We start from the raw sequence: 576,716 nt of genomic DNA, 5'->3' as shown, positions 1-576,716 counted from the left end.
GTATGTTGTTGTCACTTTACTCCCTCCTTGTTCTCTTTCTAATCCGAGGTTTATGACTGCGAATGCACAGTTCGGACGTCTATTGGGAGTTATGATTATGAACACTGAGGCTTTGACACTAGGATGATTTATAGTACAGTAGTCAGTGAAGGTGTGCTCTGCTCGTGCCACCCGGGGAGATGCCTTCCATCACAGCTCATTTGCATTCACTCGATTTCTGCGGCGACGATGACTCATACCCACTAATGAGGCACCCACAGGACAGGAGAGTGCTCAACCTAGAGTTACACTATTGTTTCATCCTTCACTGAAAACCTGCACGCAGCTCCTCGCCCTCCTCAACTCTCAGTTGTGGAAAAGCAGTCATAACTGTTCATTTCAGTCGAACACCCCATAATACCTTTGCCTCTCTGTGAGGTGTGCTGACGGTTCCCAATAACATTACAAAGCCCTGTGGCCCAAGACGCCTTGAAACGTTCCTTTGCCATATTTTGATGTCTCATTTCCCCGCTCTACACTTGTAAAGTCACTGCACTTGATGTGTTCGGTCTCACTTTATTTATTTCCATTAAAAAGGGCAGGAATATCCTTTCACCGCGCTAATTTATAACAATTTAATCCTCCAATCTTACAAGCAAAACGCATTAAAGTTCAACACAAATGAGAGGGGGATGTGTCGCCATCAGCGATCAAACCGTCCACACTCTTTTAGAGTTGTCGACTCATTGTCCCAATGACTCGTGACCACGTAGGACACAAATTTTTATTTTATCACAGTAAAAAAGCCACTTCCAGTGTAATGAAATAGAAAAGAAGTAATAGAGCAAAAGGAACACGCTTCTGTATATTGAGTATTGCTGGGCCAGTTAGAATTGAGTAACGTTTAAGTGTTTTTGCATTAAAAAACTGTCAAATTTACACAGATTCTGTTGATTTTTTATTTTCCTTTTTCGCATGTTCTGTTTGTGTGTTGGTAGACAGTCATATCCAGGCACAGTGTACACTTATTTCTTACCTTTCACTTTAGGGATGTCAAAATACATGCTGTAGATAATGAAAACACTGTACTGGCTGAGGTACATTTAATGGAGTCAGCGAGCTATGAGACCTGACTGAATAAGCGGTAAAGAGCTTGAATGTAATATTGTTCCCACACCAGAAAAATCTCTGTGCCGGCATTTTTCTTATAACTGTAACACCTTTGCAGAGAGGCAAAACTGTAAGTTTTTCTTGAGAAAAATAAATATTTCTCTGCAGTTTGGCATTTGGTTTCACACTCAGTAAGGCACACAAACACTGACGCACGTCTAATTGTGTTTGTGTGAATGGAAAATATTTAATTGATTTTCAGCCACATTTCTACTTGCAAAACTAATTGCAATATGATATTATGACTTTCAGTCCACCAAAGGCAAATTTATTCGTTTTAAATTCAATACGTTGGCTAAAAATAATTCATACGACGATGAGTGCTGAATTTGTGCGTTATTTTTTCTCTGAGTTGTATGTCACAAACAACACTATCAGTGATACATTATCTGCACAGCAGTGGCAGAATGAACAGTCGGAGACAAAGGCAGCGGTTTAATCACTAGAAACCTGTGCACTTTCCCCCTCCTTTGTTCTGTCTTTCTTTGAGCTTATTAAATTTCGCCCTAATTATCAACCAGCTCACAGCCATGAAAAAAACCCCACGAACTCAAAACGAGTGTGTAAATTTATATTTCCGAGTCTAATAACAATGCACTGCGTCATTTGAATTATTTCCTCCTCGTATTCTTTTTAGCAGTGATCCTCGGGTCATTCTTCACGGGGGAAATGATCGTCCTTCCTCTTTCTCTTTGAACAATAAACTCCAAAGGCGAGAGCACATTTTAAAGCGTCTCAGTGGGCATTACACGTTTCCGTCAGTGATTTATCAGCCAATAAAAGTAATAAATCAAAGTGTTTAGAAGCATTTTGTTACAAAACACACACACATGAACAACAGTCCAAATAAAAATGGGTTTGCGAAGGCTTTTATGTTCTTAAAAAACCCTCTAAATTTCTTCAAACTGTACATAGTTGGGTTGTCTTCCTAATTTAGGCATCATGTACTGTATCTAAACTGATTTGTGCTCTCCTGCTGTGTGTGGCCTTTCAGTCACAGTGCCATTACTGGAGGAGAGCTGGCTGTGACTGACAGGTGTAGTGGGTGGTACAGATGTGTGTGTTCCCCCGAGCGAAAACTGCAGCAGTCGTCCCCCCTCTCTCTTCCATCGATCACAGGCAGTTAGAGCGTGTCTGTCCACATGAAAGGTCACAGGCTCCTGACAGTATTAGCTGCTTACATACATAAAAGCCTGAGGGGAAGCATGTGATGCTCTGGATGTTCACCTTTAGTGCTTTATATGCCACCATAGGGACTGAGTGGAATGGCTTTGGATTGCCTCACCAACAGCGACTTATAAAAAGCAAATGGCTCCACTGAGAAGGGAAATACGGAGTTCATATTACCCTGCCATGTTCTAGCGTTGATGAAATTACTCTGTCCCCTTCAGTTGGCAGCAAGAATCAAGTATTAATTACAGTTAATCAAACTTTGCAGATTATAGGGGAACGTAGAGAGGGTGAAAAATTGGACGGGTGCTCGCCGGCTTCGTTCGAGGCATGTTGGTGCATTTTAAAGTGCTGAACGGCCTTTTTTTGCTGAGGTTGGAATTTTGGAGTATTAGCAAGTTATTAACTTTCTCTAATAGGAAAATCCAGCTCTAGGAATGCAAATGAGGTGAAAGAGCAGTAAGGTGACAATGAGAGCACTGCTCAGCTGCTCATGGGATAATAATGATGTGTTCATTCATGCACAGGGCGAAATGGCCTCTGCGCCCTTCAGCGCCAGTCCAACACAGACTTGTCAAAAGTCAATCCAGAAACCTTTTCTTTTCCAATCAGTCTAGTTATATAATTGAATGTCACGGTCCATAAACAGTTGTTATTTATTGGGAAAACCACCAAGGGATTCCCATATGAGGCTGACGGCAAGGAGATTAGGATTTGGTGTCACCACCTGTATTTGTCTGATTCAGAGTAGTGCTTCTACTCATTTCTGCTCGCTTTATCACTGATGCTAATCAATTTGACTGTTCGGCAACCTGGATATGTCCCCGTACTCCGACTGTGTCTGTTTCAGGAGTTTGACCAGTGTTGGGTGTAACACATTACTGTAATCACATTAGGGCTGTCACAAACGATTATTTTGATAGTCGACTAGTCACCAATTATTTTTGCGATTAGTCGACTAATCAGATCATGCATCCATTGGACGTAAAACGTACAGCTTATTGCACCAGCACGCATCTGCTTTTATATCATTAGCTTACAGCTTGAAGTGTTTAAGGTGCTAACTAAAAATAAAGACAAGATGATAGTTTATTGAATTTAAATGAAATTTGCAGATTGTTTCGGTGGACTTTATTAAACTTAGCCGTCTGCTCCTTGCTATCTAAAATACAACGGGACACCGGAGTATATTCTGGAGCATCTCACACTTCTGATAATCAGCTGTCTGCTTGACGTTTATTCAGCTGTGTGAAAACTTTAACTTTAATCTCAGCCAAACCGATTTACTCAGGAACAAATAAAACACTGAAAAAAGCCAAACAATAACATTTTGAAGTTATCTAAGTGACTTATACTCAGGTTAAACATGATATATATCATGTTTAACCTGAGTAGCAAAAGACGGTGGTGGGTTTGAAAACGATTTGACGGGAGTCCGGTGTTCTCACGGGCTCTAGTGAGGCTTGAACCCCGGCTAGCTATCGAGCTAGTGGGTAACAGACGTCTCCGAAAACGTCGGAGCGCTTTTGCAAATATGTGATGTCTTGATAAACTGAGCAGATATTTGAGGTTTACACAGTTACATTCTCGCCTGAAAATATGTTAAACTATGTTTATTTTGTGACCCAGAAAGAATAATAAGAGTAATATTAAAACTAACTAGCTGCCGCCATTGTTGGAAACTGAGCTGGGCTGCGCTATGAATTCTGGGACAGAGCTACTTCTTCTTCGGGGTTTAACGGCAGCTGGCATCCTTGTACATGCAGTGCTGCCATCTTCTGTTTCAGTCCGTTATTACACTCTTAAATCCTACTACTTATTCCTGCGTCTTTTGGGATCTTACAAAGCTTCAAACGACGCGTCGACTATTAAATCAGTCGTCGACGATTTTGATAGTCGACGTAATCGTGACTAGACGACTAATCGTGGCAGCCCTAAATCACATTACATTTTTCTTGAACTCAGTAACATAAGATGGATTCTTCAGCTATCTGCAGGTGGATAGAAAACCTGTTCACTTATATTACAGTCAGCTAACTTGAAGCCACATGCAGAGAGAAGACAAGAGCAGTCTACAATTTTTGAGGAGTTGAAAGACCCCAGAGGGATGTTAAAGCTGAGTGCTGCCCATGCCAGTCAAGAAGCCAGAGTAACAAAGGCAGTTATGAACAGCAAGGCTTGTAGTACTGTAGTCTTCATTTCTACAGTAACATCACTGCGGGCTGGTTTTCAACATTGCTGTGGCTCTGTGTTAAAACCCAGACACATAAAGAAATATCCCGTGTCTGTGCGTGGGACTGTAGCCTAAGGTTTATATGGGTAAATACATATAAGGCCAAGCTGTTAAATAGCACAAAAGTAATGTAACAAGTTGCTTTTTCTAACTAACAACCGCAACATGGGGTTTGCTGTATAGAACAAACTGAAATATCCTGCGTCTGTTTGGGGAATAAGTAAAAGTAAGAATATTGAAGTCGGCAAATCGATAAATTGCTTTGGATGCCCTCATATTTATTCTGCTCAGGCAGCTGAAGCTGTAGATATTTAATAAAGTTAGAAGATAGGTCTTTATGCACACAGCTAAAAGCACCAAATGAAACTTGATCTCTTGTTAACATTTAGTTAAAAACCCAGATCACACTCATTTGTGACCTTCATTAATAACCTCTTGCAGACAGGTCTGTGTGTACTCCACATATTTTGTCTTTTACATGACCAGAATGTTTATTGTGTATATCTTGCAATAATCTAGTGGTGCCTATTGTAGTTGTTGTCCATTTCAAACTTTAATAATCCATCAATCGATGATTGATGATTAATGATTAATGATCCTTAGCCCATTTTGGTTGCCCCCTCCTTTGGGATCTGGTGCCCTACACACAGAAAAATGGTGTGTGTGTTTGTAGCTGTGGCGTTGCTCATCAGGGTTTGGTCATCTTTATTCATGTTTTTATTGATTTTACTGGGATGATTTATTTTGTAATTGTGAAAATTTGCAGCGTCAGGTGCATAAATCCCTTTCCTCCACACAAAAGACAAAAGCCACTTGACCAAAATACTTCTATTAGGCATCCAAAATCCTGCTGTCCTCATGGTGCATTGTTTAATTAAAAAAAAAGACCCTTCTTAGAGGAGTTTTAGTATCTCTGTATCATATATATAATTTCTTTTAAAGAAGCCCACCTTGAACCCCTCTTTCTACAGAGCCCTCAGGGTGTAATATATAGAAGCAGGTTGCTTTTATCTGTCTTGCTGCTCTGTGTCGTTAGGCAAGAACTGATTGCAAACAGTAAGCAGTAAAGAATAGCAACAGTACAGCTACTGTAGCTATACTCATAGTATCAAAGTGTAGTGTAGATTCAACTACAAGTACAGCTATAGTTGTGCATCAACCACAAGCAGCTGTGCTTACAACATTGCTGCAGTTTGGTATTTTAAAAGGATGAACAATAAACACTTTATGCAATGTGTGTCTCATTATCTCTTTCTATAGCATCTGCAGAGATTTTCCCTAAACTTAAAGTGCATTATAAATGGACCAAAGTGAGAACATTTCCTTTGGCTCAGAGAAATGCAATAAAAATACAGAACAGGAAAAAAACACAACATTGGATAAGGCAGCATTTATTAAAGTCGTAGAACATAAAAAGTTTTGTAAAGTAATGCAGAAGTGTGTGGAGGTAAAATGTAGTGCCTGGGAACACGAGGTAATTTCACACTACACAGTGATCCTATGGGAACTATCATCACTGACATTAACATTTATTTATGATTTTCATCAGGTCAAAATGTTGAATTTAATAATCACTATACCTTCGAAATTAAAGGTCTGTCATTTAATGTTAAATTGCTCATATTGGTATGTTTATGCACTACAACTGTGAGTGTGGGAAATGCCAGTAAATGTTAACATGCTGAAATTAAGCACTTATATAGCTGTGGTACGGCGGATGATGGTTTTCCTTCAGATGTTTTATTCTGTGAATTTCAGTTTAGATAAAGAAGTTATAAGTCAGAGTTGTTGTATACTAGAGGTGGATGGATTGACCAAATATCGATAGCATCAGTACCAATGCTGGTATCGCTGTTGGATTTATCCTTTAAGTTCAGTATTAGCACACTAAACTGTGTTAAATTAATTATTCCTTGGAAATGAAAAATGGGCATGTTCGCACTATGAAAAATGACTGAACCTTTTTGCGTTGACTGTCACGTCTATTTTATTTATAGCCTAAAGTGCAATAAACAAAAGAAGTTGACCCAAAGTGTTTTGGAGACGGGCACATTTACATCCCAGGTCTCCAAAAACCCCAGTTTCAAAATACACGAAAAGCTCAAAGTTGATTTAGGGGTTTTGAATCAAATATCTTTAAAATATCTTTTAAACTGATGATTCAAACTCCAAACTGATGAGTTTGTAAGTGCCTTTATAAGTTAAAAGTACCGGTATCAGTACCGGCAACACTGACGCTGTATTGACTTTGTATCAGATTGACACAAAGTTTTTCAGCACTGCTGTCTGCTGCTGAATATCTGCTGTTCAGTTGACAGAAATGTTCAAATAATAGCATGTGAACAAATAAGCTGACATGTTTTATTGACACCAAACACAGCATCCAAGACACTGAATTAATGAATCAGTTAATGCTGCAACTGGAAGCTCATCAAATCTGAAACAAAGCTGAGAAAATCAAGACCGTAATTAACGGGATTAGGAAACACTGTTCAGACATGATAAGGTGTCACTAAGTGTCTTTTTTACATGCCGCTTCAAATGTCTGGGAAATGAGGTGTATGACAAGAACAACGTGAGTGAGATACCAAACAAACACACAACAGATGGAAGGGGGGCGGCATCAATTAGCAGACATGTTCCAGTCCGCGTGCCGCGATGTTTTTTGAGCTTTCTGGCATGCTCGCCATGCATCAGTTGGTCCCATTACAAATCCTCTCAGAAATGTCATTAGAGTCAGTGACCTTTCAAATAGCAACCAGTGTGCTCGAACACAATCCTTTAAATGCTCAAAAGCCCAATTCACATACCTTTGCGACTGTAGATAGATGTTTTTTCCCTGCTCGACTACACTATACAGTAAATGATTTGCACTTCCAGTTATGCCACCCTTTCGACTGAGCTAGGTCTACAAAGTGCTTTGTGTGTTTTTTCATTCACCTATTCACACATGCAGTGTGTTCATCAGCCATTGGGAAAAACTTGGGGTTATTGCCCAAAGACCTGTCAGCAGAAGGGAGGCCAGGGGTGGGTGTGTGATGCAGTCACTGACCCTGGCTCAGTACACTGGGTTCAGAAAATAATCAGCCCCCTTTCTGTACTCTTCATTGTGATGCATGCTGTGCTGGTTAACACACTATATACACACATTATATTGTGCAGTTTTTTACGGTGGCCCTGAGAGGCCAAACGGACTGCAATTTAAGAAAACACCAGCAGTAAGAAAAACGCTGCAAAGGCACACAAAACACAACGGAAATAGGAAAAACCAAAAAACAGATTTCCAAAAGCACAAGGGAAGTGTTTCTGGGGAGACAATAACCTGACGGACCAGTTGCAGGAACCAAAATATGCTAGGTAAGTGTGTTTTAATGTCATGATTAATATAATACTGATGACGGATTTTTAGGCTAATAGTTAGGCTAACACGCTTACCTCTCATCTTTTCTTTCCTCACAAAACCGATAAATCCTTCAATTCTTTTAAGTGTCTCCCAGCGCAATTCTTAGCATATTTTGGTTCCTGCAACTCGTCCGTCGGGTTATTGTCTCCCCAGAAACACTTCCCTTGTGCTTTTGGAAATCTATTTTTTTCCTATTTCCGTTGTGTTTTGTGTGCTTTTGCAGCATTTTTCTTATTGCTTGTGTTTTCTTAAGTTGCAGTCCGTTTGGCCTCTCAAGGCCACCGTAGTTTTTGCTCAAACAGGAACGAGCTTTCTCATCTTTGCGGCCACACTGTTTGCATCGTTAGTGGCTGGAGTCCGCCTGTGGACATCTGAGTTGACTGAACATACAGCGTCACAGAAAGATACAAGCGCGCATAAATATGAAACAGTAGTTAACACCTTGCTGTAGACCTCTGCAATAAAATGTGACTATATAATTCTGACTTTAATAAATGGTGTGCCAAACCAAGTGGATCTCCATTATTACCATGTGGGCATACGCCTGCGGTTTGGTAAACAACTAGACTCTGTGTGTACCATTAACGGACAAAACAACTGCAGTGCATGTCTACTCCCTCTCCCATTTTAAGGCCCAAAAGCAGCATTTTTTAAGTCCTGATGCCACACGGGGGTGTTAATTTTATGAATAATTTGGTGTTAATGTGTTGCATGCTGGCTGTACATCCAGCTGCCTGCAGACAAATTACTCCATTTTGTCCGTGGGATTGCTTTTTAGTCAGCAGCTAATGTGTTAATAAACTAGACTGCAACGACAAATAAATGCTTTGTTTAAAGTGATTCCTTCTCCTGCGGGCAACGTTTTTATGAGATGTGCGCCGCTCTCGCTGCTAGAGCTCACTGTTGCTGGGTTTTCCCCTGGAAAAGTAGCACATCCTCAATTATGGTCTAGTCAAGGAAGTGACTAAGAACACAGCAGTCAGGTCTATGGTATCTCAGAGTGTGGCCGGAGTCAGAGGCTGAAAGAAGAAAGGCTTGTTTGGAAGCATACTTGAAATTTGACAACATTTCAAGGACTCTGAGAGCATGAGAGAAATATTTTCTCATCTGAACATACAAAATTTTATTTTATTTTAACCTAACATTGTCAGGTATAGTGGTAACATGTGATTTGTAGAAACTGTGATCATTTACAATATCCTGAAGGTTATCATCTTTAAAAGAATAAAGTTTGAAAACAGAGTATATCCTAAAGCCAGTATGTCTTTGTTTCATCTTTTGGCAGAGGAGACAAAAATCTGATTTTGATGTCAAGAGACTGGTAACAGTTCCAGCAGAGTTAGCACAGTCTCATTCATTAATCTCTGCTGGCACTTGGTGTCCTCACCCTCAGCAGTACCTCAACCTGCATAATATTGTCTGTTCTCTCTCTGCCTGTGACTATTTCTCTCTTACGCATTGAAACTAGTCAAGAATAGCACTAATTGGTCAGTAATTAGGTCACATCATTTCTTCATAGGCATGCAGACACACTGTCAAAAAGTGGCAGATCTGTTGAGCATTAATTTCCCCCATCCTCAGACTTGCAGTGATTCTTTTGTATCACATGTTACTTTGGGGTTTCATGTTTTACCCAAGATACTAGCATTTTTATCCTTAACATCAAATGGAAAACTCAGGAAGCGAGTTCATCATCTGTGTTTCAGTCTTAAAATGTGACATCTAAAGAGAGTTTGGAATAGCATGCTGAGAGCATGGAGAATCATTGTTGACCATGGGGACATACGCTCTCTTTGTTATTCCAAGCACAGAGTCTACTCACTTTGCTGCATCCAAATGTCCTAATGAGGACACACATGTGATCTTTCTTTCAGTATTTAGGTATGAACACAAAGCCAACAGCACAAAGCAAAGATGAAAACCAGCACAAAGACACTTTAAAGTGATCACCACAGTGATTCTACTGTAGAAACACGAACAGGTAGAAATGGAGGCTGCAGCCTGACTGCTCATTACTGCTTTTGTTACCTGTTGAAGTTCAGGGTCTGGCTGCTGGGCCGGCGTTGGCAGTTTGCACTCTCGTCCTTTTGTGCAATAAAAATAAAAGTAATGTCTATGAACACACTTGAGAACGCGCCACTGTTTTCCTCTTCCATCACATAAACTGAAATCAGCTAACTGTAGCAGTAGTGCAAGTGGAACCAATAAGAGGAATTTATGGCAAGCAGACTAACAATTCATCATCAAACCTCTCCTTTCTAACGTGCCAAAGGACTTATTAAAGTTCCTGAAATCACCCACTGGTCCATATGTTTGGTTTCATCCCACATCAAACATGAATCCCTACTTAGCCCCACTTCATGTCCTGCATTACGTTTAAAAAAAACAAGTACCTCAGTATCTGAGAGAAAGCTGGCTCTATGTAGGTCAGTGTTTCACTCGCTGTGTTTAATATGGCAATTTTCCTTCACTGAATCTGGCAAAAGTTGATAAAGAGATAATAATAGTCTGTCCTCGTGTTAACGGCATATTTCACCCATGGATCAATTGATAGATTGCCTTGTAATTTCCCTTCTTACCATGAGAAAGAAAGTATGAAACAGAGAGGAGAGCATCCTAATCTGCTCCAACTGGCTCCCTCCGGTGGCTTAGACAATGCTGATGTGTCTCTAATTGATTTCCATGGCATCCTTAGATGAGTTGCAGAAGAAGAGAAAGAAAAGCGCACTGTTTGTTGCACATTTACAGGTTCTCACCATTAAAGGGTATGATGATTAGGGACTGTACGTAAGTTGTCCTCTGTTCTCCTTCACATCTAATCAATCATACCAAAGAAAGAAAAAATAAGGAAAAAATGTTAATTAATGAAAGCATTTATTAAGGTCTCCACATCAGCTTAGCGCAAGAGTGTGAAAATCGAGCTTCAGTGGATGCTGACAAGAATAATGAGGGAATATAACCTTGTAATTTGCATGTCTCTAGGTTTTAAAACACACTGAGGCCGACTGATTGCACTTAGCAACTGAATCATCCTGCAATCATGCTCACCAATAGCAGATTAGATAGAACAAGTTATGACTTAATGATTGGAAAAGTTTATTTAGGACCAGGTTTTTAATGCTTCCAGTGTCCAAGTGTTAAAATTAAACTGCAACATTTTTCAGCCTTATTTGTCGTCCCGCTTGACCATCCAACTCTTGTCTTCAGCCAAAGGACTGGGTAGACCTGGGTAGGTCCTCTTTAACCCTTACCAGTGTCATGCACACAGCATTTATCTCCATGTAGTGATTGTGGACTGCAAAAGATTTAGGAAGGCTTTGCTCAATTCATCAAATTGCTAGAAGCTCTTTTCGTTGATCAAATGCTTGGGCTTTGAAACCTTGCCAGCATGACAGCAAGGGATGGATACTGTGTTATGTTTCATATGTCGGGTTGAGAAATGTATAGGAAAAATGAAAATAAGCTCATGTCTAAGCCTGCGACATGTTCGCTATTTTTGTGTAGTAAGGCGAGGTGAGAAAGAAATTCTTTTTTGCATTCAAAACGAACAGAAGGATTAACAACTAGCAGCTCTTTTTTCATGTGGTTTATCAATAAAAGCATTAGCATGTTGTTGCCAATCAATAAGCACCAACAGACAAACCTTTTGGCAACGACAGCCGAATCAACAAGAGCCCAGGAGATTGCTGGAGTCTCACCTCAAATTAAACCTCTGAACTCTTCACCTTGCATTCAGCACGGGCCCAACATTTATCAAACATTTATAGCTGCAAAGCTATTTGCATCAGCACAACACTTACAATCAATTCTGAGCCTCGAGAGAGGCTTACCAACAGGAGGGCTGTCAGCTATTCAAAGGGTTCTGTGTGTAAGAATGTGGAGCAATTTTCATGAAGTAATTTATTTATTTTTTTGTATTGCCAGTGTGTAAAAGGATTGTCGCATAACTTAAGAGAATAAAACTTTCTTAGTTGTAGACTCAGTGTCATCACCAGAAATTAAAGGGCAGTAGCTTAGAAATGGAGTCCACCAATTCAAATCTAGCAGACACACAACATCTTGTTACGTATGCTTTGATGGGTTGGACCCAGTTTAGCATTTAAAACTGGCATCAGAGATTTTCTCTATGTTGACATGAGAGCTTCCCTGATTCATGATATGAATCCTGTTCCATCAAATCCCAAATGTGAAATATTAGAGATCTGCTGATTGAGTTTTGTGGCATGGCGTGTTATCCTGCTGAAACCAGCCGTTAATGGACGGGCACACTGTGGTCATAAAGGGAGGGACGTGTTTAGCAACAATACTCAGATGGGTTGTGGCTCAAAGTGTGCCAATATCCCACCAATCAATACCATACCATCTAAATGCCGCAGCAGAGATTTCCTGTTTCAAGCTCACAGGAGTGAATGGTGTGATCTTCTGCTACTATAGCTTCATCTGCTTCAAGGTCCAACAAGTTGTATGTTCAGAAAGTCTGCGTACTTGAACAATTGCCTTCCCATCAGCTAATAGCAAGGCATGTCATGGTCTCCCTGTGCTTCTGGTTGGCTCGCTCATTCCACTCTTTCTTCCTCCTCTCTCTCTTGTGTTTGTGCACGTGTGTGTGTGTGTGTGTGTGTGTAGGGAGCTCACCTGGCTTCCTGCTCTTTTGCTCCACACCTGTGCGACATTGCTGATTACACATCTGATTGCTGTTGGGCTCATTACCGGTGTCCTACTTAGGATGGAAACCTTTGCCAGATTGTTGCAATGCTTGTGGTGAGAAGGGAACTGTGTTTTGGAGAGACGCTGAAGAGTGTGTTGTTTAGGAGCAAGAACAGAAAAGTGAAATTTGGGGAGTTGACGAAGAAGCCAGCTGGACACCACTCGCCTGCCTGCCCTGCCACAGCGTTCCTTGGAAATCCATTATCATCCCTGCATTCTCTTATTACTCAATAAAGTGCCTAAACTTTTACTCCTGTGTTCTGTGCTTGTGTCCAGGTTTCTCACTAGTGCGTGACAGAATGACTCCTCACTGGATATTCTCTCTCTCCTTCTTCTTAATCCTAAGGATGGTTTTGTGGGAAAATCCCAGCAGATCAGCAGTTTCTGAAACACTCAGACCAATCCGTCTGGCGCCAAGAACCATGTCACGTTCAGAGTCACTTAAATCACATTTCCTCCCCTTTCTGACACACATTGGCTGATTAGATTAGGCTTAACAAGCAGTTGAACAGGTGTACTTAACTAAAGTGGCTGTCAGTGTATATTTTCAATAAGATTTTAGACAGCATCCCAATAGTCTTTTGACAGTGGTTGTATATGTATAATTAATCTAGAGGGCTCATAATTCTCCCCATTCAGTCTTGTAGCACTTCAGTCTGTTTAGTGACATGTTTTTTCTCCTTTTTGTAAACATAATTGTTGTGTCATTCTTTCACCTCCCAGTGAAGAGCCACAGATTTATATTCTCAGTGTATTTTTTACAGCCCTTCTGCCATATTCATTATAATCATCCATAAATATACAGGGTGACACGCTGAGATGATGATTGTTTCATTACCTCTAAATAGCTATTACAGATAAATGGAGTAATTGCAAACTGGACAGTAACCACTTCACCACAAATAGGGTCATTGTATGTGTCCATGGGGCTTTTATTAGCCTAAATCCACTTTGTGTGCCTGATTAACATTTTGGCAGCCCTGAAGAATAGTTATATAGCCCACATACACCTATTATTCAGAGTGGTGCTCTTGCTGGCAGCGAAAAACATGTAGAACAATCCCAAGAGTGGCATCAGCTGCAAAATGAAGGGATTCATTGAAGCAAATGGAATGAAAATGTTTGGCACTGACTGTACAATAACTCAGCTAGCATACAGTTAATTGTGAATAGCAATACATAACAGTGAAATCCTGATGATTCTGGAAGAACACACAAACAGATAAACCTACACAGTCACACACGAATCGCTGTCATGGTCTCAGTGATGGAGAAGCTAGAGGGAAAAAGAGGAGGGCGTCCTCAGTTAGGTGTGTGAGTCTGATACTGGTGTAGCTTCCATTTTTCTGTTATTAAGACAATATTTCCAAAATACTGCAGACACACCGGGCTGTTTAATGACATTTGGTGAGAAAGTTCACCAAAATGAAGGAAATGAAGACCCCAGAGCTCCGACTTTGAGAAGAATAAGTGCATTGATGTTAAATGCTGCAGCAGCTTCTGTAAAAGCCATCCTACTACACAAGGACTGAAACACATTAGTGTCATGAATGTGATGTGTTTCTTTATTATCCTTTTTTTCTGTCAGGGACTGTTTGCAAATATCTCAGAGAGAGGAGATGCCATCATCTGAACAGAGACTCGACCTGCAGGTTGCTGATCGTCTGATGTAACCTCCAGTCTTGTCTCCGTGTCTCAGCCATGGGACATATTTTCTTTTACTAAATAATGACTAAAACCTAACTCCAAAAAAGTCAACTTTCTGGCAGTGTCCACTGGTCAACAACAGCTTTTGTTGCTAGGCAACAGGAGCCGCATTTTGGTGATGCAGCAGTTTGACAGCTTTTTTCTATGTGGGCGGGGCATGCATCTATGCCAGCTGAATTTGTCTGCGATACATTCATCTCTTGGTGAGAAGGCTGAAATGAACAAGCCAAGATCTACAAGTGGATTGGTGAGTGCTTCACCACACACCACAATCCCAGAGCTGATGGAGCTACGAGAAGAGTTGAAGCAACACAGGCCGAGGATTTAAAATGAAAAGAAGACCCACGAAGATCAGTGCAGACCGTGGAAAGAGTGCTCGCTGACAAAGCATATTTGTGCAGTTATCTAGACGAGAATAAGATATGAAATTCAAGATGAAGTGAAGGAAGCCATAAAGCAGGAAGTGCTGAAAATCCGGAAAGGAATCCAAAAGGGAAGAAATGCAAAGAAAGAAGCAGAAAATACCAAGAAGGAATTACTGGAAGTCCATAAAGCCCTTGAACAGGAGAAAAGCAAAATACAGGAGGAAACAAAAGAAAATGCTAAAAACCTCAAAAAGGAATTGCTGACAAAACAGGGGGCAAGAAATGAGACTGAAAACGCCAAAAAGGAATTGTTAGCAGTTCAGAAAGCACAGAGAGAAGAGAAAAGTAAGGAGGAGGCAACAAAAGACATGGAAAAAAAGAAGAAATTGCTTGAAGTCCAGAAAGCACTGGAAGAAGCAAAAAAGAGAAATTTTCAGGCAACAACAGAGCTAAAAATGTGAAGAATGAATTGCTGAAATTCCATGAAGCAATAGAAGAAGAGAAAAATGGAAAATGGAAGGCAACAAAAGAAACTGAAAATATAAAGAAAAAAAAGAATTGCTCAAGGTCCAGAAAGTATTTGACAAAGAGAAGACTGAAGTGAAGGTATTACAGACAGAAATGGTGCACTCAGACAACCGAAAAGGCAAGAAAAGGAAGCAAAGGAAGCAAAGGAGATGCTTAAACAGAGAGTAAATCTGGTAAGGAAGAAGCTAAAAGGGCAAGGAAAAGATGCAGATGATTAGCTAGAAAAGAATTCAAATGAGCTGTAGAGGATAAACGTACAGAACAAGAACAGGAGCGGCATCTGGAGCAAATTCTTAAAGTGAAGAAGTCCCTGCGACACAAAGACACTGATTTTGCCAGGGACTGTTTGCAAATATCCCAGAGAAAGGACATGACAGCATCTGGACTCAAATAAGCGGCCTGCTATGTCCTCCAGTTTTCTCCGCCTCCTTTCATCCTCCCTTTTCCCTTTCACAGCCACAACAGTTTAAGATCATGCCAAAACATCTTAATCAAGTCTGGACTTTGACTCTGGACACTCCAAAACCTTTATTTTTATTTTGTTTTGTGAGCTATTTGACACAGAGAGGAGATGATGTACATAAAGATACAAGAATAACAGAGAAGAAAAGGTTCCAGCAGGACGATGTCATGCAATCAAAAGTCGAGAAGCAGGGTGTAGCGAGACCGAGCACACTTATGTTACACTGCTGTACTTCTACAGCCCAGCTCGCTCTCTCTGCGAACAGTTGGGGCTCGAAGCTAAAAGCAATTATATGCAAATTGACTCATAACTTCGTCGGGTGAACTTTAACAACTTTCACAGCTACATGCAGAGAAAAGCTGTGGAAGATAAAGAGACAAGAACAGCAGAGAAGGAGCAGGAGATGCACTCGGATCTCAAAGATTTTAACAGCCTCAATTTGATTGTTCCATGCGATCATTTTAGTCTTCAGGCCGGCGATCATGTTAAATTCATGCAATTCTTTGTGAAAATCTATGAGATGTTACTCTGGCCTAATGGAACCAGCAGTGGTGTATCACAGAATTGAGTTTTGAATGTGCTGTGATGACAAACGGTCTAGTGAATGAATTATAGCCTGCTTTACCGTGATCTCAGTGAAGGATTTGTTGTCAGTTTAATGCACCACAAAACATCTTGTTGCTCTTGTAGAGGAGATGACATTTCAGCAATGAAAATCTCCGCAGCATCGTTTCCCGTCTTTCCCCCGGAGATCGAGTTTAAATCAAATTTAACAAGGTCCGTTCTTTGAGGCCAACTTTTAATTAGTAGAGAGGGTCAGTGTGGCTGCCGAGAGTCGCTCCCTGAGATAAGCTCTCAACCAAGTTTGTATCATTATCCACTGTAAAAGTTCCTACCTTCCCTGGCTGGAGGGCTGCCAGCAGAAATGGAGCTGCTGTGTGTTTTTGGGATCTTCAGAGTTGTTTAGAGGCAAAGCAAGTCTCTGGAGAAATGTGCTGTGTGCCTACATTGCAGATTCCATTTGTTACATTTTTATGGGTTTTATTTGGGCGTCTCCTTTGAAATGGACATACTGTGGTTGAGTTTATGTATGAATGCATTAAAGACATGTGGCAGAGAGGCAGAGAGGGAGAGCACAGAGGGATTTAGATGAAAAACAGAGAGAGGTGTCCCAGTCATCACCTCTGCTGCACGGTGCATATTTCCAGACAGCGCTGTCTATTAATTTTATGCTACTTTTATTTCAGAAGCTCTATAAATATGCAGAACAGTCAGATGATAAAATTCCTATCCCAGGAATTGCAAGGTAAGAGGAACCACGGAGTCATCCTGAGATGAAGACAAATCCTGATGGATTTTCTAATTGACCACGAGAGAACAGCAGGGAATCACCTCTAGCTTTTTAGATCCAGCCAAAGGGAATGAGGTGAGGCTCTTAGCTTAACAGTGTTAGTGTAATAGCAGTTGACATGGACTACCTTAATACCAGCACGGCATGCTCATCCATCCAATTATGTGTCTGCAGTGAATGAAACGGGTCGGCCATGTTTCCTACAAATGTGCCTTCTTTTCTCTCTTTTAATATTCATAATATAACACCCTCTGAAATTTCCCAGTGCTGTTTGAGAGTGCTGCTGAACAGCACTTAGATAAATATGCAAGAAGTTTCTCACTCCATAAGGAGGAGTCTAACCTTTACTTGACACATTTTTGCTCCGGAATATTTCTTACAATATTGCAGCTCTTATGTCGCAGATTTCTGTGAACACTGCATTTACTATGTCCAAATGCACTCACTCGGCTCCAATTTACTTTTTCCTTTTCGCCCAGAACATGGTGTTTTATTCAGAGGCTTCTCCACAATAGAGAGGCTCGCCACCTTTACTCGTGCCTCAGATGACACTTAGGGCTGCGTATAAGTTTTCTTCGGTCGTTTGTGCATAAATTAATTAACAGTGATGCTAATTTCAGCAGCATTGCAGCAAATCCTCCTAAGGCGGGCAGCTCTCTTTCCATCTACTCAGCGGAAAGCACATCAGAGTTGCTTCCCGGACTCAACTTCACAGCATAGGAGCCACAAATGTGATACAATAACTTTGGGAAATTAAACGTACATGTTTAAATCAAGTGGAACTCTTGCGAAAAAAACAAATCTTTCACTCTCTCTGAGATTCTCAAACCCATATATATTCTAATGCTCTGTTTTCTCGACACCCTCTGAGGACAGCCTTTGCATGCCACTGCAGGGATTAATATGGAACCTAATATGGTGATTTCAGCAGGGAATTTATACAAAGGCAGCACCATAAGCGTCCTAATACAAAGTGCAGGTGTACTAATCTCCTGGAAAATGCTAAGGCATGAAGCACAGAGATCTCTGCTTTGAATTGGCCCCTGTGAGTCACCATGGCACTCACGAAAACGTGGATTACACTCATGAAGGTTGCGTAACACCCCTGCAGTCTGTGTAAGCAGCTCTATAGAGCATAGTTTGCCCGAGTGCCTATAGATGTCTCCTAGGTAAGACATAATTTCTCATTTTAATGTCATTTACCAGCAGATTTGATTTAAATGCTGCAGATGCGACGATGAGTTCTACAGCAATCTTTTGTGGCAGCAACAAAGTGCGTGCACTCTTTTGAATGCTAATTATCCCCTCAATCCCCCTTTCAAATCTTTGGTCACAACATTTTTAATGAAAGAGCATAATGCAGGAATTTCCAGTTAATAAAGCACAATAGAAGGTTCAGAAGTCCCTGTTTCACTTTGCTGAAAACACAGAGGGCACAATGTAACCCAGAAAACTCTTTCTGCCTATTAGGAATGTGCTGCGCTTTTGTTTTTCGAATCACACCCAGTCTCACGCAGAGACATAACAGCGACTGCAACAAAGAAGAGTCTATGAAAGTCTGAATTCATGAACATTTAATTTCCGCATTCCCTCAAATGCAAATCAATGCACGACTCTCTTAAAACAGTGATATCATAAGGTTTATGATTTCACTCCACCTTCTGGTGTCAGATACGCCTCTGGTGACAACAAAACATTATCCTTGTAAAGACAAGAGATGAATTTAACGTGTATTTAAACTTCCAGTGTTCAGGCTGAATGTCTCTGCTGATGAATAATATTGATTGGCAAATGGAGGCCTCCGCATTTTACATTCAGCTCATCATCGTGACTCGTTTTGCTCTAATCGCTCATCAGTAAACGCTTCGGTCAAGATCCTCAAGCTTGAAAGAGAGGCAGTTCTGGGAATCCAGCAACACTCGCCTCCTCCCATAGAAAAGTGACAGCTTTGTGGATTTTAAGAGTAAACAACGTCTCCTCTGGCATATTAAGCCAAGTGCGGCGAAAACTGAGGTCAGATCTTGATTTAATTATTGCCTGCAATTATTGCTGTCATCTTACATTCGCTCACTTTCAGCCTCATGAGGTGGGCGAGGAGGAGGCTGCGTGGGTAACCCATCTTTACAGAGTCATTTTTTAAGCATTAAATGTTCTTGTCTGCTTCATATGATAAAGCCAGTCATTATAAAATATTTAGCTAACTGTCTTCTTAAGGGCTTCTGGCTCTTTAGTTGAAGAGACTGTTATTGTGCTGATCTTTTACACATCTTTAACAAACATCAAGCATATTTAACACTTTAACAATAAACATATTCAAACATTTTCTTTTACAGAACAATATGAAAATATTTATTAAGTATCAAATATTCATTAAATCTGTACATTTGTGTGTAGAATATCAACATATACTGCTTACATGGATCACTTATAACATTTTGACCACATGCCTAATATTGTATTGGTCCTCCTTTTGCTGCCAAAGCAGCCCTGACTCATTGAAGCGGTGCTGTGGTATCTTGCACCAAGATGGTAGCAACACATCCATCCATCCTTTAAACCCTGTAAATTGGGAGGTGAAGCCACCATGGGCTTGACTTCTTTGTCCAACACATCCCAAAGATGCTCAACTGAGAGCATCCTGGTGCCAGGTGTTACCATATTAAGTGACACACACACACACACACGTCTGTGATTCATCAGACCAGGCCACCTTCTTCCACTGCTCCGTGGTCCAGTTCTGATGCTCTCATTCCCATTGTTGGTGCTTTACGCAGTGGATAGGCGTCAACAAGGGCACTTGACTGGTGACTGGTCTGTGGCTCTGCAGCTCCAAACACAACAAACTGTAATGCTCTGTGTATTCTGACACCTTTCTATCAGAGCCAGCATTAAACCTTCCAGTAATATGAGCTACAGTAGCTAATCTGTTGGATTGTATCCCATGAGCAAGCCTTCTTTTCTCTTCACCATGTGCATCAGTGAGCCTTGGACACCCATAACTCTGTCTCTGGTCCATCACTGTTCCTTCATTTGACCACTGCTGACTAATGTACACTTGTAAAATCCCTAAAGAAGTGCAGTTATGGAGATGCTCTGACACAGTCGTCTAGTTGGCCCTTGTCAAACTCGCTCAAATCCTTACGCCTGCCCATGTTTCCTGCTTGTAGCACATCACCTTTAAGGACAAAATGTTCACTTTCTCCCTAAAATAGCCCACATGCTAACAGGTGCTGTGATGAAGAGACAATCAGTGTTATTCACCTTACCTCTCAGTAGTCGTGATGTTATGCCTGATCAAGTATTTACCGATGCCATCCTGACATGATCTAAGTTGCCAACATAAATTCCTCCTTTTTAAAAACTTGTTGCTTATTGCTCTTTTTTCCTCAGTAACTTAACATCATCTAATAAGTTATTATTATTGTTGTTTTTTCTGAAGACTCAAGCGGCCTAAAGCACAAAGTTGAATGAAATCGATTAAAACAAATGAGAAAGTTACAAATTTATTCACTCCAAGCAGATGCAATTTACTTCTCCTCAGTTATATTGTCAATAGAAAAAGTCACAAAAGGCAGAAATCAAGAATGTTGAACAAGTTTTGTCTACACCGAGTGTAGATCATCATAGAGTGACTACAATAATCCATTTTGAGACATGATAAATACACCTATCAGCCACAATATTAAAACCTCCTGCCAAAGGCCTCTCTTTGTGTAGCCAGCGTGACCCAGCTGCCACTGGGCTGCTCACCAGTCTGCAGGGCTGACACAGAGAGACATCCACTCACCTGCAGCAAATTTAGAATCATCAATTAGCTTAACATGCATGTCTTTGGACTGAGGGAGGAAACGGGAACACCCACAGAAAACCAATTAGGAACAAATTCTTTTCTTTACAATGGCTGCCCAGCAAAGTGTCTTGAGGAAATGATGGGGTAAGGACTAAAAAGAATTCTCAAAAATGAAATGAACAGCACACGTACACAAAAACATTTCAATCCACCCACTCCTGACACACCACCGCAACAAAAATAATGTGACAACAAACTACTGTAAAGGAATGACATGCAGTCTAAAACACAAAAGCAGCAGCAGCAGTAAACAGGAAATGCATGGGATGTTAGTGAAAAGCAGGCAAAAGTAGAAAATGTAAGTGGGTCGTATCATTACAGATGACATGGATTTTATTGTGTGGATTGTGTTGTGTTGTTGGGCCATTACTGAGCAGTTTTTTAGGCTGCCAGGGAGTAATACTGTTGCAACGGGGGTGTGCACCAATATTTATATGTGTCGCATGTATAAGAGCCATACAAACTCCACAACCTCAATTTAATTTCAACAAGACAATCAATATATTCACCTGTCATTTGTTTTAATGTCGTAGCTGATGTGTAATAAAAGAAAAAACAAAACAAAACACAACCCTTTAATCTTCACCCTGATTACATTAGTTGATCATGATGGACAGCTGACGAGATGTAAGGCTGCTCTCTCACTTCAGTGTCAATGTGTCAGACACACTGATTTCTATTCATTCATTCAACAAACGCAACTTCATTAATATCATCAATGCGTATGGAAAGCAATCACAGAGCTTCACTTATTCCACATTGTGCCATGTTACAGCTTTATTCCAAACTGATTCAAATTATTTTTCACCTCAAAATTCCACACAGGAGTCCACCTGTGTTAAATTCAGTTGATTGGACATGATTTTCAAAGGCAAACACCTGTCTATATAAGGTCACATCGTTAAAAAGCAAACCGTGAAGTCTAAAGAATTTTCTGTAGATGTCCAGGATGGGACATGTATTGAAGTCCAGATCTGGGGAAGGGTACAATCCGAACAATTGGGGTAGAGGGGGCTTAATCAGGCAGGTGACCAAGAACCCAGTGGTCACTTTGAACTCCATTTTTACTTTGTGGAGGGAGGAAAACATTCCAGAAGCACAACCATTTTGGCAGCAATCCACCAATCAGCCCGTATACTACAGTGTCCAGATGGAGGTGACTCCTCAGTAAAAGACGCATGAAAGCTCACCTGCAGTTTCCCAAAAAGCAAATGCAAGACTTTCAGAAACCAAATTCTTTGGACTGATGAAACAAATACTGAACTCTTTGGCCTGAATGCCAATCATCATGTCAGGAGGAAACCAGGCACTGCACATCACTTGGCCAATACCATCTCTGCAGTGAAGCATGATGGTGGCAGCATCCTGCCTAGGGGATATCTTTCGCCAGCAGGACCTGGGAGACTAGTCAGGGCCAAAGGATAGATGAATGCAGCAATGTCCAGAGACATCCTTCATAATAACCTGCTCTGGACCTCGGACTGGGGCAAGGTTTATGTTCCAAAAGGACAACTACCCTAAACACACAGCCAAGATAACAAAGGAGTGGCTTTGGAAGCATCCTGTGAATGTTCCTGAGTGGCTCATCCAACCTGATGGAGCCAGAGATTCTGCAAAGAAATATCTGTGCCAAGGTTGTAGAGTCATACTCAGAAAGGCTGTAATTGCTGCCAAAGGTACTTCAACAAATTCTTTAGCAAAGGTTGTGTATGTCTGCAGAAAGTTGCTTGAACTCATACTAAATCTTATATTTTTATTTGGTCATCGAATACTCGTAGTTGTGTTTGTTTAAAAGAGGAATAGCACGTCACTATCAACCATTTTAAATTAATGTGTAGTGGCTGCCAGTAGCTGCCTCTACCCCAAGACATTTTGTTTTGACGGGTTACACATGACCAAGCAAGCAAATCCTGCTTCTTGAACCATGTACGTTTTTGCTGTATGATCCAGCAACTAATTGGCAAAGTTTGGGCCGTGTTGGAGAAAATCTGTAGTCAGAAACTGAGTATTTAGGCAGTGAAGTTAACATGATTACAATTTCCGCGAGTTAATTTATGCAGTGTTGTTTCCATTGCTGATGCTTCTTTTCAGGGTAGTTATAGTGTCATTCAAAGCTGGGAAATATGCAAGGACTCCATTTGCAGTGTGCCTTTCTTTTCTTTTCTTTTTCAGCCAGATTTCTGGGATATTCTGCACAGCTGTGCTTGCCTGCTCCAGAAAGCATTAATATTATTGCGGTTCCAGTGATCCTGCAGGTAGGGCTATACCTCGGAAGACTTCTGTGTTTAGTGAGCTGGAGGAGCAGATGTTTCATCTGCACACAAGGGGTATAAACACACATTAGTCTGAGCAGATGAGAAAATTGGTCACTTAAACATACTAATGGATTGATGTAATTAATTTGCCAGAGGGGAGCATAAATTTATATCATTGTTGCCTTCCAATACTTTTTGAATTTGTAAAGTTAACGATCAGATGGATATTAATCCCAACCTTAAGTACTAGAATTAATAAAAGAAATCACCACAATGTAAGTATCTGTTGTGTAGATGATATTTTACTTTTCAGGTTTTAAGTGCAGTTTAATTGAAATCATCACTTCACCCAATGCAAGGCAGAAATGTTTGAATCCCCATGATAATTCAGTCACACTGTCCATCTATTCAGTGATCTTTTCACTGTGTGCCGTAAAAAAGTGGAAGGGGACTGAACTGCAATCTGTTCATGGGGAGACTGGTTCGATACGTTTCTGGTGGTTTAAGACTCGGTGCATAATTTTGTCTTCTTTCAACAGAAAGTCACTTTTTTAGATTCATGGAAGGAATCGGGTTTTTTTTTTTTTTCTGACTGTAACCAGACAGTAGAACGATTTTATCTGCAGCCTTTCTCGGGCTGCCTTATTAACAGAAGACACAAGCAGCTCTTTTAGTGTGTATCAGTAGAAATCATTCTCTTGGCTCCCTGTTTCATTTGTTTGTTTGTTTACTTGTATTCATTGATGTAATCCTGAGAGTGGATAGCAAAGAGTCTGCGTGAATGTTCCTGGCCTGGATTATTTTCCTGATTTGAACTCTCTTAACATATTCATTGCTACCATTTATAGCGTTGCACAGAAAAACCAAAGCCCTCTGAGGAAAGACTGGAAATGAAAGACACATCATTCATATCAGATGAATGACAGTTTTAATCTTGTATGTGTGGATCTGTCTTCCAAGGAATCCAACAAGGTTTTTTTTTTTTTTTTTTTAAATCTGCATATATGCACTAGTTCCCTCAAACTGGGAAATTGTATATTTGCTGCATGCAAAATACTATGTTCAGATTTTTAAAAATATAAAAACAAGCAGAAACATTTATTTAAAAAACAAACTTCATAGCTGCACGTTCATCAGAAAATCAAAAGATAGGACATGCAAAGTCAGAAAATGCAAAGTCATCATCATAAAAATGACATATTCTGTCTTTTCTTTTGTTGCAGAAGTAAAACACCACTGTCCCTATGTGCACCTCTTCCAAAAGTATTGGAGAACTACTTAAAAAGAGTAAAGGAACAGAAGCAAGAAAGCTGATGGGGGAGAAAAGCTACATTGACTGACAAACAAGGAGAAGGGCAGAAGTAACTAACGAGGGTGGATCAAACTATCTGACGGTAAGAAAAAAAACACTAAATCAGGACCACAAAGAGAGGTGATAAACAAAAGAAAACATCCAATAGCAGAAACTCAAAACCACTGAGTGTGAATGACCTTGCGACAGACTGACATGCAAATGTTTCAGAAGCTCAACAAATCAGAGCTCACCAGAAGCTTTGCCTCAGTTGGCACCTTGGTTGAGAAGAAATGGTGAAACACAGTGAAAGTAATTCATGCCACTGAATGAAAACAGTATGCAACGTGCAATATTTATAATCTGTCCTCACCTTTCTGTGACTGATTCTGGATCATACATGTAAGGTTCACCAATACAGAACAGCAAAATTTACAGAATTACTATACGGCATCATATTTCCTCTTTTAATGTGCCTACGTGTTTATATCATATTAATGTGTGGATTTTAAGAGACAGTTGACCTCATCAACAGTCATGTGAGTTTTCACGCAACTAGATGCAGTCCTGTGGAAAAAAATCTTACTGCTTCCATAGGAATTAAGAGGGTAAGTAGATATCAGGTGCTGCTAATCCAGTGCATCTGATTGGCTGTTCATCAGCAAGTAGGAGCAGCAATAAACGTTTTGGCAGTTTGCTGATCTAGAGTATTTAGTTGTGTGATCTTAGAGAAACAACTGTTGTTGTCCATCAATCCAAACAATTCAAAGTCCATCATTCTACAATGAGAAAGATTATTGACAAGTGGAAAACATTCAAGACAATCGCCAATATTCCTAGGAGTGGGCCTCCTATCAAATTTACCCCAGGGTCAGACTGTGCAATGCTCAGAGAAAGAGTTACATCCCCAACTCTACCGGCTCAGTTAGGAGTTGCTAACCTCAGCTGTGAAATTTTAAAGTTGTTTAAAGTTGTTGGCTTGTTTGGAATGGTTACCAGGAGAAAGCCTCTTTTCTCTAAAAAGAAGATGCTAGCACTGCTTAAGTTTATAAAAGTGCATCCAAGAAAACCACAAGACTTCAGGAGGAATGTCCGTTGGAGAGACCAGTAGAAGTTTGGCCATTATGCATCCACAGGACCTTGGTACCTTGCAGTCACTGAGTTAACCATGAACTCAAATATGAGCCATCTGTCAGGCAGCTAAAGCTTGGAAATTGGGTCATACAAGAGTACAACTGCCCTCATTTTTTATATATGTGTAGAAACCTTCTCGCTCCGCACAAAAGCGCAAGTGGCCATGCAAAATTCCTGTCTGATTTAAGAAACCTGTAAACCATCTGTAAACCATCTTTCACATCTTCATGTTTAAGTCAGCAAGTCAGAATCATTCTGAACAGACAGGCTCAAGCAATCTACATACTCTCTCCATACATACCACACTCCCATTACTCTATATAGGGAAACACATTTGCCTCCAGCTGAAGCTGAGAGAGTGAAAATGATGTTGCAAGAGAGAAGCCTGCATTTGTAAGACAGGCTGGCAGGAGAAAGCCCAGCTGTGAAAGTCCAGACCTCAGCCTCACTGAAGTGCTGTGCTTTCAGAAGAGCTGTGCATAAACAAATGCCCACAAACCTTAATGAACGGAAGCGACATAAAGGAAAGTGGGTCAAAATTCCACTACAACGATGTGAGAGCCTGCTAAAGTCCCACACAGAAAATGATAACTTGAAGTTGTTGCTGTTAAAGTTTCTGATGGATGATAGGATGTGTTTAGTTTGTCCACACTGTATATATTTTTCTTTTGGTACATTTTTCTATGTAGATTGTTTTGATGTAAGCTGCTCAGTTTGCCGTGAGGATGTTTGCCTTCTATTGCAGTTAATTAATATAGGAACTGTTTTCTCTCTACATGTATGTGCATCTGTCAACCAAAAGAAGCGTGCAGCTAGCTCAGCTGATGAGGACTGCATTACTAATTATATGCGGCCATGCCACTACTAACAAAAGCCTCAGATCTTGTTTATTTCTAGAACATTTCTACAGCGGATATCCAAACCTGGGCATGGGTACATCCAGCTCAGAGGACTTTTTTGGGCTGTTCCTTTTGGTGACAGCCCAAAAGCCCAAATATCTTTGTAGGTTAATTAGAAACAGGCTTCCACTTCCCCTGTTGGCCACATGACGTTCACTTGTCCACATCTAATGACTAAAAGGCAAATTAGCTAATTTCCATCAAATATCAACACTTTTGCTTCCAAAGCATTAGGGAACCTAAATCTTTACAGGCATTTGTGTTGCTTTTTTCCTCATCCAGCCTTTCATTCAGAGGGAGTCCTAACCTGATCAGGATTCACGCCAGGATGCCACGTCCAGAGTATTGGGACACTCTATAACAATAAATGGTTTAATTCATGCATCCAAATGATGTTTATTAACTTTCTCCCCACAGCAAAACACATGATCAACAAGAACATAAGCATGCTCAGTCTGAAATGAATTATCAATTAAAAATAAATACAACCCTAGGCTCCCGGTTGCAATAATACATGTAATTGTCAGGGTCAGACAGGAGAACAGATATGAGGAATGTGGAGGGACCTGATTCACGGTTATGAGGACAGAATGGAGAATGGACATGAGAAACAACGGTGAGTAAATGGGGAAATGTCAAGTTGGTAATTTTAGTTTCAGTCTTTAATAGCATCCTCTGTCTCAGTACAAATAAGAAGTGACAGGATGCCAGGCTTTTATTGACCAGTTGACATTTAAACCATTAGAGGATTCCCTGCCTTCTCCAATCATACCCTCTACAAACAAGCGTTTCCATGCAATTCTCAAAACATTCGCCTCCCTCCTCCCACCCCTCGCTGTCAGCCTTACCAAATATAAAGTGTTACTGCTGCTGACATGCATGCACACTTTCTCAAGGGCAAGGACAACAATTTGAATAAGGACACTTCTCTCTATATGCTGCAGGGCTTTAGTGGCATGCAACCCTGAGACGCACTACTCTACAATAGTGAGTGGGGGAAAAAATTATTGTAGACAAGAGAGATGGATTGTTTTGTAATGTTCACGATAGACTGAGTGTGCTCAAACGGGCAAAGATGCACTTTCCCCAGTCATTTCTTAAATGCAATTAAACACAGTGGTCTATCTCAAACTATGGGGCCTGAAATGGAGATTTGATTGCATGGCCACTGCAGTCATATTTATAATCACATGAAATGTATCACCACAAGATGAAGAATCTGCTGTTTACCAACCATACTGAGCAAGCTCCATATGGTTATTATGACGCATGAAGCAGGGATAAATTTGCAACATGCCGCGTGGCTCAAATCGCTAATAATGACAAAAACAGGAACTGTTGCCAATATGCTGAAGTTTTACAAAGCCAAACAGATGGGCTTCAACAGACTGTTACGCCCTATATCTATGTCTTCACAACATTGCTAAATTTTCTTGCTCTTCAGTTATTACTGCTCGTAGTCTGTAAACGTCTGTTTTTATGCAACTACCCCTGAATACCTTGATTATTAAATACATATTTTTTAAGAACTGTTTGTAATGAGAGTTTTGTTTAGCTTTAACAGGCAGCACAGAAGCATTTTGTAGTGTGTATCTCAGCCCTATACTAGCCTTACAGAGCTCATCTGTTGCAGTCAGCAGACCACAGATTCATATCTTTTGGCAATATAAAATTAAGACGGAGCCACGGCTCATTTTTCAGATTCCCATGTCAATTTTTGGGCCCAACTTAATTCTGTTCCAACACACTTGTCATGTGGAGGAAGCAATCTTATTATTTTATGCTGTGTTTCATTTATTGTGTGACTTATCATTTTATTATATTATATATTTGCTTACTTTTATTTTGAAATGTGGCTTTAATTTTTAATTTGAGTGGTTTTACGTCCTACCTATCTCTTCCCTAATCAAGGAAATTAATCACATTTTCCGAATCCACTCTTTTTTAAAAAGAGGCAGCAGCATGGGAATGCAGAGAAATGAATGGAGAACAATGGACAGCAAAGAAACATGGGACTGGGAGGCCATGGCAGATGTTTTCTCATACATGGCACAGAGGAGGAGCCAGATCTACCAGTAGCAGGCGACTTGGAAAGAGACAACTGAAGATGGAAAAGAGGATGAATACTGCTGCTCATGCTGTTTGGACTGTTTTGAGCGTTATGTTTTGCTTTCAGAGACTGCTGTGACCACAGGTTTTGTTTTTAGTTGCTTACATTTTTAAGGAATTTTAGGTATCTTATATTTTAAATTTTACTGCAAACTACATTTTTAATTAATCCTCTGGTCTCTGTTGTCTTTGGTTACCATCCAGAAACTAGTGTTTATTCTCTTTTTAACCTCATTTTTAATTCCTCAGGCCATTACATACCACAAATTACTCATGCAATGGTTTTTCATGCCCAGAGGCACGAAAAACAGACTCATGCTGAACGTGCGTTTCACTGGTTAAAACTGGACTAACCATCATCTACTGAATTTATACAGTAACAACTACATTTTAAGAGGGTGACTTAGTGTTTCTGCACACTCATAGTTTGCAGCCAACAGCACGTGCTTATGAATCAGTTTGTTGCTTTTCTTAATTAGTTTTCTTTTTAAATTTTGAGTTAAAAAAAAAATCTTTCTCCATGTGTCTGTCTCCACTGTCTCAAGTTTCACCCTCACTTCTCTCTCCGCTCCAGCCTGGACTCACCAGACAAATGTGCAAATTAGTCTGAAAACTCTTAGTTCGGTTCAATTACCAAGAGCCGTTATCATCAAGCACAGACCAAAATACCTCTGGAGAAATTAGGGTAGAATACAAGCAATCAGAGAAAAAAAAGAAGAAAAAGAGGGGGGGGGGGAATCACGTGACTTGTGTTGCAAAAAAAAAAAAAATGCAAGCAGGCTACAGAAATGTCTGTCACTGTATCGGACCTCACAGCTAATAAATAAATGGCGGTGATTGGCCTGGCAAGAGCAAGGGCACTTGGAAATGTTTGAATGGGAGCGGGAGGAAGGCCAGATGCATTCTACCAGAGCAAATGAAACATGAGCCCTCAGATTTGTTTGGTTCCAAGGCTATCTTCACTCTCCATGTCCACCCAGTCACATAGTGGGAAGCCTTAGGTTAAAAAAAAGCTCATTTTAACTGAAAAGTGGTTGGTGGGGTCAAAGTTGTCCAGACGTTGTGGTGAAACTAAAAAAGAAAGATAACTTGTATTGCATTAATTAGGGTAAAGTCTGCAAAAGAAAACTGTGTGAATGATGTAAACAACATCCAAGAACAGCAGAGAGAAATATTGCTGCATTAGTTCAGCTGCTCACAATCCAATTGATGGATCCATTTCAGTTTTTATCCACTTATATTTGTATAGATACTAAAAGACTCTGAAGTCTGTATATGGCACAAGCACAGCAGAGATTATGAAGCCTAAGTTTACCTCTTACTGCTCTTACTTTTGTCCCCATTATGCTTCATCTAATGAGATACATAACCAACAGTGCCTTTCTACCCTAGTTCAATAAAAATTCAAAAAGGAAACCATTTAATCTTTTATCCAACCCTGACATCAGTCATACAAGAGATGGGAGCAAATGCATTTTTCACTGTCAAACTGACTGATAGTCCTTTAAACACAGCGACTGTGTGTGACAGCTAATCATGTATTCTAAATTCACATTACAGCTGTAAAGCATTTCAGTCTGCATTGTTTCAATTTCCCCTCTGGACAAAAAAAGCATTTCTACCGCATCAAATATCACAAAATGTAAAAAGCATTTTCATCCCGACAAGCAGGATTAAAAGAAAGAAAGAAATACACATATTGGGACTTTTAAGGTCATACATGATATCGATTTTAAAGCTCAAACCTTCCCAAATTGCACCCCCCTGCTGGCAGCATTTTCCACAAACTAAAATGAACCCAGCAAACAACCAGGGCGGTCACCACTTTGTGGCTTTTTCTATTATACCAAAATAGCATTAATTTTGAAAAAATACCGGCACCATATGGTGCATGAAAAGTGCAGAGACAAATGCTGCATGCCGTGACATTTTCCAAGTGAATGAATTAATAAATAAAAGAAAATATCCGATGCTTAGTTACTTTTTTTTTTTAAAGAAAGACCCAAAGTATCAATTTATATGTGTGGCTTCTTGCCATATAAACTCTGGCTGTCACAACCTGTAAGCTTGGTGCATTTGAGATGCTGTTTCTTAAAGCTGCAGAAGCGCCTTTATTAGGCACTGTTGCTTTTTCTCTCCTGTCAAACAGTGTCACTGAAAAAAACACGGATGGCTGAGGGATTTTTGGCTTATTGAATCCAGCCATGATAATTTGTCAAAACTGTAATTGGTGTTATAATGGGTGCATTAGATTTAGCTTTCTTTTTCTTTTTCTTTTTTTTTGGATACTGCAGGTGCAAGGCTGAGAAAATACCCCTTTTCTTTAGCTGCTTCTTTCTCAGTGACACACTCCCTTTGAAGTAAATACTAACCCACATGTTCGGTGTAAAGAAAAAGGGATCTTACGGGGAACGACAAACTTCACACTCGTTGGGGCTTATTAGAATGTCATCATTTTAATGAGGTGCGTTCGTACCAGCTCCAATAAGGCAAATATTGTCCATGTTTCCATCCACTTGTGGATCATTATGAGAGGATTACTGCCTGATGCTTGTTTCTTGCAACATCAAACATCCATTCTGACAGCGTTTGCAGCAACGTTAGTACCAACAGCTTTACTACATCTGCATCCTGTACTTGTTTTTAACAAGGTTAAGCTGATGGTGCTGGATCGGGATGCTCTTACCACACGATGAAAACACACACCTTAAAAAGATTAGTAAAGATGGTAGTCGCTGTAGAAGCTCATTAGCTCAGAAAGTTTATTAAATGAACATTAAATGATGATGCATTTTCTTGCACGCGATCAGTTTTGCCCACTTGGTCATAGTGCAGTATTCTTCAAATGCAATATTCGAATATAAAGATGGCAAAAAACATTTTCAGTGTACCGTTTAAGTCTGTTAGTTGAAACATGCTAAAAGGGTTTGCACTGAACACTGTCACTTGTGCATTAAGTTTTAGTTTTAACCTGCATTTTTGCTTTCAAACTTCTCAGTATGACTATAAATACTAAGGGATGGTGGATTTTTGATCGGTGGCAGATGACATCAAAGTCACCAGGGGGTAAAATCAATATTTTCCCAATCCCGTAGCTAATTTTGCTCATGCCTGTATTACCTGACTCGACCCTCATATCAAAACAAATTCTTATGCAGTAACTTGAACTGTTCTTCACCAGCCAGTGAGTATATTTCATGGAAAAATACAGTTGAGTTTGCACTTGGCTTTACCCTGTGTTTATAATGAGAAATCCATTGTCAGGAAAGTAAAACACAAAATTTGAATCTTTTCCCACAATGTGACAAACATCTTGAGCGTGAGGGAGTGCCAGTTGAAGATGAAAATATGACAGTATTCCTTCAGCCATTTTAAATGTACTCCAACTTCAGCAGAGTTTCTGAAAAGTGATAGATGCTAATGATCCCCTGGCAATGCTGAGATAAAATTGGGCCACTGTCTGTTGACATGTTCTGGCAGCTCCATTATGAAGCAGATGACTTGACTTTGTTGGAGGATTATACCGCGTGTATCCTGCAGCACCGAATGCTGTGCAGTGAAGATATCAATAAAGTGCAGCAGGCTGGAGTTGGACTTGATACACAGAAATGTCGCTCTTTAGAAACTCGTGAGCGCCTTTACAAATCCAGTCGCCGCAGACTCGCTGATAAAATCTTACACTGATAAGAAACAGATGTATTTCATTGGATGAAACAGCTGAGCTGATATGGGCGCTCACACTTTTCTGACCCAATGTTGCGACTCAGAAATAACCAGCCAGCATAGCGTGTGTGGCGCAGGCAGTTTCATTTTTGTGGCTTATTTATCATAATCCATCTCTCTACACTTACTCTTCATCAATAACTCGAAAGACAAGTATGGCTTATTCTGTCTTTGAAGCTTCCTCGGGAAGGCTTGACAGGTTGTGTGAAATATCACGTCATGGGCCTTATAAAATATTGCCCTCTGATGAAACGTTGTCACCCTGTGAATCATTATTTCTCCGTGCATTTGTGATGTGACCCCCAGCACACCAGTTACCCACGACTCACTGACCAAAGAGGAAAGAGCTTGCTGGCTCTCCGTGGTGTATGTGACAGCAGTGGCATGCATCATCTTGATCTGTTTTCCCTTTCAAAGGAAACTTGCACATTAGCAAGCTAGACCTTGCTTAGCTTGCAAGGTCTGCCCATTTTTTCTGGTCATAAATAATAAATTGATTAAAATGAGTTGCATTATATGACTAAATGGCCAGTAAATAGTTTGAATGTAAACATCGGTTCCTGCTCCATTTATCCATTTATAAGTCTAGCAATAAAAAGCAAACACAACCCATGAGCACTCAGCTCAAAAAAGTGCTGTGCTATAAAGTAATGCAGGCAAATATTCTGCAATGAACCAGCTACCAAGGCTTAAAGATGACAAAAGCTTTATAATTTGTTCAAGGCATAAAAACTGCATTACTGGTGTCTTGCAGTATGTTTCACATTACTTTGTAAATGCAAAACACTGAGGTGCAGGTCACACGGGAGCTCAAATAAGCTGCAGCAAATGCAGAAAACCATCCAGTGATCCATCTATTCTCCAGGAACATACAGTACATCAGGCTATTGTGGTACTTTTTGCACATGAAGATATTTTTATTGCAGCATCTTCAGGTGTCTGTCTGTAATGCGCACGTGGGTGGTTGAACTATGCTTAGGTCGCAGCAGCACTTAAACTCTCTGATGTATGAAGCATCAGCAACGTGAGTCAATTATTTGCAGCACGATTTGAGGAGTGCAGGTGTTGACAGGAGCTCCACTGCCTTCACTGTGCTCCCAGACATATTGCGTGTGTCACTGTAAGATAAATATACTGACTTTATCTTTTTGTTGAAGAAAGACAGCAGTGTTTAGAGTCTGTGTATCTGCAAGGTCCTATTAAATGCCATCACTTGGGGTAAAAGGTTGAGAAGCTTGAAAGAGTTATTTTTCTTTTTATATAGAGACATTTTTCAAAGTATGCTTTTTATATTAAAGCAATAATTTGACATGATTTTCTCAGTTCTGAAGGCAAAAGGGATCCAACTCAGTATTAGCAAGACATACATTTGCAGTCATACACTCATCATGGGTTGAATGTCATGATAATTTGGGAAATTTTCATTATTTGTTTGAACTGTTCTTTTTCCAGGGTGTTACATCTTTAGTTAACTGGGTTAACTTGTTTGAATTTTTATTTTTGTTATTATATTGTCTCTAATCCACAGAGGGGAGAGAGAGTATAGATATACTCTTACTAACATTTGGCTAAATGTCCCTTAGCAAGTTACACTTTGACCAGGCACTTTTGGTAGCCATCAAGAAGCTTCTGGCTTTATTTTAGCTGGATATCTGACCTCTCTTCTTGGTGTAATTGGTAGAGTTCATTTAAATTTGCTGGTTTTAAGACTTTTAAGCATAGTCCACAAATTGTCCACAAATTTAGGCTTTGAGGTCGGGGCTTTGGTAAGGGCACTTCAGAAGCTTAATGGGCCATTTTAAAATTACTGTGGAGTTCAAGTTACTTGGATATGTCATCATTCTGCCAACACCTGGAAGAAGACCCTCTGGGAGCAAACTGGTTTAGGATGTTCTGGAAACAACCCAAGAACCACCAAGGCCCCCTGCCTGCAATGGATCAGAACACGCTGGAACACCAGCGTCACTTTTTACAGTGACGTTTTATGTTTTTACATCACCATGGACTGTGGATCAAGAAAGAAACCCCTACTTCAAAACGGACACTTTAAAGCTCGACTGAGATTTGCAGCTGCCCACATGGACAAGCCAAGTGCCTTTTGGAGAAAAGTTTTATGGCCAGATGAGAGAAAGATATTTGGCGAGGCTGTCAAAACCTAGTAACACTGTAACAACTGTAAAGCATGAAGTTGGTTACATCATGCTCTGGGGCCAGTGGTACTGGAACATTGTACAAATAATGGAGACCTTAACCCTGTTGAAACTTTTTGGACTATGCTTAAAACCCATCTCTGTTGGAGTGGATATATACTTTTGATTTTAAATATTGTTTATTAAAGTAATTAAAGATGTATGCTGTACAATTGCTCCAATCTGGAAAAAGAACTGTTTAAAGAAATTATTGAAAGCCTAAGATTACCAAAACAATCATGCCCATGATACAGACTCGAAAACAGATCACAACTGTACCTGCTAAAGTGAATGTACACCTTTTTTTTATTACTCATAAACGTTCCAACGCAGTTCTCAACAAATATCTTAAAACCTTTCCTTTGATAATCTTAATGTTTTGTAAGACTTATTATGATTATAACATTTGTGAAAGTCTGCAGTATAGGTCATGGCCAATAACTGTGTGAACTTTCACAATAACATAATTTCTAATCTACCAAACAGAGGTTCACAGGCACAATAATACATTCGTGACTATTTTGACGTGTACCAATTCACAGGTTTGGACCTTGAAGGTGGAAGGTGGATGTTACAACCCACACTAATGTCTCTTATATGAAATATTTTAGTTGTTTTGGGAGAATGAAAAGGTGAAATCCCTGACACCGGTTCATATGACTCAGAGCCGACTGAAGTGAATTTTTGTCTGAGTGGCATCTCCTCTTGGCAACATGTTCCACTCCACCTACACGTCTCAGAAACCACAGATCTGCTTCTGATAATTATCATGCATAAATAATATGTAATTAGCAACCAGATATACTAATTACTGAAATCCCTCTATTTCCATTTCTCATTTAATTTCAATTCCCTAAACAAAAAGCTTCATATCAGCCAGTGTGCGTATGACAGAAATGTTACTGAGGTCCTTTGCTTTTAATCATGGGTTTACCGGTCGCAACAACAACTAATGGAATGGTTATGGTGCAGTGAGTGTGTGTTGGAGTGTATATGGATATAATTGACTGATACAGCATGGCCCAAGGCTTTGCACTACCTCCTGAGGATTTGCTGCAGCGGTTAGTTATTCAGTACCACAAACTGGTGTCCATTTGACCATGAGGTGAAGGAATCTATGACTTAGTCCTGGCTGTTGCTTCTTCAGGTTCATGAATCTGTCAAACAAACATGTCTGGGCTAACATCAGGGGGGGTTTGGGGATCCACCTCTCTTGTATGCTTGCTGAAGTGCTCTCTCAGTTCCAGCAGCAGTGCTGACAAGTATGGCAATCTCTGAACTAAACAGCTAAGACAGGTTTGAGTAGCTGCACTCTGAAACACCCCAGGCTGTGTGTTGAACATCCTTCCTCATCCTAACTCTCTTTAGTGCTGAAGGGTGTGAGCAACAAACTTAAAACCTGAAATTAAGCGTGCTGCTGCTGCTGCTGCTGTCGTACAGCTTGGCCAGGTAGGTTGCCTTATATGATATATCATAAGCTGTGCTTCTGTGCTGCAGTTTTTGGGTTTCTAGTGTCGCCAACAAAATCCCAAAGCTCGGGCAGACAAGAATAATTTATCCCAGACTGTCAGGGAGCATTTAGACCTTTAAGGCAGCTGCAGCTTTCTTTTGAGAATTCTGAGGTCGCTCTGAATTTCTATGTTGAGGTTGGTTGTTTACTTTCTTATTTTCTTTTTATTGTGTGAGATGTCACAGTGTACACAGCAGCAGCAAAAACTGTAGGGCATCCTGCTGATGTCTCGATTACATTTGAGATTAAATTTAGCCCACCCAGCAGGGATGTGCTAGGGCCAAAGAGTTTGTACAATGTATTTATTCAGTGTTCATCTCACACAGTAAGACAAGAAACACTGAAATTCCTCCCATTGTGTTTTACTTCCAGTTCTGCCAACTAGGTACGGCGTGCAAAATTTTATAATAGTAATAGTAACAGTTTGGACTAAATGTTCACAGGTGGCGAATGTTAACTGTGGAGTTTTTCTTTTCAGTTGTTCGGCGAAGCTTTGAGAGCATTAGTACCTGTAACTGCAGCTGCTAAATTCAACGGAGCCATCATTAAATTCATTATTTACCCCTGTGCGTAGTTTGGCACTGATATGAAAGCTAGGAGAATCAGCTTGACGTAAAACAATTTAAAACTGACGCACAGCTGTCTCGGCTCGAGCAAAGAAATCAAAGGGAACACGCACGCAAAACGAGGCACACAACAGCATAAAGAAATTGTTACAGTGTCCAAGAAATGCAGGGAAAACAAAGAAAGAAGGCAAAAACAGGACACCATTCAGATGAAATCAATAACAGGCAGAGAAAACAAACAGGCTGTGGATGGAAGGCCAGACAGCACAAAGACAATCTGGCTGGATGGTAAAACTGTGGCGTAAGAATTTGTGAAACTAATTGAGGAAGCAGATGCATGGGACCAGACACTGGTCTGAAATAATAGGAGACTTACAAACGCCATACAGACAACCATAATGAATAATGACAAAAAGCCAAACTGTGTCACAAACCACCTGAGAGATTCCAGGAGACCAACAGGGAAGCTGCTGCATTGTGCCAGAGACAATTCAACCAAGAGAGTTCTTTGATTTGTTGTTTTGGACTATGTAGGAGTTTGGGACGTTGCCATCCACTTTTTAATAAAACAAAATCTGAAATGAATACATCAAAAGCAGAGTTGGAAAAGCCAGAGTGAAATGGAAACACTCGAACAATTATTATTAGTGTTTTAGGTGCAGGGCCTCTAACGATGACAGAATTTCTCTTAGCTGCTTGGATTTCAGAGGCTTGGTGTTGCTCACACCGCCATGGTTTCCCGGGAAACCAGTAGAAGATATTTTTCCTACTGTGGCATATCAAAATGTCTGTGGGTAAGTTTCATACTGAATTGCATTGGTGGCACAAATTTTGATGTAGTTTCAGTCCAGAGGGACATTACAGTGCACCTGATCCTGCCTGGTAACTTTAAAAAATAGCTCTTTATTGTCATTGTACATGTACAATGGAATTATGGGAAAACGTTTACTAATTGAATTTCATTTAAGCTTTATTCACATAGTACCAACTCATAACAAAAGTAACTTCAATGCACTTTCTGTTTTTAAGTGCCTTTAAAAAACCCTAATCTTTCTGCCAGTTCTGCTGGCGATTATTAGACTATTTCAAAATTGCCATTTATAAGCAAATTATTGGGGGGGAAATTGTTGGAAGTCATATCCTTATTATGCAAATTACAGATTTCTGAACCTTTTCAATCTGGTTTTCAAAAGCAGCACTCCACTGGACCTGCTCTTTTAAAGCTCTATAATGATCTTTTAATGGCATGTGGTTCAGAGAGCTGTTCTGTACACTGAGATCAAGTAAAATTGTTCATTTTACTTGATCTCATTGCAGCCTTTGATTCTGCTGACCCTAGTATGTTACTTAACAGGCTTAAGGTTTTGGCTGGTCTCAATAGCTCAGCATTAAACGGATTTTCCTTTATTTATGTAGCCCAGCCCATAAGAGACTACGGCAAATGAGCAAATAGTTTAAATGCTTAAATAGCTCAAAGTTCATTTTAAAGTGATACGAAGTTCAAAAGTTGATTATTTGTGTTAAAACAGTGGCTGACAAAATTATTTACAATATCTTAATAAAACAGATTACATCTTATATTAGTTTATTTCTATGCACCTGAGAGTGATGTGCACAATTTATTACCTACGCAGCTGAGCATCAGACTGCCAGTCTTGATTTTGTTTATTGGCATTTCTTATCTGTGAATTTTGGACTAATTGGGGAATGTGAGGCAGGAGATGAGGGGAAAAAAACCTGACATATGTACAGCAAACGTGCTGGGTGAAAACTGCTAAGAATACCAAAGAATAAGTGCCTATTATCTTGGTAAATACAGAGTTTGCCACTTGGTTAAGGACTTTGAAGGTAAATAATTCCGAGATTTGTTTTGAACTGTTTCTATCAGATTCAGTGTATTACGATGTTAACAGCGGATAGCATATTAGCAGCTAGAAATGTAGCCACCTGTAGCTGTGTATGTTACTGTGTGCCGATGTGGTAAGTCACAAAAAGCTCGAGAGAACTTGACATGAGTTTAAAAGGCTTTATTAATAAATGGACTGAGATGTTTGTGCATGCTCGCTAAATTATAGGACCAGAAGGCCATCCCTGGACTTTCTTTTCCCCCTGGTTGAGCATAGAGGAAGTCAGATTTGGTTGCTTGGCTGCATTTGTCTCACAGGACTTTCTCAGTTAGGGCAAGCCAGCTCTCTTCCACCACTGCTTCTCTAACCCTTGGGGTTCAGCAAGGTTCAGCCTTGGGCCCATTATTGTTTTCTTTCCTTTGCCTCTCCAACAATTACCTTGTTTTAGATTCTAACAAGACTGAAGCAATGATTATAGCTCCTCCAAGTCAAGCATTCGCTTCCTTCTGCTCATCTGCTAAATTCTGTTTGTAATCTTGGCATAATATTTGATTCTTCCCTTGGCTTTGACTCTCCTATAAAATCTGTTCCACATTCCTAATTCTTTCATTTAAGGTGTATTTCTAAATTGCGCGCCATGGTATCCTCAACTGAACTGGAAAGAATTGTTCATGGATTTGTGCCATTTTGTCTAGATTACGGTAAAGCCCAGCATAGATAAATCATCTTTTTCACCCCTCCAAGCTGTAGAAAAATGTCGCTGCCAGACTGATAAAGCCTTCTGCTAAGCAAGCTCACATTTCTCCTATTTTAAACTCTTTATGTTAGTCTGTTGGATTTGTTTTAAAATTCTTGTGGTTACTTGTAGAGCACTAAATGGACGACAAGATTAATGATCTCAGCTTCTTATTAGACATGCTGCTGTTTACAATCTTCAGTTAAAGGCTCTGAATTTGTTTGTAAGCAAACCTTTCCGTCTCTGGCCCCTAAACCTTGCAAAAGTCTGCCACGCAAACTTTGTTTAGCTGACTCTGTGGATTCCTTTAAAAATCAGTTCAAACCTTTTTTGTATAATGAGGCTTTGTATTGAGATTTTTTTTTTACCCAGTTTTTCACCTTTTTAATGGGCTTCAGGAATAACTGACAGGTCTCCTTCTCTTGTAGATGAAACTGCCTCAGACTGAACCTCATATTCTTCTTATACATCATTAGCCCATTTTTGTCTATGCATGGGACCTTCACCGGACATTTTTGAAAGCTTAACTACATTTTAGCTAGGGTCTTCTTTCTGTCAGAGATGGCAAAACCTACATTTGGTGAAACACAAGAGAACAAAAAGGACGAAGACAAATAAAGATCAACATGTAGTGAAACAAGTGTTATGTTGTGAAATTTCTGTCAGCCCAGTTTGCAAGTGTTTGCATCTGACCCTCCCCAATCCTTTGTTTCAGTAAAAACTAGTTTAGAGCTAATACCCTGTACCTTTCAAAGAGGGCAACATTTACTGCAATGAAAGCCACAAAATTATTAATAGGTAGTTGGGTGATTCGTGTTGTGAAGACACTTTCACCCTCATTAAAATCTCCCAAATCACCAGAGTTTAAATATCAAAACAAGGAGCGATAATGAGAACCTATACGAGCTCAGAAATCCCAAGCGTGTTGAACCACAAACATGCAGGAAGGGACCAATCAGTGTTTGAGGTTCCTCTTCAGACCCAACAGAGGCCAGACAGCACATCCCACTCTCACCTAGGCATCACGGACACCGGGAAGCAAAACCCACAACACCACAATATCCATACAATCCCACTATTTCTTTCATTCTATTTTGTTCTGTGTTTAACTTTGTTTTATATTGCTGTAAACTGTATTTTCATTCCATATTGTAATATTTTGACTGCATGTCTGTGTATTTAGCACTTTGGTTGCAATTATCAAAAGTTAGTAATGACTCTAACATTCATACAGTTTTCTCTCATCCATGTCTGTCATTCAGTGATCAAATTGATCCATTATCAGATAAATGCTGGCACAACTCAGTATGCATTCTGCAGAATCATATGTATATCTCCCCGTTTTAACTGAATGGCAGTTAATTTCAGGCCATCTGGCTTAAATGATTCTCACCAGCTGGTTCGAGCAATAAGACTTCAATCAAAAATCCATCTACGATCCTTCTAAGATGCATTTACATTTGGCTTTTTTGTGCTTAAATAGCTATGTGATCTGCGCGGTGACTAAATGTAAATGGGTTCTAACCTGTTTTTCCCAGACACGGGGAACAAAATACAACCAGCTGGTGAAACTGCATATTCTCACACCACATCTGCAACTCTCAGATTACTTGAACATCAATTTAAACCAAAACTACACAATAGTGTTTGCAAAGAAGCGGTCGGTTTTACACCACTTGGCTGCTGCAGCTGACTTAACATAACAATGGTGAGGTAAGCACAATGACAGTGAGTGCAATGACAACAAGTCAAACAATACAAGGCCCGTACAAACCACAGCTCTATAATGGTGTTTCTGAGCGAGGTGGCTGCGCTCTGTTACAGTCCTAATGATTTGTTTCATTACTGGATCATCACTGGAATTACTGCATCGCATTGCTCCATCAGATTAGTTCTATCTATGATTGGAAAATAAAACATTTTGCTAAATTACACTAGCTTATGTAAGACTTAATGGTCAATTTCTTCCCAAATGTAATTGGAAGAGGCTTATAAATTGCCACAGGCAGATTAACATAGAATATAATGAAGACAAGCGATGATGGCAAACTGTTCAAGGAGGTATTTTACAAACTGAAAATCTGAGGCTGGAACAAGGAAGGAGCTTCATGCATTTACAGCTCTTAACACAATGCATTGGAATTCTGTTTGTTATTCCTTTTTATTTTACCCTCTCGTTCAGATCTTATGTTTTATGGATTTTTAAAGAACTTTCCCTCAGGTCTGCTTTTCTGATCTAAGGATTTACTGTACAAAACTGGTATTTGCTTCTACAAATTTCCAAGAGTAGCTATGTTACATGAAACACATGTCAGCATAAATACAAATTCAAGTGGCTGGTTTATACTTGTCTTGACTGTTTTGATTTTAGTCTATCCCCCAAGGCTTTACTTTTGCTCTCCTTCTTCCCTGATTTAGTAAACATAAAGCAGAGCTCTGTATCACCCTCAGCAGTGATAAATGAGATAGACTCAAGGAACTGCTAGCAAGCTACAAAGAAGCAAGGCGTAAAGGGGCAGATAATAATGAAATGTTTAATGTTTGAGTTAAATGGTTCAGGATTTATTAGACCCGAGTGAACTTCTGCTTTTGTTTTTGGTTTTGTTGAACATCCAGAGGAAACTGCATGAAGGCTTTTAAGTATGGTTTCTAGAAATTTAGTGAAATAAGCACAGGGACTTGAAATGCAAATGCTTTTTGCACAAAAGTTAACAAAAGACATTTATTCCACCTCATAAAGGATTCGTGAGCCAAAAAAAGTTTGCAGTCTGACAGTGAACTCATTTGAGAAAAAGTGTCATTCTTGAGATAATGTCCTGACCCCAACGACGAAGTTCTGCCCATCGATTTAAAACGTCCACAAAACAACGAATGACACAGCGTGTACAGTTGGACTTTTAATGAATGAGCATCCCTAAGGTAGACAGTCCTTCAGCGAAACAATCATATCAGCCTTTTGTTCCTACCATCTGCTACAATAAGTGTATTAAAATATATATGTGCAAGCATTTAGCAAGCAAGAAAGTATGCATAACAATGCAGGAGAGGCAGAGTGATGCCAGACTAGTTAAATAACCAGTTGGCATAAAATGTCTTTGAGGATTGTTCTGCCTCGAGCATCTCCTTTCTGTCCAGATTAGACCATCAGACATAAGCAACAAGACACAAAGCATGCACAGAGCCCAGGAGCTGTCAGGCTTGAGACAGCACTGCTGGAGTCCTTTGGATAAGGTGCACCGTTAACCAACAAAATGAAAGGAGGCACTAGTCAATACCTTTAGCCTGAGGTACAAAGACAAAAGGGATGTTAGGGAAGAGAAAGAGTGCAGCTTTTATTCATCACCTGCCTACAGGTATTTCCTTGTTCTCCCCCCCTTTTTTTAAAAGGTTAAACAAAACAGCTTCAGTGACTAAAGCTGTCATCAGTCACGGACTTTTGTGTTCACCATATTATGGATAATCAAAAGACAAGTTCTTTTTGGGCCAGACATGTTTTAGCAATGGCAGATCAAAATCATCTTGAAATGTAGAATTCAGCCTTGATTCACTGATTCATTTCCATCTACCTGCTGGCTGTTGGCCCCTGTTACTCACAAAAATTGTCTACAAGGTAATATTATTGATATCAAGGTTGTCATGCCCCGTGGGAAGGAAATAACCCAATCAGACGTGGTATTTACGATCAAAATGAAAAACACAATTTTCTCTCTGTAGAATCTCCGCACTGCGTCACTGTGTTTTGAAGCCCTCAGGTAAACTTTACTAGATTGCTCAAATTGTCTTCAGCTGTTTCTTTCATTTGCATTCATAAGAGGGCATCTGATAGTTAAAGAGGAACTGATAATCTGAAAACTTAATAAATCCATCTGCCTGTTAGAAACAGGGTGTGTCTTGTAGTGCAGAGCTCAGAAACACATCAGTCATGTTTATGCCAATCTAAAATACCATATTACAAACATGAAGTATCTGACATTTGAAACTGGCTTCTCTTAATGTTAAAATATGTCCGGGTCTTTTTGTTTCTCCAAATCAAAACAGCCCAGAAAGTTTTGCAATTGACTTTCTGGTCACTCTACCAAATGCTTCTTTTTTGCTCTGCCATGGCCAAGGCATGTAAGCAAAATATTAAATAAGATCAGCAGTGCTAAACAGTTTTAAAAGGTTTCTCAAAAACAACTGTATGGCATCCCATTAAATTAAGAGATGAAAACTTTAGATTTTTTACACGATTTAAAACCAGGAACTACTCTAATACTCTTATTTTTGGCTGTATGGTTTCTCTAATTTCTCTAAAGATGGCAAAGTTTAGTTGTTGCTTGGTCAAATATTTTCATAGACTGAAATGTTTTAAAGAAGTTCTTGTATAAACACAGCCTCCACAGAAGCAGGATTTGCAGTGATCACTGGCTTTTGGTGTGGTGCCGCCGTGAGACTGCCGTGTGGCTTAAGTGGAATATCTCTATTTGGATTGCTAAGTTATTTGAAATATGCATCCCACTCATGTAGAATTCTAACTTATCGCCTATCATTCAGTGTTAATTCTTTCTCATTATGACAAAACACATTTATGAATTTAACATCAGCTGCAGTTTGCACTCAGTGATTTTTAGCATTTCAGCATGTAAGTGTTAGGATTGACATGTCTGTGACTATGATCATGCTGACATTCCCTTGAAGAAGTGAGAAGCTGGAAAAGACCATTAGTAAGCTCTCTGTGCTTGACTACATAGTCACGGCTTTTGAAATAAACACTGATATTTTGACACTTCTGAATATCAACTTAATATATCAACACAATGTTTAGAATTTAACCTGTTTCCCATCAAAAATACTTTGGTGAGAAATAGTAATAAGCAATAATAATGCGCTTATTCTGAAAATGTAGGAGAAAAACCAAATGACAAACAGACTAGAGACTGACCAGAGGAGTAAAGCTTTACTTTATCTTGCAAGACTCGAGAATTTTAAAAGTGCATTTTCACTGACATTTTGGTACTTATTAGCTGATCTGCTTTCAGCATGTTTTCCACAAGCTCAGCATAATTCTGCCTTTTTTGATTGCCAAAAAAATCTGGACAGCTTAATTAATAAGCACGAATGTCTCTGATCCTGCAGATTCAATTGGCTTCAGTTTCCTTCTGAACTCCTCATCAACAAGCATCAGGATTTCAGGACCAACAAAAGCACTTTCTTTAATTTTGGCTTCTCTTTCCTGGAGACCAGACTCTGAATGTGCTGTGGTCTGTGGCTTTTGTTTTAATTCTCAATTATGTATTTGAGTTTCAGTTTCTGTTGTTTTAACTCTTGAGGTTTTTGATTCTTAAGTTTTGGTATGTAGAATTTTTCAGTACCCTGTTCTTCTTTCGCCTGTTCCCTGCAGGGTTGCCACATTGAATCCTCGGTCTCCATCTCACACTAGCATCCTCTGCTGTCACACTAACCCTGTGCATGTCCTATGGAAGTCTCATTCTTAACGATCCACATATTTGATATGGCAAAGATTCTACAGTATTACTGTAGAAATACACAACCTGGATTCCTTTATTGTTTTACACTCTGTTTGTTTTTTTGTAATATTATTAAGGCTCTGGTTCCTGGTTGAATTTTACTTCCCTTCTCGTTATTGTCTTAATTATATTCATCTTTTTGTTGTTCTCCACCTGTTTCCACTTTCTTAATTAGTCCAGTTTATGTATAAATGTCCTTCTTATGTCTGTTTGTCCTGGTTTTAATGCCTGGCTGGAGATGCTGAATTCCACTTTTTGACTTCCTTACTGGGTTTCCTGGCATCATGTTTTCTGAAACTTTTATCAGCTATTAACAGCTCACTTTTTGTGGGACACCGCGTCTGCATCTTAGGTCGTTTCAACGCAGTATCTGTGTATGAAGGTCCACAAAACAGCTTCTTTTAAGATAAATATGTTTAAAATGTGTCCCACTATTTGATGTTGCAATCTAAGGGATGGTGGCTGTGGAAAATTTTAGAGAAATGTTCTCAAGTTGATAAAGAGAATGGGGCAGCTGCATCCACATGCAAGTTTTGGATGACCTGAAAACAGAGAAATGGATACAGCCATGCCTATCACTTTTGTGCAATCAAAGAAAGACAGATAAAAGACAATTTGTGAGGAATAGAGGTTTATTTTTTCAGATAAGACAATAACTGTATAAAGTTTAAAATACTGTCAATTTAAAGTTTCTTACAACACAGTTACATACCCTTTGCCCCGCATAGACACACGGTTTATTTGGAGAACTTTTGCTCTAGATCAATAAAAGTTCTTCCATATAAACATGTGGATTTCTGCTGTATGGTCTGTCTGCCCTCTTTCCAGAGGGGGTTGATGTTCTTTGGCTCATCTGTAGTTCAGAGCAGCTTGTTATTTAGCACCATGTGGTCCAGTCTTACCCTTTTCCTGGATGTGGAGAAGCACTCTTCCTTCTCACTCCCCCCTGTTCAGTCTTACCACAGATGGATCAAAACATGGGAACAAAGGTTCAGTAGAGTGCACCTACACAGCTGCCTTTTGCTTATTTAGGATTTTATGGATGAGACAGTTTTACCCAAGAAAATATTTCAAATTATGTGCTGTAGGTCAGCAGCTTTACAGACATTGTCATCGGTTTGTATCTGTGATAAAACAAAAGCAAGGGACTAGAGAAATTTTTAATCTTTCATATTTGGTTTGTTAAAAAAATGCATATTTTTAATGAGCAGAAAATGAGAATATTTTTAATGTTTTAAATTTGAAGTTGCACTCACTGGTAATTGGATAAGGAATAAATAAACAACAGCATGTTTGATTAAAACCACTATTGGGGGAAAATAAAAAATCAAATTTTTACCTAAATAATGTGCCAAGACAATGAAAGCAAAATATCTTATTTCAAATTATCTTGCAAAACATTAGTGAATTAGTTTCTAGGATGGGATCTGACAATTCTATAGCTAAAACGTTTTAATCTTTAACACAGATCAATCAAAAAGTTGACAGTTTCTCATCTTAAGTATTGCCCATGCTCTAATGGTACATCTGACTATATGAAAAATCTGAAGGTTGAATGGAGTTGAATGGAGTATCTGTATATCTGTATGTGTCTGGTTATAGGGTGTGTGTGTGTGTGTGTGTGTGTGTGTGTGTGTGTTAGCAATTGTTTATGTTGAAATGTTGCTATGTACTGTACATTGATGCAACGTCACGGGGCCCAGAAAGAAGCACTGCTGATGTAGCTAATGGAGAACTAAAGTAAATACTGGAGGAGTGCTTAACACCATCTGCCAGGCATGGTTTGAAGATATGTGGTGGTGGTAAACTTTTTGTGTTGGTAAACTTCATTTTTGCAAGGCCCTAGCATACACAGTGCATGCTTATTTGGAGCCAGTGACACAAAAAGTAGCTCCACACTATTCAGCCAAGAAGCACCTGGCTTATATTCAGTCTGTCCGCTGACAGAATCTCAAACCTATTGAGCAGTCTGGGAAACAGCTCGACTGTATGATACATAAAAAGTTTCCATCCAACCAATCTAACTTGCAAGAGGCGCCTCAGCAGGTACGGATTGAAATCAACAAATTCAGATAGAATGTCAAAGGTCTCCAAGCTGTGATTGCTTTTCAAAAAACTGCAGCAAAGTTATTATTGTCTGACCACTCCAGTAACCACTCGGTTGCATTCATTCAGATAAGAATGACTTATGTCACCAGGCAGCTTCAAATGTTAATTAGATGATGTGGCAAAGAAAGAAATGAAAGATGGAAAAGTAGTATTGAAAGATTCATATTAAGTGTGTTGTATTCCTCTACTATCCTTTATACATTAAACCTTCACTAAACTAAATTATACACATTTTAATAGTATTCAGCCCGTTCCGTCTTTCATTATTTAAAGCATGTAAATTGAGTTCACTGCGAAGTACACTCTCAAAGTTCCTCAGCAGAGTGTATAAAACTCCAAAGAGCTAGAAAACCAGTTTGTAAAAGGTCACAGTCAACTTGCAAGAACACAGTGCTTTCAGTGGAAATATGAAAAAAGGAAAGGTCATATTCTGTGACACCACAGATGAACTCTTCTGTTAATATGTTAAAATATTTTTTGCATAACAAAAGTGACAAAGTTAAGGTATTTTAATTTGGTAGTTGCATATGGTGTTTCCAAGAGTGTTTGCATGTATTATCATACAGTCCCACTGTGGAGTTTGAGTATGTATACTTAGTTAGGAGGATTAATTATATTGATCGTGCACCAGAAAAGTAGCTAAGAGTGTCCAAATTAAAAAGTTTAAAATCCTGTGCAGCATATCTCATCTTCCAGACAGTGAGAAGATGCAGCAACACCTTAAATTATTGGTTTGTTCAAAATGTCATATGGTCATTTGTGCCATCTGCTACATATCTACAAGATGCCTCGTGCAGTATCGGGTACAGTCACAGTCCGACAGAAGGCAGATGGTGCCAGCTTAGATTGCACTATCCACTCTATGTGCACTGCCCAGGCCTGATGTGCACATCTGCCCTTCTAGAAGTGGTAACAAATCACATCTGTGTTGACTCACAGTAAACCTCAGTATAGCTCATTCGCATGTATAAGCCAGTGCATGCATTTCATACATTTCTCTGTGTATACAATATGTCATCTGCATCTGTGCAGCCCAAAGAAGCTATCTCCTGTTGCTTCCAGGACTTAAAAAACAAAATATTACCCTGAAGTTTATCTCAGAATATAATAAGTTATTGTAATAGGGAAAAAAAATCACAGCGAAGGAGTCATATATTTTACAGGTTAAAATTATTACCCGGTAGAACTGTGTTGCATGAAATAGCTTTGACATGCTTGCTATTAACGTCATTAATTCAGAAAATCTTTCATCCCAGCATTAGCTTAAGGAAGATGAATTCATGCGGTGATCATCTCTTTAAAATGAATCAAAACATTTCTAAAATTATCTTCGATATCAATTATGCATTATCAGTGTTAATATGATATGTGGCCACATGTTTTGAATCATAGATGATGTGCTGCGAGGACTCCACCCGCAGCCACAGCTGCTGCATTCTTGCAAACCTTTTATATTACTTTGATGTTTTTGAAAACTCTATTGTGTGGTTTTGGTGAGCCCGTGTGACACTCCAGGTGTTCGGCTGCCGTAGCCCAGCTGCTTCGAGGTTTGAGCTACACAATGAGAGATGTTCTTCGGTATACCTTGGTTGTAGTTTGTGGCCTTGAGGCAAGTGCTGTTGTAATTTGGTGCTGTATAAACAAAAATGAATTTAATATTGTTTTGTTTTTTTTGAGTTATGGTTGCCTTCAAATCAGCTTGCTAGCAGTCTAGCCATTCTCCTCTGACCTCTAGCATCAACCAGGCATTTTAACCTAGAGAACAGACAGATATTTTGTATTTTTTGAAATATTCTAAGGTACTCAAACCAGCCTGTCTGGAACCATCTATGCAGGATTCAAAGTCACTTAAAACCCCTTTATTCCTCTTTCTTTGAACTTTAGCAGGGCGCCTTGACCATGTCAGTTACTTCCATCCTATTGGCTTATGCATTATTATATTAATATTATTATTCCATTAATGAACAGTGGATCAGGTGTACCTAAAAGAGTGGCCAGTTATTGTATTTTGTAAAGAAGGTAATAGCTCAGCTGGTGCTTTTGTTTCATCGTTCAAAAAAATCAAACATGAAAATCAGAAAACACGACATTTCAAAAAGCCAAACGCTGCTGTCCAGACACTATTTTTAAGGAAATATGTTTTAACTTTTTTCATGGTACAAAATTGAATATTTTTAATAACTAGCACTGGAAGGCAACATGTTGCTTTGCCCTGATTTGGATGACTTTTAAGGAATAGCTGAAGAAATAAAAACAAATAGGAAAAATATACTTGGTTTAGCATGCTAAACAGCAGATCAGAGATATTTCAACGCACTGACTGCCTCCCACACAGATTCAGTAACCCACAACAGCCAGTGATAAGCAATGTTTTCAGCCACGGGCAAGTCCGAAACCAAAACCATGCTAAAACAATTCTAAAAGTTGGTTTTAAAACTTTCGCTGTGATCTGATGGTGTTACAGATTATAAATTTGCAACGTAACATCCCCTCTAATGGGATGTTGGGTTAGAAACGGGAGTACTTGTTTTGTGAAAAATTGTTGTAATTATTTCTTTTTATTATATAATTTTTATGAACCCACTTTCTCTCAACTTGCCTTGTCCATTTCAATTCAGTGAGTGATTTTCTCTACCAGTATGTCTTCAGAACAACCACAGGGATGGAAAAGGAACTTAATCCATTTACAGTAGCTGTGACTGCAATATGAATGAACAGTGGTTGATTTTTAATGATTGTGAGGCTAATTCAGACTGCCTCTTCTATTTCGTTGGCACTGTCAAATGTATCATTCAGTATGTAATTTATATTGAAATTTGCTCAGTCATATAAGGAATGGAATCATTGGCAAAATAAATTCCTAATGGCTTGCCATTTCTAACAAAATCAAAAAGAATATGGATCAAATCTGAGAACAAGAACAATTACTCTCTCCACCTGCTCATATAACTCACAGCTTCAAGCAGCAAACTCCAGCTGTTCTCAGAGCACTAAAAAAAAGAAAAAAAAAAACACACTAATAAAGTAGAAGTAAACCAGCCAGACTGAGAGGACCTGACTGCATGAGTAGATGATATAAAAAGAAATAATAGAAGTCTTTGAAAGAGTCTCTGATTAGGTGTAGCATGTGGAGGTGAGCCAGTGACATGTCAGTGTCAGTGCAAAATACAGCAGAAATTTCTACTGTGATATCTGTCTTTAAAAGGTCTTTAAATTACACTGAGTCACTTTCTTCTCACTGTGCTTCATAAAAGATGAATGAATAACTGGCTGAATAATTACAGAGTACAGATGTAAGAAGCTCTACAATCAAAAATGGCAATGGAATGTAAGGGGCACTTGAGAGTGCTCCGCCAAAGAAATTTGTCGTCTTACTGGGAGACTTGTGGAAAACAGGATTGGGACCTGGAGGGATGTGATTCGGAGGAACGACCTGCCAGATCTGATCCCAAGTGGCGTTTTCTTACTGGGCTTCTGTGCAAACCACAGTTTGTCCATAACAAGCACCCTGCTTGAACATAAGGGTGTCCAGGTGCAGGTGGCACCAGGACAGCCTAGACTGCAGGTCGATGATCGATTTTTGGGATTGTGAAGGGAACCATCAGGCTCAAGAAGGAGTGCTATCAGGCTTGGTTAACCTGTGGAACTTTGGAGGCAGCTGATAGGTAGCAACAGGCCAAGTGGAACACGGCTTGGGCCGTGGCTGAAGCAAAAACCTGGGTGTGGGAGGAGTTCAAAGAGGCAATGGATAAAGACTTTCAGACTATCTTGGAAAGAGATTCTGGCAAACCGTCAGGCAATTCAGGAAGCGAAAGCAGTGCTCTACCTGCAAGATACTAACCTCAAGATACTCTCTGATGCATCCATCAGAGTATGAATGTGTGTGAATGTTAGCTAGGAAGTACTTAAAAGCATAGAAGAGAGTGCTTGTGTGAATGTGTGTAAATGGGTGAATGTGGCATGTTGTATAAATCGCTTTTGAATGCTCCTGGATTAGCAGACCTGGGTTAGTGGTTCCCATCTTTAAGAAGAGGGACCGGAAGGTGTGCTCCAATTATTGGGGGATCACACTTCTCAGCCTCCCTGGGAAAGTCTATGCCAGGGTGCTAGAAAGGGGAGTCCGTCAGTTAGTTGAACCTCAGATACAGGAGGAAGAATGCGGTTTTTGTCCTGGTCATGGAACACTGGACCAGCTCTTTACCCTCTCTAGGAAACCTGAGGGTGCATGGAAGTTTGCCCAACCAGTCTACATGTGTTTTGTGGACTTGGAGAAGGCATTTGACCGTGTCCCTCAGAGTGTGGGACTTGCTTCGGGAGTATGGGGTGTCTGGCCAATTGCTACGAGCCATTCGATTATTATACAACTATAGCCTGGTTCACATATCCGGCAATAATAGGACTTGTTTCAGGTGGGTGTTGGACTCCACTAGGGCTCCTCTTTGTCACCGATTCTGTTCATAATTTGTATGGACAGAATTTCTAGGTGTAACCAAGTGGTAGAAGGCTTCCACTTGGGTGGTCTCAGAATCTAAAAGAAGGCTGTGGATTTACCAGTGGATCTATTTCCCTACCCTCACCTATGATCATGAGCTTTGGGTCCTGACTAAAAGATCAAGATTGTGGACACAAGCGGCGGAAATGAGCTTTCTCCAAAGGGTTGCGGGCCTCTCCCTTAGAGATAGGTAAGGCATGTCCCACCAGGAGGAGGGCCTGGGGCAGACCCAGGACATGCTGGAGAGATTACATTTCTCAGGTGGCCAGCCTCGAGCTTGTCCGGTGTTCCCCTGGACAAGCTAGAGGAGGTGGACCGGAAGAGGGAGGTCTGGGCTTCTCTACTGCCCCCAGACCTGGCCCCATATAAGCAGAAGAAAATGGATGGATGGACCTGAAATCAACAGCTTGACAGTTGGATGCTCCAACTTATTCCTTGGCTTCTTCTTTTCTGTTGGCTACAAACAATTTTACCATAATTTTATTGATCTATAGTACAATGAGACACTATTTGTACAAGTGCCATATCTGAAATTTGCAAGTAGACTATACCAACATTTAAATTCTGTTTTTAGATTTATTTAGTTGCACTCAGATCAAACATCTGCCTTTTAAACATTAATTTCATTAAATACTTAATTATAATCCATCAGAGTCTTTCATGTTTTAATGATAGGGGTGCGATGCTGATAAGTATGGGTAGAACTTTGTGCCACCAGAAACTGAATTTGAATAAGTTAAATGAATAACAAAATATAAGGAAACTCAGATTCAAACTAATAACAGCTACAACAAGAACTTAACATACCTTCAATATACCTAAGAAAAGAAATATGAGTCACAAACCCAGCCCCTGACATATTGGTAACTCATTGAAGTGTTATTGGGTATTCATAACTAGCCACTTTGCGCATACAGTGAGTGAAAGCAGTGGGTGAACTGCATCAGGCTAAATTAAAACGATAGAACTGAGTGGACTCATACTGATCAGAGAGTTACAACAACTAAAAGAAACTTAGATTCATCTGAAAGGAACTAAAATAGGTTAACTGGTAGCTGATCAGGATTTAAAACCAAACCAAACCTGTGAAGGGAGAGAATCATATTTTTGTTTTGTTTTTGTTTGTTTTTCTGTTTGACTTCTTTTATTTAATTCCTTCTGGGATTTGGATCCAACAAGTTAAGTATGTATATTATGCATGCACAGAACACACATGCAGCTATTACCCATACATATATATATAAGAGCCTTGACCTGAGCAATTCAAATTCAAACTTATTCAAATTCAGTTTCTGATGGCACAAAGTTCTGCCCATAGATAAGTCTGTTAAAATTCACAATCAGCATGTTTTCATGCTATTTCATGCTAATAGCATGCTATTCCTTTATTTATATAGTAGGTCTTATCCAGTCTTTCTGAGTAAACACACATTCATACAGTGCTTTTAATACTAAACTACTGTGACTCTCACACACACTCAAGCACTCCTGCTTTCAGTCTGTATTTAGCCTCTTCATATTTTTCTATATCCCTCCTCCCTCATCAAATCAGCCTCCCTGCTGCCAGCACATTTATCCATAACTGTGATTTTTCAGATGCTGCCAACACCACCCCTTTCACATGAACGTGCAGGAGAAACTTTGGGTTAGCTTGGCGAGGTCATAACAAGTTTTTTGTCAGTCTTATCCCAAATGCCAACGTTAGAGGAGGTGAATCCAGATATCAGCATGATATGCTGAATGTTTTGAGCTTGTAGTACAGGCCTCTGTTGCATCCATTTGGTCCCAAATGAAAGATCCAGTGTCAGGATGTTAACAGAAATAAATGTAATGTTGAGAGAAGCGAAACAGAGAATAGGACTCAGTGACATCAAGTTACACAACAGTACTCCATAGGGATGGGTATCGAAAACCGGTTCTTGTTGAGAACCGGTTCCCACTGTTTCAATTCCTTGGAATTGTTTGCCATTTTTGCAAACGATTCCCTTATCGATTCCAGTTGCCCCGAATGACGTCACCACGTTGCGGAGCGCCATTTACCTGGCAGGAAACATGGTGGCTCAAACGCTCAAAAGATTGGTTATACTTTACAAGAACGGATGACAACAGGGCAACTTGCAATACTTGCAAAGTAGATATTTCATTTAAGGGAGGAAACACTACGAATATGCAAAAGCATTTGCTCACAAAACACGCGATGACCTGAAATGAATGTCGTAATTTTAATTCCGCTCCGGACTCGTGAATCTCAACCCAGCAGCAGCGGTAACGTTTGCACGTCCTCTCCCGTTAATGCGGCAGGTAAATAATCAACTAACAGTGCATATTATGTTAGCGCGATCTGCCTTATTACAAAACCTGCCATTACTGTGCATTTAGGTGGCCATGATGAGAGAGACAGAGTCTGGCTGGCTCAGATGCTGGCAGTTCTCGCTGCAGTCTACCGGTAGCGTCTCCTTTCAGGCCAGGATAGACGAATGTCACCAAGCAGTGACTAAGTTTGTGGTCAAAGGCTTGCACCTATTTGCCACAGCAGATGCCCCGATTTTCGGTAAGTGAATGTGTTTAATTGTAGGCAGGGACATTACTGGATATTCTTGTGTAATTGCTACAGAATAATTTATGTTATACTTTGTTATTGCTACAGAAGAATATTTATTTTATTATTTTACATTTACTATTTTTTTTCCTAGGGACCCTGTGACACCCCATGGAAGAGCCATAGGCTGGATCTCTTAAGATCTCACTGTTGGGTTTGTAAGGCCATGTTACTCCTAAATTTCTATCTTGTTCAAAGAGAAGATATAAAACAAAGTTCTAAGCTAATCGACCTTAGTGTTCTCCTTTTTTTTAAAAAAGAATCGATAAGAGAATCGATAAAGAATCGAATCGTTAAACAGAATCGAAACTGGAATTGGAATCGTGAAAATCTTATCAATACCCATCCCTAGTACTCCACAAAAGGTCCCTCAGCTATGAGCAGATGCTAGTGTTGCTAAGGATACAGGAACATTTGGACTAAAATAAAAACTAAACCATCATTTATCCAATTTCTCGCACCAGAAAACTGGCTCCATTCTGCCCATGTCCACATTAATCACTAGGATTTGGAACCATAGCTACATTGTAAAAACAACAGTTAGATGAACACATAATGGTCAGTTTTAGATAAACCCAAAGATAAGCTCAATTTTATTGGAAGAGAAACTGAAAGCACATCAGAGTTGTCTGTAATGTGCCCATCTACGGTAAACAACCTTCACTGTTTAGAGTAACTTTCAGATTCAATCTAGCCTTCCTCTTGGCTATTCCTCAAAATAAAGACTCTCACAGTAATTTTCCATAACTCGAGACAATAAAGCCCTAAAAATGTCAAAGGTAAAAGTGCTTTTTAAAAAATATTCATTCATAACATTTTACTAGATATTGAATTTATTTAATATGACATGACCTGACATGGCATCCTGAGCTTCCCACTAACAACTCACCTCTGCTGCAGAAAAAGTGGGAATGATTGAGTATTCGATAGCTGACATAGCTGTCTTGGGAAGAACAAATGGACGCTGGAAAGTGGGAAGATTATCACCTGAGGCACTCACAACAGTGTTCACAGCTGTGTGATGAAATTTGAGTGAATGATTGTTTTTGAGTAAAACCATGTGAAAGCTTTTCGGGTGGCAAACAAAGAGATTCAGATAACAAAGAGTGTGCCGGTTATTTGCACTCCAGTGGGTCCTCCTGTGATAAGGCGGCACCCCAGACTAAAGCAAAGACCAGCAGAGGGGATTTCAGTCAAAGCAAGAGTGAAGACTGAACAGAAGGCGATAAACTCCCTTTAGAATTAACTTCTATTACTGGTACTGGTTCCAATTGAATTTTAAATTAGATGCTGTGTAGCTTTCATCCATTGTGATTAACAAAGTGGGATAACCCTGACTATACGAGATTCTGACTGAATTCAACTATCTACTAGTAATGAAATAAAATTTTTTTTTTTTTTTTTTTTTACTTGAGCAAACGCAAACCCAAGAAATTCAGTGTGTTTTTAAGCATTTTCGAGAGTTTGATCTGAGAAAGACTATAAATACATCTAACTCTTGAAAAATTCCCAAAGTAAATGAGCACAGATTGAAGTACTAGTTCATTTAACACAATACCCTCATGTTAAATGGAGCTGGGAGGCAGTTAGAAAGAAACAGAGGAGAAGAGCAAGGATTGCAGTCTTCTAGACTCTGTTTAAGCTATCTAACATTTAATTTCTCAAAATCATGTTTATTTAACCAAAGAAAAGATGTTTTGGGGGAATTACAGCTGGCGGCCTTGCAATAAACTACCATTCACCAAAAATGGCAATGGTGGAGTACTCCATAGTTCATCCCAAATAAGACACAGTGTGGCAATAAAAAAAATCCCTTTAACTAATCATTAACAATTAAATGTTGATTGCATGGTGTATTGGAATAACGATACAATCAATGTTTTGATTTGTTCCCTATGCTGTCACTGTGCTGGGTACAAAACCTCACAGGAAAACGCTCGATTACATTTACCACGACTAGAGGAGGGTAGCAATTTTGTTTTTGGTAGCAGAAAAGATGGACAGTGGAACAGCCAGAGTGGCTAAACTATGTCCCACAAAAGAAAAGAGAGCTTGTTTTGGTTCCAGGAAAAGAAGGCATGAAGTGAGAGTGAGGGAAACCAATAATAAACAACCCTTCAGAAATGAGTGCAAACCTTGAAGGAGAAGCCTCTGGGACAGGAAAGGGTTCAAAGGCAATATTTAGCTGGCATTATTTCTCCCACATCAGTAAGTAACTAAGCCTGCCTGCGTCCAGTCTTTTGCGACAGTGGCATGGTATAAGGAGGGTGCAGCTAGACTGCTTTTAATCTTAATGATTGCTTAATCGCTGCCTAATCTCCCAGCCCCATCTCAGACATGAAAGTGGGATCAGTCTTGTGAAGTCTTGGAAGTAAGTGTGTGTCAAAGTGTTTAAAAATTGTTTGATGGTAACAGTTAAAAAGATTTCATAATGAAAACTGTTTCTGCAGTTTAATGGGTGATTAAATGTGTTCTTTTTCAAGCTTTCTTGTAGAGAGAGACCAAAAAACCTTGGAAAAAAAATAGTGTTTACAATAATAAAACAGCAATTTAGCAGCACAGGCGATGCTTTTGTTACACCATGTCTAACTTATTTAGAGCACAGGCTCGGCTCAGTTTTTCAGGAGCACTTAAGCCTTATCTCTCTCACTGGAGAAAGCATCCATATCATCTACTTTTTCCTCCCTTGCTTCCTCTTTTTCGTCTTCGCCTCTGTCGTACTGTTTATTTACATCCCTCTACAAAGCCGTCTCAATATCCCCCTCTCTGTGCTCCACACGCTGATGAAATGACTTCATTTTCTAGACCTCAGAAGCCAAAGGGAATCGATTGCATGACTCAGAATATCTTTCAGCTGCAAAACTAACACAACTTAAGGTCCTTAATTTAATCAAGGGGACGGAGTGATTTTGTTATGTGTGAAATGCTGGGGTTTATCTTCTGAGATATTCTTGGGCTTACAGTGTGTACTCTGCTGGGCTGGGCGTAGGGGTCATAAATAACCCATTTTCTTTTGTGTCATATTCCTCAACGTTACTGTGTAGTGCAGGACACCGAGGCAATTTCATCTATGACCTTAAAGCCTTACGGTGTCAGGTTGTAAGTAGTTTGAAATATTTTTTATCCTTTGTAAAGTCAGGAATACAGTGCTAAACACTTTAGGTGAGATCTACTCAAGGTTATTTATAAATTACTTGTTTTTGATTGGGACGTAAGATGCTACTTAGCGCCTGCACAGTCAGTGGCTAAATGCAATTAAATTGTCATAAACCAACATAGTTTTGGACTCTGAGGCAGGACCCAAACCACAGTAATCAGTTTTTAAAGGGTTTATTTACAGGCACAAGAGTAAAAGTCTACAGAGTGAGAGCGTTTGGAGCTGTGAGTGCTTACAGGATTGCAGACGGTCTTCTGTCAGAGTGTAGAAACAAGGTTAATTTGGGGTCAGAGTTGCACAGTTGAATACTGACGCTGATTTTTTAGTTTGAATTCATACTTGAGTCTCGTTTCCAGAACCAACAGAGGTGGAGGGCCAGAGTTTTACAAAAGGCTGATGCATTAGAGGGTGGACAGGCAGGTGAATGGCAGGTAAGTGTACATACAGGAAAAGATCAGCTTGGAATTCCATGATCTTAAGTGTCATCCCATTCTTAATCCATAGGGTTTAATCTGACCTTGGCCCATTCTTTGTACCTACGACAGTTTAACCTCTTCTGTGAAGGCTTTCCACAAGGTTCAAGAATATTTTTATGGGAGTTTTTGACCATTATTCAAGAAGCTGATTTGTGAAGTCAGACACTAATGTTGGACTCCAGTGAACATGTCTCCAATGTTCCACTGGCGGTGTGCTTTGCACCACTGCATCCAATGCTTTGTGTCACACTTGGTGATGTAAGGCTTAGAAGCAGCTGCTCGGCCATAGAAACCAGTTCTATGAAATTTCACAACTAAACTTGTTGAACAGATGGGATCCGGTACCACACTGGAATTCACTGAGCCCCTGAGAGCATGCAGAGAGCAGTGTGCATGCCTAGGTGCTTGATTTTATGCACTTGTGGCTATGGAAGTGATTGGAACACCTGAATTCAATGATTTTGGATGAGTGAGTGAATACGTTTGGCAATATAGTTTTCTTCAGGAGAGTAGAGCTTCAGCAAACCAGAGAATGTGAGTGTTTCACAAAGGCAGGGGTGTCAAACTCCAGTCCTCGAGGGCTGGTGTCCTGAAACTTTTCCACGTGTCCCTGCTGTATCACACCTGAATAAAATTAGTAGGTTATTAGCAAGACTCAATAGAACTTGACTGCATGCTGAGGTTGCAACCTAACCCTACACAAGTAAATTTAAATAAATGTAAGTAAATCGAAGTGTTTGAAAAAATATACTTCTAAAAGTACTTTTATTGCACCGTGTTCATTCACTACTACTGTAACATGAGTCAAATGGCTGAATTGCCACCTTAGCATGCCATCAAGTTCTATAGAGTCTTCCAATGACCTAATTTTATTCAGGTGTGTTGCAGCAGGAACACATGGAGAAGTTTCAGGACACCGGCCCTCAAAGACTGGAGTTTGAAGGCTGTGCACTAATGCAACAAAGATCTGGCAGAGCTGGTTTTGCGTACAAAGAGGAGATGAGCTGATGGGAAAACATGTGTGTAGGCGGAAGTGTGGGAGATTGACAGAGGGGCGGGCCTTCAAAAACTCCACCTGAGAGCAGAGCGAGGATCAGATTGGAGAGTGAGAGCAGAGGGAGAGAAACCCAGACCTGCAACGGACCATGACGTAATTATTAAAGTTGTTAAGCATATTAGTCTATGAGCTTCAATATTTAATTTCATTCAATTAGTCATAGATTTCATGAAACATGATCAAGGCCTAAACTGTCACCTCGTGTCTCTTCTACTTGTTTGCATTTAATCGGTTAATGGGACTTCCAGTGCGTGCTGATTTAAATATCAGTGCAGAGTGTATGAACAGAAATAATAAGTCATTAAGCTTTCTTTATCATCTTGGATTAGACCTTGTTCTGATTGTCTTGCAGGAATGTTTTTGAAAGTAGAGCATAAATAAATTGGGTGATTAACATCAGCTTCCCATGGTGCTACTTTACCAACAATGTGATTGCAGGGGGGAAAAAATCATGACATGACACAGCACAATCTTGAATAATTAATCCAAAACAGAATTTATTCCTAAAAATCCATCCACATTTATGTACTCAAAGGGTAAATGGGAGCAATAATTACCTAAATGAAGTCTTAGTAGCTTTGATGCCAGTGTAAGTGGTGCAGGGTGTAATTGAATGTCAGCTACAAGCTTTGCCATAAGGTTCAGTTTGTATATTTCACTTTCTGTATCCATAATTTATGATGTCTAAATAGCTACTGGCTATTCTCATCAGGTGCCTGTATTTTTTATTTATTTATTGTTCACATGGCTGAGAAAAAAAAAATGTAATTATAACAGTTCTAGGCTGATATTTTCACCTCACAAAGAAAGGCTTTCTCATGCGATGATTAGATTACTGAAACACACTAGAGGCTTGTGTAGGTGCATCTTTCTGAAGTGACTCGCTTGAATGAATTAATTTAAAACTTGTGAACTTTTTTTCCCCCCCTCATGTTTGCTTTTGAATAACAGCTTGTATTTTGTTGTAGCCAAAAGGGTGGTTGCTGTGGCTTTAAATATGTTCAATAAATGAAGATGACACTTTCTTCACTTTATTAAAATAGTTTCTCATGTTCATGGCCAAATGCACTGCTTGCCACCCGGCAAGGCAAGACGACTGGAGGCCCCAACTGAGTCTAGTCACTCCCGATGGAAAAAGGTGTGCACGATTCTGCTTAAACAACCTGAATGCCTATGTATTAATCACATTATTTTATTGTATAATGCCTTGGTGCCACTGGATTTTAACAAGTCTCACACTCATACATTAAGACAAATGGTGGGGGTGTAGTAAGGAAGTTGGGGGAAGCAGACAGCTCCACAGGAAGAATCTTTTGTCTCTTCAAGGACTCTGGGAGGTAGCAAGGAGTGTGAACCTTAAGGTGTGAAAGAGTTGTGTACTGCCTTTTGTTCCTGGAGAAGGTATTTAACTGAGAGCCATGCTAGGCTCAGGGAGACTCTGCTGACCGTCTGCCCCGCGGTCATGTAGGCTCTCCACGAGCTTGGTTGTCTGTTCTTTGTGTGTTTTGATTAAAGAATGTTAGCTACCGCTCGTCTGCAGGCTTTATTTAATGGAAAATTTCCACAACACCAACAAAGAGAGGACAAAGACAGCGGTGAAATTAAATATAATGTTTAATAAGGACCTGCTGCCAAAGATACATTTTAATAACATCATTTCCCCTAGTGTTACATAATTTCTAGTGTTTACTTTGATGTTTAATATTAGTTCCTTAGCTAGCAGAGCATTTTGTATCCAACTGTTTAATCTGATTTGAGTGTGCATGTTTTCTTTTTGTTTATTGGTGTCGGATCACAAGATAATAGTGAATAGTAAATGCTGTTTGGAAGAACCCCCTGTGAATTTGTCCCCAGGGCCCCTGCTCATTGTGCAGATGTAAACTTTTTCTTTGCAGTTTGCAAAAACAGTTCCTATCATGCACCTACAGTACAAGAGCCTGATCGGAAGATGTGCTCAGTATCATGCTGAGCCCCCCTTAATTTTAGATTACTTTTCCTCAATAGTCACTCGGAAGCACATCCATATGTGCAGAGGTGCTGGAACACTTGGGGTAAGTGGACAGCTTCTTTCTGGGGATAAGGAGCAGAAATGGCTGGAGACCTCACAGCTCGTGCACCTTTACAGGATCCCATCGATTGCGAAAAGGCGACCAATGCCCAAAATTGACTTTGAGCGATTGGAGCCATTCTAACTCAGCTGGTCCTCCAAATGGACCTCATAATGTCATACATCCCAGCAGGACACAATCACCTGGCAACACACTGATTGATAGCAGCAGGCGGCACTCCAGCCCATCAGCTCAGGCAGATTTATCCATCACCGAAATTTGGATTTGATAAGCTGGTTGATATGAGAAAATACCATTAGAGTGGCAGGAAATGCAGCTGGGTGGGCGGTTGGAGGGAAGGTCTCAAATGCAAAGGAAAAAAAGAAAGGGGTTTGTAAAGAACAGCTGATATTGATGAGTATGTAATGGGGAAAGGACAATTGCGCATAGGAGTACATCGACATATTATCTGTAGAAGCCGACGATGTGTCGCGTACAGTCCATTCAGGAGATTTTTCTTTTTGTCATACTTCTATAATCTCACAATCATATTCACCAGCTTTATTACAGAAGAAGAAGAGTGCTTACTGTGTCGAAATCTGCTGAGGTTTGTCTGCCTTCGAGGCTGTTTGCTGTGGAGGGTGACAACTTAAATGCCTGATATAAAACCTGACACAACTAATCTATCACACATCCCCTGCCTGTCTGCTTGAAATTCCTCTTTTTAAAAAATGGTTTATTGTACAGCCATAAGTCACGGTCTACAATATTGCTGGCTGCGGCCTTGTGTGTTTACAAGATTGCATGTGTCGTGTGGACTTAGACAGCACATGCAGCCTGGAACATGGACATATCGGATCCTATTTTGAAATGCAGTCTTTGTTTGGATAGCTAAAATAAAAGGAAATCATCATGCTGGGTTTATTTACCAAACAGATTACAATATTCAGTATTTTTGAGGCATAATTTCCAAAAGTCTAGTAAGAAGAAAATAAAACTTTAATATGTTAATTATACCATCATTATGGTTGGCAGCGAAAATGATTCCTATTTAAACACAGAAAAAATGTCTCCTTTAATTAGACGTAATGGGTAATACTGACGCTAAAAATTCTTTAGCGCTTGTAACAAAGAGCAGCGCACCCACATTCTGTTTAACAGCTTATCAGCAAGTTGAATAAAGCAAGCAAAGCTTTGTAGGAAGCCAGTACAATTCTATCAAAGGCAAGTCCTTATCTGTGAAAAAAAACCCCAAAATTGTCTTTAATGTAGTGGAAGCACTAAAGAAACTCTCTGCAACCCAAATGACACTTTAGGCTAGTTGTTTTTATTCCCCCACTGCCTTTGACAAACCCATTAAAACAAGTTAATTGTCCATTTTTATTACACAAAACATCAATTAATCATCTTCCCCTCCAACTCCTTTAGAGCCCCATTAAAGCATAAATATGAACGTCCGTCACCAGAACACTTTCAAAGCAGTCCACAGACTTCAGCGAGAAGCAGGGAAAATGAGAGAGAGATGCTCATCTGGGTCATGTTCCAGCTTGATAAATTAAAAGCAGCAGAGTGTTGGGGTTACATAAACGTACCAAATCTTCCAAATCCAATCACAATGATTTTTCATTCTGAGGCTGCTATTGAACTCCAATTTGAAACTGAGTCAATTTGTGTTTTACTCATTGGCGTCATTGGCCTTATCGTTAACAGAGCAAAATAGTTTTAGGAGTCTCTGCACCGCTTGTTACCACATACAGTTGCGAATGTAACGGCAGGTCATTAAAACGAACCGACAATCACACATCTGTGTTTTGCTTTATGTCCTGCAGCGTTTGCAATTTACAGCGTAAATGCGTATCAGCATTTACAAATCTGTGCTGGAAATAAGCCAGTACAGCAGATAGGAGTCCCATATTAACACATCAGGGCAGCCACGGCCCTTCACTGTCACTCCCCTCAACACAACCGTCAGCAGAATGTTGAAACCTCTGGTCTGCATAATGCAACACCCTGTCAAACACAACTAACCTTGTCAGGTAATGTGCATTGCCATGGTTACAGTGGTTTAATCCCATTCGCGTGTCTGCTGTCCGTGTGAGCAGTAGAAGAAACCTTTGTTGCAACATCAATTAACATTTAAGATGTTCTATTTTTGCCCTCTAATGAATTCATCTCAACAGTCTGCTTTGAAATGATAGCGAGGCTGTTTTCAGCACTGTAGAATACACTGTTTTCTCATTCCTTCTCTTCTTGTCTGGGAACCAAATGATGTATCACATCATCAGTCTGAGATTTGCTTTGACTTTTTCCTTCTAGGAGAACATTGCATTGGCAATGCAATGATTTAGTCTACCCCTGCCATTACACTCCAACTGAAATTTGAATTCGCTTCACTTTTTGTGTAATGAAATACACAGTACTGCCTAATGATAGCTAATTATTATTATTCATGCATGCAATTTCTCAATACGTTTGTGCTGTTTTGAAGGGGTTATTCCTTTTACAGCAGTTGCCTGCATAATGGCCTTGCTGGTGCTGTGTTCTATAAAACCACATTTCTTACCCTTTTAAACATTTTTAAACACATACTTTTGACTCCTGTTGGCCTTGGTTTAATATTTTTACCAAGTAAAATTCCAACTGAACGGTAGATTGCCTACCTCGCTAACATTACCAAAAAAAAAAACCTTGTAAGTACCCTAACAGAGCGCACTCTGTGTATAAGTACAAATGGCCCTGAGGCTGCATACCTCAGTGGAAAGTTTACATTAGTCAGGTGTAACTGACCACGACATCAAATATTTTCCTGACAGTATGAATAGTTCATAATGCCACCTGTCTCCCCAGCCTCATCTCCATCTCTGCCCGTCCACCTGCAGACATGACATATTCCTTACATCTCACTGCTCTCCCTAGACGTGTCCTCTTTTCTTTCTCCCACCGAGTGGGATGGTTACCCTTACTCTTTTTCTGATGCAGTCAGTCTTGCTTATTCTCTGGTGTGATGAAGTAACGTGTGAATTAGTAAAAATCTCAACGTTCCATCTTTGCATATTCCACAAAATGTTTCTGCAAATGTATTACTGTAAAAGCCTTGTTTTAAAATGAACTTCTGAAATACAAGAGTGCTTTTTATTTGAGACATATATACAATGTGAGTTTAAAGAGAGATTTCTTTCCTAATGCAGCTGTAGCTCAGGAGTTGGAGCGGGTCATGTACTAATTGGAACGTTGGTGGCTTGATCCTCAGCTTCTCCAGTCCACTTGAAGTATCCTCTGGCTAGATACTGAACTCCAGGCATCCACTGGAGAGTGAATGTGTGCTGGATAGAAAGTGCTGTATAAATGGACCAAATTTGAGCTTGGAAACGTTCTTACCCCGAGCCAAAAATGAGGCTACATCTAAAATTATGGTCGGATTTATGACACGTTTGCACTGGTCAACCGTGCCGTTAGTGTTGTGTGCATGTTAGTTAATTAGACTCATTCCAAACCCACAGGCTTGTGCTTGCTCCGTGCAATCTGCAAACTATCTGCATAACACTAAACCCCCATTTATGCATATATGGAAAGTTTACCTTCAAAAATAGTGTGTTTCATTTGTTTTTTTTTTGTTATTGTGATTGAGTAAAAAAAGGGATAAAAGAAAAAGCTTTTGTACATTTAAGTTGATATGAGAAAAGACTAATAGCCTGTAAGATTAATATGAAAACAGGCAGATATGTCAGCCAAAAAAGAGAAACTAGAATGTAAGTAACATATGTAGCAAGGGCTGAACTCATTAATCTCTACTTCTGATACTACTACTAATAATATTAACAATATGTTTAATTTTGTTTGATTTTAAAGGTTAAAGCCTTCAGGTTTTCATTTAACAAGCCAAGCTTTTTTGGTGTGTTTTAGAAAACTGTAAATAATGGCCCAAAATAAAAGAAAAACACTAATACTACTACAGATGACATTATTGGTGGTAGCTGAGGTAGTAGGACTATTCAGTTTATAAATGTGTGTAAAAATGTTCTCAGACAGCCAGACCTTCACGGTTGTTTTGCATGCACGGTCGGAGGGACTTCTAAATTTGATTGTAAAGTACAAACAGATTCAGGTATAAAATATGGATGAATCACTTGTACATGAAACATCCTTCTGCAGGGTTTACATGCAGATTTGTGAGTAGGTTTTGTTTGTATGTATGTGTGGTTTGTAGCTTTGAGTGCACAGACAAAGCTGAAAAGCGGTATATGAGTACGATTCCATTTCACCATCTATTAACTGGGCGGCACAGAGCTGCAGTGTTTGTGTGGCGTTTGCATTTTCACCCTGTGACTGTGTGAATTTCTATTTTCGTACTCCAGCACGTGAGGTTAACCAGCAATTCTAAATTGGCTGTAGGTGTGAATGTGAATATGTCCATCTCTCTGTGCTAACCCTGTCATGTAAATGGCTGCCAGTCTAGGGTGTACTCTCCCTCTCACCCAATGATTTCCTAGATGGGGTCTAGAACGTCCACCCACCCACACGGTGTAACTGTGTTGCCGTATGCCGCTCAGTGAAACCTTTGACAGTTAAGGCTGTTCTCGTAAATAGGGAAAAGCAGCAGCAGCAGACAAATGACAGTGTAAACAGGATGTATACTCCTTTTTTTGCACAGATCAATTTTATTATCAGCGTGAACTTAATGTGGCAATAGACAAGCTGTTGGAAGAAAGTGGAAGAGGAGCAGCTGCAGAGACCTCACCTGGTGAAAGAAAAAAAAAGATTTTGTCACAAAAGGTGCAGAAGGAGGAAAAAAATAAAAAAGTAAGACAAGAGTGAGCCTTGGACAGCCATTAACTCAATGAAGAGAGCTCTGAGACTTGAGAGGGCTCAAAAAGTGACATTCATACTAGATCGCAAAGATTTTATGTATTTTTTTTCATCCAGAGTGTCAGGAGCCTTAGCTGACATCGGGCAAGAGGCGAGGTATACCTGCAGCCAGTGTAGAATCAGCAGTTAAACTCACACACATTTCTTTGGATTGTAGCAGGAAATACAGGCTCCACACTTGAACCCAGAACCTTCTTGCTGTGCCATATCCTCCAACATCAGTAAATAACAAAAAAGACAAAATTCCTGCCCATTAATCAAATACTAGAAATCAAGGTTGGAAAGTTGAAAAGCTCTCTATTGCAACTTTAACTGAGCAGTGCTCGGGCACCCATACATTTATTTTCTTCTTAGGAAAGCAAATTATATCTGTGAAGGTTGGAAATGAAAGTTTGAGACGGCATCAATTTCTGCTGAAGCCAAAAGCATGGCAGAGCATTTGATGAATCTCTAAAGCTCACAGCGGTCCCAAAGTTGAGCAGCAGCATATGATTTCTTCAATCTCTCAGTGCTCAGGTCAAATACATCTCGCAGTTTCTGACTACTCTTGCTGCCCTCTGTTGCTCTCTGAATTTTATACTTTTTTCCCCATTTCCCATGGTGCCTGTTTCCCTGTATTTCTCAAATATAGCCATTATGTTGTCTCATCCTCACATTCTGTCAGTCAAAGCCATGTGTAAAACTTTTGTGTTGAAAGGAAATCTCACAGAAAAGCTGAGGTAGTGTGCAGACTTCAGGAGAACTTTGCATTCTTATTTACTCGTATGGGAGGAATCATAAGGATTCCCCACTCCAGCAGAAATTGCTTTTAAATATGTCCCAAAAGACATATGGCTCATGCAATGATTTACTAATGAAATAGGCTTTTCTTGCAAAAAATATAATGTTTACTTGATTCATATTTTATTCTTATTCTCTCGTGCATTCTCGCAGTATATAGAAATCCAAAGTTTCTTTACAGAATATTAAATCTGAAAGCAAAATTTGTAGCTTGTTTTTTTATTGGACAGACCTGTGCTGCTTCTGGTTAAGCTCCGGTTATGGTCCACGGACTGATCACTGCTCATGCAAACTGTTTCATCAACACATTTTCCCAACTAGTAAAACCAATTACTGTTCATAAGTGACAAACTGAGCCAGTCTCTAATGGAATAGGGATAATAGGAAGTCAAAAAAACAAAGACAACGCAGGTACTTTTTCCATTTTTCTGCAGAACGTCTCAACTTGATGCTTGTAGAGATGAACTTGAGAGACTCGTGCCTTCAGCTTGTCTTTGCCGACGGTGCTGCATAGTGCTCCAGCACTGACGTCACTATTGGCGCACGCTGACTTATGCAACAGAAGACAAGGAGCCTGTCAGAGGTTGCATTGTGGAGGATTTCTGCAAAACATGATTCCACCTAAGAATTGTGGTTGCATTTGCTCTCTTATGTGCATATCAGTTACCAGCATCAGTCCAGATTGTGGTTTGCCCTTTATTCATTTATGCGGTGCTTTCAGACAAGTGGTTTGAAGGCTAAATATGAACCTACCGGAAACACACATACCGTTTAATAGCTTTGATGTGAACAAATCTCCATGTCATACACGGTCTAGCCTCTTTGTAGTACGAGTTTACACAATCCTACAATCTGTCACTCTCTTTGGAGGATTAGAAGTAAAAGAGTTTTGACTAGCTGTCTGCAGGCAGCTGAGGGGTTGCTTTGTTTTCAGGAGTTATGAGCTCCAGTTTTAAATGTAGTTTGAGTCACATTCAGGAGGAATTCAGCCCACAAAGATGACACAGACGCATTTTTAAACAAAAGCACGACTGATCCGAGCACAGCGATGACAGTAAAATGTATGAAACTTCAACATAATCTACAACATCATTACAAACCTCTAATTTTAAAATATCGTGTCATTGCTAAAAGCGCTTCGGGCCTTTTGCGTCATGTGTTTTTCTCCATAATGGCTGAGTCCGTTGTGCAACAGATTTGTTTCATTAAAAAGAATAAATCAAACACGGACTGCACAAACAGGCATATGAAATAACAAAAGCACCCAAGAAGAAATGTGTTCAGCACCACAGACGCAGCAGTATCTCATTCACCAGATCAGCAAGGCTTATAACGCCGTACAAGCCGCTTCCTATTTATTTGTCCGTTTAGACATCATGCATTGTTTATGTAATCTAATGCAATTTAAAGTAGTTTCGCATTCATTTCAAGCTGCAAAATGGGTTTTCTGTAATTAAGTAATCAGCAGCAGTTTTATTGTTTGCGTTCTTTAAATGCAACTATGAGGCAAACAAATTGCCTCAGCACGCCATTCACCACTTTGTAGTTTTATTTGTAAGAAATCTTATTTCATTCACCATCTGCTGCGTGCTCTTTGTAAACCATCCAGAAACTTCCAAATGTCTGATGTAAATCCCCTCATTAAACCACTACCTGCACTCGGTTTGAAATTTTATTTTATTATTTTCTTCTTCTTCTTCTTCTTCTTCTTCTTTTTTTTATTTTTATTTTTATTTTACAGTACATTACCTTATCATTATCATTAGAGCATTATTCTTACAACACTTTGGAGGCCTCAGAGCAAAAACTGAGCAGAGAGAGAGATGAGTGTGAAGCTACAGTGTTAGTGTGTGAGCATCGGTTTGGCTCGCAGCACTGATTCAGAACTTGGCACAAGACGTGTGCACAAACTTATCAATAAAAGGCTGCAGATTGCCAGCTCAGAACTTTCCCGGGTGAGTTTTTATATCAAGAATTCAGTTTAGGCTTGTGATTTCTCTATAGCTCTGGCAGCTGAAGTCAAGGGAAGGCCAAGTGGGGTAATGGGTAACAAGCTAGGCTTTTGCTGTGGCTACCAAGTTATTACTTATAATTACTAGTCTGCCACGACCCTAAGCAGTGCAGTCTTATTTTCTTTCTTGTGAAATTTTAAAAGTATACCCGCTTGGATATTCATAGAAATGTGTGTGACCTCTTCCATAAAAACACACAGCCTTTTTTTCCGTTGTGCTTGGTTTCATGTCTGTGTCTCTCTGGGACGTAGCCCCAACAGACACAGAGGGGCAGGCATGAACCTCAGAGGACATGCCCTTTTATGTCAGGGAGAGCTGGGGCTGGAGAGAAAGACATGGAGGGAGATGGGGAGCTACGCTACAGCAAGCCAAGCTAAATCTCCACCCTACTTTGTATGCATGCCGATGCTCCACGTCTATGCGTAGTGCAGGAGGAAGGAAGAATTTGTCACCCGGCTCAGGAAATTATTCCGAATTAGACATGTTTGTTATTCTGGGATGCACCTGTCATTTATATGGTGTATTTACATAATGAAGTTGAAGACAGGTAAAAAAAAAAATTAAAAAAGAAAATCTGCAAAATATGGTTCTGAAATAAGTGTCATTAAGAAAAAATAAAAATCGGTTAATTTATTCAGATATAAAAAAAACAGAGTATTTAATTTTGCTCCCGTATTGCTGCCTTGTTGGTGCATGAAATAGTGTGTGTTTCACTCAACAATATTAATAATAAAGAGTAGCTGGTTGCAAAACAAAGATTGCAAGCACAAAATTAACCTAAAGAGTTTTATGGACACTTGTTGCTCATGTATAACATTTTTAAAGATCATTTCCAGTAACTTCTTTCATCAGTTCCTATGAATGAGCCATATATTTGATATATATATTCATGATACGGGGAGCAATTTACATGATCGCATCATCAGCACTGAGGTTCAGCCACTGGTTATGAATATTTATTAGGCTCTCTAAAAATACATAATTGTCAAAGCAACTTACAGCACTAGCAGATCATTGGAATAGGTGTCTTTCTTTATTCAATTCAAAAGGTAGTGAAGGAGGGAGTTGCGGTATCTTGCAATAAATATGTAGAACACTTGGTTAATAATAAAAGTGGAGACCTTTTTAAATTATATATATATGTTAGCAGCATCAGATAACGAAAAAAAACAACAACTTTGTAACCCACTGATGCGATGAAATGTGACTTTAAATCAAAGAGGAGCAGGAATAGGACATTGCAAGTGAGTCCCTAAACCAACCTACCTCTTAGCTGAGTCTATGCACTGTGTTTTTATGAGGCGGCCTCTTTTTCCTTTCTTTTTTTCCCCCTCCTAAAAGGTCTGTGTTTATTTTTCACAGTGAAAATGTGTCCTTTAGAACTAACATGATAGACCAGTCCTCCTGGACAATGGGCCCGACAGTCAGCAACTCCATCAAACACGTTCTGCAATGACTTTCTGCAGCTCTTCAGCAGATAATGGGACACTAAGGGCAGCACCGGGGGTGAATTTCTGGTGATAAGCACACATATTTGCTCCTTTAGAGTTGTTATCATGAAATATCACAGCAAAATCTCCAGTGTTAAATTAACACTAGAGAGTGTCTATATGGGTCCACACCTCTGAGTGTTAAATCAACACTTTTGACAGTGTTATATGTTTAAAAGTAACCTAGTCAGTTTTGAAGATTAACAATGGCTAACACTGAGCAGTGCTGATTTTCTAACACTGGAATATTTCTAACATTTTGAGTTATTTTCCAGTGTTAGAAAATCAGCACTGCTCAGTGTTAGCCATTGTTAATCTTCAAAACTGACTAGGTTACTTTTAAACATATAACACTGTCAAAAGTGTTAATTTAACACTCAACAGTGTTGTATTTAACACTCAGAGGTGTGGACCCATATAGACACTCTCTAGTGTTAATTTAACACTGGAGATTTTGCTGTGAAAGAAACATTTAGTCCAATAAGTCAGACTCCTTTTTTCTATTACTGGTAATGTTGCAGAATCGAACATTTGAGTTATTTATTTATTCATTTAAACAACGATTGTTGTGTTTGTGGGGTTCCAACATGTGTGCTACCGCAGACCGCCCCGTTGTATAGTTTGTGCCCGCTGGTGAGCAAACTACAACATCAACACTCATAACATGTTTGAAATTTGTTTCTTACTTTTAAAATGTATCCACTAATATAAATGTAGATAACGATTGGTTGGCGAAAGGCTAATATCAGCTAATAAAGCTTGACTTTCATACAGCCAACAGTGTATGTGAGGACTCCCCTAATAGAGAAAAAGTTAGCCAAGGTTACTGGCAAAAAAACTGTCAAATCATCCTTTTTTCATTCCATAAATTTGCAGTTTGTAAAATATCAGCAGATTGCAATTAATTGAATTCTATTTTCCTATCCCTCCATTTTCAAGTGCTCGATGTTAGCTATACTGGAGGACTAACGCGCTTTAGTCAGCCAAGAGAGTTCAAAAGGATTACATTTAGACCATATATATCCCCCTAACAGCTGCAGCTAGCTGCTATGTTTTCTCCACAACTGCGGACCCTACAATGACGTGTTTTTTCTACTGTTCGTGTAAAATTTTTATGCACACTGTTTTTCAACATATTTGAATAATAACAACACTTAGAAATCAATCGGACTGATTGTACCTTTATCTACAGAACAGGGCAAATCAGGAAATGGACACATGGATTCAGCAACCACAAATGTTGCTGTCTAACAGAGCCACCATGTAACAATAATATATGATAGTGCCGTTCAGGAAGCAACTGATTGCAACGATTGGCCAGTCTGTATACTGTAGACAAAGGAATGGAGACAACATTGTGCAAGTACACTAGTGGCGTTGCTATCTCCTCAGCTAAGCAGCTGCAGAGAGATACTATATATACATCAGTGAAACCAGGCTGAGTCACAAACTAGAAAGGAAAAAGTTAGTGTTTGTGAGAAGACCTCTAAATCCTATAATATTGTAAACAAAGAAAAATAAACATGATCGTGTGAAGTTAACCCATCCAACCAATCAGATTGTGACTGTAAAGGGATTTATTTTTTCCAGTGACTGAACCGAACAACAATCAGTGTCAAAAGATGCTAAAATTTCTCAAATTCTTTGGTGTTTTGAAAGAAAACTTTCGATCAAACAGGAATGTGCAAACTTGTTGCCTAATCACCTTTCGTCCCTCGTGGTCCAGAATTATAATTTGACTTTGAAAGTAACCTTAGAGCAAATCCATCTAGACTCGGTGTGCTGAAATTGTGTGCTTATAATGGACTGTAGCAGTACAAGTTTCTTGACTGACATGAAAATCTACCGTGCAATAATGAGATTATTTTTATATTGTACAAGCTTTCTGTGGAGAAATTGCCTCCCTTCACTGAACATGATGGAGGCTGTTTTTTTTTTCCCAGTATGCAGACTTATCAGGATGATGTGTTCCAACCGAGCAGTCTACTTAAATTTCAATTTGTCACAGACGTGATACACAAATTGTCCTAAAACAGAAAGTTATATTTAAATTAAATATTATTTCATTTCCAGCAGATAAGACTTTTATTCCTTTGAGTGTTTAACACCCTTGTGCTTTTGTTTTTTAATTCAGTCTCACGATTCAGTATCATTCCTGTTGTATCAGTTTATATCACTAAATACCATTTTAAGTTGATAAGGGCTTGCTTGATAAACTTTATGTTCCATTAATTTTATATTATACCAATTAAAATGTGATCTGACACTATAACTGTTGCTCCATACAAAATTAATTTTTAGGGTCCTCTCCACTCTCCTACTTTAAATGACTGTTTTCATGCCCTCTGTGTACCAACATCATTATAAGGCAATTTATATACAAGCTAAATAATCACAAATGTTTGCCATGCTTTAAAATAAATCTCCTCTTTGCTTTTGCTTACCAGAAACAAAACCAGCCTCATTTATTTTCTTAATGCTCAATTTGGCTGCAAAGCCTCAATTGTAATTAGACAGGAAGTGCTGACAAATGTGACCATACCCTGTTGAATTGAGCAGTGTTTACTTTGGGCCAACTTCTAAAATACCTACAGCCAGTGAATATGAAAGCAGGAGACGCGTCCATCTTTCTTGACACTGTGCGAGACGCACGGCACTATAAAGCCGTACCACTGAAGTGGGAAAACAAAGCAAGGTTATGGTCAAATGTAAAGTGGTGCAGGGTGCTTAATGTTGGGACATCAGTCTCTGTCAGAGTTTGGTTAGAGGGAGTTGTGTGCAAGGCCGCGCTACCTGGAGACGATCCAGCCATGTCAGCAGGGTGAGAACAGGCTCATTTACCTCCGGTCAGCTGCTGCATTACATCACAAGGCTTCACTTAAAGCTTTGGAGGACTTCAACTTTGTTGACTCTTGTGTTTTTGAGGAAAAACGCAGACCCAGTCGACTAATGATATATGGTATAAACCTTTTTACTTTTTAATCAAAGTTATATTTTCATACGTATCAGAAGAATGTTGTGGATCAGACAAAGGATTTTGATTATGGAGCTGGCAGGAAGGAGGAAAAGAGAAAGACCACAGAGGCGTTTCATGGATGGAGTGAACGAGGACATGGTGTAACAGAGGGCGACGCCAAGGATAGGGAAGAGCTGAAAGATCATTCAAGAAGTGGTGTATGCTTTTTTTCTTGACTTTCCATCTAATATTGCAAGATTTTGAAATGAAAGATTGGGATTAGGAGTGTGTTGCATCACACACTCAAGATGCCTAATACATGTCTAAGATTTCTCTGAATTTATTTTCTATTCACATGTGATGTTTTATGTATGATATGGCTGTCACTTGTCAGCCAGAGTTCACCTCCTCTCAGACAGATTTATGCGCTGCACTGTTGGTGTGTTGCTTGAAGGGTTTCCACTGTTCTCACCCGAAAAATATGTTCTTGTGTCATGCAAATGTTCTGATTTACATCAACTGGAGGCCATAAACTGATGTACTCCTTAGTGTCAGGCTTCATACCCACGGTGGTGCTGCCTCATTCATTACAATCAGTTGTGCGATTGACTTCTTTATGTGTTTAACCTTAATGAAAAGTCACATAGAGATGAAAGAGTGAAAAAGTAACACAGTATTGTTTCGTAATTGGCCTTTTATAATTACATAGTTATGTAACGAACAGTAATGTGTTTATCTCCCGAAACACTTCAAAAGCCTCAATGTAGGACATGTTCCCTCTATTCTAAAATAAACCGAGTGTTTGGATTTAAATTGAAGGTAATTTTGCTGTCCAAGACTTTGGTTATTTCTGCTATTTCTGTCTCTGTCCTAAAAGCACCTCAGTTATACCATCATAAGACGCACATTTATCTGAGGTATTCTGGAAAATGGAGACGACAGTCAGGCAGTCCAGTTCTAGTTTCTGCTACGCTACACATTCAGAGTTGGTATGTTTGTTTATGTTGGACTCCAGCACACCATTTTTCTGGCAGTTGCTTTTCAGTCGTGGCCACTGTGAACACTCTATGAATCTTAATTTGCAAACTAACTAATTTTGTCTGTGCACTGGGAGCTTTTGCTTTAGAAAGTAGTTAAGAAGAAGGAAGCAAGTTTTCTGTGCAATGCCTGTGCGATAATGGCCAGTTTGTCCCACGAGTGCCCACGGTCATAGTCTCTTTGACCGTGGGCAAAGAGACGGTTTTACCCTTACCACCTCTTTGGTGTCTATTTAGTGTGAATACAAATTAATAAAACATAATATTATAACATTTTCCTAAAATGGTGCTTAAATCTTTTTCTTCCAAATAGAGTCACACTCTTCTAATTAATGTTGTTGTTTTGGTGTTAGCGGATGAATTAATTATGGTAGAACTCTTGGGAAATTCCCAGTTACAACAGGAACTGTTTACATGCAATGCTGCCTCTTTGTTGAGAGCCACAGAGGCAAATACTGTGAAAATATGTATTTTATTGGCACATTATTACTTTTCAATCTGCTGGGAATATTTGAGAAGTTCCACCGTGTCTCAAAAAAGCCAGGACAGACCTAATATTATCATTCTGTATGTACCGTACTGTGCAAAAGCCTTGAGCCACCCCTCGTGCCTTCATATTTCATTAAGGACTACTTGCAACAATTTTCTCGCCCCTTCAGTGTTATAGCCATCACTGAAACTTGGTTCAATGTCGATAAAGGAATAGATTTCTGTTTGAATGGATATGATTTAAAATACATGAATAGATTAAATAAGGCGGGCGGCGGGGTTGCTATATATGTTCATAACTCTATAAAATATTGTAACAACTATGTCTATGGCTATTGATGGAATTTTGGAATGTTTGACTATTGAGATCATGAATGAAAAAAAGAGAAATGTTATAATAAGTTGCATATATCGGACACCCAGTTCAAGTATTGACATTTTTTATGAATGGATAGAAAAAATGTTTGCTTCGGTGAACCAAAAATTACTATTCATCTGTGGTGATTTTAACATTGATTTGCTAAACCCAACAAGGTTAAAAGCCATTGATGATTTTACTGACACGATGTACAGCTGATCACTATATCCAACAATAACAAAGCCAAGCAGAATAACATCACATAGCGCCACTATTATTGACAATATTTTTACTAATGTCATGGATTTCCAAATTAATAGTGGCCTGCTTGTCTGTGACATAACTGACCACTTACCAGTTTTTACTTTGTGTGACTGTGATTTTAAAAAAAAATAGATACCAAGATTACGATAGCAAAGCGAACAATAAATGAAGAAGCAATTCATGCCTTCAATTTCGATTTAGCACAACAAGATTGGAGTTCGGTGTATGAAGAGTCAGATGTGGACAAGGCTTATGACAATTTCCTAGATATTTTCACTATGTTGTACAATAACCATTGTCCTGTAAACGAACACAGGACAAAGGAAAAAAAAGATAAAAAGTCCTTGGCTCACAAAAGGAATTATCAATGCTTGCAAAAAGAAAAACAATCTGTATAAACAGTTCATCAAAGTAAAAACAAAAGAAGTGGAACAAAGATATAAAGCATATAGAAATAAATTGACTGATATTATAAGAACGAGTAAACAACTTTATTATAGAAGAAGATTATATGAAAATAAAAACAATATAAAAGGAACTTGGGATGTGTTAATTAAACAAGGATCTTCTGGAACATCATATCCTGAATGTTTCATTGATGCAAATGGTGAAAATCACAACATGAGTAACATTGTTGATGGGTTCAATAAATTTTTTATAAATGTTGGCCCTGAACTAGCAGCGGACATCCCGTGTCAAAAAAATGAAAATATCAGTAATATAAAATCAAATCCCTTTTCACTGTTCCTCTCAGCTACAAATGAGCAAGAAGTAATAAATATCACATTAAAATGTAAAAGTAAGTCTTCAATGGATTATCATGACATAAATATGTCTGTAGTTAAACAGGTTAATCTGAATATTGCTAGTCCCTTAACATATGTCTGTAATTTATCATTTCAGTCCGGTTGTTTTCCAAAAAAAATGAAAATTGCGAAAGTAATACCACTATACAAAAGTAATGACAAACACAGTTTTACCAATTATAGGCCTATTTCTCTACTGCCTCAATTCTCAAAAATTTTAGAAAAACTTTTTAATTCAAGATTAGAAAAATTCCTTGAAAAACATCAGATAATAAATGTTGGTCAGTATGGTTTCAGAACGCAAAGAACCACTTCAATGGCGATAATTGAGGCAGTAGAAGAAATTACTAATGCACTGGATAAAAATAAATATGCAGTTGGTATTTTTGTTGATCTCAAAAAGGCCTTCGACACACTCAATCACTCAATTTTATTGGATAAATTGGAAAGATATGGTATTCGAGGGAAAGCTGGTAACTGGTTAAAAAGTTACCTAACGGGTCGGGAACAATATGTTAGCATAGGGCATTACCATTCAGAGAAACTTGGTATTATATGTGGTGTTCCCCAAGGGTCAGTGTTGGGACCAAAACTTTTCAATGTATACATAAATGATATTTTTGATGTTTCTCAAGTACTTAAACTCATACTGTTCGCAGATGACACCATCATATTTTTCAGTAGCGATGATTATACTGATCTTGTAATGACCGTAAACAGGGAGATAAAATTAATAAAAAAATGGATGGATATAAATAAATTATCATTAAATATAAATAAAACTAAAGCAATGTTTTTCGGTAATTTAAAATATAATATAGAATTACCAATTATCATTGAAGGTGTACCAATTGATAATGTGAGTGAAAACAAATTTTTGGGAGTCGTAATTGATAACAAAATTTCATGGAAACCCCACGTCAGACACATAAAAACCAAAATTTCCAGAAGCCTCGCAGTTTTGAACAAAGTGAAACCATACCTTGATAAAGATGCACTTCGTACTCTGTACTGTACCCTGGTTCTTCCATATTTTACATATTGTGTGGAAGTGTGGGGAAACACATATAAAAATACAACTAATCCATTAGTCACACTACAGAAACGAGCACTGCGTATTATTCACAAGGCTGGTTATCTAGATCATACTCACAAACTCTTTCTTCAGGCAAAGTTACTTAAATTCCAGGATCTGGTTAATTACAATACATCCATAATCTTATACAAAGCCTTTAATAAATTTCTACCTGCAAACTTACAAACTACATTTGAAATTCGAGAAAGGGTTTATAACGTGAGAGGCTTCGGAGAATTCAAATTACCCAGAACTCGAACAACCCGTAAAGGTTTTTGTGTGTCTGTATGTGGTGTGAAAATCTGGAACAGTCTGAGTTTACAACTGAAACAATGCAAAAATATTCATAGATTTAAATTCCTCTACAAACAGTTGGTCTGGTCACAGTATACTCAATGATGGTTTTAGTGTACTCTGTAATGTCTGTTCTCTTACCATTGCTGGTATGGATTCCAAAAAAAAAAAAAAAAAATGTGTGCGTATGTATGTACATATATGTACATGTGTGTGTAGATATATATGTATGTATGTATATGTATGTGTGTTTGTCACTATGTAATTATTACTGCCTGTTACCTGTGGTAACGCAATTTATAATTAATATATATTCTGTATTCAGTTATGAAGGTTCTATTTGTTGTTTGCGAGCTGCCGTTGAGATGCTTGCATGTGCCCGGGGCTGTTGATTGTTTGTTTGGTTGCAATGATGGGTGTAGCTGCGGGAAGCTTATTGTTTTTTGTTGATGAGTGAGTATAGGGGTGGGATTTAATAAGTTTTCTTCGTCCCACTCCTTTTCAGGTAATTTTTGTTTTTTGTTTTGTGCACTTTATGTTCAATATATGTATTTTTGTTGTGCCTGAAATGAACAAATAAAATGAAATGAAATGAAATATTTTGTTAAGGAACTGGGAAATGTCTGCAGAAATCTATTGGAATGTGCAAAAATAAATAGAAATACAGTATTGGAGGCAAAAACGGAGTTTGGAACCAGCTTCAAAGTCAATATTTAGTATGACCGCCTTTATTCTTCAAGACTTCTTGAACGCTGTTGTAAGTTAAGTAGTCTTCAGGAATCGTTATCCAAGCCTATAAAAAGGACAAAAAAACCTGGAGAATTCCTCAAAACTTTTCTTTGAGTGTTGGCTGCCTGTTGTTCTGTTCTCTCATGCTGCTTCAATAATGTTGAGGTCCGTGCTCTGAGGAGGTCAAGCCATGACTCACGGTGTTTCATTATGTGTTTTTCTATCCAGGTATGCTTTTACTGTTTTGGCACTGTGTTTGTGATCATTGTCATGCTGAAAAATGAAGACTTTACCAATGAGATGCTTTCCAGATTGTATTGCAATGTGGATCAAAATCTGATGGCACATTTTTGTGTTCATGATTTGACAACATCTCACCACTGGCTGAAATGCTCCAAACCATGACAGAACCTCCTCTGTGTTTCACAGATGACTGTGAACACCGTTGTGCTGCTCTCCTGACCTCCTCTATACATAATGATGTTTCACTGACTGTATTTTTTTCATGTTTCAAAAGGGCATGACTTTCATATACTGTTCATTTGCTGCAGGTAGGTTTTCCAGCTAGCCACTTTTTCTTTTGCCTTTCAGTTTTTGTCCAGTTTCCTCATTTTTTTCCATGACACACTGCACACCATGCTGAGATATGCCAGGTTCTCAGCCACACTAGCCTACTCAAAGTCTCCACTGTTGGGCTGACCTTCATACATATTTTAAGTAAAGTAAAGTAAAGTGAAGTAAAGTAAAGTCAGCAAGGAGGGGGAACAATTTGGAGCCACAATTTCCATTTTTATAGTGCCTCATTCTACCTTCTACACTTAAATCCACAAATATTTAAACAATAACACAATTTTGGTCATTTTGCGTCTGTACAGCTCTACTTTTGGCCTTTAAGCAAATAAAACATCTGGAGTTGTTTCCAAGTGCTGAACCTCTATTTAGTAGCTGTTCACTGGAACTTCCAATGTGAGGCCCAAAGAGATGATTGCAGAATTCTTACCTTGGTTAAGAAAAGCCCCTTCACAACATCTAAACAAGTCAGGAACAGTCTTAAAGCACTATCAAGACTGTTCTTGATACAGATGTGTCCACAATCAAGAGACACCTAAATGAATGGAAATACAGAAGGCTTACAACAAGGTGCAAACTACTGGTTACACTCAAGAACAAGAAGGCCACGTTAGACTTTGCCAGAAAGCATCTAAAAGAACCTGCACAGATCTGAAAATACATCCTTTTTACAGATGATTTCTTTTAATGATGAGTGAAACGTGTGGAGAAGTAGAGAAATCCCTTTGAAGGATACCACAACATCTGTCGAACATGGTGGAGGCAATGTCATGGCATGGGCATGTATGGCTGCCTGTGGAACTGGGTCACAAGTGTGTATTTCTGATGTGACTGCTGATGATGCAGCGGGATGCGTTGTGAAGTGTACTATGCTAAGGCAGAGAGCATACTAAGGCTATGCTCTCTGCTCAGATTCAGCAAAATGCTGGAAAAGTGATCAGAAAGCACTTCACATTGCAAATGGATAATGACCCAAAGCAATTGCAAAAGCAAACCAAAGCAATGAGTATCTCAAGGAAAAGAAATTGGATATTACTCAAAGGGCAAGCCAGTCACTAGATTTCGGTCCAACACAGCATACTTTTTAGTTATTGAAGACAAGACTCAAGGCAGAGAGACCCACAAACGAGCTGCACTGAAGGCAGCTGCATTAATGGCCTGGCAGAGCATCTCAAGAGAGGAAACAGAGCAGCTGGTGATGTCAGTGGGTTCAAGACTTCAGGCTGTGGCTGGCTGAATTTTCATCCAGCGATTAAAAACAGTCCTTGTATTTATTAATTATGGGCCTCTGAAAATGTGGAACTATGTATAAAAATGGCTGTAAGTCCTAAACAGGTAATGTCATAAAAGCTAAAAGTTTGCACTACAATCACATCTTGTTGGATTTTACATTGTCACTGTCAAAGTGTCGTTGTCCAAAGACTTGTGGGGTACATAGTATAACTAACTCCTTGCAACCAAATGGAATTTGCAGCAATGAGTTTATTGGTGACTCTCGCTCTGTTAGAGCGCCGTCTAATTAGCTGACACAGGAGTCTTATCACAGCAGCATACCCTGAGGTCAGTGTGCTGTCCTTGTCATTTGCACAAATACTTTTTCTAATGCATACTGCACTTAGGTGTTGCCATGTGTGGGTATGAGCGTCAAAGCATGAAAATAGTCTTGAATTTTTTAATTTTTATTATTATTATTATTTTTTTTACCAGTTGGAGATTTGAGCTATCACCATGAGTGCAAATAAGATACCCGTTATCCTTATAACTGCTTCAACACGTGGATTGTTAATTCAATTTGTAATTGATTCTTTGGCACTTCGTGTGGATGACTGTTCTCCTTGCTCATAATAGCTGTCATGCTGCACACCCACTGCTAATGTCTTCTTTTTTTTTTCAAATCATATTTAATAAGATTTTCTCATTCATAGTCAGAATCTCTTCTTAAAGAGGTATACTGCTTCCAGGCACTTAAGTGTAATTTATTTCTTTAGATAGATTTTTATTACTTTGTACACTTGATTCTTTTAAAGTGCCTATAATAACATGAACGGACACAATACTATGATCTTAAAGAAGTAAATACCATCAGATTAGGTACAGCTTAAGTGCCCCCAAAAACGATTTAGAAGGCAAGCAGAGAGCAATCTTAGTATCAGTGATTTGCAGTACTATTGCAACTCCATGTCCATCCCATCTGAATAAATCCATAACTGACCATTCATGGAAATGGGAAGCCCTCTATTAAAGCCATTTGACAAAGTGGATGCTTGCCTGAATTCATTAATTCCAGAGGTTGTTCCTTAAGAATACTGATGAACCCTGGCTTAATGTTTAGACTTTGTTAGCGGGCACAGAAAGCCACAGATATTTATTTATTTTTGGCTTAGGCTTATTAGAATTTATCAGCCAACTGAGAATGTGTTTATTCCTCATAAATGTGCCTCTCTGCATTATTGAAATTATGTGCTTGTTTTTGGTCATTAATAAACTGCAGTGTTGTTAAAAATTTTCCAGTCTAGACACAAAGAAATGCCACACAATATGATTCTGACATACTGCTGGTATTATGTTTTTAAATGTGGCATCTTCCTGGTATTGACCAGCCCCTTTGTGTGGCCCCGCTAGTGAAGGTAATTTCTTCAAAGCAGCTTTTATACCTCCATAAGACCTGTCAAAAGTGTTTGGCCTTCATAGTCTGTTTCCTCCCTGGGTGCTCATGTGGCTCTCTCTACAGAGCAGTGAATTAATCCGTTGGTAGTGAATCACCACGTTGCCCACTCCCTGGCATCAGTTCGCTCTAATATTTAGTTCAACATAGGTTGCCTGACGGGAAGAGATATGCTAATTCAATACCCTTTTTACACATCATAAATAAAAGTCTGGGTTTGTGAAAACTTTATAGCCATTCTCTAGATAGTTTCTGATTCTGCAAGCATCCTATTCAAATATTGCTCCACCACTCATGCATTAGATTTGACCATCCCACAATGTGTGACACTGCAAATGCACAAAACCACAGATGACTAGCCAAGCTGCACTTTAATGTTATCTGGCTCAACCATACAATATTTTCAGCGTCTCTTATGATGGATGTCAAATTTCAGCTCATCTACTTAATAAATGAAAGCATAAGAAAGAGTTGTGGAGGATGATTATTTTGGGGCGCCTTTATAGCTCTCCCCCTTCGCCCTGCCTGCGTGGTGTGATTTGTAGAGAGATTGAAATGAGGCTGGTTGGTCGAGCAGAGACTCGCTCTTGATTTACACACACTGTTAAATCACACAGACAGCTGGCTGCCGGCGCTGCCCACCACCCCGCCTCAGACACAGATCTATCTCCGTGCAGGAGCTCGTCTGGATGCTGAACCTTGTGGCAGCTTTAACACACAACCCAGTGCAAAGTCCCAATTCCAGCCTGCTATTGACAATGGCGGATGCCGTGCAGCGACTGCCACTAAATGATTTCCAGCCAGGACTGCTTGAGAGGATATTGGACCAAACTTTAGAAGGCGAGGGAGAATTGGTGACAGGAATAAAAAGAGCGGTTCAGAAGGATCTGCTGGTCAGGTGGCCATTGTGGTTGGACGGATAAATCTTTGTGACTGAAAGCACAAAGAGTCCCTGCAGTCCTCCAGGAGGACTACGGATGCATTTCTTGCATGTGGGAAAACAATTATTTGTTTAAATGCATCTGCTATTTGTTTTTGTGAACGTTTGGATGGACAATGCAGAGCACTCCGTGCAGAAAACCACAAAACATTAAATTTTCATATAAAACCATAAAGACAACGCCCTTATAAAATTCCATTATGTTGCAAATTCAGTCTTTATTCTCTGTCACAGTGTGTGTGCATTCTCAAATCGTTTAAGATTTTTCAATAACTTGCTCATATTTAAAATGGAAAGGAGACTGGCGAGAGACATTGGTAGATAATAAAGAATCAGGACACTGCACGAGACAATACTCGAGTAGTTAACAAGCACATCAATGTCAGTGATAATGAGTTGTACACACAAAACAGTCAGGGTGACTCAACTCGTTAAATTGCAATTTGGCACAGAATGCACGACCCATTAATTCCACTGAGCACACCGCCAAAGAGCACAAGATTAGCTCTTCAACTGTTTTTGTTTTATTCAAACGGGGAAAGCAACAACACTTGTGTCCAGAAATGGCAAACAGGAGGCAAGATTGTGTCTTCTGGCCAAAGATTTTTAGACTGAATCGCCGTGACTAAACTTCCCCTTTGAATTTTTCCAAAAGTGTGGAATGAAAAGCCAAGTGCAAGGTTCTTGCACTTAAAATGAACCACTACAGACATCCCTGTAATATCAAGTTGTGCTTGCATCATTTCCAGTGTTTAATTTGTAACTGCTTTAAAATGAAGCCCTACTGTATTTATAGCAGTGTAATGGCCTTTAATCATTGTGCTCTCACTGTGCTGAAACATCTAACACAGGTTGACTGCTTTGAACTGAGATGAAAATTTAATACACAGTGTAGTCGAAGAGTAGTCACCAAATTATTCTGCAAAGTTTGCCGTATTCCCGTCTGATTCGCTCACGGCGCGGTTTAATTTTATGTAACGTGTTGAAATATAAGTGGTAAAAACAGCTTAAAAAATAAAATTATTTTCCGTCTCCCTCTGCGATTAACACGTCTCATCAACCGCTGCGCTTGAGTGAGGAAATAGGTCATCTATAAGGTAGCAGTGTACAGACAGAAAAGGAGCTCAACCTGCCACTGAAATTCCCAGCAGTAAAAACACTTGTTTTTATGCCAGCGATGCCGAGGTTGTCACTGAAACAACAAAGCCCCCTTTCTACATTACAAAGCCGTGAAAATGCCCTTATTTACCAGATACCATATTGAGATCACTCGGAGCTCTCTTTATACACATAATCACTGTTAAGCACAGTGAACCAAGGAGGAAATGAGTTTCTGTGCAAGAGCCAGCGTTTACATCCAAACATAGCTTTGCATCTCTTCTGCCAACATAATCATTCAGTACCATATCAGCAGTATTCTGGCCTTTGACATGGGCTGAAATTTCATATTTGACATGCGTCTCAATCTGGACAATGATCTGTCACATCAAGGCTCATCTCTTATATCTGAAATGTTGCAGCCCGCCATATTTTTAATACAGGCTTAGTATCATGGTGGCTTATTACCTTATGTGCTGCATGGTTGGCATGAAGAAACTGCTGGCAGCTGTACTGAGGCTGCTGCTGCAGACTTGTCTGAGCTTAATCTCATTAGTGCAATAGGCCTCTTTTCTTGAGGCTACTCTATGTTTCCTAAATAATTCCATGTCAGCCCTGAGTGACAGTGCTTAATAGACTTTACTCAGAATGACAGCTACCTGTGTTAGTACACACAAGATATTTATTGCATGTGTCAAAACTCACTGCAGTTACTGCGGGGGGAAAGTTCTTTAAATATTATTTACCTTATTGATGTTGATGTTCCACACTTTTAAAGGGGGTCTATTCATGCTCATTTCCAACTCTATACATTCATTATTTGGCTCTTCTGGAGAAGCCTTGCATGAAAATGCCACAGTCATTTTCAAGCCAACTTACAATATTAAGGATGACTTTTGTAGATAGCTTGCACATCTAATGGCTATTTTTGACTTTGGCCAATATTAGCATTTACCATTTTAACAGTACAGGAAATAATTAAGCATAATTGGTTGATTTTAATTATTTGTTTGAAGAAATAGCTTGACATTTTGGAAAACCAGGGTAATTTGCCATCACACAGAGATTTGGAAAATGGAACGACACATTCGTGTGTAGTGGTCTGAAAACTAGAAATGGGGGTTATAGCCAGCTCGTCTGAAAACTAAATATAGGGGAATATTAATTAACTGCGAAAATGTGTTACCATGGAGTAAAAATAACACATTGCTGTTTGGGGGGGGAAGATGTTCAACTATTTCTTCACTGTGACTTATAAGCTCATTTACTGGTCTATATGTGTTACCTGGCAACTGCTAAAAGCCAAGAAGTAGTCAGGCATATAACTAGTTTCACACTTTTAATGTATCAGACTATAATGTGCTAATTGGTGAGCCTCTGAAGAGCTGCTAGGCTCCTAACTCTGGATTGAAATAGGCGAGATTGCACTTTATGCAAAGCTAAGCTAGCATGATGTTAGCTAAAATTGTATTTTTGCTGGACAGATTTGCATGTTACTCTGCAGCAGAATGCAAATAAGCAAACTTCAAAAAATGTTGTAGTAATTCTCAGTCTCACATGAGGTCTGTATGGGATCCCGTTGCTCGACTAGCTTGAACAGAGATAGAAATATCATCAACAGCATTTCTAAAATCATCTGCATAAAATTTCCTTCTGGTTTCAATTTACATATGAGCTCTGAGGTTTTGGTCTCTGACCTTGTCTCTATCACATTATGTTGTCAACCCTTACCCTCTGATACATCTTGATTTCCTACTTTACTTTCACTAATCAGGTTACGCAATCATGGGTTCATGGGGAAGTTGTCAAATAGAGCGATTCAATCTTACAAGGTCATGTTGGTGTCAAAGATAGCAGTGAATGACTTCTGGAGAAAAAGCAGTCGAGTGCCTGCTAGGACTTCTACATAGCCTGCTGTGATCTGGAATATATATTGCTCATCAGAGCATGAGGTGCATGATTGCCTCCTTTTATCTACACTATTTTATCAGCTTGGCAACTTGGCAGCTTAATATATGCCTCCTACTCATTGTCCAACACTGTTTCAGAATTTATGGTTTAATAAGCTTATAAATAATCCCCCTTGTGTCCACAGACACAAAGAAGGTTACAGAATGTCAGTACATAGCCATCGATACCGAGGCAGGTTCAGCGGTGGCAGGCAAATGGCTCCTGCCCTTTCCCCGTCTTGGCTAAACTTTTTCCCAGGAGACATCTCGGCAAGTGGGGTCATTCTTGTTTTGGTAGCTCGTGACTCATCCTCCGCCTGTTCCCTTCATCCCGCTGGCCTGAGAAAGCTCTGCTTGCTGTCTCCATGTATACAAGTTCTTTGGTCTGCCTTCTGTGAACACCAGCAGCCATCATTCCCTTTTCTCTCAACTCCTGCACTGAGCTGCAAGCTGCCCATCTTCCTTTATCTCTCTCTAAGCTGTCCCAGCTCTCTCCTGAGGACACTTTATCTATACCACCCTGGCAGTCTGACGGTATATATTATAGCCATTTACAACTGGCTGATACACCTTTGACTGTTTCACCTCACATTAATAAGGCTCTGGTGATCAGCAGCCTCCTGCCTCATCTCTTATACAGGGGTCAAAAATGGTCTTAAAGGACCAAACCTTCCATAATCTGTTTATAGTTACATATATGTAGGAGTTTGTTACTTGATGACAAAAAAAAAAAAGTTGTATGGAAACATAATTCAAGGGATGGCTTATAATGGTTTTCTAAAATATTTATACCGTACAATTTTATTAGATTATTACCCCTTTTCTTACATATCCAGTGGACTAAAGTTAAAAAAAGTAATTTCTGACGTTATTTAATAGAAAAACCGCCATGCTCAGAAATATACGTTAGCTAGTGTGTAATAATGTTTTCCAACATATTGATGCAATTATCATAAACTTAAAGTTAATGCATTATAAAATATGTAGGAGCGAGTGCTGATTTGTGGAAGCTGCCATGTTGCGCCACCATCTATAACAGGATGGCAGACTTGGATGTTGCTGTTCTACTTAATAACCAGCCACATATGTACTATGCCTTCTAGGTTACCTTTAGTTTTAGGATTAGAAATAGCTTTTTCAAACCAAAAGCCAACATTATATTAGCCAATGTTAGGGTTGAGTGTCCTAAAAATCTCACTTTCCCTCTGATAAACAGCTGTTGCTGTCATTAGGCAGAAGTGAGCTTCACTGACTCATCGACACATATTGGACTCTTTTCACAAAGTTTTACAGCCTCCTCCGGAGTAAACAGACACGGACGCCCAACTGAGGTAAACAGCGGACTGACAGCCTTCACTCACTACAGGTGAACAGTGGCAAGAGTTGTTGTCCCACAGCAGCCTCCGTACTGTAGATAGGTTTACGCACTTCAGTTGTGAGGATTAAGAAAACAGAATTCAGTATCCTGCAGTTTGCAATCTGCTGGTGGTGAGATTGTACACACTGTACCTTTTAAGGAGTTTTCAATCGTTGGGCAACAATTGGGAGTCCCACTAAATATATTTGTTGGTTTGTGGTATTTTGCTCTTCTGAGCAACATGCCTCCTCTTTGTCTCCTTAGTTTAGTTATAGTTTCATAAGTAGAAATGTACTAAAAAAGCTGTGTACAGTAACGTGTCACCAGCTAGCATCTCCACACTGATTTTCAGCTCCCTGAGCTTTGGTGTTTTCATCCCTGACACTGATTAAGGTAATTGGGGAGCTGCTGAGTATGCACCTCACACCCTGTATGTTTGAGACCTCCGGATATTGCGGCGAACCTCAACACAGCTTAGCGTCGCCACCTTTTCTCAGTGAAAGCCAACGAGTGTTTTAGCTGAAGAAAAAGGAAGGAGCCAGCCTGCAGCCTGGCAGTAGTCTTATTTAAAGAAGTATCTTTAGCAAGGAGCATTGCAGCAGGTGGTACAATCCCCTGTGGAGTACTCAAGGCAACATCCTGGAAGAGTCCAGATGCTTTATTAGTATCCTGAAACATCACGGGCTTAGCCCAGCCCAGAAATCTTTAAATTTTCACCCAATAATTTAACAATTTTCTCAACAAACTCCCTCATCACCTCCTGTTCCCATCTCCTTTCTATAGTCCTGGTCAATCAAACAAACAAACACGCAAAAAAAGCTAAACTAGATGGCAAATCTTACTTATTGATTGTTTTGTTTTGTTTGTTTCTAGAAGTTATTTGAAGACAGTAACAGATTATATAAAAGCATTTTTTCCTTTATTTGCTATTTAATTCACCTACATCAGGGTAATATCTATTATATATGTCTTCATAAGCGCATCCTCTCTTATTGTACAATTGTGTTCAAGTTTTTATCCTTTGGAAAACATTCAATTGCTGGATCATTTGAAAAGATACCAATGATTCACATATGTGCTTCAGTGAAACCAAATTATCACTTGAGGACCTGCAAATGAAATTCTACAAAGGGCAGTTTAAGGACAAGGCCACTTAAGCCTTATTCCACATTAACATCACAGTGAGTGCCACAGCGGTTTTCAGCCTGTGTGCTGTGCCCACTGGGGAATGGATGTTTTTTCTATTGATTCACACAGTTACAATCCTATGTAAAGGTGCACTTTGGAGGTATTTCATAGATTGTGTTCACTTGATCAAAAACATCTGAGACCCACTGAGCTAGCTAACTCACCAGCTCTTTTCTCACCAGCCTTCCTGCAACTGAGACTGCGATAGCCGATTATCCAGTTCTGACTCATCTGCTGCTACAGCAACAACAGGCAGTTCTTCCTCCACCTTCACTTCTCTGCCCACACCTTGTCGCCTTCATGCTTTTTTTTTTTTAAACACGATTTTCTTATATAGCCTCGCTACTGTCATATACCAACAGTAAGTCCTGTAACCCATGTGCTCCTTTCTTTCTTCTTCTTTCTCGCATATAATTTAAGTGAACTTGAACCAAAGTCCTCAAAAGGGGAAGAGTTTCTCATTAAAGTAACAAAAGTTCAAAATGTTTTTTTGTTAACTAAATTTGTTTTTTCTACTTCAATGCATGACAGGAATAGCTGATTATATACCTTCTTAAAACCCTGGATGACATGCCTGAGAAATGTTTATGCCCAAAGCATCATCAAAACTTGCTTTCAGCTTCCTGTATCGCCCAGCCCCTCACTCACCAAGCTAATTGTGTGGAGTCACTATGAAATTGCTTAAAGATAACTCCAGACAGCCATACTATAACTGCACCAAGTTCTGCAAGCTATTTGAAAGGCCAGCTGGAAGAAACCAAACTTGCAGTAACCTTGATAAACTTTTTTTATCCTGAAACTTTGCAAGTGCTAATATTTCCCATTAAAATATGTGGCTAATGACAGGATAGGGCTCAGTTGCCTTGTTAAGTTTGTGGATAATTCGAATCCAACCAAAGTCAAACTGCTATTTTCCTTCCTGTTTTCCAGTAATAAATGTCAGTGTGTTACTGCTTTTAAATATATATCAGAAATAGTCTGTCAAATGTACTTTTTTCGCTGTGCTAACAAAGGAACACTTAAACAGGGTAGTGTACCATGGTTTAAAAGAAAGAAATAACAAGTTTAGTTAACAGAGCTCTTGTGGAATAAAGACTGCCTGATTGTAAACAGACTGACATTGACATCTGCAGCTGCATCTTGATCACGCAGCCTGCAGACTGGTGTTAGTCCTATACATTGCTCCTGCTGGTGTTCCTTTTAGCACGACAAGGAAGACGAGGGCAGGCAAGAAGAAGACAAATTACTTTTAAGCCCTCCATTTACATGGGCAGTAGACCCCTGACACAATAACCAATGAACCAATGGCTTCTGTGTGTGTGTGCATGTGTGGCACATGGTATGGAATTTACAAAGCAAGTATGTGTACTATTGCAGAAAAATACTGTAACAAACTTTTATGGCGTGTTACTTAACCTTTCAAAATCTACACAGAAATAAAAAAACACTGTTAGACAATATCACTGTAAACTCAGTCGCCAGGAAAAGGTATTAAACACAGTCCAGAAACAACAACCGATGTTTACAGTGATTGTGTCATTAGCCTCCAGCCATTATATAATGTTGAAATTAATTCAATAATAAAATTCAACAAATCACCCATTTTCATTTGCTCTGTTATTCATAACTCTGCTCCAGGGTGGAAGAGGCATCACCACATCATTGTGGATTAATTGTAGAGGAGGATCAGACCAGTGAGAGATGGAATCCTTTTTTAACAATTATTGGTTGAATAGAAGAACCAGGCTTAAACATTTTGAATTGCTACTCCATGATTTATTCATGACATATTTTCAGCCTGTAATTAGGGATTCGTGTGCTCTGCCAAACCTTTGTTAAAAAAGTAAAGTAGTTCTGCCGACTTTAAAAATGAGAAATGGTCTCTCCATAGTTCATGTAGTGAAGTGAAAATTAAGGGCACGGAGGTTTAGGTGCAGTCCAATATTCACTGACCTTTTAGTTCTGTTTTGGTCTTCACCAGAGAAAAATATCAGGGCCTGTAGATGGTGGACTTCGCTTCAGCTATTCTGCTGTTCCACACAAGCGGTCTCGGCTTCTCAGGTCTGAAGAATTAGCTTGTAGAGTTCAAAAAGTCAACAAATAAATCAAAATACAAAGAAAAAAAGAAAACATTAAAACTCCACAGAGCTCCAATATTAAAGGGCTTTTCACTGCAGACACTTATAGCAGATAAGGAAAGATGCAGGACTTTCAGAGATCACTTTAGTCCCTATAGAATGGATGCTCCACAGTTCACTCACTGATCACTCAACATTTTTGACGCTACTTGTCATCAAAGCTGTAGATTTGTGTGTTTGTAAGACCTGCATCTCACATAATACAGCACGCCAAGGACTAAAGGGACTATGCCTTTATTCATCCAGTGTGGAACTTGTGAGAGCACTTCACAGCGGATACAAGCATCCAGTCTCAATTTTTTTAACATTTGGAAACAGTGAAGAGAAAAGAGCTGAAATGTGTGTTCTATCAGCAAAAGTAAGTCAGTGTAGTATTTAATTTAATATTTCGTGAAAAGATTAAGCAAGTTCCTGGTTATTACTTTCCATATTTGAAAACCAAACTTTCACCCACTACAACACTTCCTGTAATTCATTGGAAACTTTCTCATTTTAATAATGTTGAACAAAAATAAATCTGGGAGTAGAGCAAAGCTACTAGGCCCATACCAGTAGACTGTCTAGTTGTAATATATGAAATCTTGCACATAAATCTGATTCTTCTGTCGAGATATGACGTTTAGTTTGTGAGTATTTTTAAAAGGCAGGAAAAAAACAACTAAGCTCATCCAGATACAAAAAATTTGTCACAAAACACACGGTTGAGAACCACTCAAAGCAAGAGGCATGCACAGTTTAACTGATTTTTCTTTTCACTTTCAAGTTTGCCTGCGACACACCAAGTGGCAACCTCTGGAGCTGAAAAATGAATCAGTTCTTGGTTCAGTTTGTGTAGAGGCTACTTGAAGCTAATTCCAATAGTTAGACCTGTGTTAAAATGCCCAATTTCACAGTATTGAAAAGCACGTTAACAGCCTGCTACAAAACATATTTTTGGCCTTTATGAATATATTTCACATTCATAACAACTCTAGGGGAGCGAATTCTTTTTATAACTCCTCCATTTGGATACTGGACTTCGAGGGATAGCTTTTGATTGACAGGTAACCTGACATAGACAGCTGGAGCTGAGCTAGTGCAGCGGAAAGGCTCCCAAAATAATTTAATATCCCTTACCAAAGGTAGAACAAAGCACAACAATGGAATAATGGAAAACATAATGGAAGCTCTCATTCGTTTCAAATTGGATATCACAATGAATAGCACCTCTACAGAATAGTACCTCTTTGAATAAACAGAAGTTCACTGTTTTGATTAATTTAGTAGAAACACTACAATCAAATTAGCAAACTAGGCAGACATTTCAAATATGAATCTGTGATGACTGTATTCATATACTTTTCAACATTATTTTTGCATGGGTTGTTGCAGAAACATCAGACATGGTTTGTTGAAAAGGATTGACCGTGCTAAATCTAGCAATATGTTTTACTGTGTTATTATGTTTATGTGATTATACCAGGTTTTGCCAGTATCATAGTAAGTGTACAAGCAAAATAAAGACAGGTGAAAAGGGTGTAGCTATCAATTACCCACACCCTATAAAGTAACCTGTGAATTAATAGTGTGAAATATATTTTACTCAACAAATGACTATATAATATTGGTCCAAAGTCTTTAACAAACTACATATTGTCATTGTATTGGTTATATAGACACAGTTATGGGCTAGAAAATGTTTGAACCTGTTTGGCCATTAAAACGCTTTCAAATTCTGATCTGACCAATCAGCATGAGATATATACAAATATATAGACATTCAGAGACTTATCTTTTTAAATGTCAAAGGTAAGTGTCTAAATAAGTTATATAATTAAAAAAAAAATTATTTGGAAAAGACAAGGAAAGTCATGAGTTGGTGACTGCAAGCTGCAATTAGTGCAAAGCCATGCGTGTATAGCAGGGGTTGCGAACTCCAAGCCTCAAGGGCCAGTGTCCTGCAGGTTCTAGATATCACCCTGGGTCAACACACCTGAATCAAATGATTGGAGAACTTCAAGACATGTTGACGATGTAATTTAGTGATATAAATCAGGTGTGTTGGATCAAGGACACATCTAAAACCTGCAGGACATCGGCCCTTGAGGCCTGGTCTTCCCCCACCCCTGATTTATAGGGATGCCACTTCTTTGACTTCAGCTAACAGCAAATGACACTAACTTTAATCACCTGTTTTGTTCATGTTAACTAACTTTGTGTTTCTGATCTGTTAGCTATTTTTATTTCATCAAAATTCCTGCATTTTATTTCATGTGAACTGAATTTGTATTCCTGTCTTTTTGAACATTTTTTTTGCTTCACTGCTAATCACATCACTGCCAGGTTCTGTGTGCACTCTTGGTGCGTTGGAGTGTTTTTATTGTAATTGTATGACAAATAACATGAAGGCACTACAGACCAACCAAGAAGTGCTTCAGTTTTTAAAGTAAAATTCTGGAGTTTTATTAGTTACTTAGAACATATCAGCTGATGTCCGTGTCTGTGCATTGCAGTGTATTGCTAATAGATGCAGCTTGCTAACTAAGCTTCCTAGCATTCGCTGATAACCTACCATGCAACCCTTATAGAAATATGCCAGAGTCCAAAATTTTCAAATGTATACTTCAAAACTAATGAGTGGCATCCAAGTGACTATATTGATTTTTTACACTCTCTTTGAGACGTACACACACACACACACACCTACACACACACACACACACACACACACACACACACACACACACACACACACACACACACACACACACAAAATAACAGTGACAGGGACAGAATTACCACTAATTCCACAGTTTGTTGCAATTTAAAAGACAGGATTTCTTGATGCTGGGTATTTTTACCATTTTAAATATCCCATTTAATCAGCTGTAGCTATTTAGCTAATTAATATTATGTTGGCTCTATGAGTTGGCTAAAACATAATGACAAGATTATATTAATAATAACATTATTAATTATTAATGTGAATGTTCTATGGAAGAGGATTAGGGCCACTGGAAAAAAAACAAAAAAAAAACAAAAGTGGGCAGGTCTTTCTCCTTTTTTTTCTCCAGAATTCTGGAATTTCAGAATTTTTAATATTTTTAAGCAGAACATTACGGAAGAGGATTAGGGCCACTGGGGGGGGGGGGGGGGGGGGGAGTGGGTACGTCTCTAAACTAAAAAAGTCAGAATTCTGACTTTTTTTCTCAGAATTCTGACTTTTTTTCCTCAGAATTCTGACTTCTGAGATAAAAGTCAAAATTCTGACAGAATTCTGAGATTTAAGTCAGAATTTTTTTAGTCAGAATTCTGAGGAAAAAAGTCAGAATTCTGACTTTAATCTCAGAATTCTGGGAAAAAAAGAGAGAGAGAGACGTACCCACTTTTTTTTCCAGTGGCCCTAATTCTCTTCCGTAATGTTCTGCTTAAAAATATTAAAAATCACAGATGTTAAGCCCACTAAGCACATTATTAAAACCTGAGGTCATTTCCTTAATTATAGATGGCTGGATCTTGACATTGTTTCCACATGAAATATATGTTGGAAATATATGTTGATATATAGATCAGATTATAGCAAAGAAGGAATTAAATGCAATTGTGTTTGTTTGTTTTTTGTTTTTTTAAGATTATAACCCCTAATACTGTAATCACACGGTTGTGAACAATGTGCACAGAACGTGTCATCCACATACACAGATTAGTTTGAGCAGCACCTGTTTGTTTGCTTTTTTTAAGTAGACATTTTTAAGCTCTTTATGGTTTTTGTATATCTTACTTCTATTTTACGTGTGCTATGGAGAACTTAAAACACTAGATTCTTAAAATGACCATGTCTCTGTCCACAATGTTGGCATCATAATCTTGGAAATGCTGTTAATCATAAATGAGGTTGGTTAGTTCACTATTGAGGTCTAAAAGCAAAGTTAAAATGGATTAAGTCAAAGTGGAAAACTGTTTTATGATCAGACAAATCAAAATCTTTTTGGAGACATGACACCGCGTCCTCTGGACTGAAAGGGTGAGGGATCATTTGGCTTCTTACCAGTGCTCAGTTCGAAATCCTGCATGTCTGATGGTAAGGAGGTGCATTAGTGCCCATGGAATTTGCAGCCTGCACATCTGAAAAGGCTCCATTAATACTGACAGATATAATCAGGTTTTGGAGCAGCATATGCCCCGTCCATCTGGTCTTTTTCAGGGAAGGCCTTGCATGTTTCAGCAAGACAATGCTAAATCCCATACTGTGTCTGTTACAACAGCAAGGCTTCACAGCAGAAGAGTGTGGGTGCTGAACTGGCCTGCCAGCAGTCCAGACCTGTCACAAGCTGGAAACATTTGGCACATCATGACACAAAAAATATGAGAAAGAAGATCCAGGACTTTCGAGCAACTAAAATCCTTTATCAGACAAGAATGGCTCAGAAGCCCAGCATCTGGTCTCCTCACTTTACAGATGTTTATAAACCGGATGGAAAGGATGCTAAACACATTTTTTGAGGGACCTTTTTTTTTGCCATAATCCAATTCTAAATGAGATATAAATTTTCATTTGACACAATATCTGTGTCCTATTGGGAATAAAACATGATTTGCAAATGATTGCATTTGGTTTTTATTCAACATTACACAGCATGACAACTTTTTTGGGGGGGGACTGAAGTTGTATTTCCTACTGTGAAATGGCAAATCATCTCATGCATTTTTGCACAAGATAACTTTTCAAAAACGTTTAAATGAGTATGATTCCAGTGAAAAACATGCTCCTTTTTGTGACATGGTGCTGCTCTACATCCTGGATGAATAAATATATCTGTCAGCAAACGATTTGTTGATGTTTTTTAAATGAATGCACAGTTATTAGATTCATCCAGTGTGTTTATGCGTGTAATTAAGTTTTCCTTCCATCTCGAAGGAATATTTCTGAAGTTTTACACTAGGTGCTTTCTCACCAGTATGTCTCAGTAGATGATGATACAGTCTTTTGTAAAGCACGATGTAACATTGTTTTGAAAGGTGCTGTGGGTATCAACTACAGTGCTGTTGTTATTACATTAATGAGTTGTCATTATGCGCCTTTACAAATCAGTAAACAGTGTGTTATAATGACATGAATGAACAACAGTAGCACTTTATAAAAATGTCTCCATATGCCCAAAAGAACGTTGTATTAATGATTCAATGAGGGCGATCGTGGCTCAAGAGTTGGCAGTTCGTCTTGTAATTGGAAGGTTGCCGGTTCGAGGTGTTGTGTCCTTGGGCAAGACACTTCACCTACTGGTGATGGCCAGAGGGGCCGATGGCACGATATGGCAGCCTCGCTTCTGTCAGTCTGCCCCAGGGCTGCTGTGGGTACCACTGTAGCTTGCCTCCACCAGTGTGTGAGAGTGAGAGTGAATGAATAGTGGAATTGTAAAGCGCTTTGAGGGTCTCGAAAAGCGCTATATAAATGCAATCCATCATTATTATTATTCAATCAGGCCACATGCACGAAACCAACATCCGATGTGACCAAAAGATTTAACCCTTTTTACTGCAGTTCTTTAGACCTCATCCTTTATTACTAATAGCTTCACCTTAACTGAGCACGTTAACATTTTTAGTTCATACTTTGAATCGTCAGTTCTTTCATTATAAGTAAGATCCCACCTTCTCTGCGAGGCTCCATTTAATCTTTCGGGAGCCAGCTGAGAACTGCCCCCAACCAAAAATGAAAGTGCCGTCATAACTGCCTCACTGCAGCTATCATACCAGCTGCATGCTGTGAAAAAAATGCAGTGGCTGATTGGCCTTATTAGGATGAACATAATAGCAAATATGAGAAAACTCCTTTAATTAAAATGCAGCTGGGCAACATGTATCACATGCTAACTAGCTCAGCTGACCTTCGTGCCAGAAACAGCCCTGTGAACAAAAACCCCTGTCCGCTTTGGGCTGAAAGCCATTTGCCGTGGGCTGCTTTGTGGCCATGTAGCACAGAGTGGTCACATCAGTGGTCGACTGAGGTAAATCATTGTTGTTACTCTTAAAACCCGCCCTTGCCATCTCACTCACCATCTGTTTCATTAAAGCCTGAGGTGACTTTTTGATGCCATTTTCCTCAGCCTTGGCCTGGATGCTGTTTCAAGGTAGACAGCTTATCAAAATGATTGACAGAGCAAGCTTTACCAACTGCAGGGGGTGGAACTGACAATATGCTTCCTGCCAGAACCAACGTGGACAAGGAATTAAAAGCCACTTCAGTGTTTTTAGACTGTATGTTCCCTTTGAAGCTCAGGTAAACAATAAATGTGTTCCAGTAGTTTACAGCAGTGTTTCCCAACCTTTTGGAGCCATGGCACATATTTCACATTAAAAAAAATCACATGGCACACCACCAAACAAAACTATCACAAAAAGCATATTGATCATTTCACCAGGTATAGCGGAATTGGCTTTGTTTGTCCCCAGTATTCCTTTTTTGCTTTCTTCTGACCACTACTCATGGCAGGGCCTTCATCTGGATCGGCATTTTCTCCAAGACTCAGGTCAGATTGACTACTTTTTCTTTTCAAATATTTATGTATTGCTATTATGCGTTGTCTCACAGCATGACTATTATGTAATTTCTTCTTCGTCTTCTTCTGTTCTACTGACAATTGGCAACCCATTTAATTAGAGCAGGTAGTTGTAATGCCCTCTAGTGGAAGAGAATGTAATTGTTCTGCCCGTTATTCGCTTAGAGTACTAATCAGGTGGAACCAGATAATCTTCCATGGCACAACTGATCATTTGTGTTTGGGAAACACTGGTTTACAGAATAAAGAAATCCATTACAGATATGTGTATTACTTAATATTTACTTTAAAGGGACAGGTCACATCAACATTAAGTTTACAAGCCAAGTACCACTTGGCTTGTAAACAGGCATTTCTAGGGCCAATATATCTCACAGCAAAACAATATGGATGGATATATATCATCACTAATTCCTAGAAAAGAAATCAAAAATATTCTGTTAGCAACACAGAGAGCTGTAAACCATCTACAGCTTTCATATGTCAACAGTGTCTTAGCAAAAACTTGGCGAATCGCTTGGGTTGAAATTCGAAAACTGCCAAGAAGTTGAAAAATACTGAAACAGCTCTTCATAATTCACATTTACATTCAGCACTTCACAGCGCTCGGAGCGACTGGCTCTCATTTCCGACACCTGGCTTCCCTGTTGGGTCGACTGAAAGTTGCTGGCAGTCCAGCAGAGTGACCTGATTATTAGAAAGATCATACTGTAGCTGCGAGTCACAGGCTTGATCCTCTGCTGGGTTCACACTTCACAGCTGTTGTTAATCCTCGCTGAACTGTGCACGAACAAGATAGCGAAACCTTCCCTGTTGCAGGGGCATTGCGAATAGCAACCGTGCCCTCGGCTCTTTCCTCGTAAAATTCATGCATGCGTGGCTGAGGGGATGTGTGAGGAATCTGTTTTGTAATTACGCTGGTTGTAATCTGGTGATTGAATGTGCTGAAAAAGATAAGTTGCACGAGTGTTTCGAGTGAAAAGCGGGTAATTACGACTCTTCAGCAAAACTGTTTGAGGATGTTGCTCACAGCTAATGTTCACGTGCTCGGAAAATCAGAGCGCGCACATGTGTTTAGTGGGACTGGGATGAGTTCAGACTGCAGACTTTGTGACCTTTCTTTGCTTTGCTCATGTGCACAGCATCTAAATTTTAGATTAAAGCATCCATAATCACGTGAACTGACTGCACCACTGTTTGGTTGCAGCATCACAGAGAAGCTTTAAATACACACGGTATTGCAGCGCTGCAATAAATCTCCTGTATCCAAATAACATCCCCGTTATTTGTTTTGGGAAAGTGGCCCTTTTTAAATCTAATATCAGTTACCCTCTGCGCAGCATAATCAATACTTGGTGACCATTCTTTTTCTGCGCCGCTTTGTCCTCCTCGTGCTCTAACATGCATCCCATGGAAAAATACATTTGTTACCCGCCATCCAAGACTGACGAAGGTCAGGCTGTGAATTTACTGCAGCTGTTTGTCTTCCCCGCTCGCTCGCTTGGCATAGGCTGCTTTGTCAGTGTTAATGTAGTAAGTGTGGAGGTGCAGCCTTTCCAGTTTATTAACATTTGAGAGTGCAAAGCAAATCAAGAAAAAAAAAAATCCACAGTCATCTGGATGAATGTAACGTTCATTCAGGAGCTGGCAGTGCAGGACGGGTGATGCGCAGTGGTGTGTGGGGGTTGATTGGGTTGGGTGAATGCCCAAAGGGACAGCCGGGCTTTCAAGGTGTAGATAATCTTCATGCTTTTAAAACCATTTTAAGATAATAAACCTAGGCTGACATAAACAATAGTAAGTGCTTTGCAGATGATTAGAAGAAGTTAAAAAAAAAGAATAAAAGCTTTTTGTAATTTGCCAGATGTGCAATTATATAGTGATAGCAGAGGAATAGATATACTGATATTCTATTTATGTTTGATTTAACACTCTACATGCTGTAAGCAAGTGAAGGCTTTTGGAGCAAGCCAAAATGAGCTCATTATCACTTCTCCAGCCATCTGGTTTTGCTGTGTGACTGTACTACATCATCTGGTCGCACTGATGGCAACCCACCATATGCATAATTTTAAATAAATTAAAAAAAATCACTTGTTATTGTGAAACAAAGCATAACCGTGTTAAACATGCCGCAGTTGGACTGTGCATGAAGTTTACTTGGAAGGAAGGAGAGTGTGCTTTGTTGGGTGTCAGAAATGTTCAGTTGTCACATCACAGCAAGAAGGACCTGAGTTTGAATCTTAGCATTAATTTGCATAACGTTCCTCAGCACAGTGTGTTCAGTTGTTTCTTCACACAGTCAAATGGCACACAGGTCACATGAACTGGAACCTGGATAATGCAAATGAGTGCGCACATGTGCAGGTATGGAGCTCTAAACTCTCCAGTTTCTCTGCTCTTTATGCATTGCACTCGTCTTTCACCCTTGAAATCTGTGCCTGTACTCTGTCATTAGGAAGCAGGAGTCCTGAAATAATCTTGGTACTGCAGGATGAATGGAAGTTGCAGAATGCGTTCTCTCCGTTTACATTTTTCTTTTGTTTTTACATAAAAGAAAAATGAAATTAATTAAGTACATAGTGTTTGTAGCCTGTGTTTTCAAAATTGGACAAGATAAGTGGTAAGCTTTTTGTTTGCGGTACAATTCTAAAGTCAGTATTTGGTTTGACAAACCTTTATTCTTCAACACAGCCTGAACTCTCTTAGGCGAGTTTTCGTGTCATTTCTTTAAGTAGTCTTCAGAAATAGTTCTCCAGGCTTCTTGACATGCAAGGACATTCAAACCTCTTCTTTGGATGCTGGCTGCCTTTTGTTCTGTCATTACTTATTACTCCATAAGGCCTGTTGTCACTGACAAGTCTAGTTCTTGTGTAATTTGGCATACCTCAGTCTTTTCTCCCTGTTTTTCTTTCTTAAGAATGGCTTCTTGACAGCCACCCTTTCACTGAGACCATTTCTGATGGGTCCACAGTAAGTGGATCCATCTACAGTTCGCCATCTACCACTCCCAACTGATCGCAGTGAATGGCTGCCCCTCCCTGAGCCCGGTTCTGCCTGAGGTTTTTCCTGTTAAAAGGGAGTTTTTCCTTCCCACTGTCACCAAGTTCTTGTCATAGAGGAGTCAACATACTGTAGAACATGGCAGCATATTTTGTGCCTGTCAAACTGTGTTATCTTTGGCATTTCTCAGATTACATTCAACTAAAGAAATCAAAACAAATCATCTGTTTCTGTGACAGGCTGCAAGTAACAAAGTGCCTAAAGATAGAATTTAAATTTGGTTCTCTGCTAAGTTCTCTGTTACGTGTAGACACAACACTGGTTCATTCCTTGAGTTAGATGTCTTTTTATCCTTGAATGAGTCATAGGTCTGTGTTAAGTAGCTTAACAGACCTCTAAAATGATGAGAGACAATAGGTTTACAAAAAGTAGCCAATGTCCAAAGAAAATGTTTGAATAACCTTCAGAAAGCTTATAGAAGCTTATTGCTCAAATGCACTTTGTCTGGCTCCTTGCAAGCAAAATATAAAGAAATAAGAGGTGGCTCAAGATGTTTGAACAGTACTGTATTTTCTGTAACATATACACTCACTGGCCACTTTGTTGGATACACATTGGTGGTACTGGGTTGGACCATCCTTTGTCTTCAGAACTGCCTTATTTCTTCGTGGCATAGACTCACGGTGGCATTTCAGAGATTTTGGACCATACTGACATTATAGCATCACACAGTTACTGCAGATATCGAATGACCCCTGCTGTGGTCTTCTGCTGCTGTAGCCCTTCTGCTTCTGCATACCTTTATTTGTAACAAGGTATGCAGAAGGGTTCATTTGAAATACTGCTGTTTTCCTATCCGCTCAAAGCAGTCTAACCATTCTCCTCTGACATCATTGAGGGATTTATTCTCAGTGGATATTTTTTGTTTTTCATGCCATTCTCTATAAAACCTAGATATCGATTGAATGAGCAGATTCTGAAATACTAAAATCCTGAACTACTAAGGGGTGGCTGCAGCTCAGGAGGTTATCTACTAATCAGAAGGCTGATGGTTCAATCCCTGACTGCTCCCAGTCTGCATTCCAAATATCCTTGGGCAACACACTAACCCCAAGTTGCTCTCTGATGCATCTCTCAGAGTGCGATTGTTAGATAGAAAGCGCTTATGTAGAAAAAAGTGCTTGGGTGAATGGAAAATGTCGTATAAAGAACTTTTAGCACTCAAATTGAGTAGAACAGCACTATATAAGTCCATTTATCATTTATTCAGTCCATTTGTTTGGTATCAACAAAAATCCCATATTCAGAGTTGCTTAAATCACATTTCTTTCCCATTCTGATGCTCAATTTGAACTTTCCCTTACCTTCATGTCTACATGCCTGAATCTTCTGAGTTGCTGTCATGTGACTGCCTGATTACAGATTTGCATTAATGAGAACTGTAATAGCCCTGTGATAAATTTGCGATATGTGCCCCACCCCTCATTCTAAAATAGCTGGGATAGGTTCCAGCCCAACTGTGACCCTGAATTGGATAAGTGGAAGAAAATGGGTGGATGGATGGAGAGCTTGAGCAGGTGTACCTAACAAACTGGCTGGTGAGTTTATGTCATGCAATGATGAATGTTTATATTTCAAATAAATACATCATAAGTTTCAAATAAGGAGATTAGTGTATGTAAAAATGCAGTTTTTCCTTCTCTCGGCTGCGTATGATGTTAATGAGCGGATCTCCTCATCCACCCGCTGCTCCAAACATCTGTTTGAAAAGGGCAGAGAGTCAGAAGAAAGTAGTCCTAAAGGGAAGGGAATGGGGGGGTAAAACTGCTGGTTTCAGAGAATGGATGAAGTGAGGGGCTGTGTAAGAAATAAGAATTATTTTTGACCTGTGACTTATGCAAAGCTACTGGTCTACTACTGGACTACTGGAGTAAAAAAATGAAAATGTGCTGGAAATGATATATGGATTTTCATGCTTTGATTTATACAACAAACTATTTGTTTTGGGTTTGTTTGTTTGTTTGTTTTTTGCAAAAATGGCAAAGTTTTCCTTTTGTTTGTAGAACCCAATAGAAAGCTGTTATGTGGTCCTCCATACAGCGAGAGATGTAAGGCTGCCAGTTTCAGAAAAAAAAATTGATCATTGTTTTAAATCACAAATACTATTTTAAAGGATGAATGCTTTCTTTTCATTGCTACAGTTCTGCAAAAACAATACAATTCAATTGTGTATTATAGTCCAAATTGCTGATGCTGTAATTTTACAAGCCAACAACACTGACAAAATAATGCTAGCTGCAGCAGTCTTAATGCAACAGCCTGTTTTGTGCCACCAAACGCTGCTACCTTCCTGTAACTGAGCCTTGCATAGATAAAAAAACACTGGTTTCGATAATCATTGTGCTTTTTACATTATGCACGCAGTGAGAAAGATTATGCAAAAAAATAAAATAAAATAAAAAGAACAAGAGCAGGAACCTTTTGCAAAAACATTGTTCACATTTTTGTGGCACCTCTGCCAGTGTCATTTGTGCACTGCATCAAATTAAAGCACCTGACCTTCAGTTTTATGTTTCGGATAGATAGCGAAGGCCCAGTAAAAAATATTCTTTGCAGCAAATATGTCATTCCCAGCATTTTTTTCTGTCTTTGACATTCATATTGAGATTTAGCAAAAAATTTAAGCGTGTCCATCACTGAAATTGGAAACAAGCTCCAGCTCTGACTCAACTGGTGGCGGAGAGCTGAGGGCCGAAAGAGATTTATCATATTAGAAGACATGATGTTTTCTTGGCTTGTTGCGTGGATTCACATCACTGGACCGAGGTATCCATTTTGTCTTTTGTGTGAGGAACAAAATGACAGTGCTTAGAACTGCTGCCGCCACGAAGCGCAAGCACAGATAGTTACTGTTTGCCTGAGGAGGATATTAAACGGGCTTCCTTATTTGGGAATCATTTATCCGTCTGCAGTGCCGGCCCTCGGCTGTGTACTTTATCCTGTGGCTAACTGCATCTCAGTGAGCCTTTTGCTGTGATAAAACGGTTCATAACTGTGCAGATAATTCATTTCAAATGTCCCCCAAAATTGCCACCCTGGAATGTATGATCACTCTCAAGATGAATGACACTGCAAAGGCACCACTTTGCCAGTTAAGCAGCCTCTAATTGTAGATTGAACCAGAGTGAGAAAAGGGGGGGGGAAATCATTGTCTGTCTTTTTTTTGTATCCCAGGTTAATTAAAGAACATTTGCTGAATTTTAATTAAAAGGTGAAATATAGTCGATTGGTCCAGTAACTTTCAAATGCCTTTATGAAAAACCCCTTTTACAGCCAGTGAGAGCGCAGGAGAGCCTTTATCTTGTACACAATACTTTATCAAAGAATCACATATAAAAACACTTCTTTCCAGAGAAAGCTTTTAACTGTTTGATTCTCTCATTGGTTGCTCCCTCTAAATCGGACACGTTGAAGCCCTCGACTACAAGGAACATTCGAGGAACAGAAAATGCACACCACAGCACACAAACCCTTAAATTTAAGATTAGAATGCAACACACACAATTCAAAAATATATTCCTCTAATCTTGCAATAGTTGCAATAGGTTGTTTTTCTTTTTTCTTTCAGTTGTACAATTAGAAAAAATACACAGGTAACTGGATTTACTGGAGGAAACGCTTTAACAAAGTCACAAATAATACTGTATTTTGCACCAATGACAGCTTTGGATCCAATGCTCTATCATCACTAAGTGTCTGCAGTGTTCTCTGTGCCATGAAGCATCAGAGAAGATGTTGATCTCCTGTGTGTTCACATGAGTGTTCGCATGCCCTAAAAGGTGTGGAACACTGTGCCCTGCCAGCGTCCTGAGGGTCATATACACTTGTATTGAGATTTCCAGGGTTCGCCCCGCTGTTTTGTCATGTGTGTTCGCAAGTAGTCACCTCGGGGAGGGGTGTCTGGTCCTGCATTACCACTTGAGGAGGGGTGGGAGCAGGGCGAGCGTGGGCCACTGAGTTTTTCTGCAGTTCGACCCCGAAGGCGGGAGGAGCGTTCTGCAACTGTCTCCTGTACTGCACAAAGCTGCAGGTCTTTAGGATGATGGCCAAGATGTTCTTTCCTATTAGGATCCCAGATACCCTGGCGTCCCTGTACAAAAGCATGTTCCCCCCGCGGATGAACAGAGTGATGATGTTAATGGTCACAAGGCTGAGGATGGGGTACAGGAGCATCTTGTGGGGGACAATGTTGATGCCCTGCATGCTGATCTCGCTCAAGGACACGCAGGGCAGCACGAGCAGGAGGATGTAGCAGTAGAAGAACATCAGGCCCTCGGCCCACAGAGGAAGCCCTTTCTTTTGTGGCTCCCACAGGTTGGCTTGGATGTCCAGTATGTCCAGCAAGTCCACCACCACCCAGAAGAGGCGGTTACGGATCTCCTCGCGCTTCTTGAAGGCTCGAACATACTCCATGTGGTCGATAGCCACCAGCACCACAAACAGCACTGGGATGCAAATAGACAGCAGCAAGGTCAAGGCTTTCCTCGCGAGAGCGTCCAAGCTCTTCCTGTCTGCTTTGTAGTTTTGATACACAAAGTAGACCTTGATCTCCAGCACGAAGATGTAAAGAAACCAGAGAATCATGGCGTAGCCTCGCTTCGCTGTGCGCACCTCGGCGCCCACCCACACTGCCACGTAACGCAAGACAATTAAGAAGCAGATGTCTCCCACCATCACCATGATGCAGATGCCGATCTTGCGGGGGCCGTGATTCTGCTCCACCAGGTAGGCATCAATTAGCGCCATGCTGCTCATGATCAGAATGGTGGACAAGCACACGTGGGGTTTGTTGGTGGGAGGCGGGGGTACCATCCTTGCCTGTCTGAGAAGAAGAGGAGGAGGAGTGTTGTTGAAGAGGGAGTGCAGAGGGTCCTCAGTTGTCCAGTGAGAGGCAGATCAGATAGCGCTGCTAGACAGCGGTGTTCCCCTCCATTGCTTCTTTCTTGGCCACAATCCAGGATGCATTAATAGGATTCACACAGATCACTTCAATCAATCTCTGCCTGTGCCCAAGCCACCTGCCGGGTAGACAGCACCCCTCATTTAGTAAATTGTGTTAATTGGTAAATGGTCTGTAAACATACAGCTTTACTTGTCTGTGAATTAATATCTCAGGATGTGCCTACCTTTTTACGCTCTGATAATTATTCAGGGAACACAACAGTTTAATCAGCGAGTTGCAGTTTCTCTTCTTAAAAGAGAAAAGCTGCTGCGATGTGCTCTCGTTACAGATTCACTCTCGACACCCTTGTTTTCATGCAAGCTTAAGCTGGAGAGATAAAAATCCAGCTGAATACTCACTTGTGTCCCTCTTTGTACTTTATCCTAATGACTGGCAGCGAGCGATCATCCATGAGACTGCACTGGGAGATCACAAAGCCCATCTGTAATCCACAGGAGAAGAGAGGAGAAAAGGCAAGGGATCCTCTCCTTCTCTGACAGCCATAAATCCACCAATCATGGATAGGTTTCTGTCGCTCTTTCCTTCTTTCTTTCTTCAGGTGAAAGAAAAATCCCCAAATCTTGCCGTCATAATCCAATCAGACCGAATCAGGAATAGACATCTTGATGGTCACAAAGACAGCTCTCAATTTCTGCCTCTAAGAATAGAGGTTGTTTAGTTGTTGTGCTTAGACTGAGGCTTTAAAATGCCCCAACTTCAAAAAGAAAAACCAGGGTGGTGGTGACAAAGTTGATTAAAAATACAAAACCTCAGCAGTAAGTCCTGCTTCAAAGACAATTTCCTCTCCAGAAGTTTTCTCCTTCATCATCCACCATCCCTGGCCGAAGAAGATGAAATGTTTTGTGTTGTTTTCCTGTGCAAGTATGTGCGTTTCACAAGAAGAAGGATTTTTGTGGCTCTTTTGAAAGCACCGTGAGCGTCCCTTTTCACTCACACTCACTGTTTGCATGTGTGTGTGTGTGCATACGCACGTGTGAGGGAGAGAGAGTGTGTCTGCGCGCAGGTTTCAGCTGTCTCCACGCTTCGTTGTCGCTGTAAAATGCTGCCCCCCTGGCGAGATCCTGGCTGCTGCACCGCTTTCTGTCTCCCGCTCAAGCAGTTTTTTTTGTTGTTGTTTCTTTCTTGCCAGGGACACCAGGATCAACAGCGCCGGTGGATTCCCCTGTGTCCACTCGGCGTGCTCTGCCAACACCACCAGCACTGTTATACTCCAACGTCGCTGCTTGTCTCTGCCCGTCAGTCTCTGTGCGCTCTTCAGCCCTCTCCAAAGTCAGAGAGATGCTCCTCTGGTGCGTTGAGACACACTCCTGAGATTTTTTTTCCCCCTTTCTCTCCGTGTGTCTCTCTCACAGCTACGCTCCTTCTCCCTGTTCTGCCCAAGTAAAGGCACTTGCTGTGTGGAGGTGACGCTCAGCAGACCACAGCTGCAGAGAGGAGAGAGAAAAGAGGTAGAGGGCGAGAGAGAGAGAGACAGAACACTTTTCCAGGGGGTGGAGAAAAGCAGGGTGGGAAAGGGGTTGGGGAGGGAGCCAGCGTTCTGCAGCTTAGCTGAATGCACAACTTCTCTCTCTTTCTCTCATCCTGTTTTCCCTTGCCTTTCTTTTTCTTTACCTCTCTCACTTCCCTTTCTGCTTTTCACATTGTGTCTTGCACTGATATCCTATTTTCTCGGGCTGTTTTCTGTTTTGGCTCCCAGAAAAAGCCTCCGGTCTCTGTCTTCTTTAAAAAGCCCATTATGGTGCCGTGCAGTTCTACCTCTCCCAAGTTCGAGGTGAATGGAGATGAAAAGTGATCCGGAGAGGAGCGGGGGGGAGATGCTCTCCAGTATGGGATGTAGAAAGCCAGCTTCCCAGGAGGATGTGTGTCTGCAGTCATCTGGGGAGACATGGGGAGGTTAGGGTGGGTGTAGGAGGGGGATTGAAGAGAGGAAGATGGGGGATATTGGGGGGGGTTCAACGCCTCTCTTGACAGAGAGCCTTTCTATTGATCTACCAGTGGAGCACTGAATCAGGAGACTAAGACAGGGCCAGTAACCCAAAGAGATGAGGGGTGAGAAGAGATGGGGAGGTACAGACGTAGAGAAAAAGAAAGGGAGGGAAAAGTGGCGAGGAGGAAGAATGACACGAACTGAGGAGAGGAAAAAGGAACACCGGGAGATGTGCTGGGTGGGACCATATGTCAAAGGAAACATTTTTATCCCCTGAGATGTAATAATGCCTGGGCTTGGAGATAATACCTTTGCAAAAAAAAAAAGAAAGTAAATTTTTTTAGAAAGGTAGGAATAGGTTGGTGTGTTTGCTTTGCCATGCAGTATGCTAACACCACCAGCTCTGTTTATCCAGCTGGGCCAATTAGGGATAATCCTCCCTCAGAGGAACCAAACTGCTTTCATTAGTACAGTATGAAGCCATTTACTGCTCACTTCATGAATTGCGGTTATTGAAGAGTCAAAAACTATTGGTCTTCTATGCAACCGTGGCTGCACTTTTCATCCGACTCTGGAATGACAACAAAACATAATTGCAATCAATCATGCTGATTTTTTTTTATTTGTTGTTTTTTTCTTTTTTGCACTCAAATGGATACGGTTACAGAATTACCAGCTGCGCATCAGCTGACACCTGCAACCACGGCTGTTTATAACTTCTATCATGCCTTTATCATGGAAGCATATGGAGGTCTGAAAAAGAAGTCAAGTGAAGCAGCCATTTGCCTTTCAGCAGATTTCTTATTGACTATTTCCTCTGGATTTATCGACCATAATTGGGCCATGATGATGAATTATACCCTTCTTTGCAAACTGCAAAGTTGATGTTCCATCCACAACATTTTAATGCATTTTAACAATCACAATCAAACATATTGCAGTCATCAGTTTAATACCAGCTGGTACGAAATGCTACTGCAACATATTTAACTGATTATTAAAGATGGTTGCTGGGTGGGTGCTTGAGGAAAAGGTCACAAGTCTGATCCCCACAACAGGCAGCAGACACACACTAACAGAAATGTGTCCATGAGCAGGGCACTTACGGTAGGTGCTACACCTGCTACACTCTTTCACTCAGTCACATGGGTATCAGAGTCGGCTAAACGCCTGAATTGTAATGTAAATCAGTAGATGGTTTGCCTATACCGCTCGGGAACAGCCCTGTGATCTTAATAGTTTCACTCCCCCTAGAATCAGTATGGAGATTGATACACCGCGTGTTCTCCTCTTTCTTATTCCTCCCACATCTCGTCCACTAATATATAATTTATATCTTCATTTACATGCCTTTTGTGATATATATAATGGAGTCCAAGACTATATAACTTCTCCATTAAACAGGGCAGTTAACCTGGGCTCGGACTGAGTCACATCTGCTCTCTATCTTCAGTTATAAATGCTCAGCATTTATGTATTGTCATCTTTAAATCTGTGAGGAAATCACATCACTGTCTCTTTTATGGAAAGCTGATTTACACACATGTTTATGCTGGGGGGGGGGTTGTTGTTGTTGTTTTTTACTGTCAGCTGCTGTCAAAGATCTCAGTCTTGATTAATGTAATTATACTGTTATACAAGCAAGATGCTACATTTGATGCCAAGAGTGCTTCAGAAGTCTTCTGTCCTCTTGTGCCCTCTCTCCTTCGTCCATCAGAGTCTGCTCAGCCTCTTGCAGAGGACTGTCCTTGGCTCTTGGACAGGGACACTGCATCATCACAGTTCAGCTCCAGGCAGCTAACACAACAGATAGCAGACAATAAACCTCCACTCACATTCTCCATAATATTGTCTAGCATCAGCATTGAAAATCAACTATCAGAAGGCACAAAAAGAGAAAAGCAATGGAACAGCTACAGCAGGGGCCTCGTCATCTCGTCTTTTGGACCTGCAGTTCAATCTGTTTGTCTCTAAACATGGTATTTGGCTTTATGCAAATATTTGAGCATGCTTTCTCAGAGCATAACACTCCATTTTTCAGAAATGTTCCCTTGACAACCGAGTGCAGCAGCTTGAGAAACGTGTTTTCTCATCTTGTCAAAAGAGATATCATGGGAGGAATTCACTGCTGCACATTGTACCTTGAACTCAGCTTAAATAACACATAAAGTGTGTTTTCTAAACAATGGAGCTATAAGAAAATGTGCTTTCAAGAGGAGACTCTCCTTATGGCTGGTTGCAATTCGTAGCTCAAGAAGCAGCTTTACTTTCTTTACTTTCCCATTTGTGGTCACTGTTTTTGGACCCCTCTCTCACCTAATTCCCCGACAGTCGATGGGCGATATTCGGATATTTTTGCAAGAAGAAAATATCTGCAAGGTTTTTACTCAAAGTTATTACAAAGATACAGCACATACGTCCACTTGATTAAGGTTTTATTGTCCGACATTTAAACACAGTATGCCTTTTTCTCACACAATTCATATTAATTGCGTCAATGTTCCCCCAGAGCAACACTGAAAGAGGGTATTAATGTGCACCTAAGTGCTGCAGGTAGTGGCATAATTACAAGGGTATGCATCACTGAATGAATAGGCTGATTAGATTTGCTTTGTGTTTCGACTGCAGATGATTTACTTAAGAGTCAAGAGTGGGGTATGATTAATTTCACTGTGCTGCTCTGCACCGAATCCAAATAGAAACACCTTCCCATTAACGTGAGGCTTAAAACGATGTTTCTGCAAGATGTGTGGGTGAAATCTTTGAAATTTTAGCTCATTGTACTTAAAGATAAGTGATAAGGGGCGACTCAAGTTTCACTGTTACAGCATGTCATGATTTGCAGATTGTTTAAGAGGAAAAAAACAAAAGGACCTGGACACAAACATGGATTAATCGTTTGGGTTTGGCAGCTGGTATTCAGTGTCAGCAAGCTGGGAGAAGATTGGGGAATTTACTTCACCGAAGACAATTTGTACATGAAGCATAACAGTGGAAATAGGACACATAAATCACATTAGCTGTAACCCTGAGTCTGCCATCGATTACCTACAGGAAAACAAATGGGGACGTTAAGCCTTAAACACCCCCATCAGGGTTCTAACCACCAAATGGGAATCATGAAGTGGATAGCCTAAGCAGGTCCCTGTGGGGCGATTAAATCAGAAGGGGGGAGATAGAGCAAACGGCCCCTGCCCCTTCGCTGTCCACTAGACAACCATACCGGAGCAGATACAGGTCACTTCAGCACCTCTAGCTATGATATAATGGCTGGCAGAGGAAATGCAGCAGCGTTTGCTGGCATCTTTGCGTTATTTGACATGACATCAGGTCAAATCTGAGACAAAGCAGAGTAGACAGAGAATTCATTACAACAAAGCAGACCTGGATCTAACAGTATTTGCATTTGATTGATCTCGCTCGCAATCCCATGTGGGTGGGCTTTACAACCGAGAGGAAGAGAGTGATTGCCACATTATTACCACAATCAGGAAATCCACAGAAAGACGTTTTAATCAGCGCGTTCAAAAGCCTTGACTTACAAACCTATCCACCTCACCTCTCCTCCAAGGAGCAAAAACAAACACCGCAAATTATTTGCAATTTTCTTAACGCATCCACGGAAGAGAGTCAAATCCAGGCTCTAAGGGATATTATGCAGTGTAACAAGGTGGTTGTTTATATCTCTCTAAACGATGCCTGACACAGAAAACACAAGTGACAGGGCCTATCATACCCTTTCATGAGCATAGATTTGTTTTTATGTGAGCCTCCCACCGTGTGAGAACAGGTGTGTGTGGGTGTGTGTGTGTGTGCATGGCAGAACAATGCATCATCATTCGTGGCTCATAATGCCTTTAGTGTGAAGCACAGCTTGGGACATGTGAGATGAAACACATGCAAATAATATTTCCCGCTGCGACCCGTCCAGCACAAAGCCCCTAGACAAAGAAAAGAAAGAAGGATTCACTTGACATTAATAATGAATTAGATCTTAGAGGATAAATGTCAAGTTTTTTTTTCTTTTCGCAGTTTGAATCAGCTTTCATCAGCTTTCATCAGACATCCCTTTTTATTAAAAAGTAAAATTATAGATGTGTTCTTGAGAGTTTTATCCCTGTACGACAAGTGTAGGTGTTTTAAAATCTGCTGACACTTGGAACAGCAGCACAAATTTTCACCCTTCACTAATAATGACAAAGCTCGTGGTGGGCAGCATGTGACACAATCATCCGTCACATCCTCATATTATTACAGTAAAGATAAGTAAGTACGCTATCAGTGTCAAGGTCTGACATCATTTGTAAGTGAGTAGCTAATGTGCTGCTGCTGAAAATAATAATGGATTAATAATACTGTGTACAACATCTGGAGACCGAAATGTTGAAGGTGGGTGAAGGGGTGAAAAAAAACACACACAAAAAACTTGATGGACACAACCAGCAAACAATTACTGACATTTGGAACAATTTTTAGTAAATATCCTTTTATTTGGTGCATTCACTGAAATATTTGGAAAATCAGAATTTCAATCTTAGATATTTAAGGCAAAATAAAAAAATATAGCATTAAAACAAATATTTGTTTATGCTCTGTAATGAATAATTCACTATGTGTAAGCCTTTAAATCAAAAATGATATTTTCAATGCTGCACTGACATTCCTGAACACAAACATTAGTTAGATACTAATATAGTGCTCTTCTACTCTAACTGAGCACTAAAAGCAATTTTCACAACAAGCCTCACTCGCCCAGTCACACACATATTCATACAAGTGCTTTTTTATACTTAAGCACCTTGTCTAATATTCATACACACACATACACATGCTCTGTTGGATTCATTGGGAGCAACTCAACACAATTCAGTATCTTGCCCGAGGATACTTCAACATGCAGACTGGAGGAGGCAGGGATCTTGCTCCCGACCTTCTGACTGGTAGACGATCCACTCCACACCTCCTGAGCTTCAGTGGTTGTTTCTCAGAAAATTCCAGTGTATAAATTTGGGTATGAAAATATGAAGTCAACTTGTTATTTGACTAACAAATAACAATATAATTTTATCTTTTTTTAGTTTATAACAAAGTTTTGAGAGATCTCTACAAAATCTGTATTTTCTTGTTTTTAAGACAGGCGGTCTAATAAATTTGTTAAGCACTCTGTGTCATATAAATATAATAACAACTGCTGAGGTCATACAATTAAGGAAAACAAATCGCACATTTCACAGTTTAAGGTCTCTATAAATGAATGTATTTATTATTGCATCATTGTGTAATGAACGTCTAGTGTACTTTATAACTACATTATGATGAATGATGCAACCACTATTCTACCATATGTGTGTTTAATCAGCATACCATCGTTAATCGCAATGTCATGACTGTAATAATAATAATAATAATAATAATAATAATAATGGATTTTATTTGAGGGCGCCTTTCAGAAACCCAAGGTCACCTTACAAACAACAAAATTAATAAAAGGAACAGTAGTCATAAAATACATAAAATAAGTTAAAATTACAAAACAGAGCTTGACAACAGATAAAATCAGCATTAAAGCGAATAAGCCAGTTTAAACAGATGTGTTTTGAGCTGTCTTAAATACAGAAAGGGAGTCAATATTTCTTAGTGCAGGAGGAAGAGAGTTCCAGAGCCGAGGAGCAGAGCGACTGAAAGCTCTGTTCCCCATAGTAATAAGGTGTGAGGACGGCACAGTAAGATGAATAGCAGATGATGATCTGAGAAGGCGGGAAACAGTGGTGATATGGAGCAGGTCACACAAATATGAAGGAGCAGATTTATGGATACACTTGCATGTAAGAAGTAAGATTTTAAAATTTATCCTGGCTTCTACGGACAATCAGTGAAGCTGCTGAAGAACTGGGGTAATATGAGCTCTTAATGGAGTGCAAGATATGATCCGAGCTGCAGAATTTGGAAGAAGTTGGAGTTTATGAAGGGACCTTTTAGGGAGACCAAATAGGAGGGAATTGCAGTAATCAATATGGGACGTAATAAGACTATGGACAAGGATGGCAGCAGCATGGGGAGTAAGGAAGGGACGGAGTCGGTTAATATTACGTAAGTGGAAGTAAGCAGACCGGGTTATGTAATTAATGTGAGACTGGAATGAAAGAGTATTATCAAGTATGACACCCAAACTCTTAACCTGAGGGGAGGGAAGGGTAGGAGAATTTTCAATGTTAATGGAAAAACTGTGGGATTTGGTTAAGATAGATGGTGTACCAACAAGTAAAACTTCAGTTTTATTACTGTTAAGTTTGAGAAAATTGGAGGAGAACCAGGATCTAATCTCAATAAGACAGTTTGAGAGGGAGGTAGGTGGGAGGGATGAATTGGGTTTAGAAGAAAGGTAGAGCTGGGTGTCATCGGCATAACAGTGAAAATTGATATTATATTTTCGGAATATATGACCAAGAGGGAGCATGTAAGTAATGAATAAAAGAGGCCCTAATACTGAACCCTGGGGCACATCAGCAGAAACAGGATAGAGAGTTGAAGAATGGGATTTAAATTGGATAAACTGAGTGCACTCTGAGAGATAGGAGGTAAACCAGGTAAGTGGGGTGTGACTAATACCAGCTGGTTCAGGAGAATATTGTGAGAAATGATATCAAACGCCGCACTAAGATCAAGAAGGATGAGGATGGATAGGAGACCAGAATCAGCTGCCATCAGAAGGTCATTGGTAATCCTTAACAGAGCAGTTTCTGTGCTATGATTGGGGCGGAAACCAGATTGAAATTGTTCATAGAGATTATGGTCATTGAGATGTAAATGTAGCTGGGCGGCGACAACTTTTTCAAGAATTTTTGAAATAAAGGGGAGATTTGATATAGGGCGAAGATTATCAAAGTTATTGGGGTCTGCACCAGGCTTTTTGGGAATTGGGATAACAGAAGCCTTTTTCAGAGATGAAGGAACGATTCCAGTGTTCAGGGAGGAATGAATAATATTGGTTATGAGAGGTGCTAACGAGGGAAGACAGGCTTTAACTAACACAGTAGGGAGAGGGTCAAGGTGACAGGTGGATGACTTAGATTTTTTACTGAGATTAGATACATCAGTTATGGAGGGAAGAGTAAAGCTTGAAAATAACTGACAGGAAGACAGTGGGGGAACCAGGAAGTCTACTTCAGAGTCAGGAGCTCCTAAAGAGTTAAGTTGACAGTGAATGTCTGAGATTTTACAAGTGAAAAAAGAGATAAGAGAGTTGCAAAAATCAACAGAATACATGTGGGAGGGGAATGTGTCTGGAGGTTTTGTAATTTTACTGAACAATGAATAGAGGGACCTGGAGTTAGAACTAATTAAACCAGAGTAGTAAGCAGATTTGGCTGAGGCAATGCAGTCCTTATAGAACAAAACATGATCATTGTGCATTTCTTTATGTACAGTAAGTCCGGTTTTCTTGAATAGACGTTCGAGTTGACGTCCTTTAGCTTTAAGGTGACGCAGGTCGGAGGTAAACCATGGTGCTGAATGGGAAAATGAGACAGTTCGATGTTTAAGGGGAGCAAATATGTTAAGAAGGTTATGAAGGTTGACATTATAATGACAAACGAGTTCATGAGGGGTTGAGGAGCAGTGGATAGATGGAAGGTCATGGACGGCAGATGAAAAAACAGCTGGGTTGATATTACTAATTTTCCTAAAAGTGATATTACGAGAGATACAGGTTTTGGAAGCGGTTATGTTTGCATCAAAAGAAATAAACATATGATCAGACTGGGGAAACAATGTGGCTTTACAATGGGTGGGGGTAATGCCAGAACAACAGACCAAATTCATTTAAAAACTTTGGCTTAGGTGGCCGATAAACAGTACATATGATGGTGGGGGTAGATCCAGGGAGCTGTAGTGCAATGTATTCAAATGAATGGGAGGGAGGGGCAGAGACAGGGAGTACTTTCCAGTGCCTCCGGTGAATTATCGCGAGACCTCCGCCCCTCCCCGAGATGCGAGGTTGACAGGTGTAAACAAACTCAGATGGAGTGGAGTCATTGAGAGAAACAAAGTCATTGAGCTGTTGCCATGTTTCAGTCAAGCAAAGAAAGTCCAACTTACGATCACAGAGGAGATCATGGACAAGATGTCCCTTACCAGTGAGAGAGCGGATGTTTAATAGACCGAAGTTGATGCTGGAGTTGCCATGCTGGACAGTAGGCTTAGTTGATCTAGCCAGGTGGGCCAGCACACTGTGGTCAACAGCCCGGTCAGTCTTGCAGGGAGGACGATGAGTTTTTGACCAGATGGAAAATATTGAGTTAGTGTCACTGATGTTGAACTTCCGCCGAAGCCCTCAGTGGATATACCTGCGGCGGGGCTGGAAGGCGATGTCCGGGTAGAAGTATAGAGCTACAGGTGGAGAGACAGCCAGATCCGTAGCAGAGTACTGGAGAAGAGCTGTCGCCGGGTGATGAATGATGGATAAAAAAACCCAGGTGAGCACGAGCCACACTAACACCCTGTGGATCCGCATCTTAATCAGGGCCGAGCACTGAACACAAACGGAGGGACCGAACAACCAGCTGACAGCTGCAGCGCAAGCAATAGAAGCCCGCAGATATTGCGAAAACAAGTCAAAACAGGGTTGCGCCTTAGATACTTGGTTCAAATTGTCGTCAGAAACTGAAAAAAAATTATAATAAAAATAGTAATAGTAATAATAATAACCGGTGAGCAGCAGCAGCCAAGCGCGCCAGCGTTCACTCGACCGGAAGTGTATGTAGTTGTGGTGACGTGAGTAGGTAGGGGTGCAAAATGACATTTTGAAGTTTGAAAACAAGTTTGAAATGCTCCTGGCTACTGCTGATTGGCCAAATTCAATAAACTTGATCTTCACTTATTGGCTGGATGAAATCCACATGTTCTACAACCTTACAGAGAGGTCAGTTTGGACGTCTGTTTAAGTTACCATATACGGCTCACGATTTTATTGTGTTTTTAATGTCGATGCAACCTTCAACAAAATTTGTAACATTATGAATATTGTTTGTGTTTCCCCTATGAGCAATTGTCCTTATTTACAGCCAATGCTCGGATAATAGTGGCAGTAAAGTTTGTGCCAATTTGGGATGCTATGTTTTGATGAGCTAATTAGACCACACATTTTCCTAAAAGGCTTTTTGTTAACCTGTCTACTCCGGAATAAATTTTGATGGACTCACACACGGGGTAATATTGAGCCACTAAAACAAAACAGATTGCAAGAAGTAGAAAATAAAACTGCAGGAGGTTCTAAGTCAACGTTGATGACTGTGATTCTTTCAGTAAAACGAATGAGGTTAGAGGTTCCCTCACTGAAAAAAAATCTATTTTTTAATGGAGCATAGAGCTGAGAAAGGAACATTGTATTATGATGAGTATGAAACTAAAGATCATACCGTTAGCCAGTGTAAAAGACTCTGACTAGAACAGTGATTTGTCTTCACTCTTATTAGACTTGAAATTATTGATGGCTTTCTTTGTTCGCTCTTGCCTCTCTGTGGTTTCCTCGGTCTGAGTAATCGAGCACAGATATTACCCATATAAAATATTTCTATACCCCCCTTGAGGTTACTTCTGTTTACAGAAACAAAAGCCATTAATTAAAGTGCTCACAGTCTTAACTCAAAGACAAGGTTTCGCATGCATTGTTCCCCTGTGAAGGTCGCTTTGTACGCAGCCCTCTTACTTAGGAATTGCTCTGTGTTCATGCTTCTGTGTAGTTATGTTTGGAAATTGTTGTTTTTTTATACATGAGCTCTGAGATGATTACAAATAACTTTGTGAAGTGAGTATCGAAACTAAAGCAAAAGCCTCACGCAAGCGAAGAAGACACCCTATCTGGGACCATTATTACTGTTCTGAGGGCTGAGGGCGACTGCAGGTAACCAAGACAGTACAGTTGTCCGTTTCTTCCTTTTCAAAGACAGTGAGCTTGGTAGATTCTCCATCCACACATACAGTAAGTATCCAGTGCCATGCTTCCTCATTCTCCTCACAGGGGACCAGGCTAATTTGGGGAAGTTGTTTATAAATGGCAGAAACCGTACAGCCCTGACTCACCTTTCTTCGTGAGGACTGCTCCTTAGTTAGCATAATGAGGTCAGATTGTGTGCGTGTGTGTGTGTGTGTCTGTTTATTTCTGTGTTTGCTGAGAATAGAGTGGTTCAACTTGATGTGATAAAGTTTGCAGAGTCCACTGGGGAAAACTTTCTCTTGCATGCTGCTATTTTTATAAAAGTATTATCAGCTATTATTTGGCAGGTAGTCTTCGCGCTAGTGCATGGACAACAGCAATTTAAACAACTGGGAAACAAGATACTTGTGATATTTAAGTGCCTGACAGTACCTTACAGTGTGTGAGAGCCAAATAACGTTAGCACCATGTGCCATCTTGTCTCAAGAGCTCTTAGGGAGAAACAAGCTCTTGGTAAATGGCTGCACTAATATTGCACCATGAGTGACAGCACCCATTAATCATTCAGTGTGCAGAGGATGGTTTTGTTTTATTATCATTACAGCTTTTACCATTGTACAAGTATTCCAAACCCTATGCATAGCAGTAATGAGCTGAGGTAGATGAGGAACATTAACAGGGTCGTAAATCAACTCTGACTGACTGGACGTCCAGAAATCTCGACCATCCAGGCTATCGAGAAATCGTGTTCTCAACTATGAGAGCACTGGAGGAGATTCAGCTGTTTATTTTGCAGCTATTCTCTATGTGAATAATGAGTTTGATGAATTGCATACCGGTATGCAGAAGATAAGTGATTGTAATTCCAACCCACCAGCAAGAAGCACAATTGATTGTTTGCCAACCCTGGCCTCCCATACTGATACTACACCTGTCAAGGCATGTTTATACTGATAAGAGGTGCAGATTTACCACCCAGGAATTTAAATCATTGAGACAATGTGTCACAGAGTTTAGACTAAAGAAGGTTTCTCATTTTCAAGCCAGCATCCATGGATTTTTCTACTCTCTTGATCCTGTTCAGGTTGACTTCTCACTTTCTTCCAGGTAGACTGATGCTGCTTTTGCTTTTGATCTTGTCCATGGCAAATGTCCCTCCAGCTCCTGTCTCCTCATGGATTGCCCAAAATGTTTTCAATCTCTGATTCAATCAACTCAAAATCTGTTCCTGAGTTCAAATCATCTCATTTTGCCCCTGTTCTTGAAACTGTGTCTGAGTCGACCGACGTCTCTGTAGAACTGGCTGACTCATTTTTTTCTTCTTGGCCTATAGCTCTGTTGCCCCAGAATCGACTGCTCGCTGGTTGACCTCCTGCCAAATTCAAAGTCTTCCCTCCTGATTGACCCCCTGCTGGCTCTGTCAGCCCAATCTGTTATTACCTGGCTGGTGTCTGACTGCTCTGATTTACAGCCTTGTGTCTGTGCTGCTTCCTTCCCGGCACTCCAGAGTCCTGATTTTCCACCTCTGCCACTGCAAGGACCAACTAATGTGAGTGGTAAACAGTGCTGTGCATGAACGCTTTAAAAAGAGTTTTCAGTGAACTGTGAACTGAATAAATAGTGTTTGCCACCAAACCATTAACAAAGGCTAAGGCCATGAGCAAACACCAACAGCGTTTCTTTAGATCTGTATTACATTAGCACAATAATCTCCCATGAGTTGTCCTGCATTATGAGACACGTTGTTTAAGTAGTAAAACATACTTGCATTTCCCTGGCTTTTAAAAGTGGTCTGTCTCTGACCATTATGTATGCAGTTCATTAAATCTGCTTACTGTCGATGACTGCGGGGCTGCAAAGATAGGTGGAGGAGGATCGGCTGAAAATAGACCAGTTCAAAGCAGCTTAATTAAAAAAGAGCTCGTTCTTTCTAAGTGTGAACTTGCACAACAGTGGTAGTAAATACAATGCTATACTGGCATTCACAACACTTATATGTTGGAATTATTTACCCCTTGGTCAGGAAATTGAGATATTAGTTATTTAACTTAAACATACTGTTCATTCCTTACACAGTTTCTCCAACAAGTATAGGTATTACTCCAAAATATGACGATTTATTGCAACATAGCCTCATACATAACACGTTAACATGCTGAGAAATATGAACCTTCCCAGACCTTCCGTGCCTACGAAGCTATGAGTTGACATAATCAATAGTGTTGCAAATTAAAACTGACTGTCTTAATTTCCTGTTTTTCTAAAATAAACTGACTCAATTAATTACATTCTGCAGTAAATATCTTCACCTCCTGCTGGGACATTACAGAAGAGGGTTCATTTAGTTTGGAGACTATCCCCTTGTCTTCATCTGTAATCTGCGATGGTTATCACCATCAATATCAACTGGGTTCCGGTTAGTGATGTGTAAAATAACAATGAATTTCTAATTTGACGTACAAGAGAAATGTGAGGTCATAATACTGTTGAGATATTTTCTCTTTCATGTGCTTTTTTGGCTGGAGAAAGAAGCCTGCTGGCTCGCGCTGCACCACTATCCTCCATCGTTAAGCTGAAGAAGATGCAAGATGGTTGATGTGTTTTTTAGGGGGTGGGGTTGCAGCTCGGAGAGATTGAGAGCGCTTTGAAATTCCAATGGGCTGGGAGATTCAGTTCCAAAACAGTAGTAATAAGGGATTTTTTGAAAAAAGCAGAAATTTCTGTTGCATAAATCCAGCAAGGCAGAGAGGGAATACAGGAGAGAGGATTTGTTCCAAAATGAAGTACAGACTGGGGAGTGATATTTAAAAACCTAAGCAATATTAATCAAGTCTCAGCAGGTGGTTACCAATGAAATGGCAATCATGGAAAAAGTTCAGAGGCCCATCAGATATAAATCATGTTCATCTGTGAGCTGTGCGGTATGAAAATTACACTTTAAAGACCTCATAATAAGAATACAGTAAACATGAATGATGTCCTAAATTAGCTTCACAAGTAAAACATCTAATTTGGCTCTTGATGCATGACTCACTTTTTCAGTGAGAAATGTGCTACTGCTACTCCAAACAATGTATTTGGGTCACTCAGTTCTGGCAGTCCTGCATGAGGCAGAGGGACGCCACCCAAAGGCACGAGCGCTCTGAGGCATCCATAAACATAAACAGTGTGTGTTTTGGCTACTGTACAGCTCTGGTGCATATTTAAATAAATTGAAAACAAGACGGGTGCCAGGCCAATGCAGCGATTTCGACCACCCATTGCAATCTCCATTGTCTTGCACTAGAGACTTTTGGTGCTGGCTAGGTGGGAGAAAACTGACAGATTCACATGGAGCCACAGAGAAGGAGCAGTTGCACTGAGAGATTTTCTGTGTGAAGAAACTTGCTTTGAGTAGGTGTTTTTTTAATCTATGTGCTATGAGTGACAAGAGATTTAGAAGAATTATTCACTAATACAATTTCTGCTTAAGCCCTCCTTTGCGAGAGAAAGATGCCATTGTTTCAGCTTTGTGTGTATGTGTTTGAGTTTTGCATAGGCATTTAGTCCTGCTTTGCTAGGAGAGGAGGAGATACAGAGGAAAAGCCCGTCGTATTTCAACTCCTTTCAGTCCAAAAGATGCAGCAAGGGGGGAGGGTGGGATTGTAAAGGAGGTCTGCCTGCCCTACATTTCTGAGCCTAAAATGCTCAAAAAGGATGCTGAGAAGGAGCACAGGTTATTCTGCCCTGCATTTAGAAAAGAAACCATTTCCCAATTCCGTGATCCCTCCAGCACCAAAAAGAACCTAATTTTGGTCTCATTTTCTTGAAAATAAAGCTTTATCAAATCTTTATCATGAAAGAAATAGAGGCATCTGAGTGTCTACTCAATTCAAGTACCCTCAGGGCACTGCTCTACTAGCTGACACTTTGTAGTTTTTGTTGGATCAACTGCCCTCAAGGGAAGGATCCTCCCAGCCCACGGAGCAGGCAGGGGCTCTGTGTCTTGCTGGACTCCCCGGCTTTTACATATTCTTTTTAATGAGTCATTTGGTGGCGAAAAGTCAGTATGTAACGGAGCGAAGGTGATTTTATTTCCACAGTGTTTTTTAAAGGAGGGAGGGAAACCTTCCTCCAAACGGACAGAGCAGTGGAGCCGCCAAGGGAAAGCACACGAATTAAAGACTGTGTAGTTAAAATATAATTTATTATATTTAAATAGTTAAAAATATAAAATGAATTAAAACAACCCTGGCCAGGGGACAACACGGTAAAAATCAATAAAACACAACATTAGAAGTCCAGTGGCGTCCGCCACGGTATAAGAGTCACTAAGAATTAAAAATCCAGTGAAGCGGTGCAGGAGGGAAACCCGGCGGCGTCCTCGCCTTCCTCTCCGCGTTCTGCGCCCCGGTGCGCTAAAGAAAGGGAGGCAGCGGCAGTCACTACTCTTTTAGGCAGCTTTCATTCATTAAAAGGGGACAAGTCAAAAGACTTACCCCGGGTGGGCAGAGCTCTTAACTCCGCCCGCCGCTTCTTTGTAACCGCCACTCGGCACCGGCCCGCCTCGCCACCTCTAATCTCCCGCAGTGCGTAATCTGGCCTCCTGTTGCTGCAGCAGTCGGACCGCTCGCTCCGCGTCCCTGGTCGCTGACGCTGTATCCTCCTGCCCTGCTTGACACCAAGCTCCACCAGTCCCCCGGGCTTGCAGGCGCCGCCGCCTGACACCACTCACTCCTGCCCGTCTCTCAAGCCTCCTTCTCTGTGGTCTGCCAGGCCCTCTTATTGGCCTCTGCGACCTCCCAGGTGTGATCAGGTTTATAATCAGGTAGGGGCGGAGTCTTTCCAGGACAAGTCACCAAATAAATACCATAAAAACATGCAGTAAAACTCATAAAAATAAACCAGTGTACAATATTAAAATATTAAAAAAGTAAAACACAGCAAAACATGCATAGTAAAAAACCCTAGATAACTTGTCCCTTTCCACCCCGTGACAAGTACAACCCCCCCAAACTCTGGCATCACCTTGACTCTTAGACAGAGACAGAGTGTAAAGAGGCATGCTTATTGCACAGCCAGTCGAGGAGAGTACTTATTAGATTTATTTCGAGGTCTTGTTTCTCTCTACAGAGCAGAAAGCTGGAACTAGTTTGGAGAAACTGTTTGCTTTTCACTCATACACTTGACTTACTGTCACAGCATGAGATTTCCACCCAATAAAATCTATACGTTTCTCTATTTCACATAACGTTTAGCAGTTGTTTTATAAAACATTAAGACATCTTGTGTTATAGACCTCTTCAATTACTTTGGCAATGATATATTAAGACTAATATCTTCATGATTCATAGCAAGAGAGAGGTGTGATAAATTGACTGAAAGTTTTGAGTCAAAAACTTGAGCCCCTCCTGCTATGCATCATCTATAATGTGCTCACCTCTGCTCCGAAGAGCTCCTTTTGCCAAGAGTGCATTATGCCTATCTAAATCACAAACCTTCACAGTGGCTTTTAGCCCTTTACCATCTGCTGATTCTCAAAGTGTTGCTAACAGCATTACATACAGGTGTATGTAACAGAATCACAGTTTATTTCACACAATTAAACACCAGATGGATTTTGTGTCTATATCTGGCATTTCTTTTCCAAGTAAAAAGGTTTTTCTTGCCATTAGCTGCAGTTTCAATATCCTCATTTATCCCCACAACCTCTTCCCTACATCTTAACCTTCTCAAGGGTAGTTCAACAAGCTCAGATTCATTCACTTCTTGGAATTAATCAGCTTGGTGCCACAGTTGCCTCCACAGTTATTTGCCCACCATCAGAGTAAATTATAATCTACCTTCATCAGGCTGCCAGCCAAGAAACCAAAATCAGGTTGTAGTTTTAAATAATGAAGTCTGGTCCTAAGTACTAATTTTTAAGGATTTACCTAAGCTTGTAGATTGTTTTATTTTTTCAAATTTGATCTCTAGCTCCTGTAGATATGCTGTTGAAACGAAATGTATTTTAAATGTTTTTACATCAGGCCAGTTTAAGATTATTTATTTATCTTCATAACAGTGTGCATAACCCCCCAACCCCCCTGGAAATTACACCCGCTTAAGTCTCCGTTAAAATGCATATGTGCATTTTGGGTTGCCTTTCTGCTATGTGTGCCACTCTGTGAAGGTTCTCAGTCATCCAGGTCATCGTGGTCTAACGAGCTTGGAAAGAAAAGCGTCTGGACTTCTTTAAGTTGCTTGAAGACGTTTCACCTCTCATCCAAGAAGCTTCTTCAGTTCTAAGGTCAAATGGACCCCCTAATGATCCTCTTCAACAACAAACAATCACACAGAGTACAACATGTAGGGAAATGCTTGTGTCCAAACTACAGACAGGCTGCAGATGGCTCCTTATACTACTGGAATGCTGTGCCATTCCAGGGCTTGACTTTAGCATGGGGGTGTAGCCAGGACCCTTACTGGATACCGAGTGGGAATCAAACTTGCGACTCCCACTCCAAAAGTGTGTAGTCTTACCACTACACTATCTATCTACCTAATCACATGAGCCAAGGTGTGAAAACGGATGCGACTCTCCACCATTTGACCCTAGAACTGAAGAAGCTTCTTGGATGAGAGATGAAACGTCTTCAAGCAACTTAAAGAAGTCCAGACACTTTCCTTCCAAGCTCCTTGGACCACTGGTATTTACCCATACTACATCATACCACAGTTTTAGCAATTGCAAAGGCAACAGCTTACCCCATTTTCTATATTCCCCATGAATACATAATAGCAGAGCTGCAATCAAAGTATTAAAGTTAAGTCAAGTGATGCAAACACTACTGAACAAGGTGTCCAGCTGCTGGTGATTTCAGCTTGCTCTCCTACAGGTGGAGTCTTTTTTTAAACTGTGAGAACTCAGTGGGCTGTGTTATGCAAGATCTGTGGATGAAGAAACATGTTATAGCACACTGAAGCTCTTCCCGTGAAAAACACGGTGTTATCCAACTTAATAAAACACAATTACTACTATTTCTAGTCATAGCAATATTATTATTAGTGCTATGACTCATACTAGTCAGTCTTGTCTCATTAAAATGTTTCCCTGAGTGTCTGAGAGAGCAGACAGTCTGGTTGAGCCAGTGTATTCCTTTAGAACTAAGACATGAAGTATTTGAATGACAACAATTATGCAGTATTTATGCGAAGGGCCTGCCAAAATTAATCCCCTCTTTTACAAGACTATAAATGCAGAGTCAGATTAGGGCCAGACAAATCTCCGCAGATGGGTGGTGAAAATTGACTCAGTTCACTGACAATAAATGTAGAGAGGTAAGTAGTTCATGGGAGTGCATCCAATTTGGCCAAACTTGTTGGATATTACAGCAGCCGCAAATGAAGTAGAGGCCCTTTCCACTCTGGGAACAAATAATGGAGCGTTACTTATTTTCATTAACGTTAGCATTGTTGTTTACTGTCGTCTGTTGGGTGTATTAAATAGGAAACTAAATAGGAAATAAGCTACTGCACATGTCCAAGTCATGCATAAGCACTTTTTAAAAAATCTGCAATATGGAAAATCATTTCAAAGAAGAACTTCACTAAAGCAGACAAAACAAGAAGTGAAACTCTACTTGAAAACAGGGGGACGCAGTGGGAAGATCAATGTAAGAGTGCTCATTCATCTCATAATCCAGGAAGCATTCAGTACTCCACGTCAGGGTCAAGGAGTGCAAAGTTTATTACTCCATCGCTGTTTTTAGCATGGATGTGCCAGCCACCGTTAACCTCTCCACTTGTGGTCCTGGTCTATTTACATTTTTCAGTTTATTTCTGCTCATTGCCAGGATATATAGCCTCAGGCAGAAGCAATTGAAGCACCTATAATATAAAGCCCCCAAACTCATTTCCTGTCACACTGCTTTGGTTTTGAATTGATGCTATCAGCAATCAGGGGAAATTGAACATTTTGTTTTTGCTGTAGACACAAGCAAATATGGAAAAGTGATGAATTGTACGATCTCTGTTTTTACTGACTAAATTAAGTGACATTCATTTTGAAAGCTGTGATAATTAAACACGTGTAATTCTTTTGTCCAAAACAATTAAATATTCAAAATGCACTTCTTTGTCTACAGAAAAATGACAGATATGCATATGAATGGATGATTAGGGTTTGGATTAGTATTCCAAGTATTATGAGTCTAAGTGGAGGGATTTCAGTAATCACATTACATGCACTTATTTATTTTACTATATTTTGAATGTGAGTTTATAAAAAGGTTTGGCTAAAGCACACATACAATGCATTTGCACAGGCTGAGATACAGTTTCATTGTGATGCAGGCCATGATAATAGTGCTGTTAAAATTGTAGCTCAGGAGCACTGACAGAACCTGACAAATGACTGAAGCATCTTAAAAGCAGAAGTGATGTCGACATTTACAAAACAAACAGTGAATGTGCAGCTGCTTTTCTTTATGGATGAAAAGCAAAAAGAGTCTGAGCCTAGTACTTGGATTTCTCTTGGAGTTCCTGTCAAAAGTCCTTTAGACAGATGAAAGCAGTTGATTAAGCGGTCTTGTCTTTGATCAAGGTCTACACCTTTTGAGCCAGCTGAAAAAAAACAAAACAGATAAAACTAACTTTGTGCAAGCAAAAATGTGCAACACAATAGCTAACGTGTTTACTGGCTTGTCCTTAACAGTGACTGGATGATAGTGATGCAATATGGCAAAGAAATATTTACAAACAGAAAGTACAGCTTCTATGCAGAGGTGATTATGATAAGTCTATTGGAGCCATAGGCAAAGAGGTCATTGCTATTATATTATAAATATAATATAATAAAACAGAGTAGAATAGAATAGAATCAAATAGAATATAATATAAATTTAACCCTGAGTGTGATTTCATTTTATGATTCTGAAAAAAGATTCTTATAACAGGAACATTTTAAAAACGTTAAATACAAACTCTTTCACATTAGAGAATTAGAATTCCTGAAATTCAACTCTGAAGGTTGCTCTTGGGTGCAGCTTTTTATTTTATTTCCAATACTGACAATTGATGTGCTGGCGCCTGCACCGGCACATATGGGAAGTACAGCAAATTACACACGACACATGGTGTTAATTTACACCTTAGAGAACACGCCCAAACTTTCTTGCATCTACATTTCATAACATAGCATTCACAGCTTGATAGCTATGGCTGTCAGACACAGCTTTCATCAGTTTACTACAGAAAACTGTTGTCGAAGGGAGAAGATTTCACCTCTGTTAAACAGGTTGAGTTGCTATGGGATGATGTTAAGCAGGTAATTCATGCTGGAAAACCCTCAAATGTGGCTGAAATAAAACATTTCTGCAAAGAATAGTGAGGCCAAATTTATCTCCAATGAAATAAAAGACTCCTTGCTAAATATGCTTGATTGCAGTTCTTGCTGCCAAGGGTGGTGGAAACATTTATTACGTTTAAGAGACAATTAGTGAGGACAGGTAGGTTTGAATAGCTTTTCACCCCTTTACAAATGAAACCATTATTTAAAAACTGCATTTTTTTTATTTACTCATGTTATATATTTGTTTTGATAATCTAAAACATGCAACTGGAAAAATGATATAAACACACCCTACTCAGTTAATTGATGTTAAACGTCAGCATACAAAAGAAATAATGTCATCCTGCTCAGAGTTACATTTACTCCAATTATTTAGCAGTTTATTTAATCATTATTATAACTTATCACTGTCTTACTTTTTTTTCTCATGTTTCCATTTCTTTGTCTTTCTATTTTCAATCACAGGAAAATAATTCCTCTTCATTTTCATTTTCCCTAGATGTCACTTTAGGGAGGTGTCTCTGAATGTCACTGCAAATTTTGCCTTTGTTGAAATTTAAAGTTTGTCAGCCCTTGGGGACCCGGCACGGGCCAGGAGCCCCAAGCAGTTGCCTGCCTTGCCCAGGTGGCATGCTGCCCCTCTTCTTCTGTGTGAAGCTATGTAACTTAAAAAAGATTAATATCTGATGAGTCCACCCATCTTTTTCACTTATCCAGTTCAGGTGAAGCCTATCCCAGCTGTCACAGGGGCAAGAGGTAGGGACAAGTCACCAGTCTGTCGCAGGGCTAACAAAGACAGACCACATTCACACTCATACCTACAGAGAATTTAAAGTCACCAGTTTAACTAACCCTATGTCCCAGAGAAAACCCACTAAAGCAGAGATCACACAAGCTCTACATTGGTGGATTCAAACCTAGGCTATACTGTCCATAACTAAAGTACATTTACGGCTCAAATCATACTTTTCTTATTTTTTTAATGCCATATAAAATGAGCTGAATGACACATTAATGTGTATATCCTACATTTTCTCCATGGCTGCAGTACTCGCCATCTATCACTTGAAAACTTTGAATGGGCTTTTGAGAGTGTTGTAAGTGGCCCATTTTTAAGCAATTTCCTAGCACAGAAGGTAAATCTGTAAGTACTTTAAAGGAAATGAGACTAACTGCATGCCTCATGTAGCTTCAGCTGCAACAATTTCTCCCTTGGCTACAGATCTCTTGAAAGTGTAAAACCGAGTGTCTTTCCCCCCAGCTTCTCTGTTGTCTGAAATTCCTTTTTTCCTTCCAGCCAAAAGCCAACTACTCCACCAGATAATAACCTGGACCAGCTATTCAGACAGTGCTAGGGGAGCTGATAATGGCCACTGTCACGGTCTGTCAGCAAGAGCAGGTAACGCCTGTGTGTCACCTTATTGTGATACTGGTCAGTTGGGGCTGAAGCCATTCCAGGGTGCGACAGATGGGCTGCGAGCAGACTGAAACTGAAATGGCCGGCTTTTTTTGTTTGTTTATACTGAGAATCGCAATTACCAAACAAATCACCTGCCAACTCCTCCTTTTAAACATCTGCACCACAGAGGTAAATATTTGTACAGTGCTTTGAGTGTTTGACTGTTAAATAAAAAAAAAAATGTCAGTGCTTTTATAACAGGCAAACTGAAATGACTGTGTGCGCTCTTCTTCATGTACAACCTCTTGTTTTGAGGGTTTTTTTTTAACCCACACACCAGAGACAAACTGCTTTATATCAAAAGGAATTGCTTTAGAGTGCAGACATAGCTCTCAACTTGCAACCAGGCTCTGCGATACACATAACTTCTATATTTCACCCTGCCTCTGCTGCAGCCACACTGCATGAGTCCACGATGCCTGCTGGCTTCGGCCTAAATTGTAGTGACTGGATGTAGAGAAAAATGAAGGCTTCTGTCAATCATACCAAGAAAACTCGCATTCCTCATGAAGTATGGCTCTAAAAAAAGAAACACCAATACTTTTCCTCCCCTATAACCCCTCAGTAAACACAGACTGACGGTGTTGGTTAATCCTGCATTTGCATTTCTTATATCCTGTCTACATAATCTATATAGTGTCCAGTCATCTCCTTTTGCTATGGGAGGGAGACCTTCACAGGCGACCTCTAATCCATCTCATATGCTTCCGCAGCAACAAACCCGGTGAATCGTTTAAGACTTAAACGTACTGTAAAATTAAAAGAAATTGTTCTTGTGGGACAGCCTGGGACAGTTTCATCGGCAGAAGGGAACAGAGTGCAGAGATGTACAGAGAGAAAATGAGCAAGTTAACACCAAATGACCTGAAAGAAATGAGATGTTTTTTCAGCAGATTTGACATTCACCCAAATTTCCTCCAGTCCTGCAAGCTCCAAATGGCCTGCGGAGGATTTTGGAAGCCAAACTGTACCGACTCAGATTTCAGTGGGCAGAAAAGGAGTTAACTAAAAGAGAAACACTGAAGAGTTACCATAATCTACACACATGCAGGTCACACGGCTCCCATGTAAGGCATGCCATAGATTTGCATATTTTGAAGCAGCGCTGGCTGAGCCCATAATCCCTGAGCAAGAATCCTCAACTGAGTAAACTCATCAGGAGTGGGCTACATATTCATGACACTTCACTTTTACTGGCCACCGTCAGCTACTGCTTTCGCTGTCTTTAAAGGGACAGTTCAATGCAAAAAGTAGATATAAATATTCTACCTCTGGCCTGTAGTGCTACGTATTCATCTAGATTGTTTTGGTGTGGATCCAATGGCTGAGCTGGCAGAAGGGCTGAGTGGAAAGGCAGTGCATAATGAGCAAGCAGGCAGGAGTTTGAAGCTGAACATGGTCAGTGGAGCTGCAAAACAGGGTGGCGGTGAGCGTGACAGAAGGTCGGTTTGGTTGGCAAGCAGATGGCTGTAGAGTAGAGCAGGCTGGCAAGTCTGACGCGCAGGGAGAAGCGGCCTTAACACGAGGAAAAACACGAGGAACAATGCATAGATTTAATGCGGGCCCGAGAGTTTTACTACCTCTTTAAAGGATCGAGCAATCTGGCGGCATATGGGAGGAAAACTGGCTTGATACTCAGCGGAGCAACGGCTGCACGCAGGCTGAGTGGCTGGGAATTGTGTTGATGCAAGCTAATAACACTTGGCTCCATATAAACACAGGTTATCAGCCTCCACTCTTCAACTGTGTTTTCACATCAACTTCTGGACTTCGATACTTTCTAAACTCTGATCCTGGTCTGCTTTGGCACCATTTGCTCTTTGCCACTTTCTCTCGGTGATGGATTTTTTTTCCTCTCTACAATCAATTTCCACTTTCTGGGGCTGTTATTTAGTTTCTTTGAGGTTCACCTCAAACCAAGACCAAGGTCTGCATGACCCTGTTGTTTTCTTCTTACCTTACAACACCCCTCTGTGTTTTATCTGTTGCGCTTAAAGAGCTCCATTCCCTTAAAAACTAGCTCCACTACACTGTTAGATTCGGTTAACATTTCATCCTCTCCTTCTTTTTAAATTGTTATGCCTGCCTCCTGTTGAAACCTTATTCCCTATCTATAGCAGTAGCACACTGTGAATTGTACCCTTAGACGAATACAAAGGCAAAAACTGATCATTCCATTGTGTGTCGTATGCATTATCAATGGTAACATCAATCTTACGTTTGCTTTGTAAAACAAGTCTTTATATGCACTCCAAAGCTGCTGTCACACCCAGTCTCAAACCTAAACCTGCTCTTTATCTGTAATTTTCCGTTACCACTATTTTCTTTTGCAAAGATGGAACCCCTTTTCAGTTTTCTTTGTATTTAATTTTTTAATAGGTGCTGGAACTCGTATTCTTGCCAACCAGCACCTCCAAAGCACACTGATTAACACACTCATCTGCTTAATCTTTGTAAATGTATATGTAGAAGAGGGTGAATCCATCCAAATATAGATAGTATTGATTCAGTAGCAATGCTGGTATTGATATCAGATCGATACGAGTGCTAATATCCAAGTTTGTTAAGTAGCGCACTGAGTTAAAGAAATTGGGGTTTTTTCATTTTGTTTTCTTTTTGGAAATGAAAAATATACCTCACACATGCATTATATGAAATATCTGAATCTTTTTGTGTTGACTGTTGCGTGCACAGCACCTTAAAACAAGAGAAGTTGACCCAAAGTCCTTTAAAGACTTTGGGTCAACTAAAACTCAGTGATTTAGTCTAGTGATTCATCTCATAAATCATGATATACTGCTCTCCCCTATATAAGCCTTTATAGGTTAAAAGTATCGGTATCATTAATACTGGGACTGTATTATTATACAGTCCCAGTATTTGTAGTATTTGTATTTGTAGTATTGCACAGGAATAATCTACAGTTTGCCCGAGGGGATACTGCAAATCCACAACTTGTGGTTTCTATACTTTAGGTTTTGTACTTGCTATATGTAAGTGTATATAATCTCAGTTAACAAGCTTTAGAGAAGCTGAATGGCAAATTTTGTTTCAACTGGAAACACGAGCTAAAAAAACAAAATGAAACAAGCAAAAATCAACAGCTCATGCTCTGCAGGGCTCCAGTGTTATCTATTCTTTGCACTGAGAAAACAGATTACTCAAGCACACCTGCTCTTCAGAATCTGATGTTTGGTCTGATGGACTGCAGATGTGCTTGGAATGTCAAAGTTGTCCTGGTTTGTTATTGGCCCAGCATCTGCATGCATTTTTGTCTGCCTCTGTTTCAAGGCATAGCGCTAAAATAATCAGTAGCTGACAGGTATGTTCTTAATTTAAAGAAATGTTTTTTAAAAAAACTAAACAATAAAAGAGCATTTTACCCGATATGTTAAAGTAGCAATAACCCACTTTGATGTGTGTGTTTCCAGGTGGCAAGGCTGCACCCAAAGTTGCAATTCGACCTACCACAGTGGGGTGGATCAAGATGGATAGAATACACGGAAAGCGAAAACTGGAGCAGAGCTGACAGTGTGATACTAAAAACAAGGTTTAGGATCACAAAGAAAATAGGTCTGAATGAAAGATGATCCCATTTCTTTCCAATGTGTCCTCGTCCCCCTGTGCACTCTCAAACCCTTCGTGGGTTTGATACTCTTATACTATGCTGTTTACTCATCGGCAGCCAGGACCTGAAACTGGCACTTGGCTTGTGTTTGTTTGTTTAATAATGCAGGAAAAATGGAAATAAGCTAAAGATGTGTGATGAATATTTAGCAGGTTTGGGTTTTAAGCAACACATGCATATTCTTGTATATACATACATAAATTAGTATGTAAATGTTGAGCACTTTTGCTTATGTCTCACTTATCTGCTTCATTACCAGTTGTTCAGTATCTTCATTATCATACTAAACATTGTCCTCTAAATCCTTCAGAGGCATCCCTCAGTTTGGATGGAGTTTTGCTTTCACAACCAACTATGTGTTTTGAAAGAAATGCCTCAAAACAAAGAAGTTCCTTGTTATTTTATATATTTTATCATTTTTTATTTATTTTATTAATTTCTTTTTTTATTTATATATGTATTTACCTGACCTGGAGAAGTGTTTTTTTTTTCCCTTCTGTTCAGTGTTGTCGTCCATGTCATCACGTTGCAGGCATTCAAAGGTCAAAATGGCATAAAATCTGGCAATTCGTTACTGACCTCACAGTCACTGACGACAGCATCGTCTTTGTTAAGTATTAAAATGAGATACAAGTGCATATAAGCCACACAAAGTGAAAGGGGGAAGGTAAGTGAGGAGAGCTATGCTGTAGCATCGCGAGACAAAATGAAAATCTCGACAGCTAATTTTAAAACATTTCAGTCATTTTCTGTCACTGACTTTCTCTGCCAATTTACTCTTTGACAGCTTTAAAGGTAATAAAAATATGACTTACAGACATATCTCAATCAACTTCAACACCCTGGAGGACTTTAAAAAAGCCTTGGACAGTTTGCAGAATTTTATTGCCGAGCGTTTTCGAGCGCATTGTCATGGTGATGAGAAACCCCTTCACAACAGCCAATCAAGTGAACAACACTCTCCGGGAGGTAGGCGTATCCAAGTCTACCAAAAAGAGAAAACTGCGTGAAAGTAAATACAAATGCTTCGCTGCAAAGTGCAAGTCACTCATAAGCCTCTAGAATAGAAAGGCTAGATTGGACTGCACAGTTCTGGAAAAACATTCTTTGGACAGATGAAACCAAGATCAACCTCGACCAGAATGATGGCAAGAAAAAAGTATGAAGAAGGGGTGTGACTCAAAATCATACCACATAGTCTGTAAGACACGGCGGAGGCAGTTTGATGGCTTGTGTGTGCTTGGCTGCCAGTGGCACTGGGACACTAGTCTTTGTTGATGATGTGACACAGGACAGAAGCAGCCAAATTAATTCTGAGGTGTTCAGAAACATACTGCCTGCTCAAATGCAGTCAAATTGATTGGGTGGAGTTTCATATTACAGACAGACAATGACCCAAAACACACAGCCAAAGACACCCGGAAGTTTATTAAAGCAAAGAAGTGGAATATTGTTGAATGGCCAAGTCGGTCACCTGATCTTAACCCACTTGAGCATGGTTAAGATGGGTTAAGATGGGTTATACTTATTGAAGACTAAACTTCGGACAGAAAGGCCCACAAACAAAAAGCATCTGAAAGCCGCTGCAGTAAAGGCCGAGCAGAGCATTAAAAAGGAGGGAACCAAGCATCTGGTGATGTCCATGAGTTCAAGACTTCAGGCTGTCATTGCCAGCGAGGGATTCATCCAATTGCTTTTGAGCCCCTGAAATGAAGAGATTGTGTAAAAAGAAACGCTTTATTTTCTCACGTTTTTATTCTTTTTTTTTTTCATCTGAATTAAAGGTGAAAGTCTGCACTTCAACTGCATCTGAGTTGTTTCATTTAAAATTCAATGTGGTGATGTACAAAACCAAAATTAGAAAAAAAGTTGTGTCTGTCCAGATATTTATGGACATAACCGTATGTCCTGTATGCCTGTTGAAACCCAAAACAAAGAGGCATAGCCATATTAATTAGCAGAAAAATAAACTTCACTGTTGACAACACTATTTTCAGATCCAGAAGGCAGATTTATAATACTTAATTTATGTATTCAAAATATGGATCTGTGTATTGCTAGTATATACAGTTCAAATGTTGATGACTCCTCCTTTTTTCATTCCTCCTTTTCTTCCCTTTCGGATTACTCTGATACCACGCTTATAATAGGAGGAGACTTCAACCTAGTCTTTAATCCAGAACCTGACAGGCTCAATACAGCAGTGAGTCAAAGGAACTGGCAGCCTACAGATATTCTTAAACAATACATGAGTGATTTTGGTCTTTGCAATACTTGGCGTTCACATCACCCCACTCTCAGGGATTACACCTTCTTTTCACCAGTACACCACTCACAGTCTCACTTATACTGCTTTTTTGTTAGCGGCTCCATTATGCGGGATAACACAGACACTCAAATTTATCCTATCACTGTCAGCGATCATGCACCGGTATTGATCTCTCTGACACAGAAAAGAGTGACACTACCAATTAGGAGCTGGAGATTTAATACGACATTATTGAAATAACAAGATTTCATTAATTAGTACAAAAAGAAGTGGGCAATGTATTTAGATAATAATGACCTCCCAGGAATATCGCCATGTAATCTATTGGAAGCAGGTAAAGTAGCAATGCAGGCAAAATTTTACCTTACTGTTCATACTGTTCAAGAAGAGGAAAACACTTATTAGAACTTTTGTTCTAGTATTAGAACTAGAACAAAAAATTAAATCATTAGAATCTGCCTATGCTTCCTCATCACAAGAACACATGAGTAACAACCTGAGAAAACTAAAACAATAATTAAATTAAATAATTAACGAGAGAACAAAATTTCTGATGCAAAGGCTACATTTGAGTGTGTGCGTGTGTTTGTGTGTGGCTCGGCCTGGGTCTTGGGTTTGCTGAGCCTTGACCTCTGTAGGACATGGTTCCACTCTCCCGCTGGACTCTTCTGCTGTCCCTGGGACACAGGTGCTTCTTTGTTCCAGGGTGCGTGTCTGCATGTTCTGGTGCGGTTGTTGGCCCGCTCCTTTCGTGGGTGCCGGGTTCTGGGTGGTTCCTGGGCACCTAGGACCCTGTTCTTAACTCGTACCAGGGTGGCCGGCTTCTAGCTGGGTTGACTGCTCACTGCCTCTATGACGCTGAGACCTGGACCATGCTAAAAGGAGACCTGAGTAATAATGAGGTGTTTAGAATGAAATGTCTCAGGCGGACATTAGACCTATTGTAAAAACTGGAAGCTGTTTGTTCGCACTAACCAAAACAACTACGGAAACAACAAAAATTCTCCCTTAGATAACAAAACTATGTTGTGACTCTTCCCCCTCATTCAAGGCCACCCGCGTTGATCGAAGATTGTTGACTTTTGCTTAACTGGGTGAAGGGACATTTTCTCTCGGTTGAACACGGAACAAACACACACGCACACATACGCATGTACACTGACAAATACCTACACCTCCCCCCCACAAAACACCTTCGAAGCTTATGTCTTCTACATTGTGCAATGTGATGATTCATGTGCTATGTGCTGAGGTGGGGTTTTTTTTTCTGTTCTCAAACTGATCTCCCTGTTGGAGCTCAGTCTGGGGAGAGTTCTTTTTTCTCCTCGTCTTTCCTAATGTTGTGCATTTTCCATTGTTATACCTCACTGACCTGTCTCCCCCATGATGTTTGTGTAATGTATGTATGGTCCGAAGGGTAAGATGGCGCTGGCACGGCTGGCAGCCTTAACCCAATTTCCCTCGGGATGAATAAAGTATTATCAATCAATCAATCAATCAAGAAGGGACAGGCAAAGAAAAGCCTACCACAAAATGGAAAAGTTATGACAAATCAAACTATGAGGCAAAAAAGTGCAGCTTTTTTGGTTTCATGGACAAAAGAATTTCTGTGGCTGGAATATGACAAGCTAAATAACATAATGTTCTGCCTGGTGTGTCGTGAGTTTCCCTTGATTTCTGAGTCGACAAGTGCCTTTGTTACTGGGACCAGTAATTTTAAGAAAGACCCCATCAGAACGTGTGAGAAATGCAAGAAATGCATTATTGCTCAATCTGCAGTATCTTTCCCAGAACAAACACCAACTGCAAAAAACATACTAAAAATAAACCAAGCACAACAAGAAGTCCTGAAAAAGCTGTTTAGAACAGCGTAATATGTTGCAAAGAGTGAACTACCACTGGCAAAATTTAGCAGTCTTTGCAAACTTCAAAAAGCAAATGGCCTAGATCTTGGTTCCACTTACCTCTTACCCGTGACTTCAGTGGAAATTTCAGATTGAGGATCTGACACAGACTGATTCATGTTCTACACAGTTCTTACAACTTCATAGAAATTTCTCTTCAGTTAGAACCAACTATTTGAGTTGATGATTGTAATTTTTATACAATTGTTGTAATTTGTGTTTTAACAATTTTTTGATTGATGTTTTGTTTCCTTTACAATATTATACTTCAATGTATAATATTGTAAAGGAAACGAAACATCAATCAAAAAATTGTTCCCTTTTTTATTTGGGCTACTTAAATTTATTTTGGGCTAACAAAAACTGAAGAGTGCCTGCCCGAACAAAAACTGCTGTGAGCGTGTCACAACGAAAACTGCTGTGTGCGCGTCACAAGGAAAACTGCTGTGTGCGAGTCACAAGGAAAACTGCTGTGTGCATGTCACAACGAAAACAGCTGTGTGCGTGTCACAACGAAAACTGCTGTGTGCGCGTCACAAGGAAAACTGCTGTGTGCGTGTCACAAGGAAAACTGCTGTGAGCGTGTCACAACGAAAACTGCTGTGAGCGTGTCACAACGAAAACTGCTGTGAGCGTGTCACAACGAAAACTGCTGTGTGCGTGTCACAACGAAAACTGCTGTGAGCGTGTCACAACGAAAACTGTTGTGTGCGTGTCACAAGGAAAACTGCTGTGTGCGTGTCACAACGAAAACTGCTGTTTGCGTGTCACAAGGAAAACTGCTGTGTGCGTGTCACAACGAAAACTGCTGTGTGCGTGTCACAACGAAAACTGCTGTGAGCGTGTCACAACGAAAACTGCTGTGTGCGTGTCACAAGGAAAACTGCTGTGTGCGTGTCACAACGAAAACTGCTGTGAGCGTGTCACAACGAAAACTGTTGTGTGCGTGTCACAAGGAAAACTGCTGTGAGCGTGTCACAAGGAAAACTGCTGTGTGCGTGTCACAACGAAAACTGCTGTGTGCGTGTCACAACGAAAACTGCTGTTTGCGTGTCACAGAACGAAAACTGCTGTGAGCGTGTCAAAAAAAAGAAAACTGCTGTGTGCGTGTCACAACGAAAACTGCTGTGTGCGCTTTACAGAACGAAAAAACTGCTGTGTGCGCGTCACAAGGAAAACTGCTGTGTGCGCTTTACAGAACGAAAAAACAGCTGTGTGTGCGTCACAACGAAAACTGCTGTGTGCGCTTTACAGAACGAAAAAACTGCTGTGTGCGCATCACAAGGAAAACTGCTGTGAGCGTGTCACAAGGAAAACTGCTGTGTGCGTGTCACAAGGAAAACTGCTGTGTGCGTGTCACAAGGAAAACTGCTGTGAGCGTGTCACAAGGAAAACTGCTGTGTGCGTGTCACAACGAAAACTGCTGTGAGCGTGTCACAAGGAAAACTGCTGTGTGCGTGTCACAGAACGAAAACTGCTGTGTGAGTGTCACAAGGAAAACTGCTGTGTGCGTGTCACAAGGAAAACTGCTGTGTGCGTGTCACAACGAAAACTGCTGTTGGCGTGTCACAAGGAAAACTGCTGTGTGCGTGTCACAGAACGAAAACTGCTGTGTGCGTGTCACAACGAAAACTGCTGTGTGCGTGTCACAAGGAAAACTGCTGTGTGCGTGTCACAACGAAAACTGCTGTTGGCGTGTCACAAGGAAAACTGCTGTGTGCGTGTCACAACGAAAACTGCTGTTGGCGTGTCACAAGGAAAACTGCTGTGTGCGTGTCACAAGGAAAACTGCTGTGTGCGTGTCACAACGAAAACTGCTGTTGGCGTGTCACAACGAAAACTGCTGTGTGCGTGTCACAAGGAAAACTGCTGTGTGCGTGTCACAACGAAAACTGCTGTTGGCGTGTCACAAGGAAAACTGCTGTTTGCGTGTCACAAGGAAAACTGCTGTTGGCGTGTCACAAGGAAAACTGCTGTTTGCGTGTCACAAGGAAAACTGCTGTGTGCGTGTCACAACAAAAACTGCTGTTGGCGTGTCACAAGGAAAACTGCTGTTTGCGTGTCACAACGAAAACTTCTGTTGGCGTGTCACAGAACGAAAACTGCTGTGAGCGTGTCACAAGGAAAACTGCTGTGTGCGTGTCACAAGGAAAACTGCTGTTGGCGTGTCACAAGGAAAACTGCTGTTTGCGTGTCACAAGGAAAACTGCTGTGTGCGTGTCACAACGAACACTGCTGTGGGCGTGTCACAGAACGAAAACTGCTGTGTGCGTGTCACAACGAAAACTGCTTTTGGCGTGTCACAAGGAAAACTGCTGTTTGCGTGTCACAAGGAAAACTGCTGTTTGCGTGTCACAAGGAAAACTGCTGTTGGCGTGTCACAAGGAAAACTGCTGTTTGTGTGTCACAGAACGAAAACTGCTGTGTGCGTGTCACAACGAAAACTGCTGTGTGCGTGTCACAGAACGAAAACTGCTGTGTGCGTGTCACAGAACGAAAACTGCTGTTTGCGTGTCACAGAACGAAAACTGCTGTTGGCGTGTCACAAGGAAAACTGCTGTTTGTGTGTCACAGAACGAAAACTGCTGTGTGCGTGTCACAACGAAAACTGCTGTGTGCGTGTCACAGAACGAAAACTGCTGTGTGCGTGTCACAGAACGAAAACTGCTGTTTGCGTGTCACAGAACGAAAACTGCTGTGTGCGTGTCACAACGAAAACTGCTGTGTGCGTGTCATAGAACGAAAACTGCTGTTTGCGTGTCACAGAACGAAAACTGCTGTTTGCGTGTCACAGAACGAAAACTGCTGTGTGCGTGTCACAACGAAAACTGCTGTGTGCGTGTCACAACGAAAACTGCTGTTGGCGTGTCACAATGAAAACTGCTGTTTGTGTGTCATAGAACGAAAACTGCTGTGTGCGTGTCACAACGAAAACTGCTGTGTGCGTGTCATAGAACGAAAACTGCTGTTTGCGTGTCACAGAACGAAAACTGCTGTTTGCGTGTCACAGAACGAAAACTGCTGTGTGCGTGTCACAACGAAAACTGCTGTGTGCGTGTCACAACGAAAACTGCTGTTGGCGTGTCACAAGGAAAACTGCTGTTTGTGTGTCATAGAACGAAAACTGCTGTGTGCGTGTCACAACGAAAACTGCTGTGTGCGTGTCATAGAACGAAAACTGCTGTGTGCGTGTCACAGAACGAAAACTGCTGTTTGCGTGTCACAGAACGAAAACTGCTGTGTGCGTGTCACAACGAAAACTGCTGTGTGCGTGTCACAACGAAAACTGCTGTTGGCGTGTCACAAGGAAAACTGCTGTTTGTGTGTCATAGAACGAAAACTGCTGTGTGCGTGTCACAAGGAAAACTGCTGTGTGCGTGTCACAGAACAAAAACTGCTGTGTGCGTGTCACAGAACGAAAACTGCTGTTTGCGTGTCGCAGAACGAAAACTGCTGTGTGCGTGTCACAACGAAAACTGCTGTGTGCGTGTCACAGAACGAAAACTGCTGTGTGCGTGTCAAAACGAAAACTGCTGTTGGCGTGTCACAAGGAAAACTGCTGTTTGCGTGTCACAACGAAAACTGCTGTGTGCGTGTCAAAACGAAAACTGCTGTGTGCGTGTCACAAGGAAAACTGCTGTTTGCGTGTCACAACGAAAACTGCTGTTGGCGTGTCACAAGGAAAACTGCTGTGTGCGTGTCACAGAACGGAAACTGCTGTGTGCGTGTCACAAGGAAAACTGCTGTGAGCGTGTCACAACGAAAACTGTTGTGTGCGTGTCACAAGGAAAACTGCTGTGAGCGTGTCACAACGAAAACTGTTGTGTGCGTGTCACAACGAAAACTGCTGTTTGCGTGTCACAAGGAAAACTGCTGTGTGCGTGTCACAAGGAAAACTGCTGTGAGCGTGTCACAAGGAAAACTGCTGTGTGCGTGTCACAAGGAAAACTGCTGTGAGCGTGTCACAAGGAAAACTGCTGTGAGCGTGTCACAGAACGAAAACTGCTGTGAGCGTGTCACAAGGAAAACTGCTGTGAGCGTGTCACAAGGAAAACTGCTGTGTGCGTGTCACAAGGAAAACTGCTGTGAGCGTGTCACAAGGAAAACTGCTGTGTGCGTGTGACAAGGAAAACTGCTGTGTGCGTGTCACAAGGAAAACTGCTGTGTGCATGTCACAAGGAAAACTGCTGTGAACGTGTCACAGAACGAAAATTGCTGTGTGCGTGTCACAACGAAAACTGCTGTGTGCGTGTCACAACGAAAACTGCTGTGTGCGTGTCACAGAACGAAAACTGCTGTGTGCGTGTCACAAGGAAAACTGCTGTGTGCGTGTCACAACGAAAACTGCTGTGTGCGTGTCACAGAACGAAAATTGCTGTGTGCGTGTCACAAGGAAAACTGCTGTGAGCGTGTCACAACGAAAACTGCTGTGTGCGTGTCACAAGGAAAACTGCTGTGAGCGTGTCACAACGAAAACTGCTGTGTGCGTGTCACAGAACGAAAACTGCTGTGTGCGTGTCACAAGGAAAACTACTGTGTGCGTGTCACAGAACGAAAACTGCTGTGTGCGTGTCACAACGAAAACTGCTGTTGGCGTGTCACAGAACGAAAACTGCTGTTTGCGTGTCACAACGAAAACTGCTGTTGGCGTGTCACAAGGAAAACTGCTGTTTGCGTGTCACAAGGAAAACTGCTGTGTGCGTGTCACAACGAAAACTGCTATTGGCGTGTCACAAGGAAAACTGCTGTTTGCGTGTCACAAGGAAAACTGCTGTGTGCGTGTCACAGAACGAAAACTGCTGTGTGCGTGTCACAACGAAAACTGCTGTGGGCGTGTCACAGAACGAAAACTGCTGTGTGCGTGTCACAACGAAAACTGCTGTTGGCGTGTCACAAGGAAAACTGCTGTTTGCGTGTCACAAGGAAAACTGCTGTTGGCGTGTCACAAGGAAAACTGCTGTTTGCGTGTCACAAGGAAAACTGCTGTGTGCGTGTCACAAGGAAAACTGCTGTTGGCGTGTCACAAGGAAAACTGCTGTTTGCGTGTCACAAGGAAAACTGCTGTTTGCGTGTCACAGAACGAAAACTGCTGTGTGCGTGTCACAACGAAAACTGCTGTGTGCGTGTCACAGAACGAAAACTGCTGTGTGCGTGTCACAGAACGAAAACTGCTGTTTGCGTGTCACAGAACGAAAACTGCTGTGTGCGTGTCACAACGAAAACTGCTGTGTGCGTGTCACAGAACGAAAACTGCTGTGTGCGTGTCACAACGAAAACTGCTGTTGGCGTGTCACAAGGAAAACTGCTGTTTGCGTGTCACAACGAAAACTGCTGTTGGCGTGTCACAAGGAAAACTGCTGTGTGCGTGTCACAGAACGGAAACTGCTGTGTGCGTGTCACAAGGAAAACTGCTGTGAGCGTGTCACAACGAAAACTGTTGTGTGCGTGTCACAACGAAAACTGCTGTTTGCGTGTCACAAGGAAAACTGCTGTTTGCGTGTCACAAGGAAAACTGCTGTGTGTGTGTCACAAGGAAAACTGCTGTTTGCGTGTGACAAGGAAAACTGCTGTGTGCGTGTCACAAGGAAAACTGCTGTGTGTGTGTCACAAGGAAAACTGCTGTGAGCGTGTCACAGAACGAAAACTGCTGTGTGCGTGTCACAACGAAAACTGCTGTGAGCGTGTCACAACGAAAACTGTTGTGTGCGTGTCACAAGGAAAACTGCTGTGTGCGTGTCACAAGGAAAACTGCTGTGAGCGTGTCACAACGAAAACTGCTGTGAGCGTGTCACAACGAAAACTGCTGTGAGCGTGTCACAACGAAAACTGCTGTGTGCATGTCACAAGGAAAACTGCTGTGAGCGTGTCACAACGAAAACTGCTGTGAGCGTGTCACAAGGAAAACTGCTGTGTGCGTGTCACAAGGAAAACTGCTGTGTGCGTGTCACAAGGAAAACTGCTGTGTGCGTGTCACAAGGAAAACTGCTGTGTGCGTGTCACAACGAAAACTGCTGTGTGCGTGTCACAGAACGAAAACTGCTGTTTGCTTGTCACAACGAAAACTGCTGTGTGCGTGTCACAGAACGAAAACTGCTGTTTGCTTGTCACAAGGAAAACTGCTGTGAGCGTGTCACAACGAAAACTGCTGTGTGCGTGTCACAAGGAAAACTGCTGTGTGCGTGTCACAAGGAAAACTGCTGTGTGCGTGTCACAAGGAAAACTGCTGTGTGCGTGTCACAAGGAAAACTGCTGTGTGCGTGTCACAAGGAAAACTGCTGTGAGCGTGTCACAACGAAAACTGCTGTGAGCGTGTCACAACGAAAACTGCTGTGAGCGTGTCACAACGAAAACTGCTGTGTGCGTGTCACAACGAAAACTGCTGTGTGCGTGTCACAGAACGAAAACTGCTGTTTGCTTGTCACAACGAAAACTGCTGTGTGCGTGTCACAGAACGAAAACTGCTGTTTGCTTGTCACAAGGAAAACTGCTGTGAGCGTGTCACAACGAAAACTGCTGTGTGCGTGTCACAAGGAAAACTGCTGTGTGCGTGTCACAAGGAAAACTGCTGTGTGCGTGTCACAACGAAAACTGCTGTGTGCGTGTCACAACGAAAACTGCTGTGAGCGTGTCACAAGGAAAACTGCTGTGTGCGTGTCACAGAACGAAAACTGCTGTGAGCGTGTCACAAGGAAAACTGCTGTGAGCGTGTCACAAGGAAAACTGCTGTGTGCGTGTCACAAGGAAAACTGCTGTGTGCGTGTCACAGAACAAAAACTGCTGTGTGCGTGTCACAGAACGAAAACTGCTGTTTGCGTGTCGCAGAACGAAAACTTCTGTGTGCGTGTCACAACGAAAACTGCTGTGTGCGTGTCACAGAACGAAAACTGCTGTGTGCGTGTCAAAACGAAAACTGCTGTTGGCGTGTCACAAGGAAAACTGCTGTTTGCGTGTCACAACGAAAACTGCTGTGTGCGTGTCACAGAACGGAAACTGCTGTGTGCGTGTCACAAGGAAAACTGCTGTGAGCGTGTCACAACGAAAACTGTTGTGTGCGTGTCACAAGGAAAACTGCTGTGAGCGTGTCACAACGAAAACTGTTGTGTGCGTGTCACAACGAAAACTGCTGTTTGCGTGTCACAAGGAAAACTGCTGTGTGCGTGTCACAAGGAAAACTGCTGTGAGCGTGTCACAAGGAAAACTGCTGTGTGCGTGTCACAAGGAAAACTGCTGTGAGCGTGTCACAAGGAAAACTGCTGTGAGCGTGTCACAGAACGAAAACTGCTGTGAGCGTGTCACAAGGAAAACTGCTGTGAGCGTGTCACAAGGAAAACTGCTGTGTGCGTGTCACAAGGAAAACTGCTGTGAGCGTGTCACAAGGAAAACTGCTGTGTGCGTGTGACAAGGAAAACTGCTGTGTGCGTGTCACAAGGAAAACTGCTGTGTGCATGTCACAAGGAAAACTGCTGTGAACGTGTCACAGAACGAAAATTGCTGTGTGCGTGTCACAACGAAAACTGCTGTGTGCGTGTCACAACGAAAACTGCTGTGTGCGTGTCACAGAACGAAAACTGCTGTGTGCGTGTCACAAGGAAAACTGCTGTGTGCGTGTCACAACGAAAACTGCTGTGTGCGTGTCACAGAACGAAAATTGCTGTGTGCGTGTCACAAGGAAAACTGCTGTGAGCGTGTCACAACGAAAACTGCTGTGTGCGTGTCACAAGGAAAACTGCTGTGAGCGTGTCACAACGAAAACTGCTGTGTGCGTGTCACAGAACGAAAACTGCTGTGTGCGTGTCACAAGGAAAACTGCTGTGTGCGTGTCACAAGGAAAACTGCTGTGAGCGTGTCACAAGGAAAACTGCTGTGTGCGCGTCACAAGGAAAACTGCTGTGTGCGTGTCACAAGGAAAACTGCTGTGTGCGTGTCACAAGGAAAACTGCTGTGAGCGTGTCACAAGGAAAACTGCTGTGAGCGTGTCACAAGGAAAACTGCTGTGTGCGTGTCACAAGGAAAACTGCTGTGTGCGTGTCACAAGGAAAACTGCTGTGTGCGTGTCACAACGAAAACTGCTGTGTGCGTGTCACAAGGAAAACTGCTGTGAGAGTGTCACAAGGAAAACTGCTGTGTGCGTGTCACAGAACGAAAACTGCTGTGTGAGTGTCACAAGGAAAACTGCTGTGTGCGTGTCACAAGGAAAACTGCTGTGTGCGTGTCACAACGAAAACTGCTGTTGGCGTGTCACAAGGAAAACTGCTGTTTGCGTGTCACAAGGAAAACTGCTGTGTGCGTGTCACAGAACGAAAACTGCTGTGTGCGTGTCACAAGGAAAACTGCTGTGTGCGTGTCACAGAACGAAAACTGCTGTGTGCGTGTCACAACGAAAACTGCTGTTGGCGTGTCACAGAACGAAAACTGCTGTTTGCGTGTCACAACGAAAACTGCTGTTGGCGTGTCACAAGGAAAACTGCTGTTTGCGTGTCACAAGGAAAACTGCTGTGTGCGTGTCACAACGAAAACTGCTGTTGGCGTGTCACAAGGAAAACTGCTGTTTGCGTGTCACAAGGAAAACTGCTGTGTGCGTGTCACAGAACGAAAACTGCTGTGTGCGTGTCACAACGAAAACTGCTGTGGGCGTGTCACAGAACGAAAACTGCTGTGTGCGTGTCACAACGAAAACTGCTGTTGGCGTGTCACAAGGAAAACTGCTGTTTGCGTGTCACAAGGAAAACTGCTGTTGGCGTGTCACAAGGAAAACTGCTGTTTGCGTGTCACAAGGAAAACTGCTGTGTGCGTGTCACAAGGAAAACTGCTGTTGGCGTGTCACAAGGAAAACTGCTGTTTGCGTGTCACAGAACGAAAACTGCTGTGTGCGTGTCACAACGAAAACTGCTGTGTGCGTGTCACAGAACGAAAACTGCTGTGTGCGTGTCACAGAACGAAAACTACTGTTTGCGTGTCACAGAACGAAAACTGCTGTGTGCGTGTCACAACGAAAACTGCTGTGTGCGTGTCACAGAACGAAAACTGCTGTGTGCGTGTCACAACGAAAACTGCTGTTGGCGTGTCACAAGGAAAACTGCTGTTTGCGTGTCACAACGAAAACTGCTGTTGGCGTGTCACAGAACGGAAACTGCTGTGTGCGTGTCACAAGGAAAACTGCTGTGTGCGTGTCACAAGGAAAACTGCTGTGTGCGTGTCACAGAACGGAAACTGCTGTGTGCGTGTCACAAGGAAAACTGCTGTGAGCGTGTCACAACGAAAACTGTTGTGTGCGTGTCACAACGAAAACTGCTGTTTGCGTGTCACAAGGAAAACTGCTGTTTGCGTGTCACAAGGAAAACTGCTGTGTGCGTGTCACAAGGAAAACTGCTGTGAGCGTGTCACAAGGAAAACTGCTGTGAGCGTGTCACAAGGAAAACTGCTGTGTGCGTGTCACAAGGAAAACTGCTGTGAGCGTGTCACAAGGAAAACTGCTGTGTGCGTGTCACAAGGAAAACTGCTGTGTGCGTGTGACAAGGAAAACTGCTGTGTGCGTGTCACAGAACGAAAACTGCTGTTTGCTTGTCACAACGAAAACTGCTGTGTGCGTGTCACAGAACGAAAACTGCTGTTTGCTTGTCACAAGGAAAACTGCTGTGAGCGTGTCACAACGAAAACTGCTGTGTGCGTGTCACAAGGAAAACTGCTGTGTGCGTGTCACAAGGAAAACTGCTGTGTGCGTGTCACAACGAAAACTGCTGTGAGCGTGTCACAAGGAAAACTGCTGTGTGCGTGTCACAACGAAAACTGCTGTGAGCGTGTCACAAGGAAAACTGCTGTGTGCGTGTCACAAGGAAAACTGCTGTGTGCGTGTCACAGAACGAAAACTGCTGTGAGCGTGTCACAAGGAAAACTGCTGTGAGCGTGTCACAAGGAAAACTGCTGTGTGCGTGTCACAAGGAAAACTGCTGTGTGCGTGTCACAACGAAAACTGCTGTGAGCGTGTCACAAGGAAAACTGCTGTGTGCGTGTCACAACGAAAACTGCTGTGAGCGTGTCACAAGGAAAACTGCTGTGTGCGTGTCACAACGAAAACTGCTGTGTGCGTGTCACAACGAAAACTGCTGTGAGCGTGTCACAAGGAAAACTGCTGTGTGCGTGTCACAACGAAAACTGCTGTGAGCGTGTCACAAGGAAAACTGCTGTGTGCGTGTCACAATGAAAACTGCTGTGTGCGTGTCACAGAACGAAAACTGCTGTGAGCGTGTCACAAGGAAAACTGCTGTGTGCGTGTCACAAGGAAAACTGCTGTGTGCGTGTCACAGAACGAAAACTGCTGTGAGCGTGTCACAAGGAAAACTGCTGTGTGCGTGTCACAAGGAAAACTGCTGTGTGCGTGTCACAAGGAAAACTGCTGTGTGCGTGTCACAACGAAAACTGCTGTGAGCGTGTCACAAGGAAAACTGCTGTGAGCGTGTCACAACGAAAACTGCTGTTTGCGTGTCACAAGGAAAACTGCTGTGAGCGTGTCACAAGGAAAACTGCTGTGTGCGTGTCACAACGAAAACTGCTGTTTGCGTGTCACAAGGAAAACTGCTGTGTGCGTGTCACAACGAAAACTGCTGTTTGCGTGTCACAAGGAAAACTGCTGTGTGCGTGTCACAGAACGAAAATTGCTGTGTGCGTGTCACAACGAAAACTGCTGTTTGCGTGTCACAAGGAAAACTGCTGTGTGCGTGTCACAGAACGAAAACTGCTGTGTGCGTGTCACAACGAAAACTGCTGTGAGCGTGTCACAACGAAAACTGCTGTGTGCGTGTCACAACGAAAACTGCTGTGTGCGTGTCACAAGGAAAACTGCTGTGTGCGTGTCACAACGAAAACTGCTGTGTGCGTGTCACAAGGAAAACTGCTGTGTGCGTGTCACAACGAAAACTGCTGTGTGCGTGTCACAACGAAAACTGCTGTTTGCGTGTCACAAGGAAAACTGCTGTAAGCGCGTCACAGAACGAAAACTGCTGTGAGCGTGTCACAACGAAAACTGCTGTGTGCGTGTCACAAGGAAAACTGCTGTGAGCGTGTCACAACGAAAACTGCTGTGTGCGTGTCACAGAACGAAAACTGCTGTGTGCGTGTCACAACGAAAACTGCTGTGTGCGTGTCACAAGGAAAACTGCTGTGTGCGTGTCACAACGAAAACTGCTGTGTGCGTGTTACAACGAAAACTGCTGTGTGCGTGTCACAAGGAAAACTGCTGTGAGCGTGTCACAACGAAAACTGCTGTGTGCGTGTCACAACGAAAACTGCTGTGTGCGTGTCACAACGAAAACTGCAGTGTGCGTGTCACAAGGAAAACTGCTGTGAGTGTGTCACAAGGAAAACTGCTGTGAGCGTGTCACAACGAAAACTGCTGTGTGCGTGTCACAACGAAAACTGCTGTGTGCGTGTCACAACGAAAACTGCAGTGTGCGTGTCACAAGGAAAACTGCTGTGTGCGTGTCACAAGGAAAACTGCTGTGAGCGTGTCACAAGGAAAACTGCTGTTTGCGTGTCACAAGGAAAACTGCTGTGTGCGTGTCACAACGAAAACTGCTGTTTGCGTGTCACAAGGAAAACTGCTGTGTGCGTGTCACAGAACGAAAATTGCTGTGTGCGTGTCACAAGGAAAACTGCTGTAAGCGCGTCACAGAACGAAAACTGCTGTGAGCGTGTCACAAGGAAAACTGCTGTGAGCGTGTCACAACGAAAACTGCTGTGTGCGTGTCACAAGGAAAACTGCTGTGAGCGTGTCACAACGAAAACTGCTGTGTGCGTGTCACAGAACGAAAACTGCTGTGTGCGTGTCACAGAACGAAAACTGCTGTGTGCGTGTCACAAGGAAAACTGCTGTGTGCGTGTCACAACGAAAACTGCTGTGTGCGTGTCACAAGGAAAACTGCTGTGAGCGTGTCACAACGAAAACTGCTGTGTGCGTCTTACAACGAAAACTGCTGTGTGCGTGTCACAAGGAAAACTGCTGTGAGCGTGTCACAAGGAAAACTGCTGTAAGCGCGTCACAGAACGAAAACTGCTGTGAGCGTGTCACAGAACGAAAACTGCTGTGTGCGTGTCACAGAACGAAAACTGCTGTGAGCGTGTCACAGAACGAAAACTGCTGTGTGCGTGTCACAACGAAAACTGCTGTGTGCGTGTCACAAGGAAAACTGCTGTGTGCGTGTCACAACGAAAACTGCTGTGTGCGTGTCACAAGGAAAACTGCTGTGAGCGTGTCACAACGAAAACTGCTGTGTGCGTGTTACAACGAAAACTGCTGTGTGCGTGTCACAAGGAAAACTGCTGTGAGCGTGTCACAAGGAAAACTGCTGTAAGCGCGTCACAGAACGAAAACTGCTGTGAGCGTGTCACAACGAAAACTGCTGTGTGCGTGTCACAAGGAAAACTGCTGTGAGCGTGTCACAACGAAAACTGCTGTGTGCGTGTCACAGAACGAAAACTGCTGTGTGCGTGTCACAACGAAAACTGCTGTGTGCGTGTCACAAGGAAAACTGCTGTGTGCGTGTCACAACGAAAACTGCTGTGTGCGTGTTACAACGAAAACTGCTGTGTGCGTGTCACAAGGAAAACTGCTGTGAGCGTGTCACAACGAAAACTGCTGTGTGCGTGTCACAACGAAAACTGCTGTGTGCGTGTCACAACGAAAACTGCAGTGTGCGTGTCACAAGGAAAACTGCTGTGAGTGTGTCACAAGGAAAACTGCTGTGAGCGTGTCACAACGAAAACTGCTGTGTGCGTGTCACAACGAAAACTGCTGTGTGCGTGTCACAACGAAAACTGCAGTGTGCGTGTCACAAGGAAAACTGCTGTGAGTGTGTCACAAGGAAAACTGCTGTGTGCGCGTCACAAGGAAAACTGCTGTGTGCGCGTCACAAGGAAAACTGCTGTGAGCGTGTCACAAGAAAAACTGCTGTGTGCGTGTCACAAGGAAAACTGCTGTGTGCGTGTCACAAGGAAAACTGCTGTGTGCGTGTCACAAGGAAAACTGCTGTGTGCGTGTCACAAGGAAAACTGCTGTGTGCGTGTCACAAGGAAAACTGCTGTTTGCGTGTCACAAGGAAAACTGCTGTGTGCGTGTCACAGAACGAAAACTGCTGTGTGCGTGTCACAAGGAAAACTGCTGTGTGCGTGTCACAGAACGAAAACTGCTGTGTGCGTGTCACAACGAAAACTGCTGTGTGCGTGTCACAGAACGAAAACTGCTGTGTGCGTGTCACAACGAAAACTGTTGGCGTGTCACAAGGAAAACTGCTGTTTGCGTGTCACAACGAAAACTGCTGTTGGCGTGTCACAAGGAAAACTGCTGTGTGCGTGTCACAAGGAAAACTGCTGTGAGCGTGTCACAACGAAAACTGCTGTGTGCGTGTCACAGAACGAAAACTGCTGTGTGCGTGTCACAACGAAAACTGCTGTGTGCGTGTCACAAGGAAAACTGCTGTGTGCGTGTCACAACGAAAACTGCTGTGTGCGTGTCACAAGGAAAACTGCTGTGAGCGTGTCACAACGAAAACTGCTGTGTGCGTGTCACAACGAAAACTGCTGTGTGCGTGTCACAACGAAAACTGCTGTGTGCGTGTCACAAGGAAAACTGCTGTGAGTGTGTCACAAGGAAAACTGCTGTGTGCGCGTCACAAGGAAAACTGCTGTGTGCGCGTCACAAGGAAAACTGCTGTGAGCGCGTCACAAGGAAAACTGCTGTGAGCGTGTCACAAGAAAAACTGCTGTGTGCGTGTCACAAGGAAAACTGCTGTGTGCGTGTCACAAGGAAAACTGCTGTGTGCGTGTCACAAGGAAAACTGCTGTGTGCGTGTCACAAGGAAAACTGCTGTGTGCGTGTCACAAGGAAAACTGCTGTGAGCGTGTCACAAGGAAAACTGCTGTGTGCGTGTCACAGAACGAAAACTGCTGTGTGCGTGTCACAAGGCAAACTGCTGTGTGCGTGTCACAAGGAAAACTGCTGTGTGCGTGTCACAGAACGAAAACTGCTGTGTGCGTGTCACAACGAAAACTGCTGTGTGCGTGTCACAGAACGAAAACTGCTGTGTGCGTGTCACAACGAAAACTGTTGGCGTGTCACAAGGAAAACTGCTGTTTGCGTGTCACAACGAAAACTGCTGTTGGCGTGTCACAAGGAAAACTGCTGTTTGCGTGTCACAAGAAAAACTGCTGTGTGCGTGTCACAACGAAAACTGCTGTTGGCGTGTCACAAGGAAAACTGCTGTTTGCGTGTCACAAGGAAAACTGCTGTTTGCGTGTCACAACGAAAACTGCTGTTGGCGTGTCACAAGGAAAACTGCTGTTTGCGTGTCACAAGGAAAACTGCTGTGTGCGTGTCACAACGAAAACTGCTGTGTGTGTGTCACAGAACGAAAACTGCTGTGTGCGTGTCACAACGAAAACTGCTGTGTGCGTGTCACAGAACGAAAACTGCTGTGTGCGTGTCACAACGAAAACTGCTGTTTGCGTGTCACAAGGAAAACTGCTGTGTGCGTGTCACAGAACGAAAATTGCTGTGTGCGTGTCACAAGGAAAACTGCTGTAAGCGCGTCACAGAACGAAAACTGCTGTGAGCGTGTCACAACGAAAACTGCTGTGTGCGTGTCACAAGGAAAACTGCTGTGAGCGTGTCACAACGAAAACTGCTGTGTGCGTGTCACAGAACGAAAACTGCTGTGTGCGTGTCACAGAACGAAAACTGCTGTGTGCGTGTCACAAGGAAAACTGCTGTGTGCGTGTCACAACGAAAACTGCTGTGTGCGTGTCACAAGGAAAACTGCTGTGAGCGTGTCACAACGAAAACTGCTGTAAGCGCGTCACAGAACGAAAACTGCTGTGAGCGTGTCACAGAACGAAAACTGCTGTGTGCGTGTCACAGAACGAAAACTGCTGTGAGCGTGTCACAGAACGAAAACTGCTGTGTGCGTGTCACAGAACGAAAACTGCTGTGTGCGTGTCACAAGGAAAACTGCTGTGTGCGTGTCACAAGGAAAACTGCTGTGTGCGTGTCACAACGAAAACTGCTGTGTGCGTGTCACAAGGAAAACTGCTGTGAGCGTGTCACAACGAAAACTGCTGTGTGCGTGTTACAACGAAAACTGCTGTGTGCGTGTCACAAGGAAAACTGCTGTGTGCGTGTCACAACGAAAACTGCTGTTGGCGTGTCACAAGGAAAACTGCTGTTTGCGTGTCACAAGAAAAACTGCTGTGTGCGTGTCACAACGAAAACTGCTGTTGGCGTGTCACAAGGAAAACTGCTGTTTGCGTGTCACAAGGAAAACTGCTGTTTGCGTGTCACAACGAAAACTGCTGTTGGCGTGTCACAAGGAAAACTGCTGTTTGCGTGTCACAAGGAAAACTGCTGTGTGCGTGTCACAACGAAAACTGCTGTGTGTGTGTCACAGAACGAAAACTGCTGTGTGCGTGTCACAACGAAAACTGCTGTGTGCGTGTCACAGAACGAAAACTGCTGTGTGCGTGTCACAACGAAAACTGCTGTTTGCGTGTCACAAGGAAAACTGCTGTGTGCGTGTCACAGAACGAAAATTGCTGTTTGCGTGTCACAAGGAAAACTGCTGTGTGCGTGTCACAGAACGAAAACTGCTGTGTGCGTGTCACAACGAAAACTGCTGTTTGCGTGTCACAAGGAAAACTGCTGTGTGCGTGTCACAGAACGAAAACTGCTGTGTGCGTGTCACAACGAAAACTGCTGTGTGCGTGTCACAACGAAAACTGCTGTGTGCGTGTCACAGAACGAAAACTGCTGTGTGCGTGTCACAACGAAAACTGCTGTTTGCGTGTCACAAGGAAAACTGCTGTGTGCGTGTCACAAGGAAAACTGCTGTAAGCGCGTCACAGAACGAAAACTGCTGTGAGCGTGTCACAACGAAAACTGCTGTGTGCGTGTCACAAGGAAAACTGCTGTGAGCGTGTCACAACGAAAACTGCTGTGTGCGTGTCACAGAACGAAAACTGCTGTGTGCGTGTCACAGAACGAAAACTGCTGTGTGCGTGTCACAAGGAAAACTGCTGTGTGCGTGTCACAACGAAAACTGCTGTGTGCGTGTCACAAGGAAAACTGCTGTGAGCGTGTCACAACGAAAACTGCTGTGTGCGTCTTACAACGAAAACTGCTGTGTGCGTGTCACAAGGAAAACTGCTGTGAGCGTGTCACAAGGAAAACTGCTGTAAGCGCGTCACAGAACGAAAACTGCTGTGAGCGTGTCACAGAACGAAAACTGCTGTGTGCGTGTCACAGAACGAAAACTGCTGTGAGCGTGTCACAGAACGAAAACTGCTGTGTGCGTGTCACAGAACGAAAACTGCTGTGTGCGTGTCACAAGGAAAACTGCTGTGTGCGTGTCACAACGAAAACTGCTGTGTGCGTGTCACAAGGAAAACTGCTGTGAGCGTGTCACAACGAAAACTGCTGTGTGCGTGTTACAACGAAAACTGCTGTGTGCGTGTCACAAGGAAAACTGCTGTGAGCGTGTCACAAGGAAAACTGCTGTAAGCGCGTCACAGAACGAAAACTGCTGTGAGCGTGTCACAACGAAAACTGCTGTGTGCGTGTCACAAGGAAAACTGCTGTGAGCGTGTCACAACGAAAACTGCTGTGTGCGTGTCACAGAACGAAAACTGCTGTGTGCGTGTCACAACGAAAACTGCTGTGTGCGTGTCACAAGGAAAACTGCTGTGTGCGTGTCACAACGAAAACTGCTGTGTGCGTGTTACAACGAAAACTGCTGTGTGCGTGTCACAAGGAAAACTGCTGTGAGCGTGTCACAACGAAAACTGCTGTGTGCGTGTCACAACGAAAACTGCTGTGTGCGTGTCACAACGAAAACTGCAGTGTGCGTGTCACAAGGAAAACTGCTGTGAGTGTGTCACAAGGAAAACTGCTGTGTGCGCGTCACAAGGAAAACTGCTGTGTGCGCGTCACAAGGAAAACTGCTGTGAGCGTGTCACAAGAAAAACTGCTGTGTGCGTGTCACAAGGAAAACTGCTGTGTGCGTGTCACAAGGAAAACTGCTGTGTGCGTGTCACAAGGAAAACTGCTGTGTGCGTGTCACAAGGAAAACTGCTGTGTGCGTGTCACAAGGAAAACTGCTGTTTGCGTGTCACAAGGAAAACTGCTGTGTGCGTGTCACAGAACGAAAACTGCTGTGTGCGTGTCACAAGGAAAACTGCTGTGTGCGTGTCACAGAACGAAAACTGCTGTGTGCGTGTCACAACGAAAACTGCTGTGTGCGTGTCACAGAACGAAAACTGCTGTGTGCGTGTCACAACGAAAACTGTTGGCGTGTCACAAGGAAAACTGCTGTTTGCGTGTCACAACGAAAACTGCTGTTGGCGTGTCACAAGGAAAACTGCTGTTTGCGTGTCACAAGAAAAACTGCTGTGTGCGTGTCACAACGAAAACTGCTGTTGGCGTGTCACAAGGAAAACTGCTGTTTGCGTGTCACAAGGAAAACTGCTGTTTGCGTGTCACAACGAAAACTGCTGTTGGCGTGTCACAAGGAAAACTGCTGTTTGCGTGTCACAACGAAAACTGCTGTGTGCGTGTTACAACGAAAACTGCTGTGTGCGTGTCACAAGGAAAACTGCTGTGAGCGTGTCACAAGGAAAACTGCTGTAAGCGCGTCACAGAACGAAAACTGCTGTGAGCGTGTCACAACGAAAACTGCTGTGTGCGTGTCACAAGGAAAACTGCTGTGAGCGTGTCACAACGAAAACTGCTGTGTGCGTGTCACAGAACGAAAACTGCTGTGTGCGTGTCACAACGAAAACTGCTGTGTGCGTGTCACAAGGAAAACTGCTGTGTGCGTGTCACAACGAAAACTGCTGTGTGCGTGTCACAAGGAAAACTGCTGTGAGCGTGTCACAACGAAAACTGCTGTGTGCGTGTCACAACGAAAACTGCTGTGTGCGTGTCACAAGGAAAACTGCTGTGAGTGTGTCACAAGGAAAACTGCTGTGTGCGCGTCACAAGGAAAACTGCTGTGTGCGCGTCACAAGGAAAACTGCTGTGAGCGTGTCACAAGGAAAACTGCTGTGAGCGTGTCACAAGAAAAACTGCTGTGTGCGTGTCACAAGGAAAACTGCTGTGTGCGTGTCACAAGGAAAACTGCTGTGTGCGTGTCACAAGGAAAACTGCTGTGTGCGTGTCACAAGGAAAACTGCTGTGTGCGTGTCACAAGGAAAACTGCTGTGAGCGTGTCACAAGGAAAACTGCTGTGTGCGTGTCACAGAACGAAAACTGCTGTGTGCGTGTCACAAGGCAAACTGCTGTGTGCGTGTCACAAGGAAAACTGCTGTGTGCGTGTCACAGAACGAAAACTGCTGTGTGCGTGTCACAACGAAAACTGCTGTGTGCGTGTCACAGAACGAAAACTGCTGTGTGCGTGTCACAACGAAAACTGTTGGCGTGTCACAAGGAAAACTGCTGTTTGCGTGTCACAACGAAAACTGCTGTTGGCGTGTCACAAGGAAAACTGCTGTTTGCGTGTCACAAGAAAAACTGCTGTGTGCGTGTCACAACGAAAACTGCTGTTGGCGTGTCACAAGGAAAACTGCTGTTTGCGTGTCACAAGGAAAACTGCTGTTTGCGTGTCACAACGAAAACTGCTGTTGGCGTGTCACAAGGAAAACTGCTGTTTGCGTGTCACAAGGAAAACTGCTGTGTGCGTGTCACAACGAAAACTGCTGTGTGTGTGTCACAGAACGAAAACTGCTGTGTGCGTGTCACAAGGAAAACTGCTGTGTGCGTGTCACAAGGAAAACTGCTGTGTGCGTGTCACAAGGAAAACTGCTGTGTGCGTGTCACAAGGAAAACTGCTGTGAGCGTGTCACAAGGAAAACTGCTGTGTGCGTGTCACAGAACGAAAACTGCTGTGTGCGTGTCACAAGGCAAACTGCTGTGTGCGTGTCACAAGGAAAACTGCTGTTTGCGTGTCACAAGGAAAACTGCTGTTTGCGTGTCACAAGGCAAACTGCTGTTGGCGTGTCACAAGGAAAACTGCTGTTTGCGTGTCACAAGGAAAACTGCTGTTTGCGTGTCACAAGGAAAACTGCTGTGTGCGCGTCACAAGGAAAACTGCTGTGAGCGTGTCACAAGGAAAACTGCTGTGAGCGTGTCACAAGAAAAACTGCTGTGTGCGTGTCACAAGGAAAACTGCTGTGTGCGTGTCACAAGGAAAACTGCTGTGTGCGTGTCACAAGGAAAACTGCTGTGTGCGTGTCACAAGGAAAACTGCTGTGTGCGTGTCACAAGGAAAACTGCTGTGAGCGTGTCACAAGGAAAACTGCTGTGTGCGTGTCACAGAACGAAAACTGCTGTGTGCGTGTCACAAGGCAAACTGCTGTGTGCGTGTCACAAGGAAAACTGCTGTGTGCGTGTCACAGAACGAAAACTGCTGTGTGCGTGTCACAACGAAAACTGCTGTGTGCGTGTCACAGAACGAAAACTGCTGTGTGCGTGTCACAACGAAAACTGTTGGCGTGTCACAAGGAAAACTGCTGTTTGCGTGTCACAACGAAAACTGCTGTTGGCGTGTCACAAGGAAAACTGCTGTTTGCGTGTCACAAGAAAAACTGCTGTGTGCGTGTCACAACGAAAACTGCTGTTGGCGTGTCACAAGGAAAACTGCTGTTTGCGTGTCACAAGGAAAACTGCTGTTTGCGTGTCACAACGAAAACTGCTGTTGGCGTGTCACAAGGAAAACTGCTGTTTGCGTGTCACAAGGAAAACTGCTGTGTGCGTGTCACAACGAAAACTGCTGTGTGCGTGTCACAGAACGAAAACTGCTGTGTGCGTGTCACAACGAAAACTGCTGTGTGCGTGTCACAGAACGAAAACTGCTGTGTGCGTGTCACAACGAAAACTGCTGTTGGCGTGTCACAAGGAAAACTGCTGTTTGCGTGTCACAAGGAAAACTGCTGTTGGCGTGTCACAAGGAAAACTGCTGTTTGCGTGTCACAAGGAAAACTGCTGTGTGCGTGTCACAACGAAAACTGCTGTTGGCGTGTCACAAGGAAAACTGCTGTTTGCGTGTCACAAGGAAAACTGCTGTTTGCGTGTCACAGAACGAAAACTGCTGTGTGCGTGTCACAACGAAAACTGCTGTGTGCGTGTCACAGAACGAAAACTGCTGTGTGCGTGTCACAGAACGAAAACTGCTGTGTGCGTGTCACAACGAAAACTGCTGTTGGCGTGTCACAAGGAAAACTGCTGTGTGCGTGTCACAGAACGGAAACTGCTGTGTGCGTGTCACAAGGAAAACTGCTGTGTGCGTGTCACAAGGAAAACTGCTGTGTGCGTGTCACAACGAAAACTGCTGTTTGCGTATCACAAGGAAAACTGCTGTGTGCGTGTCACAGAACGAAAATTGCTGTGTGCGTGTCACAAGGAAAACTGCTGTAAGCGCGTCACAGAACGAAAACTGCTGTGAGCGCGTCACAACGAAAACTGCTGTGTGCGTGTCACAGAACGAAAACTGCTGTGTGCGTGTCACAACGAAAACTGCTGTGTGCGTGTCACAAGGAAAACTGCTGCGTGCGTGTCACAACGAAAACTGCTGTGAGCGTGTCACAAGGAAAACTGCTGTGTGCGTGTCACAACGAAAACTGCTGTGTGCGTGTCACAACGAAAACTGCTGTGTGCGTGTCACAAGGAAAACTGCTGTGAGCGTGTCACAACGAAAACTGCTGTGTGCGTGTCACAGAACGAAAACTGCTGTGTGCGTGTCACAACGAAAACTGCTGTGTGCGTGCCACAACGAAAACTGCTGTGTGCGTGTCACAAGGAAAACTGCTGTGAGCGTGTCACAAGGAAAACTGCTGTGAGCGTGTCACAACGAAAACTGCTGTGTGCGTGTCACAAGGAAAACTGCTGTGAGCGTGTCACAAGGAAAACTGCTGTGAGCGTGTCACAAGCAAAACTGCTGTGTGCGTGTCACAACGAAAACTGCTGTGTGCGTGTCACAAGGAAAACTGCTGTGTGCGTGTCACAGAACGAAAACTGCTGTGTGCGTGTCACAGAACGAAAACTGCTGTGTGCGTGTCACAAGGAAAACTGCTGTGTGCGTGTCACAACAAAAACTGCTGTGTGCGTGTCACAACGAAAACTGCTGTGTGCGTCACAGAACGAAAACTGCTGTGTGCGTGTCACAATGAAAACTGCTGTGAGCGTGTCACAACGAAAACTGCTGTGTGCGTGTCACAACGAAAACTGCTGTGTGCGTGTCACAACGAAAACTGCTGTGTGCGTGTCACAAGGAAAACTGCTGTGTGCGTGTCACAACGAAAACTGCTGTGTGCGTGTCACAACGAAAACTGCTGTGTGCGTGTCACAGAACGAAAACTGCTGTGTGCGTGTCACAAGGAAAACTGCTGTGAGCGTGTCACAAGGAAAACGGCTGTGTGCGCGTCACAACGAAAACTGCTGTGAGCGTGTCACAACGAAAACTGCTGTGAGCGTGTCACAAGGAAAACTGCTGTGTGCGTGTCACAAGGAAAACTGCTGTGTGCGTGTCACAAGGAAAACTGCTGTGTGCGTGTCACAAGGAAAACTGCTGTGTGCGTGTCACAGAACGAAAACTGCTGTGTGCGTGTCACAACGAAAACTGCTGTGAGCGTGTCACAAGGAAAACTGCTGTGTGCGCGTCACAACGAAAACTGCTGTGAGCGTGTCACAACGAAAACTGCTGTGAGCGTGTCACAAGGAAAACTGCTGTTTGCGTGTCACAACGAAAACTGCTGTTTGCACGTCAATAGGAAAACTGCTGTGTGCGTGTCAGAAGGAAAACTGCTGTGTGCGTGTCACAACGAAAACTGCTGTTTGCGCGTCAATAGGAAAACTGCTGTGTGCGTGTCAGAAGGAAAACTGCTGTGAGCGTGTCACAAGGAAAACTGCTGTGAGCGTGTCACAAGGAAAACTGCTGTGTGCGTGTCACAAGGAAAAATGCTGTGAGCGTGTCACAAGGAAAACTGCTGTCAGCGTGTCACAAGAAAAACTGCTGTCAGCGTGTCACAAGGAAAACTGCTGTGAGCGTGTCACAAGGAAAAATGCTGTGAGCGTGTCACAAGGAAAACTGCTGTGTGCGTGTCACAAGGAAAAATGCTGTGAGCGTGTCACAAGGAAAACTGCTGTCCGCGTGTCACAAGGAAAACTGCTGTCAGCGTGTCACAAGGAAAACTGCTGTGAGCGTGTCACAAGGAAAACTGCTGTGAGCGTGTCACAACGAAAACTGCCGTGAGCGTGTCACAGAACGAAAACTGCTGTGTGCGTGTCACAACGAAAACTGCTGTGAGCGTGTCACAAGGAAAACTGCTGTGTGCGTGTCACAACGAAAACTGCTGTGTGCGTGTCACAAGGAAAACTGCTGTCAGCGTGTCACAAGGAAAACTGCTGTCAGCGTGTCACAACGAAAACTGCTGTGAGCGTGTCACAGAACGAAAACTGCTGTGTGCGTGTCACAACGAAAACTGCTGTGAGCGTGTCACAACGAAAACTGCTGTGAGCGTGTCACAAAGAAAAATGCTGTGGCCGTGTCACAAGGAAAACTGCTGTGAGCGTGTCACAAGGAAAACTGCTGTCAGCGTGTCACAAGGAAAAATGCTGTGAGCGTGTCACAAGGAAAACTGCTGTGAGCGTGTCACAAGGAAAACTGCTGTCAGCGTGTCACAAGGAAAACTGCTGTGTGCGTGTCACAGAATGAAAACTGCTGTGTGCGTGTCACAACGAAAACTGCTGTGAGCGTGTCACAACGAAAACTGCTGTGAGCGTGTCACAAGGAAAAATGCTGTGAGCGTGTCACAAGGAAAACTGCTGTGAGCGTGTCACAAGGAAAACTGCTGTCAGCGTGTCACAAGGAAAACTGCTGTGAGCGTGTCACAAGGAAAACTGCTGTGAGCGTGTCACAAGGAAAACTGCTGTGAGCGTGTCACAAGGAAAAATGCTGTGAGCGTGTCACAAGGAAAACTGCTGTGAGCGTGTCACAAGGAAAACTGCTGTGAGCGTGTCACAAGGAAAACTGCTGTCAGCGTGTCACAAGGAAAACTGCTGTGTGCGTGTCACAAGGAAAACTGCTGTGTGCGTGTCACAACGAAAACTGCTGTGAGCGTGTCACAAGGAAAAATGCTGTGAGCGCGTCACAAGGAAAACTGCTGTGAGCGTGTCACAACGAAAACTGCTGTGTGCGCGTCACAACGAAAACTGCTGTGAGCGTGTCACAACGAAAACTGCTGTGAGCGTGTCACAACGAAAACTGCTGTGAGCGTGTCACAACGAAAACTGCTGTGAGCGTGTCACAACGAAAACTGCTGTGAGCGTGTCACAACGAAAACTGCTGTGAGCGTGTCACAAGGAAAACTGCTGTGTGCGTGTCACAACGAAAACTGCTGTGAGCGTGTCACAACGAAAACTGCTGTGAGCGTGTCACAAGGAAAACTGCTGTGTGCATGTCACAAGGAAAACTGCTGTGAGCGTGTCACAAGGAAAACTGCTGTGAGCGTGTCACAACGAAAACTGCTGTGAGCGTGTCACAAGGAAAACTGCTGTGAGCGTGTCACAAGGAAAACTGCTGTGAGCGTGTCACAAGGAAAACTGCTGTGTGCGTGTCACAACGAAAACTGCTGTGTGCGTGTCACAAGGAAAACTGCTGTTTGCGTGTCAATAGGAAAACTGCTGTGTGCGTGTCACAACGAAAACTGCTGTTTGCGTGTCACAACGAAAACTGCTGTTTGCGTGTCACAACGAAAACTGCTGTGAGCGTGTCACAGAACGAAAACTGCTGTGTCCGTGTCACAACGAAAACTGCTGTGTACGTGTCACAAGGAAAACTGCTGTGTGCGTGTCACAAGGAAAACTGCTGTGAGCGTGTCACAACGAAAACTGTTGTGTGCGTGTCACAACGAAAACTGCTGTTTGCGTGTCACAAGGAAAACTGCTGTGTGCGCGTCACAACGAAAACTGCTGTTTGCGTGTCACAAGGAAAACTGCTGTGTGCGTGTCACAACGAAAACTGCTGTGTGGGCGTCACAACGAAAACTGCTGTGTGCGTTTCACAGAACGAAAACTGCTGTGAGCGTGTCACAACGAAAACTGCTGTGAGCGTGTCACAACGAAAACTGCTGTTTGCGTGTCACAAGGAAAACTGCTGTGTGCGTGTCACAGAACGAAAACTGCTGTGTGCGTGTCACAACGAAAACTGCTGTGTGCGCTTTACAGAACGAAAAAACTGCTGTGTGCGCTTCACAACGAAAACTGCTGTGTGCGTGTCACAACGAAAACTGCTGTTTGCGTGTCACAAGGAAAACTGCTGTGTGCGTGTCACAACGAAAACTGCTGTGTGCGCGTCACAACGAAAACTGCTGTGTGCGTTTCACAGAACGAAAACTGCTGTGAGCGTGTCACAACGAAAACTGCTGTGAGCGTGTCACAACGAAAACTGCTGTTTTCGTGTCACAAGGAAAACTGCTGTCAGCGTGTCACAAGGAAAACTGCTGTGAGCGTGTCACAAGGAAAACTGCTGTGTGCGTGTCACAACGAAAACTGCTGTGAGCGTGTCACAAGGAAAAATGCTGTGAGCGTGTCACAAGGAAAACTGCTGTGAGCGTGTCACAAGGAAAACTGCTGTCAGCGTGTCACAAGGAAAACTGCTGTGTGCGTGTCACAAGGAAAACTGCTGTGTGCGTGTCACAACGAAAACTGCTGTGAGCGTGTCACAAGGAAAAATGCTGTGAGCGTGTCACAACGAAAACTGCTGTGAGCGTGTCACAACGAAAACTGCTGTGTGCGCGTCACAACGAAAACTGCTGTGAGCGTGTCACAAGGAAAACTGCTGTGTGCGTGTCACAACGAAAACTGCTGTGAGCGTGTCACAACGAAAACTGCTGTGAGCGTGTCACAAGGAAAACTGCTGTGAGCGTGTCACAACGAAAACTGCTGTGAGCGTGTCACAAGGAAAACTGCTGTGTGCGTGTCACAAGGAAAACTGCTGTGAGCGTGTCACAAGGAAAACTGCTGTGAGCGTGTCACAAGGAAAACTGCTGTGAGCGTGTCACAACGAAAACTGCTGTGAGCGTGTCACAAGGAAAACTGCTGTGAGCGTGTCACAAGGAAAACTGCTGTGAGCGTGTCACAAGGAAAACTGCTGTGTGCGTGTCACAAGGAAAAATGCTGTGAGCGTGTCACAAGGAAAACTGCTGTCCGCGTGTCACAAGGAAAACTGCTGTCAGCGTGTCACAAGGAAAACTGCTGTGAGCGTGTCACAAGGAAAACTGCTGTGAGCGTGTCACAAGGAAAACTGCCGTGAGCGTGTCACAAGGAAAACTGCTGTGTGCGTGTCACAACGAAAACTGCTGTGAGCGTGTCACAAGGAAAACTGCTGTGTGCGTGTCACAACGAAAACTGCTGTGTGCGTGTCACAAGGAAAACTGCTGTCAGCGTGTCACAAGGAAAACTGCTGTCAGCGTGTCACAACGAAAACTGCTGTGAGCGTGTCACAGAACGAAAACTGCTGTGTGCGTGTCACAACGAAAACTGCTGTGAGCGTGTCACAGAACGAAAACTGCTGTGTCCGTGTCACAACGAAAACTGCTGTGTACGTGTCACAACGAAAACTGCTGTGTGCGTGTAACAAGGAAAACTGCTGTGAGCGTGTCACAACGAAAACTGTTGTGTGCGTGTCACAACGAAAACTGCTGTTTGCGTGTCACAAGGAAAACTGCTGTGTGCGTGTCACAATGAAAACTGCTGTTTGCGTGTCACAAGGAAAACTGCTGTGTGCGTGTCACAACGAAAACTGCTGTGTGGGCGTCACAACGAAAACTGCTGTGTGCGTTTCACAGAACGAAAACTGCTGTGAGCGTGTCACAACGAAAACTGCTGTGAGCGTGTCACAACGAAAACTGCTGTTTGCGTGTCACAAGGAAAACTGCTGTGTGCGTGTCACAGAACGAAAACTGCTGTGTGCGTGTCACAACGAAAACTGCTGTGAGCGTGTCACAGAACGAAAACTGCTGTGTCCGTGTCACAACGAAAACTGCTGTGTACGTGTCACAAGGAAAACTGCTGTGTGCGTGTCACAAGGAAAACTGCTGTGAGCGTGTCACAACGAAAACTGTTGTGTGCGTGTCACAACGAAAACTGCTGTTTGCGTGTCACAAGGAAAACTGCTGTGTGCGTGTCACAACGAAAACTGCTGTTTGCGTGTCACAAGGAAAACTGCTGTGTGCGTGTCACAAGGAAAACTGCTGTGTGCGCGTCACAACGAAAACTGCTGTGTGCGTTTCACAGAACGAAAACTGCTGTGAGCGTGTCACAACGAAAACTGCTGTGAGCGTGTCACAACGAAAACTGCTGTTTGCGTGTCACAAGGAAAACTGCTGTGTGCGTGTCACAGAACGAAAACTGCTGTGTGCGTGTCACAACGAAAACTGCTGTGTGCGCTTTACAGAACGAAAAAACTGCTGTGTGCGCTTCACAACGAAAACTGCTGTGTGCGCGTCACATCGAAAACTGCTGTGTGCGCTTTACAGAACGAAAAAACTGCTGTGTGCGCGTCACAAGGAAAACTGCTGTGTGCGCGTCACAAGGAAAACTGCTGTGTGCGCGTCACAAGGAAAACTGCTGTGTGCGTGTCACAGAACGAAAACTGCTGTGTGCGTGTCACAAGGAAAACTGCTGTGAGCGTGTCACAGAACGAAAACTGCTGTGTGCGTGTCACAAGGAAAACTGCTGTGAGCGTGTCACAGAACGAAAACTGCTGTGTGCGTGTCACAAGGAAAACTGCTGTGAGCGTGTCACAGAACGAAAACTGCTGTGTGCGTGTCACAAGGAAAACTGCTGTGAGTGTGTCACACAACGAAAACTGCTGTGAGCGTGTCACAAGGAAAACTGCTGTGAGCGTGTCACAAGGAAAACTGCTGTGAGCGTGTCACAAGGAAAAATGCTGTGAGCGTGTCACAAGGAAAACTGCTGTGAGCGTGTCACAAGGAAAAATGCTGTGAGCGTGTCACAAGGTAAACTGCTGTCAGCGTGTCACAAGGAAAACTGCTGTGAGCGTGTCACAAGGAAAAATGCTGTGAGCGTGTCACAAGGAAAACTGCTGTGAGCGTGTCACAAGGAAAAATGCTGTGAGCGTGTCACAAGGAAAACTGCTGTGAGCGTGTCACAAGGAAAACTGCTGTGAGCGTGTCACAAGGAAAACTGCTGTGTGCGTGTCACAAGGAAAAATGCTGTGAGCGTGTCACAAGGAAAACTGCTGTGAGCGTGTCACAAGGAAAACTGCTGTGAGCGTGTCACAAGGAAAACTGCTGTGTGCGTGTCACAAGGAAAACTGCTGTCAGCGTGTCACAAGGAAAACTGCTGTGAGCGTGTCACAAGGAAAACTGCCGTGAGCGTGTCACAGAACGAAAACTGCTGTGTGCGTCTCACAACGCAAACTGCTGTGAGCGTGTCACAAGGAAAACTGCTGTGTGCGTGTCACAACGAAAACTGCTGTGTGCGTGTCACAAGGAAAACTGCTGTTTGCGTGTCACAAGGAAAACTGCTGTCAGCGTGTCACAACGAAAACTGCTGTGTGCGCTTTACAGAACGAAAAAACTGCTGTGTGCGCGTCACAAGGAAAACTGCTGTGTGCGCGTCACAAGGAAAACTGCTGTGTGCGTGTCACAAGGAAAACTGCTGTGAGCGTGTCACAAGGAAAACTGCTGTTTGCGTGTCAATAGGAAAACTGCTGTGAGCGTGTCACAAGGAAAACTGCTGTTTGCGTGTCACAACGAAAACTGCGGTGAGCGTGTCACAACGAAAACTGCTGTGAGCGTGTCACAGAACAAAAACTGCTGTGTCCGTGTCACAACGAAAACTGCTGTGTACGTGTCACAAGGAAAACTGCTGTGTGCGTGTCACAAGGAAAACTGCTGTGAGCGTGTCACAACGAAAACTGTTGTGTGCGTGTCACAACGAAAACTGCTGTTTGCGTGTCACAAGGAAAACTGCTGTGTGCGTGTCACAACGAAAACTGCTGTTTGCGTGTCACAAGGAAAACTGCTGTGTGCGTGTCACAAGGAAAACTGCTGTGTGCGCGTCACAACGAAAACTGCTGTGTGCGTTTCACAGAACGAAAACTGCTGTGAGCGTGTCACAACGAAAACTGCTGTGAGCGTGTCACAACGAAAACTGCTGTTTGCGTGTCACAAGGAAAACTGCTGTGTGCGTGTCACAGAACGAAAACTGCTGTGTGCGTTTTACAGAACGAAAAAACTGCTGTGTGCGCTTCACAACAAAAACTGCTGTGTGCGCGTCACATCGAAAACTGCTGTGTGTGCTTTACAGAACGAAAAAACTGCTGTGTGCGCGTCACAAGGAAAACTGCTGTGTGCGCGTCACAAGGAAAACTGCTGTGTGCGTGTCACAAGGAAAACTGCTGTGTGCGTGTCACAACGAAAACTGCTGTGTGCGTGTCACAAGGAAAACTGCTGTGAGCGTGTCACAAGGAAAAATGCTGTCAGCGTGTCACAACGAAAACTGCTGTGTGCGTGTCACAACGAAAACTGCTGTGAGCTTGTCACAACGAAAACTGTTGTGTGCGTGTCACAAGGAAAACTGCTGTGAGCGTGTCACAAGGAAAACTGCTGTGTGCGTGTCACAACGAAAACTGCTGTTTGCGTGTCACAAGGAAAACTGCTGTGTGCGTGTCACAACGAAAACTGCTGTGTCCGTGTCACAGAACGAAAACTGCTGTGAGCGTGTCAAAAAAAAGAAAACTGCTGTGTGCGTGTCACAACGAAAACTGCTGTGTGCGCTTTACAGAACGAAAAAACTGCTGTGTGCGCGTCACAAGGAAAACTGCTGTGTGCGTGTCACAACGAAAACTGCTGTGAGCGTGTCACAAGGAAAACTGCTGTGAGCGTGTCACAAGGAAAACTGCTGTGTGCGTGTCACAACGAAAACTGCTGTGTGCGCTTTACAGAACGAAAAAACTGCTGTGTGCGCGTCACAAGGAAAACTGCTGTGAGCGTGTCACAACGAAAACTGCGGTGAGCGTGTCACAAGGAAAACTGCTGTGAGCGTGTCACAAGGAAAACTGCTGTGTGCGTGTCACAACGAAAACTGCTGTGTGCGTGTCACAACGAAAACTGCTGTGAGCGTGTCACAAGGAAAACTGCTGTGAGCGTGTCACAACGAAAACTGCTGTGAGCGTGTCACAAGGAAAAATGCTGTGAGCGTGTCACAAGGAAAACTGCTGTGTGCGTGTCACAAGGAAAACTGCTGTGAGCGTGTCACAAGGAAAACTGCTGTGTGCGTGTCACAGAACGAAAACTGCTGTGTGCGTGTCACAGAACGAAAACTGCTGTGTGCGTGTCACAAGGAAAACTGCTGTGTGCGTGTCACAACGAAAACTGCTGTGTGCGTGTCACAGAACGAAAACTGCTGTGTGCGTGTCACAAGGAAAACTGCTGTGTGCGTGTCACAAGGAAAACTGCTGTGTGCGTGTCACAAGGAAAACTGCTGTGTGCGTGTCACAAGGAAAACTGTTGTTTGCGTGTCACAAGGAAAACTGCTGTGTGCGTGTCACAGAACGAAAACTGCTGTGTGCGTGTCACAAGGAAAACTGCTGTGAGCGTGTCACAGAACGAAAACTGCTGTGTGCGTGTCACAAGGAAAACTGCTGTGAGCGTGTCACAGAACGAAAACTGCTGTGTGCGTGTCACAAGGAAAACTGCTGTGAGCGTGTCACACAACGAAAACTGCTGTGAGCGTGTCACAAGGAAAACTGCTGTGAGCGTGTCACAAGGAAAACTGCTGTGAGCGTGTCACAAGGAAAAATGCTGTGAGCGTGTCACAAGGAAAACTGCTGTGAGCGTGTCACAAGGAAAAATGCTGTGAGCGTGTCACAAGGTAAACTGCTGTGTGCGTGTCACAAGGAAAACTGCTGTGAGCGTGTCACAAGGAAAAATGCTGTGAGCGTGTCACAAGGAAAACTGCTGTGAGCGTGTCACAAGGAAAAATGCTGTGAGCGTGTCACAAGGAAAACTGCTGTGAGCGTGTCACAAGGAAAACTGCTGTAAGCGTGTCACAAGGAAAACTGCTGTGTGCGTGTCACAAGGAAAAATGCTGTGAGCGTGTCACAAGGAAAACTGCTGTGAGCGTGTCACAAGGAAAACTGCTGTGTGCGTGTCACAACGAAAACTGCTGTGTGCGTGTCACAAGGAAAACTGCTGTTTGCGTGTCACAAGGAAAACTGCTGTCAGCGTGTCACAAGGAAAACTGCTGTCAGCGTGTCACAACGAAAACTGCTGTGTGCGCTTTACAGAACGACAAAACTGCTGTGTGCGCGTCACAAGGAAAACTGCTGTGTGCGCGTCACAGAACGAAAACTGCTGTGTGCGTGTCACAGAACGAAAACTGCTGTGTGCGTGTCACAAGGAAAACTGCTGTGTGCGTGTCACAACGAAAACTGCTGTGTGCGTGTCACAGAACGAAAACTGCTATGTGCGTGTCACAAGGAAAACTGCTGTGTGCGTGTCACAAGGAAAACTGCTGTGTGCGTGTCACAAGGAAAACTGTTGTTTGCGTGTCACAAGGAAAACTGCTGTGTGCGTGTCACAAGGAAAACTGCTGTGTGCGTGTCACAAGGAAAACTGCTGTGAGCGTGTCACAAGGAAAACTGCTGTGTGCGTGTCACAAGGAAAACTGCTGTTTGCGTGTCACAAGGAAAACTGCTGTGTGCGTGTCACAGAACGAAAACTGCTGTGTGCGTGTCACAACGAAAACTGCTGTGTGCGTGTCACAGAACGAAAACTGCTGTGTGCGTGTCACAACGAAAACTGCTGTGTGCGTGTCACAACGAAAACTGCTGTGTGCGTGTCACAGAACGAAAACTGCTGTGTGCGTGTCACAACGAAAACTGATGTGTGCGTGTCACAAGGAAAACTGCTGTGAGCGTGTCACAGAACGAAAACTGCTGTGTGCGTGTCACAAGGAAAACTGCTGTGAGCGTGTCACAAGGAAAAATGCTGTGAGCGTGTCACAAGGTAAACTGCTGTGTGCGTGTCACAAGGAAAACTGCTGTGAGCGTGTCACAAGGAAAAATGCTGTGAGCGTGTCACAAGGAAAACTGCTGTGAGCGTGTCACAAGGAAAAATGCTGTGAGCGTGTCACAAGGAAAACTGCTGTGAGCGTGTCACAAGGAAAACTGCTGTAAGCGTGTCACAAGGAAAACTGCTGTGTGCGTGTCACAAGGAAAAATGCTGTGTGCGTGTCACAAGGAAAACTGCTGTAAGCGTGTCACAAGGAAAACTGCTGTGTGCGTGTCACAAGGAAAACTGCTGTGAGCGTGTCACAAGGAAAAATGCTGTGAGCGTGTCACAAGGAAAACTGCTGTTTGCATGTCACAAGGAAAAATGCTGTGAGCGTGTCACAAGGAAAACTGCTGTCCGCGTGTCACAAGGAAAACTGCTGTCAGCGTGTCACAAGGAAAACTGCCGTGAGCGTGTCACAAGGAAAACTGCTGTGTGCATGTCACAAGGAAAACTGCTGTGAGCGTGTCACAAGGAAAACTGCCGTGAGCGTGTCACAGAACGAAAACTGCTGTGTGCGTCTCACAACGAAAACTGCTGTGAGCGTGTCACAAGGAAAACTGCTGTGTGCGTGTCACAACGAAAACTGCTGTGTGCGTGTCACAAGGAAAACTGCTGTTTGCGTGTCACAAGGAAAACTGCTGTCAGCGTGTCACAAGGAAAACTGCTGTCAGCGTGTCACAACGAAAACTGCTGTGTGCGCTTTACAGAACGAAAAAACTGCTGTGTGCGCGTCACAAGGAAAACTGCTGTGTGCGCGTCACAAGGAAAACTGCTGTGTGCGTGTCACAAGGAAAACTGCTGTGAGCGTGTCACAAGGAAAACTGCTGTTTGCGTGTCAATAGGAAAACTGCTGTGAGCGTGTCACAAGGAAAACTGCTGTGAGCGTGTCACAACGAAAACTGCCGTGAGCGTGTCACAAGGAAAACTGCTGTGAGCGTGTCACAAGGAAAACTGCTGTGTGCGTGTCACAACGAAAACTGCTGTGTGCGTGTCACAACGAAAACTGCTGTGAGCGTGTCACAAGGAAAACTGCTGTGAGCGTGTCACAACGAAAACTGCTGTGAGCGTGTCACAAGGAAAACTGCTGTGAGCGTGTCACAAGGAAAAATGCTGTGAGCGTGTCACAAGGAAAACTGCTGTGTGCGTGTCACAAGGAAAACTGCTGTGAGCGTGTCACAAGGAAAACTGCTGTGTGCGTGTCACAGAACGAAAACTGCTGTGTGCGTGTCACAGAACGAAAACTGCTGTGTGCGTGTCACAAGGAAAACTGCTGTGTGCGTGTCACAACGAAAACTGCTGTGTGCGTGTCACAGAACGAAAACTGCTTTGTGCGTGTCACAAGGAAAACTGCTGTGTGCGTGTCACAAGGAAAACTGCTGTGTGCGTGTCACAAGGAAAACTGTTGTTTGCGTGTCACAAGGAAAACTGCTGTGTGCGTGTCACAAGGAAAACTGCTGTGTGCGTGTCACAAGGAAAACTGCTGTGAGCGTGTCACAAGGAAAACTGCTGTGTGCGTGTCACAAGGAAAACTGCTGTTTGCGTGTCACAAGGAAAACTGCTGTGTGCGTGTCACAGAACGAAAACTGCTGTGTGCGTGTCACAACGAAAACTGCTGTGTGCGTGTCACAGAACGAAAACTGCTGTGTGCGTGTCACAACGAAAACTGCTGTGTGCGTGTCACAACGAAAACTGCTGTGTGCGTGTCACAGAACGAAAACTGCTGTGTGCGTGTCACAACGAAAACTGATGTGTGCGTGTCACAAGGAAAACTGCTGTGAGCGTGTCACAGAACGAAAACTGCTGTGTGCGTGTCACAAGGAAAACTGCTGTGAGCGTGTCACAAGGAAAAATGCTGTGAGCGTGTCACAAGGTAAACTGCTGTGTGCGTGTCACAAGGAAAACTGCTGTGAGCGTGTCACAAGGAAAAATGCTGTGAGCGTGTCACAAGGAAAACTGCTGTGAGCGTGTCACAAGGAAAAATGCTGTGAGCGTGTCACAAGGAAAACTGCTGTGAGCGTGTCACAAGGAAAACTGCTGTAAGCGTGTCACAAGGAAAACTGCTGTGTGCGTGTCACAAGGAAAAATGCTGTGTGCGTGTCACAAGGAAAACTGCTGTAAGCGTGTCACAAGGAAAACTGCTGTGTGCGTGTCACAAGGAAAACTGCTGTGAGCGTGTCACAAGGAAGAATGCTGTGAGCGTGTCACAAGGAAAACTGCTGTGTGCATGTCACAAGGAAAAATGCTGTGAGCGTGTCACAAGGAAAACTGCTGTCCGCGTGTCACAAGGAAAACTGCTGTCAGCGTGTCACAAGGAAAACTGCTGTGAGCGTGTCACAAGGAAAACTGCCGTGAGCGTGTCACAGAACGAAAACTGCTGTGTGCGTCTCACAACGAAAACTGCTGTGAGCGTGTCACAACGAAAACTGCTGTGTGCGTGTCACAACGAAAACTGCTGTGTGCGTGTCACAACGAAAACTGCTGTTTGCGTGTCACAAGGAAAACTGCTGTCAGCGTGTCACAAGGAAAACTGCTGTCAGCGTGTCACAACGAAAACTGCTGTGTGCGCTTTACAGAACGAAAAAAACTGCTGTGTGCGCGTCACAAGGAAAACTGCTGTGTGCGCGTCACAAGGAAAACTGCTGTGTGCGTGTCACAAGGAAAACTGCTGTGAGCGTGTCACAAGGAAAACTGCTGTTTGCGTGTCAATAGGAAAACTGCTGTGAGCGTGTCACAAGGAAAACTGCTGTGAGCGTGTCACAAGGAAAACTGCGGTGAGCGTGTCACAAGGAAAACTGCTGTGAGCGTGTCACAAGGAAAACTGCTGTGTGAGTGTCACAACGAAAACTGCTGTGAGCGTGTCACAAGGAAAACTGCTGTGTGCGTGTCACAACGAAAACTGCTGTGAGCGTGTCACAAGGAAAACTGCTGTGAGCGTGTCACAAGGAAAACTGCTGTGTGCGTGTCACAAGGAAAACTGCTGTGAGCGTGTCACAAGGAAAACTGCTGTGTGCGTGTCACAAGGAAAACTGCTGTGAGCGTGTCACAAGGAAAACTGCTGTGTGCGTGTCACAGAACGAAAACTGCTGTGTGCGTGTCACAGAACGAAAACTGCTGTGTGCGTGTCACAGAACGAAAACTGCTGTGTGCGTGTCACAAGGAAAACTGCTGTGTGCGTGTCACAACGAAAACTGCTGTGTGCGTGTCACAGAACGAAAACTGCTGTGTGCGTGTCACAAGGAAAACTGCTGTGTGCGTGTCACAAGGAAAACTGCTGTGAGCGTGTCACAAGGAAAACTGCTGTGTGCGTGTCACAAGGAAAACTGCTGTGTGCGTGTCACAAGGAAAACTGCTGTTTGCGTGTCACAAGGAAAACTGCTGTGTGCGTGTCACAGAACGAAAACTGCTGTGTGCGTGTCACAACGAAAACTGCTGTGTGCGTGTCACAGAACGAAAACTGCTGTGTGCGTGTCACAACGAAAACTGCTGTGTGCGTGTCACAACGAAAACTGCTGTGTGCGTGTCACAGAACGAAAACTGCTGTGTGCGTGTCACAACGAAAACTGATGTGTGCGTGTCACAACGAAAACTGATGTGTGCGTGTCACAACGAAAACTGCTGTGAACTTCTGTTGTCTTTTGTACGTGTTTTGAGTTTGTACGTGCTTCGGAGTTTGTATGTGTTTTTACGTGTTTTTGGAGTTTGTACGTGTTTTTATGTGTTTTGGAGTTTGTACGTGTTTTTATGTGTTTTGGAGTTTGTACGTGTTTTTACGTGTTTTGGAGTTTTTACGTGTTTTGGAGTTTGTACGTGCTTCAGGGTTCGTACGTGATTTGAAGTTTGTATGTGCTTTGTCTGTAGGGGCCACCGTAAATATACTTTTATTTATTCACTCCACATAAAATGTAATAAATAAATCATATAATACAAAAATCAACTATTCACATTTCAACTTTTAACTATTTAAATTTTCAGCTTTTTCCTTTTACAAATTTAAAGTGAAACAACACAAAACACTGCAAACCACAACACAATTAAATATAAATTATAATATGAAAACAAAAAGAACATGCATATTCTCTGTCATATGGACCTGCATGAATAAACTTTCTGAAACCTTTATCATCTGCAACAGAAAATAGTTGTGGATGATTACTATACCTTTCTAATGTGACATTGTTGTCACTGGCTCTCTCTCTCTCCCTCCTGCTCTGTTCCTGTGCTACTGAGTGTAACTACCGCCCCTCCCCCCTCTTCCCAGCGTAAAGCACAAGCAGTGTTGCCAACTTAGCGACTTTGTCGGTATATTTAGCGAGTTTTCAGACCCCCTTAGCGACTTTTTTTCTAAAAAGCGACTAGCGACAAATCTGGCGACTTTTTCTGGTATTATTGGAGACTTATTTATGACGACTTTTTGACGTGAAAGCACGTATCGCTCTTACTCTCAACAAGCAGCGGTGCTGCGGTGGGCACCTCACCCGTGCCAAGGCGCTCCCAGGCGGAGGATAGTCCTCCCCCAGCTGCTATCAGGGCAGTAGACGTTCACACCTGTGCGTCCAAAAGGGAAATGAATCGCGCATGAGCGAAGCCGCTGCTCCCGCACTGACTGTAACAGTCAGTTCTTCCTTTACTGTTGCTGTTTTGTGGATCACAAGGTTTAAAACTACTTATAAACACACACACACACAAAGTAACTCCACCAGAGTGCCTATTTCGGGTCACTTTTGCCGGTCCAGGCCCGGATAAAGGAGCAGGGTTAGAATTGTGACATTAAAAAACAATAATTGCTAAAAGAAATTTAATTTGTAGTTCTAAATATAAATTCTAACTGCATTTAGGACGTTTTTTACTCACTTTATGTCTCTTCCACGATGTTATTTCTCTCTCCAACAGCGTAGGTTACAATTACATTAGCATGACCAATTATGCAAATTATGCGATGACGTCATTTGGCGACTTCTAGCGACTTTTAGGACAGCCAATAGCGATTTTCCTTACTGAGGAGTTGGCAACACTGAGCACAAGGTTCGCATGCTGAGTGAAGCAGAAAAAAAGTGCGAGAGAGAGGGTGAGAGAAAGAAAAAAAAAACCCACGGCTCGCGTCATTCACGTCAAAGATCCGGCTCTAAGAACCATTTCGTTCGCGACCGACCCATCACTAGTTCCAACAAGACAGTGATCCCAAACACACATGAAAACAGACTATTGAAAATATGTGGAATACACTTAGAAGCTGGGCCTGTGCTAGGACACCAACAGGTTTTAAAGATCTCTACCAATTCTGTCAAGAAGACAGAAGCTTGTTGATGGCTAACATCTGGTTGAGGTGCAACTTGCTGAGGGATGTTTAACAGCAGTGATTGTAGGTTACCAAAATATAAAAAAACAAACTAACATTTGCTCAGTCTTCTTTTGCAAGGCCCACAGATTTGGTACACATTGTCACCAGAAATTAACTTAATTTCAGTTAACCAGAAGTTAACTGATCTTAAAATTTTTATTCAAGATCAGTATGAATGGTTGTCCTTAAATCTTTCTATTTATTTATTGCAATTGCTTTTTTATCATTATTAGTAGTAGTAGTAGTAGTAATAGTAACATTGCTGTTTTCTAACTGTGGGGCTATAAAAGTGAGTCTTCAGTAGAGTTGTAGTCCATGTTTTCTAATTGGAAAACACCTAAAATCCTAATCAGGGACAAGGTCTGCATATACAAATACAACCAAAAATTAGTGGGGGGAGGGGGGGGGGGGTGTATTTTTGAGCCTTTATGTATAAATTTGACCCTGTTTGGATTTGAGAAAATCTCAAATACATTCAGTGTGGACCCAATTCTTGTTTTTTTTTTAATCATTAAAGATTTATGCTGTACAATCTTTCGGGGTTTGGGCAGGTGCAAGGATCCTCTGTGTTTTCTGTTCTTCCAGGTCTTTTTCATCCTGTATCTTTTGTTTTTGTATTTTCTTTTGAAGTCTCCACACTTCAGTGCTCCTGAGTACACTAGACCAATCCCTCAACTAATGGTCAGCAACCAGTTGAGTTTTAGTTGTAGCCAACCCCACAAATCTAGTAAGAAAAAATGTCATACACTTGACCCAAAAGTAACAGCCTGTAAACAGAAGCTTTCATTATTTATATGCAGTGCAATTTGGACTAAAAAAGCACGAGAAAGTGCTGAGTTTGGCCCTGGAGGGACAAGCGTGGTGTAGCTTGCTGAGCAGAAAAAGAGATGAGTGAACTTGAAGGCATAAAATTGAGAAAGGCTGTAAAACTGCACATATCAAAGATCAAATTTAATGGCTGTTAATATAAATTAATATCTACATATTTAATGAAGTTGATTTTGCATATCAAAGTTCAAGAGATAAATATTTAAAAAACCTTAAAATGTAGTACAGTTTTAGGTCAAAAGAAAATCCTTTTTTTGTTTAATCAGCCTACTTTTCTTTGCTATTACATTATTTTGCTACTACATTTTTAACTAAGGTAAATAGCAAGAACTTCATTAAGAACCCCAGTGTGATTTTATGCAATATTCATAACACATATTTTGACAACAAGTTGTAGTTAAATGCTGCTAGTGATTAAATTAATTAGGGCTCTGTATTTAAATCAACAAGAACCCCCGCTGATATCATTAGTATCACACCTTTAATATCACACCAGCTGGGACATATATTCTACTTTTACAAAGCCTACACATTTTTAGCTTTTTATAACATCAGAAAGGTGATCATTCTGATTTAAATGTTGTTATTAATACTGCTTAGGTGTTTGTATGGATTGCATGTAGTGAGAGATGTTCCTGTATTTTGCACAAGATCGGTAAAGCGTCTGCATCGCTGGTGTGTCCCTTGAACAATGTGGAACAGATTAAACAGAGTACAGAGCCGCCTGTGCACTGCATTCACTCCTTTTTTCATCTGTCTTGAATCAATAATTTCAATCAGTGCCGTCAGTGTTTCTCCTGACAGTGATTCTTTGTGACCTTGACATAAGTTTAGCAGACAATTACAGTTTCACACGCTGTCCGGGGAGGAACGATCATTATCATTGACAGGCTGTACACACGAGTCGTGAAATGAACATTCACAAGGGCTTGCCTTAACAGTGACTCAATAATATCTGCAAGACAAATCTTTCAACCTAGTAAACACCCAGCCCCCTCTGTCTACCGTATAAACCCACTTTAATTTACAGCTGTGCTTTTCAGCACGGTTACTGATCAGTATGCCCCAGGTGGCTCCACATAGCAGCATACAGGGTTTTCGCTATATTGACCCTGTTGTAATGACACCGCTTAGAGCACATGGGAAGCTGGCTGCGCTGCGTAAAGGCAGGGAGGTGAAGCCGACACACTGAGCCTTTGCGCTGACTGGGAATCCAGCAGCTCCAATTTGACAGGCTTGATTTGGTTTGGTATATGCGGGGTAGTGGCCTCCACAAAACTGCTTTGAGATGCAATTCTCAGAGACGACACGACTAAGCCCAGGCTCCTTTATGTCAAAGTTCTGGGAGAATGTCGAAGTCTGAAAAGCCTTTGTAAAAGTCTGCTCAGCTATACACGACATCCTAAGAAAGTTTACACTTTTACAACTTGCCACACATCATCACTGGAGCCCATCAGCTTGGTAAGACACACACTGATATGAATCTGAAATATATCTTTAAAGGCACGGTTGCTGCTATATTTCTTGGCCAATGGATATACAATTTGTAAGAAATAATCAGAAACGAGACAACAGTTGAGCCATGGATCATAGCGCCCAATGTGGATCGCTGCCAGTAATACGCGGTCTGAGGCCATCTTGCTGAAAGTCTTAGAGAAGATTGCAGCTAGTGTGAGAAGAGACTGGAGACCAAGGTGCAGCATTATTAGCTGTATTAGGTGCCTGTGGTGTGTGTGTGTGTATGCGTGTGTGCATGTGTGTGTGTGTATTTCATTGCTAAGCACTTACTTGCTACACTTGATGGCGAGCCAACACAGTTACTTTAGCCAAAAAGAGGATTTGTTGTTTCTGCTGTAGCTCCTTAAAGTATCTTAGTGGAATTTGAAGAGGCGTCATTGTTTGGCCACCCATTACATCAGTTTTCATATTTTCATATAAGCAATGACATGTCACATCTCTGCAGATGTAACTTCTTGACGATTTTTGTAATTTATAAGCTGACAGAAAAGCTGCTTTCTTTTTTGGACAGTGGAAACTACTTCACCATTTTCATGACAGGCTGGATGTGTCATACACAAAATGTATGCAGTTCATTTGCAAATGTATCCCTCCACCTTCTATTTGTGCCGGTAAATGACTTCCAGGATTGTCATGTCATTTGAAAGCAATTTTTGTTCCCAACCAACAGTAAAGTATTAGTCAGGGTCCACTGAGAGCAGCATTTTCAATGCGGATAAGAACATTTACTTACTTTCTATTTTTTGATTCATTTTCACCATTATGCCTATTTTTAAACTGTAATTTTACTTCACGCCTTGCTGTTTTTATTTACTTATTAAGGAGGAAAAATCATCTTCAGTAACGCAAGTGACTGAAACGTCTTACCAATCTGCAGACTGAGCATCAACTCAATGTAGACTGATTTCGGGGCACATACTCTAGCCATCATACTGTGCATCTTATTCCAGCAGGAACAAAGTGAGCATAAAGATTATTTAGTGCAAAAATGTCAGCGACAGCCAAGTTGGATTTCTTCCAGCAGGCTGAGGTAGTTGCAACATAAGCACAGAATTAAGAGTGATGACCTTTTTCCCGCCTTTTAAACTGTAAGTAGAAGCCCCCTGAGAATCTTAATGACTGCGCACACAAGTGCTAATCAGTGTGTCATTTTCCTCACATTACTTTTCATGGCGATGCTTGTTAAACAATGAAAGGTAACATTGAAGAACTACACTTGCAATTGGACAAACATTTTTCACTTTAGTCTATGACATTTCCATTTGGACAAGGTATGTTGCTTCTTGTCATCCCCTGCTTAATTATATATACTGTAACATTTATGGAGCTTTTGTTGTTGTTGTTTTTTAATTGTCTCTTAACCTGAGTATAACTACTGTATTTCTGGACATTTTTTTTAAAAAAAAAAAGAAGAAGAAATCTTGCAAGGATACGAAGAGTTATGCATTTAAGAGTTCCAGCTTTCCAGAAAGAAATCCTGGGAAATGATCTATGATTCCCTGACAGACTACATTATAAAACTCCTTAATTGATGCTCACGTTTGTTCTTTTCACAAATGCACTGCATTTTAAAAGAACAAGACCATGGACCATGTACTTATTGATGTTTTTCAGGCACGTAAGCACTAACCACAGGATGTAAACCCGTCCACCATTTTGGACATGCGATATTCTGGTGACAGTTTAAGGTCAAGTGATTATGGTAGTGAGTATAACTAGACAGTCACATAGGCCTAGAGACCAGTCAATGGCCATCTAGCAACCACCATATTGTAAGGGGTTAAATGTTTATTTCAACTGGTTCTTAAAAAAATCCCTTGGACTCACGACTGGCCACCCATAGTTTGCATAGAACCTAACACCTCATCTACAAACACTCATCAACTACACTCGGAGCAGTAGTGAAACTGTAAAAACTCAAACTACAAATGGAGACTGTTCACTTTCAAAGTAAAAGTTTTTCCTTTTGGAACATGTTGGTTTCACTGCTGACGCACAACTTTTACTTTAAAGACGAATATTCTTCGTTCAGTTTTACTATTACTTAACTAGCAGCTAGCAAGTAATAGCAGAGTAGTAGCAACTACTATCATCCATGTAGACTACAGCTGACGATGGCAATCTATTAGCAACCAACCCCCATCCAGTCTGGCAATATACATATTTCACTAATGATGAGTGTTTTTATCATTCCCAATATTACAGACAACTGATAAGCAATGTGTGTCTGACTTCATAAGAGAACTCTCTATACAGGAAGCTGAATATAATAATACCTGTCAGCTGTGCTGCCAGTTTTCCCAGTAGTCATTTGCAGTCCTGCAACAAGTAACCCCTTATGAACGGTGAGGCTACTTCCTGCTGCTAGCATTAGCATTAGCATTTTACTTTTATTCATCGCTTGTCACCAGGAGTCACTCCGGCAGGTCGCACCATATGTTTGATTTGGGGGAGTGTTATGCCGGATATCCTTCCCCTCTCCAAGCAGATTTATTATCTAAGGAGTGGAAATGAACAGGCTCACCAAGGAAATGTGTAAACCACTACTGAGTACTCTGGTCAAATTCCACAATGCGATGTAAACTAGCTATCATTTCAACAATTCATTCAAATACAAGTTGTCCAAAGAAGTGTAGAGTTTCTTTTTACTTCCTTTGTAACTCCACTTTTGACAATGATGTTTAGGAGCTCAGGTAGAACCTGTGCAATTCTCACCTGCTGTATAATACTGCCAAGCTTGATCTTTGGAAGAAAAATGAAAGCAAAATACTTCAAAGAGTGCCACTGTCTGATGCTACTCACATCCATAGGTTCCCTGGGCAGGAAGAGACGAAAGATGTTTGCCAGAAGTAGATTAGAATCTTTGGGCTGAGCCAAATGTGTGAGCATACCTAAAAACGCACATTAGAAACACTAATGCATGCTCAGTGGGCTAAACAACAATCAAAAGCTGAAGTTCAAAAACTCTTTAAGCTTGTGCAAAGTGCAACTCATTTTCATTTCAAAGTAGTGGCCACCATTTTAGACTTTCAGGTGTGGGAAAATGAAAGGACTGTTTCTGCAGCAGTGCAAAGGCATTACAAAGATTATGCTACAGGATTACTGCTGATAATATCACCATTTCATGCAAAAGAAGATCTGAAGCCTTGTTTCTGGTTTCATAATGTCAAGATTTTACATTTTCAACACTGTCTGCTGAAAAAGTTTTAGCTGCCTAAATTTTCAACAGATCCCTCCAGTATAATTGGGGTAGCAGATCAGAAAATGCTAATGAGCCATTTTTGAAACACTGTGGCTCATTTTGGAAAGTGTTGACAAATGACTTGCTGAATTCTTCCTCCTCCCATCAGAGGCAATGTCACCATAGCAACATCAGCTAGGTGACCATGAACTGGGCTTTCAGTCCGTGCCAGCATCCGTCACAAAAGTTTCCAGAAGTAGTCGTGTAAAAGTGCAGCAGAGTAAAGTGAACACATGTCTGTACGTAGCTTAAAGAAACTTAAAGAAAATATTTGTGAAACTTGGATGACTAATGTGTGTGAAGTCAAAGTAATCCAACCACTTGGACCCACCCACTTAGAATAACTTGTATGTTTTCTCTGTATCCACAGAATCCTGTTAACTTCTTCTTGCAACTCTTTTTCACCCATCGTCTAAATATAGGCGGTCTGCTTTTTCTCTTTGAAGTCGCTCTGCTGCTTTGCGTTTTTAATGCAATCGATCCCAAACTGAATTCGCACGGTTGTATTCCCTGTCTTCTACTCTCCCCACTAAAAGCTTGGTCCAGAAAAAAAGAATGGCACTGCACGGCTTCAGAGGAGACTTCAAATACACAGTTATTCCTCCAGACAGGCAACATATAAATAAATATTTAGATGGGACTGAAGCTCATAACTTGTCAAAAAGGCATACTGTTAACGTGATGATAAATGTGACATCGGATCAGAACTGACCAAGAGACTGTTGCCTTAAATGCCTCAGCATAAATACTGGAGATATATTTCTACCAATTTGTCTTTTTCATAAAGCGCCAGCTCCTTTCCTCGGCTATTGTTCGTCAGCTTTTATGTCTCACTTTGCTGCTCTTTTAAACCGAAACCACCTCAATCAATTCTGCTCGTCAGCCCAACACCCTCTGAATGAAACCTTACAGCAGCAAATCCCCCCTCAAGCAACACAGAACCACCTGACAGCTTGTATTACGGTGAAATTGTGCAAGCCACTTCTCAGACATGGCATTTGAAGGAATAAGCAGTTGATTATCACTTGCGAAAATGCTTTTCTTTCAGCTTTCTTATCAGTGAGGAGGATGACCTTCAGAGCTGTGTGGAAGGAGGGGGGAGCCATCAGATTAAATTACAGGCTGCTGCCCTTGTCAGTGAAGTCCTGCTGGTGGTTATGACATGGGGGTGTGATCCCCCCTCCCTCCCCCATCTCTCATACACACACACACACACACACAGTTTCTTATAAAACGACACCCAGCACTAAAGGCTATAATTATCACTGTATGCTAGGTAGGCAAGTACTAGATGTAAATGAGACAGAATAAAAGATTACAGGTATAGATCAACTCATAAAATAACTGAATACATCACCCTCAAAAGGACACCTGAATCTATTTTGCAATCTATCATCCATCATTTAACAAAAGGCAGAACAAACCGGGGGATGAAAAAAAGTCTGGGTGATTACGCCGCCCACTCCAGCCTCCTGACACACCAGGTCACAATGTCCCTCGAGGGAGCAGGGTGTCAAGGCCCGCTTAAAACCCCCAATCTTTCCTTTCATAATTCACTCACATCTCACTCACTGTCTGTCACATCCACAGCTCACAGTCACACCGATTCTATGAGAATTTTTTTTCCCTCCCTTCTCTGCTCCAGACCCAGGGAGGAGATGGGCACATTTTAAAGAGCAATAACTAAAATTTTTACTGGCTCCCAAGCTCTGAATGACCACCATCACTCTAGAAGGGAGCTGACAGTCTTGTTGATCAATACCAATGACTTTAGGATCACTTCACCACATGCTGACATTCCTCACTTTCCAAATGTTATGCCCTTATTTTGAAAACTAATCACATTTTTCAGCTGTCGTACAAAGGGAGGACAAGGAGACCGTTGCAAAAGGCTAAAAAACAACCTTGAAAGATGCCGGTAATCAAAGGAGTATTTTAAGATGATTTATAACTTTATAGGATGTATCTGTTTGCGGAAGCCTGCAAATTAATGCCTGATCTAACCTGAGAACACATCTGTCAAGAAGAGAGCCCCATCCCACCCAGAATCAAAGATGTCATCACAGTCAGTAAGAGAGTGGAGGCAATGGTAGTCTGTGGTCTGAACATCGCTGGCTAGTTTTAGAAATAAACATTACAAACTGAACTTCATGTTTTATTCATTGTTACCTGCAATTTGCAATTGAGCCCATTAAGTTATCCCATTAAGTGTTTACTGAGGTCACAGGGCAAGGCAGCTAAGAGCTCCTTTCCTAAGAGAAGTCTCAGAAAAAGAAGTCATTTTGCAACCAGAAGAGTCTCCGCCTCTGGAGAGTAAAAATAACTAGGTTTAACACGCTGGCTTTACTTATCATCTGTCATTTATATACAGTCTTAATTGTTAGCCAACAGCTTTCACGAGCCTGTGACAGGGTTGCCCATTTAATCAAATTTTAGTCTTAATCGTGAATTTGGCTTTGCACAATTAAATGATCACGATCTAAGATTCTGTTTTAAATAGTGGAGCATGCCGTTTGAACAAAGCAAAAGCAAATCAAGCTCCTCAGATCATGCTCCTGACCACATGCTTGCATGAATCAGTCTCAGCTGTTCCAGGCACCACGCAGCCTAAAATTTCATGGACTACTCTGGATATAACACTACATTAAAAGACACAGTTACTCAACAAAAATCAAAGGTGAAGAGCTTATCCCTCGAAATCATCTGTTGTTTGAGAATACTTTGGATTGTAGCCCAAGTGATGTTAATGAAAGAGAAATCACATGCAGTGCTGTAGAGTTTTGTCTGCAGCACAACTTAACTTATTTAATTGCTTGAAAGGACACCACAAACTGCAGTGTAATTAATGCATGAACAGTGCAATGCTTGTTAACACAGCCTCGCTTTTATGGACAACAACTCAGATGTCCATAAAAGCGAGGCTGTGCAGTATGCCAGCGTATCTTTCCTGCTAAAAGAGAAATTACAGCCCAGCGATGGTAGTTTGTTGGCAGTCCCCTGACAGCTTTGGACTGCCCTTCAGGGAGAGTGTCAGAAATATGTGTTGCAACTGGACTGTGGGGTACCCGTGCTTGCCTTGTTGTTGGTCGATCAGCTAGCTGCAGAGGAGGACATTGTTATAACACACTAAGAGTGGGGAAGAGACCTCTACTCATGCTGGGCTCCTATGGGAGGACAGCATGAGAACAGAAAACAAAAAAACCCTCTGCACAAAGAGCACATAAATGTTCACATCACAACATCATGAAGCACGTCACAAGCAACAGGGGTGGGTAAGGGGTGCGAAGTAAGCCGATGCAGACACAGCCATCCTGCCCAGCAGCTATTTTCCAGCGCTGGGCCCAGACCCGCCGTCTGTTTAAATCAACAGGAAGCGCAGTGTAAAAGGCTATTACATAAGATAATTTGCATTTATGTCTTAGGTTAGTCACAGTTGCCATTAGTCAAGAGGCAAGGTACATCCTGGACCAGTTTCCTGTCCATGACACTGTCACCAGTTAACCTGGCGTACACATTTTTGGACTGTGGGAGGGAAACAGAGCACCCAGTGCAAAACCACAGGCACACATATGACATAATGATTACTAATTATATGTAATGAACATATCTGTCCAATCAATTGGAAGTAAATTGGAAATATTTTAAAAGATGACTGGATATTCATTTGTAGATAGATGTTCTTCCTCATATGTGATCTTTTCGGTACTTGATACTTGGTTTAGCTTTTGTTACCTTTCCTGATGAGACGAGCCGTGTCAGAGTATCATGTGATCACTCTGCTGCACCGCTGCGTTTCTCCAGTAGACAGATACCTTGTATCTCATTTCTGGTGCTGTTACACTGGCAGGAGATTTGAGCTCATGTCTAATGGGATCAACTGCAAACATTATCTGTGCACGAGCTAATCCGTTGTGTCTCATTAACTCGCTGTCATTCAGCATCAGAGAATGATTCTGCCATTTCTTTGTTTTCCTGCAATATCCACGAAATTCTCTTAAAATTCCTTAACAGAGTTTCACCTTTGGCCTGTAGAAGGAAGTCTTGCCACTGGGCAGCCATAATGAAATGCCTCTGGGAGTTTTTTAGGCCAGTTATTTTGAAGTGCTATCTAAATGTACTTAACTAACTCTAAATTAATATCAAACTGAATTTTTAGAAAATAAGGAAAGTGTGGCTTGCTGGTTTAGCTCAGTGCTTTGAGCTAGCGACCGCATGCCATATGGCTGAGAGTGGCCGGCCCACGTTCAAGTCTAACCCTTTGCCGCATGTCTGCCCCTGCTTTCCTATCCTTTTTTCACTGTTTCTATCAAAATAATGCTGAAAAAGGCCAAAAAAATTAATTAAGGAAACTGTGACATTGTTTTTTTTTCGTTTTTTTTTTCTTTTTTTTGTGTCCCATTTGGATCTTTAGCCATCAGAATTGTTGTCTTAAGGCCAAGAAAGATGCCAAGCGGATTTATTTTACCAAGTGGATCATTATGGCCTTGCCATATTGGTCCATTTGATTGACCTTTATTATAATTATGAATTTATTTTATTTTCGGTTGCTTCAAACGGGACAGACATGACTGGGGGATAGGACAGGGAGAAAGAATGAAAGAAAGAGAGGGAGAGAAAGAAAACCAAAGGGGAGAAGAGACGGTGAGAAAGGGGGGAAGAAAGAAAGAAAAACAAACAAAACACCTGGATCACCTGTATGGAGAAGAAGAAGAAAACAGAAGAGAAAGCAAACAAAAAAAAGAGCAACATAATAAAAAACAGCACCATCACAATAAACTAGCTAGCAGTAGATAACAGTAGATACTAAATATTAAACGATATTGTGCAGCACGCAAGATAGACAGCGCACAATGTGCTTTGAGGCAGCAGCCAAGAAAGGTGTAGTCTGCGTCTGTGAACACCCGTGTGTACACCTGTGTCCATACCTGTGTGGATCAGCATGCTTGTATTCCAAAGGTTTCTCCATGTAACGATCTGCTAGGGAGTGTGGGGAGCCATAGCCCCGTCCACCAGGGTATGAAGCAGGTATGGAGGAGATCCAGGCCCCAGATATCCAGAGGCCCCAGAGTACAAGGACCCGAGGAGGACCACCAAAAGGGGGGGGACTTTTGGTGGTCCTGTGACATTGTTGCAAAATTAGTTTTTAAAAAACACTTTTATCCCTAGAAGGTATATTTTACCATCACCCTTGCTTCTGTAGTTCTCAATTCAGGATTCATTTCTCTATTATAATATCTCTGATTTAGTCTGATATGAAAGAGAAAATTGCCAAATAACTTCATACTTCTAAGAATTGTCTTAGAATTTCATCACAAGGAGCAACTCTTTGTACTAGCGAGCTATATTAATACAGCCATTACTATTTTGCTAGGACATGCACCTAAAGATTGAGTAAAATAAATAAATAAATAAATAAATAAGAGAGAGAGATTTTTAATTAGAATAGGTATGCCTTTTGGCACAAAAAAAAAAAAGGTCAAAATGAAAGTCAAGAATGAAATAATACTGCTTCCTAGTCAAGTTGCTTTCTTACCTCGACACACCTGGGCAATCACCACAAGCCTTGAGTTATCAAAGCTGTCACAGGCGGCCTCTGTCAAATTCCATTGTCCTGTAGAGAGGTGATTTCTGCCTGCTCTTCAACAATCTTCCAGCCACTTTGAGCCCCTGAGACTTGTTAGCAGCCAAACCACAAAAGAGCCAGTTATTAAACATTACCATGTCCTGTTTTGATAAGAACTCAAAAGCATCACAAAACTTCCAGTAGCAATATGGTGTAAAATACCAACTGAATGATAAAAGAATTGTAATCAAAAAAGTTTTGCGCCGGCAGTGCCAGAGCTGTCAGTGGTGTTGTGAAATATCTTAAAAATCTAATGCGGCTTCACAGCAGAAGTGCGGAGAAAAGCCTCGTATCTTTGACTGGAGACAATGCAAGCAACTAATCTAAAAGGTATGAGCCACAGTGCCAACAGTACAGAGGAGTAAAAGGGAGAAATAATGTGTTTCATGTGAAAAACATTATTTGGACATAATGAAATCAACATTCCAAACATATTCTGCTAACAAGCAGCGACATAAAGAAAGCAACTCCAAAAAAAAAAAGACTCTCAGTCATTTCTCCATTCACAGCAAAAGCACAGTCTCACGTTTATCACTGCATGCAGAACAGTGAGCTGCTCTCCAGTGAAAGAATTGGAGATGTCCTTGTGTGTCCTTGTGTGCTTGGAAGGACCAGAGTGACTGATTCATTGACTCTTGTCTCCTCCGAGCAGGTTTTGATTAATTCCCGTGGAGGTAGTTTGACTGCTGATCCAAATGAATTAAACGACACATTTGCCAGCTGATAAAGGAAAAGGCAGCATTATCAGCATTTTGGTTGTGCAAGTGAACCTTTTTTCAATCTGATCAAAGCAATAACAAAGTTTACAGTAAAAAATGTAATGATTACTGTTCATAGAGATCTCATGAGGACAACAGCAGAGTGTTATAACAGAAGGACTAACGTAAGAGCTAAGGACATCTTTTTCAGGTGTCCAGAAGAACCATGTACAAGGGATGATGTCAGCAATTGGTTAGTCCCAATTTGAAGCCTGAATTCTGCATCTTCACAAGCCAGTGATGGATCTTATCGAGAAACTGGTGACGCTACATCCTCCTGTGGCAGCGACTTGTCAATGAAAAGGCTGCTAAGTCCTAAATCATTCTGTTTTTTGTCTATTTTCACTCCAAATAGGAACTTAAAATAAGTATCTTTGAATTAGACTTGTAACTAGTAGTTCAGATCATGAGTTCAATAAAATGAAAGGGGTTTAACGATCCTCCAAGCCCACAGTCTTGCTCATACACAATTTTATTAGTACCAATTTTATCTGGTAAGGGTGATGTGGAGATTAGACAAAACCAGGGATAACATCAGCAGGGCGTTTGATTCAGGAAATCCATCTTAAACAGGAGCAACCTTTCTTCCCACAGTGGGTGGGGGGAGTATTGCAACATTGGGAGACAACACAAGACTGTTGACATTCATACTGTGATTCAGATCTCAGCTTCAGATCTTTTGCTGTCAGGGTTGAATGTAGAGAGAACCCAAAGGCGCGGCTTATTCACAACAACAACAAGGGATAGAGTCTAAAAGTAACAAAGTCCAAAAAGTTAAATAGACAGAGAGGCAAAAACACAGGAGGGAGTAGCATGACAGGACATCAACAGAAACTATGATAAAGACTAAGGGGAAGATACACAGAGGGCTGATGAGGGAGAGACCAACAGCCTTGTGTACTATGAAGAGAGTGCATCTTACCCAGAGTAGCTTTCAGTTATCTGGATTAATTCACCCTAACAGTGGTAAATCTGATTAAGCATTCACAGGAAGTTGCTCATCATCTCGCTAATTTAACCCAGAGTTTCTCCTGCATATTCATCTGACCAATCTAAAAGGAGCATTTTGTGCATCATTTGACTCTGTCCTCAGAAAATGATCCCTGTGAGGGCCACATACTCCAATCACCAACATTATTAGATGATGATAAAATGGTGGCGAAAAATCTCTAAAGAACATTAAAAAGGAAAAAGGCAAAAAGGACAAGAGATTAAAGCTGCAGAAAATCATTAATCTGCTGATTTTTCCCACGGAGCAGTAAAATAAACACTTTAATTCCAGTTAATTATTTTATTGGTGAGTGCACTCTCTGTGCTGTTGTTTATTTGTAAGGTGAAGGCTGCACATTAGAGCTCAGAAACTTTCAAAGTGATCCTTTTAAACAGTAAAGGTTACAGGCCCATAGCCCAATAAAGGAGAGATGGAAATCGCTTTATTTTGTCGGTAGATCAAAATAAAATCAACTTTATTGATCGGATAAGTATTCTTGGTGTGGCTGCAGTTCCAGCAGTGTAACACAAACTTAGCAGCAGAATGAGGCACAGTTTGTGCTTCATTCAGTGGTTTTAGTAATGTACAGCTTAACTCCATGCACATATAAAATATATTCCCTCAGCACAGAATCTATGATACACTTAAAACATGCTGTAAATAAAAGGATAAATAAAAACATGATGCTTTAAACCCAAACTCTGAACGTAACTCACAGAAGTTTGAATTTTTGCTCTTTCAGGGTTTGAGAGTAAAGATGAAACATTTAAAAAAGAAATCAAACATTCAAATTTGATATGAGGTCTGCATTTACAGTGCAGGTGTCCTGTTTCAGGAACATATATTAATGCTTAAATAAGCAATAAGCAATAGAAATGTTGTAAATTGTTTGCTGTCAACAGAGGGAGAAAAATCAAGGAATAAAGAGGCATCTAAGAATCTATATTTATTTGTATATGTATGATCCTCCTACTCTGAGAAATCTTCTAGGAATTGATTTTCTGGAGCATTGATTGGTCAGTTATGATTTCATACATGGTGATCTCTAATCTAGAATCGAATCTGCTCCAGAGCAGGTTACACACCATAAGTTACCAGCGAACCACCTTGATGGTCACAGGACAAGAAACCTTCAAAGTAAAATGTTAGTACTACAAACACGGTGTAAACCTGAACAGAAGATACCACAAACCCTGAGAAACTGAAAAGTAGCAACACCAAGAGACTCAAAAATACTACAATAAAAAAAACTATAAAACTATGAGTGCTCAAAAAAGTGACAATAAATAAACAGGAGCTGAGACTCACAATATCCTGAAGAAATCAACAATAAAAAGAATGTAGAGCACCAGGAAGGCAGTGAAAGCATCCAGGAAACACAGTGAAAAACTACGAATCCAAAAACTGCAAAGCAACTTAAAGCCCTGGGAATAAAACTAGGTTCCATAACACTTTACATCCCCAGGAAACAGGCAAATAATATGTCAGTATGATATATGTTTTCCCATTGTTCCACTTCCCCTACGTAATAAGAAAAAAATCAATAACTTAAAATCTGTTTCACTGAGTTTCCTGAGTGGAATAGTTTGCTTTCCCCAGCTAATAAAACAGTGATCAGATGCCAATACTGTCACAGGTGTAAGATCCAGACGGTGATACTGCTCATTAGAAAGGAAGCGAACATAATGGATGCCCTTTTTTTTGTGCTCTACAGTCTAATTCACACAACGGTGCAAGATCAATGTTCCCGTCTCTAGTTCAGTTCCTATAAACCTGTGATTGATCCCACACCTTCCTGACAGCCAACTAGTTCCCTTCGATTAAATGATTTTCCCTCCCAGAATTTAATATAATATCCATTTCAGCATTAAAGTTGAGTAGCATGAGAATTAATTGCTTAATTATTACCAGTTTAAGATCAAGGGTCTTTCTATATTAAGTGAGACGCCTTTCCCAGAGAGGAAGCCCAAGATCCAAATCACACAGCTCGCTTTCTATTCATGTACTAATTTTTAGCTTCAGTAGCTATGCCTTTTTTTTCCAGACATGTGATAGCATCCTATGAGCCAGAGTGAATTGGCTGAAAGTGTCGTTATGACTGATTAGTTTAAAGGAGATGGAGACAAGCACTAAAGCTTGTCCTAACAGGCTTCCTCCTGTTTTGGGGGGTTTGTGTTTTTTTTCTTCTCAGCACATCAGTAACCCCGCAGCATCCCAGATCTATCTGCACTCACTCTGTTGCTCAGCTTGTCCCCTTTCTTTCACTCATCAGATAGCGTCCTCCCAGGGCTCCCTCGGTGAACAAATTATGTGGCTGTTTTGGGCTCCATCCTTTATGAGCAGTTATCAATCTAGTCTGGCATCTTCCAGTGCACTTGTGATAAAGCAGAGGAAGAAAGCTTCAGAGAACACAGAGTGATTCCTTTTTCATATGTCAGATGCTCGGTACAATATATCAAAGCTTTGCGGGAGGAAGAGACGGTCATGAGTGGTTGGTGAAATTATTTTTCATTCCAAACATTTTCCATTTGGATCAGCCTGCTGCCGACTACAGATTTAATATGCCTGTTTATGAGTGAGACAGCCCATTTGTAGTGCCGGCCAGTAAAGAACGGAAAAGCTATTTTTTTTCCTATGCATGCAGTACATGTACTTCCCGAGTAAACACCTACAAATTATGTGTGTTTTCATGAGAATTAAATAATTAAAAACAAACTGCTAATTTAGGCTTGCAAGAGGGGAATAAGATTAGATCGTAAATGTTCAGTAAAACACCAAGAATCCTTAAAAATTATCAAATAAACAATTAATATGATCTTGTCTTCCTATTATGATTTGCAACCATGGGTTGTACATCAAACACAGACACGGCTCCCAGGTCTCAAATTGCAAAAGTGGAGGATAAAGCAGGATGTTCTGTAGGATGGGCCTGCCTTGTGGTGAATAAGTCGCTACCATATGAGCGTGCAGTTTTCCTCAGTCACATCCAATCCTCGCTCTTTACATATAATTTCAGAAGTAAATGCGGTGAAAATGCTCACCTCAAGGTTTCACAATGCAATTTCACCAACCAAAGCAATGCTGTCACGGTCCCAACCAAACACCAGTGTTGCCTACAGTCAGGCTGGCTGTGATGACTTCATTTTGCTTGTGCAAGGTGTTCCCACTGCATCAGCTCTTTTACTATATTTGACAGATGTTTGCTCAGGTCAGCTGAGGCTTTAATTTGTAGGCTTCCTGAAGCATAAATTATGTTGAAATATGGTTTTAATTTCTGACATTTGTCAAGGTTGTTTCCAGCCTTTGTAACAAATGTGTCCTATCAGCTCCGCCCTTCCCTTGTAGAGAATATCTGGAAATGTGATTAGATTCCTAAACAGAGCATAACCTTTGGAAAGTAAATCCAGTACTGCATCTCAAAGACATAATGTAATGGTTTTCAGATTTAATTCAAAAAGGTTATACATTCTGTATTTGTTACACGTAAAGTGAACTATTTGTTTTGATTTTGATGATTATGGCTTATATGTAGCTCATTAAAATCAGAGAAAACCCAGCATCTCACATTATTAAGTATCTCCTAAAATGCATTGAAAGGATTTACAATACACGAATGTGCATCTTCAGAATACTCAGTACTTAGTTGACCCCTGTTTACTTCAGGTTACTGCATCAGTGCAGCGTGTCAACAATCAGCTTGAGGCTCTGGTCAGGTGTTTTTGAGACACAGGTTGCTTTGGTACCGGCTCTCAGCTCATCTGTATTTTGGTGTCGGGATTTCGCATCTTCCTCTTGACCCCCTTTGATTCTCTGTTGAGTACAGGTCAGGTGAGATGGCTGGCCAGTCAAGCACAGTAATAACATGGTTATCCAACTATTCGGTGGTAGTTTTGGCACTGTGGGCAGGTGATATCGTGCCTCTCCACTCTTCTTCCACACTCGGACCTTGATTTTCAAATATAATCATAGTGTGCATATAAGGGCTTCATCCCCCTGTTACTAAATGGAATGTCAATGTATTTTATTTTAAACTACAATCTTATTATATTTAACTACAAATACTTAAAGGTAGGCACTCTAACATAAGAGGTGTTAGCAGGAAACAAAGAAAAAGAGACAAATTATACTGTAAGTAATTTAAATACTGCTCAATTTTTTGGTTAGACAAACAACATTTCCCATCTTCCTGGAGCAGTCTGTTACCAGCGCTAGACTTAGGGGAAATTATTATGAGAAAAACTGTGGATTAATAGAGAGGAGACCAAAGTTAGGGTTATCCTCATGCCGGAGTTCATTTATTTCTCACTGCCATTCATTCATTCAACATATACGCAATAAAAATCACACACTCATAGCTAAAGCATGACAGCATAAAAGAAAAATAACCGATTTAGCATTCACACAACCTTTCCCCACATTCCCGCCATATAACCTGGTCTTTAAGTCTGATGTCATTATGCATCACTGAGAGTTAAAAAACATTCTTTCATCTGTAATAAAATGCTCTACCAGGTGTAGCAATTAAGTTTAACATCCAGCCATCCATGAAAACCGAATTTATGAAATTTAACAGAGTTAGAAGTTAGCAGGGCGTTAGCTCGCTACTTTCCATCTAAATATAATATACCATGTGATGACTGAGGGATTTCTGAAACTAATTCAAACGTACAGCTCTGCTATCACTTCCGACATAAATGAAGACGGAAAACTAAACAACAGTGACGTTTGTAGGGTTACTGAAGTTTGGCTAGCTGGTATATAATGATGTGCTACGTGATCGCTAGCGACACAGCTATGCTAGCATAATATAAACAGTGAAGCTGGAGGATGAACGCAACCTTTTTTTCCACTCGATTAAAGTTAACGTGAGGGTTCCCAATGGTTAGGGACAAATGCAAGCGCATAGCAGGATGCTGTAAAGGGACCAAACTTCAGGAGAACAACTGAGATAATCCATCCACAATACGAGGTTAGTCATTCATATACTGCTGCACGGGCTGGGCTGTAGTTACATTGTAAGGTTTTAAAAACTGAGCTTTAAAATGATTAGCGGTAATAAAAACCGAGAGAGGCCAACAGTGATCACTGACTGTTTTTAAGGGCTTGTTGAGATTAAATAGAATAAAATACAAAGCATTAAAACATATTAAAAACACAGCCTTATTAAACACAGAGTAGTTTGGGCCCGGAAGCAGGATTCATCACATCATCACTTAAAGACCGGATTACTTTTGAACATGGCGTCACCCGAACGTAACACAACATGGGGGCACACAACTGGAAATGCCGTGCTCAGCAACTTACAGCTTTCCCCTTAATGCCTGTACTCAATACAGCCTGGCTAACACTCAAACAACTCTACAACACATTTCCCGAATTTGCAGGTTGCCACTATCATAACAGTAGTAACAGTTGTTACTCAACTTACGTGACATTTAGAAACACTTCGTAAACATAAACGTTTTTTTATCACTACCTGCCTTAATTAATAGAGAGGACACCGAAGTTAGCATCTTGCTCTGGCTGGAGCTCATGTATTTTGGCTTACCTAACCCTAACTCAAACACTTTTCCATTCACCCAGCCATGAATAACTTGCTGTTTTCTTATGGTATTTTATTATACAGTACTCTGTGCCCAATAGTAATTTGCTGTCTTTATAATTGTTGTGTTTTAATGTTTGTATTTATTATATAGATACTGTATGTTATTGTGTGTGTCTCTTTAAAGGTCGAATTATACACAGGCAATGCAAACTAGCTTAGGCTGTAAATGCTGTGGTGTGTTGCCTGGTTTTTGTCCCTATGTAAAAAATAAACTAAGCTGAATCGCAAAGCTTACTTTCATCTGCAAAGCAGACTCTGGACCACTGAGAAACAGTCCAAGTCTTTATCTAATCAGCCCCAGGTTAGAAGCTTCTGAAGCTTTGTCTGGTTCAGGAGTGGCTGAGTGATACTAAGAATGAGTCTGTCAGCCTCCTTCCTGGAGATGTCTGTGGGTGGTAGCTCTTAATGCCTCAGTCCGCTACTTGTGAAGCGCTCTCAAGTTAGGTCTTCCTGTCAAGGCTGGTTGTGCACGTTTTCCTACCACACTTTCCCCTTCCAGTAAACCTTTCAAAAATATGTTTCCAGCCAGCGTTTTCAGCAGTGACTCCCAGTGACTGTAAAATACAGAATTATCCCCATGTATTTCTTTCTGTATTTTAAATACTCATTTTCAATAAAAGGTATTTTAAAGACACTATTTTTTTACAAATATTTTGAATTCTGAATGCAAAATGCTCTATTTGTAGACACTATATTAAACATTTGCAAAGCAGATTGTGTATGTACTATTATGATGAGTTAAGAATGTCTGTTCATGAATGAAATGCCTTTTATTTAAGGCAGAAATTATTTGGCGCACCCACTGTGTGACAGCGTGAAGTGGCTGCTTAATTTAAACTGCAATAAGTTAGTAACCTCTTTTTGAAACACTTAAAAAAGACATCAGGTTGAATTATATTTTAGTATTAGTGAGTTACTGTCAGCTATTTTGTTAGTGACTCCACGGCATAGTGGTTGATACGGGCAAAAAGATCCTTCAGGTTGATCCCAGACGGAAACAGGAAGGGCATCCAGCATAAAAATCTGACAGATCAAATACGTGGAGCTGCCTGCTGTTGCAACACCTTGTGAATAAATTGGCTCCAGTTTATTTTGATTTAGTTATTTAATATTTTTACAATAATATAATCTTATTAATCATTTATATTTGAAGGTTATAATGATATCCAGATGTTTGCAGTTCTCGTAAGCACAACCTTAGATCACCTTTTTTAAAGAGTCAGACCCAAACCCTCATGTCGAGAAAGCATAGCTTCTACCTCATATCTTTTTCATCCACCTAATGCAGGATGTGTGTTTTCACACACAGATCTAGGCCTTAAGGGGTGTTGCATTTTTAAGCGAGTGTGTTTGCACTTGCAGCGTGCGGTAAATGCAAATGAACGTGTGAGGCGGCACACCAACGTGAATGCGCCTTGTTTGTGCAAGCGTGAAAAAGTGCAGTCAAATAACTGATATCCAAGGAGATCTAAAGACAAATAGCTGCAAAGGTAGCAGCACTAGCATGACAAGTGTAGATAAGCGATTATGCGTTGGGTCTCTCAGTGAAGCAGGTGATCCCTCGGGCCCGCGGGCGGGGGGATTGGGGGGTGAGGCGTTTCAGCAGCATGGAGAGACCACGGGAACATCAAAAACGCAGCGAGCTACGCCTTCCAAGATCAATGATAGGGGTTACATCTACAGCTGTTCTCACAGGAGGTTTTGTTGCTAGAAGTGTGAAAAATGAATCACAGCACTGATGCGGTGTGTTCATTATGCCCACTTTTGATGTGGGAAAAATGAAATTCATTAGTAAACATGAGAAAAGGACCTGGGAGAGACTTGGGTCACCGAAAGAGCAGTTAAAAGTTCAAGGGGAATAGCTGATTAATTGCAGAGAACACTCATTGGTGTGGTTTGTGATTGAGAGTGTCAAAAGTAATTAAAGACTCTGTTTGTTAACATAACACACAAGGTCTGTAGTTCTTTCTAGCTGCAGTACCTCACCGCCGCGTCCTGTTGATGAAGCCACAAATCTGCTGTCAGCATGACCGTACATCCTGTGTCCTCCCACTGCGACAAAACTTAAGGCTCACATGAATAATTTGTCCTTCTGGGAGCTGTCTGTTTAGCATAACTGACTCATCTATTCAGGCATGAAGCACAGTGCCAGTCCTAAGACTGCCACCAACACACGGTCCCAACTTTCTGCACATTTTTCTGGACGATTTTACACCAAATAAATTTCACAGAGAGAGGTTCTGCTGTTTTTTGCCGATCGCAGCTACATCAAACTGTCGGTGAAGATGCCACCCCCTGATGTATGAACAACTGAGCCATATCGGAATGAAAGTAAGATGTATGACACTCAGTTGGTTTCCATATGGCAGTGATGCTGGATAATTATGCCATAATTACCTTGAATGTTTGCACTCTGGACCATTTACCTCACCAGCTGTCATCGCGGAGGCATCTGCTGGATATCGCGGTGCACAGGGGCTCGCACCTTGGTCCTCTTTTGACCACCCAGAGAAACACACTCATTAACCAACACATTAAAGCCACCGGCAGCAGTGTCTCTACCTCCCTTTGTGGCCTATTTGTTCCTTCACTGCATTGTGCACTCAATAAATGCCACATCTTCATGACTTAATTAGCCGCATTAAATCTCAGTGACTTCATCTTTAATAAGCAGCAGCTACTACTTCATCTGCCGAGTTCCCACTGCAGATAATCAACAAAAGATCATTTACATCACTGAACGTTAACGAGTTACGTCCTGTATTGTTCTTATTGTTGCTTTAACAAGTTTAAAGAAGCATCTTTTCACCTTGAGGCAGCTCTTCAGTGCCCCGCCGCCCTCTCTGCCGGTCAATGTCCCGCCTTACCAAGTGCCACTCATTTTGACAAGCTCTCTCTTATGAATGCATCTAGCCTGAGGCTGAGGTAAGTGCCATCAAACAAGGCACCACAGGGATTGTCTGTGAACACCGCTGATCTGCGGGAAGTGAAGCAATTCTGATATTCATGTGGCTTCTGAGCTCGGATTCCCACAGAGAGCACCGTGAAAAACAGTAAAGAGAGACTTGGGATTTATGTTTTGGCACACGGGGACATACTGTATATTTACTCAATACAGACTGTCAGCTTTAATTTTAAAAGTTGCTTGTCACACCTGTAATGTGGCCTAAAAGAATGAATGTGTAGCTGTCTGACAGACAGAGAAATATTTACCGCCTTCTCCGCTTTCGGCTGCTGAATGATCTCGGAGGCCTTCCTGGCTTCGTATCTGACAAACACATCTGATTTGTGTTTTGAAGAGAGTGCCGTGTTCTGGGGGGACAGGTGTAATTAGTCTGGATCTCTGAGAAACCGGGTCTGCATTTTTAGTGTGCTCATTTTTTAAGAAGGTGGAAGACGTTGGATTTATTTCTGCTTGTCCTGCTTTGTAATGTGGAAGTGAGTTATTGCAAATCTGTTGGCCTGAAAATCACTTTGACCTCTGAAATGTTCCTAATTTTCCTATGAAACACATTTTTGCACTCTTTGTTATAATCCAAAGAGAAATTACTACACGATCTTCTCACGTGAGGAACATTTGACACGATCAGCTTCTCTTTCTGAGTAATGTGTTTGTCAATAAGTCACTCTCATCCCCCACTGGGCAAGAGCTTATTAGTGTTTTGTTTTTGAAATTTTATCAAAGAATCAGTGGGAATGAAGTGACATCTAGCCTTTTCGTGAAAGGCTCTCTCTGTTTGAAAGAGCTGACGCACTGCAAACAGCGTTTATGTGGCGGAAGAGTCTCATAATTGTTCTATTGATTCTCAGTTTGTGAGGCTTTACATATTTATGCAGTCCGCAACTGCACGCAGCTAATCGCTCAGGCTGGGAATCAAACTGCCAATCACAGCACTTGTGTATTGTGACTATCCTACACGTTGTTGCAGGAAACAGTCAATGTGCCACAGTAGGCGCAGGGCACGGCTAAAGAACTGCAGACAAACTCCTCTCTGTGGTCCCAGTGAAGCAGAGGGATGTGCAGAACAATATCATTTGATTTTCCCACAGTGTGGCTCGCAGGCACGTCAGACTGATTCTCCACACTCCCTGAAGATCAATACTCCACGGCTCCTCAAGCCATGTGACTCTATGTGTTATCCACCATACACCAAAACCTTCCTGTATCTTAGGGAAACACTGTGGGCCACTGTTAGAAAACGTAGCTTCATACCATAATGGCAAATGTCTGTAAGCTAAGTTTGAAGACAGAATGAGCATGAACCTATATTATGTCCCCAACTCCAACTCCAAGTGCTGAAAAAAGCAACCAAATATGTACAACTGCAAGTAAGAAAATAACTGCTGTCAAACAAAACAGGAGAATATTGCACATAATTACATTCCCACCACATGCATGCAGAATTAGGTTAGCAAGAGAAAACAGCATATTTAAAGAGCATGCCCAAAGGCATTTGTCATTTTTCTTGTTAGTAGGCTCATATCTTTTTTAATCAAAAACAATGACAACACTACAGGAAGTCAAACAAGGCAGGAAATTCCTCCAAAAGGCAACTAACGCTATGATTTCTTCGACTTCTTTGTTATTATTCTTTTATAAACCCATTTCTGGGGAATTTATTGAAACGTGTAATAACACATGGAAATACAGCATATAAGGCAAGAACTGTCTGTACAATGCTAAAGTCAATATTTCATGTGACCACCTTTATTCTCTAACACAGCCTGAACTCTCTTTCTTGTAATTTCTTTAAGTAATCGTCAGAAATAGTTCTCCAAGCTTGTTGAAGGACATTCAAAGCTCTTCTTTGGATGTTTCTTTCAAACTCGTCTAAGATGATCCCACTCTGCTTCAATAATGTTGATGTCTGGGCTCTGGGGAGGCCAATCTATGATCGATAGTGGTTTTTTAGCCAGGTTTGTTTTTACAGTATTGAAATGAGATGAAAGGAAAGCTTTCAAATTTAGTTAATCACTTTTTTTCTGTTGTTCTGGTGTAATTTGGCATTCTCTTCCTTCAGAATGGCTTCATGGCAGTCACTCTTCAACTGAGACTACCTCTAATGAGGCTTTGGAAAGCAATAGATGGAGAAGCATCTCAAAGGTCCCATGTCAGGTCTTCCCTGGATTGTTTTCCTATTTCTTAAGGATATGACTTTCAGATACTGTTCAATTGGTGTAGTTGTTTTTTGCTCATCTCCTTCTTCTTTTATCCTTCACTTACCCAGTTTCCTCGGATTTTGCTGCACACAATGCCGAGATATGCTAAATGTTCACCTAATAGCTCTTTGGGAATAACCCTGCTGATGCAAAAATACTGTTTTATGTCTATTTGTGTTGTCTCTTTTTATAGAATCAACTAAAGAAATAAGAACAAATCAAATTTTTATGGTAACAAAGTGCCAAAGGTAAAGATACAATTTAAAACTGTCTCTGTTTTGTGTAGACACAGCACTAATTCAACATTTGAGTTAGGTGTTTATTTATGGTTGAATTAGTCATAGGTAAATGTCAAGTGGCTTGAAAAAAAAAACAGAAAATGTGAGACCCAAAATAATGAGAACGATGCTTTAAACAGAAAGAAACATTTAATTAAGTGATTTTACTAACATGAACTGACTGAGACAGTTTTGATGAGGATGCATTAAATCCAATCACCTTTACTTTCTGGCAGAAGACACTGTTCCAGAGGTAATGGCATAAAAAGCAAAGAGTCAAGGTCAAAGGTACGGCTAGTAATCATTTTGACTTCATGTGCTAGACTTTGTAGAAAAAGAAAATGAGCCCAGAAAGAGTCATTGTCTGGAAGAAATGACCACAAAGGCCTCTATGTACTCAGTGGTTCCAGCAAAAATACAAAGAAATCCATACGGTCCCATAATGTCAGGTTTTAAAAGGAAAAAAAACTGTTGGTGGATATTCATTTTTCCACCACTCCCCACTGGCTCCATACATGGCTGCACACAGTGAACTTGGCATGGAGAAATTAGAGGATTAATGGTTGTATGTGGAAGCTGAAGGTTGTTCTGTAGAGCAGAGGTCAGAGTAAATTACATATAACATGCTGAATGAAAATGTGAGGGTATAATGAAAGAAATTGTAAGCCACACCTGAAATGAGATGAAGAAGAGGTTTGAAAGGTAATTATAGTTCATTAGAAACGTGCTTTTGGAGCAGAACTCTGACATTCCCCTTTAGGGGAAATTTCAGGGAGCATTCAGAGGAGAGGCATGACTGCCTTTTGAAATGGTTTCTGTGGTTTTGCTTTTCTGGTTTAGCTTCCCCGGGGAATGAATTGAATGATGACATTTTATGTCTTGTTTGGTTGTTCTCAGACCTCTTCTGTTCTGCAGCAATAATGCTCCACTAAACATTGCACAAGTTTGCTTTGCTTCTCATTAGGAATTTATGCACTACTAAGCACTGGCACAGTAATTTGACTGTGGAGAGAAAAACTACTCGTCCTGCATTATCTGTACAACAAGCATCAATACGAGGATAACTCTGGACACCGTGGGCTACGAAATAACCACTTGTTGACAACTTAACCACAGGCGTGCACTTTAAATACTTCATTGTGACGGCATTAACGCTGGGAAATTATAACACATTTTGTGGTGCTCCAGTGAGATCGCTCATATTCCACTGGCTGTTGAAGGTTCATTCATCCGTTTGATTGCATTAAAACAAAACGTGTAACCAAATATAAAAAAGGCATTTATGGATTTGGAGGCTAAGAAACTGATCTTATTCTTCTGCTAAGCAGCTTGGCTTCTGAATAAAAAAAAAGAAGAAGAAGACTGCAGACTACAACAGGCAAAGATGCATTTAAGGGAGGAAAAGAGGTTTCTTTTGGATACTACTAAAATCAAAAAATCTTTTAGGAGTAACATTAAGTATATTAGAGATTGTGGGATAGCAATGGGAGCATAAAGCAGTCTTTTATTTCGCCTCTTTGGAAGGCTTTTCTTGGAAGCTGCAGCATCAGCAAGACTCTGCACATTAAAAACAGACATAAAACAAATCCATTAAGCAGAAGAGCAGTCTACCGAAAGAGAAAAAATATGAAGTTGATGCAAAATTTAAATATTAGAATCACACGCAGCAAAATCCACAGGGACAGGTTGTTTTCGAGTATCAAGCCCATTAAGAACAGACAGGATGATGAAAGAAACACAATCAGAGAAAAGAAAAACAACCTGACAAACTGGCACCGCTCCTTCCTCTAGGCTCTGACAATTATTCTGACCTGATTTCACTATTATTCTTCTGATGTGTAATAAACACTCTTCTCGGCACTTTGTGTCTCACGAGTCAGGTTCGTCATGTTTTATATTCCACCGGCATGCTTTGTAGAAATCACACCTCAGCTGTGCTTGTCTGTAAAAGTTCCGGTCAGTACTGATGCCAAACTATCCAACATCTGCAGGAAAAGATCTCAAGGTTCTTACTCCTAAATCTGCACATTGTGGGACTTGTGCTCATCAACAAAGTTGGAGCTTGAGACTGCCTCATGAGGCATTTTGCTGTTAGGCAGACAGGTATGATTCCTTTTGTTTCCATAATTCGTTGAACAATGAGTATTGCTGCTGAGTATCAGCATGTTTAAATGCATGAAACCATTTTGTAGTAATTTATTCAAAAGAATATATTAAAAAGGGGAAACATCAATTTCATTTTTTAATCCAGAAGAAAATCTGTAGCTGTAAGCGTCATCTTGTTAACAGATAAAAAAGATTTGCACTAATATGCGTCAATGCATACATGATACAAATCCTTTAATACTACAAATACTAATGTTTTTATATGTAACAGATTTAACAATGGTGACAAATTCACCCCAAGGTCAGACCATGCAAGGCTGCAAAAAGCCCAGGAGCTACATCTCAGACTCTACAGGCCTGTTAAATGCTAACATTCAACAGTACATTTACAAAATAACTGAGCAAGTATAGCTTTTCGGACAAGCAGGAGAAAGTTACCTTTGCTCTAAGAACATGCTGACACAGATTAGATTTGCCACGTTGCGTCTGAACAAACCACAGGATTTCTGGAAAAACGTCCTTTAGACAAACAAGACCAAAGTGGAGACGTTTGCCCCTAATACACAGTGCCATATTACAGAAAAGCTACATATCAGCCACAAATCAGCACAGACTCCTCATACCAAATGTCATGCACGGTGGTGGCTGGGTGATAATTTGGGCTTGTTTTCAGCCACAGGGCCTGAGCCATGAAGTCCTCTCTATACCAAATTATTCTGGAGTCAAATGTAAGACCGACTGTCTGACAGTTAAAGCTTAGCTGAAATTGGACTCAGTATCATGGCAAAAGTGTGAAATAGACACAGATTTAGAAATTGCAGTAAGCTGCAGTAAGCTGCAGTACCAGCAGAGGGAGCAATTTTATTTCTGGTGTAGAAAGACCCTGGAATGTACTTCAAATATTCCTTGGTCACCAGCAACTTCTTGGTTCAAATATATTATCTCGCCCTGCTGGTACTGCAGCTTCTGCATGTGGAAAGGCAAAGTGTGAAATGGACATGGTGGACCGGTGTGTCCACAACACGTTTTGCCGTGATATCGCGTTGAATTGGATCATGAAAGAGGACACTGATCCCAAACACAGCAGCAAAGCAGAACGGCTAAAAATTAAAAAATTAAGGTGGTCAGTGGCTCAGTCACAGTCCAGACCTCAACTTGATGGAAATGCTGGGACCTTAAGAGTGCAGTGTATGTGTAAACAAATGAAGTAAAACAACCCTGCAAAGAAGAGTGGGCAAAAATCGCTCAACAACAATGTGAAAGACTGATAAACTCAGAGACAAAAACATTACTTCAAGTCATTTCTGCAAATGTGCTTCTACAAGTAAATCATGGGTCATGCTTAGTTTTTCACACTATGGTTCTGTGAAACTTTTTTCACATGACCGTATATATAAAGAATCGGTGAAGTACAGGACACAAGAGAAAACTAACCTTCAAAGAAAGAAATGAACAAACCAAAGGAGACATATACAGGGATGAATATTAACAACAACAAGGGACGCAGAGGGTCACAAGCATGGAAACAAGAGTACTGACATTAACAGACATGACCTAAATTCATTGCTAAAGAGACATATACACAAACATGGATGCCTGGGACTTAGTAATATTGCTAGGGATCAATCTCAAAATAAACGAATAAAGCAATTTCAAAAATAAATATATTTTCCATCACTAGGACAGAAAATCTCAGGGGAAACTCAAATTTAAATACATTAACTAGGAATTAAAAACAGGAAACAAGGATGCCAACTGGAGATGGTGACAGATAATATCATCATTTCTCAGTGGTCAGAATGTAAACGGTGCTAGCATGATTAAGAAGATTTTCCTCAACCAGATGGAAGAAGAAAAAACTATGACACTCCATCTTGACTTGGTTAGACAGGAAAGCTGCCAATAGTGTTATCCAGTGGAACCAGTTTCCCATTTGGCATGTTTTTATTTATTTATTTATTATGAGGTTTTAGTGTTCTTACATATTTTGTATGCTTATAATGTTTCTGTCACATGCTCTTATTGGAAAATTGTTCAGAATTTTAAATCTCCTCTCCCTGATTCCTCAGTTAAGGGACTAAACAAGTAATAACTGCTCAGTCCGCTCCCATGATAGACCCGTGATTACCAGCCAGAGAGACTCTCACTAAAGCTGGAAACATTAGTATTCCTGGGAGGTGGGAAAACTGTATGGGGGACAATGGAAAAGTGACAAAAGAGAGAGAGGAGGGAGAAAAAGAACACGAGTGAGAGTGGAGCAGACATTATGGATAGAAATAATAAAGTGTGACTGGAATTATATTTAGATGTTTTGCTCAACTTTTGGATTTGATCCTTAAAAGTCTTTTTAGAATTTATAGTGTCATCCCCTCTGTTTTTCATTCTTCAGTGAGGCCACTGTCCCTCCTATAGGATGACTATAAGATGCCCTCCCTGACAGTTACACAAAATGTGAGGTGTCACGGTAAGCAGCAGACTTCACAATAAAAGCATGCAAAAACATCAAGGAAAATTAAGACCATACAAAACACACAAACAATATATAAATAGCATAAAAACAAAAATATTTCTCCCTGCATTAAGCATGCTATTGAAGCTAGCTGGTATACTTAAATGTAACACGATCTCCATTTGCAAATCCAGTACATGTCTAAATCGAATGCTAGATGGAAAACAGAACTTTTAGTCTAAATGTAGCATGTTGATTTTCTTAACCAAAGAGGTGTTTACCCTGGACAGGTCCTCAGTATTGATATTGATTGATATTTAGCATGTTAAATAAAACTATTTAGTTGCGCTGATATCAGTTAGTTGATTCTAGCTTTGTTAGTGTTAGTGGATATGATGGAGCAGCTAACACAGATGTGTTGAAATGACATTGAAGAGGCTCAGCTCATCACAGGGAGACAATGAGATCTCCCCCCTTGCAGTAAAATAGGTGGCTTACTTTTCAGCCATACCACACTTTCATACCGTTTGATTAATAACATCAAAGTTGAATGTGTGAAGTTACAGTGGAGAGATGCCCAGTTTAGAATTTGGGTGTTAAATATGTAAGTATGTACACAAGAAGGTTCTGCACTGAAATAAACCTTCAAACAGCTGGTCTGATGAGATGCTACTACACACAGTATATGATGATTGATTGAAGTATCACGCTTTAGCCAGCGACAGTAAATTCTGAGTGACCATGAAATGAAAAAGATTCACTATAAAAAAATGTTGAAGATGATTCAAAGATGAATCTTTAAGCATTGAAAGCTAACCGCAGTTTATGGCAGCAGCTCATGTGATTTGTTGAATGATCTCTCTCTCTAACTTAGTTATATCGTCAACTTCTTTGCATAATATTACAAACACAGATTAAAGAACTACACCAGATGAAACGACTCCACTGCAGCAGTTCATATGCACTTATTAGGTTGGGTTGAGGGTGTACTCACACTAGGCTTGGTTGCCTTGTACTGTGCCTTGCATGATTGTCCCTCCTGTGCACTCCTCCTCTTGCACTCACACTGCGTTTAACATTCTGCGCCCAAGTACACTTCAATTTCTCTCAGCATCTCGACTCCTCTCTTGCACACACACTCACACACGTACACACACTCACACTTTTGAAAAGTGCTCTTGCAGGGCATAAGGTTCATGATTTTATGCATTTAGAGGCTTAATTAGAGGGATTTTTTGGGGGGGGTAGTGACACGCTGTCCTCACCCATGCCTTATAGATTTGTTAATTACTTAATACAGCAATTTTCACAGAGTTCTGTGCTTGAGCGCAATTAGCAATTATGCTACATGCATACCATGCCCAGATGAATGGCCCGGGCTTAGTATGGAGCGATCACATCAGCCACAGAAACCAAACTTCAGGCACGCTTTGGATCCTCTACTTTAATTACACAGTCTTAACACAGTTTGTACTGAAAAATAACTGCAAGTGACCATCTGGATGTTCACCTGCTGATGCATCCTATTTTTACCTATCTAAATCCTTTGTAAAGGTATGTTTTAAAGGTACTCTACGTAAAATCTTACAACTAGATACTAGCATAATCCTGGCTTTAGGACAAACATGCTTTATTAAGCCAACAGAGGATGAAAACATTAAATTTAGCCTGTGTCTCGTAAAGCCCACAGCTGGCTTTACTGGCCGTCTACAGCTTTGCCTCAGATGGGTGTCCATGCCTATTTATTCTAGAGGAAGCTGTAAAAAGGTGAGGCTTGAGGGGAAAAGGAAGAGTATATGATGGAAATGTGGAAGGAGCAAGAGCAGTGATGGAGGAGCCAGATGAAGAGTCATAATAAGAAAGAGATGATGAAAATATACATGTATAAATTAGTGCTCTCAGCGTTAATCTCGTTAAAATGACCTAAAATGACCCGTCAATGCATTAGCGCCGTCCAGCCCCACGCACAGGGCAATCCACGCTAACTCCCTAATGCAGTGATGGCGTTAACGTCATTTAATCTACAGGGTGGGCCATTTATATGGATACACTGTAATAACATGGGAATGGTTGGTGATATTAAAGTCCTGTTTGTGGCACATTAGTATATGTGAGGGGGCAAACTCCTCAAGATGGGTGGTGACCATGGTGGCCATTTAGAAGTCGGCCATCTTGGATACAACTTTTGTTTTTTCAATAGGAAGAGGGCCATGTGACACATCAAACTTATTGGTAATGTCACAAGAAAAACAATGGTGTGCTTGGTTTCAACGTAACTTTATTCTGTCATGAGTTATTTACATGTTTCTGACCACTTATAAAATTTGTTCAATGTGCTGCCCATTGTGTTGGATTGTCAATGCAACCCTCTTCTCCCACTCTTCACACACTGATAGCAACACCGCAGGAGAAATGCCAGCACAGGCATCCAGTATCCGTAGTTTCAGGTGCTGCACATGACTCCAAAGATAAAAGTCTAAGGGGGTCAGATCGGGAGACCTTGGGGGCCATTCAACTGGCCCACGACGACCAATCCACTTTCCAGGAAACTGTTCATCTAGGAATGCTCGGACCTGGCACCCATAATGTGGTGGTGCACCACCTTGCTGGAAAAACTCAGGGAACGTGCCAGCTTCAGTGCACGTTTTCCCAAGAACACGTGCACCAAGAAACCCACCATCACAGGACTGAATGACTACAGACCTGTCGCCTTGACGTCTGTGGTCATGAAATCCTTCGACCGACTGGTGTTAGCCCATCTGAAAGACATTACAGGCCACCAGCTGGACCCTCTGCAGTTTGCCTACCGGGCAAACAGGTCGGTGGATGATGCAGTGAACATGGGGCTGCATTACATCCTGCAACACCTCGACCGCCCGGGAACTTATGCCAGGGTCCTGTTTGTGGACTTTAGTTCGGCTTTTAACACCATTGTGCCTGAACTTCTCTCCTCCAAACTCTCCCAGCTCAGCGTGTCACCAGCTACCTGTCAGTGGATCACCAGCTTCCTGACAGACAGAAAGCAACAAGTGAGGCTGGGGGAGATCACCTCTGAAACTCGGTCCCTCAGTATTGGTGCCCCTCAAGGATGTGTCCTCTCACCACTACTGTTCTCCCTCTACACTAACGACTGCACCTCCAAGAACTTGGCTGTTAAACTCCTAAAGTTTGCAGATGACACCACTGTCATTGGCCTCATTCAGGATGGTGATGAGTCTGCATACCGCAGGAAGTTGAGCGGCTGGTACTCTGGTGCAGTCAGCACAATCTGGAGCTGAACACTCTTAAAACTGTAGAGATGACAGTGGACTTCAGGAGACATCCCTCAACTCTGCTCCCCCTCACCATATCAGACAGCCCTGTGTCGACTGTGAAGATCTTCAAGTTCCTGGGTACAACCATCTCCCAGGACCTGAAGTGGGAGACCAACATCAACTCCATCCTCAAAAAGACCCAGCTGAGGATGTACTTCCTGAGACAACTGGGGAAGTACAGTCTTCCACAGCAGCTGCTGATCCAGTTCTACACTGCGGTCATTGAGTCTGTCCTGTGCTCCTCCATCACAGTCTGGTATGGTGCAGCCACTAAACAGGACAGGAGCAGACTGCAGCGGACTGTACGGGCAGCAGAAAGGATCATCGGCGCCCCCCTGCCCTCCATCCAGGATCTGTACCTCTCAAGAACCAGGAAACGGGCAGGGAAAATCATCACAGACCCCTCACACCCTGGACACAGACTTTGCTGCCCTCTGGCAGACGGTACAGAAGCCTGCAGACCTAGGAACAGTTTCTTTCCCCTCGCCATCTCCCTTCTAAACAGTTGACCTGTCACACTGCTCCCACTGCCAGACTGCAACTGCACCTTATGTACATTCTGTAGTATTCATTCCACCTCATTTCATTTCTGTATTTTATGTATATAAGTTTAGATTAGTTATTTATAGTTGGTTTACACAGCTTTGTGTTTGTATGTGTATGTATGTGTAATGTGTATATATAGACACGTGTGTGTGTGTGATTTACATTGCTGTGCTTGAGAGCCACCATCTACCGGAACCAAATTCCTTGTATGTGTCTGCACATATACTTGGCCAATAAACACGATTCTGATTCTGATTCTGATAAAGAGGGAAACACATCATCATGTAGCAATTTCAAATATCCAGTGGCCTTGAGGTTTCCATTGATGAAGAATGGACCCACTATCGTCGTACCCCATATACCACACCAAACCATCACTTTTGTTGTTCCAACAGTCTTGGAGGGATCCATCCAATGTGGGTTAGTGTCAGACCAATAGCGGTGGTTTTGTTTGTTAACTTCACCATTCACATAAAAGTTTGCCTCATCACTGAACAAAATCTTCTACGTGAACTGAGGGTCCTGTTCCAATTTTTGTTTTGCCCATTCTGCAAATTCTGTGCGCTGATCTGGGTCATCCTCGTTGAGATGCTGCAGTAGCTGGAGTTTGTAAGGGTGCCATTTGTGAGTAGCTAAAATCTGCCGGAGGGATGTTTTTTTTTGTTTGTTTGTTTTTTCTCTTGCCTATCCCGTTTGGCTCTTTTGCCATCAGAATTATTGTCTAAAGGTGAAGAAAGATGCCCAACGGATTTACTTTACCAAATGGACCATCCCAGCCTTGCCGTAATGGTCTATTTGAGTTACCTTTTATTGTTTCTTTTATTTTATTTTCACTTGTTAAATACGGGACAGACTTGACTGGGGAAAAGAAAGGAGAGAAAGAAAGGGAAAGAAAAACAGCGGGGAAGAGGGACGGGGATAAAGGGCAAAAAACAAAAACCAACAAAATAAGCAGACAAAAAATACATCCATCAATCACCTGGATCACCTGTTGAGAAAGAAAAAAGAGAAAACAAGCAGAAGAAAAAACAAAGAGCAACATAATAAACAACATCATGATGATCTATGGGAATATAACAGTAAATACTAAATATTAAACATTATTGTGCAGCACGTAAGATCAACAGCGCACAGTGTGCTTTGAGGTAGGAGCCAAAAAGGGTGTAGTTTGTGTGTGTGAGCACCCGTGTGTACACCTGTGAGCATGTGTGGGGAGCCACAGCCCCGTCCTCCAGGGCAAGAAGCAGGTATGGAGGAGATCAAGACTCCAAACATCCAGAGGCCCTCAGAACACAAGAGACCAAGGAAGTCCAACAGAGGGGCAGCCGCGCCACTATCCCAGAAAGAGCTGAGGAGAGTCCCAGATGAGGGGTGAGCCGAAGGGATGTTCGACTAATGCCACTCTCCAGTGACATGCGGCGAGTGCTACGCTGTGGGCTCTTGCTGAATGAAGCTAGGACAGCCACTGATGTTTCTTCATTAGTGACAGTTTTCTTGTGTCCACATTTTGGCAAATCCAACACTGAACCAGTTTCACGAAACTTAGCAAGCAGTTTGCTAACTGTAGCATGGGAGATGGGTGGTCTCGTAGGGTGTCTTGCATTGAAATCTGCTGCAATGACCCGGTTACTGCGTTCACCAGATATCAACACAATTTTGATCCGCTCCTCACGTGTTAACCTCTTCGACATGTCAATGGCTGTGAACAAAGAGAAACTTGTAAATAACTCATGAAAGAATAAAGTTACGTTGAAACCAAGCACACCATTGTTTTTCTTGTGACATTACCAATAAGTTTGATGTGTCACATGGCCCTCTTCCTATTGAAAAAACAAAAGTTGTATCCAAGATGGCCGACTTCTAAATGCCCACCATGGTCACCACCCATCTTGAGGAGTTTGCCCCCTCACATATACTAATGTGCCACAAACAGGACTTTAATATCACCAACCATTCCCATGTTATTACAGTGTATCCATATAAATGGCCCACCCTGTAGATTAACGCTGACAGTGCTAGTATAAATGTTAACTGGTCATATCTAAAGAGCAATTTGATCTTCAAGCTCTTTAAATTAAAAGTGGCTTATAGAGCGTACAAAGTATGTGGCTGGTCTTTATCCAGACATGACAAGGCTGAACGACCACCTCAGTCACTGTGTTCAAGACGGTGGCTTCCAGTGCCTGCTCCTATGAATTTTAAATTGAGTAATTTTAAATTTATGAAAATGCATCAATCTGTTGGACGATGCAATTACACAATGTATATTCAGTAGTGCAATATTCTTTTTTCTTTTAAATAACCTCAAAAACTACTAAGTGTAACTTAAAATAGTATCTAGTTAAAATATCTGTGTCAGCATATGAAAGCAAAGTTATAACTTTAATTAGCAGCTGCATAGCAACTATATTATGTCAGAGAATGTCATAAACCAGAGCCAGTGGGAATGCTTTTGTCATCACCACTCTTACCTGGTTTTACAGATTTGCCACATACTGCACCTTGTAAGATAACGGTGATGTAATCTGTGATCCGATTACTGTACATGCTCATGTTAGTTTCAGATATGTACCATAAAAGAAATCAACCCACTTGGAGCAACATTTCAATAAATGATTCAACTGCACATGCTATGTAGCAAGCTTTTTCCATCATTTTTTTTTTTTTTATCATCATTTTACCTGAGGCCTAGTTCAATTTTCAGGCACGCTGTCTGGTCTCTGAAGGGCTCTTCTGCCTAAAGGCTTTGCACACATCCCCTGTTAATTTCCTGTGTTAATCAAGGTGAAAAAAATCAACCGGCTACCAGACAGATAGATCCCAGCTAAACACATCTTTTTGTTTCTTTCCCTTTTCTCCCCATAGTCACTCTCCTCTTCCTCTTCCTCCCTTTTTCTCATGTCAGTCCCTCCTTCATGTGAGAGACTTTTCCTTCTGATCTCATGCCTGCAGTTCTAGGCCCTGGGCACACTTGGCCACAGCGGTCTCTTGGGTCCCCTGTACTGTCAAACTCTCACTGAGCCTTTCTGCTTCTTATCCTCCTTCAACCCACCGCCGTTCAACAATGCTCATTTGAAGGAAGTTCATTCATTATGTAATGCTGTCTTAAATTATTTATTCTCCGCCGAGCTTCCATTAACATGCAGCGAGCTCATCCGTTTCCACTGTGTTCAACAGTGGTGATTTGTGTGGTTGCCACCTTAAATGCTAATAGTTGTCACGCAGTTTGTCATACAGCTCCCTGCAGACCAAATACAAGACTTACAATTCACACCATGTGTGAAATCGTTTTGAAGCTTTCCCCTTTCCTGTGTGTGCGTGTGTGTGTTTCAAGAGGTTTACTATGTGTGAGAGTCAAATAAATGCCAGCTTTTGCATCATAATCATTAACCCTTGTGTATTAATTACTTGTGCATTTAAAAAGCCTCTGTAGCCTCTTAAGCTGGACACCCAGTTCTGTTATCTGCCCAAGTCCGCGGGTTTAAGCACTCTTCTGTGCAAGCCAATACTCTGTTTATAGGATGTGACCTTAACTTTCTCTTTAGACTGCTGTCTGCTCATAATTTTTTGTGTCAGAGCAATTTGAGCCAAGTGATGTGGTTAAGTGTTGGATTCCCGCCAAGAAGTGGTCCTCTATTGATTTGAGTCTTTTATTGTACCATCAGTAGCCATTAGTTGGGTTTTTTTAACTGTGTTTTTATTATATTTCTTCATGAAATGGTTTCATCTAAAGATGCTGTGGAACTAGAACTAGAAATAACTCAGTTTTGTTGAAAGTTGGATTAAATGTTATTGTTGTTTTGTTTTGTTTTCAATAAGCTATCCTGTCAGCTGTACAGACTTGGATCCTTTTCTTTTTTGTTAGTCCAAAGGCGCTGTATGAGTGAATTCAATGTGAGCACTGTTTAGTTAGCACATACAAATCGAGCGCTGTTATCCAGTAAGAAAGTTTACAAGGGTTGGAGTTATGTTTTGCTATTTTCTTTGTTGTAAAATCAATATAAAAATTGTCCCAAAAAGAAGTTAAAATTTGGCTTGAAGGAATGTGAGATTGTTTGATGTTGGGTTAAAGAAACAATAAAGAGAGAAAAGTGTTTTTCAGGTTTTTGTCTGATTTTCAGCCGAGTTTGATATTTTTTAGCATCTCTGTTGTCTGTTGTCTTTTGTGTAAGGTTCCTTCTTGTGCTTTGTTGCACCGTTTTCACCAAGTAAACTGTTTTTTTATCATCTGGCCTCTGTTTTCTTTTTTTCATCGTTCAAATATTCCTTTTAGTCGTGTCTTGCTGCAATTCCTTGAGTCTTCTCACTTGAGACATTTGGTCTTGACAAAGAAATACACATTTTCTCATGTTTAAACGTTACCGCAGCAAATAAATATGCTGCTTTGAGCTGCCTATCAGGTCTTTGAAGAAGCCTATCTCAATGTCATTTCACTATAGAGGCATGAAGAAGCTGAATCCAACAGAGTTCAATGACATTAATAAAGATCTTATAAAAAGAAAATTCTCAGCAAGGTATTCCTATTATATATTGAGAACCTACCATATTTACTGACAAATAATGAGTGTTTTGTGGTCATGATAATAATTTCTAATGATCTAATCCCTGAGAAAATCCATACAGACTACATGTTTTGTAAGGTTTGCATTTTGTATGCTTTTGTATGCTTTCTACAGAACTTCTTTACCCCAACACTAAAAGATATGTCTCCAATGTGACTTGTGCCTTTGTAAAGTCAGTAAGAGAAAAGTTTAGGATTAAAGCCTTCTGTGTAAAAGGGGTCAGGTGAAGAGTACAGCACCTGGGCCAGAATGAAAGCTAGAATGTCATGGGAGATCAAGCCCTTTTCTGTCAAGGTCTCTAGCCCAGAATACCACAGAGTGGGCCTGTCATGGAGTTACACAGTGTAGGCAGGAGTTGCTTTCGAATGCATATCTAGGGACCTCTATAGGTCAACACTTTGAGATTCAAGTTTCTCACTTTTAGTGAGGATCCAAAGGACCTTGAAGTGCTAAAAGCAAACACAGGCATTTGGCTCTATGGCCCTGGGCAGGAGAAGCATGAGAATAACATATAGAGTCTGACAGCAGCCTGAAACTGTCTGATGGCGTGGGACATCCTGTACAGCACAAGAGCGCCCCTGGGGCCAAAACTAACAGTTTGACATGTTGCTCCAGCAAGAATTGATGTGCCCTGGAATGTGTGAAAACCCTTCCTGAACTGTCTGTTCTGGTGACCATAAGCAGGAGTGAGTCCTGGTCTGATGATGTTTGAGGGGAGTCTAAATCTTGGTCTACTTAAAAAGTTATCACTAGATAAACTGCAGTACCACTTTTATTGTCAGTGAATCTATCCTGGCAAACCAGGAGGTCGTAAGCAGAGCAAACAATTTCTTACATTTTCTCTCTCTCACACACACACAGTTTAAGTGCAATAATATCATATAACAATAACATTCATTTATAGATTTCCTTAGACTTGGTTCACTGACCCGATTGGCCTGCTGAAAATTACAACTTTCTGTTGGAGGTCACTACAGGGAGTGCAGAATTATTAGGCAAGTTGTATTTTTGAGGAATAATTTTATTATTGAACAACAACCATGTTCTCAATGAACCCAAAAAACTCATTAATATCAAAGCTGAATGTTTTTGGAAGTAGTTTTTAGTTTGTTTTTAGTTTTAGCTATTTTAGGGGGATAACTGTGTGTGCAGGTGACTATTACTGTGCATAATTATTAGGCAACTTAACAAAAAACAAATATATACCCATTTCAATTATTTATTTTTACCAGTGAAACCAATATAACATCTCCACATTCACAAATATAGATTTCTGGCATTCAAAAACAAAACAAAAACAAATCAGCGACCAATATAGCCACCTTTCTTTGCAAGGACACTCAAAAGCCTGCCATCCATGGATTCTGTCGGTGTTTTGATCTGTTCACCATCAACATTGCGTGCAGCAGCAACCACAGCCTCCCAGACACTGTTCAGAGAGGTGTACTGTTTTCCCTCCTTGTAAATCTCACATTTGATGATGGACCACAGGTTCTCAATGGGGTTCAGATCAGGTGAACAAGGAGGCCATGTCATTAGTTTTTCTTCTTTTATACCCTTTCTTGCCAGCCACGCTGTGGAGTACTTGGACGCGTGTGATGGAGCATTGTCCTGCATGAAAATCATGTTTTTCTTGAAGGATGCAGACTTCTTCCTGTACCACTGCTTGAAGAAGGTGTCTTCCAGAAACTGGCAGTAGGACTGGGAGTTGAGCTTGACTCCATCCTCAACCCGAAAAGGCCCCACAAGCTCATCTTTGATGATACCAGCCCAAACCAGTACTCCACCTCCACCTTGCTGGCGTCTGAGTCGGACTGGAGCTCTCTGCCCTTTACCAATCCAGCCACGGGCCCATCCATCTGGCCCATCAAAACTCACTCTCATTTCATCAGTCCATAAAACCTTAGAAAAATCAGTCTTGAGATATTTCTTGGCCCAGTCTTGACGTTTCAGCTTGTGTGTCTTGTTCAGTGGTGGTCGTCTTTCAGCCTTTCTTACCTTGGCCATGTCTCTGAGTATTGCACACCTTGTGCTTTTGGGCACTCCAGTGATGTTGCAGCTCTGAAATATGGCCAAACTGGTGGCAAGTGGCATCTTGGCAGCTGCACGCTTGACTTTTCTCAGTTCATGGGCAGTTATTTTGCGCCTTGGTTTTTCCACACGCTTCTTGCGACCCTGTTGACTATTTTGAATGAAACGCTTGATTGTTCGATGATCACGCTTCAGAAGCTTTGCAATTTTGAGACTGCTGCATCCCTCTGCAAGATATCTCACTATTTTTGACTTTTCTGTGCCTGTCAAGTCCTTCTTTTGACCCATTTTGCCAAAGGAAAGGACGTTGCCTAATAATTATGCACACCTGATATAGGGTGTTGATGTCATTAGACCACACCCCTTCTCATTACAGAGTTGCACATCACCTAATATGCTTAATTGGTAGTAGGCTTTCGAGCCTATACAGCTTGGAGTAAGACAACATGCATGAAGAGGATGATGTGGACAAAATACTCATTTGCCTAATAATTCTGCACTCCCTGTAGTCATGGTTGCCTGGCACTTCCAAGGCGGTACTTTTGTTTTATTGTTATAAAGACATAATTAGTAGCATTACTGGTTTCAGCAAAAGTCCAGCGCCTCCGAGTGGCTGCTGGAAAAATGGCATGAAGGGTTGGGTTGAGATGGATTGTCACTAAAATTTTCGATTTTTGTCATTTAAGGTTCTTGTTCACTCCCACTTTCCCAGTGTTTACCTTTCAAACGTGAGTACAATTCTCAAGGACCTTAATGGTGGTTCTTTTTTTTACTCATTAAGATAAAGGAAAGAGTACAGTGTGTTCCCTAGCCTTATCCAATGTAGGGATTATTACTGAAATAATAGCTAATTACTCATTACATTTTATAAAAGTAATGCTCTATGTAATTTAATCCTTCCAGAAAGTAATTCAATACACTGTTTGTTATATTACTTTTCTGTTACACCACAATACAGCCTGTTCCAAGCCCTCACACAAATCTCTATCCCAATGCAGACATATACAAGATCTTTTAGTGTTTAAACTTTAAAGTTGAAAACTCACAAATTATTAACAGTGGAAATCATAGCTCCAATCCAACGAATGCTTTCTCCCCCCTTTTTTTTACCTGCTGAAAATGAGCCTTTGGTTTGGGGCTCAGCAGCAGCTTTCCCATCCTGCTTTGTCTGCGGTTCTTTGCTACTAGCTTTGTGTTAGGATGCTGTCTCTGCAGATGCTCACAAAGATTCAATTTCCTGTTACTGGAGAGGTGTTTCTAGCCTGGGCAAGATCTGTGCTTCACCTTTAGCTCTTCGTCCTTTTGTGCAATAAAAATGAATGTAAAGTCCATATCAACTTAAAAGTTGTAAGGTTTGACTACTTTTCTGCTCCTTCCACGCAACGAGAAGCCCGCTGAATGTAGCACAAGTGAGCAGGGTAAAACATTAGATGGGTGATTAACCATAACTTACAATAATCTCAATTAACTGTAATGTGATAACTGAATTTTAGCATGGTAACGCTTTCCATTTTTACTTAACCCAAAAGTACCTTTACCGTGGAGTTTCTGGACTTGATTATCCTTTGAACTCAAGATTAATATCATATGTCAGATCATAAATAAAGTATTTTTGTCTTTTTCTATCAATTAACATTTTACTCAGGAAATGAACCTCTCACTGAAGCATTACAGAATTATTAAAAACCATTATAAAATATGTATCTATATAGATTTTAAGTTACTGACTGACAAAGATGACATTTTTTAAAATGCCCAAGTTCCTTCAATAATTCAAAAAAGAAGGAAGTCAGAGATTGTCAAGAGGAATCAGCCGGGGGACATGAAGTCATTACTATTTTTCTGTAACTGGCAGTTCTGCATAGAATAAAAATAATGTAATATTTCAGAACCTTGTGGTGATTTCTATCAAAATATCAAAATACCTAACAAATTAGGTATCACAGAGCGTAGACAGGCCCCACTCCTACTGGATTCATCCATCAGTCAGTCCATTGTAGTGAGTTACTATGAAGACGTGCATGCGGGAAAGTGGCCAAAAGAATCCTTTCTTGCACATAAAATAAATGTCCTTAAAGGTCCCTGCAACATCTGAGAAAGACTTCTAAAAGCGCTGACCCCCGCAGTCATCGCAGGCACTTAAGAGCCGAGGTCACCTCTCTATATCAGAACAAAGTTGTCTGGCAGGCAGTGCCAAAAGTGAAATGGATTCCGAGTCCGTTTAATACCCAGCTTTGACTCCGCTTTGTCTATGATCTCTTCTGAGTGCCTTGAAGCCATGGGCCATCATCACAGGGTGAATGCAAACTTTCAGATGACAGGGATGGATTTGGTATATCAGGAGAAAGCACTGAACGTTAAATTTGAAGACCTGTCTCATCTATCAATTCAAGATCGACATACGTGAGTTAACGATAGCACATCCCTCTTTTCCTCCTTTATGAAATACACCTCCGTTTTTCTTTTCTTTTTGTGATGTGTATGAGATATATCTGGAAGTGACTTTTTGGTGCAGAGAATAGTAAGGGGGATTCTTTTTTTCTTCTTTTGAGAAAATCAGGCAGCAGTTAAGAAACTCTATCCCTTTGATATGAGCCCAGGATAGACAGCTCTGAAGTAAAAGTAAGCTGCAAAGTATGGTAAAACTCCCAAGTAGTCGCAGAGTGCCAGGGAAAGAGAAGAGTTTGTTGAGGTCATTGTTAAACCCTGTAGTATAAGCTTCTCAACAATAGATTAAGTGGAGGAAGGGGGAAAAAACGCTTTACAGGCACAACACTTTGGAAAACTGCACACACGGGGGAGAACTCTTGTTGTGCTTTAAAGTGATAAAGATTTCACAGATCCCCATTTTCCGGACAGACGTGTTCAAAAACAAAAAAGAAAGAAGCAACTCTAGGCTGTTATTATGTCTTTCACGGATGGTGCCTGTTGTTCACTCTGCTCTTGCTAACAATGCGGCTATACAGATTATTCCAAACAGCATCACCAAATCACAAACTGTTTCCACCTCGCCTTCTCTGTTTGCGCTCTCTCCACCTGCTGCCTCGCTCTCCTCATCACTATAAACATGGCTTATTAAGGGTAGAGAGACGTTACATTTGAATAATTAACGCAAAACCCGTCTCCTCGCGTATTGTGTGTTTTGAAGGGTGAAGTCTTAATCTACTGAGCCACATTGTTGCAGAGTGAGCCGCCTGTATGTTGGCAGTGACTCGGTGTCAGTCAGTCAGTGTGAATTCTGCTGACTTTGTTCTCCTGGCGAGCATCAGAACAAGCAGGGGAGCGAGAAGATAGAGACCTCAGAACTTTGCACAAGCAGCCAGCCATACAAAATGGGGAAAGCAGTCTGCAGGACCTTGAGGGAAAGCCCTGATAAGAATTGCGTCTTATCATAAACCCCACAACTGAATTATTCATGTGCTGCAATTATATTCTATCTCTTATTTGATTCGCAGTAGAATGTGGGCGTGAAAGCATTTCTTTGAAGTTTGGAAATGTTGGCCGTTGGCTTGGGAAACAAGTTAACAAAAAAAAACATTTTTGCATTAGCGGTGGATGCTGCTGTAGCCTGCTTTGATTACAAATGACAGCTGCCACTGATTGTGTCATATTCATTCAGGACGCGCTGTTTTTCTAAAACCAGCAGACAAAATGACAGATAGTGACAGATGGTTCAGGAGTTAAGTGATTTATTTTGTTGTAATATAAAAACACCAGCAAAACATGGCATCAGTGATGTTATCAGCTGTTGTGTGCATGTATTCATGAAGCTCAGTCTACATAGCTTTTAATGTAGTGTGCCGTTAAATGTATGACAGGTGTCTGTATACACATGCACCCAGAAAAAAGCCACATGGGAGAAAAAAAAAACACATTTTATGACAAGTTCCCAAACTTTATTGCATTCACATAAGATAAATCCATTTGAGTGCATGTGATTATTTCATTCCTACATTTCACTCAATTGTGAGCAACATATACAGTCGGTAAAAAGTACGTCTTTCAGTGCTAATTTTCACATATGCATCAGGATATGATAAAAAATAATAATTTGGTTGCTATTAGGACTGAAAATCAAATTAATACAACCGCAGATGGACAACTACACATGATGGTTTTATTATTTATTTAAGAAAAACTAAGTAAAAATCCAGAAGCAGTCTATATTTCCATCCAATGATTCAGTAGTTTGTAGAACCACCTTCAGCAGCAATAACATGAAGTAACGGTGACTTCATCAGTCTCTCAGATCAACATGGATTACATTTGGCCCACTCTTAAGGTTTGCAGGCGTTCATTTATACACAGCTCTCTTAAGGTCCCATCACAGTATCTCAGTGAGATTAAGGTCTGGAATTTAATTGGGCCAGTCTAACGCCTTGGTTCTTTTCTTTTTCAGCCGTTATGTTATGCTGCTCTGCTTGGGATCATTGTTCTATGATTAATGGCTGCAAGGTATCCAGGTCCTTTGGCTGTGAAACAAGCCCAAATTATCACCCCTCCACCACTGTGCTGACAGCTGATATGAATTATTTGTGCTGATATGTGGTGTTTTATTTTGTTTATTGCAACCAAACATCTCCACCTTGTTCTTATGTGTCAAATGGATATTGTTTGCAAACCTAAGTTGAGACAAGAGCCTATGTCCTCAGAACCTTCTAACCAAGCCTTACTTTTTCAGCATTTTTCTAATTGTACTAATATTTAACATGCTAAATAAGGCCTATAGAGTTTGAGATGGATCTCCCTGGGTTTTTGCAGCATTTTTTAGCATTGCACAGTCTGACCTTGGGGGGAATTTGCTGGGATGTCCACTCTTGGGAAGATTGGCAGCTGTCTTGAATGTTTTCCACTTGTGAAAAATCTTTCTCACTGAAGAATGATGGACTTCAAATTGTTTGGAAATGGCCTTACAACCCTTCCCAGGTTGATGGGCAGCACCGGTTGCACACCAGAACGCTGCAGACCAGCAAACTGCCAAAACTTCTGCTTTTATAGAGGTGCTCACACTGATAATCAGGGATTTAATTAGGAGCGCCTGGCTGTTACTTACCCTATTAATAGCTGTGAAAGCAGTAAGGGTCAGTGTTGGGACTAACGCGTTATTAAGTAACGCGTTACAGTAACTACGTTATTATTGTGGTAACGAGCACGGTAACTAGTTATTATGCCAAAATCAGGAACGCGTTACTCGTTACTGGGATTTAGATAGGCTCGTTATTCGTTACTTCGTGTGGTGGCTATCGCGGAGCTTCCACAGATTCAGTAACATTAGCAAGTGGTGGAGGCAGCAGGTGGATGAGAGAAAGGGGAGGCAGGAGGAGAGACCCGAAGCGGCTGCCCGTCCGAGAGTGTCAGGTGAACTGAACTTCAGGTAAGACGTTATGACCTGCAGTCTATCTGGGTCAGATATAAACCAAGTTTAGTTGGAGTTTATTTTCGTTGTGCTGACTTTTTCGTACTGCGTGCTAGCTAGCATGACGGGGTTTCTATACAGCTGGGTGGGTGCTATGATGTTAATGATGTTGAACTTTATTTTGTTCATACGGTTAATTATTAGAGTTGCCAACCGTTCCCTAAAAAACGGAATCGTCTGGTATTCAGAGTTAATATTATGCGTTTTGTATTGAGCTGAAAATAAACGCGATTTGTCCCGGACTTCAGCTACAATGAAAAAGACACAAAGCTGGAGTTATTCTGTGTCTTTGCTGCACAGCTGCCTCTTCTTCTCTCATTCTCCCCCCTCCCTCTCCTGTTGCTACTTTAATCATGAAACTGATCAATGATCAGCTGATCGGCTTTTCCCTCCACTTTGCGCCAGAAAGAGGAAACCACCGGATGTCGCGTTAAACAACAGCAGCACGTTTGATCAGCTGTTGTTAGAATTTATTTAATATTACTTTCTAGTATCAGCTGATGTTTGCTGGAGCCACAGCTGTAAAGCTGCTGGTCATGATATCGGTTTGTATATCTGGTGAGTGGGAAACCAGATGAAACCAGGAGATGTCCTTACTGAACCATCAGAGCTGAACAGGTGATGGAGAAACAGGTTTACCTTTTAGGTGACATGAATGAGTTGAAGGGAAGTTATGAACTGTTTCTGAGAGACAAATAACACCAGGATCCTTTTCTAAGTAGCTGACAGCTGGTAACTGTGCAGGGGCGGGTCTAGCAAAGTTTTGCCAGGGGTCCATGTAGGGCATTAACAGGGAGAGGGGGGCACAAAGAAATACTTTCTTATTCTCATTTCAAATGTCTCACTTTTAATAAATAATTATCTGAGTCTTACAACAAACAATTGATAGATTGATACATATATACCATCAAGACAGTGTACATCACTGTCACAACAGTGTTTGTTTTCATTCAAAGGCTTTATGATATTTGCTATAATGGCGGGCCGGTCTCTAGTCAAAATGCCCGGGCTGATTTTTTGTCCCAGTCCAGCCCTGTATGCAGCTCATCTGCAGTCTGGTGTTACCTACATCTTCCTATTCAGAAGGCAGAATTTCTGAGTTCTGAGTACAATCAAAAGCACCACGACTGCAGTTTTTGTGTTGGATGTAAAAAGCGCACATGACGCTGTGACGTAGGCTAGAATCATGGCAGCGGTCAACGACGGTCCAGGCGTGGGATTTCGCTCATGGAAATATGCACATTATTTTTTCCGTTGGTAGGTGGCACAGTGCACTTGTGGCAAGTAAGCAAGCTAGAAGACTGGCACTCTTGCTGGGTATCCAGTTAGCAACACATTAACAAGAGAAGTCTGAGTAAAACCAAAGTTACTTTCCCTAGTAACTAGTTACTTTGAAAGTAACGAGTAACTTGAAGTAACTGAGTTACTTTTGATGGAAGTAACTAGTAATGTAACTAAGTTACTAATTTAAAGTAACTTACCCAACACTGGTAAGATATTTACACAGTGTAGAGTGCCATGTTTTGTTGTTATTAGGTTGAATTTACTTCATTTTAAGACTTGCTGAGAACCAAATGATTTTTTATGTATTTTATTTTATTAACATATGATATTCATATAAATATTTACGTATTTATTAATTCCTCATACATTAAAACTTAAATAAGAAATGAATTAAAGTGTAAATTTTTTACAGTGAAGAAGACTGATGGATAGATGAATATATATGGAGCTCAGCAGCAGCCATGAAGGGATTAAAAAACCCTGAAGATCACAGTTTACTACAGCATACAAAAATACAATTCATACATGTTATTCGTTTTACTATGACTAATTAATTCCCATTTTCAATTAACTTGCTTGCATGATGAATGCAGATGAGTGCATATACAGCTGATTCACTCACAGCCTGTTCCAAAATACAGTGGAGCCAGGGGAAAGGGCTCTTTTAAATATTTAGAGTATACTATTTTTGTCATACATCTCTACTTTTTGCAGATCTTGGGGGAAAAAAGTCAGGAATAAAGTGCTCTACATTAAATAAAGTCTCTCCTCTTCCATTGTCCAGGCCCTTCTGACATTGAAAGAGCAACGAAGCATCTGCTTTTCATTTGTATTCCTAATCTTATGATCCATATTCTTACTTGGGGCTTCATTTATAAATTAAGAGGCACCAGAAAACAGAGATGATGTTGTTATGGCAGGTCAGAAACGACGACAAGTCACAGGAATGCACTGAAAAATAAATGTGCAGTGCCTGAAGAACCAGCCGGTGGAAAAACAGACAAAAAAATTGTCACCACAAGCAAAATATTATTTATTTACATTTAGTAATCAGAGCATTCACAAATATCTCTCGAAGTCAGCGGGGGGGAGGCGTGAAGAAACAATTCTTTAGAACTTGTGGCAAGCCTCGACGGTGACAAAGCGAGAGAGCTGCTATAGCTGTTTCTACAATCTGTATGATCCCAGTCGGCGCTAACCTCACAGACAAACACTGTGTTTCCTGTGGCTTCTTCACAACTGAGGACTCTCCATGCCTTTTGATGTGATGCAGCAGGTGTTGAAAACGTGGAGTTTTCTGCATTAGCAGTAACACAGCTTTGAGCGTGTGTAAAGAGGCTGCGCTTTAACTCTTCCACCCGCAGTGATGACACTCGACGACCTCCTCTGTACCGTTAGCGACATTTTGACCACCATTAGAATAGTTTCGGGGTATTTCCGAGGGTAGCTACATAGGCAGAGACAACCCTTACTGACTTCAAGGGTTTCTCCAAGTAAGCTTTCAAGGGGCAAACAGTTAAAAAGAGATGCAGATCAATGACGCAATATCACACTGGACTGCAATTCATGCAAATTCATTGTGTGCATCTATTGCAGAAAATGCACTGATCGTCATTTTATTCCACTGATCTGATTAAAGTAAAAAAAGTCCGACTTTGCTGCTTTCATTTATGAGATCAAGCTTGTTTATTCACACAGAGCTTGATGACGCTTTGAGATAAAGAAGATCAGTTACACTAGTTTATTCTGGATTTTAGCTTGTTGATTATGAGTATCATAATCTTACGTGTTAGGAAGGATTATGTATTAGACACCCCTGAGCAGAAACCTGCCCAACGGTGCTCTGTAGTTCACGTATCAATTTGCTGTTTGCACTGATTTTTTTGTATCAATGTAAACAGCAATTTCTACTTATTAATATTCAGCTGGTATTATCTTATAAACAGAAGCCCTGATATCATTAAACTATCACATAGTACAAATACACACAGTAGGTCAAGCATTTTTTCTCATCTCAGAGGCTTCCTTTATGATGTTAAATGCATTTAATATTAATAAGTGAGCTCAAGAAAACTCCGTTGATATTAGAATACTCTTACTGTCCAGCTTTAAATTAAATGTATTAATTTTGTTAAGGGTGCACAGCACAGCTATATTTTTGAGAGAGTACATAGCCAGATTAACCTTCTTAGCTTGAGTTTGTTTTTTTTTAATGACCTTTAAAAAGTGCATCAAAAGGTGCAAGGTCGTCACGCTGAATGCTCCATATTGTGCACATTTTCAGCAAAAGCAAACAAGGACATTCCAGTTTCTCTAACCCCCTCATCGCTTCCCTTTCCAAAGTGGAATAGGTGTTATGATATGTAATAGTGTAGCAGCCATTACACTGAGAGCCGGTATAGTCTGAGCCGTCATCTGTCCTCATGACACTCAGGTTATGAGCGTGTGCAGAGTCTGATTGCGCTCCTTAATATGCAGCTCCAGTGCACTGAATTCCTAGGAATGAGAAAACAAATGGAAAACCAAAACACCTGCCTCGCTGGGACAAGAAAAGATATGCACTGCAAATGCGAGATAAAATCACACATAGACAGCTGGAAGCCAAATACATAATATCCATAGGACTGTAAGGATCACATGTGCAGATTTAGCCTGCTAAAGCTGCGGAGGCAAAGCAGATTTACTTTGTTCCTGAGCAGCAAGTTTATATCTTTGGCCTGAAGGGTGGAACTAAGACTCCCTCTGCGAGGGCCGGTCACAGCAGCACAGTGTGGCATCATAGAGTGGAATGAGAAATAGCTGGAGAATTCAATGCATCTGCTGCGTGGTGATTTCAAATCGATTACTGAGTTATCCAATTGCTGAAAAGTCCCCAAACAACCCACTCCAGTCACATCTAATAACAGGCCATTTGTATTGATCCTGTATATGGAGGTTTTGTCACCGCCTTTGAAAATCCGAACTTATCTGACTCCATGTGGACAACGATAAAATGAAAAAGATTTTTTTTTTAAAGTTTGGAGAAACAGGAGCTATAGCATAGCATGTGGCAAAAATTACACATTCTGTTATACATGCTAGGCCCTTTAAGGGGAAAATATGCACACAAGGCCGTGGTTTGAGCTCTGCAAACAGGGACAAGCTTTGCTAAGCTTGTTACTATGCCTGTGTGAGGGACATGCACAAAGACTGACACACACACAGAGACGGTAAAAGGCTGTGTGCTCCGAAAGTCACTGTGCTGCATGGTCTGTTTATCTTTTACCAAGATGTTTCTCTTTGCTGAAACATTTTGGATTTTCAGCAGCCCCACTGCCACTCAATTTGGACTCTCAGAAATGTCAGCACTGAGAATTCTGCCAGTGTTGCACACGTTTGCTTCACCTGCACCGTGAGGTCTTTCATTTCTGTTGGGATTACACTTTGAAAGTAAAGATGGACTAAATTGTTGTAATCGTGGGCCAACGGTAGTTTGAGGTATGCCCTTTTGAATTTACAATAATCATAAAAAAGCATTAAAAAGCATTTCTCGTGGTGTTTGTTTGCCTTTTCAGCATATATGAGCAAGCAAATACTCGATCCTTTTTAAAAACGAAGCCATAGGATAAAGTTAATTTTCTAAATGACACATTAGACTGACACTGTGTAGTCATTTTTATAAATAAGTAAACAAATGAGCGAATCATTCAAACAGACAAAGCAACTGCATTAGATTAATCACAACGTCAAGCCATAAATTTGAGTCAGAAGTTGCAGATTCTGTGCCAGCAATTAGGCAGTGACAGATGAACCCTGTTTTAATTGAAGCTTTCGCGTGTCCGCTCCTTTCCTTTCAGTGGAGGCGTGCGGTGTTATATTGCCAAGATTTCAAGAGCTCTCTAAAGTATGGCTGTACGGCTGGGAAAGTTGGGTTTTTTTTTAAACGAATCTTTGTACTGACAGAAAAATCTTGCATTAGATTCCAAATTACTACAGATTGTTCAGCCCCAGAAAAGCCCAAGAGCAAAATGTTTGATGTGAGAAGAAACCCACATGTTCAATCCTGGATCTGCAGGTAACTCTTACTCCTGTTTCTGTCAGAGTCTATATGTCTACAATCAGAAAGAGAGAGCACAGGTTTGAGGCCTCCAAAGAAGGTGGCCAGTGAAAAAGAACTGAACATTAGAGCAAAATGAAAATTTGCCAAATACGTTTAAGCAGTCCAAAATGTGTAAAATAATGTCCTCAGATGGACAAATCAAATATAGAGTTGTTTGACTACATGAATGGTGCACAGGCAGGACAAGAGAATCCTCAAATACCATTCGGCTGATGAAAATTTGTATGAAGGAGAGGTTAAAAATTCCAGCAAACTAATGTTGGAGACTGTTGAACAGTTGTGCAAAAGAATACGATCATTTTTCTCTGCAAAACATCTTTTGATCATATTGATCTTATATACAGTATATATAAATAAAGTAAATGATTGCCTTTACAGAAAAGTAAAAACCTTTTTCACAGGCTAAGTCAGGGGTGTCAAACTCAAATACACAGTGGGCCAAAATTCAAAACTGGAACAAAGTCGCAGGCTAACGTTAATATTTATTGAAATATATTTATTCCTCCAGATATAAGAATGAATCTTTTCTTATGGACTCAAACACGTTTTGCTGAAAAACTGAATATGGAACAAGCAAAGCTTAATACTAAACAATATATATATATTAGCTGTATAATACCAGTAGGCCAGCTCTGATAGTAATTTGGTATGGCTTCGCGGGCCAAATGTAATTAGGCTGCGGGCCAAATTTGGCCCGCGGGCCAGAGTTTGACACCTATGTGCTAAGTGATACTTCATGTGTAAAATCTTCAGACTGACCTTTTTAGCACAAACCTAATTAGGTATGACCTGAAATAACTGGGGATTTAAAACAAGGCTTTATAGTCGATGGGAGGTCTACACAAAGGGACCTCAGAAATTTCAAAATTACAGACTAATTGCCACATGGTGAACTGAGCCTCAGGCAGCCCTGAGGATGATGGGCCCCAGGGTAGCTCCTCACTTTGCCTCCTCAGTAACCCAGTCTTGACTGTAGAGTCAGTCACTTTGTTTTTATTGGATCCGTACTTCTGATTTGTGGACAAATACTCTTGACAAGTATACTCACCAGCCACTTTAGTAGGTACACCTGTTCAGCTGTTACTTAAGGCAAATATATAATCAGCCAATAAAGAGGCAGCAACTCAGTGCATTTAGGCAAGTGGTCAAGAAAACCTGCTGAAGTTACAGTTCACAGGAGCTCAGCAGTATTGGACTATAGAAGATTGGAAAAAAACATTACCTGATCTGATGAGTCTTGATGTGAGCATTTGGCATAAACAACATGAAAAGCATGGATCAGTCCTGTCTTATATCAATGGTTTTCTCTGGTTGTGTTGTGCTGATGTGGGTTGTTTTTTTTTTTTTCCCCCTCTTCATGGGACGCTTTTGTCTCCTTAGTACCAACTGAGCATCTTTTAAACACCACAGCCTGCCTGAATATTGTTGCTGACCATGTACATCCCTTTATAACCATGACGTACCCATCTTCTGATAGTTGCTTCATGCAGGATAATGTGCCATGTCGCAAAGGTGTCGTGGATAAATACAACAAAATAAAACCAGTAATGGTACCAAAAAACAGGAGATTTATTCATAACACACAGGAAAACACCCAGGGAAACCGAGTTAAATATAAAAACGATAAAAAAAAAATAACGATAAAAACCGATGAAACCCCTGAAAACCATACATTTCACATTGGAGTCTCAACTCTCGCGGCCCGGTACCAAACGACTCACGGACCGGTGCCAGTCCATGGGGACCACTGCTCTACAACAAATCTCAGAGACTCACATCATGGATGCCCATGATGGCAAATTTACAGTAACAATGTGAAGCTATCACAGTGTTTCCAGCACCTTGTTTATGCCATTGTCAGGGACCAAGCAGTAAAGCATAAAGGACACAGGTGTTTTAATTCAAAAAAGGGGTTTTATTGACCCAAAAATATGAAAATATATTTAACAAAGCCAAAACTTAAACAGGCAGGCCAATAAAAGAGGTCAACTCAATAGACTAAACTCAAGATAATAATTAACAAAACCTCAAACAAACATAAGATAAACTGACCCGCTGAAATGACACACAGGGGAACTTAAATACTGGTTTAGCTAAACCAAATGACACACACGGGGGAAAACAAGATGGCTGCCATATAACCAACTAATACAAAACAATTAAACAAACATGAAACACCCCCGAGGCAATGAAGCATGTGGTGCTATCCAATTAGGCTGTCAGTGGTACTTCAGGTCTCCCAGCCCTTTGCCAGACAGGAGGAGAAGCCAAACCCCAGGTAACTCAAACAAAGAAAGATGTATTAATATAACATAAAACAGAACTTCGGCCTTGCAAGGTTAATATGTGTGCACGCCATATAAACATTGGAAGGTGTGATAGAAAAATAAATACATTTATTAAAGAAACAATATTGAACAATAAGTAGAATATTTTAAAGTAGTGACTGTAAATTAAACTAAAGTGAATCAACGGGTGGTGAGGTGTGGAGCTTACCATGTGTGGCATGCCATCACAGCCATGAAGAATGAATGTAGTTCTGAAGGCATAAGGGAAGTCCAACCCCATACTAGCAAGGTGAAGCTAATGAAGTTGCTGGTGAGTCACAGCATTGGTGAAGCACTGGTAGAAGACATCACTATTTATGACCATCTTGAGAAAAAGTCTTTCTGCATTTCTAAGTTGAAGCTCACATAACTGCACAAAAAACTTTTTAACCTTTAAGAAACTGCTCTAATTACAAACCTTCATATAAAATAAATGCAAATGTAGTCTCAGTGACAGACATTTGGCCTCAAGTTCACACAAAGGAGTTCAATCAGCCAGTGGCTGCTCCGCAGGTCTGAGGCTTTCTCTTCAATAATAGATGATAGAAAGGTTCTGCTGGAGTGCTGGGAAGTGGGCTGGCAGATGGGTGTGTGCAGTATGGGGCTCAATAGGGGATGGTGTGTTGGTTTGTTAGATCCTATGGAAAGGTGCTGTGTATTTGATCTCATTCACACACACACACGCAGTGAGGGGCAACAGTACAACATTAGTTCTTTGTTGCTGTCTTTTGTTTGTTTTGCGGTTTTTTTGCTTTCTTAAATTATGTAATTTGAGGTCTTCCAACATTTTTACTGGATAAAAATATATTTGTGATCCGCTCTGAAACAGTTTGAACAGCAGACATGCAATAATAAAACACTAGTATAGCGTGTGGGCCTCCGTGTATTTCACACAGCTCTCTATAAACTGTTGTTACTTCTGCTACACTTCACTTTAATTCCTATAATCTGGTGCTTTCATTCACAGGGTTCTTTTGTTTTGCCATATTTGGCTCGAACAAAAGAACAGAAAAGTTTTTATCTTCAGCACCTCTCACGACTTAGTTTTCAACTTTCTGTATTGACAAAAATGACACAGCAAATTGTTCTAAATAGAAGTGAAGCATGCAGAGACAAATCATTGGCTTTTATTTTTTTATTTCTTCTTTTCCATCTATTCATTGGTTGGTATTTACGGAGTGAAATATCTGAACAACTTAGAGATTGAATGAATAGCCAGGCAATTCTGCACTGGCATTTCACTTTGTGTGGTTCATGGTCCTCGGAGAATGAATCACACAGGTTTTTGGTGATGCTCTGACTTTTCATAGTCAAAAGAGATTCTCAGTACACCGGATCATTATCAAAGCGTTGTCATGTCTGAGCAAAAGGCAGCCTGTGGGGCTGAATTGAAGGCAGCACAAAAGTGCCAAACAGCAGCATTTCCTTCACAGGCCATTGGAGGATCGTTTTTAAAGCAGCTAAATCACCACAGACGTCCATCCTGAAACTTTACAGCAGAAATAAACGAGTTCACAGCCTGGTAGAAAAAATTAAACCCCACCAGCAGGCTGCATAGGCACCCAGGTTTGTGAACACAATAACGCAAGAAGAAGGCAACGTAGAAGGCCATAGATGTATCTACTAAAAATCTCAGAAAAGTTTAAATACCAGTGAAAAGGTCGAGCTTTCTAAAAATCTTCTTGAATAAGATAACTCGAGAAGATATCACCTAGGATTTTCAAATTGGTGCTATAAGCATATCTATTAACAATCTTGGATTATTTAGAATCTTAGTGGCATCGACCTCTGAAGGAGATCAAAGGTCAAGTTTTCTTTAAATCTTGTGACTGTGATATTTCAAGAAAATTCACACCTTAAGTGTGTCTACTAGAAGGATGAGGGGTAGTACTGGCGGCCATTAGAATATCCACTATGTGATTAAGAACTTTCAGCTTTAATTTATTTAATAATTTTAATTATTAATGCAACTTGCTAACCAAAATAGCATGCTAGCTCTACGCTCTTTCTCCAAATATTGTCGTGTCTGATTTGATTAATTTGATTGATTTCAAATAAACCACTGGTGCAAACTAGCCCAAATTATTTATTGGCCAACTGATATTATCTGTATAGATATTAGCTATTTAGCTATCTTTGGTATGTTCATTTATAATGGCCGATGAATGAAAATGAAAACAGTCAACGCAAACAGGTGAGAAACACAGCCATGAATGTTGATTTGCATTGTTTCTCCAACAGAGGGAACTCTGCAGCTTCCTTGCTGGCACCACACAACAGCTAGCTGATCTGAGTAGAATCAAGCAGAGGAAAAGCAAGTAAAGACACAACTATGCATAACAAATGTTTGGGATATGTGCTTATATATGGGAATGTTGTGCTTTAAAAACACCAAATATCATTACCATATCAAAAATCCCTTATCATCCAGGCTCTAGTGCAGATCAAAAGGTCACAAAGTAATGGCTGCAATCACAGTGGTTGCGTCTATCTTTTCTGTGCCTTAGTACAGCCTCACAGGGCTGCTAGCATGACTGCAGACACTTAGTTCTGTTGAAATCATAGAATACATGTCAGCAGAAATCTTGGAGATATCAAAGAATTAATATCTGCTATATATAGGACTGCCTTTTTCAGAAAGCTCCATATTTTTGGACTTCCGCTTTGGGATGATTACCCAACTAGAAATATCAGGCTCTCTACTTATTTGACATGACCCCATTTACATTTGTGCATTATGCGACAGCTCCCAGGATATACAGAAGTCTAATCCCAGTTTATTCCCTTGTTGTTCCCCTGGTGGCTAGAGCAAGGACGGAAAAGAAGACGACACCAGCTCTGAGAATTATCTAAGTCGTCAGCTCTGATGAAGCCTGTATTGATTAAATAATTGGGGGATTTAAGGTGTTAATGGTTGCACGCATTTGTCAGATATTTGCCTTCTTATGTGACAGCGTGGTTAAATGGCATTTTGGGCGAATACCAGCTAAATGTACCAAACTGAATAAAGCCTTTAGTTTGTTTTTGCAGCTTTGTTGCTTTATCTGACATTTGACTCACTACCCATTATATTATTTGATAGGTGCATCTGTCAAACCATTCAGAATCTCCCACTTAGGAGATAAAGCCAAACAACCATTAACCATTTCTTATCCTCAAAGTATGGCCAGATAAATTCCCCATCTTCCCATCAGCTTTAGAACTGCAGTATGAAAGTTAATAACCGGAAAGTCATTGCTGGAATTCAGTGATATGTTTATGGTGATAAGGAGTTATGAAGATTGGTGTGAGAGGGTAAATGAGGTGACGGGAACTAAGCTGCTTTGTGACTACGCATTGGGCTGAGGAAGAAGCTGAGTCACTGAGGTGACAGTGTGTGGAAGAGATAATGAAAACTTCCGTAATATCTAAGAGGGAGAGAGAAGGACAATAAATCTGTAAGCTGTGACCCAAGATGTGATAACCCATTACCCACATAAAGATAACATCTAGTCCCCACACTCCTCCCTGGCATGAGATAACAGACCATTTTACATTTGAGTTTATTCTTTTCTAATCCCTCAGCATCGCCAGTAAAAGCCATCCTAGTAATCATCTGCACAGCCACACATAAACAAACTCCTAATCCTCTCCAACCCAGAACTTCTGAAAATTAATAAGGCTCGTTTAATGTGAGCGTTCAGGTCATTTTCGGTCATTTCAAACGGCTGGCAAACCGAGACGCTACTTCAAACCGGAGCTGACGTATCTCAAAGCAAATCTGGAAACCAAAACCTCACCTCCTCGTTGTTACTTTGACACCCTTTCCTCTGTATGTTTTGGTTAAAAAAAAAATGTAACTCTGCCTTAAAAAATACATTCTGATGAGTCCATTCAACATTTTGTGAGAATCTGAAATAGCTTTCTTTCTTTCGCAGCTCCCAACTCTGTACTTGCTTGCCTTATTTATACACTGCCTTCAGCAAGAACCTGAAGTTGAAGTCATTTTAAGCAGCAGTGTAGGTGCACACAGTAAAAACTCTGTCACAAGAAAAACAGTCTTGAAGGTGAACTTTGCGAAAGTTTTGTTCCGTATTGTGAGCTTTTTATTTGTCAGAGCTAACCAAGTCAGCACAAAATAAATCAAGACGAGAACGGTTACCCTCGATGGGAGAAGAATCTAGCCTCCAGCTGGAAAGGCAGCAACCTTGCAGCTCCATTGTACCATGTGATGAATTTCGTGGGTGTCTCTATGAACAAATACACAACCTGTCATGATTAGGCTGTGTGCAGGCAGGATGAGGACCCAAACGCAAACTCACGGGAAAACAGGACTGAACTCAAAATACAAAGGAGAACACGACACTGAACTGAGGGAGACGCGGACATAAATACACAGAGGGTTAACAAAGGAAGTGGGAGCACACGGGGAACACAGCTGACACAGATAATCGTAATGAGACAGGGCAGGAGTGAACACAACATGACGCATACTGACGAGAGACTGTCAAAGTAAAACAGGAAGTACACAGAGGTTCAGACAGGAGGAGAGAGAGCACGGGGAGAGCACAGACATAACGGGCTGGGGAAAACATGGAATAAAACACAAGGAGGGGAAACGAGGGCTCACAGATACATAGAGGGGCACACAGGGGGTAATCAAATAAGGAACATCTTAACAGAACAACCTAGGAACCAAGGCATAAACAAGGAACAAAATACAAAACACACGAACATGGCCCAGGACCATGACACAACCCACTCAAAATTGTACTGCTGAGGAGTTTTCAGTTCAGTTATGTGCAGGATTAACAGAATATGATTAAATAATAAATGCCTGGGACTCGTGCTTGACATACCCTGCTGCTTCAGATATTCTGTTTTCATATCTAGGTCAAACATCCCACTGAGAAGCTACCTAAGCTGTGGTTTCTGACAGATAGGGTTCTTTGATTTGTTTGGTCTGTTTGGTTCCTCCCTTTTCAGGTTTTTGCACTGTTCAACTTCCTGTCACAATATGTGTCAGTGCATGTGACTTCCAGATTAAACAACATACACAAAGAAAAACAGACTTTTTCTTATCAATTCCACAATAGCAACATATGCTGTCTTAAAATCTTATTCATGTTGTAGAAAAATAGAAAAAAAATCCACTTAATGTGATGCATGAAGTGCAGGGTTGCTTTAAAATTCTACTCAAGCCTGGGCAAAAATTAGCTTTGGGCACCATATATGTATTGACCACCTATACTCTCTTAGCATTATGTCTGTATTGTATTTCACCGGGGTTGAGTCGATGCTTCAAAATACCAAGGACCTGTCATTACTGTGAGGGTTGCCAGGGGAGTCAACCACTCCACGAAGTCTTTGTGCACAGCCAAGAAATAGTTCCAGAACAAGAAACACTCAATAAAACTTTGTGTGGATTGAACCAACAGCAATAGCATATATTGTGCAATGTCAAGTAAAAGCATTGCTTTGGCTGTGTGGTCCACTTTACTGTCTACTTTGACAGCTACGAGATATTTCTGCAGTTTATTTCCAGTCTTTTTATGGCACACACCCTAAAACATAACTCTTAGTTAAACATGTGCTTTTATTTTCCCTGGATCTAATGTGGAGGCTTACAGGTCACACACCGAAGCACAGCTTCACTTTGACGGCGTTTAGTTTTGACAGGGGTCAGGAAAAATGCTCCTGACATTTAAGGCTCGCCGACAAGATAAAGCGAGTACTGTTTTTCCGTTGTGGCCCTCAGGGTAGTGTTTGCAAAGTGATCCCTTCCCCATTTCTGTTCTGCCCTGTCTGTGAAATTCAGATATCCTAGTTTTTCCATGTTGCCTTAACCCGTCCACAGGCAGAGCGGTGAGAGACGTCAGTGACAGGTTAGGGCAACGGTGAGGTCAAAGCATGGCCTGCTGACATTCAGAAGGTACTGCATGCTTCCTGTCACAGCTCAGTGCCTGCTGAAGGACAACGGGAAGCAAGGACAAGCAGTGCAATAACAGCTTTATCTGGTAACAAGGACCAACATATTCTCTCGGAAACAGTGGCACTTTTATTTCATTACTGGCAGCTTGGATAAAGGGATCCTATTTACAGCATCTCATCAGGCTTTATCACAGATATTTTTCTTCTTGTGCCCATCCATCCTTTCTCCACAGTTCAGTAAGAATGGACACATGATCAACTATTCGTTTAATAACACAGCGGTGTTAGTTATCGTCCTCTCTGTTGCTAAAATCTTAAAGTAACAAGCGTGAGTTCTCTGACCTACAAAGCCATGAACAAGGCACTCGTAACTGAGGACTGAACCCAAGTCTCTCTGATGATTTGTGATTTGTACAAAGAAAAGTAAACGTCTGCTGGTACTTAGCTTCTTCTTCTCCTTCTTCTGCCACAGTGGACCATCTGTATCCACCTCATCCTGTTTCTAGCTTCCTTTTATCTCGCACCAACCCTCTGCATGTGCTCCTTCACTACATCCATAAATCTCCACTCTGGTCTTCTTCTTTCCCCCCTCCCTGGCTCTATCTTCAGAATATCCACTACCCCTCCTCTCCGCATATCTAAGCCATCTGAACCTTGCGTCTCTTGGTTTGTCTCCAAACTGCTCAACCTGAGCTGTCCCTCTGATGTACTTGTTTCTAATCTCGTCCATCCTGATCACTCCCCAGCTTCAGCTCTGCCGCCTCCAGCTTAGTTTCCTGTCTCTTTGTCAATAACAGCGTGTCCAAACCATGCATCTTAGCAGGACTCATTGCTGTCTTGTAAATCTTCCCTTTCACTCTTGCCACTAATCACCCCTGATGCTCGTCTCAACGTACTTCAACTTGCCTGCATGCTCTTCTTCACCTTTCTTTTTTACTCCCCCCTGCTTTGGGTGCATTTAATCTTATCCACCTTCACTACCTCCACTCCTCTCCATGTTCACCTTTTCACCTTGGTCCCTCTCATTCACACACATGTATCTTGTCTTATCTACTGACATTTATCCCTTTTCTCTCCAGAGCATACCTCCACCTCTCCGGGCTCTCTTCTACTCACTTTTACCCCTAATTTTAGATCACAGTGTCATCTGCAAACTCCTGCCTGACCTCATCTCTCATCCTGTCCAACAGTAAATAAGTAGGGGCTCAAAGCTGCCCAGTTGTTGTCTTGAGTAGTTAGAAAATCCCCTTCCTTATTTTTCTTTCTCAAAATAAGCTGCAGTTGTATTTTCAAGGATTTTATGTCTTAAATCTTTCGCTGTACTTTTGAAATAAGGTTTCCATGCAGTTGCTCTTTTTTTAGACGTATCAGACAAGCCGTTGAAGTGTGTAGTTTGTAATGCATACTTTAAACAACTACAATTGAAATGCCGCTGTTCTCGGGGGGAATGTGCAAGAAAAATACATTTATTCTGAGTAAGTTGCCATCCCAGCATCACAAAGAAACTCTGTCTGCCATCACAGAAAATAGTCATACTGCACAGAAATTGATCTTAGATGAATCTTGACAGCTCATTTTTTGAATTGAAGTCTATCTTTAGATGTGTACGATAAACAATGTGCAAAGACACAAAAACACACACATATAAACAACACTGGCTGTGTTTAACCGCATGTCGGACAGAGGGAGCGGTTGCAGCGATAGCCTCTGTTAGCAAGGCATTCCAGGACTTGTTTTTTTCAGGGTTTGCTTCTTCTCATCAGATGGCTTCAGGGAGTGCTGTGATAGGCAGATACCTTTTTTATTTAACACAAAAAAAATAGATGAAGTTTGTTTTTTGGGGGGAGGGGGGGGGTTGTGTGATTGCAGTGCAAGTTCAAAGGACCGAGGAAGAGCAATCAAATGTACCCCGGGGCTGCCATTTTAGATATCTGGGTTAAAAACATGGAAAACACGCGCTAGCAATTCCAGCTACGATTCAAATGCAGAAAAATAATCAAGCGAAGCTTAAAAGGACTCGTTAGGAAATGTTTTCTCTGCGAGGAACACGTCGGCAAGCCGGGAGTTTCCCCCTGTGCCTCTTGTTTTACCCTGGGAAATATAAATGCAAAATGGTTCCTTTCAACAAAGGTTCCCATCTGAGCATATTAAGAAGAAAGGAGGAAGGAGAGCAAGATGGCAGGTGCATTTCCTGCTTCCACTTAAATGGTAATCTTAATGGCTGCAGAACAGTTCCCCATGTATTCGCCATTGTCCAGAGTTGCCTTTTGTAAGGCTACCTGACTTCAGACCTTCAAGGCCCTCACGTGAGATGCTGCAGGTCTTAAGCACTCCTACAGGGCTTTTTGTCTTGCCTGCTTGTCTATGCAGCCGATATTGATGCAAATGGATTTTGTAGCTCTCTGCTTTCTTGTCTTTTTAGGCTCTATTGTCCACAGTGGAAACACAATATGTGTTGGGAAGGGGGGGGGGGGGGGGGGGGGGGTCTGCTTGTGTATTCAGTGAAGCTACACTGGTAACCACTGAGAGACTTCATGTACTGCGAGTTTTGAAATGAGATTTAAAGCCGACACATGATGTCTCCCCTTATTTGCATATTAGTAAGATCCAGCAAGATCACGTTTTCATTTTCCCCTCGGCCAGCTCTCTTCGTTTATCATCTCCTACTATAACTCTGTTTCTTAAGTACACTGTTATCACTCTGAAGAAAAAAATGGAGAAAAAAAATGACTTTATTCTGCTCGAAATGTTAATGCGCCCTGCGTAAGGAGGGTTTCCATAAACAACCAGCACAAATGCATCTTGGCTAGATGGAATGGGAATGTCTCTGTTATTCATGTGCAAATACACAATAAATGTACCAAGTTGTTAGGAACCTCTATTCACAGATGCATTCTTGCCTTGGTTTATTTGTAAGATGATGAAGGGCTTGTGTTAAAGAATCTCATTTCACTCATAACCTCCAAATGGGATTTTCTTTTCAGTGATAAGTGGCAATATGAAGTATTGAATCTATCCCTTTTTTCGCTGGGTTGCAGTTTATTCACAACTGAAATTAAAATACATTTTTTGAGAGTATTTGAGACGTTCCAAAGATCTGTTTTGTAAATTTGATGACGTGTTCTCTTTTCCGAGGATGAGGATGCGTAACCCCTCAAAAAAAGCATCTACAATAGTAGTTTCATTACTGGATATCCATCTACATACAGGGGACTCTTATAGTTCAGTTTACAGTTACTTTCATATATATATATATATATATATATATATATATATATATATATATATATATATATATACATATACATACATATTATTTTTAAGCTATTTTACAATAATGGGGCAAAAACGACACAGTAAAAAAAGGGGAAAAAAATTGGCATCACCCAAGGTCACATCTTTAAATCTTGGCTAATGTACCGATACAGCTTTTGCTGTATATAATGGTACATAATGTTGAGAGGGGAGGCAGATTTTAATGTTGTTGCAATACGTTTCCTAGCTACGCATAAGGTGACCTCCATAAATTTTACTTGGTGTTTGGTCACAGATCGACTGACCTTTGTCAAGTTTCCCAGTAAACTCAATTCAGGATCTAAAGAAACAGCGATTCCTGTGATATACTCAATATAATTCAGAGGTCATACCAGAAGGGGCCACTTTTTTACAGAGCCAGGTACAGTGTACAAAGAAATCGATATCTATACCACACCTAAAGCACATATGAAGAAAGTGAAGACAAAAGAGGTGTTTGTCAATTGTTATGTTCCAGTCTGACTCCCACATCGCTCTGGATTTATGCAAATCTGGTTTGAGGCTCTAACTCTGTAAAAAAGGAAAAATGCTTCTTTTCTTAATAAATGTAGAGGCCACTTTCCTCCTTCTTGTCGCTAATCCCTAAGCAAAGATCATAAGTGAAAGACAAGGCACAGCAACAAAGATCTTGGGAGCATATGGGAAATTAGAAGGGTGAAATGTAGATAATAATGTTAAAGATGAAACATTCATTTGAGGCTCCTTTGAAGGATAATCAGTCAGTCACATACCTGCTCTACTGGGTTACACTCAGTCATAAGACTAGTCCAAATAAGTACCGTGAATACCTGATACTCCTAACTCCTGTAGATTACAGAGAGGTATTCACATCACATGCAGTCAGGCAGCTGGTTTTCAAAGAAGCATACTATAGTATCAGCATACTATAGCATACTATAGTATACTATAGTATAAGGACGTTCAACAGCCATTCAGCTGTATCACCTTGCGTTTTACCTGCTAGGACTAAATAACTCCTATTTTCACAAGGAAAAAAAAAGATGGGAAATAGATTCAAACTGGTTTTTTTGGAAATGTTGATTTAAATGATTTGCCACTCAGGTTTAAATTCCTCTGGTGCTTTAGTTTATTTTTTTAGGGATTTTTTTTGTGTGTGTGTTTTTTTCTTGCTGTTGACAGATTTCAGTCATATTTTCTCATTTGTTTTCAGACTCGATGGGCTTCAGTTTCATCCCCTTTACAGATGCTTGCAGCACACAAACTCAAACCAAGCACAGGATTCGTTCTAATACCTGAGATCAATCAAAAATTCTGGAAATTGTACGTCAATTGTGCTTGAACGGAGGATGTAATCCAAGAAAATAATATCGTTAATGTGCTGGGATTGCAAAACCTTAATTAGAGAAGGAGAGGTAAGTGACGGAAGTGACGGGGAAAGGTAAGCGACCCATGTTGTAGGTGACGTCAGACGCCGGAGATTTGGCGGGAAAAAAAAAAGCGAATGGTAGCATAGAATTTAACAAAGTTTCTTTAAACTTCAGTATTGCCAAATAAACTAACCAACTGTCATATAACTAACAACATCTGTCCTATCATCTCTAACACCCTGGAGGACAACGAGGAGAGTTTAGACGCTCTCCAAGAATACATCGACCGGTGCTTTGAAGATTTAGTAATGAAGAAGGCCCAGAGCGCGTCTTCCCCGGCCAAAGCTGAGACGCCGTCATCTAAAAGATATCGCCCGGCAGACTCCCCCGGCACAACATCGCCTGCCGGCAAAGATATCGTCGACATCCTGGAGTCAATCGATAAGCGATTGTCCAGTTTCGATGCAAGGCTGTCCCTGGTGGAGATCTTACACCGGGAATTTAAATCTCTAAAAGAATCCCTGGAGTTCAGCCAGCGGCAGGTGGAAACACTTGCTGCGGAAAACGCCACGCTACGGGACTCGGTCAAATCTCTAACCGATAATGTGACCCAATTAAACATAGAAAATAAAAAAATAAAAGAGACCGTTATAGATTTACAAGCCCGTAGCATGAGAGATAATCTGGTGTTTTCTGGTATTCCAGAGTCTGCCGGAGAGGACCCGGAAACGACCGTGAGAAGCTTCATTAAAATCCACCTGAAGCTGCCGGAGGACACGGTGAAAAACATAGGGTTCGATAGAGTGCATCGCATGGGGGCTCCGAAGACAGGAAGTGGGAGACCACGTCCTATTGTAGCCAAATTCGGCCACTTCAAGCAGAAGGAGCAGGTGAAGAGTCGCGGCAGAGAGCTGAAAGGAACGGATTTCAGCGTGAACGATCAGTTCCCCAGAGAGATCCTGGAACGACGCAGGGTCCTCTTCCCAGTCCGACGTAGTTTTATCCAGAAAGGCTCCCGGGCTGTCATCGCCGTGGACCGGCTCTACGTGGACGGACAGCTCTACCGCGACCCTGGCACCACTCCATGGCTGTATTGACCGCACACCAGATAAGAATCCGCTACACTATTCTCTTCACTCACACTCTCTTGTATTAACTTTTGCTTAACTATGTAATTTCAGTTTGCTAATTTAGTATAACGTCACCGTCACTCTCCGCCAATGCTTTAATTGGAATGTTTCTGTTTTTATTTCTTTTTTCCTCTCTCTCTCTTGTCGCGCACCTTGCTCTTTGGTTTATTTGCTTCTCTTTTCTATCACTATGTCGATCACCTGTTTCCCTATCCATTCACAAACGACACTGTCTATTTCTACATGCTTACTCTGCACGATCACGCACACACATGCGTTTAAAGGCAACACATTTACAACAGCCACACAGCGCACACAGATATAGGACACATGCACACATTTGCTCATATTAGTTATTATGCACACACATAGTCAGACCTATGGAGCTTCTTGCCACGCATTTTCTTCTCTTTACTTACCAAAAAAAAAAAAAAAATGATGTGTTTCCATTTTCCTCACCCGTCTAAGCGAGACACACAGCGTACATCATTAGCCACAAACACACAACTATGGGCATGCTAAGATTTGTCACATGGAATGTGCATGGAGCTGGCTCTAGGGAAAAAAGGTTAAAAATACTTAACCAACTTAAAAAATTACAGGCAGACGTTGTTTTATTACAAGAAACCCACATGCCTGTCACAGGTTTGAATAAACTTAAAACACCTGAGTTTCCTAATGTGTTCTCAGCCTGTTATAATTCTAGACAAAGAGGAGTAGCAATTCTAATACATAAAAATATTAATTTCACAGTACTCGATACAGTTATAGATCCAGAGGGCAGATTCCTAATCGTCAAACTATCTATACTTAACCAAAAGCTAGGTATTGTAAGTATATATGGTCCAAATGTTGATGACCCCTCATTCTTCCACGGTTTTTTTAGTACACTCTCCGAACACCTAGACTGCACAATTGTTCGGGGGGGAGACCTCAACCTGGGACTAAATGAAGAAATGGATAGGCTCAATACAGCAGGAACTCAGCGTAACTGGCAGTCCACAAATATAATCAAACAGTATATGAGCGACTTTGGTCTTTGCGATGCATGGCGCTCCCTTCACCCCAATAGTAAGGAATATACTTTCTTCTCACATGTCCATCACTCCTACTCTCGTCTGGATTATTTTCTGGTCAGCAGCTCACTGCTGAGTAACATTACAGACACTGAGATTCATCCTATAGCTGTCAGCGATCATGCTCCTGTATCTTTAACACTAATACAGATGAATAATACTACACCAAGAAAAAACTGGAGATTTAATACATCACTGCTCAAAGACGAAGAGTTTATCAAATACTTTAAAAAAGAATGGACTCTATATTTAGGCTTTAATGACATTCCTGGAACATCAGCATCTGTCCTCTGGGAAGCAGGGAAAGCCGTGATGAGAGGTAAAATAATCTCTTTCTCATCACATAAGAAGAAAGAAGAAAACAAAAAAATTCAGGAACTAGAGAAAAACATCAAATCCTTAGAAAAAGCCCATGTGTCACACCAAGATCAAGAAATATTAAACAAAATACGCAAGACAAAACTAGAATTAAATGAAATTATTAATAAAAAAGACTAAATTCTTAGTACAAAGACTTCGCCTGCAAAATTATGAACACGGTAACAAATCCGGACAATTTCTTGCTAACCAGTTAAAAATCAATAAAGAAAAAACAACTATATGTGCTGTTAAAGATTTATCTGGGAATACAATATATGATCCTAAAAAAATAAATAACATTTTTAGGGATTTCTATGAAACTTTATATACACCACAAATAAACCCATCTAAAAACGAAATTGATCAATTTCTCGACAACATAACTCTTCCAAAATTATTAGACACCCAAGCAATAGCACTGGATTCGCCACTGACGCCAGGTGAACTCCAGGAAGCTCTGATAAGTATGCCCAATAATAAGGCTCCAGGTCCAGATGGTTTTCCAACAGATTTTTACAAAGAATTCTGGACAATTCTGGCACCAGTTTTTCACAGGATGTTGCAGGAAATCAAAGAAAATGGTAGACTACCACCAAATATGAACTCTGCAAATATCAGTCTCTTACAAAAACCAGGCAAAGACCCTGTATATCCCTCAAGCTATCGTCCAATATCCCTTATTAATGTAGACCTTAAAATAATCTGCAAAGCTCTCTCAAAGAGATTAGAGAAAATAACCCCCCTTTTAATTCATCCTGACCAAACTGGTTTTATAAAAGGTAGGCACTCATCAACAAATACACGTAGATTACTTAATTTAATAGACTACTCATGCAGTAAAAACACTGAAACCATAATATTTTCTTTAGATGCAGAAAAAGCATTTGACAGAGTTAACTGGAAATTTCTATTTGCAACTTTTACATAAATTTGGTTTTGGACCCTGTTTCATAAACTGGTTAAAAATATTATATAACTCCCCAACAGCTTGTGTCAGAACAAATGACCAAACATCCTCCCGCTTCTCTCTTCTGAGGGGCACCAGACAGGGATGCCCACTCTCCCCTTCACTGTTTGCAATTTTTATTGAGCCATTAGCAGCAGCAATTAGACAGGCTACAACAATTAAGGGCATAAAATGTAAGAATATAGAACATAAAATCAGCCTTTATGCAGATGATGTGTTACTTTTTCTCCAAAACTCACAAACCAATATCTCTGGGGTAATTGCATTGATAAATTCCTTCTCAAGTGTCTCAGATTATTCAATTAACTGGTCGAAATCAACAGTTCTTCCGATTAATTGCTCCTTCCATAATTCTTCTCCATCCCCACTGCAATGTGGAAATATAAAATATTTAGGTATCAATGTCTCTCCTAAACTTTCAGAATTAACTAAATTAAACCACATCCCACTTTTAAAGACAGTAGAAGGCGACCTGGCTAGATGGAAATCTTTACCCATATCACTCATGGGAAGGGTCGCCGCTATAAAAATGATGATCTTGCCAAAAATAAACTATTTATTTTCAATGATCCCAAATAAGCCATCACAAGATTGGTTCAGATCTCTAGACTCGTACGTTTTAAAATTCCTTTGGAAAGATAAACCCCCACGTATCAGCTTAAAAACACTACAAAGGACCAAGGATAAAGGAGGATTAGATCTGCCTAACTTTAATCACTATTTTTTAGCCAACAGGCTTCAGTTCATCTCTAGATGGTTTAAACACACCTTCTTAGATGAACCTTGGATAGATGTAGAACAGGCACTATGTAATAACCTAGAAATTTCAGACCTACCATTTATCAGCTCAAACATCAAACGACATGAATGCTTTAAAAGCATCAATATTAGCTCTTCTCTGACAGCATGGTGGGAGTTTCTAAAAATGACAGTCTTCATTAATCCCATGCAAACATACACCTATCTGGAACAACCCGGACATATTACAAAACAATAATATGATAAACTTTTCAGATTGGAGTTGCAAAGGAATTAAATACTTGGAACATATATTGGAAGGAACAGACTTTATTTCGTTTGACAGACTAGTTATACAATATGGGATCAACAAGAAACGATTTTTGGAATATCAACAAATTAAATCCATAGTAAAAAAGAAATTTAATCCCAGTGAAGCTGAATTACAAACACCACCAAGTGTGGTACAATTTCTTAGTCTAAAACTCCCCAAATTATTGTCTAAAATATACAGAACACTTTCTAAAATAGATGAATCAATATCCCTTCCTATTGCAAAATGGGAAGCAGATTTATCAATCAACTTAGACCCAAACCTTTGGTCTCAGATATGCTTAAAAACCTTTCAATGGATCAGAAATCCCAGTTTGCAATTAATACAATACAAAATATTACACAGAGTGCACTATACTGGTCATAGGATGTTCAAGATGGGCTATACGCCTTCCAACAACTGCTCACACTGCACAGCAAATACACCGGACAATTACATCCACGCTCTTTGGTTCTGTCCACCAGTTCAGAAATTTTGGCGTGAGATATGTGAAGACTTATCAAAGTGTCTGAAATGTAACATTCCAGCCTCCCCTTTAGTATGCTTGCTGGGCAACTTGGATGAGGTCACTGCAGAAATAAACACAGCCCACGTTGTTTTTACGGCCCTATGCATTGCCAAGAAAATGGTCCTCATTAACTGGAAAAATAAAAATAATCTTAATTCTAACCAATATAAAAACCATCTAATAGATCACATTAGTCTTGATACAACCTCTGCCATAACATTTGATCAATCCCTTTGGGCTCCTTTGATCGGCTTCATCACCTAGTGGGGGTGGGGGGTCATGGTTTGGTCCTGCCTTCGCTATTGTGGTTGATGTGGGGGTAGGGACGGCCTTAGGGCGTCTGGGGAGTCCCTAGGGACGTTTCCCTGGAGGGCCTAACCTGGGGGCTGTGGCCATGACCTGGTTAGAAGCTCTGGGGCTCTTGGATGGTGTTTTCCTTGTGGCTGCGTACAGCGGAGATGGGGGAGGGTCTGTGCTGGCGGACGTTGGTTACTGGCCTGGTAGCCTGGCTGCCCCTGGGAGGGTCCGGGACGGGCGTGGAGGCTTGGGGGTCTGGGGGTGCTCCGTCCCCCGGTCTGGGGTGCTGGCCGGGCCTTGGGGGCTTGGGTCCTGGCTGTTGTGTCGCCGGAGCAGTGGGCGGGTGGGTGCAGGGGGGCTCAGCCCCAGTGCAGGGGACCTCTGGTGCATCGGCCCAACTAGGGGGCTCTCTAACTGGTGGGGAGGTTGTTACATCTTTGCAGGTGGTCTCCTCACTACAGGAGCTCACTCTGCAGGTGGGGGGAGAGATATAGGAGAGGGGGAGAATGAACTCAACCTGGGTGTCTATTGTCTTGTGTAGTTTGGGAGATGATTGGATGATGGGGTGGGTGCAGTTTTCTCTGGGGTGGAGTCGGGTGGGCTGCCCCGGACTCTGTGGGGCTGGGCAGTGCTGCTGCTGCGGGCCCCGGTCCGGATGGGCCTGGGCCTCCTTGCCCTGGTGGGTTCCAGAGCGTGAGGGTGCCTACTGGGGTCAGCGGGGGAGCTGGCCCCAGGGAGGGGCCGCTTGCCCCTCCCTTTCTTCCCTCCCCATCCTCAGCTGCCTCCCTATTCCCGCTCTACCACACCCACCCACACACGCAGGGCTTGGGGTGCAGGTATGTCACCAGGGTGCAGGGGAGGCACTCCCCCTCTGTCCCCTTTTGGCCGCCTGTGCCTCAATTTTATTCTGCAACCTAGACATCCACATTACTCACACTCTCACATAACACATACATATAGGGCCTTGGGGGTGGGCACGTTTTACAGCATCCAGAGGATGGTCGTTGTACTCCAACCCACCTCTGGCGCTGGTGCCCTACCCTCAATTTTAAATGCATTTAGACACTGAGGGTTTTCGGGAGGAGCCGTGCTGCTCTCTGAGAGGAAGCTAGTACCATGCTCTCCTGAGTTTTAAATGCACTTTAGAACAGCACACAACAACATTACATATGAGCGGGCGTAGGGAGGTTTGAGGTCTTCACTCACCCCGGTTCTGTTAGCCGTCAGGGCTGGGGGGCTGGGAGGAGGTGCTGGCCGTCAGACTGGGGTCTGGGATGCGGGGCCTCCCTGCTACTGCAGATAAGGAGGTGGTCCGCTTGCCTCCACCCCAGAGAGAAGGGTTACATCTCCTGGGTCTAGGTGCGGCTTGCCCCTCTGGGGGCGGGGGTACCTGGACCTGGGATATAGAGTATGTTTGGGGAGTGCGACTGTCTGTGCAGTGTCTATTTGTGTCTGTCTACACGTTGGGTGAGTGCCGAGTATTTGGTTGTGCATATGGGGGTGGGAATGCACGTCTGTGTCCGCGTGTGCCTGTTTGTCTGTGTCTATATGTCAGGTTGGGTCTTAGACTCAACCTCTCTGGGTACATCTCAGGCCCTCTAAAGTACGGAGGCCTATCTCCCCTCACCACACTCCCTGCCGGTGGCTGATGCCCTTAGACGTTGGTGTGTTGGTGGTCCTTGTCATCTGGGGCTGGGCGCTCATGCATGTACCGGCTCACTCCTGGTGGCCGATTGGCGGGGCCGGGCGCCTGTGGCCCGGCTGGGCTCCTTCCGGGGGGTGGGATGCCCTCAGGCCTCTGGCCTCTGGGCCTGAAGCTCGGTCCTCTCTGGCACAGCTGGCTGCCGGCGGAGCCCGCGGGCACGCCACTGCAACCCCCTCTGGCCTCTGCTCCGTAGCTGCGGGGTGACCTCTCGTTTGGGGCTCTACTCAGCTCTTCCCAGGAGGGTGGCACGGTTCCCCCCCCCTTTGGTGGTCCTCCTCAGGTCCTTGTACTCTGGGGCCTCTGGATATCTGGGGCCTGGATCTCCTCCATACCTGCTTCATACCCTGGTGGACGGGGCTATGGCTCCCCACACTCCCTAGCAGATCGTTACATGGAGAAACCTTTGGAATACAAGCATGCTGATCCACACAGGTATGCACACAGGTGTACACACGGGTGTTCACAGACGCGGACTACACCTTTCTTGGCTGCTGCCTCAAAGCACATTGTGCGCTGTCTATCTTGCGTGCTGCACAATATCGTTTAATATTTAGTATCTACTGTTATCTACTGCTAGCTAGTTTATTGTGATGGTGCTGTTTTTATTATGTTGCTCTTTGTTGTTTGCTTTCTCTTCTGTTTTTTTTCTCCATACAGGTGATCCAGGCGTTTTGTTTGTTTGTTTTTTCCTTTCTTCCCCCCCTTCTCACCGTCTCTTCTCCCCTTTGGTTTTCTTTCTCTCCCTCTCTTTCTTTCATTCTTTCTCCCTGTCCTATCCCCCAGTCACGTCTGTCCCGTTTGTAGCAACCGAAAATAAAATAAATACATAATTATAATAAAGGTCAATCAAATGGACCAATATGGCAAGGCCATGATGATCCACTTGGTAAAATAAATCCGCTTGGCATCTTTCTTGGCCTTAAGACAACAATTCTGATGGCTAAAGATCCAAACGGGACACAAAAAAAAAAAAAAAAAAAAAAAAAAAACCTTAATTAGATCAGCAGCTTATCTGCAGCTGTTAGTGTTTTGAAGTGTTATTAGTAGCGAGAGGTGCACAGAGAGCTCATGAAGACGAAAGAGATATGCTTTGGCTTTATCTGCTCTATACACTGTGTCAGGCCATGCGATAATGTTTTCAGCAGATTACAAATAGACAAGGTCTTTAAATTGGGCCCGACTACTCACCAAAGACCAATCACCGTGAGCCGACACCGGAGCCGGCTGTAATATGTGTGTGAAATGAGAACCATCACAGTAACGCTGTGCATGGCTTCCCTGATGAACGAGACCCCCTTTAAACTAATGTTAAATGGGCTGGCTTTGATAGAGCAGAAAGTTAACCCTTTTTTCCTCTGCAGACCTTTACACCGAGCACATCAATGAAAGCACAGATAGCAAACTCGGTTAAAACCAATCTTTTTTTAAGATCCTTTCTGTTTTTAAACGGAACAAAACACCTCTGAAATGTGCATGGGTGCAATTAAAATTAGAAAAGATTGAGCTCTTTTCATCTGTCTCTTTTGATTGTGTCTTTATATGCACAAACTATAAAGTGTGTAGGAAGGCAGATGCTGACTCTGCCTCCAGAGGCACAAACTCAAATAAACACTCTTTGCTGCAGGTATCATGCTGCTCCCACGCAGTATGTTGTGCTGCAAATGAGTATCCATACTCTTCCGCAGCACCACGCCACTGCGCACCTCGGGGGTCAGCATATGGCTGGCAAGAATTTATTCTATGCCCCTCAGCGGGCCCTAAACACTTCTAATTAATGCACCAATATGGTCCAAATTTTGCTGCATACAGGCACCCACTTGTGAACAGATTGACAGTGCTAATATATTCTCTCTCTCTCTCTCTCTCTCTCTCTTCTGGAACAATAGCCACATTATCAGATTTGATTCATTTGCATTGTATAGCCAAACTGCAGTGAGATTGTTGCAGACATTTAGCTTACTTCCTATTAACCTCCTATTCATTAGAAGGAAAAACAGCAACAACAACAAAACAAACTGCTGGCTCCCATTTCTTGGAGAGAGATACAAAGTTTCCTACAAGTCTTAATAACTTTACAAGTTTTTGCAAACACTAGGAAGAAAAGAAAAAAAAGATTGATGCCCTTGAAGTTCTAAATTTAAGCTGGAACATGTGTGACTGGAGCCTGTGCAGTGATTGAGGCGAGTGCTGTTTTTAGCTTCTAATGAAAGGCTTGTTCATTAAAAATGCCTGACTTTGATGGTGTGGAGGTGGTACGCAAACAATGTCACAAGTCTAGAACAATAGCTCACACACCTAAAAATAAAGATGTGCTTGGAAACATGCCTTTGCTTTTTATCACTCTGGAATTATGAAAGATGTGTGATTTTTATTCAAGGAATAAATCAGTGTTACCTAAGAGACAACACGTTGTTCACTGCCTACAGTATAGTGGTGACGTCAGAGAGGTGCATTGCTATGTTCACTTTCCTGTCTTTGGTAAAGCCTGTCAGCTGTCAGTGCACTGCAGGATCTCTCCTTTCCCAGATATTTGTTCTCCTGATATTAAAAGTGGAACAATTTCTTTAATTTTGAGGCCGTACGGCTGCCACTGAACAGGTGTGATGTGACAGTCTAATGGCTGAGTATTGTAATTCTTGTTGCTGTAACTCAATAAAGGTGAGAGGCTTGGTAATAAAGTGTCAGACTGTCGTGTTGTGGAAACATCAGCAGTGTCACAGTGTCAGAATATATGCATCCACCCACTCACACTTATAGGAGGAGGAGGTTCAATCGAGAGAGCGAGACAAAAAGAAGAAGAGGAGAAAAAGGCGCAGCTTTCTTTTAATATTGATCCATAAATGCAGAAAGTGCGCCATCTATTGGGTGAATTTCAACTTGCAACCATAGCTTTTTAAAGTGTCCAGATTTTTGCTGGATGTAGAGCTATTTTCAAACACTAGGTGGCGATGCACTCATTCAGTAATGCATTTTTTTTGAAAAACTTTTGTATATGTGTTGTATATGTTAATCTTAAAATTATTCAATGGGCAGGGAAAATTGGAAAAAACTGTAAGAAACAGAAATTAGGATTTATTGGAGATTCTTAATGGCTGCTCTATACATATCCAGACACCTTGTTATGCTGCTGAGAATCTGCTGCCCCCCCTTTTTAGAATACTTCCTTAGATACTAAATAGCTAACTAGTTTTCCTTCTTTTTATTCAGATTTCTATACGCACACTGCCTTAGGGTGGAAGATTAATTCTACACTGTTTTATTGTAATTGATCAGGATTTTGACATGTGAACCATAACATATTTGAGAGATGTTTCTACTGTCAGGTGTGATAAGGTGCCTAGCAGTGATTAAGGTTTGCAGGCAATAAAGAAGAAGTTCCTTCATTAAAAAATTTCACATTTGTTTATCTGTGCGAGCTCTGACAGTGGCTCATTGTTGTAGTGAAAGACTGGAAAAAAGCTCTATGAAAAGTAATTAAAGCCAAGGTGAATACGCCAGCAATGATCGATCAGGAAATCCAGAATGACGTGTTAATATTACAAAAGACCACAGAATATTTCAAAATAGAGAAAGGTTTGACAAATGGAGGGTGTGTGTGTGTTTTCGTGTGTTTTCGTGTGTTTTCCCAGTGCTTTAAACAGGCTGTCACACTCGTTACCCAACCCTCCTGAGCATGTTATGTCAAGTCAGGTTTCTAGAGTCTTTAGTCACAGTTACACTCAATGCGTTTCCCAACAACTGCCTTATGAGAACAATAACTGAATCAGGTATCATGTACCAGGTGTTATTATGCAATAACTGACTCACGGTAAAGACTGATGATAAATCTTGAATAACATTTCAACAGTTATTTGAGGAGGAAAAAATGTGCACCTGAAAGTGGGCAGATTTTGAATTAAAATTTGAGTACTGAAGATAACTGAAAAGATTTAGTTTGTGTCATTGACACGCAGTGCTTTGATATTAGTAAATAATTTAAACACATTCACATGAAAATAAAAATAAAAAACAAACCTAATCAGTTTTGGTGGTATTTAGGTTGTCACCTGCTTAGTTAAGATTCCGTAGATATTAAATGAGGTAAAAGGCTATTACCTAGCTGAATGTTTATTTTGATCTTTATTTTAACTCATTATTTGCAGTTTTTCGAAAATGTAAAAGAATAGATAAATAAAGGACAGTAAAGAACTGGATTAAATGAAAGGATAAAAAGACTAAAAAGTGCAGGCTGAACCTTTAATGTAGGCCAGCACTTTTACCCAGCTAAATGGAAATACTAATTAAATTTCACCTAAAACAAGGCCAGAGATAGATTAGTATTTTTATGACGTGTATTTTTTTTTTTAATGTATCTATCGTGTGTATGCTAAATTTCAGTTTAATAGTAAGCATGTCCCACCCTGGACGCAGCGACGTGCTCTATCAGTGGTAACAGGCCCCGCCCCGACTATCAGCATCTCCAGTCAGTGGGGAGCAGCTGGGAGTCAGTGTGGAGGAGCAGGAGCAGGTAGCAACGGAGTTCAGCGGCTCCCGCGTTCGTCCGACACTTAGCTAGGGCTGCTCCCCAAGCAGTGGTGGTGATGATGGCGGCGGCTGTGGAGAGAGGGGGCGTCCGTGCCGCTTTCCTGAACCCGAGCAGCGGTGGCGGTGGTGGACCAGCGCCGACGAGCCTCCCGACCGGAGCGTTGGCCGGGGCTGTGGTCCTAGGCTCGGGCTCCGGCAGCATGCCTGTGCCCATGAACCTTTTTGCGACTTGGGAGATAGACCGATCATCTCCAAGCTGCGTCCCGAGGTAACGTTAACATTGGCATGTTAGCGTGAAAATACCACAAATCACAATGTTTGCAAGCCTCCATAACGCTTAATAAATCTTTGGCTAACGTTTGCTTTAACAACGCCCTCGCTGAGTGGAACGTTAGGCAGGACGGACGAGTTGCCTCACATTTCCAAAACACTGTTGGGGAGCTAACTGTCAAGCTAACTAGCAAGGTGGCTAATGCTAAAGCTACCTAGCAAATGTTTTGAAGTTACTATAATGTTTTGTGCTAAATGCACATTTGTTTTGCCACGTTAAGGTGCAGTGGGCCAAAAGTACCAATGTTAACATTTCCAATTGTATCTTAATAGCTTAGACGAATTAACAAGCCTGTAATAATTTATTAACACTCGGTGTTTTTAATGTATTTCGACCGTTATAACTGGCTAACAAAAGTTCAGCTAACCAGTTTATCTGTTAGACGGATTCTACTAGGTTTCCTTTATGTTCTTTTTATGGTGATGAAGCTTTGCACATAATAAATGTCCGGATAGGCCTGTAGTTGATTAGGTATAAGGAATGCTTGCCACCCAATAGCGGCATAACTATCTATAAATACAGTGGCATGGATGCCGTTCGTCTCATAAGCAACAGACATCCTTTTTATCCTTTTGCAGCCCTATGTGTCATGAGCTGCCTGACCAAACGAGCAGTTCTGCAGCTGCCTGGCGATTTGAAATTCCCAGAATTTTTAAGTTCTTATGCTGTGGGTTGTGTTGTGATTACGTCTCTATAGATCGGAGTCGACTACCCCGTCATAGACAGCAATAAACAATCACAAACAAAGCGGCTCACAGTAATGACGAAATAGCGGATATGACAAGAAATTAAATACTTTTAATTGTTTAATGTTATTGTTTTACTGTTGCGTTATCAGTTATCTTCTGCGACACTTTGCGTTAGTATTCAGCAGTGAGCAGGCATTGCTGCCACCTGACCAGAAACCTCTCGGGAGCTGTGGGCACATTAATCAGCTTTGACCTAGATCTGCTCCACTCATTGGGATAGAAGTGGGCTTGGAGGGGAGGGTTTCCTCTACAGTCAATGTGCCGTATGTGTGTATATGTGCCTGTGTCTCTATAGTGCCTGCATGAGCATGTATGTACGAACGGAATCATTGCATGTGGGAAAATTCCTGATCTTTCAGATCCCTGTGTGAATGTTGAATATTGTTCTGTTTGGCTGTGATGGTTCAAACGATTTAAAGCCAGCTTGAATGAGAATGAATCGTCTTTGAAATGACAGCACTGCTTTCAGATTATACAGCTCCCTGCCCTTTTTCATTGTAGTCCTGTTTCTGAAAATGTGATTTCACTATTTATTTAGTCGCTGGACAGGCCACAGCAAATACTGCACAGTGACTAATGCATGAGATTATTTTGGATAGTTGTATCTGTTAAGTTTTAAGACTGGATTGCAGAAAACAGCATGTCGGTGCATTCATACAACACACCATACTATGTACATTGATTTCCCACGTCTGTCATTACACTGTTCTCTGAAGTGGATGATGTACAAGGCACTGTATCCAAGATGAATATGGGTGAGGATCACAATGAATTATTAATGAGTTTTACAGTGAAGGTACACTGTTACTCGACCCACAGCTTTCTTGTTGATGAATGGGATACTTTGTTAGATCTGATATGTATGGAGAAGAACTCATCAGGCATATTAATTCATGACACAATTATTTATTCAGCCTGAAAAGCCTTATTGTAATTATTGTTATATGCGGTGGCTTTGAGGTATAGCGCTCACAGGCTATTCTGCCTTATGTGCTTTCTGACCGTTTATTGTAAGCTAGTGTGAAAAGTCCTGTATGAAGCCCAACCCAAGGCTTGTTTTGGGGATTCTGCCTTGGCATTCTTTCAGGGGCTGGGCCATGTTGTGTGCAGCTGTTTGCTCTTCGACTGGCCTTTAGCAAATGTGGGTGTCCAGCTAAGTGGCACGGTTTCAGATGAGGCCACGGGGCTGTTACCAGCTGAGTGTTTTTTATTGTGGTACTCCAAAACATCACGCACAGCTGTTGTTTTCTAATAATTACAACATGGTAAATAATCCTAAGCCCTTCAGCTCCATTGAAAGCCATCTCAGGAAAGGATGTTTTTGTCAGAATGGAAAACATGTTGTTAGCTTTTATATGCTATTATATTAGTACAGATTTATGGTTTCTAACTGTGGAGCTGGATGAAACAAAATTCATATTTTAGAATTTTGCGGTTGTTAAATTCTGGGTATATCCAAATGCAAATAGAGTTTTATTGCAGCGCACCATACAGTATTCTGGCTCCTACCTGTCGGACGTAGTGTTGTGACAGCTCCATCCTTAACAGGCCTGTTGGAACAGTTAGAGAAGCATTGTTTTGATTCCAGTATTGCCATGCCTGCCAGTCTGCCACCCTCCAGTGAAATACAGCGTGCTGTTTGTATTGCAGGTTATTTCTTATAAGCTGATCATTTTTCCCCTTGTTTTTCTTGTTTTTATAATTATTGCAAAAATCAGTGGAGGGGGGAAGTGCAGAAGTCTCACCTGTTTTCTCCTCTTAAAAGAATAGACAACTGCTTTGGTGATGTTGCAGATTTACCAAAGACAGCTGAGGGACATAATACCCACATTATTCATCTTCATGTAACCTGCCTACTAGACACATTTAAGTGTCTCATTGATATTTTGGGAAATTGTGCTGAATATAAAGTTATGCATGTAAAACTAAGCTTTTAAAAAACTGGGGTATTTTTGTACTAGAGTAGATTTAAAAATAATTTAGTCAGTGCTCTGCATGGTGGATGATGTGCTTTCTTAGCTGTTTTGACCCTAACAGTTTTGGTAGAGTGGTTTTATTTTTACCAATATCTTTTCCCCTTTATTTAAGCATACGAGAATAATAAAGAGACAGGTGTAGCTGCGGTTACACAGCAGAACTAAAGAAGTTTAGTGGCCTGTTCAAAAATCCAGCTGAGCTGTCTACAGGCAAGAATTTGTTGAGGTAATGATGTGGTATTTGCAGGAATGGCACTAATGCGACGGTCAAAATATGGTCCTGTGTTTATCTTATTTTGATAAAGAATTTTCAGCAGGATGAGAGCATTGGCTTCTTGCCAAGTTCAAAATAGAGGACTTTTTCATAAACATCTGCAATGATAAAACCCTAAAAGAGCTGAAAATATACTACCTGAGACTAAACCAAGCCCAGACATTATTTGAAAAGTGGCACCTAGCTCAAACATCTGTTGCAACATCATCTCTACACATGAACAAGCAGCGTGCTAATGTGTCCATAAAAGCTCTCCAACCTCCATTGTGTCCAAAGCTTTAGGTGCATTATGAAGCTATAACTAACTTACTTTCAAGCTGACAATTTGTTGGCTTTCAGAGTAAACATCATCCTCTTTGGGTTGCTAAATGGAAAATGTTTTGTAGATCTGAAAATGTTGGCGTGCCCTTGATTTTCTTTTTTAAATCCTCTGTGTATAAAGATCCCTCTATTACATTTCTCTGGACTCAGAGAAGTGAATACATCTCAGTTAGCTCGCAAGCTACGAAAAAACGTCTTCCTCTTCCCGTCTGATGTTTATCTCTGCCGAGTAGTGTGTCCTTCTTTCTGTCTGTGTGATTCATGTGAGTCCCAAGATGGCTTTACTCTCTCATGAGTGGCAGAGCCTTATCTTGATAGTAATTGAGTGTACTTTGCAGACTCTGGTCAGATGTTTGTATCTTCTGCCTCAATCTGTAGTGTATCAAACAGATTTGTGTTGTGTATGGCAGATATAGATGATAAACGAAAACAAACCCGGGCTCAAGTAGAGCAACGTTATTCTGTCATATTTGTTCTGGGTCAGCAGAGATGAAGCCATCAGCAAGACATTTTTTACTTATCCCTTATGCCTTTATGCTGTGATGCATAAGGGATATGTAAAAATATCCCTCATGCATCCCAGCATAACCGTTAGCGTGCAGTTTCTAGTATCATCCATGGCCTTAATCTCTTAGATTTATTTTCCAGTTTTCTATAAATTCAGTGATTAACCCTTTGCTGAGACCATTAAATCTGGGTACAAGTAAAGAACGCCTGACTGTCAGATAATATGATCTAAATTCACCCTTTCACCTCCTCAATAAGTGTTTCATCTCAAGGCATGGGTATTGTTTCTCTTAGCAGGGGAGCTGCTGTAATCTGATTTCATAACAGGAAAAGAGGAGCTAGTAATCTCATGCTGCACACACACTGTCTGCTTAATCCTCTGCTTCCTTTTGGAATCATATACATCAGCCACCTCCAGTGCCCTTCAGGATTGTGACACAGTCGCCACATTTGTTTGCACCATGTTTACAACCTTTGTTTGACACCTGATGCTAAATGTTCATATTTGATATGGTATTTTGAATGATGTAAATGAAACAGGCTTTTAGGCTGAGGAATCATCCCCAAAGAGCATGTTGTTAATGCACTGTTACAGAAGCAACATTTGACTTCATGGCCCGATACTTGGCAAGATGCCCATGCAAAATATAAACAACTCGGAACAAAGGTGCATTTAGAGGGATGACAGCTCTATTTTTAAAGCAGATACTGAAAGTGACAATATTGCAAATGTAACTGGATCATGACGTTTTTATTTTTCTTGTTAGAGAAATAAGAATCCATAATGTGGCTTTCTTTTAAGACATGTTTCATATTTTAGTCACATTAATAGTTAAACTAGTTCCCTTTTGTTTTATCGTGTCTTCAAATAAGATTTCAACTTGGCTCCATGCTGTCCATGCTGTTCACACACTTTGCTGACAGAAGACCAATCAGCACCTTCACGCCCCTCTTTTTCGTGCTTACTCCCACTGCTTGATATGTGTCAAAATTCTCTTGGTTTCCTTCCCTGCTTTCCTGGAGGAGGAGGAATTTCCTTGGGAAACATTCCACATTCCTGGCAACTAGAGAGCTGCTGGTGCAACTGAAATCAGCCTCCTTCAGTCTGGTTTCAGTACCCTTCTCCCTTCTGTTGTTGACTAACAACCTGCTCTCTGGAACGGAGCCAGGATTTGAGCTGTGGATTGTCCACTCTATTGAAAAGTTTTGCTGAATTGGCCCTGAGCTTTATGGTGATCAGGCATGCACTGAATGCTCATGTTGAATGTCTCACAAAGGGAAGAAAGGTTTGTTTCCCCCTGCGTGGACCTCAGTATGGGAGCGAGGCCAGATTCTTCTGTGGGCGGATACTGGGGTCTCTGCTAGTGAAGAGATCCAGCTTCCTGAGCCAGCAAGCGAGGCGAGGAAAGTGTCCTCTGATACAGGGAGGATCCTGTCAAAATAAGCACACTGGGGACAGCGTCTCTCAACTCATATTTTCTCTCTTGTTCTTGCACTGTTTATTTCCCACCTCTCCCAGTGAGGCATTTCCTGAGCCGTATATGCCAGCAGCAACACAGACACCATTATTTCAGACACAAAACATTTATGATGTTGATGAATGAGAAAACATGACAGACCGTTTTAAAACATGAAGATTTGTCATCATGGCAGTCTGAAATCCTGTACTACATTTCTAGCAGAGTCTTCTCTTGTAAACAAACACAGACTGGCTGTGCAGTTATATTTATCCTTAGTCAAATCACTTTACCTTAACTGTCAGCCATACTCAAAGAACGTTTCTTTCATCTTAATGAGTCTCATAAATAGAAGATTTTTTCCTTGTTTTGGCTAACAGCCCCAGAAAAGAATCAGCATCTTTGCCTTTTCTGTCTGGATGAGGACATAACAGTCCCTGGAGTGACAAATCTCCGATAACATGGAGTTGGATGCCCTGCTTGCTTGTCTAATCACAGATTAAGGAGTCTGAACTGTCTGGATTCCAGTTTCTGTCCATGCGCCTTTGATCAGTTGACCCACACTGCAGTTGTGCCACCTTCTCTTTTTCTGTGCATTAAATTCAAGCAGCTTTATTTTACAAAGAATTAAGTTAGATCTGCACTGGGGTGAAATTAAATTAAATATGAATACTTACTTGGTTAAGGACAAAAAATTGGATGTTACTGTTTTAAATCTAGGTGCCGCAAAGCATTGCACGTGAGAATTTTGTATTACATAGTCTAAGATTAATGTTAAAAAGATGGATCATTAACATAGATCCAACATCTCCCATCTTCATCTCATAAACTGCATTAATTAACGATTCACGGTATAAAAATGGGCATTTATCATACTGCGTTCACATGCTTATCTGTGGTAATGGAAAAATGACTGTGTGCTTGTTACTTGGCAGCAAACAGCGTCAGCCTAATTGGCCTCACCTCTCTATTTTTACTCACCTTGCTATCACTGGTGTTAAAATTACTGCTGAACTGATACAAAGGAAAAACATGATCTGTGTGCAGAATCTCTGAAGAAGCTGGAGCACGGATACAGTTAGTCCATTAGTCATTTGGATGTATAAAATGGGGGGTGGGGTTGTGTCAGGTTTTTAATCACTTTAGGGGGGAAAGTGAACTATTTGCTGATGCTGACCGTTGTATAGTTGTTTGCACAATTCCCAGTTCAGTGTCCTGATCATTTTTCTTTCTTGAAAGTCTTGTCTACTTTGCAGAAAATGGTACGAGTCAGTGCAGGTTTGGAAGGGTGTTTTTGTCAGCTGAAGTCCTTCTAGCATCATTAGCAATGACAACAGGCAAACCTTGCTTCGTCAGGCAATATTTTCTACACTTGATTTATCATACTGCCATATCTGGTTCAGTTACCATAGAGCTCAATGGTTCAGTTACCATAGAGTTCTACAGACGCGAAGCATCTGTAGAACCTGAATAAAGTCGATTTCTTCTTGTTTCTTTTCTTAGGAAGCTGAGGGTGTTTCTAAATTCCCAGATCATTAATGAGAGCAGACAGATTCGGTGTGGTGGATGCAAGAATTAAAGGGCAGACCTAATCCTGTCTGATGCTCAGCAGAGGCACCATATGTCAGTATTAAATATGTATAGGAAAGCTGCACTGATCCTTTAGATGAAATGTCAGCAATGCTTAAATGTAACTGAAAGATATCATCAAGTTCACTCAGTTTCAATGCTGTGTCATTACATTGGAGATAGCAGCAGCCATATACATCTTTGCTGGCTAGGTTTTGCAGCTTTGAAAATTTATTCTGCTTATTCATATTCATATTAAAGGTGGTAGATTGTCAGACTGCATTAAACAGGACTAAGGACTTCAGATTTACTGTACAATATCATGAAAACTCAGCTGGGGTCTATTCTGACGTGGAGCGATGGATGTGTCAAAGCTCTCGGGGTCAACGCAGCGGTCTGGCTGGCTTTCCCTTGCCAGCCCTTTCATTGCACTTTCATCTTTTCACAATGCAGCCCATTCATCATGGCTTTTAAAGATGAATCATTGTTGTTTTTTTTAAAAAGGCTTATATAAGCTCAGCATGGTATAAATCCTAGTCTCCTACAGGCTGTGTACATTTTAATATATTCATGCTGTTTAATGCCATTTCAAACATTTCTTAGCATGTATGACTATACAATAAGATTTGCATTATACTTCTTTGTGGATGTGCACATGGACTGCTTTAGTCACCAGGAATCCATTGTCATCCTTATACTACTTTCTATTTGCCTTTGAGGGCACATGCTCACTTGGTGTCCTTGTTAGTATAGTAGCAGTCATGACAAATTGGAGGGGTACAGAAACCTTATGGAGCCTTGTGTGCATTCACTGATCCACTCTAGCATCAGAAAGTGATACTTATATAATGAATAAAATTATATCCAGTAATATTGTGTTTTACAATGATCAAACTATCTCTGGCAACAAATAACGGTCCCAGATTTAGAGGAAACTGACGTAATGTTAGCCCTGTGTGTGCCCTGCCTTTAAATCCTCCATTGAGTTTTTTCAATATTTTGTTTCTTCTTTAAAAATCTAAAACTTGAATTTTCCTGGTCACTAGGCTGGACAGAAAGAGTGGAAGAAGGCTTCGCTACTAAGCTTTTGATCAAACCAATAGAACACTTGCAAAAGAATATTTCTAGCAGGAATACCATTCACCTTTAATAGGATTTTAAAATTCAGCCACAACATTGTCAGTGGCAGTTACCATTCACCCGTATCTATTGGAGTAGTGAATGAAGAGTCACGTGGAAGCTATTGGATACAGCAGACAGGAACTTATAAACACTTTTACTTTTGTTAAAATAATCTATCATCAGTATCATCTGCATGCTAGCAAGATACTATCTTCCTTGTTATATTCTTTTGTGATGTGCTGTATGTGATGATGATCTGGTATCTTTGGATCTGATATTGCCTGTAGACATGCCATGTTTGGTCTTGTCATGTCTTGCATTTCCTCTACAAACATCGGGTTGCTGACCTCACCAGTATGTGTTCAGGGCAGAGACAAAAGAGCTGTTTACCACTGCAGAAACACAACAAAGGATGACAACTATTTACTGAGATCCTGAAAATTACTGTCAGATCACTGAGGTGTGACTGCAACATGGAGTTGTATTTTTAATTAGTATTAAAGAGGCTGGAGAGTTGAATAAGAAAGTAGCCTGAAAGATCCCAGTGGGAGTGTCTACAACTGAAAGCTTTTGTTTCAAGGATTCTTACTTGCTGACTCACAAATCATGTTACTGGGTTGTGTTAACCCAGTTTAGGACCAGTTTGGTAATTTGGTAGATTTCCAGTACAACTGGGAAAAGTGCTTTCTCAGTTGGTTTACTGCGTGGTAAAATATAGGGCCAGGTTAGATGTAAGCATGCATTTCCTGTTGTCACTTAACAGCAAGCTTTGCATTTTTTGACTTGCCTCTAACAATGGTTTTCCCTTTAACCCATATTTATATCAGCCAGGAATATAAACTTGCTACCCATCATTTTCAGAGGAGTTTACCAGAACGTCCTCACAACAAGCACATACTGCTTAAACCTCTGATTCACACTTCTCAGACATAAATCTTTTTTCATCTGAGTATTTGAGGTAAAGAACTGAAGGCCTAACTCACCAAACTGAAATAAAATCTAGCACTGAGCTGCAGTGTACCACTCACTTGTAAAATTACCTAAAATTAATCCCGCAGTCATATTGTACCACTGCTCAGGGTAGCCTCATGACCAAGAACTTCATAAAGACCTAATTACAGAGTGTTATGACCAATCCCTCCCCTACCTTTGTTTTTTTAAATCACATCTGCCAGGGTGCTTTCATACCTGACTGATGAAACCAATGGAAAGTCATGCATCAACTGGCTTTAGAAAGTAAATGTTCAATTCAGCAGTGACTTAAACTATGTATTGAATATGAATGCTTCCTAAATGGCAATATTTCTATTTTGCACAGTATTAATTATAACCTGTACACTGTTTGTGGTTTGAATCTGTGTAAGATTTTTTTAAAGACGTATTTCCTGTCTCTTGGGGTTTTCCCAGTGGCCGTGTTCCTCCAAAAATCCAAGGAAGTTGTGCACTTAGCCATAGTTTGTCAAAATATGATTTGTTGAAATAAACGGAGCGTGCAGCCGGAGAAGAGAGAAACCAAAGACAGCACCCTGTTCGACAAGTCTTTGATGTTTCACTTGGAGCTTGATAAACATAGTCAGCTGATGTTACTGATAAATTTAGGTTTGCTATTTTTATTTATAGAATTAAATGCAGAAAAGTTGATTGGTGTCCTTTAGCGAATTTCTTGCAAATTCCTTAAATCGTGTATATAGACTCAGTGCCTGTGAATCAACAGTTGCAATGCTATCAGCACTTCCTATAGTGGAGTATGCATCACAACTGAGCGGACCTTGCTTCAGAGTTGAACGTTGGCTTCATGTTATGTTAACAGTTTCCGAAATACATTAATGAACAGTTCATAGAAAGATTGAGTTGTTTTAGTTTTCAGACTTATGGCTGTTATATGTTTTACTACCATAAAAACTGGGCAGTAGATTTAATCACAACAGGAGTTGACTTGTTCTCTGCAAGTTCAAGTATTTGATATTGAAAAGATTTAAGCATTTGATTGCATTGTAAGGATTCTATCAGACTTAGTGAAGTAACCTCAGAGGGGTTACTCTGAAGGTCAAGACAGCCAGAATTACTTTGTGTTAGCTGGCTTGACAAAGCCTAAATTCTCAGTTGGAGATAACAGTTATCAACTTTTCTGTTTAGCCAGGCTTTCTGCTTAGGGCCTTTGCACACTCACAAAAAAGGAGTTTCACAGATTATATGAGTCTTCTTACATGAAAAACGATCCCTTTGAGTGCACCAAGCTCCAATCAGGGATGTTCAGTTGAGCAGATGATGGTGATGATGATAAACGTGTGATTAAAATTCTATCAAGATCTTTAACATAATATAACGCAACACTGTTATAAATAAGATGAGATTAATTCTGCAGAAAAGTGTTTATCTTGGGATTTATGACACCGGGTGGTAAAATAAACATTTAAATTCAAGTTAATTATATTATGGCTGAGTGGACTCTTGGTGCTGTTCTTTATTTCTACGGTGACAGCTGCACATTAGAAGTCTGAAGCGTTAAACTGGATACATTTAAATATTATATATTACTGTCGCAGCGCCTAATAAAAGATGTGGGAAGCACTTCAGTTGGTTGGCAGATCAAATTAAAATTAGTGTTAATTAGGGCTGCCACGATTAGTCGACTAGTCACGATTACGTCGACTATCAAAATCGTCGACGACTGATTTAATAGTCGACACGTCGTTTGAAGCTTTGTAAGATCCCAAAAGACGCAGGAATAAGTAGTAGGATTTAAGAGTGTAATAACGGACTGAAACAGAAGATGGCAGCACTGCATGTACAAGGATGCCAGCTGCCGTTAAACCCCGAAGAAGAAGTAGCTCTGTCCCAGAATTCATAGCGCAGCCCAGCTCAGTTTCCAACAATGGCGGCAACTAGTTAGTTTTAATATTACTCTTATTATTCTTTCTGGGTCACAAAATAAACGTTTAACATATTTTCAGGCGAGAATGTAACTGTGTAAACCTCAAATATCTGCTCAGTTTATCAAGACACCACATATTTTCAAAAGCGCTCCGACGTTTTCGGAGACGTCTGTTACCCACTAGCTCGATAGTTAGCCGGGAGCAAGGCTCACTAGAGCCGTGAGAACACCGGACTCCCGGCAAATCGTTTTCAAACCCACCGCCGTCTTTCGCTACTCAGGTTAAACATATATGAGTCACTTAGATAACTTCAAAATGTTATTGTTTGGCTTTTTTTTAGTATTTTATTTGTTCCTGAGTAAATCGGTTTGGCTGAGATTAAAGTTATAGTTTTTACACAGCTGAATAAACGTCAAGCAGACAGCTGATTATCAGAAGTGTGAGATGCTGGAGAATTTACTCCGGTGTCCTGTTATATTTTAGATAGCAAGGAGTTTATTAAACTTCACCGAAACAATCTGCAGATTTCATTAAAATTTAATAAACTATCATCTTGCCTTTATTTTTAGTTAGCACAAACCTTAAACACTTACAGCTGTAAGCTAATGATAGTTATATAAGAGCAGATGCTGCTTGTGCAATAAGCTGTACGTTTTACGTACAATGGATGATGATCTGATTAGTCGACTAATCGCAAAAATAATCGGTGACTAGTCGACTATCAAAATAATCGTTTGTGGCAGCCCTAGTGTTAATGAGGCAGTATTCATGGTGTGTGCTCTACGTTCTAGTAGTAGTTCCAGGGGTGTAAAAGATACTTAGCAGCCGATTAGAGTCATGTGTAATTTGATCAATACATTGTCTGCATCACCATTTGTATACATGCATATTCCTGTGACAGTGCAACAAAAACAGTTTGCACTTCTCGCAGTGGTTTTAGAAAGGGACGGCTTAACAGCCATCCATCCATCCAGCAGGAAAAAAATCTATAATTCACTTATAACATGTTGTGGATAAAAAAAAGATATATGTTCTGAATAACTTAGCCAGGTAAAGAGAGCTGCTTTTGTGACACAGAAAACTCTGACTTTAATCTTGACATAGCTCACTAAGTCATTAATCTCGCTTTGTAGTACACCCCTCTGTTAAGGGATAAGCTGCCATCTCTGTAATGTCTGACTCAGTTCTGGCCTTTTGACATTCAGCAATGTGCTGGTATAAAAATGGACAGACAGCACAGTCCCCCAAAGTCTACGACTGCAGCTTTAAAACCTCTTTGGCACCATACACGCCACCCTACGAAGAGACAGTCTTATCAAAGATATGTTTGCTTCCAATTTTATATTGTTATGGCCATGTGTGTTTTTCCTCACACAAATACTACAGAAATCAGGTTTTACCAGATTAATTGCTTCTCTTGTTCCCTTTGTCTGGTCAAAGCCTTTTCCTGCTCTGTCACTGTGACCATCAGAAGATTTCATTCAGGGAATTAAAGCCCAACCAGCATATGGCCATCTGGCACAAACAACTAGATATTTGGGGGCTAAAATAGCTTTTGCACGCAAGCCTAAGTGCAGGCTAAGCTCTCATGGCACATTCTACTTTTTGAACTTGTTTAAACTGATATATTTGGTCTCATGTATTAGTCCTCATCAATCATAATTTATATTTGTATTTAAAAAATACTCTAGCAACTTTCAAATGTCGTATCACACTTAAGTTTGCCACTGCTTTGCAGCCTCTATTGCTTTGTCATATTTGTCTAAACTTTAACAAATGTGAAACAGAACTTTTAAGTGGGTGTGTTGGAGTTTAGATCAGCGAATGCAGGGCTTTGTTTTGTGCCTTTTCACTTTCGTTGCAGTTTGATTGACAGATGATGAATAAAATATTAAAAAGACAGAGAACATAATTGGTTTGTGGCCCAGACAAACTCAGGAGTTCCATAAGCGAGCCCTCTGATGAATAGACTTTTCCTTGTTTTTTGCTGTAAGTGAATGAAATATTAAGTAGAAGTAGCTTTTATACTAGCGTCACTTTTATTTGGGTTAAGTTATGCAACCAGATGTGAAAAAATAATAGTGTTGTTGAGGAATGCAGTGCTGTAGCTTTTCTCTTCAGGGACATGGACTGCAGAGAATTTTGCTTTTTGTCAGTCCCCCATGTATAAGCTGGTACCATATGCAGCCTTCTTAAGAATTTCATGCACTGCATTATGCTCAGCGGTGCTTTATTAGAATGAATGCAACTGCATTTACATCTCAGCAGAGAATACATAAAATAATACGTTAAAACCACTAAAAGCATTTTTTTCCCCCCTTATCTGGAAGCCCCCCAGCACATGTCTTTTTCATTGAGCGCTCTGTTACATCACTCATCCTCCATCTACCACTTCCCTCTGCTTTGTGCCACTGACAATTGCTGTGCAGTGATCCGAGGGCATGGAACTGGCAAAACATCAACTAGAATGCTGACCAAGGGATTACAGGATGAATTACAAAAGTGTGTTTTTGTTTAGGCAGCATATAGTTAAATTCAGAGGTTTTGTTTGCCTCCCTTTCAGCACCATGCACATTTGCACATTCATTTGTGTAAAGAAGCATGTCCATATTTGCACAATAAACCTTTTGATGGCCCTGTATATGTTTAGATCTTCTTCTTTTTTTGGTCACTGGAAAAAAAACTGTCCAAATTAGAAACCGTTGAAGAGCTACGGGTGTTTGTCATTTCAACTGAGACGAATGTGCATTGGAAAAACGTCAAGAAGCTGAGAACCCAGCTAGAGTCATCCTGTGTAAGCACCGTTATCAAAATAGGGCTTTTATTTTTCTTGGAATTTTGATTACTTTAGCTGCTGGCTCTTTGTAGGCTCTGAAATTTAGAAGTGTTCTTATCACCTGTGACATGCAAATACAGATATCCAGGAATAGTTTGGTGACAGTAACTGCATGTACTCCTAAAGAGCAGTACATCTTGGGCAACCAGTTTTCAAAGATGTTGATGTAGACAGAATGAACGCCCGTTCACGCCAGAAATACACTTAACTGATGTTGTGGCGATGTATTTTTCTGTAGTAAGCTGATTGTTGTCAGCCTAACAGTGGAACTGCATACAGTGGAAATAATAAATACTTTCAACCCCAAGATTTCCATTAGACATGCACTAATTCCAGTTTTTGTTTTTTTATTTTGAGTGATTCAGTTTTTCTTTCTAAGACGGCATACTCAATCATTCCTGTAGCTTATCTTTAATTGACTGATGACTTAAGTTTAGTAACATTTATCCTTTGATGACTTGCACTCTAAATCGGCGAGTTGAACAGATTGTGTTTGAGTTTAAGCTAATGAATGTTGAACAACAGCTACCTTTACTGAGATTCTTGCAAAAAGAGGAGACTTTGGAATGAATTAAGTCTACGCAGATTTCTAAGAATGATCGAAATGAGGAATCAGATTACTGACCAATCATAAGGTGCATGTCCATTTCCAATCTTATGATGGGAAGCTAAGGCCCCTGGGGTTCCAGTCTTGAGTTTTAGTTTCTTTTTTTAAATAGCTTTTGAAGTCAGTGAAATATAGAGTGTATGTGACATGAGCAGTCTCCACACAGTCATATAATTTTACTAAAGTGTCAAACTCAAAGAGCTGACTCCAGAGGAACCTGTGTCAGGCCTCCTCGTGAAAGAAAGCCAGCCTGGCTGCAGAGAGTAGATAACAAAAAGAATTATTAGCGGTGCAGAATATGTGTCTGACTGACTGCTACTTTGCTGTCCACCTTTTAATCCACCTCTCAAAATTGATTTTCCTCTGATGTTCATACATCTCTTTGATAAGGGGTGAACCGAAATATTCAGTCTTTAGAGGTAGAGATGGATTGGCTTGACTATGACTCTGCAAATTCTCTTGTTATTTCCTTATTCTGGGACAGGGTGAAAGGATTATTCTTATACAAAACTGAACTTTTAAAACTTCAAATGTGTCTTTTACTTCTGTACCTTTATTTGTTATTAGCAGAGAGAAAAGATAAGATGATATGTAAACCCTTCCACAACCCACAATCACAGGGCTCTTATCTGGAACCAAATATTTGGCCACAACTGTTTGAGTGGACTGCCTGATAAGTTGTTTTGTTTGTCCAACACAGATAAAAGTGAAAGGATTCAAGTGTAGCTACAGACAGACCGTGTTTTACAACAGCAACTTTACAGTTTATTTTGCATCTGAGGAAAATTAGAAAAGATTGGTTAAACCTAAAACCAAATACAGCAAAAAGAAACATTTGATCTATAAGGTACTTTTTTTTTTCTGCCAGTTCACAGCTTCCATCTGTCTCATAAGAAGTGTTGATTATATTGATTTTTCTCATTGCAGTAATACAGTTTTAGTTCCATGGTTAGACCAGAAAAATTGATGACTGGCAATAAACTACCAGAGAAATGAGGTTGTGTTTATAGTTGGCAAGGTTTGTTGTGTTTGCTATTTCAGCTACAGAGATTTCCATGCAAATCCTTTATCTTTTCTCTGCTTGTCTGAACAGTTCCTTGCTTGTCTGGATAGTTTTACTTGCTTAACACAAATGGAAACATTTGCCACCTCCATAGTTTTGATTTCCTTGATGATATCTGAACGCCTGCTTGATCTAAAAGGCAGAAATGGCCATGCAATCTAATGACATTGCTTTACTTTAGAGGCAGAAAAGGTTAACAGTTAGTAATGGTGCAGTGAGTGACTTGGGCACACTAATGGACTTAGATGGAGAAGCATTACTCATGCAGCTGAGTGATGACATACCAGCCGGGCTGAAGCAGCCAAAATTATACCAAAGCCACCACGCTCCGGCAGTTGTGACATCATTTTTGACGTGCCATTTGAAAGGAAGTCATTGGTGAACTTAAGCGTCCTGCTAGGATTTGTACAGTCTTTACGCATAGCACTATTTGAACTTAGCATTCTTAGTCCACTCTTCTCTGTTGAAGGTAAAAATGTACTGTAGGTGATGCAAGGACAGTTGATCAGAGTGTGATGTATGGAGTTTGAATGCCAGGTCAAAACCGTGAGTTTCTTCTTGTGTTTCTTTAGCTGTTTCAGAGCAGTTTGTGTGATGTGACAGGGCTCATTAGTCTACCAGTGAAGGTCACTGCTATGGTAGATACACGACAAATGTATAAATCCTTTCCTAACATTCAACTTTTATCAAATAACTGTCTGAGCAGGTGTCGATTCAACCTTCCAGTCATTTTGCAGGCTGTAATCCCCTCTCAAACTCAGCCTGTAAAGACCTTATAACCAGGATTCTAACATAAATAAACTCAGTGTATCACAATGATAACTCAATCAGAAAAGCTTAGCAGGCAGTTTATTGGCTGAACCAGCACAAGCATTGAAATTGAAAGGAATTTCATGGGCTCTTATCAACTGGGAAACAGAAAATATGTCACTTATCTTTCCTTTCCACTGCCTGTTCACAGAACTATTGAATTGGAGACTGTTTTATAAATTCTGCACTCACCCTGTCTTTCCTTATGGATTGATAACACTGTTTTGCTTTGGTCCCATTTGGCACAGACAGGCGTGCTATGATTCCACCCCAGGGTCTCTCTGGGAATGTGGGAATGTTGGGAAAGAGAAAAAAAGGAGGATTAATGCAACTTGTGAAGGGCTCCTGCAAGCCCCTATTTTTATCTTGAGCGTGTGCCAGTGTCTACTAAGTGGAAGGGAGACCACACACAAATAGCAGCCCCCCCCCCCTTCTGTTAAATCACACACTGTCACAATCCTTTCTGAAACTAGTTAAAATGTCCTTGAACCATTGTGTACTACTTATTTTACCACACTGATTAGTGCTTTTGTGCTACACCTGGTTTGTCACTGAAATCACAGTTTGAGTGGCAAAGTAAACTGGCTCTATGTAGGAGCACAGGGCCAGCCTGGCACCAGGCCACAACAGATGGCCATGAGTTTCACTTACAACACAACACACTGGCAGGCAGGAGTGGTGATAACACTTCTAATAATAATAATAATAATAATAAAAATCCCCAGTACCCTAGGTGACCCCCTTCAGCGCCTGAAGCCGTTTTGATTACATGTGAATCAGAGTCTGGAGAATGAGTGTGTGCGAGGAGAGATAGCTGTGATGGGATAGAGATGTTGTTAAACCATCAGCCCTACTTTCGGTCTCTCTCTCCTTGTGTCCTGACAGAGAGCTATGGCCGACTGATGAGTCATCCTCACAGGAAGGCAAGCTGAATCCGTGCATTACCTAGAAGATTTAACATTTAATTACTCCAACCTCAAATAGATTTGCAACTGTTATTCCAAGGCAGATGAGGTACTTTATGTAGCCAAGTGGACTGTCATCACTAACTGGGCCTAGAGAGAGTCATCACAGGAACACTGAGTTCCTGACCTATTTTTTAATTCATAATTGAATGTGTATAACTATTTTGGGACACTTGGAAAAACCTCCCTTGGAATTTATTGGTGTTTATCTCATTTAAAGCCGTATAATAAATTATAGTGTTATTATACAATTTGTTCTTAAAATCTTGTTTTAAACTGTTATTTTAATTGTTAAAGCTATCTTTGAGCCTTTAGCAGCAGTAAAGACACAAAAACAAAAAAAACAAACAGTGTTCGTCATCCTCCTGCATGGAATAATAAACAACCACTCCATTTTTGTCATCTGCAACACCGCCTTTTTCTTTGTACTGAACAGTATGAGTCTTTGTGAATCATAGTCGTCTAGCAGGAAGTCCCTGGATGAAGTGAGTATAGCAAAGTGGCTCTTGAAAAAAAATTGAGTGATTGGATAGTTATTTGATTTGTTTTTCTTTCTTGTCTGCATCTCTGGCTCAAGCTGATCCCAATTTAATCCAACAGGGCTGGTGGGAAAAGTGGGTCAGGAGGAAGTTTAGTAAACTTGGCCTAAGAGTTGTTGACTTTTTTGTGGAGTATCTCACTGCAGAGGGAAGTTTTCTTGGGGGGGGAGCTGGTGTGGGTGAAAGGAAGCAGAATTGTGAAATAGTTGTATAGCCGTGAAAGAGGAAAGGAATTTTGTGTGTGTGTTTGTGTGCATTTTCTTTGTGTGTGTTTGTGTGTGTGTTTTTTTTTCCCCTGATTAAACATTATGTGTTACTGTGTTCGATTGCTTCGTTGTATTTCACCCATCCTGGATCACAGCTTAACAGCTCCCACTTAAAAAAACAAAAAAACAAATTTTTCCTCATCTTATTTAATCATAAACACGGCAGTGAATCCCACAAGCCTCTGTGCTCAGCATTTTAATGTGTATTATCATGCTCAAACAGCATTTGCAGGCTTCACTAATGGTACTTTACTGCTTTGTGGCTTGTCAAAGCATCTGTGCTATGCCATCTTTTAGAAGGAATTTGCCCATTAACCAGACAGTATGAATTGTAAAGCAGCAGCACTTTTGTGTATCATCTGTTTACAAAAAGGCCATAGATTTTTCCCTAAGAGGACACAAAGCTGAATAGAAGTAGCCTTGAACACTGATATTCCTCATCAAGTAATGAAGGTGCTCCTGTACTTGTGCCTTTACTCGGGTGTTTTTCTCAACCTCTGTTGTTTTCTTTTCCACAGGCTTTGCACCCTCACACTGAAAAAGCTGGTCGTCCTCAAAGAACTGGATAAAGAGCTGAACTCTCTGTCTATAGCTGTCAAAATACAGGTGGGTGGGTTAATCTCCCTAGTGTGATTGGAATAACAGGCTCAGTTGTAAGATCGCGGTGTGTCACCATCTGGAGTCTGTGCTTCACTGCTTCCTCTTTACTTTATGCTGTTGAATTGCAAAGCCTAGACACTGAGAAGACAAGCTAGTAATCCTGCTGGTTGATTAAAAAGAAAAAACCTCCCTAGGTGAACAGGAAGCTGTGGTGAGTCACGTGCTCTCAGGTTACCATGCTAAGCAGTAGCATTAGCACCTTAAGACGGATTGTGTATCTTTCATTGATTGCTTGTGCATGCACGCCTCGCCTAATCTCGGTGTTATTCAACATTTCCGTTCAATATATTGTATGGAGGTTACTTTGTGTGTGATTTTAATGTCAGGTTTTAAAGCTGAGTGTTTTGGACAGTTTTTTTTAAACAAATTAATTCTCTGTCAAAACAACGACCCCTAAAATATATGAATATGAACAAGAGTTTGTTTGGTTTTTAGACCAAATTGCATCAACAGAGACCTCACTTAACATGATGAAGCCTGGGTTTACATGGAGATTAAAGTACAAAGTTGTACTGTCATGTTTTTTTTACTATTTCCAGTTAAATGTATGATTTTTATATATATATATATATATATATATATATATATATATATATATATATATATATATATATATATATAAAAGACACTTTATTTTAAAAAAAATCCACTCTTCGTTATTTGACTTTTTTTTAAAAATCCCACTCTCAAAAGTACCCCCCCCCTTTTTTTTTTTAAAATATATATTTAATTGAAAATGTGTCTATGTAGTACTGGACTGGACAGTTCTGTTCTAGGAGGAACAAATCATCCTCTCTTTACTGTCATCCTGAAGGAGAAAGAAAGCAACCACATGTGGCTTGATCCATGAGCTACACCGTCTCCAGAGCGTGAAATCTCTCCATTTCTGCTGAGCTGCCCGGAGGACAGCAGAGTGAAGCTCTGTTCACGATGGCTCTGGAACTGGAGCATTAAATGCAATTTCTAGCAGGTTTGGTTAGAGAGAACAGAGACATTGAGGGGATAAAGAGACAGTCGGGGAGGATGACAGAGGAAAGGAACGGCTTTGTTTTCAGTCAGTAAATGACAAAGCTTCATTACTGCATGTCATCGGGTTGTCTCTGCAGCACGGTCTGTGGCCTTCTCTATTCTTTCTCTGGGCCTCATTAGGTTAAGTGGTCTGCATGCACGCACAGAGCTCATGTAAAGACTAATCATTTGGATCGTCTGCTTAAACTGAAGCAGAAAGAATGATGACATTGCATTTTAGTCTGCAAAAAGTTGTTTTTTTTTTTTTTTTTCTGGCTCTTTTCAAGTAGCTACATGTAATACATATTTTTCCATATGTTGCTTCTACGTATATACTCCATGATCCCAAATTTTTTCCTGTCTTTTCTGTGTACAATTGACTGAGGCTGTGGGCAGGCCTCAGTGTCATCTGGATTATGATAGGAGAACATCATTCAATTCTCATTTTAGTGCAAGTTGTTGTCCAAAGCACTTCCATTTGCAGTATACTTAGATATGATCCAGTTATGTGTTTGTGCATGTCTGACTTACACTGTGCTGGGTAAAGGCAGAAGCCTCAAAACCTTTAAAATCTATTTAATACAATTTCACATTGAGCTCTCATCCCTACCCTTAATCCTTCTCATTACTGCAACAAAAAAAGGGATGGGGGGTGGGGGTCCAATTAAGGGAATTGAAAATGTTTAAAAAGGAAACCTTGAGACTGTGTATAGTTGAACTTGTTTTCACAGGCTTGTAAAGCTTGGGAGAAGGTCTGTAACATAGCCCATCTGGCCCCAGAAAGACAGTCAAACTGTGCAGCAGGGGAGCGAGGATGAGAGAAAGGGAGGGCCAAAGGACATTCAGTACAAGCTTTCCTTGCCAAGGCTCTGTATTGTTAATGCATGTCATGCAGTTTCAGAGTGTTCTGCTTTTGTGCCTTGATTCATTGTACTAGCCAGTGAGCATGAGGGTGCATATAAGGCCTCTTTGTAGAGCTCAAGTTAGTGACAAGGTCAGACTTGGACAGAGATTTGACCTTACTGTTTTATATAAATATATCCATACTTAACAAAAGCTGCAGGTACTGTCGAGGCACTGGCAGCACGTTCCTCTCTGGAGCATATCGTGCCATTAGGTTAGATAGAAAAAGAAATGAATGATTGTTAAGAGTCAGCAACGGTTAACATCCTTAAACCCTCAGTCCTTTAAAGTTTTGTGTCTCACCTTCTGCTTTTTAAATGCACATTGTTCTCTATCACCTTTTGTGAGTTAAGCTAGAACATTGCATTGTGTTCTTGCTGCATTGAATTTTAAAGACATAGAAGTACTTAAACCAGTTCTGGATGTGGACACAGTGGAGTGCTTAACAATTATTTTATGAAGCTAAAAAAAAGAAAAAGAGTTCTTGTACCCCGGGGCAATGTCATATTAAATATGTGGTTAAGTGGTTTTCCTACTGCCATCCCACATTGTGTTATAGAAAAATAGTTTATTACCCTTTATTTTCACATGATTGCTCAGTACTAGAAACATAGCAAAAGGGTTTAAGTGTGTATAATGCAATATATGTGTGTATGCATGTGTGTGTTGTGGTGATACATATCTGCACCATTATATTGATAAAACTTTAAAATGATGAACGAACAGTCCGATCATCTAATTACTCTTTTTTCCTGGGTTGCCAGGGAAACAGTCAAAGTAGGTTCTTTGTAGAAACCTAGTTACTGCTGCTTGTACTAAAACCTTGGTACTTTCTCACTACTAACAGGTTGTGACTATGTGAGAGGATGTTTCCATAGTTCATCTGTTAAACTGTGAGTTTTAGGCTCAGCTCTATCTTCACTGTTACAGCACCTGCAGATCCCTCTGTCAGTCTCTTACTCTATTCTTTCCCACTTGTGAACAAAACTCGTGAATTACTTTTACTGCTTGACTTGAGGCAACTACTCTTTCCAAACATATGGCAGGCACTCCACCCTTTTGTAACTAAGGGCAGTGGTATCAGATCCGGAGGTGCTAATTGTCATTTCACCTGCTTTACAATCAGCTGCAAACTACTTCAGTGTCTACAGTGCCTATAAGTTTTATGCTTAAAAGCTGCAAATAGAATCTGTGACAAAGCTAGGTCCGGTTTAGCTTAATTTGTCCAATTTGCCAAAGAATGTCTTGAAAAGGAAGCCACTTAATCACAAGGACATACAGACAGATCCACGCATTATCACTTAGAACAAGATTTTACAAGCCATCTCATCTGAAGTATATTGCAGTGTAAAGTGACCCCTCTGGTGTCTTGTGATGATTCCTCAGCACACATTCAGCTATTTTATTTGGTATCTGTTACATGATTTGGCAGCTCTTGCAACAGTCAGATCCAATGTCGTACCCACTGCGTGGGACTATTCCATGAGTTTCTCTCCTGGGTATTAAGAGAGACACTGGATATCCTCACTACTCCATACTGCTCACCAAGTCTTATTTAATTCTATCATCAGATAGAGCACATACCTGAACTAAGCTTTGAGTATTCATGAAATTTTTGTAGCTGTCAATGGGATGACACAGCACTGCTACTCTGGCAAAACATCAGGAGCCAAAGGCTTGACATGCTATTTATTTCCTCATAATCACACTTTAGTTCCCACTTTTAAGTTTATAAGAGGGAGAAAAAGACGCTTAGTTGTGGAAATCTGTAATTTGGCAAGAAACACGAGAGGCTTTAATCCAAGGCATATCACAGAAATCTAAGGAACTGCTGAGGGCTGAGACAGGTCATCTGAGGACACGCTGTGTGTTGCTGTCTTTACAGTTACACTTAGGGAAGAGGCGGCGTTCAGCCATTTAAATCCCCCGAGAATGTTAGGTCACCATATCATTGTGCCAGAACCCAGTATTAGCTTAGGTGATGAGACTTTCTCAACCGGCTTAACAGACAATTCTCTACAAGAATAAAAGCATTAGGTAATGAAGCTAATTTTGGTTTTGAGTAGTAGCTTGAATATCAGTGGAAGTAAAAAGTGTAATACAATAGCTGTGTGAATGTATTTATACTAATAACTTTCTTAGTGTTATGCTCTTAGTTCTGCGTGAACTAGAGATCGCACTCAAAGTATGATTAAAAATGCTCACAGCTGTTTCCAATATGTTGAGTATAGCAGGCTTTTGATTAGAGAGTAGCTGGTTTAAATATATTAGCACAAGCTATTTAACTTATCCTAGTAGAAGCAAAGGAGTTGAGGACTGTTTGTACTAGGCTACCACAGGCGCGAATCTGCATAAATGTGTGAATGTGAAGGAGGCTGGTACTAAAATAGGGTATGCACACTCACTCACTGTTGTCTGCATTGATAACCGGTTAAGAAAAAACACAAAATATGTGATTTGTTGGGATTTTTTTTGTTTTTTTACTTCATTGATTTTTGTGTCAAGGATTTTTAGTCAATTTATCAACCAAGTAGCATCTAATGATTTCATGTCTGTGATTCTTTTCTTTTTTTTAACTGTTATTTGTTTGCCCTGATGAAAACCAAACAAGCGCTTTCAGCCTTGGTATTGGATATCTGCCAGTACCAAGTACCTGTCCAATACCAGTGTTAAAATAATACACTGTGGTCCTTCACCTAATTTATTTGCAGAAGTCTCATTTCGGTTCATTGCGCCATTTATGGTCTTACTAGTTCCAATTCTGTATCCTCGCAGTTTCACTGTGGGTGCACGACTTCACATGTGCATTACTTATTTAGTGTAGCTGTAAAGCAACAGTCAAGTTGAGGACATGTCATGTTACAGAAAAAACAATAAATCCTTCCAAACAAGTTAAACACTGACAGCAAAACAGACAGAAAAGACATCGCCGTCATCAACAGAGCTTTTATCAACTCACATAACTGCTGTTGATCATAAACTATGCAAACAAATAAAGAAAAGCTGTTGCCTCCTACATGCTGTTAGCTCTCCTGCTAGGAACTTGTGCACTGCTTCTAATGTGTGGCTGCAAACAAAAAACAAATTGAATTGTTTTGATCAGTCTGTTGTCAGCATTACCTGATATATATTTTTTGAGCCGGGATTGGACCACTAGTCCTTCCCAGTGTCACATTGGAACATCCCGGTCATGACCGTCTCACCGGCCACGACTGTAACTCTAGCTGTGGTTTTAAGCAATGAAGAAGGGCTGCGAGGCAAAGCCCCCAGCACATGTCCACAGGAAAGCAGTGTTTAAATAGCTGTGCCGAACACTGACCAGGTGTTTCAAATTTCCACCAATTTCTCTCAGCTCCGGAAAGGATCCCCCGCAACTCAGAACAGACAGTCGCGCCGCAAGAGGGCTTGGGAGTGTAACAGTTCCCAGTTTCAACAGCAAACACTTTCATTTTTATTTTTAGAACAGGCTTATGGTGTTTTCAAGTAAGAGTAAGTCACTCCTGGAAGTCCCTGGGTGTGATGAGTTTTTGTCTAGCATTTTTGTGACATTTTGCTTTTCTTTGTCTCCGACAGGGTTCTAAGCGTCTTCTGAGATCAAATGAGTATGTCCTCCCACCCAGTGGACTGATGGAGACAGATCTGGAGCTCACATTCTCACTGCAGGCAAGCGCTCTGACATTATACTGTGAATTCTCACACAAATATGGCGGTTACTTGAGGAGCAAGAGCGTGTGGAATCTGTTGTCTACCCCATTTATAGAAGTTGTGCAGCATCTCCGGTGTTGTTCTTGTTGACATTTTTAAGGTATTTGTAGACTGCAATAGTAGAATGCAATTTATAGAGGTGAAAAAATTAAGTGAACGAGTTTAATAAAGTTGTATAAAAGGTAAAAATGCACAAGTTCAGAAGAGTAAGAACTGGGTGAAATTACAGTGATGTTGAGTGAAGGCTTGATGCTGGTAAGATGGAGATGACATGTAAAGATCTGGGACAGTGTGACTTCCGAGGGAGGCGAGTACATCCTAAAAGGTTGAGAAAAAAGTGACGCATTTTTCTCATAAATGCGTTTATGGGCTCTAGTTGTGAAAATTTAAATTCTTCAGTGGCAGTGCAAGGAGCACAGTGGTTGGTAAAATACCAGATATATCTGATGACTTTAATAATATGCCCGTTGCCACAGTATATGCTGCGTTTGATGGCAGTTATGTGCGGGGCATCTAAACATTTGTCAGATCAGGATAAAATACTGCCTGGAAGTAATTATAGTAAGAACTGTTTTATAAGTATGCAGCAAAAGCTCTTACGTTTTACAGGACATAATGAATTTATTATTTTGCTTGTCTTACTTGATTTTTCTTATTTTCAGTACCCCCATTTTCTGAAGCGGGATGCCAATAGGCTGCAGATTATGCTGCAGAGGAGGAAACGTTACAAGAACCGAACCATCCTGGGCTACAAGACTTTGGCTGTGGGAGTTATCAATATGGCAGAGGTACTGCACAATGCCTTAACTAAGGCAGCTATTTCACTCACTTACTTTTGTTTCATTGTAAGCTGTTCTTGAGGAACATTTCATTTTGCTTGGAGCCTGCGATGGCATTCTTCTTTCACAGTGATTGACATGGCTATTTGCTTCTGTTTATCATGTCTTGGTTGCCAGAGAGAGAGGCCCTCCTGTGATGCACGTTTTTTTTTCTCAGATGACTCAGTCATCACACATATTGCCGTATGAGATTATGAACCATCTGGATCTGCCTTCACATGCACTTGTATAAAAACAGTGCAATCAGGCATGCTGTGCAGAAACACCTGAGTGAGAGCTGGATGTTTGTTTGAAGTGGAATATTTTTTTTTGCCTTGATTGCAGTCCTTTAATGTGAGTACAGAGCTCAGCTGGATCCTGCACGTATCTTCGGCCATCAAACTGCTATATTTGACATACAAAACGGCCGTATTTGTTTTTCTGTTATCAGTGTTGATATCAGACGTTGAAACTTTGCTGCAGTCGTTCCACTGTATTAACTCTCTGCAAACAAGCAAAGATCACTGATCAATAACTGTCATCCCCTCAAAACTGTACAAAGCCGAGTGTGCTCCATGGTTGGGGTGTTTGTTTGTTTTGTTTTGGGGGTTTTTTGGTGTGTGTGTGGGGGGGGGGTCTTCAAGACTGCCATTAGGTTTAGACATAATTATTGAGTTCTACGTTTATCTGTAGAAAGAAAAAGGTGACAGTTCTCATTACAGCTGCTGATGTGCCTCTCCAAAGTTATTTTCCAGCAGGAGCCCCAGGACAGCAATTGATGGACAGACTAATGCATTATTGTATTTTAAAATACCACTCAGCTGTTGTGCTGTTGGTGCTTGCTGCAATGAAGCAACTCCCAGACCTCTATGAATAAAGCTAGATAGGCCATTATTGGATGCTGTTGGGTAATTACGTTGTCATCTGATGTGGCGTAAACCCTCTCGTGCCCTCATTCTGAAACTATCGAAGCATTGTGTAGGAGGAAGTCGCTTATTGGACTTTGAATGGAACATTCAAAGTGCACCCCTGTCAGCGTTTGAGCAAAATGAGCCCACTCTCTGTACAGCAATTCATCAAGTGAAATATTGAAAGCACCCCACAGATGGAGCTCGGAACGAAAGCTCATTCCTTCTCATCTGATTCAAAACAGTTTATGTAAACTGTGTTATTCTGTTTGTCTGGGTGATATGCACAAATTGGCTTGGCTCCTTTAGACATTCAGTTTTTGTGCTAATGAAGATTTATTTAGAGGTAGCATAGCTGTCTGCTTGTAGTCAGTTGGTGTAAAGCAGTGTGGCAGAAGCCATTTTGATCTCTGTGGGATCGTTATCTGCTCTGTAAAGAGACAATTTCTTCCATCCTGATTGTCTGCTGCGAAAAATGTTTGTATTTTCAATATTTGATCCCTCCTGCTCCAGCGTAGCTCCAAAAGATTGATATACATAGCATGTATCGAAGTCATGAAGTCTCAGCAAAAACGTTAAAAAAAGAAAGGTATAGGGAACTTTCCAGTGAGGGATAAAAAAGGACTAAAGTGGGGTTTTTATACCTCAATTTTCAGCCTGTCATTTGAATGGATTCTAAAAAATTATTCCTGGCCTCAATGTTGAACTATGTCCAGGTGATGCAACACCCAACAGACGGAGGACAGATTCTGGGTCTCCATAGCAACGTAAAGGAGGCGCCAGTGCGTGTGGCGGAGATCAGCGTGTACTCTCTTTCCAGCCAGCCCATCGACCACGAGGATGGTAGCGGCCAGGCTGGCCGCAAGACCAAAACCTCAGGTGGGCACAGCAATCTCTCACCTGCCTGTGTTGGGTCTGTTAGACAGGCCTGCACCCATACTGCCCAGCCAAGTTCTGCTTGTAATTTTAGCCAGCTCACCCTACTCAGGCCTCTTTCTTCCCTCCTTCCACATGGCTCCTATTTCCCAACTGAGGACAGAATAAACTCTATTAATCCCAGGCTGTGCTGTGGCCAAGGATATGTTATTCTCTTCAGCTATGGTTGTAATGTTGATTTGAGAGTTGAACAGATGTAGGGCCTATTACCTTACACAACTCTAATTCTGGACTGAGGAGAAATACTGGGCCCTATTCGGACTCCGTGCTTTTATCCCGCTGTGCTGATCCGTCGCTGTTCTGGATGTTATTAGGGAGGCTGCTCTAACATAACAGATGAGCTCATGCACCAAGCATTAAACTGGTGTCACTCTGAGGGAAGAAAAGATGTTTGTCTTTCTCTCCTCTGCAGTGATCTTTAATAGCATCCATCCCACCTAGGAACGCAGAACAGGATGTTTGACGGGCAAAAGGAAGTCTGCATTAACATTTACCAAAAAAATAAAAAGTAAAGATATCCCATCACCTGATTTGCCCTCAGCTGTCAAACTAACAAACTGCCTCTTTAAAATGACGTCTAGTTCAGATGACACAGAATTTATTAACCATTAGACCTGAAAACTAAACAAAAAGAGCTTTTCTGTGCATTTTTGTATTCTCATATATTTTGCCCATTATTCTTGTCCTGTAGCCGAAACAGTCTACTATTAACAAACAGAAGAACATTAGGCAGAAAATTGAAAAACCTTCCCCGCACAAAATGTAAAACTGCCTTTGGCCTCACCCTGATATGTGTGAAAAATGGACTAAACATTTAATAACAGCCTGAGTTACATCTTATTAGCATTATGCAGTTTGGTATGTGTAAGACATTGTGCTTTGCACTGGCAAGGTAAGAAGAATATTTAGTGAAGAAAACCATGTTAAACATTAAGTTTAGGAGGTTTCACTTAATCAATTCCTGACCAGAACAGTTTTTAGAACCAGAACCATTGTTTTATTAGATATTGCAGTCATCTTGGATTATTGTTTCGCACTTTGTGTCTCTGTCTTTTAAACTTTTAGAAAAGGTGTCTTTTCAAAACTTTCAATTTTAACCTTTTTGGTGTAATGCTGCTAATGTTAGCCTAGATATATTCCTCTAGACATATATCTCAATGTGTGTGTGTGTGTGTGTGTGTGTGTGTGTGTGTGTGTGTGTGTGTGTGTGTGTGTGTGTGTGTGTGTGTGTGTGTGTGGTTGGGCTACCTCAGACCGCTCCCCAGATATGGATAACTATTCTGAGGACGATGACGACAGCTATTCGTCAGAGCAAGAAGCCAGTGATGACGCAGTTCACGGCCAGGTTTGTGCCAGAGAATGTTTAGATCCAGACAAATGTATAGTACACACACCAAGAAATAAAATCTCCCATATAAACAAAAGAAGTCTACATCAAATGTTATTCAGGAAGTAGAGGGTTTTTTTTAATGATGTCTTTTTCTTTGTTTATAAAAATATAAGAGAAATTGATTTTAATAATTTCTCTATTTCAGGATCTTTACGATGAAGACGACGAGGTCAGGAAGCCCAAGAAGGCCCGCAGGAAAATGATCCGAACCACTTCCATGACTAGGGTTAGTAGCTTTCTTTTCCACTGTATGCAGTTTTCCATGCTCAGCAGTCACTTTGTGAATAGCTTAAAACCTGTGTTTGCTTCTCTACAAGCTTTTAAGGGAAAGCACACACTGTGTTCCTTGTTCAGGCCATTAAGACAATGTGGACAGACGTGTAAATGAACCCAGTGAAGTGGCTAAAATGGCCTTTACATAGAACAGCTCTGAATATGTAATCCAGTGAACAGTTACCTGGAGTCGAGCTATCGTGCTTATTTAACTGTGACTTGGTATCCTTCTATTCTGTTAATCCTTCTCTCGTAACTGCATGTGGGGTTTTTTTCTGTTTTTCTGTTGCAGCAACCTAACTTTAAGCAGAAATTTGTGGCCTTGCTGAAGAGGTTCAAGGTGACCGATGAGGTGAGTTGCAAAAAAAAAGGTAATTGCATTTGTTTGAACTGACACCGCATAAGAACATGTTCAATGTCAAAGCAAATGAGGGATACAGCATCCTCCTCGCTGTGCCCCCAGGAATTTCTGTCCTTCTCTTATGAAATCTTCTGGAGGTCAGCTGTGAAACTTGCATTTAGTAAATTACCCTCGAGGCAGGACGGAATAATCTCAGTATTGACTGTCTAAGCAGCATTCTGTTACATCACTGCTAATGTGCTCCTGACTAGAGGGCAATCACCAGTAGAGAAATCACTGCCACAACAGGGTTACAAGCATCATTACGCTGCATTACATTTCTCCTCACAGATGCACATTTCCATTAGCAGCGATTTATATCTGGAATTAAATTCCATTAACCATCTTATTTTTTACTACTTAATGCAATACAAAATGTATTATTTAGATTTGCGCTCTTGTTATGAATAAATGTCTCTCAGCATAATGCCTTGTAATCAGGTCATCAGGAGGACATTGACAAATTGTATGCAGCAACCCCTACATGTCCATTAGTGCATAATCTGTGTTAAGCCCTTTGGATGAAAATATTATCCTTGAACTGTAAGAAATCTATAGGGAAAACCTGGAACATGCCTTGTTTCTCATCTTTCTTCCTCCTTGTGTTGCAAGTAATCCAAAAACTATATCAGCGAGCATGTTTCGAAAAATCCTATTCATAAAAACAAGTTATGTGGGTTTTCAGACTGAATGGGGATTCGTTTATATGTGATCAAGATCTAAAAAGTTCTGTCTGAGATATTTAACCTAGTGCTGCTTTCACCAGCATTATTGCCAGTGTGTGTGTGTGTTTTTTTTTTTGTTTGTTTTTTTTTGTTGGATGGTTCTGGAAGCTCCAGGTGGCCCGATGATCTTTTATCACATTCCCTGCCGCTAATCTCCTTCTTGTGGCTGCGGCTCTATAAATACATAGCCAGGAGGAGGAGAGGGGACAGACTGTGTTTGTCTGCTCCCTGCCAGCTCCTGCACTTATGGAGTGGCATTAATCACCTGATTAGTCCACAAGCCTGGCTGTGCGTAGTTCCTATGATATACATCTCCACTGTGCAGCTGGTAGAGCAAGGCTCAGCATCTTAGCACTTCGCTAACGCTCACTTTTTATTAGCTCTTCTTTGAACTAAGGCAGGACTGTATATATTACATACAGATTTTCGTTTTACAGCTTTCAGTGTTCTCATTCATTCTTGAAGCTCCATTACCCCAGCTGTGAAAGTGATTAGTTTATGCACAGCGCCCAGTAACACCCTGCCCTTATTTAATCCATGGCCATAATTACAAATCCCTGATTACAGGATACTGATGATGTGTTTATCCTGTGTGGCAGGTCCTGGACTCTGACCCAGTAGATCAGACACAGGAGGTTGAGGAGGATCTGGACTTACTCTATGACAGTCTAGAGGTGTATAATCAGAGTGACAGTGGGCCAGAGATGGAGGACAATGAGAGTGTCCTGAGCACTCCTAAGCCCAAACTCAAGTATGTCTGTCTTTCATATTTTTTTTCCAGATAAAATGTTTATAGTTGAAAGTTTGTATGTGGTTATAGGGTGAACTGTTACATTTTAAAATTACGAATGTTAAATAATGATCGAAAAGTACGCATATACATTGACGGGAAAAAGCGCCCATTCATTTTTATACTGTGATTTGATCTTGAACTTATTCTTCACCTTTAGCAGCAGTAACCATAACAGATACTTTGTGTCTGTAGGTCAGACCAGCACAGCATTTTAATCATTCTTCTTCTGCAACCTGTTTTCAGTTCAGTAATATATTTTTAGGATGTCCAGTGTGAGTGACTCTCTCTAGGTCATTCCACGTAGTAGTAGTTTCAGTAGCTCTGAATGGGTCACTCTGAAAAGCAGATTTAGTTTGAAGCTGTTCTGTTGTAGATTTACTGCAGTGTTTAGGGTCATTGTCCTGCTGCAGTGTCCTTTATGATGCCCCGTCATGGAAATCATCCCTATTTATGAACAGATATGTTCACCATCTCCAAGGATTTGGCTGAGAACATGAGAGTACTGCTCGCTCATGTGGTACTGACCTGCCACATCCTAAGTCATATGCTGCTTTAGTATTTATGCTGTATAAAATAAGCCTTTAAGCTACAGCCAAGACCATAAACTCATAAGGGAAGTGCTTGAGTTCAGAAATAAAGTGAGAAGTAGCATTGTTTCCCATTTGACTTGTATGCAATTGGATGCCTTTTGGTAACCGGAGAAGTTGCCCTCTGCAGGCTGTAATGAAGAACAAAGGGGTGAGGCTTGAACTGTGAACTGGAAGCTACATCAATTTTTTTATATATATATAGTCGATGTTTACAGGGACGGTTTGACATCAACAGATTGACAATTTATATGTTATTGATTTATAAATATGCTTTGGGCTTTCGGACTATTGACTGCACGTAGCTTTGAAGGTTCATAGTTTTCTAAACTACACTGTAATTGTTTGACACCTGTAGTACGGACAAGAGCAATATGAATTTAGTTTTATTAGTTCAAAAATGTTTTTTTCTTACTTTGATGCCCATTTTACTACATCTTAAAGCAAACGTTTCGATCAATCCGAAGGCTTCCCCTACTTAAACTGTTTGTTCTTGTCTAATTCAAATATTTGCTCTTGCTTCTAGGCCGTTTTTTGAAGGGATGTCTCACTCCAGCTCGCAGACAGAAATTGGAAGCATCCACAGCCAAAAAAGTCAGCAGAGAGAGATGTCATGCCCTGTGAGTTGATTAGCACAAACTCTATGAACAGACCCCTTTGATGCCTTTGAGTCGCACTGTTTATCTATAGAGTTCTGCCTCGCAGTTATTTTAGAGGTCCTTATAAACAGTGTTACGTAAAAGACTTTCCCCTGTATTGCCCCAGTGTTTAAATTCCTGGCAGCCCTCTGTTCATATTGTGGTTCAGGGATTCCCAAGGATACTAGAGACAAGATATTCTTAGCATGTCCGCCATATGGACCCTAGCAGAAAAGGACTAGGTCCTGCTGTCCTTCAGAATTTATAGGGTCTGACACAAAATGACCTTTTCACCACCATCACTGCACACAAATATGCTCCCATTGCTCAGAGAGAAGATTGGATGGAGCAATCCTGAACTCCTACTCAGAAATTTATGGCCCATCTGAACAACAAGAGAGACACGTTGAGTGTGATGGCGAGAGAGCGAGAGGTGTTTATCAATATCAGGGAATCCATTTTGGCGTGTAATAAAATGGCCCAGAGCAATTCAGGCTACTACATTCTAGTCGAACTGCATAAACATGTCTTGCTGCCAGAATGTAAACTATTTAATCTAATATTTAAATAAATCACACTTTACAAGAGCCGTTCAAACAAGGCGAGAATTAAAAACAGGAATGTGCCTCTTGCACTTCTGGGGTTTATATATATTACACCAAGCAGTAGTGAAATGTACAGGCACTATAGGTGAGGTATTTATATATACTTACCCTGTGAAACTGGTCGGTTACAAATCTTGCATTTCATTAATTATGACATGAGCACTTTCATTTGGAGCTTTTATTTTCACCAGAAAGGTGAGCTTCATGGTTAAATGATCTAATGTGTTGGCATGTGTGTTTTACCCCCCAGAGTGGAGACTTTCTCACTGTGGACAGATGTAAAGTACAAGGGGGGCGATATCAGGATGACAGCGTCACAGACACAACCATTGGGGTATGTTTTTGGAACAGTCATACATTTTTTTGTTTTGTTTTTTATCCCCCTTCTTTCTTTCTTTCCTTCTTTTTTTTTTTTTTTTTCTTAATACCCTTGAGCATCCCTTTCTCACATTTTTCTTTTCCAACCCCCTACCCTCTCCACTTGAGTGCCCTTTTGCTCCCGTGGGTCTTAGTTGTTTTCCGGGAAAAAGAAAAGAGGGGAGGGAGCGTGCGAGGGCATGCAAACTAAACAGCATAGTCATCCATTATGGATCAGCAGAGCAGGCAAGGCAGCTTCATGCTGGATAAATCTTGACTGATGAGGATGGAAAGAGGGGTGTTTGTGTTTGTTTTTGTTCTTGTGCTGTCGGGTCGGCCTAACCTTGTTCATCGAGCTCCAGCCGCCCCTCTGAGCCACTCACCACCCCAATCCACTGAGTGAGTTCAAACTGAATATCTAAGCTGCAGGAGCAGTGTTTCCCCAGCCACCTGCTAAGAGACCATGACTTTTTTATCTCGTATGTCATGGTCGGCTTACACCATTATCTCAAACCTCAAAAAAATGAGCTCAGTTATTCACCAGGCCAGTATCTTTCTACCTCCTCACCCTCCACCTCTGCTCTTTCAGGTCTCGTCTTGGCAGCAGGAGGGCTACACACAAAATCACAGAAAGAGAAACTGATGCCGTTTGAATTGGAGATGCAATGCAATACCTGCGAGTGTTTAAAAAAGAAAAATTAAAAATCGGAAATATTCATTTTTAAAGGTCTTGATCTTTTAATGTGAATATGGAAGTGTGTATGCAGGAATATGTTTGACTGTATGTGTGGTTTGATCCAAACTTTGAAGTACTTTCTAATTGTGTGCTTTACTATGCAGACACATAGAAAAGCGTTACTGTAGACACACAAATAAAACGTTAGGTGAAAATTTCGGTTGCCAGGAGACAGTTGCTGGGAAGCTCATTGGCCCATGGAGTGCATATGGAGCTTTTTTCTGACAGCAGCCAATTTGACATGAAACAGTTGATAAACAAAGCTTTAATTAGCAACACATGCTTACCTGCTCTCTTCACGTTGCAACGGCTGCTGGGAAAAAGCTCTGTTTCAACCAAATTGTAATGTGACAAATGGCTAGACTCAGCCCTGCAGGTTGAAACGTACTTTTGCATCTTTCTTCTGGGTTTTTTTTTTTTTTTTTTTTGGTCTTGTTTTTCAGTCTTTTAAGTATTTTAACTGAGCTCTGTAACTTACAGAAGAGACAAATTAGCTGTTATGTTCCATAGGCCTGGGATCATGGAGCCCTGGTTAATAATTAATGCATGACTCCAGCTAATATTCGTTGTTAATAGAAATGAACTGTCATATTGTTTTATACAGTTTTGAAATGTTGAAAAAGATGTGACATTAAATGCACTTGTGTTATTTACACTTTATTTTTTGTTTTCCACTAATCTTGTGGTATGACTGAGTTGGATTTTCTCTCTCAAATTGATTGTCTTGAACATTTGCAAACCTGCAGTGCCTGTGTTTGATAAACATTAGCGTTGTCCTCTTACAGCCCTCTTGGCTCATCTTTGCTCCCCCCCTTTTGGTTCAGGAGCCAGAGACTGACGACAGCGGGCCAGGGCCTGGGGAGGTGAGCAGCTGGGATGTTAACATTGAACGGGTGCCCTGCTCCGTTGGCAAGCTCTGCAAGACTGAGTCCCAAAACCACATGTCTCCCAGGTAAAATGCTGATGACTACATCTGGGAATAAGCATTCAGTATAGATCTAATGTGTGTTAATTTGCTTTTCTTATAAACCGGATCATTAGGTTCTTTTTCTTCTTCCTGACTGTCATATATTTTATTCTTCGCTTGTTGTCTCCTCAGTAAAGTGGAAAACAAGCTGCAGAGACGACCTCGCAGCACCTCCATGAAAGACAGGCAGAATTCCAAGGCCCAAAGCGACAGGACCAGCAGCATGGAGTCTGAGTGCTCCCCAGACTCAAGACTCATAGCGCAGGTAGACAACGCATCCAGGATCGAGCATCAGACTCTGTTCTTTACACTTTTTTTTTCAGTCCAGTGGAAATGTGCTGACGTCATTGTCATACTTTGCGCTCTTAATTTGTGTCAAAGGTTCCGAGGAAGTCCGTCTATGACCAACTAAACCAGATTCTCATCTCTGACGAACGCTTACCAGAGAGCATCATTCTCATCAACACTACAGAGTGGCAAGGACAGGTCTGTTTTTCTATAAGTAGCATTGAATCATGAATTCCTTTACCTTCATTTGTTCATACATGCGATAGAACCACACGGATCATGCAGAACAGGGCTTATTTTTACCCATGCTGCACACATTACATTGTTGCAAAAAGAGGAAAATATAAAAAAAATGTGTGTGTGCTTCCAAGTAGCATTTTTTTTCTTTTTTCCAACCCTGCCTCTGGTATATCCATTAACTCATCGTGTCCCTCTCATGTGTGTTTCTGTGCAGTATGTAGCCGAGTTGCTCCATGAACAGGGCCAGCCCATTGTGTCAACCTGCTCTGCTGCAGATGTTCAGGCTGCCTTCAACACCATCGTTACTCGCATCCAGAGATTGTGAGTCACATACATGCATACATACACACGCATTGGCTGATGGCGTGATTTTTATTGTTTATTTATTTATTTTTATCTCATTATCTTGAACCAATCTTCACCGAACTATATGTGTTTGATGGCTACTCACTAGATAATTCCAGGGTGGTATTGCTCATGCTGCTAAAGCGCTCACTGTGCGTGAACCCATTCTATCAAAATACGGACGTTTCCTCATGAAAAGCTTAAGTTCAGCTGCTTTCTCCGTTTCCTGGATCCACCTGCTCGGCTGTCATCTCCTCAGGATGTCATGTCAGTGGGAGACGAGGCTCTCTCGGTTTGCTGTACTGCTTCTGTCAAACATGTTTTTCTCCCTTATTCAGCTGAACTGCAACTTTTTAGCGCTTTAGACACCTGCTCCTCAGTCAACGCATTTACTCCAGCTGGGGCAATGTCACGCAGAGCCGCGCATGTCTCTGATGTTAACGTGCTTGCTCAGTGCTGTGCCACCGCTAACAGAATGATTGTTTTCTGAGATGTTGTCACTTGGAGTAAACACAACTTTCTTGTCTTTTTAATACCAAATGTATCAACATTCTCTTCTGCTTTAATCTCTCTTGACATTACCTAGAAATTCTTTAAGATGATCCATTATATGTTACAGCATGTAAGTACTTTTAGGGTTTGATTGCTGTTTTAGAAAGAGCTTTGTGAAACTTGAAATTATTTGCGGGTTTAAGACCTTTTTGATGAATTTTTCCTGGCTAAACTGAATTTATTCTTCTTTCTTTTTTTGTCGTTTAACTTAAAGATGGAATTGGTCTTTGGTTTATTATTGTAGGAGCAGGATCTAAAAAATGTTGCGCCATTTGCTCTAGAAAGGCTTGTAGATACTCGCAAGTACCTAATAAATTATAGCCTATGACGTATTTTGGCTTCCCAAAAAGGTAAGACCGGTTTTGAACCAGACGGATCTTATTGAGAAATGAATCTCTGCTTCAGACTTCTGTCACTTCTCTCACACTCGTGCTCTGACCCATATTTCTAAGAAGTTGGATCTTAGTCTTCCTCTTAATTACTCATCTGTTGTCTCCATTTTTTTATCCCTTGCAGCTGTAACTGTAATGCACAGACACCACCGACGATGAAGGTGGCGGTGGCAGGCGACCAGAGTTACCTCAGCACCATCCTGAGGTTTTTTGTGGAGCAGCTAGCCAACAAGACTCCTGACTGGCTGAGTTACATACGCTTCCTGGTGATCCCCATTGGTAATTCATTGATTTATACGAAATCCATACAGGCATATTCTGTACTTTTAGCGTTTGTTTTATATATAAATATCCTCTCCACAGGCTCTCATCCCCTGGCAAAGCACGTGGCTTCTTTTGACAGCCGGTTCAACAGCATCTTTATGGACACTGCGTGGAGGGAGCTGTTCTGCAGGACAGAACGGCCCGCCTCAGGTAGGACATGCAGCTCTGGTGTCTGCATTTCTTATGTGCAGCCAACTTGAAAGGGAAAGAAATTGGGTGGGAGCAGAGGTCAGGGGCTGATGAATTGGAGAAAGAGATTTCTTCTAATTGCAAAAGACAGCTACATCCTGTTTGAGATCATGGCATTATTCCTTCTTCCTTTAAACTGCCTGCTGCTGATTAAGAAGAACCGCCAGACTGTCAGAAGTCTTATTCTCATTTTTACCCCGAAGCTTCTAACACATTGTAATATTAAAAACAGAGGTTGTTGTTTTTGAAAAGGCACATCATCATAACCTTTTTGGGTTTGTTTGTTTCAACTTTTTCCAACATCTCCAACGATTTTGGCTTTAAACCTCCCAGCTGTGTGCCAGTTGTAGCTAATTAGTCTGAAACAATAAAGTAGGAATCCGTAGGATTAATCCAAGCAGCCAAATCGAAGACACTTGCGTGTTTGATGTTTATTTTAGGATTTTCTTGTTAACTTTAAGCCTTGAATATATATTTTTTTACACTCTCACCATGTGAGAATGTTACATAAAATGGCTCACATAAATCCATGCTTAAGCCTCTATTCCAATCCAACTCCTCCATTATCACTTGTTCTGCCCAAACATGCCTGATAATCTTCACCCATCCTCACCTATTAATTCCCTCCCTTTAATCCCCAAAGGTGCAAGAGTCACAATGTTACACATGGTGTTGAATCATCTCAAAGCAGTTGGGTTGAACCAAAAAACAATAAAGATCTAGAGCAGAGGTCTTTTATTCTTAACATAAGGTGTGATCCCGACACTGAAGGCAGTTTGTAATAGGACCGACTTTGAGTGTTCTCAGTCGATTAAGTGCCGAGAAGCTACAGGTCAAAATGAATTGATTAAAACTCAAGTCTATATTTCAAGTTGCCGAAAAAAATTGCGTCCCAGGATACGAGCAACCCCCACATGCATTTTGTTTGACATATAATTTATCCCGTGTGTCACACGGTCGACTTCACCCATATTTTAATGACATTTTACACTCAGCAGCCCCCATCTCCTTAATTCAGTGGAATGTGAATGATGAATGCACAGTCCCCTAGCACACTGCTCTATGTGAAAATTACCATTTGCATCAAATGTCAGCTTGTTAGCAAGACATAAAACAGGAGAGGCTTGTTGTTAACAATCTATCTCTTTGCTCCCTGAAGATAACATAGATGTAGCAGGACGAATCATTCAGTATCTGGCCGGTGCCAACGTGTCCCACCAGTTTCCCATCTCAGAAGCCATGCTCACCTACAAGCAGAAGAGGTAAAGTGACCGTGCTTATTGAAGTTGTGGCTTATTCATCCAATGTTTTCTGTATTTGAGCATGCATCTGTGCTTTTTTTGTGCTCTAAGCAAGTCTGTGTTGCAGTTATTCGTAACTGGTAGTTCTGATGTTAATTTTCTTCTATGTTTCCAAAAAATGAATCATTGAACTAATGTTGCAATGACAGCCCATCATAAACTAGCACTTGTAGTGAATATCAGCTAAAACTGCATGAGGAACATAATTAGATGAATGTGCACGTAAGCATGCAGCTGCAAGAACATGCATTAAACACACAAAGCGAGCATCAGCTCAGTTTCCACACTAAACTCACTTCTGTTTATTTTGACTTGAATGAAAGCAGGACTTGTAGGTTTTGTATGATTTGATAAAAATGTTAAAAAGTCCAATCTGGGTGTCTCACAGTCACATCTGCAGACAGAGACAGTCCACTGCATTTCTCTGTGCATTTGCTTGTTTTCTTTCTGAGATTTGACCAAACCCTTCCCCCTTCTTTGTGAGAGTGGCTTCCTATTGGTCAGAAGGTACTAAATACAACACAGTTTTAACGCTGTTGCATTCCTTCTCCTCCCCTTTCCCCCCTTTTTGATTTGCATTCAAGGAAAAGAAGTTTGTATTTTGATTTTTACATCAGGTATCTAAATCAACTCGTGTTTCGTTCCCCCCCCCTTCCCTATTTTCCCTTCTCCATTTGGCTTGAGCTCCTCTTGCTGTGTCTTAACATTTCCCTTTTCACTTTCGATACTCACTGTAACTTCACTTGGCACTCTGTCCCAGCGTGTGTCTTTGGTTTGGTATGACTTTGATTCTTACTTTGTCCTCCGTGTTGTTGCTGTGACGATTTGCCTAACAACCTTAAAATAAATATTCACAGCGTGGATGGTTTGCTGACTTACAATATCTAACAGTATATATGTATATATGATGCCACACTTAAAACCACTCCTTGTTTTATTATAGATGCAACTGTTACTGCAGGACCAAAAGAACTCCATATCAGTCACAAGATCAGCTGTTTTGTCACCTAAACACTGTTTCACAACATTTTCAGATTAACTTTTAAAATCTATAAAATGTGCCAAAAATGATGATGATGATGTGAACAGAGATAACACAGTATAAGTTAAATTACATTCCCATTCGAAAAACTAAAACTGAACTCTTAATAACACTGCTAGTGTTCTGAATTGCATGAATGATACTAACTACTGACAAATGCGTTTTGTGTGCACAACAAAGTAAAGCAAAGCCTGTATGCAAAAGCTTGACAGTTAAGATTATTTTGTAATTGTTATTTTTGGAAGTTTGTTACAGCTCACAGTGCTGCTCAGATACCTGAATGTTGTGCTTACAGTCGAGTTGCTTTCTGTCGGGCAGATGTTTTTTAGAAATAATACGTGGGTATTACGAGTTGACACACTCAAGTTTTAATAGTGCAAGTAGATTTAGCATGTCCATATTTTATAAGATGTTTTTTATTAGAGGTGGTGCAGTTTAATCCTGATGTAGTTGTGCGATAATGTTACTGGAATTCTGTGTAATGAAGCAAGGCGTTAAAATTTCTGGGAAGTGTTGTCCTGCATATGCGTATGGGAGTGGGTACCAGCAGTGCTTGTTTTGTTGTTTGATGTGGCAGCAGACTATTTTTGTAAGCTCATTACAGACTAAGGAAGAATCAGTGATTTGTTTTAAAAGTGTCACCGTTGGACACTTGCAGAACTATGGTGCTAACCTTTTGCACTCTGATCGTGGGCCTGAGCGTGCCTCAAACTTTACGGGATGTTGACTGTCATCCTGTTTTTTGTTTGTTTGGATAGGCGTGTAATCTTGGACATAAAGCAGCCACACAGTTACTGGACAGATCCAAAACAGTCGTGTATTTAAAAGCAGACACTTGTTGTTATCGTCCTGGTTGACAAGAGAGACCCCACCTCCCCGTCTTCTTCTGGTTGTAAGGAGCAGGTCCTCTCATTCATCTCATTGTATCGTGACTCCCCGAGATGATCCCATTCCACCCAAGCCAGTCATGTGCCATTTCCGCTGTGATGGGACATGGTGCAGGCCATGCCACAGCCATCTGCCCTCCAGGACCATTGAGTGTTCATGTGCACCTCTGGAGTGTTGAAAGTGTTTCAGACCCACCGTTGGTCAAACTCACAGATTCTTTTTGTTCTCGCTCTTTTTCACAGCCCTGATGAGGACTCCTGTCAGAAATTTGTGCCATTTATTGGGGTAAGAAACACATTTGTTTACCATGCAAACATGTCCTGCACTTTCTTTTTTAATTCATTCTATATTGAATATTTTCTTTAACGCTGGCTCTTATTTTTCTTGCAGGTAGTGAAAGTTGGGATTGTGGAACAAAGCCTCTCGACCTCAGGTAAGAAAAGCACATTTTTAAAGATGTGTTATCAGTTTAGTGTCATTGGGATTTTACTCACAGGATACTGACCAGGAAAATAAAGAGAGAAGCACTCTTTTCCTACTTAATTCAGTTATAGGAAGAGTTGGCATAATCTGGAAAGCATTAAATATCTTTTAGGTACAGTTTTCACTTACAGTGATTTTTTCCCCCTAAATCTGCAGTGGACTCAGATGATGCCATGGGAGGCAACACAAGCATCTTGTCCTCCCCGACGCCTCCATCGGCCGGTCCGTATGGAAAGGAGATCGGGGGCACACCCCCACAGTCCCCCTCCGTGTCCACCACCCTGTCTGGAGCTGGGTATGAAAAGCCCACGTCTCTTATTAAAACAACTACTCATAATTGCCCACATCACTGTAGCTTTCAGGGTAAACGGATGTGGAAATGAACAAACCACAAACAAACCAAAGCAAGGCCTTGTTTGTTTCCCTTTGTAGCTCTCCATGTTCGGGCAGTGAGGTGATGGGGCTGCAAGTGGACTACTGGACATGGCAAGGCCCAGAGAAGAAGAAAGAGGGCGAGAAGAGAGACATAGGACTGAAGAACACCCTGAAGAGTAACTTCCGTTCACTACAAGTCAGCCGCCTTCCCTGCGGCGGAGAACTCACTCCTCCACCCAGCATGGCTATGACTGTTGTTACTAAGGAGAAGAACAAAAAAGGTACACTTGGAGGAGTAGCACATAGAAGTTACTAAAAAATCTTTTTCAAATTTGTATTTTTGGTTTTATTTGCTTATTTTTCTCCACTCTTTGAAATTTTAGTCTCCACTCTCTTGTTGTAGTTACAATGAACAGTAAAAAAAAAAACAAAGCAGGCAGAACCAGATAGATTACCTCATTTATTCCACATTTTCTATTTCTTTCTCCAAATTATAGCCTTGATTACTGAAAATACAATTATATTGAGTCAGAGTCACATGTGCTGTACACAAAAAGATTGGCGGTTCAAGGAGGAGGAGACACAAATCAGCCTCAGGGGGTCACAAGCCCAGATAAATGGGAGGGTTTTGTCAAGAAGGGCATCTGGACTGAAATTTATGCCAAGTGAAACATGTGGACACATCCACTGTGGCGAACTCTTGGGAAATAAGGGAGCAGCTGAACGTAGCTTTATTTGCGTGTGTTGTACCAGGAGGAGCTGATGTCAAATCAAGTTTGTGGTTTCCAGCAGAGATGTGAAGCAGGCTACAGAGGTCCAAATGTTGTAGTGTTCAGCGCTCTCTGATGCTGACTCAGGCGACATTGCTTGAGGCTGTTTATGAGGCTTCTCCCAGCAGGCTCTGTGCAAGTAATGCAGCAGCATCCTCCATGACCTGTGAAACCAAACTTTGTGGATTTCTCATTACTAAAGTATTTTTTTAGCTCTTTTGTATATGACTTTGCTTCTTTCTCCCTTCCCAGTGATTTTTCTCAGCAAGAAGCCGAAGGAAAAAGAGCTGGACTCTAAGAGCCAAGTGATTGATGGTATCAGCAGGTTGATCTGCACAGCCAAGCACCAGCACACGATGCTGAGAGGTGAGACAGAGACATAGCCCTGCCTCCACTGTTGGAGCTCCACTGCCACCTTGTGTTCATAATACAGCGTAGCCATCATGTTTTTCTCGTGCATTTAGCTGTCTTTTCTGCCCTTAGTAACTATTGACGGAGTGGAGTGGAATGACGTCAAGTTTTTCCAGCTCGCTGCCCAGTGGCCAACGCATGTCAAGCACTTCCCGGTGGGAATCTTCGGTTACACAAAGCCCGTGTGACCCCGGCCGCCACCAGAATCTCTCGGCTCTACCCGACTCAGCGAGAGGCTGCAGAAAATTAGAAGAAAAACCGACATCCTCCTCGTTCCTCACGGCAGTAATAGTTTTCCTGTGGAAATCTTACTGACTCACAGACTCACACGTTCAAGACAAAATTTCATGTTGATGTTTTTGATGTTGTTGGGTGTTGCTGTTGTTTTCTTTTCTCTTTTTTTTCTTTTTTACACACTACAAAAAAGAACAAGTACTAATTTGTAATATTTGCGCTACCGCCTCGGAGGTATTTTGAGGTTTTTTGACAATTTGCCACATTTCGATAATGGCAGCTGTGTTTGCACTTTGTTTTTGTTAACATTTTATTATTTCTGTGAAATCCTACATTTATTGTTACTCTATAGACAATGGAGGAGTGTGATGGTGATGTGCAGTGGCGTGCGTGAGGTTGTTGGAGACCGTGTTTGTGTTTCGTTGTTGAAAGTTGGAATATTGCTGTGAATCTAGATGGAATCCTTTTAACTCACTGCTCAGTTTTCTTACTCGTCCCTTTACTTTCTCAGAAAGGTAAAGCTTTTATAGGAAGGAACAGAATGTTCTTTGCCTCGTTGCTTTGAAGCACACTGTATACCTAAAGCAGGTCAAAAAAAAGAAACCCAAGTCGAGCAATGTATTTGAAGGTAGCTATAATGAATGTAGCTATGACACATTTGTTACGTGTAAGCAGAATATCAGATCAGTTCATTATTATTAATGCAGATGTTTTCCCTTTGCTGTTGGTGTACATGCAAACTGTACAGTAACAGCCACTTAGAAGCAGGGTAACTACTTATTTCCCCACAGCTGAAATGCCAAATTTAGTTGCGATTGCATGAGCTGTTGTGCTGTTTTTCATACTTTCCACCTTTACGTAATTCGACCTTCCTGGTGGAATTTCAGCATTTCTGTGGTTAAACGTGCCCCTGTGTTCAGCTTTACCTGAGCAGATCTGTCACAGACCTGCAGTAACTTAGCAAAAACTAGACCGTGCAGTGATGTGCCAAAGTCCAGTCCTTTTATTTTTTTTAACAGTCCAGTCGCAGGAGTATCTTGGCCAGGCCTAACTTCATAGTATGTCAAAGTGAAAACTCAAATTGTATATGTGATGTGTTTGTGGTCTCTGCGGAGATCAGTATTAAGATTTCTGAGACAAATTCACCAGTTAACGCTCCACATTTAGCCAAATCTAAACATTTCTAAGCGATTACCATTGTGTCCTTTACTGCAGCTTCACTGTGGTTGGATGTGCACGTTACTGAAAGGGTTCAGCATTGCATAAGGTTATGGAGGGAATATTACAAATGAGTCCGTCTGACTCGGAGGGAGGGGACAGCCAAGTGCTGACTCGCTTTGGAAATATGACTACAAGTGTATGGAGTCTTGCCTGACGTCCAAGTCACTGCCCCCCGTGTGTCTGTGTAGGTGTGCTCTATGTTCGATGGTACTTCCTGAGTAGTGTTACGTGAAACTTTTGCAATAGGAAACCTTTGGACAAAGGGCCTTCTCTATGAGGTTGTTGCTTTTTATAAAGTGAAGACTTAACAAGCTTTGATAGGCTGGCTTTTTTTTTTTTTTTTTAGTATTGTATATAAACATGTACAAGATATACTATTGTGAATCACAAACTCCCCTCCCTCTTCCACTAAATTGAAAGCACAAATAGTATACCTTTATTTCTTGACATAAATGCCAAATATATTTCCAGAACTCATAACTATGAAGTACAATGCAAACACTATTAGGTATGTTTTCCTCATATACATTTCCCTGATGCACTTTCATATGGGTTTACACACATTGTAGCTCAAATTGGGACATACTTTCATTCTCAAGGTAAAGTGTTAGGTGTTACTTTTGAAATTTAAACCACTACCTGTAGTCAGGAGAAGGCTCTTGATTTCTTTTTTAACCATAGGGATGATGTGTTACATTGATGGCTTTAAGTGCCATGTTTGGTCTGAAAACCCCATCATGGCTCATTTGTTACGTAACCTTTTTGCCACTAAATGTTGAGGTCTGTTTTACAGCTTCCACCGCACGTGTCTGCCTGTGACTTGTACAGTCAAGTTATTCCGTCTCCTGCTTTTTGAAGAGTTCACCCTCTTTCAAGTCAGGAGCGCAAACTGAACCTTAAATATTTCAGCATTAAGTATTAACAACGGCAGAGTTATGTGAGGGGAATTTGTCATGCGGGTTAGCTTTTTATATACTAAATAACAAGTGTATTTCAATGTATGTAACCTCAAGACCTTTTTTTTTTTTTTGCCCAAAATCCAGAGGTAGCATGGGGGCATTAAACAAGGCTGGATCAATGAGCAGGCATGCTCACTTTGCCACCGTGATTTAGCACCGCAAACATAAAAGAACGCATCATCAGCGTTGATCCTTTTATTCCTGGTCTAACTAAAGTTACATCATGCCGTCTCATTGCTCCGGTTACTTGAAATGCCACCCAGTGTCTTTGCACAAACCCTATTTTAAATGACATGACAGTATTTTTAAATTTACCACTAAAAAAAAATCTAAAAAAAAAAAAAAATATGGGTTACTTCTGCATGTTTTACTATAGATGTAAATATGTTTTGGATTTTTATATTGTTTCTTTCCATGCTCTCACAAGCAGTTGTGTTTAATAAAAATTTTTAATCTTCTGTACAAACGGCTCGTCTTTATTTCGATTTATTTCCCAGAACAATGTTAGATTTCATCCCAAGGGATCAAAGAAAACATCTACAATCCGCTAAACATGTCCAACATGTGCCGTGTTAGCTCGCTGACACTGAGGGCAGGTTGATGTAGACCTTCATCGGAGGCAGCGGTTTGATCTTGCGCCCTGCCCAGCCTCCCTTCCTCTGCCACAAGCCGCTGGAAGGGCGGATGCCCAGCCAACGATTGCGCCCGGCTTTGCCGATGATCCGTTTATTGTGGTCGACGTTGGAGATGCGTCCCACTGTGACCATGCAAGTCTCCAGCACCTGTGTGTGTTTACGAGACAGCATTTAGCCAAACTGAACGTGTCTTTAACAGCGGCTGTAACCCTATTCCAGATGACCTCACCTGAACCTGCTGCTTTGAAGGAAGCTGAACGATTGCCGTTCCATTTACTTTACGAAGCAAAACGCCGCTCGTGCCTGAAAACCAAATGAAACACAGCGTTCACTTTAGTAGCTTTTCTGAGCAACCTCGCCTTCCAGCAGCTTACATAATGAAGGATACAGTAGGTTACCTGCAGCCCGGATATACTCTGATCCCTTCCCAGGTCGTAACTCCAGGTTGTTCACCAGCGTCCCCACAGGAAGAGCCCCCAGCGGGTAAGCATCTCCCTCATTGGCCGAAACTGCAAAATTAAACAATTCTCATTAGATATACAGGTTACGAAGGCTGACGAACCTCCAACTGAAAAACTTGGATCCTGTACCTGCCATGCGTCCAATAACCCCAGATGTTTTAATGGTGTCTCCAGCCTGCATGTTCTCTGTTGCAATGATCCATCTTTTTCGCTCACCTCCAGCTACCAGGGCGATATCAGCAGACCTGCACGCAGACAAACCCGGCTTAGTGTTTTCAGTACTTTGAGCGTACGCATTAGACTCCGGGCAGTAAGTGGTCTCACCTGCACGGGTCGTATCGCACTTCAACTACCTTCTCCTCAAAAGGTTGGCCCTCTTTGTTGGCTTCATACCGTAGACGATGGAAGTCTACCCACCGATATCTTTGTTTATGACCACCGCCAATGCCATGTGTACGTATTCTTCCTGTAGAAGGAAGTAGGACGGCAAACGCTTGAAAGAAAGCCACAAGCCTTGAATTCTGAGACTACAGGCACTGACTCAAATGTGAATTTGTCTTTTTTTTTTTTCTTTTTTTTGCAGTGTGACCTCAGTCTGAATTTACGTGACTTTCACTCCACTCTGAGTGTGAACCCCCTGCATCCACCGATGTCTGGGTATAGAGGGAGCAGGCATTAAGGGGCCATTTCACCATAAAAAGCTTTCTCTGTCCTCATTGATAAACTAGAAGATGTGCAGCATTTAAAAGCTGTACATCAGCATTTAAATGCCACCATAAACTCTGACTTCAGTGGCATCTTTGTGTTTTAAACACAGTGGCTACATAGTGTAGTGCTTTACATATTCGCAAAACAAGGGAAAGATCCCTGGTTCATTATGGAGAGGAGAAACAAACCCCTATGTGGCTGTATCTCAAAAACCAAATAGAGGGGGAAATCAAACTTTTCCTCTTAACATCTTGTGAACATACAGCTATTTTTTTTTTACCACTGCACTTTACCTGTGTGATCTCTGCCTCCTGTCTTTTTCATTCCGATAGGCCTGATGGTGTACTTCTCCCTCTGCTTCCATCTGACCCTGTTCTGCTCCAGAGAGGCTGTGGTGAGGAAGCCTCTGCACTGGATCACCGCACTACTGGGCACCTGAGCTCCCAGCTTACTCCATGCAGCTGCCTGTCAACACCAAAAAGAGCCGCTCAGATTGTTCCTGATGTCATGTTTGCTGTCTAAATATGGCTGACAGGACCAAGGCAGGAGACGTTTTTACCTGAGAGGAGACCAATGCGGGCTGGGAGAGAGTCAGGGAGCGCAGGGCTCGAGTTAGACACGACAGCGCCATCACAACAAGGACCTGCTGACTGATGAAGGGAGACACTGTGTTTAAAATCAAGCAAGTGCTAACATTTCTCCTGCTTTCGGCCCCGACTGTAGCTGACACAAATCGGTCACATAATCGATAGTTCAAAACTACGCCTGACTTTTATCGGTGGTTGCATATGTGCCTCGCTCTGCTTAGCATATCTTCAGTTACCAAATGACAGGCAAACGTGAACCACCGCTAGCTTAGCGTCTCTCTACAAAGACAGCTCCATCAGCTCAGTAACGTTTCTTTTCGGTTTTAATGAACAGATCTTATTTAACCCCTAGTCTGAGGTCAAGTGTGTGATATTACCGAATCTAACCGTAGCATTCGACTAACCTTTATATTTTAACTTATTTCATCCCGAGCGTCTCTTCTGCGTCCTTCGCAGTCCTGCACGCGATGTCGCGCAGTGATGACGTATGTAGTTATGTGTCCTGTGTGTCGAAGCGTCGAATGTGTCGGGTAATCTCGGGGGCGTTTTTGTGAAGCGCGTATCGAGGCTTGCTTTGATTACGTATGCAGTGACGTTCGAGGCCTCGCGGGCAGTCCGTACCACGTGACTGATTCAGGGACTGGTTCACCGGTTCGCGCCAGATTCGAAATAAAATGGGCAGAAAAACACAGCTGATTCCCCATCACACTGTGTTGTGGAATTGGATTACGTACGTGTTACATAGTTACTTGAGCATTTCTTCTTCGATGGAACCAGCAAGGAAGAGATTTTTTATTTTATTTTATCTCTCCTAATAAAGTATGCACACAGTAATAAATATCACAAATGATAAGCACCATAATATAAATAAACAACACTACAGATCCTATAATCTGATTTCTGTCTTTTAGTTTATTAAAAAGTGAAGCACCAAACACTAGTTTGTGTCATTATCCAGATGTACATAAGCATGATTACACAGGTACTAGGAGCAGGTTTTGATTATCGATTAAAATCGATTCTAGCTTGGATAACGTGATATCGATTCATTAAAATCCTGAATCGATTTTTAATATAAATATTACTACATTTCAACCACCACCAAACAGCTAAAACAGTAAATGAGAGCAGGTACACCAATTCTGCACAAAGACGTAAACACAAAGCGCGGACCCGCTGACGCATCAGAATCAGTGAGATGTCGCCTTTCTCACCAGACAGCACGGACACGGTCGGGGCTGAAAGCCGACAGCTCACTGATTCTAATCCGTCGGCGGGTCCGTGCTTCGTGTTTACGCCTTTTTTGCGCTGATTCGGAAGCTGCAGGTTTTATTTCTCTTCAAACAATATTGACCGAACCAGCAGCAAAAGGAGATCCAAGCTACGCTTCACATAAACATCGTCATGAATTTCCTCTTACTGTTTTGCTTTCACCAGGATAAAATCACACTTCATGCACACACACACACACACACACACACACACACAGTATACTTCAAGAACAGTTTCCCGTCTAAAAATCTGTTTTCTGTATTAGTCGCTTGTTTGTTAGAAAGCCAGCTTGTAAAGGGGGACCAAATACAATCATATTGAGGCAATTTGTCTAATAAACCATAAGTCACTTTTTCGTAAGACCCCACCTTAACCACTGTCTTTAGCCACTCTTCATAGGGAGGGGGGGTTCTTTTTCCGCCAATGTCTTAGCAGGACCCGTTTGGCCGTAGTAAGAGCCAAAATAATCCATCTTTTTGTATAACTGGAAAAATCTCCATCAGAAAGTTCTGTGGTTATACCAAGTATGGACAGTTTTGGTGAGATACCAAATCTCCTTTTTAAAACACTGAAAATTACCTCCATTATATTTTCCCACCAATCCCGAAGTGCCGAACAGCTCCATAAGATATGTAAAATCAAAGCATTTTGACCATCACATCTCCAACATTTGTCCGTAGAGGCCAGGTTCCATTTATACAATTGTTGCGGTGTTCGATGCCACTTATGGATTATCTTAAATTGAATAAATCTACTGCCTGTTTCTTTATACATAGTATTAACATTTTGAAAACATGAATCCCATTCAACTGAAGATATGTCCAATGCCATGTCCTGGGCCCAGTAGCCCTTAACTTTAAGGAGAGGGTCAGCTGACCGTTCTTGCAATAAGTGATAAATCTTAGAGGTAATGCCTTTACCCAAGGGTGATCTTGAGAGCAGGACTTCCATAGGGCTGCCCACAGGACAACTCAAGGGGGTTCCCAGCCACTTCGATAATGAACTATTAGGGCTGGGCGATATGACTCAAAATTCATATCTCGATATTTTTTAGCTGGATGGCGATATAAGATATATATCTCGATATTTTTTTTAAAGCCATAAAGTAAGAACAAAAAGAGAGTTCTTAGTCAAAGCTGTGTCCCAGATGTCACACAGGCACTTTTGTTAACATACAGCATAGACGTACATGAAAAAACTACTCAAAAATAAATTATGAGCATTTATTAAATAATAATGCTCCATAAATAAAAGAAAACTATGTTGTTTTTGTCCATAACAAAAAGCTCACAATTGTGCAGTCAAAATGTAAACTAACAGACGCTGAGCATAATAACAAAGATTTCACAGCTGCTCTGTTCCCAACTTCTACTGCGTGACTGACAGCCTGGAGTTTGAAATCTGCTTCAGGTGCCATTTATGGTCCTTATACACACACAATACGGTAATATTACGTTGAAGCACAGTGCGTATCACTCCGCGAGGCTCCTCGGTAGCCGTAATGCTACCATCCATCAAGCGGTGCAGCTCCGTAGCTTACCAAAGTTGTACTAAAACATTTTTTGACAGATTGCTGAGCGCTGTGTTCCACATAAAATCGGTTCGCGGTCATCAAGCACAACCAGAATTCATACATAAGGCGCGCTGTCAACTTTTGAGAAAATGAAAGGATTTTAGCCTGTGCAGCCCCTGTGGGCTGCATGGCGTTAGCGTGGTTAGCTCGTTAGCACGTTGACGCCGTCCAGCCCCACGCACGGAGCGATGCGCAGTAACTCGTTAACGGAGATTTGCCGTGTTCATCTTGTCGCTGCCTGCAGGTGAAGCTATGGGGGAGGAGGGGGAGTTGAGTTCAGTGAAGGAGAGGCGAGGCGGAGTAACGTTGAGTAGAGACAAAAGTGGACGAAAGAGAGGCAAACTTATGGCTCCACAACTATAATTATAACGTATATATCGATATAAAGGATATGGTCACATCTTATATCTCGTATAAAAATATATCGATATTTTTGAAAAACTCGATATATCGCCCAGCCCTATGAACTATGTATTTGGACATATCTCCAGAATTGATTACGCTGCAACTTATATAACTCTACAATTTTATCAAAGCTTAAAAAACATTTAGTCCCACAGTCAAATAAATCTGATACATTAAGGATGCCTGCTTTACGCCACTGTAACCAGTCAACCGATGTCCCTCCAATTAAAATTCTTTTATTACTCCATAAGGTTGCCGAAGGTGATTTAATAAAGTCCCAGCGACCTGCCCTATGTAATTTAAACCACAATGTCTTCGCATTTGCAATTATAGGATGGGTAGTTTTATGACTGGTATCAAACAGCTCCCTCCAAGGAGAAATACCGCCATTAACTTCTGTCTCTATATGGGACCAGATGGGTTTAACTGGTGCAGTAGGTAACCAAGCTCTAAGTTGTTTCACGTTCATCACCCAATAATACCATTGGAAATTAGGCAATGAAAAACCTCCTTGTTTTGCACTCGCTTTAAGTTTCTTAATACTTAAACGATGCGGTGAGCTACCCCAAAGAAACTGCCGGATTAAAAAGTCTAGATCTTTGAAATACTTATCTGGAATGTGTAATGGAATATTAGATAAAATATAAAAGATCATGGGTGCAGTCATCATCTTAATACAACTAATTTTACCCCATATTGTGAGACGTACTCTGGACCATCTACCAAATTCCATTTTTATTCTTTCAAACATTGGCTCCATATTTGCTCGAACCATCTTAGTGTAATCCGAGGTAATTTGTATCCCCAAATACCTCAAACCATTCACGGACCACCGAAACTCCCACTGTTTAAATAAAGTATGGGGGCAGTGTCCTGACATAGGCATTGCCTCTGATTTATCCCAGTTGACGCGACACCCTGAAAGCAGCGTAAAGCTTTCTACACATTCTAATAGGGCTGGAATTGACTTCCCAGGCTGGGTCATAAGTAACAACATATCATCTGCATATAATAGAAGCTTATGTTGACTATTACCCATCGAAATTTCAAATATATTTACATTATTTCTCAGTTTTTGTGCCAAAGGCTCTATAGCAATTACAAAAAGACCGGGGCTAAGGGGACAACCCTGTCTTGTGGATCTCTGTAAAAGGAATAGGTCTGATATGAGCCCATTCGTCAATACTCGCGCTGAAGGCGAATCATATAATATCTTTATCCACCTAATAAAATTGTCACCAAAACCAAACTTTTCTAATGTCTTAAACAGATAATCCCACTCAACACAATCAAAAGCTTTTGCAGCATCCAGCGATAGGGCCACTGTTGGATATACTGAATCATATACATAATTTTGCAAATTAACCAACCGCCTAATATTATCTGAACCATAGCGGTTTGGAACAAAACCAGATTGGTCTGCATGGATTATTTTCACCATTACTACTTTTAATCGACCCGCTAAGACCTTTGCCAAGATTTTTTGGTCAGAATTCAGCAAAGATATGGGGCGGTAACCACTTGGGTCTAAAGGGTCTTTCCCAGTTTTAAGAATAAATGTTATAAGTCCAGAGTGCATTGACTGAGGTAATGAGCCTACTTTGAACGCCTCATTATAAACATCGAGCAACAGGGGACTTAACATATCCTCAAATGCTCTATAGAAATCCAATGGTAACCCATCTAATCCTGGAGCTTTATTAAGTGGCATACTGTTAATTGCACGGGTAATCTCCTCCACTGTAATTGGAGCATCTATAATCTGCTGGTCAGTAGTAGAAAGCTGTGGCAGGTTTAAATCAGTAAAGAATGCTTCGAATTTCTGTTCATCTAAACTACCTTGTGTAGAATAAAGATTATTGTAAAAGGCCCTGAATCCATCATTTATATGTCTAATAGAAGTTGAAATAACCCCATCTGATTGTCGTATGCCTGGGATATGGTTCATACTGTCTTTCTGTTTAAGACGGTATGCTAATAAACGACTCGGCTTTTCTCCCATTTCCCAATATGCTTGATTAATGCGAAATAAAGCGTATTCTGCCTTTCTGTTGTACAGTACATTCAACTTATATTTAACTTTAACAATTTTATTCAACGTAACTCTGTCTTTTGTATGGGAATGTACTGCCTCAAGTGCCTTTAATTTGGCTTCTAACATAATGATATTCTTGTTAGCTGCGTTCTTTTTAAAGGAAGCGTAAGAAATTATCCTTCCCCTTAAGTATGCCTTCATAGCATCCCACCAAGTAGCCAATGTAGTGTCCTCTCGATTATTTGTCTGTTTGTAAAATTGTATTTCATCTCTTATCAATTTAATAAACCCAGAGTCTTTAATTCTCTTCAAAACTCATCACTGAGCTCGATCTCTCTTTTAACACGCTGGAGACAATAATGAAAGATGACTTTCTTTCATATGCCGCTTTGAGGGCTTTGTTTGTGAACAACAACAGAATCAAAACCATCCATGAAGAGACATTTCACCCGCTGATTAATTTGGAGAAACTGGACTTCCACAAAACCAGTTGGAGACTTTGTCTTCTGGATGGTTTCAGAACCTGATTTCTCTCCACTATTTCAATCTTTTGGGAAACAAATATACAACACTGGGTCCGGGAAACCTTTTCCTGCCACTGAGGAGCTTGAAGACCCTCCATTTTTGAGGAGCTTTCCTTCAGTCTGTCAGTGAAAGGGATTTTTTTGAACCTTGAAACTGCCGTGACCCTGTCCAAAGACCAGCTGGCCGGGTCAGTCATGGATATTCAAAAATACCCCATAGTACTGGTGGAAATGACATATCGGGGGAAAATGCATAGAGTAACGGCTGCGGTTAGCCGACGGCCATCATACCCCTTAAATCTGAAAACTGATTGGTCGGGGTTTAGTAGCTCAATAGGGCAGTATGTAGGCCTGCACACACCACCAATAGGGACACGTGGCGTTTGGGTTGCCCGTTCCAGCAATTCGCTACACAGAAGATAATGGCATTATGCAACTGGCCCTTTGATCAAATGATGAGAGCTGATAGTCAAATAGTGCGCCCTGACATAGCACTGACATTTCCACATGTTGTAACGAGTAGGGACAGACCATGTTCAGTGTGTCGTGACACTTGCACAATGGAAGAACACACCCACTTGTTGGTGCCAGAAGAGCCACTGAGAAATTATTGTTTTAGCTGGCTCATTACAAGTCGATGGCTGGTCACCTGGAATAAGATAAAACTCTGGAGCGAATAATTGCCCGATTTTTTTATTGTCATTGTGCAGTTTCTTGCACAGTGAAATTGGGTAAGTGCATAGAGCCACTGTATCTGTGCGCACCACCATCTTGCATTTTTTGCATGTTTAGATGTGCGCCGATGGTGTCCAGTGGTGTCAGCTGGTGAACCAGCTGGTCATTCAAAAAGCACCTTTATGCCCCTCACCATTAATGGAGGTCCCATTTGAGCGCATTGGCATGGACCTCATTTTATCAATGAGAAAAAGAAAGTCTTTAGTTCAGCTGTTGTTAACTGATCTTGACTTTGTTAATTAAACGTTGCAAACCTGCCTTCAGTGTGTCTTGTACATGAGGTCATTTAGTACACCACAGCACGGTGAGTTTTTTGAGCTGATGAAGTTCAGCCAAAACAGGAAACATGCAGCAGGAGACAGTAACTTGTTAAAATGTTATAAAAGGTACAATTAAAGCTTTTCACCCTACAGGGTTGTCAATGATCCAAGGATAAATGTCTAATTTGGTCAAAATTTTATAAGCCATTTCTGGAGAGACTGCAGTGGAAATGTTGTCACTTTTGGACTTTGCTACCTGCAGCTAAACATTTGCAGCTAAATCATTTATTTAAAAGCAGAAGCTGCAACTGATCGAGGGAATATTTGTCTGAAAACTTAAACTGAACTCCAAGGGTACCATTGCTCCAACTTACCATCTTTACCTGAGTGAATCAGTTTGTTGAACAATCTAAATGATTCAGAAACTTCTGTGACATCAACTTAACTAAGGCTCATTACAAATTTCACAAAACACTGCTGAATACTTTTAATATTTTTTTTATTAGTTATTTTTGTTGTTATTTTGATTTTAATAAAACAAAAAAATAAAGAATTAAATAATTTCTTTATTTTTTTAAATGTAATTTATTTTACAAATAAATTAATAATAATATTAATAATAATAACAATAAAATTAGTGCTGTCAGCGTTAACGTCATTAGTTAAAATGACATTAACACTGACAGCACTAATTTGTTGTTCCCAGAGAGCAAGCCAAACACTGGTCCAGAAAAGGACGATCTCTAGTAGTGGTGCACTACTAGTAGATTTTGTTTTAACCTCCTAGGACCTGGTGTCCACATATGTGGACATAACATTTTGGGTTGTCTAGACCAAAATACAAAATTTTGCTCTTCAAAAACCTGATATCCACTTATGAGGGAGGACATTACACTGCCACTGTTCAATCGAAATTTAAAATGAACGTCCTCATATGTGGATCTCATTCTTTTGAGAAACAAAAAAAAGATCTGATCATTCTTTGTTTTTACATTGATCAGGTCTCAATCAACCCAAATGGCACAGAGAAATTAAAAATGCATGCCATGAAAGAGTTCAGGTCTTAGGATGTTAAAAATGTCCCTGCTGATGAGACCAGTGAATGTGGGGCGACGGTGGCAAGAAAAAACTCCCTCCTGGAGGAAGAAATCTTGGGAGGAACCAGGCTCTCTGGGAGGACCCTTCCTCCTGAGGGCAATACTTACCTATACTTGTCCTCCAGTGTGCGATGGTGGGCTGGGACGACTGCTTTTCCTTCTCAGCATGATGATGACCTTAACTTCCTTCCTTCCTTCCATTTCCTGTTTCAGAACTGAGAATGAAGACAAAACTGGTTAACAAGGTAACAGGACATTTAAAAATTCTCTCACTTCAGGATGAGATGCTGTGTCTTCTTACGTTTCTCTTGTAAAACAGGATGTAGGCCAAGTGCTGCTGTTCCTCACAAGCTTCAGATCCAGTTGTGTGGAGCACCTGTGCGTCATTATAGGTGAGCCAGCGATCTGATGTAGAGTGCTGACTCTCCTCAGGATGGACAGAACTACAGATGTAGTGTCCTGAAATCACATTAAGACAAATGAATCCAACTTCTGGAAGTCAACTGATTCAAGCAAACAGTGATTTTGACTTAGTGCTTCTTAGAACATCAAAAGCTTTTGTGTGTGAGTCCTTCACTGAAAAGTAGCAAGTTTTCATTTTCTGTTTGTAACAAGTCTGTTGTTTTACCTGACTCTGTGCCTCCATAATGACTAATGATGCTGACAAGACTGTAACAGCCACCACCCTGAGAAGGAACAAATCGAAAGAGTGTTAGTTTCATAAAGTCTCACATCAGTGCCATAATTAAGCTGATTTGCTGAGGCTACGTCCACACTAATGCGTTTTCGTTTGAAAACACATCGTTTTCTCTCCGCTTTGACCTCCCGTCCACACTGAGACGGCGTTTTCCTCAAGGAAAAACACAGCATCTTGAAAACGCTCTCGAAAACGCAGACTTTCTAATACGATGACGCATTTTAGTCATGTGATGCAGTCATGTGAGCAATTAAACAAAGATAGCCGAGTGCATTATACAGCAGTTGTTTTGATTGCTCTCAACTTTGACAGCCATAAAAAAGATTAATATCAGTGTGTACATGCTCCGGATAGCTTTTCTTCAAATTTTTTAATTCTCACTCGCTTTTGCGCATGCGCAGGACTGGAACGTCAGCGTTTTCATCCGTTTCAATGCAGACGCACAACTATTTGAAAATGACTGAAAACGCTAGTGTGGACGTAGCCTGAGACGTTCTGCAGTCTGTTTTTACCTGATTGGATGGCACCACCAAGTCCCTCTGCAGCCTGACGGGGTCATCCACCTTCTGAATCTTGTAGGTTTGTGTAAAGCCAAACCTCTTCAGATGCAAGATCAGAACTCTGGCAGAAAAGAAAAAAATAAAACAAACAAGGTAGAAAATAAGAAGAATGAGTGTCAAACACAAACAGAAGATGGGAGAAAACGACTGCTCAAGTATTGTCTTGAAAAACTCTGATATTTGATGCGCCACAGTTTGGAAACCTGGTCAGTCGATCAATTCTGATGTGACCTTACTCACCTTGGCAGTGTATCAAAAGACGACTTCAGTTCTGAGGCCGTCCCTCCACAATCACAGCGAAATTCTATTTCTTGTTCCTGAACAACAGCACAGAGAAAACAGGCTTCATGGTAGAAAGAAATCTCAACATATGCACACACATATACACACAAACACTAACAAAAAAGGTGTGTTAAGATCGCTGATACTACAACTCTATTGGAATTTGTGATCTTACCTTCAAGTATGTCTCTAACATGTTTATAACAGACCCCTCTGGAACCAGGTCAAGAGACAAGCTGGTGAATTCCTCTTGCTGTGATGATTGGTGACCGCAGCTACACATTTCAGGAGTAACATAGTTAAAGTAAAGATCAGGTACGTGGAAAAGAGGTATATGAAAATATTGCAACCAGCTCTGCGTTTCTGAAAGACAGGCTTACCTCTTGCATGTCCTCATGTTTTCCATTTTAAAAATGTGATGGTCTTCTACTGGGCAGGTATAACTTTGGCCCAGGAGAGCTGCGTTCCTCTCCAGGTGAGGTGTGAGCCTTTTGACCTCATTGAGGAACAATGTTAGGAATTCATGAGCGTCCTGAAAGAAAAGCAGAGAGATTTAAAACAGTACATCAAAATCAGAAGGTAAAGCAAAAAACGAAATGTCCAAATAGCTGACGCACTTTCTGTGCACTGCCGGTGTATTCAGGAGCTTGATTGCTGAATGCCTTCTTAAAAGCTCTTAGGTGGTGATCTTTAAGGCCATAATCTGTTGACTCATGACAGTCCCTGACATCAATGAGCCTTCTGTAGAAAGGAAAGGGTAAACAGACATTTCTGCTGTTAGATCTCTTTGTTCTTCAGGTTTTTGAAGAAAGTAGAAGGTTGACGTAGTGCACCTTAAGAGCTGAGCTTCTGGATCTGTGCTCCACAAAACCTCCTGACGCCTGATGTCTCTTATGAACTCCTCAATGTTGAGGAGGCTCTGCAGGCAGGAGTTCATGTAGCAGGTGTTTCCGATGTTTGGAAACCTGACACACACGCACAACGTTTACAGTATCAGTGTAAAATAATTCATTTTCTCCACTTTGACAAAGTGAGCTTTGATCTTTGTGCACCACGTGTACTCACCCGAAGCAGTCTATAGTCTCAGTTTGACTTTCTATTTTTTTTCCACCGCATGCTACACTGCTCCAAAAAGGTAAAAACACAAACACAAAATTAGGAAAGATGTCAGGATGCTGAGCAGTGTATGTGCATGTATGCATGAGCTTTGAAGTTGAAACATTTTGGAGGACGTCTTTCTCTTACCTGTTAAACACATGCTCCCATCCACTCTCTTGGTCCAGAAGCTCCATAATCAAAGTGTCCCAACTCAGGTGTGCTGGGATCTTTTCCGTGGTGCTTCTTACCTGATATATATATATAGGACATAGCTGTGTGCCTCATTGCTCTTAATTGCTCTCATTTAAATGCTTGATGACAGTGACTCTTTCCATAAAACATACCTTCCCGGATTTAAAAAGAGACCAGCGAGACCTTTTTTGTGTCTTCACAGTGTTGGTCTCTGCCTCTGCATCGCTGTCAGTTTGCTGCAGAGGACGAACAAACATAATGTTATTAAAAAAGTAAATTCACTTAAAATTAACAAGTACAATTTAAAGAGAATGTGCATTTCATATGTTTTGTGTAAAAGCAAACCGAGGAACAGCAGAAGAAGTGTCTCCATTTTCTCTTCTTCTTCTTCTTTTGACCATTTTCAGGGTTAGCTGGTGTGGCAGCAACAGAAGCATCCGGGATGCTGATCAGGAGAAAAGTGTAATTGTTGTGGAAATTTATAAGAAGGAGTACATTTTGCTAATACAGATTGCTAATAAAAATGAATAACTGTAATGGAATACCAACATGAACAAAATCATGTATTTTATACATTTACACTCTACATTTTCAAACGCTAATCTCTGCATCCATATAAATAATAGACAAGACTAGAAGTAGTAAAAAAGATGTAAATACACAAGGTGGAAGAAAAATGCCAATAAAAGGGAAATAAAAGAGCTCCAACTAAACCACTGCTATAAATATCTCCAGCAGCATTAAAGAGTGGTGCATTTCTTTACCTCTGATGAGACGTAGAAGGAATTTCCTTCTCTGCCACGTTTTGTTTGTGTAATTTCTGTTTAGAAACAAGAAAACCAACATCAGTAATGGCATAAAACAAACATACCAAGGGAGTCTCTCCATGAAAAGTGTCCAGTTAGAAAATTTGGTATTATTTCATATTATTTATCACTTTAGTGAGCTGTCAGCTCATGAAGCAGATATATAGGAATATCTTTAAATAAAATAAAAACAATTTAAATGCTTGATGACAGTGACTCTTTCCATAAAACATACCTTCCAGAATTTAAAAAGAAACCAGCGACACTTTTTTTGTGTCTTCACAGTGTTGCTCTCTGCCTCTGCATCGCTGTCAGTTTGCTGCAGAGGACGAACAAACATAAGTTTATTAAAAAAGTAAAGTCACTTTAAATTAACAAGTGCAATTTGCAGTGTGGACTCTCCTCAGGATGGACAGAATTACAGATGCAGCAGCTGTTTCCGATGTATGGAAACCTGACACACAAACAAAAGTTTACAGTATCAGTGTAAAATAATTCATTTTGTCCAGGTTGAGAAGGTGAGCTTTGGTCCTTGTGCACCACGTGTACTCACCTGAAGCCGTCTGTAGTCTGAATTTTATTTTCCATTATTTATCCACTGCCCAAATGTTTCACTACGCTACTGCAAAAAGGTAAAAACACAAACACACAATTAGACACTGAGCACTGGATGTGCATGTATGCATGAGCTTTGAAGTTTAAACTTTTTTTTTTTATCAACAATTTTTATTTATTTCATTTTAAACTTCAATAACAGAGCTTAAGGATAACTACATAAATAAATAGTTTAAAAAACAAACAAACAAAAACAAAACAACAACAAAACACAACAACAACAAAAAACAAAACAAAACAAAGGGAAGTTATCCTATTCTTTCTTCGCACACCAATCCCCACACCACCACTCTGTCATTACTCCTCTGTTCTTCAAGTTACCTCCGTTGTTTACAGCGCTGTCAGCCGCTGTTTTTTCCCTTTTAAATACTTCCGAAAAGAAAACCTAATTCCTGCCGTTCAATAGGCTACTAAAATGATTTAAACTTTTTAACATTATGCAAAATTGCAAAACGCTTAGGTGTGTCTCTAATAAAACCTCTGCAATTTGCTCTGCTTCAATTCAGCAGCATCAGGTAATGTTCATTTGTTGATTAATGGTTTTCTTTCGGTTTTGATCTACTGCTGAATATTTTTATAAAATCGTTTTTCTGTTTTAGCCTCAGCTATGTTGACACAAAGGCATCTGCTGTGATGCTTACACATTAGATAAAGTCTCGAAAGATTCAGCTTTCTTTTTATAGTCATAAAAATATGCAAATGTACTGATCTATGATCTGAATTATACTATTGACTGACTGTCTGAGGCTAACAGTTACACAATCATACCAAAACTCTGTCCTGATAGTTTCCACTTTCTCTTTTGTATCACACATACTGAGACAATATTCGGGATAAATAACCATGAAAACTATTTATTTATTCAGTTTAGAGGTTTACACATCATTATAATCACAGAGCCTGCTTCACTTGAATTGTCCACTTGATGGCGCAGTAGAGCAAATGAATCATCACAATGCTTCGAACCATGAGTCGACCAATTGGGTGGAAAGCTTCAGTTCATCATGAGGCTTCATCTCACCATCACTACAAAGAAGCCAAAACCCCTGCGTGACGACCCACTGCACCCTGCCTTCCTTTTAGGCTCATGTGTGTCTTGTTTGCAGGTAATGGAGAGGCGGAGTTCCCATTTACAATCAGTGACACTGGCAACACCTGGGCCAGTGTGCCAGGACTCTATATAAAAAGCCTTTAGGGCATAGTTTTAGTTGGCTCCGAGACACCAGGTTTGACTTTGGCTGTGTTAGGTTTGGGTTACTTTTGGCACCACTACATGCATCATCTTCCACTCATCCTTCACACACTATGGTACTGATTACACACGCCACTGTTTGTTTTTGACAGTAGGGTTTCTTTTCTGTTTTATTTGTTTTAAAAGAATAAAGCAGCTTGGAATACATTCCTAACCATGTCTGGGGTTTTCTTTGTCATGACCATATGGCCCGGTTCGTGACACCCTGTTTTTCAGGCAGAGGAGAAAAAGAGGGGCTTGGTGTAAGATAAAGAAGCATTTTTTTGAACTGTGAATCGTGCAAAGCTACTCTAGTAGAGTCCAAGAATAAGAATATCATGTTGGAAATGAACATGAGGATGATCAAAACGCATTTCCTCCAACAAATACATACTATAGAGAGCGGAGCTGCTTCATCATTTAAAAAACAGAACAAAGAAAACAACGTCTTTGGCTGAGCACAAACACAAGCGCTCAGGAGTCGCATTAACCAACAACAGACAACAGACAAGATTTGTTTCAACAACTCAGAGTAAAGAGTAATTAGCCAACACTGTAACTGTTGGCCAGTAAAATCCACATTTGCTAACTTTCACATTCAGCAGCTCATTAAGACACTTCAAATCAATCTAATTAAGACATTTAAATGTTGGTTGTATTTTCCTTCCCGATGCATGTGAAAGGTTAAGACTTACATCTCCAAATGTAGTGGAACTGATTTGAACCAGAGGACTCAGCCACACTGTTACTATGTACTGCATAAACATGTTTACCGATGAAGGTAAACCAGATGCTGTCCTGACTGTGTGACTAAATTCTGTGCTTAAAGCATCAAATCAATTTAATGATTAACTTGCTATGAGAGGTTTTTACTCCAAGTGTGACTTTTTCTGGGTTCATAAACCTTTTTCAGGGTCAAATTCAAGCACTTTGTAAGCACGTTCAATGTCCATTTTCAAACTTTTCCAGCACATTACCAAAACAAGGATGCATATTTCACTTCATCACCTCAGTAAGACCAAGTGAAAGGCCAAATTAATAAGTCTTCTCATCAGATATTGATGCTTCTTTCTTGTGTGACACAAAAAACAGGAGGAGACAGATCTTGGCTTGTGTTGTTTTTTTTAAGTTCATTCAAAACTAACTGTAAGACGCTTAACTACATTGCAGTCTGTGTTATTGTTGAAGTCCTAAGTTATCACCTTTAAAGTGTTTGTGCTAATAACATCATATACAGTAAGACAGGCACAGAGAACAGCACTGACTGGGAGAGGCTTTGAACAGATGACATACTCAGTTCAATTCAACACTTTAGACTTTAAGAATGCACAAGCATCTTTCAAAAACCTATTTAATCTATCATCTGTGATATTATGTACAATTATAATGTATTGTTCATCTCCCTTAAATAAACAAGCAGCCTTAAGGTATGAAATAGTCATTTGTCTACTGTCTCAGTGGTTGATGGTGTCCCACAGGCCTTAATGTGAGTTTGAGGCAATTATGTTTAAGTTTTTTAACGATAAACAGATTTTGAATGAAAGCGAGGGAACTTCGGTAGCACAAAAAAGTGGCTATTCTTTGTGTCCATATGGATCAGTCATATTACCATTATTTCCCCCTAAGGTTGCTAAAAGCACCAAGTTAATACTTGAAGAAGCTGCAGCAATACACAAAAATATAATCAATATTCTGTTTACTCGGTGACAACGCCGCTTTTAGCCTTCAATCAGAAAGCCTTATGTTGGCTAGTTAAGCATCGGGCTAACATTTAAAGCTTTCACTTGAGGGAAGTAACTCGCATTACTGCTACTGCTGTGTAATCCTAGTTAAATTCACAGCATATTCTATAAATTACCATGCCATAACCTAATCAATAATTACATATACCTAACTAGCAGGGTTGCCAACTCCCAGCAAAAAAATAGGGAACCGCCCCCCACCCTCCGCCTAATGATGCTTAATCAACGTAATCGACTTTAATTTATTGCCAGGGTAAAACAAATGCACAGAAACCAATTATTTTTCTACAGTAATTAAATAGATTCAACATCTTTCCGCAACAGAATTGCAGACTGCACACATGGTACCTTCCCAAAGGAAAAAGTACTATAGCTTATTAGGGCATATATTAGACTTAATATTTACTATATATAATAATTAATTTTTATATATTTTACATCAGATGACCACTTTGGTTGTAAGATTCAGTTGTATTTATTAAAAACTAGACATTTTAAATGAGAATAAGAAAGAAAAGTATTTCTTTGTGCCCCCCTTTCCCTGTTAATGCCCTACCTGGCCACCTGGCAAATTTGCTAGACCCGCCCCTGCACAGTTACCGGCTGTCAGCTACTTAGAAAAGGATGCTGGTGTTATTTGTCTCTCAGAAACAGTTCATAACTTCCCTTCCACTCATTCATGTCAACTCAAAAGTAAACCTGTTTCTCCATCACCTGTTCAACTCTGATGATTCAGTAAGGAACCCCTGGTTTCATCTTCATGTTTCCCTCTCACTAGATATTGGACAACAGCTTATCAAGCTTAAACGTGCTGCTGTTGTTTAGCGCGACGATAAACAAACGAGACGGGACTAAGGACACCAAAACCGATCAGCTGATCATTGATCAGTTTCATGATTGAAGTAGCAGCAGGAGATGGAGGGGGAGAGAATGAGAGAAGAAGAGGCAGCTATGCAGCGTAAAGACACAGCATAACTCCAGCTTTGTGTCTTTTTGTTTGTTTTGTTTTTAAATTTTTGCTGAAGTTCGGGACAAATCGCGTTCCTTTACACCTAAATACGGAACTTTAACCGCTGTAACTGGTCCAGCCCAGAGTCGATCATGACCAACTGGCCAATCCACCACCTTTCATTGTTTATACCGTTAAAAACAAACAAACAAAAAAAGTCGGCCCATAAAAGCGAAAAATCACTGGGCAAATGCCCGGTATGCCCGATGGCCAGTCCAGCTATGCCTCCAGGCACGTTAGTGCACTCATCTCCGACTGTTCGGGGAGGGGGTGGGGGTCACACATTGAAACAGACTGACGTGCAGAGGTACAAGGCAGCCCAGCCAGAGAAATGTTGGTTTTAGACCTTGCGACTCATTTTATTTCTCTATCTGATAAGAAAACTATTCAATCAGATAGTTATTTGTGGTGAATGAAATACGGTTACAGTTTCACGAAGTTTTAAGCACCAAATCCGAAATCCACGCACTACAATATCACGATTTTTCAAAGATCTATCAAGCATCCTCACGAAACCTGGATATGAAGTTGATGATTGTTAAAATAAAATAGAACATTTTAATCAATTTCTTGTTTGCTCCGAAATCTACAACATGACTATATACAGAAAAGCTTGACATGGTATGCAAAAAAAACAAAACCCAAAAAAACACCAATACAAATAAACGAACAAAAGGTTTTGTAACTGTCAGTTTCGTAATTTTAAAATTCTCTAAAACTAACATTTTCTTTGATTGACTCATATTAAATTGATTAGGGTCAAATTTAGTGTGAACAATATTACACAAACAAACACGTGTGTGCGCATGCGCGCACATATTGGAGCGCTTCAATCCCTTGTGCTGCGGTAACTTTGCTTTGATCCTTTCTGACGTGGCAGCTTTGCTCTGATCCCAAAACCATTAAGTAGGAGCGCTCACCTATTATACTTTATTGCTTAACGGACATTGACCTGACAGCAACAAAAACCCTTTCGAGAAGTTTTGAGAGCATTTTATGACAGAAACCAAAGCAAGTTCAGTTTTGTTTCTCACCAATTCACAAAACAAGCAGACACGTTACACCATGTCAGCCAACCCATCCTTCGGCTCAGATGAGCTTGAAATATCTAAAGGGACAATTTTGGGAGATCACCACGTGGTGGAAGCTTTCCTTGGAGAAGGAAGCTTTGGTGTTGTAACTAAATGTCGCAATACAAAAAACAACCAAACTGTGGCTATTAAAGTCAACAAGAGCGACCCTGAAGTTCTGCAACAGGCAAAACAGGAAATTTTCATCCTGGAGCAGCTGCGACGCTTGGATCCAGACAGGTGCAACATTGTTGAATGGAACGGCTATTTCCTCGATGGAGAGCATATTTGCTTAAATTTTGAACTCCTCGACCAAAGCCTGTCGGACTACATAGGGGACCGGAATAACCAGGGTCTCCCAATTAGAGAACTCAGGCCAATTTTGCATCAGCTTGCAAATGCTCTGTTCCACCTGGGTTCTGTGGGAATCGTGCATGCTGACCTCAAACCTGTCAACATAATGGTTGTGAACCGCCATGAGTCTCCCGTCAAAGTCAAACTTATAGACTTTGGCCTCGCATGTCCCTCTTCTGCACTGATTCCAGGTGACCGTGTGGGGACGGTTGGTTATTGTGCACCCGAGGTTATGCTTGGCATTCCATGTGATGAAGCAATTGACATGTGGGCTCTGGGGCTGGTAGCTGTAGAGCTTGCTACAGGGGTGCCTCTCTATCCTGGGGAAGACGATTATGATGTTTTGAGATTCATAATTGAAACTCAGGGTCAGCTACCAGATCATCTTCTAGAGTCTGGCTTGTACACTGATTGCTACTTCATCGAAGATAACTACAACGAACAGCGCTGGACATTTAAGACCAAAGAACAATTTCGATACGAGACAGATTATCAATCCAAGGAAACTTGGTATATCAAACTTAAGCGTCTCGATGACCTCGAAAAACTACTGAAGGTTAGGCGAGGACCTGAAAATGGCCAACAATTATTTGTAAGGCTAATCAAACAGATGTTGGCCTTGGATGCAAATCAGCGCATAACACCCTCAGAGGTTCTGAAGCATCCCTTTTTTGACCCTGGCCTCTCTAGGAGACCCCCTGCACTGACATGAATAGCACAGGGGGAGAAAACCTTGTGCTTTCTCAGCAATCGTCTGATTGTTTGGGTGGCCAAAATTCTAGGGGAGCTAGAAATTCTTGTGAAAAAAAAAAGACCAAAATAATAACAACAAAAACAACCAGTGAATATGGTCTTAAAGTTGGGCACAGTCTGGCTTAAATTCCATTAGCTAATCTCTCAATATTCAAAGCGGAGCAGCAGTCAACTTACCATCACATCAGTCCTTCAATCAGACCTACAACAAATGTCTTCCTTCTCTCACCCCAACTGGTCGCAGCAGATGGCCGCCCCTCCCTGAGCCTGGTTCTGCTGGAGGTTTCTTCCTTTTAAAAGGGAGTTTTTCCTCCCCACTGTCGCCAAAGTGCTTGCTCATAGGGAGTCATATGATTGTTGGGTTCTCTGTATGTATTATTGTAGGGTCTACCTTACAATAATACATACAGCCTTGAAGTGACTGATGGTGTGATTTGCTGCTATATCAATAAAATTGAATTGAATTCAAGATGAATTCGGAACTAACTGGAAATAAACTGGATATTAATTAAATAAACCTGCTTTGAGCATCAAATAATTGCATCAAAAAACTGACTCATTTATTCATACACTCGAGCATAAACACACACACAGGCACACACACACATATACTGTACAGTTTCAGTTTACATACTAGTTCTTTCCCCTGATTTTTCATACTGACTGGTACAAATGCCTGTTACTAGAGCTAAATGCTATCAGTGTATTCTCACAGTTATCAAACTGTACAAATGCATACAAAATAACACTCACGTAAACATAACTGTGCACTAGTTTGCCCTTATTGCTGCAGTTTGTTTCAAGTCACTTTGAATAAAGCTCAGCTTCTCTCAAGCTCTCTCTTTCTCTCACACACACACACACACACACACACACACACACACACACACACACACACACACACACACACACACACACACACACACACACACACACACACACTCCTCCTCTTTCTAGGTTCTAACAATATCTCTTCTTAAGATCTTGATTAAGACCAGAGTAAACTAAATGGATGAATGGAAACTAGGAACAATGTTCAGAGAGTAAAGTATCTCTCATTTTAAGCCTCATCTATTTAAACAACGTGGTGTCTGTTTTGTAAATCATCAGCTTTTTACAGCTGAGAGGAAACAGTCAGCTGGAGGCTTCAGAAAGAGTCATCCCTACAGCTGCAACCCCCAATACCAGTATACCTGGGACTTCTGATCCTCTCCAGATACACAGGGAAGTACCTGATGCAGCAAGCAAGCAAAACAAAACTCCAGAAATAACATTTGTTAAATGAAGACTTAGCTAAACCTTTTTAAACTTCACATCTGAATAACAAATAACACACGCAGCACATAGAAACATATTTAAAATGAGTTTGATCTAGATCACAATAAAATTTGACACGCTTCCATAAGTCTCGATTTTTACGAGATTAAATTTGAGCAAGTAAAGACATTTCACATAAAGACCAGAGGCAGGAGAGTTGTGTTTCAGAAAGACATCCAGCTCAGAGCGCTGAACTCATTCATCTTATTTTATTTTCCTATTTCAGTATGCATAGTAACACAGCCAGATGTTTTCACTCATTGCCACTGGAGCAGATGCATGTGTGTGTTCTGCAGACTGATTGAATCCTTCTGTACGCAGCTTAAAACGAGTCCTGACAGACATGGTTGGATGGACGTGGTGAGGAAGAGTGTCATGTTTTTTTCCTCTGTAATAAATACACAAAATAATAAGCCCCCACCCTACCCCCTTCTGTCACTATGCACCAGATGCCTGCAGGGCCGCGTTCTCAGCCCTGTACACCAACCCAACCAACCAACGTCATCATCAAGTATGCCAATGACACCACCCTTTCTGATGGAGATGAGACAGCGCACAAGGCAGAGGTAGAGAACTTGTACCACTGATGCTCAGAAAATAACCTGACGCTTAACATCCTTAAAACAAAAGAACTCATAATGGACTTCAGGAGGCACAGACAGGTCCACTCTCCCCTGGAGAATGGGTAGAATCTGTCTCCAGCTTCAGGTTTCTGGGCACCCACCTCTCCACCAATCTCACCTGGACCCACAACACCAACACCCTGGTAAATAAGGGCGTTGGTGCTGCTGCTGGCCTTCCACTGTTCTTCAGTGGAGAGTGTGCTCTCCAATGCCTGGGGGTTTGGTACGCAGGGGCCCTACTGAGAACAGGAAGGGTCATTAAAACCACCCCAAAAAAATCACTGGCTGCCCTCTGCCACCCCTGGAGCCCATCACCAGATCCTCCTGTCTCAGAAAAACCAGGACCATCATAGGTGACCCCGTGCACCACGTACAGTTTGACCCACTGCCCTCTGGTCGACGCCTCAGGTCAGTCAGGTCCCACACCTCCAGACTCACTAACACTGAGTAACCCTAATCACTCAGGGCACTCACAGACACACGGACTCTATTCAGGCCAAGTCTTTTTCTTTGCACTACCTCCAAGCACTTTGCAACTTTTTCTCCAATGTGTGCCTTTCTATTGCTTATATATATCCCTCTTGAATGTATATCTCCTGTATGCTACTTATTCTTGCTGTCTGCCAATTATATTTAATTCCAACATAGTTGGTGTGGAGCAAACACAATTTTGTTGTACATGTACAATGACAATAAAGGGCTATTCTATTCTATTCTATTCTATTGTAAAAGCTTGGGAAATGAACTGTTCATCCAGCCTGACAACGCACATATTTCTATCTAGTGTTCAATATCCTTCATACTGTGATTGAAAGAGTCCTATTTGTCTGTCTGTGTGTCTTTTTCCTCAACAAATTCATATTTTCAGCTTCATCATCTGACCAAAAATATACTAGAAAATGTTTCCAAACTGCTACAGTTTAAATGCTCATATCCACCAGGTGGCGCTACATCCTCATTTGAATTCTGCCGTAGAGTCATTTATGGTCAGTACGCTAGTCATTTCATAGCGTACTGGGATTTCTTTGTAAGTAAAAAATTAAGCCGAACAAGCCACACTTATGTCCATTTGTTGTTCTGGGGTTATATGGGTGACCCTATCGTGTTATGTATTAGATAGATAAACGAAAAGTGACAAAAAGTAAGTATGACGTCACTCTCGGTCTGGCCAGCCGCAGAGGCTTCTGGGTAGCTGCCGTGTCGGAGACATTTTGGATTTAAAGGGGCTGAGCTAGCCGTCAGTCCCAGCTCTCGGTAAGTGAAAAGCTGCATTTCCTCCGTGAAACGTTAGTGTTGTGTGAGCTTGTGTGTGGTTGTGTGCTTCGGGGGCATGGGTTTTAGATGCTGCGTATAGAAATGAGCAGCTCTGCGCTTTGAACAGGATGAACTTGCGACATTTAGCCGGGGAGTGGTGACGCTATCGCTGGCTAGCTGAGAGCTAGTTGGGCGCTGAGCGGAGCTCTACACAGATCGGGCAGCAAATAGGCAGTCGGAGCTTTCAAAACTAAAGAGTCTTCGATCATTAAAAAAAAAACCCACAGTAAACCCATCAAAATTCAAGTGTGACCTTAGAGATCATAACGAAATTGGTAGGTGAAAGAAGAAAATGTCATGGACGGCTAAAGCTATATGAAATTGTGTTATTCTAGTAAAGCGTCAGATGTCAGATTACCTGGTGTGTTTTGCGCTTTGAAGTGATGTCAAAATATACACAGAGCTTTCTGTCCACATTAGCGGCAGTGCAGTGCTATTAACATGTAACTACCACGACTTTAGGATGGCGCCTCTGTTTTCAGCTGTTTCCCGTCATTATCGTCTCGGCTTGTTTGTGGGGAACTGCGATCTCGTCACAGGTGTCTGATTTTCCTGAATAATACTCCTCGGCATGGTACGATGCTGAAGTGAACATCTCTTCTTTTTTCCTAGCAATATGCAGGCATATTCATTTGTCAGACAGCCATTAGTGGGAAGCAGCCCTCCAGCTGCTGGTTTTGTGTAGTGATGGATGACTGAGGGCAGTCAGTGGCACCTCCCTGCTGGTTGTTTCCAGGCCCTGCCACACCCTCTGGGTTGGCTGGCTCTCCTTTGTGTCTCTCACAGTGATACCGACACTGTGTTGGATTGCTGTTTTATTGTGCAGGAAATAAGGATTATTAATCCGGTGGTGTCAAACTTCACCAAGTGGACAGGAAAGGCGTCCCCTTGGGAGATGGCTTTGGTTTCTCCCACTGGCTTGGCTAGGAAGTTGCTGACTCCTCTCTGCCGTTTTCCCCCCATTTCCTCTCCCAGTATGCATCACACCCTTTCTCAAAAAGGGTAGGCTAGTAGGATTGTTTACAACTAAACACAGACAGTTTTAAAGAAGACTAGATTATTATCTTAAGATGAGAGTTTTTAACCCTGCCTCACAGACAAAAAAAATTGAATATGAAATTAAAGTTGTCAGCAGAGCGTCCACATTTATGCCAGTTGTTATTGCGTTAATCCACTGTTGTGATCTCAGTGGGGGGGGAAAGCACTACCTTCACAAGTGACGGTAGTGATGATAGGTGGGTTAGAAGAAAAGAGACGGAGTGAGGATGGTGTTGGCCGAGAAGTAAAGTAATAATGTGAATCTTAAGGCATCCTGGGAGATGGAGACGAATGAAGGCTGTAGCTTCTGGATGAAGGCACGAGGCCCAGATTTTCACCAGTTAGAGGGGAATGAGCCAGTCAATATGGAGCACGCCAACCTCTCTGTTGAAATTGTATTTCATTCAATACATTGTTCCCTGCTCTCATACTGGCCTCGTGATGGGAAGTGCTGTAATTGCAGTTGTATGACCTTTGAGCCTTCTTCAAGAATGACTCATCTAACTTGTCTTCCCGGTCCAAGTTGGGTAACAAGAGCTAAATCATGTCTATTCTGTTTATATTTTTCAGATTATTTTTAGGCTGCGTCTGTACATATGAGTGTAACTGGTGTGAGTCACAGTTTAAAGTCCACACATCACATCTGTTGAGGTCCTGGAGTTTGTGAATTATGATTTTCTTTAATCATAGTATTCAAACCATCCAGTGCTCAACTGCACACCCCTGCTGCACGAGTCAGCCTATGAACATCGCTCGGGCGACTGTGTGAGTGACGTATCATGGCAGTGTAAATATTTTCTGATGTGCTGAAGGTAAACAGTATGTGAGGCATTTCATTCTTAGTGCCATGATGAGTATTATATGTAAATAAGCTCAGTATTGATATAAGAGCTCCTAGGATGCCAGACCATTTTGAGCCTGTGTCACTGAGGCTGTTCTGTTGTGCCTCATTAGGTCTCTTCCTTTGTGTGTGATGAGTATAGAGGAGCAGGCTCTAGACTGGGATGACTCCCTCCCCCATCTGACCTGCTCCTCTGCACTCCTCTGTTTTTGTCCCTCTGTGGGCGGGCCCGTCTCCCGACGTGCACCCAAGCTGATGCTGGTTGTTCTGACGAAGCACTGGGGAAGGTCACATCATCCCGCAGGCAGCTCCTCGTCCTCATCCTCACCAAAATTAGCATTCGTCACTCTCATTACTGTCCAGCTTCATTTTCATTCGCTTCATTTTCACACTGAACGTTTATTGTGTTATTTTGTGTTTGTTTGTTTTAAAAAACAAAACAAAGGATCTCTCTTTGGATTAGGAGGGCAGGTTTATGATGCCGTTTGCTGGTGTGTAGCGCTTTTCCTCAAGGAGGAGGACATTATTTCACCAGCTTTTCCCCGTGCCAAACTGTGAGGTTCTGATCTGCTTCTGAAACCCAGGTTTGTTTTCTGGTACAAGCTGTAGCAGCAGAAAATATGATGAATGGCTTTTAGCCTTTAGCAGCTATTTGTCGCTTTGTTTAATGACTTTGTCGTGCATCGCTCTATTATTCCTCTATATATTCCACCTCAGTTTTTGTAAAGCTACATTTCCTTAAAAACTCCATCTGCTTTACCATGGAGCGAGATGAACGTCTGTTAAAGCAATGCGTGTCGTGTGCTTATTGAAATGGCAGGTCATGTAGCTGTGGGCTGGCAGTTTTGTTCAAATTGCTTTCCTAGTATGCATTTTCTAGCAACCTGACTCAAGCTGGAGAACCTTTGGTCATACTTGACCCTCATCATTCTTGAACCCAATGATGAGGTCACTTGTATTGAAGCCTGCATCGAGTGAATGTATACTCCTGCGCACGGTAATGTGTGCATCACGAGGGCACGTAAAAGCACCGTTGGCCTTTTTGTTGGTATAAGAAGTCATAAACTAGATGTGTTGTCTTTCATTTATTTTGCTAGCATACTGCATTTGTGTGTTTCCATTTGATGATATCAGCTATTTCCCTCCCACATGATCTCATAAAACAAAGTAAATGTTAAAGATTAATCCAAGGGCAGAGAACAACAGGACTGCTGGATTTCTCATATACCTCTTTAAACACTTGGGGAAATATTAACTCGAGCCGTCTGAGGAAAGAAACTCCCTAATTGGAGTGCTTTATTAAAAGTAAAGATGCTGGCTCACATGAAAGCACTTCTCTTGTAGACCCAGCTTTCATCCATACAGGTGTTAAACAGCTGAGTCGGAGGAGCTCTACAGGGTAATAAGCTGTTTGATCTGCGAGCAGTGTTGATCTTTCAAAGAAAACATTTCATATCGTGCTCGCAGGAGTTAGGCGTCTCACAGCCAGACTTTCAAATGACTGCAGGCACAGATGAAAAATATAAAGCTGTCTGACACGCCTTCATGCAAAGTAAGGGTCTCTGCAATATTTGGTTTGACTTTAATGAAGCCTCAGTCCTTTGGCATCTCTGTTGATCGTACAAATAGAAGTTCTAGTTGATTTGTTTTTGGCATTTGAGTTTCCTGGAACTGAGTGAGGGTTTTTCTTTTGTTTTTGTTTTCTTTTGAGTCTTTTCTGTTCGCTTTCATGTTTGCTTTCACCTTCTAAAACCCTTATCTTCTAACGGCTTATTATTAGATTTTATAATGCGCATTATATAATGTATTATATAATTATATATTATATAATGTATATTGTGAAAGCAGTTCTAAGCCAGCACCAAATACAACACTACAGAGTTAATATTTCTGTAGGATTGCTTTTGTACTTTTAATCAGAGTTCAGTCAGTTTGGGATAGAAAAGGGGCTTCTCTTAAGAGGTTGGCTGTCTCTTTGAATTTTCCATTGTACTGCTCCCCGATTAGAATAAGTATAGAGGGGTGGTTATATATGAAGTCGAGCGTGCTCCCCTCGTGGTACCATAGCTAATAAGCTCAGCATTGCTAAATACCATTGTTGAAGTGTTTTAACAGCTTAAACAAATGGCTTCCTGCTTTACCTGGGCTGTGCAGAGAGTTCAGTCATTTCTCTCCCTAGAGATAAATTTGTCACGAAACAGAAAATTTTGCTTTTTTTTTTTTTTTTTGTATGTTTTGAATTCGCAAATTAATTTAATCTGTCGGATTCATGAGGATAGCAAAGGTTTTAATTAGAGAAAAATGGGTGGTGGGGAGAATTAAGACCCTTCTGTGTCCCCCCCCATAACATATAAAATAGTGTTAGGTCACCCGTCTCTTATCAGCCCCTGCTGCTGTCCTGCCCAGCCGGAGACCCCGGCAGTTGCTTATTTTGTTGCTTTCCACAGGCTCATTGGCATTCAGTTGTCCACTAGGCAAGTACAGCAGCTGGCCCCTGGCTGGCTGTTCGGCGTGGTACATATTAGTATAATGAATAACACCCTCATGACAGAGCCCAGCTGCAGTTACATGATGTGACATGCACAGGAGGGACATGATTGCCCAAAACTAGCTGTAAACCAGCTGGGTTTGTTTACCATGTTTGATTTAAAGCTGAGTCAAAGTCCTCTGAGAATATGCAAGCAGATAAAGTCATCTTTACAGGAGGTTTAAGGACATAAGAAAGCAGCAGTTAGTCCACCAAGAGAAATTAATCAGCAACTATCTTGATAACTCATTAATGGTTGTGCCTGAATTAAGCCAAATACGCCCCCGCCATCATGCTTCCTGTTGTCACAGTGCAAAATAAAGAGCTCTTCACTGCAGTTCTTTGGGCCTGTTTTTAGTCTGTTTATTTTCTCTGCTGCTTTAAAAGACAATTGGAAGTGGTAAAGAAGGGAGTGGCTCACTAATGGTGTATTTTTATTTATTTATTTTTTAAGGCGGATGGGTCTCAGCTGGTGTTTTTGTTACTGCAAGCTCCCTTTTTTCCTTAACTATTTCTCCTCAGTGCTGTTAAAATGCAGAATGCAGTAGTTCCAACACTGGCTGCACCCCAGCTGGAAGGGCAGGGCTGCGTTTTGCACTGACATTTGCATGATGTAGCCAGTAGTGATGTGGCTCATTGAGTCATAAGTTATCTTTATGTTATTTAGGTAAAGTGTTCCATGGACTCGCCCGAGGGCTGACATTTCTAAAAACGACCATCACATTACTAACTTGCAGAGGTGTTTTTAAAATCTGTCTAGTTGGCCAGCTGCTGTGCTGCTGAAGCTTTTGCTACATCATTCTCTCCTTCAGTCGCCAGTGAATCATGCACCAAGCATGGCTGGCCTCTGTTTGGGTGCTGGCACCAGAGAGAAACCATACTGCAGCATCTGTGTGCCCTGTGTTACACAGCGAGCTGCAGCCCTGCTCCCAGCCTGAGCTTATTATAGGTGCCAAGTCCCAGCAGTCGCTCCATCAGCATGATGTGTCCCATGGCTCTCAGCTAGGCAATATAATATATATATGTATGTTTTATGTAGCCACCCTTCTTTCTTTCTGTTTGTGCTCAATTTGTGTGCTTATACAACTGCTGACGTACTTCTCTTATGAAATTTGAATCTCTAATCTGAGCTGTAGCAATAAACATGCATTCATTTCCCCTTTTATGGCCATCACCTTGCTGCAGGATGAGGTTGTGATCTTATTAGGAGAGTAGATATGATGTGGCATCTGTCAGAATTAGGCAGGCCTATGAAATTCAGACATTTATGATTTTAAACTGAAACAATGTCTGATTTCCTGTCACATAATCAGAGAATGCCTTAAGTGCTAATTGTGTAAATGATCATTAAAAACTAAAGATGCATTTGGTTAAAGAGAGGAACTGTACTGAGACGTGTTTTGACATTTGCAGTGAGCTGAGCCAAATCAGCTGTGCTCTTAGGTTCTGTTCTGTGTTAAGCAAGCACAGCTGTATGTTTGACACATCATTATGAAATTGTTACAGCTGCTGCTGGAATTTTCCTACAGTGTCTTAGGCTTTTCCTCCAATCTTTTACAGGTTTCCCTGAGCTAAAAAGATGTCCACCATGGTGTACCCACGGGAAGAGAAGCTGGAGAAGCTTTCTCAGGAGGAGATCATCTCGAACACAAAGCTCGTGATCCAGGGTCTCGAGGCCCTGAAGAACGAGCATAACTCCATCCTTCACAGCCTCCTGGAGACCATCAAGTGCCTAAAGAAGGATGAAGAGGCCAACCTGGTGCACGAGAAGTCCAATCTTCTCCGCAAGTCAGTGGAGATGATTGAATTGGGCTTGGGAGAAGCACAGGTATGACTGAGAAGTTACAAGGATTTACAGAATTGTATGTTTGAACCTAAAGAGGAGATTCAGTTTAACCACGCTGATGATATGAGTGAAAGAAAAATTTGTGTGTTGTCAGACAAACAGAAGGGTTTCTAAAGTGGTAGATTTGTTTTATTATCTTCTTCTTTGGCTGTTCCTGCTTCCTCACAGCTTCCTCATTCTATACTGAGCCTGTGCTGTGATCATGATTCACTGAAATTCAGACCCAGTTTATACTCTGCCGCCCTGTCACCGTAACATTTTGTCCTTGATAAATATCGCTGCTGTTCAATGTTGTCTCTATCCCAGGTGATGATGGCCCTGTCCAACCACTTGAACGCAGTGGAGTCGGAAAAGCAGAAGCTGCGCGCACAGGTGAGGAGGCTTTGCCAGGAGAACCAGTGGTTGCGGGATGAGCTGGCCAACACCCAGCAGAAGCTGCAGAAGAGTGAACAGAGCGTGGCCCAGCTGGAAGAGGAGAAGAAGCACCTGGAGTTCATGAACCAGCTCAAAAAATACGATGAAGATGTCTCACCCACTGTAAGTAATGATTATACAAAGATTATAGGCCTTAATGTGGGAATAGATTGGTACATTGAAGAGAACTGATTTTTGTGTGTATATGGTCTGTATTGCAAGAGGCATGTAGGAAATATATTCGTCCTTATTTATGTTCTTAACTGGAACATTTTCAGCTAAATAGATTCAAGTTGGATTTAGCCTAAGAAGGGAAATGGAAAAAGACTTTAGTTTTTCTTGGTGCTGATATAACTCTGAAGGACACGAGACTGTCTGCATAATTGGCCGCAAGGAAAGAAAAAACTCACTGTTTTCGTTAAAACAAGAAAACTTTGCATTCCTTCCTGGAATGAGGCATTCTGGTGTGGTCCTCATTGATCTGGTGTCAAGGATAAATCTCTCTATTTTCTTACCATATTGTTAGTCACAGATAGTGGATGCAGGCTATTACAGCCTCTAACTGCTTAGCTCAGCAGGGGCCCATCCAGCCAGAGCCGGAAAGTTTTTGTCTTCCATTTTCCACATTAAAGAAATCTTTTAGTGAACATGGATGAGTGCAGTTTATCCTTAAGATCTCATTTATCCTTTCAAGGGGAAATAATTCTTGAATAGTCTGTTTAATGTTCCCATCCTAATTGTTTATGATGATGATGATGATGATTATTATTACCATTTTTGTAATTGTTAAAATAATTAGTTTTGTTCATCTTTGAAATTTACTCTTTATGATGTATTATTAAGGATGACAGTAAATGAAATCGTCTTCACTTTTCTAAATAACAGGCTTGCCTCATCTCTCCCTGTTAGACGTTAACACACATTTCACATGTCTGATAAAGGCAACTCTTGAATTATACCTGTTTGTTAGAGAGTCTGAATGGCAGGTTTTTCATCCTCTCAGCAGGAGGAGAAAGACAGAGAAACACCAAAGGACTCCCTGGATGACCTCTTCCCCAATGATGAGGAGGAGCACGGCCAAGGAAGTAAGAACAAACAGCAACAAGGACTCATCTGATTATCTGAATAAGAGAGTCTTTCTCGGTTTGCTGTCGGGATAATATTGAATAAATTGTGTCATGCATGATCTCAGAGTAAAATAACCTGGCTACCTTATTCCAGGACAGTGGTGTGTGTGTTACAGTTTTCTACTCACTAGAGCCAATCTGACCTTTTGATTTGGCATGTTTTCTTTCTCCCCCACAGTGCAGCACCAACATAACAGTGCAGCCGTGGTCGCAGCCCAGCAGGGAGGCTATGAGATCCCAGCACGTCTGAGAACCTTGCACAACCTGGTCATCCAGTATGCCTCTCAGGGCAGGTACGAGGTGGCCGTGCCCCTGTGCAAGCAAGCTTTGGAGGACCTGGAGAAGACCTCGGGGCATGATCACCCTGATGTGGCCACCATGCTCAATATCTTGGCTTTGGTGTATAGGTCAGAAAACATACTGTGTTTGGCTTTTCGTTGCCGTGTATCCTGTTTTATTTGTTGAGCTACACATGGTGCTCTCTGTTTCTCCTTTGCACAGGGATCAGAATAAATACAAAGAGGCAGCCCATCTGCTCAACGATGCTCTATCCATCCGCGAGAAAACCCTGGGCAAGGACCATCCTGCTGTAAGACTTCACGGTTGCCATGGCTACCATATCTTCATATGGACTCATCCATGTTTAGACAGATCAGATTAGTTATCTTTTGTTTGTTCCTAACTCCCAAAGACTCAATAGGAAGGCAATATTCTTTTTACTGTCCTACTCAATCAGCCTGTATAGATTTTTCCGACTATTAAAGTATGGATTTCTGACCATGTGCCAGCAGGCTTGAAGAGATCAGTCATCAGTGTTCAGTGTCTGCCTGTACATCCGGCATTAACCATTGAATCCTTGCAGTTTTAATACAGCAACCAAAAGGGAAACGTTAAAAGACACTGTTTCCTTTTTGTGCACAGATTTGTAAGACTACTAACACCGAAGCACTAAAACTCCCCACAAAGCCTTAAGGAAGCCTGTAAAGCTCTGCTGCACTGTGGTCTTTGCAGTTTGTCACAAGGCACTTACTATCTAGGTTTTTCTGAGAACACTGAACAGCATACATTTTCGGACTATGATAATTCCTTGAAAACAGTGAATTTTGAAATCTAACCTGCCAGTACAGTCATTCTGGTTTTTATTTTTTTATTTTTTCCAGGTTGCTGCAACCCTGAATAACTTGGCCGTGCTGTATGGAAAGAGAGGGAAGTACAAGGAGGCCGAGCCTCTGTGTAAGAGAGCTCTAGAGATCAGAGAAAAGGTAGGCCATATCCCTGGATTGCACCAACAAGGCACTGCTATCGAGGTCTCATCTCAAGGCTAAACCAGTGAACAATTAGCCCATTGTTATAAAGTAATTAACAGTGGTAACATTTCCAAAATGTCAGTCAAAGCTAGTGTAATACCAGCTACTATAAATAGGAAAAAGCAAATGATTTTCTTAAATTGTCTGTGAAGTTTCCACTGGGGGCCATTCCTTTGTCAGCAGGGAATTAGGGTTTAATTGAGAGCGCAGCTGAAAATGGATAGCAGGTGTTGGGGGAGCGAGGAAGGAGATGGATAGGAGACATGACAAAACTACCGAGCTCAGCATGGTACAAAGAGTCTCTCTTTGCCCGAAAGCTCTATTCTGTAGCCTCGCTATTGATCGGCCAGCCTTTTATTAGATCTCCTGAGTGCCTGCAGCAGGCTGACGTGCTGCTTGGTGAAAGCAGCAACAGGATTTGGAGCTATAGAAAGGAGAGATGCACTAAGGCAGAAAGACAACCTGAACATATACTTTTCTGATATCTATCAGGTCCTGGGGAAGGACCACCCAGATGTGGCCAAACAGCTGAACAACCTGGCCCTGCTGTGTCAGAATCAGGGCAAATATGAGGAGGTGGAATATTACTACTGTCGTGCCCTGGAGATCTACGAGTCCAGGCTGGGCCCAGATGATCCAAATGTGGCCAAAACCAAGAACAACCTGGTGAGCGAGAAGTTGACAGGAAATCCACTCGCATGGTCCTTTTTCTCGTCTTTCTTTCAAACCTTTCACTTCTAATGCTGTACTTGTTGATAAGAACTGCAGTCTCTGCCTGTGTTTACCTTGTTACACTCACAGCTCAACAGAGTTTTCTTTGGTTGCCAACAAACTCGATCATTTGTTCTGTCAGCCTTGGTCTCTGCGGAGGTTTTGAGCTTGTATATTGGTGCCAGCCTGCAAAGATTCCACTTGAAATGTCTTTTAAACTCAACTGATGTTTTTGTTTTTTTCCCTCCCGTTTTCTTCCAAAAGGGCACGACTTACTTCAACACAAGATTTTTATAAAAGTTGGCAATCAATTTACTCTTGCAGCATAAGATTTGTCACCTCAAAAGGTGTTTAAAGAACTGTTTCGTGTCACTTAGCATTGCTTAAAGAGCACAAGGTTAGTAGTCTTTTATCTGCTGTTCTGCTGCATCTTCAAGGCTTTCCTTTTCACTTATGTTCTCACTGCCTCACTGATGATGGAGAGAATTTATGTACAGCGAGGGAGGCAAAATCTGAGCCAGTAAGCCCGTTTGGTTCAACACTAAAATCCCCTTTTACCTCTTTGTTCTTCAGGCATCCTGCTTTCTCAAACAGGGGAAATACAAGGAGGCTGAGATTCTCTACAAAGAGATCCTGACTCGTGCTCATGAGAAAGAATTTGGATCTGTTGATGGTAAGGTCATATAATGGCTGCTGGAGCCTGCATGTATAGCAGTAAATGTTTAATTATATTAGTACAAATGAGAATTTTTATTCTTACCAGTGAATGACTATAAAATGATCTCAGGAGAACTGCAGCTCAGTAATTCAGCATTATTTTGTTGTTGTTTTTCACTTTTCTTATCCATCCACTGTTTGTGCCACACCAGCGAGCAGTGATGGACAGGTGGTTAAAAAGTGGACTTGTGTCTAAGCACGGTACCAAGCTTCACCATTCAGAGGACTCGATCCTTCTGAAGAAATAAAGAGTTTGCTTTGAAAGATGAACTCTTGCAATTTTCTTCTCTTTTGGTTTAAAGTAAGCCTTTTTGTTGGCTTTCCTCCATGGATTAGACTGACTGCTTTGAAAAAGGAATAAAAGTCACTTGGCACAAAGCAGCGCTCTGACGCCTTTTGACAAAAACATCCAACTTTTTCAGAGAGGTTTATTCTTTGTGTGTCACTTACCTTGATAATATTGTAAGATTTTTTTTCTGTTTTTTTTAATACTAAAGTGCTTTGAAGGTTAAGGTGACGCAACTTGAAGCAGCAACAGTTAACGATAAATATTCTTTCTTCTTAAGGTGGCAGCACTTTATGCAATAATCATGTTTTATCTTCTTTGTCTTTATTACCTCAACAGTAGTATCGTCTTCCTCTCTACACCATTAAAAACAATTTTAGTGGTGCTTTTGTACTGCCTGTAATTTGTTTGGGGACGAATCTGCAGTAAATTTATTAAAGCTGTTACACTCGTACTCTACTCTATTACTAAACCACCAGCACATCAAGCAGGTGCAGATGTTTGCCTAAACCAGTAATGATCTTTTAAATGAGTTGCAAGTTTGCAAACAAAATGTCATAAATTAATTCCCTTCTTTACACCACCTGACCTGGAAACCCGAATCAGCCCAATATTTGATGTGCTCGCACATGCACAGAGGTATAAGTAACTGTCCCAGGGTGTCAGCAAGATGGGTGCTAGACTTTCCTCAGAGTCATGACCTCACTTCCTGTTAAGTCTCTCATTTCTGTTGACTTAAATAGTTAAAATAGTGCTTGACTTTTTTAAGGCTTGGTCAGATCTACTGTGCCATCAGTCTAAAATCTTAGATGGATTCTGGTGAATACTTGGAAAAATATGTAGCCTCAGAAATGTTATAAAATCCATTATGGTAGTAACTGGAATAACCCGTTGAACCCACATTCATTTTCGACCCACTGGTGGTGGTACAGCACTTGAATACTTAATAATTCCTTTACCCCTTCGCAGCTCTGCCTCCTTCTGGCTCAGTCACATGTTTCCAGATTCACTCTTTAGCCAAAACGACACGTTCACTCTTCCACCACACGGGTAGATTTGGTGCACCGATTAGGAAACCCTTATCACCCAGTAGCTGATTTCACTTTTCCAGGCATGAGGCTAATTATTTAAAATCCAAATGTATACACCATCTCTCCTGTCTGTCTGCAGCTGACAACAAGCCCATCTGGATGCACGCCGAGGAAAGGGAGGAGAGCAAGGTGAGCGGCTCTCTGTAACCGTCCTCACGTGAATTTGAGCAAAAGCTAAACAAACAAAACTTGTTTCAAACAGCTTTTCTAACACAAGGCTGAGAAATGAGGAAAGCATGCCACTTCGTTATAATAGAAATGCAATCCTTGAACTAATCCCCGGAAGTTAAATGATAGTTAAACATAAACACAGGAACACAATATTGCTCATTCATTTGAACCACACCCCTTCACGTTTTCTTCCTCTTCTCTCTTATTTACTTCCAGGGCAGGCACAGAGACAATACTCCATACGGAGAGTACGGAGGCTGGTACAAGGCCTGCAAAGTCAATAGGTGAGGCGGAGACTGATAAGAGTGTTTTTTACAACATGGTCACGTGACAAATGCAGAAATTAATTATTTTATTTGCTTTGTATGTCACTAACTTGTATCGGAAGCTTTTTTTTTTTGTAAAAATATTATTATTTTTAGACTTGTGTAACTTATGTAACTTTATTTGCTTTGTTCAGATTCAAATAACGAAACTTTCCTGTGCATCCAGCCCTACAGTAAACACCACCTTGAGGAACCTGGGGGCTCTGTACCGCCGCCAGGGCAAGCTAGAAGCTGCTGAGACCCTGGAAGAGTGCGCTGCGAGGTCTCGCAAGCAGGTCAGCATAGTTTTCTACGTGAAAATAGTAATATGTTCCCCATGTTAGCACAGTGAATCTCATGATATTTCTTTCCCTTTCCCTACATTGCTATGGATCCAGAGCAACACAGTAAGTTGATTTGTCTCTAACTAGAGCCTCCACTTCTCTCCCCTAACATCACTCCCATCTCACAGTCATTTAAAACGTGTCCCAGTGCTTTGAAAGCATTAATAGGGGAAAGGAAACATGACATCACGTTTAATTCCTCCATTTAACTTTGCACTCCTGCCAATATTGACATGCTGACGGCTACATCAGTGCTACTTCTGACTGTTTTTGTTTTTGTTTTTCTTGCATCTGTGTGTTGCACCCATCAGGGCATCGACCCCATCCACCAGACACGTGTGGTGGAGATCCTGAAAGATACAGAGGGCGACAGGCGGAAGAGCAGGGACAGTCTCGCCAGCGTTAAGTATGAGAGCGGCTCTGAGACCGGCGAGGAAGTGAGTATGGGCGTGGAGTGGAACGGGGTGAGTACAAATCCACTATGGTTGAGTCAACGTGTCCGCTGGCCTCTCTGGAAAAACGAGGCTATGTTGGTAATATCACGGGGAGGGTGTACTGGTACAGGACGCTCAGAATAAAGGACAAAGACGTGTTATGTGTTTAAAAGGAGAGCCGAGAGGATTCCTTTCTGTTAGGTTAGTGCAGTGAGGACACCGACTCCGCTGGCTCAAAGCCAGTCAGGAAGCCCTCGATGAGTCCAGACTTTACAAAATCACCTGGATGACCTTGTAATTATGCGAGTCATCACATTGAAGCACACTTTATTTTGATTTAGTGGATTATCCACTCAAAAGCCTGTTCTCGATTTTGGCTCCACCCAGTGAGCTATACCTGTACCAGTCCACCATCTCCCTGTGAATATACCACCATGAGATTTAGCTGCAAGTTCAAAGTGTAACGCTGATTGAGTGTCTTGGCATGCTGCCCCCTCTTTATTTTGACAGCATCAAAACTCAGTTTTGGACTCCATGTTAACCTTTTTAATAAAGGCTGTTTTTCTGGCGATGCTTTTGCACAAGTGAAGCAGTAACTATGAGGCACAGGTTTAGACTGTGGCACCCTGGCAACACATTAAACATTCATATGCTCAGAGATACAGCCTGTCTAAATCTCTAATAGGATGTGTCATGTTTCTGCCATTAAGCGCAACTGACAAGGTTCCTGATATCGTCGGTGCTCGTGCCTCTGCTTGTCCATCTGCTCAGTAATCAGAGTCGCTGATATGTAAGAGTTCATCCTGCTGCCTTATTGTAATGTTCACTCTGGCTGTTAGCTGCACTTTTGGCCTTTTATAGTGAGAAAATAGGCTATAAAACACGGCGCTCTATGCAGTCAAATTGGCACCGCTGTTGCTGGGGCGCAGTTCACCCCCAAATAATGAGACTTGCATAAGGCATGAGAGCGTTGGCAGGGATGCCTCATCTGAGCCTGTGCCTCACCCCTCACTTAAGTGCAGCCACGCCCTCCGCTGCACCAACCCAGTCCAAACATGCAAGCAGCAATGCCAGCCCGCTGGGCCTCCCCTCCCCTTAACAACACACACTAACGCACGTCATGTGTTCAGTGTGTTTTCACTTGGTTGAGAAGTGTCTTTTCTTTAACCTGATGTCTGCTGCTCTGCACATGTTCATAAGCGTAACACGGCTACTCCACACTGCTTCACAGCGCACTGCAGCAAATGTTAACGGCATGTGTGTCTGCATCTGAGCGTGCACCTGTCTGTCTTTGAAACATGGCCTGGCATCCAGAGAATTGCCGTGTGTGTGTGTGTGTGTGTTTGTGCGCCTGCATTTCATTAGCCAGCGTTTAGCTATAGCGGCAGGAGTTAAACTGACTCAGTTCAAACAGAAAATATATTCATGACATTCTCATGCTTTTTCTGACTATTTTCTAGTCATGTTAACTTCTGCTTTTTGACTAAGCAAGTTTTGTTTTTATTTATAACAAATTCCATCCATCCATTCATTTTACGCAGCTTAAAATGGTTATTTTGTCTTTCAAAGATTAGTGTAGGAAAGTGTCTACTTGTGTCTTGCCGCGTGGTGATGTGGTTCACAGAGCTGTCACTCACCTTTGCTTAAAGTCTCATCTCCTCTTTCTTCTGCACTCAGTCTGCTGTGTCATTAACGTTGTGGAAGTTGTTTACATGCTTCAGATGTCTGAAAAAGCACTTCCTGTTTTGCTATTAAAGTGGCGCTTGTCTAGGAAATAACCATGAGACGACAGCTTGTCAGCGCGTTTGTGCTTGTGTACAGGTTAATTACTGACGTGTATGTGTGGCTCTTGTTTAAAAAAAAAAAAAAAAAAAATGCATGATTCCACTTCCTGTGTGTCTGTAAGTGGTCTGCTTTAATATGCTGCCTTTTTAGCTGCATGTTTTCCAGATTTCACCTTCTGACTTTTTTTTTTCATCCCCCCTCCCCCCCTTGTGTTTGTCAATAACGTGCTTCCATGTCGATTCCTCTTGCCATGACAACCAATCAGCCTGTCAGTCAAATTTGCTCTTCTCATTCAGTGGATTGTACTCTCCCCCTCTCCACACAATAAGCTTGGGTGGGTTGGTATTTAGGTACTCGATGAGTAGAATAGATTAGTTTGTTAGTCAGGTGAGGACGTAGGTGGAGGATCGTGTGTTAGATTCAGCTTCTGTGAAATGTATACTACTTAGGTTTATTCATGTCCCACCATCAGTGTGATAGTTATCGAAGTATTCCCATTTCAGTGCTGCTGCTTGCAGATGTCTCACGTCTGCAGTGCACAGTCACCGGCTGGGCACTGTGTGCCAAGTTCAGCCTTTCTGGTATCCCAAGAGGAAAGGGAAACAGCTGAGTCACGGTGACTGCAGCCAGCACCTACTGCTTCGCTTACCTGCTAGTGTAGCATCTAAGACAGATGTAATCTTTCAGAGAGAATCAGAGCCTGATGCTCCCGTATCATTTACCGTTTACTAAATTAGGGTTTAGATAAAGAATAATCAGCCTCCAATCTGCAGGAAGTTACTGAATCGAGTGCAAGTCATGGGAAATTTATCAAAGCGTAGATGTCTAGAGTAGGAAGCCCAACCCAGAGCTCTTAATCTTACGATGTGTGCCTTCTTTTTTTTTCTTTTTCTTTTTGTCTGTTTCTCTCTCTTTTATCAGGCCTAAGCCATCAAGACTATTCCTCCATCCTTCTCTCCTTCCCCAACACAATAGCAAAAGGATGTGTGTTGTCATTCCCTCTGGCCTTCTCTGTCCAACAGCTCCTCTGCCATTCCTGATGCTCCCCCCTCTCCTGCGGCAGAGACTCAGAAAGCCCCCCTCCTGGTTGTCACCTCTCTCCCCTGTTCAACTGACAGCTGCTGGGACGTTTGGTCTTCTCACCTCTGCTCTGTTTTCTCCTCCTTACTTTCTCTCTCCCTGTCCTCCCCTCTCACTAACCTGCGTCACCCCTTCCCCATGTCAGAACTTCAACTCTTTCTGTCACAAAAAAGACAAAAAAAAAGAAGAAAAAGTCATTGTGTGTAATCTTTCTACGTGAGGAAGTAACTCGCACATTTTTCCTCTATTCACACCCGTGTGTCTTTACCACGGGGGCACAGCAGATTTATTTATTGGCTCATAAGAGGAGCAGCCATTTATTGAAACAAGGCAGAACAGCAGAATAGCTCCAGACATCACTCCAGCACATAACCAGATAAAGCGCTACAGATAATGAACTTCCACGGTTACTCTGCATTGTTCTCACTCCAAATTTGTTTGCCTTGAGCACAACAAATGACAGCTAACGTCAAAGCTAGCATCCAACCCGGTGCCTGTATTTAGCCATAATTGTATCTTTTTGGGTTTTTTGCCAGTGTGTATTTGACAGTTTGAACTAACGCCTGCGATCAAATGCTTAACAAGTTTTAAAATGAATGGTACTGTATAGTTTGACACGTTGACAGTCAGCAGGAAGAGTAAAGGGAGTGTTGCCAATTTTGTTTTGGGGTTGTTGTTTTTTTTGTGTGTTTATAGATATATTTGCTATTAATTTGTTTTTGTTTTGGTTTATTTTGTATGAAATTGTTTACATTTTCTAAATACTTTATTATTATGTGGCTCAATATAAAGGCAGTAGTATGTCAACATTGCGTTGCCCGCTGTGACGGGACCGGAACAGGATGGAGGCCAAAACGTGACGGCAGATTAGCCAGATCACAGCAAGCTGTTGTGTCGCCATGGTAATTTATTTTCAGCTTCTGCTTACTCGCTTCAGTGTGACCGTTTCAAGCTTTAGCAAAGGCTCTACAGTCGCGTGCATTTACAAAGGGAATTGGCAACATTGGCTGACGCTGTGAAGCCCGTACAATAGCAGAGACCTACTAGCACAAACACTGGCCACCTGAGTGATCTCTATATAGTTTAATAAATGGGCATAAATGCCCTCAATTGCCTTGATCTGTTGGTGTAGGAGTAGAGGATAGCATCGTAAATCAACAGAAACCTGGATCCTACAGTAGTTGTAGTGTGTATTCATGTGTATGTTTGGTGGTACAGTCGCAGCGCCCACTCTGGCTATGGATGCTGTATTTTGAACACAGAGTTTAATGGACTTTTTCTCACACAGTTGTTTGCAAGTAAACAGTCGGTGAATCATGTTTTTAGACACCAGGAGTACAGTGCGAGTGTTTCCTCAAGATCAACATTATTTCAGATGTTTAACTAACTGAATGTAAATGATTTAACATCTTGGAAGTGTAATAGTAGGCTGTATTTATAGTTGACAAGTGCATTCACTATATGGCTTTTCATCATGCTACTCGCCTTGATTCTTCATTCCTTCCCATGCGAACACCTATACTTCTAATGCAACTATGAACAAAATAAATAAATAATAAAAGACTGTGTCCATCACATAATTATGGCAATATTGTTGTGTTAGTGGAATGCTTATTTATTGAACTGTCTGTTCTCGACATATGTAGTGTGACTTTCAGTTTCCTAAAGAACATAAATGGAAAAGTCTATAACGCACTTAGTAAGTAGGATTGCATTATAATTACCATTCTGCATTGTGAAGGTTATTGCATCGACACTTGTTGGTATTCTCAAATAAAGTTTTTCCATTTGTGAAGTCTGTCTTTTCTCTGCTTCTGATGCAAACAGACACACACACTCCTGCTTTGAGGTTTTAATGTCAGCTGCTGAGTCAAACAAGCAACAGAAATCGCATCTGTACACACAGCTCCCTCTGCTGGTACTCCTGCAGTAGTGCAGTGTGACAGCCACTTTATAGAAAAAGTTCCGTTTTATTTATATTGCACCAAATCACAACAGCAGTCGCCTCAAGGAGAAAAGGACACACTGGGAAAGCAAGACAAGTACATGTTGTATTTGCTGATTAGAAATTGAAACAGACACTTTACAAGTTGGTTGCTATTACACTTAGACACACACGCACAGGAGAATCTAACGAATGAATGGATGGATGGATTATTGCAATTAACTTTAAGGTCATTTTAAAATTTGTCTGAATAGAACATCCGGATTTTTATTAGTATGCTACTGACAAAATAAAACAGTCATATTTAAGTAAATCTTACAAATAAAGCTATTCATTTAAGGCAAATATGACAAATTAAACTGGTTACGCTGGTTTCTATTGGGCTTATGCAGAAGTGTGTCACAGTTTGTGTATGAAGATCATCAGAGGTTTGCCGTGTTACCGAGTCCCAGGAACCTAAAACTGCATATCTACTCCACTCGTGCAACCATGGTTACATATCTTCTTAAAATCAATCTCTGCTTTCTTTCTGCTGAAAATGAACTTCAGATTATTCAATTTATCAGACTGCAAGGTTGCCGATTTCCTTCCAACATGAAGTTTCATGTTTGTTTTCCTTATGAATCAAACCAGCAATGATACGACAGATCTCTGTGTGGGAGTGAAGTAATAAGTGCACAGTGAGAATATGAGGTGTCAAGAAAAGCTGCAAAAGCTAATTGTCTCAATGAAGATGCGCCATGTGTTAATAATGACTATATATATATATGGCACTCAGCACAACCTTTGGATCAAGCTATAAAGACTTGCATGTAAATGGAAGTTGACTGATTCTGGATAGATGTTTCCAGCTCCGTGTGAACAACTCGGTGACATCTAATTTAATTGTGTGAGGCACCACGAACACGTCGTTTGGCTGGGAGCAGCCGATTATAACGCGTCGTGATGTGCTACACGACTCAAGCGAAACACAAACATGCATCTTGATAATTGATGATTACTGGTTTATGATAAGAACAGGCATGTTTGCAGCGGGGAGTGTGGATGAGCTAACGAGCGTCTGTGTGTGTCTGCAGGATGGCAGTGGAACCCTCTATCGCAGTGGCTCTCTGGGGAAGCTCAGGGATGTTTTGCGTCGCAGCAGCGAGATGCTGGTGAAGAAACTGCAGGGCAACGTACCCCCTGAACCTCGCAGCACCAAGTAATAACTCAAGCAATCCTCTCTTGTGATGGATGTTTTACTTTATAAATGATTCCAAAGAAATGTACTGCTTCTACAAGTTCTCAGAGGGCTTTTCTAGTCTTAATGACACCACAGAGCCCTTTACATGATAAGCCACATTAAACCTTTCAACATAGGTTCTTAGTGCAATTTCTCTCCACTGAATTTAATTAGCAGGTCACAGTTTATTGGACATTTACTCCCCAAACGTGGTCAGGCCTGGTTTTGTGTGTGTGCTCTCCTCTCAAAGAAACAAATGCCTAATCTTTGTTTTCTTTGTCCATCAGTATGAAGCGAGCCTCTTCCTTGAACTATCTGAACAAATCCAGCGATGAAACGTTCCAGGTGATGATCAGTTTTTGTAAAGATTTGTTGTTGTATTTATTTATTTTTGAATGCTCCACTTGAACCTGTATTGTTTCCTTGCCAGAATCGAGGGGGCAGTAATTTCAGGGAGAGCCGGGGGCTCAGCTCCAGCACTGTGGATCTCTACTCTGGAAACTGAGCAGCAGGCGGTTCTGTTCACCCATCCAAAGACACTACTCCCCCTCCTCTTCCTCCCTTTGGCCTTCGGCAACAGAACCGTCGGACGGTGTCGAGTCCAGCACGCATTTTGTCCACACGCCTGACCCAAAGACCCTCTTAGATTCCCACTCATCAGGATGAATACCTACGTAACCAGTCTGATATTTTTCCCGTTGCCACATTTCTGCATTTCCCTCGTTGTAGTCCTAATGTCTTGTTGCCTTGGTGCCTCCTAATTGTGGCCAAGAAAACCTGCCGTACCTCATCTCTGCCCTTAATTCATAATCACTGACTCTGCACTTTGAGTTTGCCTCTCGCCATAAATGCCACCTTTTGACAGTAATAACCGATTTTTAGTTAAGATTAAGTTTTTCTTACATGTAAATAAAAGATACTTTGTAGACTGTAGACTTATTTTTGCCTTCGACGGTAGATAAAGATGAAAAGGTTTTGGGTTTGAAATGACGTCATGTAACGTTTTCGTTTTAATGATTTGCCCGTTGAGATTTATTGCGATGTTAGGAGTGTAGCTTCAAACTTTGGGAGACAGGGTGAAGATGTTTATTCTACTGACGTGACTGTAACTGAAATTATAGCTGCCGCTTTAACCACTACAGCTGATCTCGTGCGTTGCAGAGAAAGACACAGGTGTAATTGTGTAAACCATGGAAAGCACTCCTTAAAAAAAACAAAACTTGTGTATGTACATATATATGTGTGAAAAAGTAAACCAATCAGGACTGAACAGCCTCTGGTGCCATGCAGGACTTGACTGCTGTATGTTAGTCCACTCTGCAGGTTTGAGTTGCCAACTCTGAGCACATCTTTCTGTAATGCTGTTATTGGGGATGTGTGACGATGGTAAGATTTGAGTGTGTTGTTTGATTGTGTTTTTAATGTCGCTACTCAAAAACAACTGGAATGTTTTTTTTCTAATTCCCTTATTTGCCTTTGTTTTCATTTCATTCTATGTAATAAATATAAAGGATAGAATATGATCAAGTGCTCAAATTTCAACAAGTAGAAAGCGCGTTTCATTTAAGGGGACAGTTGCATACGCGTCTGTTTTGATCTGATACTTCAAACGACCCCAGTTGGTGTCTGATCTTGATAAAAGAAATAAAACCATTTTCTACTCAGAATTGAATTCGCTTGAATATCTTCGTCTTATCCACTTACGCTCTTCCACCAAGCGAGATCTTACAACGTCAGACTCCAGTGTGAGTGTGAGAACTCGGGGAACATAGATGTCTTACTAAGATGTGAGACTTCTGAGTTTTCCTCCTCCCACCTGGTACAAATCAGCGTGGAGGGGGTTTGTCTGCTCGCTGCTAATCTCTCAGGATGTCAGAGCTTTAATGTGGAGCTTTATATGAACCCATACTCGTGCTTTTGGGTTCTGCTGAGAGCTGTCGGATTCCCTTTTTTCCTGTTTCTAAGAGGTAAGTGACTAGCAGCAGAGTTAATTAGTGCATGGGAGCTGACACCATGCCCTCAGACACTTCAAATAAGAGCGGGACTACTGCCTCTCTTTCCTCCCTCAGGAATTCATTTTGTGAATGAACTTGTTTTCTATATCTGCCCTCTTGAAAAGGATTTACTAACCCTCTATTAATCCTCTAAAGTGTTTCTGTCAGCCACAGTCATCCGTGGGCCAAGTGGACCAGCAACGTGGCTTTGGGCCCACACATATCCCCAACGGTGGCGCCAGCAAGGGGCCGTCACCTCGTGGTCAGAGTGATGTGAACTCACAGAAGGTGTTAACAGGGACATGCATTCCTGCTGAGGTCTGTGAGGTCCCCTCAGTATTGTAGAGTCTTTACTTTAAGCTATAAAGACGACTGTTGTTGTGAATCGATGCTTTTTGTATGCATAACACCGAACTGAGAGATAGTACAACATTAATTAGGTTAGTAATCTGCAAACACGTAAAAGCGTGCAGGAATTACAGAGTGAAAAAAATCTGACATGTGTTTCTTTTGGACCAGTTATGTTCATTTTGTAAATCTTCTGCATAAAAACAACTTTAAGATATTGAAAATATAAAACATTTGAATAAAAATCTGAATTATTTGAGTGATATGTAAGGTTTCTGTGTAAGGTAACAGTGCTCAGGTTGAACCAGAGGGTCGCGGTGTTGTATTCCTTATCCCACATCAGGCACGGCCACCGGAAGCTGCACCCGAGGAAAAAGAGGGAATAACACGTGAAGTAACCAGAGTGACACGGGAAGTTTAATTTCAAAATAATATACATTTGTTTTTCCATGCCGGTTACTTAACAGCATCAATGGCATAGAAAACAGTGTCTCGATAATATTGAACACGTAATTATTTAAAAACATGAGTAAAGTTAATAAATAATAAATGTAGTAGTAGTAGTAGTAGTAGTAATAATAATAATAATGATAATGATCTATTGGACTATTACTGGCCTCACCCAGCATGAAAAGACGGATAAACTAAATTAAAATACATGAATTAAAGGTTAAAATATACAAATGAGAAATTGTGGAAAATTGGGTATTTAAAGTCGTCCTTGTTTGTTACATTTATTTTGAAAATTCCGACAGGAACTATCGTATGTTGTTTCCGCCCACTTAACTCTGGAGTAAAAAAATCACCCAGGCGAGTGGGAGGAAGCCAACTTGGAAACACGGCGGAGAGAAACTCCCTCTTGTTGGAGAGCGAGGTGGTCCAGCGGCTCTGAGAGCGGGCACACGGCGGGCAACACAGACCAGGCTGTAATGAACCACCGCAGCCTAAATTCACAGCAGCCCTCCCCCTGCGAGCCACCTGGAAGTTTAAACTTCGCTTCAAACTTTCGGCGGGGCATCTCAGTCTGAACTCGTTCACTCGTTTTGTGTGAGCAGGCTGAAACCCGAAGCGTCCGCCCCACATGTTTCTGTTGTGCTCTCGCTAGTCTCCGGAACAACCAGGTGAGCAGGCCGTCTCGCTTTTCCCGGGAGGAGCCGCGCAGGCAGCGGTGTTGGTTTACCTGTAAGCACACGGTGACGCACGGATCTCTTTGACGCTCACCCCCCTGCTCCTGTGTTTCGCGCTGCGGCTCTCCCGTAGCCGCCGGAGAACAGCAACCCGGGAAGCCGCCGAGCACCGGGACGGTCATGGATCAACGAGGAGGGAGCGAGACCCGGCGGGGGGAAGGCTGGAGAACCCCCGCTGCGACTACCAGGAGGAGAATGCCGGTGGATATGATGTATGCTGTGGGCTTTATCTGCCTCCAAGGTTGGTAACAAGCTCCTCTACACTCCTACTACGAGCAGAGCACATATGGGTTTTATTTACTCCAGAGCATCCAGATACTGTAACTCCAGAAGAAGGAGTTTAAAAACATAAATAAGTGCTGGTGGAGCCAACATGGACCTCCATGCTTTTGTGACTACTTATGTAGCTGGTTGAAGTTGGTGCACTGTTGGAACTCCGTGCAAAGAAGGGCTGCTACAGAGAGTCAAAGGTGATGCTTGCTGACTTTTTCATTCATGCAAAGAAAGTCTTTGTTGTACGTAGTGGAAATTTAAAGAAGTTAAATTTTGTCGGGCAGGGAGCGGTGGTCAGTGAGGAAAAGGGGGGGTACCCCTCCCCCACTGAGCCCGTTTTTTTTAAGGGGGGGGGACTTGATTTTATGAGATAGAAAGGCAGTTTGTTCCAGGACTGAGAGAAAACTTCAGGGAAGGTAGAGTGCGGGGGGGGATGAAGAGTACAAATGCTTTTAAATTGAAAGGTTTGAAAATGTTAAACACTTTCTTTTTCTCACAATGCTGCAGCTCTTCTGTTTGCATATCACTGTAATTACACAGTGATTAAATTTCTCATCTGCAGCAGCAGAGGGGAATGATGGGATGATAGCTGGTTGTAATCTATCACTGAAGCAGCCCTGCCATGTCATTAAGTGTTCCCTTGAGTATACTTCCAACCTCACACAACACACTGGATACGCCATTCCTTGATTATCATATTCATAACTCTGTTTTGGGTGTTTGAGCTGCCTCTCAGCTTTGGCACGCTGCATCATGCGTGGCGGTGGAGAGGAGCTACAAAAAGTGGGGTAAAAAAAGATAGTCACGATCCTTCTCCGTGGCCTCCCACGGCGTGAAGCCTCTCCGGAGTTCATAACCTCAGCCGCAGAGCGAGAAGAAAGCCGCAAGAAGATCCTTCCCGAGTTTGTGCAGAGGAATGCTGCTATCATGCCGGGGGATCGGGATCAGAGACTCTGTGTTCCTCGTGTCAAAACTGAGTCAAGTTTTATCTGATCTGCACAGATTGGGCTTTTTCTCGCTCTGTCGGCGCAGCAGTGATGGTCAAAAGTGGCTGAAAAATTCCTTGAAGTTGAAGTGTGTCTGGTGCCCACCCCCCTCCCTCCCTCCGTCCCTCCCTGCCCCCTCTTTTCCAGTCTCCTCATGGTGCCCGCTTCGGGGGATGAATGTGTCCTCTGTGTGCAGGCAGCAGCAGGGGAGACGGAGGCAAGGAAGGCAGTGGGTTAGTGTTTATAAAATGAATGAATAGAGCCAAGCCAGGTACCTTCACGACAGCCGTGCTTTTTAACCCAACCTTAGGAATGCCCTATTTTTGTATTTTTTTTTTCAAAAAGGGGGCCTCTGAATGGGTGAAAGCGCCACAGAGATCTTTACTCCCCACATGAAGCCGTCCGCACCAAACACTCCATGTTCCTGTGGCCAAATATTTATTGAGATCTGTCTTTATTTTGACTTGGCAGTCATAACTCCTTGCTCGGCTCTCTGCTCCTCTGTTGATCTGGTTTCTATTTGTAGCCGACGTGACGTGGCAGCCCTCTGGAGTACATGAAAGCCACTCATCCAGTCAATGTCCATAACGTTAATGCAGCATCTCTCTTATCTGCTCATCTATGGTGTATTTTTCATCATCTTTGCCTCTTTGTTTCTCTCCCCGTCCTGAAAGATTTATGTGAAAAAATGACTGGGCTGGTTGCAGAGGAGCGTCTCTTGTCAGGCCCTCGTCTTTGATCTTTCTCCCTCTCTCTGTCTCGGGCAGCTGGAGAAAATCACTCTATCACGCTAATAATCATCATTTTGCGATGATTAATGCACATCCTGTCCAGCTTCTTCTTGGGAATCACTTCTGAGTTTAGACTTTGTTTACTGTGTGGATGTTCTCTCCGGCTTTTCAGAATTTGCTATAAAACAAAACGCTGTTGCTACACTGCGCAAACCACGGAGCACAGCACTGGATCTGTTCATCTCTCAAAAAGGGGAAGAAGGTTTCAAGTAGAAGGATGCAAGATGTCAGTATTATCCCAAAGCTCTCCTATCCTGGAAAGTCGACCAGTGGCTGTGAGGATGCCTCGCTGGCCTACCCACCTGCTGTTTCTCTATTTTAAAATCCATACGCATCCAATTTATGTTAGCCCTGCTGGGGTTGAAGGCTGTTTGGCTGCACACAAGGCGGATTCTCCGAATGCTTAAAGTCAGAGGGGATGGAGGGATGTAGACTAAACAAAGACAGAAGTGCATTGTGTTGAATTTGGAATTTGTCTGTTTACTATCAGAGGCGTGCGCAGCTGTTTCTAATAACTGTGGTGAAACTGAGCTATTGACTGTGGAAAAAAAAATAAATCCATATATATTTGATTGGATTGCAGTACAGACCGCAGCATGATTGTCTTCATGCATTTTGAAATTTCATCATAAGATGATATTGAGAAAGACCGATGAACATCTGTGCTGTGCAATGCATCACCTAACAGCAGCCTTTCTACACGCGTTATATTATTCCTCTTATTTAATGATCTGATGGTAAATTTTCTTTTCAGTAATAAAAAACTCCTCATGCCTCATTTTGTAGCTGATGGGTGTTTCAGAGTTCGGTTGCTTAGGTGGCCTTCTAATGTAATGTCATTACCCTGCTTTCTATCATCTCTATTAACAGTATCAGTCACGCCTACACAAAAGTGCTTCAGTCGCTCTCCTTGAAGTTTAGAAAACATTAAGTTGCGTTGCCAGTGGTAATTTGGCCTGTTGTCGTTGAATGGCACTGACTTTCTTTTGGTCTCTGGGTTGCCTTGTTTAGTCCGATCCCCCGATTTAGGATTTTTTAAGACCCATACTGATATTTCTTTCAGTCACACTTAAAATACAGAGTTCCCTAAAATTTATTATGTGTAGTTATTTATTTACTTGTTCACACTCTGTTGATCAGCCTGTTGAAACTCCCCAGTGTCCATGGCTGACCTTTATCTGTGTGCCTTCAGTTTTGCAGTTTGGTAAGATGTGATGAAAAGATTAAACACTCAAAAAATGTTCTTTTTTTTACTCTGTCAGAAATAAATATAAGCAAAAGCAAAATAAACACAGAAAATACAAATATTTGTTCATCTTCTTTTTTATCGTAATTGATTTTTGAGAATCTCCCAAATACCCCAGTGACAAAGACAAATGATCCGGGTTTCTCTTCTCCAATTTATGTTATTTATTGAGCAATATACTCTCAATATAAGCTGATGGTTATCAGTTATCAATACCTCGTGTTAATATTGGCCACAATACAGCCCCAGCCAGTTTACCGGTTAGTCAGTAAGAACAAGAATCAAGAACAGGTCCAATCTGTGACATTCATATGCCTGTAAGTGTTATAAATGCTGGCGTGTCACAACAGTGAAGCTTTTGCTCATCTGAGTCACAATCGCACCTTTTTTTCCTGCTATTTTCAGTTTCTACTGTTAATTAAACAGTTGTGTTGACACTGAGAAGCCTCAATGATTCTCGATCAGTTTTCTGTGAGTGGGAGGGGGGAAAGGGAGCAGCTGAAGTATTGATACGCAAATGGACCCATAAGCAGACTTGATAAAACCCCTTGGAAGCAGTTAAATAGCACAAACCATTCCTGTTAGAGCATAGACCAGCGTTACAAAGCAAAGAGGAGAGGAATGTCCCAGCAGCCGTTTAGACCTTTAAAGAGTAGGTAAACAAAGGCATGCAATGAAAGTAATGAAAGCTCTGCTGTATTTAGCTACCGGGCCTTAATGAATATAATGAGTAACACCTGTGTTTATCTACGCTCTCGTGTCAAAATGTCTTCCGCGGATTTTGTCTGTACAGATCGGGGTCTCGGCGCGTTTGCGCATATGGGAGACTTTAACTGGTAGCACTGGTTGTGTGAACAAGGGGGGAGGATTTCTCAGCGTCTTCGGTGGCTCTTATTTCTGGTCGTTTATCAGCCGTGTTTATTCAGGTTTAGGTGAAGCCTTTTGAACTCCACGGTCCCCTGTTTTCCTAAGCCGGCTTGCATTCACTCCCATTATGGAAGGCTCTTTTCCCAGGGGGGAGGATCTTCTTGCACTCTTGCAGAGGCTACACTCATGGCAGCCCACTGGGGTCCATGTCATTTTTAAATTGATGCGTCTTCATCATCTCGGTTTTCCGTCCTTCCAGCGACCCCGAAATCGATCTAGGTGTGCCAGCTTTAAGGATGCTGGGAACTGGAGGCGCACAGCACTGTCGAAGATTTGTCAGCTGGCAAACGCATGTCACTGTGATGCCTCTGCACATCGTCTCTCTTGTGTCAATAAAAGCCTTCTTTTTTTATGTTATTTTTCTTATGGGGAATAAGCTCTTTTTCGTTTTAGTTTTCCTGCCAGCTAAATGAGTTGTTTGGAGTCATTTTGAAGTTATGGATCAGTGGTTGCCAAAAGCAACACTCTCACCAGCCCCAGAGGGAGAGTAAAGAAAGAAAGATGGATGTGATAGCTTATAAGATGTAGTGTTGACTACTATTTTCCAGGCGCTGACATTTAATGTTTGGTATGTGCACCTAAGGAAGCTTACCTGCTGATATGTGCAGGTTTATTTTCTTTATACTGACCCACTGAGTGCTGCATGCATGTCTGTATGATGCTGTGCATGCGTGTGGTTGCGCTGGCTCCTGCTGCAAGGCCCTGTGGTCGTGATTGGAATCAACCCTTGTAGCTCTCCTGTCTCCGTTTCCTTGTTTCCTGTTGCAGTTGGTTTGTTGCTTCTCGTGCTCGACCGTCTCATGTGGAAGGATCGCTCTTGTTTATCGACTCGGTGCCTCTACGGCTCTGTCTCCTGTCTGGACTGGACTAGCGGTTAACCCCACTTTACTCTTTTTGTGTTATGGACAGAAACTATAGCGTTTTCAATTACTTGCCTACCCAGTTGGGAAATTTATCAGAGCTCAAGTTATTTTCATTGGTCGCCATTGACTTGTTATAGATCCTGTAATAAATGAATCTCATTTTGACTTCTTTTATTTGTGTAACCAGCAGACATCTGTTTGGGCTCTACTGGTAAGTCTGATTAGCCAAAGCAACACTTGTTAAAATGTCTTATTTTAGAGGATTGGATCTAAATTAGAGGTTTTTAAGATTTAAGGTGGGAAATGTTTGAGTTTGAAAAGGACAAGCACACACGCACCTACTCAGCTACACTTTTTTCCCATCTTTTATGATAATTAGGCGTCATCTGGAATGAGCTTTCACAGCCAGTCGAATGCCTTCACACATTCCTGGAGAGTTACTTTCTAACAAGAACGCTAACTTTGTGCTGTTTGTCTTACAATCGCTGCAGTGAAAGGGAAAGTAATCACTGTGGTGACAGAGTCTGGAAAATCCACCTTATAAAAGTAAAAATGTGCAGGGTCTTTTGTTTTTTGTTGAAGGTTTGGCCCACATGAGGCCTGCCTGAGATTGCATTGAGGGTGTTTACGTTGGGGTGTTGTATATTATCTTATCTCCTGATCCTTTTCCCAGGTCCGGTCTCACTTGTGAAGGAAAAGGTGAAAGCGTGAACTAACTGGTCTAATAAATCAGATCAGGTTTTCTTCCCTCGTTCGCTTGATGTCTCACTAATGTGACATTATTATTCTCTTATCAGATGACGTGCGTGACATCTTCTTGCCATCCTTCACCTCCACCCTGTCTAATCTGCTGTGGCTGAAATCACCCTTCTGCTTTTAGTGATAACCTGTAGTATCACATTTACCTTAAAAGATGAAATACATGTGTTTTTACTAGCCTGACACACTGCAGCTGTAACCCGCTCAGACGGTTGTAAATCCTTACAACTTTTCCCCCTGCAGGGCAGGTGCGAGGCCCTGGCGAGGGGAGGCTTCGGAGTGAAACAAAACCCCAGTTTTGTTCTCGCATTGGTGCCAAAGCATGCGCGGAGCTAACGTCGCATTCAAATGCATCTGATTGAAACGTGCAGGAATGCCTAATTTGGCTTGCGCGCCGTTTGAAGGGGAGTTGGGGAAGAAAAAGGAGGGCAGGAGAGGAGAAAAGGCGTCTGGGGCGCCATTGCATAATCCCAGCAGCTATTAACTCTTTGCATCCTGAGGCTGAATGAACTCATCATAGCAATAGGCCACAGGCAGAGTGACACTGGGCTCTCAGTCACCCCTCAGCTCCTCCTTGGCACGGCAGCAGATTTAAACAGGTTGACAAGGCCACTGGTGTTTATTGAGAAAGGCCGTTAGCGATGTTTGATCTTCAGATCTCCAGCTGGCTCCGACTGACCCTGCAGGCAGACCAGTTGCTGTTTCTGAAGACTTTCTTTTCTTTGAGTAGATTGCATATTTTTGTTTTCTATCCTAATGTCTCGTATCGTCCAGCCTCCTCCTGCTATTTTTGGCCGTGTTCCTGCTGTTGCCGTTTCATCTTCCTGCCGTGGCTTCCAGGAGGGCCACGTCTGTCTCCATGGCAGCCTGTACAGTGTTAACCTCCTGGACTCGGTACCTGACTAAAGCAGAGCAGCTGGGATTTACTGATGTAGCCAGCATAATGTATGAGTGAAGCTGGTGGCTTTATCAGCTCTTGGCGCAGGGTGGCTGTGAATGTTTTAGAGCTCCCCGGTTCCTTTGAATCCGCGCTCATACATTTGAGATGCAAACCACAGTACCGCTCATGTTCTCTGAAGCTTTGAAGAGTAGAAGAATATCTCAACACAGCAGTGTTTCTCAAAAGCGTTTTCTTTAATGTCGCACTGAAAGAAATATGGGGACCAAGTTGGGGATGTCTCACTTAGAGATTTGTGTGTGTGTGTGTGTGTGTGTGTGTGTGCGTGTGTGTGTGCAGACGTGTTTACAATTAACTGTAAGAGTTATTGACCTAAAGTGACAAACAGGGACAGCTGGTACTCCTGAGCACCAGGGCAGTCCTTGTTAATTGAGTCTTTGAGAGCTGAAGCCATTTAGATTATATTACCATGCATCTGTCACAGTTAGCTCCAGCTTTGCTTTTATTTTCGTCTCTGACTTTGTTTTTGTCTTAGTTTCGACTCCTTTTCCTCTCTTTGTCATTCAGCGCTTTACTGTTACACACTGAGGTTTTTAATGCAACCGGTTCGAGTTTCTTTGCAAAACAGTGGCGACTGAAACTGAGCTGATCTCACTGAAGCTAATCGATACTGAGCAGTCACAGCGCTACGGGAGCAAGAGAGACACATGTGGCTACATTAGCAGGATGATGGCTTGCATTAGCATCGTGCAAGCCAGATGCAATTACAGCCCATTACACATGACTATTTTGATTAAAGGAGGCATCGCATTTAATATGCTTACCAAGTGGACCAATCAAACCGACTGAGGTCTTTGTTGCCGCGACTTGTATTTACATTTCTGGCAGGCGGACTTCAGTCTGTGGCGTAGGGCGAAGAAAAATCCAGCTGCTCATTTCTGTGTGCTTATTACTGTCCATCTGTAGCTGGTTTAAATATTGCAATGGATAGCGGAAAAACTAACTGGTCGTTGCCTTTGTTTGCATCTTCTACCTCCAGCCAAAGTTCTGCTTAATATTTTTGCTTATGGTTTAACTTTACAACAAACTCTTTCTTAGTAATTGACCTCTTTAAGTTTGTGTCGTGTTAGTATGAAACGAATTGGTTTGTATTTGCTCATAAAGTCTAGCTAGTGTTCAAAAGAAAGGTGACTTTTAGCCAGAAGTGTAAGAAAGCTTTGTTGGCTTTAAAGTCAAACATCAGAACAGCCCCCCCCCCCCCACAGGCCCTGTGAGTAATTCATTCATTTGCTCTCTTGCAGTTGACGCTTTTAACCAGGATTAAACCTCTGCTCTTTGCACTGCTTTGCCGTGCTCAGTGGGTATGACACTATGGGCTTCTTAACAGCGTGAAAATACTTCGAATTAGATTTAATCTTTACTCTGTTAAGGCCTCTTTTTCAGGATTGCACACACTCGATTAACTTTTGTTCATTTGCGTGGGATTTGCCCCGTAATCAGACCCTTACAGCGAAGGCGGTCGTTCACTAGATTTATTTAATGGCGACATAATCGGCCAGTGAAACCTCTGCTGACCGGAGTCGCAGTACGCAGGCGTGCATAATTACAGCCGTACATCCCCTCCTGCAGCCGTGCACGCTCAGGCAGCATTTGCACATTATGGCCCGCATTGTTCTGTGTTAGCAGACAGTAATTGTCACCGCTAGTGAGAGAAGCTCATTACACAACAAGCGTAGTTATTTTGTGGTTTTTAATTATGTTAAACAACCTCCACGGCATCCCCAGCTTCATCTTGTTCCTGCTCTGCTGCTACTGCTGCTGTACCGTTTCACCCTCCTCTGCCCCTTTTCACTTTTCTTCCTTCCAGTCGCACAAACTATGCCAAATGCTGAAATCCCTTTAAAACCCCGTCCTCCTTTCTGCTGTCCTCTATCTGAACCTCCCTCCGAGTCTACGTTAAGCCAGACTTTTTTTTTTTTTTTTAAATCGACTCCGACAGAGGGATGGCACAGCACAGTCAGAATAACTGAGTAGGTTTGCAGCATGAGTGTTTTTTTCCCCCTCCCTGTAAAACTATGCCTTTGTTCGATGTTTCCTCAGCTGAAATGAGCGTGCAGCTGTGTTTTATTCAGACAGCTGCTTTGGGGATGTGTTTTTTTTTTTGTCCAAACAAATTGTCTGTATTGATTCAAAGGCGTCTGGTTCCTCACTCTGTTTCGGGGCGCTGGCTCATGTCCTCCTGACCAAAACACCTCCAGGCTGTCCAACAGCGAGGTGTCATGTCAAGAGCGGAAAATTCAGTCGGTTCGCTTGTTTTCTGACTTGTTTTCACCAATCTGGAGCATCTGCTGCAGAAACATCCTTCCTGTTAGTCTACACTCCCTCCTTCCTTCCTCACTATTCTAGCTTTTACTGAGCAGACTGTTGTGATGAATGGGTCAGCTCTTGAAGTTTTATTAAAATTTAATTCTGTCTTGTTGTCGTACTGTATATTTAATGAAAAATACTTGTGTTTTCAATGAATTAAAAACATCTCTGGGTTTCCCTGGATGCCTGTTTTTCACCAGTCTAAAGCTGTTTTTTCCACTGCCAAGAATAAAATTCCTCAGGGGCAAACTTGATCCGAGTATCCCTTTTTTTTAGGGATTGTGCTGCATTAAGTGAAAATAAGAAGTATACAGAATCCCTTCATCCCCTACACCAAAATACACCAGAAATTCATAAAATCTTTCCAACATAAATTACTTCAGTCCATCTCTTCTTGGTTATCTACACTTGGGGTTGCATCGGAAACCTTCTTTAACAGGTAGTAAGTACTGAAAAAACACAGTACCCCTTTCAGCAACATGCTCCGTTATAATTTCACAGCCCAAAATAAATGGTTTAAAATCTAATTTTTCTCTATAATACTACAAAACATTACTGGCTTTGACAAAATGTCACTATGATTTTCTTTTTTGGACTTATAACTGTACATACATCAATGTAAAATCAACATTTCTTCAATTAATTTCATTTTCATGATGAAAGAAAATATTAAACTTTGCAGTTTCCCCCAAAACTGCAGGAGGTTACAGGATCTTCTCTCAGTTGTTTGTTACTGTGCACCCACCGTTATGCTATATATATGTATAAATAGGTAGATTTAAAAATTGTTGCTTTGGTCTGATGTAATTTAATCTGATTTCTTAAGCTTCTTTCCCCCAACTACAGAGAACAGCTTCTCTGTAGGGCCATGAATTTGTTTGAAGTTTTCCTCATAATTGTTTTGGGCTTATCAGTGCTCATATCAAGGGAAGATAGCAGGGCCTGCTGGCCTTTGTCTGTCTCTGAGCTCTGGCTCTCCTTAGCTACAGCCACTTTCATGTTTTAGCTTCCTCAAACTGAGCATATTCAGCTGGTTGGTGCTGTTTTAAGTGAATGATTAGATTTGTTGTCCTGAATGTTTTTGTGGCAGTTCCCTCCTTGAATACTTGCACTTATTACAAACTTTGTGTCTTTTAACAGCATGTTGGCATGTGGGTGTTAGTGTGCACGGACTGTGACATTGCTAGCGTCTCACAATCGTGAGATATGAGAAGATGAGAAGGTGCGTGAGACTGACCGCTCAGTCAGGCAGAGTGCCAGCTAGGGCGCTGAGCATTGACCCTGGATGGGCAGTCAGTGCATCTCTGTGAAAAAGGAGGATTAAAGTTATCATTTGTAGGGGCGGGGGAAAAAAATCAGTGCAGCATTACTGGACACACTTTCTTAATTAGCTTAGCTTGACAAAGCTAAGCTAATTCAGTGCGAGCTAAGACTGAGCCACAGGAGTAGAAATTGGACCGCGCAGCTGGCCTGGTAAAAAGCAACCTTTCCGCAGACAGTTGCAGTCTGACTTGGACTGACTACAGTCACCCTCAGAGATTTTTGATGCTGTTTTAAATAATCGAAGACTAGTTTATAAATGCAGACAGACTGCCAACGTTTGTCAATGAACACAACTCGAAGGGACTCGAGTCAACTGGCTGCCAGCTGGTTGTGTTCTGGTTATATTTTACAGGGCAGGAAGTTGCTTGTTTCTGTTAAATGTGAATTTCTGTGTATGCAGACAGCAGCAGATGTACAGTTTTTGATGATTTATAACAGTTCATTGCTCTATTATTAGAAATGGATCTAATTACCAGCATGTAATTTCCGACTTGACCCCATTTAATCGCAGACTGACGGCAGTGCGAGTGACAGTGTTGTATGCATGACAATCTTATTTTGCACCAAAAAAAACAAGAATTGAAGATAACTTTGTCCTCTTGGATAAAAACCCCAATAATATCGTATTATGAGTGAAGTGTTGTGATAACATTGTACCATGTGGTGTCTGGTGACTCCCACCTTTTATTTATTTGGTTATTAAAGAAGGTCAAAACCACCTAGTTCTTCATGAACACCTGCAAAACAGTGCTGTTATGTTCTAGTAGAAAGTATGCACTAAATATTTTGGCACCAACTATTCCTTTGTTCCTTGTTTGTCAGCTGTCTGTGGGTGAAATGAAAATGGAAATCTAGACATTGTTATTACCAGCCTCAGTCAACAATATCTGTATTTGCCCTGAAAAACCCCACACCACTCAATCCCTACAGAGGACAAACATTATACACACCCCTACAATAGGCTGCTCTGTGCAGGTGCAGCCAGCCGACACAACCTGGCCGATTATGGAGCGCAGGACAGTGTTTCCTGTCCTTATCTGTAGAGGTGAGGATAGACAGAAATGCCCATGTTGTGTCTGACAATTGACAATGGTCCCGGGTCTGTGCCAGATAGCAGAGGAAATAGATGTTTTGTTGTGGTTGCTTCCTCCTGGTGTTGCGTCAGAGCGGATGAGGATCTCCGCAGAGTCCTCTCTGTCCCCTGCTGCAGCTTTCACCTTTGCTCTGTGTCTTCATCCAGGTTAGGACCCAGACAAAGGACCAAGGTCCTCTCTTTCCTCGCTGAGCACTGTGTGGCTTTGGTTTTAGCCTGAGTGTGCGTGTGTTGTCAGGGTGGCGGGCGAAGACTGCAATCTCCCTACGGGTCTGGCCAGGAGCCGTGGTGACAGGAGAAGGCCAGCGGCTGTTTGGCTGTTGACTTCCTGTGGTGCAGATGGGGACTGTGTGCTGTGGGGTTTCCACTGCCACTGGAATTTTTAAACTATGTAAACACAGACAATAGACTTTTTGTTTAAGTGTGTGTTTTACATCACCGCATTCATGTCGCTTGTGCACCTGCGAATATTTATCTGTACGTTTACATCAAGAGCTTTGTTTGTGTTGAAGCGGGTCGGCGGAGGAGCTTAGTTCAGACTTGCAGTTTTCAAACTGGACACCCACTTTGCTCTTTTTTCTTGTTGCACTGAAATGATGTGTTCTCAAATAATCTTTTAGACCTTTGCAGCAGTCCTTGCACCTTTTAATAATGTCCAGCCCAGATGATGAATGCTGTGCATGCGCTAACATATCATCCAATCTGCGTTGTAGCATTACGCGCCCTTTGCTTTCTCCTGCTCTCCCTGTCTTTGTAATCGAATGCTCCTCTCACTCGTTATTCAGAGATGGAGCCGCGTATTTCTGCCCGTTGCGTTTTTGCACCATGACTTCACCGGTGCTCTTTCATCTCCCCATGGATGGTTTCCAGGCAGACATCTTACTCTGCTATTGTATGCACACATCCCCCCTCCCTCCCTTCCTCCTCTTGTCCTGTCATTTTGCAGGAAGCAAAAGAAAAGGTTGTAGTGAAAGCTACACCTCTGCCTTCCCTGCAACCTCCCGGGTCCATCTCAGAAATGAGGTCAGATGACACACGAGCCCTGGGTGAACTTCCTTTGCTATCCCTCGCTCAGGCTCTTTGAACATTCACACGGACGGCAGCATGCTGTCAAGGGATAAAAACTGGCCCGGCTCTGAAACCACGTCTCACGCTCTTGATGTAAAAACGGCGAGAAATCCCGTGGCGTGCTTTCAATAAATGTCATGTTCGTACTGTAGGTGTCTTGCAGAACGATCAGAAACGCCCCCGCCGAAATCTTTCAAAGTGGAAAAAACAGAGCTGCAGTATTTTCCGTTTGTGTGCTCCTTTTCACATACAGTGTTGTTGGGATGTTGCAATCGCAGCTCCCTCATGGTGATTTATACAACACCTCAAGGGGAAACTGGCACACCTTTCCACTTAAATAGTCGGGTTTGACAGACTGTTGCGCTTTAAATCGATTCCTTTAAATGTTAAAGCGCGGCAAACGCACTGTATCCTGATGAAACCTCAGCTATCTTTACATCAGCTTCACTCATTAGACAATCAAGGCTTCAGATTTTCAGCCTGCCGGGGCCAAACTACGCTGCACCTTGCAGAAAAAAACGAAGCTAGTCATGAATTAAACAAGCACTGCTATTCATAGACACACAAATGTTTCTCATTTCTTAGGAGAGAGAGGGAGAGCTGGATGTCCTGCAGCTTTTTTCTCCACCTCACATCCTTTGTTTGATCTTCTTTCTGGCATTGTAACTCTTCCTAAAACTCTGCGCCTTTTCAAAAGGCATTAAACATGAGCGAGTTCCCCAAGAGCAAGGAAACGTTAAGAGAGGTTCAGAGAATATGCTGAGTGGATTGAAGCCATACGACGGGGCCTAAGTCTCTCAGAACCGCTGGTCTGTGCGCCCTGTTTATTTCAGTAAACACACACATCTACAAACCCACACTCAGGTTACTTATTTTAAGTCCAGCCTTGTACACAAATGTTTAGAGAAGGTAGCAGAAACCCCCAGCAGGCTTGGGTTTTATTTTTATACCTAGAGGGAACACATTGACAAACAGTTGCATAAACCAAAAGGCTTAAATATGTCTCATTTTGTGCAAAAATACATCGTGGAGAGCTGGATAAAGCACTGATTTTGATGTAAATGTGGATATAGTACTTTTTTCCCGCCTCTGAAATAACAAGTGGAGCCTTTTAACTGACACTTCAAAACCAGACAGCCACAAAGCAAAGCCGCCGCCTCCTCCTTTTCATGCCACGCATGGAAATCACTGTGAATCATAGTGAAAGGCGTTAGTCGTTAGGCCATAAATTCAGACAGTGTTTTATCGCGCTCCTGTAAATGTCCTAATGAAGACTTTAATTTGTGGCAGGAGTGTGGGCAATCTGGCCAGCCGGAGGATATCAGGCCACGAGAAGGTGGAGGGTCAGGGAGAAGCCGAGGTCGCACCCCTGAAGACCTGCTCAGGTTTCAATGCAGATGGACTCTAATGAGCATTAACCAGCTTCAGAGTGAGGAAGAGCTGCAGGTTTTAAACCACCACAGATGGAAGTGGGAGCTCCCGAGTGGCACTCTGGAAGTTTTAAAAAAAGTGTAATGAATGATTAAAGGTCGGGGTCACACACCGGGGGATCCGCTTGCTCCAGATTCACTTTGTTTTACAAATGGCTTCCTGAAACATCACATTTCAGCGGGCGCTCTTTGGGTAGGCGGGCTGCAGAGGAAATGCAGAGCAACTGGTCAGCGCAGCTGTGAGCTAACGATAGGGGAGCGATTGTTCTTGCTCGGATCAAGGACTGTCCCAAAAACACGGAACTGTAAAGGGAACTAACCTAATCAGTCCCGTGAAGAACTGCGTGTGTGGGTCCGAGTTTAGGAGGGAAACAAAGGAAGTCACTCACTCCGCCGAGGCGATCGTATCTTGGCACTCGCCAGCTTCGTCCTGTGATCCTGATCTGATTTTCTCCGCGGTCATGCGATGCGACAGAGATAGGGCCCGTGTTTCTGTGCTCACAATTAAATTTGTTAAGTACAGGCTGTAAAATTCGCCCCCTTCGAGGTGTTTTCACTGCCTTTTTCTCTGTTGAAACTTACAAGAGGGGGGAAAACTCAAGCGTACAAGATGAGAAGCTTCATGTTTAGTGTCGCCATGATATCATGTTGCTCTGCGGTTACAGCGTCATAAAATCACAGCACTAATTTGTTCATTACAAGAGGCTGCATGAGTTTACTTGTTGCAAGTAAAAAGAGGACATCGCCACACATTGCAGGTTAGCGCGCTATAACTCTGCGCTCATGTAGAACTTGCATGCAGGGTCTTGCTTCGGCTTTTCAGACGCAGGATTGAGTAGTTTTAAAGCACATGTGGGTTAAAAAACAGATTTTCATTCATAGGAAGTCATCTGTTACTAATCCCACGTTTCAGTTTTATTTAAGTATTTGTAAGCCGACACTTTGAATAGGATTGGACGCTAAAATGCAGTTGTGATTTATAGCCGTTTTTACAGGGAGCTCAGTGGATTGACTGTCCTCGCTGTGAGTCAGACTTCTACACGATTTTTTTTTTTTCTTTTAGTCATTTTTTTTCTGCTCTATGCCCACAAGCGCTACGTTTCACAGGATCTTGTGGTGCGTCTGATGTCCCTTTAAGGTCTGTTTTTACGAATGAGGTCTGCTTTAAGGTGGCTAGTTCCTGAGGTCGCTATGGGCTGTGGTGAGATAATGCCTCAAGATGTTGTTTAGTGGAGAACAAGTGGTTCTTTTAAAATGAGAGCTGGAGAGAAAATGGCAGTAATTGAATGTGAAACCATATGCTTCTTATTTTGGTAATTTTTTTTTAAAGATCTTGTTAGAGTTAGTGCCAGCGCACACTACTCGTTTAATAAACAGGGGCCTTTTTTCAGGATGTCATGGTGGAATATGAGGACGCTTCAGTGAATGAACATGAAACAGTTGCTGATTTTTCCACTCTGTGATTTAAGTGTCCTTTTAGCTCCGTTCACTGGCAGTTTGAGCTGTCGGCAGTCACAAATGTCATCAGTGCTGCACTTTGGTTCTGTTCAAGCTTGCCGTGCACCTCCATGGTTTTTTTTGAAACCTGGCATGCGCAGTGAAGTTACAGTGGTGAATGATTTAGCCGACCTTAATAAGTGGACATATGGGGAGTCAGATGAACAAGTAAAACAGGTGTCAACTGTTAGATTTGGTTCTTTATTCCATTCATGTGTAAAAATAGTTAAGAGGAACTAAAAGCTAACAGGATACACTACCAAACTCAGCAGCTTTAGCTTTTGTCTTTAAAAGAGTTGGTGTCTCAGCAGGTCAGACCTCTGGGTTTGGATGGATCCATCCATCCATTTTCTTCCATTTATCCAGTTCAGGGTCACCAGGGTGCGGGAGGCTAACCTGCCTTCCACCCTCAAGCTCAATCATTTGGGAGGGACTCAGAGCGGAGCTGCTACTCCTCCACATTGAAAGGAGCCAGTGAAGGTGAACATCGACCTTCACAGACATCTGCTCTTAGCTCGCGCTTGGAGTTTTCATGTGATTTCCATCCTCGCAGCACACGGTCTTATCAGACGTTTTTCATCTGCAGTTTAACGTCAAAGACAACAACACCACCTTTGACTGTGCTCCAGTCTTCAGACCGGAAACAACAGCAATTTGCTCACAATGCCATTTTCTCTTAACTCGTTTAGCACACGGAGCAGCGAGCAGGTGGCCGCGTGAATGTGAAAACAAGCTGACTGAAGGTATTTGAGGAGACTGATCTCCAGCGTGCTGATCTTCTTGTTTTGGTTTGTTTGTTTTTGGCCTCAATCCAAGAAAGCTCTGCTAATCCAGAGGGAATCATGGCTTCATGCAAAATCAACAAAACATCACACATACCTTTCAGCCAGCCTGTAGGTTTTTTTCCCTCCCTCCTTAATGTCAAGTGTTTTCTTTGTAATTTGTCCGTTCAACAAAACACTGATGTTGCAAGAGGTTTACATTTTCTTAGCCTCGGGAAAGAGGCGGGTTCTTGTAATAGAATACATTCAGAATATTGAGTTGCAAAGCTCGGATATTTTCCTTGTTGTAATCCACAAGTGGCAGAAAGCTGTTTTTAATGAAAGTCACGCAGGGAGGCTGGGTGTGCCTCAGAGTTTAGTCTTTGTTACAGCACGGGAGAAAACCATTATCCTGACCCTCAGCTGTAAGCCACGGCAAACTATAACTGACATGTAAGCCAGAGTCGGAGTCTGTGTAGTATAGGATGACCTCTGACCTTTAAAACGAGGCAAATCTGCTCCTTACAAGATCATTATCTGATTTTTTTCGCCTCTTCCCCATCTTGTTATTTCACACAGCAAACCCCATTGCAACAAGCTGCATCCCTGTTGTGTGTTTAACAAGATTTTAAATTCTGACACAGTGTCACTATTCTGTAAAACGGTCTCAGCTGCTTTTAATCGTGCGTGTACTCGGACAAAAGCCGGACTGTTAGAGTGTTGATAACTCTCAGGATGTAAATTCTTGAGCTCTTTGTGCCGGGGGGCAAAAGTCTCTACAGAAATTGTAGTTTATTCAAACTTTACAGAACGAACGCCGCGCTGACGCAAACGCTGTCAGCCCTCCTTGACCCTATCTCTTTCTGTTTGTGTGAAACTCAAACAGAGGCCGTGTCACCTTGCATACCTTTGCGAAGTTTAATTGATTTTTTTCCTTCTTTTTCTTTTCATCATGTTGTTAATAAAACACATCATTCTCAGGGCCGAGGGAAATGAGGCAGAGGTGAATTTAGGCGAGGTCCACTCGCTGTCCACAGCCAGTGGAGAAGCTCGGTTTGAGCGTGATCCCTGGCAACGTGTTAGTCTCTTCCTGGCGAAAGGCAGCTTTCCTGGGCAGCTTTTCAGCGTGGAGGTGTGAGTCGGGGAAACGGGCAGAAAAACAGGTTCCAGATTGATAAATGGCAGGGCTGCTTTGGAAAGTGTCTCCTTTCTGACAGAGGATTGAGCTTTGTCTTGAAATGCGAGCTGCCTCTCTGCAGCCAGTGCCAGCTTCTCGGGGGCTGCGACTTTCAGCAGCTTAGAGCGACGGGTGGAGGGTGGAGAGCGAGATTTATGTTACAGGGGGATGCCTCGAGGTGACATGGAGGGATGAAAAAGATTTGGGTAGCTGTTGCTGTCTGTTAAAGGGGATTACCATTTAATTAGAGCCCAGGTCAAAGATATCCTAATCGGTGCATTTCAGCATGAAGAGCTGTTTCGGTGTCCTGTGCTCAAACCCCGAACATTACCAAGATGCAATAAAGTGTAAACTAGTCTTTAATGCATCCACAGGCTGTAAAACCACCTGGCTAGCTCCAAATTTAATAATGTATAACATTTTCTTTTCTCCTTCAACAATCAACAGCATCCAGAGTCCTAATGTGGGAAATTTTCATGCTATAATTGAGATGTACACTGTAACAGCTGCTGAGCTTAAACTTGCCAGGCTTTGCTTGAATTTATGACTTTTTAAAACTTTTCCCCCCCCCATTCTGTTTTAGAAATCCCCTTTAAAAAATTGAACTAATCAAATGACATGACACAGATTATAGAGCTGGGAACAGTTTTCCTTTCTTCTTTCACACAGCTACACCATTTGGAAGAACTGGAAATTCCAGGGGCTTAGAAGCTTCATCTGTCACTCAGTAAAAAAACAAAAACAAAAAAAAAGTGCTCTTGCCTCTTTTAAATACCTAATGTGCAGAGGCCAAGTCATCCATTAGAACTGGCAGTTATTATGGACCACTTGGTCCTTGCAGGAGATGTGTTGAAGCAGACATTTGTAACAGAATCAGTCTTTTGCGGATGTCTCTCTGTGGGTTTAAATGAATAATTCGGGCAGGGAAAGGCTGACCTTTCGTGTCTTGAGATCTGCGATTTGATCCCTGTCTTGGCTTATCCTGTGCAGCTTTTTGTGCACGGTGACTATACATGTGATGTTCTTTCATGCAGGTGATGGTTGCTATGCCAAGTAACAATTTGAAATAGGAATTTTTTTTAATTTATTTTTTTGGCAGCGACAGGCTGGGTACACAGCGTCCCTTTTCATGGGTCACAGATCTAATTTTCTAGTTCCTATGCTCACAACTGCCCAGAAAACACTCACATATGTACACACAGAGGAGGGAAACTGAGTGCTCCAGATCTGGTTTCCTTGGAATAAAGCCTGTAGGAATAGCGTGCATTGTCAGGTGATGGATGCAGTCCATCTAATCCGCCCCCTGTGTGTCATTGATGGATGCAGATGACTGGTAAGGAGATTGTGTGGGCTCATTACCAAGTGTCAAGAGTGCCTGGACTCAAGCCTTTTGTGATCCATGCATGCACATACATGCGTGCATGGAATAGCATTTGTTTGTTCTCACAGCGGGCTTTCATGTGCTAAATGCATGACACGTAGGTGTTAGATCCGTCTTTGGAAATGCATGTAAGCTTAACAGAGGTGTGACTCACAGGATTCAGTGATTTTCATTTAAATGCCTTTTCTGAAGCCATGACTTGTTTTTTTGGTCACTGTGAATGTTTACCCCCCAGCGCGCCATTAAAACACAGACAGAATGAAACACTTAACCTGTGGCTGATACAGCTGGGAGATCTGGGGGAGCTGTGGGAGATAGAGGCATTGTTTGTCTGAGATTCTTGCCAGTGGGAGTGTGGTTTCCTGGGCCTATTAATATTAGCTGTGAGGTTAGAAGATTACAGTCTCAGCTAGTAGAAGACTTTGATCAGCCAACAAGATCCAAGAGAGAGTTTAGCCAAAATGGACCGTCCTTGACTCATCAGAGCTTTTAGTGAGTAAATCCCATTTGCACTAACAGAACAGCATGTTGCAGGCATATCACCACTCTGAATTATAAACTTCCTGTAGGAAAATATGCAAGGTTATTGGGTTTAGCTATGCATGCAAAGGAAGTGTGGGCTTTCTTCACTGGAAGAAGAATAAAGAGACTGATATGTAGACCTAAGCCAAAGTTTTCAGCAGCATTTTTTAAAGTTTTTTTTCAGACTCGCCGTAAAATCTGCTCCCCCCCCCCCCCCATAGGAAAAAAGCACTCCATAATAAAAATGCAAGAAGAATAATTTGTAAAGTTTATTAAGTATAAAGTCCTTCCACTTGGTTAAAACTCCTTTTGCAGCAATGTAACCTTGAGATTTCTTGGAAGTAATCCTACGAGCTTGGCACACCTTTATTTTGGAGGTTTTTCTCGTCCTTCTTGGCAGAATTGTGGGGAGCGTCAGTTGAAAGCCGTTATTAAGTCTTTCCTATGTGCTGTGTGGTGACCAGGTTTGGATCTATTCTAGGACTTTCACAAAGATTTTCAGAGGCACTGTTTTTGGGCTGCTGTCTTGTTAAATGTTAACTTTTGTTCCAGCCTGAGATCCCGAGCACCCTTAAAATATTTTCCTTTCAGTTCTGTTTTGTCCAGAAATACATATATGACCTCATACATTACCTCAGTGTGAATGTTCCTGTCAGTCCAAAAACTCCTCTCAGACACAGTTTAATGATTGCACTTTGATTGTGACCTGATGATTTTGTGCTACATGTAATGTTGCACCAAATGCTATCCATCAATCGAATAAGTGTTAAGATATTTCTGAGAAAACTACAAGTAAAGGGGGGGAAAAGTCAGAGATTTACCAGTGTTGCATCACATGGGTTAGCTGTCCAAAACATAATGGAAGTCATGATACATTTTTCTATGCAATCCTAGATTCAAAAATGTCAGAACGTTGCATAAAATGTAAAGAAAAACAGAACAAGAGAGGCAAAGTTTCAGAGAAGTACAGAGGCTCACCAATTTGCAAAAAGCTGTTGCAGATTGTGGAAAATTTTCAGAATAATGTTGCTCAATGTAAAATTGCAAGCAGTTGGAAAGAATATCTCATCATCTACATTTCATAACGCCATCAGAAGAGTCAGAGAAGGTGGAGAAATCTCTGTGCGTGAGGAACAATATTTGATATCCACGATGTTCAGACCCTCAGACGGTGCTGCACTGAAAACAGTGACCACTCTGTCATGGAAATCACTGCGTGGGCTCCGGAAACACTTCCACAAATGATTGCCTGTGAACACAGTTTGCTGCGCCACCCACGACTGCAGGTCAAGGCTCTATGATCCATAGAAGCAGCATGATTCAGAAATCACCATCTTCTCTGGAATAAAATATGAGATGGTTTATGAGATTTGCATCATGTTTGTAATTCATATTTTACACAGCATCCCAATATTTTTGTATTTGGGCTTATAAGTCGGTCTCATTGTTTTCAACAGACTGAAGGAGTTGAAAAGGGGCTCCAGAGCGAATGTGGCTAAAGGGCGGTGCGATTTAAACTAGAGTGGGACCATTAATAATGGGCTGCTGTATAATAATCCCTACTAATCCACATTGTTCACATAGCAACACACACACATGCAATTTGTGAGTGAGCAGAACATCATCATACATAAGTATTTAAATGAACCATCAGCACATTTTTCCTCATTAATCAGTACTGGTGATAAGAACGTATGATCTGATTTTGTAATTACAACTTTAATTTATTCACACAATCTTACGTGTGTACTCAAACCGACGGTGGTTTCTGGAGCGCTGTTTAATTGAACCATTTCATTAGTGCTCGCCAGCCTCGTTTCCTCTGCGCTGTTTTGTTTCTGTCATGTATGTTGGCCGTCCCACTCTGAATGAGTGGCTGCCCATACTAATGTCGAACGGATTTTAGCGGAACCACTGCAGAGATCTCATTCAAGGCGGGTTTTTTACTGGGGTTTTTTAGGGTTGGGGGTTGGGGTAGCTGGGTTTTTGCAAGCCTGTCACTCTCTCATTGAGGAGCCGAGAAGCGCGCCTCAACACATCTTACTCCGATACAAAGAGAGGCTGTGATGTACATACAAATGAGCCTATAATAGGTGGTTTTGTCACTCAGTTCCTTCTTAGTTTAATCTGACAAACAGCTCCTCTGTGTTCCTGCGTCTGTGTGTCATTCCTGTGTTCAAGCGTGCACATTTCACACACGCATGTTTAGGAGTGTGGTCATCTCACGCTCCTCGGCGTTTTCATCACGTCGCTGCTGACACGGAATCCCGGGAAAAAGCAAAAACATTGTTCATTCTCTGCAAGCATGACCTGCAGGAGATGGTGTGTGAAGCAGGAAGTCATTAGAGCTAATTATTCTGCTTTAATCATAGTGAAAAACTCCACGGTTGAGGCCATACCGCTGTAGCTGGCTAACCAGCGTCTTCATCATATAATTATTGCTCATAAGCGGTTCATTGTTCAGTCAGAGGCAAAGGCACAAGATGCCCTTGGTTTACAGCCACTCGGTCTTCTGAAAGAGTGCCAGAAATCTAAAGATAAACATGCTGGTATCAGATGGCAAATAATTTTTACATCCAGTAATCTTGTTGTTCTTGCATTTGTGTGATATTATCCAGAAACCTGCAGTCACAGTGCATGTGTTAATAAATCTATAGGGAACATTCCACATTGCTTAATTATTTGTATATGTACTTCCCTAATGGTATTATCTTTGGATCAGCTGTGCAAAGGTTGCCAAAGCTGTTTTTTCTTACTAATATTGGCCTCCTTTACTTCCCGTTGTATCCAAGTAGTGTAAGTACCAGGGAAACAATCCATCATGTCCTAACGCCCTGTAGACAACTAGCAGACGACAGGTGGAATCTTGTCCTCGTGCCACGGCTCAGTCGCAGGAGAGTCGGCCCCCACGGCTCGTTCGCAAGTACCTGGGGGGGGAAGTGAATCCTAATTGCCAGGGGAAATGGGACAGCCTTACAGGGAGGTTTCTATTGTAGCCAAAGCAATTAAGTTGCCTGCTTTTATCTGAGCTTCTCCTTTGAAAAGAGACATTGTATTGAGCTTCTCAGTGAGCACCGGGATGGGACCGAGCCGTTAGCAGCTACATTCCACTGCAGTGCCAAAATGAGAGGTGTGTGTGAGAGCGAGAGAGAAAGAGAGAGAGGGTGGGGGTCTTGGGATTGTTGTTGGGACGCCACAGACTTGATGTCCCTGATTGCCTGAGCGTGTCGCGTCCCTTTGCTTAGTGAAAGAGACCTCCAGTTCTTCAGAGCTGTCAAGACCAATCTGCTTTGTGATCCCTTAGTTAAGTCTGTTTTGGCTGTGGGCTGTATGTTTGCTCTACAGTATTTCACCTCGGAGCAGTTAGCACAGAGTCTGAACTCACTTTATAGGCCAGTTGTTGCAGTGCACTGCTTGATCTTCTGCCTGAATTCTTATAGCTCTTTTTTGAAGCCAGAGAACTGTTGAAATGATTGGATATATGCCTGCAGGGACTTGGCTTACTGTAACGAAGCCCGGACCAAAATCTGCCCAACTCTTTACAGCTTTGAAAGAAGTAGATGGTGTGTGCTGAACCAGGATTGAGCTGGTACCAGGGGGGTCTCGGCACATCACGCCAGACAGTAAAACCAGGTTAAGAGAACAATGGAGAGCTAAGGAGGAGGAGATGAGACTGCGGTCTGTGAAGTCTTGCAGCCAAGCATTTACGACAGTCCTCTGCATGTCTGCTTCCCAGTGGAGTGGAAAGGAGGCCATGCAGAGCTGAAGGGGAGCCAAGCTGCGCTGGGCCAAGGCATGTGGAGGAAGCGGTGGGATCCAAGGAGCGGTGGGGGAAGACGCCCCATACCCTGAACACTACACTGTGAAAGAGAAACTGACAACCGCAAATTAATTCCAACTTTTCACTGAATCATCTCTTCATTTAGTTTCACTAATCCACTGCTCCCTTATTTTTCTCCCCCCTCCCTTTACTCCCTCTTCTATCAACCTCCTCCTGTACCCACGCAATCCTTTATTTTTTATTTTTTTCACCCCCTTCCAACTATTCAAACTCCTAAAGCTCCGGGACCCCCGGAACGAAAATTGCTGCAGTGTTGCATATCTTTTTCTTCCTCCTGCTCATCTACATTTAATTAAAACATCAGAGACAACAGACAAGAGTTTAGGAGTGTGAACAGTGCTGATCTTTTGGGAACATATGGCACTGTAGTCCTCTGACCTACTTTTTCATTAGCTGGTATACCCTGCAGGAATTTTATATTACTTTTGGATAGATACTGTAGACAGAAGACTGATTAAGCTTTTAATGTGTTTGGAATAAAGTTGGGATTTTGACTTTTTCTGTAGAGAGCTCCCTGCTGTTTGGCTGAAGTGTTGCTTTTGAGAAATAAAATGACTTTAAAAAAGATGGAGTGGGAAAAATGAATAATTCTCTCCAGATTTTTAGAAATCGGGATAATAAAACACTGCATAATTTATTTATTTAGTTATTACTAAAACATTAATCACCTTAGCAAAGAAGCAAACTGTGAAAATCTAAACAGAACAGACACCAGTAGGTTAATCTAACTCACTAAAAACAGATGACTGCCTTGCTTTTTGTTTTTGGCTGAAATGCTGAAAAAATACCATGCCGGAGACGACTGAAGGCAGTTAACTGAAGGATGTACATCGTGGCTTTGTTGCCTGGCTGGGATTTGTGCTTGTGTGGCTGCTCGGTGCCAATATATATGTCGGAAGCGTGTCTCTATTGAATGCTTATGGCGGCCAAAGTGGTTCTTTAGACCTCTCTTACCACAGCCTGAGCCGTCTTCCTGCTCTTATGCTGCTCACTCAAGGAGAGGAGCTTGACGGTCCAGTGCCTCTCCCTGTGAATACCTATCATTGTCCCCCTGGTCTGAGGGAACTCTAGAGGCTGGCGTTGGACACGCTGGCTGGGGTTCAGGAACTCTGCAGGGCCAGAGATTAGCAAGGCATGGCAGGATCCCTGATAACTGACACCCTCCACGCAGGCATCTGAGCCCCTCTCCCATCCCGCTAAAGACTACAGCCACAAAGACGCCTTTCAGCGCTGGGCACGGTGGCGCTAATCCCCTAAGCACAAAGACCCGAGCCACCGATAGCATCTAAATAACTCCTCAGTAAATGTCATTTGCCTGAATTAGCTGTATAGTATCTCATGATGTTGGTGGATTGTGCTGCAGGGCGTGCAGAAATATTTGTGCCTGTTGTGATTTTTCTTGATGTGCTGTTGAGCGCTGGCGGTTTAATACGCCTTGCATACAGGTCGCCTACTGAGCTGGTCGGCCGCTGGCTGCTCGGCCCGGGGCTTTAGGTCAGTTTAGCTCTGCGGCTTTGTTTAAAAGTGTCCTTAGCATTCATGTGGCATCTAGGAGTCTTACTGTTGGCCCTCACTGACACAATAGCATTTTAACCCTTGAAGAAGTGCGTCTGGATGGGGCATGCCCGTGTGGGTGAACACTTAACCTGCATACAGTCGATACCGCCGTAGATTTCTCATATGTGAAACGTCTGTGGGCATCGCTGGGACTGTGGGCTTATTTAGGTCACCGAACATGGTTAGATTGTCCTTGTAGTGCTGTTGTCATAAAATGGGTAAAGAAGTGGTGATGCCCCAGAGGAGATTGAGGGCTAACAGTGTAAAAAAAAAGAAGCTGCCCTTTTCTGCTATCGTTTACAACGTCTGTAGTACAGGGAATCTGGGGAAGTATTAGGAAAGCAGCATTGTATTATGCACATATTTTAAGGAAATTTGGGAAATGCGCACTGAAGCAAAAGTCAGTCTGCTGAACCAGAGGGCTTCTGGGTAATGCTGCTGTATTTTATTGAAGCAACAAAATACAGCAGCCAAAGAAATCAGTCACTAGGGGTGGGGGGAAAAATCGATACTGTGTAGTATCGTGATATTTTGTTTGCTAATAATGTATCGATACAGGGACAGCAGAAATCGATATTTTGTTACAAAAAAAGTTTTTGTGGACTGGAACATGCTCTGACTTCAGAGCATGTTGATCCTTTTTCTGAGCAAGAATCCTGACATTCCTTCACTGTCCAAATGTGTTTAACGTTTTTTTTGGCAGCAATAAACATGACAGTTTACTTATTTTAATTTAAGACATGTTTTATTTTAATTAAGTTTAAAACTTTTTTATTTAATGTAAAATTATATTTTGTTTTAATTTACTTTCAAATTCTTCAGTTGCTGAATGGGCTGCATAGTTTTCATAAATTTCATAGTTCAGAATAGCTATAATTGTACCAGATGGTTGCGTTCAGTTAAGTTGGACTAGACTGTAATACAAACCGTTCAGTTTGTCAACAATAAAACTGACTGAAATGAGAGACTGAGTGTAAGACTTTGTTATTAGATAAAATGAATATTGATAAAGTTTACCTTTATGTACAGAATCTGAATATCGCAAAATATTTAAAAAAAATTGCAATAATATTGTATCGTGCGTTAAGTATTGTGATAATATCGTATCGTGGGATGTATGGTGATTCCCACCTCTATCAGTCACTGGTGGATGTTTTTATATCAACACTCCCTTTCAAGTGAAAGCATGCTAGTAGGGTGGCTCGTTGAAGATGGAAAGATTATTGATTTTTCTCGGCAAAAATGTATTAACCTTAATTGACCTTTGACCTCCGGCGAGGCGTCTTCTCCACAGTTGCCATAGAAACGCCTGTTGAAAGATGCAATTTGACACAAACGCACACACAGATAAATGAGGGATGTTTTGAGTGCTACACATTGTTCACCTTTATTGCTACCACACACAAACCACCACCTCCTTCTCGTCTTTTCTTGCAGAATCTACATATATGATGTATTTATGTGGAAATTTATCGCCGGTAGGAGGATCTTTTCCATCTCTTGGTAATGCCGCTCACATCCCATCCTTGTCAAAAGCTCTCAACCCATTGCAAGGGCATGTCTGGGTCTCTGTTAGACAAGACCTTCAGCTGCACGGGGCTGCGGATCAATACATGCCATCGAAATGAAGAATAAAAACAAACAGGCTGTGTGTACAAGTCTGCAAGGGTTGAACGATCCCTATCCTGGTGGTTTTGTTCTCCTCCCCTGCTGTCCCACTGCTCCTGGATCTGTTTCAGAATATGAAAGGAGGCGGTGACCCGTCTCGTCTGGCTTTATTTCAATAGGACTGACACCTGAGAACTAGACTGGGGCTGTATTAGCCCCTGTAGGCTGGCTTCTGGGGTTAGCCCAGATGGAAAGATGGATCAATCTGAGGTGGGTAGGTTTGAGAGCTGAATTTAAACATGCACATGCTCCTGTGTTTACTGTGTAATTCAATCCATTATTGTTTGGCATTTGCTGGTAAAGCATGGCTGTTTTTCTGCTGGGAAAGATCATTTTGGTAGCAGCAGGCAATTTAAAAGGCCAGGGAGGGCTCAGTTATTGAAGCTCACCCAGCCTCTGAAGCCTGAGAAAAATCATTAAATCACTAGGTCTGGAGGCAGCGGTCATCATTGATGTGAAAAGAGGCAGAGCTGCTCTCTGGGCTACTGATGCAAGGGGTGGGGAGCGAGCCAGCTGGTGATGATGCTCGAGAGCAAGAGTTTCCTTTTCACCTTTGAAAAGCTGGCTGAGATGTAATAGACATCCTTTCTTTGAAGATGCGTAAAGACAGGGGGAGTGGGACCAGAGTGGAACTGGGGACAGTGCGGTTCACTGTACACCGCCTTCAACGAACTCTACCCAGACTTCATCCAAGGTGAAGGTCACGTAAGGCTGCATACATGTGCTGCATTGTCCCTGTAACAGGTCCTCCCCCTCAGGCTGTGAGTGCTGGCAGAGACCAAAAAAACCCTCCTGCTGTCTGTCTTTCTTTACTTAATCCTCTTATAAATAGGCCACTGTGTCTATTTTACAGGCAATAAAGCAATGTGTTCACAGGGTGAGCAGAGGGGCATGGGGTCTCCCATGGTGGCAAAAGGTCTGGTCTTAAAGAGTCTTCAAAATGGATATCCATGCATGTCTCACTTTTTGGATCTGCTATCTGTTATGTAGCTTTTGCTTCTTTCTTTTTCCATCTTCCTGTGGTGTTCACACTGAGCCAAGATGAACCCAAAACAGTGTGGAGAATATAAATGTGGAGACGGAGCCAGTGAAGAGGAAAAAAAATGGATTTATGTTTCAGTGCTTGTGGGGGCTTTCAGTACATAGTCAGCGCACCTTTTTATAGATCGTTCCTTTGAGGCTGAGAGAACTCAAGAGAGGAAGATGTGTTGACCTGAAACACCCCCTACCCCCCTCCTCCTCCCATCAACCACCCCTTGAAAGCATTACCCAGAAGCCCTCTGGTTCAGCCCACGAGACCACTCCTGTTGTTACTGCTGAGGTTTATGCCGCCAGCAAAGATCAACCGTGAATCCATTGCAGCCATTCAGTTTTGTGGGAAATGGATGAAGGTTGAATAGATAGCTTTATGTTTACACCTGGATTGATTTATTTTGTCCTGCTTTCCATTTAGGCGCTCAGGGGGCTTCTGTGCCAGGAGGCTTCACGCTGTTATAACAGTGTTTCTGTACGTCGAGAATGCTTTTATATTTGTGTACTTTTGATAGACGCACAATGACAAAGAAAGGGGCGAGACTATGGTACGCCACATGCTAAACCAGGAGAGCGCCTGAAAAACACAGAAAATATTCTGGTTGCCTCAAAAACAAACAAAATAAATCAAGAGGAGAAAGTAGAAGCGAGCAGGCTGAAACCACCTCTTTATTGTGCCGTTAAGTCTGTGTTGACATTGAGCCCACGGTTAACATTCTTGTTTTCTTTCCTTCTCTCCTTATGTCTGCTTGGACATGACTGATGTTGGCATTTCCATCAAAGGTAAGCTTAAATATATTCCTAGATTTCCATTACTTTTCCTTTGCACTGCAACCCAAACACATTGACATTGTGGTCATGGGAAATGGCCAGCTGATTGCTTCCCAGCAGAACTTGATCAGTAGGATTCCCATACTCTTGAATAGAAGTACCGACTTTGTTTACTTGCAAATTATATGAGTTTGTCCATCATGAGTTTTTTCATATAATGAGTTAATGATTAGGCTGATTAAAACCCTAATTAGATGTGTGTCATGTGATTGGGAATAAAAGATGGACTTAGCCATCATAATGTCACCCAGTGGTTAGTGAAGGCCTAATTTGAAGCCTTGAGCTGAGCGACTTGGCTGAACTTGGGGTGATTAAGGAATACAAACAACATGTTTACATGGTAACAACTTGCCAATTGCAAGGTAACCCCGCCTTAAAGTATACCCACATATATTTTAATCTCCTATTTAATTGTAATGGTAACCATAATTTACCAAATGGACAACATGATGAATTCAGTAAGAGATGAAGCTAGTGTTAAAGTGTTTATTAGATAACAGGAATCTGATAGATGGGTTTCCCTTTAAGCCTGGATTATACTCTGATATGGACACAGACAGCTGCAGATCTGACGGCTGAGTAGCCATTCCTGTTTTCCTTCTTTGAAGTTGGGTAAAACTCAATTATGCAAATTGATATTTAATTCCCCTTTTTTTCTTTTTTGTAAGAAGGTTCAGTAAACACTCAAAAATGTAAGTTTTCTGGCACTTATTTCATGGTTCAGGCTTTAAGGCCTGTAAATCTTATGTATACAGTCTATTGGTTTTAGGCAGTGTTGCTGGACTTAGAGTTGATGTTGACTAAAGAAAACTGGATTTAAAAAACAAAACAATAACTAATCTCAGGGTGACTCAGTGGATAAGTGCATAAAACATGAGTGCCAGTGCCCTGAGCAGTAAGTCCTCAGCTGGACACTCAGCATGTTCTTCATTTATTCTCTTCCCTCATATTTCCCGACTCTCCCCCACTTTACCGTACATAAAGAGGAAGAACATGCCTAAAAATGTAGCAAGTAAAAAGAAAGAATTAAGAAAATAAAAACGAAACATTCAAGTTAAAAAAAAAATAGTTCTGCAAATGACTAAACCTAGTAGGTTTATATGCCAAAATATTCTCAACTGGGTAAATAAGATGACACAATAACAAGTCACTTGTCATTGCGAAACAAAGCAATTACAGACATGAGAGGCAGCAACATTTTATATGCAAATGAAGCATCTGTATTGATGCTGGGGGTGAATCTGTCCTTGGTTTTGATTCTGGGCTTTCTGAAGACACTTTCTGACAGTCTGTTCCGTCTGTGATCTTCCCTTCAGCTAACTCAAATCATTGTTTATGTGTCTTTGCTCAGAAGTTGTTGATTTGTTATTCATCAGTTAGCACCTCCGCTAATAAGACTTGTAAAGAATTCTTCAGAGTCTTATTTCTAGCAGCTACATGTCTAATCATTAAACAGAGCTGTTTTTTCTTTGCACTGTGGAGTGTAGCTTAACTCTTTCTGCCTTGGATGTGATTTCTCTCATATTTAAGACCTGCTTCCAGAACAAAAAGACTAGATGTGAATGTGAAGTTAGTGAGGGTGATTCTTGGAAAAACCCACAACTCAAAAACCCAGAAAGTTTGCAACATGTTTTTACGATTAAGTGAGGAAAATCATTCATCCGTTCTCTTCCGCTTATCCTCGTCAGAGTCCCAACTCCGGGTGGTGGACCCCATCCCAGCTATCATAGGGCGAGAGGCGGGGTACACCCTGGCTATTACAGAAAGACAGACAACCATTTGCGTTCACACCTATGACCAATTTAGAATCGCCAATTAACCGAACCACACTAACTGCATGTGTTCTGGTCAGGAAAACCATCCAAACCTATATTACACATGGACAGGGCACTTTTTCTCTTCCATGATGTCAGACTGTCGCTGTTAAAAAGGGGTCAGAATGCACTTAGGTGGCCGATAATATATCTGGGCAGTTCGCCCAGCTCAGTCTGTATGTGGAGAAACTCAAAACTCCACTGTAGTACAAACTGTCTCCTCTGTAAAAGGAAATGAAAACAGACTAAAGAGGCCAAGGAAACAAAATGATCCAAATGCACTAATGTGGCAACGATTATGGGATAGCAGTTTGACCGTGGTCTCCCAGGAAGTCAGGAGAACGCAGACAGGAAGCGGCATTGTCCAATCGCGCTTAAAGACGAGACGAGCTCTGACAGAAAGACAAGGGAGGGCTCCGGCTTCTCACACAGGTAATTGGCTGTCGGCACGGGAGACAGCGCAGCGTGACACCAGATTCTTTATTCCTCTCACACACAAACTCTCTCCCTTCCTCTTCCTCTTCTCCTCTTCTCTTCCGCCCTTCTTCACCTTTGAGAGAAGTGCCTATAACAACAGCTGCTGCCCTGCACCCAGTTAGTATTCACACACAGCCAAGCAGGCCAATTAGGGGCCTTATAGCATATAATTGCATGTCTGCGACTTATTCCAGTGTGTGTGTGTGTGTCTCTGAAGGTGTCATTTCGTTAAGTCTCAGGGGGTCGCGCCACCTCCTGCAGCGAGGTGTCTTTCCCCAGAGTGTGAGTGACAGTTCACTCGGAGGGAGGCCATTGTGGCAGTCAGGCCTGACTGGTTTCTAATGCTGTTTACATTTAGGGCAAGAAGAAACCAGTATGTTATCTTTGTGTGTGTGTCTGTGTGAGTGTGTGTGTGTGTGTGTGTGTGTGTGTGTGTCTACTAAAGACTCCACAACACACTCATTCCATAAGTGGTGGGAAAGTTAACTTTTATGTTTCAAGTTAATGAACTTGAGTCTTTATTTTCATGTTTTAATAAAAATGTAAAAACCAATAAAGTGCTCCATGCTGACCTTGATGACTTTCACAGTTTTGTTGTGGTTTTAGAGAAACCCCCCCCCCCCCCCCCCCCCGTTTCTACACCCTCCACCTTCCAACGTGATATATTTCAGCAGCTCTTGCAATTCCTCATTTTCTTGTTGTGTAGTAGGATTTGTGAGCAAATTCTGTCTCTTTATTATACAGGAAATGATATAGAGAGGAGTGCTTCCTGTACTCAGGAGGCAAACATGTCTCTCCATTATGAGAGGAGAGAGAGCTGTGGATTAGATGTCTTGTTGGAGACATTAGACTACAGGGCTTCCCTCACATATTATTAGGATATTCTTACTTAAGTAAAGTGGCTGCATAAACCATTAGATATCTAAATTAAGCTCAGCACAAATCCTTCACTAATACCATTAAAAGCAGGCACTAATGCTTTTAGATTCGGAGCTCTCGCATATTTCACATTAACTGTATTAATTTTTCAACTGAGTAAAACACAGGAATTTAATTCTGCCCTTAAAAGCATCAACTGATAGCTGGCAGCGACAGGCAGGGTTTAAAAAGTGGAATAAAAATCTGATCTTGTAGAAAAGAGGCATTTAGATGCTTTTAACTATGATTCTGTTTAGGTTCTTGTGTAAATGTAATAACATTTAAAGGAATAGTTTTTAAAAATGCTACAGTTTTTGACTGCTGGTTTGTAGTGATGCATCTCACAAACACAACATGTCAATCAGCCTCTGATAAATGGGAGTTCTCAACCTCCATATATATATATGTACTTTATGTAAATTGCTTGTGTGGGTGCTGAAATATTATGTTTCAGAGATGTGAAAGAGAGGAGGGAGGTCTAGTTGAAAAAATGGATTGACTTGAAGCCTGAGGTGGCTCACGGTGTGCCATGCTTGTTTACCACATACATCTGCGTGAAACCGTCCATCCTGTTATCTCTGCTAGACTACTTTCAGATTTGTAAAATGAAAACGCAAATGTGATGTATTTATAGCGAGTGACTCAGATGATTTTTCTTCGCTCTCGTCTGAAAACGGAGTTGTGAATCCCTGCTGAGCCTGGAAGGAACTCGCGTTGGCCGGTCGGGATCTCGGTCTGTAACTCCACACACTGGTATCCTCATCAGACGTGAGCCTTGAGGAGAAACTGTACATCTAGCTGAGAGCACGCTGTCCATTTGATCCCCGGGGCGCTACCCTGAATCATCCCAGAAAACCGCCAGCGTCCTAACCACGACCCAACAGGCAGACTGGAAAAGCTTAAAGGCAAACGCTTCCATTTTTGTTTTGTCTGTTTCTCTTGAGGTCGATTCATCCTTCTCGCTCTCTCTCCAGAGCTTTGGCTCCCTCACTTCCTGTCTCGATCAATCTTTTTTTTCCGCCAGTGTCAGTACACTCACTCAACATTAACATTTGTAGAACAGATGTAGCGATGGATGCCAGCTGCAGTTCTCAATTCTGCTCCGAGGGCTTCTTAAGGGAGTCCTGCACCTCTGCAGCAGACAGATGGAAACCTTGTCTGTTGTTTGTACGTTTTTTTTTTTTCTCTCAGTTTGTTGATAGCTTTCTATAAACCCTTTGCTGACAGAATGGCGCCTTTTAAGCTGTTTGAGCTGAGAGGTCGTACGTTGGTCCACTCGGCTCCGTCGTCTGAGGCCCTTTGTGTCTTTGTGTTGCCGCTTATCGGTCACGCTTATCCCAAAGGAAGTCTGACTTCCTGTCATATCTTAGATCTTTGCTTAAAGATCACCATGTCTAGATGCCAATCAACAGGTGCGGTACCTGGACAAACACTGCACACAGCCGCGACGCCAAGAGATTAAACATTTCATTTCCTGTCCCCGGACCCTTAATCTGCAGTGCGTACGAGGCAGTGAGCCTAGAGTGATCTGGTTTTGGTTGATACACAGTGCCTTATTTTTTGCGTGCCAGCAGTGGGAACACAGAGCTGTTCTTTTTCTTTTTCTTAACACAGAGGTGTGAAGGGCGAGTGCTGAGCTGTTGAGTTGTTCGCTGAAATAACATAATCACCTGAACTGTGTTCAGCTCAACCTGAGTGGGAGGAAACATGACAAGTGGCTTGTGTTGCCAAGTAACACAGTCAGTTAGCGGCTGTGTGACGCTCCGTACTAATGGTGGCTGTAAGTGCTTGAATAAAGCTACCGTGCTGGGCGACAAGACATCTAGAGCGCTCGTATCCAGGATTCGCTGTATTTTTGGAAAATTGCAGTAATTTATTCTTCGGTTTGATTCATGTGCTGCTCTCCTCGGTGTTTACATCATGAGCAGCACACACCTGAGTGTCTGTTAATGATTTCAACTAAATGGTACATAGATTATACAAAGACTTGCTACACTGGAAATTCATTCAAACTGTCTGGCAGTGAAGGACACGTTAACCGTTTGCTTTTGTCACTCACATTTCTTCTGCCGTCTGTATTGAAATGCTGTCTATGCAAATGAAAACGTTGACATTGCCTTTAAATTCAAAGCGAGCCTCGCTGGGGGTCTGCTGGATCCTGCCCATCCCTCTGTTATTCAAATAATCAGAGTCATTGCAAATGTCACGGCCCCCCTTTGGCTCCTACAAAGTCGTCACAGGAGATTTGAAAGTGGCACTTATAGCTGAGTGTCCTTTAGAGGCACTCCACTGTATATGAAACCTAACAAAAGAGCCTCTCTGAATGTTTTTCTTAAACTCGCTGCATACAAAGATGTGCACTGGTGATGCATTCAGTCTCGCATAACTTACTATGTGATCGTTCTTTGAAGGTAGATAAAAATCTGCTTCCTTGTCCCAATCATTTCTGAATTCTTTTTGTCTGTATTATAAGATAAACTCCAATTTGAATTGTTAAATAAACAACTGAATGTTTGCACCAGCCATGAAGTGACGTACTGGTGAACTGGTGATGTATTTTCTTTAGCACAGCACCTTATAAACAAATGCTCTCTAAGCCACAGTTGAAATGGATTCTGTGACCAGGTGTGATCTGCAGTAAAATGTCATTTGCATCCAGACTTAAGATGGTCTCACCGTGTGTGTAGAAGACAATAAGCCTGAGCAGCCGTAAGAAACAAAGATTTAGTGCACAAATGGGTTTTTCTAACCCCCCTGCACTCCTCCTCTTCGTGGTGGTGCAAGCAGACCGCCTGCCAGCTTCCAAACATGATGTCACAGAGTGGCTTGCTTAATTAAAAGATTATACAACCTAATTATTGTAATTTAGGCTGCAGATGCATGAAGAACACTGGGATCAATGCTGGAACAACACACTCACGAGGTCTTTGTGACTCATAATGGGATTCTTTTGATGTCAGATTTTATTAAGATGACACACGTTCTCATTAAGTGTACCATTAGTTCCTTGTTTACTGTGTGTGCTTTTAGCTCGACTTCTTTCCTCTCTGTCCCGGTTGCGTGGTTTCAATTAGTGAGGCAGAGGAAGGTGAAAACACTGTGTTTTTTTTGTTGTTGTTACTGCTTATGCATAACTACGTTAGTCGTTGTTGTATTGCAGCGATCTGTTGTTATGGGGTATTTTTGAGATTTTTGAAATTGTTAGTCTGAAAAAAATTAGATTAAGTTCAGATTAGCGGTGTTATCTCGTGCACTTCAGCATTTACAATGTTGGATTTGTAGAAATACTTCTGCGATCAGTGTTGAAAATAAAGCAAAAGCATCTTCGCGCACTCGTAAAGACTGCTGTAGTGTTTGCCGAGTCAACATATTTCTAAAAAAGCACATTCTCGCACCCATGTGGTCCAGAGTCACAGAGGCTTTTCTTACAGCACGAGAAACGCCAGTTACTGTACTTACAGTAGACGTCTGTCCAGGAAGGTTGTGGCTAATTAATTTGTGGTGACTGCACTAATCCCGCTCTGGAGCGCCAGCCAAGCTCTGCCAGGAAACCTACACCACAGAAGCTGACTGGCAACTAGCTGGAAACAGCCTAGTTGCCAGGTTTGTTTGATTCCCTCCTGCCAGCATCAACATCTCTGTGTGTGTGTGTGTGTGTGTGTGTGTGTGTGTGTGTGTGTGTGTGTGAGGGAAAGCAAAGAAAGGAAGATCCAGAGAAGCCCATGGGCCACCCATGTCCTAAATCTGTTTTTGTGAATGAAATAAGAAAGGTAGACACACACTCTTTCCTCTCTCTGCTTCACTCAGGCAAGTGAGTCCACGTGCTAGAACCAAAAAACCCACGAGGATAATGCAGATATCCTTTTTCCAGAAGTATCCAGGAAGCTTTTAAAATACAGTTCTGAAGGTCAGTGGCAAATGTGCTGTAATAGTGTGATGGAGAGAGACAGCAAAACAAAACAGGAGAGAAACGGAGGTTTAATGGAGTAGTTATTGTCCTCTGGAGCCTCATTGAGCGACTGGAAGAATCCGAGCCTTAAAACTGGGCATGCTCATTCATCCATCTATCATTAAGAGTTCCTTCATTTCGTCTCTGCAGTTAGCCTCATTAGATCATGTAACTGAGGCTGCCATGACAGAAGAATCTAATTTCAAACCTTTTTTATTTTTTTATTTTAATTGTCATGCTTAGCATATTAGCAGTTGGACGTCGTAGCGGAATCTGAAATTGAATTGACCTAGAATAAAATCGTCAATCGTCAAGGGGACTGGGTTATATCCTCACACAATCTCCGGTCCTCCTCGAAGTGAGATAGAGTAATGACTATAGCAGACTCTGTGCTCTCGCCTTTATGAAGCCAAAAGTCCCCAAAGACTCCAGGCATAATATACACTGTCAGCAGATTGATGGAAAACAAGCGTTCAGGCCCTCATCTTCTCTTTTTTAGCACGAAAGCCTTCTTATCTCAGCTCGCTCTCATCGGCGCTGGGGCGTCTGCCAGCGTACCGAAGAGCACCACCACCACATTCCTGGCTGGCACGGATGTCTGGACATAGCCGAGGCGCAGGCATCAGCCAGAGCCGCCTGCAGAGGACGGGGCTGGCACAGGCAGTCGAGAACTCAGCGCCCATCTGCTGCTGGAGCCAGCAAGGGGAGCCATCGTTTATTACGGCTGATGTGAAAAGCAGCTCCTGTCAATCTGGAGACATATTGTGTTGTTCCTGCACTATATAAGATTTCTGCACCAAGTCTGCATGTTTGGCTTTGGCCTGTACAGTCGGGTGGTATTTTTATTTTTTCTTTCCCCTCTTCTCTGTTTTTAATCCACCGAGGTTATCCTTCATCACAGATCACATTTCAGAAGACGGAGACTTGGAAAGAGCATCCCACTTCTTCAAACTCTGTTTTATCTCCTATCTGTCACATCACTCTGCAGAGGCTGCATCCACAGGCCTGCAGAGCCAGATTTAACCATGAAGCCAGCTTCAGTTCTCAAACTCCCACCTAAACAGCAGGCTCTTTTTATCTGCAACGTCTATCAGACCTGCGTGTTTAGCCTGGCTGCAAAGTGCCGAGCTCCTCTGTTCAGCTGTGACTTAATCTTCCATCTTTGGCTCATACTTCTGGAAAAATATTGACGGTGACCCCCAGATGTTTGACATTACCGTTGCTTTGTGTTTCGCTTGATAACTCTGTGGTGTTGTTGCCCATGACCCCTGCAGGATAGTTTGAGCACTTATTGCGTAAACGGTTAGCGGTAGGCTTTCACATGCTTGCGTGGAGAGCCTTTTGTTGTGTTTCTGTACTTAAAGTAAAGTAGAAAAATTCCAGCCCGTTTCAAGTTTTCTTTTAAAAGTGTTCTTACTGGATTACCGCCGCGTTTTTCAGGAACAAAGAGACAAAAACGGCCCAACCTACTTTACCTGAGCAAAGCCTAATCCGTCTTAATCTAATAATTGCTCCCATATTTTCTGTCTCCTAAGAGCACAGCTGCAGGGGACGGCTGTGGCTCCAGGTCGCTGTGCACCATGGGTAATAACACCCAAGGTCGCTTCCATGGTCACGACGAGATCTATGAACTGTCTGCAAGGTTTTTTCCCGTCGTCATCATGTGGGCGTTGCAGACAGATTGTTTAAAATCTTATCACAGCTCGTTCTTTTCTTCCCCTCCGTCTCTGCTGGCTCGCGCTCTGTCCTCGGTAACGTGTGGGTTACGCAGAGATGCATTAGGCTGCCTGTGTTTCAACAGCCCGCCTTTTATGAGTGGGTGTTGAAAATTGGTGAGAGCTGGCTGTGCTCAGATGTCTCTATTTTAGATGCAGCATGACAGTTATGAAGCCGGGTGTCGAGGGATGAAGTCGAGGGGGGCGATGAGCGACGTCTCACACATCATCTTTGAAAGGCTTCTTTGCATACTGGAGCTGCATCTGCCATAAAGCAAACCGATCAGTCTCAGTCAGCGGCTGTTTACACATCCTATGATAACGAGGAATCGCTTTACAACGTTATACTGTGGTAATACTTAAATAACCTCAGCAGTGGAGTGGGAAGAAGACAGGCCTTTGAATTCCAACACTTTGTTTTAGTCCTAGAACTAAACTGTACTGAATATGCAGTGCTGTGCAAAGCTAGCCATCATTTCTTTATGTTTTGCTAGGAAAATAATAATAAGGGCAGTAAATAAGCGTATAAGGCAAAAATAGAGTTGTTATGACCTTCAACACAGCCTGAACTTTTTGCACAGCTTTCTTATAATTAAAGTAGTCTTCAGGAATAGTTTAAGGCTTCCTAAAGGTTTTTGAATGTTAGTTGCATTTTCTTGTGTCCTGTCAAGATGATCCAACACTGTTTCAATCATGATAACATCTGTTACATGTGGCTTGTTTTAAAATGTCTTGTAAATTCAGGTATACTTCTTTGTGTGTTTGTATTTTATGTATAAGTGGTTGCAACGTTGGGCACTAGCAATAAAGGTCAAAGCCAATCTCGATACTTGCATGTCCCTAGTATATTATTGGGAAGTTTGAAAATGATCCATCAAAAAAAAATAAATTGTGGGTAATATAACATTTTTATTGATTTTTCACATTCGGTGTGACCTTGATCGTGACCTGACTTTTACCAAAATGAAATCAGCTCGAGCTGTTATTGGTATCTACTATCACACGAAATTTAAAATGGTATCTTGGAGGCTAGACTGCTAACAGATAGACAAACAAACAGAACCAATTCCCCTTCCAGGGGAGAATTGGGCTTCATGGAAGCAAAATATAACAAAATGAGGTCTGGCTCAAGATTTTTGCACAGACACAGATAATTTTTCCTACTTAAACCATGATTAGGTTTCTTTTTGCAAATGGAGCTCCGCATGATGACCCAAACTAGTCCGCATCCTCCGTCCCAGATGCTGTGTGGCCTATTAAAACACTGTTGGAGTAATGTTTGGGTGGGGCATAGCCAACACTTTGATGCTGCTGACCGCCTCCCAGTGTGCTTATTAAGAGATTTATGGCTCATGCACCCCCCCTCTCTCCTGTTCACACTGCCATTTGAGTGTTGTTTTTTTTCTCTCCTGTCATGGATACCATATGGAGTACTTCATTTGAAAGAGCAAGTTGTGTTGGCAAGCAGCGGCTCGTTAGAAGTGATGAGAGAGTATTTCATTGCTGCATAGGAGAGGTGACATACTTCTGTCAAGCCCTCTTTTTTTCTCTAAGACAAATTAATTTCTGTCATCTGGAATAATTTGATGAAAAAATATTCGAGAGTTTTCAAAATGGGAATCAGTTCAGAAGCTTCTTTTTTTTCCTCTTTCTTTTTTTTTTTTTATATAATGAAAGGAGTGAACCAAGTCTACCTGGCGAGGTTGCATCCCGGTTGCCATGCCAGTGTTGCCTGGTAATAAGTTGGGGAATGGGGGGGGGGTTTCTTTGTGTAGTTGGTGCCGTGCTCGCTCCCTGCCGTCAGCGATGAGATGGAGTGAAACACACACGAACCGATAGGGATCTCAGTGAGGTTTCTTATAATGAGCCCTCTCTTTGCACACGAGCAAGCCGCTTTGCAGAGAGAGACCCTTTCCACAGGGCAATTACCCGGTACAATAATGGCAGCGATTGAATTTAGGTAGCGCGCGTGCATATGAGTGTCACCGGTAAAAGGGCAGGCTGGCTTGGCTGCTTGAAGATGGTTTTCAATTAAAGGAGATGAATAAACGCAGGAAAGCGCTGTGCTGATGTGCACCTCGCAGAGAATAAAACACTACCTGGGGTCAGTTTTGTGGATTTAATGGAAAGAGTCAGCAGGGTGTTATTCTTTTGTATTACTTTGATTCATTTTGACTTGATGGAGTTCGGGAGCCTCTGTAATGACTGGGGTTGAACACTGAAAGCTGCCTTTTAAGAGGCTCCGATATCATTTAAGAAAACGTGATCACTCTGAGGTTTACGGCGATGAAACCAAATTTATTGTGTTCACGTTGAGAGAAACATTATGGAAAAGTAAACTGCTTAACTTGTATTTAAATCGGCTTTATCTGCAGGGTCCAGTTAATCAGATGTTTTTTGTCACTTCACAGCAGATCTTGAATATATTTCTTGTGCTTGTTGACCTTTTTTGTGTCCTCGTTTCTGGATTTTTCTGCATTAAATAAATCCGGGACATTTACACCCAGTTAAGCGTGCATATCTGTCACTCGCGTTTCAGTGAGCTGACAGGGAAGTCGTACCTGGTCTGACTCGATCTTGTTTATCTTCACTCCTGTCGAGTTCAAAAAGGCAACCTGACCTCTTCGTTTGGCGGCGTTTCTGTTCTGTGTACGGGCGATCGCTCTGCGTCGTTCACGCTGGAGAAGACGAAACTGTTGCTGACAGACAGAAATGTTAAAATATTGGCCAAGAAATCACTGAAGCTGAAATTTCCTGGATCACCGCAAACAAACGCCGGTATTTGTCCGTGATCAACATTTTCCAACCCTGCGATGCATGACTGAGACGTACAGAGAATTTAAACTGTAACGATATAAGTCACAAGATATTAATCACCCTCCCTTACCTGTTTCATGCTCTCTCTTCCCTTTTTTCCACAGCACTTATTAAACCATAAAGTCAGTTTTTAGGGAAGATCTTCTGCCAGCCGGTTTTAAGTCAGGCAGCCAGTGGAAAACTGAAAAACACACACCCACACACACATAGACACAAATCAAGTAATTTGTTGACGGGCATTGAAAGTTCTGTCAGTGGGCGTCAGAGCTTCCCATGACTTTGCCACTTATTCTCCTTTCCATTTGATCGTTCTGACATCTCGGTCCACCCAACCGAGGATGAAGCTATCACACTTTTCCATCTGAGGTTTTACTACAGCTTGTAAAACACTCTTGCCTGGACTCTGATAGATGGTTATCAGCATGTGTGATCCCAGCATGCCAGTCATTAATGAGGTCACCTGAGATTTCTTAAAGATCAGATTTTTCTCCCAAGTATTTTGCTTATGCTCAGGAAAAGTCGACTTTTATCACTTGGTGCCATGGATACTTTAAAAGGTGTTTAGGTTCAAGCCCAGAGGCTCTTTCCAGATACTGTATGCAGGTTTCTGTTTTGTGTTTGCCACACTCTGCATCTGTCTTTCTTCTCATAACAGTGAGGAACATCTTCTTCCTTTGCTCTGTTTGACATACAGCCTAATAGGAAAGCTAATCTTGTTAGTTTATCACTCCAGTGAAGCAGTAGGAATCTGCAGCAGCTGCTAAATTTCAGAGCAAATAAGGTATGGTCTTCTCCCCACTGCTGGCATGCATGTCTGGCTGGTTTAATGGATTGCTGTAGGTTTGTATTCATAACCCCAGCTTGAAGATGAGGACAGTCATCCACCTCTGATTTTGATTCTGCTTTGTTTTGTCCTGTAAAAATGACCACAGGCCCGACACCCCGTGTGGAGCATCGCCATATTTACTCGTGTAGCCATGGCAGGGCTGCGGGGACTGAATCTACTAAAGTGGATGCTTTTAAAGAGGGAGTAGTTGCATCAGCGTGCCATCTTTTGCATCCTGAAAAATTGATGACATCTTTTTCCAGTCTGTGCTTGTTGCAGTGCTGCTTGTCTTACCTCCTGACTGACATTGACTGAATAAGATGTTAAACCTACTTTCAGATCTTATGTGAACTTTTGGAGTCATGAATTATTAATCAGACGGAGTCTTATTTTTATTTTCCCCCCTTTTTTTGGTGTACTCTTTTGAAGTTTCACTGTTTGTTGTCGGCGTGTGCTGCTTGAGCTGGGAGGGCTGATGTTATCAGCAGTCTTGCAGGTCTTATCCTTAATTGGGTTATGTAGATATTGCGATTTGGGAGAGGATGGAGTAATGAAAATGGAGTGATCACTTTAGATAGTGCTGTTTTCATGGGTTATGGACTCTTTGTTACCAAGTGGCGCTTTAAATTAGTTACTCGTAGTGTAAAGAAGTGCGAGCATTGGGCACACCTGGTGCTCTGCTCTCTGCAAAGGATGCTCAAATATTGCAAAAATGATAATCACAGGAGGTTTTTTTCTTTTCAATATTTAGACCACAATTATTGCCATGGCAACCCAACTTTGAAGCTCTAATGCATTTGTTGGAATCTTAGAGGAAAAAAAACAAAGTGTCCTGTTTTATTATTTGACCAAAGCCTCTCTCAACCTACAAAAAAAACTATTATTATTATACATGTGATTACAAATAAAGTTTATTTATGTACACAGCCCTTCTCTGCCTTAGTCCCCTGCTTGAAACCTAAGAGACTACCATAGCAGAGCTCATGCACAGCTTTCAGCCTCCAGAAGAAGTCATACTATATGTACTAAATTCTATAATGTAAAGTGAATCTGAGTCTTAAAAGCTTTGTAAACTGTCAGCGGCAGCCTTTGACTGTGCTTTTCTTGAGTGCCTTTTTTTTTTATCTTTTGAGGTTTTTTCATACTGTTCCCCTTCATGCTGAACTCTCACTCCTTTTCCTGTTCATGCCAGTTCTTAAACATTCAGTGTCACCGTCAGGCTGCGCACACATTTGATTTATTTATTTGAAGACTGCACACATGTGTGCCCACACTCCTTCGCTCTGCGTAGCCAAATGCACAAACAGACACAAACATGGGACCATTTATTTCATTTCAAACGTGGCGAAAGAAAGAGCAGAGGAGAGACAAAAACATCTGGGACTCCCACGCTGTGTTTAAAGGAAATGAGTGCACATAAATAAGGATTGGAAAGAAAAGTATAATTAAAATACTTTAAATACTAAATAATTCATCACCTTTGTTTACCTTTTTAATTTTTTTACATTTCTGAGGAGATATTCACCTCACTGTATATTTTAATAGCAAACAGGCTGAATTACAGAACCTTTTAACTTCTTAAATATTTGTCAGTGTTTTTCTTGGATACAGCGTATCAGCTGCAGTTGAATGTTTGAGACTCTGCGATATGCGTGTCACTTTAAGGATTGAGATTAATGTCTAATGTCAAACGCTCCAATCACTGTCTCACGCTCCGTCAGCAGCACTCATTTCTGCGACTCCAAGGCTCCTTGTTCTGCTGTCCTGTCATTTGCAAACATTTCAGCGCAGCTGTCTCGCTTTGACACGGTCCACTGAGAAGCTGTTAAACCGCACACATATGGGGCTATTCGAGCTCCCACAGTGGGTGTGTGTCTGGTGCCACGTATTTGTGGCTCCTGTGTCTGTCTGCGTGTCTCTCTTTAACCTCATGGAGCCTCGGGCTCGTGTGTCATCCTTGGATGTCGTCACCCTGCAGAGGCATGTTTGGGGAAACTTTCAGAGATAACATTGTGGTGTGTGTGATGGCCTGGTGGAAACACACAGTGCTCATCGCAGGTTTTTTCACTGATAACATCTCTGATGCTGCTTATCTCAAAGAATTCATTTTTCTTTTTAAATGCAGAAATGTGAAATCTTGTTTGTATTCATTAGATTGTGTTATTAGAACACTGATTTTGCCCACACATCCTCCGTCTGCATCTTGCATCTGTTCTTGAAAACTGAATCGGCTCGGCCAGCCCTGCCTGTCAGTGCCAGCAAACAAAGTTGGGAGAGACAGAAAGAAAGGAGGCAGTGAGTTTCAGATGAACCTATTATGGTGGGTTCTGGCTGTCAGGCAGACTTAAAGGAGACTCCCACCTGACAGCCATGACAGCCGTGCCAGGCTTAATGGGGTCGGCAGTGCAGTGAGCTGAAGAGGCGAATCCCCATGTGCAGATATTTCACCCTCTCAGCAGTTTCCTGCTATATCTTTAACCCAGTTTCCGTCTCATCCAACTTATTTCCAGATACGTCTGTTGAATTCTGAGGAATTGTTTTGAAATGTGTCAAAAACACCCATGTGCTGTGATTGACGTGAAATATTAACAGTGCTGCAAGTTTTTTGGACTGCTGATTGGTATCGAAGCCGAGGCGTTTTTTTTGTGGATGCGGGCTGAAAGACATTTCACTGTTTTAATGGCTTTCTAGCTTAAAAAAAAGTATTTGAATAGTAGAAACTTTAGGTAACAGTTTTTCAACACTGTTTACGCTTCTCATATGTCAGGACATGCAGAATTTGTTTCACTCATACACTGCAACTCCTGAACTCCGAGGTTTTCCAGTCATATGGCAACGCAAATGCGTGACACTTGTGATCTCGATGTGATGACAGAGCACCAAATATTCATCCAGTGTTTGTGAGTGAATGTCACGTGTGCTGCTGATCAGGCAGCTCCTTCAGCTGAAGCACACAGAGTGTTTCCAGTAAGGCGAACATGTGTGAAGTTGACCGTTTCCTTCTGTGTGATTCATATGAGAAAGAATTTCGTTGAAAACATCCCGGCTTGTTTGTGCAGAAATTGCACAAATTTTGGGAAACATATCCCAAACTATTTTTCAGAAATTGAACAGAGTTCGTGAGTGAAAAGAACTTTTATTGATGAGCAAGTTTTAAAATGAAAACTTGAGTATAAAATGTAGTTTTTTGTTCAAACAAGCGGTCTAAACCAAAATAACACACTAATGCATCATTAATGGATATATTGGTTTGTTAAAACTAGGTAGACAAACTTTTATTTCTACCACGACTAATTGCATCTTGACTAAAAGACAGTGGTGCGTTGTTTACTTGCAGGTTTGCCACCGTGTGACGTTCCTTCTCACTGCTTCTGATGGCACATTGCTAGTCGCAGCATTCTTTGTGTTGAATGTTTTTTGTCATAAGAACAGTCCCGTCCTGTGTTCCTCAGTCTCACTCTCTGTTTGCCTTTTATCTGCAACTCTCCCTTTCAACTGCTCTCTCTTTGAAGGGCCCTCAGTCTGAGTTTGGATAGCATTTACCCTGCTTATCTATCCCAAATGCCACACAGCGAATATCCGAGCATTCCTCTTTTCTGCAGCCCTCTTGTGACTCGCTGAAAAGCGTGACCTAAATTATCTGTGTCGATCTGGCCAGACTGATACAACTTCAGTGAAATTTGGGTTCCTGAGTGAGTAAAGTGAAGGTAAAAGACAAGAACAGGGATGGCAGTTGTGATGCTTTGTGTGCATGACTGTGTTTATACTGTTTGTGCACGTGTGCCCTTGAAGTCTGCTCTTCTGCGCCAGTTTAGAGAAGCAGGATTGGAGCGCGCTTGATAGATGTAGGTCACAGCACCTTCTCTGTTTGTTCAGTACAGTAAACTTGGCAGACTCGCGCGCCTCACTCTACCCACCTCTCTCTCACGTCTGTCACTCCGTGGAATGTGAAAACGCCTTATCTGTCTGCGCCGCATCTGCCGGGACTTTTTCCGGAAGTCGTTCCCTTTGCGTCTGCGTGGTTCTAAACTCACAAACTCGCGCTGTTTGTTAGCGAGCATCTCAAAAGAAACCATCAACCGCGTGCCTCCGCCAAAGCTCGTAACATTGCTGCGCAGAGGAGGTTCGGTGTGATGGAAGCTGGCATGCTACCTCGCACCTCAGCTGTAGGCTTGGCATGGAGGCGGAAGGCTGTCTGCAAGCATAGATTGTCTGAGGTGGATGGCGAGGATGACTTCGCTGGTGTTTCCAGCCCATCTGCTACCTTTTATCCCAGTTTTGCACAGATGGAACAAATTCTCAGTCCCACAGGAGAATTGCTGGAGACCATTTGCTTATACAGACGAGGAGTTGTTACAACCCTTTGTGCAATAAATCATGGGGAACCTTCATGGTAGAGCTCGTTTCAGAGGCTGTGGGAAATGATTTATTAACTATGTCAAAATATTATTAATTGTTAATCAGTGAAAAAGAAGAAATCATACATTTCAGAAGCTGAAAGAAATACAATAAAAGTATTTTTGCTCAATAATATTTTTTTGCCTGAATAATAGTATAAGAGCGTGACTTCTTATGATTATTATGTCTGGCACGAAGTCACGAGGAAAAAACTGAAAAGTAGATGTGATCATATATCAAAAACTGAGTGAAAATTATGCAGAAGCTGGTCATGGAGGAATGATTCGAGGTTTGATTCGAGGTAAAGTAAAAGGCAATCATCGGGCCATTGGTGTCTTTGCTAGAACCGATGAAGTCGTCTATATAAAAATAGATTCCCCAAAGAAGAATAAAAAAACAAGAGTCTATTCAAATGAAAAATGACAAAATTAAAGCATACAGTCATTGAGCCCTCCATTCTTAGCTATTTTAACCAGCTGATAAAGGTGTAGCCAGAGCCGAGGTTTTACTGGCGACCGAAAAGGTTTATACGATGGTCTCAAATATTCAGTTGTTTTTCTCTGGATTTTAAAGAAGTACTGCTTCAATTTATTTGATGTCAGTGTTGAGAGCTGTTGCTTAGCATTTCTACGAGTAATCTTTTCTCTGATCTTCTGCAGTGCCGTGACCTTGCCAGAGTCGGCACGCTTGAGCCTTGGAGAGACAAGTTTATTTTCCAGCGTGCTTTGCACAACCTTCCTAGCAATTGAAGGCTATTTGCCCACCTTTCATGTAACATTTAGATGGAATTTTCTGATTTCGGTCTTGCTGATGCAAATAAAAGTCCATGACTTAAGCTGACACACTGTTTTCTTTGAAATGCTGCCTGTAGTAAGTAATATTTGTGGCCATATAAGGCAATCTGATTTACTCTGAACCTGAACCTTACTGCGGGCTCACCAGAATGGAAGTCTTGTTTGACCATCCTTTCTACCTCGCTGTGTCTTTTCCCGCCTACCTGCCTGTCAGCGCTAACCACCTGCAGGACAGGAGCGGTGGCATGTTAGAGGGTCAAAGATGGGAGCATTTCATTGGCTCATTATCAACATCTTCCTTGATTTAACTTTATTGAAAGATCTCCCTTTTTTTTCTTGCCAGACACAGGCAGACACACACGCCGTCACACAGGTGTAGGTATGGTTAATCGACTCTGGTGGTGGACCGTTACTTATCATAACTTGCCTCATAACTTTTGCACTGTCCACTTCCTGCTGTGACAAAACTAATAAAGGTTATCTTATCTTATCTTAACAAACCCCAGGCAGGCAGGATAACATTGTGTTATACGGGCTCATGAGGGCCTGCCTCGACAACCTTTGCAGATGGCTATTGATAAGTGTTTCATTATGGTGGTTGTTCAAACTAGTAGGCAGCTGCTGAGTTTAAATCAGGTGCACTCTGATAATGTCATCTGTATGTTTACACTTGCCAACAATAAAGAGTGTAGTTTGTCATAAAAAACATATTAGTGAACCGAGATTTACAGTATAAACAAAACTGAATTGAATGAGAGGAAAAAAATACTTCCCATCATGTTGGTACTCTGAGGTAGACACAATAGTCTGGTAAGGATATGCATGACTGTATTTAAATGAGGGTAGAAACTACCAGCTGTGGGACACAAGTTTCGTGATCTGAATCTGTATAAAGTCCTAAAATATTTTATATATACATAAGCTGTAGGATACTGACCATTGCTGCAGTGCTAGTATCAGTGTGTTCGTTTTAACTTGACCAACTGTACGGTCAAAAAGTCTTGTGTCTACACATAGTACATAACAATCAACTTAGCAAAAAAACATTTTTAGGTACTTTGTTACTAGCAGCAGTTACAAAAACACTTAATCTTTCTTTTTTGGGTTTAATCTATGACAAATGCTGGTCAGCTATTGGCTGAAAAGTCTGCATATGTCAACAATGGTGTGCAGTATGTCCTTAAAAAAATTTGAGGAAGCTGGACAAGCAGAGGACACAAGAAGCTGTAGCAGATCTAAACAAATGTTTGTATCTTTAGGCATTTTGTTACTAACTGGATGTTACAAAAACACTTAATTTGAAGAAATAATTTCAGGAAAGTGGGTGACCTAAAGATATCTGCAGCAGATGAACAGCATCTGGAAGTAATGTTGTTTCAGGACATGAGACATCATTCTGGCCCTTTAGTGTTGGTCCATCTACCGTTGACTGCAGCCACATCAGGAATGGCGTCAGTGGGAGGGTGGCTGTGAAGAAACCACTGAATAGCCTGTTGTATGATGAATTACAAAGAAATGGACTAAAAATCAGAGGCAAACAGGTCTTATGAAGTGATGAATCCAAATTTCACATATGCTTCACAACAGTATACAAACAGTGGGTCCGCTTTGTCTTCTGTTTCCTCCGTCTGTTTGGCAGAGACTTTTGTGATTTGTGCTACAACGGTACTTTCACGTTTAACTGAGAGCACGAAACAAAACTGAACGGACCGATAATCTTCTGAGACGTGGATTAGTAGAGCATAAAACATGTCTCACACACAAATCTTGTCCGCAGCACCACAAGGGACAATAAAAGATTCAAGTGTACGTGAGGCTGTGTCTTTGTGTGCGAAGCACATCACGTCTAATTTAAGAGACACGTCTTCCTGAGCCGATGACAGCATGTGACTGTGGGCGTGTGATGTTTGAGTGTCAGAGCACCCACTCACATCACAGTCTATCTAACAGGGAAGGTATTTTCCCCCGGCGCAGAGGCTGATGATTTTACGAGAAAATAATTCACAGCTAGCCATTATTGTCTAAACATCACATTCCTCCACAGGGCTAAGTGGTTGCTATGGCATACACTTAATGAACGGAAAAAGCAGTAAAACGTTAACAGCAGCCCCATTCTAATCTGACTTTCCCCTCTTTCTCCCTTTTCTCCTGCTTTCCAGTTCTGTCCATCCAGGCCGCTGCCATTCAGTTCACCAAGGAGCCCAAATCCCAGGATGCCTTGCACGGCCGCAGCGCCATGCTACGCTGCGAGGTCAGCGATCCGACCGACATCAGATACAGCTGGCTTCACAACGGCCAGCCCCTGGAGAACAGCGAAAGGCGCTTCCAGGAGGGCAGCAACCTCAAATTCAGCGCCGTGGATCGGCGGCTGGACGCAGGAAACTTCGAGTGCGTTGCGGAAAACACGGCTACAGGAGAAGCGCTCCACTCCAACAACGCCTCCTTCAATATCAAGTGTGAGTGTTGAGTTTCAGGCCATTTTCCCTTCCTTTGACGGAGGAAATAAAACAACCCTCTTAAGTGAAAATTACCAACTGACAGGGTTTCATAATGGCAACAAGGGTGTGCATCCAGTTTCTGGATCAAAAAAGCCAAACAAAAGTTGCAGTATAAGATGACGGGGTAGTGTAAGCTGAAGGAATGTTTCCACCTTGTTGCCTTATTCTTCGTGGCTTCTCTCTATAGGAAACTGGATATGTGCGCCACCAAGCATGTGTTTTTTTGTTGCTTGTCTTTCCTCTCCGTTGTGTAACACTCTCTTTCCCATATACTCTCAAAGGGCTTTTTGTCAGGAAATTACTGAACAGTCTAGTTCACCTTAAAGCAGTATAATTATTTCGGTTTAGATTAGCACAGGTCTGTCTGCTCCAGTTTTTATTTGTGTCATGCTTTTCACATCTTCACCTTCTAAATGTGTTGTCAAATTAAGGGGAAGCACGCTAGTGTCTTAATTTTGTTATTTAGCCTCATAACCAAACCTCAGTGACCTGCTTAAGTTTCAGAGCAGAGGAAGCCGGGAAATTCTGCACAGCTCTGTTTGGGATAAATAACAACCTTGTTTGGGTCTTGTCAGAGGCCCTCAGGTACCAGTTGTTACTGAAAAGCCTTTGTGTCATACAAACAGAGTTTTCGGTGATGGTAGAAGGAGGGAAAGGAAAAAAAAAAAAAGCAGGCAAAGCGGGCGAAAAATGATTCCATCTGGAATATGTTCCCCTCTCTTGCTACATTCAGCCTGGAGGTTTGTCTTTGCTGTGATGGTACTTGTTCAAAGGGTGATTACAAGAACAGATGAGTGTCCAGACCTCCTAGTTGTAAACTGAGAGACGGATGGAGGGAGAGAGCAGCGGTTTAACTCCCTCTCTATGATGTGTCTCCACAAGTGGATATTTGAGGCGTGTGATGTCGAGCACCGTCTCTCTCTGAGTGCTTGCAGTTGTAGCCAAAAGACCAAAGAGGCCCATCGGTTTTTCCCAAACCCTGTCCGATCTGACGGGAACCGCTCACATGTGTTGCAATTGAACATGATCTAGTGTGTGAATAAAGCTCAACCGACTTACTCCCACAGACTTAATAGAAAAGAAACAAGTTAGACATGAAGCACCAGTTCTCCAGAGCAGAATAAACTGCATTATCTGCCAAGCCATTAACATTCCCACGCACTGGAAAAGCAAGGCATAGTTTTCTTGAAAGGAAGGGCATGCAATATAAATAGAATGAACTTATTTAACCGTGGAAATGTTTATATAAGAGTGGTCGTACCTTTTTGATCGGTGTAGATAGCAGTCGGGCTCTAACAAATGTGCCCGTTCTTTGACGTGATCGCTGACGCTGCACAGTCTGGTCCCGGTTCATGACACACATCGATCGTAATAAACATCAGTTTGCTTTTGTAAATAGATTTTTCTAGAAGTCTGTGCGTACGTTTGGATGCGAGAACTGGTCTGCTAATGCTACCAAGCTAAGTTAGCAAGCTACATCTAAACTGCCACAGAGTGCTGAGCAACGGACCAATTAAAGACCTGAATTTAGCTCACAAAAATTGGGGCACAGACTTTGTTGGTACCAGTCTGTAAACATGTGATTTTGATGTAAAGTTAAGAATGTTACAGGAGTCATTATAAGAGTATTGACTTTCTGTTGTTGACTGCCTCTGGGGGCGCTGTTCAGTCAATAAAAACTAGAGACACAGCGGTGTCTGGGACACTGTTGCCTCACAGCAAGGAGGTCTTGGGTTTGAATCCAGTCTGGGCCTCTTCTGTGTCGGGTTTGCATGTTCACCCGCGTCTGTGTGGTTTCTCTGCGGGCACTCTGGCTTCCTCCTAGAGTCCAAACACATGCATTTGGCTACGTTATTTGGTGATTTTTAAATTGACCGTAGGTGTGAATGAGAGCGTGTGCGTGATTATCTCTGTGTGTTGGCCCTGTGACAGATAGGCGACCTGTCCATGGTGTCCCGTTCACTCTATTTGATGCATGGATGACAATGAATGAATGGATTCTCGGTGGTTTATGTTGGAGCATCATATTAGGCACTTTTTACAGACAGCCTAAGAAACCGGCACACAGCTGAGATGCCGGTTATGAAGTTATTAATGCACCGCACATTACCATTCCTGTAAAAATGGTAATAGCCTGAGTCAGCTTGATAAGAAATCACATAAGTGGATTCCTCAGGCATAGCTTCAGATAACAAACATCTACGAACAAGAAACAAGGTTATTTAATAGCTTAGTGCACACTTTTCTCAACCAGATGCTCAAACTGCAATAGTAAATCATCCCTAACCACTTTTGGATGCTACGTCTGTGTGTGCGTATCAACACGTTTACCTCTGCATCATTATCTGCGGTTTGGCTGTCCGGCTCACTTTAAGTGGATCAGACCACGCTATGGTGGCTGTTGTCATATTTCCACTCATATACAGTTTTAACAAGCGGTCAAGCTCGTGCAGCTTTAAAGTAGACGTCTTCTGGCATTAATCTTGACTGTGCACTCACTCATGTGTACGCTACTTTGCGTGCTTGGTAGTGAATGTGGACCGTAGGGGGTGGTGGTGGTGGGGTTTTCCATATGTACTGTATCAGGGACATTTCTGGAGTTCATTCGTCCGCCCCGCCCCCACTGACGAGAGAGGGTTAATTTATTTTTCCTTTCAATGGTGGGTGGGCAAGTCCTGCCAGCTGAGAATTATTCAGAGTAATTATCCCCCCTCTTGTTTTCACCAATAGAGGTTTTAGCCCCCCCCCCCGCGCCCCCTTCACCCTTTTGTCCCGCCCGGTCACTGGGTCTCCATGGCGAGACCGGGCTCAGGCGTCGCTTTCGTCAGCATGCTTGTTGCTCCTGGAGGCACGGCTTTCAGAAGACACACACAGACGGTGTTTTTGGATGTCAGTGTCATACAGCAGCACGCAGCAATGAGGAGAAGATTGAGTAGAAACACATTTTCCTCCCTATTCAGTCACTCGCGCATGACTAGGCATGCGCACGCCGTCTTGGCTTACTCACACAGCATGTGTCCTTAACCGTACAGTCCGTACAGACCAGGAGTACAGCTCTACTTTTTCCCCATTTCGTTTCTCACAGTTCCTACAGAAGGATGTTTTTTTTTTTTCTTGCTGTCTTTTGTGAGCTGACAAAACGCAGCTCTTCATGTTTAATGACCCAGGCTCCATCCGTCAGCTTCTCTCCTGTAGAGTGACTTTGCTCCTGTGTCAGCGTCTCATTTTTCCTCCTCCTTCCTCCTGTCTCTGTCTTGTCGCTACAGCAGCATCTCTCCCCTGCAGTTTGCAGCCTGGCCTGCTGACCCCTGTCAGCCACAGCTGATAAAATCTGACACCTCGTCTAACACCGAGCTGGCTCAGTTAACAATTTTCCCCTGGAATCTGCCACACCACTGTTTTTTTGGGTTTTTTTTGGTTTTATAGCGATGTTTATAATACGAGGACACTATGCCATATGTTTTGGTTATTTTCATCCCCATATGGTTTTGTCAATCAAATGAAATCCCCAGCCGTTTTGCAGAAACCCTTCTCTATGGCAACGAATCAGCTCACTGAGTGAAAGAGACGGACACGCATTCAGCTGCTTTTCAGAGCGATGACTGAATGAGCCGTCCGATCATCTGTCTTGATGATATCCTCACGTTCATCCGTTATCATCCCCGTGTTGATAGCGCTTCCTGTTCTGCCTCCAACATAAATAATTATAGGCTCCTAATTATGCCGTTAGCTGCGAGGCCCACTCCAACACTTAGTCATGCATTCTGAGAGGGATTATGGGGAAGCATTTGCCACTAATAGGTTATGAAAGAGTGCCTTCTGTTTGTCGAGCGGACAGCTGGAGAAACCTGAGCTGTGAATGGAGCTGTGAGTGGTAAGAACGTGAGGCTGGTTTAAAAAGAAAGAAAATCCAGGTCAAACTGAAAATTAAGTGGATAGCCAGAATCGGTTTTAACGTGCCACAGAAGAAAATAGGTCAGGACTGGTAGAAACTTTAGATACACAAGGCAGAGTGTGTTGTCTGCTGTTGTTTGCAAATCTCTGTTGAAGGCTCTGATTAGCCAAACAGCACGTCTGGTATTTCTCGTGCTGCTCGCTGTTTTATTCCTGAACATGCAAATGAGCATCTGATACATGAATTCAGATGACACCCTCCCTGATACTGAACCCACTCTCCTGTTCCTCCGGCCGAGTCGATACAATGCTTCGTTTGCAGATGACGTTTATTCTGACTGCCACTCGTACTCACCCTCGCTAATAAGACTTGTTATTCCGTCAAACTTTTTCTTACGCCCTCGTCTTCAGTGATTCATCGTCTCCCCGTCTGGTTTTGTGGGTCGCTTTTTGCTTTCAGTTCGCTAATAACAGGTCTGAGCGTCGGGCCTTAGGCCTCAATAGCGCAGTTGCCCTTCATTACCTCCTCCTCGAGTTAGTGGAGCTATTGCCTGGAATGGCCTTGAATGAGACGCACAACTAATTTGCATCTGCTGAACTGTCAGATATTTGAGGACACTTGCACACATGCACTCAGGCTCGCAGGCAGAGCATCGTCAGCTGTGTTTCGCATATACCATTGCATGTACAAACAGATGTATAAACACACGCACATACTTGCTCCACTGCTGAGCTATGCTTCCATACACACACACACGCTGTTGTTGGCTGTCTGTGGTAGGAGGGAGGTAATGAGCAGTGCACGGCTCAGATGGGATATAAGGAAGGAGAATGGAAACCCTGTTGCTGTAGAGATGGTTTCCCATGATCCCCTCAGGCTGCACAGCACTGCCAGTTCCTGAGTAATTCATTGTGACAGTTTTCCCTCTAGCGCCCCTTGTGACCTCACAGGGGTGCTGCGTCCTCCCTCCCTCCCTCTCCATCGCTCTCTCAGGTGGGCTCATACCATGCATATTTCATACATGATCCACACTGCAGCAGCACTGTTCAGCCAAGGGCCATAGGAATGGCGCAGCGTTAGTGGGATGTCTTACACTAATGCACGCACAGCATACATACACAAAACCCCCACGGACTCGTGTAGAAATTGGGGGCAACCGAAACAAACATGCTCTCTCAGTGAGTTCACCCACTAACCGCAGTGTTTACACAGTCTCTGCACATCATACCTCAGCCTTTATACTGTCACGTAAATAACAATTAGCCCTTGTTCTCATTCAGTGTAAACACCAAGTGTTTGTGTAGTCAACAGTGGGAGAAGGGGAATTCCAGCAAGGTGTGCTAAGATGGTACTGCAGCTAAATCTAAGCTGTCACTAGCTAGCTTTTGTCTTTCTATGTAACAACTTTTTATCTGTCTCGCCAACCTGAACATGTTGAAGAGTCTTGGACTTGAGCAGGATGAAGGAAAGCTTTGTTGATGTCAGGTTTGACACACTATCTGCACATGTGTACTGGGCGAAATCCTTAATGTGCTCTTTGTTTCTGCCTGCAAAAGCCTGCTTCCATGTATGGGACTAATGCGGATCACTTTCCCACAATCTGTTTTTCTTCCTTTGTTCTTTTGTTCATCTATCACCGAGACGCAAGCGATCAGCCTTCTTGTCTTTCATCGCGTTGTTGTGGCATTCATTTCTCCCTTGATGCAATAATGTAAACACACATAATTAGTTTTGAACTGTTTTTTTTTTTGATGGGCGCACAATTGAAGGATTTCTAAAATTATAAGTAGCAGGTGCTTTGTCACAACATGTTCACTGCTGCCTTATTTCATGGGCCGCTCTGACAGCAGAGTGTCGCTATTAGCAGTTAATGAACTTTTCATTTGAAAAGCGCCTCAAGGACTTGAATTACTGTGGTGAGTCCAGGACTGTGGTATGCTGATGTAAGCTGACCCACTAATGTGGTAGATGTGGAGTCATAGTGCTGTCACAGCGATGTTCCCCGCTCTCCCCTCGTCCCTGCTGCACTCATTAGCGTCGTCATGTGTCGCATGAGGACAGGACGACCACTTAACTCAATTTTTCCTCCTGTCCCTCTCCTCAGCTGTTCCCCCTGTCCTCTTGTGCTCCCTTCCATCACTTACGGGATTTTTCTGCCTCTTCTATCACTGCAGGGTTGGAGAGCGGCGGTGTGATTTTGAAGGAACCCGTCTCTGACAGGGAGATGGAGAACTCTTCGCTGGTCACGTTGCACTGTGATATTGATGGACATCCCCGGTGAGTCTCCTCCCACTTCAAGATCAAAATTCAGGTTTATGAGACGGTATTCAGAACGATTTCTCTTCCTCTTTCTCTTCCTCATCCTGCTGCTTCTCAGGCCGACATGCCAGTGGTTCAAGGACGGTGTGAAGCTGACGGAGAAAACTCATCAGATCAACAATAAAGAGAGGACGCTCACCTTCAAGAATGCCAGTCCGGATGATAATGGCCTGTACTACTGCTGCGCCAAAAATGCAGCTGGGCACGTCTGCAGTAACACCAACTACACTCTTAACATTATAGGTGTGTGTGACCTTGTGCAACAAATATCAGATCTGCAAGAATATCAAACTGACATATGATATATTATAGAGAAACATTAGGGCTGTAAGATGATACCATATTGATTTTACTTTGCTGTCAGGTGTGCTACTCGATCCACTAATTGATTGTAGGTCACTAATCAAAGGTTTTCAGGATGTAGTGAGTTTCCCACATTTCCGCACCTGGAAATGGAGACGACCAGGTGTGTGTGGTTAAAGACCATTAGTGGTGAGAGAAAGCAGGAAGCAGAAAAAAGTTACAGTGCGTGTAATGTGATTACCTTTAAGTCTGTTAGCAACTTCCTCCCACACCACCCACACATACAGAACAATATTGTAACATGCCTTAAAAGAACAATAACAGCAGCTCCCTCAGCATCAGGGTCTCCTCCGTGTGTCTAACAACAACTACCTCTGCTACAGTTTATTCTACAGGTGGGTTCTTTCCTACAAGCTCTCGTCGTGTTGTTTGCTCTGTTTCTCCCCCGTGTATAAGGTTTGCAGCACAGCACCCAATCAGCATTAGAAACCTGACGCCCTGTTCCGCTTCACATAGCCACCTGCAACACAGAGACATCGGATTAGCACCTGGGTTGAGAAAGAAAGGATAATTGTTCAGTTTCAGGTTACGGTGTCACCACCCTCTGCTCTTCTATAGGGCTTCACCTTAAGGAAAAGACTGACAGATTTAAACTGGTTTTCAGTGCACGCTCTCAGATCGTAGGCTGAGGCTTCCCGTTGACGTCCTGGGTGGGCCAGGTGTGCTCTGAATGCACGCCTTTCTTTATCTTCACTCAAACCACTCGTAATGTCCTATAACTGCTACTGGCACCATTCCTTCAGCAGCTCTGCTGATACTCGCGTGTTTTCCCGATCTCTTCCTAGTGCGTGTGCGTTAACTCGACGTCCTTCTGCTTTGCATCCGGAGTGTAACAATTTAGTAAAATCTGTGTAGCTATTACTCCTCCTTTAGGTTGTACCAGACTTAATCTGAAGTTTTGGCAGGTCTGAGCAGTGTTGGCTAACACTGAGAGGTCTGCTTGTGGCTGGTAGAAAGGGCCAAATGAAAGTGAACATAAGGAAAAATGCAGCAGCTGAAGCATTTTTCAGGTCATTTAAAACTCAGTGCAAAATCCACAAACCCCAGTTTTAAATTACATATTAAATCAATCACTGAGTTTTTCTTCTTTCCTGTGGAGCTGTTTCGAACCCTGTTTTCCAGGAATAACTAGTTTATGGACCATTGCAGAAAAGAAAAGGATTATCTCTTATGTGTGATTCTACGATCTGTAAGAGCAAAAAAAAAAAAAAAAAGAGAGAGAGAGAGAGAAAAGGCAGGGAAGCTGCCGGTTCTGTTTTCTGACCTCATTAAGTCTGTCCTAGGGGCCCCTGTGGTGTTGACACACTGCCACCTGAACACTGCTGGGTCACCAGCCTCCTGCTGCTGTTGGCAGCTTTTAATAAAGCCGGAGTAGTTTGGTGTGATGCACGAGCGTCCACGCAGATGGAACTTGATGGTCCGTTGCCTGTAATCATACAGATGTTCTACCTCTCTAACAGATAAGAGCTTCCCGCGGCCGGTGGTCACTCCTGAGGACCAGGTGGTAGTGAGGAACGGGGAGGCTGTGTTCCACTGCCAGTTCACTGCAGAGCCGGCGCCCACGTTGGAGTGGTACCACGAAAACGAGCTGCTGGCAAACAAGTCCAGGTATGTTGAGTGCTAAATCTTTCCCTCTGTGTCACTTTGTTGTTTCTCATCATACAGTATTGTGTAAAAGTCGTGAGTCACTTTTCATTTCTTTATTATTTTTCCTTGAAGGAGCCAGACCTTGGTATAATTTATTAAAGTGATCTTGAGCAATAGTTCTCCAGACTTTCATTTTTTGACCATTTGACTTTTTTCCCCTTGTCCATGGCCATTTTCAAAGGAAGGTTTGTTTCTTAAGCCACTTAACACTCTCATATGAATCATTCAAGCACACAAAAGACACCTAATTCCAGGGATGAACCAGTGTAGTGTTTATATATAAGAGATAACCGAGCAAAGAAAAAAAATGATGACAGTTTCAGGGGTAAAATAGTGTTTCCACACCAACAAAGTGAATCCTTGAAGAGCTGTTGGCTAAAAGTTGTCATATCTCAGCACAGTTGGATGTGTGTTCTTACAAATTTGAGGAAACTGGACAGAAGGAGGAAAGAAGTGACAGGCATGTACAGGACTTGAGAAATGCATCTGGTCCTTCTGTTGATCCATCTACTGTTTACTGACGCCTCATCAGAAATGGCCTCAGTGGAAGTGTGGCTGTCGTGAGTGCCTACAGCCATCTGTAAAATGTGGTGAAAGAAAGCCTGAACAAGAGAGTACAGGCTTTGCAGCATGATTCCCAACACACTGCCAATGCAGTAAAAGCGCACCTGGATGGAAGAACACACACTGGAACACTATCAGTCATGGATTGGCCTCCCGAGAGCCCAGACCTGTTGAAGAAGAAAGGTGGTCACACCAAACAGTGACTGATAATTTGATAAATTGGACTGTTTTTGCCTTATATACCTTATTTCCATTTATGCTTATGTATGTTTAACTAAACCACTGCACCTATTATATATCTTTTCTGGTAAAATATAAAGAAATGAGATGTGGCTCAAGGCTTTTGCTCAGCGCTGTACGTCCTAACTACGATTCCTCCTCTTCCACCTTGCATCCACCCCCTTTTCACCCCTCTTCCTTCTCCTTACCATCATATAAGCATGATTCCTGTGTATCTGAGTGTGCAGCCATTGGTATTCCTATGAGCCCGATGAGGTGGAACCCCAGCATCGGGCTCTCGCCTCTCTATGTGCTGTTTCAACACAAAGCTCAAGATAAATTGCACATTGAGGAATGTTATTACTGGGGAAAAAAGCACGGTAAAGTTTTTTTTTCTTCAGTCTGCACATCACTGGAACAAACCCATTCTCTGTAACCTATCAGAGAAGTCTGCAGGTCTCCAGTGTCCACGCTCTGAGAGGAAAAGACCCTCGAGCTGCACTCAGATTGCCAGCATATCCCCCGTTTTATAAATAGGACTTCATAATAAATTTCTATATATCATGCCAGCTTTCATAGCGCCTCATGCTTATACATGAGCCCGTTCCGCACGTAGAGTACAATCCTGCTTTTCTATTTTGAAGTGATTACTGTGCTCGTTGAGCTAGGCAGGGTTAATGACTCCAATATCAATAGTTAGTCATTTGTGTAATGAGCCTGTCAGAGGCAGGTTTGGTCACCTAGGCAGTGATGAGGACTCAGTAATAAGCATGGAAGCCTAACCTCTGTGGCTAGGTTATTCCACAGCAGCCTGGTGTTTTGTGTGATTTAGTTTATTGATCTGGGCTGATTATAGTCCCTAAGTTACGCAGCTCTCTGCAGTGATATCATCTGTGTCTGCACTTAGGCTGTTTAGATAACCTCCCCTAGCGAATGAATGAATAACTAGTGTAGACTGTTTTTCCAAATGTGTGAAACCAAGAAAAAAAAAACCCCACACACACCATCTGGAGCTTAAGGCTATTTTTTGCAGCCAGTTTCTGCCCCACGGGTCAAATGTGTGAAACCATACTCGTGATTGCCTTTAAAAATCGCTCTTTGCTCATTTTGTTTTCTAGTTATTTTGGCCTGTTTCCACAGACTAGTTCTCCGTCTCTCAGGTGGAAATGTACACCAGCTCCCGAAGCTCATTTCCCTCTTTCTCCTAAACAAAGAAGAAGGGATGACACAGAAATCTCACTTTTCCTGAGGGAATCCACTGTGGAACTAGATATTTTTTGGAAAACTCTTCTGAGGGAATGCAGATCATTCTGCAGTGGCTTTCCTTTTTCCTCTCCGAGTATTTGGTTTTCCCATGAGCTCTGCAGTGACTTGGGATCTTCTGTTTTTGCTGTGCCGGATGCTCAGCTCCTTTTCTGTCATCCCCGAAGCTGGCTTAAGGTCTGCCTTTAATTACTCCTCATTCTGTCCATCACTGACACTGATACTCCCATCGGCCTGACAGACTCCAGGGGCCAGCTGTCAGGACAGACCTCCTGAAGCACGAGATTTTTTTCTTTTTAATTAACTCAAAATGTAGGACACATTTGTTTCTTTGTTTTCCGTGGACAGATTCTTAGCATTTACCTCTACAGATTTAGAGCAGCAGATGGTTTGGGTTTACTGAATTGGGCCAAATTAGAATGGAAAGTCCAAATTTTCGGGCAGTTGACTTGCAGGTCAAAGCAAAACCTCTAAGAAAGGTTTGCAGATGCAGACTGAGAAAGATTTGAGGGTCGTTGGCTGTATTTGTGCAGAAATCTTCTCTCGGCTGTGCTTTTCTCTGCGAAGAATATGCGAAATGTTGTTTGTGGATCAGCGATTGAGAGAGATTGTTTCTTTCTCTTCTTCTACAGAGTCTTCCTTCTATCCAACGGGACGCTGCTGATCACCCAGGTCAAGCCCAGGAACACGGGGACCTACAGATGTGTCGGTCGCGGCCTCAGAGGATCACAGGTTACGCTGGAGGCCTCCCTCCTCATAGCTGGTGCGTCAAACACGTACACACATACAAAACTCGAGCGTAAACAATTAGAAACCCCTGTTATCCTATAATCTGAGTGGAACGGGCTACATATGAACACTGCCCTCCATCTCTCCTGCTCTAATCCCCCCTCCCTCCCTCCTCCTCCTTCTTCTGCCGCTTTCACTTAGTGCCCAGATCTCTCCGATGATAATCACATTCCTGTATTGACATCCGGCCCAGCTGCATCCACTACCACGCGCCGTACAGAAGCATTTTGCTGCTTCCCCTTCATATTGTTTCCCCTTAGCGTCCAGCTGTTTTCCAAGCTTTTTTAACCCATCAAGTTTCCTCCAAAGTGAACAGCACCTGGCACTCGCTTTACTCAAACAGTAGATGTTACATTAGATAACTCATCAGTGTGACTCAACCAGGGTAATGAGCAGTGTAATTAGGAGGTTGTGAAATGCCGAACGTCATTAAAACACGCTGCAGCTTTCCTTGCATGAAATGACTGTTTCTAAAGTGTTATAAATCAGTGTAATGTGAAAATGACATTTTAAGACTACAACAAATAAAAGTCTTTGGTGGTGCAAAAAAAGAAGACGCTAAAAGGAAGGGGAACCTAATTATATACAAGTCCAAACACAGTGAAGCTGTTTTAATATTGTGCATGCACTAACAAAGCCGGCTCTTTCCTTGCGCCGCGTCTTCCCAGATAACCTCTTGAAACAACTTTAAAACAGCTCATTGAGGTTGAAACTACAACAAGATGACTGTAGTATCTTCTCATCTTACTAATCAGCCAGCTTTTTGAAATGCAAGTGCACGCACGTCAAATATTTTGAATAAGCTCAGGGCTAAAATTTCTTTGCATTTCAATGTCCCGGGCACTTTTTTTTTTCCTTCCCCTCTCCAGCAGCCCCTTTTCTCCCCCCAAGGGTTTTGGATTAACAAGGTACAACTGTATCTGCAGTTTTAACCCAGTGAACCACAGCTCCATTTAAATACCTTAATTCACTTAATCTGATGCTAATCCCTGCAGACATTATAGGGGATTGTGTCACAGTAGAATTCAGTGTTTAGGGACAAGTTGAAACAGTCGCTCCCATCGTGGCTCCGCCTCATTAATTTCAGTGCCCTCCCTCTTCTCGCAGCTCTGCTTCTCTTTCATCTGCTGAGAAATGTCTTTCTTCTCATTAATTGATTTAGATCTTAGGCTCGTAGAAGGTTAAAGCACAGGTTGATGATTATTAGCGGTCCTCTAATAAATCAGCGTCAGCATTTGAATTGCTAAGTCAGTTCGTAACATTTGCTCGCTCTCTCTGGTTCCCGCTGCAGAAATAGAAGACATGGTGCCCCGGGCGTCGAAGGTTTTCACAGTGGACACCCTGCAGCAGGTAGAATGCAACGCCCCACGTGGCAAACCTCCGCCAGAGGTGTGGTGGGAGAGAGAAGGTCAGCGGGTGCCCACAGAGGGCCGAGTACACCAAGATGGGAAATATCTGGTCTTCAGTCCCACGGAGAAGGGAGATACGGGCACCTACACCTGCGTGGCCGAGAATAAGGCTGGACGCAGGATACAGGAGGTCACCTTCACTGTGGCCAGTAAGTCCTACAAAGACCACTTTAAATGCACCCTAAATTCACTTTAACTAAGTACAGAAAGTACTTTTAAAGTGGTTGTTTAATGTCGTTTGTATGTATACAAGTTTAGATTGTAACTGTGGTGTTGCAGGCATTTAAAAGGAAGATGGGATCTTGAGACGGGAGCTAAAGGATAGAGTGTTTTTGGATTGAAATGTTGCTGAAGTACCCTAAAGGTTGTTGTAATAACACTGTGAACACCTTTAGATCCTGGCCTGAAAAAGCTAAGAAGCATGATGTGTAGAGCATGAAGTGAGAGGGCAGAGCGCAAGCTTGCTAATGTTAGCAGGATACATCCAGTATCCCAGATGTATCCTACAGTAGGTTTATTAATGCTGGGAGCATTGGGTCCTCTAACAGAAGCTAATGTGTATTTTGTCTGTTCAGTGAGCCTAGGTGATTGACACATTGGATATTCCTTCAGGGCAGCATATGTAGCTGAAGAGTTGTCTCTTTGTCCACAGCTCCCCCAGTGTGGGTGGACATGCCTAAGGACAGCCATTTAGAAGAAGGTAAACCCGGTTACCTCCACTGTCACGCTCAAGCCAACCTCCAACCTGAGGTCACCTGGTTCCGCAGCAGCAACATCATTCAGCCCGAGGTAGGTTTTCACTTTCCTCACTGTCTTTTTCTTTTAACGACATACAGAAGAAAGCTGGTCTGTTTGTGCCTTCACAGTTTTACTAAAACTTTTTGTGTTTGTTTTTTTTGTCTCACCAGGACATCCGGTTTAAGATATTCCCTAACGGGACCCTCAGGATCAACAATGTGGAGGTCTATGATGCGCATGTGTACAGCTGTCAAACCAAAACTCTGGGTGGACAGCTGACGGGATATGCTAAGGTTGCTGTGCTCGGTAAGATGCGTGGGAATCACTTAGCTGATCAGTATATACAGTGGATTATCCTTTGTTTGCTCCGAATTTGAAGATATTTCCCGGAGATAAAGATGATGTGTAATGAGCGAGGGAATGATGAGCAATACGGCGCTGAGATGAAAAATAAATGCGATGTGGTCATGGCTGTGGGCTTGTGTGCGTGGTTTTCTATAACTGTGTTGTGGATCTGGGGACCCTGCAGGACCCCACAGAGATGTAAAATATGACTCACACACAGCAGCTTTAGCTTAGCTTCCATTTGTAACGTGGTATCTCCATGATCAATTCCTATCTGATCTCATAAAAGGTGTGACATGCCACAGTTTTATATGATCTCAACCTCTGATAGATCTCAGCTTTTACGCTCATCAGATCTGTGTGCTCGTCGTGCCTGTTGACACATTTTCCCAAATATGTCTGAACATGATTTGCGTCAGCTTAGTGTCATCCGTGTGCGATGCGTGCTGTGCTTTTACTTGTGTTTCAGAGAAACTAAAGTTCACCCCAACCCCGCAGCCTTCCCAGTGCTTGGAATTGGACAAAGAGATCCCCATCCAGTGCTCGGCTAAAGGAAGAGAGCCCCCCACCATCCGCTGGTCCAAAGCAGGTCTGCTGCCACTGATTCCACTTGCTATAGCTTCAGATCTGATAAGGAATGGCTGTTGAGCAATATTTCACCCAGAACCCTTTAGCAGGCATTAATTCTTCAATGCTTATGATGACAAATGTTATTTCCGCAAGAATATGTAGCAACCTGTGTAGAATAAACACAACGTGAGGGCGATTTATCACCACAGATCATTTCCCTTCTCCATCTGCAGTAGCCATAATAGTCTAATTAACCACTTGAATCCCACATGGATAACCAGACCAGCTCTTGTCCCCGTGTGTCTCTCTGGCTCCCCCTGCAGATGGAGGAGAGCTGCCGCCTCACGTCAAGCAGAAAAACGGCCAGCTCCGTTTCACCAAAGTCACTCGAAGCGACGCTGGCAACTACACCTGCATCGCCTCCAACAGCCTCCAGGGGGAGATCCGGGCCTTTGTGACCCTCACCGTAGCCGGTAAACCACTGTCTCATCGTCATGGAAGCAGGGAGTAGTGAAAGAAAGGGTCCACGCTACTGTATTAGTCATCAGCCCCACATCAGGAGGACTTGTGGTCTTGGTGCATGTGAGAGTGGTTTTATAGCAAGGCGGTCACTGATCATTGCCATTAAGTTTCAAACACAGCAGCATTTATTGTGTAGTTGGTGGCCTTTTTACAGTCTGGTTAATGAATTGCGTTTGGGTTGTAGATTATCTGGGAGGACAGTGACCACAATCAGCACAAGCTGTAAAAGAGGTGCTGTCGCCCCAGATGTGGTTAAAGTGTTGTATTAATACGATTTGTTTGTTTCTGTGCGTGTTTGTGTGTGTGCTTTTTGTGCACAAACAGTGCACGTTCGCTTCAAGGTGGAACCAGACAACACGACGGTGTACCAGGGTCACACTGCGATCCTGCACTGTCAGGCCACGGGCGATCCCAAGCCTCACATCCACTGGGTGGGTAAAGACAAGCCGCTGGACATCAGTAATAACAGAAGGTAAACGAAACACATTTGTCTTCTCCACAGCTCAGCCTTCGTGGATTAGGATTACACAGTTTACACGACTGATTAAAGCTCCATCTCCACACATTCGTTGTGGATTTAGCTTGTGCTAACATAGAATTATAACCTTGGAAACAAACGAGTATGAGAGTTAACGTTTCATTTGCTCCGTCAGAACGTGCCAGAGCAAATAAAGCTATTATTTAAACACGCTTTCCCCACTTTCCTGTGCTGGGCCAATCATAGGCCTGATGGGCTAATTTGGTAATGTTAGCAAAATATATTAATGTATTCTGAAGCATTGCATTTCTTGACCCTGAATTGCACAAATAATAGCCATTATCTTTAAATCAGAAGATGTTTTTTAATGACGCTGATATAAAATCAGATTCAGATTGGACACTGAGACCTCTGTGTTTTTCTGTCCCGCTCCTTCTTCCAGGTTCCAAACGATGCCCAATGGCTCCCTAGTGATCAGGGACGTGACTACGGATGACACCGGCAAATATACCTGTGTGGCCGGAAACAGCTGCAGCATCAAAGACCGCGTGGCTCAGCTGTATGTAGTGGGTGAGTTTGGCACACTCGTACATACTTGCATACACAGGCTTTGCTTTATCAGGAGCAAATGGGCACAGAATCACAAGTGTAGGGTGAAGGCTTTAATTAAACCTTCAGCCTCTGTCTGTCATCCGTGCGGACAGGTTAATAACCACAGGCGCGTCTCTGACGCCACGGCTGTCACCGAGGTGATGGGATCGGGCAGACGCTGGATCTAATAAAGCTTCGCACTCTGTGGCTCCTTGTGTGCCGACTAAAGCTGAAAATTACAGTCACACACTAGCACTCGTGTCCCACATCACCTCATTTTCTCCCAAAGTAGCAGGATGGTATTCCAGCTTTGCTTTTTTGTTTTGGAGACAATTAAATTTAGATGTTTGTCGCGCCTTGTAAAATACAAGTAATTGACTGTAACAGGGCAGCTCAGATAAATGGAAGGACCGTATGTATGTTTGTAAGTCGGTTTGTGGTTTTAACTGTGTTAAAATTCACCACAAATACCTTTTCTATCATCCGCTTGTTCCAATCTTATTTTTAAAATCCTGTTCTATGAAACGTTTACGTTCGTATTTACACGAAAGTTGATGCTTTTACCATCAACTGTGTTACATCTTTCACTGTGGTGAAAGATTTAGCATACTGGTAACACAGTATGTTGTGTGTAAGACTTAAATCCATGCACAGTGTACTTCTTAGCCACGTTTTAGTCGGCCCCAATTTTCACCTGTGCCAAACAGACAAACCGGTGCATTTCCCGAGTGAAGAGGATGAAAAGGCTCCTTACAAGATGATCCAAACAATCGGTCTGTCGGTGGGAGCGGCTGTGGCCTACATCATTGTGGTCCTGGGACTCATGTTCTACTGCAAGAAGAGACGCAACGCCCAAAGAATGCAGAAGGGCCAGGATGGAGAGGAGCCCGAGATGGAGTGCCTTAATGGTATGATTGCTGATAAAGTTATGGTTGTACAGTTACACAATAATCCTGTATGCTATTTCAAGATCTTTGCTGCCACCCTGTGTTCATTTTATTGATTACACTTAACATGTAAAAAGGCAAAAAAGTTTTGAGCAGAGCAACAAGTATCAGTTTGTTTCCTCCGTTCTATATTCTGTATATACAATGCATTTTAACATATTATATAAAACATGTTCTAAACCGATCAGATTTATTCATATTTGTACTACGTCTGTGACCTTTGACCCAGTAGAATATTTGTTGTGTTCATCAGGCGGAGCAGTTCAACAGAACGGCCACACCACTGCTGAGATCCAGGAAGAGGTGGCGCTCACCAACATGGGTACCATCGCAACCACGGAGAAACGCCACAGCCACGTCAACAACGATAAGCTCCACTTTCCCCGGACAAACCTACAGACCATCACGACTTTAGGTAGAGTAGTCTATGCATCTCTGTTTTCTGTGGAAAAAAGTGTATTACGCTTCTGCGCTCATATTTTGCTGTGTGTCACGTGAATGTTTGCTCAGGAAAAGGGGAGTTTGGGGAGGTGCTGCTATCCAAAGCTAAGGGAATCGAAGAGGGCGAGGAGGAGACGGTGGTTCTTGTGAAGAGCCTGCAGACCAGAGATGAGCAGCTCCAACTCGACTTCCGCCGGGAAGCAGAAATGTTCGCCAAGCTAAGCCACCCCAACGTCGTCCGCCTGCTGGGCCTCTGCAGGGAGGCGGATCCTCACTACATGATCCTAGAGTACTATGACCTGGTAATCTCACACTAACACACATACAGACACAAACGCACAAGAAGTGCAGAAATGTTGTTTTGTACCTGACACACTGCTCTGTATGTCTGCTTTTCTCATGCCAGGGAGATCTAAAGCAGTTCCTGAGAATTTCCAAAAGCAAAGATGACAAAGTCAAGAGTCAGCCTATCAGCACCAAGACCAAAGTAAGCAGTGATCTGTGCAGCATGAGTGACGTATAACAGTCTTCTGCACACCAGAAGCCATTGAAATAAACGGAAATGGAAATAAACTGTTATACAGAGCTCTGTATTTTTGTCTTTGGGTTCTGCTGCAGTATCGTGTAGGTCATCCTGTCTGAAACAGGCCATTGTAGCTTGACCTTTAACCTTCTGCACCCATCACTGTTAAGTTACAGTAACCATTGAGGAATTGTTGAACTTTGCTCACTTATCAAAGTCTCTCTACCATGACCCCCCCCCCTTTTTTCCCCTCCAGGTTTCCATCTGCACTCAGGTGGCTCAGGGCATGGAGCATCTTTCCAATCACCGCTTCGTTCACAAAGACCTCGCCGCCCGAAACTGCCTGATCAGCAGTCAGAGGCGTGTCAAACTGTCGTCACTCAGCCTCAGCAAGGACGTTTACAACAGGTCTGTTCAAAAACATACAATAAAGTCTCCTCTGAGTAGAATCATCTGGTTAATATTTCCATCCCTTTGTTATTTCTCTGGTGTTCACATGTGTAGTGAGTACTACCACTACAGGCAGGCGTGGATCCCGCTGCGCTGGCTCCCAACAGAGTCTGTGTTTGAAGATGACTTCTCCACCAAGTCGGACGTGTGGGCCTTCGGAGTGTTGATGTGGGAAGTATTCAGTCATGGGGAAATGCCATACACCAAACTGAGCGACGACGAAGTGTTAGAAGGTGAGTTTGATGCTGCAACACATTACTGTCTTTACCCCAGGAAGAGGGAATCGCTCTTTAAAAGGCATCTCATCCCAATTTTCTGCAGGTCTCCAGGCAGGAAAGCTGAAGCTACCCCTTCCGGACGGATGCCCCTCTAAAATCTACAAGCTGATGGTCCGCTGCTGGGCGCTGAGCCTCAAAGAGCGCCCCTCGTTCACCGACATCGTCCACGCCCTGGGAGAGCTGCCCTCTGACAGCAAAGTCTGAAGTGACCAATCATCTCACAGCAGAAAGGAACTGTTACCAACTCTGCCCCGTCCCCCTTCCCATAAAATACAGAGAGGAATGCGGGATTATATAGTCTCACACATTTCAGGGAAGAGGGTTGAGGGGGAAGAAAAAAGAAAAAAAAAAAACAACTTTAATTTTTTATGCATTTCAACAATTTTTTGAGTGTGGATTAGACTTGTTTGCTATATGAGTGGAACTGCACTCACCTTTGTATGAATGGCTTCGTGCGAGCAGTGCCAGGAGTTTGCCTTCACCGCAGTATGGACGATCCTCCCCCACCTCCAGCCTCCGCCTGTGGTTCCACTGTGACCCCGCCCGTCTGCGGCCGTTTTCGTTTCACGGAGCCTCACAACCTCAGTGCCTCTGCCCCTTCACACACACGCATACTCACGCACTCTCTAACTTTGTAGGAATGATGGTGCATTCGCTGGCTCTGATTAGTGCGAAGGATTTGCCTGAAATGTCACGTCACCACTTAACTCCTTGGAGTTTTCTCATTAATCTAAAGAGGATATTGAAGAGAAAGTGGGGCACAGTGGGACTGCAGTGGAGCGATGAAGCCTCTGTAGATAATCAGCCACTTTACTAGTGTGTCGAGTGAGGTCGTTTAAACCGGTCTGTTCCCCTCGCAATTACATCGAGCTGCATCCCGAGTCCGCCACCCTGACCCCTCAGGTGTCTGCTCTCTCTCCACCGGGTACAATCCCCCAAATTGTTTGCTTTTGTGTGTTTGAGTGAGTGTGTGTGTGTACATGCACTGAACTGTTGTCCCTACAGACGGATAAGGAATGGGGTTTTGCATGAAGGTTTGTGGAAAACAAGTAATCCATGTTACGGTAACACTTCAGGAACAACGACAACAAAGAAACATGTTTTATAGCCAAGGAACATGTTGAACAGATGAGATCGTGCCAGTGTGGGCTTTATACATTTTTATAAGTGTGCTCTGTTTGTCTGTTAACTTTGAGGTGCTTACAGGTCACTGCTGATGGGTAGGAGTACTCATTTATACCACACGAACACCATCGTGTCCTCTCAGCTGCAGGAATTGAACCCACCGCCACGTTTGACCTGCTTTATTCTCTCCAGAGGTCCAATCACAGTTTCTCTCCTGGTCCACCTGTTTTGTGCAATGCTGCGAATCGGACCATCACACCAGGCAGTGTGTACATAATGTTAGAAGCCTTGCACTAACTTCACTTAAAAGATTATCCCTTTTTTATATATATATAAATATATATATCATGTTGTGTAGAAGGACATGCAGGTGCCTGGTTATTTATGATGAAGGTCCTGTTTTTTGTTTTTTTAACTGTAATAGAAAGGTACTTCTGTGAGGTAGTTTATGCTATGTATTCATTCTCACGGTCCATCTCGGTGTGCGTTCAGTCTGGTCACCGGCTGGGTATGCTAACACAAAGTACAAAGGAGGTCAAAAGAGTGACTGCAGGTCACCAGTGCTCGTTTAAGTGCCTAGTAAATGAAGGATTATCTTAACCGTTTCCCTTTTTGTTTGTTGTTGTTTTTACATCATCTAATCAGATGCGATGGCCTTTGTTTATGAACCTGTTTTTATACGTTGTTTTTAGTGTAATATTTTGTTTTTATGAATGCTAGGCACTCACAACTAGACCTCTTTCTTTTTTTTAATCTGCTTCAGCACATGTTCACAGTAATCACAGATGTACACAAAAGCATACATGCTGCTGTCAATAAAGGTTCACAGTGTTTTTACCCAGTTTGTTGTGACAGTTACTTTAACTTAATATTTTCAGCTCAGTGTTTATGCTGAGGTTGTAACAAATATTTGAAAAAAAAAAAATGTGGTAATTCAGCTGTATACAAGTTCACCCCAAATAAGGTGTTGGAGTGGTGAGAAATAAATGCCTTGTTTTTTGTATTGAAGTGAAAATATGTTGTAAATCATGCAGCTGGTGGCTTCTTCACTGATACAAGAGTGTTGTGTGACACGCTCTTCTTGCAGCCGCGTTACAGCAAAATATGAGGTTAAGAATAAGTGATGAAATCTTAAATGAGGTGGATTGTTTCTCTTGCAAGTCTCTACAAGTTACACACACATAATTAAAGTGTGTGTGGTGGGGGTGGGGGGCTAGAAGTAGGACTAAAATGATTTGTGCTTTATAGTGTTGGGCTGTAGTTTGTTAAACCACTTGTATGACCTTGTAAAAGTACATCCAGTACTATTTTTTTTCTTTATCCAAATAAAAAGTCTCTGTTGTAGCCACTAGAAGGCGCTGTGCGGTTAGGTAAGGATTAAAGCTGACCCTTGAGGCTTGCCAAACATTTTTCCCTATTATAATTTGTTTACAGTTTAATGTGATAACTAGCTTTTAAAGAAGTTTCCTCAATGGGTCTACGTGCTCAGTGAGTTTTAGCACTTCCTCAGTCGTTATGGGTCTCCTCCAAACTTTGAGCACTGTGCAATTTGTGTGTGTGTGTGTGTGTGTGTGTGTTGAGGGGGGCTTTGATGGCTTCGCTTGAGATCTGCACACAGCACCGTGCGCATGTCACTTTTGGGCCTCGTTCGGTGCGCGTGACATGCCGAGAAGCAACACTGAATAGAAATGAGTCTGTTAACGCAATAAATGTCTTTCCACTGCGGTGATATTATAACCATTTTCCGAGTAAATCTGCGTTTCACAGAACTTTCGATTTTGTAGTTCACTTGCAATAAAAATCCCCTGAGCATCCTGCCAGTGAACCATTTTCAAATGCCTCAAAACTCTGGCGTTTGTTTTAACTTGCCCGTAAGACCAGGTGGGTAGAGGTTGTTCCATCGTTTCAAACAGCGCACCTAAGTGCCTCTGACTGATTTCCCTCTGATACCTTTTTTTTTTCTTTTAAATGAATACGGATTACACGTTTCAAAGAAAACCTAATGATGAATGACATCAGTTTAAGTTGGTTTTTCTTTGCTGTCAGGTCCACTTGTACAGGAGGAAGCCATCTCTGACGACACTGGTAACACATTTTACTAAGTGGGCAGGAACTGTTGCAAAGGTGAACAAGATGAAGTAAACAGACAGACACCTTGCTTTACAGTGGCGTTATTAAAAAGTTGGTAGGAAGCAGCAGGCTTCATACTCAAAGGAACTTACCTATTACAGTTACATTCCCTGTTCAAGTCGATGTGCGATAATCTGGCACCTTAAATTATATCATATTGCTGAATTATCTACAGTAACAGTGCCGCACACATGCGCTTCAGATAAAAGGAGATGATATAGTTCAACTTCCGGGAAAATGGGAGTTTGCTGTGTGGTATAGGCGCCACAACCTGTGGGTAATTAAAATAAATAAATAAAATAAAAGTTGGATGTTTTGTTATGTTGGTGCCTTTTTACTTCTCCACGGTGACGTTGTCGGTTAGCGCAACCATTTTGGTATTTATTCTAATGAGTGTGCTTCGTTGACCAATGACAGCACTCCTCAGATAATCCTCAGCCAATCCGTACACGACGCTGTGACTCACCAAATAAGGAGAGACAGCACCAAATAAGGAAACATTGTATCTCTTTATAAGGAGGGAAGTAGTTCCTCGGCTGAGGTATTACTCCGCTGTCGCTTTCGCTGTCTTAAATTTTGAGGTTTATGTTCGTTTGTGACACGCGGAAAGAGAAATACTGTAACATTATCTGAGAGAAACTTCGACTTGTGTGCGAGCAAATCGACACTAGAGCTATTTTCGGTTCACATGGCGGACTAGGTGACGTGGCGCAGCAATATGGAGGTCGCTCTTCGCGCTTTCCTTTTTGAGAAAGTGCTCAGAGTTTTGGAAATAGAGGAGGGTGAAGCAAACTGAGCCGGGGTTGAAGGGTCTTGGGGGCAGCATCACTTTCAAAAGTTTGACTCGGTAATTTCCTGGAGTCTCTGAACCATCATTTGGTCGGGTTTGTTTACATATCGTGGCCCGGACGTGTATGCGTTTTATCAGTCATTTACGAGGCAACCGAATCCAGCTTTCTTGGCTGGTGTTTAAAAAACTCGCTCCAGTAAATATATAATGTTACCGAGCCAGGTTGGATCGGCACCATCTGGAAACGGCTCGGGTTCAGGCAGGGGTACCACAGGACACGGCTCGGTCGGCAGCGGGATTCGTCCCGTCTTTGTCAGATCAGGGCAAGCTCTACCCGGGGTCAGCGAGAGTACCGGTGCTGCAGGGCGACAGGGGGACAGAGATACCATTGGGATGCTGGGAGCTAATGGTCCAGGGGGTCCGAGAGGTGCGAGGCCGGGGAACGGGACCGGTGTAAACCCTCTTCAGACTTCCGTTCAAAGCAGCATGGTGGGCTTAAGTCCAGGAGTCATGTTGCCTCACGGAGCCCGCTTCGATCCGGACCGGGAGAGTGCGCCTCTGTGCAGCGGCTCAGATAACGACTCGGACTCCGGAGATGATGACGAACCCGTGGGTTCACTTGGGGACAGCAGGAGAGGGGTGAAGCGGGAGAGAGGGGAGATGGAGGCTGCGGTGTCGGGGCAGGAGGTAGGAGTATCTCCCGGAGGTTACAGCATGGTGCCCGGAGGGGTCGCCGGGGCAAAGCCGGGCAAGAAGACACGTGGACGCGTAAAGATAAAGATGGAATTTATTGACAACAAGCTGAGACGGTACACCACTTTCAGTAAGAGGAAGACGGGCATAATGAAGAAGGTGAGTCAGGTGATGCGTCTGGATCTCATCCAGCTGCGCCAGCGTTTGATTTGAGAGTCTCTTTTAGCTGTTGATTGGCCTGGAAGTACAGCAGTGTCACACTGTAGGGTGCTTTGCAGTCATTCATGGAAGTGCACTTGTTAATAACCTTTAAAAAAAAAAATCACAACACCCTGGGACAGTGTGCATCTGTTATTACAATAACCACAAGAAAGACTTTGGGTTGGGGTTTTTCCTTTTTTTCATGTGAGCCTACATGCTGCTGACCTGATGTCAGTCTTGTGTCAGTGTATTTCTTATGAAAGACAAAGCCATTGTGGTCCAGAAGTGACTCAGTGGATGTGAGGAAGTCAGAACATTCATGACAGCCACTGGGCTTTAAATAGAATAGAGCAAATGACAGGTCTATTTATGACACCCCCAATCCCAACTATCACACACAGAAACGTATAAACTGATTCATGCACACATACCCGCACACACCTTCACAGACATCCTTGCAACTATTAGATGTAGTTCTCATCACAAGTCACAGCCTGTTCACTCCGTCACTGCTTACAGGCGGCAGCCATGTGGCAGTAAGCAGCAGTCGGCCTGTATGTGCCAACAGCTAACTAAACCCCTGGGAAACAGACCAAAGAACGGTCAAAGAACACTGAGACAGAAGCGAGAAGCCTGGGTTGTGTGGTGGTGGTGGTGGGGTGCTGTCTGTGCATGCATTATGGTGCTGTACATTACACAGCACAGACGTCTAAGTCTCACTGATGACTTGTCCTGGTTTCCAGTTTTGTCAGTTGACTCTTGCTCATAAGCAGGCGACATTAAAGATGACAAACCTTGCTTCTCACTCATAACTGCTCTCATTACTGTCTCCTTAAAGCAACATTTCTGAGGAAATTCACAGCTCACCCACATGATTTGATGCCACAATAAAACACCACCGTTTGGTATAGAGTCACGGAGAGTGGATTACTTGAGCTGGGGTCAGCTGTTGACCACAAGCCCAGCAGTTATTGTGATGTGGACTCGACCACTTTTCATCATGACTTTAAATAAACACTTGTAAGCGGTGCTTTATTGGAGTCCAGGAGATTTTTTTCCCTCTTTCCTTTAACTTGTCCCTGTGTTTCTTCGGCTGCACCATGCGCTCTGCTGTGTTTCTCTCTTTTTATGTATCCCAGACTGTTGTCGTGGAAACTGAGGTGTCTTTATGTAGGCTCTTGGCAACATGAACACTATTTGACACAGTGTGGGGATGGTTTTCTTTTCTTTTTTTCTCTTTTTTTGAAAAGGTTGCCCACACTATGCCAGCCATCACAGAAAATGACAGGTGGGTGGAGTGGGAAGATTCATAGATTGGTCTAGGATGAGCCCACTTTCATTTTGAAGGATGCAGTTTGTGTAGCACAGGCCTGTTTGTTCTCTTCTTATGTGTGCCTCAGCTTGCAGCCTTGTAAACATACACTGTTAAATAATTACGTCAGTTTGAGGTTCAGGGTTACTCAATTAGTACTAATATGTGGCAAATATGATATGACTTTCTATAGTGGGAAAAGCAGCACAAGTGGTATGAAGAACATTAGGTGTGACTCAGCTCAGGTGCAGTGCTGTGGAATGGCCTCGGCTAAACGGAGTGCGTCCATATGTTCATTATGCTATTTCTTACACCTAAAGTTTTTCCTGCTTTGATGAGTTTAATGAAAGAATGATTCGTCATTTAATTGAAATATTAAATTAAAAAAAAAAATGCTTTTGTGCCTTTGAGTAATGACTTCATGAATTTCTTCACAAATAAAATTGTAACCATTAGAGAAATAATAACTTGTCAGCGTCACACACATTATTTGCTCCAAACCATCAACGTCTTCTAGACAGAATTCCTACAAGACTGCTCCAGGAAGGATAAACCTATATTTATTTATCAGCTATGTACCACAGGCCGTCAGGTAGTTAAACCGTTACTTAGAAAGCCACCACTTGACTCGGCGTCCTTAGCAAATTGCAAGCCAATCTCCTAACTTCCTTTTATCTGCAGAGAAGTGGTTTATTTAAAGAGTTTCAGTCAGGTTTCAGAGCTCATCACAGCACAGAAACCACTTTAGTGAAGGTTACGAATGATCTTCTCATGGCCTCTGACAGTGGACTCATCTCTGTGCTTGTCCTCCAGGACCTCAGTACAGAGTTTGATGCTGTTGATCATAACATTTTATTGCAGCAATTAGAGCACGCTGTAGGTATTAAAGGTACTGCGCTGCAGTGGTTTGAATAATTTCTATCTAATAGACTCCAGTTTGTTCATGTAAATGGAGAGTCCTCTTCACATAGTAAGTTTAATTATGGAGTTCCACAGGGGTCCGTGCTAGGACCAATTCTGTTTACGTTATACACGCTTCCCTTAGGCACTATCATTAGAAGGTGTAGCATACATTTTCACTGCTATGCAGATGACACCCAGCTTTATCTACCCATGAAGCCAGATAACACACACCAATTAGTTAAACTGCAGAAATCTTTTAAAGACTCTAATTTTTTATGCTTCTAAATTCAGATAAAACTGAGGTTATTGTACTCTGCCCTAAAAATATTAGTAACACAGTTTCTACCCAGATGCTTTCTCTGGATGGCGTTACTGCCCCTCAAAAGCCTTCAGTTGATCCAAAATGCTGCAGTGAGAGTATTGATAGGAACTAGAAAGACAGCATATTTCTCCTATGTTGGTTTCTCTTCATTGGCTTCCTGTTAAATCCAGAATTGAATTCAAATCCTTCTCCTCACATACAAGCTCTTGAATAATCAGGCCCCATCTTATCTCAGTGACCTTATAGTGCCGTATCACCCCATTGGAGCACTTTCCTCTCAGACTGCAGGTTTACTTGTGGTTCTTAGATTTTTAATAGTAGACTGGGAGGCAGAGCCTTCAGCTTTCAGCCCCCTCTTCTGTGTAACCAGCTTCCAGTTTGGATTCAGGAGACAGACACTGTCTCTAGTTTTAAGATTAGGCTTTAAACTTTCATACCTTTTTGATAAAGCATATAGTTAGGGTTGGATCAGGTGAGCCTGAATCCTCCCTTAGTAGTTACACTGTGATAGTTCTAGGCTGCTGGGGGATTCCCAGCACCTTTTTCACTCACTATGTCTTTAAATACCTCTCTGCATTTAATTATTTGTTATTAATCTCCGGCTCTCTTCTACAGCATGTGTTTTTCCCGTCTTCATTCACTCACCCACAGCTGGTTGTGGCAGATGGCAGCCCCTCCCTCAGCCTGGTTTTACTGGAGGTTTCTTCCTGTTAAAAGGGAGTTTTTCCTTCCCACTGTCGCCAAAGCGCTTGCTCATAGGGGATTCATATGATTTTTGGGACTTTTTGTTTTCTGTTATTAATGGGTCTCTACCTTAAAATATAAAGCGCCTTGAGGCAACTGTTGTTGCAATTTGGTGCTATATAAATAAAATTGAGTAAAGAATACATTTTTCTGCTTCTTTTTCTTATAACTTTGGTGATTTTATGAGACTTCTAAGGCACAGTGTTAGGTTTCAGGAACTTTCTATTAGTATTTTATTTATTTCTTGACATAGAAGGTGAAGGACTGCAAACTACTGTGTATCTGGCAGTTATTCATTTTTCCTCAGGAATACATTGACATACGATTGCATTTAGTCTCGGCTGAATGGCTGATATTCATCTGTTGTGTTAAATATTTTAGTGTTTTGGGTTTTTTTAATGGTAGTGTGAAATACAAAAAAAGGAGAGGCATTGGCTTTGGCCAAATTGGAACTTCAGTATGGGTCAGTCCTAGATTTTTCAGCTACACGATGAATAATTTAGTCTACTAAAGTTTAGAGGATTAAAGGATGGCTGCCAATTTCACAGAGCCCTGCTTCTTATCTTCAAGTAGCATATTTGGTCTGAAAATAAAATAAAACATTTAGTAACACAATCATCAAATCCTTCTGAGAATATCTCTGAAAAGTTAGAACAAATGTTATTTTCAGCACTTGAGATAGCTGCTGTACATAAACTGACTGCCCACTGTACACTTATTCAATTACTCTTAAAACCCAGATGTCTAATCGGCCAATCACATGGCAGCAGTTCAATATATTTAAGTACATTAGCCATGATCAAGACGACCTGCTGTTCAAATGGAGCGCAGGAATATACAAGAAAGGAGATTTAACTGATTGAAGCCTGCTTGTTGACAGGTTGGTCTGAGTATTTTAGGAACTGTTGATCTGCTGGGATTTCTTCACAACCATCGAAAATTTATAGCGAATGCTCCAAAGAAGAGAGATGGGGAGCAGTTCACGGGGTGAAAATGTCTTGTTTATGTCACAGGTCAGAAGAGAATGACCAGACTGCTTCGAGCTGATAGGAAGGTAACAGTAACTCAAACAACCACGGGTTACAACCAAGATATGGAGGAAAACATCTCTGAATGCATCACATGTCAGACCTTGAAGTAGATAGGCCGCAGATGCAGAAGACCCCACTGGTGCCACCTTATCTGCTAAGAACATGAAACCGAGCCTTCACTAAAATCAGACAAATTTCGCTTGGTCTGATGAGTCTTGAGTTCTTCTGCAACATGCAAATAGTATGACCGGAATATGGTGCAAACAACATAGTGAGGGTGATTAAGTACCAACTGTTAAACATCAATTAAACAGCATAGCCTACTTGACCATGTCCATCTGTGTAACCATCTTCTCTAGGCTGCTTCCAGCAGGATGATGCATCATGTCACAAAGCTCAGATCATCTTACTGATTTCTTGAACACGATAAGTTCACTGTACTCAAATGATCTCCACAGTCACCAGATCTCAGTCCAATAGAGCACTTTGGGATGTGGGGGAATGGGAGATTGACATCATGGGACAGTTCCACAAAGATGGTTCTGAAGGCAAAAGGGTTCAACCTAGTATTTGCAAGTTGTACCTGACTAGTGTATGTAAGTTAAGCCAGCATCCCCAACCCCCGGGCTGGTCCGTGAGTCTTTTGGTACCGGGCCGCGGGAGTTGAGGCTTGGGTGTGAAATATATGGTTTTCAGGGGTTTTGTCGGTTTATATCTTAATTTTTCTCTTTAGCGTTTTTATCGTTAACTCGGTTTCCCTGGGTCTTTCCCCTTGTGTTATGAATAAATCTTCTGTTTTTTGGTACCGGTACTGGTTTTATTTTGTTGTATTTGTCCGCGACACCTTAAAGGCCGGTCCGTGAAAATATTGTCGGACATAAACCGGTCCGTGGCGCAAAAAAGGTTGGGGACCGCTGAGTTAAGCGATTGATCCTTACCGTGCCCATCTTTGTAAAATTGCTGAATGCGCCTTTGCATGAGAAGGGAAGGCCAACCAAGACTTTCAAGGGATTTAAACCCACAGCTGACTTCTCTTAAGACTAAGTTTGGGACTTGCATTAAGAAGACATACCCTGAAAACCCTTTTTTGGGTGGGAGTGGGTTAAAACTACATTTACTTTCAGTTGTTTGTGGATGGGTCTTTTCTTTTTTTTTTCTCAGTTATTTGATAAATAGACCTGGCTGGCATATTTTGTGGCATAGGAACCAATTACAGTCAGAGGAACACCACCGCCACCAGCAGCGCCACCAGCAGCACCACCACCACACACGCCCTGCAGTCATAAATATTTATGTGAAAATCAGCAGAGCAAGGAAACTTATTAAAGCACTATGTAGCTTGTGTTGCCACATAGCACTCTCAACTTGATAAATTATTCCTTTTCTGTCATGGATGTTGGCCAAACATCGAGCTCTGTTGTTAGGGACCCCTCCTCTGCAGGCAGCACTAAGTCGGAGTCGAATCGTTCAGGTTAAATAAGTGCAGCGTGCCGGCGAGCCGCTGTAGTTGCAGCTGGTCATCATTAGCCTTTATGTTCTCTGTCGTCATGTTACTGCACACTAAAGCCGATTATGTGGTCAGATAGCGAAGACGGGACAGATACGGTCCATAATGAGCACACTATGGTGGAGTAGACTCGGACAGCGACATGGGTTTTTATAACTGCTCAATAAAACGCTTTAATTTGAATGTGATTCATGTCCTCCCCTTTTTGCTGCGTCTGACAGTGTGTTCCGCTCCACCTTGCAACGGCACATCTGTCAGCTCGGCTCTGTCCTTGCCAAGGCGATGGTAACGGCACTGTGCCTTCGCAGCACCAGGAGCATCCTCCAGATAACTGATGACTCATGTAGATAAAAAGGCTTTCTCAGGAGTTCACACCGAGTGCAGCATCAGGGTGCACTCGGTCGTGTGTGTGCGTTGGATGGAGCTGAATCTTGGTGTGCTTCTCCCTTCGCTCTGGGGAGCTTTAATGCGAGTGTCTGCAAGCTGTGTGATGAATGACGAGCCGGCGGAGTGTGACGGAGACCTCGTGTTTTGCAGGCAGCCACCTCTGAGTGTTTAAAATATTCCTCCTGTCAAGACTCAGTTACTACTATTCCCCCTGTCTATCAAGCTTGCACTTTCCTGCAATCAGTCTCTCAACTATATCACACTCTCTATTCTGGGAAGCCTTATCTTGTGTTATTTTAGTTTAATTTGTGCTATACGTCAGAGTCCACCAAAGAAGTATTTATAGATTCTAGTGTTCTCTTGGCTGTTTTCCCACAGATTCATTCCCTCCTCCATTTTTAGGGTTAATTTGCACGTGATGTGAAGGTAATCCAAGCCCTAATTTGGCGAACTAGCTCTTTTTTTTTTTTTTTTTTGATGTTTGGATTTCTAGCTCGACTCTTGGCCCGTTCTCTCGGTCGGTTAATCACATCTTCTTCTCACTTTCTCAGGCCTATGAACTCTCCACCCTGACGGGAACCCAGGTTCTGCTACTTGTGGCCAGCGAAACGGGTCACGTGTACACTTTTGCTACTCGCAAACTCCAGCCCATGATCACCAGTGAAACGGGCAAAGCCTTGATCCAGACATGCCTCAACTCGCCAGACTCTCCGCCGCGCTCCGACCCGTCCACAGATCAGCGCATGAGCGCCACCGGGTTTGAGGAGACTGACCTCACCTACCAGGTGTCGGAGTCGGAGAGCATGGGCGACACAAAGGTGAGTATCATAAAGTGAAAGCGGTTGCAGGCCGGTCCTCCAGCTGGCCAAGACAAAAAATACAAACATTTAATAAAAAATAAGACTCGCTGCCTCGTTTCAAAAGAGCAAAGGTCAACTATTAATAATTTGCGCTCACTCCTGTATCTGTCTCCACAGCTCATCTCTCCTGCGTTCAGGTACTAAAGTCATTGTGACTCACTGTCTGTTCTCTAATAGAGACATGAATTTCAGTGCAAATTAAAGAAAAACCCCAAACCCCTCATAAAGCACAGTAGAGTCGCTAATGGGTATAATGGGAAATCTCTCCAGAAAAGGCCAGCGTACAAGAAGAACAAATAAATCAAACCCACAAGCAGCTGTGGAAAATAATCTTTGTCCTATTGTAAACACAGTTTTGAACTTTTGCCCGTTAACATGTGAGGCTTCTGGTTTGGGCTCGCGGTTTGGTTCTGGGCACCAAATCGTTTTTTCAGTGAAACCAAGAAGTCTTCAGTAGCTCTTCAAAGCATTCGTGCAGAAGGGAAAGCCGGATAAGACGTGCAGAATTTATCCCGCTCCACCAAAAAGAGAGCCGTCTTCACTTTTACCTTTTTGACCCCTCATCCAGGAAAACCTCGTAACACTCGTGAAGATAAATCACTGCAGGCCTGGGCTGTGTTTGGACGAGAAACACGCGGTCTGCTATATGGAGGCTTTTGCTGTTTACATTTGATTTTTGGGACAGAGACGTCTGATATTCACGGCTAAAACTTTGAGTTGTTTAACAGAGCGTGTGAGTCTTAAAATATTTGGATGTTGCGCATTTTCACAACTTGTGTCATTATAGAAATGATAAATAATAATACAACAGGTAACCTTTCACTTAATTTCTCCCAATTATTATTTTAAGTTTGAATGAAAAAGTTTGGTTTCTGTGTCGTTGAACTTTAAAACATCTAAGGGTTTGAAGCGTTGAATTGATCGGTGGCGGTTGTCAGCTTTGTGCAATCACGTGCTGGATTCCCTCGACTGTTTACCCAGCTTAAGTATTCCCCTTTGAAGACGCACACTTCCAGGCCTGTTTGCCCGCATGCTGTTTTCACAAGGCGCTAACTAACACATGCCATACATCGTCAGGGATGGGAGATCAACCTTTGCATGTTAAGCCACTCTCATGCCCGCTCTGCTCATTGATAAAAATTAGTTCTGCCTCTGTTGCCATATATGGTATGGTTTCCCTGCCTGCACTCTTGGCTGAGGCCCCTCACATTCCTTATAAGCTGCAGCTGTCTTTGGAGTCCTGTGATTCACCCCCCCAACACACACACACACACACACACACACACACACACACACACACACACACACACACACACACACCCTCCTCCACCACCAGCACCACCACCTCCTCTCATTTTAGTGATATGGAGGGCAGGGAGTGGGGGGTAGGGGGTAGGTTCTGGAAGTAGATATGAGCGGGTGTATTGGAAACATTTTTCGTCCCATTTCATGTGACAGCTATTTGGGTGACTGGCTGTGATACTGTGACCTCTGAGCGTCCGCTCCCACCCACCACCCCCAACTGCAGTTTTGAGTGTGGGAGGCTAGCGTGAGACCTCGTGAACCCCTGTGTACAGTGGGACGCAGCAGAAATCGTCAGCGGGCGAGATTTCGTCAGGCGGTTAGGACAGGACAAGCAGGTGGATCGGATCCCTCGAATGTGAGGGATCGTTTTATGTGTGTGCTTGCAGCGTGAACTTCTGCCGAGTCTGGACGCTGTTCGTCAGGAATAGTATGTCATAAATACACTCCACTGTAGTCTAAACAATCCGGGTTTTGCAAAGCCTGGTGGGGGGAGCGGATAACCTTTTGAAGAAGCAAAAAGGAAAAGCTTAGGAGATGATTGAAGTAGATGTAATTTGGTGCCTTTAGCATCGCTCATAAAATCAAATGACAAAATAAACTGACAGGGCTTAACAGAAACAGTGTAATAGCTAGTTCACTGATTGTCTTTCAATACCACTCTCGAGGCAAGCACACAGTGGCTTAGTTTAGATTAGTGAAAAGCCTGGAAAACAAAAGAAATGGCTAGCGTAGCTCTGTCTCTACTGGAGAAAAGGAAGATTTTATGCCTGAAATCATTCCTTGGATCAGAAAAGCTCAAGTCTCCCTAGTTTTGGAGCAAGTACTGTCTTTTAGAGTACAAGCCTTTATTTCTGATTTATTTGTACGTGTGAACTCTTTCATGGCATGCATTTTTGATTTCTCTATGCTGTTTGGGCTGATTGGGACCTGATGAATGTAAAAATAAAGAATTACCAGATTTTTTTTTTTTTAATTTATTTTTTTTACCTGATTTTTGTTTGAGAAAAATGAAATCCACATATGAGGACATTCACTTTAAATTTTGATAAAACAGTGGCAGTATAACGTCTGTGTAAGTGGATTTCAGGCCCTTGTAGAGCAAAACTTTGTATTTTGGGCTAGACAACCCAAAATGTGATGTCCACATATGTGGACGCCAGGTCCTAGGAAGTTAAAGGAGAAATGATTTGGTCTGCAGTACATTTGAGTGGCATGGTAGTGGAGCATTTAACACTGTTGGGTCACAAGCAGGTAAGCAGGTTCTCGGTTTGAACCCCAGCTTTGGAGTCTGCATGTTCTTCCTGTATCTGTGTTCACTTCATCCCAGAGTCCAAAGACATGCATACTGGGTGTAATTGGTGGCTCTAAATTGACCGTGGATGTGAGGCAGATAAAGTAGTGGGAGGTACACAGAATAAAGATTAAGTGTGACTTGTAGTTTAAAACACTTTGAGTGGTCAGCAGGAAAAGTTCAATTCAATTGTCTTTATTTATATAACACCAAATCGCAACAGCAGACATCTCAATGCACTTTACATTGTAAGGTAAAGGCCTCACAACGACACAGAGAAAACACCAACGATCAAAGACGCCTTTGGAGCAAACACTTTGGGAGGGTGAGAAGGAGGAACTAGCTTTTAACAGGAAGAAACCTCCAGCAGAACCAGGCTCAGGGAGGTCCATCCATCAATTGCTATGTAGATGTAAGCATGTTGCACATTTCACAAAGTAAAACCAGTTCTGGTAACGTTGCGATGCTGGGTAAAATATAAAGGCTCTGGTAGTGGGATCTTATCCATTTGATTTCCTATGCAAGAAAGCAAATGAGTCTATTCACCAAGCTGTGCACTGATAGATTGTTATTAAGCTATAACCTGAAAAAGCCACACGTCACTGTTAAACATAAAACATCACGAGTAAATTGGCATGATGGGGGGGGAGGGGAGTTCATCATTTCAAATAGTTGTTTATGAAATGATGGACAGCTCCTTTCTGCCTCGCAGCGCAGTGTCTTCTTTCCATCTGACTGGACCGATCCATCACTAGCTGGGCTGTCATGTGTCTTTGCCTCTGATTTCTTCTTTGTGGTAAAACGCTGCAGCTGCTGTGGAAATGTTCTCACATTTTTTCCCTAAATATTGGTCGAAATTAGTCGGCACAGACTTCTTTCCAGAAGCGTCGCTTTGGCTCTACGTTCAGCAGTCTTCCAGTGCAGGATCAGTTCATTCCCCCTAAGATAGCTTTTATTCGAGCCGAAAGGAGTCCTGAGACGATAAGACATTAAGATTAGTGTGTGACTCACTGTGGAAAATCCTCGCTTTTTTGTTATTATTGCTCTGTCAGCACACATAAAAGCAGCAGTAACTTCAAGACGGTCCTCTCAGGACTTTTGAAAGGAATTGCGGGAGAGTGATGTGTGACGTAGAGTCTGAGTGAGGCATGTTAAGAGGAAAAGGTGGAATACATAAGAAATGAAACCACGTTAGAGGGCAGATTTGTTGCTTTTTGCGCATTTTTTTTGGAGATAGTTTATGAGTAATACTACGTCCCTACAGTGCAGATGTTTGTTTTTTATGCTTTTTGGGTTATTTTTGGAAGGGGATAGCAAATCCCACAACTTATGCTTACTTAGATGATCTATCTTGGCATCGAATTCTCAGTATCAGAGTCGGCTCTGGTTTTCCCCCTCCTCCCACCCGCACTGTTTCCTTCTCCTTTTCTCCCGTACTTCATCCCTCACTACCCCTCCCTCCTCTTTGGTTCTGGTTGCTGGTGTCACTGCTGTTGTGCTCCTCGTGAAGTTTATTTGTTGCTGCGCTCATTATCACAGTTCACTTTGCCACGCAACACTGACCAGAAAACGTCCAGAGTGAGCTCACTTGTCCTGACTGAGCGGCGGCGTGTTTGTTTTCCCCGGCAGCCCCGAGCTCTGGAGAAGAACCGATCTGACAGCTTATATCGCACATCTGTAAACATGTATGAAGCATGTCGATCGCGCTGGAGGTGGTGGAAAGCAACGTTGCAACAAAAGCCATGTCATCCACCCCCCGCCCCGCAATCCCGTCCTCCACCTCCCCCTTAAGTTTGCAGCAAGCAACTGGACAGGTCAGCCGCCATTGGCTGCACCTCCTCCACTTGGGCTGCCTTGCCTTTTTTAGCAGTCCCAAATGGAGCTGCAAATTCCATGTTGCTGGCAGGGTGACAGACTGGGAGATGGGAGCCAGCAAATGGGAGATTAGACGAGGGCCAGCCACCATTAAACTGCACAATGGGCTCTCCAACCAACACTGGACTAGCCTGCCAGTTGTCACCTTCAATTTGGAATGATTAATCCCACATGAATAGAGAATCATTTGTGTCCTTCCCTTTTTAATTACTCTCTCATTTCCTTCGCCTTTAAAACGGCTCCTTGTTTGGTGCCTGCGAATGTTGGGAAGCTTTTATTTTTATTTTTTTGCTCATGTACACAAACCTTGAGGATGCAGAAAATTTAAGAGAAATGAAAGAGCTACAAGAACATATTCTTGATGTGCAAATGTTTTTTTTTTTCTCTCATATTTTGTGTGATCTGTTCTTCTTTTTTCTTCTTTTTTTTTTTTTTGTATCATCTCATATGTTCACCGTGCATAGAGGGGAGCCAGGATGTGTAATACTTGAGATCCCCCCCATCACTGGGGAAAAAGATGTTCCTGTCTTGTAAAATAGATTGCATAGCAAACTAAGGAGGGCTGCGCAGTCTGACTCCCAAAGATTCATTTCTTACTGGAGACGACTCAGCCCTCCACTGCACAACTATAAATTTTGCCTTCATGTGCTGCGTTGGGGTACCTCATTATACTAAGCTGGATGTTTTACAAGGTCGTGCTTTGGTTAGGTTTAGTTTAGTTTTTTTAGTGTTCTGAGCCATAGTGAGGCTGATTTGAAAACCACAAATAAAAGGGTCGACTGTAGTCAACTTTTATTTAGATGAGCAGTTTACACCCAGGTTGGTGTGGCTGCTGCTACTGATGGATGTTAGTGGTTTGAGGCTGCGGCTGGCCACCTCCTAAATACACCAAGGTTCGATCCCCCACTCCTCCAGTCTGCATGTCAAAGAGTCCTTGTGGGGTGTGTTGGGAAAGATAGTTTAGGATAGAGCGAAGTGTATGGATGTGCTTGTTAATGAATGAGCAGTTTGAGACCTCTATTAGTGCCCTTTCTATTAAAATTTACCCATAGTTATGCTGAGACTTAAAACACTTAAACACTTACCATTTTAAGTAATATTCATTGTAAATGTAAACATTAATTAGCTATCAGTCACCGTTTTGGGCAAGTCACAGTTGTAAAAGCACTTTTTTTTTTTTTTTTTTTTTTTTCCTTGTGGTATTTCTTCCAAAACTAACAGATCATATCATCTCTCCCTATGAAAGTCACAGTCGGGATTGACCACCAGTGAGAATTTGGTTGGATAAGAACAAATAGTTGAAGGTCTTGGTACCTTTTTATTTTCACCGTTACCCTTTGAACTCATGCAGATGTTGCAGCCGTGACTGTGAGTGTTTTCTCAACTCGTATACAGCGATTGTAATGATTTAAGATTTCGGTAATTGTGTATATGTGGTAGGATGTAAGTGGGCAGGAAAAAGTACCTGCTGAGATTTCCATCCACCCAGTAATCTGAACCAAGGCGGCCGCTTAATATCGTCTGCAGTCAACACAATAGAAAAGTATAACAATAACTTACTGACTAGTTAATTCTGAGCCAATATTAAGTGTTATCTGCTATTCAGCCTGTTGGTGTGTTATGGTAAAAAGGGGTGGAGTTCATGCTTATTAATATGCTGTATCATTTTGTAACCGTGTACTGAGACAAGGAGGAGATGAACGAGGCTTAAGCAGGAAATGACAGAGCTGAAGCGTTGGCTACATCACAAGAATGATCCTCTGCTCTCGCTTCTGTTCTGAAAGAATGCATTACACCACCTCGGCCTATGTTTACTATGCACCGCCGTGACTGTGAAATGAAAGCCAGCACCGTTTATAGGCGGGCCAGTTGAACAGGAGACGCACGGAGATGGTCAAACAAACCAGTAGGTCAGAGCAAACTTGGCTATGTAGGTCACAGAGATAGTGGGGGTACGGCTGGACTGTTTGACTAGCACAAAGGCTAATTGCTCTATTTGACCCTCTGAATGCCAAACCCCTGTTCCCTATTGGATCTCAGGAGGGACAGGAAGCAGGAGAGGACACACGTTTAAAAAAACGGAGCCGTTCTTCAGAGCGGCATATCTGTCTGCTTCAGAGTCGTGTTTTGCGACCTGAACGGTGAGAGCTGCTTGGTGTCAGATGGCAGCCGTCTTTACACGTGGCCTCCTGCTGCCTCTGTGGGCCGGAAAGGGTTAATTCCCCCTCAGAGGTGCTCAGGTTTCCCGCCAGCTGTCTGTGCCCTCAGCTGTTTGTACTCTGCCCCTGTCCTGTCCCCTGTCCCAAACCTCACACACAGGTCTGACTCTGCTCAGTCTGCCCCCCCTCCACACCCACACACTTTCTACTGCTACTGTAGCTAAAACCCTACAGTTACACTTCAAGCTCTGTTGGCTTTCATGAAATACTTTATATCTCCATTTTTACTTGTGGTCTCATTGCTTTTTTCCCTCTGTGCCATCAGTGATACCTGTGGCCCGTGCACCAGTGCAGACCCGGTTACCCCCCTTTGTCTAGTTTAGTTTAGTTTCATTGTAAAGCCTCCTGGGAGAAGGAAGGTGCGGTGACAGCTGTGCCTCACTTTGTCAGCAATCACTCGCTGATGAATGACAGTTATAGTATAGCAAATGGGCGACGGGCTGTTGTTGTGTGAATTTATTTCGTTTTCCTTTTTGGTTGAAAGGGCAGAACAGCGCTGCGAGGCCCTCCCCCCCTCCCCCCTCCGACTTTCCAGCTGCTGTTTAACTAAAGAGGTAAAGGACCTTGAACTGTCACAGCCCCTCAGCTGAGCCTGGAGTTGAGTGGACCAGCTAACTAAGAGCAGTGCAAAGTTTTGCACTTGTAGATTCTTGTAAGCGGAGCAGCTTTCTCGGACTTGTCTATCTGTAAAGTTAAAGAAAGTGAAGTCTGGAAAACGCTGCGTTAACTGCGACACTTAGAGGAGTTTATAGGCTTTAAAAAAAAAAGCCTTTGTTTAATGATTAGTCGGAGCCATGCTAAAAGACTGTTGTAAATATTACTATTTGATTAGACTGCAGTGTGGCGTAAGACAGCAAGCTTGTCCTTACAGTAGATCCATTTATGTGTTTGCATGGCTAGTGTGTGGTTGGAAGGGCTTATCAGTAGCTGGTTTCTCCACCTCTCACCCACGTTATCAGTTACATATAAAAGCCAATAGGACTGAGAGAAGAAGGCTTCGCCTACTTCTATATGATTTTCCTCTTATCAATAGCAGGTGCGCACTTACTTTTTCTTTTTTTTGGGGATTTCAACCCTATAAGATGCAGTACACTTGCTTCACTTGCTTCCTCATAGTAAGCCGGCGTGATGTTGCAGGCAGATGTGTTTTCCAGACATTATACCTTTTATTATTCACTCACTCTGCATCTTTGAAGGATCCAGCCACGTAACCGACCACCTAAATATGCTCTAACGTGAGGTGGAATTATTATTATTATTTTTTTCCAGCTTGTAACATCAAATATTTTAATCGTTTATCACCAGGAAGTTGGCTGGCCTCAAACTGCTGACAGTATAAATGACATTGGGGGAAAAAAAGGGGGCAAGTTCCAGAGTTCATAGGCAGCTGACAAATAGTGCAGCAAGTTAATGGTAATTGTATTATATCCATGTAATATTTCATTGTGTATGCAGCTGAAAAAAGCAGACGGGGTGATATATGATGACTGCTTCTAACCAGACTAAAGGGAGTTGATATGTTGGCCACATCAGGGTTAGCTTTTGAAATCCTTTTTTATTTTTATTTTTAAATCCTCTGTGGAAATGTTAAGAGTCGGAGGATCCCTGTTGGATGTGGATGCAGCTCTCTTTGATTGTATCCAATCACCTGGACTCAAGCCCTCAAAGAACACTGAACCCACATAGACGTGCCAACTATTAAATGCCTTCTAATGTGTAGGCTTACTCCCATTGTGCTATTAGAGATCATTAGTATCATGTGAATAAGAGCTTGTGCGAGTGTGTAGAAACGGGCACGGTGGGTTTCGATGTACTTTATAGTCTCGGCCTAACGCCTACTCTGCTCTTATCATGCAGCCCACTCGCCAACACATCCTGCTCGGCGGTTCAATGGATGTTCGCATTAGCTCTTTGGTGCGATGCTACATCTCACCTCCTTTCATCTCAAGTTTGCCTCATCTGCCTTATTTCTGTGCCTTTTTCAAAAAGGTATTATTTTATTTTTGCAAAGCCGTCGTGTTACACGGTCAGTTAGTTGTCATAGAAACTCAACAAAATTAAATTGCGGAGGCAGATCGGGCAGGGCTGGATGTTAATTGCAGGAGAAACGGCTGCAGATGATAAATGGCTGATGCCGAGTAGTCAGGTGTTGCACAAAAGAGGATGCACAGTCATGTTCCTCGCTCTCACTGTTATGATTTTAATAGGTTTTTTTTTCTCTCTCGGGGGTTATGGAGTTGCATTTTAATGGGGTTTCAAATGTTTTTCCAATTAGTCTGAAGTTGCCATCCATAATAAAATCCCTGCGTTTGGAGCTGACTTGAGAATCCATCTCGATGCTCTTTGCGAGGCTCGGTGTGGTCGCGCAGAGAAATGCTTCCCTGTGCTGCTTACTGTTTTACATATGGATGCAATTAGAAGAGTCCCAGGCTGTTTCTTTAGCTTGTTTATGCCTTTTGCCCTGTGATTGTTAAAACCTGCTTTGGTTTATGTCAGCCATCCATTGGTCCCTGAAATGCTCCGAGAATTAAAGGCTTCTCCCTTCAACCGTCCCCGTGTTCAGCTGCCCGTGGAGGAAAAGCCCCATTAATTGTGTTGTTTTAGGTGTGCAGTTGTTGGCGTTTCTGGAGCTGGAAATGCTAGCCTCAAAAACGCCACCTTGAACAGTTACTCATTTAAGCTGAAGTTCACTTTACTCCTTTTTAATTTGAGGCTTTATTAAGTCCTAAATTTCCAGTTTGGAACATGTTTTCAGAATTTTGACACGAGCCGGGGAACTCCGAACTAAACCCTTTGGTTTCTTCCCACAGGACACCCTGAAGCCGACGTTCACAGTAGCGACCCTGCCAGGCTCGGCCAGCAGCGCCCAGTCCACAGTACCCACCACCTCCACCACCATGCAGGTGAGCAGCGGATCTTCGTTTCCCATCACCAACTACCTGGCCCCCGTCTCGGCCAACAGCAACATCAGTGCCAACGGGACCGTCCTCAAGACTGCCAGCGCCTCCACGGGGGTCATGCAGCTGCCCGGCGGCTTCACGTTCATGCCCGGTACGTTGGAGAGCAAACACCCACCCGGGCTTCTCGTCCTCATCATCCACAGCTCCGTTTTTATACTCCTAATGATATGTTTGTTTTGACCTCATCCTTTGGAAGAGACACTCCTGCTGGCCTTCATGTTTTGTTAATGTCATCGTGCTGTCTAGCTTATTAGCTGATTAGAATGAAAATGGCACTGTGGCGTGACCTCAGCCGTCATCTCAGAGTGCTCGTGCCCCCCCTTCTCTCTCTCTCTGGGCTGTTTACATCACACAACAGCTCTTCATAGCCAACACTCGGGTTTTTACAAAGCCCCCAGTATTCAGGGGAGCCACGTCTGTTGGCGAGTGGCCCAGCCTTTGATTGTCACTTGGGGACAGGAATAATTAGGTGAGAGGGACACAATAGACCTGGCAGCGAGGGCTGATGAACAAGGGCCATAATTAGTCATGAATATTCAATGAAGGATCGGTGGCTTGCGCTGACATTATATATGAGGATGTGAGGCGGACTTTGTGGAGACAGAGTGGTCTCGACCGAGACGTGACCCTTCATTTAGGGCAGACGCTTTGAAACCCAAGGGAAGTCGGTGAGGACTTTAGGGCTGCAGGCTCCGATCTGAGGTCCCCTCCAGAGTGTCTAAATGATTTCTCCCTTAATTGTTCATTACGCTTCCCCTTTTCAGATACGGGTCTATAGGGGTACTTCCAAGAGGATCACAGTTGCCCCTCAAGGCATTACAAATATTAAAAATTAAATAAAATATATTTAAAATGATTCCTTCTGTATAGGATGCTTTGGAATATTTATTTGCTCTGCTCACAGTTCTGAGGATTGTTAGACAGTGGGGGCAGTCTTTGCCATGTTGTCTTCTGTCACAGTAGTGTCGCTACAGCTGTGAAGCCAAACATGCCCAGCGCTCGTCAGAGTTGTATTATCTTAGCACTGACAGTAATGTCACTCGCTAGATTTTGCTGTCTGTGCTCCGCCACAGCGTCTGACGGCGCAGACACACGATGGCCTAATGGGGACTATTTGTTATCTTGACTGACGTGTGAAGGACAGCCAGGCAGTGCCTCTGTCCTCCCGCCTTTTTTTTTTTCTTCTTTCACCATCTTACTCTGCAACCTTTACGCTCTCTCTCTCTTTCTCTCTCTCTCTCACTCTCTCCCCCCCACACCGCACCCTCTGTTGCTTTCTCTCTCGCTCGCTCACTTGCGCCCTCTCTCCTCCTCACCACCTGTCTGGCACATAGCAGCAGCGCCAGGTGGAACAACACACCCTCCCACACTAAAGCCTCCTCAGCTGACAGCTTGAAGGGGCCTGCCCCCACCCTACTCCAGCAACTGTCTGTGGAGCATATGACCAAACGTGAGGGTGTAGCTCCAGAGTCACGTTCTAGAAATGAAATGGCTGCCATTAGTTCACTTGGATGGAGGAAGATGAGAACAAGTTGTGCAGCAGGTGGATGATTTGGGATTTACAAAAGGACAGTTTCACCTAGTTAGTGTTTACGTCACATGACCCATCACATGCCTGCAGATTCAGGTTTTACAGCTTTTTGAACACGCACCTTTGAGTGCTGAAAGTAAACGCCACACAACTAGGTGACCTCTGATTTGTCGTTTACTCACGTGGCTATCTATGAAATTTCAACTTCTGCGTTATTTTCAGTCAGTGACCTTTTATAAAAGCGTCACTTGCTAACCCAAAGCACACTGTGGAATTTTGACCTTGTAGGAATGTGTAGAAGTTGATAGTTTTGTGCACTTACGTGCACGCAGGTGGCACAATTCACACCATGCCATCGGTGTCAGGCTATCACGCCAACATAAGAGCATCAAGCATTGTCCAAGGAAAAAACTACATTTAAAAAATCCAGTTTAAAAGACTCACAAAACACGCTTTGCAAATGAGAAACTCACTCACAGAAAATCATTCATTCTGTGTGTTTGGTTGCCGTCACGTTATCAGGCCGGTGTTCTAAACGTTAAAAAAACATATGGATTAAAGCCCTGGTAAATGTTAAAAAAAGAGAAAGTGTGTTTCCAGCCTAAAGTGCTGCCAAAATGTTGAGCAACTGAAGGTTGTAAACAACTAACAGTGACAGTGAACTCCATGCGAAATGAACGTATTAGCTCTTTCTCAAACTGCATTATCCTTTCATATTTAGACTTAACCTTAGAGTGAGTGTGTGTGTGTGTGTGTGTGTGCGTGTGTGTGTGCGCGCGCGCATTTGTGTGCGCACCCCTGCAGCAGGCACTCCTCTCCCTCCTGGTACCCCCACCATTCCTCTGAGTCAGTTGCAACAGCACTCCTTGGCCCTCCAGGGGCAGCATGGTCAGGCCCTGGCCGTCACCCCACAGCCACAGCAGGGACAGCAGGCTGTCTTCCGCTTCCCTGCTGCTGTCTCCCTCACAGGTGACATGCTCTGCATGCTGCCACGACTGTGCGTGTCCTGTGCTAATCATGTCTTCATAAACCTTCTGCTGCTAGCACTGCTAACGCTCCCTTTTCTGCTCTATAATCATGCACCTAATGCTTGCAGATGCTGCTTGCATGACTTCTACCTCGTCTACCATTCGCTGTCCTCACTGCTGCACCCCTCATCCCTAACACACTACTGCAGCCCTTCTGGGCCTGGGCGAGGTGTTTGATGACTTACCGTAGTGGCTTTTTTCCCGCTGTGTCTCTCCAGGCCCAGGGGTACCCCAGCAGCTCCAAGCTATCCAGGTCCATCCTAACACCCAGCCCACCTCCAACAGTGACAGCAGCCCTGAGATCTCCCACACATCTACAAACTCCACCGGTAGGCCAACCACACAGACACTCGTGTGTCTTTCAGGCAGATTTACGTGTTCCAAACAGGGTTTGTAGATTTTCTTAGTGAACCAAAGTTTAACAAAAACTGCACACTGGTCCCACAACATTAAAACTACAGTGTACATAATTATTCACATCATGATGGCGAGTGGAAATGGGATCCCTTTGAGTTTTTGATTGTTAATTTTTAGTAAGAAAATCCTAAGGTCATAATATGTTGTGTTCTTACTGTGTGCACTGTTTGTTTTTGCTCTCCTCTTGTTTGGATGAGTTGATTCCCAGAGGACGGAGTAATATTGCCACTCTACATTGCATGAGTAGGAGTTAGCAGTTGAATTTGGATAGATATGAAGTGCCATCTGCTGGCCAGTGTGCGTAAACACCACTTAAACCATTGAATGACGCTTCCCTCCCTTTCTGGCTCTTCTTGCAGCCACAGTAAGTCTCCCAGCAACCATTGTCACTTCATCAGTGCCAACGTCTGTGGCAGGTCACATGATGTACCCCAGCCCGCACACAGTGATGTACGCCTCCACGCCCACGCTGGCAGACGGCGGGTTGGCTGTGCTCAACGCCTTCTCCCAGGGGACCTCGGCAATGCAGGTGTCCCACGCACAAGCCCAAGACACAGGTGAGGCTCCGAGCACACACAGCTTCCTGAGTGGCTCATGTGGATTGCATTGTAATTAAAAAAGTGTAATCAATGAATTCTAATCAATGTGTCTTTTCCTTTTTTTTTTTTCTTTCTTTCTTCACATAGGTGGTGTCCCTCAGGTGTTCCTCACAGCACCTCCAGGCACGGTGCAGATCCCTGTTTCAGCAGTGCAGCTACACCCAGTACGGCAAGATCTGCATTTTACAAGTGAAACTCTCAAATTCCCTACGCAACCAGCATGCCATGTGACCGCACTAATGCATCCTAACAGAGCACTGGCACTCAGGAGGCCACAGGCTCGATAGAGCCCTGTGGCCCTTGTTTTTTGAATGAAAGCTGGCATAGTGTCTTACTTGTTTTCTACACATGCTATAGACTCAAAACCACCTTGTCAGTGCATGGAAACCAGAACTTGAATATTTAGGAGTTTATTGATGTCATTTTATATCAAATTAATCAGTATTTTATACTATATGCAGATGGGAAAATCCCCCCACTGAACTGGAATAGGTGAAATAGTCCTTTAACTGGATCTAACGTCTCCCAATAGATAAGATCGCAGCCTACACACGTAACAGAGAAAACATCAGCATCTGTTGCAGCATCACTCTGTGATAAATGGCATGCACTTTAGCGGGATCTCCATCTGCGCTGCGCGCTGTGTGATGTGATGACGTGCGACTGGCTGTCTGATGTAGTGTCTCCTGACATCGCTCTGTTGCCTTCCAGATGGTGATTGGCCAGCAGTCGAGCGGCAGCAGCAGTAACCTGACGGAGCTCCAGGTGGTGAACAGCACAGAACTCAAAGAGTGACTGACAGACGGCTGGAGCTGTTTAACACGGCAGACCCAGGGACACACACACACACACAGACACACACACTGACTGACATCTCTATTTATTGATGCCTTCCTTTGTGGGTTCACATCATACTTCTGAATGTGACTTTATAATACATATATACACACACACACACACACACACACACACACACACACACACACACACACACACACACACTCAAGGGCCTATGTGTGGCAGGCCCTTACACAGTATGTTTTGGAATATATATAATATATATATATATATGATGCATAGGAGATATAGCGCTAAATCCATCATCGGAACCTATTTTCTATGCCGTTTGATGGTGTTATTTTTGCGTGTGTGTGTGTGTGGTTTTTTTCTTTATTTTGACATTATGTAATTACATGTGTGCACACACACACACTCACACACGCACGCACGCGCACACACACACACACACACACACACAGCAAAGTGCCACAGCTTCACACCAGCCAAAGAGACATTTGTTTGTCTGAATGTTCCAGTGTGAGCAGTTTGTGCACAAGCATGTGTCAGTGTGTGCGCACATATCTGAGGTTTGTAAATGGGCGGGGAGATGCTTATTGACTTAAAAAATAAAATCGATTTGGAAATGTACATATTTTTTTTTTTTTAATTGATGATTTGTATTTTTATCCTGGTTAATTTTGTGCAGCGGCATGTAGTTGTTTTGTTTTTTTGTTTCGTTTTTTTAACGTAGTGGTTTTTGTATGTACATGAAATTGATTTGGATAAAGAAAAAGAATTATTTACATGTCAGTGTAAATTAATTTAATGTACCATCATTTGCTGGTATATACTGTCACGCTGTTGGGAGTTTTCACTACAAGATGGAGAAAGAAAGCTGGATGTTTTTTGGACGTTTTTTTTCCTTTTGTGATATTTGCAGGACTGTCCTTCAGACTCTGGGTAGCTGGGTCCCAAAGTACATCATCATTTTCATTTACTCTCCACATCCTTTTTTTGAGGGAGGGCGGGGCTGGGAAATTTTCCATTTGGTATTACATCAGTTTCACATGTGAGGTTTCCAAATGAAGCCGAACCTGGCACTTCCAGTGCAGAAGTTATTTAAACTATGACAATCCAGTGGAAACAAATTTCCTTTGTCACAAATCTGTATTTTTTTTTATTATTTTTACATTTTGTGTTCACGCCTAGAGACATAAAGGAATATTTAAGTGACATTAGATGGAGATTGTTCACTTATTTTTGTAATGCCACCATATTTGAAAGACTGACTCGTCAAAGCAGAGTGCCAATTAGCATCTGTTAACTGTAATGATGCTAATAAAGCCGCATCAAGGCACCGGGCACCAAAGTCTGGTTTTAACAAGAGCAGGTAATCGCACTGTACAGACGTTGCATTGCTCTTCAGCACACAATCACAGCACTGTTGCTCAAGTGATGACTAGAATTATTTTTCTAAGAATGAGGATCTCTTAATTTGGCAAAGTGACTTCAGGTGCTTATGTTATACTCCCTTCAGCTAGAAGTGTAAGACCCTGTTTGACTGCAATCTCAGTATGTACCTCAACAATCATTAAGAATGAGAGTCATTAGACTGAGAGCCTTCTTTCTGCACCATAGTGCCTCTCCTCTTCCATGGCTGATTTAAAAAAAAGTCAATGCACAGCAAAAAGGGAGCTTTACTTATTTCCAACCACCTCACATGACTTTGGACCTGTCATACAATCCATTGCTGTGCCCCGAGAGTGAGATTTTTCACTCATTTCTGCAGAATTAGTTGGACGACTGAGCATGGCAGGCTTGAAGCCAAAGAGAATTTGACAGAGGCTAAAGTTCCCATGCCCACTTATGTTCAGCTATTCGCTGGCAAGCGAGGTCATTTTCACACCCGATGGTTTCTCTGCTCTATTCATGTCGTCCTACAGGGCTGTTTGCATAGGAAAAATTACATGTTGCGGGCATTCAGTTCTCACATTGGAAATCTTACTTTGAAAGGGGATTACTGAATAGAATTTGTGGTTTGAAAGAAAATGGTTATTTTGTGTGTTTTTGTTTCATTGTACAGAACTTTTGTAATAAAACAAGATGAAACACGACGAACTGTTCAAAGAATGACCACATCTCCTGATGAGGAACTGTTTTTTTTTTTTTAATTGGGACGGAGAATGTCAAAACCATATTGTCCTGAATGAAACCTTGTGTGTGTGTATAAGAGCAGTGATGAAGACAGCTGATGAGGAATAAATGAACCGATGCCTCTGAGTGCACACAATACTGCAGTGATTGCTTCTTGGTATTCTGAAGCATTGGGAGACGGGAGGCGCGAGCGTGCGCCTTTTCCTGTTTAAATTAGCCATCGCACAATCACAGAATGAAACCCCAATGAGACGGAAGCAGAACACTCTTCCTATTTAAGAGATGAGCAGTGATCAACATGATACAGTGATTGGTCTAAGATGACAAGACATGAAATTAACTGGCATCAGAGTTTTGACTACACAGAGTCCTGTATATCTTCACAAACCAAAACAAGCCCACATAACATAAGAGAAGCATAGTAAGATTACAACAGACTGCAAAGAAGCAGAAACCCCCTTCCACACCGATTCCAGGAGCCCTCAGAAATCCACAGTGTGAAGTAAGGCGTCTTATTTCCAAAGACCAAAGTGCTGACAGCAGAGAAATCGTCACAGATGGCTGGACTGCCTTTAAAAAATAATGTAGAAGCATGCATTTACACCAGGTAGTATATCTATTGCTATTGTACACTTACAATATACAACTATACAGAAAAGGTTGGAAACATGGTTGATTTAAAAAGAGTGTGAACGATTGACAGGTTCAAAAACAAAAGTTTAAAATTAAAATAGAAATGTTACTCTCCTGACATCCTCGACTTTTCTTTTTTTGGTTCACGCAACAAAATATTTAAAAGAAAGAGAAAAAAAGTTTTTTGATGTGTAAATATATATTAAAAACATTGATGAAGACGATGTGCAAATTTGATTCATTGCAAGCAATTGCATAATGTAGCTTAAGTGATGGTTTCGAGGTGGGGCCAGAAGGAAATGGGTGCAAAAACAAGACCAGCGAGTCATGGCTTCAATGAATGATTCTCCACAGCAAAGTTGCGCAAATAAATCAAACTCAGTGCTCAAAGACCATCCCATAGAACGGAAACATTCACACTGGGAACACACAAGCAACAAAAGTTACATTAAGTAGCATATTGATACAGACTAATTCAAATCCTTTTTGTAATTCATAATTGATCTGTGAGCCGAGACGCTTAATTTCACGTCCCGAGAGATCCGCACAACATACGAGCACATAATCCGCCCCAACAATACACAGCACCGAGTACATTTCCTTGCCATTCAAGATTTGGATATAAAAGTAACACTGCAAGTAAACGCAACACATTGTAGGAAGTCATGATAGCCTTTGAAGGAGCTCAGAGCTCCTACAACTACTCCAACAGTTTCCTAACTGAAAACTGGACTCCTTTTAAAGGGTTTCTTCCAATCTAATTTACCGTGGTTCTTGGGAATCATTGGACAAAAAAAAGGAAAAGTTGAAATCCAAATGTGGTTGAACTGTTTACAACTTGTAGATGCAAACCCAAAATAAAGTTTTAAATGTAATAAGCCAACAAAAGGAAGAAAAACATCGTGTTGCATGCCCCAAGTCGTATTTAAGACTGATAAATAAAATCAATAGGGTTGGTTTCGCCACGTTTTCCCTTGAATGGATCAAATAAATTAATCGATAATTATAGAGAAAGCGTGCAAACACAAATAAAACAAGCATGTCTTAAAATATATCAAACACTGGTGTATGAAAATTCCAACACTGGATACGCAGTCTGCACAAAGACGTCTCGACAAACCAATGAACTTATAATGTAACAAGTGCAATGAAGGTCCGTGTGCAAATTGGCAGAATTTGCAAATTCACCATTTTCATTTAACAAAAAGCGACGGATGGTGATATCTTTGGATGACGGTGATTACAGATGAGCTTTCAGAGCGAAGCACTTACAAACAGGAAAGAAAATGAACACTAAAGAGGATCCTCTCAGTCAGTCATTACACAGACTGTTTACATTAGTTTAAAAAAGGCAACCTGAAAGCAGACAAATAAATACGATGACTTGGCATTTAAAACATGAGTGCAGCATCTTCAAACACTACAGCTCTTTAGATGTAACTACAGGTACATATACGCACATGATGATTCTGCTTGTCTTCAAACAGACAACGATGCGAGGGGTAAAGATTAAAAAAAATGTTTCAAAAGGAAACAGTTTTCTTTAACTGAAAGGTGTGAGTCCACACTAAGGCAATGACATTTACAGATGGGTGGTAATGGGACAGAAAATAAATACACAAACATCTTTCGTCCTTAATGTAGTAAATTACAGGGCTGTCATCTTTTGGCTGGTGAAAAACAAAGATGGAAGGATGGGGCTGTGAGAAAAATTGCAGAGGCTCAAAAGAGTCCAGTGAACATTTCTCTGCACCCCAACCTCCCTCCTCCTCCTCTTATTCCTCTGCTGGCTGGACAGTGTCTGTCTGTGCTCAAAAACAAGACTGAGACAATTTTATAGTGAAGCCCGAGAGGTCAGAGGAAGGGGAGTGATGACACCCGTCGGTGTGGGCTTTAACAGTCTGACAGAGATGAACAGTTAGTGGTAATATTTTGCCGACCCTGTGCCACCGGTACTACGACACCTCCAATAGCCCAGTTCCATCCTGACCTGTCTGCCCGGTCGAGGCAGATGGATGAACAGCAGGACGATTACGGCGAGGACGAGGCAGCTGCGTGGTATTTGACGAAGGCGATGGCTGCCAGCTCTTTGCAGAACTCCTCCAGCACAATCACCCCCTCCAGCAAGGTCATGTGGTCGATACTAAAGGGAGGGCAAACAGAAAGGTGAGAATATCCCCTGAAAGTCACCTCAGAACATACGAACCAGAATCATGTGGAAGTACATACGTGATGCCCTCTGGCTCCATGCCTAATAATCTCTTCCTCACAAGCAAAAGTTTGGGTGTGAAGTCTGGGATACGGTGAATCCTCAACATGAGATCTCCAACCACCTAACACACACACACACACACACACACACAACACACACACACACGAATGCAGAGCAATTACAAAAACACAGCAGCCAATTTGAGCAACAGCAGTAAATCACATCTACTACTATCTAAAACTACTTTTACATTGTGTTCCACTTCACATTTCATGGATTTGAACTGATTCCCACAATAAAACGAGTTGGTGTTGTAGCCGGTAAGAAGCAGGGTGAGCAAGATTACCACGAAGCCAGATTCAAAATGGCACGCAGCAGCACTAATCAATCAAGAAAAGTAATAAATCTCCCAGCACACAAATTAAAGTTGGGCTTTGAGCTCTGGGCAACGAAGTGTCTCCTATCAATGATGGATAAGATAATTACACTCTAATGGATCAGTCACACTAGAATGAAAAGAGGACAGCTACCTCCTTGCAACCAGGAACATTGCTAGTTGTCCAGGGGTTGCACTGAAATCTTTTTGCATTTGGGGTCCAACTCCAAGCAGCTGCAGTGACCATTTTTTTTTGTACAGGGCAACTACTGGGAGGCAAACTGTCTCCAAACAATCTGACTCGAGCTGAGTCCAGTCACTCCCAGACAGACTGACAACATGATGCCAACAATCCTCTCATCTGAGACATGTCTCCTTGCAATAGGGGACTCGACTGAACTGGTTTCCAACTGGTTATGTTTATAAAAGCAATTTTGCCAAACATCTTTGTGATTTTGCAGCAACTATGTCAATATTTGAGAAATATTTTCACCGATTAATCGCAGTTAATCATCGTATTTTCACAAACAGATTGCATGTAATTCCCGACTCAATCCCATTAATTCCCAAAGTGACAGCAGACCGAGTCCATCTAATTGCCGTCTTGTGCACCAAAATTCCTTTGAAGACAACAAATCACTCCGAGCGGTCACATCCTGGTCAACTATTTTAAAAGGCAACAAGACTGCAAGTTGCAGCTGTAGCACAAGATGGGCACCTTACCCTGACGATGACAGAGAACAGAGACCTGCATCCAGGGGCCAGGTTGATATAGGGGTCCAGCAGGTATTCATTCAAGTGAGGGTGTGGCAACAAAGACAGTTTGGACAGCACAGCAGTCACCTGCAGGTTGACATCATAGGGCTGGAGGACAGAGAGGCAAGAAGATTTAAATAAATAAAAATGATCTGTAGTAACAACATGAAAACAACACAAAGTGAGAGTTTATTTACGTAACCGACTGACTGACAGCTTTTAGTTTTGATTTCCTAAATACGATCCAAACTCTACTTGGGTCATTCTGTTCATTCATGTTCTGCTTGAGCATCTCCGATTCGCAACAACAATGTCACAGTTTTAGGTCCGAACATACATACGACGTGCTGTAAACTTTGAAATCTTGAAAAGTATTTGATATGTGAAGCTAATTTATTTTATTGTTGTTTCTGTGGTACAGCTTGTTATATTTGCTCAACCCAGCATGAAAATCACGTTTTATTCATTTTTATAACTCAGAATTTGCTGTTGAAAGTAAAGTGCACGCTTTATTTTACAGTGTGAAATTCAACTATATATCACAGAGAATTTTTCACTAGTTGTCTTTTGCACTGTGAAGTTTTTTATCGGTGTGTACTCAAATATAAGATTTTGTTTCATATTTTTACTAGTCAATTATCTGACATCTTTTTAATGTATCTGTGCCAGATTACAGATTCTGATTAATTCTGATGGTAAGAAAAGGCAAGGAAATTGTCATGATTTTATCTTTAATATTTTTTCTCAAAGTGGGTCAACAGACCATTTTTGAAAATAAACAAAATTACATATCATGAAAAGTATTTAAAGTGAAGCTACAATTTCATATTATTAAAAGTTTAATGTAAATTGGACACTGGTGAGCAGAAGGGCCGTGTTGATTTGAAACAAACCCATGTTCCAAAGAGTGAATATTTCCTTTGAATCTTTATTAGTCATCTTCACAATGACCATAAAGTTCTGGCTTTCAGTGGTCATTATTAAGCAAAAAAAAAAAGAAAAAGAAAATCTATGTAATCTCTGTAAGCCCAACATGAGAGGCATCACTCACAGTAAACTGCAAGCAGCAGTGTTTCATTTTTTTCTGACTGCAGCAAATCTAATAACTGTTGGAAGTGTGGGAACATTAAATCAGTTTAAATAATCTACTAGTTTCATTTTAATTTGTGAGAATCTCACTCGACATCTGTATTTACACTACTTATTTAATTAGAACTAAAGTTGAACTTTTTTTTTTACCTTCTCTTGCTTTACTGGAACGGAGGAGTAAGAAGGAATTAATGCATATATCAACACTACAGCAAGCACTTGATCTGAATTATGAAAATACTGCAGTACAGATTACACTCACTTGATCTAGGATGCGACCCATCCTGTCGAAGAGAACCTTAAGGAAGTGGCCCTCAAAGAACGGGATGTCCAAGTTACACTTCTCAAAAGGCTTTGGATTTCCCCTCCAATCCCACCGCTGGCAGATGCCACAATAGTCCCTGAACTGAGAATAACAATGAAGAAAAATAATGAGCAGCAATACAGAATGAGCTGCTGCAGCACTGTCAGGGGATCAAAACAGTCCCAGAGAGCACTGTGACAGATTTTTCTCTATTTGTTGTCCAGTGTGTCACAAGCTTTACAGTAACCACTCTCACCTGTCTGTGTGCATCTCTGAGGTAGGTGTCGTATCCTGTGCCTTCAACGTGATATGATGACTTGGCCTCATCGGGGACCAGACACAGGAAACTGCAGGTGACAGAGTTTAACAGTGAGAACTGAGCTGAGCGATGCACGGTGCATCACCATGAACAAACTGCGCACCTGTTCACGATCTTGTGGACTTCTGTTTTCCCCTCAGACTTTGAATGATCAGGACTTTGTGGTGGAGAAGTGCTGAGCCAGTCAGACCCAGACAGCTTCCTCTCTGGAGAAAGGTCATCACCAAACAGTGGATCCTCCTCAAGATCTCTGTAGAGAAAACATTTATTCATAAAGTGATTTGCCTCAGATCCCTGCACATTTGAGAAAACCCACATCTGCGTCACAGTATTTTATGGCCCTTTGTGTGTCTGTGGCAGCTTGGAGCTTTGTATAATTTGTCAGTGAGACTGAAGTCCTTCAAGGCTTCAAATTGATTATTTGAGAAAATATATTATAACACTAATGCATCAAGCAACTGAATGCTACTGAATGAAAAACAATCAATTACCAAGTGAAAGAAGCTCTCATGAGAGTTCGTCTTAATTGAGATTTTCATTACTGTGCACAAGAAGAAACATGCAAATTATTTCTCATTATGTTTCAGTCTCGCACAACCTTGATTTATGCAAATAATTAGCTGAGTTGCATTTTTGTGAGCCTACATAATCAAGGCTCAGAGGAATTTGACCAATTAAAACACACACTAATTATGCATGAGAAGTAATAAGATATCTCGAAAACACAGCTACTTCATGCATTGGTTTTATTTCGAAATTTTTGCATTTGTGCAGAGGATCTTCAAGAATGTAAATCCAGCAGCTCAGGGGAGGTTAAAGGTCATAGGGGGGTCCTTACACAGCATCATGAGGCTGGCCATTTTCCAGCGGCTCCCGCTCTTCCTGTGGTTTGTTCTCCAGGTAATTCCTCTCCTCCAGGCTGCGCAGCACCAAGTTGTGGAGGATATGCTGGTTGGGCTTCTGGATTAACTGCTCAAATAGCCGCAGGGTCATGATGCTGATCTGAGGTGGGACAAAGAAAGGAGTAAGGCTCTTCTCATTCAATAAGTGCAAAAGCAGTTAAGCTAGTTAAGTGTTTTCTCACTAACAGAAAAGTAGGCAGCGACTGCTGAAGAATCAAACAGATGATTCAGCTGCCTTTTGTTTGATACAATGGCTCTTACAAATACTAATTAAAATTCATGGGCTTTGGGTTAATCATATGTTTTGCTGGAACTCAGAGTCCTTGAAAGGCAGATGGCCATTTATGCTTTTTAAAGATATTAGCTACAATTCAGTATAAAAAAAAAAAAGTGTAATATTAAGGCCAGAATGAGTTGGGTTTGCAGAAATAAATAGTGGTAAAGATGCATGCAGTATAATAACCTCATCTGACAGGTGATCACAGTGCTCGATGAGTCTGTGTCTAAGTGGATTCTGAGCGATTGTAGCTGAAGTCTCGGGTTCTCTCTCCTCTCCCAGCAGGAAGTAAACCATCTCCTGCAGCAGAGCCTCCGATGTCACCTGCCTTATGATTCTGTTCAGCAGAGCTGTCGAGGTCAGGATGCCAACCTCAGACCTACATGAATGCACAAACCCACAGCAGCAGTCATGACAACGCCTGTAGCACACTGACAGGACCACAAACATGATGATTGATGTTTCAAAGAGGGCCTCACGTCTGCATAAGCTGTGGTTCCATCACAGAAACAAAGAATCTTTCTCTCACTGCTTTTGCCATCACTGCAGCTGCTGACTGCAAGACAGTGAAGACAAGACAAAAAAATGTTGTTCAGCCTTTTGTGTATTTAATTTATTAAAAAAAAAAATTCCTTGGAAAGACTGTCTTTTATTCTGTCTGTTCATGATATGAGTCATCAAAATACAGTGAGTCAGCACTGGGTAAGAACCTTCTGTGCTTCCTTGATGAGCTGATCACAGTAATCAAGCCAGGACAAGAAGGAGATGAGAGCCCTCTTCCCTGTGAAGACAGCAGCATCCTCCTTCAGGTTATATACATCTAGACTAAAGGAGGGAGAAGAATAAATACAGGTATTAAAGGACTGATTCAAATAAATCAAATAATAAAACCACTAAAAATAGCATTCAGCAGAGCACACTATTTCAGGAATAATCAGATCTGCAGATAAGTATTTATGAGTCACTTTATTTAGTATGAAGTTTTACTGAGAAATTTACCCCCAGTTGACCGACTCTACAGTCTCAATGTCCAAGGGGTCCATGGACTGTGGCAGGGCTTTATAAAAGGAGACCAGCCTGTCGGTGAGAAGCTCACAGAGCTCGGTGTTTTCAGTCAAACACTTGGCAGCAGCAGGCTCTGGTAAACTGACCAGCAGCATCAGGCCCTCACAAGCCTTCACCACAATCCTGCCATCCTGTGGACAGGAAAAATATATGACACAGCTCATGATTTCAAACTGAGAGCTTCAAAAGAGAAAGATAAATAAATCATCTTCATACAGGGAACACTTACAGGACTCTTTGTGAGGTTGAGCAGGGAGGTGACCAGATTGTAGTTGTTGCTGTTATTGTTACTTGTTGGACTGGATGTGGAGACAGCAGCTGCAGCCTGTGGTTCATCTTGGTGGTCAGCTTGTTCCTCTGCCAGAGACTGACCAGTGTCTGGAGACAAGGCGTTTTCCTTCCCCCCTTCTGTTGCCACAGGGCTCTTTATCTCAGGTCTCTTTGACTTATTCTAACAGACAACGTCAGGGATAAGACATATTCTCTGAATGATGTGCTTAAAAAAAAAAAAAAAAAAAAAAAAAAAAAAAAAATTGCTTGTGAAATATTTCCCAATTGTGCAGATCTCTGGTGCCCTAGCAGCCTACCTCTAAGAAGAAGTTGACGAGATAAGGGTCCTGCTTCAGTTTGGCACAGACTATACAAAGGAACTGGATCTCTTCATTTTCTGTAGGAGCAGCAAGCACCTCACCGCACAGACGGATCAGTTTCTGACAGGGTCACGTCACAGTCACAAAACAAGATCCAAGCAAGTTACATAATGTGTCAGTTAGCAGAATATTTTTAGGAAATCCAGACTGCAGCACTTCTCACCTGTACAGGTCTGTGGACGTTGATGTGAGGCAGGAGGGGCTGTCGAATATGTGCCAGCAGCTTTGTGTAGAAGGTGAGCACCTGCTGCTTCATTCCAGGAGGACACTGGTGGGAAAACACCATATATTGAACTTTATGATGCCAGTGACAGTTTTTGTATTTACTGTTACTACTCGTGACAGAAAGTGTCAGCCTACACCAACCTCCATAGACCCAGTGCTCACAATTTAAATCACAACCTTGCTATTCAACAATACTGCTATTTACACACATAGAAAACATACCAATTCTGGCTCCATCAGTCTGTGACAGTGACAGCATAATGACATCCAGACACAGAAAGCTTTAACCTTGACTGTTTCCCACAGCTTCATTCAGACGTTGACATAACACTGACAGAACAGGCCTATTTATGTGCTGTACACTAGTTTTGACAGTCAGGTTACTTAAATGGGCGTCTATATTGTGACAGTTGTTTCTTGTTAATCTGACCAGTCACTGACACTGTCTTCACAGCAGTAAGGATTTACTGTAAATTTGTATTTTACAACAACAACATGTCAGTTTGAATGAAGGACATGAAACTTGCTCTGCAATTTTCGGGAGTTTTATGTTCACCTCCAGCAACTAAAGCCTTGCAAATTGTCCTTTGCACTCTTCAATGTTTATGGACTAATCGTTAGAGCTGGAAAGTGAAAAAATCCTTAAGCTTAGATTTTTTTTTTAAGTGAAGAGAAAAAAAACTGCTTATCATATATTTAGGAACAATAATCAAACAGACTATTGAACAACCAAAATAACTGGATATTTATAGTTTAGCAGCATATCTTTACCACAGCTATTTCGTAACAGCAAACACCTTTGAAACCCTTCATCATAACCTGACCTCCACCTCACTAGAAATGTAGCCAAATGCTGTGCTAACGCAGCCATCAACTATTTTAACTGGCCTGTACTTTCAACTCCACCTGTACATTTCCTGCTACTTTCTCGCTGAAGTTTTTTAATTTATCAGTGAGACAATTACAATCATCAACTCATTATAACAAAAATAGTCAGTGTCAATATAAGGACTCACAAATGTCAGCAAATTACTGGAGGGAGATTTCTGAAACTATTGAAATGGATGTGAGGGACTCTACAAACAAGCAGAACAACTTCAGGGACAAATATATGGAAAGAACAAGAGAACCCTGACCTAGACCTAGAAGAGGAAAAAAAGCCTGAGAATTGTATTTGTTTCTATCGACAGCAACTGCATATAAAACATGGGATACAAAGTAACTAATACATAATGCGCCATCATTATGACATGAGCCACTTGTGTATGTAGTAGGTTCCACAAAGATTGAGTGCGGTAGTGTAAATCAGCCATAATACAATGAGATGGAGACTGCATCGGCTTTCTCATACCAACCCCCCCACTCCACCCCATGTTATTGCTAACAGCATTCTCCACAACAATCTCTTTTAGTGAGTAGAGTAACTTGAGAGACATACACACAGTCATAATCTTCTGTGTGTCTATTTGTTTACACGACAGCATGGACTCAGACTTGTGTCATGCTGAGAAACGAAAAGACAAATGGCGATGATTAATATAAAAAAGCTGACACATTTAGATCAGATTAAAGGAGCGTGTGTGTAAAAGGGGCTTATTAGGTACAGCTAAAACCTTATGGTATGTTTACTTTCCTGTATGTAGTCAGCAAAAGCATGAGTGCCTTACATCTGCCTTGCCCAAGGTGTAGAGAGTCTCCAGGATCTTATGGTGTAAGAGATACTCCATGCAGGGTCCTGTCTCTCCAGACTCCCTTTCGGCTTCCTCCTGGGTCAGGATGTCCAGCATCTGTTCCAGGTGGGATGGGATGTTGGTGTCTGTAACTGGCGCTTTGTCATCTAACAAGCAAATTCATAGAAAGATATGAGAAATATTAAAAACATGAGGGGAAAATGCCTTACCAATCTTTAGCAGTCCATGCAACAGCTTCATTTGTTTTTCACATTTTTTGTTCACATACAGAAGCACAGCTAGTAACAACATAACTCATTTGTAGTTACATTTATAAAATATGTCAGTCATCTTTCTGACACACTGCATAATTAGGAAAGTTTGATCATCAATTGTGGACAGTGGTGTGGACAGTATTAGTTCATTTTGATGGTAGCCAATATTACATTTGAATGCACAGTAAAGTTTTTCCATTTAATCTTCTTTTCACAGAGTGGGGCGCTTCTAACATGCGCACCGATATTAGATTGGTGCAGTAAATGACAGCATCAAACATAAGAACATCAGGCAAAACCAAACAAAGCTACTTGTGACAAGATCCCCCCCCCCCAAAAAAAATCACTACATGAATCTGTGTGGATGTCAAGATATAGATTCTAACTTATTGTTTCAGGCAGTCCTTACCAGAAGTCTCAATGTAATAATGTGTAATGGCCTTCCAGTGATAGACAAAGTCTTCCTGTAATGGCAGCGAAGGGGCAAGCTGAAAAAGAAATTTTGAAAAGATGAGCTTATGATAATCTAGAGACTAATGATTATAATTACATTTCTACATATATCACTCACTTTCAAACAGAGACATTAATATATTCTCGTGCTAAATGGTTCTCATGTGCAGCTATAAGACACCTTGATTGTGATGTGATCGCATTTCAAGCCCAGCAGTTTGCAAAAACATTTATAATGGCGTAAAAGATTTCGTTGTCAGGTAACATGAGAGTTTTACTATTTGAAATCTACTTAAAATACATAAACAAATATAACAGTATGTCCCAGAGTTGTAAGTTGATTTTGGACGTTTACTCAGTAACTGCTATTTAGAAGTGGATTGATAGTCTAACCACATTTGAAGTCAGAGTTATTCACTTTGAGTTGCCTGTATTGTGCGTGGTTTCAAACAGCTGGAAAACAGAGCTGAGACACGTTATTACTGGTTTCTAGCTAGTTGTCTGCCTGGCGTAATAGCATGCTAATACTGAGTTCTTAAATACTGCTGAGGAGGACAACTCACACATGTTCCCTTTGGTATTAACGTTAAGGCGTTTGCGCAATATCAAACACGGTTACCCAATTATTCTGACACCACTCCAGAAGACGAGAGCCTGCTGTTTGAAACGGGAGAGCTAGCTACAATGTTAGCTTAGCATCTCGGTGGTATTATAAGCTAACTCGGCATCTATCAAGCTCAGTTTACCAAGCTATATGCAGACAGATGACATGCTGCAATTACAAAAAAGGCTACTTAGTACTTTGTCATGGCGCATACTCAGGCACATTCATAGGTAACCAGAATGAGCAAACTGACAACAAAAACACAAAGCGCTAACGTTAGCCGAAGCTAATTGGTTAGCTTAACAATTAGCTACGATAGCCTTATGTTTGGCGTAGTGATATATGGTGTCTGGAAAACAAAAGAAAGACGTAACACAAAAGCCAGGCAACGAATAAAATCAACATCGGTTAAAAACTTACCGCTTCTACAGCGTGCTGGAGAATGGACGTAAATTTGGAGAACATTTTGTTCTTCGACTGGACTAGTTTCTCTCGAGAAGACCTAGAGAATTCCTCTATCTTCTTCTTCCTATTGCTACTACCTCGATCCAGATTGGAGGTTTCATACAATGACCCTTGTAACGAAAGAAAAAAATGTAAGCAATAAAACACGTAGCACGTTGTCGACAACAGGACTTTACAGGCCTGGCACAGGTACTGTAAACAAGACGTCTACAGAGAGTTAACGTAGGCTCACTTTGGACACGGTGGCACTTCCTTCGCCAAACGCTTGTTATGGAGACAACCACCAGGGGGCGTGAGAGCACTAAACAAGCCCTTCTGATGGTTGACAACTATCAAGGCATACTAATTGAGTTATAAACCAATAAATTCAATAACAAACCGAGATCAACATTCAGTTAAACATGTTCGCTTCATATATTCAGTGGCACAGGTTTAGCCACTGATAAGCTCAAGTGAAGTGTTAATTAATAACTATAAATACTCTCCCTGATAATGCACTGATTTCCCATCTGAAATTAGGCGTTTTTTCCGCTGCAGGACAGAGTTTATATGCTTGCTTAAAGTGTCACTTTAAGAGTAAAGTTTAGGAGTTCACGTGAGGGAGGAGTTTACCAGATATCTCGGAGAAGTAGTCATATTAATGGGAAAACAGGGGGGAAACAACAGTCACATCTCCTGAATGCCTGTCAACTTTATGATTTAGACCAACTCACGTCCAGAACAGCACAGTCATCCCCGGCAGAAAGTAGGCTATACCCGGTTTAACGTTTAGGTGAGCCGACAGCAGCTGCAGGCAAGGAATTTCAAGCATGATTTAATTTATTCCTTAATAATTCCGTGATATTAGGTTCAAATATGGGCACAAACTTGTTGGAAAATAAGAGGGGGAAAAGGGATGCTGCCTGATCCAGGACACGCCCTGTCGCTGGAAAGTGCCTCTTCGCTCGTTCTAGTCTAGTCCACCAAATCGCAGGCTGCATGTGTGTCCCTGCGCTCAATCCCAATAAATGACAGGCTCAAACTTAAAGCATCAGAAATATCACACTGTCAACCTTCTGCACAGCTGCACCGGGCCATCTTCTCCCGTTCATTTCGGCAAAGAAAGAAGAGACTCTACCTACCGGGCATGTCTGCTAGAGGTGAGTATCTTTTGCCGCAGAAGCCTTCATAACAGTACATACAGAGGGGGGAAAGTCTCTTGGTGTCGGAGGAGGTGGTGGAGGAGGAGGGGATCTCGGTTCGAGGATGGGTGAGATGGAGAAGGGAGTCCCGCTGCACCGTCTTACGGAGGATCGGGCTGCGGTACTGACACTGATATTGTAAGTAGGTTACACCGGTGCATAGCTGAAACTACAGCTTCCACCGCTGCAGTCTTTCTCCCTTTTTTTTCTTTTTTTTAATAGCCTACAACTTACTTCGTTGCTCTCCATAAAACCTAAAGATAGATCTAAGCCTTAAAAAATGACAAGCAGCTCTGTGATTGCTCTGTGATTGCTCCTTTAATCAGGGAGGTGCGTGTCATTAGTTCAAACCTGCTGGCTGTTGGTGGAGAATAGTCAGTCAACAGCAGGCGTTTGATAATCATCATTTGGTAAGGATTAACCGGTGAGATCAGGTGATAGAAAGTACCTTTTATTTATTTTATTATTATTATTTTAGAAAGTGCATGCTAAATACAAACTATAATTCCTTGCAGTCTGAGTTGTCCAGATGTTTTTGCAAGATTGACATTTTTTGGCTGAGTATGAGCAAACAGTTCAGGCAGGTGGATAAGAGGAGCTTGTTTCCACAGGCTTTTGTGCTGTCTTGGATTTCTGTCAGGTGACCTTGCGCTCAGGCACAGCATCCAGCTGTTCCTGCTATAGCTGTGATCAGATGGTCTGACTGACCGAGAGCTGAATAAAAAGCTAAACATGGCATCAGCGTTATTATAGTAAATCTGTAGTTTGGTTCATTATGATCAGTCTGATCCATTTAGTGGGTAAAACAGCATCGTTTTTTTTTTCTAAAGAAGCTGACTATTCAGCAGATATCTCCCCTCCAGACTCTATATGACAGAGCCTCATATAGCAAGAAGGCTTTGAACTCCCTCCCATTACTGATGTGGGCTACTGTATCTGCTGGTGGAGATCGATGAAGCTAAGAGCCCACTGCTTGAAAAGTGCCCCTGTGGTACATAGATGTGATTAGCACACTTAAGCTCCTGCAAACAGCCAATCACCATTCCTGGGAATTAATTACATCCTACATCCTATGGTTGTATATGCCAGTCATCTCTGTGCTGTTTAGACAAACATGAGGTTACTAATATGTGGATAAATCAGGCACAAACAAGAGCTTTTTCATCAATATGTCACATCAAGTCATCTGACATTACATGTTTGATAGTATAAAACAATACACACGATTATTCTTTTGTTGTAACAATCTTTCTTGGCAAAAAATCCTGATACCCCTGGAAAGCCTGTTTATTTCTCCTTAAATGCTTCCAATTTATAAGGAAAATGCATTTGTGGGTTGAACAGCAGAGTTGATGTAAAATTTGCCAAATCTTTTGTCAGTGCCAAACAGCTTATTCTCCTTTTGACTCTTGCACATGCGAGCTTGGACCCTGGTAGAGCGGTCAGTTGTTGTCTGCTCCAAACAGGCCATGTTTGACAGATCTGGTTAGGGCTTGCGTCATAGGGTGACTTCAAGCTGGTGTTCTGCAAAGCTAAGTTGCAGCAGGTGAGCCCTGGTACCATTTCCAAATGGAAGGCCAAGTACTGTATGATGGTGATGACGAGATTCTGCAACCAGTGGACAATACCATATTTCTAGAGAACTCTATCCTCCAAGATTATAATGCACATCACACAACGCGGGGTTTATAAGAGACCACGACCAGAATTTGGGAGTGGAGAAGATGAAGTGGCCACTGAACACTTGTTTGATCAGCATAGGCGTGCTGTTCGTGTCAGAGTGACCAACACAACCACACTGGCTGACTTGTGACAAAAGACGGTTGAAAAATAAGACACCGTCCCACAGGACTGTGTGACCAGCATGAGGAGGTGGTTGTATCAAGGCTGTTGTGGCTCTGCATGGTTCCTCAACATGCTGCAGAGGGCTCTGTTTGTTAGATGAATAAATTGTTAAATGGTGGGTTTGTCTTGTTTCTTCAGACATGAGGAGGTGGTTGTATCAAGGCTGTTGTGGCTCTGCATGGTTCCTCAACATGCTGCAGAGGGCTCTGTTTGTTAGATGAATAAATTGTTAAATGGTGGGTTTGTCTTGTTTCTTCAGACTTCAATCATCCAATCCAATAAACGATACCAAACAAGAGTCAATGGCAGACATCTGTTTGGCAAATTTTTAATGGGTGCTGCCCAAATGCATTTTTCTTACAAATGTGGCAACATTTAAGGAAAACTAAATAGAATTATTGCCAAGAAGTATTATCACAACAAAGAAATGATCAACAAACCACAAATTTCTTTACTTTGTAACAAGTTTGTATCAAATCACGTGACATGCCATTATTGGTATGGTTAGTTATCATATTATGATTGCGTTCTTTTTCTTTACTTTGTAGAGAATCTGCACGTATGTTTCAATATCTTGAGGCCTATCAGAATATATTTCCACAGATTTTTTTGCCATATTTTAAGTGTTATCTAATTTTTCAGAAAACTATTTGCAACTATTTTGCTAAACGCTTTCAGCAAAGTCACTTTTCAAGCAAAAAGCTAAAAATTTCCAGTTTCTCAGTTGTGAGAATTTGTTACTTTTCACGTCTTATGACACAAAATATATAGAGTAATTTTAACAGTATTTTTAAAAATCGAATCTGCAATACTGTAACAGCTTCTTGCAGTTCCCTATTGAGTGTAATTTAAACTATTGACCACTCTCCTTCGAGATTTATTTATGAGATGTCAATACGAAGTGTCTAATGGTCTGCCCGGTTCATGTTTTGGACCTCTAGTGGTATCATTATCAATATTTCACTGTATACAGGAAAGAACTAAAGCACGTTTGGTGATTGATTTTCATCCAAGAGCAAAAAGGAAGTTTAAAATCATCACAAATTACTACACTTTCTGCTGCCAGTGTCCCTTTATGATCACGGGCCTCTCCTTCAGTGGTCCAGAGAGTATAAGCTATTATTGTGCTCTCAGCCTTGAAGTCGCCCACCCCTGTTATCAGCACAAGGCCATCGGCTTTTACCTCAGTAGTAGCGATGCCCTTCCATTAGTCACCCCACCTTAACCCTCGCGGGCGTGCTGCTCTCTCTGGGCTTTTGAGTCTCATCGTATTTCCTGTCCTTTTTTTTGCTTTTGTCTAGAATCTCTTAACTCAATTTTTATTTATTTTTCATAAAACCATTATCCTGGTCAGTCGTACCTATGAGCTGCTCTGTGTGCGTCTGCTATTAATGGCCATTGAGCAGTTCAGCCAGAGCAAATGGGGCTTAAGTGCATTGTTCAAGGTCACATTGTGGTGGTATTTGAGAGATGAGCATATCAAATTTCTCCACAGACAGTACATTATTGGAAAAATCAAGTAAAAAAAGAAACGAACTAGCAGCTATGCTACTTAGCATAATCACTTTTTTGTGCTGGGTATTTGCTGTCAGTTCTTTGCTACTTTACAAATGTTGGACTATTGAGCTTTAATATGTGGGGCTATGATGTTTTCAGCTACACCCAGGGTGTCGTATAGGCTGGCATGTTGGATTTTATATGTGGTTTCCTGCTTTGTAGAGCTTTAAATTGTGTTGAAAATATCCTTCATATGTGTTTTTTTCCTAAAGAATTTTTCAGTTGGGTGTAATTAAATGTCTAATTACACCCACCAAGCAGATTAAATGATCGTTTTAGTTAGTATGTTAGCGGGATTTGTGAAAAAGTTATGGATGTATTTAACTGTGGAAACGTTTTTGGCCACCCCTCATTTCTTCATATTTTGCTTCTAAGGAGCCAGACTGTCCTGTCACTTTTTCAAAGTGGTCTTGAGTTATAGTTCTCCAGACTTTCTCAGGAAACCAATGTCCAAAGAAAGTTTTTCTTTAGACACTGAGTGTGTTTTCACTCAGTCCTTGTACCCGAACCTTTTCAGACAAATGTGGTTTTTTTTGTTTTTTTATTAAACCTCTTAAAACTTTAATTCAATTCAATTCATTTCAGTTCAGTTTTATTTATATAGCGCCAAATCACAGCAACAGTCACCTCAAGACGCTTTGTATTGACCCTAGAATATAAAGCAGTTATTAACACTGACCTGTGAATCATCCAGGCATAAAAGATGCACTTAACTTATGGCAACGATTCAATGTTGTTTCTACGCATAACAGAAAACTTGCTGAATCTATGAAAAATGCTACAGCGAATGATATTAGCTGAAAAAAAAGTATTGTTTCCGTAAAAAAATTTGAGGAATCTGGACAAATGGAGCATAAAAGAAGAAATGGTAGGCCTACGAAGCTATCTACGACCGATGAAGAGTGTCTGGAAGTATCAGAAAAAAATCCAGCAATGAGCTGACACAGGACCAGAGACATACATCTGGCCCTTCAGCTGATTAATCTGCTGCCTCAACAGAAATGATCTCAGTTGAATTGTCACTGCCAAAAAGCCATTTTAAAGAAAGGGAAACAGGGAGAAAAGCCTGAGGTGTGCCAAATATGCAAAAGCTGCACTGGAAATTAGTGGCAACGGGTCAAATTTGAACATTTTTGGTTCAAATCATTGTTACATCATATGTACAGATGTTGGGAGTGAGGTACAGCAACGAGTCTCTAAAACACAGGGGAGGTTATATCATGTTTGGGGCTACATTCCAGCCAGTGGTGTTGGGGATTTTGTCAAAATTTGATGGAATTATGAAAGCAGAAAAATAACATTTTGATTTTGATCCACCATACCATCTGGAAACTGTCTGATTGACCATAAACAAAGTGCCAGTGCAGTAAAAGCGTACCTGGATAGAAACACAGTGGAACACTATCAGTCATGGACTGGCCTCCAGTCAAGTAATCCTGAAGATTACTTAAATAAATTAGAAGAATGCTTTCCTAAAAAAAGTATTCTTTGCCTTCAGTAAACATGTAGCAATAATTTTGAGTAAAATGCAACTGAAATCAAAATCAAAGCTTTTTTATTTAAATCAATCAATCAAATAAAATTAATTTGACCAGATTCCATTAAATATAACATTTTACAGTCTACTTATGTAACAAAAGTATTTTTTGTAGTGTAAGTGAGTTCAGGCTGTGTTGGAGAACAAAGGAGATCATATTTCAAGCTCTTTAAAATTGTACCAATTCTTTGTTTTTCTCATTTACTTTATTTCCATATATGCGTACACACGTTTCAATAAATCACCGCACTTTTCCCCCATTTTCCTAGCAAAGGCATGGTGTTAAGGGAAGTTTCGCCCATGCCTGAGGTAATGTTTTTGTTCTTTCATCACTATCACTGTGAAGAAATGCCGTCCTGTTTTCCAAAGTATTTTTGTAACTTGCAAACTCAGTTGTACGTTTTATTACATGCTGTTTATGTGCATGTGCACTAATGAAAGTCACAAGAATTTTGTGGGCCTGAAAAATTATAGGTAACTTAATTTGTCCTGAAAGTAATTTCATTATGCAGGACTTCAAGTTACTATGAACAAAGAAAGTGTGCCTCATAAACCTTAGTACATCTGTGATTTTCCTCCACTTCCTGCTTTGCCCCGCCCTTTCCTTGACCAGTTTGCACATCCTGCACAGCGTACCTGTCTCGGTGCAGTGTTATCTTGATGATCAGTGGTGGATGAAAAAGGAGGCACGGCTCCGTTCTGCAGTAACCCAATCTGATGTCTCCTTCTCATCCGACCATCGGAGAGGGCTGCTCACGCTGCAACGGCACGACCCTCTGCCTCAGCACTTTTCTCTCTCCCAGTGTGTTTGTGTGTTTATGTATTGTACGTGCGAATTCCGAGGGTCGGCGTGCGCGCGCATGCATGTGTCCTGGCAAAAGCCTGAATAATTGATGAGCAGTGGAAGGAGTGAAAGCACTGCCGGACGGGACGGTGTGTGTGGGAGTGTGTAGAGATGGGGGAGAGGAATACAGTGAGGCAGCAGCCTGGCTACGATGGGCTCTGCAACTACGCCCAAAAAATCACCTCCTGTTTCGGACTAGATGGTAAGAGAGGGGGGGTGTTTGTTATGCGTTGATAAGGATGGAGAAACAGCAGAAGCTGTGCGAATGTGTGTGATGCATTTTATGTGCTCTACTGATTTTCAGCTGCGCAGGGACAGCAGTCTTGTTTTTCTAAGCGTGTTGAGTTGCGAGTGTGTGGGTAGTTGTGGCAAAGATACCACAGACTGGATGACGATTGGAGGGCAGTGCCACATTGCAGCAGAGTACTATGTCTTCAGCTACTCTCAGGTACATGTGTCCTCGTGTGTGGGTGTAAGACTGTACATGTTCTTTCACTGTCACACTTTTTATTTTGCCTGTAATGAAAGTCTGACTGCCTGAATGAAGGTGTGGTTGCAAGAAGACTTCAGGGGAAGTAAAATTAGATAAGTACCTGATGGTAATAGCACTATACGCAGCCAGTCTACCTCCAGATATCCTGTCTGTGCACCCTCTCAGACAAAGAGGAAATTCATTAAATTTAAAGTGCAGGCCAAGCCGGGCATCTCCAGACTAAAAGGAAATTTTGTGCTTTGTCACTGTCTGCTATGCTTTTCATCAAGTGTGCGCTACTCTGGTTTAATTCTTTCGTGACATGTTTCATTTACTCTTATCTGCTTGATGGAATTAAGATGTCAGGAGGGAGTTTTCTGTTTTATTGCACTTAGTTGATATTATGTTGAAATATGTTTGGTGACTACGTAGCAATTTCCTAGCAACTCTGTGTCAACAAAACTATCATATTTTCAGTTGGTTTAAAGCATTAGTGGGTTATTGTCAGTGGATTTTACCTCATGAAAAACTTAGATTTCCAAGGAATGTGAATGGATTCTTGGCTGGAGGAAATGAGCCAAGAATGAATGACATTGTAAAAGTCTTTGCAGAAGCAAATTTAACTCAAACCCAGAACATGTGTTCTTACTGCGTTGCAACTTAGCAAAATCCTATTGATGTAGCCGTCAATTTCAATGCTAATGGAGGGATAACTTGTCTGCATTTCAAGTTTAACACTAATGTATTCACAGGATCTTTAGATGTTATTGATCCTGCTGATGAGGAATAGTGAATTTGTGCATTCTTGCCCGCTGGAATGACCTTGCTGGTTGTTGACCTTGTAAGGGACTGGCAGACTCCCAAGGCAATCCAACCTTGAAAGAATGCTGTGGGTCAGTGTAATGCTCTACAATGATCCATTTGTTCTTTCTGTGTGTGAACCTAACTTAATGTAAGATTAAAAAAAGGATCTTGTTATTTAGCAGCGTAATTGAACTTAAAACGTAAAGACAAATCAAACCCCACCCAGAAGATAATCGTGGCTCGACGTCAGCCTTAAGCAGCTTAAGGCACCAAGCTGGTTGGGCTGAAGACACTCATACTGTAAGCTTGTCTCCTTACGTTTTACTCTACGCTACCTAAAGCACAGTGTTGGTCTTACCTGCTGCCTGCGTGCCCGCTTCAAGATGGGCACCTGAAAAGTGATGGATGGAGGGACCCTAACCAAAGGCGGTTCATCGGCTCTTGAAACCGGGCCAAGATTTAACGATGCGTTCTTTTGAATTTACCCTTCAAGCTTCCTTTGTTTCGCTTCTGTGCCTCTGTGAACACCCCTCACCCCCGATGTCCAAGGCTGAAAGTATTTCAGAGCGAGTCTGAGTCCAACACTGGCTGACGTCTACCTGCAGTGCTTCGCCCTTCTCTGTGGGACGGTCGAAGGAGAGCAGGGCACCATGCCTACTGTGCCCAACCTCAACAGCCTGAGCAAACTGTGCAGCTCCAGCCGCAGCCAAAGTGTCAACCGCGTCCGAGTAAAACGCAAGAGCTCGGTAAAACGTATGTCCATCATCGAGGATGGACATGTGGCGGAAGTCCTGTACCTGATTCCTAAACAGTACATGGAGCAGCTCCCGTACCTCAACCCTAATGACTATTATCTAAGCGAGAGGCTGAACGATGTCGCTACAGGTAGGACAGGTTAAAACATATGGATCAGCGTTTATTAACTCAGCTTCTGTTATAGGCTTTTTATTGTCCAAATAATAAAAACTGTAGTGATATTACCTTACCTCAGTGCGAGCAATAAAACATTCACAATAACATGCAAAAAATAGACTGTGCATCTAGTCTAAGACACTTTTAACCGAAGTTACATTAGAGTTTATAATTTTTCTTCCTGCTAGCGGCCCTTTTTTTAGCAGTCGTTTTATACAACAAAAGACTCTTATTTTAGCCCTCTATTGCAGTCTGGCTGCGCTGTTTGTGAGTAGGTGTCTCGAAGTGAATTGATTAGTTGTTGCTCAGAGATCACTTTGTTCTAATTGGATGACAGCGTGTGACTACACCTCTTGTGGATTTCCACATCTGACCTGTGTTTCTGTGTGCACGAGTTATGCAATGATTACACTGAAAAAGTCTCACAGAAAACATAAAAAAAACGTTAGAAAATTCATCACCCTCCTCTTTATACTTATATAATTCAAAGCCATATGCGAGGGCAATTTTGCTGAATTTTGCCAAGCCAACGGTACAACAGTACATGAGGAAGTGACATGGTGGCTTACATCAGGATTAGAACATGGGCATTAATACAGATTGAGATTTCCAGACCTTATGCATTCTCTGACTGCATGCCAGGCAAAGTAGTAAAAAACATCATTGCTTGGCACTGAGTTGTCCTTAAAATAAATACTTGCAAACCACATGGCAGCAAGTTCCTTCTAATGTTGGTGTCTAAAAGTGATTTTGAGCTTCCAGCTTTAAGGAAGGTGGTTTCAGATAAAAGTTCACAGAGGTTAGCTGTCAGCTAAGATCAATCAGAGACAGTGACATTCAATAAGTGCTTATATGCAGTAATATATATGCATTTTTTTTGGGAGACTGGATAAATTCTATGAGTTTCATAAGACTAGATGTTTGTAAAAAGCACTCAGAAATGAACAAATAGTCATCTTCTTATTCAGCCATAACCACTCCCGAAGCCTATTGTTGCCTATGATTGCTGAACCCAACACAAGCTCTGTGTTCCCACACCATAAACCCTCCTGCATTATTCCACTTGATGATTGTTTGTTTGAATGTGAGTGGCACTAAGCCTGCTCTCCAAGTGCTGTTATCCAGGGGTCAACAAATATTTCATCGATTCCTCAAAGAAACATGAAAACAAGTTAAGCCCCGTGTGGGTTGTGGGTAAAAAACAAAAAAGGGGGAAAGAAAAGTGGTTTTTATGTTTTGGTAAATTGTTAAAACATTTCTCAAAAAATGCCAATGAAGTTGTTTGTTGGAAAAATATAGTTCTGTGTGTTCAGGGTGGCTACATAACAGTAATGTTAATCTGGAATGGGTGAAATACGCTTTAAAGAAGTGCGCCAGGTTGCACAGGGTTAGTGTTCAAAAAGGTTCTCACTGTTTTGTAACCTGTTTTAAAATAGAAGCAAGCTGGTGAAGTGCCTGTCATTATCCAGCGAGAAAGTTAATTAAGTCTGTCTGTGCTCCAAAAGAGTTTAAGAGTGCATCCTAGTTATTTGTTTTCTCTGTCAAGTTTATAAAAATCTAGAAATCATCATCCAGTCCACAGAGTGTCTCAAAATGCATATTTAAAAAAAATTTTTTTCGTGCATTTATGTGTATATGCATTGTGTGTCTCTGGTGTCTTGCAACCATAATTATAAAGCCGGAGATAACTGTGCAGCCTGTCCTCACTTTTTTTTACTCCACGTGTGACGTTTTTTTTTTGCAACATAATCATTTTTGCCAGTTTGGCTGTGGTCTGAACCCATAAGACAAATTACTATGAAATGCTCGTGTGAGATGATAACAGTACTTAACCTGCTAATTTACAGGCTATGTTATTAATTGACAGTCAGACATGGATCATCCATAGGTGCGCCAAATACAGCAGAAACCTTTCATCCATGGATAATAGGCTTTGCTCCTCAGGAATTGCTCCTGGCAAGCCTATTGTACCATGATTGTCCTGCAGCTCCTACCGAGATTATTAAAAGAGTCAAGATGATAATAGGTCCACTACAGCAGGAGCAGTAACAGGATGTCTTTGTGCTGCATTTAGCAGTTAGAAGCAGTTAGAAGGTGGACTGCAAACCTTGTAGTGTTCTTTTAGTTTTTACTGGATTTTATTTTTGTTTTAATTATCATACACTTATGACATATTTCCCTTTCTTTACAATAAAAAAGGGTGGAGTGCTCGGAGTAACGTCCGGCAACTATTTATACCATTTGCCTCCCTGGCATGTCGCCCGTTTGTTTGATGAGGAGAAAACGCCCCGTGGAAACTGTGGTGCGATGATTGGTTTCCAGAAGGTGGCACAGTTTACACTGCAGTGGGCGAATGTATTCTGCATGCATAATAAGCTGCCTGCATTAGGAATTACAGTGGCAGTGCTGATGAAAAGCTATTCCTCGCACATAGCCATAGGGATACGGATCGATCAGTAACCAAATTTGGTCCCTAATTTCTGCTGAGTTACTTTTGAAGTCATAATCTTTCCACGCTGTTGTTTCTAGAAACACTGGACTGGCACCTTGGGCATCAGTAGAACTTTTTAAATTCTCCGTAGAGCAAATAAGAAACTTTATTAATGCATTATATCCTAGTTTGTCAGCTCTGAGTGAAATAGTATTCCAAAATAATTCCATACATTTGATGCGGTTTCTTTTTTGTATACTAAAACACTGCCATATTCCAAGCAGCAAAATAAAACAGGCAACAAAACGTGTCACTTCAGTTACATAACACACGTGCATACATTTTTTTCTTGTTTTTGCATGTTGTCGCATCTCTAGCAGATGGGAGTCTTGTTTATTTTGCACGTTTTTTTTTATTTTTTTATCACAGAGGTGCCACTTCATTCATAGAGTCATTTTTTTCATATGGTTACTTAAGCGACAGATGATATAAGAGCCAGTATGTTCATCTAGCTAGAACATGCTCTCCTGTGCTCTGTGTAATTGGATTCCAGGGGACTGGAGCACCGAAGATATTAATACAGCGCTCGTGTTCGCGATCACAGGAAGTTTAACCTTCAACCTTAGATGGCCCGTTTTGGTCTTTGCATTGCTGCCCTCATGATCACTGAGATTTTTAGCAGTTAAGGCTCTCACTCTAATTAAGGTTGGCTTTACTGGTCCAAAAACATACTTCAAAGAAGTCAGCCTTTTACTTAGTTGCTTTTAAAGCTGTTGTGGTCTGCTTTTTTTTTTTTAATACATCTGTCAAATACTGAAAGTTTTCAGTGAGCCACTCTTTTAGCACAGCAGGCTAATTGCCTTACTGTAAAAAGTCATTGATCACCACCTGCTGCCCTGTTGTGCTGAAACACAGTCTTTGCTGAAGTGTCTGTTGTACAGCACAGTGATAAGGGGGTGCTTTTTCAGAATACTTCAATGTTGAACTTCTTACGTGTGGAATAGATTTATTTGCATTTCAGGGTATTGATAAATCGCAGTACACCACCCACTTTGGAATGGAGGACAGTTAGAAATAAGGTTTTGCAACTGGAAAAAAGAAGAAAAAATCTGTGTCATTACATGTGAGCAGGTGTGGGGATTTTTTTTTTTTGGGGGAGGGTTACTGTTTTGGTCACACAGAGGCATCAGCAGCCACCTGGTTGCTGCAATGAGGAGGCGGCTGACACAACAGAGAGGCTGAGAGAGGGAGCAATAGGGGAAGAGGAGGGAGGAGGACGTGTGGAGGGGGGGAAAGGAGGAGGAGAGGGATGGGAGGAAAACAGGCAGTCGGGAGGCAAACCCCACGCTGTAGCTGTTTTTGAGAGGAGCGCTAAGCAGCGCCCACACCTCTCTCTCTCTCCCTCTCTCTGGTGCTTTGGCTTTCTTTTTTGTGCTCCAGTCTTGACTAAAAAAAGGGATCTAGCAGCTCGGGTGTTTCTGGTGATTGATCTTCAGAGCCTTTTCTGGTGCGGATATACCTGGATTCCAATGGTCATGGTCAAAGAAAAAGGTATTCCAGCGGTCATGACTGTGTGTGTGTGCATGTGTGTGTGAGGTTGTCATGAGTGTGTTATTACAGGATTTGTTTTGCCTGTCGTGCTGTTGACTGTCTGCAGACCGTATAGACGTGCAGTATGTCCATTTGGCTTTAAACTCCTGTGTCTGGCTGAATTCGATTTGACTGGACTAAATTTCTGATTTCCGATTTGATTATTTTTAGAGATTTAGACATATGATGTGGTAATATGGGGGTGGTTTTCTCTATGTGGGTGTGTGTTGCTTGGAAGAAGTATGACTAACAGCTCAGTCTAAATGTGCATCTCTAGCACATCAACATGTTCCCTCAGAGAAGCAGACTTGAACATGCTACGCCCTTGTCGATATTCTCTAGCTGCTGCTGCTGCTGCCTGGGTTGGAGTCTGCTTAATTTGGCTGCATCAGGCTTTATGTAAATGTACAGCATCTGGCTTGTCATATAGGAGCTTGTCAACTAAAACCTTCAGGGTCGTAGTTCTGGGATTAAACAGTTCATCTTTATAAAGAGGCTAAATAGCGAGGTAACGTAGAGACGAAAAGTGGAGCACTAGTGTAGGGAGGCACACTGCGCAGAGCTGTGGACCTGCACTCTGTCTCTCCCTCCCTCTCTCTCTCTCTCTCTTTCTCTCTTTCTCTCTCTCTCTCTCTCTGTCTGCAGCCGTTGCCATGGTGACCATCTAAAAGGTACACTCCATTGTTGTCAGCTGTGGCCCCATTCATAGTGTCCTGTTGAAAGAAAAAGATGATTGTTTCCACCTATAACCGAGGTCGCCCGGCTGTGTGGGTAGAACGAAGCGAAGTCAGGGGTTGTCGTTTAGAGATATTAACATTCCCTGCAATTTGCCAGGGCATGCGCTCGTGAGGTTGACCGTTGTCAGCATGACTCAAGGCGAGCAGCAGCGAAGACAGCTTTCTAGAGTAAAGAAAATCTCCTGTTTAAAAATATTTAGAGGAGCGGTGAAAGCTCTGCCAAGGAGCAGATGACTAACTGAACTCAAACTGGAGTAGCTTTCGTACCGGGAACGAGTCTGTAACTTTCAAACGCAGTGGATATCCATCACACTTCATCACTATACTATACAAAACAAGGTGTTACACTTTAAACCTAATGGACTGGATGTTAAGCTCATAGTAATAAGTCACTGAGGCATGTCTCCAGTTGTGCAGTGCATGCTTGTGTAGCCAAACATAGTTCATCATAATTCTGTCTTTTTCCTGAAAATATTTCTACCACCAAAAAAAAAACTTGTGCAAAGACTTTTTCTTTTTTTTGGTCAGATGTGAGTATGCATCTGACAGCACATTCGTGGCTGGAGGCGGTGTCCAGCTCTGGAGCTGTTTCCCTTCATGTGGATTTGACTGGGCCACGAGTAAAACGGCTCTCACCACCAAGTCCCCGTGCTGGCAGAACATCCGTAACCTCTGGCTGCCACGTTTTCATCTCCCTTCTGAAAGTTTTTCCATAGACTTAACTCACTACCTTCCTGTTCCATTGTGGGCTTTGTCGGTGACAGAAAGCTTGTCCAGGGTCCTCTAGTTTTTCATTCCTCTTAAGAGGAAGCTATCGGAATGTTTTTGCAACCCAAGCTTTCATCGTGTATTCTCCCGGGATCTCATAAGACAACCTGTCTGAGGCCAGGTGGGCTCGGTACCATCAGGACGCACAGCTGAGCACTACATTACACTGTATGCTCAGAAAGATGAATCACAATCAAGGGATTGCAGTGTTAGCGTTTTGTCTGCTTGCAGGCGGCTGCCCTATTTTCAAAGCCAAAAATACCCTTGAAATAGTTTGTAATTTATTGGGTCCATGTGTACCTTAGTCTGAGCTTGAGTTACACGTGCCTGAGATTTGTGTACATTTATAGGCCGAGCTGATTCTTTTACCCTCATCCTCATGCTTCCTGTGCCAAATTGCGTCGGAAGCCCGGCTGACCGTAGCCATCATCACATGTATGTCACCTGGCTCATGAGACGCCAACTCCCACCACTCTTTCTTACACAGTGTGAAGATTTCCTCTTGACATGAAAGTCTAATGTCATGTGCCTTTGTGGCTGCCTCTAGTGATTTTGCAGAGTGCTGCTTCTGCTGCAGACAACTGCAGTGGTGCCTCATCTTTGAAGCTTGCCAGTGTCTAGCCCCTGAAAGAGGAGCTAAACCCTTTCGCAGACATGAGTGCAGCACAGGCTCTCACAGACACTCGCTGTTTGTACAGCTGGCACACAAGACTAGAATACACAGATGAGATAAGTGGTCAGCCAGGAAGAGATGGCCACTGACCCAAAATATACACGCTGAAACAACACGAGTGACGTGGGTGAGAGTCACATGAAAGAATGCAGAGTGTAGTCATATATTCTGCCAGTCAACAAACATCCTCCCTGCCAGGCATCAATCAGTGTGATTATCCCAGGAAACACGACAGGAGTGCGGGGCCTTCGTGGGCTGTCATTGAGAGGCAAAGACCCAAAGTCATCATCAGATTCACAATCACGAGGGGCTTTGAAGTTTATAAAGCCTCCATTGTCTCCTTCTTGATAAGCAACTGTGCTCCGAGTCTCTCTCTATTATAATTGTGTACCTGCTCAACAACAAATGATCTGCAATGAACTGCACTGTGGCGTTCAACCACAGAGTGCAGATCATTATTTCAAGCTCAGGTCCCTGAGGATTAGTTATTAAAGGTTTAAAGAGGGGGTCTGGTGGAGGCCGATAGGACTCCCCCCTCTGCAATTTGTGCCCTGCGTTTGAAGTGCTTTGTCTGGGGTGCTGATGGCGGGGCAGAGGGGTGTGGAGGTGCTGGATACCACCATACATATTCATGGAGGGGAGGGTTAAGAGCTCCTTGTTATGTCTGAGTGATAAAGAGCCCCACATGCCCTTCCCCCAAACAGGCACACGTCCCACCGCACATTGGCATATTTTGTGCCTTTGATGTTAATGTTGGGTCAGACCCCCCTCCCAGAATATTCCATCCAAAACGGGTTGTACCCGGGGGCACTATGTGTGTGTTTTTGTTGCCTATGAAGATCTGGGGACTCAAGTACTGGCATGGGCACAAGGAGTGGAGATGACTGCCTTTGCCCCCCCCCCCCCCCCCCTTGGTGTGTCCCTCTGTCTAGTGTATGATACTCTACAAACGCACACACTTTCCCTTATGGCTGCTGTTTGTCTCTACTGGAAACTCTTGTGTCTGTGAGTCTTACAGTAACAAAGGGAGAGGGAGCGACTGAATATTCTATTAGATCTTTTCATCTCGCTCTCTCATCTATTGTTTAATTCAATTCCCCCTCTCCCAGCGCATTTCCAAAGTTCTACTATGGTTTTGCATACCTCGGGGTCTATGAAGGCAGGAAATGAAAGCAACAAAGCTTCTTCAGCAAATCCTACGCTCTCTGTCAACAGCTCCGCTCCATTATTATTAGCCAGTGAGGCCGAGGCACGTGTTACAGAAAAACATCTGTCCTCGGGGGATTCATGAGGACCTTTCTCACTTCCCTCCTGAGTATAATCTTCAGGCTTTATTATTGCCAACACAGCTAGACTTAGCTTAAATGGGCTGGGGTGGGGGTTGAATATGGAGAGAGCAGCCCCCTTTTCTCTGGGCCTGGCTTTGGGATGCTCTGCTGGTTATTGTTCCCTCACTATTGTGTGTGTGTGTGTGTGTGTGTGTGTGTGTGTGTGTGTGTGTGTGTGTGTGTGTGTGTGTGTGTGTGTGTGTGTGCATGCGTTCATTGTGTGCTTAGGCTAATATCAGTCACTTCATCCTCTGGTGATGAGGCAGGACAGCTCACCCTGTCAGCATAGCCAACACATCCAGCCCAGAATGAGGAATGCGATCAGCAGTTGGAAAAATTGTACTACTATATATTTTACAGTAAGTTGCTCTGTGCTGAGGTTGCTTCATGTACTGCATACTTACTTATTTATAGCATTATATGATATATATTCTGGCAAACCGAGCAGCATCTTGCTGCTGTCCCATGAACCTCTAAAGACTCAATAATGGATCTGTTAAAATGCCAAGATGCTGAAGTAAAAGTGCTTGAACTCATGCTTTTATAGACTTGGAGTTATGAATATATACAGGACTGCTAAATGTTTGAAAGAAGCCCTTCAGAAAGGCGCTTTATGTCCGGACAAATCCTGTAAATGAGCCAATCTGTAGCATTTCATATAATTTAGCAGCCTTTTTTGTGCAGGGTTCTTAAGTTTTAATGAAATGCCATGTAGAGTACCCGTCTCGGCTTCATTTTTTCCTAACCCCCTCTGTGCAGCCACTACTCAGGCAAAGGCAGTACTTTACAGAGCGGGGCAGAGGCGGGGCAAAGTTGGAAAAACACAGCGCTTATGGATTCCCATCCAAACCTCAGCGTTTAGATCCTCTGTGCATGGGATTCAAACATCTGTCTTGGATTTCTGTCAACCTGTTATGACGTTAGCAGTGTTGACTTTTCCGTGCCGGGCTGTCTCCCACTGACAACGCAACACTATGAAGCGTTAAAAATAGAAACTGGCATCAAATCAAAATATCTACTTTAAAGCTGCTCTGTTGAATATTTTTATCACCATGCTGGTTCAATGCCTGTGTAATGCGAAAGGTCTAACTTGTATTAACATATTCAAAGAATTATCACCATCCGTAATTGTTTTAGGCAATAAGTACAGCCCCAAATGCCAAGGTATAATAGTTCAAGAGCCACGTCTGTTGTTTCCCTTAGGAGAATAAACAGGAACTAAAAGCAAACCTCATATTGCACCTTTTTGTCAGCCTTGATGTATAAAAAAAACATAAGTCAAAATTCAATGATGTACTGCAGTTGCATTTATAAAGTTGTATTCACAGTCTAAGCCACAGTCATAGCCACATTTACCATGCAGTCATTCAAGCCTATTCTATACTCTTTAAGCAAGACTCACAAATTAGCCTAGCGGTCATGCTAGCTGGTGAGGTCAGTGTTATCCACTGCACCATTTTACCCTCCATTATGCCAACTATAAAAGGCAGCAATACACAGATTAACCCGAAGTAGTACAGACACTTTTTGCTGAAGTGGCTTTTTGTTGAAGTTTGAGAGTTCAGAACATTTTAGTGTAGGTCTAGTAGACAGGCTACAGGCTAGCTTGCTAATGTAGCTTGATTTTGGAGAGGTAGGTGCTCTCAGGTAGGGATTCTCAGTAACTCCAAAGTTAACTTCTTTCTACTTTGGGTGGTCTTAGCTAGCTTGCTAGTGCTAGCAGTGACTTAAGTCATTGTAAAGTGTGTGAAATATTGGGTTTGTTTGAAGGCACCTTTAATAAAGCTGGGATAGGGATTGAAAAAAAAGCAATTAATTTGTTACAATTTAACTACTGGGCCTTTATCCAGAAAATGCTATGGTAGTCAGGTATGCTAATTGTTGAATATTAACTTGAACGATGTTTGTATGACATTTCTGTGTTTACAGCTCGCTGTACCTTTCTTAAGTTATTAATGAATCAAGTTTTAAAGGTTAAGCCTTTAAAATCACATGACATCTTGCTGATTTACTATTTTGTTTTATAGCAACATTATGAAAGTTGTTTTGATTGCTAAAAAGAAAGCCAGTAACCTGCTGTGCTGGCACAGTCAGCAACCTCATGTACCAGCACTTTGTAGAACACATTTTCTTATCTTCGTTTTTGACACACATTTCACTTGTGAGGCTTCCGGCAGCTAAGGTCATGTGTCAAATAAACAAAAGATGGGCCTTGGAATGTAGCATTCCCAAACAGAGGAAGTGCTAATGGGGGTGTTTGGAGATGCAACAACTTTAAATGTTTGTTTTTTTATTTTGTTCATTTGATATTTGACTTAGGTATTTAGTTATTTTTGATTTGATTAACGTTAAGTTAAAGTATTAAACTAGCTCTTGGTTTTGTGTCATTGTAGTTACTTCATTTGTCAGTTTTTGTACAAGTTGGCCTGATCAGCTAACATTTAGACCATCGTTAGAAATATACAATTATATATAAAATTTCCTCCTCGTTTGATTTATACTACTAAATCTTGTCTTCCTTCATGAGCACAGTGTTATTACTACTGGTACGAGTAAATGCGATCAAAAAGAAAGAAAGAAAAGGAAATGGAATTGGCCTTTAAGTTGTTCTAGCATGTTCCTGAGGTTGACTTATTGGATTGGATATTTTTCATGAGAGCGGTTACCCAGATGGCCTCTGTTTTTCCATCGAGGTGCAATGTCACATACAGAGCTGCTGGGACTCCGTTTACTCTTACAGTAGTCTGGTTCGCCCAGAAATGAGTCATTGTCCTGCTGAGTGTAATCACATCAGAAACACCAAGGAGAAAGATCCTCCACTCATAGTCCACCTTTTTTTTCTGTTATCTCACAACTACTCTTCACCTTTGTGTTTCAAAATGTAAATAGAATAATGTTATGTTGTTGTTATTCCTTTTAGGAGTTGCCACAATAAAGGTTTAGTCAAGTTTAAATCAAAAATAGCTGAAATGCCTTTTAAAAAAATTGGACTTCTCTTTCTGCCGTCTTTAAACATTAGTAAGCCAGTCTAAATGTAAATAATGGGACACAAGGTAGGGCAAGTCATCAGAAGTCCAGAGTAATCTCTTTCTTTGGTAGACCATCGATTGTTCGTGATACTATTTCAGTATTCGCTATTTTGGCGGTGTCTTATTTTAGCCTTGCAGACTAATGATCTACTGCAGAGCAGAAAGAGAAAAGAGCCTTTCATGTCTGTTCTCACTGTGACTCTGCATATTTGTGTGGGTATGTCTTTGTTTGAAAAAGAGACAGAAAGAAGTAACAAAAGAAGGAAAAGCGAAAGCCTCCTTGCCAGTTAAAGCTCCCGACTGTCAAATAATCTGCTGGTTTCAAACAGCTGATAAGCTGTGTGCAGTGCGGCACTGCAGCGGTATTTACGTTCCGTGCAATAGTGGCAGATTAACGTCTGTCTTTAAGAGGGATGCACAAAGTGTTAAGTGAGGAATGCCATATGCTGATACATCGTGGATCTAAAAATAATGCTGGTGCTGCTTGCCATTAATAGCCTAGCCTTATATAATTCTAACGATGGTCAAAATACCTCACACCAAGAACGTGATGTCTAAATGTGTTTGTACATTAAGATCTGAGGCTGAACAACAAGTATGTTATAGCCATGTTAGGCTGTGGTTGCACTACTTTAGTTCAGACTGAAATATCTCAATCTGTTTCTCAGTTTGTTCCATTGCTTTGAATGTTGATATAGGCATTCATGGCCTTAAAGATGAGCCTCACTGAGTTTGGTTATCCTCGGATACCATCCCAATTTTCACGTCCACAGAACCAACTTTTTTTGATAGACTGGTGCCTTTCTTGGTCTAGACATTCATGGTTCCCATACGAATTACCTATGATTGCCCTGACTTGCTTCGCCTCAATGTGTTTTATATTGTAAGCTAAAGACTTGGCGACAGTGAGAAGGAAAAATGGCCTTTTAACAGGAAGACTCTCAGGCAGAACCAGGCTCTGGGAGAGGCAGCCATCTGCCACAAATGGAGGTGAGGGAACAGGAAACTATGGAAGAGAGCCATTAGATTAATAATAACTATTAAATGGAGTGACATGAAGTGTAGTTCCTACAGTCTTTTTTCAATTAATCTAATTCAGTTAATCTTCAATTAATCCAAATTTGAATATTTGGTGTATACTGCATAAGACCTTCTTGTGTTTGTGATTGGTAGTAATTTATAATAATTACCACCAATGTATATGAATGCGTTAACAGTCAATAAATCTAAGCTCGCTAACATAGTGAGCAATGCACCTTTATAACATCAGCAATGCTGACATTGTCATCTTGAGCGCGATAGAATGCTGACATAAACATTAAGCTCCAAGCGGCACTAAAAGACTCGTGTCCTTTATAAAGTGGCTCCACTCCTTTACATTCTCGCTTTCTCCTCATGCGTGCACACTGTCAGTACATCATGGACATGTGTCTGCCTTTATAAAACTGTTATTTGCTGCCTACCATTGTTTTATTCATTCATGGCTTTTATAGAATGAGTTACTCAGTCACAGCAAAAGTGACGTCTCTTCTGTTTTATTAGAGGCTGGTTTTTACTTTGTGAGTCTAAGCGTGTATGTCTGTGTTTTCATTCAAAAATGTGGTCCTGAGGACATCTACTGGAGCAGGTGGTTTTGTGTCAGTGTTTATGTGTCTGCCAGTTTGTCCAAAGATTTGCCAGTGCAACAATGTCACGAACAGGAAAGATGCTGTCAGCAGGCAGAGTTGTCTCAGAAGTCACTGGTTCTGCAGTTAGTGTGACCCCATTGCCGGATGGACTCTAGCTTTATTTGCGCTTACATGTCAAAAAGAGTCAAATGATTATTGGGACGATAAGCTAGTCAGAGACAGTAAATGGTCCATAACTCTAAATTATGTTTTCCTTTGAGAATGAAAGTACATTAAACTCAATAGTGAAACAGTCTTCATCAATACCCTTTTAGTGCTCTATTTACCAAGCCTTGCTCCCCTCAGCATTTTGACTGTCCATCCTCAACTGACGGAGACAGACTATGTTTAGACTGATGTTCTCCAGAGAGTCTCTCTGGCCAAGAACCCAAAGTTGCGCTGTCCTGCTCAATGTCATTCTTTTTCTTTTCTTTTTACGCTGACAGGCTCTGAGCACTTGTTCTTCAGCTCTGGTGTTTGTGAGATGTTGCAGATTCAGGTCCTTGTGCCGAGCATGCTAATGTTGACTAACTGTTGACTATAAGAGATGTCACAAAAACCGTATTGACTGCCACGTCTAGCAATTCCCGTGGCTCATCAGCATTACAGCTCAGCAGTAATGTTGATATTGTGTCTGCTTTCTTTTGCAGTGGCTCATGCGCAGGACACACGCCACCACTCTACAGAGAAGCCCCTAATTCAGTGCTACAAGTGTGGGCAGCCATGTAAGGGCGAGGTGCTCCGGGTGCAGAACAAGCACTTTCACCTCAAGTGCTTCACATGTAAAGGTACAGTATACAATAAATACATTTTCAACATATTTTATTTGAAATTATAATCAAATTATATTTTCCTACAAATAAATAAATTAGGTACGCTAGAATATGGGGATAACAAGTCGGGAAACAAAGAAATAGTAATACTGTAAGTAAATTTAAGTAGTAATTTTAAGTATTGCATAACTTCTGGTATTTTACATGAGAAGGAAACACAAATTATGTTGTAAGTAATTTTGAGTACAGTGGAAGTATTTTGTACATAATTTCATAGCAATTCTGCAGAAAAACAAACAATATTTTCCTCTCTTAGATTATTATCTTGCATTTTTACATGCTTATTTTTTTTTTTACACCTTTGATGTTGATTATGATCTTTTTTTTTCCTCCTCAACCACACTTCAAACATAACCTTCAAAAGGATTGTATTTTTAAAAAGCTGGCTTGATGTGAATAATAAAGATGGAGATGTAACAAAGTAAAGATGTAAAAATGAAAGATTAATCCACTCTCTAATGTGTCCCAAAAAGTACAATGTACTTAGGATGGAAAATAAGGAAATATTGTTTGTTAAAATCATGCAGTTATGCATTAATTAAAATTGCCTACACACTACTTAAATTTATTTATAGCATAGTTATTCCTGTGCCATATTATAAAGTGTTACCAAGAATTCCGGTAAAGAGGTAAACTGCTTTGGGGATTATATATGAGTAAATATCTTTACTAGTATTTACTGCATGTGATTTCTCTCACCTTTATTCCATGTCAGAAAGCCTTTAATATTAAAATACAGACCAGTTGTTAGTAAATAAGTCATGTGTTTACAATTTAAAAATGATCTTTCATACCACTAAGACTAAACGGGAGAAGAAAAATGTGGGAGTTATGTGAAAATTGGCAGCCAAAGTGTGAAGTTTTAAAATTCTCTGCTAATTTGATCCTGTCACAATAGTAGGACATTATCTGCCTTTCATTCAGTCCGTGCTACTTAATGAACTGGTTTGATTTTTTTTTTGTTTTGTTATGAAGAATTTTCCTCGCTGTTTGTACTCAGGAAAGCACGATAGTGCAAATAAACAGTTCTTTCTTCCTTTGCTGTCCCAGAATGCATCCCGTCCGTACAAAGTTTGAACTATAGGACCAGTCAAGTCCCTTAATGCCACAACGTCCTTTCTGTGACCTTCCGACTGGACGGATGCATGGTGGCATGACTCGTCTTCACTTCTCAGACCTGCATTGTTCAATTAAAGTGCCATCCTGTCTACTATGACAAGAGACAGTGCAAATCCTTGTTCATTAAGCTTTATTACCGATAGGTTTCTAGCACTCCGGCATGAGTACTATGTAGCCACCCACAGCTGACCAACCCATCTCACTTCGGGCCAGCTCAGGTCTTGCCCTGCTAAAACCTTTGTAGTTAATCCAAGACTGGAGTGCTAAGAGTTAGCTTACTTCATCGAGAGCCTAGAATAACACAAGCAAACGGTGAGATTAGTGCCTAATTCGGTCCTTTACATGTGCATGCCACAGAAGTGATAAAAGCATGATAAGGATAATGAGAAGGTTGCCAAAGTAGACACTAGTACAGCTTTAGTAGCCAAAAGACTCGGTGTCCTGGTCCTTGCTTTAATTGGATGTATGCTTTTATCAGTCTCCAACCTCACTAGTAGTAATCCTCAGGCTGACTGAGCTCTGACACTCAGAGATGCCTTTGCAGATGGATCCCAAATAGCCTCCTTTTGTACACTTTAATTTCATTAAATGCACAAAAGTTTCTGTTTCATTGCAGTTATTTTCATTTCAATTCAATAAGTCGACCTCACTGAGCTTCTAAAAAGGCATTTTACATAATGGCATGTATCTTTTGAAAAGCCAGGGCAGCTGGACATCAAATCTCCACTGCTGGTTTTCCTATTGACTCACTTAGTTTACAAGCTAATCTCATCATGTCTGAGTCTTAATGCAATTAAATCTGATTCACTCCCTCACCCGCTCCCATTCATCCCCAGGATTTAGCGTGCCTCATTGCATAAGAATGATTAGGTGCAGTTATCTCAAACATCAAAATATTTTCCCTCTTAGCTCTGGCATTTCCGAAGGGCTATTAAATTCGCAGGCTCTCTCTTCGGTGCTAAAATGGTGAACTGCACGGATTGAGTGATTATTATGGAGGGTTGAAATATTCCGTACGGGCAAGCTGATGATGAAAATGTGCAACCTTCTCTCATTATGTTGCAATGACTGATGTTCTGTTTAATGTAAAGTGTAACGTTTGGAATTCCTAAAACAAAATCTAATAATGTTCTTTAATAAGTGAATACTATGTTCTGAGTACTATATGAAAGACAAATACTTACTTTAACTGATAGTTTTTATACACACAGATTTTTTTTATTACACACATATGATTATTTAAGTCAGTTTTAACGCCAACACAAAGTTCAGCCATACAAATTCCGAGTAGTAAAAATATTTTATTTGTCACACAAACACCTCAGTTGTTTGTGAATTTCTATTTCTTACCTTGTCAGTTTTGAATGTTTGTGTAGATGACAAGGTTACATTTGAATAGAAGGAAGCTTGTTGTAGGCTATCAGTGTAGTACCAAACATTTTGAGCAAGTTATCTTCCAAAACAGATCACAGTTATTTCCTGGGCTGGACAATTGCCGAATTGTTGTTGCATTGAACCTTTAAAGGGAAAAAAGCCTTGCCAGAGTAGTGCAGACTGGTAGACGTGAACTCTAAATGCAAGAATGTTTCATAGCGAGAAGATTTTTTTTAATAGCCTGGCTGTGAACACTGCTGATGAGAGGATTTTTCGTTCTGCTTCCCATTGTACACACAGAGCTATTAATATGTGTTTTTCAGTGATTTTCCAGTCATCGTCCATTTCACACACTCCAGGCTAGCAGTTGTTAAGAAAGCCACTGAGCCATGGACAAGTTGTGAGCCTTGATGGTTGAACGCCTTAAAGCATTAAATGACCTGGCTCACTGAGTGCCAATTTGTGTGTCTCCTATAGTATGTGGCTGTGACCTTGCCCAGGGGGGCTTCTTCATGAAAAATGGAGACTATCTGTGCACACTGGACTACCAACGCATGCACGGTACCCGCTGCAATGGCTGTGGGGACTTTGTTGAGGGAGAAGTGGTTACTGCTCTGGGCAAGACCTACCACCCTGCCTGCTTCGTCTGCACCATCTGCAAGTAAGACATTCACTGCTTTCACCAGGTTGGCATGTGGACTGCAGAAAAAGTGTGATTGCATTGCAAAATAATAATGAGCACCAACAAGCAGCAATAAGGTGTTAAAATAAGCTCTAAAATATAAAATATGGGATGTGAAGTATGAAAAGTTGCTAATTGCAGTTACATGATATTCTGAGTTGAAAATATATCTTCTTTGAAATTTGAAGCAAATCTTCTCCTCTTTCTATTAAGTGCATATTTGGTTTGAGCAAAATCAACACAGGTGCTTCTCTTTAACGCTGCTCATGTCTTACTTTCTTGGATTCATGTGTGACTCTCCATTTTAGCTACAATTAAATTTTCCGTGGAATGATTGTCATGGACAAACAAAGTTCATGGCAGGAGTAATTCCAGTAGAAGGTTTACAGTAGCATGCTGTGTGTCATGTCTACGTCATCTGACTAAATGAGCTCCCCAGGCTGACAGTGTTGACATACATCCGCATCATTGGGCCCTGTCATCTTCACCGCCGTCAAACAACCTGCAAGCCACAGCTAATAAACTCTTACACTTACCATGGGAGCGCAGCTTTGTTGACTGGTTGTTGATGTCACCCCGCTTCTAGACGACCGTTTCCTGCCGGGGACAGGGTGACCTTTAATGGAAAGGACTGTCTCTGTCAATACTGTGTCGAGCCCATGTCTCCAGGACCAAAGGACATCCTGGGCTCCAGCAGTGAGTAGTCATTGCCTGTTACACAAACAGAAAGGAATTAACCTTCACACAATGATAGTTTGATAGACTTTACACTTGAACTGAAAGTGAATTATTGGAATTTATTTGGTTTTAGAGAAACAAAAAGTCTGGAAAATCGTAGCCTCCAGACCTGATTCATACGTGGCATTTAATGTAGCTGTTGACCAGTCAGTTTAGTGGTAATATTTTGGCTGTGAAGAATAATTTTCAGGTCCATATCAGTCATCTTGCCCACACATTATTAGCATTAATTTAAAATCAGTTCAATGTGAAAATTTATAGTAAATGTGGAGTTGTGCCTGTCCGTGGGTCATTCATTACTTACTCATAAACTTCGTACCCACAGACTTTATAGTCATTTCTGTCCACATGGTAATTTTAAAGTATTTCAATTCTTAACTTGAGAAGTTACATGAACCAGTAATGACTTCTGTAAAAAGTGTTTCTCGATTTATTTGAGATCTTAAACAGTTGTGAGCGATTGCCCAGAGACACACTGGAAAAGCTCTAAAGGCCAATGTAGTTAGCACAAGATAATCAGCAGCATGCTGGATGGCTTTGTTGTTACGTCTACAAAGCCACGTCACCACAACTGCACACTTTAAGCTCCATATACAACTGTAGAGACTTGCAGGTGCTGCTGCAGCTTGTCTGTGAGGAAAGCTGCATGTTCAATAATTCGTTGTCTAAATGTGCTCGACGTTTAACTGTGTGATAGTCGGTGCTGCTAGAATCAGGCCAAGCAAGTTCAAGAGTAATGCTGAACCGCAGATCAAAAAGACTCAAAAGTAAAGAAAAGCTGGTGTTCATCTTTGATTAAGCAAACAAAAATGAATAAATAAAAGAAAAATTAACTTTTAGAGAGAATTTTAAAGAGAATATTTACACAGCTGTGCCTGGGATCAACAGAGCCTGGGATCATGGGGAATATATACCACAGGGCTGTGTAGTGTAATGAGTAGGGTCCGCTCTGGTCAAGCACTCTAACATTAAAATTCTTTTTAATGATTCTTTTTAATGAATCTAGAGATTCTCGATTTAAAGAACTGTTTGTACGTAACTGTTTCCGGCATTGAAGCCAAATAAACTAATAGTCTGATATTTTGCCTTCCACTGTATTTGATATGAAGTTATAGCTGTAAGTTAGTTAGTCAACAGTTTTCACTCTTTTGTTTTCATAATGATTAAACAAACAAGATTTATTTTTTTAAAAACGGTTAATTAGTGAGAAGTTCAGGTACTGTTGGGAAAATACTGCCGGGAAGGTTCATATTTGATAAATAAAGATGATAAAGTGGTATCAACCGATCGTCAAACCTTTGGCACAAAAGTAAATTTCCCTACATGCCAAACTGTCAGTTTGATTCTGTTTTATTTATATACTGTAACACCAAAACACAGTTGCCTTGAGGTGCTTTATATTGTAATATTAAGACTCTATAATAATAGACAGAAAACCCTGACAAACAAACGACCCGCTCTGAGCAAGAATTTGGTGACAGTGGGAAGGAAAAGCTCCCTTTAAGCAGAAAGAAACCTCTGGTAGAACCAGGCTTGGGGAGGGGCGGCCATCTGTGGTGACTGGTCAGGTGTGAGGGAAGGAAGGCAGGACAAAGGCACACTGTGGAAAGAAGCAGAGTTTAATCATAACATGATGATTAAATGCAGGTAAATAAACAGAGAAAGTGAAAAGAGACGAGTGAAGAGGAAACACTTGGTGCATCATGGGAAGCCCTCAGCAGTCCAGGCCTTTTTCAGCGTAACTAAGGGAGGGTTCAGGGTCACCTGATTCAACCCTAATTATAAGCTTTTACAAAAAGGAAAGATTTAAATCTGATCTTAAAAGTAGAGGGTGTCTGTACTGAACCACAAGTAAGCTTGCAGCATACTGGAGTGATGTGGGGCTATGTAGTCTTTAAGATAAGACTGGGCCTGATTATTTAAGACCTTGTATGTAAGGTGAGCAGAAGGCAAAGCAGAAGCGAAATCCTAAGGGGTTAAGCAGGTTTAAAAATGGTTCTTTTCCACATCACAGTGAAGGAGTTCCCTTAAAACCTAGTTACAATTGAATTAAAAACAATGCACTTGTAGCATTCAGGGAGATCCTCCACCTCTCCCAGCCTCATGTGCCAACCATCCGTTTTCCTTTATGTATAACACCAAGGACAGGTCTCGCTAAATAATGCATGGCCGTGCATTTCCTCTGGATTGTGTGGCCCTCAAACCCCCCCTCCTCTTCTGGATCCTCTCTTTCTTCCTTCTCTTCCTCTTCCTGCTCTTTCTAGCTGCCTCTCTCCCCCCCTCATCCCCCACTGGTGTCTCTGTTGGTGTTTCGAGAGCTTTTAGACAAGGTCACCTATAAATAAGGCATGCTGATTCTGCTCACGTCATCATCCCAACCTTGTTATGCCTCACGTAGTTATCATCCCCTGTGGTTGCGGTCGGCTCTACGTTCCTTTCATCCTCCATTCATTAAAGAAGAGATGACAAGAAGATTGTTCATTTAGAAACCAACCTCTTACACTTTTAGAGCCTCGGGATCCTACTTGCTTATGGATGGAGCTTTTAGAACCATGATAGGAGAGAAGTGGATGATAGGAAGCGGCAGCTGTCAGAACGCTGCTGGTTACACTCTGTCACCATCTAGTGTCTTGGGTCAGAAGTGACAAGATGCCTCAGCTAGTATGTAAAGGCTGCGTTTTTATTTTAAACAAGCCTTCAAACAAAGTATTAATTAGATTCTTCCTTCAACTTTTAACTCATGTTCTTGTTGTGTGTGTGTTCTTTTTAAACAACGCCTATTTTGCTTTCGTAGATTGCGCAGGATGTGGCCGAGACATTAAGAACGGACAGGCTCTCCTTGCTTTGGACAAACAGTGGCATCTGGGCTGCTTTAAGTGTAAGGCCTGCAACAAAGTGCTGACCGGGGAGTACATCAGCAAGTAAGGAGCACATATCTGCTGTGATTATAGGCTGCTTGCTTGAATTTAGGCCTGCACAGGGTTCACGCTCCATGTAATATTTCACTGTCAAGCGTTTCCACGTGTCTCTCTCGCCTCACAGGGATGGCGCCCCCTACTGTGAGAAGGACTACCAGACCCATTTTGGAGTTCAGTGTGAGGCGTGCCATCAATTCATCACAGGGAAGGTGCTAGAGGTAAGGACACACACACGCATCCATATCACATTTAACTCTTGGTATGCGCAGATATCTCTTTGTGTGGCCGCCCTCTGAGTTTCCTGAGAACCTGCCTTAGGTAAGTTTGAGGGAATCCTGAGCGTTTAAATCCTTAAATCACTAGAATTTAAATGATTTTTAATCATAATTTTTGGGAAAGTACAATTAAAGTTTAGATTGTTTGCATTATTTTGGATTCAGATGTCTTTAATACTTGAGAGTGTGTCTGCCTTTCTGCTTCTCATGCAGACACACACAGGGGATGTTGCATGGAGCAGAATTGTGAAATGTAGTTTGATAATCTCTGGTGTAATCTCCTCTGCACCGAGCCAAACAGACTCTTGACACGACTGTATTCAACTAAAAGATTAACTCTTAGCAGATTTTAGGTCTTCTCAACTCCTGCCTAAATACACATTTGCAAAAACACGCTCAGGCATAAATGATATAAATATTATATAAGAGGGAATGTGATTTGACATTTAAAAAGTGACTGGTATCCCCATGCTATCACTTGTTATGAAACACTTTTTAGGCATTATTAGAACTGCGCTTAAAAAACACGTATGTCCTTTACACTGTGTCTGTTCACTAGTATCTCCAGCATATGCAAGCCTGCTTGTTCTGCAAACAGACACTGAGTTATGTGTCATTTAATGGTATGAAAATGTCACTGCTAGCCAACCAGGCTTACAGTAATCCAACACTAAGGCAGGCCTTTATGACAATAGCAAAAGGCTGCTGGGTCTCATCCCTGAGCCGCTGCCAGTGGATCAGTGAAGCCAAAGCCAAAGTCTGAAAGCCTAATCACTGACCCAAGACCCAGGCCAAATACTGTAAAGCCATCAGCAGGTTGCATATAGTCTGTTCCTTTTGGGAGTGCAGTGTGAATGGCTTATTAATGTAGGGGTCATTAACGGTGCTGTTAGAGATTGAGAGGAATCGGGAGTGTCTGTAATGGTACGCTGCACATGTAGCAGAAGTACTTTTATTATAGCTGAAAGGGAATTGAGTTTGGCAGAGTGCTGGGTAGAAGGCACTATAAAGTTTCTTCTACAGTCATTTTTTCTCATGCAGTAAAATGCAAATATTAGTCTGTGGCTTCATATCTTTGAGTAGCCACTTGCTTCTTAATGAGGGTTGTTATACAGCAGGCGATTCATTTGGATATTTATCACCCGTGGTCAAGGTTGCTTGGGCTTTTTAACAGAACGCTCCACATGCAAAGTGGTACGTCAGTATAGACGGACGTTTGGGCGCTCTAGCTGTCAGACCATTTTACTGGAGCACATTATGAAAGGAAGGTACAAAGCCGGACGGTCGGATACTTGAAAGCAGATTGACTGTGCCGTTTTGAACCATCATATTCATCTTTTTAAAATAGTAAGATGTTTGACTGGAATACGTTAAATGATTTCTCAAAATGTGATGCAGTAAAGTCACACAGATCCTCACTTGACTCCATGAGCTACTGAGAAAAACGTGAAAAGATGCTGAATGGCATTTTTAGGGAAACTTTTTTCACCCGCTGCTGCCCATTTGCATGTGAAGCAATCCTTTAGAAAGGAAACTACTGGCACACTGGATCTGATGAAACGCTCTGTTTCCTAACATGGGCTGTTCGAGGAAGCGAGCGTAGCTGAGAGCAGGTGGGGCACAAGGTTTACTGCCTGGAAGTCATAGCTCAGCTTCACCTGTTCCACCGCAGGCTTCATTCGTCTTCATTTTTCCCCCCACGATGCCAAGTCTGTTTTGCGCTCCGTGTTTTCCAGGCAGGAGATAAGCACTATCACCCCAGCTGTGCGCGATGCAGCAGGTGCAATCAGATGTTCACAGAAGGAGAAGAGATGTATCTGCAAGGTGAGCGGATCTACATGTGCTGCTGCTGCCTCATCAAAACTTTGTTCCTTTTTGCTTCTTTTTTTGTGTGTGTGTTTGTTAACTGACACTGATAAATTGAACACTCCTCTTTGGGTTGAGTAAAGTTTAGCATTATGAAACGGATTTTATTCAACTATTAGAGCTATAAAGGAGGAAATAGTATTAGAAGGTAGAAAATGTAAAGAAAATTGTAGTTATTTCTGTCATAAGGGTGTAAATTATAATAGTCTGACATTCATATAGGAGATTATACACTAAAAACCACACTCACAAAGCTCTTTATTCTCTGCAAGCTGTCTTTTTAACAGCCACACTCCAGTAGATGTATTCAGATTACCTTCCTGAGCCACAGACGCATGTTTGTGCCGCTGTAAACCCAGAGACTGGTTCCTCTGCAGTATGATGGGAGTGAAAAGATGGTGAAAACGAGGTCAAAATGAACATTTTTTCAACATTCTTTAAGTCTTGAAGTGCAGAGCAATACTTCTTTTGTTGTTTTCCCAAAGATTTGAAAAACACTGTAAAACACATCACTCTAAAATCTCTTAGATGTTGGGATTTGGTGACCGTGGAGGACATAAGAAGTGATTTGCGTCACTTCCTTTCTCAGACCATTCGGCATCCTCTCGTAACCTTCTTTATCTTCTTACTTATGTGGGTTTTTATGTTTAACTTGTCAAAGATGAATCCCCGGCACACTGTCAGCTCTGGGTCTCTGCAGTGGGAAATCTTCATCCTAGAATCAATAAGAAAAAGAAGTGCGATTTCATCTCAGTTCTTCTCCATGAAATAGAAATGTTGCTGCAGTAAATGAAGTATTTCTGTCAGCAAGACTATAATTGTGTAAATAAGTGTGTAAAATTACAGTTGGTCCAGATTTATTTGTTCCTTTTTTTTCACTGTGGAGTTATTGTGAAAAAACACAAATTTCTATAGTTAGGTAATGACAAAATATGAATTATTTAGGCTATTTGATTGTTTAATTATTACTTAATTACTTTGGTGGATTAGGAAAGGCCATATTGAAGTCTTTATCAATAGAAAAAAGCTTTAAAACTTGTGAAAATACAGTTAAAAATCAAAACGTATGGCCTTCTTCACATTTTCCAAAGCCCCCCAGTGGGCCGAAATGGAGTCCTTGCTGGGCCAATTCCGGCCCATGGGCCTTATGTTTTACAACCCCTGATCTAGAGCATGAGCAGCCCTTATAAATAAAATTTCATTTATGTGTTTAATCATTTTAACCTGAATCTATTCTCTCTGTCTCCCTGCACAGGGTCAACAGTCTGGCATCCTGGGTGCAAGAACACCACGAGAACAGAAGAAAGGCACAGGGAGCGGGTAGGAATCTGGGACCTTTTGGGGTTTTTTATGTGTCACGGAAATGTTTTACAGGAAAAGATAGAGTTTGGAATATTTAACTAAACACACTGTTATCACTCCCTTGCTGTTAAAATTTAACTTACTGTGCTGTAAAATAATTTGCCTGTTGAAGCAGCTGTGTGTGTGTGTGTGTGCCTTTCCATGTGTTATGTGTGTGTATATAAATATTTGTTCATATGCATATTTACGCGTGGCCACGTTCACCTTGATGTATGTGTGAACTGTGAGTCGGGCAGCAAAGGTACAACCCCTGTGTGATGTCCTGTGAACCCCCCCTCCCCCTCTCCCTTCCTCCACAGCTAATGCCTCCGTCCCTCTTATTCCTCCAAAAAACAGAAAGGCAGGTACTGTATTTCGCTATTGGCTATGAGATGGCATCATCCTGTGTTCCACCATGTCCATAGGACACAGTGCACTGTATGCTGCCATCTGCTGGAGACAGCCTGCAGTGCCCTCTCTCTGTGTGTCATACGGAGCCATTCAGTCCTGTCTTTGAACATGTCGACGGCGCATGAGACAAAGGTGCTCGCACATTTAAAGGAGCAGACGAGCTGTCACAGACGACTGATGTGGCTTTTTCCTAAAATCAACATTTACCCATTCGGCGAAAAGCTTCAATTATGCCACGTGCAGACCTGCTGCTGCCATTCAGACAGTTCATTTCCCATAAGCAGGCATGAGGTCCTTAAGAACATCAAATCACAGCACTAAATCACTCATTCACTTTGCAAATTTGCAAATGAATGACTTAATCATGAGATGACATGTTAGTGTTCCAAAGTACTTCATATAATTCATGAAACGTAAATACAGGGGTTGCCGTTCCCTCTCATCCCTCATACAGTATAAAGACCAACCGTGTACTAATAATGCATAATATCCAGGTGACAATCCTGGCTAATATGCAGATGCCAGTAGGCTGTGGATCCTGGTAGGCTAACTGCTCTGACAGGTATTGATGTGACTAACAGCCACATTTGTGTTTTCTTTTTCATAGCCGACGAGGTCGTCGTCTGAGAGTATTTGTTCCAGACCTGGTTCAAGCATACCTGGCTCACCGGGTCACACTATCTATGTAAGAAATGTCACAAACAGAGCTACAGTCTGAATAGATTCTGTAAATACTGTCAATGATATTACCCTTCCCACACCTTTTTTAGCATAACTGCTGTTTGACAGCTGCACCTTGCACAGCAGTAGTAATCTCCCTGTACTCTTGTGTATGTGTGCACGTTTGTCTTTGTTTGTCTCCCTAGGCAAAAGTAGACAATGAGATCCTTGATTACAGAGACCTAGCTGCCATTCCAAAAGTCAAAGCCATTTATGACATTGAGCGCCCCGATCTTATTACCTATGAACCTATGTACACCACCTCCCTGGATGAGAGAGAGGAGAGACGAGAGAGTGTGGGAGAGGTAAACACACAGACTGCGTGCTTCTCATTGTGTGCACACAAAAACGGTCCATGAATAAAACTCAAATGAGACAGGATTTTCCTCTGGAGGGATTTTTTCTTATGCAACAACAACAACAACAACAACAAAAAAAGAGAGAGAGGATATAATAAACACAAAGGACTCTATTACTGATTAAGATATTTTTCACTCTGTAATAAAAGATCTTTTGCCTCACTGAACTTCTGGGTCCTTCACAGCTCCACACTGCCAGGAGGGAACGTTCCCCCTTGCCGGATGACAAGGTTAGATGCATGGCTAAAAAGGAAGCAAAGTTTAATTTGTCTTTTCCTTTAATGTTCTTGTGAAAATCAAAGTTATAATTCAGAGTTGTTTGATTTCTTTGCAGTCCTCAAGAAACATGTCACCAACCCCATCTGGTGAGGTGAGCGAATCCATCAAACTCACTGTCCTGCTATAGGCGACAGTAAATACAGTCCAGTGTACAGTCTCGTTCATCAGAAGCTTGTGTAATCACTTGGTTGTGTTGACAGGGATCTTACGACAGGAGGGAACGCATCCTTCAGAGGTCCACCAGTCAGGGCTCCATAGGATCACCAGTTTATAATCGTCATGGATACACCCCCACTTTGTCACGGTCGCCGCAGCATTTTCACCGGCCAGGTAGGTCCTCGAAAAGACTCATTTTGTGTATATGTGTCTGTGTGTATTACTGTAGTGATTTCAGGGTTTTCATAAAGTGGATCCAAAAAATCTTTGATAAACAGGTGATGATGATGATTCAGAGTTCGCTCAGCCTGGCCTTAACGTTTGCATTTCCCTCCCTGTGTTGTTGAACGTAACCAAAATTGACTTGAGGTTATTTTGCCTCGCTTTGATTTACGTGACAGACAATCCATTTGCAGAGTAATTACCTTCAAGTCAGTTTTGCCCCTTTTACAACACAGTTTGAGTTTGCTGTTCTTTCCATAAAACTTTGCTTTTAGAATGTAACAAATCTTCATCTTCAATACTCCTTACGTCTCACTTTGGGTGTCTTTTATTTCTTCTTTTCAACATTTGACCCCTCTGTATTTTCCGTATATCGTTTGCCCCGCAATGTCTCACCTTATATCTCCTTCCCTCGTCCTGTACTGTCCACTTCTATTGCCTGGTCCTGGGGTTTTTCTCCCTCCCTCCCACACTCTTTCTCCCACCTGGCAGAGGCTCTGACAGGCATGCAGAAGCTCTGCTCCTCCCTGTGCAGTAACAGTGTGGGCTCCAGAAATAGTGACTCCCGCCCCACCTCCCCTTTCAGACACCACTTCCTCCCCCATAGCCAAGGTAAGGGCCCCACTCCACTGTTATCTGCTGCCCCCTCTCTGCGCCCCCCGCCCCGGAGGCAACACGTCATCTCCATCATCACCTGGATAGCGACTCCCGTCAGTGCCCACTCTGTCATTCTGGATCCATCAACATTTCTCGCCTAAATGTTTCGGTCAAACCCATGCTTTTTTAAGCCGCTGACATGCTCTCTGCTCCTCTTCTGCTTTGACTTCACCTTTGCCCAAGTAGCTGTCAGGCTCCTTGTGTTTGTGCTTTACATCTTTGCATGCACTAGAGAGATATCAGTAATCCAAACCCTACATCCTAACTAATACTTCTGTGTGTGCTGAACGAAGGATATATATATATAAATATTTCTTTTGCATTGTATTGCATTGAATGAGTCTCCAGACTCCAGTAAACTGTGCTGCTTTATAGTGTCGATATGCTGCTGCATGCAGGGTGGTATTAACTTCTTAACTCTGAATTCATATTATAAAACAGGCTAACAGACATCAAACTTCATTACCCATAACCCATTTCCCAAACATTTAATCTCAAAATTCAGAACGCCGCTGCTCTGCTTCTTCTCGGCCCCATTTATCGCATTTATCCAAAGTAAAAAGAATGCGCCCCATTCATTCAGAATGACTTCAGCTGGTCCCGTTGGTCCCTGTGTGTTGCACCGTTCAAATTGTGGTTCCCCTGCAGTATCCCTGCTTACCTTCTGTTCTTGGTTCTTCTCACTGGAGGCACCGACCCGCCGAGTGGCCGGAGCTCTCCCCTACCGCTCAGGCCCGACAGCCGGCCGGTCACCCCGCCTCTCTCTCAGACCCCTAAACATTTCCACCTCCCAGGTAGGAGCTGGAGCGCACCCTGTCACTGCTCTTTCTTTCTTCCTTTCTTTCTTTCTTCTCCATTTGGGAGCTATTTTGTTTTTCCCTCTCTCTTTTTTTAATAAAAAACACATAGAGCTGTATCACAGGTCACGTTTTAATGTAAATCCCAGTCTAGCATGACTTACTGTCGTTTGTTTTTACACTAGATTTTTTTTTAACCATTTCTACTCATCAAAGCACGGTATGGTCTATAAATGTCTTTTGCACATGTCTGTTTTCAGATCAGGGGAGCAACATCTATCGAAAGCCACCCATCTACAAACAACACGGTACCTTTCCTGTTATACTATGATCTTTTTTGCAGTAGAAACTAAATTCTGTCTTTTTGACGATTAATTTGTGTCAGTGATTCCCCACCAGATACCTGTTATGAATTGTGTGAAAAATACATACAAAGTGGACACAAAAATCCAAAGATGATGAAGCTAAAACTAACAAAAACTGGCAAAAAGTTGTTGTTACGGTTGCAGGCCACAACTCTGGCAGTTGTATGAAAAGCAATTAAAAAAAAACAAACCCAAAACCCAATATTTGTATAAATTAAGAAAAATATGAATGTCTAAATGAGTTCCTCTTATTGAAAAGGTTGGGAAGCACTACTGTAGCCACTACTCTATGTGTTATTGAGGTCAACTGAAGCTGTGCATTCATCTAACCATAGCCACCGTCAGCGTCAGTGTACAAGCAATGTTTGAAGTCTGTCTCCAATCCTTTTATGTCTGACCTGTAGCTTGTTTTACTTTGTCCGTCTTAACAAGTCATAGCAGTAAAAGCAGCACTTGGCCTGTAGGTGAAGCGAGGCTGTGCAGCATTTGTGGAGTGGTGACAATTACGGGATAACCACTCTTCATTTTCCAGGAGTCAAGAGCGAGGGCAGTGGGTACCACAAGCAAGACCTGTGGCACGTTTCAAAGTAGAGACTCACAAAGGGAGATGAGCGTTACTGTCACTACGGTGTCTTTCTCCGTGTGCTATCTATATTACTTAACAGTAAGAGGAAATTCCACAATCTGGCATTAAAATGGAAATCCACGTGTACACTCGAGGCTTTTCTTTAATTATACGCTTAATACTCACAATGAGTCTTATCCACCACCGATTTTCACTTCTTCTATGATAAGAAAAAAGGTCAAGCTTTTTCTGTTATGGAGTGGCTTGTTAAGAAAGACTGTATATTTATGATTAAATGATCATTGAGCCTGACGATCAGATGGTGCAAAGATGTTTACTTGTGGTTTAGGCTGTGACCCAGACACTGATAGCTCAGTTCCCATGGTTACCAACCTAGATACAGCTTCCATAGCACGCCAAAGCAAGTCTGCTGATGAGATCATCAGATCTGCCACCTTCCCCGCTGCCCATGCTCCCTTTCCAGATGACAGCTCACGGAGTGAGGGTGATCGCTGGCCCTACTCGCTCACTGCGTTAGGTACAGTAGGCTCCTGTTGGGCATGTTCGCGCTGCTATCATAGTGGTACAACAGACACCTTACTGCCACCTAACTCTCCTGTTTCCAACCCTATAGCTGCCCCCAGAAGCTTAACTGCATCCCTGCTTTACCCCAGGCTTAAACTCTTGTTCAGACATAGCAGTATTTGCCTTTTGCGTTTTTTTTGTGTTTTTTGCTTGCGCAAAACTGAAGAAGCGTTGTTTGGTTTCTGTTGCTGTCATGTTACTTTCTGCTTGAGGCAGCATCAGTTTCTCCATTTTACTTTCCCTTACTGCACATGACGGGGCCTTTAGCTGTATGCAATGGAACCACAAATGACTTGGACAGAGATAACTGAGACTGACTTCAAACTTCTGTCTGTCTGTCTTACATTGTGCTGTTCTGTGTACTTGACATCTTTAAAACTCGACATGAGCGGCAAAGTGTAAACTTCTGCCATGTCGGTGTAGTCAAATATTCCAATGAGTCCCTCTGTTTGTCTGTCTCGTCAGCTCTGTCTCACATTTGCGTTCGACCCGCCACCATTTACTGTGTGTATTTCTCCCTGCTCGGCGCCCAAACAAGGCGGCCATATCTATTCTCTTTCTGTCTACGTTTGAAATGTGAATGAAACATTGAATGTGGTCGTACTATTCAAGAATGTTTGAAGCATGGAATCCCGCAGGGACGTGTCTTCGTGACTTTCCATACGCATGCTTTTGTTCATCTGTTTTTTTGTCGGCTTGTGTTTGGAACCTGTAGGTTCAGAAGGGAGGAGAAGATCTAGAGAAGAGGAGGAGGAAGAGGCTTTGAAAAGAAAGCAGCTCCAGGAGGAGCATCTCAGTAAGGTCAGTCGAGTAGCTTCACCGTCAACAAACACGGTCAATATTAGATGCAATACATCTGTTTTTCCAAAAGCTTTCAATAGCTGTGTAACTCTTATGAGTATGCGCGTTTGTAGATTCAGTCCGGTTTGGGGAAGCTCATTTTGAAGGAGGAGATGGAAAAAGAGCAGATAAGGGAGCGCCATGCACGAAGCCTCTCGGCTCAGCGCTACGATCCCAAACAGACCAGCTGTGATGCAGGTACAGAGCAGCTTTGTCAGTCTAATGCTTGGTGATCCTTTTTTTTATAGGTTAGAATATACCATATCCTCTAACATGGTATATTCCTGATTTTCATTTTTTAAAATCTAAAAACAAATATAAGTAATTAATTATTAATTGGCCAACATTTATATTTCAGATCAGCCTTCTCCAACCAAAACTAACTCTCTGCCTGGCTATGGAAGAAATGGGCTACATCGGGTGAGAACATACTTTTATATGAATACCCACTACATAATGAGGTTAATGGCAAAGGGTGCAGAGTTCTCTGAATCCTTGATTTCCAATGTTTTGCCAACTACTGACATCAGAGTTGCACACATTTTTCTTATATGGTCATCTCGGGCACGGTTATAACTGTGGGGCAGGCCTTACAAGCACTCTCATGTGTTTGCAAAGCCAGGCGAGAGGCAGCCAATTGGAGTAAAGTGGGCCTTGAAGAGACAGAAGTTAAAATGGTGTGTTTGAGACCTAGACTGAACTAAGGGGTTGCATAATGGGCCTGTAAAAGATAAGTAAGGACTTTTTTCTTTTTTTACTTTAAATTATGCAAAGCTACTTTACTGGAGTTCCAGAATAAAACATGGAGCTGGAAATGAGTATAATAAGTCCGCCTTCAAATGCAGTCTGTCTTGACATCAGTAGCAGAAACACTAATTCCTGATGTGCCTTAAATATTTCAATTAAAAATTAAATGAACTTGTCTCAGTTGAGAAAGAAAATCCGACATGTTAATGCTGATGTACTGTTCGTGTGTTCCTGCAGCCTCAGTCCACAGATTTCACCCAGTACAACAGCTACGGGGACATGTGCGGAGGAGGCAGAGGTGAGAGATACTACCGAAAAACAGCCACCCAACAAATCTCTTGTCAGTTTTCACCAGAGCTATTCAGCAGCAGTATTCAGAATCGGCTTGCTACGTGTACATAAGTAGACATGCATTTTGAAATATTTGCACAATGATTCGCGTGTGTCATCAAAGGACAGCAGTGTTGTAAATAGTAGCTTGGCAGGGGACTTGACAGCAAAACCATTAACTGTGAGTCTCATTCTCTGTCCCATTTTGTCCTGCAGAGTTTCAGGTATGTCCCTCATCTGCTTTTTCACATGGCATGCCTCCTCATCTTGCATCACACATTTTGCTTGCACGTGGGTTCCAAGAAAAATTTTGCCCTGAATGCACACCGCCCACTCCTGCTACATGCTTGCATCACTGTTGGATTATTGTCAGCTACGGGGCATGAGCGATTTCAAATTCCTCGAATATGAGAATCAAACATGCACAGCCCGGTAGCTGAACCAGTGTACTAGAAGTCCAATATACAGTCATTGCCTCATGCCTTGTTCTGTGTGTTGTGTTATCAGTGTTATGACTCAAAGCTAAACTCAGTATGTAGCTGTGTCATTTTAAAACTCACCTGAGGGAACGTAGTCATTCAGAAAACATGTAAATGACTGCCCATCGTAAATACTACTTAAGGTACCGAACACTATCCAGGCTACTTGCTCCATCCAGTGAAAATTGTGCCCACTGTCATTAGTGGACATATTCATGCCATTATCCCTGCAGTCCCCTTCCACTATATTACATTTGTGTATGTTCTGTTCTTTAGCACATTAAGGATGGCCGTGCAGCACTTGCAAGGATGGACAGGGGAGTATCTATGCCTAATATGTTGGAACCGAAAGCAAGTATCTTCTTCTTTTTGTACTGATGACACTGTAATCTACATACTGTAGATAGATCTCTTTTTGAAATTATATATTGTTCACTTCTTCAATAGAGTTTTTTTTACTGTAATAAATCTCATCCGGATAAAAAAACAAAAACGTCCGAGGCGATATGGCATAAACCCTGTAGTGTGGGGACATTGGTGGAAGAAATACTTTTGCAGGAAGTGAAAGGCTCACCTTAGCCGGGTTCAGCATGCTGCTTTAGGAGCTGCCGAGTCACTCTAGCGCTTAGCATGCCGGCTTCTCCATGCTCATCTGCACATAGCTTTGATTTAAAGTGGCTGGATACTGTATGCACCATACAGTAGAGAATCCAACGCCCAAATTGTCATCCAAACAACTCATATCACTATATACTGTGTAGTATATAATGGCGTATATGCATTACTGTGTGGATATGAGTTGGTGAGAGGCTTCAAAGAACTTCTAGTTGCTTATCATCGAATGTGATCAATTTCTTCTTGCACCAAAGGAGTTAGCTATTTAAAAAAAAAAAATCCAAACACCTTAGATTTCCAGGACAGTCATACCCATGTGGATTTACTTGGCCTACATTACAGTTTTGTTTTTTTTTAGTTTGCTTTAAATTAATCTAAAAATTACAGCCTGTTACGTAACTCTGTTTCCATGTTTTCCCCCTAATCTGTTGCACGTTTCGGCACCCAAAGTGAAAGAAAGTGCACACGTCATAGCACCTGCATTTCCCCAGTGACTTAAAAAAATACAACAACCCAGTCAGCCTCCTGTCACATACCTGTTCTCCCACCCAGTGCTCCCTGTGTCGCAGTAGAATTACTAAAATGTTCCAATTTTATAGTTTTGTTTCATGAAAATGGTTTGTAAATTGTTCTGAAGCTGAACTCAAAAGCTTGTAAATCTGACTTGTCCACTGATGAATGTCTCCTCCTGAAGGTGTATCCCTATGAAATGCTCATGATAACCAGTAGAGGGAGAGCTAAACTGCCCAGGGATGTGGACAGAACCAGACTGGAGGTATCGGTTTTCCACCTGACCTTCTGCAATTAATACTGCATTTCTCTGCTTTGTGTAAAGAGCATGTTACACAAATACGACCGTAGCGAGGAATATGCAGTATCCATTTGCTTCTTGTCGTTTCTGTTGTGACCTCTTTTTTTATGGCTTTGGTGCTAACTGAGAACACCCCCCACCCTCCCCTCCTTTTGTTTTTTCTCCACCTTTGTTCTCACTTCTAGCGCCACTTAGCACCTGAAACGTTCTTTGACATCTTTGGAATGGAGATCCAGGAGTTTGACAGGCTTCCCCTGTGGAAACGCAACGACATGAAAAAGAAGGCCAAGCTCTTCTAGCACTCAGAGCCGCATGCATTTTCTGTACATTCAGATAGCACACAGCAGCTGTAATCTAGATGTAGGTTTTGGTTTATTTCCTTTTCTTCTATATATATTTTTTGTTCTTTTCTTTTTTTTTAAATTTGATTGTTTTAACCTGACATAATCACGGAAGCCATGAACTGGACTCTTTGCTCTGATGCTTCCTGAGACTATGTACTGAAAGACTTGTCCTGTTAGACTTGCACTGTCAACGATGAGCAGGAATCTCTTCCGCGTTCAAAAATGACAAAGAATGAGACTGGACGATGAACAGGGTCATGTTCTTTGGTTTGAATGCGCTTGTTTTACTTCTTGCTTTGCTTCGAGTGGAACCGCTTTTCTTTTCTTTCTTGCTCGTTTCTTCCTACTATTTCTCTCGCTGTTGATTCCTGTGGAACTTTGTAAGTACAGTAGAACCTCATGGCGCTCATTACAAAATGTCCATGCTCGTAGCTTGAACATGTGTCAGCTTACCCTCGCTTGGGCTGAAAAGGTTTTAGTCCAAAGTTTGCAAGAATTGGCTCAGTGAGTCTTTGAATTAAAAAGAAAAAGTCACTGGGAAAGCAGTTAGCTTACCCAACAGCTGTTGCATCATCCAAGCACCCACATATCACTAGTTTCCTTCCCATGGCTACGCACTGAACATCCGTTTGACCCTGACAAAAAATGTCTCTCTTCTCAGGCTCTCATAAACACGGCCAGACACTCTCCCTTTACATGGATTGGAAGTACAAATCGTATTATATTTTAATGCCATATCAAAAGCAAAGTAAGTGACAAATAGCTAAAACCCCTAATGTGTTTGAAAATACTGTTTTATATAAAAAAAGAAAAGAAGAAAAAACCCCACACTGCCATTTGTTGTATTGAATTCTAAGCCAATAAAGCTTTAAATCACCATGAAACATAATGATCCTCTGCTAAACCAAAGGTACCCACCGCCTCTTTTCTGTTTGTTTTTCTTTGTTTGCATTTCACCAATAAACACACGAGCTCAGTGATGTAACGCAGGTTAAGAAGTCATTTTTGGACTAACTTTTAATCAGATGGTGGCGTCCACTGACCTAAACAAACTCTGATTAGCTAAGTCTCTGTTGGGTTACACAAGCTTTGACTTTGACTGCTTTACTGGAGGGGTTTATATATTATTGTGGGTTATGCACTGAACAGATATACACCCACTGGACACTTTATTAAGTACACCTTACTAGTACTGGGTTGGACCCTCTTTTGACTTCAACAAGCTGCTGGAAACATTCACCAGAGATTTTGGTCCATATTGACATGACGGCATCACACAGTTGCTGCAGATTTGTGGGCTGCACATCCATGATGTGAATCTCCCATTCCATCACATCCTAAAGATGCTCCATTGGAGTGAGATCTGGTGACTGTGGAGGCCATATGAGTACAGCACACTCATTGTTATGTTTAATAAACCAGATTGAGATCATCTGAGCTCTCTGACATGGTCTGTTATCCTGCTACAAGCAGCCATCAGAAGATGTGTACACCGTGGTCATAAAGGAACAATAAAGCAAAAATACTCAGGTAGGCTGTGGAGTTTAAACAACACTCAGCTGGTAGTAAGGGGCTAAGAGTATGCAGAGAAAATATTGCTCACACACCAGTAAACATTCACCAGCCTGAATCACTGATAAAAGACAGGATGGATTCATGCTTTTATTGTTGTTTATACCAAATTCTGACATTAAATCCAAATGTCACAGCAGAAACTGACACTCATCACACCAGATATCATTTGTCTGTGTGAACTATAGCCTCTTTTTCCTGTTCTTAACTGACAGGAGGGGCACTCAGTGTGGTCTTCTGCTGCTGCAATCCGCGATTTGATTCTGCATAATTTGGTTATAACAAGTATTTGTGTGCATGTCAGCTTGAAGCAGTCTGAACATTCGTCTCTGACATCAACAAGGCATTTTTACCCAGAGAACTGCTTCTCACTGAAAAATTTCTCATTTTTGGATCGTTCTCTATAAATCCTAGAGATGGTTTCATGGGAAAATGCAGTAGACGAGCAGTTTCGTCAAATACTCAGCCAAGCGTGTCTGGCATATCATGTTCAAAAACTCACATAAAACATGTTTCTTCTTCATTCTGATGCTGTTTGAACTTCAGCAGGTCGTCTTGACCATGTATACATGCCTAAATCCACCAAGTTACTGCCATGTGGCTGGTTGATTAGATATTCGCGTTAACGTCCAGCTGAGCAGGTGAACCCAACCAAGTGGCTGGTGAATGTATTGTATACATTTTAGAATACCACATGGTGAGAAATGGAATCCGTCTAAGTATAAAAACCTATTTATAAATTGTTTCCTCTCTGGGTTTGCATTCATGTCATATTGCACTTATACGAGTAGCTTATCGTGACTGACTTCTTCTCGGAGGCCTGTGTGTTCACATTTAAGGTGAGAAGTTTTCTATTTCACCGGAGTCGAATCACTGGGGGTCCTATTTCACTGCAGGGCAACCTGCATGTGGCGAATAAAGCCTTGATTGATTGATTGATTGACTCTTCTGGTGTCAACCCTTCATCATTCAGCACAGTAACCAAACATCAACTACACCATTCTTTAGGAAACACTTGTACACAGCATGGGACAATTTGTAGTTACAAATATTGTAAACAAATAAAACAAACATCAAAATGATTTTTTTTAAATGGATTACACACATCTTTGAATAAATAGTTTATAACAAGAAGAATTTCAGTAAGTCAAACAGTATAACTCTTAAGTATTAATGCATCCCTTGTGCATACATTTGAAAACTTCAGTGTGGCCTCATTCAGTCAGAGAGGGATATTATTATGGGATAAAAATGAAGGATTGCAGTGTCACATGCCACAGAGGAGATGTGTATTTTTTTTTAGTGATATTTACATAAATTTACAAACAAATTGGCACTGCGAGGTATGGCTGAGTGCTGTAAGCAGAAATGAAGACCATTTCCCAACAGTCCGAGTCACTTCTGATTCTTGTTTTCTTTTACAGCATTAGATTAGTGACAAAACTAAAGAAAAACTCCATAAAGACAAAAATGAAATATAGGAAACGCCACCGGGCTATATACAGTATGTGTACCGTACATCAAATAACAGTTAAGTACTCATTTAACCAAAAGCTGTGCTCTTTTTCAAAAGTCAGTCATAATAAGTTAACAGTGTAAAAAACATTAAGAGAACGAATGAGAACATTCAAGGTGCATATCGCACACCCCCAGGAATTTCATCATAATCGGAGGTTTGGCAATTCTGGGTCTAAACCAGAGGAAGGCCAAATACAATCAGAAGGAGAGGTGAGAAACAAATGAATTAATCAAGCCGGACATGTTTATATATCAGATTTTCCTTTGAGTTTAATGTGAGGTGACAGCTTACAAACACTATATGGTGCGTTTAGAGGTCATGGGGCCTCCCAGTGACGACTGGGAGAAAACTGAAACAAGAAGCTACTATACAAATTTACCATACCTGAAATCATCCATGTAGGAGTGACAGAAAAGAGCTAAAAGAAAAGAAAAAAAGGAAAAGTAGTTCAATTCTTTAAACAAGTAATGGTGCTAATAATGGTAACAATTACTTGGACCTTGCAGAGAACTTCATTTTCTCTAATTCATTCAAGAAAAAGAAGCAATGAACCCACTGTGTGAAGGTACGGTATGTGTGAGAAACATTGTGATGGCAAAACTATAACAAAGGTTTGCCAAAGCACATGATAAGTATAAAAGTAAGTCATCAGCATATTGTAAAAGTTCGTAATCCTAACCCTTTCATACAATGATTCATACTATAACAAGACTGAAACAAGGCTATCATGGCTGATAGAAGTATTTTCCTGTCGGTCATTGCTTTGTTGCCGTTATCATTGCATCATAATGAGCTTCTGCTTTTGCAGCTGCACTTCACTGCCAGATCCACTTTGTTAGCTTCAACTGAGGTTTTCTCAATATGTGTGAAACCCTTTCTTTAGGAGACACTGGGAAAGCACCAAGAGTGTCTAAAGAAGCAGAGAGAAGCAGTCAAATATAGGCTGAGGAAACTCGCGGCACGACAGTCAGAAATCACAGTGAGTTTCGTTCCGTTCACAGAACAGAGAGGTGAAATAATTACTCGTGACAGGGCTGCAATTAACTTCTAAATATTTATGCCCGACTCAGAAAAAGTCCTCAGTGATAAGGAAGAGTATCATTCAGAAATATCAAGAAATCCAAGCTGTCCTGGATGAGGACCTGAGGATTACCCTGTCCCACCTGGAGATGGAAGAGCGAGCTGCTGTCTCTGCCTTGGATGAGCTCATGGAGAGGAACTGTTCTCTGATCCAGGAGATAGAGCAGGACCTGGCTAGACTCACTCTGGCACTGGACCAAACGGACACAGAGCCTGATACAATGGTGAAAAAGTTGACAATGGCCAGTGGACCAGATATAACTGGAAATGTTATGTTTCCTGTCTTAACAAAAATATAAATCTGATAAAATAAAAATAATCTAGATTATTTTTTTTCTTTTTTCCCCAGTCGTTCTTTTTATACCCTGAAGAGGAAGAAATGGAAACAGCAGACAGGTAGGGAAATTAATTATAATCTATCATAGAAATAAGCTTCATTATTGTACGTACCAACAGATGATATATATGTTTTTTTACTTACTGTGTGCCTCCACTAGAGTGATTGATCTGCTAAACCAAACAGACCCAAGCAGTGTGAGCCTGGATGAAGCTAAAGCTGAGCAGATCATCAGCCTCACCAATAACATGCTCCTGCTTGTCTGCTCCCAGACCCCGATGATCAAGAAACTCATCAAGAGCTGTCAGTTTACATATTTTTATATTATTTGTAATTGCAATCAAACATTGAGTTAAAATGTTGTTAAATTCCAAAATGTAAAATATCTCCAGATTCCAGCGAGGTGTGCCTGGATCCGGAAACCGCCCACCCAAAGCTGATCATCTCTCCTCAAGGCGATAGTGCCACATATACGGACACCTGGCAGCAACTTCCTGACTTACCTGGACGCTTTGACACTACCCTCAATGTCATCAGTTTGCAGGGCTTCAGCTTTGGTCGCCATTACTGGGAAATCGATGTAACTGGGAAGACTTACTGGGAGCTCGGTGTCACCTACCCCAACATTCCTCGGAAGGGCACAACTGAGGACTGCTGGCTCGGCCGCGGGCCTGAGTCCTGGTGTGTGGAGTTTTTTGATGGCGAGTATACGGCCTGGCATGGAGGCGTTCCGCATCAGCTGCCTTTCACGAAGCGTTTCTGCCGGATTGGTGTTTTGTGTAGTTTTCCTGCAGGGCTGGTGATGTTTCTCGAGGCAGACAAAATGACACCCCTGTTTGCCTTCTGCACGGGAACCTTCTCAGACTGCCTCTACTTAGCTGTCTGCCCTGGTCATGACCACAATGGCAACAATGCAAAACCTATTGTTATCTGTAACCCTTCATCTGCCAACAGGGATCTCCGGTTTACTTCACAGAAGAATTGTTGAACAGTTACTTTTTAAGCTTCTACTCCACAATAAGGCAAAAATATTAAAGCTGTAACTAACGACTTTTTAAAATAAAGAGATTATGAAGTTTGAAGCGACTCTGTGAGCTTGTGCAACATTCTGACAGTGTTAATGCTCAGGCTGTGTAATGCTTTCTGTGCTCACAATAATATTTCAGTGTGATGCTGTTACGGTTGTTACAGTTAAGGCTGTGGGAATCATGCATGTCCATCACTTAGACCTTGAGACTTTCAAATTAAAACCAGGGTGTTACTAAAGCAAGAGCATCATTCTTTGTGAAAGTCTAAGAAAATATATCAGGTACTAATCTGTTTAGTAACTGTTTGGGTATCGCATGAGGTTTTCATGTAGCAGGGGAAAGTCCTCAGCATTACTAACACATTATGGATCAGCTGGATTTGCCAGCTATTTCAGTGAATTATGATTTTAGTAAAAGCACACACTGGTATTTATCCTGATATGAACCTATGTGTGGATCCAAAGTCTACATTCAAACAAACAGTCAGTCCTAAGCAAACATGCTCTCTGCACCTGAGTGTGCTTGGCAGATTATCTTTTATTTCACTTAACATTTTTTGATGTGAGGAATTTGTCCAGGCTGGCAGACACAGTTATTATGCTCCATTAGACTAAAAAAAGAAGATTTTTTGCCCTTATTAAACATTAAGACATTTTTTTTAATGCAGCTGAAATGTATAAATTTTAAATGTTCATTTATTTAAACAATTAATCATTAAGAAAAATATGCTTGGTATAAACATGAATGTATACCAATCAAGTAAATTTATTTGACCACACTTCCTGAAATGTAATGTTTTACACTGTACTTATGTAACCAAAACTACATGGAAAACATTCATGTAGATATAGTAACTTAAAGTCAGCATTTGGGGGAAGATATTTTTTGACTGTAAATGTGTTTGTCACAAGCGATTGGTAAACTCAGCTGAATTTTTCCTATTATGTGGGATCATAAAGGTAACTATCTAAGAGCTCAGTTATAATCAATACAACTGACTCAGCAACACGGATGGATGCCAGACAAAAAAAACAAAAAAAGAAAAAAAAAGACAGAAAGAAAGGGCTAACTCAAAGGTTAGTGTACTTACCAAATGTTTGGAAAAGTGCGAGGGCTCCCCCAGTCAGCTCACTCTCATGTTACTCTCCTACATGTCTTCTGGTCAACTGCCATCATGAACCTGAAGCTCCTCTTCCTTTGTCTCTTCTTAGCAGTGCTCTTCATACCTGCTGAAGTATGTATTAACTGAATTTAATAATCACATGCGTTGCATGTTATTTACATTGTGGCATTTTCTGTTTAAAAAGGTTAAGTCAATAGCTTTAGCCACACATAGCTAGATAGACAGATAGACATGAATATATAGCGTGATAGAGATAGTTATTTGGATGTGTACGTGCTCTTATGTTTTGCTGTCATCTGCAATTCCTTAAAAAATGTAGTTGAAACATAAACACGACAAACATCGGGACTCTTCGCATCCTGGAAGACATGGCAGACATCCAGAGTCTTCACGTCCTGAAAGACAAGACAGACATCAGGACTCTGCACTGCCTGAAAGACAAGGGAAACATGAGAAAAAGAGACCGAAAGGAAGGTTTAAAGATATAATTGAGGGTTAGTACTCCTTTATGTTGCTTTTGTAACATATATAGAAAATGGTTTGAAATGTAGTATTTAAAGAATTAAAACTGTAAATCTAAAGGAAAGTATTGTTCTAGATGTCTTCTTTAAGGTTGTGGATGAGGATGATGAGGATGATGAAAATGGTCATTCAGACTGGCTTTTTGAGATTCTGGACCTAGACGGTAAGATACTAACAAATGTCTCATGCAAATCTGTGGCATGTTTTCTTCTAATGCTACAGAGGAAAGGTTTAATTTTGACATTACGGAGTGTTGTCATTTTTTATTTCTCAGGCCAGTGCACCCCAAATCCTTGCCTTAACAATGGTGTGTGTAAGGAGAAAGGCAGGAGAAAGTTCAAATGTGACTGTCCCAAACCTTACCAGGGAAAAAAATGCGAGAGAGGTGTGAAGAAAAAAATCCCTTCTCTCCATTCTTTTGTCAAATTACATATATATATATATATGCAAAGTGTAAAAAAACAAACTGAATTAATGTTATTAAAAATATCCTAATGGTGTTATTCTCTAAGGTCCAAGAATTTGTAATAGAGGTCAATGCGGGCATGGCGAATGTGTACTGACTTCAACTCCTCCACACTATGAGTGCAAATGCAAGCGACCCTTTCAGCCTCCAGACTGCAAAACTAGTATGTTGATATATATATATATATATATATATATATATATATATATATATATATATATATATATATTTTTTTTTTTTTTTTTAAAAAGCCCAAATTCCTCTTTGGTGAGGATTTTAGCAGTTACTGAACAACAGCCTAAATTTTGTTTTATTGTTCTCCAAAGTTTCAGTTTGTAATCCTAATCCATGTAAAAATGGTGGCACATGCATCAGAGATGAAAATGACTTTGACTGCCATTGCCCCGAAGGGTTCGGAGGACATTTCTGCCATGTTGGTAAATAATTCATTCTACTGTTTTTCTTCATATATATTTATCATAATTCATTTACTCACTGAGTAATTTACATTTCTCAGGTCCAAACGACTGCTATGTGGACGATGGAGAGTCATATCGTGGCAATGTGAGCGAGACGGATGATGGTGATGAGTGCCTCTACTGGAACTCCCACTTCATCCTGGCATCGGGTGTTAATCCCTTCACCTCCTTTGAGGACAAAGACGGCCTTGGCCCTCACAACTTCTGCAGGTCAGAAGTAACTCCATTTATACAATGTGCAGAAAACACCTATAAGAGGTCTGTCTCAGTGACATGTTTTCTGATTCAGGAACCCTGACGGAGAGCCAAAGCCCTGGTGCTTTTTCAGAAGAGGCCACAGGTTACTGTGGGACTACTGTGATGTGCCAAAATGTCCTGTATCAACACGTGAGTTTTAAAGTGATGGGCAACATTTTGATCTTGAGTGTTGCCAGCAAAACATCTGTGCCATCTTCTTGGATCTGTGTTTTCAGATGGGCCGCCGACTGAGGTTGCTCCTACACAGCCTAAACCACCGCAGCCAGAACCGACACAGCCTAAACCACCACAGCCAGAACCGACACAGCCTAAACCACCGCAGCCAGAACCGACACAGCCTAGACCACCGCAGCCAGAACCGACACAGCCTAAACCACCGCAGCCAGAACCGACACAGCCTAGACCACCACAGCCAGAACCGACACAGCCTAAACCACCGCAGCCAGACCCTACTGGTAAGCTGCCAGCAACTGCCATACCATCAACTGGGAAGCCCATCCACCCTTCTGCGACACCTCTCCCTCCGACTACTGGACCGAAACAGTTTGCCACCTGTGGCATACCTCAGCCAAAAAAGGCTCTTACCCGAATCTTTGGGGGTCTGAAAGTCAGTTCAGGAGCTATACCCTGGCAGGTTTCTGTGCAAGTGAAGCCAACGGGCTCCGCTCAGCCATTCAGACACGTCTGTGGAGGAATTCTCATCGCAAGTTGCTGGGTGCTGACAGCTGCACACTGCATGTAAGGCTGCAAGGTTGAAGAACCAGATTAATGGCAGATTACAAGTAAGACAACGTAATATTGACTGAACCCTTTTGTTTTTTATTTGCACAGTGAACCAAACAAGGACATGCAGGTGCTGGCTGGAAGTCTCTCAGTGAGTAAGCCAGACCCCGGAACTCAGACCATACCTGTCGAAAGGACTATTAAAAATCCAAACTACAGGGAGACTAGTGAAGCTGTTTACAATGATATAGGTGATACTTGTCTCAAATGTCTCTGTCATTTTGTTCAGATGTTCTTTCTTTGAGTTTGTGGTGACATTTATATCTCACACATATTCCTAAAGGCTTGTTGAAGCTGAGTGGGACTCCTGGTTTTTGTGCCAATGAGACCCAGTTTGTGAAAACAGCCTGTCTACCAAATGCGCCACTGACTGATGGGACGGAGTGCAAAATCTCTGGATGGGGTGCTACTGAGCAATGTATGTAAGGTTACAAAAAGGTTGCCATTTTTTATGTACATAATTTGGCTTATTTGATAAACACTTGACATTTTCTATTTTAAATGAAGCTTGAACTCTTTTCCAACATTTGATGACCTCTCCTTAATGACAAGTTTTGACACCTCAATATATCAATGCAGATGTGGTCAGACGACCATTACAACAGGTTCTGGGTTTTCCAGTGGTATCCGAAGCTAGCTTTACAGGCAGAGATCACCTTCAGTAACTTTTGATGAACATTCACTCATTTTGTTCTGGAAGTGGGCATGAAATATGAAAAAAAGAAACAAGGGTTACCCCCTAATATATTTCTGCATTATCTTTGCAGCTAATTATGGTTCCAGCCACCTGCTGGAGGCCAATGTCCTGCTGATCAACCAGGAAAAGTGCTCTGATCCTTCTGTTTATGGGAACATGCTGGACAATTCCATGTTCTGTGCTGGCTACCTGGAGGGAGGGGTGGATTCCTGCCAGGTTAGGACATTTGATGGTTTGATGCTGTTATAACGTGTATATTACTAACGCATCTACAGAAAGTTATTACATTAGTTCCAGTAGTAGCATATAGTCAGCTGTACAATTTTGTTTCAGGGGGACTCTGGAGGACCACTGACGTGTATGCAGAACAACGCTAATGTTGTTTATGGAGTGGTGAGTTGGGGAGACCAGTGCGGGAAGAAGAACAAGCCTGGGGTCTACACACGGGTCACTCATTTCCTGGACTGGATCAAGGCAAATACTGAAGGAGCAATTCCTTGAGCAACCTTTGTTTCTCACTATGCCCGCCAGATCTCCAACCACTACACACTGTACACTTTTCCTAAAATGTAATCAAATTATATGATTATTCAAACTATTCATAAATGTACTGGATATTAGCTGGATTGTCTTATCAGTTACACATAAAAGATGGAAAAATCTGAAATCCGCTGTTATAACATAAATGATGCATGCATGGAAAAAACCCAAAGGCTTGAATTACTTTTTTAATTAAGCACAGTGTGTTTGAGTGGCTGTATATGTGAGAAACAAAGAATGGAAAAGAAAATCTCACAATATAAGTAGCTATACCATGTTTCCTCTGGAAAATGGGGCAAGTTGCATCACTGAACTGAAAATGTCCTAAAGTTGTGGCAGAATTATTACATGATGCAAATAAATGCTTCTTCTTTCTGATGTGCTGTGTTGTTCTTGTATGTCCTCACCAAGCCCTAGGGTGGCTGAACTTTCAAAACCCTGTGATGGGTGCATAATGTTACTGTTTACAAAAAAAGAGAGAGTTATATTTTCTAATTGTGTTAAATGTGAACTTTCAGACTTCTTCTTCTTCTGCAGAAAGTATTTATTTACAATGAGCAAAAGCGTGATGCACAAAGAATTGTGTAAATCAGATTGTTAAGTGTCTTAATCTTTTCTAGACATATAGCGTTACTGTTCGTGTTATTTGACCTCAATGTATTGTCTGCTGCAGGGCAACAACTCTGTAGGGCCATTGACATGTGAGACTAAAGGCATGCATGTCCTCCATGGTCTGATGAGCAGTTTACACACGGGTCATTTACTTTATGAACTGCATCAAGGCACACATGAGAGCTGCTAAGCTGCAGAAAGAGATCGACTTTGCCACAGAACAAATGCACTGTTTGAACCTGATACCACTTAATGAAATATTTAGTGTACATGTCAACTGCAGAAACGGCAGTGCTGCAATGATTACATAACTTTAGTCTTGACATTATAAAGTCACGGTACGGATATGTCTGCAGATGTGTCTTCTCATATATTATTATATAACCTAATTTTAGCAAGACGTTAGAGGTAGGTATATTCGTTAAAAGCCGTTGTAGCTTTACCAGAGTCAAAGCCAATCACGGAAACTTGGTGGTAGTCAATATTTTTGACAACCTAGATTTGTACAGCACGTTGGACATTTTCACAATGTAATTTTATGTGAGCACAAATGGAAAATTACACTTAAAATAATTATTTGATCAGTGACTCTGCATCCCACAGAGGCAGTTAAATGGTTCCTGTGAGTTCACTTTTCTCCTCACGTGTATTCCAATCCCAGGGGTCCTTTATCCAAAACAAGGTAAGAGGCTGTGTGTTGACTCCATTCATATCAATGCATGGGTTAAAAATGGGATAGAGAGGTTCTGTGCACTGCACACAGAAGGAGTGAAGCAGCCTCATAGCGTTGGCATCATAGAATGACAGCTCCCCCTTCTGGAGGTTTGCAAGTATGCCTAGCTTTCTGACTCTCTTTCCAACTGACAGCTGCTTTTCCTGAGTATCATGGCACGCCAGGTACTGTCCGTCTCCATGGTAGATGCACCAAGATGTGTTATTTACACCCAGACTGGAAGAACTCTGGTTTAAACTGGCTTTTTTATCGACTGACCCCGTGGTCACACCTATCATCCAGAAGGGCTTGTCTTGGACAATGACTTCCCAGTAATGCTGGCCACCTGTAAAACTCTCCTGAGCAAGGACGCTATACTGTGAGTCATATGGCTGAGGGCTCTGTCCTTCACCAAAAGGTTGGCGTCTCCAGTACACTTGTTTTCTGTCTTGGGATAACTCCAGCTTTGGATGAGCTGTTTTGAAGTCTAGAAGAGGAGAACTTAAGTCTGCAAATACAAATATTTACTTAGTACACAGTTATAATGGTAATGAGAGTTGGATTTAGAATGTCAAAGGAAAAAAGCTTTACTAACATGACCACATTCGTGGAAAATGTTGGGACAGAGCGACCGAGAGTTCATCCACCAGCCTCTCTACTGTTCTCAGCTTCTCAGGGTCACAGAGGTCTCTGTTTACTTCTCGGATTTGAACAAATTCCAAGGGATCACTGCAAATAAAAATAAAAATCATACCACAGGAAGGCTCAGTGAATAATTATATGGAGCAGCGTAAAGCATGGGCAATTTCAGGTTGCAAACTGGACTCAGCAATATACTCACCAAAGATTCTGTGATGTGATTTGCTGTTTGAAAACAACAGGAAACATTTGAGCTATATTTGTGCTACACTTCTGGTCACGGTAAGTGATCATGTAAACCTACCTGCAGAAACCGCAGATCATTGGTTTCCTGGAGAAGTGATTTGCTGGAGGCTCTGAATGCATCTATCTCTTTGATCTGAGCCTCTACGATGCTCCTCTGGGCCTCCAGCCACTCTGTCATGCATGTCTCCTCTGCGTCTATAATCTGCATCATTAGACGCTCATCGCCATTCAGCACGACGTGGATTCTGCTGTACTTGTCTGAGATTCTCTCTCTAAACTCTGCAGCAGAGGTCTATGAGATAAATGCATTGTTAGACAAACAAGAATGGCTTCCATCAATTTAAAAAGTTAAGCAATTTAAGAGTGTGATTTCTGTATTGGTTGTACCACTGTTTGTGTATACAGTGACTCCAGGTCTTTGATGGCATGTTCGGCTTCACTTCTCCTCTTTAGTAGCTGGTTCATTGTGGTCTCAAGCATACTCTAGAGACAGAAATACAACATGCCTCTGGTAAAACAAACAAACAAACAAACAAACAAACAAACAAACAAACAAACAAACAAACAAACAAACAAACAAACAAACAAACAAAAAACAACAGGAAGAAAATAGATAAATATTCCTCACAAGTAATGAAAAGAGATTATAATAATCACCTTAAAGTCTGCTTTGGCTTCATGCAGTTGAGAGGCTTTGTGATGTTTGTGCGTGCCAACCAGGACACACAAACAGCACACAGGTACCTTTTCCTCCATACAGAAGAGCTTAAGCTCATCGCGGTGCTCCCTGCACTTCAGAGACAGTGGATCACTGGTCACCTCCACCACTGTGTGCTCCCTTAGAGCAGACCTCTGTTGGTGGAGCAGGGCGTGAGCCTGGCACAGCGAGGCATCGCAAGTCAGGCATGTTCTTATGGCTACTGATGGCATCTCTATGCAGTGGTCACAGCAGATAGTTGATGATGATTTAGTTTCACTAGTTGAAGCTGCTGCTTGTCGCTCTGCTGCTGACAGCGTCTTAGTGGTGAAGTCCTTTACTTTGGTCTGAAGGTCTGCATTTATCTTCAGAGTGAGGTCAGAGGGGAGAAATATCTGACACTCCGGGCAGAAGAAAGGCCCCTCATCAGACACATCGGTTTCCCAGACAGCCTGTATACAGGTGAGGCAGAAGTCATGCCCGCACTGCAGCGTCACAGGATCAATGAAGAAATCCTGGCACACAGGACACTTCAAAGTTTCCTCCATGGTCCCCATAGGTCTGTGTACAGCTGTTATGGTGGCTCAGTGTGCACTGTGCTTCTGACTGTCCTGCTCATTAATGTTTCACAGGTCTGTCCTGGCATACACAAACGCCACTCACGTGGCTTCAGTGTCACATTACTGAAGACTGTTTGTTTTGGGTTTTTGCTTCACTAGCAGGTTCAAATGGTTGACACACAAATTAATGGCAAAGTTTCAAAGAAATTGATTAAATTACAAGTCAACAGTCCAAAATGCAGGGTCATTTAATAAGAAAATGACAGGAAAATGGAATCAATTTAGTGTGAAATTTCTTTAGTTTGAGCACAGGTGTGTGATAAAGTAATATCAACTTGAGAGCTTGCTCTTCCGGGTGTAAAAAGAGCCGGGAAGTCGCCCGGAAGTCACGTGAGTACTTAAGCGAAGCTTGTTTTATTTTGTTAATATATAATTTCGAAAACTTGAAAAAAGCGATATTAGTTGTTTACAGTCGCGCTTGTTGTTGTCAGAATTACATTACAAAATATTTCCCTTTAAAAAAATATGTTATTGCGATGTTATATTGCCCCTAGAAGAAACGACATTACTTTTTAATATATGCCTATTACTTGTAATTATAAATAACAATAATATCATAATATATATCGCAAAAGCCTACATTCTCTGTGTTATAGATGGTGCATTTAAATATATATATATGCTGATAAAACTGTTCTGCACTCTTTACACAACCCACTCTTCGTTTCAGCATTAAGTGTCTGTAGTACTGTCACTCGACGTCTCTGTACTTGTGCAACCCGTGCTCACTCACAAAAAATAAAATAAAATTCAGGCGTACGTTAAAACTTTCTTGCGTAAACCAACGTCTTATGTCATTGAAGTTTCCCGATATTTTATGTACACGTCGTTCGTGAATAGCATTACGGCACTTCCCACACAACGTGGGCTGTGGATGTGGCAGTGAAGCGCTGCGATTCTCACTGAATACGTGTCTTCATTTCGCCGTTCACTTATTAGTGTAGCTGTGGTTGGCTTTCCAGGTCTCCATCTCGCTGGGTAAGGAGTCTTTTATAAAAAAAACCTCTTCCGCCTGTTCTGTCGAAAACCGAGCCAAGTTAGGCAGCTCACAACAGCTAAAGCTAGCTAACGTTAGCTAACCTAGGTATGTTTTGACAGAAGTACTCGACACGTAGCTGCTATAGTCTGATAAAGTACCATGCAAACTGCAGTTCGTTCATGTGTATTACAGGTTATACAAGTGAAAAGCGCCCAGTCTATCGCCCTGCCTATTATTGCTGGTATTTTTCTAAGCTAACTTGGTGCAAAACAATCTTGAATGGGTCACTGTGTCAAGTCCAAATATCGCATAACACTGATAAGAAGAAGACACATGAGGCAGAGCTTTCAAGCGACAGCAAAACTCCATATATCTATTTAAAACGTTGGCGTCAAGCCTGTTTGTTTTACCCAGAAGCTGCTTATTTAATTTGATGCTATTCCATTGTTAGACTAACCATGCATTGCTTTCTGTGCTCATCACAGTGGTCCTGAACTTTCAGTGCCATGTTTGCCAGGTTGGCTTCCTGCTCTCCTCTGCCATTCAGAACATGGCAATCAAATGTGTGCCCAGTCTACATCAGAGCCTTTTCCCAGGCTAAATGTAAGTGATCAGCCAAATGCTTCATCATACTAGGCTTGTACACAAATCTCAGTAGGGCTGTGCGATATGACCAAAATCTCATATCCCGATATAAGAATTCTATCGTCCCGATAACGATATAACTCACAAAAATTAAAAATTTTCTGTAAATTCTGTGAATCTCGGGCAGCTCGACTTGCGTGAAGTGTTTCCAGCTGCGCGTCCTTTATCCGGAGTCGAATGTTTTAACAGATGCATGAAACTATACATTTTTAGACATAAGTTGTAACAGCCGCCGTTTTCTTTGTATTTATTACACGGCGTGCTGCGGGGAAAAGCCTGTTCTAACGTTTGAGTCTAAGGTTTATTCTTTAGCACCTGGCATATAAGAGAAAGAGAGAACTTTAAGAAATTAATATAGCCACTACAGTGACCATCAGAACGATGAAAAAATATTGCCGTAAACAGTTTATTTTGCGACACCACGAAACAAACGATAGCGTAAAATGAAACATAGATGTTTTTATATCGTGATCCGATATATATCGTTATATCGAACAGCCCTAAATCTCAGGATCACTTCGCTATGTGTTGGTTCTTCCTCGGCTGCCTATGCCTGTTAAAATGTGACTGTTTTCTTTATTCCCCGCAGTCGTTCTCCCTCGACCCCATGGGAAGTCCTTTGCACACCGCAGTGAGCTGAAGCAAGCCAAACGCATTGTAGTGAAGCTTGGGAGCGCTGTGGTGACGCGTGGAGATGAATGTGGTCTGGCACTGGGACGACTGGCTTCAATAGTAGAGCAGGTAATAATGTTGATACAAAGTGTCTTTTATAGAGGAATGACTGCTCCAAAGAAAAGAGATCTTAAATGTTATTGTTTCTGTGTTCCATCAGGTGGCCATGCTACAGAATCAAGGCAGGGAGATGATGATTGTTACGAGTGGTGCTGTGGCATTTGGGAAGCAGCGACTGAGACATGAGATACTGCTGTCTCAGAGTGTCAGACAAGCTCTGCATTCTGGACAGAACCAACTGAAAGACATGGTGAATAAGCTTTAACAGAAGGAACTTAGACCCACTATTTTGTAAATGTAGACTGTATAACAGTGTGCTGATTTCTTTCTTTCTAAATCTTGTTGACTTTGTTTAAATCTCACTGTCTTTCAGACAGTCCCAGTTTTGGAAGCAAGAGCCTGTGCTGCTGCTGGGCAGAGCGGTCTGATGGCGCTGTACGAAGCTATGTTCACCCAATACAGCATCTGCACTGCACAAGTATGTGCTCTACGTTTGGCATAGAATAAAATACCTACAGCATTTGACTAAAATGTCACATACTACTTCACATTTCTTTCCACCTCCTTAGATTCTGGTCACCAATCTGGACTTTCATGATGAACAGAAGCGCCGGAACCTGAACAGCACGCTACATGAACTGCTGCGTATGAATATCGTCCCTATAATTAACACGAACGATGCTGTTGTTCCACCCCCTGTTCCCAACAGTGACCTACAGGGTGTAAATGTGGGTACACCTGTTTTTGCATGCAAAGTTTCCTTTGCACTTGAGGGAAGAGGGAAGCTTTTGAAATGTAGTAGCAACTGAAGTTGTTACTGACCTGCACGGTGTTTTTTGCTTAATGAAAAATTGGTTTGTGTTTCAGGTAATAAGCATCAAAGATAACGACAGCTTAGCTGCACGGCTGGCTGTTGAAATGAAAGTAGACCTACTTATTGCCCTGTCTGATGTCCAAGGTACAGATATGACTATTTAAATAATATTTTCTTTAATTTGCATTTAAGAATCACAGTAATGGCCAGTATGTTATTTGTGTAAATGTGTAGATTATGTTTATGTTTGTATGTATAATAAATGTGAACCAGTTACCTAAAACTATATGAAAGATGCATGAAATGAAAACAAATGACCAAATTAACCAACAATTTCTTTGTATTTGTACAAGTGAAAATGATTTATATTGATAATTCTAATCTTTTGTATTATTATTATTATTATTATTATTATGCATAGTATTACAGCAACTGCCATATATGCCATTGATGCTTTGCTTTTATTCATTAATGATTGCCAGGTAGTTAGACATTAATAGAAGACTTTATACAAACAGGCAGGTTGCGTTTTTGTTAAATCGGAAGATATCTATATATGTGTGATTTATTTTTCTTATTTTTTTCTCAGGCTTATACGACAGTCCGCCAGGAACAGATGATGCCAAGCTCATTGATATATTCTATCCCGGAGACCAACAATCTATCACATATGGGACTAAATCCAGAGTTGGTATCGGCGGCATGGAAGCAAAGGTCAGTGTGACAGATAATAGTTCATCTCACTATATGAAGAGGCAGAGTTCTTTCAGTAATGAAAATGTTGCATTACACTAAATCATGTTGTGTGGCTCAGGTGAAAGCAGCCCTCTGGGCACTGCAGGGTGGCACCTCAGTAATCATTGCCAATGGCACAGATCCAAAAGTCACCGGTCACGTCATCACAGACATTGTGGAAGGGAAGAAAGTTGGCACCTTTTTCTCTGAAGTGAAACCTGCAGGTACTGGGTAAAACCACTCAGACAGAGCATTTGAATCTTTTTGTTGTGGTTTGAGGATTTATGCTTGATGTTGGTGTTATTGACACCACCAGGCCCAACTGTGGAGCAGCAGACAGAGATGGCACGACATGCAGGCAGAACCCTGGCCTCTCTGCTCCCTGAACAGGTAAAGGGGGGAAAAAAATGATCCTAATTAGTTGCACAGGGTCACCAAATTAAATAAGTTCTACGTCGTAGTGACAGCAGTGTCAATTAATTTTGAATTGTGTTGATCACATCTATGTGTTTGTTTTTTCAGAGAGGGGAGATCATCTGCTGTCTTGCTGAGCTCCTTACAGAGAAGAAAGAAGAAATTCTTAATGCAAACAGGAAAGACATGGAGCTAGCAACAACATTAGGTACAGAGGCAGAGAGCTGGCACACGGATTAGCGTAATCCATACCTGAGATCTGTGACTCAGATACCATTGTAGTCTACTTTGGTAGGAGTCATTGGGTGTGGCGTAGCGGAGCAGTTATTCCTGCTTGGCAGCACGTTTCTCTTTATTGATTGATGCGCCAGCATTTTTATTCATACTTTACTCTTATAGGTCGTCTGTCCCAGCCTCTGATCAATCGCCTGAGTCTGTCAACAGCCAAGCTGAACAGTCTTGCCATTGGCCTGCGTCAGCTCGCCGTTTCCTCCAGGAACAGCGTCGGCCGGGTGCTGAGGAGGACTAGAGTGGCCAACAACCTAGAACTTGAACAGATCACGGTCCCCATCGGTGTCCTGCTGGTCATCTTTGAGTCTCGCCCTGATTGTCTGCCACAGGTCAGACCATCTCTAGGCAGTCTTGAATACTTTTTTAAAGTCTTTGGTTTTATATGTGTTCAAAAAGAGTGACATTTTAAATGCTATACTTCAGGTGTCAGCACTAGCAATTGCAAGCGGAAATGCTTTGCTCCTGAAAGGTGGCAAAGAAGCTTCCAACACCAACAAAATTCTACATCAACTCACTCAAGAGGCCCTTTCCATTCATGGTGTAGCAGATGCCATTCAACTGGTAAGACTAAAAATCATTATAGAAATATAATTTTAGTTTCCTGGTAGTATTTTATTTGTTGCGATACACTAAAAGAATTTGTGCTGTAGGTGAGCACACGTGAGGAAGTTGAGGATCTGTGCAGACTGGACAAGATGATTGACCTGATCATTCCAAGGGGCTCGTCTCAGCTGGTCCGGGAAATCCAGAGGGCAGCCAAGGGCATTCCTGTTTTGGGCCACAGTGAGGGCATCTGTCACGTCTACATCGACAGTGATGCCAGCATTGACAAAGCTCTTGATATTGGTAGGTTTTTAATTGCATTCAGCTCCAGTCTATTAAATTTATCACTAATGCAAACTGACTGGTTTTGAATGATTGTACAAACTGTGTTTCTTTCCAGTCAAAGACTCTAAATGTGACTACCCTGCTGCCTGCAATGCCATGGAGACTCTTCTTATTCACAGAGATTTGCTGCGTACTCCTGTGTTTGACCAGATCATTGACTTGCTGAGAACAGAGCAAGTAAGAAACAGGATTATTTGGGTTTATGCTTTGAATGAGATTCAGAAATAGGAAAAACAGCAAGAGAATTTAACACTTTACCCACGTCCATAAATACAGTAAATTACATCTGTTTGTTTTTTATTCTTTAACAAACTATTGGCTATTGCTTTCTTACAGGTAAAGATTCATGCTGGTCCTCGCTTCGCATCCTATTTAACTTTTAGCCCATCTGAGGTCAAGTCTCTGAGGACAGAGTATGGGGACCTGGAATGCTGCATTGAGGTGGTTGACAGCATGCAGGAAGCTGTGGACCACATCCACAAATACGGCAGCTCCCACACTGATGTCATTGTTACTGAGAATGAAGAAACAGCCGAACAGTTTCTGCAACAGGTGGACAGCGCCTGTGTATTCTGGAACGCCAGCTCTCGCTTTGCTGATGGCTACCGCTTTGGCCTTGGTATGTATTTACCTTCAAGTGAACCTAAACTACCACTATGTTGAAAATAAAACAAGGTATTTAATTTTACTTTGTTTATTTTGCAGGAGCTGAGGTTGGTATCAGTACAGCACGGATACATGCCAGAGGACCTGTAGGTTTGGAGGGACTTTTGACCACCAAGTGGGTCCTTCGAGGGGAGGGACACACAGTGGCTGACTTCTCTGAGCAAGGCAGCATGAAATACCTTCATGAAAACATCCCTGTGCCCCAGGGGAGTTTCAATTAGAAACCACTGAACAACATAAAGTCACGTGTTTATTTAGAGGTTTGTGTCTGTCTGTAGCGTTTCAACTCACAAGCTGCTTTCACAATCCTGTTTAGGTCTGTTTTGTTGGGTGGTTGGAAGAATGGAGGCAACTTTTATCAGACAACCAATATCCTGGTTTTGTGAACCTATGAATCCATGTGAAACCCAAGAAAATTGACTGGTGGCTAAATGAGAGAAAACTGTAAAAGTAAAACAGAACTTAGGAATGGACAAAGCGCTTTTCACTTCAACGCCATTTTTATAATTGCATCAAACTAAATCATTGTTCCAGCTGTGATTTTCTAAGTTATTTTTCTACATGCAAACTCTCCCTTGGTCTTGTTTATGCAGGATCTTGTTTTGGATTTACTTTGCTGTCTTTCCTCTTTGCACAGATAATTTAATAAATATGGTGTACAGTTCTTTAATTATAACTCGTGGAATTTTATGTGTCACAAAGCTTTCGGTGAAAAATCTGCCCATTCCCCCCCCCCCAATGAAGGTCTTTATTTTTGTAATTTTTTGTTTTAGTTTACTTAATCCATACTATGTTTAATTCAAGAGCGGAAAAGCAGCTGTTGGTATACAGCCTGATTTCAGTTATTACTTTATTTAATTGATAGAACTGAGTTTTTAAATAATCTTCTTTTGATTACTAATGTTAGGACTCACCACAACTGATCATTTGCCTCCCTCTCATCCTGTCCCATGCATCCTTTTCTGTCACACCAACTCACTGCATGTCTTGCTTGACTATATCCATGAACCTAGTCTGTGGGCTTCCTCATTCCCTGTTACCTGGCTGCTGCATCTTCAGCATCTTTTGTCCAGTATGTCCACTACCCCTCCTCTGCACATGTTCAAACCATCTTAACCTTCTTCTCCAAACTTTATCTCTAAAGTTCTCAACCTGAGCTGTCACTGATAGACAGGATTGTAAATCTGTATATCTTTGTCAGTGAAAGTGAGCATTTTCATCTGCCACCTCCAGTTTCAGCCCTTATCTTTATGCCAGTGCCACTGTCTCCAAACCGTACATTCAGAACATGTTCAGGCCTCTGAACATGCCTTCATCCTCTCCCCTGCCTTCTTCTTCTTCTTCTTAAATATGAAGTTATAAAGTCATTTCTACAGAATGCACTGCAATGCATTATGTTTATTTTGATCCAAAAAACAAAAGCTGTTTCATTTTTTGAGAGTGTTACTTGTAACACTTAAACACTTTTATCAGAACTCCCTTTGTTTTACGCACAACTGATGACGTATTTGCGGTGGGCGGGGTTACATGTCGAGCAAGGCTTGCCCGGTCACCTGTCTCAGCTGTCAGCTGTGTTAGATCTTAAAGATGGCAGGAAATAAGTCTTACACTATAGTAGAATATTTCGGTGGAGAAGATGGCTACCGCTGTGGTTACTGTAAAAGCCAAACGGGAAACTTCTCTCGTGGTAAGTTGGGGATGAAGTGTGTGTATATGTGTGTCTGTGTGGAGGATAGCCGGGGTTCTCTGAACTGGCTTGTGCTAATGACCTAGCTCCGTCTACTTTCTGGCATAATAGCCGGCTAGCTGTTTTTTGCACTGCACCTATCCCTAATGTCAGTGTATTTGAGTATGTTACATAGACTGCACGCACACTGCGAGTGTAAATATTATTTAGCGTTAGCCTGACATCATTTAGATAGGTTTAAGGTTATTGACCTAGCTCAGTTTTTAGCCGTTAGCTTCTAGCCTAGCTTTTGCTTTCTGGGAAACGGAAGAAGGCTTGTAAAATAAATCAGTTAAGGTTATTGTTGAATGTTTTTTTTCTGTAGGACAACAATGTTTAACTTGGGTGTAACAATGCAAATGTAGCATGTTAGCAGTAGATTTGCAGTAGCACCAAGCTAATAGGTAGTCTCTTAAAAAGCAGGACGGAGAAGCAAGGCTGCTGCTCTTAGAAAGTGCAGCTTTCCCTTTTTTTTTGTTATTTGTGATGTGACGCCGAGTTTAGGAAATCTAGGATATTTTTATTTTACGTGGTTTAAAAGTCGTATAATATACAATAGGTGACAGCGAGCGGCGCATGTGTTATAGTACTTTCTCACACTTTGTTTCGGTGTAACAGGTAATGTAGATGGTACTTGGCATTACTTTTTCTTGCGAACTCTGTTCTCTAGCTGTGAGTGACAGAGGGATAACAGTGTACTAGTTGAACAGCCTAATTATAAATGCTGACACGTGGCTATATTTTGGAATATTTAGTAAAAATGAGCCTCGATGATGCAGCGATTCATTTTACTCTTACTTTTTTAAAAGATCTCACTTTCACACAAAAATGAAAACTGTGTGAGAAAGTAAGAGGACACACTGGTGTCATTGATTTGATCTGAGCGGGGCTGAGACAGGTTGACTATAATTAGGGAGGTCCCAGTGTAGTCAATGAGCAACTGGGCACATCGCCTGCAGACAAGAGCTGATGTCTAATCTAAGATAAGAGTGTTAATCTGTTCCTGTTACATCATATGGATACGACAGCTTGCAGTGAAGAAGGGAGACTTTACTACCTGTGTAATTCTTGTAACTATGTAACAGTGCTACAGGGTTGGAAGTGGATGCAGGTCATGTTATATTCTCACTGGCATCATTTTATTTTCCTGGAAAGATGTGAAACATCTTATGCTGTAGATACATGGATTATGTATATAATAGTAGTGCGTCTGTACTGTAGACTTTTCTGAACAGGTGCGTCATACGATGTTTTCCCTTGGTGTGATTGGTGCAGTGATATTATCAACAGTGTTGTCAGATACAAATCAAACGCAACTCCTCACAACAAGAGCACAACATCTGCTCTCATCTGTGTTATTGTGTCTGTCATGCCTGAGTGAAGGCTGAAGAAGGGATCTGGTGTGAGTGGTGAAAACACACTCCAGGTGTGCTGTGAGCCACTGTACTCTTATCCCGCCTGCACATGGAATCCATTCTTTGTATTTTAGACTCATGATTCCTGCCTAACAAATTAGCAGGGCTTTTTCATGACATGTATTGTGTTCAAATAAAAGGAGTTAATTAATCAGCATAATTTAAAGCCTTTTAAGTTAATTTTATATGCTCATTATTGGTTTTAATGCACATGTATATGAGAATGGGACATTTCTGCAATTTCAGAGGGTGTGATCATTTTACAGTCATAGGCCAGAAATATCTGAGAGATTAAATGTGTAGGCCCTAAACTTTTTGTATTTAAGCATAACTTCTCTGGGGTTTTAAACAGAGTGAATTTCAGTGCTCTTTATTTTACCACTGACAGATAAGATAGCTGAAGATCTATGTAACAGGGGGGGACAATGATTTGAATAATGCAACATAAGAAAAAACAAAGATTTTGACATACTGTTTACACATTTATTTATGATGGTGATTCAGTTGTATAGACATACAGTCTAGAAAGTTTTCACAGGAACTTCATGCAGACCTGTGAAAAACTAAGGTCATGTCATGATTCATTTGTAGAATCATCATATTGTAGCAGCAGTAACTTGAAGGAATCATTTTCCATAAGAAAAATGATATGATTTTGTCTCAGTCATGTTGTTTTGGAGGAATTGCTTCAGTTCACTGAAGTTTGCTGTCATTAGTTTATACCCAGGCCCCTGTAATGTCCCACCACACCGTTTGAATTTGGAGGTCTGGACTGTAACTGGGTCACTGCAGTGCCTTTATGTTTTTTTTTTTTTTCTTTCTTTGTCAGCCATTCTGCTGCTTATCGCTTTGCATGACTCAATTGCTACCAACTTTTAGCTGGTATGTAGACGGCTTCACATTTGCCTCTTGAATACTTGAGTATACAGAGGAGTTTATAATCAGCTCAGTGATTGGAAAGTAACCAGGTACAGTGGCTGCAAAAAAACAAACACCACTGCAAAACATCCCCTCCATCACTGTGCTTGACAGCTGGTATGAGCTGTTTACGCTAATATGTTTATGCTAATATTATGCATTATGGTAGATATTTCCACTTTGGCCTCATCATTCCAAAGGACACTGGTCCAGAAGTGTTGTGGTTTGGCCAGATGCAACTTTCAGACATAAGCTGTGCTGCAACATTCTCTTTAGAGAAAAGAGACTTCCTCCTAGTGATCTTTCCAAAGAAGCTATACATGTTCAGTGGTTTTCTATCTGTACTGTATTGAACTTTAACATTTAACACATTAACTGAGGGATGCAGACTTTGAGATGTATCTCTTGGTTGTTTGCCTTTTTTTCGACTTTGGGATGAATTTGTTGAGACTTCCACTTTTGGGACAATTAACACACACCTGAACACTCCAGACAAGCAAACTGCCCAAATCTCTGCTTTGATAGCCTTGGTCACACTTCCTGATGATCATTTAATCAAGTGATTTGTATAGCAGCACCTGACTGCTACTTCTCACCCTAGATCCTATGGAAACAATAAAGGTGCAATTAGTTTTTCACAGTGCTACAGAGAGTCCTGTGAAAAGTTGTGATGTGTGTCAGACATAAAGAAAGCCTGCAGTCTTGCCACTGTGTCTGTTGGAGACTCATCTGTCATTTTGTGGTTCACCAGTGGAGTTTTGCTTGGACTCTAAGCATAATTTTTTTGGAACATAGGAAATTATACTCGACTGAGAGGTTGGTGTGTGTTGTGTGAACTTTTTAACCGTTAATTACCTCGGCTGTTTTAAATTTAAATGGATTGTTTTCTTGCAATAGAAGCTTACGTTTGTTTATGCAGGCTCCAAGAGTGATAGGAAAGTTGAAAGTTGAAAGGAAGAGCTCAGACCTCGGCTCTGGGAAGAGGGATCTGGTCTGGCTACAAATGATAAATTTGTATATTTCCATTGGGGCCTTAAAGTACTGTGGGAATGACCCTTTGGAGACAGTGTTTTAAACTGGAACAAAAATGTGGACCTACCACAAGGCTCTCAACTTCTTGACAGACTATGCCTTGTTTGTATACATACCTCGTATCACAGCTGTTTTAGTTTTACTCACTTGTGAAGAGCCTGACTCGTTCTCCTTGTTTCCGGTTCAGTTTTATCATCAATTTAAACACAGAAGTATTATCTCATTAATAGTTTCTTCCCCGTCCGTTTCGCTTTTTGTGAATAATAGAAAAGGCGTTACCACTTTTATGACCTTAAGCCTGATTGGGCTTAAGGTGAAGAGACTTTTCATACATAACACTGCCTAGGCTTGTTGCCATATTTTCAACGATTGCCATTATGTATAAAATTGTATTTAAATCAATTATACATTTTAAGGAAACAATTTGATTAATTATTTGTTTTGTTTTGATTGTAGGGATGTGGTCCCACACCATGACAGTACAAGACTACCAAGACCTCATAGATCGAGGATGGAGAAGGTGAGTAGCTACTTAGTATCCTGGTTTCAGCCAGTGGTTTCCTGCTTCCATTTGAAACCTTTTCTCCTGAATTCAGTTTAAAAATGGAGTTGTGACTACTTCAAATAAAAATTAATAATTTATTGTCATACTTTTTTTTTTTTTTTTTTCTCCCACAAATCTTGTCCATGTTTTCATTTTCAGAAGTGGGAAGTATGTTTACAAACCCATAATGCAGAAGACATGCTGTCCACAGTATACCATCAGGTAATTTTATTAACTTGCTTACCAAAATTTCCTTTTATGAGTCATGCTTTAAGTAACTTAAGATCTGATAAGACCAAAAAACCTAGAATACACAAGGGTTGTTTGATCTATGTTGAAAAAATACGTTAATTAAATGTTTGCTTTAACAACCAATAACCTTTACCTTGTATCCTCTCTCAAGATGCCACGCTCTGAAATTCCAGCCTTCCAAATCCCACAAGAAAATCCTGAAGAAGATGAACAGATTTATATCCAAAGGGGAGCTGCAAAAGGGGCAGGAAGATTGTGCAGGTATGTATAATATATGAGGTATTAACACATCAATTCATAGTCTCTATTGGTGTACAGTTGGTGGAAAAAATGGCAATACTCTTTAAGCAGTTAGTGCTCTGCGATTGCATATGTGTTGTAGTTTGTAGTGTGAAGCACTACACAGGCTTGACTTGCGTTTGAAACTTAATAAATGTGTGAAAATGACTTGAGTCTGTAATGTATTCATGGACCACAGGTTTTGATATAAATGATGCTGCGAACAGCAGGCAGATTGAGATTTATGGGTTTACACAGGAGTATGGCTGTTCCTCTCTATCAGCTCATAAGAGCTCCATCAGTTGCAAAGCTCACAAACTGTGCACATAACATTTCATCAGAGTCCCCTTCGCAGCAAGGCTTTTTAACTGCAGGATGTCACAGAGAGCAGTCCTGGTGCATGACTGCAGATCAGTAATGTCATATTCTGATGTCAATGATCAGGCGTAAGTAAGCACCCTGGTTTAAAGTACAGTTAGCATTGGGTGCTAATTCAAAAACGAATTCAATTCAAAACAGAAGAGAAGGGAAATTTACAGTGTGCTGTGTGGTGTAAGCGATATTGATTTCCTGCATTATAGGTGAGCCAATGGACTCGGTGTGTGAAGAGGCAGGACCACAGGAACTGAGGAACGTACATTTAAAGTGCACCGCTCTCGCAGACATTCAGAAGGATGCTACAGAGTTTCCATCTACCACAGAAGTTCAGAAGGAGGCAGCAGATGCCACACCTACAGGCTCGCAAACATCACAAAATGATCCAGTGTCTGTACTGGCTGGGACAACAACATCCGCAGCTCCCAAACCAGGTAGGAGTCATCTAAACTAGTGCTGTACTTGCCGTTGCTCGGGGGGAGAAAAAAGTTATGTTAGTACTATAATTAGTTAGCTCATTCTGTTCTATGTGATCTATCAATCTAAACCTGGAGCGGCAGTGATCATAAAAAAATTAAACTAACTAAACTTTTAAAACAATGACATAAATCCCTATATGAACGGCTCAAGCAGCTGTACTATGAAGCCTCAGCAATAAGTAGTGCAGGGTTTTTACCTCTCTCTGCTCTCGGCTTTGTTGCGTGTGCACCTTCTCACACATAAACGGGCTGAAGGTGATATTAATCGAGTTGACGGGGTGTTATTATTTATTACCATCAATGCAATGAAGCTTCCCAGTAAGTGTGAAACCGAAGCGGATAATTTCACGTTGACCTTATTCTTTGTTTTAATAACCCACTAACTGGAAAGGCCGGTTTCTGGGTTATGTGCTTTCAGTCTTGGAGCTCTTCTCAGAAAGCTGCGTTGTTGTTAGGTTACAAAAATACGTGAAACATTTTTGTGTCTTCATCTGTACCGAGTGCTCCGAGTCTCCACAGTCTACTCCAGGAAGGACCTAAGAACGGGATTAGATCAGTCTGGGATTCCAAACAGTTTGATTGTCAGTGACAGCTATGGCTTGACACTTTTTGTCAGGGACAAAGAGGGAAGTAATGCTCTTTAACTGAAAATGCTGTCAGCACAACAGGGGAGAAAAAGCTGTAAGCAAAGCGTTGTTTTTTCACTGTAGATGCTGAGCTGTCAACACTGAACTTCAGATACAGAAAGCAGATCCTGCCACCAGAAAAACAATGGAAACAGACCTTAAAAATGCACTGATCATACAGAGTATTAATGTAGCATTTATGTGGTGAATTTTTATCCTGGCTTGCTATATAAGTAGTTTCCCTTTAGTGTTTTTGGAATTTCTTTGCAGCAATTAAACTTAATTTGGATGTTTTTTTTAAACATTGCAGCTAAGTCAATTTGAATACATGATTACTTATTAATTTTTTTAAATGTAGTCAACTACAACTAAGCTAATAATAAGCCACCTGTGTCTAATCGAGGAATCCTTAGCTGTTTCTACTTAATACTTAATGGCTTCTTTGGTTTTCTGCTTAAATTTATGCTGTCCTGTATCCAATGTGGCCTCATGCTGTGCTCTGCACTAACTGAAGTATCAGATCTTGCCAGAAGGTGTCACTGTTCACCTTGTAAACCAGGCTTCACACTGCAGCATGTTGGTGAATGAGGGCACTGTATGTTCACTGTTTCGTAGGAGTGTGTGTCTGGTTTGGAATTATCTGTCTATGTTCTCCTCCTTATTTTCCAGCACAGGATATCCCCTCAATAATGAATTAATAACACTTATAGGGAAGAGATAATAAACTCCCATTAGACAGAGGAAGTGGCGTTTTTAACAACCTTTAATGTTTCAGGCTTCAGCTGCTTTTTTTCCTTTCCAACTCTGATGAGAACGCCATCCAGCATCATTAATTAAAAGGCAAGAGAGGATGTTGGAGAAATATTATTGTGCAAAATTTTTGTAAATCATGCAATGATTATGAGAAAGGCACTTAACTCAAGGGGTGAACCAGTCTGGCTTTTACACAAGATCAACAACTTGGTAATGAAAACGCATAATTTGTTCCCATTTTTTTGGTGAATCTATGAAAAATGTCAAAGATAATATAGCTTGACAAGAATAAAATAGGATTTTTAGACCAACAAGGTGAGCATTTTACCACATTTACCAAAAACCTGAGAAAACTAGGGGGGAAAAAGAGAAAGTGGCAGACCAAAAAAAAAAAAAAAAAAAAACTACAGCAGGAGAACAGTACACACTGAACTTCCTTAAGAAATGGGGGGGAAATCCAACAAACACCTGACACAGGACCTGAGAGATGCATTAGGGCCTTCAGTTGTTCACTGCTGTTCACCAAAGCCTTATTAGAAATGGTCTCCGTGGAGGCGGGGGTATTGTGAAGCCATTTTTTAAAGGAAACCTGGAGAAAAGGCTGAGGTATGCCAAATTACTCAAGAATTGGACCGAAAATCGGTGAACAAAAGTCACGTGGAATGATGAATCCAAATTTGGTATTTTTGGTTCAAATCATCGTCAGTATGTACAGAAGTAGGTCAAGAATGAGATGGAAAAGTGAGTGTCTACAGCTATTTGTGGAGGCTGTGTCATGGTTTGGGACTATGAACAGAAAAGTATCACCAGATTTTGATCCAACGTCTGATTGGAACAGCTTCATTTTCCAGCAGGAAAATGATGTCAAGCACGATACTAACGCTGTAAACACCACTCACTGGAACACTATCAGTCATGGATTGGCCTCCCCGGAGCCCAGATTTCAACATTATTGAAGCCGTGTGCGATCATGTTTTTCACCGTTAGCAGAAAACAGCTGGACCTCTCTTTCCTCTACTTTTATGACTAGTGCACTTTATAACTTTGGGGAGTTTCCAGTTACCAAAAACTTAAGCGGAACCAGTTTTAATTACAGCAGAGAGTTTAAGTTGGTAGTTTCTCAAGGGTTATACACTGCAATAAATGCCACTGCACACGCAGAACAGAGACGACAGTATCCTCCAACCACTGTAAATCAGTTCTGACTTGTGTGCTGCATGTTTACGTATAGGAAAGCAGTATTTCACATTTCTAGACAGCTTACACTGAGTGTATCTTCTGAAAGCCATATGTGTGCTCGGGGAAGCATGGATAGAGAATGTCATAGATTTTATGAAGCGCTAACTGCTGGAGAAAGTGCATCTGTCTTCCACAGGAACTGGTCTGTCAGACTTTATCTTCACCACAGCTGCATATCCTGTCCTTGGGAGTACCTGGTTTTTTGTGTTTGTGAGGCTAAGAGAGAAAGTGTGTGTCGATGCTGAGAGTGTAATTACTGGGAGAGAGAGGCACATGGACAGAGTAATCATGGATAAGGGTTGCTGTGTTTGTGGTTGAGTCAGTGTGATGAACTCGGTCCAGGCTGTAGTTCCTGTTGTCTGCGTGACCACTCTTCCTTGACATTGGTTTGTTTATTCTGAAAGAGGTAAACTATGTGACCACGCTATCACAGCCACAACTTTGTTTATACCGGAGGTGATTTCTTGCAAGTGCAAACTTCCTTTCGCACCGCTTTTCATTTCCAATAAAACGCTAATGTGGCAATCTTGAGATTAAATATTACGCTGTTAATTTTCTTAGTCACTACATTTATGTGCTCCTATCGCCCCCGATGACTTGACAACAAATCATTTAGAAGAAGAACACAGTAAGCGATAAATAAAAAATACAAAAATATTTTTTAGTTTTAGTTTATGCACTGCAAATGTCATTTCATGTTTTTAGCATATTTTATAGCATAGCTTCAGTTCTGTATTTACTGTTGACAGGATGCAATCTGCCATACAGACACAGGACCTTGAGACAGCTAAAGCTGAATGCTGTGAGTGATTCTTGGCCAGGATCTGTTTCTCTCTCCTCTGTCAGGATCAGGCATCAGGATCTCTCGCTCACTCTCTCTTCCTTGTGACCTCACCGGAGGGGGGAGTTGGTGAATGAGCTGATGGTGGCAGCTGGCAATATGACAAGCAGGAAACGGCTCTCGTTTCCTTATTGCTTCAAACAGGATGTGGGCGTGTAAACTGTTGACATGGGATGCCCGGAGAGCTGAAGGGCTTGGCAAGAGCCCAGGAGGTTGTGGTGGTAGAGGAGGAGAAGAACGAGGAGGAGGGGCAGCAGGATGAGAAGAAGGGACAGGCAGAGATTTAGTAATTTCAGGAACTGTTTCTGTCAGTCTTGCTGATAGAAGGAAAAAAATGCGTGGGTTGTTTTATTTGCGATGTACGATGAGCTGGTCCACTCATTTATTTTCCCACACCAGCAGACCTGATTGTTTTTATTATTAGGTTGGTTTTTTTTGTTATCGCCTAAAAAAACTTTCAAAAAACATGCGATAGCTGCCCATCACTTTGACTCCAGTAGCACATAGAATATTGTTTCATGGCTGCCAAAGCAATGATTTAATGTGAAGACTACTGAGGTAAGGATGGTGATTACCTCAGTCCTCTTTGATTTTTCACTGAAGCAAGCATGGTAACCCATTTGGTCCCATACCCATACATGGTCCAACACATTCTGCCCCACATTTGAGCCTCATCGGTTACAGCGGCTCAAAGTTAAAGCCTTTGTTACTTTTGGTTTATTCTTACCGAAAAAGCAGTCTGAAACTGAAAATGATCATTCTCCCCGAGTCCAGTTTTTAAACTGGATCTTTTACGTCCGTGGCATATTCTCACCGTGTCTTTGCATAAAATTAAAGCGATAATGCACATTCAGGAAACCTTTGACATTTCTCCTTCTGTCTTGCAGGGAATGGAGCCGATCCTAGCCGCCCGCTGTGTAGGAAGGCCAAAGAGTTGAGGAAAGAGCGGCGTCTTCAGAAAGAACAAATGAGGCAAAATGGCGACGGCGTTTCCTCCACTGTCTCTCCTAACCAACCCACTCCTAGTCAGAACAACCAATCAAAAACATTGGAAGACTTCATCAGCGAATCATTGCCTGAAAACTCTGCTCATTGCCTTGAGGTGAACAAAAATATTGTGGAGCAAACTTTTGTTCCTCTTTTTTTTCTGTAACTTTAAATAATCATTAACCTATTTTGATGATTCTGTCATTAAGAAATAGTGTTCTTAGTCTAGCTTTCAGGCTTTGTAATGTTTGGACTTAGCTAGCTCGAACATTTGGTCTCACAGAGCTCTTCCCCAGCTCCAGTGACTTCACATGTGTTTATGTGTACGGATAGGATAGCTAGCCAAAGCGGAGTGGAAAAACCACCTCTTCCTACTTCGAATTCAACCAAATGACAGGCACACCACACGAAATGGGTTGCATTACTCTGCTGATGACATTAAAACCACAGCACCCAGCTCAGCCAGTATGAGAAGACATGGAAATGAACTTTTGGCAGGCAGGAGAACAATGTAGAAGAGAGATCCCTGGCTAAACCTCCATCTGAGGTTGGTAGAGTAACGTCATTCCTGGTCTTGACCAAGATTTAAGCCAGATGCAGTGATGAACCAGGCAGTGTCTGTCTTTTGTCTCTGTACCCCGTGAGACTAGAGAGCTCTTTTCAGTTGGATTCATTTGTTTGCTTGGAATTATAATTCAATTCTCTTTAGAGGCCCCGCACACAATGTTATCCGATGCAAATGGAGGTTAATTATATTTTACAAGTCATACAATTTGGAGAGGCTTCTACTTGACCCATTTAGCTCTTTATTATTATACAACATAGAGCAGGGCTGCAACAGATTTCTGGCTAAGGAACATTTTGAATCATTAGCAGTTTAGCAAATCACTCTGATGTTGTCAGTTGGATGTGTCTTGTGTTGATCCTGAAGTGTTGTCACACCAGTGCCAGATGATTATTGTGTTTACACTAGAGCAATTAAGTGTAGTCAAGCTCAGTTTCTTCATAAACACATCTGTTTAAGATGTCACACTCGAGAATACACTGCAGGATACATAAAAAAAAAAACAAACAAAAAACCTTGCAGGGTCCATATAAAACGTGGAAATGGAAATTTGGTGATTAAGCATCTTCACTTTGGCTTTGCTATAAGATCACCGTCGCTTTCTGCAAATCTTCATTGTTTATATTTCTCTTTTGCTACGATTGATTCTGTGTCCTTGGACGAGCTCACTGCTTTTGCAGATCAGAGAGATGAGTCATAGGGACAGGGAAGACGAGTTTAGATGACCATGCAGTGCAGCCGGGTTCTGCATGCCGCCACTTGGGGTCAGTGTGACAACATGATACAAATCCCCTCAGGCACCTCTGCAAAGTATGGAACTGCTCTTCCCCTTAAGAGTGCCTGTGTACAGCCTCTACAGTTTTTTCATATTTCCATAGATGTTCTTTTATCCCATTACTTAATATGCAGTGGTTTGGCAGTCAGTTTTCTCGTCTGTCCTTTTACTTATAACAGTGCAAAGAAAGGCCTTGAGGGTTCATGACAAAATATCATTAAGATACAACACTTTTCTTTAATAAATTTTAATTAGCTAAACAAAGTGCAGTTGTGTTGTTTGGCTTTATTTGAACATTCTTAAGCAATTTAAGTTGGTTTTGAATTTCAAGTCTGTTTTGAGAACTGGAAATTTCATTTCCATGCTGTCTGCTAGTGGTGCGAGTTTCCCCCAATTTTCTTTTCTTTTTTTTTTTTTTTTTTTTTGAACTTATCAAAAATGTATATCTCCAGATTAAGAACAATATTAAGACGAGCAAACTTGAGACGTTCAGCATCTCTGTTTGACTAAAGGATGCTGATGCCAAATGTTCATATGAGAGACCTAAGAGTTAAGTTCCAAGCCAAACAAACCCCAAGTTCAGTTCATCTGTCGTGTCCTTCCAGGGGATTTATATGGCACAGCCTCTGTGGCCAACAAAAGCTTCAAAATGAGGAGACAGTTAATTAAATGGGGCCGGACGATGAGAGAAGGATCCTTTCATTTTTTTTAATATTAGCAGCATTGGTCAGTTTTTCTTTCCCCGTCTTTCTATCAAAGACTTTTCCTGATCTTCTCTGTTGAAGTTTGAGCTTATCATATATGCCTAGTTGGATTCACTGCTTCATAAGTACACATGTGATTGATGCATCATAATTTTTCTATGCACCTGTCATTATTGTATGTAAAAAAAATTAACCTATTATAACTTATTAGGCCACTTAGGTTGCCTAATTGTGTTCTTATACTAGGTTACCTGAACTGTGGTTTTAATGTTTGTCATGCTTTTGATGACATGGCAGAGCTGAAGAAATGCTCCGCCATTTATCCCCATTTATCCCAAAAAGCACATTAGCAAATATGTTAATGATTCTTGTGTCACAAGAAAGATGGACATAACACACCCACTTTCATGAAGCCACATCTTACACAAACATCTATTAAAAACTAAAGATATTTGTGTGTGTGATTGGATTAGCTAGATTATATTTTATAAAATGAGATTTTTCTCCAAAGGATTCACTACAACTTGAGCTTAAGGTCTCGTACAGCTGTCGTAGGTGAAAAGAAGCCTTTGATTAAAATGAAATGATATCTTAGGAGTTGTAAGTGCTGTGATTTATTTGCAAAAGATGGTTTTAAGAGGGTGTGCTTATGTTAGTCTTTCTTCCCTTTATGGTCTTTTTTTGTTTTGTTAGTTTAATTTTTAGTTTTTTTTTTTCTTAATTGGGCATTTTCAATAACCACTTATACTTTTCTCATTGCTTCTTACATTTTATTGTTAACTCTTGTTTGCCCATATTCTTTTTGAAGGTGAGGCTAGTGCGCTCCAATCCCCCTAGCCCGCAGTTCAAAGCTTCTTTCGACGCCTCCTACCAGGTGTACAAACTCTACCAGATGGCCATTCACAAGGACCCTCCTGACAAACCCACCGAGAGCCAGGTCAGAGGGTGGGAGGCATAGGTCAACCTTTTCTAGGGGTACCCAGGGAGGGAGGGAGAGGGTCGACAATTGTGGGGACCTAGAAAGGAAATAAAAGGCTTTGATGTATTCCATTTTTGTACTTATTCATACAGGAATATCATTCAATTCAATCATTTAAGCATCATTGCATTTGTATAACTGGGTTCGGTCACTGTGAACTTTTAGAATTAGACTTGAATGGATAAATAATTTGTGTTGGAACTTTGAAACAAGAATTAAGTTAAATAGTCTTAAGCATCTGCTTGAATGGGGAAAGTGAATTAACATGCTAGTATTAAAGAGAGGGTATCTGTATAAATGCGAAAGTCAAAGGGAGAGGAAATGGAGGGGAAAATGTTTCCATACGCCAGGGTTGAGAGCGGTGTTTCTCCAGGTGTCTGACTTGGCCCTTGGTCAGCCAGCCGGGTCGTTAGTATTGAGCTGTTTTTAGTTTGGGGGTTGAGGTAGTTTGTCAGCTGACCCCTCCCGACCTTCACACATTTACCCTGTCTGTGTCTACTGTCACCCTGCCCTCACGATAGTTTCAGTTTCTGAACTAGAGTATGATTTGAATTTGGAACTGGAGCTCGTAGTGTTTGTGTGGTTTTAATTTTCTTGCGTGCGTTCAGTTCAACCTTGTTTACCTTTTTGAGGAGAGTCTGCGGTGTTGGACAAGAATCTGTACACGTCCCGCTTAGATGATCCACTCAGACAGGCTTCTGCTGCTCTGGACCTCGCACGCACTGACGCTGGGTTCAGTCTGGTATTACCAGTCCTCTTCAGCCATTCTGTGGTAATAGCTGGGCGGTGCACTAGCCTCATCCTCAAGTTTCTCATTACGTTATTGCTGTGAAAATACACCATCAGTCTCCTAGATGCCGAATGTTTGCTTGCGCTGATATTTGTGTGCCCGGCAATCTGATTTGAATAAACCAGTAACCAAGTGCTGTGTTACCAGCTTTTCTCAAGGGCTAGGAGACTGATGCCAACGCTATGATACCAAAGTGACTACATAATGCACTGTTGATTCCAGCACTGTCCACGTCCTCCGCCCTCCCTTTTCTAGCTGCTCACTGTCCTCGTATGCATTGTTTATTGTTGTAAAACCTCCCTTCACCTCCCCTCCCCCAACACCCTGTGCTTGAAGGTGAGGCTAGTGCCAGTGAACTTTGAGGACCCTCAATTCATGGCGTCGTATCAGCAGTCGGCAGCGCTGTACGCCCAATACCAGATGGCCATTCATGGTGATGACCCCAGCGAATGTAGTGAGAGTGAGGTACTGCATGATTATTATTCCACACCTGGTTGGGAGCTGCTGCACACGCTCGTTCAACGTTCTTGCTGCTTTTTGACTTTTTTTTTTTCTTTCTTTTACATACAATACAGTACAATTTTATTTATATAACACATTTAAAACCAGGGGTTGTTAGATAAAACAGGCACTTTGAAAATACTGTCTTACAATTAGTAGTAGTAACAGCAATATTCATTTTTGTACTGTATTTTGGGGATTTTGTGGTCTAAATGAATAGTCGGGGGTGTACTGGGATTACAAAAATTTATTCTGTTCATCACCAGAACATTGACTGGACCTTGTAAAAACATAAAAAATTTTGTCTGTGTTATAATTTTTAAATTTACATATTATAAAATTACTGTAAAATATATAAAAGGGCATGAAAAGAGTTTTTTCCTAGGTTTTTTTTGCAGTGAATGAGTAGGAATCATTGTGAATATAAAACCTGACCTAAGCAGTGATAATAATTAATGAAACGCATTAAATTATATGTATACACACCAGGTTTCTCCACGTTCTATATCAATAAACGAAGAGAAAATAAAGTCTAGTCAGGATGCAGAAACTGCTGGACAACCTGAGAGGGCCTTTTGTCCCTCTGGGCTGGAAAAATGGCTTCCTCCTCCTCCCCCTCCTGCCAGCAGGCCGCAGTAAATTACTGAATTCTCCAACTTGTAAAAGTAAGGTAATTAATAAATAATAAAAGCTGTCAGATTGGGCAGACTGTGGCAGATTCTTTCCTAGTGCCATAACCTTAGCTCTATCAATAGAGCGCATGTGTTTGTGCACAGTCTTAGCTCAGGGTAATAACTGTAGTGTAGTTTTAAGAATTAGACTAATAATATCTTCAAAATAGAAAATGAAAATGTTGTGCTAAAAACTCTGATGTCTGTTGAGTTTCCAGAAATAAAGTTTTTTTATTTTATTGGTTTTCCACGTTGGATAACCACATGTGTAGTGTACAAGCCCAGGGTCACATAAGATTAGGTAATTACTTTCAAATGCAGCCTCATTAATTGTAATTTACCTTCACATCTGTAGTTTAGAGTGGTAGAGAGATGCCTACGCTTTAGATTGTAACAACACAGTTATTATATGGGCTGTAATTAGTATGAGAGTATGTGTGGAATACACTGCTTTCTGTGCTTCATGGCAAGTCTGTATGGTGGACATAAGTCATGTTCACACCACAAGATGTATGAAATGTGGCTGTGGCACTGGGACCAGAAACATGTTTGTACAAGAAGTTGGAGGGCGGGCTTCTTGGATGGGCTGTACCTCACAGCACGCCATATTATTGGTGAGATAATTTCAATAAAAATGCTCCAAAATGCAACGGCATCACAAACATGTTCAAGAGATCTGGCTCAGTGAATCAAATTAGCTACAGTAACACCTAGTCAGCACCCAGCTGTCACTCAAATGCACCACACTCCTAATTATAAGTATGTTATAAAAAAATGCATCTAATAAAGAGGGGGGATTAGATACAGGGTCTAAAACATTAAACAAGTTAATTTCTTCTGGGAGAATATTTGGGATTAACCAACTGACATGGCTTGAAAAATGATCCCTGTATGGAAGTGGTGTTTCGTCCATTTACTCCAGTGTTCAAGAATTGATAGCGTGACATAAATAACATTTTATGTTTTCGTAGCTCTTTTACCCCTTTCTGAAAACTTGGGACTGAACTTAACTCATCTGATAAAAGTTTATAAAGTCTTAAAGCCAGGGGTGTCGCTGCTTTACCTGGCAATCATTTGGTCATAATGTAACCTGCAGCTGCCAGCTAGTCAACCACTTTTGGTGAGTGAAATGATCCTACTTTTTACTTGGGTAGCAGCTATCCTTGTCTGTGTGATACGTACAATCTTTGGATCTTGCTAACCAAGCTTCCTAGTTTTTTTTTTTTTTTTTCTTCATGCACCAAAAAGACATGACAATAAAAATAAACACAACATGGCAGCTGCCATTTTACAGTGAGACAAAAGAATACGTGATACTACAGACTTGATCAATTTCTTATAAACAGTCTAGGGCAGTGGTTCTCAAAGTGTGTGGAGCGCCCCACTGGTGGGACGCAGGTTACCTGGCAGAAAAGTCATGCGGAGCTAATGCTTAACATTGGAATCACTTTTACGGCGGAACAAAGAAATTCGCAGCAGTTACATTAATAATTTCCGAATCATCAACCACATGTTCGCACTTTTCAGTACACTTCTTTATTGCAGCTGTCGACTTACACACACGGCTGCAGCTTTTCGGCTATAGCCTACACACATCAACAACAACAACCGGCCCTAGTTCATTCTGTTTTAAGCAGGCGTGATTGGGGAGGCCACTGAGGTGCGTCCACTTCCTCTCAGCCCTGCCACAGCTCTGCAGTCAAAAACAGGCTCACTGCAGCCACTAAGAGTGAATAGTATTAAATTCTCACTAAATTAGATATTTTTCATCTCTGTTCACAAGTTTCTAGATTCCTTTTTTATAAGACTAAAACTTAAGTTTATTTTTCCATGTTTGGCAATGTTCACATTCTGTTTAACTTGTTGCTTTTTTGAATAAGTGGTGCAGACTAATGAAGCAGTCTAGTGACAAAAGTTACAAATATTTTTTTGAAATAAAAGTTGTTTGTTTAAAACAAAAATTACTGAAGGATTCATTGTGAATGAGTTTGTTATCCAAATAAAATTGCAGCTAGGCTTTTCTGCCATTGTTCTTCCTGCCATGTAGGGAATGATGTAAAAAGTTTGAGAACCACTGGTCTAGAGGATTGACTCAGATTTAGAGCCTGTGTCAAGTGGTCACCGGAGGAACTGCAGTTTTTGTAAAATCCACTTTGGCTTCATTTTTCAACCCCTGAAGTTGCTGCTCGATTAGGACACGTTTTTATCTTCGGCTGAAGTAAAGCTAGTCCAGGGCATGTTTGATTGAACCTGAGCGATTGTGGTTTGATGACTTTTCTTTTCTCCAGTCGCGCTACAGTAATTTTATGTACAGACCAGGCCTTAATTGTTCCCACTCAAACAAATTTGACTTTATTTTCCCCCTAGTTGGAATACTGTGACACCCACTCCCGAGCCCATAACACTACTGATTTTATTGTCTTGCCCGTCAAGCTCCTGGTAAACTCCTCTAATTCCCAGAATCTTAGACCACCCCCATCTCCCTCCACCTATTGTCCTGAATAAGGGAAATTCGTTGTTGATGGCACATTTTGGTGAAATGCCATTTGCCTGCTGCTGCTGCTACTTAGGAAGTTGATCCATTTAGCATTTGTTTAGGTATTTATTAATCCATTAAAGTATTCCCTCAGGATAGGATCTAGATTGTTGTCAGCCTATGTTTGAACAAAGTGATGGGAGACCTTCTGTGTGCGTGCAAGCTGAACTACCTTGCCAAGATTGTTCAATCATTAGACAGTAAGATGTCCTAGAGGGTAATTGCTTTGTTTATTTTAGGATGTATGCATTTCCTGTCATGCCACAAGTGAAAGGCAGCCAGACGTTTTTCTTTCCACGTCCAGTCATTGTTTCCTGACAGAGTTGAAGCCCACACTGGCAATTATTTAGATGCATGCACATACAAACACTCTCGCTGGCACTTATTGGTCTTAACTGTTGTGCTGAGCCATGACTCTCAGTTCCTGCACATGTGGCTTTCATTTTCAAGAAAACAAACCCTGTTAAATCTGCATTTACTCTGCTTGATGGCCAGTACTTTTACCAAGACACTTGGAGAAAAATATATGGAAAAAGTTGAGACATGGCAGTAACAGTCATCTGTAAAATGGAAGAAATGATTGAAATTTTGGCACAGACTATGTCAAAGCTATTTGCAACATGGTTATGCATAGCAGAGACATTCAATAACACCATCTAAACCACATTGCCGTTGTCCACCCAGTTCCTTGTATTATCTGGAACTGCTTTGAACGCCTTTTAAAATGAACAGGGACGCATGTTTGTGAAGGAAAAAAAGAGTGTTAGACATTTAAAGGGTGAAACCTTGTTGCTCAAATAAGTACAGTACAATTTTAGAGAGTACAGAGCACAATGACGAGAGGTCTAAGTAGCAATTAGGCTTAAGCAGATGCGTGTGTTTATGTGCAATCTGTGTGTGTGTGTGTGTGTGTGTGTGTGTGTTTGAGACGGCTTCTTGCACTCCTAATCGTACACAGATGAGTGTTTGCTGTAAGAAAGGGAGAGTTTGAGAGGAAGTGATGAACTCCATGTGTTCAGTCATTGCTCTGAATAGAGCGTAGTTGATGTGCTGTTGTATTAAGAGATGGAAGCACAGGAGTAGCTGTTTTCATATGTATTCATGCCTTAAGTGAGTGCACTCCCACTCGAGTTTGTGTACGTGTGTCAGACTCACAGAGCTGTTGTTTGTCAGAGAACAAACAGGGGGTCAACCCTGCTGTGCTCCAGGAGAGTGATTTCAGGCAAACACAGCTACACTGCACTATTGGTTAAAAGAAGAATTAGAAAGAGGGACAGGAGGTATTCAGAAAACACACATATGCAAATTTTCATACATGAGTAAAAGATCACACGTATATTTTCTATATTTTCCTAATCAAATCAGGATTTCACCACAAGGTCAGTGTGAGATTCTCTCTCACACACACTCGTTTGCACACGTTGTAGCTTGGCCTCTACAGATGATGTCATCTAATAACTGCAGCTGTTGTTCACTTGCTAAACCATTTAGTTGAGTTTTTTTTTTTGTGAGTTTTTAACAAAAGTTTCATTTATGCCCTTCAGCAGTACTGCACAGTGGGAGTCTTTGCTGTTGGTAATTTGTCGACTGGCAGAGCAGTAGTCACTGCAGAGGTAGGAGTGGAAAATTACATTCTACTGGCATGGCTACACAGGCGAGGGGATTTGACAGGCGGGTTTTTTGCATGAGCGAAGATCATTGTCGACTCAACAGATCTTGTCATTGCACTTCTGTTGGAACATGTTTAAAAAAAAAAAAAAAAAACTGTGCAAAATACTTTTCTGTTTAGTAGGGGAATTGGGGAAAATGTGTAGAAATGCAGTGTTGTCCAAAGATCAACCTAAGCTTATGGGGTTGTGTAGTGGCTTTGAAGAGGAGACTGTAACGTTCCACTAATATTTGGGAAGTTGCAGGGTGAGAATCATCAGTCCATAGATTTCTGTTCATCCCCACTTCATCTTGGTGTGAGGTTGGGTCCAGGGGAAAGGCATCTTGTTGTAGTATTCAGCACCGCAGGGGACAAGGTTTGTGAGAATTTTATAGCCCACATCAACACCCCTCTGCAAGAGCTGTGTGCACCGTTGCAATGCATGAATAGTTTTGTTGTTTTGAGTGCTTTATGCTTAAGTCTTTCCTTTTGTTGCAATCCTTCGTTTTAAAGTTTTTGCTTATTTTTACGACTTAAATTTCTTATGGATGTCGTCATTTTTCTGATGAGAGTCCAGTTTAAGTGAGGGAGTTTAAAAGATGGTAAAAATGGTTGTTGGTGTCAGTCAAAGGCAAAATGGAAATGACGGATGACAGTTCATCATCCTTTCGCTGCGCTCTGCCAAAAACATCTCCCATGCTGGTGACACTGCATTAGTGTCACCAGCACTGTGGCAGATGCAGGAGGAAACGCACACTCTGTTGGATGAGCTCAGGCTGCTGGCTGGGTTTGCGAGGTGCACTAAAGCCAGCACTGCCCCACCTAGTGAACCATGCCTTGAGCAGTCATTACGATTACTAGCTTTACTGCTGTGCACATACTCAGTCACTTACTCACAAGCAGAGCATGTTGGTGCGCTTCTGGGAAATTCTGGCAACTCCTAGAGAACCTACGTGTTAATAATAAGCAAAGACAGATAATCTGTCTTTAAATGGCCAACACAGCCTTCAGTCAGTCTAGATGCTATAAAAACAAAATAAGTAGTCTCATTTCATTGTCAGCAACTTTGATGGAAATAAAATTGCAAGTGCTAATTTTTATTGGCTTTTGTTTACACTGTTATTCTTCAGGACATAATATAAAGAATTAGATTACTTTGATATACGAGTTAGTCATAATGACAAAATACAATATTTTCAGCACAAATCAGATGGACTGAAAATTAGTATCACCGTTTAACAAGTGTTCAAACACTAGCTGGTTGGATAGAATCAGAAGCAACACAAAATAATTATCAATGGAAATGCATTTGCTGGCGGATAAGGGTCATTGTGCAATACAGTGTGTATCGTTGTTTATGGAATCACATCTGGACCCTCACTGTCCGTGTTTACAATACTTTGGTGCTGATATAGATCTATGTTCTGCTCCTCAAACAGTGGACCCCAAGGTAAACATATCTGCAAACGAATGACACAGCTGGATTGTAGCATGTCTTTGTAAAATATGAGCAAGGGTCTGTGTTATGTGCTCATTGAGTAAACTTAAATCTGTCAGTCACCACTTTGGCGTTCTGGTTGTCATTACAAAACGGTTTTGGACCTAAACATGGACACCGCTCTCAACCCCACTGCTAAAAATGAACTCCAGGAAATGGTAGAGAGAATGGAAGAAAAATGACATATTTTCCACCCCCACCCCAGTAATCAATATCTGGTGTGGTGTTTTAAATGAGAGAGAAACTATTTTGACATTGGGAGCACTGCTTATTTTTGCTGTCACGGTGTCCTCCCTGGTAGTGCGAGCTGCAGTTGATAGGGTAAATGTTTTCATTTGTATAAATACAGTTTTCCTTTTAATGCCCCGTAGTGAATGGAGGGCTTCATTTGAAATGTGACACCTGAGTAGAAAGAAAACAGGGAGGGATAAGTTATATAGAACAGCAAAGGCGACATGTATGGTTTTCATTTATGCCTTTTTCAAAAGAGCTGCTAACCCAGAGAGCTAACTGTTTTTCTCTCTGTCCCCCCCTCTGCTTTCCTCCACAGTTCAAGAGATTTCTCTGTGATTCACCGCTAGAGGTATGTATTTCCTTTGGCCTGTTGACAGTTTAATAACCCCCTGCTTTTAAATGTCTCTGTTCATCCAAATGTGTTACCTGGAATGATTTGCCCCAACCAGTAGAGGGTCTTCCTGAAATTACTGTCATGGAGATTATGATAATGACTTGAAAAACGCCTGGGGTTTCGGTTTTTAGTTCCTCATCACATTCGCTCAAAAGAAAGAAAATCTAAACTAGTTGCCCTTTTTCAGCACATACCAACCCTCTACCTTTGGTCTGCCTCTTAGAGAGCCCTCCAGCTGGATTGAGTGGAGCTGAGGGATTTGGGAAGGGGGTTTTGTTTCATATCGGAGGGGTTTTAATTTAGCCCTGTGTTAGTGAAAGGGGGTGCCGAAGGAGGAAAATGGTAAATGTGGTGTCCAGATTGCAACTGTGTTGAACATAAGGTCTTCAGAGCAGTCCTTCCCTCTGGCTTTGACGGGATAGAACATACCACATTTATACCACTGCCCATTACTTTGTGTGGCGTGGTACAAATTACAGGTTGATGAGGAGATTGTGCGGGCCCACTTAACAAGAAGCAATTATTCAGGCACCATTAGAAATTTAATGGCAGCTTCTGGTGCATTAATTAGTGAAATCTTGCTCGTAATCTGTTTACTGTGTAAATTTTTAGATGCTTTAATCTGTATACAGAAGGATCTGGAAGAGCACTGGTGGTTAATCTGGTGGTGTTTGCTGTGAGGTGCAAGTTTGCAGTAAGGCATCACTGAGCACTTGTCAGGCCTGTTGAGCTGCAGGCTTCAGAAATACCACTGGACCTCTTGGGTCAGGACAATTACACCAACAATTAGACCCAGGATGGGTACTTATAACAGCCACTTTAATGGGATTGAGGTCCAGAGCACACGCAGACTGACTGACACAAACGCAGTCACTCTCTTTTGCCCCGTGGGCCCCCTCAGGTCTCCGCTAATGAACATCATTAGTGTTTATAGGAAACAAGCTTTTATCACCTCGTCAAGGCTGGCGGCCAGGCAGCTGAATTACACAGTTCTGCACACATGTGCACACCAAAACTGTGCCACACTACCTCACATATTTTCCTGCCTTCAGTGTCCCCTCCTCTCTGCCGGTTGAGGAGGCCATCTCTTTTCATTCGGCGTCCTCTCGTGCAACTTGTTTTTCTTTCCTTCTTTCAACCTCTCATCTCAGTCTACCCTGTCTCTCTCCAAACGCTCTCCATTTCAGAATTATTATACATGGATTTCTGCTGTAGCTCTGCGTGTTGGCCTCCATCTGTGTCCAATCAGAGTGCTATTAAAATACACAGACACTCACCACATGGACCAGCAAACTCTGTGGTTCATCAGCTCACATATAAGCCTGCATTTTTAAAAATGTATGAGAAATGCATACTTCCAAATTGTAATTGGGACACAGGTAGTCTAATTGTTTGATTTCACCAAAACTGTAGAGGATTCATGCTGAAACGAAGTGGCAGTTAACAGAATATGTCATAGAGTTTTTCAGATGCTTTTACACACAAATGCAGAAATGTAAACACACTGGTTCTGCCAAACAAGATGAGCACTTCAGTGCAGGAGAAACACAGGGTGTTATAGGTTTTGTGGGATTCGTCTCCTCATTCAGTTTTCCTTTTATGAATAAACAACCTACACTCAGTAACAGGGGTGCAGGACTGTGGCTTCTCAGTCTTTTCTTCTGTAGTTTGGTCATCTCGGGCTTTCCCTTCTTAGCATTTTGTCAGAGGATTATTTTACTATGTAAAGAAATGCAGACTTTTCCAAAAGACGTTGATCACTATGTGGAATATACCAAAAAAAGGATGTGAAAAATAATTTTAACCTTATTCTTTTTGGTCGTAAATTTTTACAAAGAGGCATTGTCAAATGTTGGAACACAGAAATTGATTGAATTATGAAAAAAACATGTGATCATAGTGAGTTTTGATGCCAGGAACCCATTTCCAGAAAGGTGGGACTGCAAAAGTTGTGTAATGGTCAAACCAAATCAAAAACAGACAAAAATGATATGTAAACAAAAGCACAGAGTTGAACTTAACACGACTCAGTAAAAACAGGTTCCAGAGAACTGCTTTAAAAAAGTAAGGTCTTTCTTGAAAAAGATGGCTGGATTGCAGCATCCACTGTATGGACAAAAGTACTGGACCACCTTCATTTAACACCTACAGGAGCTGCTTGGCCTTGGAAAACCACACCATGAAGCTCCCGACAGTTTTTGCGTTGATGTTGCGGTCAGAAGGTTTGGAACTCAAGACTTGACTCTTGTGCACTGTTCATCTCAGCACTCGGTGACCCCCACTCTGTAACTTTACATGGTCTGACTCTTGAGTTGCTTCCCAAATGCTTCCACTTACAGTTGATTACAGTTTATTGTGAAATATCTAGAAAGGGAGAGATTTCACAAACAGACCCGTTGGAACAGCGGCCTCCTACTGCAGCACCCTGCTCGAATTTAGTGAACTCTTTGAAACGACAAAGGCAGACTGCCAGACTGAGAAATGCAACAAAAACATCTGAACTGAAAGACTAAGAGGTTCCCTTTTAGAGTGTATTGCCCCATAATCATTACATTATCACTTAGCATTAATGGTGCTTTCACAGGTGTGCAAGTTACCTGTGCTTTGTGCGCCATCACGGATGCTGTCGTATATGTTGCTTTCAAGCGAGGTGGTCCCTAACTGCATGCAGCATCCATGAATTTAGTTCAGTGGGGGTCGTATTTCTGGATCTCGTTGATGTGTTTTCTTTTTTTTTTTTTTTTTTTTCTTTGCAAAAATAGAATATTGTGCATTTAGCAACAAACTGTTTCAGTGGTCATTGGAAGTGCTGCTGAGCCAGTGTTGGGATTTCCTCTGCAGTATTGTCTGGTTTTTTTTAATGTACTTACATCGGTGGATCTTTTCTCTGACCAATTTCTTATTAATATTACTCATACTTTGTTCACACACATCTCAGAATAGTCTGCAAAACATCTCATTGTAGGTGGTGTTATCATCCAAATTTCTGGAATTTTGCATTGTAAAACAGTATTTTTAAATTCCTGAGCTACTTGCCCACGCAGCCTTTTACAGAGTGGTGAAACTCTCCACATCTTTACTTCTGAGTGCCTCAGCCTCTCTAGGATACTTTTTTTTTCTACCACTTGGTTTTACAGTCATAAAACTTTTTCTCTATTTCTTTTAACCTGAACTAACCTTTTAAACGTGTTGCTTATGCTAAATTAAAACTTTGCATATATTTATGTTTATCTTTGCACAATTTACAGTGAAATATAAGACAATCATTGTCATATTCATTTCTGTTCATATCATCATCATCAGTCTTTATTTTAGGCTTCTTCCTTAAAGCTAACTTAACCATTCAAGTCTGAGATAAAGTGTCTATAAAGGGAATATAAGCTCATTTTTGTCCTTGAAGGGTTCACAAAATCCAATTATTCTAATTCAGCAGAAGTTTAACTAAATGTCTCCCTGAGCAGGTTGAAATAGACACACGGTATACCACCTCATGGCTTTATCAAGCGTGCTACACACATAGCCCTGTATTTAGGCCATATGTGAGTGATTTGGGGCTGCTGGGAAGCTCTGGGGTGGTTAGAAGTGTTCCAGGGAATGTTTAGATTGTTGTCACAGTTGCAAGGACACAACCATTAAGCTGTCGTTTGAGGTGATGCACAGGTCAGTCTGACAAGATCAGGCTTGAGCGCGGTACGAGCTTATAAACAAACACACTCTCATACACACACTCAGGCAGCCATTGCATCTCTTGCATGAGCACTCGCATTCATAATAGCGCTCAAGTGTGTATGCTGAACGTGCGTTACGAAAAATCATCTTGTGCTCTTTCCTTTTGACAAAGCCTCTGGTGTTTTAGTGATAAATGGCGCTAAAACATCAGACCAACAGTTTCCCCCAGCTATGGATACACACACACTTTTAAATCCGCTCAGCTGTTGCATCAGCCAGTGCTTTATCGAGTTGCGGTCATTGTTGTCCTCCACCATTGCCAGCTGACTGTTTGCCAAAAATTTTCATTTTTATTCTTAAATCATCTGTTGGTCGCAGCTAAAGCTCAATAAAACCTCATAATCTACATCTAACGTCATGTGGCCTCTGTTATGGAGCTGTTAGGTAATTTAATTATCCTTTCCTATCCACACAAGCACACGCGCACACACAGACACACACAAAAATGACCTCTGGTATTGATTGTGTCAGGCAGTTAATTACACCTGGGTACCCAAAGACCTGACCTAAAGGGATATAACTTTTATTACCAGTTCTTCTTAAGAAAACTGTCAGTCTGCTGGGGTCACAGAGCTGCAGGGAGGTGTGGGAGTGGGTGAGAGATTCTATTTGGTCAGGTTTAACTTGGTCAGAGCGCAGGGCCAGTGGCGCACTGGATTAGTGATCTTGCTCTCTCAGTGTTGTGATAACTAGCAGCGTCTGTGCTTCTTAACTGTGTCCAGATGAAGGCTGGAGAAGGAGACAGATCCTGTTACTAGTACGCTGAAGAAAGACACATACACAAACATAAACCAATACCATTGCTTAATATGACTTTTAACCCCAAACCCCCAAGCCTCTAGATTTAAGCCTCTGGGATAAAAGAAGTCAGCTGACTTGATTGAAAAACCCAGCATGCAGTAACCCTGTGAGAAACGCAACGTGTTACAAAAACTTAACAGTTTCATTAATGGAGGGAGGCCCGGGCGCATGGGTGCTCACTTACACCCGCATTCTTTCGTGCCGCAGGGGGAGTGCAGACGCAGACATATATAGGAGGAAAGCTTGGCAACACTCCACTACCGCCTGGTGAAATGGATTTTGCTCATGCAGGGTCTTTTTATTAAAATCCTCTCCCGGAGTGTTTCTGTGGCCCCCCCCCCCCAACAGCCCAACTCTGCTCCTGCTTTCACTCCACATTTGGGAGCCATTAGCAGGCCGAACGTGAGGCTACTGTACACCCCCACACATAATGCGTGAGGCCTGGCAGGGAGAAGCACGGTCTGTAATACAACATCATACAGGTGTGAGTGTGCAGAAAAGAAAGTGGATCAGTGCAAGAAAGTAAACGAGCGCTATTAAATACCACATTCTCGTTCCTCTGCGATTTATATATTTTTACATGCAAACTATACTGTGCACTAGAGTACTGCTATTGTTCTGACCAGTGACTATTTTCTCTTAAACTTTTCACTCTGTTTGCTTTACCCCAGGCAGAATATGCTCCAGATGGGCCTGAGGTGGGCTACGGCTCCTTCCACCAGCAGTACTGGCTGGATGGACGTATTGTGGCAGTGGGGGTGATTGATATCCTGCCTACCTGTGTGTCCTCCGTCTACTTGTACTACCATCCCGACTTTAACTCACTGTCTCTGGGCTCCTACTCTGCTCTCAGGTTTGTTGTCAGGACTCAAACACAATGTGTTTGCTGTTTACGTGAAAAACTGCTGTGAAGACAGAAGTAAGCCACTGGGACATGATGCCAGTGGTGTTTTTAAAGGGCTTGGCGTAATAAAACCTCACCGGTGCGCACATTACTCACGGCAGCACCATAGAGTGCGTTACAGTTGGTCTTAAACGACCACAGCAATGATTACGAAATGCAACATGCGGCTCCTTTTAAGAAAGAAGTTGCTTTGTCTCTTATTCCTTTCATTCTTTCTTCCCTAATGTCTTTGTTCTGTCTTTGATGCTTTCTCACTTTCCTTCCTCTCATGTTTGCCCTCCTCTTAACCTCTCTCTCTCCCCCTGACTCTTGGTCTATTTGGCTCCTCCCACATTTTATCTTTAGAACTGTATACTATAAGTGCCACAGTACTCTAGGTCAGGGAAAAATACCTCTTTCTTCACACTTGATTGGTTGAGGCAGTGCTCTGTTTTGCGGTTCAGCTGATGACAGTTCTCTCTCCCAGGTTGAAATAAGAGAACTCACGCATACTCTATAGGTGCACATATCTGGCGTTTTCCTGTTAACCCAGTAATGCGAGAAAGGCTTTTAAAAATTTCTCTGCACATATGCGAGGGACCGGGTGATCTTCGCTTTAAAGTTGGTGTGCACAGGTGTTAAAATGGGAGTTGTGAGCGTTTATGTGCAGTCGCGCACAGGATCAGACTTTTCTCATATAGAGGGAACACCTCGGTCATCCTAAGCACACAGCCCACCCCTCCATCACTTATTATTGTATACAGAGTGCTCGACGTGTGGAGGAGGCCTTGGAGAAGGGAGCCAGCGGGACTGAAATCCTCCCACGTGTTTACAGACACCAGAGAACGGTCTTTGATCAGGTCTTGGACACTCCCTAGTCTGCTTGGACCGGCTGACTCTGTTCAAAACTTGCTGTACAGAATGCATGTGGCCCTCTCACCCCCTCTCTGGTCTTGTGATGCATATATTCATTACATTAGATGGCGTTCCTACAGCAGGCCCAGTTGGATTGGAAACTTAACTTTTCAGCCACAATCAAGTTCATTCTAGTCTTTAAAAAAAAAAAAAAAAATTGTACGTTAAAAAAAAGTGTTGGTAATTTTCCTTTCTTTTTCTATTTTTTTAGTAACAAGAGTTCATGGAAAGTTCTGGAATTTTACACCATTACCTCTTTGGGAGTCCTGATTTGTGTATTTACTCACTTATCATTTTACAAATCACGTGTAGCGTTTAGATAATGTCAGAGCTGAAATAAGATACGCCTGGACGTCAGGCATTACAACAATACTAAAACAAGTACAGCACTGTGCGCGCTATTTAGCTGTGTCAGTATGCTTGTATGTGCGATTCAGCAGGAGAAACAGGAGAGGGAGATGTTGAGAAATTTCTCATAAGAGTGCTGCTCCTTCTGCCACAGGCCCCCGAGGACAGAAGGAAGAGGGGAAGAAAAGAGGCGCATAATGAGGTGCCTGAAGCACTGTGTACAGGGAACACAGCTGGTGTTAAACCTGGATCTCTCTTACGAGGATGTCCTGATTATGTTGTCGTCAATGATCTCAAACCAAAATATATTGTATTTCTTAATCAGGCTTAATCTGATTCAGTGTTTATATTTTTCTGTAAACAGTCTTGTAGTTGAATGCGCACATAGCCTATGAAAAGTAAAAATTAAAAAAAATAATTCTAGATAACTAAAATATCCACTTTTAAAATACTTAAACATAATATGTTTGCAGTATTTTGCAACAAAATTGCAAAAATTGCCATTTGAGTCCAATCAACATGGACTTGAATGGCAAAAATTCCTGCAGTGGCCCCAGTTTTAACCACATATATATTGTATAGATTACTCATAAATGCTGACACAATAAAATAAGTATCTGTGTGCTTCCCATCACTAGAAGCTCAACACAGTTCTTGTAAGATTAGGTAACGAAATGTTTCCACGTGCATGCAAAGCTGCAAAAAGCATCTCATAGCATGCATTATTATGAACCGTGTGCTTGCGTATGCACATCAGTATGAGGGAAGCTGTGCAGGAGCAGAGGGCTTGATAATTGGCTTGTGCTGGAGTGTCAGATGGCTGAAGAGGGGATAATGGCGGACTCAAGCTGCTGCCATGGGGGTGGAGGTGGGGGGTGTGAAGGCCTCAAGTGAAGGGGGCCTATGGCTTTTTGTGAATGGGCCCCTCGCCTCTCTTGACCCCCCCCTTCTTCCCTGATTCAGGCCTGCCGGGCCCTTTTGTGGTGAGGGGATGGGAACCCAGGAACCTGGCAGCAAGCGGGTGACCTTCTAGCACCTCTCTCTTGCTGCCTCTCTTCTCCATCCCTTTCTCTTTCTTGACCCTCCTCTTTTATATTCTCCTCCTGTTCCCTCTCTCTCCCCCTGTCTCCCCCCCCCCCCCACCTCCCTTGCTTGGCTTGCTTTGTCCCATGTCTTATTTTTCAGTGCATCTATTTTATTTTAAGGCCTCTTTCTCTGTCTGTTAAGTCTTGTAAGAATGGGAATTCTCCCACTTCATTTAAGCGGGTGAAACACAGAAGTGGAAGGAAGAGTGAAACAAAAAGGATAGGGGGGTAAAAAAAAGAGGAGCTGGAATTTAGTTATGGAATAGTGAAGGAAACGGCCGAGAGAAAGGAGAAAATAGGCTTTCAGTAAAAGGATGCAATTAAGGAAGAAGCTATTGGGGGAAAAATAAAGCAGGCGAGACATTTACTGTATTTGGAGAAGGTGTATAAATCCTCCACGTTCTAAATCTTTATTTTACACACTCTCTTCCTCCTTTTTCAGCACCTTCTCTGCTTCAGGGCTCAGGGCTGATAGAGAGAAGGCAATTGTTTTTGTGTAATGACATGAAACCAAAAAGAAGGCGAAAAAAACCCTGCCTTTTTGAGTGTGGGTGTTTACTTCCTCAGCTTAGGCACTGCTCTAGACATAGCAGCAAGTGCCATTTATATGCTGCTGATGGACTAACTTGTAAGTGAAAACACATTTTAAATTAGTTGGTGTATTTTCTGATGTATCAATTTGAATGTTTTATTAATTCCTTTATTGTTGCTTTGTTATTAAAAATTGATACTTTTCTGATGCAGCATCCCTGCATATGCAGTTAAAACTGTGCGAAACTCCGAATCAGCTCATCATCAGGGTTCATATTTTTCAGAAGAGTAAACACTGCAGTAAATAATCGAATTAACCTGACAATAAAATAACTGTGTAAATTGCAACCATGATTTTTCTACATGGGAAATTGAAATTGGTGCCCTGTGGTGCACAAACTCCAGCTATGAGGAAAGTGATGTCGGATCGAGCCATCTGTTTAAGACGCAGTGACACTGTATGCTGCTTGAATACAGTATGTGGTGTTTCAAGCATGAAGCCTTTTCCTTACACTTAGCTCTCTGACAAGGTGCATTTGTGTGTTTCCTGCCACAGGGAGATCGCTTTTACCAAGCAGCTGCAGAAACAGTCTCCCAAGCTGTCCTACTACTACCTGGGCTTTTACATTCACTCCTGCCCCAAGATGCGGTATAAGGTACGCATTATCTCACACGTACAGCACATTTATCATGGTTATCACACTTTATATTGACAATATATTTGAATTTCGGCACTGGGGTCCTACGTTGTTGAGGTTTTGTAAACTGGATTTCACATATCAATGACTTTAAGTGTTTTATACTCTGATATAAATGCTTTTATATTTTAACATTTTGGTACAACAGCAAGAGGCCTGTTACGACACTGGTATGCTGGAGATTTGCCATCTTGTAATTCAAATGTACCTCTTCGCTCTCCTTTCTTGGGCCTTTTAGATCTCAGATCAGATCTCTGTTCTATACTCTTTCAGTTTTGTCTCTCTTGCCCATCATGTCTCAGGCCAGTGACCAACATGCTGTAATGTCTTTTGTTTGTAAGATACCAATATTAAGTACTAATATAGTTTTTCTTTTGCTGCATAATATTTATAGCTTTATAATATAATCACAAAGGGCCCTGTAGATCTCTTTATATAAAATCCCAGCACCTGCCTTAATTAACATTACAGTCTAAATTACAATTTGGAATTCATTCACCATAAGTTTATCTGGATTAGCAACATTTATCAGTGATGGTTTGATTATAACACAAGCATGAGTATATACTCAAATGCTCCTGTTAAAGTTTATTCATACACAGTCAGTATATTTGATGGAGTGAATAGAGCATGTGAGGGAAACAAAGTGATAGTGAGGACATCCAGGGAAGTAAGAGAGGATAAGGCTGCTGAAGACATTAAAGGTTTAGCGAGAGGTTACACTGGTGACAGCAGCCATAACTCAGCAGTGAGAAGAGTTCAGGACGCATCCACAGATATCTGCATATTCTTACACTGCAGTTTACCTGCTGTAGAAACTGACACAAATAATAAATGTGGATACACAGAGGAGCCAGGACTGACAAACATAACCTCGGTTCACACCAGAAACCACTGAAATATCTATAGCTTAGGAGGATGATGAAAGAAAGGAGTCTTTCCAAGTGCTTTAGTTTAGCTAAGTTTTTCCCATTCTTTCTCTCTTTTTCTCATTCATCTGCTAATTCCTCTATTTCACTGTCATTTCATTCAGATGTTCCCAGAGCTTGTTCTTGCCCATGGGAGACTGATGTCTTGTTGGGGATTATGGCAACGTGCCACATCTTTTTTATGCATTTACATCTTGCTTTGGATAGTGCTTTGTCCAAATTCTCAGTTTGGGACTCTGTATATGGAACACATGAGTGTGTCTGCTCTATTTGTGTGTGTGTGTGTGTGTGTGTGTGTGTCTGTGTGTTGAATCTTGATCACAGTGTTTGTCTGTGAACTCTGTTACCACAGCACCTAACTCCTCCTGGCTCTGGTATTTACTACCCCCAGCCCCCCATATCTGCTCTTGTGTGTTTGCCACTGCAGCGTGTTGTTCACAAACTCCCCACTCGGTCCTATTTTACCCTTGGGGAGGAACACAGAACGAGGGTGAGAAGGTTGCCCGGTTCCCACCTTTGGGCTTTCCCGATCCCACAGGAACACAGACACATTCAAATGTACTCTGAGCACATGCACGCTGTCTTGTGTTGTCTGATTTGCATATGAGCCTCAGTAATTCAATAATGCACAGAGATGCTGTGGAATTGTCACTTAGATGGGGCAGTATCTACGCTGTTTATGTGTTGAAGGTTTACTGGTTTCTGGATCTCAGCGCTGCCTCTCGGCTTCTTTAAAGAAAAACACACCAGCTCCTGAACTGTGCTGGACACCACTCACGCCCCATGAACACAACTTCCTCTCTCTATTTTGCACACCTTTCTCTCCCTTCTTTTCATCCTTGCCACTTTTTCTAGAAAGCCTCTGTTCCCATTACTTACTGTGACTTTTCCTTTAGTTTTTCTGCCCCTCCATTTGGGCCTTTGTCATGTTTTATGCTGAGTTGTTGTTTTTCACACCCAGAATCTGAGCTTTTTGAGGTGATATATGATTCATGATCTTAATGTTTGTTGTTTTTTGTTTTACTATGTACCGAATAATCTAAGAGATCTAAGCATTTCCCACCTTGAGTACTGTCTGCATGTGGTAATGATGACATAATCAGAGTGTTAGTGCAAGCATAAAAGGCTCTACTAAGGCAGGTCACTGAGACGAGTGTTAAAATATTGTAAAACCAGTTTCTTCTGTATTAAATTTCACACTTGTTGACGCCATACTCCCATTTTCCTGAGGAGTAGGACTGTATTGTTTATATTGCACTGTGAGAATTTTTTTTTTTGCTGTATACTTTTACACAAGGGGCTGGAAACCTCGAATATCAAAAGAGACATTTTTTTTTAAGCAAAAACATCTGTATGGAGACTCAAAACATATTTGAGGCTCATATTAGCCCATTGACATTATTAATAGTTGTAAGTAGTTTAAATCTTTTAACGCATGTGACTATTTTGCAGGAAGCTATTTATTTAATTGATTCTTTGGTATTGCTATTAAAGTATTGGACTAAAATTAGTTTAAAAATGTTATTTTTACCAAAAAACTGGAAAAGTTCCACCATTTTTCCTGCTTCAGAATGGGTCTTTGGAGGGTGATTACCCACCTAAGCACGAGTGGGCCACATATAGTTAAGGCAAAGATTTAGTAACAGTAACTCAGTCATCAAGGGTGTTTTTAAGCCACAGGGAGCCACTGAAGGCGGGCAGAAGAGCCCCATGTGGCTCTTTTTTGTGATCTGTTAGCGATACCTGTCTTTTACCCTCATTCTTCATCACTCTAATGGACTTGGCTGTCAGGCTACAAACTTTACTGTTCTGCAGGTTTCAATTTTGCAGGAGAGTTTTTTTAACCAGGTCACATCTCTGCAAAGGAAACGCTGCATGCGAAATGGTTTGAAAACTCTTAACAGTGCCTGAGACTGGGCATGGTCCTGCAGAGTAGCCTTAAAGGGTCCTTGAAGACTTGGAGTCCAGCCAGGAACAGAGGGTTGCCTGGCCAGTGTCAGACCCTCTCCTTTGTTCTCAAAGCTGGGACTGAGCGTCCCACAGAGTCTTGCTGGTTTGGCTGGTGGGTTCAGGGTTTGACGTGACATCCTGCCCCTGGCTCCTGTCCCTGGTTCTTTGGCCCTGCATGGCCCTGTGATGTCAAGCTGTAGAGAGCAGAAGGTGAAGCTGTTGGAGGCTAAATGAGACCAAAGGTCTTGGCCCTTCTGCCACTGTTCTTCTTTCACAATGCTTCTCGTGTGTTAACGCTAACATTCATTTGAATTATCTTGCTTTCACGGCTTTAGATGGACTGATTATATTCCACTGATTCCATCCAGTGTTGTCAGTGTGTCTGATGACAGGAGAGCAAAGTCACATTTACTAACAAAAAAAAAACAAAAGACAAACTTGTCACTGGAAGCATGCATTTTGCAGATTCTCACAGACAATATACAGCTTTTCCTAAGCACTTGAGTTTGACTGTGACCGTCCAATTATCTGCTAAAACCATAAATAAAATCCTTAATGTGCAAACCAGCTCAGCTTCTTCTTGCAGCGTTTTATTCCTTTCTCTTCAATCCAGCTTCAGCTGCTTGCAAGATTTCATTAACTTTCATTTGATATCTTTTCACTTTTTATTTTCGAGCTTCATCTGAACAAAGAGTCGATCCATTCTGCACTGTAGTGTTTTTTTTCCATTTTTCTTTTCCAGAAGTGTGTATATGCCTGAGCACTTGTCTGTGCAAGTTACTTTTGAGTACTGAATAAGCAGACTTTGATGATAACAAATGAAGCGCTCACCCACTTGGCTTAACCAATCTAGTACCTGGTCTTAATATTTCAAATGCTTTTCAAGTGTGGTGTACATGCTTATATACAGACACACACTCAGCCCTACAGAATACACACCCAGTTATACCCGCTTGGCGAGGGAACGAGAGAGTTGTATGAAGTGCCTCTTATTCTTGTTATTATTGTTCACAGTGAAAGAATGTCTCACTCTGAGCCCAGGAAGCCATTAAATTTTCCACAGAGAACGAGAAAGAGTGTGAGTGAGTGAAAATAAGTGAAAAGAGGGAGGAAGAGGACAGATGGAGAGAAAGAAAGGAGTGACAAAATGTGTGCCAAATGAGAAAAGGAGGCGAGATGAAAAGCATTATTCGTTTTCCCGGCGGTACTTCACCGACTTTTAAAGAGCCCTTTCGCAGCAGCTGCACCTCTGTTTTCCTTTTCAAAGCCAGCTCCTCCTCAAACAAACAACAAACACTGTCAGAGAGACGGTCACTCCTACAGCAGCAGCCAGAAGTTTTTGGGTTGTTTTTTTTTTTTTTTTTTTTTTGGGTTTTTCACATGACCAAAGCTTTTGAATTCAGTGGACCTGAAATAAATCCATCCAGGTGTCAGCCACTGTGTGCAAGAGTATGTCTGGATACGTGCAATGAACAAATTTGATGTTGGTTTCTGGGTGCAGCGTTTGCCTTAATCAGTGCGTGCCTGCAGGCTTTTCTGTCACCTGCTGCATCAGCTTAGCTTTCAGGACATCAATTAGACATGACAAAGTGACTCCCAGCTCTGGTATCAACACAGAAGCTAACTTTCACCTGCATACAAATGGTTTGAAAAGCAGTACGCAGTCATCTGTTTGTAGATTTTCATAGAAATCAAATCATAGAAATAGCTGTCCCCAAAAAGTAAAAATGGAATAATCTGTATTAAGTCATTACAGAAGAAGTATATTAATGTAAATCTCTCGAACACTCTCATCCCCTCTTCAGGTATGCAGTGGCAGGTTACGACATGCTAAAAGCCTCCAAGCGAGCCGCAGCTATCAGGACTCTGCATGTGTGTTATTTTCACTCAAGGGGCCCAATCAGACACTATGCTATGCGTACGTGTGTGACCTGACATTTTGTGTGTCACTTGTTGAGCGTCTTGGTAGATTAAAAGTGACGGTGAGTGAATTTGAGGCATCTCAGGGTGGGTGTTTCCCTACAGTAGCCCTCATCCCACCCCCCCACCCCTCCGGTGCGCGCGTGCTACAGTACACGGCTTCGTTTTAAGGCAGCGTCAGATTTGTTGATGAGGGCATCGCTTTCTTACGTATTCCTGTTTATTATTGTTGAGCTCCTGGCATAAACATTATCCCGCTTTGGTAGGTTTTGATGAGTAGCATTGAAACGGTTTACAGTGAACAACAGTGTTTATGTTCAACTGTCGTCTAATGCTGTAGCCCAGAACAGCGCCACGCCCCCCTTTTTCTCTTTCTTTCATTCTTTTTGTTTCTGTCCTTCTTTCAACATTTCTTAACAAAAAAAGGAGGGGAAACAGCCGCCATGCTGGTCGGGATGAAAGATTGATAGAGTAAAGAGATCAGATTGAAGAAACTTTCAACTGATTCCATTCAGATGAAAACATGGCAACACGTTTTTGCTCTTTTAGTCTAATGTTATTACAGGCAGAAGTGATATCTACTCTCGCAGTGGTGAAGTTCTCATTTCTCAAATTGTCATCTGTGTGCGACTGTGCAGTAAGTCATGATGAGGTGGTATAAACTTACTGTTCGGCGTGGTGCGGCGTGGATTGGTCTTTCTCATGCATTTACTGTAATAGTTTTATGTGTTTAGCCCTCTCTTTCATGTCTGCCTGTGTTCTTTTTCTCAGAAGAAGCAATATTCTCTTGGTTCGTAAAAGCTGTTATTCTACTAAACCAGGAGCATTACCTTCCAGCAATCCTCAAGTTAAAAAAGCCCCGTGCCCATCAAAATAAGATCAAATCCAACAGGGTCCATTTTCACCCTGTCTGTGAAGTTTATAAGCTAAAGCTTAGCCGTTTTGCTGCCTTCCACTTCTCCCCCTTTTCCCCCGAATTTTTTTTTCTTTTTTAAATTGGAGCCTTTCTGACAGAAACATTGTTGTTTGATTTAGCTTGACAGGAGACCACCAACAGCGCACCTCTCAGCAGAAACATTCGTTTAAAGTTTTGATAATTTCTCTTCTCTTTTATGCTTCATCCTCTCTCTTCTGTCCTGCCACACTTTGTGTTTTTAACAAATCGTTAACAGGTTAGAGCACGGGCTTGGTCCAGCCACTGCTGGTGTTTATGTTGAACCGTCGCTGACAGTCTCTCACCCTGTCAGCGCTGACAGGGTGAGAGACTGAGGGAGCAGAGTTCAGGGAGGTTAGGTTAGAAGATTCAGTGTTACTGCTGGTGGAAGGACAGAGTTGGGAGAGGGCGGGTTGCAGAGAGAGTATAAGCAAAGGGGAGGTCTGAAGGTCATAAGGGCAAAAATGAGAGTTTGGAGATGGTGTCATGCTGAGCAGATCCAGAGCCCTCTAGCTGCCAACCTGAGGTGTTTGCCTTACCATTAACTTCACCTCACCTCTATTTATTTTCAAAACCTGGTGCAGCTGCGCCGCTTTGTCTGAAAGTCTGTTTTTTGTTTGTTTGTTTTTTTCTTGGCAAGAGACCACATTCAGATCTTTGATAAGCCCTACTCGACAGAATGGGCTGCTTTCATAAATGCAGTTAGAAACGCAGACTTATAGTGTGGGCGGAGGCCTTGCAGTTAGAAATCTGAGGTGGGGTTTTAAGACGGAGATTAAGGGCTGCGGATCTGACTGCAAGTCGGTAACCTGTGGTCTGTGTCAGACATTCATAAGAGTTCGCCTGCCCGTAAAGACCCGAGAAGATGAAGAGATAAAAGTGCCCAGTCTGAGAGCTGATGCCCATAAAAGCGCTGCCATTGGTTCTCAGGGTTTGGTTGAAATGTGATCCTGTAAAAATATTTTTTCCTCATTAACCTGTCATCCGTGGAGCCGTGACGCACAAGCCAGGCAAAGGGAGTGCTGGGCCAGAATTGACTTGGGTGGAAGGGATTGGTGGGGGTTGTCCAGGGGCCCACAGGGGAGACTTACCAGTCTGGATGCTTTATTTGAAGGCTGTCCTGTGGTAATGTGTTGAGTAGGGTGAAGAGGCCTCGGCGGGCCCCTGAGTGTTTAAACAGCAGCAGTTGGCGTAAACCTCCCGTAATGCAGCCTCATTTCTCTGGGCCCTCACACACACCTCAACAGGCACAAATGCATATGTAGGTCATGTTGAAAGTATGATCGCATGGGCCACTATTCTAAAGCACGGCCTGTTTGGACATGTCTTTCAGTGGTGCTGTTCATTCAGCCTGCTTAGTTTTGCTTGCTATTTTTCTAGCTGCGTGTGTGTTTCTGTGGGTCGTGCTGTTTATGTGTGTCCATCAGCAGGTAGAGCTCCCCAGCCATGCCGCCTCCTCCTCTGGGCACAATATATGCATGTCAACAGTCGGAGGACCACAGAGAGGGATGTATTCTGAGGGCCGCATTTTGGGGGAGAGTAGAGTCGTTGTGGGCTTCAGGACCTCTGTTTATTGGTTTTTGAGTAAAATTGGTTGAGAGTGACCCTGGGTCAGAGGCTGGCCTCTGCCAGGCTAGGTTAGGTTTGCCTGGCTTTGGGTCACACTGCTTCTTTGTACGTACTCCAAGTTCAGGCTTGTTCCGCACGAGTTCAGGCTTGTCCTGGGTGACGGCCAGCTGCAGAGAAATGTGACTTCTTGACCATATTTGTCTGCTTGGGTTTAATGCCCATTTCTTTCTGAGAGTGCTTGACCAATATGTAATCCCAGCATAATATCCCATTCACTATTGTGTTCATGCTTGACCTAATATATTATATAAAACAGGGTGCTTTTGTATTGTATGTTATCTTTGGATAATATATCTCTTGCCAGTGCCAGACAGACTAAAGTCTAACATTAGTGACCTCATCTATTCTATGAGCACTCTTACATCACACTTTTGGAGCCGCTCTGTCTCATACTGAGGTAGGTGTTCAGTTAACCAACTGATTACTTTATAACTTGATGTTCTTTCCTGGGTTGGCTGTATCAGTTGTTTTAACAAGAAAAGTCTCTTTGAAACCGCATGCAGACACTGTGCACAGTGTCTGACTCGTGCAAACGCAAACATACAGTGATACCTCAGCAGGGGTAGGGGTGTGTAAAAATTCAGCTGTAGATATGAGCAGGAAATTAGCTGCAGATGTGGGTGTAAAGTAATGCAGATGGAGACAGGGAAACCCTCTTACCATGACACTAAGTCCACCTCCTGTCTTTTGGTCTGGCAAGCCTGAAAGGGGATCGCTTTGAACCATGACACTGCTGTGTGGCTACAAATCACCAAATGATCTCATCCTCAAAACTCTCTCTCTGATGCAACATGTGATCGTATCTTTACGTTTTTGATTCCTCACAAACACATTTCCCTTTTTCTAGCTGCATAAAACTGCCAGAGCCCTATAAAATGTATTTGTAGACACTGAGCTGGTCTCCAATGTTAAAAGGTTAATGAGCTACAATCAGTGCTTCAAATTTGTGTTTAATTGATTAAAGCTGCTTTTACAATTTGTGACACCCTGGCGGGAGAGGAAAAAAGGTGAAGAAAGAAACTCCTGTTTGACGGTCTTTTGTTTGATGAAGCTGGTCTCAGCTCAGCACATACCAAACTCATTTGTCTGATTTCCTAGTCAGACTGGGAGGAGGAAAAGAAACAGGAGGCAAAAGAGGTGTAGATTTTCATGAGGATTCCTTGGCTGCGGCGAAGCACTCCATTTATGGCTCTGATTAATTGCTTTTCATATAAATCATTGGTACAGGCCTGGGGCATTGCTCTCTACCTCGAGGTGTGTGAGACAGGAGTGTGCACAATTAAGGGAAGGAACAAGGTTAGTGAACTTTATTATGGACTCAGTGACTCTGACAGAAACACACAAATCTGTGTGCATGCAGTTGTGTGGCCTCAAAAGAGTGAGCGATGCTGTATCATTGATGGGCTGGGGATGATAATAGTTCTGCAGAGTATTGTGTAATTGTATGTCAGGCCCTGTGGAGATATGTGTTTATTTAGTTTAGATGATTGAAGCTGCATAATAGTTTACACTGGGGCAGCTTGTTATTCAAATGAGGTTGAGTAATTGTCCTCTCCTGCTTGTTAAAGTTTGGGTTCACTGGGAATGCTGTGCTGTAGTAGATTGCTTTCGTATAAACAGTGACCTCTACACATTCATTAACAAACACAGTGCAAAACAACAGATTAAAATGACTCAGAGCCCTTTCTCACTTGTACAGTTTACATTTTGTTGAGGTTCTCCCTCGTCGTCGTCACATTATTACTGGACGCACCTCTTAGTTTGTCCACTCATCTCCTTGTTTAGTTTTTGTTTTTCATCTTGATCTACCCATTTATATTTCTTTCCCTGACTTTCTGCTTCTTCTCTGGCTTCAGACATTCTCTCTCAGAGCTGGGCCCCTCCATGCTGGCACCCAGACTGCTCAAAAACATCTCAAAAACATTAAATACCATCCTTTTGCTTCATCTGCACCTAATTTTCTTTCGCCCCTCCCTTTCACCCTCCTAACGCCTCTCATTTTTCACACCTCAGATTGCAGCCAAGTCTGTCTGCTGAAGTTTCTATGCGCCCCCCCCCTCCCCTTCCTCACTATTTTTTTTCCCTGATCCCTCATCTCTGTTTCCAAATGAGCCTTTCAGAGATTGTCAGTCATCTGCATCACCTCCTTTCTGCCTGGACATGCAAGCACGGAAAGGAGTGAAGGATGGAGGGATGGTGACAGATTGGTTTGTGTGGGAAGTTTTAAGCAGCTACAATGGAGGGAGCAGGTTCTGAAAAGAGGGTGACTTAACCTGAAAACATTTATTTTCGGCTGAAACGTCTTATTCAGGCCTACCTGGCAATTTGCCGAGCAAAAGTATATACATATATATACAGACAAACCTTATCGCATGACTTTCTTGCCATTTACACTATCACTTCCTGTGGCCTCTTTAGGCCACTTAGTGAGCTAAGAGCCACTCAGGAGCATGGATTTGTTGTAGGCCATTTCACTTCCTGTTATTAGATTGGTGGTAACGCTCTCAAGAATCTACATAGCAGGGAGCCATTACTGGATTCTAGTATCTGCTTATAGATAAAGATATGGATAATGTGAGCAAGCTGATGCAAAAGACAGAAAACGAAGGACGAGCCAAGGAAGCTGCAAGGGTATCTATGCATTACATGGCCTTCTAGTCAACCTGGGAAGAGAGAAAATATGAGGGAGGATGATGAAAGTCAGTGGTGAACTCAGTATTCACATTCAGTTCAATTTATTAAAAAAAGAAAGAAAAGAAGCTGACAGATAGAAAAGCAAAGCCCAGTTTGCCATCACCTCGCTTCTTTATTATTTCTCTCTCCACCGTCCAGACCACTAATAGCTGTGTCCTTTCATACTCTTCATCGTTTCTCCTTTTCAGGGGAAGAACTGAGGAATTGTCTTTGTGCCATGACCAGGCTCTGTGTCTCATTTTGCTCAGACAGTTCTCTCTTTTTTAAGGTCTACAGCAAAGGCTGGATTTATCATTTACAATTATAAACACAAAAAGTAGACCTGTATAAATCAAGTTCACTTTATTTCTATTGCAAAGACACACACTGACACACAAAAACAGTTGTTTCTGTTCCTTAAATATGAGCTTCTGGTTTCTGGGTGCAGAAGGCTTAAGTGGGGAAATATGTGCATATTGTTGTGTTTCCGCTGTTAGCCAGGTGTGTGTTCTGCATGTAGAGGTGTGTGTCAGTGCGGTGTTGAAGGAGTCTATAGAGGTGTGGCAGAGTGTGAGAGTGTCAAGCTAGCTGTGCTGACAGTTGCAGGAGGCTGTAGGTTGTTGGGATGTGGCCGACGATTGCGTGCATCCACTGCAGCTCCGGATGCAGAGCATTCCACCTTCATCTGTCTGTTAGCAGGAGCACTTGGAGCAGGCTGAAGGCTTTTGCTTCATTGTGAATTCCTTATTTTTTTTTCCCTCCTTACAACTTGGTTGACTTTTGGAGTGATTGTATGATTTTTAGAGATACATTTTTGCTATGGGATGGCCATAGACGAGGACCCCGCTTTAGTTGGAAAATACAACTGTCTTTGTATTCCACAGATTCTTCTGTTTTCATTTTCAAAGCCATAAAACTAGTTCTTTCACATAGCGTCCTATCTTGCATGTGAAAGCAGCCAGTGTATTTTTCATCCATGTGCAATGCCAGATGGTTCGTGGTCAGTTTGTATAACAGTATGATCCAGCGATGCTATTTCCTTTGTCTTTCTTATTCCGATGTTTTGATGACAACAGTGTTTTTATCATTTAGAACATTTTGACCTTCTTGTGTTTAAAAATTGCATTCCTGAAATCCTGGACTCTTTGTCCTACGGTTTAATGTCACATAAACTGTAAATATTGGTGTGGGTGTTGAGGCAATGCACCAGGCCTTTTGCAGGCCTTGTTTACAGAGCTTTCTCTGCAGTTTGTATTTGTTTGGAGCCATGTGATGGAACACAGTTCCCTGATAATGGCATCTCTTTCTGTTCATTCAACCCCTCGCTCATTTTTTACCCCCTCTTTGCCTTGCAGCTGTTTTTGTTAAGCTTAGTTTTCTTTCCATCCAAAATGTTTGGTCAGATACAGACTCGTACCCATTTCACAAGCACACATTACAGTGCTGACGTGTTTACATTTCCTGCTAAGCGTTCAGACAGTGTAACACTCATGACATGGAGACACACAGCTCAAACAAAGACCCTTAACAGAGAGGGGTTTGATCCAGGTCTCAACCCTCATCTTGACCCTGGGGTCAGTTTACAACTTGTCAAACCGTTTGATTCTAAAGCGTCACTAACACTAGAGTAGAAAGGCTTTTACCAGGCTTGCAGCATATTTGTAAGTATTTAGTTTCTAAATGTTAGAAAATGGTTTTAAACAACAAAGAACCAAACTGAGGTCCTCAAGTTAATAATTTACTACATAATGAATATATGGCAATTTAAACAGCAGTTTTAACGGTTTTTTTTTCTTTTCTCTTTCTTTTACCAGGGGCAGTACCGGCCTTCTGACCTCCTGTGCCCAGAAACCTATGTCTGGGTATCGATAGAGCGATGCATCCCCCTTCTTGACAACTCCCGCTACGCTCGTTTGAACCAGGATCCTGATTTAGGTACTACTGCACAAAACTACTACTCGACTGATGGCATCACATGGATTTAATGTATGAAACTACATAATTTTTTTAACATGCAATTCCATAAACACAGCACTGTAGAAAAGTCTTACGCCACCCATCATGACTTTATATCTTGCTTCCAAGTAGTCTTGAGCAATAGTTTTCTTTGGAAAATGGTTGCTTTTTTACTCATTTTCAGTCCAGTCCTTGTACTTGACCATTTTATTTATTTATTTATTTATTTTGAACACTGACCTGTGAATCATTTAAGCATAAAACAGGCTCCAGACTCCTGAAACACAATCCTGGTCTTGTGTAGACAAATTGGCAAAGAAGACATTTTAAATTGTCTATTTAGAAACGTTCTCACTAACAGCCTGCTGTAATTTGTTCCCATTTCTTTAATAATAATAATCTGTAAAAAATTCCTAACATATCATTGTTTGACAGGCTTAAAATAGTATTTGTGCACCAACACTGTGATGCCCTGTGTATCCTTGAAACATTTGAGGAAACTGGACAAGTAGAGACCAAAAAAAAGTGTCAAACCTAAGAATGATATAAAGCAGAATCTGACAGTCATGTTCTTATAAAATATGGAAAAAAATCCAGCAAAGACCTGACGCAGGAGAAACACAGCAGTGTTGGAGATTTTTCTCAAAACTGATGGAATTATGGGCACAAAAAAGTACCAAAAGCCATCTAATTGGCAAGAGATTAAATTTTTTCCAGCATTGCAATGATCCTAAACACACTGCCACTGCAGTAAAAGCATACCTGGAAATTAAAACAGAAAATTGAACATGAATTGGCCTCCCCAGGATTATTGAAAATTACTGAAACAGTAAAAACTGAATTCAATTTAATAGAATATGTACAAATTAAAGAGGCATTTGCAGATCCTACGGTTTTCTCATTCCTCATCATTTGGTATGGCCAGAGCAGACTTGTATGCAAATATGTATGCAGTGTATATATAAACCTATGTATACGTACCACTGATACACTCACTACATGATTGACTGTTTTGGTTTTTTTCTCCTCTTCGGTTTAATTTTAAAATGTTGGCATACTTAATGCAGTTCCAAGAACATGACTGGTTGAAGGTACAGAGAGCCAGCCATGTCCTGTTTACTGTGGCCCATTAATCTGCATCACCAAACAGGCACCAGACAGAAAAGAGCCACCGATCAACAGTAATAGGAGATGTGAGCGGACATGAATTTGATTGTCAGATAGATGGAGACTGATACATGGAGGGGAAAGAGAGTGAGTAATAGAAGAATAGATGGAGGGAGAGATGGGGGACATGTGATAAAAATGTTTTTACAACGACGGCAATTGAAATGATGGGCTGGTGGCTGTATGCTCGCACCCAGAGAGAGAAAAGTGTAATAAAATGGAAGATGGATTGATAGAGAGTTGGAATGAGAAGGAGCGGTATATGAATGTTAAACAACAGATGCGGGGGTTTGTTGTAGTGACCTCATACTTGGAGAAGAAAACCAACACAATTGATGAAGGAATCTCAGTCCGGATCAGATTGTGTGATGAGGAAAAGTTTCCAAGCAGTTAGTTCACACTCTGTAAAGAAAGTTAATCGAAACACATTTCTTAAGGAAATGAGGATTTACTTGCTAGCTTTGGTCGTTCAGTTATATAGTGAAAACAACACGCTCAGGATAAATAAGAGTATTTAAATGTCAATTAAAATGTTAAATGATAATGTCTAGACAGGTAATTTATAACACTGCAATTAACATCTTAGCCAGCGGTTGATCTGACCTTTTGTTTTGTTCCCAGTAGTCCTCGGTATTGCGCAAATTACTGAGGACAAAATCAAGGTCTTGGCATTAGCATTATTCACAGTGAACAGTTTATGTTTGTGTGTCTGTGGTTCTTGTGGTGCCTGGATTCCTGCGTGGACTGTTGATCTTGGACAGGACTGGGCATTATTTCAGGCCTAGCTGTCCAAACGCAGTGTCATTACATTTCAGTGCTAGCTGTCTTGATGGTTCACTCTCAGGTCTGGTGCCAAGCTTTGTGACTGAACTGTAAAAAGCCAGACTAACAGTAGTGTGGAGAGTGCTGTCTGCTTTAGAAATACATCAAAGTGACGAATAAGTCAGCACATCAACCTATTTTGTCATTGTCACTTTAGCAGTGTGTCACACAGTTGAGGTTTGTGGCCCAGTTCTTTGGCTAGTTCTTGTTGTGTGATTAGATTTTTGGACAGAAACTATTTGCAGCATGTCTTTATTTGTAAGTGTTGGGAAAGTCTTCACTGTAATCATTTAGGAATCTGCTGTGGCAATTTATGGCAGCTGCTGGGCCACAAAGCTAAAATATTTGTGCGTATGTCAGTGATTGTGACATGTTCTCTGCTCTGATTGATTCATCTGCTTTCACACAAAGCAAGACTGATTACCAAACTATGTTTGTCTGGTGTGATGGTTGAGCAGTCAACTGTCAATAACAGAGGGTTCAGTGCACAGCCTCTTATTTATATACTGGGAATACTGAATTTGTCACCATCAACACTGGTGTCACATTCTGCCAAAAATAAATATGTATAGTAATATAATTTCTCTGATCAATTCAAAGACATTTGACTTTAGCCTATTCACATGGAGATCTGTTTGCCATTACAACTCTCCTTCACTTTATTTACAGTTAGTGTGGTTTATTCATTTAGTGTCAAACAATGAGGTCAGTTCCTCTCGATGACGGTAAACTAACACCAACTAAGCACTAACTTGATGTTATTGCCCCAGCCATCTTTATTAAGGCTCTGTTATGCTTTTTTCCCAATACCATTATATTATTCTCGGTCACTACTATACAGTAATCTTGTCTTTAAAGCAAACCCGCCTATAAGCCGCCTCTCCTGTGGTTGGTTGCTGCTTGGAGACAGAATGTTTGAACTGACATCACACGGAGACTTGAGTAGAAAAAACTAAAACAGAGGAGCAATCAGCTCTTTCATCATAGGGACTGTTTGCATCACACATGCTGACCTCATTATTTTAAGCTTAACAGTATAAAGACAGAAATAAGGAAAATCGTATTAAGTCCACTTTAAGAATGCGGTCAAAACATCCTGTCTGTAAATGGAACGGTTAGGATAATCATGTATTACATTTACTATTAAACCAATAATAATAGTATTATAATAGTATACTATTATTATACTTATGAAGTGCTTTTTTACTCTAACTGGGCGACCCGCTCTACCTCCTGAGCAACAGCCAACCCAATACACAGACGTCCCAGGCATTTACTTTTTTAATTATTTTGATCTTTTTACTTATTTTATTATTACTATCATTATTATTAATACCTTTGCTGTCCTATCACCACCACCATACTGCTACCCATAACTATTAGACAAACGACCGAATCCTGAATTATATAAACTGTTAATCAGGTATAGCTCTTTAAATCTTACTGATGAAGTTAAAGAAAGATTAAATTTTCTTTTTTAAATCATTTTTAAACATAGATGAATTAAAATGGAATATTTGTGAAACAAGCATGGCAAATATTAAGATTATTTTCAGAAAAAAAAGTTAGAACAGCAGATGGTAAAAATAATGTGTTGCTCGCTTGTTGAGAAGAATGTGCTGGTAGTTGGTTAAAATAATGTTGCTTGATTTATTTCCATACCTTTAAAGAGTCGGTGGAGAAGTCTAAAAATCAAGTCTCACCAAAATAATAATCATACTCACAGTGTAACCTCTCTATATAGCTTGAAAGCCAGAACCTTAACCTCCGGCCCCAAGACAAAGGTCACTGTTAGTGTGCTGGATGTGTGTTTAGACTGTAAAATGTGACCAGGTTACAGTGCTGTACTAATGAGGTGTGTAAAGACAGCTAATCTAAAGTTTACACAGCTCTCTTCACATCAGACTCACACTGATGCCTGTTGCTGACATCTTGAGGGCCCCGGGACCTGGGGCGGGTTGGCTCTTAAAATGTATGTACACACACACATACACAGAAGCTCACTGTGTGCAGCACATATCTGTGTCTCACACACTCATAATCCGTGTTTGCCTAACAGCGGGAGTAGTAGGGGCATTGGCCGCTAAGCAGTATAAATATTTGCAAAAATACGTGACCCAAGTAGTCACCCCTTGAACTGTAAGTGCGCCTGGCAGCCACTAACCCACATGCACAAAGTTACACATTGCATACACAAACCCAACGTTGTGATAAGTAAAGTGCCAGCTGGTATTTCACAATGTACTTTTCTCTCTTTTTTTCTTTTTTACCTTTCGTTACATCTCTGACACACACATTCACAGCTTTGCATCAAACTGATAGTCTCTGCTTTCAGTGCAACAAAGTGAAGCTAAAACATTAGCTAGAGGCGTGCATTCTAGCCTGATGGTAGCCAGCTATTACCCCCAAGCCTCTTGTGATTTACATGATATTTCTAGCTTATGCCACACGTTCATATCTTGTCTCACTGTCATGGCCACTTTGCTCTGCTCTTAGGCAGGCTTTCTGCTCCTTAGCCTGACTAATGCACGTTTCCATTTAGATTGAAGCCTTTTTTTTTTTTTTTCCCCCAGCAATGCAGGAATTTCTCTTCCCGGAAGCCCTTCTTTTGCTTTAAAAGAATATTTAAGTCTTTTCATTAGTAGTAATAATAATGGTAATATCCTTTATAATGGAAGGATATCCTATTGTTGTTTCGCTTCCTGCGATGGACAAAATTTATGGTCACCGGCAGGGATTCGGGGTCAGCTGCTAACACAAGGGCTTGAACCCAGGTCTTACAGTCAAAGAGCAGTCTTCTTGGCACACTACAACACCCTTCTGGCCCTTTCCTTTTCAACCTTTAGATCTTCAACATTGGGTCAGAAGACGTGGTCATAACCTGATGGCCTGCCTTTGACCAGCATCCGGTGTTAAGCAAGTGTTTCGAAAGTTTGAGATGGATGGGAAGAGAGAGAAGCGTGGCGGGGTGTCAAGGCCCGTAGCCTCAGCCTTGACCCTCGCACTCCCTTATCCGACCCTCATCACTCCTCTTCCCCCTGACATTTGAACTCCAGCCCGAAGGAGCTGTGACCTCAGAGTGGCGTGTCACTGAACGTCCGGTTGGCCTGACAGGAACAGGGTCTGGAGCCACTCAGAGAGAAGAGACACTGATGCAGCCAGGAGTGAGTGAAGAAGAAAAGGAAAGTTGTTTATGTGAGGAGCAGATGTTTGGATTGCCTTGAGTAAGAGAGAAAGAGACTCTCTGCTCAGTATTACTGTTTCACTTAATAGGCCATCTTCAAGCTTCGTGCTTCTCTCCATGTTTTCCTGTTTAATGTAAACTCGTCAGTATCTTCACGAGGCGACACTGTTGGACAAGTGTAACTTTGTAATAACTGCAGTGTAAGTGGACTGTCACCGTGATGAAGAACATGAGGAGGCGGCGCGTCGTGAATGGCCCGAAGGAAGCCGAAGAAGCATCAATGTTTAAATCTTTTCACTTTGATTCCATTGGGACACAATAATCCTTCACGGCCCAAAATGTTGTTTGTGAGGAAGTTGCGTAACATGTTTACATCTTTTTAAAATCAATTTTGCCACCCGCTGTGTTAAAACCTAGAGCTGGTATCCTTTATTTAAAAGTTAGTATCAGCCTTCCTTCAATTATGTGACTCAGCAGTTTCTCGAGAAGGGTGGAAAACACAGTAGTTAGGGCATTACTGAGCAGCGAAACGAGGCTAATAAATAAAACATGAATCAACTGTGTGGAAAATTCTAGCTGAAGTATGAGAATATCTTTATGGTGATAAAGCCTCAGGGCTTTATGCTTCTAACAGCTCTCTTCTTTCCTTTGGCTTGTTTTTCAGGTAGTTTGTGTGCAAGTTAGATGCCAAAGTTGTAGATAGATTGACTCGCTACTCGAGCAACTACAGGAAACATCTGATGGACGTAGTTGCTGTTAAGAGGTTCTACAAAATACAGAAACAATCTGGTAACTTAACATATTAATGTTACATTAATTGTAAATAACAGGATTATATTTAATAATTGGATGCAATTCATTTGGTTCAGGTCTAGAAGCTAGTCAAATGGACATCACCAAGTAGGCCTTTACTGCAGGTGCCTTCAGTTGATGCTTGTTCGCGCGTCTTACAGCATCAGGTTTTGTTTTCCCCGATGCCCTGTCCATGCAGCTTTGCATGGAAATACCCAGAAACTATTTTAAAGATCGTCAAACATTTTATTCTTATATAATGACGTGCCAAAATTCATTAAGGGTGCTAGGGAGGTCATCAGATGTCATCTTTATGGGTGAAAGAGTTCAGATTCAAAATTCTACAAATGTTCCATTTCTTTGCCTCGCTGTCGATTGATTGATTGAATGTGAGCATATGGTCTTCATGTTTGTTTTATTTTATTTTTTCCTTAAACATTTTGGTTTTGCTGCACTGACCAGTAGATTCCTTCATTTTTTTTTCTGGAATCCGCCAAATGGGTCTGTAGGCCCGTTTTGTTTTTCAGCCCTAATGAAGGCCTCCTTCACTCTACAAGTCATTAGACCACATGTTGAACATTAGCCAGAACAGCCACAGAATGCAAATCCAGCACTTAGAAACAACTCTAGACATATTATTACCTTGATTTGACCCGAAAGAAATAACAACAGTCCACACCTGGCCTTGAAACCGCTTATCAATGAATTGTCCGATTACTTACGAGCCTGTATAAACAGACGGAGAATTTAAACAAATGACTTTAATTCCTAAACAGTTAATGTGGTATTTTTGCTACGTATTTGTGATTTTCACTTATTGTTTATCCATCTGAAGTTATGCGAATATTTAAAATGTCCCACTGGTGAGTCTTTTTGCTTGAATCTTAGACTTTTCCTTTGAATCTGCTCTGCCGATTAAGCCATCATCTGTCTTGGCAGCGGTTTAGGCCTGAAACATTGTAACAGATTACGGCAGCTGAGGTTGACTATTGCTCTCAACAAGTCTATCATGTCTAAACACATCCGAGGTGCAGTTACAGTGCTTTTTGAGTTTCCTTTTTTGTAAATGTAAGATTTCTTTTATAGAAAAGACTCACTTTGCATTTTTTCTCCAGTTGTTGATGTGATCAGGTTGTATTTGGCTGTATTGCAAATATTTTAGAAATTAGTCAGAGATATGTGCGCTCGCATCTTCTTCACCAGCTGCTCAGCTGTGAGCCACATGGATGATGTCAGTGGAGTGATTAATTGTGAAGCCCTTAGTTCTCTTAATACAACATCTACTTGGGCCTTTTTGACTGATGTGCCTGACAGGAGAGTGCGCTTCACTCTGCTACCTGCTCCAGAGTTGTTTTTTCTTTTTCTTTTTTCTCTAGGTTTCCAGATCAGGATTGCTTCAAGCAGGACACTTTTAATGGATCAGTTGTTATATGCAGAGTATTTAGGGGAGATATGCATTTCAGAAGACAAAATAAGCATTTTGCAATTGTTTAACTAGTGGACTACATGGTGTGATAATGGACTAAGAAGATAAATAAAAGCATTTAAGAGTGCTACTTGAATGACTGCAACATTTATTGGGTAGTTTCTGACACAAGAGACTTGTAGATGTTCCAGTGCATTAAAAAAATAGTCATTTTCTGACTGAAATGGGAAGTTTATGAGTGAGGCTGAGGTAGAGTCATACCTCTGTACAGTATATTTGGCTTTGCTTTGCTCAGTATGTACTCCCTGCTGTGCTTGGCTCAGTGTCTCACTCCTGGAGGCGGCAGGTTTAGTGTCAGAGTGAGGGTCAGTGTATTTCAACCCTTTTTTTCCACATCTGACTCTCCAGAGAATCATTCTTAGCTTCTGAACACATACACTTTAGAGATTAGTAGTGTTTTACTGGTCCATCAGAGCTGTAAAAACACTGCTGGCAATGTATGACACAGGACCTAATGAGATGCTGAGTTTGGCAAGCCAGCAGGGAGCAAGGCCCTGTAAACAAGGCCTGCTAACTAGCCTGCTCACGCACCACTGTGACCCCAGGTTTAGGGCACAGAGGAATTAAAACTGAAGGGGGGGAATGTTTTCTGCTCCTCCAACACTTTCTCGGAATAATGGTGAATTTCTGCCAAGACACTCAGAGGTTAACTCAAATGAGCGAGGGAAAATAAGGACATTGTTTATAGTGCTTGATGTGTCTACACTGGTTCTCATATGTGCCTGTTTTCGTCTAGGAGATGCTCGGGCCGTGAGGGATTTGGGCAGAGCTCTGGTGCTATACAGACGGACTGTCATGCCCTATGCAGCCTACTCCCGCAAACGCAAGGGCTCCAGCGACGAGATGGAGGTGCAGCAGTACGCCAGCTTGGTTGGCCAGGACTGTGCTGAAAGGATTTTGCTTTATCGCTCGTAAACACAACACATCATATTACCTTTGAATAAACGTAAAAACATACTCCCTCGTCTGTTTCTGTATGTTGCTGTTTATGAAAGTGCTTTCTGACGCCTATCCACGTAGTCTCACCTTGCTTACCCTCCTGTATATGCTGACCGTGCAGCAGCTGATAGCAATCTACTGCATGTATGGCCTCATTCACTTATTAATTTATGAGTTCTATTTTTTTAATCTGTGAACGTTGCACCACTGTTCTGGGTTCATTCTTTTATGTGTGCACCATTTTGATTTATTACATGGACAAGTTCATTAAATGGTATTTTTACTTTATGTAGCAGGGGTGCAAAGGTACACAGTTTCCTACAAAACTGAATTCTATTTGGAATATATTCAGTGTATTTGCAGTACAGCAGAGAACAGAAAAGAATGTTTTATTCTTTTATTTTCAAAAAACTTTTCCAAAATTTATACAAAAAAAATTCAAAAGTTCCTAATTTGCTGTAACTTTTTTAACAGTTTAATGCTGCATATGGTCAATGAGAAGAAACTCAATTAGAAAATAGCAGCTAGCAGAGTAACTGCAGCTACACTGCTGCCTTTCTCTCTTATGTCGCATCGTGGGACGCAACCATCTCGATTGATAAAACAAACTGTCAGTTTAAGCTTTACATCTGCTATAACTGAGGTACAGCAACTGGTGCAATACAAACACACACAAAAAAACAGGTCTAGACATAAACAGATGAGCCAAAGAAAAATTTATACTGAACAGATTGACTAATGCGATCATATTCATGTACCCTTACGCCCCCATCACATATCCTCCCTTTGACTTTTTTCTTTCTTTTTGGCACCTCTCTTAATTGTGTATGCTTCAGTGCTGATCTGAAAGAGTGTTTGACTGCACCCGGGTTCATATCAACATCGCCACTGGCACTCACTAAGCATGCTCTTTTTTTTTTTGAATGCCTGGTGATTAAAACATTCTTTTATTATTATTTGCATAAACTGCTTCCCAAAAAAAATTCACCTCAGCATTGTAAAGATTTTATCACTTGAGTTCATGCTTGAGGTCAAGCAAACAAGACATTGTTTTCAATACTTTTGATTTTAAGTGTTGCTTTTCTTTTCCTTTGAATATTGACTGTTATTTTTGATTAAGTTGAATAAAGGAGTTACAGCCTCCCTGATTGGACTTGATGGCTTTTCTTTGCATGCAAATTATGCAACACAAAGCCGATTCCACTGGCTGAGAGATTTTTGGAAACATGGCAGTAACGTGTTGAGTCGTTCAAGTCTCTTTCTAAACGGTGTTAATTTTCACACATACAGTAGTTCATGTGTGAAAGCTTATATCTCCTGAAAAGCACATGCATACCCAGAGATAAGCGCTTCAGTTGGACTTCAATTAGGCAAAGCAACAGGTGTTGGATGCATGAGCTGGCAGAACGCAGATGTACATGGCTTCTTACCGCAAAAGATTTTCGCAGCAGTTTGACTCGTGGCCTGACCTGATAGCAGCCAGGGATCTCGTCTCACAACAAACCACGTGTTGTCGTCTGTGCTGTAAACACAGGAATCTTAACTTCATGCCATGGCACGACAGGTTTATGAATCTCACTTAGTTGGCAAGATCTGCTGAATGTAAGGCAGGAAAGTTGTGCAGTAAGAGAATCTGCAGATCTTCCTACAATCTTAATACGAGACTTTAATGTGAGGATACCCAAGTAGTGTGTGTGCTACCCCCATAATCCAGATAGGTAACTATCCTTGTTGTTCTAGATACTCACCTAGAGTCACATAATCACTCAACTGAGTGAAACTTGTAACCTTAGCCCGTAAGTGTCAGCTTGACCCTGCCGTGGAGCTGTGTGCACGATGCAGCTCTGCTCTCCGGTGCGGCCCGACACGGCCCACATTCAGCCAGCCCGCTTGTCTGCACCCAATCTTGAGAAAACGATGTAGAGAGTCAGTCTCTCCAGTTTAAACTCAACCTGGGTTTAAGAGCAGCCTGTGTCCTAAGGAATTAAACCAGATTGACAGGCTAATTCTCCAAGAAGGGAACACTGACGCTGGCTAGTTGCCACTTTGGATTCAATGTTTCTCTCCCACATTAGGCATGCTCCCCCCCACCCCCCTGACCTTAATGTGTGTGCACACAGGCAGACACACACACACACACTCTCTCTTGGCACTGTCATAAGTACTTAGTCTTGGTGGACGCCACACATAAGGACATGTGCCAGTGCTGTGGTGTACCTCTTTCTGTCAAAACAAGTGGCCTAGACCAGTTGGCTGTTTTATAATGAGCCCATAATTCTTATTAAGCACGAGGTTTGTACTGACCACACTCTGCTGCTGAGAAACTGTTCAGCCAAAGGTCAGCATTCAAAGAATAAGGTCTGGAGAAAACGCTTTACCTTCATGTCAGACCTGAGTCACAGTGATGGGTTAAAAAGTCTATGGTTTATTTAAGACGCTGATGGTGCCAAATGGTTTTGGGTTTGTCATGCCGGAAAATACAGAGAGTTCCAAAAAAGTCCCAGAATGGAGAAAATGACCCTGAATTAAAGATAACATTTAAACTGGAAAAGGCCACAAGCCTGAAGAAAATGGAAGTGGATGTAGACTTCAAACATGAAACTGAGCAGAAATGTTGTAAACGGCAATTTCTGATTAATGAACCTACACATCATAAATCGTTTAAGACTTTTAAAGGGATATAGTTTATTATCATACAGCAGTCTTTCAGCACCCATCACTCCCGTGTTCCAGCTGCAAATTATGACACCCTAATGGAAAATTTTCACATTAGAAGCTTGGCTGATTATGTTAGAACAGCACGAACATGGTCCAGATGACAACAACACAACTGTTGATGGTTACACCACAGTGGGTTTGAAATTTAAGGCTTTCAGCTTTAATCTAAGGCGTTCAAGGCGTAAGTTGTTAATGATTTTATTCATAGTCTCCCATTTTCTCAAATTGAATTGTCCAAGTAACTGACAGGCTGTTTCCCCATTCATTCATGACAGATTAACCAGATTAAAAAAAACTGGAGTTAATTCCGAGTGTTGAACTTGTATTTGGTAGCTGTTTACTGAAACTCTCAATATTAGGTCCAAAGACATGTCTGTGTAAGTGAGGGAGACCATCTTTAACCCAAAGAACCAAATAAACTTAAAAAGAAGGAATGAACTGGTCAGCTCAAAAGGTGTGAAAGACCACAGAGGATGACTAAAGTGAACGATCACAGTTTCCATGGTTAACAAAAGCGCTTCATAACATCTTACCAAGGGGGGGGGGGGAGATAGGTCGAGGAGATAGGTGCATCATCGTCACTGGTTACACTCGAAAGACACCTTCATCAGTGAAAGTACAACAAGCTGTACATTCAAGAACAAGAAGACTAGAGCAGACTTCCAGTAAACATCTAAAAGAGCCAGTACAGATGTGAAAATGGGAGAAAGGATATCTCATGCCAGAATGATGGAAAAAGTGTGGAGGAGGAGAAAACTAGATTATAAGCCGAAGCACACCACATCATCTGTCAAACATGGTGCAGGAATTGATACAGCATGTATGGCTGCCAGTGGAACAAAGCTAATAGAGTTTACTAATGATTTGACTGATGATAGACGTAGCATAAGTACCATACTGCAAACCCAATACCTGCAATCAACCCCAAAGAGTAATGACATACAAAGCTGAAAACAGAAAACCCAGCAAACAAGCAGCACTGAAGGTGGCTGCAGTGAAGGCCTAGCAGAGCGTCTCATGGGAAGAAACGGCACTTTGAGATCTCTTTTGGGTGCTAGACTTCACGAGGTCATCGACTGCAAAGAGTTTTCATCCAAGTGCTAGAAACAAACCTTACATTTAAAATTATGTTAGTTTCTCCAGTTATTTTGATCCTTGGAAAATAGGGGTGTAAAATTCCTGAACAGTTAATGTTAAATATTTGTTAACGAATTAAAGAGGAAAGAGCACTTCAGTCATATCTTGACTGTTTGATCTGAAATCCAATGAAGCGGTGTGAAGAGGCAAAACTGAAAAAATGGAAAGATTGTGCTGGTTTGTGAATGGAGCGGTCGTCACGGCTGTATGAAACATAGTTTTTCCTGCATTGAAATCTTCTTTTAAAAGGTAGTTAGCACTGTCGCCTCTCTTTTTTGAGACTTTAGACATTCAAATAGCGAAATGAATCCCTTTGCTATTCATTTGTTTGTTTTTATCTTTTTTTTTTTTAATGATCAATTGGCCTTTTTAATGTAGAGTATACCAGCTACATGCCAACGTTGATAGTCCATGAACCTTTTAACTTGTGGATCCCTTCATTAATCATTAATGCCATTTACATGTCTTTCAAAAATGTGGACATTTCAAAGTGACCGCAAACCTTCGAGCAGAAATGCCAAAGATGGAAACAACTGTAGCTGAAGTTGTGGGACCAGAATTAGTTGAAAGCTGTGCACCGTCCTTGTGTTATGAAAGCAGTGGCCATACTTTGTAAGTTTAAGCTCAAGTAAATCAGTATTAATTAGACGTTTTTTTTGGCGTCTTTTCCACAGGAAAACCATCCTACTTTTTTCCACTTGCCGCTATTGGCTGATGGTCCCTGGAGGTATTGTGGTCAGATGAAAGAGGATGTGTCAGCGTGAAATGGTATGGGAAGGAAAAGCAAGTCTGAAAGTGTGGAGAGAAAAAAAAGAGAGAGCCAAAGCCTAACCTTTTCCCTTTTTTCCGAATGTCTATTCCAAAATTGCGTGAGGAATCATGTCAGAGAAAATGGAATAATATCCTTCAGCTGTTTACGTAAATGCCTCTCAGTGTTATTTGCTTTTGAGGTAAATAAGAGGGAAAATGTGTTTAGGAAAAGAACAGATTTGATCTTTTTTTAAGTGGCAGTCATAGAAATTGCGCCAGGGGATGGAGCAGGGGTGGATCTAAAAGGTAGGCATGGACTGACCCCCTTGAAATCTGAATTGATGTAAAGTAATTTGATGAGACACATCCTCAGAATTCTTTACAGTCTAACAAGTTGTTGTTATTTGGTTTTATTTTGTTGTTTAAAAAAAACAAAGCACTATAAACAATTTGAAGTTGCTATGGTAACTTGCCAGTTACTTGTCAAAATTACATTTCAGCACTTTATACTGACATTACTTTCTGTGGATACATGATCAGCCTTTATTACAGGATGCCAGCTTTTTTTTGTCTATCTGTATGTTTCATCCAGAGGTTGATCATCTTCTGCCTTTGCAGTGCACTTAATTAAACTGCATCATGCGATTGTAGATCTTTAGGTTATGCATATCTACTCTTTACCTTAATATAATGTTTCTTGTTACACCTTTTTGTATGTACTTTGACATCTAACTGTAACAAGTCGCCTAATGTCCTGACTAAGGCATCTTGGAAGTTATCCACCCCCCCCGAAAACCCCATTAAAAAAATTGCAGAAATGTTCCAGGGACGGAGATGAAGCATATCTCTCTTCCACCAGCATCTCCTGCATGTATGAGTAAACCAGGACTGTGTGTAGTATCTGAAACAGTTATTACATGACTGTCTTCCTGTTTGTAAATTTGAGACTATCTGTAGGCAGCTAGCTGTTTGATCTCTCGCTTTTTTTGGTCCCTCGCTCATCTAATCTTTCTGCATTGCATGCAAGCTTTGTTTCGTTGTACCCGGGACAGAATGTAAACACCGCCTCTGCCCACAGTATGTAGCATGTGTGTGTGTGTGCTGTGTTTACTCCTGATGGTCCTTGTGTGTGTGGGCTGCTTGTTTAGATTGGCTCCCCCATTAGGACAGTGTGAATTTACATGTTACATGTTTTCATAGTCCAATCTGTCCATCATTTCATATGCTGTCTCTGTGTGTCTTTGCCTCTTGTGTTGTTCCATTGTAATGCAATCATGTATTATGAGAGCGTGTTTGTACTGGCACCCACGCTAGGCTCACCAGACCAGCGGAAGCTCCCAGCCCAGAGGAAGTCCAGGGCTTCTTTGTGAATGAGGCCCCCTCCCGGATTAAGCGTATCGCACCCTAAATGCAGGTCTTTTCTCCTGGGGATTATCTAAAGGCCTGGGGGGGCGCCCACTCCCACTGGGGCCCTGTCACCCAAATTCAACACACTGTCACCGGACCTCTCCCTAGTCTCTTTGGTAGGATACAGGACATGAGGGGAGACATTGTGCCCCAGGAGACAAAACTAAAGTGATTAGAGTGTGTTATTAAGGGACCATAGAAAATGCATTTTGACATGGGGGCTCCGTTTGATCCAGGTTGTTGGTGGACATGGCAAAAATATTCACAAGCATCAGGTTGTTGTGTACATACAGCATGTTTAGGAATATTGGTGCTGAGAGTAAACTGTTTAAGCTCAGGTGTTTTATTTGCAAACTAGATGAAATTCACTGCATGTGTGAGGCACTCTTGTCGAGGCAATGTGCGCTCTATAATGTTATAAAGGAAAAACATAGACATGTTACAAAAATAGTTGATTACTGGCCAAAATGGGACCATTTGGTTGGACAAGAACACTAAGCACTAAACCAGATGTTCTCTGTAACTTTAAATGCAAATGCCGTTCTTTTTTGGCGGGAATCTACTGTAAGAACATTTTTCAGGTACAGTGGGGGAAATAATTATTTGATCCCCTGCTGAATTTGTAAGTTTGCTCATTTCCAAAGAAATGAACAGTCTCTAATTTTTACGGTAGTTTTATTTTAATGGCGAGAGAAAAAAACACATTACATAAAAGTTACAAATTGATTTGCCTGTCATTGCCTAAAAAACATATTTGAACCCCTACAACCCAGCCAGAATTCTGGCTCACACAGATTGGCTGTGTAGCACACAGATTACAATCAATTCATCAATATATTACATATAGATACTCCTGATCTCTGTTCGCTATGTGTATAAAGCACACATGTCCACAGAATCAATTTCTTCCATTCAGTCTTCTCCATCCACATGGACAAGACCAAAAAACTGCGAAAGGACATCAGTGATATTTTGTAGATCTGCACGGGGCTGGAGTGGACTACAAGACCATCAGTAAGAAGCTTGCTGAGACAGCTGTTGGTGTGATTTTTCAGAATCACCATCAGTCTCAGGAGCTCCATGCAGGATCTTGCATCATGGATTGAGGATGATCATGAGACTGTCATGTGAGGCTGTGTGCAGGCAGGAATGGTGGACTCAATGTGCCGAACTCAAAACAGCTTTAATGCTGAACTCGAATATAACAAAACTGAAAATACAAAATAAACTTTTACAGGATGTCAGACAGAACACACAGCATAGGATGAGGGGAGATCGCAACACAGACAAAGGAAAACACAGGGATACACAGAGGAAGTAATCAGGGAATGGGAGACAGGAGGGAAACACAGCTGGGGAAAATCAGGGCTGACAAGACAAAGGAAGCAAAACCAGATACATTAACATAAGACACGGACTTTCAAAGTAAAACAGGAAACATAATACAGAGACGTGGACTTGACAAGGGGATACAGCAGTAACCAGAAGGCAGAGCTCTGACAAAGAAACCAAAAGACTAGAAATGATAAATAAAGGCAAAATCAAAGTACAATAATAAGGAAAATTCAAAACTCTGGGTCGACTACCCAGGTCTCCTAACAGAGACAGGTGTTGGATCAGCCCAAAACAACGCAAGAGAAGCTTGCCAATGATCTGAAGGTACCACAGTCACCGGGAACACCACTGGTAACACAATACGCCGACTAAAATCTTGCAGCACCCACAAGGTCTCCCTGTACAGGCCCGTCTTAAATTTGCCAGTGTACATCAAAATGATTCAGAGAACTGATGATCAGTCAAACCTTTAGCTCACACACTAAATTAACAGTTTGAACAGCCACTGTCATGACATGACCTGCTCTCCTTCTCTACACCTTTTACACTTTGCAAAGACATCCAAGTTTGCAGGACGTGACCATTTTCAGCCACAGGGGCCTTTTCCTGCAGAATGAGGCTTTTATTTTTTTATTTTTTTAAGTACATTTTGCTGTTATTATTTTGAGCACATGCAAATTTGTTTGATCGAACAAAAGATTCATCAAATCATTGTCTAATAGCAGTTGATCAGTGTGCACTGGCCTGAGAGAGAGAGACGAGAGAGGCCCTCTGTTCTTAAAGTGCTGCTGTGCAGTCGTGGAGACACAGATAATGACTGCAGGGAGATAAACTGTCATCATATAAAACCCCCCTGATATGTTAGTGTTTTTACTCGACCCCCTGTTTACCCCTCCCTCGCTCCCCATCATTGTCTTTTTTCCTTCTTTCTCTGGCACAGAGCTACGCATCTCTTTCTCTCCGAGAAGCAGTCATACATATTCCCACTGGCATTTGAATACTAATGCGTCAGTGTGAATAGAGGAAAACTGTCGGGTGGTGCTAGGATTTGACCCACCTCTCAATATGTGCGCTGTCTCCTGTGGGGAATCTAAATCTTCTTTCCCTTGCTCTCTGCCTGCTGACTCAATCTCATTTAAGTCCACTTGCAGAAACTTCCCTCTCTGTGTCAGCTGCGCTTTATATTTCTAGAAGTTCAGAGCAGACAGAGCTGAAAGTCCCAACTAACACAACGCCTCTTTTAAACTTTGTTCCCCTACCTTTTCTTGGCTCATGAAAAGCTAGCACAGCCAATATTTGCAGAGCTCTAAATCTTCACCCCTTGAATGCTGCTGTTGTTGTGGAGGGCAGCTCTTGGCATAGTCACGGCAACATGCCGAGTCTGGTGGGTTTCGGGATGGGGGCTATAGAGGAGATCAGAAAATAAAAATGCACATATGTACTTATAGAAGTCTTAGCAGCCAAATTGAATCCTGTGACACGGTTCCTCCTGTTACTGTTACTCCCGATGGAGGTGTGGCAGTAAACTACACATTTCACACTCCACCACTTCCATGCAAGTGGTGCAGAAATTCCATGTAAATATCTGTAATTATTTCAACTCACAAACCAGGTAAGTATTCAAACTGTCAACTTACTTTGCCTGCACAACAAACACCTCATTCCTGGACTTTCCTTACCTATTTAACTTACACCTCATTTCATGCTCTAAATGCAGTTGGCACTCAAATCCAACCAATAAAGAGTACAGCCTTTCCATCGGCCTATAATAAGCCTATAATATCTTTATAAACCATTTTCCACTATTAACAATTGTTTTTATGAGTACGTTTTGACTAACTATGCAAGTACTTAATGTCAAAATGGCAAAAATGGGCTTTGTTACAGTACAAGTATAAAAAACAATACACACTTGGATACTTGTGCTCGACCATACCCTTATGTTAATCATAAAATTCTACAACAAACACCAACATTTAAATAATGAAATACATTACCAGCATATTATTTGTAGGAACCAAAGTGTTATACACTTATATAACTGCAGGGATCACCTCCCCCTTTCTTTCTCCTCATCTCCTCCAAGTTAAAGAATCCACACATGAGCAGCCATTCCTGATTAGCTACACATTCAAGAAATGTCAGAAATGTTTCATGGGCCTTGTCTAAGCCCAACTGGTGCAGTCAAACATCAGTAAAGAGCTGTTAAAGCTGTATCACATGCACTGCCAAAGTTTGGTTTGGAGGATGAGCCATCTGCTATCTTCTACTATATATTTTATGCATCCAGGAACCATGTGTAGATGGAGCAAATTGAGTGTTTTACTGAGAAATCACATAACAGAGCTGAAATCAGTCCATCATTAATAGTACGACCAGCTGAACTCCAGTTGACCGACAGCCTGTGGAAATTTCTGCAAATGTTGACATTTGCAGAAATACTTAACTGAACAAATATTTTTATTTCTGGGTACAGGCTCGCTGTTAAACTTCAGGGCTCAGGGTAATGGTGGCAAAGGGTGCGGTGCCCAGCGGATAGGGAGGAGAGACAGGCGCACACAGTGCTGTTCTCAGACTGAGTCTGGAAAAGAATTCAAGCTCAAAGTCAGACTGTAAATCAAAGATGGGTGAAGAAACCATGATGTCACCCATATGCGGACTTTTGTTAGAAGCTTCAACGTGAATGTTTCGGCTGGTGCCATCTTACTTCATCTATTTATTTATTTATTTATTTTGAGCCATAAGTTATTTGCAATATTTGGATGAGAGCTGGAATTCTAAGTTATCATCGAAGGGTGGCAGGTGTGGTTAGCGAGCAGCGATGGCTGGGTTGCACAAGCAGAGATACCTGCTAATTACATTTAAGAAACATACTAAAAGCAAACAAACAGGCTGAGAGGCTCAGTTCACTGACTTTAATTGATTTGATTCAGTTCTATTTATGTAGCACCAAAGCACAACAGCAGTTGACTCAAAGTGCTTTATGTTGTAAGGCAGAGACTCTACAATAGCCCAGAGAAAACCCCAACAATAAGACAACCCCATTTAAAGCAAGCACTTGGTGACGGGGGAAGGAAAATGTCTGTAAGTTACTTTCATTGCTAATATTTGGGCATTTTAACATAGGAGTTTAAGGGGACTGACTCGCTTTCTGGAACTAGCTTCAAGTGTCCGCTGAAAGTGACCGGTGAAAGTGAAGCAAACACGGTTGTGTTTGCTTCACTTTCAGCCCTGGAGGTTGCCCCCTGATCGGAGATCAGTATCCGCATATAAAGATTTTCTAGAGACAATATTGGGAGTAAAGAGTCATTTGGAAAATCTGCTTTGAAAACTCTTCAAAAAAAGTGCTGGAGACTGATTTGAAACAATAAACATTTATTTAAAATATCCACTGCTGGGAGCTCAGGTAACAGCCAGTGCATCACTATAAACCACCATTGTATTAAATGCTTTGGTTGATGTGGTTTGCTTGGACAGTGTGTGCGGAGAGAAAATTTTTGTCTGGGTTTTGATTTTGTGGTCGTTACACGGCGCCCGTATCTCGAACCAAATATGGACCCAGTGGCCAGAGATCGCGCTCACTCTAAAAGTCAGAGGCTCTCAGCCATACTTAGATAGAAGGAGAGATTCACTGATCCCAGAAATCCCCCGTGGCATGCAGCCTGGCCCGGTCTCATCCAGCCGCTGTGGCCGCTGGATCGGGGCCCATCAGTGGCTCGCAGAACTGATCAGCACAAACTGTTCCACACTGCTGGAGTTGTTGAGTGTGCGTGAGGGTGCCGGCTTAAAGCGCTTTCTGCAGGTTTATTGCTTACTTTGCTGATGCATGATGGGAGAATCGCAGACTATTCCTTCATGCCAGAACTCATCCAAGTCAAAATGCGGCATTAAACAGAAATATTTCTCCACTACTGACTTAAGCCCCTATGTTCCACTGTGCTAAACAAAGACAGCATGGGCCAAAGTCTCGTTCAGCAATGTTTCCAAAGACCCGTGCTCAGGTCAGCATATGAAGCCACAGAGAAGAGAGCTGTTGGCAGAGGGGATTTCTCAGAAAATATCCCCTCCGCTGGTTAGCAAGCCACAAATCCAGGCTTTGGCACGAGAAGTTTTTGCTGAGCGTGCAAAAAAAGATGGTAGCGGATGAAAAAAAGGGGAGGAAAACAGTACAGTGGGCTACAATTCAAATGAAATGCAGATTCTGTATGTATGATTTGTGTGTGTGTGTGTTACAATTGAAGAAAAAAAAAGGAAAAGATGAAAAATGGAGAGAAATAAACATCACTGGGCTGGCCGGCCTCTTGTTTCATTTGGCGAACTGAGACTCAGCACCATTACAGCCCAGTCATTATCCAGGAATCCAGAGTTAGGAAAAAGAAAACCAGGCCTTTCCTTCCCCCTTTTTCTCCAAGTCCTCATCACTTTCACTCAACTTCTCTTACCTTTGTCATTGTGTACTTCATTTTGCTCTTTTCTGTTTCTTGTGGTTCTTCTCTGTTTAGTCACCTCTCCCTGATTTGTCATGTGCATTATCTATTCTCTCGACAGTGCTTGAACTCACTTAGAAGCCCTTAAAGCAGCACAGCATTGCTGCATAAATGTCTTTTTTTGTCAGCCTGTTTGGGGTTTAAATAAAATCTACTGGTGGTGCAAGCTTGGATAAATGTAAAAGTTCACCACTTATTGTTCACAAGGCCCTCTGGAGCCAAAACCGTAATATGAAGAATAGTATAACAAAAACCTGATCCGCAGTTCTGCGGGAAAGGAAGTGTTTTGGGCTTTGGTCGTGTTATTAGTATTATTCTTCGAGAAGTTAGTTCCTTTCTCGTGGAAACGCAGAGCCTCAGAGTGAGCCCACATTGGTCTGTGGCCTCTGGGTTTTACCATTCAGTAAACAGAGAAGGGAAGAAGATGGTCTACGCCACACATGTAGAAAACCCTGAAAACTTCACGCTTGAATCAAAAACGTCTGTGTGGAAAAGCTACCAAATCCCTGTGCCAGCTTCACCACACAGGATACAGCGACTTAGTGTGAGAGTGGAGGAGAGGAGAGTCGGAGAGGATGCACCGATGCGGTAAAAAGCTGAGATATGGACCATGTGTCCTTTTAACCTGTAATAAATTAAAACCTGATTTCAGATTTATTTTCATTATAAACAATAACTATAATAATAGTCATTGGTATCGGTTGACACATGTGGATGGAGGCAAAAATCACAGATAAAGACAGAGGCAGTCACCCACGACCTGCATTATCCCCGGTCACCACACTGGAACCAGGCTGTCACTGCTCAGGAAATTACCCTCACAAACTGAAACTTACTCACAGAGGAAGACATATTCATTATACCTTTAAGATAACACCTCATGTGGCTCTTTCAAAACACTTTTTTGCCATAGTTTTTCCACTACATTAACCAGTGTGTGTGTGTGTGTGAGTGCGTACTCGCTGCTCCTGAGATTATCTCATCTCCTGACAGAACGCTGCCTCACTCCCTCCCATAAGACTCCTCTTAATTTCCCCCCGGTTCTTTAAGGCAGCTGGCTTTAGACAGGGTGAGATGAATTCCTGGCCCGCTAGGGTGACTTTCCATCACACCGATGCGTGTACCTCCAGACAGAACTGGCCTCCAGTGGCTGGGATGCTCACCCCCACAGTCTTCAATCTAGGAGTGATTTACGAGGCTTCAGTCGAGTGCCTCAGATCATAACAAGCCCGGACAGATTGAAAGAATTAGAATATTACTTGTGGCTAATCTGTTTGCGAATAGGTTACAATGGGAATTTTGGCAATTGCACCGTTTTAATAAGACAGCGGACCATAAACTAACCATAAACAAAAAAACTGATGCATTTCAGAGAAAAGCTTTACTATTTCACAATTAAACTAATAAATGTGTCTTGGAACTTTTACTAGTACTGAAAAGATTTCCAATCATAACTCAACATATTGCTGATAATATGCTGCAGTTTTTAAGATTATTTATACTTATACAGGAAGTGAATTTAAGAAAAATGAAGTAAACCAGTAGTACAAATGCCTTGAATCAGAATTACACAAATTTAAGTTCCCTGTTTTTGTAATTTACACATGTCTAGTGTTTGTGAGCTAAAGGGGCAATCTTACATTTTTGGATCTGAAGAACTCCACTTACAGTTATACCTTAAACTTAACAAGCTATCAGTAGCATCTACTCATTAGATCCTTCTTTTCTGGTAAATTCATAAATATATATGTAACCCTGGTTTTCTATTATATTTGTAGCCTCCAAGGTAAAACCCAGTGACAACACTTGAATGATTCACTATGACCACCAAAGTATTACCACACTGAGTGCAAACACATAGCACCAATGCTTGTAATGTGATGTAACTGTAGTTCAGCTGCAGATCAGAGATCGTTTAAGGATCTCACACACACACACACACACACACACACACACACACACACACACACACACACACACACACACATGGTGCTTACAACAGATGCAAGCTTCATAAGAAATCCTTGTGCACTGCATAGTCGTTGTTTTCACTGCTCAGTTTGACCAGCGTCCTTTGCAGTTGTTGTGTTTCCAGTTAGCTCTGCACCAATGTGCAGAGAGCAGCTTTATGCAGAGTTTAATGTGGATACAAGAGGGAAAGACAAATGAGAACAATCAGCAAAACTTTTCCAGGAGAATCTGTCAATGCTACAATCTATGGCTGTGGTTCTCAAAGTGGGGTCTGGTGACCCTTAGAGTAATGTCCAATTAATCATTTGTTATTCTGTATAATAAAAAAGTTCAAATATGCAGATAATGCTTTGTTTATGTCAATAAAGCTTATAAACTGAGTGTAATACTCCAAACAACATTATCTATGAGCCATTAGAAGCGGCTAAGACAGAGACATGTTATATCAAGCACAGGAATGAGGCCTTTGAAGGGTACCTGGTAACTGGTTCTAAAAAGTCTAGAAATAATTGGTTGTACTGAAAATTAGAACAATTTTTCATCCAACTTGAGTATTGTGCTGAAATGTATAAAAAACACATCACAGTCTAATAGCCATTCGCCAAATTACGACTAAATATCCTTTGATGTTGCAGGACACAGGCTCCTAACATCCTGCCAGGAGTGTTGCTGTCATTGTAGAGAGGGAGGGTGGCATCGGTGTCAGCCTTTTCACACCACCCACTTTGCAGTGTGGGTAGATTTAGCACGGTGCATTCTTGCTTTTCAAAGCGTCTGAAGGGCCAGAGGAAAAGACAGAAAGAGGCCCTGTTCACGACTGTACGAGGTGGAGACGCTGGGCACCATGCCCGCACTCTCTCCTCCCCTCGCCCAGCACTGACGAGGGCGAGAGCTCGAGGCTGAAGGTTTTGTCACTCATATTAATGAGTGCCAGACCAGACCAAGTGATGTTTCGTGTGTTAGGATTTTTTGGGGGGGGAGGTGGGAGGAGGCGGATGTAGTTGGAGTGGGCGTGACCCTCGGGGGGGGGGGGGGGGGGGTGACAGGGGCCTGTCAGTCAGATGTGCTGACAGACAAGCGGGCTGTGGGAACGGGTGTCAGAGGCCATCCAGGGCCTTCATGGGCTAACATGGGGGCCTTTTATTGGTTTATCAAATTGTTGACCCCCCTGCCCCCCAAAATCGCTCCATGCAAAGGAAACGCTCTAGCAGATGAATGGAGAGATCATGTCATTCAGAAGGATGTGGCTTGGGACAAGGCACAGGGTGAAGATGAGTCATGTGGAGGGGGGGAGATGAGCAAAGGGGAGTTTTGGCTGAACTTGGGGGGGTGCATTCAAATAGAAGGATAAAGCTCATCTCATAATATAACAACATAAGAAATATATATGTTTAACTTTCTGTTTGAGAGGTAGAACAGTATGAAACTACAGTGAAGAAGACGACTGAAGAGTTTTAACAAAAAAGTACAATATATAATGGATTTCCTTTGGGTGGTTTTAGGAGCGACACACTGCAAAAACGAGAGAAAATCAAATGAAGTTGAAAAGAAAAAATGTTGCGCGATGTTCAAATCTTCCTTTTTTCCAAAGCCATCAAATCCCCCTTTTGTGCTGCAGTCAGATACTGAGCTTCAGGTTAACTGTGCAAGTTAAATCCAATTCCTCTCAAACAGCCTCTTAGTCATTTCTCTCCCTCTACCCAGCAGCTAAAGCCAGTATTGGTAAACAGATCATGTAGCAATGCAGCAGTGAGGTGAGCAGACAGATCAGCTTTTAGATAAAGGAGGTGGCAAACGTTAGAGAGAGGAGAGGAGGAGTTTTGACCATACAAAAGGAGAGAATGAGTTTTGTTTTTTAAGTTTTGTAAAAAAAGAAAGAAGGAAAGATTTATTTATTGAAGAAGAAGAAATTGCATTGCGGTGAGGTCTATCTTAATCTGTACCTGCCTTTATGGTTCATCCCTTCAAAGATCTGTCCACTGTAAATCCACTATGAACATAAACCTCTCATTTTTATCTGCATGCAGGAGATACCCAAAACATATCTCACCCCGAGACATAAATGTGAAAGAATAACGCAAAACGTCCCTGTGAAGAAGAGCATCAATCTCTTCTTCAAAGCTTATGCAGCTGAACACACTTACACAAAGCTGACCTGTGGCCTGTAAGCAGACCTTAGGGGCAGTGAGGGTGAACCGTGTGTGTGTCTGTGGTTGGTTTACTCCACGCTGGGCTGTCTGGATTTAAAGCCAGGGCCCTTACTCTGCGTCTGGTTGTCTGGGCTCGGCTTATTTATGACCCGAGCCGAGCGTGGTCCAACAGCCACAGACAGAGACGAGAGGAGGGATCGAGCTCTGCACAACCCCGTGAATTCCTACGCACACAAGACCTGACTGACACACATTTGTGTGGCGTTAAAACACCACAAACACACTGCAGATAAGGAGATGGAAATCTCTCCCATGACCTCACATCAGAAACTGTGAGTGCAGGGCTCCTTTCCCTCCCTACTACATGTTCTCTCACTCATTTTTACAGCCTAATGGAAAAGAGGGAGTGTTGTGGTGAGGAAGCAGGGCCACGTAATTTATACAATTAGCTATACCCGAGTTTTTGTTACTTCAGAGGAGGTAAAAAATTCAGCTGCACCGAGGATCGACTCTGTACTCTCTGGTTGGGGTGAAGCTTCATCAACAGATTGAACAGCATGATGCTCCAGACTGCTGCCCATTTTAGTGAACTTTGTGAAATGTTCCGATTGCATTGCATTATGAGTACAGACTTCCTCAGTTGGTTTAAAGCCAAAGTCAAAGTCCTAGAAGAGAAAAAAATCTAATATTAGCGCAAAAACCTTTTCTGCATTTCGGTACTCTTTATTTCTTTCCTTCCTGATGTCTTGCCCCTTGTATTTAAAAGCCAAACACTGAATTGTATCACTTCTTAGTCATCTGAGTGTCAGTGACCAAGGAGGTTGTGTATGGTCAGACACATTCAGGCATACAAAACCATCTGAGCAGCAAAACTGAGCTTCTGCTGCTAACTATCAGTAGTGTGCACTGTAAAAGAGAGGAGATGAGTTAGAGAGTGCTTTATTGCACCTCTCTTTTTCAATTTCGCTCTTCCTTTTCTGTGGTTAAATGCTGTGGAAAATTGGACGGCCTAGCAAAGCAGAGGTGGATGTTTTCTCCGAAGCAGAGTGCGGATGGAGCACATTCCAGGGGAAAGCTGTGTAAATCCCTCCATTGATTTGGTGCGAAACCCTCCTGACCTCTGGAATACATTAGCAGATTAGGCATGGAGGCCGTGTGCACACGGCTCTCTTAGCCCAGCCGCCAGCCTATTCAGACTGCACCCTAGCAGCAGTCTGCCCATGGGCCCCCCAAAAACCCACAGTCCGGATACCACGGGCAAATGGGCCCCATGCCCGCACTCATTCTTTCAAAGCCCAATTACAACAATGTGTGTACTGACTTATTAGATTCACTTGATTTTATGAACATGCGATTCGCTTCATGTATTGCTCAGTCATCCAGAATGGAGGCGTTCTTTAGGAGCTTTAAGTACACTGTAATCTTCGTGCAGTCTGACAAAGACAGAAACAGAAACAGAGAAAGTTGTTGAAAGCCAGGTCACCGCAACCTCAAGCGTCTGTAACTGCTTTCATTTACAAACTGACTGCTGCTGCTTCTTTACATCGTGCTGTCTGGAAGCCGGGTCAGTACAGCCTCAGCTGTCTAGCTTGATCAAAATTACCTGTGTAAGATAGAGATGACAGTGACTTACACTGTGAATCTGGTTAAAAAAAAATAGTCCTGCTTTCTGGCATTTGAGATATTCGTCTTATCTTCAAGTTTGATAACACCAGTGAATACAAGCTTCCTTATCTGAAGTTTAGTCCTGCATACAAATAGGTCGGACACATTATTTTTAAGTATATATTTTGTAGTCTTGATGTAAATTAATATAGGGCATCCTGATGAACGGAAGGCCAATTGCTCATTGTGTTTTGTTTGCTTTGTGCTTGTTTACTGGATGAAGAGAATATTGGCATCACTAAGTGATACCAGACCCTCAGTGTGGATCTGGATGCCAGCTTTTCCATTGTATCTCAACCTTTGAACATGTGCTTTTCATAACATTGTAGGCCCCTATAAAAGCTAACAGAGTGTTAATGGATTGAGCAAGTGGTCATTGACCTGGTATTGTGCGTATGTGTGTTTGGATGCGTGCGTCTTGTTTTGGGGGGGTGGGGTTGCTCTGGGTCAGGGGAGCAGGCATCATGGTCACAGGCTACAAATCCCACCAGGACCCCTGCGCCCCCCCTCAGAGGGGACACATGGCCAGTCGCCTCCCATCTCCCCCGCATTGCAGGCAGGGTTTTACTCGCCAGCAGAGCAGCCTGACACCCAGATGGCAGGCAGCTCGGCTCACTGTCCATCTTCTCGCATGAGGCAGGAGAAATTAAATCACCTCATTTGTCATCAGCGAGCTCGCTGTTTGTCTTCAGCGATAACACCGAGCAAACCTATTCCGCTTGACTGCGCTCTGTGACTCTAGTCCACATGAGAGCAGTGGAAAAAAACACCAAAAAACGATGGTGTATAAGAAAATTAAAAGTATATAACTGATGTTCCACATAACAATAACAGTAACCACAAAGCCAAACATCCCCTCTGCTCTGTCTCATTGCGGCCAGCTAATTGTCACTACTAACCACACTGACAATGTTACAGATGGGAGAGTTTTCTTGCATCCAT

General features: G+C 41.7%; 15 protein-coding genes across 44 annotated transcripts; 9 read left to right on the top strand and 6 right to left on the bottom strand.

Moving 5' to 3' along the window:
• Positions 1-102,528: 102,528 nt before the first annotated feature.
• Positions 102,529-106,137, bottom strand: LOC146374664 (transmembrane protein 121). 2 transcript variants are annotated; one of them, XM_084949028.1, is made up of 2 exons: positions 104,420-106,137; positions 102,529-104,311 (listed from the first exon to the last, which is right to left on the bottom strand). In XM_084949028.1, the coding sequence occupies exon 2, from the start codon at positions 104,103-104,105 to the stop codon at positions 103,155-103,157; it is 951 nt and encodes a 316-aa protein (XP_084805154.1). In that variant the 5' UTR covers positions 104,106-104,311; positions 104,420-106,137; the 3' UTR covers positions 102,529-103,154. The 2 variants fall into 2 exon arrangements, with proteins under 2 accessions (XP_084805154.1, XP_084805153.1); XM_084949027.1 differs by having other exon boundaries at positions 104,595-106,137.
• A 139,269-nt stretch (positions 106,138-245,406) lies between these two features.
• LOC146374663 (phosphofurin acidic cluster sorting protein 2) lies at positions 245,407-290,629 on the top strand. 3 transcript variants are annotated; one of them, XM_084947741.1, is made up of 25 exons: positions 245,407-245,740; positions 264,259-264,346; positions 269,885-269,974; positions 270,679-270,804; positions 272,459-272,621; positions 273,932-274,023; positions 274,214-274,294; positions 274,634-274,693; positions 276,066-276,217; positions 277,373-277,466; positions 278,340-278,423; positions 280,007-280,134; positions 280,282-280,414; positions 280,531-280,635; positions 280,892-280,998; positions 282,091-282,245; positions 282,330-282,440; positions 283,639-283,741; positions 284,365-284,397; positions 285,953-285,995; positions 286,101-286,143; positions 286,350-286,488; positions 286,626-286,849; positions 287,591-287,704; positions 287,822-290,629. In XM_084947741.1, exons 1-25 carry the CDS (start codon positions 245,529-245,531, stop codon positions 287,935-287,937), a joined length of 2,796 nt encoding a protein of 931 aa, XP_084803867.1. In that variant the 5' UTR covers positions 245,407-245,528; the 3' UTR covers positions 287,938-290,629. The 3 variants fall into 3 exon arrangements, with proteins under 3 accessions (XP_084803867.1, XP_084803865.1, XP_084803866.1); XM_084947739.1 differs by having other exon boundaries at positions 279,968-280,134; XM_084947740.1 differs by lacking the exon at positions 284,365-284,397 and having other exon boundaries at positions 279,968-280,134.
• A 4-nt stretch (positions 290,630-290,633) lies between these two features.
• Positions 290,634-293,086, bottom strand: mrpl2 (mitochondrial ribosomal protein L2). The gene is made up of 8 exons (XM_084947742.1): positions 292,959-293,086; positions 292,527-292,617; positions 292,261-292,432; positions 291,584-291,725; positions 291,389-291,504; positions 291,197-291,307; positions 291,028-291,101; positions 290,634-290,945 (listed from the first exon to the last, which is right to left on the bottom strand). Exons 2-8 carry the CDS (start codon positions 292,596-292,598, stop codon positions 290,736-290,738), a joined length of 897 nt encoding a protein of 298 aa, XP_084803868.1. The 5' UTR covers positions 292,599-292,617; positions 292,959-293,086; the 3' UTR covers positions 290,634-290,735.
• Positions 293,087-300,042: 6,956 nt separating this feature from the next.
• Positions 300,043-303,343, bottom strand: LOC146374661 (ubiquitin carboxyl-terminal hydrolase 37-like). Its single transcript, XM_084948941.1, has 11 exons — positions 303,240-303,343; positions 303,060-303,116; positions 302,828-302,959; positions 302,612-302,735; positions 302,375-302,526; positions 302,170-302,269; positions 301,953-302,029; positions 301,665-301,773; positions 301,084-301,141; positions 300,757-300,914; positions 300,043-300,670 (listed from the first exon to the last, which is right to left on the bottom strand). The coding sequence occupies exons 1-11, from the start codon at positions 303,284-303,286 to the stop codon at positions 300,665-300,667; spliced, it is 1,020 nt and encodes a 339-aa protein (XP_084805067.1). The 5' UTR covers positions 303,287-303,343; the 3' UTR covers positions 300,043-300,664.
• On the bottom strand, positions 303,337-304,432 carry LOC146374660 (uncharacterized). The gene is made up of 5 exons (XM_084949209.1): positions 304,326-304,432; positions 304,049-304,104; positions 303,630-303,729; positions 303,468-303,520; positions 303,337-303,340 (listed from the first exon to the last, which is right to left on the bottom strand). The coding sequence occupies exons 1-5, from the start codon at positions 304,428-304,430 to the stop codon at positions 303,337-303,339; spliced, it is 318 nt and encodes a 105-aa protein (XP_084805335.1). The 5' UTR covers positions 304,431-304,432.
• A 9,520-nt stretch (positions 304,433-313,952) lies between these two features.
• On the top strand, positions 313,953-334,981 carry klc1b (kinesin light chain 1b). 6 transcript variants are annotated; one of them, XM_084948312.1, is made up of 17 exons: positions 313,953-314,058; positions 320,085-320,352; positions 320,677-320,907; positions 321,788-321,869; positions 322,090-322,318; positions 322,413-322,500; positions 323,072-323,173; positions 323,711-323,884; positions 324,503-324,602; positions 326,103-326,152; positions 326,411-326,478; positions 326,687-326,795; positions 326,898-326,906; positions 327,155-327,307; positions 333,164-333,288; positions 333,597-333,654; positions 333,740-334,981. In XM_084948312.1, exons 2-17 carry the CDS (start codon positions 320,104-320,106, stop codon positions 333,812-333,814), a joined length of 1,902 nt encoding a protein of 633 aa, XP_084804438.1. In that variant the 5' UTR covers positions 313,953-314,058; positions 320,085-320,103; the 3' UTR covers positions 333,815-334,981. The 6 variants fall into 6 exon arrangements, 1 of the variants encoding a protein (XP_084804438.1); XR_014801932.1 differs by lacking the exons at positions 333,164-333,288; positions 333,597-333,654; positions 333,740-334,981 and adding an exon at positions 329,984-331,937 and having other exon boundaries at positions 321,791-321,869; positions 326,687-326,906; positions 327,155-327,280; XR_014801928.1 differs by lacking the exons at positions 333,164-333,288; positions 333,597-333,654; positions 333,740-334,981 and adding an exon at positions 329,984-331,937 and having other exon boundaries at positions 313,954-314,058; positions 326,687-326,906; positions 327,155-327,280.
• Positions 334,982-336,445: 1,464 nt separating this feature from the next.
• Positions 336,446-405,648, top strand: ptk7b (protein tyrosine kinase 7b). Of its 2 annotated transcripts, none has more exons than XM_084947944.1 (20): positions 336,446-337,079; positions 384,997-385,293; positions 391,405-391,507; positions 391,608-391,792; positions 393,373-393,520; positions 396,238-396,368; positions 397,686-397,952; positions 398,456-398,592; positions 398,712-398,847; positions 399,356-399,475; positions 399,780-399,929; positions 400,303-400,450; positions 400,899-401,026; positions 401,755-401,955; positions 402,248-402,409; positions 402,505-402,737; positions 402,842-402,922; positions 403,215-403,366; positions 403,463-403,641; positions 403,730-405,648. In XM_084947944.1, exons 1-20 carry the CDS (start codon positions 336,959-336,961, stop codon positions 403,888-403,890), a joined length of 3,240 nt encoding a protein of 1,079 aa, XP_084804070.1. In that variant the 5' UTR covers positions 336,446-336,958; the 3' UTR covers positions 403,891-405,648. The 2 variants fall into 2 exon arrangements, with proteins under 2 accessions (XP_084804070.1, XP_084804071.1); XM_084947945.1 differs by lacking the exon at positions 336,446-337,079 and adding an exon at positions 365,039-365,081.
• Positions 405,649-407,484: 1,836 nt separating this feature from the next.
• LOC146374657 (serum response factor-like) lies at positions 407,485-431,986 on the top strand. 4 transcript variants are annotated; one of them, XM_084948899.1, is made up of 8 exons: positions 407,485-408,583; positions 415,383-415,649; positions 425,192-425,432; positions 427,677-427,841; positions 428,119-428,229; positions 428,734-428,874; positions 429,004-429,080; positions 429,628-431,986. In XM_084948899.1, the coding sequence occupies exons 1-8, from the start codon at positions 407,939-407,941 to the stop codon at positions 429,709-429,711; spliced, it is 1,731 nt and encodes a 576-aa protein (XP_084805025.1). In that variant the 5' UTR covers positions 407,485-407,938; the 3' UTR covers positions 429,712-431,986. The 4 variants fall into 4 exon arrangements, with proteins under 4 accessions (XP_084805025.1, XP_084805024.1, XP_084805023.1 ...); XM_084948898.1 differs by having other exon boundaries at positions 407,486-408,583; positions 428,677-428,874; positions 429,004-429,105; XM_084948897.1 differs by having other exon boundaries at positions 407,487-408,583; positions 428,677-428,874.
• A 122-nt stretch (positions 431,987-432,108) lies between these two features.
• fhip2a (FHF complex subunit HOOK interacting protein 2) lies at positions 432,109-445,441 on the bottom strand. 2 transcript variants are annotated; one of them, XM_084948894.1, is made up of 18 exons: positions 445,247-445,441; positions 444,081-444,235; positions 443,013-443,091; positions 442,326-442,495; positions 440,597-440,701; positions 440,371-440,493; positions 440,013-440,234; positions 439,718-439,914; positions 439,429-439,543; positions 439,198-439,274; positions 438,905-439,097; positions 438,378-438,541; positions 437,643-437,789; positions 437,477-437,567; positions 437,179-437,322; positions 435,795-435,935; positions 434,713-434,816; positions 432,109-434,626 (listed from the first exon to the last, which is right to left on the bottom strand). In XM_084948894.1, exons 1-18 carry the CDS (start codon positions 445,302-445,304, stop codon positions 434,515-434,517), a joined length of 2,397 nt encoding a protein of 798 aa, XP_084805020.1. In that variant the 5' UTR covers positions 445,305-445,441; the 3' UTR covers positions 432,109-434,514. The 2 variants fall into 2 exon arrangements, with proteins under 2 accessions (XP_084805020.1, XP_084805019.1); XM_084948893.1 differs by lacking the exon at positions 445,247-445,441 and adding an exon at positions 444,358-444,375.
• On the top strand, positions 445,051-486,913 carry ablim1a (actin binding LIM protein 1a). Of its 14 annotated transcripts, XM_084948891.1 has the most exons (26): positions 452,733-453,250; positions 466,151-466,288; positions 469,304-469,487; positions 470,095-470,204; positions 473,041-473,167; positions 473,289-473,382; positions 475,176-475,263; positions 476,561-476,625; positions 476,967-477,011; positions 477,665-477,742; positions 477,924-478,082; positions 478,322-478,366; positions 478,471-478,506; positions 478,616-478,745; positions 479,286-479,405; positions 480,140-480,244; positions 480,508-480,555; positions 481,575-481,715; positions 482,478-482,563; positions 482,677-482,800; positions 482,961-483,022; positions 483,587-483,647; positions 483,896-483,903; positions 484,435-484,509; positions 485,468-485,548; positions 485,770-486,913. In XM_084948891.1, exons 1-26 carry the CDS (start codon positions 453,016-453,018, stop codon positions 485,881-485,883), a joined length of 2,559 nt encoding a protein of 852 aa, XP_084805017.1. In that variant the 5' UTR covers positions 452,733-453,015; the 3' UTR covers positions 485,884-486,913. The 14 variants fall into 14 exon arrangements, 3 of the variants coding, with proteins under 3 accessions (XP_084805018.1, XP_084805017.1, XP_084805016.1); XM_084948890.1 differs by lacking the exon at positions 476,967-477,011 and having other exon boundaries at positions 452,736-453,250; XR_014801997.1 differs by lacking the exon at positions 452,733-453,250 and adding an exon at positions 445,051-445,264 and having other exon boundaries at positions 483,896-485,548; positions 485,770-485,808.
• A 2,971-nt stretch (positions 486,914-489,884) lies between these two features.
• On the top strand, positions 489,885-491,518 carry LOC146374654 (zinc-binding protein A33-like). The gene is made up of 5 exons (XM_084948901.1): positions 489,885-489,998; positions 490,090-490,323; positions 490,449-490,495; positions 490,597-490,739; positions 490,829-491,518. Exons 2-5 carry the CDS (start codon positions 490,189-490,191, stop codon positions 491,422-491,424), a joined length of 921 nt encoding a protein of 306 aa, XP_084805027.1. The 5' UTR covers positions 489,885-489,998; positions 490,090-490,188; the 3' UTR covers positions 491,425-491,518.
• A 1,024-nt stretch (positions 491,519-492,542) lies between these two features.
• LOC146374653 (factor VII-activating protease) lies at positions 492,543-496,710 on the top strand. The gene is made up of 13 exons (XM_084948895.1): positions 492,543-492,698; positions 492,907-493,081; positions 493,186-493,272; positions 493,384-493,494; positions 493,622-493,738; positions 493,902-494,012; positions 494,093-494,264; positions 494,344-494,441; positions 494,528-495,050; positions 495,144-495,286; positions 495,379-495,513; positions 495,863-496,008; positions 496,126-496,710. The coding sequence occupies exons 1-13, from the start codon at positions 492,558-492,560 to the stop codon at positions 496,291-496,293; spliced, it is 2,127 nt and encodes a 708-aa protein (XP_084805021.1). The 5' UTR covers positions 492,543-492,557; the 3' UTR covers positions 496,294-496,710.
• Positions 496,711-497,553: 843 nt separating this feature from the next.
• LOC146374652 (E3 ubiquitin-protein ligase TRIM39) lies at positions 497,554-499,795 on the bottom strand. Its single transcript, XM_084948324.1, has 6 exons — positions 499,199-499,795; positions 498,929-499,024; positions 498,600-498,833; positions 498,498-498,520; positions 498,252-498,385; positions 497,554-498,164 (listed from the first exon to the last, which is right to left on the bottom strand). The coding sequence occupies exons 1-6, from the start codon at positions 499,793-499,795 to the stop codon at positions 497,554-497,556; spliced, it is 1,695 nt and encodes a 564-aa protein (XP_084804450.1).
• An 898-nt stretch (positions 499,796-500,693) lies between these two features.
• LOC146374651 (delta-1-pyrroline-5-carboxylate synthase-like) lies at positions 500,694-506,692 on the top strand. The gene is made up of 17 exons (XM_084947927.1): positions 500,694-500,836; positions 501,323-501,440; positions 502,072-502,223; positions 502,315-502,464; positions 502,588-502,692; positions 502,784-502,942; positions 503,082-503,172; positions 503,618-503,742; positions 503,843-503,987; positions 504,080-504,153; positions 504,286-504,385; positions 504,577-504,797; positions 504,892-505,029; positions 505,119-505,314; positions 505,412-505,533; positions 505,693-505,975; positions 506,062-506,692. Exons 2-17 carry the CDS (start codon positions 501,344-501,346, stop codon positions 506,241-506,243), a joined length of 2,340 nt encoding a protein of 779 aa, XP_084804053.1. The 5' UTR covers positions 500,694-500,836; positions 501,323-501,343; the 3' UTR covers positions 506,244-506,692.
• An 830-nt stretch (positions 506,693-507,522) lies between these two features.
• Positions 507,523-559,302, top strand: ate1 (arginyltransferase 1). 4 transcript variants are annotated; one of them, XM_084947932.1, is made up of 13 exons: positions 507,523-507,709; positions 511,570-511,633; positions 511,817-511,879; positions 512,061-512,170; positions 512,770-512,997; positions 517,389-517,603; positions 520,341-520,469; positions 521,638-521,766; positions 528,706-528,738; positions 533,985-534,166; positions 537,632-537,731; positions 549,623-549,743; positions 557,952-559,302. In XM_084947932.1, the coding sequence occupies exons 1-13, from the start codon at positions 507,610-507,612 to the stop codon at positions 558,128-558,130; spliced, it is 1,653 nt and encodes a 550-aa protein (XP_084804058.1). In that variant the 5' UTR covers positions 507,523-507,609; the 3' UTR covers positions 558,131-559,302. The 4 variants fall into 4 exon arrangements, with proteins under 4 accessions (XP_084804058.1, XP_084804056.1, XP_084804054.1 ...); XM_084947930.1 differs by lacking the exon at positions 520,341-520,469; XM_084947928.1 differs by lacking the exon at positions 521,638-521,766.
• The last annotated feature ends 17,414 nt before the right edge of the window (positions 559,303-576,716 follow it).

The sequence above is a fragment of the Perissodus microlepis genome, chromosome 13, assembly GCF_051167445.1.
Source record: "Perissodus microlepis isolate ML-2025 ecotype Zambia chromosome 13, ASM5116744v1, whole genome shotgun sequence".
NCBI lineage: Eukaryota > Metazoa > Chordata > Actinopteri > Cichliformes > Cichlidae > Perissodus > Perissodus microlepis.
The sequence above is the reverse complement of the archived record's forward strand: the minus strand, read 5'-3'. Positions and strand labels throughout refer to the sequence as shown.

Bases quoted from the DNA above. Each gene is read 5' to 3' on its own strand.
- LOC146374654 (XM_084948901.1), top strand. From the start codon at position 490,189: ATGGAAGAGCGAGCTGCTGTCTCTGCCTTGGATGAGCTCATGGAGAGG. The intron at 490,496-490,596 runs GTAGGGAAATTA...TGCCTCCACTAG, and splicing joins GAAATGGAAACAGCAGACAG to AGTGATTGATCTGCTAAACC. The intron at 490,740-490,828 runs GTCAGTTTACAT...AAATATCTCCAG, and splicing joins CAAGAAACTCATCAAGAGCT to ATTCCAGCGAGGTGTGCCTG.
- LOC146374652 (XM_084948324.1), bottom strand. From the start codon at position 499,795: ATGGGGACCATGGAGGAAACTTTGAAGTGTCCTGTGTGCCAGGATTTC. The intron at 499,025-499,198 runs GTGATTATTATA...TTCTGTCTCTAG, and splicing joins AAGCCAAAGCAGACTTTAAG to AGTATGCTTGAGACCACAAT. The intron at 498,386-498,497 runs GTGAGTATATTG...TTTTATTTGCAG, and splicing joins ATCACATCACAGAATCTTTG to TGATCCCTTGGAATTTGTTC.
- LOC146374664 (XM_084949028.1), bottom strand. From the start codon at position 104,105: ATGGTACCCCCGCCTCCCACCAACAAACCCCACGTGTGCTTGTCCACC.
- fhip2a (XM_084948894.1), bottom strand. From the start codon at position 445,304: ATGTACTGTTATGAAGGCTTCTGCGGCAAAAGATACTCACCTCTAGCA. The intron at 437,568-437,642 runs GTGCGCAGTTTG...TGTCACCTGCAG, and splicing joins GTCCACAAGATCGTGAACAG to TTTCCTGTGTCTGGTCCCCG. The intron at 434,817-435,794 runs GTAAGGTGCCCA...TGTGTGTGTTAG, and splicing joins TGTTCTCTGTCATCGTCAGG to GTGGTTGGAGATCTCATGTT.
- ablim1a (XM_084948891.1), top strand. From the start codon at position 453,016: ATGCCTACTGTGCCCAACCTCAACAGCCTGAGCAAACTGTGCAGCTCC. The intron at 469,488-470,094 runs GTAAGACATTCA...CCCCGCTTCTAG, and splicing joins TTCGTCTGCACCATCTGCAA to ACGACCGTTTCCTGCCGGGG. The intron at 479,406-480,139 runs GTAAGGGCCCCA...TTCTCACTGGAG, and splicing joins CTTCCTCCCCCATAGCCAAG to GCACCGACCCGCCGAGTGGC.
- LOC146374660 (XM_084949209.1), bottom strand. From the start codon at position 304,430: ATGTTTGTTCGTCCTCTGCAGCAAACTGACAGCGATGCAGAGGCAGAG. The intron at 304,105-304,325 runs GTATGTTTTATG...GTTTCTAAACAG, and splicing joins TTCTTTTTAAATTCTGGAAG to AAATTACACAAACAAAACGT. The intron at 303,730-304,048 runs GTAAAGAAATGC...TCTCCTGATCAG, and splicing joins CCTTCTACGTCTCATCAGAG to CATCCCGGATGCTTCTGTTG.
- LOC146374663 (XM_084947739.1), top strand. From the start codon at position 245,529: ATGATGGCGGCGGCTGTGGAGAGAGGGGGCGTCCGTGCCGCTTTCCTG. The intron at 269,975-270,678 runs GCAAGCGCTCTG...TCTTATTTTCAG, and splicing joins AGCTCACATTCTCACTGCAG to TACCCCCATTTTCTGAAGCG. The intron at 283,742-284,364 runs GTAAAGTGACCG...TTTGCATTCAAG, and splicing joins CTCACCTACAAGCAGAAGAG to GAAAAGAAGTTTGTATTTTG.
- klc1b (XM_084948312.1), top strand. From the start codon at position 320,104: ATGTCCACCATGGTGTACCCACGGGAAGAGAAGCTGGAGAAGCTTTCT. The intron at 323,174-323,710 runs GTAGGCCATATC...GATATCTATCAG, and splicing joins CTCTAGAGATCAGAGAAAAG to GTCCTGGGGAAGGACCACCC. The intron at 326,153-326,410 runs GTGAGCGGCTCT...ATTTACTTCCAG, and splicing joins AGGAAAGGGAGGAGAGCAAG to GGCAGGCACAGAGACAATAC.
- LOC146374653 (XM_084948895.1), top strand. From the start codon at position 492,558: ATGTTTGGAAAAGTGCGAGGGCTCCCCCAGTCAGCTCACTCTCATGTT. The intron at 493,273-493,383 runs GTAAGATACTAA...TTTATTTCTCAG, and splicing joins TGAGATTCTGGACCTAGACG to GCCAGTGCACCCCAAATCCT. The intron at 495,051-495,143 runs GTAAGGCTGCAA...TTATTTGCACAG, and splicing joins CTGACAGCTGCACACTGCAT to TGAACCAAACAAGGACATGC.
- ptk7b (XM_084947944.1), top strand. From the start codon at position 336,959: ATGGATCAACGAGGAGGGAGCGAGACCCGGCGGGGGGAAGGCTGGAGA. The intron at 385,294-391,404 runs GTGAGTGTTGAG...CTATCACTGCAG, and splicing joins CGCCTCCTTCAATATCAAGT to GGTTGGAGAGCGGCGGTGTG. The intron at 393,521-396,237 runs GTATGTTGAGTG...CTTCTTCTACAG, and splicing joins CTGCTGGCAAACAAGTCCAG to AGTCTTCCTTCTATCCAACG.
- mrpl2 (XM_084947742.1), bottom strand. From the start codon at position 292,598: ATGGCGCTGTCGTGTCTAACTCGAGCCCTGCGCTCCCTGACTCTCTCC. The intron at 291,505-291,583 runs GTGAGACCACTT...GTCTGCGTGCAG, and splicing joins GTGCGATACGACCCGTGCAG to GTCTGCTGATATCGCCCTGG. The intron at 291,102-291,196 runs GTAACCTACTGT...TTTGGTTTTCAG, and splicing joins AGAGTATATCCGGGCTGCAG to GCACGAGCGGCGTTTTGCTT.
- LOC146374651 (XM_084947927.1), top strand. From the start codon at position 501,344: ATGTTTGCCAGGTTGGCTTCCTGCTCTCCTCTGCCATTCAGAACATGG. The intron at 502,693-502,783 runs GTATGTGCTCTA...CCACCTCCTTAG, and splicing joins ACAGCATCTGCACTGCACAA to ATTCTGGTCACCAATCTGGA. The intron at 502,943-503,081 runs GTGGGTACACCT...TTTGTGTTTCAG, and splicing joins GTGACCTACAGGGTGTAAAT to GTAATAAGCATCAAAGATAA.
- LOC146374661 (XM_084948941.1), bottom strand. From the start codon at position 303,286: ATGGAGCTTCTGGACCAAGAGAGTGGATGGGAGCATGTGTTTAACAG. The intron at 303,117-303,239 runs GTAAGAGAAAGA...TTTTTGGAGCAG, and splicing joins TGGGAGCATGTGTTTAACAG to TGTAGCATGCGGTGGAAAAA. The intron at 300,915-301,083 runs GTAAAACAACAG...ATGTGATTTCAG, and splicing joins TTATGGAGGCACAGAGTCAG to GACACTACATCTGTAGTTCT.
- ate1 (XM_084947932.1), top strand. From the start codon at position 507,610: ATGGCAGGAAATAAGTCTTACACTATAGTAGAATATTTCGGTGGAGAA. The intron at 528,739-533,984 runs GTATGTATTTCC...GCTTTACCCCAG, and splicing joins TCTGTGATTCACCGCTAGAG to GCAGAATATGCTCCAGATGG. The intron at 534,167-537,631 runs GTTTGTTGTCAG...TTCCTGCCACAG, and splicing joins GGCTCCTACTCTGCTCTCAG to GGAGATCGCTTTTACCAAGC.
- LOC146374657 (XM_084948897.1), top strand. From the start codon at position 407,939: ATGTTACCGAGCCAGGTTGGATCGGCACCATCTGGAAACGGCTCGGGT. The intron at 408,584-415,382 runs GTGAGTCAGGTG...TCACTTTCTCAG, and splicing joins AGACGGGCATAATGAAGAAG to GCCTATGAACTCTCCACCCT. The intron at 428,230-428,676 runs GTAGGCCAACCA...CTCTTCTTGCAG, and splicing joins CACATCTACAAACTCCACCG to CCACAGTAAGTCTCCCAGCA.